General features: G+C 39.0%; 3 protein-coding genes and 1 non-coding gene across 37 annotated transcripts; all 4 read left to right on the top strand.

Annotated features, from left to right (window-relative positions):
* The first annotated feature begins 18,054 nt into the window (after nucleotides 1–18,054).
* On the top strand, nucleotides 18,055–44,509 carry YIPF4 (Yip1 domain family member 4). 2 transcript variants are annotated; one of them, NM_001257440.1, is given in 6 exon segments: nucleotides 18,067–18,385; nucleotides 30,473–30,626; nucleotides 32,154–32,325; nucleotides 36,165–36,242; nucleotides 39,598–39,711; nucleotides 43,410–44,078. In NM_001257440.1, coding segments are annotated over 6 exon segments (735 nt in total). In that variant the 5' UTR covers nucleotides 18,067–18,306; the 3' UTR covers nucleotides 43,548–44,078.
* Nucleotides 44,510–86,119: 41,610 nt separating this feature from the next.
* BIRC6 (baculoviral IAP repeat containing 6) lies at nucleotides 86,120–342,027 on the top strand. Of its 33 annotated transcripts, XR_013402861.1 has the most exons (75): nucleotides 86,120–86,483; nucleotides 106,949–107,130; nucleotides 109,536–109,673; nucleotides 118,153–118,346; nucleotides 122,063–122,174; nucleotides 125,557–125,639; nucleotides 131,115–131,337; nucleotides 131,416–131,576; nucleotides 136,763–136,821; nucleotides 140,189–141,583; nucleotides 154,583–154,732; nucleotides 156,311–156,536; nucleotides 159,363–159,523; nucleotides 161,181–161,312; nucleotides 161,783–161,914; nucleotides 165,216–165,394; nucleotides 167,038–167,171; nucleotides 167,776–167,937; nucleotides 168,035–168,166; nucleotides 169,474–169,571; nucleotides 171,791–171,938; nucleotides 173,093–173,226; nucleotides 177,750–177,896; nucleotides 186,613–186,800; nucleotides 187,929–188,243; nucleotides 188,487–188,586; nucleotides 190,944–191,158; nucleotides 191,314–191,522; nucleotides 191,847–192,193; nucleotides 192,796–193,015; nucleotides 193,569–193,702; nucleotides 194,413–194,550; nucleotides 196,499–196,626; nucleotides 199,583–199,714; nucleotides 200,742–200,957; nucleotides 201,993–202,176; nucleotides 202,798–202,953; nucleotides 204,851–204,984; nucleotides 205,965–206,118; nucleotides 209,238–209,354; nucleotides 211,258–211,412; nucleotides 212,195–212,321; nucleotides 213,930–214,040; nucleotides 215,554–215,687; nucleotides 217,672–217,799; nucleotides 223,988–224,550; nucleotides 226,176–226,351; nucleotides 227,233–227,329; nucleotides 227,479–227,673; nucleotides 228,374–228,574; nucleotides 231,641–231,920; nucleotides 233,429–233,685; nucleotides 234,230–234,338; nucleotides 237,368–237,589; nucleotides 239,425–240,205; nucleotides 242,967–243,110; nucleotides 243,535–243,664; nucleotides 249,602–249,733; nucleotides 250,176–250,340; nucleotides 254,373–254,546; nucleotides 256,097–256,293; nucleotides 265,776–266,076; nucleotides 268,142–268,359; nucleotides 270,315–270,479; nucleotides 271,758–271,926; nucleotides 297,003–297,213; nucleotides 313,082–313,254; nucleotides 316,222–316,367; nucleotides 317,267–317,377; nucleotides 319,945–320,162; nucleotides 321,913–322,074; nucleotides 325,733–325,810; nucleotides 330,119–330,307; nucleotides 334,449–334,583; nucleotides 340,874–342,027. XR_013402861.1 is itself a non-coding variant. In XM_077959767.1 (74 exons), the coding sequence occupies exons 1-74, from the start codon at nucleotides 86,159–86,161 to the stop codon at nucleotides 341,051–341,053; spliced, it is 14,502 nt and encodes a 4,833-aa protein (XP_077815893.1). In that variant the 5' UTR covers nucleotides 86,120–86,158; the 3' UTR covers nucleotides 341,054–342,027. The 33 variants fall into 33 exon arrangements, 32 of the variants coding, with proteins under 32 accessions (XP_077815893.1, XP_077815886.1, XP_077815884.1 ...); XM_077959767.1 differs by lacking the exon at nucleotides 313,082–313,254 and having other exon boundaries at nucleotides 161,223–161,312; nucleotides 177,750–177,884; nucleotides 186,613–186,701; XM_077959760.1 differs by lacking the exon at nucleotides 313,082–313,254 and having other exon boundaries at nucleotides 161,223–161,312; nucleotides 177,750–177,884; nucleotides 192,814–193,015; nucleotides 194,413–194,523.
* Nucleotides 256,899–256,992, top strand: MIR558 (microRNA mir-558). The gene has a single exon (NR_032612.1). It is a non-coding gene; the product is annotated as a microRNA mir-558 (primary transcript).
* A 9,502-nt stretch (nucleotides 342,028–351,529) lies between the features above and the next one.
* Nucleotides 351,530–528,561, top strand: TTC27 (tetratricopeptide repeat domain 27). Its single transcript, XM_001106562.4, has 20 exons — nucleotides 351,530–351,802; nucleotides 353,657–353,834; nucleotides 357,347–357,476; nucleotides 361,787–361,927; nucleotides 371,095–371,197; nucleotides 388,421–388,585; nucleotides 390,750–390,883; nucleotides 396,568–396,680; nucleotides 401,992–402,058; nucleotides 415,931–416,044; nucleotides 445,469–445,564; nucleotides 448,354–448,476; nucleotides 468,715–468,942; nucleotides 488,836–488,934; nucleotides 490,969–491,021; nucleotides 495,369–495,534; nucleotides 518,883–519,080; nucleotides 520,356–520,467; nucleotides 525,006–525,106; nucleotides 528,326–528,561. Exons 1-20 carry the CDS (start codon nucleotides 351,715–351,717, stop codon nucleotides 528,446–528,448), a joined length of 2,532 nt encoding a protein of 843 aa, XP_001106562.2. The 5' UTR covers nucleotides 351,530–351,714; the 3' UTR covers nucleotides 528,449–528,561.
* Nucleotides 528,562–529,889: the final 1,328 nt, after the last annotated feature.

Here is a 529,889-nt window from a genome sequence, read left to right as displayed (position 1 = left end):
CCTAACTTGTGAGGTGGGCTTCTCTGAAGTGAGATTGAGGGCTACCCTATCAGCTAGATTTTTAAATTGTAATGAAGCCTACATATAAACATATGTTCAAGAGAAAAAACTGCAAAGACAGCCACCAAAATAGTCATGGTGCTTATTGCTGGGGAATACAATTATAGGCAATTTTATATTTCCTCCTTTGGCTTATCTGTATATTCTAATTTTATTTATTTATTTATTTGTTTTTATCTATTTATTTATTTTTATTTTTTTTGAGACAGAGTCTCGCTCTGTCGCCCAGGCTGGAGTGCAGTGGCCAGATCTCAGCTCACTGCAAGTTCTGCCTCCTGGGTTCACGCCATTCTCCTGCCTCAGCCTCCCGAGTAGCTGGGACTATAGGTGCCCACCATTGCGCCCGGCTAATTTTTGTATTTTTTAGTAGAGACGGGGTTTCACTGTGGTCTCGATCTCCTGACCTCATGATCCGCTCGCCTCAGCCTCCCAAAGTGCTGGGATTACAGGCGTGAGCCACCGTGCCCAGCCTATTTATTTATTTTTTTGAGACAGAGTCTCGTTCTGTTGCCCAGGCTGGAGTGGAGTGCATTGGCTCAATCTTGGCTCACTGCAACCTCCACCTCCCAGGCTCAAGCAATTCTTGTGCCTCAGCCTCTCAATTTCAGGTATGGGCCACCACCATGGCTAATTTTTTGTATTTTTAGTAAAGACAGGGTTTTGCTATGTTGACCAGGCTGGTCTTGAGCTCTTGGTCTCCAGTGATCTGCCTATGTTGGCCTCCTAAAGTACTGGGATTACAGGCAGGAGCCACCATGCCCAACCTGCATATTCTAATTCTCTATAGCAAACACCTATTACTTTTGTACTAATAAATGATGTGATATAGAATAAAAAGGGAAAATGTAGAAATATGGTTGTAGTAGGCTGAATAATGGCTACCCAAATATCCCAGGTCCTAATCCCTGGGACCTGTAAATATTGTGTCTTTTCAGATGTGATCCATTTAAGGCTCTGAAGATGGGGAGAGAATTCTGGATGATCCAGTTGGGCCCTTAATAATGGTCCTTGTTAGAGACAGCCAGAGGGAGATTTGAAACTGATAGAAGAGGAGAAGGCAGTAAGACCATGAATGCAGAGATTCGAGTAATATGGCTGTGAGCCAAAAGATGCCGGTGGCCACCTGCAGCTGAAAGAGGCATAAGTGGATTCTCCCCTAAAGCTCCCAGAAAGAGTGTGGCCCTGCTGACACCTTGATTTCAGTCCCATGATACTGATGTTGGACTTCTGGTCCTCAGAACTGTGAGAGAATAAATTTCTGTTGTTTTAAACCACCCGGTTTGTGATATTTTGTTACAGCAACCACAGTAGACTAATACAGTAGTATTTCATAGTAAAATAAGCAAAATTATATCCACATTCATTCAAGTACATCTTCCGGACTGCCTCATCAGTTTCCTTTGTGAGTGGATTTGCATTCAGGTGTTTTCAGGGCATTTCAAATAGGTAATCAACTAGTAACTTTGGCATCCTGCGTTCCAAAAGCTATGTCCCCTGCCCTTATGCTCTTCCTCCCAGTCTCTCCCAACCCTTATTATCCTGGGAGTGTAGTAAAGTGGACATGCCCAGAGCTCTGGAGCCAAAGAGACCTGGGTTCAAGTCTGGGTTCCTCCCTGTGATTAATACAAGCCACTTCAGCTTCTTAGCAGTGCAGTGATGGTTCCCCAGCTTGCCCCAGGGTTGTTGTGAATATCAGCTCAGATGCCATCTGTGACGTGCCACATGGCACTAACTATTCTGTGACTTTAAGCATCTGTAGATACTCATGTTTTTCACTCCCAGTTTAATGCGGAGGGAAGGAAAAAGTCACGATACTTTTCTTTCTAGAGGCCTGTAACTCATAACTCCAAAAATAATTATTCTGGAATTCTGTTAGTCGTCTTCTGCTTACATATTTAGTGGCAGGGAAGTCACTGGGCCAAATCAGGCTGGCAGCTTCCTAATATGCCTTAATAAAGAGGGGTTGATTTTTTTTTTTTTTTTTTTTTTTGAGACAGAGTCTCCCTCTGTTGCCCAGGCTGGAGAGCAGTGGCCGCAATCTCGGCTCACTGCAACCTCCACCTCCTGGGTTTAAACGATTCTCCTGCCTCAGTCTCCCAAGTAGCTGGGATTACAGGTGCGCACCACTGTGCATGACTTTTTTTTTTTTTTTAGACAGTTTCACTCTCATCGCCCAGGCTGGAGTGCAATGGCGTGATCTTGGCTCACTGCAGCCTCCGCCTCCCAGGTTCACGCCATTCTCCTGCTTCAGCCTCCCAAGTAGCTGTGCTTACAGACGTTCAACACCACGCCTGGCTAATTTTTGTATTTTTAATAGAGACGGTGTTTCACCATCTTGGCCAGGCTGGTCTCAAACTCCTGACCTCAGGTGATCTGCCCACCTCGGCCTCTCAAAGTGCTGGGATTACAGGTGTGAGCCACAGTGCCTGGCCAGGAGGGTTAAATCTTCTTGACTACTTCCTTTAGGAATAGAAGCACATTGTACCTATTATCCTCTGCCATATCTATATTTATATTATGTATAATATATTATTAGAATTTATATATAAGTATACATTATACATGATATAACATTATATATACATATATGTAAATATATCATATAAATATAAGTTATATATAAATATGTATTTATATATTTATATAATATATAAATATATGTATTTATATAACATCGTATATAAATACATATTTATATACATTATATAAATACATATATTTATATGTAAGTATATAAATACAAATATTTATAAGTATATAAATATATATAATTCCCCATCCTCACCCCTTAAAATTGGACTAATAATTCAGATACTCTATGTAAAAGAGGCTTTGGTAGAATAAACTAAATGCTGGAGGACAGATTCACTCCCAAGGAGTCTGAAATCCTGTTCTAAAATTAACATTTGAAACAACTAGAGATATTTGGCAAGAAGAAGAAAGAATTTCAAGGAGGTTTGATAACTGTGTTCACATATTTGCGGAGGCATGGCACAGGGAAGAGGGAACATGTTTCAGATGCCTGCGACAAATGAATATCATGTACAAGGAGTCAATTAATGATAAAATTACTTCTTCTTTTTTTTTTTTTGAGATGGAGTCTCACTCTGTCACCCAGGCTGGAGTACAGTGGCGTAATCTCAGCTCACTGCAAGCTCCACCTCCCGGCTTCATGCCATTCTCCTGCCTCAGCCTCCCGAGTAGCTGGGACTACAGGCGCCCGCCACCACACCCGGCTAATTCTTTGTATTTTTAGTAGAGAGGGGGCTTCACCATGTTAGCCAGGATGATCTTGATCTCCTGACCTCGTGATCCACCCGCCTCAGCCTCCCAAAGTGCTGGGATTACAGGCATGAGCCACTGCGCCTGACCATAAAATTACTTATTTAGGGGAATTAGTCATGCTTTCTTTTTGAGACAGAGTCTAACTCTGTCACCCAGGCTGGAGTGCAGTGGCACAATCTCGGCTCACTGCAATCTCCATCACCCAGGTTCAAGCGATTCTCCTGCCTCAGCCTTCTGAGTAGCTGAGATTACAGGCATGCACCACCATGCCCGGCTAACTTTTGTAATTTTTAGTGGAGATGGGTTTTTGCCTTGTTGGCCAGGCTGGTCTCAAACTCCTGGCCTAAAGCAAGCTGCCCACCTCAGCCTCCCAAAGCGCTGGGATTACAGGTGTGAACCACCACGCTCGATCTCGTCATGCTTTTTGCACTCCTTGCATTTGTGTTCTAGCATTTCGGCAGTTTCCCAGATTATGATACTAACATCCCCAAGGTAGAAGCCATTTACCAAGTTGCTAACATATGGCTATCTCCTCCTCTTGTTCCAAGTCAGCAGTCTACATCTCAGCCTTCGGTTGCATGTTCTTCACCCCTGCCTGACACATTGGCTCTCTCTCTCTCTCTCTGCTTCTCCCAGCTCTAGTAGAGGACTGAAAATTCCAGACTTCCTCAATGCTACAAAGAGAAGCCTCCAGAAGCTAGGCAGGAGGGCGTACCCCCATCATCCACTGATGCTCTAGATGTCTGGGTCAATGGACTCAGGGTTATTGAGAGTAGTCCTGGTAGGAAAAAATGAGCAGGGCTTGCTAGACAGTATCTAAAATCATTCATCCTGGCTGGATGTGGTGGCTGACGCCTGTAATCCCAGCACTTTGGGAGGCCGAGGTGGGCGGATCACCTGAGGCCAGGAGTTTGAGACCAGCCTTGGCAATGTGGTGAAACCCCACCTCTACTAAAAAATACAAAACAATTAGCCAGTCGTGATGGTGCATGCCTGTAATCCCAGCTACTCAGGAGGCTGAGTTATGAGAATCGCTTGAACCTGGGAGGAAGATGTTGCAGTGAGCCGAGATCGTGACATTGCACTCCAGCCTGGGTGACAGAGTGAGATTCTGTTTCAAACAAAACAAAACAAAATTGTTCATCTGGCTGGGTGTGGTGGCTTACATCTGTAATCCCAGCACTTTGGAAGGCCAAGGAGGGTGGGTCACCTGAGGCCAGGAGTTCAAGACTAGCCTAGCCAACATGGCAAAACCCGTCTCTACTAAAAAAAAAAGAAAGAAAGAAAAATTAGCCAGGCATGGGGGTGCATGTCCAGAAACCCAGCTACCTGGGAGGCTGACGCATGAAAATAACTTGAACCTGGGAGACAGAGTTTGCAGAGGTTGTAGTAAGCCAAGATCATGCCACTGCACGCCAACCTGGACAACTGAGTGAGACTCCATCTCAAAAGAATAAAATAAAATAAAATAATAATTCATTCACCACACTTTAAGAGGGTGGTCCTGGGTTAGCCTATTTATATTTGAAAAGTGAACGTAGTGTTTTCTAGCGTTAAAAAACCTAATTGTGCAAAAGTATGCAATGAATGAGATAATTACCTTTACAGCTCAAAGAAGAAAACGTAGCAAGCATTGGATGTACTTGTACACCAGGGGTCCTCAAGCCCCGGGTGCTAACTGGTAAATGGAAAATTTGTCTCGCATGAAACTCTGGTGCCAAAAAGGCTGGGGATTGCTGTTCTACACCATTAGAAACTCATTCAACTGCTTTTACCTTTTTAGAATACTTTTTTTTTTTTGAGACAGGGTCTCACTGTGTCATCCACGCTGCAGTGCAATGGCATGATCTTGGCTCACTGTAGCCTTGACCCCCTGGGCTCAAGTGATTTTTCCACCTCAGCCTTCCAAGTAGCTGAGGCTACAGGCACTTACCACCACGCCTAGCAAAATGTTTTTTTTTATTTTTGTAGAGACGGGGTTTTGCCATGTTGCCCAGGCTGGTCTCAAACTCCTGGACACAAGCCATCCTACTACCCTGGCCTCCCATACTGCTAGTATTACAGGTATGAGCCACCATGCCTGGCCTAGAACACTTTTTATTCACAAAGGTAATAGATGTTAAATTCAAAAACTTTGAAAATACAGAAAAGACAAAAATAACCCACAATCCCGCCACCCCAAATAATCACTAATGAGTCTGAAGAGGTATCTCATTGCGGTTATGACTTACATTTCCCTTGTGACTAATGATGCTGTGCATCTTTGATGTGCTTATTGGCCAAATGAATATCTTCTTTGTGAAGCATCTGTTCAAATCTTTTGCTCATGTTTTAATGACATTGAGTTATAAGGATTCTTGAAGTATTCTGGAGACACATCATTTATCAGATGCCTGGATTGTGACTATTTTCTTCCAGCTTGTGATGTGCCTTTTCATTGACTTAACAATGTCTTTCAAAGAGCAGAACTTTTAATTTTTGAGGAAATTCTACTCATATATATATATATAGAGAGAGAGACAGAGAGACAGAGTCTGGCTTTGTTGCCCAGGCTGGAGTGAAATGGCATGATCTTGGCTCACTGCAACCTCTGCCTCCCAGCTTCAAGTGATTCTCCTGGCTCAGTATCTCAAGTAGCTGGGATTACAGGCATACACCACCACACCAGCTAATTTTTTGTATTTTTAGTAGAGATGGGGTTTCACCATGTTGGCCAGGCTGGTCTTGAACTCCTGACCTCAAGTGATTCACCCGCTTTGGCCTCCCAAAGTGCTGGGATTATAGGCGTGAGCCACCGCGCCGGGCCTCACCATTTTTTTTAAGTGATTTGTGCCTTTTGTGTCCCATTTAAGACCTCTGTTATCCCAATGTGGCAAAGATTCCATCTGCAATCTTAATTCCCCTTTGCCATGTAACAAACACACATATTCATAGTGCTATGGTCTGCATGTTTATGTCCCTACAAAATTCGTATGTTGAGATCCTCACCCCCAAAATATTAGGAGGTAAGGCCTTTGGCAAGTGACTAGGTCATGGGTGAGAAGCCTTTATAAATGGGCTTAGTGCTCTTATAAAAGAGGCCCAACGTGTAACCCATAAATATATACACCAACTGTGTACCCATAAAAATTAAAAATTAGGCCACTCAAGAGGCTGAGGCAGGAGGATTGCTTGAGCCAAGGAGTTTGAGGATATAGCGAGCTATGATTGTGCCACTGCACTCCAGTCTGACCAACAGAGTGAGGCACCCTGACTGGAAAAAAAAGGCCTGAGAGAGCCCCTCATCCCTTCCACCACGTGAGGATATAGCGACAAGATGGCCAACTATGAACCAGGAAATAAGCCACCAAATTTGCCAGCACCTTGGTCTTAGACGTCCAGCCTTCATAACTGTGAGAAATAAATTTGTTGCTTACAAGCCATCCAGTCTATGGTATTTTGTTATAGCAGCCCAAACAGACTAAGACACATGGATTCTGGATTTCAGGATGTAGACATCTCTGGCGGGCCATTATTCTGCTTATCACATATACCCTTTATTAGAATGAGGAACTTGTGTTCCTAATTTGCTGAGTGTTTTTGTCATGACACATATTGTTTACTATGTGCCAACCACTCTAAGGGTTTTACACATGTCATTTAACTCGCATCTATGAGATAATTATTACCCCTACTTTACAGAGGAGTAACTTAGGCTTAAAGAAATTAACTTGCCTAGAGTAATATAACAAAGTGGAAAAATAAGATTTGAACAGAAATATGTTAAAACCACAGTTCAAATTTTTAGTAACTGTCATTAAAATATACTGCAGATTGGATGTTATTCACTTTCTGCATAAGGTCATTCACTTGTTTTTTTTAACAGCTTTGTTGAGATATAATTCATATACCTTACAACTCATCCATTTAAAGTGTACAACTCAATGGCTTATAGTATATTCACAGTGTTGCGCATCCATCACCATGATCGATTTTAGAACACGGGCTGAGCACAATGGCCCACTCCTATAATCCCAACATTTTGGAAGGCTGACGTCGGGGGATTGCTTTAGCCCAGGAGTTCGAGATCAGCCGGGGCAATGTGGCAAAACCCCATCTCTACAAAAAATACAAAAAAATTAGCTGGTCATAATAGCACACACCTGTAAGTTCCAGCTATTTGGGAGCCTGAGGTGGGAGGGTCACCTGAGCCTGTGGAGGTTGAGGCTGGAGTGAGCCATGATTGTGCCACTGCACTCCAGCCTGTATGACAGAGTGAGACCCTGTCCCAAAAACAAATTTTTTTTAGAACATTTTTTTGTTAGCCCCCAAAGAAAACTTGTCCTCTTTAGCTGTTGCTTTAATCTACTGTCTCTTTATGGACCTGCCTATTCTGGACATTTCATATAAATGGAATAATAATACGTGGTCCTTTTTGACTGGCTCCTTTCACTTAGCATAATGTTTTCAGGGTTCATCCATATTTTAGTATGTATCAGTACTTCATTCACTTTTTTTTTTTTTTTTTTTTTGAGACGGAGTTTCGCTCTTTTTGCCCAGGCTGGAGTGCAATAGTGCGATCTCAGGTCACTGCAACCTCCACCTCCCGGGTTCAAGCAATTCTCCTGCCTCAGCCTCCCAAGCAGCTGGGATTACAGGTGCTTGCCACCATGCCCAGCTAATTTTTTGTATTTTTAGTAGAGATGGGGTTTCACCATGTTGGCCAGGATGGTCTCAATCTCTTGACCTCGTGATCCACCCACCTCAGCCTCCCAAAGTGCTGGGAATACAGGCGTGAGCCACCGCTCCCGGCCACTTCATTCATGTTTATTGCCAAATAATATTCCATTGTATGGATATACCAATTTAATTTATTCACTTATCAACTGATAAACCTTTGGGTGGTTTCCACTTTTTGTCTATTATGAATATTGTTGCTATGAACATTAGTGTACTTGTGTTCACACGAATTTTTGTGTGGCCATATGTTTCCATTTCTCTAGGCACGCAATTGCTAGATCATATGGTACATCTATGTTTAACCATTTGAGGAACTGCCAGACAGTTTTCTAAAACAACAGCTACATTTTGTATCACAAAGAGCAGTGTATAAGTGTTCCAATTTCTTCGCATCCTTGCCAACACTTGTTATTTCTGTCTTTTTAAAATTACAGCCATCTTAATGGGTGTGACATGCATGTTGTTAAGGTTTTGCATTAATTTATTCCTGTATTTCTTCACTCCTTTAAAAAATAAGTGAGGCCGGGCGCAGTGGCTCACACCTGTAATCCCAGCACTTTGGGAGGGTGAGGCAGGAAGATCACGAGGTCAGGAGTTCAAGAGTAGCCTGATCAGTATGTGAAACCCCATCTCTACCAAAAATACAAAAATTAGCCAGGTGTGGTGGCGCGTGCCTGTAGTCCCAGCTACTCGGCAGGCTGAGGCAGGAGAATTGCTTGAACCTGGGAGGCAGAGGTTGCAGTGAGCCAAGATTGTGGCACTGCACTCCAGCCTGGGTGACAGAGCGAGACTCTGTCTCAAAAATAAATTAATTAATTAATTAATAAGTGAGCAGATAAATAGCATAATGGCATATTTGTGATAAGTGCTAGGAAATAAATTACTAGGGTACTATAATAGAGACTAATATGGTGGTCAAGGAAGCTAGGATGGTGACATTTAAGCTAAGCTCTCATGAACGAATGGAACCAGCCCTGAAAGCGCAAAGGAACAATGTTCTAGTCAGAGAAGAGCAAGCACAGAAGACTTGAGGTGAGAAAGAGCTTAGCTAATTCTAAGAACTGAAAAAAGGCCAGGATGATTGATTACAAGCAGAAGAGTGGCATGAGATGAGGCTGGGGAGGCTGGCAGGAGAAAGGAGTTTAAATTTCACTCTAAAAGTAGTGGAAAGCCACTGAAAGTTTCTACACTGAGAGAGGAATAATGGTGTTTGTGTTTTAAAGAATCACTTTAGCTGCTGCACTGTAAAACCAGTTAAGAAGTGATAGCCGTTTAGGTGAGATAACGGTAATTTCAGTAAGAGTAGTAGCCATAAAGATGAAGAGAAGTGCTCTCAAGTTCTATTTCAGAGACAGGACAAGAAGATTGAAGGGGACTCAAGAGGTGAGTGAAAGGGAGGAGTCTGCAATGTAATTCAAATTTCTGGCTTTAACGACTAGGTGAAGGAGGGTGCTATTTACCAAGATACAGAACCAACGAATTAAGAATGAATTGACTGCCGGGCGGGCACAGTGGCTCAGGCCTGTAATCCCAGCACTGTGGGAGGCCGAGGCGGGTGGATCACAAGGTCTAGGAGTTCAAGACCAGCCTGGCCAAGATAGTGAAACTCTGTCTGTAGTAAAAATACAAAAAATTAGCTGAGCTTGGTGGCAGGCGCTTGTAATCCCAGCTACTCGGGAGGCTGAGGCATGAGAATCACTTGAACCTGGGAGGCAGAGGTTGCAGTGAGCTGAAATCGCGCCACTGCACTCCAGCCTGGGCAACAGAGCAAGACTGTGTCCCAAAAAAAAAAAAAAAGAACGAATTGGCCAATGGTATGGCATACAAGTCCTTATGTATTGACTCAACAATATGCTTAAATAAATCCTGGAAGCTTTCAGTTCAGTTTTTCTGAGTTACTGCCCTTTCATCTAAGTGTGCACAACATCAGGTTCCTGGCTGTAAAGATGTTAATTAAATGGGGTTTATTTACCTTCAAACTACAGGGTGTTACATTTTATTCTTCTCTCACTACTATTAATTCAAAATTGAAGACATTTCCTTTCATTCACATCCAGTATCTCTTCCACCCACTCAGGATTCTGTCCATTTTTCTAGTACTTAGAAATATCATCATTTAGTTAAAACAAATAACATGAAATTTAAAACAATAAAATATGTATCACCCATCAAATTGGCATGTTTTAAAAATGGTTTATATTCGGGCTGGGCACGGTGGCTCACACCGGTAATCCCAGCACTTTGGGAGGCTGAGGCAGGGGAACCACAAGGTCAGGAGATCGAGACCATCCTGACTAACACGGTGAAACCCCGTCTCTACTAAAAATACATAAAATTAGCCGGGCATGGTGGTGGGCGCCTGTGGTAGTCCCAGCTACTTGGGAGGCTGAGGCAGAAGAATGGCGTGAACCTGTGAGGTGGAGCTTGCAGTGAGCCAAGATCGTGCCATTGCACTCCAGCCTGGGTGACAAAGCGAGACTCTGTCTCAAAAAAAAAAAAAAAAAGAAAAGAAAAGGTTATATTCAGTGTTAATAAGGGGGCTGAGAGTAGGGAAAGAGATACTCCTACATTTGGCCAGTGGAGGCATAACTTGTTGGTACCTCTTGCAGGACAAGTTAGCAATGTGTTTTTAAAAACCTGAGACATTTATTCCTCAGTTATTCCTCTTTAAAATTTGTATCCTAAGAAAATATATGTGAGTATTTAAAAAGGTACAGCAATAAGGCTGTTCATCATGGTACTCTCTGTAATTATAAAAATTTGGAAAGGAACTTAATGTCTAAAGATAAAGAGTTTGCTTTTACAAAAACTGTCATATATCCGTTATATGAAACAAAAGGCAACATTTAAAATGTTGTAGAAAAATATGATGTTGATCTCAAGAGTCTCTTAGAAAGAAGAAAAATATATAGTGACATTAGAAAATGCTAATGTTGGGCCGAGTGGAGTGGCTTACACTTACAATCCCAGCACTTTGGGAGGCCAAGGCAGGCAGATTACAAGGTCAGGAGTTCGAGACCAGCCTGGCCAATATGATGAAACCCCATCTCTACCAAAAATACAAAAATTAGCCTGGCATGGTGGCGCCTCCCTGTAGTCCCAGCTATTTGGGAGGTTGAGGCAGAAGAATCACTTGAACTCTGGAGGCAGAGGTTGCAGTGAGCCGAGATCGAGCCAGTGCACTCCCGCCTGGGTGACAGAGCAAGACTCCATCTCAAAAAAAAGGAAATGCTAATGTTGTAGGGCGCAGTGGCTCATGTCTGTAATCCCAGCACTGTGGGAGGCCGAGGCGCGTGGATTGTTTGAGGTCAGGAGTTTGAGACCAGCCTGGTCAACATGATGAAACCCTGTCTCTACTAAAAATACAAAAATTAGCTGCGCATGGTGGCGTGGGCCTGTAATTCCAGCTACTCGGGAGGCTGAGACAAGAGAATTGCTTGAACCTGGGAGGCGGAGGTTGCAGTGAGCTGAGATCGCGCCACTGCACTCCCGCCTGGGCGACAGAACAAGACTCCATCTCGGGGGGTGGTGTGGGGGAAACAGGAAAATGCTAATGTTATAAAACAATGTGTATGAAAGACTATATTTTATGTATAAAATACTTAGAAAATGGATTGTAAGGATTATACCAAGATGTTAACAGTGGTTAACTCTATAGGTCATATAAGAGGGTGGTTTTTTTTGTACAGTAAGTATGTATCAATTCTAACATAAGAAAAAGTTATAGGCCAGGTGCGGTGGCTCCCGCCTATAATCCCAGCACTTTGGGAGGCTGAGGCAGGTGGATCACCTGAGGTCGGGAGTTTGAGAGCAGCCTGACCAACAGGCAGAAACCCTGTCTCTACTAAAAATACAAAATTAGCTGGGCATGGCGGCGCATGCCTGTAATCCCAGCTACTTGGGAGGCTGAGGCAGGAGAATCGAGACTGCAGCACTGCACTCCAGCCCGGGCAACAAGAGCAAAACTCCATCAAAAAAGGAAAAGGAAGGAAGGAAGGAAGGAAGGGAGGGAGGGAGGGAGGGAGGGAGGGAGGAAGGAAGGAAGGAAGGAAGGAAGGAAGGAAGGAAGGAAGGAAGGAAGGAAGGAAGGAAGGAAGGGAGGGAAAGAAAGGGAAAGAAAGGGAAGGAAAGGAAGGAAAGGAAGGAAAAGAAGGAAAAGAAGGAAAGGAAGGAGTTATAAACATAAAAACAAAACAAAAGGAGCCATGGGTTTCCCACTTAGGTTTGAGGCATTTCAATGGTCATAGTTAAAGTTGCTTAGTATGAGTAAACTAACTCACTTAAACAATATTTACAACATGAAAGTGAGATTGGAAAATAAATATAGCATTTGTACCACTCCTTGAAAGTCAACAAACCCATTATTTAAAGAACCAAACAGGACACGAATTCCTGAAACAAGATTCCAGAAACAAGAATCATAGTCTGAAAATATCCTGAGCTTCCCAAAGTCTGGACTGAAAAAATGGATACCTAAAATGAGGATTATATTCTCAGTAACAGAATGATTAATGAGAGTGAAGCAGTACCAACATAAATAAATCAAAAACTGCTCTTTTGGCCGGGCGCGGTGACTCAAGCCTGTAATCCCAGCACTTTGGGAGGCCGAGGTGGGCAGATCACCTGGGGTCAGAAGTTGGAGACTAGCCTGGCCAACATGGTGAAACCCCTCTCTACTAAAAATACAAAAATTAGAGGGGCATGGTGGCACATGCCTGTAGTCCCAGCTACTTGGGAGGCTGAGGCAGGAGAATCGCTTGAACCTGGGAGGCAGAGGTTGCACTGAGCGGAGATCACGCCACTGCACTCAGCCTGGGTGACAAAGCGAGTCTCAGTCTCAAAACAAAACAAAACAAAACTGCTCTTCTACATTTTGTTGTGACTACTGCAAGTTAATTGCTAAGGTGTCAAATTCAGTTGACAACCAAAGCTGTGTAAAGTGACCCATTACCTTGTACAGAGGCAAAAAACAAGAAAAACCAACCCACAAGACAAAATTAGGCATTAAACGGGGGAATAATGAACTCTGAAGAGTAGCAAAAAAAACAATGAGGTTTTATAGCCTTGTGGTTGAGACTCTGGAATCAAATTACTGGGGTTCATGTGCTGGTTCTATCACTTAGCGTCTCTGTAATCTTTGGCGAGTGGTTAACTTTTTTTCTGGTTCATGTTCCTTATTTGTAAGGTGGGGAAAATAACAGTACCTACTTCATGAAGTTATCATGAGGATTAAATCAATTAATGGTAACCATTTACCACAGTGCCTGGCACATAGTACGTGCCATGCAAGTATTAGCTGTAAGTATTGTGCGTTACCTATTATTGTTATATATGTAATTGGAGTTTCAGAAAGAGATGAGAGAGAAAATAGAGTAGCATAAAGGCCACATGAGATAATAACTAAAAATTTAAAGAACTGAAGAAAGACAACGACCTTGAGGTTCAGGTTACCCAATTAATTTGAAGCAGTACGAACAAAAATAAATTCATACCATATTTACTTCAGTATCTATAACCAGCATATAGAGAGGCAAAGAGATATTAAAAGTAATGAAAGAAGGCTGGGCGCGGTGGCTCACGCCTGTAATCCCAACACTTTGGGAGGCAAAGGCAGAGCAGATCACTTGAGGTCAGGAGTTCAAGACCAGCCTGACCAACATGCCAAAACCCCATCTCTACTAAAAACACAAAAATTAGCTGGGCATGGTGGCAGGAGCCTGTAATCTCAGCTATTCAGGAGGCTGAGGCACAAGAATAGCTTGAACCCAGGAGGCAGAGGTTGCAGTGAGCTGAGATCAAGCCACTGTGCCACATATAAAGACTCTGTCTCAAAAAAAAAAAAGAAAAAAAAAGTTTCTTATAACTAATAAGAAAATAAAAATAAAAATAGAGGGTATAATGTCCAAACTAGTAAATGGAAAAAATAAAACGAGAAAAAATAATTGATGTAAAAAAATAAGAAAACAAAACAAAATTTAATTTAAAAGGCAGAACAAATGAAAAGCACAACATAAGATGAAAAAAATAAATCCAATGTTTCTAAGACTACAATGAATGTAAATGGACTCAAGGTTCAAGTTAAAAGGCTAAGATTTTAGAAAAAAACCCTAGAAAACATTTAGAAAAAAACATAGAAAACCTTTAGGAAAAAACAATAGGGCTGGGCGCGGTGGCTCATGCCTGTAATCCCAGCACTTTGGGAGGCAAAGGTGGGTGGGTCACCTGAGGTCAGGAGTTCGAGACCAGCCTGATCAACACAGTGAAACTCCGTCTCTACTAAAACAAAATTTTTTTAAAAAGCTAGGCGCGGTGGCTCACGCCTGTAATACCAGCACTTTGGGAGACCAAGGCAGGTGGATCACAAGGTCAGGAGTTTGAGACCAGCCTGGCCAACATGGTGAAACCCCATCTCTACTAAAAATACAAAAATTAGCCAGGCGTGGTGGTGCACACCTGTAATCCCAGCTACTCGAGAGGCTGAGGCAGGAGAATTGCTTGAACGTGGGAGGCAGAGGTTGCAGCGAGCCAAGATCGCGCCATTGCACTCCAGCCTGGGCAACAGAGACTCTGTCTCAAACAAACAAACAAACAGAAAAATTAGCCGAGCATGGTGGTGGGTGCTTGTAGTCCCAAATACTCAGGAGGCTGAGGCAGGAGAATACCTCAAATCAGGGAAGCAGAGGTTGCAATGAGCTGAGATCACGCTACTGCACTCTGCCCTGAACAACAGAGCAAGACTCTGAAAGATGGTCTCCTTTCCTGATCATCCTATTTAAAATTGCAATTCATGCCATCTCCTTGCCAGCCAGATTGTCCCTTAAATGTTGGTTTTCCTGAGAGTTTCACTCTTGGCACTTTTCTCTCACTCAGCACACTCTTCTTGGGCAATCTCACCCACATTCACAGAAGTAATTACCAACCATGCACTGATGATTATCATGCTATGATAGTTCAGAACCCTACCTTGAGCACTGGGTCTTTAACAGGCAAAGAATAACTAGATAGCTCAAGCTACATGTTCTTAAACTTATGATGCTCAAAACTTTTCCCTCCCACCAGACTAGTGCCTCTTCTTCTATTTCTTCACTCGATCAATAGCAGTTTCAATCATTGAAGTAAGAAACATGAACTCACCTTAGCCTCCTTTTCAGATTCTTCACTCTCAGTCCCTTCCAACTAATCACTAAGTCCTGGTATTTTTAACCTTAATACCTCTAATATCAGTTTCCTTTTTCCCATCCCCAGTGCTGCAACTCTAGTCCAAAGCTTACTTTTTGGATGGAGTCTCGCTCTCTTGCCCAGGCTGGAGTGCAGTCACACAATTTTTGTTTGTTTGTTTGTTTGTTTTGGAGTAGGGACAGAGTTTCACTCTTGTTGCCCAGGTTGGAGTACAATGGTGCGATCTTGGCTCCCCACAACCTCCGCCTCCCGGGTTCAAGCAATTCTTCCGCCTCAGCCTCCTGAGTAGCTGGGATTACAGACATGTACCACCACACCCAGTTAATTTTGTATTTTTAGTAGAGACCAGGTTTCTCCATGTCAGTCAGGCTGGTCTCGAACTCCGAACCTCAGGTGATCTGCCCACCTCGGCCTCCCAAAGTGCTGAGATTACAGGTGTGAGCCACCGCGCCCAGCCAACGATCTCGGCTCACTGCAACCTCCACCTCCTGGGTTTAAAGGATTATCCTGCATCAGCCTCCTGAGTAGCCGGGACTACAGGCACACACCACCACACCTGGCTAATCTTTGTATTTTTAGTAGAGACAGGGTTTCATTATGTTGGCCAGGCTGGTCTTGAACTCCTTATCTCAGGTGATATGCCCGCCTCAGCCTCCTAAAGTGCTGGGATTACAGGCATGAGCCACTGTGCCTGGCCCAAGGCTTATTTGTATCTCTGATAAAGTCTTCATACAATTCTGTGCTCTGCAAGTCAAAATATCCATAGTACATTTTCAGTAATCATCCTAAGAGGTCTATAATACTATGTCATACTGATTCCTTTAACGGTTCTCCCATCATTTCTGGAAAATATCTAAATTCCACAGAATAGCATATGAAATATATATATATATATATAAAATTTTTTTTTTTTAGATGGAGTCTCACTCTATTGCCCAGGCTGGAGTGCAGTGGTGCGATCCTGGCTCACTGCAACCTCTGCCCCATGCTGGTTCAAGCGATTGTCCTGCCTCAGCCTCTAGAGTAGCTGGGATTATAGGCACCTGCCACCGCGCCTGGCTAATTTTTGTATTTTTAGTAGAGATGGGGTTTCACCAGCTTGGCCAGGCTGGTCTTTAACTCCTGACCTCATGATCCACCCGCCTCAGCCTCCCAAAGTGCTGGGATTACAGGCATGAGCCACCGCGCCCGGCCATGAGATATTTCACAATCTCTTATTTACCTATCTGTGGCAGACTCATCTGTAGCCATTCTTTCTCATGAAACCTAAGCTCCAATTAAACTTAATGACTTCCAGTTGCTCAAGTCCACTAATGATCTCTGGAATGTTATGACCCTGGCTGCCAGCACTCACATCTCTTTGCTTTATTTTTACTCATGGCCCAAGGCCTGTAATCCCAGCACTTGGGTAGGCCGAGGCAGGAGGACTGCTTAAGGCCAGGAGTTCAAGACAAGTCTGAGCAATACAGCAAGACCTCTTCTCTACAAAAAATGTTTTAGCAAATTAGCCAAGCGACCGGGCACGGTGGCTCACGCCTGTAATCCCAGCACTTTGGGAGGCCAAGGCGAGTGGATCACGAGGTCAGGAGACAGAGACCATCCTGGCCAACATGGTGAAACCCCGTCTCTACTAAAATTACAAAAATTAGCTAGGCGTGGTGGCGCTTGCCTGTAGTCCCAGCTACTTGGGTGGCTGAGGCAGGGGAATCGCTTGAACCCGGGAGGCGGAGGTTGCAGTGAGCCGAGATCATGCCACTGCACTCCAGCCTGGTGACAGAATGAGACTCCGTCTCAAAAAAAAAAAAAAAAAAAAAAAGAGCCAAGCATGGTGGCAGGCGCTTGTAGTCCCAGCTACTTAGACCGCTGAGTTGGGAGGATTGCCTGAGCCCAGGAGTGTGAGGTTACAAGGAGCCATTACTGCACCACTGCACTCCAGCCTGGGGAACAGAGCGACCTTGTGTCTAAAACAAACAAAACCACTACATTTACTCATCCTTTAAGTACCAACATGTTACCTCCTGTGAGAAAATTTTCTAGAAATACCATTTAACACACTAATAGTCATGTCTCTTGATTGCTCTGTTACTGATCAATTGTGTATTTCTCCAAGTTGGCCTCCTAAAATACCCCAACCCCTCTTTCTTCAAGTTGGAAGCCACATTTATGTAGCTTGAATATTAAAGTTACGTATGTAAACATTTGAAAGCAGATGAGTTTGTAAACTTCGCTTATCAGTAGACAGGGCCTTCCAGTGAAAAGAACACTTGACTAGAAGTTAGGAGATTTAGGTACTGTCGTAAATCTGCTTCTATTTTACTTTCTCTGGCCTCAGTTTCCTCCCTCATAAAGGAATGTATCTACAACCCTAGTCTCTGGGTGGCGATTTACGGCTTTTATGCCTTTTATTTTCATTCTCCAATTCCCTCTTCATCTTACAGGTGAGGAAACTGCCACCCAGACATTATATATAACTTAGTCAAGATCCTACACAATTAATTAATGGCTAATGGCAATGGAATCTTAAGATCCTGTATGGCGACTGACCTATAAAAACCTACCTAGTTCTACAATTCTTTAATCCACCCACTTAACAAAAACGCAATTAATAGGTAAACAAAACGCCAGGAAAGATGGTATTTAAAGGAACAAAAACATCCAAGCAGGAAAAAGAGGCCTGAGATTTCCACGAATTACAAGTGAACTTCCTGTCCTGGGTAAACTTCCGGAATCAACAACAGGAAAACCCAATCAGAATCTTCCTCCGGGAGCCAATGGGAGAGCACATTACAAAGAGCCAATCGCAGCGGCGCTGTCACTGTTATGGTCCTGTCAGGGCGCCGGCGTCGTGGTGCTTGGGTGGTAGCCACCAAGAGGACTTTGGTGGGGCAGTCTCGGGACAGCCCAGCGGCCTGCTGTGCCCGTCTCCGGCCTCGATCCCAGCTTGCACGTCGAGACTCGTAGGCCGCACCGTAGGGCAAGCGTGCGGGTCGGTGCCGCGGCAGCCTCGCGGTCTGGGCCCAGCCGCAGCCTCCTCTAACGCGGCCGGCTCTGAGGGGCCGCGAGATGCAGCCTCCGGGCCCGCCCCCGGCCTATGCCCCCACTAACGGGGACTTCACGTTTGTCTCCTCAGCAGACGCGGAAGGTGAGGCTGAGCCCCTGGAAGGGCTGTCACCCGGAGGAAGCCAGGGCCCGACGCCGTAGGGTCTTCCTGATGCCGAGGCGGTCGTGGCCGGGTGGGGACAGGCAGGAAGCTGACTGGTGACTGCAGCCCACCGCGCCTGCCGGGCCTTCCAAGAGGCCCCGAAGGACGGAGGGAGGGGTGTAGGGAGCTGCTTTTTAAAGCATCAAGTTACTTGGTCAGCCCCTAGCTTTCCCCACACCGTCTGGTGGCTGGTTTTTCTGGGTGGCTTATTCTCTTCAAGTGGACCCACGAAACCCTAAGGTTTTATTTCTGGAATTACTCGCCGTTACTGAGAAAAAGGACAGATTGGCCAAGGGACATCTCAAAGAATGAGAATAAGGAAGGAGGACTGTTTTCTTCTGTTATGTATCAACAGATAACTTTTTTGGGGGGTCTGGGATAAGATTCGGCACTGCAAATACAAACTCAGTGGAGATCACTTTTTTGGGGGGGTCTGGGATCAGATTCGCACTGCAAATGCAAACTAGTTTTTATTGAATTTGATGTCTTACCCGAGTCCCCGTTTTCCTCCCGTTTTGTAGTGTTTCACCTCAGTATTCAGATAAATTGATCCAGGTATATTGGAAATTTAGCATAATCCAACTATGTGTTTCCAGTAGCCCCTAAAGATTTCTTTGTACTATTCTGAGGAAGCGATTGTGCTAGAGATACTTTTCTACAGCACAGGAGAATGTTTTCCTCCTTTTCTCAGTTCCCTATCCAACTCATAACCTGGATATTATTCTGCTAGTCATTTTCAAATTTTTATTGCACTTCGTGCACCAGTTATTTTCCAGTGACCAGACTTACTGCCTGCTATGAAAACATAAATTATGTTTACAGAAATTTCAGTCTGAAAAAGAAGCTAGATTTTTCTAAGAAATTTTATGGTGTATCAGTATAGCTTGTTTTCCCTTTTGTTTTTCTTGTTGTGCTGTTTGGCATTGTTTTTTAAAAATAGTACTGGTCATAATTTAAAATGTACAATAAAATTTTTGTCTGTCAAAGGGAACATAGCTGATACATTTACTTTTTTTCTTTCTTTTGTTCTTTTTTTTTTTTTTTGAGGTGGGGTCTCACTCTGTTGCCAGGCTGGAGTGCAGTGGTTTGATCATAGCTCACTGTAACCTCAAACTCCTGGGCTCCCATGATCGCTTCAGGCTCCTGAGTAGCTGGAGACTATCTGGTGGCTGGTTTTTCTGGGTGGCTTATTCTCTTCAAGTGGACCCACGAAAACCTAAGGTCTGCGCCACCATGCCCAGCTAATTTTTTTTTCTTTTTTTTTTTTTTTTTGAGGCGGAGTCTCACTCTGTCGCCCAGGCTGGAGTGCAGTGGTGCAATCTCGGCTCACTGCAAGCTCTGCTTCCCCTGTTCATGCCATTCTCCTGCCTCAGCCTCCCGAGTAGCTGGGACTACAGGCGCCCGCCACCACGCCCGGCTAATTTTTTTGTATTTTTTTAGTAGAGACGGGGTTTCACTGTGTTAGCCAGGATAGTCTCCATCTCCTGACCTCGTGATCCACCCACCTCTTTCTCCCAAAGTGCTGGGATTACAGGCGTGAGCCGCCGCGCCCGGCCTAATTTTTTAAACTTTTTGTAGATCTCACTAGGTTGCCTAGGCTTGTCTCAGATTATTGGCCTCCCAAATTGCTGGGATTACAGATGTGAGCTACCAGCCCAGCCGTAAATTTCTTTTAAGCTGAGATACAGCACCCCAAAATATTTCAGTTTGTTTCATCTACATTTGGTAGCATGATGCTTAGGGAGTAATATCAACTTTAATTTCCCAGGTTTAAAAAAATTGTTTCCATTAAGTGTCAGAACATGATGTTTGTTCAAACTCATGTTTCTATGTATTTATTCTTTTCATTCTCCCTTCCCTCAGGAATTAGTTTTCTTAAATATGCCTAAGAAATCTGACAATAATGTAAGTAGATAACCCATTGATTCCATATACTAAGAAACCTGAAATAAGTAAAAATCCATAAAGTTTATTCAAACTTCTCTGTATTTCCTCAGGAGACATACAGATCTATATATCCAAGGAGCTATATGTGTATGCATAATATCCTCACACAATATATTGTACAGTTTAAATTTAGAGTATTTTAAGTATACTACTCATTTGATCTTTTTTTTTTCTTTCTTTTTTGAGACAGAGTTTCACTCCCCTCGCCGAGGCTGGAGTGCAGTGGCTTGATCTCAGCTCACTGCAGTCTCCACCTCCTGGGATCAAGTGATTCTCCTGCCTCAGCCTCCTAAGTAGCTGGGACTACAGGTGTACGCCACCATGCCCGGTTAATTTTTGTATTTTTTGTAGAGACAGGGTTTCACCATGTTTCACAGGCTGGTCTTGAACTCCTAGGCTCAAGTCATCCACCCACCTTGGGCTCCCAAAGTACTGGGATTACAGGTGTGAGCCACCACGCCCAGCCTCATTTGTTCTTAATTAGACTCCCAATGACCTTTATTATTCCTGTATTCCATAAAGAAACTGAGGTGGGCTGGACGTGGTGGCTCACACCTGTAATCTCAGCACTTTAGGCTGAGGTGGACAGATGGCTTGAGCTCGGGAGTTTGACACTAGCCTGGGCAACATGGCAAAACCCCATCTCTACAAAAAATACAAAAAATTAGCTGGGCGTGGTGGCATGCACCTGTAATCCCAATCCCAGCTACTCAGGAGGCTGAGGCAGGAGAATCACTTGAACCCAGAAGGCAGAGGTTGCAGTGAGCCAAGATCACGCCATTGCACTCTAGCCTGGGTGACAGGGCAAGACTCTGTCTCAAAAAACAAACAAACAAAAAAAAATTAGCCAACCGTGGTAGTGCACACCTGTGGTCCCAGCTACCATGGGGTCAGCTGCTCTGAGCCTCACTTGAGACCCAGAGGTCTAGGCTGCAGTGAGCTATGATTGTGCCAGTGTGTTCCAGCCTAGGCAACAAAGCAAGACCCTGACTGAAAAAAAAAAAAGAAAGAAAAAGAGAAACAGAGGCTTAGAGAGGTTTAGCAACTTCCACATGATAGATCTGTAATTAAGAGCTAGTCTACAGCCAGGTGTGGTAGCGTGCGCCTGTAATCCCAGCTACTCAGGAGGCTGAAGCAAGATGATTGTTTGAGCCCAGAAGTTTGAGGCCACCCAAGGGAACCTAGTGAGACCCCATCTCAAAAAAACAAAACCAAAGAGCTAGTCTGCTGTCTCCTCACGTTTCTTTCTGCTGTCTCTTTCTTACATTTTTCTAAATTGTGTATCTGAAGTATGGAAGAGTCCTGGATTTGCATCCTGGCTTTTATCAATTACTCTGCATGTGATCTTGGGCAAGCTACTTACCTTTTTTTTTTTTTTTTTTTGAGAAGGAGTCTTGCTCTGTGCCCCAGGCTGGAGTGCAGTGGCGCGATCTCGGCTCACTGCAAGCTCCGCACCCCCGGGTTCACGCCATTCTCCTGCCTCAGCCTCCGGAGTAGCTGGGACTACAGGCGCCCGCCACCTCGCCCGGCTAATTTTCTTGTATTTTTAGTAGAGACGGGGTTTCACCGTGTTAGCCAGGATGGTCTCGATCTCCTGACCTCGTGATCCGCCCGTCTTGGCCTCCCAAAGTACTGGGATTACAGGCTTGAGCCACCGCGCCCGGCCCTTTTTCTTTTTTTGAGACGGAGTCTTGCCCTGTCACCCAGGCTGGAGTGCAGTGGCGTGATCTTGGCTCACTGCAACCTCCGCCTCCTGGGTTCAAGCGATTCTCCTGCCTCAGCCTCCCAAGTAGCTGGGATTACAGGCTCACGCCACCACACCCAGCTAATTTTTGTATCGTTAGAGATGGGGTTTCACTACATTGGCCAAGCTGTTCTCGAACTCCTGACCTCATGATCCGCCTGCCTCAGCTTCCCGAAGTGCTGGGACTATAGGTGTGAGCCACCGTGCCCGACCAGTTTACCCTTTCTTAACCTCATTTTCCTCGTATACAAATTGGGAATAAGAATACCCAAGTGTGCAAATATTTTGCAAATGTAAAGTATTTACTACTGTATCTGGAAGAGTTAAGTGTTCAACAAATGTGAGTAATGATGTTGCTGCTTGGGTTTCAGTGTTAACTGACCCCACACTTATTTTTTTATTGTTTTCCAATATCAATATTTTACTGTACAGCTCCAGGTCTTTTCCCTAGTTTCTACACGTCATATAAATTCTTGCTTCTCCCCTTTTTATACTGTTTTACTAACCATGAATATTTTCAACTTATAGATGTTTTCAGTGTATACCCTTCCTTCTAGATTCTGTCCAAATCCCTCATTCTTAATGATACCTATCCTTACTATGTGTCTACACATACCCTTTATTCTAAAATGTGCTTTGGTGTTTTGTCTCCATGTGTATGCAGATTCTGATCTTCATGCTTAGAATGTCTTTCTCCTCCTCGCCTCAAGTTAAAACCTGAGACTGAACTCAAATGCTCTTTCCTTGGTAACACTTACTTTAACTGTCCCTCAGAAATGGAAACTTCCTAATATTTTCTATACCCCAGTACCTATCATAGAACCCATGGTATAAATATCACAAAAGAATTATTTGTAGAATAAATTATTTTTGCTTTCATTTATCTCGTCTTTTTTTTTTTTTGGAGACAAGAGTCTCGCTCTGTTGCCCAGGCTGGAGTGCAATGCTGCAGTCTTGGCTCATTGCAACCTCTGCCTCCCAGGTTCAAACAATTCTCCTGTCTCAGCCTCCCAAGTAGCTGGGATTACAGGGGCCTGCCACCATGCTCAGCTATTTTTTGTATTTTTTTTTACTAGAAACGGGGTTTTACCATGTTGGTCAAGCTGGTCTCAAACTCCTGACCTCAAGTGATCTGCCCGCCTCTGCCTCCCAAAGTGCTGGGATTGATTACAGGCGTGAGTCACCATGCCAGGCCTAATGTCACTTCTTAATTTAAGCTTTATGGTATTGTTTGCTCTTCCATTAATTAATTCATTCAATAAGCATGCACATTTGTTGATTGCCTACTATGGGTCAGGCACTAATATAAGTACTGGGTCTATGTGTACCAAGACAAACGCCCCCAAAAATCCCAAATAGTCTATCCCTTCATAGATTTTATAGACATTAATCAAGTAATTACACAAATATATAATTATATACAGTGATAAATATAATGAAGGAAAAGTGGAGGAAACTATGAAAGGAACCTACATAGTCTAGTCTGCAAGATCAAGGAAAATTTGCTTAAGCAAGTATAATGATTTGGATTTGTGTCCCTGCCCAAATCTCATGTTGAATTGTAATCTTCAGTGTTGGAGGAGAGGCCTGGTGGGAGGTGACTGGATCATGGAGGTGGACTTCCCCTTTGCTGTTCTTGTCATAGTGAGTTCTCACAAGGTCTGGTTTTTTAAAAGGGTGTAGCACCTCCACTATCTATCTCTCTCTCCTCTGGCCGTATAAAACTGCCTGCTTCCCCCTTTGCAATCTGCTGTGATTGTAAGTTTCCTAAGGCATACCCAGCCATGCTTCCTGTAGAGCCTGTGGAACTGTGAGTCAAACCTCTTTTCTTCATAAATTACCCAGTCTCAGGTAGTTCTTTAGAGCAATGCAAGAATGGACTAATACAGCAAGTATATCTGAGAACTAAAGAATGGATGATATTTAATTATCTGAAGTTAGAGCAAATAGCCTCGTACAAGGTCCCTGAGGCAAATAGAATCCAGGTTCATTCAAATAAATGAGAGGCTTAGTGTGGCTAGGGTATAGAGTCCAGATGGGGAGGAGAGCAGATAAATGGGCCTGGATAAGAAGATAGGACATGTAGAAATTATTGGACTTGAGCCAGAAAAGCAAATGGGGGAGAGAGATGAAGGATTCTAAACAGAAGAGTGAAATATTTGCATCTTAGAAAGAGTCTCCTGGGTACAGTGAAGAGTATGGATTGGAAGGAGACAAAAATGACTGGGGGGAAAGCAGTTCGTACACCACTGTAATCATGTAGGCAGGAGTTGATGGTTTGCATTAGCTTGCTACTGGTGGTAGAAATGGTAAGTGGACAGACATGGTTTAAAAATATTTAGAGGTAAAACTGACAATTTAGTGGTGGTTTGGATGGAGAGGGAACATGCAAATAAAGCAAACCATCAAGGATAAGCTTCTAGCTTACAATGCTGGATAGATTAGTAGTATCATTTAATGAAAAAAAGTGGAGGAAGACCTGAGATATCTCAGTTTTGGAATATTGAATTTTAGATGCCTTTGAGATAGATGCAAGGAAATGTTGATGGTAGGTTTTATAAATCTAGTAAAGAGAACTGGACTCAATATATTGCATTTCAACCTTGGCTTTCTTCTTCCTTTTTATTCCTATATAAAAATGATAATACCTACAGCTCACAATACAGTGATCACTAAATTGTAGATAATTACTGTCATTGTTCTTTTGAGTAAATGATAAATTTCTGTCACTCTGTTATTGTGACCATTTAGCCTATTCTTTGACATTCCCCCTTCCCGGAAAGGACGTCACCTCTAATACAAGTTAGTAGTGTAGACAGAGGAATCTTTAGTTTTTCCTTTTTTTTTTTTTTTTTTTTGAGATGGAGTCTTGCTCTGTCGCCCAGGCTAGAGTGCAGTGGCGCAAGCTCAGCTCACTGCAACCTCCGCCTCCCGGGTTCAAGCAATTCTCCTGCCTCAGCTTCCCGAGTAACTGGGATTACAGGCACCTGCCACCGCACCTGGCTAATTTATGTATTTTTGGTAGAGATGGGGTTTCACCATCTTGGCCAGGTTGGTCTCAAACTCTATGATTCCTACTTATGAAAAATAATATCCATATAGGTCTAGTCTTACCACAAATATTTTCTATACAATATGCTGGTGAAGTATGATATATAGTATGTAACGGTTGCAAGAATAACTTTTTTTTCCGTTTTGAAAACTGAAAATGACATTTTAGCCAACCTTTCTTAGGGAATTTAAACAAGATTTACTTTTTTCATTAATTAATCTACTTACTTTCATGAGTTTTTTTTTTTTTTTTTTTTTTTTTTTTTTTTTTTGAGACAGAGTCTCGCTCTGTCACCCAGGCTGGAGTGCAGTGGCCGGATCTCAGCTCACTGCAAGCTCCGCCTCCCGAGTTCACGCCATTCTCCTGCCTCAGCCTCCCGAGTAGCTGGGACTACAGGCGCCTGCCACCTCGCCCGGCTAAGTTTTTGTATTTTTAGTAGAGACGGGGTTTCACTGTGTTAGCCAGGATGGTCTCGATCTCCTGACCTCGTGATCCGCCCGTCTCGGCCTCCCAAAGTGCTGGGATTACAGGCTTGAGCCACCTCGCCCGGCCACTTTCATGAGTTTTAAAACTCATAAGGCATTACACAAATCTACAAATGTGTTTAAATTGCATATAACTATAAACACACATACACACACACAAATGAGCACATGTCAAACTGGTGAAATCTGATTAAGGTCTATGGATTATACTAGTGTCAGTGTTCCTGAATTTGATAGTTATGTGAGTTGGTACTATTGGGGGAAACTGGGTAAAGGGTACATATGACCTCTCTTTTCTATTTTTGTAACTTTCTATGAATCTATAATTTTTCAAAATAAAAAAAATTTAAAGACATAAGACAAAAGAAATTTCATCTTTTTGTGAATCAGATAATCAGATAAATTACAGAATTTAATTATTTACAATATGAAAATTTACTGATAATATTTGATAGAAAAGCTACTAGAGCCATAAACCAGGATAACATGATTAAAAATATAACCTAAGACAAAAATTTATACAAGACACTGAAAGAAACATTTTCTTTTTTTTTTTTTTTTTTTTTGAGATGGAGTCACGCTGTGTTGCCCGGTTGGAGTGCAGTGGCATGATCTCGGCTCAGTGCAACCTCCACCTCCCGGGTTCAAGCAATTCTCCTGCCTCAGCCTGCCGAGTAGCTGGGACTACAGGTGCACGCCACCACACCCAGCTAATTTTTGCATTTTTAGTAGAGACAGGGTTTCACCGTGTTGGCCAGGATGGTCTCGATCTCTCGACCTCGTGATCCGCCCGCCTCGGCCTCACAAGTGCTGGGATTACAGGTCTGAGCCACCGCGCCCTGCCGAAAAAAACATTTTTTTACAGAGTAACATGATCAAGCTCCAGTATAGGTCTAGCAATTACAAAATTATGCACATGCATCAGTTTCTTGCTCTCTTTCATAGGCCTGTGTATACATTAAAATGGTATCCTTAGGCCAGGTATGGTGGCTCTTGCCTTTAATCCCAGCCCTTTGGGAGGCCAAGACAGGTGGATTACATGAGGCCAGGAGTTCAGGACCAGACTGGCCAACATGTTGAAACCCCATCTGTACTAAAAATACAAAACTTAGCTTGGCATGGTGGTGCCTGTAATCCCAGCTGCTCGAGAGGCTGAGGCAGTTGAATCGCTTGAACCTGGGAGGTGGAGATTGCAGTGAGTTATGATCATGCACTCCAGCCTGGACAACAGAGAGACTCTGTCTAAAAAATAAATTAAATGGTATCCTTATAACTCAAATGAAATAATGAAATTTATTAATATCTTTTAGTGCAAAAACATATGCTTGTTTTTGTTTTTGCTGCACAAATACACAATTCTGGGTCATACTGAAGCACACGTAGACTTCATTTTCAAGTCTGAGATGAGATGAAATGAGATGATTTTGTTCTTGCTCTTGTTGCTTGTTAAATACGGAAAAGCTTCTTTATATATGAGAATGTGGCGAGTGCCACAAAATGTTCATTGTTTATTGCAGGATATTTTTCTTTCACAGAAATCGGGAACTTGTCTAGGGGCAGATCAGTAGTAAGTTTCATCTTTAGTGTACTGTCACACTGCACTAAGTTTTCCTCTTTCAGATTCTCAGGCTGAGCAGAAGATTCAGAGAAGGGATCCCATACCCAGTCATACATTTGAGTTGAAAGGGAAGAAAAATTCCTGTTAATTTTGTTGTGTGAGTTTTCCAAAGGTGGCTTTCAATAAGACTTGAAATTTACTGATATTCTTCACTCTGAGCTAAAATAGCAGTAGAAACATTTTTAAAAAATTTCCTTTTACAATAGATTTTTTAAAAGATTGTTTCTTTTTAAATCCACTTTTATATGTATTATCTTTACATTGTTTTTACTTAGAAAATGACAAGAATATTATAGTATAGTAAGTAGAAATTAACATAAAATTCATGTTTTACTATCTGGACATCTATCCAAGAGCTGGCAACCAAACTAGCTCGTTCTTACTCTGGTTTAAATTAAGTCAGCCATGCTCCTGGAGTGATTTTTAATTGTTTTCCTTGCTTTCTGACATCATTCTCCACTTGTTAACCTGATAACATGTTAAACCACTGCCAATTTTTTGGAGTTTCCTGTTCTTTCTCACTTACAATTATGTCTTGGGGATACTAGGGGAGTTGTCAAACTGCTATTGCTGGCATTCCCACATGTGTCCTTGATATTTTTCTACTTTACATGGAACAGAAAGTACTACAAAATCTGTAAGCTGAAGATGCTTTTTTTTCTTGTTTGAGACGGAGTCTCGCTCTGTCACCTAGACTGGAGTGCAGTGGTGCAATCTCGGCTCACTGCAAGCTCCGCCTCCCGGGTTCATGCCATTCTCCTGCCTCAGCCTCCCGAGTAGCTGGGACTACAGGTGCCCACCACCACGCCCGACTAATTTTCTTGTATTTTTTTTAGTAGAGACGGGGTTTCACCGTTTTAGCCAGGATAGTCTTGATCTCCTGACCTCGTGATCCACCCACCTCGGCTTCCCAAGGTGCTGGTATTACAGGCATGAGCCGCTGCGCCCGGCCTGAAGATACCTTTTTGAGGTTCTTGCATCCATGCCATGACAAACTGCTAAACATGTACAGTTCTGAAGCACAACATTTCTTAGCACTATAATTTATCCTTTTTTGCTTTAGATTAAGGACTTTACGTGCAGTCCTTTCTAGAAACCACGAAACAGTTGTTAAGGTCCTTTCCAGCCTCATAATTGCAAAACCTCCAACGTCACTGTTGTACTAGTGATTTCTGGATCTAAATCTTCTTCTTAAATCAAGAAAAAACACTCTTGACCTAGTGCGGTGGCTCACACCTGTAATCCCAGCACTTGGGGAAGGACAAGGTAGGCAGATTACCTGAGGTCAGGAGTTCGAGACCAGCCTGGCCAACATGGCAAAACCCCGTCTCTCCTAAAAATATAAAAATGAGCCAGGCATAGTGGTGCACGCCAGTAATCTCAGCTACTCAGGAGGCTGAGGCAGGAGAATCACTTGAACCCAGGAGGTGGAGATTGCAGTGAGCTGGGATTGTACCACTGCACTCCAGCCTGGGAGAGACAGCAAGATTCCGTCTCAATAAATAAATAGATAAATAAATAAATAAGAATTAGCTGGGCATGGTGGTGTGCACCTGTAATCCCAGCTCAGGAGGCTGGGGTGGGAGAATGGTTTGAACCCAGGAGGTGGAGGCTGCAGTGAGCCGAGATGACGCCACTGCACTCCAGCCTGGCAACAGAGTGAGACTATGATGCAGAAAAAAGAAGAAAAGAAAAAACACTCTTTGTATCTATTAGAAATAGACTTTTAAATTCCACCTCTCTCATTTCAACTTAGATTAAGATGAAGTAGCAAGCACTTTTAAGAGAATATTTTAACTACACGATTATATGATAACATGTACAGGGATTATTTTTAAACTTTAGGTAGTGAATTCAAATATATTTTATCTCTGAGTGAGCTCCTTTATAAAAACTTTTTAGAATCATATAATGTTTAACCTGGAAAGAACTTTGAATAGGATGCTAGGACCCAGAAAACATGAATGATTTGCTGTATCAGTTAGTAGCTAAGCTGGGACTTAGCTTCAGAATGTAAACATTTGTCAAACTTAATTGCAGGAGTTGTCACAAGCAGGCCAGGATGTGACTCATAGAGTATTATGCAAATTAAGCTCTTTGTACTGTATATGAAAAACAGTTTTTTGTTTTTTAAGGAAGCTAACTTTGGTATTGGTTGGACATGATCTCCAGAGAAGTATCTATCTGTGTTAGAGTGTTCTGGTTTGTTGTTTCCAAAAGTATTTTTCTGAAATAATACTATAATCATGTGACTTGCACTGACCGTGTTGATGGTTGTTTATTAATGTATATTGTCTGATCCTACAAATGTGCTTTTTCTTTTTAATCCCTATGTGACCTCAGGTAAATCCTTAACTATTTCCATTGTTTTAACTAGAAAATGTAGCATTAGTACTACCACGATTATCTGTAAGTCCTAAGATACTGTGCAGACTCTACATGGAATTTATTTTTTAATATGGATAACTGAATCTCTTCACCTCTTTTTAGAGCTGACCTAAAAAATAAAAACAAAAAACATAGCCCTTTATTTATTTTTGCCAAAACTAAAGATGAATGATGTAATTATGTGAAGAAAAGGGAAATTTTGGCTGAAATAACAGGGACTCTTACCAGATTTATCAAGAACTAAACATTAATATATGAAACACTTAGCATAGATATGTGATGATTTAAATGAAAGAATGTGTGAATAAATACATGAAAAGGTAGAGAGAAATTATCTACAATTTCCTTTAGCAAATAAATTGTCTAATAGTTTGTATATATACATATGTAATACCTCTGAAAAGAAGTTATTCAGTTACTTTGTTCTGAGGCACATGGTATGTATAATAATGAAGGAATCCAAAATGATGTCGTGTAACATATTTTGCATGTATTTTCCATTGAAATTTGAAGGAATTACTGTTGTTAAGTCTAGATTCTGGTATCAGTCTGGCTAATTAGCTGTGAAACCTTTTGCATGTCTTTTCACTTCTTTCATCTTTCATTTTATTCTTATAAAATAAATGATGGTTTTTAGATATCTTATCACTATAAAATTTGAAGATTATATGCAATAGCAGATGTTCATAGAGATCTTCAAATGATAATTATTTTAGTTGAATATCTGCTCACTTTGGTTAAGATTCACACATTGTTTCTTAGTTTATATAGTTTTGTCCTCTTTTCTCCTAAGATCTCAGTGGTTCAATAGCATCCCCAGATGTCAAATTAAATCTTGGCGGAGATTTTATCAAAGAATCTACAGCTACTACATTTCTGAGACAAAGAGGGTATGGCTGGCTTCTGGAAGTTGAAGATGATGATCCTGAAGATAACAAGCCACTCTTGTATGTAAAAATAATAATACATATTTTTTGGTTTTTAGAGCTAGTCTGGGGGATGATTATATTCTTTCTTGTTATGTAGAGAGAAAACATTAACCTTTTTGGTCAAAAGCTATAGCAATTGTCAGTTTTACTAGCAATTTAAAAAACTGAAATAATAATGAGAGAATATTTTTTAACCAATTAAAAAACAAAAAAGAATGGTAATCCTGTATCTCACACACATGTATGTCTACTCCAGCTTACCTGGATCTGTCAGCTATCTGAAGTAATCATGCAGTTGAAAAAAGCAAGGCTCTTAGGTACTTGCTGTTGAAATTAAGTTTCGGACAAATTAAGATTTCCAAAAAGATTACCACTCCAAAATCTCTTCAATGTAGAAATTCTAGAGCTGCCACTGGGAGGAGAGCTACATATAAAGAGGCTTTCACTTTCTTTATAGTATCTGAAATTTTGTGGTTATCTGGAGAAAAAAGTAAAGAAATAATTTTGAAAAGAAGAACCTATAGCCTTGTAAAATTGAGGCATTTCTGGAATCTTCTTTGTATTAATTATCAGTAGAGTAAGTGCTGAAATATCCTATGTTTCTTAATGTTAATACACCATATATTTGCCAGGCATAGTGGCTCACGCCAGTAATCCCAGCACTTTGGGAGGCTGAGGTGGGCGGATCACTTGAGATTAGGAGTTCAAGACGAGCCTGGCCAACATGGCGAAACCCCATCTCTACTAAAAATACAAAAAAAAATTAGCTGGGCGTGGTGGCACGGGCCTGTAGTCCCAGTTGCTCGGGAGGTTGAGGCATGAGAATCGCTTGAACCTGGGAGACAGAGGTTACAGTGAGCCAAAATTGCACCACTGCACTCCAGCCTGGGTGAGAAAGCAAGACTCTTATCTCAAAAACCAGCAAAAAAAGCATATATCATCAAATCAAAGACACTATTGATTATAAGATGAAGTTATTTTACATATTAATTAAACAGAAAAGTACATAAGACAGCATAAAGCTGGGACATCAAAGAGCTGTCTCCTTATTAGTGTAAGGATGAATGAGAAATAACATAACACAGAAAGAGACAGCAAGGAAGTTTGCTTCAGTTTGGCAGTGGATAAGATGTTGAAGGAAAGAAAGAATTTCCCCAGAGAATGTAAAACCCACACTGGTTCTCATATGGGTTTGCCATCTGAATTAGGCCCAAAAAGTCTCAAGCAGAAAATTTTACTTAAAGTTTTCTTAAATAGTGCCTCCAGGAGACTGGCGAAAGGAAAGGTAAATATTAGAAACACTTGGTGTCACTCCAGGCTGACGATTGTAAGATACCAGTGATTGAGCTATATCCCACATTTAGAGATGTTGGAATGTTAAAAATGTACACCTTGGAATTAGTGAAATGTGGCACTTCAAATGCAAATGTTTTGTTGACCTATGGAGATTATACTGTCTTATTTAAAGTTTTCTTAATTTTTTTTGCAACTGTTTTAGTATTTGGAAATGTGTGCCTTTTGAGAATTTTTATTTTAAAATTATAGGGAAGAATTGGACATCGATCTAAAGGATATTTACTACAAAATTCGATGTGTTTTGATGCCAATGCCATCACTTGGTTTTAATAGACAAGTGGTGAGAGACAATCCTGACTTTTGGGGTCCTCTGGCTGTTGTTCTTTTCTTTTCCATGATATCATTATATGGACAGTTTAGGGTAAGTATATCTTATTTTATACAAATTCTAAATATTTTGAGAGTTTCAAAAATTAAATATAAGATATTAACTGTAATATACCATATTATGTTTGAGAAATGCTTTACCCATTATTTCTCACTTGTTCGTTCCTAAAACTGTTCCATAATTAAGTGAGGAGTACCTTAGATTAATGCTGTCATACTTTTCCACATCACGATTGACATAGAATGGCCAGATGTGGTGATTCCCGCCTGTAATCCTAGCACTTTGGGAGGCCGAGGCTGGTGGATCACGAGGTCAGGAGATTGAGACCATCCTGGCCAACAAGGTGAAACCCTGTCTCTACTAAAAATACAAAAAAAGTATCTGGGTATGGTGGTGCACGCCTGTAATCCCAGATATTCGGGAAACTGAGGCAGGAGAATCGCTTGAACCCGGGAGGCAGAGGTTGCAGTGAGCCGAGATCGTGCCACTGCACTCCAGCCTGGCGACAGAGTGAGACTCCATCTCAAAAAAAAAAAAAAAAAAAAAGTATTAGTACTTGTATAGCACACTGGGGTAAATGGATAGAACCACTTCCAGCTGAGCAGAAGTCACCAGAAGGGCTGCTCATGTACCTTCTGATTTTCCCAAGAGATTAACAGTTTGAAATGTAATACTCATATTCATATTTCTTACCTTTTATTCATTCATAATTCTGTTCTTAAAATGACCATTACTTTAAATGAATGATGAGAAGGATTCCATCAGTATTTGTTTTTATACTACTACTGGTATTTTAATCCCTTTGTCCTACTTTCAGATACTTTATTACCAAAACACAACATATATACATCACTCCCTCATGCAAAGTTTAAGGCTTTGAGGGGGTAAAAAGTTACTGTTCACCACAGGGATTTGGAAATGAATGAGTTTCTGGTGTCTGCTCTAATAAATTGCTACAAGCTTAGTGGTTTTAAGTAATACAGATTTATTTTACAGTTCTGAATGTCAGAAGTCCAAAATGAGTCATAAAGCTTTGACCAAGGTCAAAATGTCTACAGGGCCGGTTCCTGTGGAGGCTCCAGGGCAGAATCTGTTGCTTGTTTCTTTTACTTCCAGAGGCTGCCAGCATTCCTTGGCTTCTGGCTACATCACTATGATTTCTGGTTCCATGATCACATTACCTTCTTCTCCATTGTACTTAAATCTCCTCGAGTTTCCATCTTTTTTTTTTTTTTGAGATGGAGTTTCATTCTTGTTGCCCAGGCTGGAGTGCAATGGCATGATCTCAGCTCACTGCACCCTCCGCCTCCTGGCTTCAAGCGATTCTTCTGCCTCAGCATCCCAAATAGCTGGGATTACAGACATGCACCACCACCCCCAGCTAATTTTGTATTTTTAATAGAGATGGGGTTTCACCATGTTGGTCAGGCTGGTCTCAAACTCCTGACCTCAGGTGATCTGCCTACCTTGGCATCCCAAAGTGCTGGGATTACAGGCTGAACCGCTGTGCCCAGCCTCATTTTTCATCTTTTAAGGACAATTGTTACTACATTTAAGGCCCACCAAGGTAATCCAGAATAATCTCTCCATCACAAGATACTTTATGCATTACTATACTAGTCCTATTAATATTTACCCTAGATTAGTAAATATCAGATATCAGATATTTTATATCAGATATTCTTTTTATATCAGATATTCTGTTAAAGTGTTGCAAAGACCATTGAAGAAGGTGAATGGAGACTCTGGTCTCCTACCTACCACTAATTCTTCATCTAGAACATCTCTAATTGTATCTGTTTTGTATAATCTTTCGTCTGAACAAAGGGTTCTAAGGTTGAAAACAGAAGATTAGGCCCATGCCTACAGGCCAAGGCGTGTGGATCATGAGGTCAGCAGTTCAAGACCAGCCTGGCCAAGATGGTGAAACCCCATCTCTCCTAAAAATACAAAAATTAGCTGGGCATGGTGACAGGTAGCTGTAATCCCAGCTACTTGGGAGGTTGAGGCAGAGAATTGCTTGAACCTGGGAGGTGGAGGTTGCAGTGAGCCAAGATCGCGCCATTGCACTCCAGCCTGGGTGACAGAGTGAGACTCTGTCTCCAAAAAAAAAAAAAAAGGAAAAAAAAAAAAAAACAGATTACTATACCATCATAGAATGTCACTCAATTTGGATTTACTTGATGTTTTCTCATGATTTAATTTGGATTATGCATTTTTGGCAAGAATATCTCAGAAGTGACATTGTCCCCCTCTCTGTATACTGACAGGGAATGTGTGATACTGATACGTCTTATTATTGGTGATATTAACCTTGATCACTTGGTTAGGTGATGGGGTAGTATCTGTTCAATTTCTCCAGTGTAAAGTTACTATTTTTCTCTTTGTAATTAATAAATATCTTATGGAGATACTTTGCAACTATGCAAATATTCTGTTTCCCATCTAACTTTAGACTACTAATTTTAGCATCCGTTGGTAGATCGTGCATGCAGTAATTATTACTATAATGTTTACAGAATGATGATTTTTCTGTTTCCCTCATTCATTTTATTCTTTGAGTTATAATCCAGTACTGTCATAATTTATTTTATTGCTCAGATTTTTCAAGCTTTAACCATTGGGAGCTCCTTCAACTTGCCTTCTGTCTCGTTTCAACATATCCCATTCTTTTTTTTCAGTACTTACTTTCCTTCTTACTTCACACAGTGTTCTGGGCTAATCTTGTATTTTGCCTGCCCTAGCCTTGGAATCAACCATTCTTTTTTTTTTTTTCCCTTGAGACGGAGTTTCACTCTTGTCACCCAGGCTAGAGTGCAATGGTGCGATCTCAGCTCACCACAACCTCTGCCTACCAGTTTCAAGTGATTCTCCTGCCTCAGCCTCCCGAATAGCTGGAATTACAGGCATGCGCCACCATGCCTGGCTAATTTTGTAATTTTTTTTAGTAGAAACGGAGTTTCTCCATGTTGGTCAGGCTGGTCTTGAACTCCCGACCTCAGGTTAGCTACCCGCCTCAGCCTCCCAAAGTGCTGGGATAACAGGCATGAGCCACTGCACTGGCCAACCATTTCTTTAAGAAGTCCTGCTTCCTTTAATTAGGAAATGATATTTAGAAACCAGTTTCTGGGGCTGGTCATGGTGGCACACTACTGTAATCCCAGCACTTTGGGAGGCTGAGGTGGGAGGATCACTTGAGCTCGGGAGTTCGAGACCAGTCTGGGCAACATAGTGAGACCTGGTCTCTCTTAAATAAGTAAGTAAATAAACAAATAACATAGCAAGATTTGTCTCTATTAAATAAATACATAAATAAAATAATAAATAATAAAAGAAACCAGTATCTGGGCAATAAATGTGCTTATGTTGCTACTGGGGTGTTATATCTAGACCATCCCAGCAGACAGAGCTTGAAAATATAAATATATGTATGTATCATTACACTAAGTTTGAGGAGTTAAAATTGTCTGAAATGGCTTCCATATTCTATTGAATAAATATGTAACATAAATTTTAAAGACTTCCAGAGAAGATTGATAACTTACTTCAGAAATAATTTTTTCTTGTGGGATGCTGTAAAACAGGGGGTTGATAGTAAACACTTTTTTTGCAATAATCTTTTATCATAGATTTTGAAATACTGAGGTTTCTTTAGGCAATTGATAATTACTAAGATTTTAATTTGGATGTAAAACTGTATCACACATTATATTCTTATTAAGTTTTGGAATGATACCTGAGAGCCCACATAACATCTCTATGACCTGAAATTGGGCGTGCTAAACTGTCATTTATGGCAGAGAATTGAGTTATTGGAAAATTATCAGCTTATTTGGTATAAAAATATTAATTGCATGATATTTCTCCCTAAGGTGGTCTCATGGATTATAACCATTTGGATATTTGGTTCACTAACAATTTTCTTACTGGCCAGAGTTCTTGGTGGAGAAGTAAGTAGTTTATTTTGAAAATAACCTTTCTTTTTTATGGTGAGCTTGATTTTTGATACTGCAGATGTCATCATTAGCTATACAAGAAACTGTTTCTTGTCCCAGAATTGCTTTATGCTAGTTCCTTTAAGATGATCAACATTAGTATTGTGCTTACTCAATAAATGGTACGAGAAATGAGGAAAAAGAAAATATCCTGTCCCATTTATGAAGTAATTGCAGCCTTTAGGGAAGCATAGAATTTATTTTTTTTATTTATTAATTTTTTTTTTTTTAATGGAATCTTGCTTTGTCATCCTGCTGTAGTGCAGTGGGGCAATCTCGGCTCTTTGCAACCTCCACCTCCTGGGTTCCCAATTCTCCTGCCTCAGCCTTCCAAGTAGCTGGGATTATAGACATGTGCCACCATGCCTGGCTAATTTTTGTAATTTTGGTAGAGACAGGGTTTCACCATGTTGGCCAGGCTGGTCTCGAACTCCCAACCTTAAGTGATCTACCCGCCTTGGCCTCCCTAAGTGCTAGGATAACAGGTGTGAGCTACCGCGCCCAGCCAAAATTTATTTATTTATTTATTTGTTTGTTTGTTTGTTTATTTTGAAGCAGAGTCTTGCTCTGTCACCCAGGCTAGAGTGCAGTGGTGCGATCTCGGCTCACTGCAAACTCCGCCTCCCGGGTTCAAGCAATTCTCCTGCCTCAGCCTCCCGAGTAACTGGGATTACTGGGTTTAGTAACTGGGTGGGCACAGTAACAGTGCCCACCACTGTGCCCAGCTAAGTTTTGTATTTTTTAGTAGAGATGGGGTTACACCATCTTAGCCAGGCTGATCTTGAACTCCTGACCTCATGATCCACCCGCCTCAGCCTCCCAAAGTGCTGGGATTACAGGCATGAGCCACCATGCCCGGCCTATTTCATTTTTGTTTTTTTTGAGATGGAGTCTCACTCTGTGTCACCCAGGCTGGAGTACAGTGGCATAATCTTGGCTCACTGCAACCTCCACCTCTCATGTTTAAGTGATGCTCCTGCCTCAGCCTCCCGAGTAGCTGGGATTACAAGCACTTGCCACCCTGCCCAACTAATTTTTGTATTTTTAGTAGAGATGGGGTTTCACCATGTTGGTCAAGCTGGTCTTGAACTCCCGACCTCAGGTGATCCGCCTCGGCCTCCCAAAGTGCCAGGATTACAGGTGTGAACCACTGCACCCAGCCAGAATTTATTCTTGGAAATTCTCAAATGTTTTGATCTCACGTTGCCAAAGAGATTTGTAACAATAAACCAACTACATTTTAACATAAACAATACATTTAAAGAAAAACAACCATATTTTCCAAAACAAAAGAGTTAGAAGCATAGCATTGTTTTACATTTTTGTAAGTAGCTTTAATGTCTGGCTGAATGGAAATCGGATTCTAATATATGCTTTTTCCATTCAATCTGTTAAGATATATTATTTTGGCTAAAGTATCTGAAGAAAATAAGGCTTTATACAGGTATATAATTGAAAAGGGAGAGTATTTTAGTAACCTTTTCAGATGATTGTGAATATTCTCTGATATCACACCAGAACTCAAAAGGGGCTGGATGCCGTGGCTCATACCTGTAGTTCCAGCACTTTGGGATGCTGATGCAGGAGGATCGCTTGCGCCCAGGAGTTCCAAGACCAGCCTGGGCAACGTAGGGAGACCCTATCTCTTTAAAAATTAGCTAGGCATAGTAGTGTGTGCTTGTGGTCCGAGCTACCAGGGACTGAGGTAGGAGGCTTGCCTGAGGGATTATGGCTGTGGTGAGCTGTGTTTGTGCCACTACACTCTAGCCTGGCTGACAGTATGATCTTGTCTTAAAAATAAATAAATAAGGACTTTTGAGCTGGGTATGGTGGCGCACGCCTGTAGTCCCAGCTACTTGGGAGGCTGAGGCAGGAGGATCACTTGAGCCCAGGAGTAGTTGTTGGTTTTTTGGTTTTTGTTTTAGCCTGGCCAGTATGGTGAAATCCCGCCTCTACTAAAAATACAAAAATTGCCGGGCATGGTGGCTCACACCTGTCATCCCAGCACTTTGGGAGGCTGGGGCGGGTGGATCACCTGAGGTCGGGAGTTCGAGACCAGCATGTCCAACATGGAGAAACCTCATCTCTACTAAAAATACAAAACTAGCCAGATGTGGTAGCGTATGCCTGCAATCCCCGCTACTCTGGAGGCTGAGGCAGGAGAATTGCTTGAACCCGGGAGGCAGAGGTTGTGGTGAACCATGATTGCGCCATTGCACTTTAGCCTGGACAATAAGAGCGAAACTCTGTCTCAAAAATAATAATAATAATAATAACAACAAAAATTAGCCGGGCATGGTGGCACGCGCCTGTAGTCCCGGCTACTCAGGAGGCCGAGGCAGAAGAATCTCTTGAACCTGGAAGGCGGAGGTTACAGTAGCTGAGATCGCGCCACTGCACTCCAATCTGGGCAACAGAGGGAGATCCGTCTTTAAAAAAAGTTTATTTTTTTCCTTCTATTTTCAGTTTCATAAGTGAATGATATTAGAATATGTTCGATCGAGCATCTTAATAAAACTCTTTAATTAATTTAGAGTAACATCTGTGAAACTTTTTTACTCTGCATATGGAAATTTAAAATAATTCTAATAGACACAAAATTATATTTGTTTATATATTATTTCTTATGTCCTAGACAAATCTAGTATAATATATGAAAATATATATCATTATGTTTTTTGGTAATTCAAGACTGTTGATGTAGGAGTTTAGGGGCCTAGATTTTAATTTGAACACTGACACCTTACTAGCTTTGCTTTCCTAAGCAAAGCATTGTTTCTCTCTAAGAATCAATTTCTTCACAATAGAGACAATAATGCCTGTTTCATAGGGTTGTTATTTCATTTGATCTCCACAGCATGTGAAGCCCTATCACAGAACTTGGCATAAAGTAGTCACTAAAAAATATTTTTCTCTTCAGTCTCTCCTGGCCACCTTCCCTTTCTTTCTGGTCTGCATTGGTAACATCTAGGTTCTCTAGACCTTGGATTTTTCATCTGAATGGGATGTAGTGACAAAATGCAATGTAGAGATATACTGAAGGTAGTATGAAACTCAAGAGAGGTAAATGCTGGAAATGTAGATTTGGGTATTAGCAAATTTATTTTAATTGAAACCATGTTGGTTGGTGAGACTGCCCAGGAACATGGGAGACTATATGATAATTTGAAATAATGAGTATAATAGATTATGATTTATTCTTAATGCTCACATTTATTTGAATACAGCAAGGAATATGTGGTGTTCAATTTTGATTAAAATGAGTATCTTGATTTCTATGACATTTATTTGAAATTTTCAAAATTCACAGGTTGCATATGGCCAAGTCCTTGGAGTTATAGGATATTCATTACTTCCTCTCATTGTAATAGCCCCTATACTTTTGGTGGTTGGATCATTTGAAGTGGTGTCTACACTTATAAAAGTAAGTTAAGGATTATGTATTACATAGTTTACTGTTTTCCAGTATCAAAAGTATACTAGGCCTCTGTCTGGGAATATTGTGATATAAAACTCTTTATCAAACGGTTGGTAGTATTTTGGAAGTGACCTTTCTTACTGATTTTACCAGTTATTTTTCTTTTATTTTTTTCCTTTTTAATCACCAGATATTACCATTTGTCTAGGGGGAAAAACAAAGAGCAAATCAGGTTTCAGGATATTATAGTCAGATTTTTTTTTTTTTTTTTTTTTTTTTTTTTTTTTTTTTTTTTTTTTTTTTTTGAGATGGAGTCTTGCTCTGTCACCCAGGCTGGAGTGCCTCCCAGATTCATGTGATTATCCTGCCTCTGCCTCCCTAGTAGCTGGGACTACATGTGTGTGCCACCACGCCTGACTAATTTTTTGTTTTTAGTAGAGATGGGGTTTCACCATGTTGGCCAGACTGGTCTTGAACTTCTGACCTCAGGTGATCTACCTGCCTTGGCCTCCCAAAGTGCTGGGATTACAGGCATGAGCCACCATACCCGGCCTGGTCAGCATTTTTTAAATGTTGAATTTAAAAGTTATTTTCTATATTTATAATATGAGTTCATCTGACAGATTTTGAGGGGGATATTTATTTAAAATTCCACTGGACATTTATTTAGTAACTGTTACTCCTGTTTGAATAGTAACTTTCCTGTCAAATATGATAGATGTGGTTCTAATAAATTGGATTTTCCGTAATGCAGAGATCAGGACTTCTTTGTGTTATTTATGTTAAATTAACATATGTACATACACTTAAACATCTACTGATAAGTATTAAAAAATAGTAATGTATTTATTACTATTTGAGTAATATAACTTAAACATTGGAATTTATTAATGTTGAACAACTTTGGGGAATAAGTGACTGCCTTGACACATGTATGTATATTACACAGTGAATATAATTTTGTTCTTTATGGAGAACGGAACTTTTGAAGACTATGACTTTCAGAACTGATGTTATGTAACCTCCACATGAAAGTATTTAAGTAGCTGAGCCAGTTGAAATTATTGCTAATTTCAATATAAAAGAAATAATGATTCCTGTTAGAATTACGTTAAGCTGATACTGATAATAAGCATTGGGTATTGAAAGTGTAGTTTTTGGAACTAATCAGTTCTAAATTCAAATCCTGGTTCTGCCACTTAGTTGTTGTCTGGTCTTCCAAGGTATCTTAACGTTTCTTACCGTCACTTTGTTGTTAACAATGGTAAACTTAACAACTGCGTTTTAGGGTTTGTTACAAAGAGTTTAAAGTATATATAATGCTGACCAGGCATGGTGGCTACCGCCTATAATCCCAGCACTTTGGGAGGCTGAGGCGGGTGGATTACTTGAGCTCAGGAGTTTGAGATCAGCCTGGGCAACATGTCTAAACTCCATCTCCACAAAAAATTAGGCAGATGTGGTGGCAGGTACCTGTGGTCTCAGTTCCTTGGGAGGCTGAGGTGGGAGGATTGCCTGGGCCCATGAGGCCATGGCTGTAGTGAGCCATGATCGCACCACTGCACTCCAGCCTGGGTGACAGAGCAAGACCCTGTCTCTGCCTAGTACAGTGCTTGGCACAGAGTAAGCACTCAGGCTGCTGTTATTACAAATATTATAAAATAGGCCAGGTATGGCGGCTCACCTTCCTAAATCCCAGCAATTCAGCCGGCTGAGGTGGGTGGATCAGTTGAGCCCAGTTTGAGACTCAACCATTTATCCAAAAATACAAAAATTAGTCGGGCATGGAGGCATGCACCTGTTAGTCATAGCTACTCAGGAGGCTGAGATGGGAGGATCGCCTGAGCCCAGGAGGTCAAGGCTGCAGTGAGCGGTGATTGTACCCCAGTGTAGGCGACAGAGTGAGACCTTGTCTCAATAAAAATCCAAATTATAATATTTTGAGATCATCTTTGTGTTTAAACACTTCAGAGACTAAAGAGACCTTGTTTTCTTCAGTATAACCCTGAAATCTTTTTTTGAAATTGGCATTATTAGAACTTAGTTTAAAGTCAACGTTGCAGCAGACATTTAATTACTCCTATTCCAGCCTTAGTGAACATACCACTCACTCACGATCACTTCCTGGTGTGTGTTTTTTCACTTGGGTTAAGCTTGTTTCTGAGACTACTCCCAAAATGGTTAAAACCGTTGTTCTCTGGTCATTTTTAATCATGTAGTTCATCTGAAAGTTGGACCTTAATATTCTTTATACAACATATAAATCATTATGAAATAGAAAACTCTTTTTTATATCATTAAAACTTTAGAATAAAATTGTTTTTAAACTTCAGACTATTCTGTGGCAAAATTTTTTTTCTGATCACTTACTCTTCTGTGAGTTAGTGAGCTATTACACATTTCTTATTTCAGTCTGTGGTTTGTTGAGAAATACGATGCAAAATTAATCAGTAAACTCTAACATTAGAATATATAGTTTAAGTGCACTGATTTTATTTAACATCAAATCTCGTAATACTTGTCACTCTTCAACCATTTATAATGAAAACAATCTAATCATGATATACAAATGCAATTTGATCAAATTTTATTTTATATATTTCCCTGTACTTTTGTGTATGTTTGAATTATTTTGTAGGGTTACTGTTTTTTTTTTTTTTTTAAGTTCAACAAACCCAGTGGAAAACTGGACCAGACCAAATACATTTTTAATAAGTTTGCCAATATTTAGTTTTTACCTGTATAGCAGTGATTCTCAACTGAGGTCGATTTTGTCCCCCAGGGGATGTTTGTCAACATCTGGAGGTATTTTTGAGAAGTGTTACTAGTATATAGTGTGTAGAGGGCAGGGATGCTGCTAACCATCCTACAATGCACAGGATAGCGCCCCACAGCCAAGAAGTATGCAGCCTAAAATGTCAATATTGCAAGGTTTAGAAACTCTGCCTTGTGCCAGGTCTGTTCCTATTATAGTTTCCCTGATTTCCCTTGAAGTTTTTCCTTAATTTTATGCTGTAAATTGTGTTAGTTGACTACATCAATAAGTATTGCATAAGTTTCCAGTAGAAATAATTTAGAAGTATGTATGTGTGTAATCCAAAAACTATAGTATACTTTATTTAAACTCTTGACCAAAATGTGGTCTTTTTTTTCTCTTTTTTATTCAACCCTGTATTTCTACCTATTCTTGGGGAAAAAATAAATATTGTATAAAATTTTTACTTAATCGATTTTCTTATTTAGAAGGAAAAAGAAAATTTCCTACTTTGCAGGAATTAGTTTTCTCTCAGTAATTTGGTGTAATAATAGTTTTTTCAAAAGTTGGCTAATCATAATTACCAGGGAACTTAATTTAAAATACTGATAACTAGATGCTTCCCTTAGAAATTATAACTCAAAAAGAAAAAACTAATAAGTTATAATTCAACAGAACTAGAGAGTCCCCCAAGTCTCTTTTTAATAGGCACCCCAAGTGATTCTTATGATAAGACAGGTCTGATAAGACCACATTTACAGAAGTCAAGGAGTACAGCAAAGATGGACATTCTTAATAAGTTTTTAACATTTGTAACAAGTTTTGCTATTTACCAAAATTGGTTGTTGATTTTTTAAAAATATTATAAACACCATTTTTACTCTATGATATCCAAAAAGTTAATCGACTTGCTAATATGCTGCCTTTTGTCTTTTTTCCTTTTTTTAAGCTGTTTGGTGTGTTTTGGGCTGCCTACAGTGCTGCTTCATTGTTAGTGGGTGAAGAATTCAAGACCAAAAAGCCTCTTCTGATTTATCCAATCTTTTTATTATACATTTATTTTTTGTCTTTATATACTGGTGTGTGATCCAAGTTATACATGAATAGAAAAAGATGGTGTCACATTTGTGTGTAGGCTGGGAATTCTTGCTGAAGGAATTGGAGAAAACCTGTTGCTGGCAAAATTTTACACGTTCCAGATGGAAAGGGAAGTTTAAGCGCTTTGTAAAACAATTTTTTTTTTGTATTTAATTAAGCAATTGCAGTTATCTGGGATTTTTGGGTCAGAATTTTAAATTCTGCTTGATTCTCCATATTCCAGTGAATAAAATACAAAAGCATTGTGTTTTTAAGATTGTGTCAATATTCACCTAAAAACTTGTGCCAAAAGCACCTGGATTGGTAATTATATTTCACTTGAAGGGTAAATTTGACAATATCCTGATAATCTAAAGTGCAATTTTTTTCTTCAAAATGTTTTCTCCAGCATCACAGATCCTGCAGATATATATTTATATTTATACATATATATTTATGAAATAATTCTTATTCACAAAATATATTTCTGATAAACATTAAGATATTAAATCTGATGCACAAACTTTTTTTAATTTGGCCATTAATCTTTTTTATTTAAAAATTTAAATTTGTTTTTAAAATTGTATATAATTTTTTAAATTTCACACATGCTTCAATACTTCCTTGTTAAGAATTCTTAATAACTACTAAACTGATTGTAATAGTTGCTGATATATATTTGGTTTGTTTGGGTATACTTTTCAAAACCATTTTTGAATGTCTGAACATCTGATTGAAAGTTTCTGTTTATCTTTCTGACCAAAGGAGCAAGAGGTATAATGGATATGGCATTCATTAAAATTGTTACTAGTACAAAAACAGTAATATTTACAGCATCAGTAAATATTTTTAAGTGGTACTTCTAAATCATAAAAGTTGGAGAAAGAGACCTTTAAATTCTTGTGGTCTTGAACAATGTTATATGAAGTAGAAAAAAATAAAATACTTCCCAGTTGTGTGTTTTGTTTTATAGCACCATGTCCTGTATTACTTGATATTTTAACAAGTATCAGGTACTCTCTAACAAATGTACAGTTTTTGCTAAGGGAAATATTAAGAAATTTTTATCAGTGAAATATTTGTTGCAAATAATTTCAAAGGTTTTTAGATATACCTTTAGTTAGTATTACTTTGTAAAGTAGGTAAATCATTTTATTTATGTCCACAAAATAGCAAATGTCTGTTAACTATTAGCAAATTATTGTATTATCCTTTCTGGTGTCACCCGGAAGAGTTTCCTGCTGTCCTCAGTATGATAACATGGCGACCTCTCGGTATGTATTTCTTTAGCAAACTTATCCATCAGGAAATATCTTGCACCTCTGAAGCAAACCTACAAATGAACATGTTATCAAGCCCACCCGTCTTCCTTTCCCCTGATCCCAAAAGGAAAGAAAGAAAAACTTATTTTAAGCTGCAGAAAAAGTGGAGCACCTTTGAGCTAGAATAATGTAGAAAATTACACGTACTGATTTTTTTAAAAACAGGTGAGAAGCACCAGAGGGATAGGACTTCTAGAAGTTAGAATAATATGAAGTAATCAGGAAATATCTATGCCTACAGAAGCAGCAACTGTAAGAGAAACATTTGTTACACTTCAGAAATTGCTGAGGTTAATACTTTGTTATAATGGATTATAATATTTGACATTCATAGTGTTGACCCTGGAATCTTTCACAAAAAGCCTGGGGGTCAGGACCAGGAGGTAGAATTTTACAAGGCAATAAATGAAGGTATTTTAGGATCACCTCTATTAAAAAATGGTTTCATTTTTTAAAACTATCATTGCTTTAAGGTATGAATTTTAAAAATTATATGGATCATGTGTATTCCTAATGATATAAGATAAAATGAGGTATTTTTGTTCTAAAAAGGTATGGTTTCTGTAAATACAAATTACAATGTTTCAAACTCAACCAATATCATCTTTGTGTGCTAATGAGCAAAGTAGTTAGAACAGATTGTCAGTTTGAAAACAGGATTTGTAGGCCAGGCACAGTGGCTCACGCCTGTAATCCAAACACTTCGGGAGGCCAAAATGGATGAACAGCTTGAGTCAGGAGTTTGAGACCAGCCTGGCCAACATGGCGAAACCCCATCTCTGCTAAAAATACAAAAATTAGCTGTGCGTGGTAGCAAGCACCTGTATAATCCCAGCTACTTGGGAGACTGAGGCAGGGAGAATCACTTGAACCCTTGGAGGTGGAGGTTGCAGTGAGCCAAGATTGTGCCACTGCACTCCAGCCTGGGCAATAGAGTGAGACTCTGTCTCAAAAACAACAAAAACACCATGATTTGTAGATGTGTGCAAGACACAGTACTGCTATGGCTAATAATGGTAAGATGACCATAACAATGTCTTCTCCTTGAATTTTTATATAATAATAATTTCTGAGTCATAACTGATTTTTTAAATCATGATTTCCAACCTAATTATTAGTTCATTAGAATTTTGTTGTTGTTGTTTGAGACAGAGTCTCACTCTGTCGCCCAAGCTGGAGTGCAGTGGCCCAATCTTGGCTCACTACAAGCTCTACCATCTGGGTTCACACCATTCTCCTGCCTCAGCCTCCCGAATAGCTGGGACTACAGATGGCCACCACCACACCTGACCAATTTTTTGTATTTTTAGTAGAGACGGGGTTTCACTGTGTTAGCCAGGATGGTCTTGATCTCCTGACCTCGTGATCCACCCGTCTTGGCCTCCCAAAGTGCTGGGATTACAGGCGTGAGCCACTGTGCCCGGTCAGTTCATTAGAATTTTTAAAACAGGCTGGGCATGATGGCTCACGCCTGTAATCCCAGCAGTTTGGGAGGCTGAGGCGGGCGGATCACCTGAGGTCGGGAGTTTGAGACTAGCCTGACCAACATGGAGAAACCCCATCTCTACTAAGATTACAAAATTAGCCGGGCGTGGTGACACATGCCTGTAATCTCAGCTACTCAGGAGGCTGAGACAGGAGAATTGCTTGAACCCATGAGGCGGAGGTTGCGGCGAGCTGAGATCGTGCCATTGCACTCCAGCCTGGGCAACAAGAGCGAAACTCCATCTCAAAAAAAAAAAAAAAAAAAAAAAAGAAAAAACAAAAAAACAGAACTGGCCAGATAATCCTATGTCTCTTCTAGTTGTGTGTGAGTAAATATGTGTGTTTTAAGTGTTACCAGTTGTAGTACTCCTGATGAATGGTAATCCTCCAAAAAATAAGTAGGAGACATGCTTGCTTCTGTTTCAAGTTGACTGTAAAATAATTGAAATTTTGATTAAAAATCGAAGTCTACGTATAATTAAGCATTGTTTTAAAAAGTAGTTTAGGAAGATTTGTAAAGTTTATGAACCATTATAAAACCTTATTTCTATGGTCTGTAAGACAGTTTTTTATGTAATAATGTCTCCATTTCCAGGAATTCCCCAAATACTCATGTAGCCATTGAGCACCCCAATCCAAAATTCAGAATGCTCTAGATAAGAACATTTTTTGAGTGCCGATGTGAAACTTTAAAGAAAATGTTCATTGGAGCATTTTGCATTTCAGATTTTTGGATTAGGAAAGCTCAACCACTGTGTATTTCTGCACATATTCCAAAATCTGAAAAAATCTGAAACCTGAGACACCCAAGCATTCTGGAAAGGGTATACTCAAGCTGTATTAATATAGGCTTCTAAATTCATGAAAATTTGCATTGAATTAAAATATGAAGTAAATATTTTTAAATATTGTTTAAAATTTAGTCATTTAAAAAAATTTTGATGTAACAAAACATTGAATAAAATAATGCTCCTACAACTTAATAAAAATATTTTTCGTAGTCAACAAAACTAGTTGAATATTTTTAAATACTCATTTTTGTTAGTGCACATTTTAGCCACTTTTAGGCTTTAGGGAATTGTGACACTTTTTTGTGGGTGGGGGTGGAGACGGAGTCTTGCTCTGTCACCCAGGGTGGAGTGTGTGGTGAAATCTCAGCTCACTGCAACCTCTAATTCCTGGGTTCAAGCAATTGTCGTGTCTCAGCCTCCCTAGTAGCTAGGATTACCTGTGCCCACCACCACGCCCAGCTAATTTTTTTTAATTTTTAATGGAGACAGGGTTTTGCCATGTTGGCCAGGCTGGTCTTAAACTCCTGACCTCAGGTGATCCACCCGCTTTGGCCTCCCAAAGTACTGGGATTACAGGCTTAAGCCACCATGCCCAGCACTTTTGTTTTTAAAATAATGTCTTACTTTCATATGATTCTTTCAGACTGTGGTATGGCATTCTGAAACAAGTCTTAACAGAGCTAAAAATCACCCTCACCAATTCTCTGCACTGACATATGTACACAAAGTAATATTGTTTTATTATTCTCCTTCATAAATGGTTTCTTTAATTCAACCTTTGAGCCTTATACTACTTTTAAATTTCCCTTTAAAAACTGAATTACAGCCAGGCATGGTGGCTTATGCCTATTATCCCAGAACTTTGGGAGGCCAAGGCAGGAAGGAGGATTGCTTGAACCCAGGAGTTGGAGACCAGCCTAGGCAAGATAGCGAGACCATGCCTCTAAAAAATCATAGTAATACTTTAAATTTAGAAAATATTCTGAATTAGAAGTGCTCCATTCCTCATTTGTATGCAGTTGTTCCTCTGTATACAAAGGGGATTGGTACCAGAACCACCGCATACCAAATTCCACTCATACTCAAGTCCCATAGTCTTCCCTGCAGAATCCAAGTATACAGAAAGTAGGCCTATCATTTATATGGGTTTTGCATCCTGACAGTAACTGTATTTTCAATCCTAGTTTGGGAAAAAAAAAATTGTTTGTATGCCTGGGTACGGTATCTCACACCTGTAATCCCAGCACTTTGGGAGGCTGAGGCGAGAGGACTCTTTTGTGACCAAGAGTTCAAAACCAGCCTGGTCAACATAGTGAGACCCCATCTCTACAAAAGAAAAATTAGCTGGACATATGGCACCTGCCTGTGGTCCCAGCTACTCAGGAAGCTGTGAGGCAGGAGGATTGCTTGAGACTGGGAGGTTGAGGCTGCAGTGAGCCATGATCACACCACTGCATGCCAGCCTGGGCGACAGATTGACACCCTGTCTCGAAAACAAAAAAAGTAAAAATTGCATATAAGTTGACCCACACTATTCAAATTTGTGGTGGTCAAGGTTCAACTGTAATTTCCTAGCAGCATTTTGTGTGTTTGAGAATCTGTTGACACTCTTCAAGTAAATCCCTAAATTACAACTTTGACATCAAAAAGCTAGACATTCTTACATTTTTGCACTACAAAACAATACATCAAAACTGCCATGCTGATTGGTTGTGGGATCGTGCCTGTGAATAACCACTGCACTCCAACCTGGGCAACATAGTACCTTGTCTCTTAAAAAATACATTCTGAAGAAACTTCTACTTATGAATATATTTTATTTGTAACAAACTTGTAAAAATTTTAGACCAAACCATGTCTTTATGGCTTACGGTGATATAAAAAATGTTTAAGAGAATGTTCCCTATACAAGGCATATGTTATTAAACATGAAACTTAGGATTAGTTTTCTCCTTGAAAATTCTTTTGATATACTGAGTTTGCAGTTTGGAGGTTACATTAGAGAAAGAATATAGGGAAGATTAAGATGGCAGTAGTAAAATGTTTCCCTACTTTACATTTTATATTGGCAGTATCCTCATTTCAGCTTTTCTATTTTCAGCAAGATATTTGCAAGTTTCTACTTTGAAGATATTTGGTTTATAGTAGTCCATGCTATACTAATGCTGTTGCTGAGATAAGTTAGATACTAATATGAAAAAGAATATTTGTGTAAAATATTTTGAAGTTGTAAATAGTGTATATACAAGTTGTTAATACTTATTAAAAAAGGAAGCATTCCCACCTGTAATAATTTTGTTACCACTAGACTATCAGTGAATTAAGTTTATCAAGAATAAAAACCTTGGTTTTTCTGTAATATTTGCCACTGAGCAATTTTTATTAAAAACCAAACAGCAGAAGTATTTACACAAGAACAAATGAGATTACACAAAATGATAATGGGGAGAAATTTCTCATCTGGTGATAAAGGGGAAAAGATACTGTAAAAGCAGATTGCTGCTATTCACATAAACACTTGCTGAAGAATAAATGATTAAGTTCAATATTTTTGCTCTATTTTATACCTACTCACTTTGGTGGAATTAGTTCTCTATGTAAAGTATCTTTTAAATAGTAAGCACCATTTAATAATGAAACAACACATATATTTTGTAATCCTTGTGGAGAATTACTTCCTATGATAATTATAGTCTCTTCATGGAAAACAGTAAAAACACTCATGTTTATGATGGGCCTAGGTACTAAATTCCTCATTCAATCTTTTTTACCAAATGGTATTTAATAAAATCTTTTACCTTATAAAAATTTTATTTTCAAAGGATTGTGCTAGTCGTGGCCTGAATAATAAAACATTGAGAAGAAACAGCATTTGAATTTGGCACCCGGAATGTGAAGGGACAAAAGATATTAATCACGTATTTATTAACCCCTTCCTGTATGAACCTAGTACTGTGCTGAGTGTAGGGATACAATGATATGCAAAAAAGACCCCCATAGGCCGGGCGCGGTGGCTCACGCCTGCAATTCCAGCACTTTGGGAGGCCGAGGCAGGCAGATCACGAGGTCTGGAGATCGAGACCATCCTGTCTAACACGGCGAAACCCCGTCTCTACTAAAAATACAAAAAATTAGCCGGGTGTGGTAGCAGGCGCCTGTAGTCCCAGCTCCTCAGGAGACTGAGGCAGGAGAATGGTGTGAACCAGTGAGGCGGCGCTTGCAGTGAGCCAAGATCACGCCACTGCACTCCAGCCTGGGCGACAGAGCAAGACTCCGTCTCAAAAAAAAAAAAAAAAAAAAAAGGCCCCCGCCCCTATATACACTCACCCTGACTTTAATGAGCTTATTTTGCTGGGGACTCAGCCAATTAATTTCACAAATTGTAAAACTATTGCAACAAATGAGTAAAAAAGGCCTGTGGTGGTAAGCAAGTATATAAAAGAAGCTTCCTTTGAAGCAACGATGCTTAAGCTGAAATCTTAAGGAAAAATAAAAGTTAACTAGGCAAAGAAGGTAGGGAAAACTATTTCAGATAGAATCGCAGTTTGTGAGTGCGCTTGGGGGAAAAATATTTAAAAATACAAAAAGAAAGCCAGTTTGAAGTTTAGTAGTTAATGAAATTGAACAGGTAAGTCAGCACCATACCTGACATTCTAGGTCATTCTTTCTTTGTCAGAGCTTTTTTTTGTTGAGACGGAGTCTCGCTCTGTCGCCCAGGCTGGAGTGCAGTGGTGCAATCTCGGCTCACTGCAACCTCTGCCTCCCAGGTTCAAGTGATTCTCCTACCTCAGCCTCCCAAGTAGCTGGGATTACAGGTGCCCATCACCACACCCGGCTAATTTTTTTGTTTTTAGTAAAGACGGGATTTTTCCATGTTGGCCAAGCTGGTCTTGAACTCCCAACCTCAAGTGATCTGCCCACCTCCGCCTCCCAAAGTGCTGGGATTACAGGTGTGAGACACCGTGCCCAGCCCGTCAGAGCTTTTGAGTAGAAATACGGTATCAGAAATGTGCTTTTTTTTTTTTTTGAGACAAAGTCTTGCTCTGTTGCCAGGCTGGAGTGCAGTGGTGCGATCTTGGCTCACTGCAACCTCTGCCTCCTGGGTTCAAGCGATTCTCCTGCCTCTGCCTCTGCCTCTGCCTCCTGAGTAGCTGGGATTACAGGCACCCACCGCCACGCTCGGCTAATTTTTGTATTTTTAGTAGAGACGAGATTTCACCATGTTGGTCTCGAACTGCTAACCTCAGGAGATCTGCCCGCCTTGGCCTCCCAAAGTGCTGGGATTACAGGCATGAGCCACTGTGCCCAGCCAGAAACGTGCTTTTAATACTAAAGGCCAAGGTATGCAATTATACTCTTGACATATATTCAACAGAAATGCATGTACATGTGCCACAAGAGACATATGTACAAAAATGTGCACAGTTAACATTATTCAAATAGCCAAAAATGGAAACATGTCCATCAACACAGAAGAGACAAGTTGGTATAATTATACAATGGAATCTTATGCAGCAATGAAAATAAATGAACTAAAGTCACATACAAGAACATGAAGAATTTCACAAGTATTATGTTGAGTGAAAGAGACAACAAAGAATTTGTACTGTATTACTTCATTTATATAAAGTTCAAACCCAGGAAAAATTAAGCTATAGTGTTTAGGGATGCATACTGAAATGCAAAGTCTTTTAAAACAGCTTTAGAATTCCTTGGCCAGGCACGGTGGCTCACGCCTGTAATCCCAGCACTTTGGGAGGCAGAGGCGGGCAGATCACCTGAGGTTGGGAGTTCAAGACCAGCCTGACCAACATGGAGAAACCCTGTCTCTACTAAAATTACAAAATTAGCTGGGCATGGTGGCGCATGCCTGTAATCCCAGCTACTCGGGAGGCTGAGGCAGGAGAATCGCTTGAACCTGGGAGGTGGAGATTGTGGTGAGCTGAGACATCACCATTGCACTCCAAGTCTGGGTGACAAGAGCAAAACTTCATCTCAAAAAAAATAAAAAATAAGGCTCCAAGGGCAGTTGTGAGGGTTAAAAGAACTAGATAATTAATGTAAAAAACATAGAATAGTTTTGGCATTCAATAAACATTGACTGTTATTATGTTAGCTATTAAAAACTTAAGTCATTTAGGTCAATGAAACAGGAGGGTTTCCAGAATTATACCCAATTAATTATACATGGGAAGGTGATGAAGGTAGCATGTCAAATTGATATAAAAATATGGAATATTAAATAAATGGGGATACTGCATCAGATAGGAACATATTTGGTTGCAAGAAACAAAAATTCCTATGATTACTAGCTTCACTGTGAATTTATTTTTTCACATAATAAATCCAAGGTTACATAATCCATAACTGATATGGCAGTTTAACAGTGTTATTAATAACTCAAGCTCCACTTACTGCTTTATTCTGCCATCTTTGATGAGTGGCTTTCATCCTCATTGTCTCAGAAAAGTTATTTCACCTCTAAGTATTACATCTACGTTTCAAGCAGGAAGATGAAGCTTAAGAGACCAAATGGAGCATGTCAGTCAAAGGTGTCCTTATTTAAAATCTCTGGAAGCCCCACTCAGTGGCTTCCATCCATGTCTCATGGGACAGAACTGAATCACATAGCCATCCCTTGCTGCCAAAGAGTTGGGGAAAGTATTTTAAGCTGGGACATTCCAGCCCTAAGTGAAGTCAGGGATCTGTTAGTGAGGAAGAATGGATGCCAGGTAGGTAAATGGCAATGTCTGACAAAGACATGGTAGGCCAGTCTGAAAAATGTAAAGCTGGGCTGGGCGCGGTGGCTCACGCCTGTAATCCTAGCACTCTGGGAGGCCGAGGCTGGCGGATCGCGAGGTCAGGAGATTGAGACCATCCTGGTTAACATGGTGAAACCCTGTCTCTACTAAAAATACAAAACATTAGCCGGGCGTGGTGGCGGGCGCCTGTAGTCCCAGCTACTCGGGAGGCTGAGGCAGGAGAATCGCGTGAACCCAGGAGGTGGAGCTTGCAGTGAGCCGAGATTGTGCCACTGCACTCCAGCCTGGGTGACAGAGTGAGACTCTGTCTCAAAAAAAACAAAAAAAGCAAAACGTAAAGCTGGATCTATACTTCACTCCTTATACCAAAGTACATTACCCATGTATCCAATATTTTAAAAACTGGAATAAGCTTTTCATACGATCTTTGAGAAGATGGAGCTTTCAAAGCATTACATAAAACACAGAAGCCAAAGGAAAAGTGATCAAGACACTTGAAGACCTGTCATTAAAAATGATTCTACAGGAAAAAGATAAACTACAAATCGGGGGAAAATATTTGTAGGACTTACGTAGACAAAGGATTAATTTTCTTTTTTTTTTTTTTTTTTTTTTTTTTTTTTTTTTTGAGACGGAGTCTCACGCTGTTGCCCAGGCTGGAGTGCAGTGGCGCGATCTCGGCTCACTGCAAGCTCCGCCTCCCGGGTTCCCGCCATTCTCCTGCCTCAGCCTCCTGAGTAGCTGGGACTACAGGCACCCGCCACCACGCCCGGCTAATTTTTTGTATTTTTAGTAGAGACGGGGTTTCACTGTGGTCTCGATCTCCTGACCTTGTGATCCGCCCGCCTCGGCCTCCCAAAGTGCTGGGATTACAGGCTTGAGCCACCGCGCCCGGCCAAAGGATTAATTTTCTTAATAAAAACATTTATAAATCAGTAAATTTAAATGAGCAAAGGAAATACATGGACAATCATATGTATATAATATTAATATGTATAAATCAATAAAATGGGCCAGGGACGTAAATCAGCAATTCAAGGGGAGGGTAAAAAGACCAACTAATATATGCAAAGATGCACAAATTCATTCCTGATTAAATGTGAATGAACAACATTGGCCTCTCAGATTGCCAAAACTTTAAAAGATTAATAATATCCAGTATTGGTTGAGATTATTTATAAGCAGATATGATATTTCACTGATAGAGACCAGCATGACTGTCTCAATTGTTAAAATATTGAAATGCATCTGTGTCAATGGTAAATAGCATTATTGTAAGTACAACATTAAAATTAATAAATTGTGTAAATTCGAATATGGATTAATTTGTGTTCTGTGACAACTAGTGATAACCTCTTTGTTGTAGTGACACCTAAGAAACATTTGTAACATCTGCTAGCTTGGCCTGCATCTTGGTAAATAATGTAGCTTCATTGTGTATTACCTTTGAAGCATTCCTTGCTCTAACAGTTGCTACTGCTTTTAAATACTTTTAGTCTCATTTTTTTTTTCTTTTTCTAGAGATGGAGTCTTGCTCTGTCACTCAGGCTGGAGTGCAGTGATGTGATCTCGGCTCACTGCAACCTCCGCCTCCTATGTTCAAGCAATTCTCTTGCCTCAGCCTCCCGAGTAGCTGGGACTACAGGCTTGTGCCACCATGCCTGGCTAATTTTTGTATTTTTAGTAGAGATGGGGTTTCACCATGTTGTCCAGGATGGTCTCTGTCTCTTGACCTCGTAATCCGCCTGCCTCGACCTCCCAAAGTGCTGGGATTACAGGCATGAGCCACCATGCCCAGCCTAGTCTAGTTTTTTATTTGGTTTTACTATTAGTGCATTGTAATTCTTAGGTAAAAAGTAAGTACAGTGGCTAGGCACGGTGGTTCACGCCTGTAATCCCAGCACTTTGGGAGGCTGAGGCACACCGATCATGAGGTCAGGAGATTGAGACCATCCTGGCCAACATGGTGAAACCGTGTCTCTACTAAAATACAAAAAATTAGTAGGGCGTGGTGGTGCACACTTGTAGTCCCAGTTACTCGGGAGGCTGAGGCAGAGAATTGCTTGAACCCAGGAGGTGGAGATTGCAGTGAACCGAGATTGCACCACTGCATTCCAGCCTGGCGACACAGCAAGACTCCATCTCAAAAAAGAAAAAAAAAAAGTAAAGCATTTTCATATTTTAAAATTGAGGAATTTATAACAAATATTTGAAAATGAACACCCCAAAACTATTTGACACTATTTTCTATCAATGCTGAGTATATATACACCCTATAACCTGGCAACTCGTTTGTTTATCAAGTCATGTATACAGTGCTGTGTAATGGAACTTTCTGCATTAATGGAAATATTCTATATTCTATGCTGTTCATAAAGCCACTAGCCTCATGAGCACTTGAAATGTGGCTAATCCAACTGAGGAACTGATTTTCAATTTAATTTTACTTAAAGAGCCATATGTGGCTAATGGCTACTGTACTGACAGCAGTGAGTGTTCATAGCAGCACCATTCATAATTACAACCATTCATACCCCAAACTGGAAACCAACATAACAAATTATGGTGTATTCACATAATACAATATGTGAAAGTTGTATAGCTACACATAAGAATATGAATGAATCTTGCTTGCCCTGGCATGGTGGCTCATTCCTGTAATCCCAGCACTTTGGAAGGCCAAGGTGGGCAGATTGCTTGAGCCCAGGAGTTTGAGACAGCCTGGGCAACATGGCGAAACCCCGTCTCTACACATACAAAAAAATTAGTCAGGCGTGGTGGTGCATGCACTTGTGGTCCCAACTACTCGGGAGGCTGAGGTGGGAGGATCAACTGAGTGTGGGAAGTCGAGGCTGCAGTGAGCTGTGATTGCACCACTGCACTATAGCCTGGGCCACATAGTGAGACCCTATCTCAAAAAAACGTATATATGGAGGAATCTCAGAAACATAATATTGAACAGAAGACAGATACAAAAGAATATACTTTATGATTCTATTAATGTAAAGTACAAAAACAGGATGTTAATTACCCTTGAGTGGGATGGAAGTAACTGAAGGAGGGCACAGAGATTTGGGCTTCTAGGATGTTAGCATGTTCTATTTCATAATCTGAGTGCTAATTACATGGGTGCAGTTAGTCTGTGAAAAATTTATCAAGCTGTAGACTTAAACATGTACACCTTTCTGAATGGATATTGTGCTTGAATTAAAAGTTGTAAGTTGGAGGTCGGATGCGGTGGCTCACACCTGTAATCCCAGCACTTTGGGAGGCCAAGGTGGGCACATCACTTGAGGTCAAGACCAGCCTGGCCAACATAGTGAAACCCCTTCTCTACAAAAAATAAAGAAATTCGCCGGGCGTGATGGCACATGCCTGTAATGCCAGCTACTCGGGAGGCTAAGGCAGGAGAATCGCTTGAAGCTGGAAGACAGAGGTGGTTCCAGTGAGCCAAGGTTGCACCACTGCATTCCAGCTTGGGTGACACAGTAAGACCGTGTCTCAAAAACAGGGTATAAGTTGGAAACACACAGAATGAAGTGTCAGCAAAGTGTTGATAAGTTTAGCATTATTTTAAATGTTGTAAATGTTCACATTTTTATGCTATGGACGAACATGATAATGAACCATAGGTTGGATCATGTCTTGAAACATCTTGAAATGTCTTTTGATACTGTGCAAGAATTAATACAAATAAAACATGATTTTCATCTCTGTAATGACAAACATGACATTGCGGCCAGTTGCAGTGGCTCACCCCTGTAATACCAGCACTTTGGGAGGCAGAGGCAGGCAGATTACCTGAGGTTGGGAGTCTGAGACCAGCCTACTAACATGGAGAAACCCTGTCTCTACTAAAAATACAAAATTAGCCAGGTGTGGTGGCGCATGCCTGTAATCCCAGCTACTTGGGAGACTGAAGCATGAGAATCGCTTGAACCTGGGAGGCAGAGGTTGCGGTGAGCTGAGATCGCGCTATTGCACTCCAGCCTGGGCAACAAGAGCAAAACTCTGTCTCAAAAAAAAAAAAAAGAAAAAGAAAAGAAAAGAAAAACAGGCCGGGCGCGGTGGCTCAAGCCTGTAATCCCAGCACTTTGGGAGGCCGAGGCGGGCGGATCACAAGGTCAGGAGATCGAGACCACAGTGAAACCCCGTCTCTACTAAAAATACAAAAAATTAGCCGGGCGCGGTGGCGGGCGCCTGTAGTCCCAGCTACTCAGGAGGCTGAGGCAGGAGAATGGCGGGAACCCGGGAGGCGGAGCTTGCAGTGAGCCGAGACCGCGCCACTGCACTCCAGCCTGGGCAACAGCGTGAGACTCCGTCTCAAAAAAAAAAAAAAAAAAAAAAGAAAAGAAAAACATGACATTGCAAGTGGTGAAGTGAATGTTAAATGCTAGCAGTTGTCAAAAATTGTGGTGTTGAAAGTGTTAAATGCGTTTTTCATCCAAAAAGCAATCATGTTCATTTAAAACTCATGCTTTAAACAAAGATTTGCAATCATCAGTGAGAAAATTAAGAGGATTATATAAATGTTTCAACAATAAAGAATTTGAAATAATGACTAAATAGTCTCCCAAAGTGCTGGGATTACAGGCATGAGCCACCTTATATGGCCAAAAATATTTTTAGAAATTTGGCCTTATGAAAATTATTTTAGCAAAATGTCAATTCTTTGTTTAGGTTTTCAAGAGAATATGTTTTATTCATAAATGAATTTGACAAAAGCTAAAAGTGATTGAACATATAAAACTAAAAGCATGAAAAAAGCAATAATGATTTAAGGAAGTACAATATGGTACTTAAATAAAATATAGAGCCAAATCCAAAGGAAGTTATTATTATCTAATAAAGTGTATGACAGCATTTTGATATATTTCCATTCTGTGATAATTTTATGTGTAAACTTAACTGGGCCACGGATTGCCCATATATATGGTCAAACATTATTCTAGGTATGTCTGAGAGCACTGTTGGATGAGATTAACATTCAAATTGGTGGCTGGGCTCAGTGGCTCACACCTGTAATCCCAGCACTTTGGGAGGCCGAGGTGGGCGGATCACGAGGTCAGGAGATCAAGACTATCCTGGCTAACACGGTGAAACCCCGTCTCTACTAAAAAATACAAAAAAATTAGCTGGGCATAATGGTGGGCGCCTGTAGTCCCAGCTACTTGGGAGGCTGAGGCAGGAGAATGACGAGAACCCGGAAGGTAGAGCTTGCAGTGAGCCGAGATCGCCTTGGGCAACAGAGTGAGACTCCGTCTCAAAACAAACAAACAAATGAACAAACATTCAAACTGGTAGACAAGTAGATTGGCCTCCCTAATGTGGGTGGCCCTAATTTAATCAGTTGAAGGCCTCAATAGAACAAATAAAAAGCTAATTTTCCTCCACGAGTAAGACATAATAGAATGCCTCCTGCCTGATTGCCTTTGAGCTGATTTTTTTTCCTACCTTCAGACTAAACTGAAACATTAGCTCTTCCTGGATTTTGGACCTGTTGGTCTTCAGATTCACACTGAAGATCTTGGGACTTGTCAGCCTCTATCTTCAAGTAAGCCAATTCCGTATAATAAATCTTTCTTTGTTTATACATTCTCTAGATTCTGTTTCCCTGGATTCACTTTGTCACTAATACACTTCCTATCCTTTTATTCCCTGGGCATAGTCTTAAAATATGGACATTTTAGATGAGTGACTTTGGTACAATCTTATTATAAATATACTTCAGTGCTTATTGATTTTCAGAAACCTGTTTAAGAGAAAAATAGAGCTCATTTTAAAATGAGATAACATGGATAGTTAAAATTATATTACCCTAAGCATTAAAAATACTATAAAAATCTATAAAATTATCCAGGCGTGGTGGCTCACACCTGTAATCCCAGCACTTTGGGAGGCCAAGGTGGATGGATCCCCGGAGGCCAGGAGTTTGAGACCAGCCTAGGCAACCTGGTGAAACCTCATCTCTACTAAAAATACAAACGTTAGCCGGGCATGGTGGCACACACCTGTAGTCCCAGCAACTTGGGAGGCTGAGGCAGGAGAATCACTTGAATGGGGGAGGCAGACGGTGCAGTGAGCCAAGATCACACCACTGCACTCTAGCCTGGGCAATAGAGTGAGACTCTGTCTTAAAAAAAGAAAGAAAAGAAAAAAGAAAGAAAAAGGAAAGAAAGAAAATTTACCAAGGAGTAGAATTGCTGGGTCCTAGGCATGCACGTCAATAAAAGTTGCCAAATTGCTCTCCAAAGTGAATACACCAACATCCCTCTGACTAGAAAGTTCCTTTTGCTTCACCAATCCAATGACAATGCTTGGCATTCTCAGAATTCTTAACTTTTGCCAATCTGATGGTATCTCACTGTAGTTTTAATGTCCGCAATTACCAATAAATTGGAGCATCTTTTTAAAAATTATTATTTTAAAAAATGTTTTTTCGAGACTGGGTCTCATTCTGTTGCCCAAGCTGGAGCACAGTGGCGTGTATACACCTGACACACCTGACAGCAACAGCTTAACTGAAGCATACCCTGAGAATGACCCTGTATGGCAGATGCTCCTGGCAGCAATAATAACCTAAGAAATTAGGGTTGCTATGTGGAGGTTGCTGGGGTGGAGGGTGCTAAGCAAAGGTGCTATATAAACTGCATGCTTTTTACAAGCAGTGACAATTCTCCTGTCCAGCCCACTGCTGCTGCACTGTCCCTGTATGAAACTTACCCCTGGTTAAACCCTACGTCTCTTTTGCTGGCTCTAGGTCTCTTCTTCAGCCTCTTGAACCTGGTGCCATCCCTACTGGAGTCAATAGGGGTCCAGCAGGACAGCATGATCACAGCTTACCTCACTATGGGCTCAAGCAGTCATCCCGCCTCAGCCTCCTACGTAGCTGGGACTACAGACTCATACCACCATGCCCAGCTAATTTTTTTTATTTTTTATTTTTATTTTTTGCAGAGACAGGGTCTCACTATGTTGCTCAGGCTGGTCTGTAACTCCTGGGCTCAAATGATCCTCCTGCGTCAGCCTTCCAAAGTGCTGGGATTACAGGCAACAGCCACCATGCCCGGCCACATGAATTTTTTCATTTTCATGATACCATTCCCAAAGTCAAGAATATATGTCTTAGGACATGTGCAGTGGCTCACACCTGTAATCCCAGCACTCTGAGAGGCTGAGGCAGGTAGATCACCTGAGGGCAGGAGTACGAGACCAGCCTGGCCAACATGGTGAAACCCTGTCTCTATTAAAAATATCAAAAAATTAGCCAGGTGTGGTGGCGCATGCTTGTAATTCCAGCTATTTGGGAGGCTGAGGCAGGAGAATCGCTTGAACGCAGGAGGTGGAGGTTGCAGTGAGCCAAGATCGTGCCATTGCACTCCAGCCTGGGCAACAAGAGTGAAACTCCGTCTCAAAAAAGAAAAAAAATACACTTTGGGAGGCTGAGGCAGGTGGATCATCTGAGGTCAGGAGTTCGAGACCAGTCTGGCTAACATGGTGAAACCCCATCTCTACTAAAATTACAAAAAATTAGCTGTGCGTGGTGGCACACATCTGTAATCCCAGCAACTCGGGAGGCTGAGGCAGGAGAATCACTTGAACCTGGGAGGCAGAGGTTGCAGTGAGCCGAGATAACACCATTGCACTCCAGCCTGGGTAACAGAGCAAAACTCCTACAAAAATAAATAAATAAATAAATACAAAATACAAAAATTAGGCGGGCATGGTGGTGCATGCCTGTAGTTCCAGCTACTCAGGAGGCTAAGGCAGGAGAATCACTTGAACCTGGGAGGCGGAGGTTGTGGTAAGCTGAGATCACGCCACTGCACTCCAACTTGGGCAACAGAGCAAGACTCCGTCTCAAAAAAAAAAAAAAAAGTAGTTACCTCATAGGGTTGTAATGAAGACTAAATGTTAATGTATGTGTATGCATGCATGTGTGTCTGCAGCTATGTATACAGGTGCAAAAATGTACAAATACATTTATTTCTCAGTTCTGTCCCCTCATAGGGCCCAGTAGCAATGAGAACATGTAACATCCAGATCTTAGCTTCTGAATCCCTTCTCCCTTAAAAATAACCACGATTTGGACTGGCTCTAGCTCAGCATTCCTTTGACAAAAAAACCAAGACTCCTTGAAGAAATGCTTAGTTCTAAGACAAGAGCAGAAAAAATACAAGATAAGCCTGGAACATCACTTTGTGCCATGGCGTAGGTCACAGGAGCCTATTTGAAGAGCCCCTCATTGGCCAAATCTGGGACCATTTGAACATCAAAATAAAAAATGAAGGCAAATAAATATATCCTATTGAGTAAAGAACAAGACCACAGTGAGATGGATGGATAGATGGATAGACAGAGCACATGAGAGTGAGCGACAGGAGATGTGGGAGGGAGTAGCAAATGTAGTAAAATGGTAACAATTGGTGAATCTGGGTGAAAAGTATTCAAGAGCTCTTTGTACTATTCTTGCAACTTTTCTGTCTGAAATTAAGCCAAAATAAAGCATTTAAAATTTTTAAATGTATGTAAAAGAGCTTACAGTGCTGCCTGGCACATAATAAGGAGTATATGTATGTTTGCTGTTACTATACGGCTAACTTCCAACCAATGGCAGGTTGGAAGCCTAGATTAGGTGAGGGTAAAGAAATTAAAGTAAGTGACATTTTCCTTAGATTGATCACAAGTCTCGGGACTTGTAATAGTTTAGTGTCTAATGTAGGCTGGATCTTTTTTATTTTGAAAGAATCTAAAAGCATATGACCTTAAAGTGGAAAGTGAAAAATAGCTTTATATTTGAAAAGAATGGAAAGATTTTGTGGGCAGATACAAGCATACCATCTGGTTAACTTGAGAAATCCTAAGAACTTAGATTTTTGTTTTTCTTTCTTTTTTTTTTTTTTTGAGATGGAGTTTCACTCTTGTCTCCCATGCTGGAGTGCAACGGTGTGATCTCCGCTCACTGCAACCTCCACCTCCCGGGGTCAAGTGATTCTTGTGCCTCAGCCTCCCGAGTAGCTGGGATTATAGCTGTGCACCACCATGCCCGGCTAATTTTTGTATTTTTAGTAAAGACAGGGTTTCACCATGTTGGCCAGGCTGGTCTCGAACTCCTGACCTCAAGTGATCTGCCTGTCTCAGCCTTCCAAAGTGCTAGGATTACAAGCGTGAGCCACTATGCCCGGCCAAGAGCTTATATTTCATATTTTTATCAGCCGTGTATGATTTAAGATAAACCTCCATAACCTAAAAATACACAACTGTATTTATTCTGCAATTCATAAGTTATTTGGAAATGACACTCAACTTAAAATCCCAATTATCTTATCTGAGAATCAGACTCCATTGTGGTTTATATTTCTCAAGTTCAAATGTTCAATGACATATAAGACAAATTCATCACATAAGAAATAAGCAAGGTTGGCATAGTAGTAGTATCTCTAAAATTAAATACACTTTAGTTCTTTAAAAATGTGATCACAGTGATTCTCAACCAGGGACAGTTTTTACCCTTGGGATTTTTTTTTTTTTTTTTGAGATGGAATCTCGCTCTGTTGCCCAGGCTGGAGTGCAGTGACGCGATCTCCGCTCACTGAAAGCCCCGCCTCTCGGGTTCCCGCCATTCTCCTGCCCCAGCCTCCCGAGTAGCTGGGCCTACAAGGCGCCAGCCACCACGCCCAGCTAATTTGTTGTTGTTGTTGTTGTTGTTGTTGTTGTCGTCGTTGTATTTTTAGTAGAGACGGGAATTCACCGTTTTAGCCAGGATGGTCTCGATTTCCTGACCTCGAGATCCGCCCACCTCGGCCTCCCAAAGTGCTGGAATTATAGGTGTGAGCCGCCCCGCCCAGCCTACCCTTGGGATATTTCAAAATATCTGGAGACAGTGTCACAACTGGGGAGGGTGGGTAAGCGGGGAGGAGAGGTTACTGGCATCTAGTGGTAGAAACCAGGAATACTACTAAATATCCTACAATGCTCAGGACAGCTCCCTACATCAAAGAACGCTAAATGAGCATATCTTCTAAAATTTCAAGCAGTGAAAGTACTACTAGGGATGGAATAATGCTTTTAGGCCTGTCTTTATACAGAGTATTACTATCTAGCCTAGTGCCTGATACATAATACCTATTTAATGTTTACTCATTGAATTAATGAATGATGAATTAATGCTACTCTTAGGCTGGGCGCAGTGGCTCACTTCTGTAATCTCAGCACTTTGGGAGGCCAAGGCAGGAGGATCACTTGAGGCCAGGAGCTTGAGATCAGCCTTGCCAACATGGTGAAACCCTGTCTCTACTAAAAAATACAAAAATTAGCTGGGCATGGTGGCACCAGACTGTATCCCAGCTACTCAGGAGGCTGAGGCAGGATAATCGCTTGAACCCAGGAGGGGAGGTTGCAGTGAGCCAAGATTGCGCCACTGCACTCCAGCCTGGGCAACAAAGGGAGATTCTGTCTCAGAAAAAAAAAAAAAAAAAAAAGAAGAAGAATTAATGCTGTGAGTATTTTTAATTAATTCTATGAGTATTTTTATTTTGTGTTTTTCCCTTCATTTATATGTACCCTAAAACCGTCCCAGAACCTGCCACCTGCTACCTTTGTCTCAAAATATGGCAAGGGAAGAACCTAGAGATAGATTTTTATATAAGAAAACATAGGGCGGAGTAGCTGGGATTACAGGCATGCACCTGGCCTATTATATCTGTTTTCTTTTTTTTTTTTTTGAGACGGCGTCTCGCTCTTGTTGCCCAGGCTGGAGTGCAGTGGCATAATCTCGGCTCACTGCAAGCTCTGCCTGCTGGGTTCACACCATTCTCCTGCCTCAGCCTCCCAAGTAACTGGGACCACAGGCGCCCGCCACCACGCCCAGCTAAGTTACGTATTTTTAGTAGAAACAGGGTTTCATCATATTGGTCAGGCTGGTCTCGAACTCCTGACCTCAGGTGATCTGCCCCCTTCGGCCTTCCAAAATGCTGGAATTACAGGCAGGAGCCACCGCGTCCGGCCTCTATTTTCCTTTCTTTTCTTTTCTTTTTTTTTTTTTTTTTTGAGACAGAGTCTGCTCTGTCGCCCAGGCTGGAGTGCAGTGGCACGATCTTGGCTCACTGCATCCTTGCCTCCTGGGTTCAAGCAATTCTCATGCCTCAGCTTCCCAGAGTAGCTGGCATTACAGACATGCACCACTACACCCGGCCTATTATATCTATTTTCTTTTTCTTTTTTTTTCGAGACCGAGTCTCACTTTGTTGTTGGCCAGGCTGGAGTGCAGTGGTGTGATCTTGGCTCACTGCAACCTCCACCTCCCTGGCTTAAGTGATCCTCCTGCCTCATCCTCCCAAGGAGCTGGGATTACAGGCATGAGCCACCACGCTTATGCCTCGTGTATTTTTAGTAGAGATGGGGTTTCACTATGTTTGCTAGGCTGGTCTCGAACTCCTGACCTATTATATCTATTTTCAATCAACTTGGTCCTAATTTTTATTAGCTGTTTTAAGAGATTAATAGTCACCCATAGTAAAAAGTTAGCCAGTCTAGAAAGGCATAATGAGATGCCACAGACCCCTCTTCATTCCTTCCATACTCCTCGCCCTAGTGCTGCTTGGGGGCAAGTCATTTTCTTTTTGTTTGCAGGTAGTCACTTTATAACTCTGAGTAATATTTCTGTCAATTTGTTTTGTTTTGTTTTGTTTTGTTTTGGAGACAAGGTCTCTAACTATTCACTCTGTTGCCGTATGTGATCAAGGCTCACTGAAGCCTCACACTCCTGGGCTCAAGAGACCTTCCCCCCTTAGCCTTCCCCATAGCCAGAACTACAGATGTGTGCCACCACACCTGGCTAATTACAATTGTTTTTTTAAACGGAATCTTACTATGTTGCCCAGGCTGGTTTCAAACTCCTGGCCTTGAGTCATCCTCCCAGCTCAGCCTCCCAAAGCACTAGGATTATAAATGTGAGCCACCACACCCAGCCTCCTATGTTAATATTTCTCCATGCATCAATTTTAGACCTGTATTTACTCCTACCATTGGAAGGTAAGGATTTAACTACCTAGGCCACCCTCTGTCCTCCCCAATTTATTTTATTTTATTTTATTTTATTTTTATTTATTTATTTTTGAGGTGGAGTCTGGCACTGTCGCCCAGGCTGGAATGCAACAGCGGAATCTCGGCTCACTGCAACCTCCACCTCCCGGGTTCAAGTGATTCTCCTGCCTCAGCCTCCCAAGTAGCTGGGATTACAGGTGCCTACCACCGTGCCTGGCTAAATTTTTGTATTTTTAGTAGAGATGGGGTTTCACTACATTTGCTAGGCTGGTCTTGAACTCCTGACCTCTTGATCCACCCACTTCTGTCTCCCAAAGTGCTGGGATTACAGGCATGAGCCACCATGCCCAGGCTCCCCATTTTTAATAGTTATATTATCCTTAGGTATAATACTGAAAATTTTTATGACTTAAGATACTTAAACTCCTGCTTCTTGCTCATCAACTTACAGCAGCTCTTGTCTACCCAGTATGTAAGATAAAGCCATTATCACTCCCTCCTTTCATTCTCTCTTCCTCTTCTTTCACCCACCCTCTGTCAGCTTCACTTTTGCTTTCTGTCTTTTCGTTTTATAACATCAAGGTTAACAACAGCTACACCCTGTTCTGTAACTGTAAATAAATAGTCAGTGTTTTGTCTATAACTGATTCTAAACTTTGAACAGCAGTAAGCAGCATTTGCTTTATTATCACTATGTAAATATTACTCAGTGCAGACACAGGAGGCACACCAGGACATTTCCTCCTTCATGGTCCACTTTTTGACACTTCTGTCACCTAAAAGAGAATATATCTTTCCTTAAATCCTATCAATAATAATAAGAAATGAATCCAGGAGGCTGGGTGCGGTGGCTCACACCTGTAATTCCAGCACTTTGGGAGGCTGAGGCGGGCAGATCACCTGAGGTCAGGAGTTCGAGACCAGCCTGACTAACATGGAGAAACCCCATCTCTACTAAAAATACAAAATTAGCTGGGCGTGGTGGTGCACGCCTGTAATCTCAGCTACTCGGGAGGCTGAGGCTGGAGAATCACTTGAACCAAGGACATGGAGGTTGCAGTGAGCCAAGATCGTGCCATTGCACTACAGGCTGGGCAACAAGAGTGAAACTCCATCTCAAAAAAAAAAAAAATGAATCCAGGGTTGGGCGTGGTGGCTCACGCCTATAATCCCAGGCCAGGGCAGGCGGATCACCTGAGGTCAGGAGTTTGAGACCAGGCTGGCCAACATGGTGAAACCCTGTCTCTACCAAAAATACAAAAATTAGCTGGGTGTGGTAGTGCACACCTGCAGTCCCAGCTATTCAGGAGGCTGAGGCACGAGAATCACATGAACCCAGAAGGCAGAGGGTGCAGTGAGCCGAGATTGCGCCACTGCACTCCAGCCTGGGTGAGAGTGAGACTCTGTTTCAAAAAAAGAAAAACAAAAACAAAAACAAAAAACCGTGAAGCCAGATCTTAGTTTGCTTCATATCTGGACTGTGGCATTCTTGTGAATTTTTTGGTTTTTCCTATAAATGTTAATTGCCTTTCTTTTCCCTGCTGAAAAGAAGAAATATGTGCCTCCTTTATCCATCTGCAACGTGAAATCCATTCTCATTCTTGATGACATGCTCCTTGGAGTCTACTGACAATCTATGCACACAGATTGCTTTCCAGCTCTGCCACTTCTTGACATTCTTCTTCACTGCATTCTTGGTTAGTGGCCATGTTTCTTGAATCCCATGTCTTCATCTTTCCTGATTTTTGCCTGAATACATCAATATGTTTTTACAAGGATTTCTTGTTTTCTATTTTAGAACATGTCCTTGATTCTCTTTTCTGAAAAAAAATTATGTGATCTCTACCCATGTGAATTTCTTCTACTTTTAATGTTCTCCCCTTGTGAACTTATCTTCCAAATTCCTTCCTAGATTTCTTAGAAGAGAAGCACCAGTATTTTTCCTTAAAGGGTAGGCATAGCTGAGCACGGTGGCTCACTCCTGTGATCCTAGCACTTTGGGAGGCCAAGGCCATCGGATCACTTGAGGTCAGGAGTTTGAGACCAGCCTGGCCAACATGGTAAAACCCCATCTGTACTAAAAATACGAGAACTAGCCAAGCATGGCAGCACATGCCTGTAGTCCCAGCCACTGAGGAGGCTGGATGGAGGCTTGAACTGGGAGACAGAAGTTGCAGTGAGCTGAGATTGCTCCACTGCACACCAGCCTGGGCAACAGAGTGAGCCACCATGCCCGGCCCCTGGTAATGTTTTAACCATCTACATAGGAAGTTAGCCTCCAAGGTATTAGGCAAAAATCCATTCTTTAGAAACTGAGACACGGCCAGGCATAGTGGCTCACACCTATAATCCCAGCACTTTGGGAGGCTGAGGCGGGCAGAACACGAGGTCAGGAGATCGAGACCATCCTGGCTAACGTGGTGAAACCCTGTATCTACTTAAAAAAATTAAAAAATAAGACAGGCATTGTGGCGGGTGCCTGTGGTCCCAGCTACTCAGGAGGCTGAGGCAGGCGAATGGCATGAACCCGGGAGGCGGAACTTGCAGTGAGCCAAGATCACTGCCACTGCACTCCAGGCTGGGAGACAGAGCGAGACCCCATCTCAGCAGCAACAACAACAACAACAAAAAGATAAAATAGAGGGAAAAAAAGATTTAAGGAAAGAAAGAAGTTGAGTCACTGGAGTAGAAACTCAGTTCCACAAGGGAGGTTAAGCCAGATGCTGAAAAACTTAGAACAAAGGTCAAGTCAGGATAAGCAGCAAAGCCAGAAGGCTCCTGAATTAGAGCTCTGCATACTTTATCAGCCTGGGGCCAAGGCTGGGATCAGAGCGAAGGGCAGGCCAGGATCACTGGAGGGCGATTAGAATAACCTCAATTAGAACATGAGGCCTAGGTAGAATGTTTCACTATATATATAATTTTTCTCTGAAATCTTATTGATTGTATCAGCCTGAGTTTGGTGCAAGAAACAGAAACCACTGGAAGTATTTTAAGTATGATGGAATTTATTGTAGAGATTTATGTACTTAGAAAATCTTTGAAAGGGCCAAATGAATGGATTCCAGGCAGGGCCTTTAGGAGTGAAACCTAGAGCAGCACTGAACTGGGCCGGGCACAGTGGTTCACACCTGTAATCCCAGCACTTTGGGAGGCCGAGGCGGGTGGATCACCTAAGGTCAGGAGTTTGAGACCAGCCTGGCCAACATGGTGCAACCTTATCTCTACTAAAAATACAAAAAACTAGGTGGGCACGGTGGTGGACACCTGTAATCCCAGCCACTCGGGAGGCTGAGGCAGAGAATTGCTTGAACCCAGGAGGTGAAGGTTGTAGTGAGCCGAGATCGCACCACTGCCCTCCAGCCTGAGCGACAGAGCGAGACTCCATCTCAAAAAAAAAAGAAAAAATAAAAAAAGAACAATACTGAACTGACTCACCACGGGAGCTGCCTCTGAGGCCACTACTTTGAGTGAGTTCAAGACCACAACACTATGGATGCATTCCAGGGTTCAGTCCTGTTGCCACAGCAACTGCACCTCAACACTCAGGAAGCTGGAAAAGGAACATTGAAGGAGGTGCTATAAAAAACAAAACCTCACATTTCCACGACCTCACCTGCAGCGGAAAAATAAGCAAAGGAACAGGAAAATAGCTTCCACCTCACTTATGTCTTCCAAATCGCAATCAAATATGTCTAATTGGTGGAAGCAATTCACATCCCAAACTGTACCTGCAAAGGAGCCAGAACTATGGATTCTGGTCTTCTACTTCTACAGTACAGGAAGCTATCCTGGAGGAGGGTAGAATGCAGGTTGAGGGAACCAAGTAGTATTTTCCACTAAAATAACATACAAATTTAAAGTGCAAAAAGATACACTGAGTAGGAACAGGAAAGACCACTGAAGGTATCAGCTAGAGGCCGGATGCTGTGCAGGGCTGTTGAATTCAAAATCAAACATTTTTCTGTGACATTTATAATCACTGTGGTCTCGAGTTGCTTTTAACAGTCGGTACCAGACTGTGCCCCGGTGGCTCATGCCTGTAATCCCAGCACTTTGGGAGGCCAAGGGAGGCGGATCACTTGAGGTCACAAATTTGAGACCAGCCTGGCCAAGATGGCGAAATCCCATCTCTACTAAAAATACAAAAATTAGCCGGGCGTTGTGGCGGACACCTGTAATTCCAGCTACTCGGGAGGCTCAGACAGGAGAATTGCTTGGACCTGGGAGGTGGGGGTTGCAGTGGGCCGAGATCACACCACTGCACTCCAGCCTGGACTTCAGAGCTGTACACACACACACACACACACACACACACACACACACACACACAGAGTAGTTGGGCTCTCTCTTTGCCTCTCAGTTCATTCTAGAGGACCTCAACCAAAGGGAGGCTTTAAGGGGGGGGGGGTGTGTGTGTGTGCGCGCGCTGTGTGTGTGTGAACTTTTGATTTTGAAATAATTTTAGGCTTACTCTAAAGTTGCAAAAATAATACAAAGAGTTCTTGAATACGTATCACCCAGTTTCCCTGGTATTAGCATATTACATAACTACAGTACTTTTATCAAAATCAGGAAATTAACATCTGTATAATACTATTAACTAAGTGATGTTCTTTTCAGTATGTCATATCAGGGAGTATATGATATCAATATGTAAAGTTTACTAACTAGTGTACAGAATTTTGTACAGTCCTTTTCTTCTTTAGTCTTATAGCACACAGTCAAAATACTATTTTCCAAAGTTACTTAGGTTAAACCTTTGTGTGGATGAATGAATTACATCCTTGGGCTTAACTCAGGTAAAAGAACTAGGTTCTTTTAACTCTGCTCTAAAAGAAGTTCCTATAGAATCTTTATTTTTTTTTATTTTTTTATTTTTGAGACAGAGTCTCTGCCGCCCAGGTTGGAGTCCAGTGGCATGATCTCGGTTCACTGCAAGCTCCGCCTCCTGAGTTCACACCATTCTCCTGCCTCAGCCTCCCGAGTAGCTGGGACTACACGCGCCCGCCACCACGCCCGGCTAATTTTTAAAATTTTTTTAGTAGAGACGGGTTTCACCGTGTTAGCCAGGATGGTTGCGATCTCCTGACCTCATAATCCGCCCACCTCGGCCTCCCAAAGTGCTGGGATTATAGGCGTGAGCCACTGCGCCAGCCTAAAATCTTTATTCTAAAGAGAATATACTTTGTCCAAAAACACAACTTGGTGGGGCATGGTGGCTCGGGCCTGTAATCCTTCGGGAAGCTGAAACGAGAGTATCACTTGAGGCCAGGAGTTTGAAACCAGCTTAGGCAACATAGCTAGACCCCATTTCTCATTTTAAAATAAAATAAAATAAAACCATACTTTAATAAAAAATTTTAAACATTTCAATGAGGATATGAAATAAACCTAAAATGGAATATAAATTATAACAAGTGAACCTAGCTGTAACATAGTCCAGGTGCAGTGGCTCATGCTTATAAACCCAGCACTTTGGGAAGCTGAGGCAGGTGGATTGCTTGAGCCCAAGAATCTGAGATCGTGGGGGCAACATAGACTCCACCTCTACAGTTTTTTTTCTTTTCCTGAGTAGGAGTTTTGCTCTGTTGCCAGGCTGGAGTATAACGGCGTGATCTCGGCTCACTGCAACCTCCGCCTCCTGGGTTCAATCGATTCTCCTGCCTCAGCCTCCTGAGTAGCTGGGATTACAGGCGCCCACCACCGCACCCGGCTGATTTTTGTATTTTTAGTGGAGACAGGGTTTCACCATGTTGACTAGGATGGTCTTGATCTCCTGACCTCGTGATTTGTCTGCCTCGGCCTCCCAAAGTGCTGGGATTATAGGTGTGAGCCGCCGTGCCCGGCATAAAGTTTATTTTTTAAACAGTTGAGAATTCCTTGCCAACATTTAAAAAATTTGGAGATTTTACATTTAAAAAATCCAATTGACAGCTTTGCTTAAAAGAATCAGATCGATTTATACTGGACCTGCCTTCGCATATGGTAACAACTGCAACTCAGTAGATCTGTTGTGTGACAAGGAAGTTCCCTTAGAGGCCTTTAGGGATTCTGCAATTGAGAGCTACTGCTCTGCTGTTAGCGAGGTACCGGGAAAAGACAGAACTAGAACCTGGGTCCTCAGACCTGAGCCTTCCTCTTACTACACCATGTTCCCTCTGAACATTAATACCAAATTAATAAAATTACACCTCTGAGGGGAAGTTCAGTGTAGTGGCTACAAGTCACACTATGAAGTCAGATAGGAGTTCAAAGTTCAAACCCTGACTCCTCCACTTACTAATGTCTGATTTTCCTTGTCCTTTTAACCCCTTGTTTAACTTCCTTAACCCCTTAGGACTTCAGGGACATCAAGCATGAAACAGGAAGTACCTTAGGGTAATTGTAAAGTGTGTCTGAGACAATGTTCCTCCTTCAGTCTTCTCAAACTCTGTGCTGTGGTGGGTGCAGTGGCTCACGCCTGCACTTCGGGAGGCCGAAGTGGACAGATCACCTGAGGTCAGTAGTTCAAGACCAGACTGGCCAATGATGAAACCCCGTCTCTATTATTTAAAAAATAAATAAATAGGCCGGGTGTGGTGGCTCATACCTGCAATTCCAGCACTTTGGGAGACTGAGGTGGGCGAATCACCTGAGGTCAGGAGTTCAAGACCAGCCTGTCCAGCATGGTGAAACCCTGTCTCTACTAAAAATACAAAAATTAGCTGGGTGCGGTGGTGGGCGCCTGTAATCCCAGCTTTGTGGGAGGCTGGGGCAGGAGAATCGCTTGAACCTGGGAGGCGGAGTTGCAGTGAGCCGAGATTGCGCCATTGCATTCCAGCCTGGGCGACAAAGCAAGACTCTGTCTCAAAAAAAAAAAAAAAAAAAAAAAAGAGACCCTATCTCAAAAATAAAATAAAAATAAAAAGTAGGCTGGGCCTGGTGGTTCACGCCTGTAATCTTAGTACTTTGGGAGGCCGAGGCAGGCAGATTGCCTGAGTTCTGGAGTTCGAGACCAGCCTGGGCAACACAGTGACACCCCGTCTCTACTAAAATACAAAAAAATTAGCTGGGCGTGGTGGCGTGTGCCTGTAGTCCCAGCTACTCGGGAGGCTGAGGCTGGAGAATTTCTTGAACCTGGAAAGCGTAGGTTACAGTGAGCTGAGATCTTGCCACTGCACTCCAGCCTGGGCGACAGAGCAAGACTCCATCTCCAAAACAATAAATAAATAAATAATAAAATAAAAATAAAATATCACATGAAAATACAATTTACCTGGATTATGGAATATTTTTACAGCCCTTTAAAGTTTGCACCTGAGGTGAGTACCTTACTCATCCCTCCCTAGTCCTGGCCCTACTTGCTGCCTTTAAATTTATTATTTGCACAGCAAGAGCAAGTTCTTTGAAGGCAAATTGGATGATGTCACTCTATTATTAAGTGGCTTTCCTTTGCACTTAATATAAAGTTGAAAATTTCTAGTGGCCCACACCTCTCAGTTCCCACATGAGCTGGCTCCTGCCCTCCTCTTGAACCTCATCTTGTGCCATTCTTCCCATTGCCTACTGAACTCCAGCTACACCAGCTGGAATAAGCCAAACAAACGCCCCAGGACTTTCATAGAGAATATTCATTGCCTAGGACAGTCTCTTTTCCAAGATATCCCCAAATGCTTTCCTCTTCAACTGGTATTTCCTTTTTTTTTTTTTTTGAAACAGAGTCTTGCTCTGTTGCCCAGGCTGGGAGTGGCATGATCTCGGCTCGCTGCAACCTCCACCTCCCAGGTTCAAGCCATTCTCCTGCCTCAGCTTCCCAAGTAGCTGGGATTACTGGCACCTGCCACCACACCCGGCTAATTTTTAATGGTAGAGATGGTGTTTCACCATGTTGGCCAGCCTGGTCTCGAGCTCCTAACCTCAAGTGATCTGCTGGCCTTGGCCTCCCAAAGTGCTGGGATTATAGGCGTGAGCCATCGCACCCGGCCTCAACTGGTATTTCCTTTTTTTTTTTTTTTTTTTTTGAGATGGAGTCTCGCTCTGTCGCCCAGGCTGGAGTGCAGTGGCCGGATCTCAGCTCACTGCAAGCTCCGCCTCCCAGGTTCACGCCATTCTCCTGCCTCAGCCTCCCGAGTAGCTGGGACTACAGGCGCCCGCCACCACGCCCAGCTAATTTTTTGTATTTTTAGTAGAGATGGGGTTTCACCATATTAGCCAGGATGGTCTCCATCTCCTGACCTTGTGATCCACCCGCCTCAGCTTCCCAAAGTGCTGGGATTACAGGTGTGAGCCACCACGCCCGGCCGGTATTTCCTTTTCCAGTTTTAGATGTTGGCATGACTTCCACTTATGTTGAAAAGCCTGGCGTGACTCTCTGTTCTAAGGCAGTGTCCCTGTCTGTGAAAAGTGCACTTTTTCACAGCACTATAAGTTCTTCCTCATACAGTTGTCACATCTGCAATCACATGTTTATTTTTTCTGATGATTTGATTAACAACTGTCTGCTCACTTGATTGTAAACCCCAGGAGGGTTTATTTCTTTGTTTTGTTTTTCTTGTCACCTTTGCTCTATTCCCAGTGTCTCCTATATAGTAGGTGCTTAATAAATACATAACTGGGCCAGGCGCGGTGGCTCAAGCCTGTAATTCCAGCACTTTGGGAGGCCGAGACGGGCGGATCACGAGGTCAGGAGATCGAGACCATCCTGGCTAACACAGTGAAACCCCGTTTCTACTAAAAAAAAATACAAAAAACTAGCCGGGCGAGGTGGCGGGCGCCTGTAGTCCCAGCTACTTGGGAGGCTGAGGCAGGAGAATGGCGTAAACCCGGGAGGCAGAGCTTGCAGTGAGCTGAGATCTGGCCACTGCACTCCAGCCTGGGCGACAGAGCGAGACTCCGTCTCAAAAAAAATAAATAAATAAAAAATAAATACATAACTGGCTGGGGAAGTGGCTCACACCTGACATCCTAGCACTTTGGGAGGCCAAGGCAGGAGAATCACTTGAAGCCAGGAGTTCGAGACCAGTCTGGGCAGCAAAGCAAGACCCTGTCTCTACCAAAAAAATAAATAATAATAATAAAATAAAGTAAATACATAACACAGAGACTGGGTCATAAAAAAATTCTCCATAAATGTTTGCAAAAGTGTGATTAGAAAAGTAAATGAGGTAGCATATGAAAGCAAGGAGGAAAGCAAATGAACTTTCCAAACATTTTATTGAACTTGCAATTAGTTACCACTGTTGTTTGTTTAGTCCATTACTTTGTCTTTAATCTCAGGCTGCAGTCCTGTGTTTACCCTTCTCATAACTATAGTTTCTGATTCTGATTAAGGTGTCTATTTTTAATCCAAAGTGGCCTGCTGACTTTTCTTCTGATTGCCTGAAAGCATCAAAGGTAAGTGAATCAGCCAGGTGCAGTGGCTCATGCTTGTAATCCCAGCATTTTGGGAGACCAAGGCAGATGGATCACTTAAGGTAGGGAGTTCAAGATAAGCCTGGCCAACATGGTGAAACCCCATCTCTACTAAAAATACAAAAATTAGCTGGGCATGGTGATGGGCGCCTGTAGTTCCAGCTACTTGAGAGGCTGAGGCAGGAGAATCGCTTGAACCCGGGAAGTGGAGGTTGCAGTGAGCAGAGATCATGCCATCGCACTCCAGCCTGGGTGACAGATCGAGACTACATCTCAAAAAAAAAAAAAAGGTAAGTGAATCAGGTATCCAAGCCTTTCAACTAAACACCATGTTGAAGCTTTTCTCCACAAATAATGGCTGCTCACACCAAAAAGGCACTAGACTTTTTCTTATAATTCTTCTATGTGAAATTAAGAAAGTGGAAGACATTCAACATACTTTACTTTCTATGAATGTGGTTTGGCCAGGCAGGAAGAACTAAGCCCATGAAAGAATGGTGGGGTCCCTTGTTTTTGCTTCCTGTCTTCCAGCTCTTTGCTTCTCAAAGTATGGTCTGGGCATCAGCAACATGAGCCTCAGAGCTGGGAGCCTGTCAAAGGCAGAATATGAGAATTCCACTCCCAGAATATATATTTTTACAATATCCTAGCGCTTGAAAAATTTAAGAGCATGTGTTCTTATAAAAACAAGTACTCACTGAAGAATGGAAAAAGACTGTAGTCCAGGCGTTTCCAAACCTGACTAGTATGAAAACTTCATGAGGTGCTTGTGTAAAAATTAAAATTCTTGTGTTACCCTTCCCAGGAAATTGTAATTTTATAGGTCTAGGGTGGGGCTCGAAAATTACTCTGAAGCTTCCAACACCTAAAATGACATTTGAAAACTGTTGTGTGTGTGTGAACCCCCATCACTATTTTTTTATTAAATATAAAAAAAACTAAATACACAAAATTAGAGGCCACTCTGACCCTGAACAGGAGGACACACAATAAATTTACAGTATAATTTAAACATTACTTATTTTTTATCATCAAAAATTATAAAAACCTGACAAGAACAGAAAATGTGTGTCATTGTAGGAGGCAAAAGGTGTTATTCAAAGCAGAAAGAAACTAGTTAAGCAATAAAGAAGTGACTCTAATCTCCTAGAAAGTAGAGACCATGTCTTAGTTAACTTTGTATCCTAGCACTGTGCCAGGCACTTGGTATTCAAAAGTTGTTTTTTCACTGAAGGATAATGGTTCACTCTTACATAGTGTCTGTGTGCCAGGTTAAACCACTTAATTCCTTTAATCTTACAGTAGCTTTAAGAGTTTGATATCCCATCCTGGCTAACAGTGAAACCCCGTCTCTACTAAAAAATACAAAAAATAAGCTGGGCATGGTGGCGGGCACCTGTAGTCCCAGCTCCTCGGGCGGCTGAGGCAGGAGAATGGTGTGAACCCAGGAGGCAGAGCTTGCAGTGAGCCGAGATCGTGCCACTGCACCCCAGCCTGGGCGACAGAGCGAGACTCCGTCTCAAATGAAAAAAAAAAAAAAAGTTTGATATCATTGGTCTCTTTTACAGATGAGGAAACTGAGGCACATAATGGTTCAGATTATAATAATGGCATCAAGGCTAAAGTAACTCCATCTTGGATGCTAATCTGCCATGTTGACTTCTGATTAACCCCTAGTTCTGGAAACTGTTGATTTTGTCCAGTTTTACAATTTAGCCCAGGAGGCAACAGAGTTAGGAAGCTTTAGCAGCTTCCTCATTGTCACTAGAAAGTGACAAAACTGTACTGGAAAATAATTCTTTTGAGGGAGTAGGAGAGAGATTGTAAGTGTTTGATTTTATGTTTTCATTCCGGTATATTTTAAATATATCATGATTTTATTATTTCAAACACACAGAAAAGTTGAGAAACTTTTTGTAGTAAAAATCTGTATACACACCTCTTAGATCCCACCATTAACATTTTACTATATTTGCTTTATTGTTATCTATCCATTTCTATCCATCCCTCTATCCATCATCAGTCTCTGTTTTTTAATGCATTTCAAAGTAAATTGCACACATCAGTTCATTCTTTTTTCTTCTTCTTCTTTTTTTGAGACAAAGTCTTACTCTGTTGCCCAGGCTGGAGTGCAGTGGCACTATCTCAGTTCACTGCAACTCCGCCTCCTGGGTTCAAGCAATTCTTCTGCCTCAGACTCCTGAGTAGCTGGGATTACAGGCGCGCACCACCATGCCTGGCTAATTTTTGTATTTTTAGTAGAGATAGGGTTTCACCATATTGGCCAGGCTGGTCTCAAACTCCTGACCTCATGATCCGCCTGTCACAGCCTCCCAGACTGCTGGGATTACAGGCGTGAGCATCCTTCAGAATGCTGCATCATGCCTGTGAGATAATTCACTTGACTACTAATCTTTACATTATTTCATATACCTTCCATAAAGGGGGCAAGAAAACCATGAAGAGAACCAGAAATAAGAAAATATGGTCAGGTGCCATGACTGACGCCTGTAATCCCAGCACTTTGGGGGGCCATGCAGAGGCAAGTTGATCACCCTGAGGTCAAGACCAGCCTGGCCAACATGGTGAAACCTCGTCTCTACTAAAAATACAAAAATTAGCAGGCATGGTGGCACACGCCTGTAATTGCAGCTACTCAAGAGGCTGAGGTGGGAGAATTGCTTGACCCCAGGGTGTTGAGGTTGTGGTGAGCCGAGATCATGCCATGGTACTCTAGCCTGAGCAACAAAGTGAGACTATGGCTTAAAAAAAAAAATACGTCTGGGCATGGTGGCTTACGCCTGTAATCCCAGCACTTTGGAAGGCTGAGGCTGGTGAATCACTTGAGGTCAGAGGTTCAAGATCAGCCTGGCCAACATGGTGAAACCTCCCCTCTACTAAAAATACAAAAAGTAGGCCGGGTGCGGTGGCTCACACCTGTAATCCCAGCACTTTGGGAGGCTGAGGCAGGCGGATCACGAGGTCAAGAGATCGAGACTATTCAGGCCTACGTGGTGAAACCCATCTCTACTAAAGATACAAAAATTAGCTGGGTGTCGTGGTGTGCGCCTGTAGCCTCAGCTACCCAGGAGGCTGAGGCAGGAGAATGGCTTGAACCCAAAGGGGGAGGTTGCAGTGAGCCAAGATTGTGCCACTGCACTCCAGCCTGATGACAGAGTAAGACTCTGTCTCACAAATAAATAAATAAATAATAAAAATTAGCCAAGTGTGGTGGTGGGTGCCTGTAATCCCCGGTATACTCAGGAGGTTAAGGCAGGAGAATCTCTTGAACCCAGGAGATGGAAGCTGCAGTGAGCTGAGATTGTGCCATTGCACTCCAGCCTGGGTGACAGAGTGAAACTCTGTCTCAAAAAAAATTAAAAATAAATAAATAAATTAATTAATTAAAGAAATGAGAAAATACGGTAAAAGCATGTAAAAGAAGGAAGAGCAAGAAACACTGGCATATTTAAAGATAATTAACTTCAATTTCTGAAGTACAAAAAACCTTACACAAATCTAGTAAATTTATGCAAATTACTACAGAGGGTAATTTTTAAAAACAGTACCTTTTAGATCTATCTTAACTTCATGAAGTCTGATTTTTGGCACTAGATGTAATTTTGGAACTAGCATGTTGTTGTTCCCCTGGCAGCATTTCCCTCCTATAAATCATCATATTCACATCCCACACGTACATATCCTGTGACAGCCCTAGCTTTGGCCTCTTTCCAGGACACCAGGATACCACTAATGTGAAACAAAACTATATCTGGAAAAATTTGGAGAACTCTATTTCCTTTCCAGTGATGAGAAACAAATACGGACTGTGCACCTGTTTTCTCCTGTGGGTGAATATTTTAAAATATTTTTTTAAAATATTGAGGTAAGGGCTGGGTGTGGTGGCTATTGTCTGTAATCCCAACACTTTGGGATGCCGAGGCAAGAGGATCACGGGGTCAGGAGATCGAGACCATCCTGGCCAACACGGTGAAACTCCATCTCTACTAAAAAATACAAAAATTAGCGGGGCGTGGTGGCATGTACCTGTAGTCCCAGCTACTCGGGAGGCTGAGGCAGGGGAATCGCTTGAACCCCAGAGGCAGAGGTTGCAGTGAGCCGAGATCACACCACCGCACTCCAGCCTGGTGACAGAGCAAGACTCCCTCGGAAAAAAAAAAAAAAAAAAAAAAAAAAAAGAATGGGCATGGTGGCTCATGCTTGTAATCCCAGCACTTTGGGAGGCTGAGGTGGGCACATCATGTGGTCAGGAGTTCGAGACCAGCCTGGTCAACACAGTGAAATCCCGTCTCTACTAAAAATACAAAAATTAGTTGGGTGTGGTGGCAGGCGCCTGTAGTCCCAGCTACTTGGGTGGCTGAAGCAGGAGAATCGCTTGAACTCGGGAGGTGGAGGTTGCAGTGAGCCCAGATTGTGCCACTGCATTCCAGCCTGGGCAACAGAGCTAGACTCCATCTCAAAAAAAAAAAAAAAAAGGGGGGGGGGTGGCTGGGTGTGATGGCTCATACCTGTAATCCCAGTACTTTGGGAGGCTGAGGCAGGTGGATCACGAGGTCAGGAGATCAAGATCATCCTGGCTAACACTGTGAAACCCCATCTCTACTAAAAATGCAAAAACCTAGCCGGGCGTGGTGGCGGGCGCCTGTAGTCCCAGCTACTTGGGAGGCTGAGGCAGGAGAATGGCGTGAACTCGGGAGGCGGAGCTTGCAGTGAGCCGAGATCAGCCCCACTGTACTCCAGCCTGGGCGACAGAGTGAGACTCCGTCTCAAAAACAAACAAACAAACAAACAAACAAACAAACAAACAAACTGGGGTAAAAAACACAGAACATAAAATTTATTATTTTAACCTTTAAAAAAACTTAACAGACTGGCCAGGCACAATGGTTCACGCCTATAATTCCAGTACTTTAAGAGGCTGAGGCAGGGGGATCGCTTGAGCCCAAGAATTCAAGACCAGCCTGGGCAACATTTTGAGACTCCATCTCTACAAAAACCCAAAAAATTAGCTGGGTGTGGTGGCATGCACCTGTGGTCTCAGCTACTCAGGAGGCTGAGGTGGGAGGATCACTTGAGCCCAGGAAGTGGAGGTTGCAGTGAGCCAAGATTGTGCCACTGCACTATAGCCTGGGTGACAGAGTGAAACCCTGTCTCAAAAAAATAAAATAAATAGAATAATATACTTTCATTTTAAAAACAATTTTAGATATACAGAAAATCAGAGAGTAGAATTTCCATATCCCCCTTCCCCTGCACTGATTCTACTATTGTTAACATTTTGCATGAGTGTGGTATATTTGTTATAATAAATGAACCAAGACTGATACAAATAACTAAAGTCTGATAGTTTACATGAAGATTCCCTCTTTGTGTTGTACAATTCTACTGGTTTCCACAAATGTATAAATGTTATGTATTCACCATTACAGTATCACACAGAATAGTTTCAGCTCAAAAAGTACCGTGTTCCACCCCTCTCCACTAACCCCAGACACTTGGCAACCACTGATCTTTTTACAGTCTCCATAGTTTTGTCTTTTCTAAAATGCCATATAGTTGGAATCATACAGTATATAGCCTCTTCAGATTGGCTTCTTTCATTAGGCAATATACGTTTAGGGTTCCTCCATGTCTTTTGTAGTTTGAAAGCCCATTTCTTTTCTTTTTATTTTTTGAGAAGGAATCTCGCTCTGTCACCCAGGCTGGAGTACAGTGGCGGGACCTTGGCTCACTGCAACCTCTGCCTCCTGGGTTCAAGCGATTCTCCTGCCTCAGTCTCCCAAGTAGCTGGGATTACAGGTGCTCGCCACCATGCCCGGCTAATTTTTTGTGTTTTTAGTAGAGACGGAGTTTCATCATGTTGGCCAGGCTGGTCTCGAACTCCTGACCTCAGGTGACCTGCCTCCTCGGCTTCCCAAAGTGCTAGGGATTTTATTTTTGAGGTAGGGCCTCACTCTGTCACCCAGTCTGAAGTGTAGTGGCATAATCATGGCTCACTGTAGCCTTGACCTCTCAGGCTCAGTGATCCTCTCTCCTAAGTCTCCTAAGTAGCTGGGACTACAGGCATGTGTCCCCACACCTGGCTAATTTTTGTATTTTTTTGTAGAGATGGGGTTTCACCATGTTGCTCAGGCTGGTCTCTGGGCTCAGGCCATCTGCCTGCCTTGACCTCCCAAAGTGCTAGGATTACAGGCATGAGCCACCGTGCCCAGCCCCCATTTATTTTTATCACCGAACACTTCCATTGGATGTACCACAGTTTGTTTATCCATTCTCTATTAAAGGGCATCTTAGTTGCTTCCAGTTTTGGGCAATTATGAATAAGCTGCTATAAATATTCATGTGCAGGTTCTGTGTGGACATAAGTTTTCAACTCAGTTGAGAAAATACCTAGGCGTGTGATTGCTGAATCGTTTTGGAAGACTATGTTTAGCTTTGTAAAATACTGCCAAACTGTCTTCCGAAGTAATCTTACCATTTTGCATTCTTACCGGCAATGAATGAGAGTTCTTGTTGCTCCACATCCTTTCGAGTGTTTGGAATTGTCAGGTTTTTGGACTGTAGCCATCTAAGTGGTGTGTAGAGGTACCATCTTAACCGTTTTTAAGTGCACAGTTCAGTAGCATATTAAGTATGTTTACATTGTTTTCCTATCCTCACCATCACCTATCCACAAAACTCTTTTCATTTTGCAAAACCAAAACTCCTTTTTTTTTTTTTTTTTTTTTTTTTGAGACAGAGTCTTGCTCTGTTGCCCAGGCTGGAGTACAGTGGTGTGATCTCAGCTCACTGCAAGCTCCGCCTCCCGGGTTCACGCCATTCTCCTGCCTCAGCCTTCCGAGTAGCTGGGACTACAGGCACCCGCCACCATGCCCAGCTAATTTTTTGTATTTTTAGTAGAGATGGAGTTTCACCGTATTAGCCAGGATGGTCTCGATCTCCTGACCTTGTGATCTGCCTGCCTTGGCCTCCCAAAGTGCTGGGATTACAGGCGTGAGCCACCGCGCCTAGTCTTCAAAACCAAAACTCTTATTCCTATTAAACAGTAATTCCCCCTTTTCCCTCACCCTAACCACATTCTACACTGTGTCATGATTAATTTGACTACTCTAGGGACCTCATATAAGTTGAATCATACAGAATTTGTTCTTTTGTGTCTGCCTTACTTCATTTAGCCTAATATCCTCAAGGTGTATCCATGTTGTAGCATGTGTGAGAATTTCCTTTCTTTCTAAGGATAATAATATTCTATCGTATGAATGTTCCACATTTGGTTCCATCAGCCATCAATGGATACTTGGGTTGCTTTCACATATTAACTGTTACGAATAATGCTCCCATGAACATTGGTATACAGATATCTCCTCAAGTCCCTACTTTCCATTTTTTTCAATATACACTCAGAAATGGAATTATTAGATCATATAGTAATTCTATTTTTAAGTTTTGGAAGAACTGTTATGCTGTTTTCCATAGTAGCTATACCATTTTCATTCCTTCCAATTGTGCAAAAGGGTTCCAATTTTCCACATTACTAATTTCTTGTGTTTTTTTTTTCTTTTTCTTTTTTTTTTTTTTTTGAGACAGAGTCTTACTCTGTCACCCAAGCTGGAGTGCAGTGGCTCAATCTCGGCTCACTGCTGCCTCTGCCTCCCAGGTTCAAGCGATTCTTGTGCCTCAGTCTCCTGAGTAGTTGGGATTACAGGTGACCACCACCACACCCTGCTAATTTTTGTATTTTTAGTAGAGACGAGGTTTCACCATGTTGCCCAGGCTGGTCTCGAACTCCTGACTTCAAGTGATCCACTGCCTTGGCCTCCCAAAGTGCTGGGATTACAGGCAGGAGTCGCCACACCTGGCCCACATTACCATTTTCTGTTTTTTTTTTTTTCTTCAATAGTACCCATTCTAATGGGTGTGAGGTGGTATCTCATTCTCATTGTGGCTTTGTCCTTAGGGTGAATTTTAATGATACAGGTACTGGCTGTCAATATCAAGCCAGAGAGAAGGAATTCCCAAAGAGATCAACCTTTCTGTTATAAATCATTAGAATTTTATCATATTTTGCTTTGAGACAAAGCAAGTCCATCTGTAAACTTCAGCAAAGAGGTTAATTAATTTGGGTATTAGGGTGATGAGTTTTAATTTCTTTTTAGTTTAGAAATTTTAAAATTATCATTAATTTTTTTTTTTTAGATTTACAGATCCCCTTATTAACCTCAAACATTTGTATAGTGCAATGTTTCTTTTCCCTTTTCTTTTTCTTTTTTAAATTTTTTTGATACAGGGTCTTGCTGTATCTCCAGGCCGGAGTGCAGTGGCGCGGTCATGGCTCACTGCAGCCTCGACTTCCTGGGTTGAAGTGATCCTCCCACCTCAGCCTCTAGAGTAGCTCTGGAGTAGCCACAGGGACATGCCACCACACCCAGCTAAGTTTTTGTATTTTTTTTTTTTTATGGACTTTCACTCTTGTTGCCTAGGCTGGAATGCAATGGCATGATCTTGGCTCACCGCAACCTCTGCCTCCCAGGTTCAAGCGATTCTCCTACCTCAGCCTCCCGAATAGCTGGGATTACAGGCATGCACCACCATACCTGGCTAATTTTGTGTTTTTAGTAGAGACTGGGTCCCTCCATGTTGGTTAGGCTGGTCTCAAACTCCTGACCTCAGGTGATCGCCCGCCTCAGCCTCCCAAAATTCTAGGATTACAGGAGTAAGCCACCATGCCTGGCCTTTGTATGTTTTAGTAGAGACAAGGTTTTGCCATGTTGCCCAGGCTGGTCTCTAACTCCTAGGCTCAAGCAATCCACCTCCCTTGGCTTCTTGAAGTGTTGGGATCACAGGTGTAAGCCACCATTACCAGCCTAGTGCAATGTTTCCATATGGCTCAATAGTGTGCGTGTACATATTGTGGGTTTTACAGCATGATATCAATGTGCCCAAATTCTGGCTCCCATGACATGACCTCAGCCACCCTTTCAGAGTCTCCCCTGGTATTTACAAGGGAATCTTCAGGGGTGGTGCTTGTTCTTTTTTTTTTTTTTTTTTTTGAGACGGAGTCTCGCTCTGTCGCCCAGGCTGGAGTGCAGTGGCTAGATCTCAGCTCACTGCAAGCTCCACCTCCTGGGTTTACACCATTCTCCTGCCTCAGCCTCCGGAGTAGCTGGGACCACAGGCGCCCGCCACCTCACCCGGCTAGTTTTTTATATTTTTTAGTAGAGACGGGGTTTCACCGGGTTAGCCAGGATGGTCTCGATCTCCTGACCTCGTGATCCGCCCGTCTCGGCCTCCCAAAGTGCTGGGATACATGTATATATCTATGTTTGTATATTATATGTACATAATCTTTTCTACCTCTGATGGTATTACCAAACTAAAATACCAGAACTGGCTTAGGGATAAATGAGTACTCAAACAAAGTATTCATAAAATTCTCAGAAAAATAGAAAATTACTCAAATGGTTTTTTTTTTTTTTTTTTTTTTTTTTGAGATGGAGTCTCGCAGTGTCTCCCAGGCTGGAATGCAGTGGCCTGATCTCGGCTCACTGCAACCTCTGCCTCCTGGGTTTCAAGTGATTCTCCTGCTTCAGCCTCCCAAGTAGCTGGGATTACAGGTGTGTACCACTAAGCCCGGCTAATTTTCTGTGTTTTTTTTTTTTTTTAGTAGAGACGGGGTTTCGCCGTGTTAGCCAGGATGGTCTCGATCTCCTGACCTCGTGATCCACCTGCCTCAGCCTCCCAAAGTGCTGGGATTACAGGTGTGAATCACTGAGCCCGGCCAAGTATTCCTATTTTTATGCAATATAGTTATTTGTATCATTTCTATAAAAATGTGTTCTCCTGTAACAAGACATAATTAGAGGCATTGGTTATATTAACCAGGTTTTGACTGGAATGTCATATTTTCAGATATGACCAGATGGTTTTAAGGAGCTATGGTTGACTTTATGGAGCCAATAAAGTCTTCCTTTGAAAAACCGGCCTGAGGGTTCCCAGACATACAGGTGAGTGGCTGGGCACGGTGGCTCACGCCTGTAATCCCAGCACTTTGGGAGGCCGAGGCGGGTGGATCACGAGGGCAGGAGTTCAATACCAACCTGGCCAAGATGGTGAAACCCGTCTCTACTAAAAATACAAAAAAAAAAAAAAAAAAAAAAAAAAAAAAAAAAAAAAAGCCGGGCGTGGTGGCAGGCACCTGTAATTCCAGCTATTCAGGAGGCTGAGGCACAGAATTGCTTGAACCCAAGAGGCGGACGTTGCGAGCCCAGATCACGCCACTGCACTCCAGCCTGGGCGACAGAGTGAGACTCCGTCTCAAAAAACAAACAAACAAACAAAAAACTCCCACAGATGAGTAAGGAATGTCACTCTCTGGCGGCCCAGGAACTTCATTGTATTTTAGGGACCTCAAGAAGAGAGGAATACAGCCAAATCTCTTAAGTGTTTCAGATGCAGCCGGATGGCTAATAGTTTAAGATGTAGTTGAGGTAATCCATGAAGATTTCCTGAAGAAGTTCGCATGAAATGTGATAGGGCAATTAACTCATTTTTATTGAGCACCTACTATATACTTGTCAGATGCTCTTCTACACATTTTACCAACGATTCTTAATCCTCACAACAGCTCTTTGATTAGGTTTTTAAGGAAAACTAGGTCTTTCCAAAATAACGTAATGATCACAAAACATATAGAACATACAGCTCTGCATCTTGACTATGGTGTGTAGATCTACAGGTGATACAATGACATTGAACTATACACACATCACACAACTATCAAATCCCTCCTTTTGAGACTGTACTAAAATTATGTAATATGCAATCATTGGGGTAAACTGAAAGAGTAAATTGGATCTCTCTGTACTATCTTCAAGTAGTGTTTAGGTATTAAAATTATGTCCTACAGTTTGGGTTTGTCCAATGTTTTTCTCATAGATAGGGGTTATGGCTTTTGGAGAGAAAGACCACAGAGGTCTGTAGTATATTTTCAACTGTGAATCTATTTCAAAATAAAAAGTTAAAAAAAAATTCTCCAAGGTGGGGATGATTAGCAAACTGACTAGTCCTTTCTAGCCCTCCAACACTCCCGCTCCACACGCGCACAGACCCACTCCCTCATTAATTCCCGTAACTCGGGATGTTTCGAATGTGGATAGAGAAACTAAGCTTCCAGCACCTCGTATCTGGTACGTTTGTTCAACAGAAAGCCTTAGGAATGGGGAGGGCAGGCATAGTAAAAGGTACAGGTCTGGGAAGATCGTTCGGTTCCTTCCAATCCAAACGAGAGGCTTCTCAGACTGTTTATTCTCACACCAGGGCCGTGGCCGAGACCCAGAGGTCCGCTTCCGGCTACAGCCGAACAGCTGTACCGCACGTACCGGGAACCGTCAGGGGGCAGCTGGAACTACTGCAAAAGGCCTCCGGGCGTACCAGACAGGTCGCAAGGGCGGGGGTCCCCACCTAGCGGAAATGCACGGAGGCCAACCCCTCCCCCTTCCCCCGCGAGGAGCGGGGCGGACTCGTCAGCCGCCACTCCCCAGGCTCGCAGGAAGAAACTGGGACGTTGCGGACGCGGAGCTGGCCAGAACCGCGGCGCGTGGCACGCGCGAGCCCTCCCGCGCATGCTCCACCCGCCGGCCTCCAGCCCGCGCCCGGGGCCCCGCCTCCCTCCCTGCTTTTCCCCTTCCCCCGACAGCCTCCCTCCGAGTTTGGCCCCTCCGGCCGGGCAATCGACGTTCCGCGTGCGTGCGGGCGCCTGACTTCACTTCCGGCTAACGCGCTCCGCTTGCCCCCTGGCCCCGGATGGTGACTGGCGGTGGTGCTGCACCTCCCGGGACTGTCACTGAGCCGCTTCCCAGTGTGATTGTGCTGAGCGCAGGCCGGAAGATGGCGGCTGCGGCTGCGGCGGCCTCGGGCCCCGGCTGCTCCTCGGCGGCGGGGTCGGGGGCGGCCGGGGTCTCGGAGTGGCTGGTGCTGCGGGACGGCTGCATGCACTGCGACGCCGACGGGCTGCACAGCCTGTCCTACCACCCTGCGCTCAACGCCATCCTGGCCGTCACTAGCCGCGGGACCATCAAAGTCATCGACGGCACCTCGGGGGCCACACTGCAGGCCTCGGCGCTCAGTGGTGAGTATGCCGTACGCCGGGCGGGCGCGAAGCCGGGGAAAGAAGCCGCCCAGCCCCGGGGCTCGGCCTCGCGACTTGGGGAAGCGAGGTGGCGGGAGGGCAGGGCTGGGGGTTCGGGCCCGACCGTGAAGGGAGGCCCGGAAGCTGATGGAGGGGGACCTTAGGACTTGGCTTTTTCAGCGGCTGCAGCTGGGAGGAAAGACCGGCGAGTCGGGGAGTGGTGGAAGGGGAGTTGCCTTTCGGGCCTGGAGCGTCCGGTCTGGCTTGGTCCTCTGCGAGAGGTGAGGAGGCCTCGGAGCTTGGCACCGGAGGAAACCAGGCCCGGGTAGGCCCTGGAGAGGCTGTCGGTCCTGCGCCCGGTTAGATGAGAGCGGAAGGCTGGAAGGGTTGACCCCGGGCGGAGAGGCTGGTGGCCGGAGGCGAGGGGCGGGGAGCGTCCGAGCCGGCACCTAAGCCCTCACTTGTAGGAGAGGAGCCGGCAATCTACTGTTCTCAGGTCCCGCAGGTGCGGGGACAGACCGCGGGATGTGCGCCCGGGGTGGGGGTAGGGGTGGGGGTGGGGTGGGCCGGGGTGGGGGTGGGGAGGGAAGTAGGCGGGCCAGCTGCCTGAACTGCTTGGTCGACGACTGTAGGACTCTGCGGACGCCAAAGACTACTAGACCTGGTCCCCTTGCTCGGGGCTTCCAACTTCTACGCCCCAGTGACGAGAAAGTCAGTATCTGTGGTGTATGAAATAGATTCTTTTGGGTTTGTAACTTCAGGCCATCTCTACTTGTTTTCCCACAGCGACCCGAAAATTGGGATTTGAAGGTGTGTCTGAGTCTCACCATTGGAAGAGAGCACTTCTGGGTGGCGTAAACCTTGGTCCAGGGACGGGACTTTTAGATGCGTGAGGTGTATGCTCAGTGGACGGACTGGAGTGGTTTTCGAATGGCTCTGGCTGAGTTACATTTGGCGGAGATGACATTTCATTTGTGGTTAAATGATGGGTGGCTTAATTTGGATGTTGTAGGTTAAGATTGAAAAGTTAGTATGTGAGTGAATTGTACTCCTGCATAGAGATATAATGTATACAACTGTCTGCATTTAGCCAAGTGGAAGTAGTTACGTGGTCAACCAATTCACTTGTATTTTAACGTAGACAACAAGGAAAAGTTTACTGTGTGGATAATAAGTCATTTGTAAGAGTAAATGGCAATTTAGGGATGCAAACGTGAAATTAGACATGTTAATTATTGTCGATGTGAGAGTTGTGAAAGAATTGGATTATGTATAGTTTTAGGATATAAACCTGGAATATAGCTAAGAGAAAGTTTTGGGAGGTAGGTTTGTAATTTTTTCTTTTCTTGGCTTAGTAAATGATAGGGGTGGCCCAGATGTAGCAGTGAACAGTTACTGCAACTTGGACATAATGGCTTGTCGCTGTGTGTAAAAGGGAGATGCTCATTAGTAATTGGATATCTTTCCTTTTCAAAGTCATTTAAAATATTTCAAGTATGAAAAGGTATGAAGAGTAATTACAGTGAATACCATGCATCCCCAACTCAGCTTAAGAAATAAAACTTTACAAATAGGATTAAAATCTCAGCTGAATCTCTCCTGGACTGCATTTCTCCAACCCTCCCTCTTCATAAACGTTATCTGTAATTTGATTTTATCCTTTTCATACATGTCTACACTTTTTAGTATATGTTTCTATCTTGAAGATGTAGTATTTTTGTGATTTTTAGCTTGGAATCAGTGGTATCATATGTACTAGGATTTCTAAAGAAAGTCATTAACAGAAGTATTCAAGTGTTTTGGATAGATAGAGGAATTTTGTGGGGTGCTTTTTATGTCTGGAGGCCATGTTTGAGAATAATAATGTGTGTCAGGGTTTGTTGATTGGGGAAATTGGACATATATTTATGTGCCTGTACATGGAAGGGAAGACAATATTCACTTTAGTGGTAGATTACTAAAGTGGAGGGTTTTAGGTGTATGACATGAAGGTATAGGTAGATAAGTAAAACATAGCATTGATTTGGGATAACAGGTTTTGTTGGGGCATTTGTTAATTAGAAGAGTTTGGGATTGGATAAAATTGCAGGTCCCCATGCATGAAGATTGAGTATATGAATTAAAATATGTAGAAGGGTTTATAGTGAATGGAATGAAGGATTACAGAAAAAATTTGAACGTTAACAATGGATGTATTCTGAAACATTTTCATATCTGAGAAATGAAATTTATTATTATTTGTAAAATTTATTTATGTTTGTAGAGATGGGGTTTTGCTGTGTTGCCCAGGCTGGTCTTGAACTTCTGGCCTCAAATGATCCTCGCACCTCAGCCTCCCAAAGTGCTGGGGTTACAGGCATGAGCTGTCTCACGTGGCCTGAAGTTTATTATTATTAATAATTATCAGAGGTTGTATAGGGTCCTGTTTGCCCCAGTTCAGATGATTGAGGAGGGAATGCTGCATTTTATGCTTTACTTGGAATCTGCAGGTATTTAGGAAGTTTGCTTTTAATGATTAATAGAGGGTGACAGCCCTATAAATAGAGAGAAGATGCCAGTAGTGATCATGGTCCTAACATAATCCCTCTTTCCCGTTTATGGGCAATGGGCCACTTTCTTTTCTACTGCAGAGGAAAGGCATCTGTGTCTGAGGGGATAAAGCTTGGGGATAATCATATAGAGTTTTACTAGGTAATAGAGTAGTATGTCTTATGGGGTTCAGTTTGTAGGGTTATGGGTTGCCTGTAGATTTGAAGTTGAAGGATGGAAACAGGACTTGTATGTATATGTATTGGGTGGCAAAGACAGTGAATTTTTAACTATGACTACTACTATATGTCTTTATATTATCTGTATCTGATATAAAATGTTTATAAATAAACTTGAACTGGATTAAGAGCTATCAGTATGTACACAGGTTGGGTAAGTATTTGCTCCCTGTCAGTATTTAAGAGTGAAGATTTTTGAGGCTCTGAGCTGCACGATCTGGCCTTTACTAATCTCTCTAGTCTTGTCTCCTTATTTATAAGTTTTGTGAAATAGTCCATTTAATTGTCTTTCCTAACTACAGTAGTTTTGTTCTTTCTTGGAATGCACCAATTCACTCCAGTCATTTAGCTGAGTCTTAGTCATTTTCAAGATCTAGAGCATATCTTAACTTCCTGATCCCTTTAGCCAGAAATGACTGAAGCCCTAAGCACATATTGTCCTATTAGTGTCCATTTTAGTAATCTGGCAGCTTACTCTTCTGTGGTATTTTTTCAGCCATCTTGAACTATTTAAATTTAAATTCCATTTTATTTAGCTTTTTGTAAATATATAAGGTCTGTCGCATATTTCAAGGTCCTTGTGGGGAGGTACTTTGTTTATATATCCCCTCCCCAGGACCCAGGATCCCTAGTATACTCTGTGTGTGTGTGTGTGTGTGTGTGTGTGTGTGTGTATGTGTATTTATCTCACTCTGTGGCCCAGGCTGGAGTGCAGCGTGTGATCTTGGCTCACTGTAACCTCTGCCTCCTGGGCTCAGGCAATCCTCCTGCCTCACCCGCCCCAATAGCTGGGATTACAGGTGCACACCACCACACCTGGCTAATTTTAAAAAAAAAAAATTTTTTTTTTTTTTTAGTAGAGACAGGGTTTCACCATCTTGGCCAGGCTGGTCTCGAACTCCTGACCTCAAGTGATCTGCCCACCTTGACCTCCCAAAGTGTTGCGATTACAGGCGTGAGCTACCGCGCCCAGCCCGAATATACAGTATAAACTTGAGTATTTTTGATTTGATGCATATATAACAATGAGTATATTAGTACTTCCTAATATACGAATTGCTAAATAAACACATTCCTTGACTTTTTTTTGTTTAAATTACTTTTCTTTTTTAGAGCAGTTTTAGGTTCACAGCAAAATTAAGTAGAAAGTACAGACAGTTCCCATATACCCTCTATCTCCATGCTCACACAGCCTCCCACCCGTTAGTATTTTGCACCAGAGTGGTATGTTAACATTCGTGAACTTAGCACTAACAATCATCATCTCCCAAAGTCCATAGTTTACATTAGGGCCTACTCTTGGTGTTGTACAGTCTGTGGGTTTGGACAGTGTATAGTGACATGTATCCACCATTGTACTATCATAAAGAATAGTTTCACTGCCCTAAAAATCCCCTGCTGTGCCTATTCATCCTTCCCTTCCTTTTTCCCCCAACTGCTCCCTCCCTTCTCCCTGTTGGCAACCACTGATCTTTTTACTGTCTTCATAGTTTTGCTTTATTCGGAATGTCATAGTTGTATTTATACTGTTTGTAGACTTTTCAAATTGCCTTCTTTATTTATATGCATTTACAGTTCTTCCATGTCTTTTCATGGCTTCGTAGCTCATTCCTTTTTAGTGCTAAATAATGTTCCATTGTCTGGATGTAGCACAGTTTATCCATTCACACACCGAAGGACATCCTGCTAGCTTCCATGTTTTGGCAACTATGAATAAACCTGCTGTAAAAATTTGTGTGCAGGCTTTTGTGTAGACATAAGTTTTCAGATCATTTGGGTAAATACTAAGGAGCTCAATTGCTGGGTCGCATGTGAGAGTATGTTTACTTTTGTAAGAAATCGACAGACTCTTAGTGACTGTGTACCATTTTGTATTCCCATCAGCAATGAATGTTTCACTTCCTCACCAGCATTTGGGGGTTTTATATTTTGGCCATTATAGTAGTTGTGTAGTGGTGTCTCCTTTTTAAAAATTGTGATTTCCTAATGACATGATGTCAAGCATCTTTTCGTATGCTCATTTGTCTCTTTTTGTATATTTGCTGACTTTTTTTTTTTTTTGAGACGGAGTCTCGCTCTGTCGCCCAGGCTGGAGTAGGGTGGCGTACTCCACCTGGAGTATCTCCGCTCACTGCAAGCTCCGCCTCCTGGGTTCACACCATTCTCTAGCCTCAGCCGCCCCCCCCCCCCCCACTAGCTGGGACTACAGGCGCCTGCACCACACCTGGCTAATTTTTTTTTGTATTTTTAGTAGAGACGGGTTTTACCACATTAGCCAGGATGGTCTCGATCTCTTGACCTTGTGATCCGCCTGCTTCAACCTCCCAAAGTGCTGGGATTACAGGTGTGAGTCACCACGTCTGGCCTGACTTTGGATTTTAAAAATAAAAAAGCTACACACCACTTGACCATACTGTTTGTATTACTAGATATGTCTTTTACCCTAGCTATTGTTTGTTCATGAAATTTAGCATAATAGTTATAAAGGAGCTTGGTTCTGGACACAGATAGCTTGGGTTAAGATCCCAGTGTTTTAAAACATAAAAAAAAAAAAATTCATCCCATTACACAGAATTATTTTAATTTTTACACCTGTATAACCTTGACTAAATTATTTAGTATTTCTGTTCCAGTTTCCTTATTTGCAAAATGGGGAAGATAATTGTACTCATTGTGAGGATTAAGTGTTAATGCATATAAAATGTTTGCAGCAGTGTACTTACCAGACAAGTGCCCGAAAAATGTTTGTCTTATCTACTTTAATTCCCTGTAAATAATCTTGCTTTTGGCCTGGTGCTCTGGCTCATGCCTGGGGTCCTAGCACCTTGGGAGGCTGAGGCAGGAGGATCACTTGAGCCCAGTAGTTGAGAGACCTTGTCTCTAGAAAAAAATAAAAAAATTAGCTGGGTATGGGGGTGCACACCTGTAGTCCCAGATACTTGGGAGGCTGAGGTAGGAGGATTGCTTGAACCTGGGAGGTTGAGGCTGCAGTGAGCTGTGATTGTGCCACTGCATTCCAGCCTGGGCAACAGAGCAAGACTCTGTCTCAGACAAACAGAAAACAACAAAACCTTGCTTTTTTTTTTTTTTCTTTTTTACTTAAAGCTTTTCTATATTCAGTTTTTGAACTTAAACTGAACTTTGAACTTCCTAAGTTTTTTTTCTGATTTACCACTTTCCACCATCCTGCAGAACCCATCTAGATTTTGCTTTTATGTAAGAGTAAGATATTGTTAAGGTGTTCTCTTACTTAATTACTGGGGGTGATAGTTTCTCTTACTTCCTGAAATAATGCCCCTCCCCAGTGTAGTACATTTTATACTGTTTGTCTTTTTTATGAGCTTTTTTGAGATTATGTAGAGAGAGCATGCGCTTTATGTTAGGTAGTCCTGAATTTTGAATTTTAGTTCATTTATGAACTCACTACTTAAACCTCCTGAACCTCAGCTTCCTCATCTGTAAATTAAGATTAATGATTAATAGGATGGTGGGGAAGATTAAGTGGTCAAACACGTTAAAAGTGCCTAACAGTGCATGACAAATGTAAAATAGGGGGTGCTCAGCGAATGCTAATTCCCTTGAGTCTCTTGGCTGCTTGGTCAGTATTGCCACACTCCTCGTGATTATTTAAAAAAAATTCACTAAATGTTTACACATAGAGGATAGGCAGATAACATTCAAATGTAGATGGAAATATGAATATTTGTAACAAATATACAGTAATCTATATTTGGATAAATATCTTTTAGTGTATTGGCATGGCTAAATGTCAGAATGAAGTTAAGATGTGTTTCTAGTTCTGTGTGCACATAGATTTGTTTATGTAGTATATGTACATAAGCAAATGAAGGTATATGTGTGTGGGTATTAATCAATGGGTATTGATGGCAGTATATGTGTAGGAGAAAGTCATGTCTCTTCAGTTTCCGAAGTGAATTCCAGATTTGTGTTGCAGTGAAAAAGAAAAAAACCTGCTCAGTGTTTTTATTTTATTTTAATTTAATTTGAGATGGAGTCTTGCTCTGTTGCCCAGGCTGGTTGGAGTGCAGTGGCGCAGTCTCGGCTCACTCCAACCTCCGCCTCCCGGGTCCAAGCGATTCTCCTGCCTCAGCCTACACTTGTAGCTGGGATTACAAGTGTGCGCCACCATGCTCGGCTAATTTTTTTTGTATTTTTAGTAGAGATGGGGTTTCACCATGTTGGTCAGGCTGGTCTCGAACTCCTGACTTTGTGACCTGCCTGCCCTGGCCTCCCAAAGTGCTGGCATTGCAGGCGAGAGCCACCGCGGCCAGTCCTGCTCAGTGTTCTTAGACAAACACTCCAATTTTACATTTCTTTGTATCTTTTTTCTTTACCTGTATAGATACTGACTTTTTTTTTCCCCCCACTAGGTTGTTAGAGTCAGTCCCTCAGTAATATAGATAATGACTTTGATTTGAGAAATTTGTATAGTGGTCATAAATAAGAGGAAGATCTTTGTACTTTACTGTAGCTTCAGTGAGGTTTAGATTGGGTGTCTTTTTTTTTTTTTTTTTTTCTTTCCTGATGTAAGAGCTTCTTGATTAAACTTCAGGCCCAGAGCTGCCTGCTCTGAGAAGTCATGGTGCCTGTGTAGTAATCAAGAAATAAATTTTTTTGGCTAAAATGTGCAATCTCCCAGTGATAGAAACTGTAAATGATTCAAACCAGTTCTAATTCCTGGCTAACTTTAGTACATGCAGCATTCCTATTCTCAACTATTCTTTGAGAGATAAACATGATATAGATTGGGATCTCAGTAGCCCTAGAAGATAATTGTCTTATGAAAGCATCTGAGTTCTTTATAAAAACTTAATTTAGCATAATCTCTTTTTGGGCTATGAATATGTACTTTGGCTCTGTTTCTGTTGACTGACTTTAGTGATATTAAGAAAGAATAGAATATTGGCTCTGGAGCCAGACCATTTAAGTTCCAGGTGTGACCTTATGCAAACTGCTTAACCTCTCTCTGTGCTTCATAATTAGTACTTAACTCACTGGGTTATTGTAAAGATTAAATAAACTGATACATACAGAATATTGCTTGACTCACCATAAGCAGTCAATAAATGTTACTTTTTTTTTTTTTTTTTGAGACGAAGTCTTGCCCTGTTGCCCAAGCTGGAGTGCAATGGTGTGATCTCAGCTCACTGCAACCTCTGCCTCCCAGGTTCAAGCAATTCTCCTGTCTCAGCCTCCCGAGTAGTTGGGATTACAGGTGCGCGCCTCCATGCCCAGCTAATTTTTTGTATTTTTAATAGAGACAGGGTTTCACCATGTTGGCCAGGCTGGTCTTGAACTCCTGACCTTGTGATCTACCTGCCTCGGCCTCCCAAAGTGCTGGGATTACAGGCGTGAGCCACTGCGCCTGGCCCTACTTTTTGTTTTGGTGTCTTAAATTATATAGTTCAGTTCAACAAGTGTTTGTCTGCCTTATGTAGATAACAAGGTGAATTTGAACCACCTTGGCCATGGTTCCCATATTTTAAAGTACAAGAACTCCTAGTTTAAGGTAAAAAATTAGGGCCCTCTTATGATTGGAGCTTGGTTGCGGTATTAGTTAATTGAGAAAATATTGTAAAAAGCAACTGCTTTTAAGCAGTTTTATTTTGTTTTTTATTTTTTAATTTAATTTAATTTAATTTTTTTGGGGGGGATGGAGTCTTGCTCTGTTGCCCAGGCTGGAGTGCAGTGATGTGATCTTGGCTCACTGCAACCTCTGCCTCCTGGGTTCAAGCGATTCTCTTGCCTCAGCCTCCCAAGTAGCTGGGATTACAGGCGCCGCCACCATGCTGGGGTAATTTTTGTATTTTTACTAGAGACAGGGTCAGGCTGGTCTTGGACTCCTGACCACAGGTGATCCGCCTGCCTCGGTCTCCCAAAATGCTGGGATTACAGGCGTGAGCCACCATGCCCGGCCAGCAATTTTAATTATTAGACCTCTTTTACCTGTGTATTTGAGAAAGAATACAACATGAATGTTTTGGGCTTTCTTTCCATGCTGGCTTACTTTAAGATTTGTGGGGAGGAGAGGAAACAAGTTAGTTAATGCTTTTCCATTTGCCCTCCAACTTCAAAAATTTTGTTGCTATTTTCTCTTCACTTGTTCTTTTTGTCTTTTTGGGTTTGTTCAATACCTTCTTTATTCCTTTAGTGTCTTTTCGGTGGGATCTTGGGAGGGAGCAGAGGTAAATATGGATGTATTATATTATTTTTATTTTTATTTTATTTTATTTTTTTGTTTCGAGATGGAGTCTTGCTCTGTTGCCCAGGCTGGAGTGCAGTGGCTCACTGCAAGCTCCGCCTCCCGGGTTCACGCCATTCTCCTGCCTCAGGCTCCCGAGTAGCTGGGACTACAGGTGCCCGCCACCACGCCTGGCTAATGTTTTTGTATTTTTAGTAGAGACAGGGTTTCACCGTATTAGCCAGGATGGTCTGGATCTCCTGACCTCGTGATCCATCTCCCTTGGCCTCCCAAAGTGCTGGGATTACAGATGTGAGCTACTGCGCCTGGCGTATTATTTTTAAACTGGAAATCTGTAGTTGTAACTATGCTTAAATTGTTAAACATTTAGTACTCTGTCCTTAGGAATATTGGCTATAACTATATATAGAACTTAAAAAACAATATATTTCTGTAATGTAGTATATGAGAACAGCGGGGACGCAAGCAGGAGGTACCTCTCTGATATGTGTGTTGTACGCTGATGGCTTCATGAAAAGGGTGCCTTTGGCAAGATACTTCTCTGAGATACCAACTTTAAAATGGGCAAATGGCCTGTAATCCCAGCACTTTGGGAGGCTTAGGTGGGAGGATTGTCTGAAGCCAGGAGTTCGAGACCAGCCTGGGCAACATAGTGAGACCCCATCTCTACAAAAAAATAAGAAATTAGCTGGGTGTGGTGGTGCATGCCTGTAGGCCCAACGACTTGGGAGGCTGAAGCAGGAGTATCACGTGAGTCCAGCACTTCAGGCAGCAGTAAGCTGTGATTGTTCCACTGCACTCTAGCCTGGGGGAGAAAGGCGCTTTTAATACCCAAGCTGTTTCATCATCTGATAAGATACAGAAATTTTTGCAAATTGTAGAACTGCAGCACTTCAAATGTAAGGGATACAAAAAAAGTTAAGATTAACTTGGGTGTAGAAGAGAAGATAATATAGAGATACAAATTGCAAAAAGAAGAAAGTACAGAGAGGAGATAATAGAGATACAAATAAAAATAATATGGTAATTGCTTTTTTAAAAATTTTTTATTATTATTATGCTTTAAGTTCTAGGGTACATGTGCATAACGTGCAGGTTTGTTACATATGTATACTTGTGCCATGTTGCTGTGCTGCACCCGGTAATTGCTTTTTAAAACAGTCCGCGGTGGCTCAAGCCTGTAATCCCAGCACTTTGGGAGGCCGAGGCGGGTGGATCACGAGGTCAGGAGATCGAGACTATCCTGGCTAACATGGTGAAACCCCGTCTCTACTAAAAATACAAAAAACTAGCCGGGCGTGGTGGCTGGTGCCTGTAGTCTCAGCTACTTGGGAGGCTGAGGCAGGAGAATGGCATGAACCCGGGAGGCAGGAGCTTGCAGTGAGCCGCGATCACGCCACTGCACTCCAGCCTGGGAGACACAGTGAGACTCCGTCTCAAAAAAAAAACAAAAAACAGAAAACAGTCTGTGGCCTGGCGTGGTGGCTCATGCCTGTAATCCCAGCACTTTGGGAGGCCAAGCCAGGTGGGTCACCTGAGGTAAGGAGTTGGAGACCAGCCTGACCAACATGATGAAACCCCGTCTCTACTAAAAATACAAAATTGGCTGGGTGTGATGGTACATGCCGGTAATCCCACCTATTTGGGAGGCTGAGGCAGGAGAATCACTTGAACCCGGGAGGCAGAAATTGCCGTGAGCCGAGATCGCACCGCTGCACTCCAGCCTGGGCAACAACAGTGAAACTCCATCTCAAAAAAAAAAAAACCAAAAAAAACCCCAAAACAACAAAACAGTCTGTGGCTGGGACAGTGCTGTTAAAAAAAAGTAATTATTAGGCTGGGCATGATGGCTCTCGCCTGTAATCCCAGCACTTGGGGGGCCAGGACAGGCAGATCAATTGAGGTCAGGAATTTGAGACCAGCCTGGTCAACATGATGAAACTCCGTCTCTACTAAAAATACAAAAATTAGCCGGGTGTGGTGGTGTACACTTGTAATTCCAGCTACTCGGGAGGCTGAGGCAGGAGAATCGCTGGAACCTGGGAGGTGGAGGTTGCAGTCAGTTGAGATCACAGCACTGCACTCCAGTCTGGGTGAGAAGAGTGAGACTCTGTCTTCCCGCTGCCCTCCCTTCCCCCTAAAAAGTAATTATCATCAAGTTTGAGTATGTTAAATCAGGATGTATCTTAGAGGAGGTAAATACTATGCTTACTCTTTAGAGGAAATGAATTTTTGAGTGGGAAAGATGGGAATGTCTTCTTCAAGACTTTGCGGGCACCAGGAATTTAAATCTTCATAATTTGTTTATGTGCTTTTACTTTGATTTATGAAGTAGGAGAGACAGGAAGCCTGAGAGATGGCACAGGGCAGTGGTTCTCAACCTTTGTTGTTCGTTTAGGATCATCAGGGGAGCTTTTAAGAAAATACCTTGCTTGGGCCCCAGTATTCTGACTTAAGTGGCCTGGAGTACAGCCCAGGCATACTGTTTTTTTTTTTTTTTTTTTTTTTTTTTTCCCTTCTTCTTCGAACTATGCCAGCTGGTTCTAATGTGCAGTTAGGTTTAGAAGTTCAAACTCCCTGGCCAGGCATGATGGCTCATGCCTATAATCCCAGCACTTTGGGAGGCCGAGGTAGATGGATCTCAAGGTCGGGAGTTCAAGACCAGCCTAGCCAGCATGGTGAACCCCCTCCCCGTCTTTACTAAAAATACAAAAAATTAGCCGGGTGTGGTGGTGTGCCCCTATAATCCCAGCTACTCAGGAGGCTGAGGCAGAAGAATCGCTGGAACCCAGGCGGCAGAGGTTGCAGTGAGCGGAGATCACACCATTGCACTCCAGCCTGGGTGACATAGCGAGACACTGTCCCCCACACCAAAAAATAAAAATAAAAATAAATAAAAATAAAAAAATAAAAAAACAGGAGTTCAAACTCCATAGACTTTAGAGAGGTTTATTTGGTGTGTTTGGGATAAATGAGAGCTTCCTCTCCCCCGCCCCTTTTGAAATGGAGTCTCACTCTGTCTCCCAGGCTGGAGTGCAGTGGTGTGATCTCGGCTCACTTCAACCTCTGCCTCCTGGGTTCAAGTGATTCTCCCTCATCAGCCTCCCTAGCATCTGGGATTACAGGTGTGTACCACCATGCCTAGCTAATTTTAGTACTTTTAATAGAGACAAGGTTTCACCATGTTGGCCAGGCTGGTCTGGAACACCTGACCTCAAGTGACCTGCCCTCCTTGGCCCCCCAAAATACTGGGATTACAGGCATGAGCCACCATGTCGTTATGGCATTAATTACCTGTTGACATACTATAGTAAGTAATGCCATAAGGTAAATTAGAGCTGATATAAGGATGGTGATATATTAAATTTGTGCTTTTAGGTGGTCTTGGGAAGGCCTCTTTGAGGTGGTGTCTGAGTAAAGATCTGCATGATGCAAGATAGCATCAGTGCGGATATCCAGGGGACATTTCTGTTTGTCTGTTATATAATAGACAAAAACAGCTAGATAGATTTTCATATTTGGATGGAATTCGAGTTGGGCTGACTTAAAATGTAGGCTCTGTGAGGAGTGATGACGATGTCTGTGACTACCATTCAGGAGATATCTGGCATCTATATTAAAACAGAAAACAGTAATTTCAAATATGAGCTCTAAATAGAAATTCACAAGGGCACATGTTCCAAACTGTAGGATTATTATATTGATTAGTAGCTGAGTTGCTTCTCACATTGGCACCTTTGTGCAGCAGTAGCAATTGATTTTTGTTTTTTTTTTTTTTTTAGATGGAGTCTGGCTCTGTCACTTAGGCTGGAGTGCAGTAGTGTGATCTCGGCTCGCTACAGCCTCCATCTCCCGGGTTCAAGCAATTCTTCTGCTTCAGCCTCCTGAGTAGCTGGGACTATGGGCAGCTGCTACCACGCTCGGCTAATTTTTGTGTTTTTAGTAGAGACAGGGTTTCACCTTACTGGCCAGGCTGGTCTCGAACTCCTGACCTCAAGTGATCCGCCCACCGCAGCTTCCCAAAGTGCTGGGATTACAGGCATGAGCCACCTCGTTGGGCGCCATTGATTTACAGATGGTTAAGGGTTCTCTTGCGCAACATCAGTTGGAAAGTTAGTCTTCAAATTTTACTTAACTATAGCCAGTTTAGCCAGATTGCACACCTGTAGTCCTAGCTACTTGGGAGACTGAGAAAATTGCTTGAGACCAGGAGTTCGAGATTAGCCTGGGCAACATAGTGAGACCCTCTCTCTTTTAAAAAAAAAATATAGATAGATAGATAGATAGATAGGTAGATAGATAGATAGATAGATAGATGATTGATTGATAGATGTAGAGAGAGTGTGTGCGCGCATGCTCCAGGTCAGCATCCTAAAGGAATAATATAACTTATGTGTCCCAAGACGTTGAGAGATTTAACTATGATAAATCGAACAATGTATATGAAAAAACCCCACAGCAAGTATCTAACGGAGTAGTAGGTCTTTAGAGATTGAGCCTTATCCATGATAAATTTTTTGTGGTGATTATGTTTTCAAAACAAATGATATCAGATACTAAAGATTATAGCAAAATAAGAGTGGTCTGATGACACTTTTGGTTAATGTGAATGAAGAGAATCATAACTTGGAACTCTTAATTCCAGTAATTTTGTATCTTTTGGGGAACCTCTTCTGTGCTTAAGTAGATGTTGGTTCTCTTGCCTGAAACAACACTGTCCTTGCATTGTGTTTTATCATTTGTTACGCTTTCTTCATGGTGCAGCCACTGACCTTTCCCAAACTTGTTTTGCAGTGAGTTCTGCTTTACAGGAATACTCATTTTGGCTTTTAATACTATAGTGTTACTAACATTTTTTCTCTTATTAAATGATTTCATTTTTGGTTAATTATCTATCAAAAGCTTTGTGAGAACCTTACATTAATTTTGTATCTTCTTTTTAAAAAAATTTAAAAATTCTTGTGGGTACATAGTAGGTATATATATTTTTGGGTTACAGGAGATGTTCTGATACAGGCTTGTATCTTTATTGACTTTGAATGATCTTTGCATATAGTACATTTTAATAGACTATTTTAAGTATTGAAGTCTGATGAGATCTCAGTGGAAATGGAGTTTTACAGTGTATTGTCAGTTTGAAAAAATAATGTATTTCTTGTGACATTTTTGCAAGATTTTTAGGGTTGTACACTATTTCTTAAAGTATTAGGATTGGTAATTGAAAAAATTTCTTTCCTTCGAAATTTTCAATTTTGCCATCCTGGGCAACATGGCAAAACCCTGTCTCTACAAAAAATACAGAAATTAGCTGGGCGTGGTGTCACACACCTGTAGTCCCAGCTACTTGGGAGGCTGAGGTGGGAGGATTGCTTGAGCCTGGGAGGCAGAAGTTGCAGTGAGCCGAGATTGCACCATTGTACTCCAGCCCGGGCGACAGAGTGAGACCCTGTCTCAAAAAAAAAAAAAAAGGAATTTTCAATTTTAAAAGTGATATACCTTATAGGATGTTAGATAGACTAAGGGAAAAACAAGCACGTGTAATTTCATTACCTAGAGATGGGCATTGTTAACATTTTGGTATTTCTTTTTACTTTCTTCTCTTTTGTTGTTTTTTTTGGGGTGGACAGAGTCTCTCTCTGTTACCCAGGCTAGAGTGCAGTGGTGCAGTCTCGGCTCACTGCAACCTGTGCCTTCTGGGTTCAAGCGATTATCCTGCCTCAGCCTCCCAAGCAACTGGGACTACAGGTTCATGCTGCCATGCCCAGCTAATTTTTTGTATTTTGGTAGAGACAAAATACAGGGGTTTCACCGTGTTGCCCAGGCTGGTCTCAAACTCCTGAGTTCAGTCAATCCGCCTGACTCGGCCTCACAAAGTGCTGGGATTACAGGCATGAGCAACCGTGCCTGGCCTCTTCTATTGTTTAATATATTTTTATAGAATTTAGATCATAGTGATGTGTTATGAACTACCCCCACCTTGGTTAATAGCATAGTTAATAGGCTGTTGCCCCATGTGTTTATTGTGTGGTTTTTTTTTTTTTTTTTTTTTGGGAGACAGAGTCTCACTCTTTCGGCCAGGCTGGAGTTCAGTGGCACGATACCGGCTCACTGCAACCTCCACCTCCTGGGTTCCAGTGATTCTCCTGCCTCAGCCTCCCGAGTAGCTGGGATTACAGGTGTCCGCCACCACGCCCAGCTAATTTTTGTTTAGTAGAGACAGGGTTTCACCAGGTTGGCCAGGCTGGTCTCAAACTCCTGACCTCAAGTGATTCGCCCGTCTCGGCCTCCTAAAGTGCTGGGATTACAGGTGTGAAGCCATTGCGCCCGGGCGTGTTTATTCTTTTACAATATCATTAAAAAATTTTTATTTTTTATAGACTATAAAGTAAGATTGCCTATTTTTTTGTGTACTAGTAATACAGCTACACACACTGCATAGATTGATGTAAACCACCATGACAGTCAGGATACAGACCAGTTTCAACACCTGAAAAAATTCCCTGTGGTATCCCTTTGTAGTTGCATCTTCCCTGTACCACTCATCTTTTGGGACCACTGACCTGTTCTCCATACTGTGGAGTTTTGTGTTTTCTACATTGTTATTGAAATGTAATCATTCATTATATAACCTGTTGATACTAGCTACTTGCACTTAGCGTGATGCCCTTGAGGTTCTCTCAAGTTTCTGCATGTATTAGTAGGTCATTCCTTTTTTTATTACTGAATAGTATTCCATTGTATTGATGTATAATTATTTGTTCTGCCAGTCACTCTTCGAAGTATGTTTGGGGCTGGGTGTGGTGGCTTATTACTTCTGTAATCCCAGCACTTAAGGAGGCCGGGGTGGGCACATCACTTGAGACCAGGTTGGACAACATGGCAAAACCCTGTATCTACAAAAAATACAAAAAGTTAGCCAGACATGGTGGTGTGCACCTGTGGTCCCAGCTACTTGGGAGGCTAAGATGGGATGATTACCTGAGCCCTGGAGGTCAAAGCTGTGGTGAGCAGTGATTTCGCTACCATACGTCAGCCCGAGTGACACAGTGAGACCTTGTCTCAAAAAAAAGACAAAGACAAAGAAAAAAAACATTTGGGGTGTTTTCAGTGTGTGATGATTATAAATAGAGGGATTATAAACTTCTGAGTACAGATTTTTGTGTGAACATAAGCTTTTATGTCTTCAAGGTAAATACACAGAAGTAGGATTACAGGGCCGTTTGGTAAGTGTGTGTTTAACTTTTTAAGAAACCGTCAAACTAGTGTACCATTTGTATTTCCTTTATGAGAGTTCCAGTTGTTCTGCATCCTTGCCAGAACTTCATACTATCTTCATATTGTTAAGATATCTGTACTGCCCCAAACAATTTGCAGACTCATTGCAATTCCTATAAAAATCCCAATAACTTTTTTTCTATTTCTGCAAAAAAAAAAAAAAAAAAAAAAATTCTGTTCTAAAATTCATATAGAATCTCACGGGACCCTAAATAGTTCAACATAATCTTGACAAAGAACAGAGTTGGAAGATTAACACTTTCTGATTTCAAAATTTAGTACGAAGCTGCAGTAATCAAAATAGTAAGGTACGAGCGTAAAGACAGACATATAGACTGATGGAATAGAGAGCCTAGAAATAAACTGTTGCATATATGGTCAAATGATTTTCAACAAGGAGGCCAAGACCATTCATTGGGGGAAACGACAGTCTTTTCAACAAATGATGCTGGAAAGACTGAATACTCACATGCAAAAAGTGTGAAGTTGAACTTTAACACCATATACAAAATACAACAACAGAGAATAAGTGTTGGTAAGGGTGTGGAGAAATTGGAACTCTTGTGCACTGCTGGTGGGAATATAAAATGATGCAGCCATTATGGGAAATGGTGGAGTTTCCTCAGAAAATTCAGGAAAAAATAGAATTACCATATGATCGCTGTTCTGTTTCTGGGTATGTACCTCAAAGAATTGAAAGCAGGGAATCAAGGAGATATTTGTACGCCAGTGTTCATAGCAGCACTATTCGAAATAGCCAGAAGGCCGAAGCAACCTAAGTGCCTGTCTGTTGATAGTTGAATGGATAAAAGGAAGGAAATTCTGACATAGGCTCTAATGTAGAGGAACCTTCAGGACATTATGCTAAGGGAAGTAAGCCAGTCACAAAAGGAAAAATACTATGTGATTCCTTCCATTCATGTGAGATACTTAGAGTAGTCAAATTCATGAAGACAGAAAGTAGCAAAGTGGTTGCCAGGCTTTGGGGAGAGGGGATAAAAGTCAGTTACTGTTTAAAGGGTACAGAGTTTCAGTTTTGCAAGATGAAAGGTCTTCTGAGATGGATGGTGATGATGGATAAACAACAGCATGAATATACTTAATACCACTCAACCGTACACTTAAATGATAAAATGGTAAATTTTATGTGTATTTTACCACAATTTAAAAAACTACATAATTTAAAAAATCCAGTGGCCGTGTTTATATAGTCATATCTCTTGGCTCTACTTTGTTCCATTGAGCTATATGTCTGTCCTTTGCAAGTACCACACTTTCTTGTGGTACTGCCTTCTCAAATACATTTCAGTCAGTTTATTTATATGGCACAATCATAGCTCATTGTAGCCTTGAACCCCTGGGCTCAAGTGATCTCCCACCTCAGTGTCTGAGTATCTAAAACTACAGGTGTGTGCCACTATGCCTGGCTAAATTTTTGAAATTTTAAGATAGAGACGGGGTCTCACTTAGGCTGGTCTCAAACTCCTGGCTCAAGCGATCCTTCTGCATAGGCCTCCTGAAGTGTATTATGGGTGTGAGCCGTCATGCTGACCCCACCTGGGATTTTGATTGAAATTCCGTTAAATCTGTAGATCCATTTGGGGAGTGTTGACGTTTTTACCAGATTGACTTGTTCAGTCCATGAACATGGTATTATTTAGGCTTTTGATTTGTGTAATCAGCCTTTTATACTTTTCAGTGTACATATACACCTTCTGTGTATATGTATAAGTATGTTTTAGAGCTATTGTAAGCTGGTATTTTAAAAAATAAATTTCGATTTTAGGTTAATCTGTGCTGGTATAGAAAAGTATGATTTTTTATCTACATGGGTAACATATTTCTGTAAAAAGGGACAGTTTTATTTCTTTTTGATTTGTTTGCCTTTTATATCCTCATTTTTTATTGCACTGACTAGATCTTTTAGTATAGTATTGAATAGGAATGGTAAGAGCATACATCCTTGTTTTCTTCCTGATCTGTATGGGAAAGTATTCAGTCTTTTACCATTAAGTATGTTGACATGCCAGGCACAGTGGTGTGCTCCTGTAGTCCTGGCCACTCAGGAGGATTGCTTGAGCCCCAGGCATTTGAGTTGCCCTGGGCAATGTAGCGAGACCCTGCCTCTTAAAAACAAAAAAACAAAAAATTCTTGACCTCGTGATCCGCCCACCTTGGCCTCCCAAAGTGTTGGGATTACGGGCGTGAGCCGCCATGCCAGGCCGAAAAAGCTGAATTGCTTGATATGTATCGTAGACTGAGGTCTCCAGCTGTGGTTACATGCCATTTCAGACACAGGATTCATTTTGTAAACAGATGACATATATTTACAGTATTGATAAGTGCCATATAGTGCCGTAAATGTATTTTCTCTCTTTCTTTCTTTCTTTTTTTTTTTTTTTTGCAATTCAGCTTTTTCTTGTAATCATATGACTTGTCTCTGCCTTTTGGGAACACTTCCAGCATCACTAGTGGCACCTTGTATGGGTCTCATAGTGTTATTCAGGGTTTATGGTATTACACTAAACCCAATGAAAATACATGAGAATAAGGAGAGATCACTTTTTACTGCGATTACCAATTAACAATTGAGAGATGAACTGCTCACCTGGATATGGTTAGGGTCACATGGTGGATACTCGTAATACTTGAACTCACTGCAATAGGAACAAAATTATCAGTTTTATAATGTATGCTACAGTTACTTTTATGTAGTTATGATTTAATACTGTACTTTTTACATTTGTTTATGTTTTTCTTGACTCGTGCCATATACTATTCGTGTAAGTTTTGATAATTTTAACTTTATAGTAGATTTATGTATATTTTACGTCAGTAAATGATAAAATAGACTTAGTATCTACATATATTTTATGCATCACTGACATACTGTTTTCTTAATTTTTTTAGATATTTCTAGGCTACGTGTTTTGTCTGCATGTTTTTTAAATTGTCACAAATCTCTGAAATTTTTTCCAATATATTGAAAAAAATTTATGTTATGAGTGGTCTCATGGTGTTCAAACTTGCATGGTTTGAGGGTTAGCTGGGTTTTCTTCTTATGCATACCCATAATAAAGTTTAATTTAAAATGTAGGCATAGGCCGGGCGCGGTGGCTCAAGCCTGTAATCCCAGCACTTTGGGAGGCCGAGACGGGCGGATCACGAGGTCAGGAGATCGAGACCATCCTGGCTAACACGGTGAAACCCCGTCTCTACTAAAAAATACAAAAAACTAGCCGGGCGAGGTGGCGGGCGCCTGTAGTCCCAGCTACTCGGGAGGCTGAGGCAGGAGAATGGTCTAAACCCGGGAGGCGGAGCTTGCAGTGAGCTGAGATCCGGCCACTGCACCCCAGCCTGGGCGACAGAGCAAGACTCTGTCTCAAAAAAAAAAAAAAAAAAAAAAGAAAATGTAGGCATAGTGAGAGATTAACAACTAATAATAAAATAGAACAATTATAATATAATAGAAGTTATGTGAATGTGGTCTCTCAGAATATCTTATTGTACTATACCTACTTTTGGACCTTTGATTGAGAATATCTTATTGTACTGTACTTACCTGTTTTTGGACTTCTATTGACTGGGTAACTGAAACTGCACAAAGTGAGACTGCAGATAAGGAGGGGCACTACTGTATCTAATAACTGTCCATGCTGTCTTTATGCTTATTGAGTTTTGTAAAAAATGACATCCAATAATTCATTTTTAAAAGTTTTGTTTTGAACACTTTAATTTTGCACTTACAGAAAGATTGCGAGAATAGTATGTTACAAAGAACTTCCCTATATACCCTTTACCCAGCTCTACTAGTTTTAAACATTTTACTACATTTGCTGATTATTCCCTTATATGTATATATATACACATACATATTTTTATTCTCCTTGAGAGTTGGTTGCATCTATCTTGCTCATTTTTCCTATACTGTTTCTGTGTTTATTTCTCAGAACAGTGATGTTCTTTTATAATAGCAATTTGGTTGTCAGATTTTGATAGTTTCACATTGATGCTTTTATTTAATTTATGGTACATATTTGAATTTAATCCAGTTGGCCCAATGATGTTCTTCAGAGAAGTTTTTTCCAGTTTAAGATCCAATTCAGGATAATATATTGTGTTTAGTCGCTATGTAAACATTTATTTTTAATAGACCATTGGCCTGAAAATCTTGTGTTGAATTTTTGTTCTTTTAACAGCTAAACCAGGTGGACAGGTGAAATGTCAGTATATTTCTGCTGTGGATAAAGTTATATTTGTGGATGATTATGCAGTAGGGTGTAGGAAGGACCTTAATGGAATCTTGTTGTTAGACACTGCTCTGCAAACTCCAGTTTCAAAGCAGGATGATGTGGTTCAGCTTGAATTACCCGTTACAGAGGTAAGTTGAAATAAGTATCAATGAGGTCCTCTACTTAATGTAATATTAGATGTATTAGATGTTAAATGAAATGAAGTCAAACTTTAAGGACGTTATTGTATGTATTGCTATAAAAAGAGAATTTACTTATTGACCACAACTTCATTTAAATATTAATACTCACCTTTTCTCTGTATAATTAATTCTTGTTGAAGTGGTGTTTTTAGGTGTGAATGGTGCATCAGCACAGGTTAAACAGCTGTAACAGAGACCCAAAAAAACAATGGCTTAAACAGGATAGCTTGTTTCCATTAACAGTCCAGGGCTAAATGTATGGCCAGTATTGCCAACCTCAACACTTGGGTTAGCCTGGGAGTTTTAAGACAGCTGCTCTAGGTCTCATTATTTCCCAGTCACAGGGAAAGAGAGGGCGGGAGGCTAGAGGAGAGCACTGTGGCATCTCACTCTTCCCTCCTTCCTTTTCCCTGTCCCTTAACCCCCGCCCCCTCTCCTACTCGTTTGTTCTTGTTCTCTTTCTACCTTTCACAACTCAAATACTCTCTCATATAACCTCATATTTACCCCATTAGACAGAATTTAGTCACATGGCCACACCAAGCTGAGAGGGAGACTGGGAAAAAGGTGGTTCTTTCCTTTTTGTTTTAAATATTTTAAAATGAGAGAGGAGTACACACTGGTGAACACCAGTATTTTTTGTTTTTTTTCTTTGAGACAGAGTCTTGCTCTGTCACCCAGGCTAGAGTGCAGTGGCTCAACCTTGGCTCACTGCAACCTTCACATCCTGGGTTCAAGTAATTCTCTTGCCTCGGCCTCCCGAGTAGCTGGGATTACAGGCATGCGCCACCACACCCAGCTAATTTTTGTATTTTTAGTAGAGACGGGTTTCACCTTGTTGGCCAGACTGGTCTTGAATTCCTCACTGCAATTGATCCGCCTGCCTTGGCCTCCCAAAGTGCTGGGATTATAGGCGTGAGCCACCGTGCCCGGCCACACAACCAGTAATTTTTGCTATGCATCATGTCTTTCAATAATTTGAGTTTTAAGTTTTAGCCCTATATACTTTTCTGTAGTGTTAAATTTTCTTAATTTTTAAGTCTAGCCCAACTTAAATTCTTTTTGTGTGGGTTCATATCCTGCAGTTTGAAAGTACATTTTTCACAATTACTGGATTTTGCATCACCGTAAATAGAATGTAAAAGGTTATGTTGTGTTTTCTAATAAAGTGAGATATTATTTCTGTGTTCATGCTAAATTATTATGAAAGTTATCAAAAAAAAATCCAATAAAGTATATCCACTTAAATTTTACATTTAGTGCCATATAACATAGTCTATTATATAGTCTATTATATGTTAATATTGAAAGCATGTTGCTGGAAGTTTGAGTTCCACAAACAGAGAAGCTATCTTTTTCTCATCAGAGTATTTGGGTCTGGAGGCATGTCTAAAATCTTTGGATAGATAATTAATTAGTTCTACTTGATTTGAACAAGTAGAAACTTTGAAAAACCATTTGAAAAAATTGAACATTTTTTCCTCCTAATTTAAGGAATGTAAACCAGCTGATACCAGGATATATAATCAGCAGCGAAAAACACTGTCAAACTATGTTCAGGTTTAACAAAGATTTAAAGAATTACAATAAAATACTTGAACACTTATTAACTCTCAAGTCAGTGTTTTTCCTACTACAGTGAAATGCTAAGTGTTTAACTTCTATCCCTTCCTCCACCTTGTCTGCTGTTACATCTACTGTTTTTTTTTTCTCTTTTTACTTTCCTCACAGCTGTAACTGTTGTTCGGATAATATTGTTTGTAGATCTTCCAGCATTCCAGCCTTCCTTTACTGCATCATATTAGTTTGTCACTGTCTTCCCTAAAGTGTATGGGGTCTTAGGTTTAATTTGCCCAGTGTAGATAAACTCTTTACCTTATATTAACATATATCTTTATTACGGAAGTTCATATTGAATATGTGGATAACAACGCAAAGGGCCTTTTCATATTACTTGCTGACTTAGTGTGCTCTATTATGACTTTGTATAACTTGAGTATTTAAAGCTCATTGGAGGACTTTAAGTTTGTCTCTTCAGATTTTTTCCTGTATTATTTTTGCTTATGGTTTCAGCTTGTCCATTTTTCTATCTTGATTTGGTTTATAATAACTACTTTGTATTTAAACTTTACCATGTAGTACTGCTGCACTGAATACATTGCTTTATCTCGTTTAATTTTATAACAGGCTTTTAAATTATTGTTTAATTAATTAGATTTGTTAAAAGGTAAGTTTAGTATAGTACCTATCATAATCATTGCATATTAAACTATCTGAATGAGGATCTAAATTTAATTTTTTGTTGTTCTTGTGTTGAATTTTCTGTTTTTTTTTTATTTTTTATTTTTTAGGCACAGCAGCTCTTATCAGCATGTTTAGAAAAGGTAGATATTTCTAGTACGGAGGGTTATGATTTGTTCATCACACAGCTCAAAGATGGTTTAAAAAATACATCTCATGAGACTGCAGCAAACCACAAAGTTGCCAAGGTAAGAAGTTAATAGACTGCCTCTTTTGGGGTTATATTACAATGGACACCTCCATTCTTTTGCTGTTTCCTCTCCTTTTGGAAATGTTCTAATTCTAGGTTTTTCTTTTAAAAAGCAAAATGTGCTTATAAGTCATCTTAAAGTTGAAACTGGCCAGGCATGGTGGCTCACGCCTGTAATCCCAGCACTTTCGGAGGCCGAGGTGGGCACATCACCTGAGGTCAGGAGTTTGAGATCAGCCTGGCCAACATGGCGAAACCCCGTCTCTACTAAAAATACTAAAATTAGCCAGGTGTGGTGGCAGGCGCCTGTAATCCCAGCTACTTGGAGGCTGAGGTGTGAGAGTCACTTGAACCCGGGAGGCGGAGGTTGCAGTGAGCCGAGATTGCAGAGATTGCGCCACTGCACTCCAGCCTGGGGGATAGAGTGAGACTCTTTTACCAAAAAAACAAAAAAGTTGAAACTTTGAAACTTTTTAATCGAAGCTTAACTTCAGTTTGTGGGGACTATTTTGCTTATTGTGTTTTCTGATGCTTCCTTAAATCTTCCTTAGTGCCTGATAGACCTGGATTGGTCAAGAAGCTGATGAAAGAAGCTTCCTTGTTAGGTTGTGAGCTTGGATGCTTGGATAAGAATGGACTGTGTCTTTGGAAATTGAGCCATTTTGTGCTTTCTCTGAAATTTTTTGGCATACTGGGATGTATATGAGAGAGGGTGCTTTCAATTAAATCCTTGGATACATTTTTATTGATTTCCTCCATATTTTTCTTTTAAGACCTTTTCTAAGTTATACTACATATGAAACTTCCATATTGAAGGGTATAAGGTAGAAGGTAAAAGCCATTTTCCTATAAGTAACTTGGGCATTTACAAAGATTCTTCTCAAGTACAGTTGTAACTATACTAAAATATACCAATACTGTGTTGTGATACACCTTGCTTTTTTCCTTTTATTTTTTCTTTTGAGACAGGGTTTCACTCTTGTTTCCCAGGCTGCAGTGCAATGGCACGATCTCGGTTCACTGCAACCTCTGCCTCCCGGGTTCAAGTGATTCTCCTGCCTCAGCCTCCTGAGTAACTGGGATTACAGGTGTGTGCTACCACGCCAGGCTAATTTTGTATTTTTTAGCAGAGGCAGGGTTTCACCATGTTGGTCAGGCAGGTTGCGAACTCCTGACCTCAGGTGATCTGCCCGCCTCGGCCTCCCAGAGTGCTGGGATTACAGGCGTGAGCCACTGCGCCTGGCTCTTTTTTTTTTTTTTTGGTTTTGAGACAGAGTCTCGCTCTGTAACCTAGGCTGGAGTGATATGGTGTGATCTCAGTTCACTGCAGCCTCCGCCTCATGGGTTCATGCTATTCTTCCTCAGCCTCCTGAGTAGCTGGGATTACAGGCACACGCTGCCATGCCTGGCTAATTTTTGTATTTTTAGTAGAAGTGGGGTTTCACTATGTTGGCCAGGCTTGTCTTGAGCTCCTAACCTTGTGATTCCCCTGCCTCGGCCTCCCAAAATTCTGGGATTACAGGCGTGAGCTACCGAGCCTGGCCACCTTGCTTTTTTTCACTCAAGAATTTATCTTGGATATCTTCTCATACCCTCAGAGATCATCTGTGTTCTTCTTAATATTTGCATTGAGGTTTTTTTTTTTTTTTTTTTTGGTAGATTTATCATGATTTTATTATACCTTACTTTATTGATGGGACATTTTATTTAGGAAAACAGAAACTGTACTATGAATTTCAACAGAAATAATGTATTATAAGAAATTAACTGGTGTTTGAAAACTGAAAAAGTGAAAAGGATATCCTGAGATAACAGAGATAACTATAGGAAGCAGTTTTCACCTAGGTCTGGAGGAACAAAGATTAGGGGTTATCAGAACCTAGAAACTTAAGAGAATAGGCCCCGTGGATCTGGTACTAGGAACTGCTACCCAGTTGGTAGCTCAGGAGCGTGGACGAGGACCTTGCAAAACTGGGACTCAGATCTCTGAAGAGAGATGCTACTTGACTGTTGGTAGTATCTCTGAGGGAGCTCTATGAAACTGGATCTCATAATGCTAAAAGAACCAAACCAAAACAAAATGCTGAAGACTGGAAGAATCAACTACTGCGTCAGGTCCTTTGCTGAAACAGTGCTGACGGCAGTGGCCAGTAAATAAGAAGGAGCAAGTCTTTCTTCTTTCATCTTTCTTTCCAGTTTCCTTCCTATACTGCTGCTGGCAGAACCTAAAAGCCAGGAAACTGGTTGAAAAGAGGAAATACAGTATGCAGAGTCCTAGCCCCAACCTGATAGAGCAGAGAATTAAAGGGTAGATTTGGAACTCAGAGACAACAGTTTAACTGGCACAGTCTACCCTGTTGGCTACTTAGCATCTCCATTCATACTTTCATGTAACAGAACTATTATGCTTTTTAAAAAATTTATTTTTGTTTTTGGAGACAGAGTCTTGCTCTGTTGCCTAGGCTGGAATGCAGTGGCGCAATCTTGGCTCGCTGCAACCTGCCTCCTGGGTTCAAGCAATTCTTCTGCCCCAGCCTCCTGAGTAGCTGGGATTACAGATGCGTGCCACCATGCCTGGCTAATTTTTGCATTTTTAATAGACGTGGGGTTTCACCATGTTGGTCAGGCTGGTCTTGAACTCCTGACCTCGTGATCAACCCAACTTTGCCTCCCAAAATGCTGGGATTACAGGTGTGAGCCACCACGCGTGGCCTAGTCCTCAGTTTATTTAATTTTTTAATTTAATTTTTTTAAATTTGTTTTTTAGACAGAGTCTCTCTCTGTCACCCAGGCTGGAGTGCAGTGGTATGATCTCGGCTCACTGCAACCTCTGCCTCCTGGGTTCAGGTGGTTCTCCTGCCTCAGCCTCCTGAGTAGCTGGGATTATAGGCAAATGCCACCACTCCTGGCTAATTTTTGTATTTTTAGTAGAGATGGGGTTTCACCATATTGGTCAGGCTGGTCTTGAACTCCTGACCTTGTGATCTGCCCACCTTGGCCTCCCAAAGTAGTGGGATTATAGGTGTGAGCCACTGCGCCCAGCCTAGTCCTCAGTTTATAATGGTCAAGAGGGTATATTGGTCAAGAGGATGCATAATAGTCAAGAAGATAATATAATTTCTTTTTTTTTCTATTACCTGTTTCTTATTAGCTCTATCATCATTCAGCACCTCAGCTGGTCAGGATTCTTTACGTAGTGGAGCAACCCGTCTTCACTCTTGAAGAATCTGAATCCTCCGTGGTGCTGTGTTTTTATTTTATTTTATGTTATTTTTTGAGATGGAGTCTCACTTTGTCACCCAGGCCGGAATGCAGTGGCATGATCTCAGCTCACTGCAACCTCCGCCTCCTGGGTTCAAGCCATTCTTCTGCCTCAGCCTCCCGAGTAGCTTGGACTATAGGCGCCCACCACCACACCTGGCTAATTTTTTGTATTTTTGGTAGAGACGGGGTTTCACCACTTTGGCCAGGCTGGTCTCGAACTCCTGACCTCAGGTGATCCACTGCCTCGGCCTCCCAAAGTGTTGGGATTACAGGTGTGAGCCACCAAGCCTGGCTGGTGCTGTATTTTAAGTTGTAATTGTTACTTCACCTTTACTATTGGACTTGGAAGTATTAAGGGGCATCCTAGAGAATCTCCTGGGTTCTGTGTAAGTTCTCCTTGCCTCTGTTATTTAGCATCAATCCAGTTTTCCTCTTGTCAGTTCCAGTCATACAAACTAGTAGAATAACGTACTTCTTTGCCTATTTTTTCAGTGGCAAGAGGACCTCAAAGTTGCTGGGTAGCAATCTCAACACCAACTTCAATGGAAGTGTTGTTGTACCCCTGCAGGAACATTCCTCCCTTGGGAGTAAGACCTGTAGAGCTGAAAGCTTAAAAAAAAAATCTGTGAATGGGTTTATTAAATATAATAGTGGGCATGCTTAGAGAAACTGTCATACATTTTTGGTTGAATCAGAGCATATGCTTTATCTTGTAAGGTAGAACCCTATAACCTTTCAGCATGTTTCTTGCAGTTAGTGTTGAAAATGAGTCTTTAGTAGACCATTGAGCTTTTCTGCCAGGCCAACTTCATCAGGATAATGCACAGTAAGACCAGTGGGAAATTTTTTTTTTTTTTTTTTTTTTTTTGCTTTGAAATACTTTTCTTGATCAGAAGCAAAGTTTTCTACAATACCATGACATTCTGTCAGTCCACGGGCAATAGACTGTGTAATATTACAGCAGAAGCCTATGGACAGAACAGGTAAATGCATACCTAGAATATATATTTGTTATGTTGAAGACAAATTGCTGCCTAGTCCATGACTAGGAATCCCGTATAATCAACCTACCATCAGATGGCTGGCTATTCCCCCTGGGAAATGGCGTGATATTGGCCACCCAACTTTGTTAACTGCTGTTTGGCAGATTAGGCAATCAGCAACAGCTGTAGCCTGGTTAGTATTTGTACAGGGAAGTTTACATTTTTGGGCCCGTGCATAGCCTCCATATCTTTTGCCATGGTAGTTTGCACACAGGTCTGTTGAGCAAGCACTGGAGTGCACTTGGAGAGAGGCTTACTGTCATGTATATAATGTGTATAATTTCTCCCATTTCCTCTGAAATGGATGCCTTTTGGTGTGCATTGACATATTTCGTAAATATTTTTGCCCTCTGGGAGTTCTATTCATAGACCTTTGTTTTTGACCTCCTTGCTGCTGGTCTTCTAGTCCTGTTTCTTCCAAGTGCCTGACCATCTAGCTAACAAATTAGCAACTCTCCGTTAATTAGTGAGGATCTTTACTTCTGGCCAACTAAATCCATACAAGAATACTCACATATACTGACTGAAGTTCTAGCTATTGAGAAGATTTACCTTCACCACTGTCCTTGTGATTGGGGCTGTAACTCTGTAGCCATCCACTTCAGGGTAGCACTAGCATATCATGCAGAACCATCTATAAATCAGGACCAAGAGTGTTTTCCCCTCATATTATTTCATCATAAGGAGTTCCCCATGAAGCTATTGATGTAGGACAAGGAGGAGACATTATAGTGGGAGTAGGTATTGAATTCTGAGCCACTTGTTTATTCAGTTTTTTCTTTTGGACTTTGTCAAGATGGATCTCTTATAAAACACTTGATGAAGGATACTTGTTGCTTGTGCTCAATATTATGGTTGGTGTGTCAGATAGCATCTGGACAGCTCTGAATTCGTAGACATTAGTTTCATAGATAGATATTAATCTCTATCTGGGACTAGTAAGAAACTAGGAGTTGTTTTTCAAAAGGAGAATGGTCATTTGCATGAGAGAATATGGCTTTGCTCCAAGATCGTAGTATTCTGCTGTGTGATTGTCCCAGTTAGGTTGCCACAGGCTCCTTACAGCATCATTATTTGCCATGGACTTCTAGTGTCAGTGTCATTGAAAGTGCTCTTAAGGTAAAAGTAGCAGAGTATCTTGCAGTACAGTCTGGTCTTGTTGCAGAGTTTCTTGTTCTGCACCTTACTCAAAATTGGCACCCTTATATATTTCTTGATACTTGGATTAGAGCACACATTGAAGTGTGCTGAATATTGGCTCCCAAATCCAAGTAGGCCCACTAAATATTGTGGCTTTTGTTTCTGTGGTTGGTGTTACAAGTTGGAGCAACTTGTCTTTCAGTTTGGAGGGAACTGACCTAACCAGACCTCTGGACCTCTGAAACTTAACCACAGCTACAGAATCTTGAGTTTTTCTGGGGACTCTTGTTCTCTGGTTTGCACCTTACTAAGGCATTTAATTTCCTTGCTGTTTCATCTTCATGTGGACCAATCAGTGTGCTGTCATGATGTAGTGGACCAGTATGTTGATCTGCAGGATGTTATGATGATCAGGATTTCTAGAACGTGAGATGTGGTCTTAGGGAAATATTGGGAAGATTTATTATTGTTCCTGCCAGGTGAAAGTGGACTTTTTGGATAGTCCTTAAAACTAAAGATAGAAACATATTGGAAAGAACTGTAACTGCCTACCAGGTATCAGGGGATTTGTTGATTTGCTTTAATAAAGATACCTCATCTGGAAAATCAGCTGCAAATTGAAGTCACCACCTGATAGTTTACCATCCACAGTCATTCTTCAATTTACAACAGGCCAGTAAAGGGGACGAGGTCATTTGGTTACCTCTGTATCTTTTAAGTCTCTCTCTCTCTCTCTTTTTTTTTTCTTCCTGAGACAGGGTCTTGCTCTCTCACTCAGGCTGGAGTACAATGATGTGATTTTGGCTTACTGTAGCCTTGCCCTCCTGGGCTCAAGTGATTTTCCCACCTCAGCCTCCTGAGTAGCTGGGATGACAGGTGCATGCCATTACGCCTGGCTATTATTTTTTTTTAGCAGAGATGAGATCTTGCTGTGTTGACCAGGGTGGTCTCAGGCTTTTAGGCTCAAACGAACCTCCATCTGCAGTTTCACAAAGTGCTAGGACTATAGGTATGAAGGCACTGTGCCCAGCCTCAAGTCTTTCACAGTGGCATTAATCTAAAAAATTTCTTCAGGAATGTAGCATTGCTTTAGTTTAATATCTTTGTAGAGAAGGAAAGTTCTAGGGGCTTATACTTGGTGTTTTCTGTATTACTGGTCCACAGAGAAGAGCAGAGAGCTGATTTGGGGATTGTTTTCAGTTGCCTGTTTTATGCATTCAGGGACTGGGGAAGTAACTATTATACAATAATGATTTACAGTCCCATAGAACTCTCTAAGACAGCTTTGGGCCAAAACTTTATTAATCGCTTGACCATCCTACGTGCCCTCTTTCGTGGACCACAGTGATGTTTTAGGTCAGTTCAGTGCTACTTTTTTGTAATGCCTGAAAGATCTTTTCCCCCATGCACAGTCACTGTAGTGAATGCCCATAGGTCTTTTTGAGGGAAGGTTTGGAGTATGATTTACAGTACTGTATATAGTTGGGGTATCGTAGGATCCTTTCTCAAGGGGTGTCATCCTCCCTTTCAATAAAAAGCTGTGATCTGTGAACAGATTAATTAGGTCTAGAAGTTTTTATTCTCTCTCTCTCTCTCTCTGTTTTTCTTTTTTTAGCAATTCAAGTCATGTTTTTGGCCACAAGTTTTTCCAGTATTGTATAGATAAGTAATAATATACTAGTCTGCCTTGAGTGTACTAAACAAGAGTAGCAATCATTCATGGGTGAACTGGGGACAGGATATAAAGATGAAATTACATTATAGACTTATTTCTCTGGGAGAATAGTACTTAGCATTTTTGTGGTCTAACTTCAGTAATTTTTGTAATATTAAATAATCATGGCTAACATTTATCGAATATTGTTGATGGCGAAGCTGGGCTCAGAATCCAGATGTGTGACTATAAGACCGTGTTTTTATTTGCTGTTGCTGGATTATGGTGACAATAGCAATAAAAACATGCGTTTGCTATGCTGAACTAAATCCTCATATACTCCAATAATGGTAATTGTCTAAATATATTCTTATGGATGGAGGTATTTGAGTGCCTACTCTGTGCTTAACATTGTGCTGGATGAATAGGAAAAATGACAGATGATTTTAGTTGTCCTTAATTTTTGGTGATATATATATAAGAACGTGTGTTACTGTTTGGTTCTGAACTATCCAGGGTAGGTAGTTGAGGTTTCATTTAAAAAATTAAAAAATTTTCATTGACAAATAATTGTATTTATTTATGGAGTATAATGTGATGTTGTAATATATGTATATATTATAGAAAGATTAAATTAAGTGAATTAACATATCTATCAACTCACCTACTTACCATTTCTTTGTAGTGAGAATGTATACTATCCTTTTAGCAATTTTGAAATTTACAATACATGGGCCAGGGGGCGGTGGCTCGTGCCTGTAATCCTAGCACTCTGGGAGGCCGAGGCGGGCAGATCATCCGGTCAGGAGTTCGAGACCAGCCTGACCAACCTGGTGAAACCCCGTCTTTACTAAAAATACAAAAAAATTAGCCAGGCGTGGTGGCACATGCCTGTAATCCCAGCTACTCATGGAGGCTGAGGCAGGAGAATCACTTGAACCCAGGAGCCAGAGGTTGCAGTGAACCGAGATTGCGCCTCAGTATTCCAGCCTGGAGACAGAGTGTAAAAAAAAAAGAAAAAAGAAATATACAATACATGATTAGTAACTGCAGTCACCAGATCACTAAAACTAATTCCTCCTAAGCTTCCCAGAGTGTTGGGATTACAGGCGTGAGCCACTGCACCTGGTCTTTACTGCACATTTTCTTTACCCAATCGCCCATTGATGGATACTTAGGTTGGTTCCATATCTCGACTCTTGTAAGATATTTTTTTATTTTTTTGTAACTGCAAGTTTCTACTTTAAATGATAAACTAATGAAGAAAACTGACTTGAAACTGGTGAGTAGTTCTTTATTTGATAATGGTTAAGTTATGATTTTGGTTAAAACTGTTGAGTACATTTTCCTTTGCTTATACTCGCATTTTCTTTCAGTGGGCCACAGTTACATTTCATCTTCCTCATCATGTGTTGAAGTCCATTGCCAGTGCCATTGTAAATGAACTCAAGAAAATAAATCAAAATGTTGCTGCCTTACCTGTGGCGTCCTCAGTGATGGACAGATTGTCTTACCTCTTACCTAGTGCACGTCCCGAACTCGGAGTGGGGCCAGGCCGTTCTGTAGACAGGTATGAACCTTGCTTACAAAGAAAGGTGACAGTGAGGTGTAATTGATTAGTTTTTGCATTAAACAAGAATAACTAGAAAATCTGCTTATGATTTTTAAAAATTTCAAAATTTCTAGCCTCATTTTGAAATAAAAAAAATTCAATATGAATTAGAATCTAAAAACCAGGTTTAAAGTAAACTACTGCTTGAATTGCTATTTTTAAACACTATTTTTTAGTACACTAAAAGTATTTGAAGGGGTTATAAAGCCGCGTTTTGAAAATTCCAGTTTAGTACTTGCTTAGTAAATATTTTAGTTAAAATTATTATAATTATTCAGTGAATAATAACTGTTTTTCCATTGATGACATTTCGTGACCTTTGAGATAAATTTTGCCTAACTTATCATGCCCAAAGGTGAGTATAAGGAAAGTGCTATCATTTTACAATGAAAAAAAAAAAAGAGTTTAAAAAATAATAAGAATAATTTTGAGTTAACATTTTTTTATGCTGCTTGCACTAGATTTAAACAGTATTACAAAAATCATACCTAAACCATCATTTTCTTTTTTTTTTTTTTTTTTTTTTTTGAGACGGAGTCTCGCTGTGTCTCCCAGGCTGGAGTGCAGTGGCGTGATCTCGGCTCACTGCAAGCTCCGCCTCCCGGGTTCACGCCATTCTCCCGCCTCAGCCTCCCAAGTAGCTGAGACTACAGGCGCCAGCCACCACGCCCGGCTAGTTTTTTGTATTTTTAGTAGAGACGGGGTTTCACCATGTTAGCCAGGATAGTCTCGATCTCCTGACCTCGTGATCCACCCGCCTCGGCCTCCCAAAGTGCTGGGATTACAGGCTTGAGCCACCGTGCCCGGCCCATTTTCTTTGTTAGAGTTTTTTTTGAATGCCTATTTTGTTTAATTAGAAAGCCAGTACCACATTCATTTAAAAACTTAAATGATTTGCTATTTGAAATGGCATTGAGATTTTTACTAAAAGTACTGAGGTTTAGAAATGCAATACTGAAATATAACACCCAGCAATTTTGATTAGATTTTTGTTTGCCTTCTCATTTAGTATTTATTTATTTATTTTTGAGACGGAGTTTCACTCTTGTTGCCCAGGCTGGAGTGTAATGGTGCGATCTCGGTTCACTGAAACCTCCGCCTCCCAGGTTCAAGAGATTCTCCTGCTTTAGCCTCTTGAGTAGCTGGAATTATAAGTGTCCACCACCATGCCTGGCTAATTTTTTTTTTTTTTTTTTTGAGATAGAGTTTCCCTCTTGTTGCCCAGATTGGAGTGCAATGGCACGATTTCGGCTCACTGCAACCTCTGCCTCCCAGGTTCAAGTGATTCTCCTGCCTCAGCCTCCCCAGTATCTGGGATTACAGGCATGTGCCACCATGCCCGGCTAATTTTGTATTTTTAGTAGAGACATGGTTTCTCCATGGTCAGGCTGGTCTCGAACTCCCTACCTCAGGTGATCTGTCCTCCTTGGCCTCCCAAAGTTCTGGGATTATAGGCATGAGCCACTGTGCCCAGCGAAATTTTCTTTTTTTTTTTATGTTTTGAGACAGAGTCTCGCTCTGTCACCCAGGCTGGAGTGCAGTGGCACGATCTCGGCTCACTGCAAGTTCCGCCTGCCATGTTCACGCCGTTCTCCTGCCTCAGCCTCCGGAGTAGCTGGGACTACAGGCGCCTGCCACCATGACCAGCTAATTTTTTGTATTTTTAGTAGAAATGGGGTTTTGCCATGTTAGCCAGGATGGTCTCGATCTCCTGACCTCATGATCTGCCCGCCTTGGCCTCCCAAAGTGCTGGGATTACAGGCGTGAGCCACTGCACCTGGCATGCCTGGCTAATTTTTTGTATTTTTAGTAGAGACAGGGTTTCACCATGTTGGCCAGGCTGGTCTCGAACCTGACCTCAAGGTGAGCTACCCGTCTTGGCCTCCTGGAGTGCTGGGATTACAGGTGTGAGCCACTGTGCCCAGCTGTAGTATTTATATTTTTACATTTCCATTGGATGTGAGTTGTAATTTCCTAAGCATCTTTCTGAAGTACATTTATAAATAGTATGTGCTGATGTTATCAAAGGCACTACTGAATGAATTCATTTTAAACTTGTTATTTTTAGTATGACTCTTCTAGTTCAGTAGCAATATTTATTAATTTATCTTTCGGTAAACTGATTTTTGCTTAATCACTTGCCATCTTTTTGTTAAGTGATTTTGTTGTTACATATATAACTTTTATTAGTTGTATTAACAATTGGGGAAAATTTTTATATTCTGTAGGAGTAATCTCATGGGCAAAATGCAGACTATCATTTTTAATCAGATTATCTGGTGATATGTCCTATGGCTGTCATTAAAATATTCTTTGGGATGTGTCTGAGATGAGAAAAAAGGAAAAATACGTAATTAGAACAAGTGCTTCTTGTCTGAGATCTATGCCTATTTTGAGATTATAAAAGAGTCAGCTCTGCAGAGCTATTTTCTTTGCAAACAGTTGCAGTGTTTCTAAAGAAATCAGTGCAAGCTGTGGTAAATGTTCTATTTTAGGAAATGCAGCCATTAGATAGGATATTCAATATTTTTAGAGGTGTTAAAATGTCCCAAAATATTAATTTTGATATAGACTGTGGTGTTTGTTTCATTAAAAATGAATCTAGGAGCCTATGAAGGCTTTGATGAACTTAGGTCTGTGGAAGGTTTGAGTTAGGTCTATTGGATGCTACTGCTGTTTTGTTGGGTAGTATAACGAAATGAGATAGGTCTTCTGTTCTAAGGCTGATCCTAAAGACATATATAACATGAAACTGAGAATGCTTTTCTAACCCAACAGCTATTTGTTTAAAAACTTGAATACAACTATTGGTGAACCTGAAGTTACTAGCAATTTTATAGAAAATCATGTGCTAATTTAAGGGAAGAATTTAGAAGAGTATTTTCCTGTTTTCTTTGTCATGACCTTTACCACTTTTTCTTTCTGTTATCAGTTGTAATTTTATGTTAGGATGAATAAACTTGGCTTATCCTTTCTTAAAATTCTTTTAATTCTTTTAAGATTCTTAAAATCTTTTGGACTCTTCTAAAGTTTACTATGGTCCTTTAAAAAATTACTCTGGGCCGGGTGCAGTGGCTCACGCCTGTAATCTCAGCACTTTGGGAGGCCGAGACGGGCGGATCACGAGGTCGGGAGATCGAGACCACCCTGGCTAACATGGTGAAACCCCATCTCTACTGAAAAATACAAAAAAAATTAGCTGGGCATGGTGGCGGGTGCCTGTAGTCCCAGCTACTTGGGAGGCTGAGGCAGGAGAATGGCGTGAACCCAGGAGGTGGAGCTTGCAGTGAACCGAGATCACACCACTGCACTCCAGCCTGGGCAACAGAGCAAGACTGTCTCAAAAATATATATATATATATATTACTCTGGTACTTTCTGTTATACTTTGACTCTTGGTGAGCTGGTGTATTTTAATATGAAAACGTATGTAATCTACCCCTAGAATTGTTTATCAGCTGCAGCCACCAATCAGGTTTTCTCCTTCCCTTTCTGTTTAAGGGAAATTCCTAAAAATTATCATTTTTAGTTTAAAGTAAAATTTTGAACTTGCTCATCAGACCATTTGCAGTTTTTGTTGATAACCCAGTAAAATTATTTTCTGCATTGTTAAATAGAAGTTTCACTGTGATTTGATGCCTAACTTCAATTACATAAAGTATGTTTACTTTTAGATCACTGATGTATAGTGAAGCTAACAGACGGGAGACATTTACCTCATGGCCTCATGTAGGCTATAGGTGGGCACAACCAGATCCCATGGCTCAAGCTGGATTTTATCATCAGGTAAAAAAAAGAATGTAGAAAAGTACTTTTCTCAGTATGCCTTTGTAGCCTTCAGCAAAGTTACCGCTTTTGTTTTACTTGTTCAGAAACTTACTTTATGCAACTTGGTTGCATGCTTGCTTGTATGCAGGTATGCTTGTTTGCCCAGACTGGACTGCAGTGCCACAATGTCGGCTCCACTGCAACCTCCGCCTGTCAGGTTCAAGTGATTCTTGTGCCTCAGCCTCCTTGAGTAGCTGGGATTACAGGTGTGCACCATCACACCTGGCTAATTTTTGTATTTTTTGTAGAAATGGGGTTTCACCATGTTGCCCAGGCTGGTCTCAAACTCCTGACCTCAGGTGATCTGCCTGCCTTGGCCTCCCAAAGTGCTGGGATTACAGGCGTGCCTGGCCAGGAAAAAATTGTTTAAGCAATTAACAACTGAGTATTTTCTTTCAGATACAACTTTTTTTAAAAGCAATTATTTTTATTTTTTTGTTTTTGAGACAGGGTCTCACTCTGTTGCCCAGGCTGGAGTACAGTGGCACTATCACTACTCACTGCAGCCTCAGCCTTCCCAGGCACAGGTAATCTGCCCACCTCAGCTTCCCTGAGTAGCTGAGACTACAGGTGTGTGCCACTGGGCCTGGCTAACTTCTGCACCAACCTAATTTTTTTTTTTTTTTTTTTTGTAGAGACAGGATTTCTGGTGTTGCCCAGACTTGTCTCGAATTCCTGCTCAAGTGATCTACATACCTCATCCTCCCCAAAGTGTTGAGATTATAGGGGTGAGACACTACGCTAGGCCATAATTTTTTAATAAAATCAACAAATAGACAATATTCTTCAGATTGGGTTTTTGACAAGTATTCTGTTTTGATGCATGTTTATTTCCACTGTTTGACATCTGCATTCATAACACAGTAGTAGATGCTTAGGGTAATGCATAAAAGAAGTTTTACAGTTTTAAAATTCTCGTTATAGTTGGGATACAAATTATCCATATACTAGATAACTACAGAAGCAGCATTACAAGTAGTGCATTGCAACTTGAATATCTGTGCATTAAAGAACTGATTAAGTTGCACAGGTAGAGGAAGAATTAGTCAAGAAAAATAGTCATAGTTTTATGTAGGAAAAGAGAAGGGTATGAGGTGTAAGGATTAACATAGTACAGAGGCATAAGAATGGGACATTATAAAAAGCTTTGCCGAATTAGAGGGAAGTTAAGAAAAATGATTTTGGCTAGATGTTATTTAATATGTTATTTAATAGGAAACTTAAAGTGAGTGGTATAGACTGGCTTATCACTGTTTTACCACTGCTAAAAGAATCTTAAGAAATCTAATACCTATATGTCAGTTTAAATAAAGCATGCTTATTTAACTTTATTTATTCATTTATTTGGGACAGGGTCTTGCTCTGCCACCCAAGTTGGAGTGCAGTGGCGTGATCACAGCTCACTGTAGCCTCAGCCTCCCAGGCCCAAGCAGTTCTCCCACCTCACCTCTCAAGTAACTGGGATTACAGGCATGTGCCACCATGCCCAGCTAATTCTGTTTAGTTTTTGTAGAGATGAGATTTCACTATGTTGTCCAGGCTGGTTTCAAACTTCTGGGCTCAGGCAGTTTGCCTGCCTTAACCTTCTAAAGTATTGTGATTACAGGTGTAAGCCACTGCACTTGGCCTAATTTAAGAATTCAAGTACATTTTGAAGTACATTAAAGTAACTATCATTTAGAATCTGAAGATTGATTATTCCTTCATTATCTTCAAGTATTCTGAACATCTGAACTAAAATTAAACCAGAAAACTATATATATATATGAATATTTTATTCAAAATTTGTCAGATTTCCAGTTACAGATAGGTAAGTTTGGAGACTGGCTAATATTAGAATCAGTGAAATTATTTCCCTAAATTAAGGATTGAACATGGACCATTTTTCTAGCAACTTGTCATCTTTCTTTTAATTTGGTGTAATTTTCTAAGAGTCTCTGTTAAGTGATGCCTTGATTTTTTTTTTCTGGTGAGTTATTGTTCATTATATTCTATCTTTGCAGAGAGGTCCAATAATGGGTTTCCTAGAATCCTCTGATTCTAGGAAATGTTAGGAGCTGATTATTTGTAATCTTCTAAAATGTATAATAAATTTGCGTCTATAAAGTAAATGTTCAGAAATATTCATATTAGTTTTCAGGTATATTTCAGTTCAGGTTTTGAAAATATATATACATACATATATATGTGTGTGTATATATATGTAAGTTGTACCTGGCCCTTGGATTGAAATATGTATAGCATTTTGTCCCCATGTTATGTGAATTAGATTCCATATTATGTGAATTAGATTGACTACTTTGCTTTCCCTTTTTACTTGCCCTTCTTGTATAGTTGTATGGGATTTAGTATTTAATAATAAGCCCATTGGCTGGTGCAGTGGCTTACAGTTGTAATCCCAGCACTTAGGGAGGCCAAGGCAGGAGGATCGCTTAAGCCCAGGAATTTGAGACCAGCCTGGATACTTTAGGGAGACCGTGTCTCTACAAAAAAAATAACAGAATTAGCTGGGTGTTTTGGAACACTTCTGTAGTTCCAGCTGCTTGGGAGGCTGAGGTTGGAGGATCACTTGTGTCCAGGAGTTCAGTTCAGGGCTGTAGTGAGCTATGATTGTGCCATTGCACTCCAGCCTAAGACTCTGTTTCTTTAAAAGAGACAGTTTTAAAGATACTCTGTCTCTAACAAACAACAACAAGAGGCCAGGCGCGGTGGCTCAGGCCTGTAATTCCAGCACTTTGGGAGGCTGAGGGGGTTGGATCACAGAGTCGGGAGATCGAGACCATCCTGGCTAACATGGTGAAACCCCGTCTCTACTAAAAATATGAAAAAATTAGCCGGGTGTGGTGGCAGGCGCTTGTAGTCCCAGCCACTTGGGAGGCTGAGGCAGGAAATCGTTTGAACCCCGGGAGGCGGAGCTTGCAGTGAGCCGAGATCGCGCCACTGCCCTCCAGCCTGGGTGACAGAGCAAGACGCAGTCTTAAGAACAACAACAACAACAACAACAGCAACCACAATAAATAGTGTAAACCAGCCAGAATCTTTCTTTTATACTTAATATTTCAGATACTTTATTATAGCAATTAGAAAAGTACTAGATCAGGGATTGCATATATGTGTACCTCTCTTTGATTTAGTGGTCATTTTCTGAATTTTCAAATAATACAGGCAATTAAATATTTGGAGGTTTCAGTGTATTGTTGGACCTAATATTATAGGCTAATTTTCTCATTTTCAGTATAGAATTTTACTTAAAATTATGAACTTTTAAAAATAACTTTTATTATAAAGCTATTTTAATAATGATTTACCCTTTCTGTCTCTTTTCTTTGTAATTTTGCAGCCTGCCTCATCTGGAGATGATAGAGCCATGTGTTTTACTTGTAGTGTATGCCTCGTTTGTTGGGAACCTACTGATGAACCTTGGTGAGTCTTGATGTTTCTGGACATAATAGGCTAAGTCAGTCATGTAAATATGCTTCTAAATTTTACTTTTCTGCTTATAATTTTTTGCCTTTTGCCACCTATATTTTTGTCATTGTCCTGAGAATGAGATAGCCCTGTCTATACTGTGTCACACCACTTGGCATACAGTGTCTGTTAAGTTTGACTTTCTAAAATTTGTACAGGAGGGAAGTACCAAACAATAGAACCACACTCTAACTGAAAACCAGAAAGCTATGGTAAAGTGAACCCCAGCATGAGCTTTAGCAGTTGAATCTTGGTCTTTTGAGAGCAGGTTGTCAATAGGGAATCCATGAAGAGAGCCTTATAGTATACATTTCTAATTTTGAAGGAATTTTAGGGAGTCTTTGATGTCTCTGAATTTTAGTGCACGAAATTTTAGAACCTGGTTTAACATTAGAGATCATGTATTGAAACTTCATTTTCACAAATAACTATTCTGAGCTCTTATTAATAGAAATAACAGTACATTGTTAGAGCAAATTTTATATAAGATGGTATACTAGGTACCATTCTGAATACTTTATATATTTTTAAATCATTTAATTCTCATATTTCCCTGTGAAGTAGGTACTATTGTAGTCTCCATTTTATAGGAGGGAACTATGAATATTCTCCAGTTTAACCTTTATAGTTACTCTATGAGATAGGAGTTACTATCCCATTTTAAAATGAAGAGAATAAAATTTGCTGAAGGGGCATATGGCTAGTAAGTGACAGAACCAGGTTTTGGTTTCAGGATATGTTGCTTGCTTTGTATTAAAATTAGTTTGAAGTCTCTGAATGTTAAATCAGCTGATGTGCCTGGGGCAGACTTGCTAAAACATATTGCAGTGTACCTGTGGAGTTCAGATTGGAAAATACTGTATGAAAAATTTAAGTTGTATCTATCTGCAGGCAGAGAGTTGAATACAGTAGTCCCACTTGTTCGCAGGGCATACATTCCAGTACCCATTGGATACCTGAAACAGCAGATAGTACTGAACCATATACATACTATATTTTTTCCCTATTCATCCGTAACCTATGATAAAGTATAATTCATAAATTAAGCACAGAAAGAGATTAATAACAATAAGTAATAAAATTGAACGATTTTTTTTCCTTCAGATGGAGTCTTGCTCTGTTGTCCAGACTGGAGTGTAGTGGTACGATCTTGGCTCACTGCAACCTCTACCTCCCGGGTTCAGGCAATTCTCCTGCCTCAGCCTCCTGAGTAGCTGGGATTACAGGCGTGTGCCACCACGCCCATCTAATTTTTCTATTTTTAGTAGAGATGGGGTTTCGCCATGTTTGCCAGGTTGGTCTCCAACTCCTGAACTCCGGTGATTGCCCGCCTTGGCCTCCCGAAGTGCTGGGATTACAGGTGTAAGCCACTGTGCCCGTCCTAACGTTGAACAATTTTAACAATATACTGTAATAATTTTGTGACTGTGGTCAGTCTGTGTTTCTCTCTCTCAAAATATCTTATTGTACTGTACTCATCTATTTTGGGACCATGGTTGACCATGAGTAACTGAAACCATAGAGAGTGAAGCTGTGGGCCAGGCATGGTGGCTCACATCTATAATCCCAGCACTTTGGGAGGCCGAGGCGCGTGGATCACCTGAGGTCGTCAAGAGTTCAAGACCAGCCTGGCTAATGTGGTGAAACCCTGTCTACTAAAAATACAATAAATTATCTGGGTGTGGTGGCACACACCTGTAATCCCAGCTACTAGGGAGGGTGAGGCAGGAGAATCGCTTGAACTGGGGAGGTGGAGGTTGCAGTGAGCCGAGATTGTACCATTGCACTCCAGCTTGGGCGACAAGAGTGAAACTCCATCTCAAAAAAAAAAAAAAAAAGAGTGATGCTGTGGATGAGAGGGGGACCTACTGTATGAACAGTTTTCAATTTAAGTTGAGTTTCTGTTTGGAGTTGTCTTTCCGCATAGAATCCATCTTTATATATATATATATATATAGAAACCATTTTAATATATATATATATTTTAGGTCCCTATGCCAATCCTCAAAAAGTTATTTAACCTATACCTGAAAAATTGTACAATATTATCAAATGTTATCTTCTTTGTAAATATTTTCTATGGAAAGTTGATTAAAATTTCCAACTTGGGCTGTTCAAAACCCATGTTTTCTTGACATGGCCAGGGATTCAGGGATTCTACCTCTTCTTTGCACCAGCATTTGGGATTCCTCAAACACTTAAGAAGTTGATGGGGTCTCTGAAGGCCTGGGGCAAGTCCTCCAAATGGGTAGGAGGAAAGAGGATTAATGGAGGCTGGGGAGCCTAGGTACCTTCTGAATGGTAAGGGGGAAAGGAAAAATTTGAAAGGGCGAATGGGAGTCATATTTTGACTGCGAGTTTAGATAGAGTTCCTTTGGAGGGAGGTTGAAGTTAAAAACACAAAAAAATGGACCATACCCTAGTAACTAGCATTTCCACTTCTATTTACCTATCCTAGGGAGTTAATTGCTCTTGTATGCACAGAAGCATAAAGTGGATGGTCACTGCAGTTAAAAATCGAATCCTTTTAAATGCCCATCAGGAGGGGAATAGCCCAGTAGAATGTGGTATATTCATATAATAGACTGTGGTCCAACAGTTAAGGGGAATGAACAGTAAGATCTCTGTTAATCACTCTCAGTAACTTTCAGATATGTTATTGTATCAAGAAATCTTTTGTATTAATAGAATGATTGGTGATTGAATACATGATAAAATATATATGTCATGTACAATGACACCAATTGTTTAACAATTTAAAACCCTGTATTTTATTTAAAAATTTTTTCACATGTACTTCCACATCATATATTTTCTATATGTACATTTATGTATGTAAACTTATAAAAAATATTTTAGAAATGTATCACTTAAATTTGTAATGATGGTTTCCTGGAGGTGGGATTGGAAATTACTGGGATTAGATTTTAAAATTGATATGGGTCTTTAGCTTTATTTTATATAGCCGTGTGTAACTTGTATAAATAAAATTTTATTGAAAAAGTTAAAACTCAGGAAAAAGAGAGAGATGGAAAGTGGTAAAGTACGCTAGATTTAGCTAGGAGGGAACCTGGCCCAAATGTCATTTGCTTGGAGATGCACTGTAAAAGGATTAGGAAAGACATCTGCATATTAAAAATTGCCCAGGATTTATATATGGATTTATTTATTTATTTATTTTTTATTTATTTATTTATTTTTTTTTGAGACGGAGTCTGGCTCTGTCACCCAGGCTGGAGTGCAGTGGCGCGATCTCGGCTCACTGCAAGCTCCGCCTCCCGGGTTTACGCCATTCTCCTGCCTCAGCCTCCCGAGTAGCTGGGACTACAGGCGCCCGCCACCTCGCCCGGCTAGTTTTTTGTATTTTTTAGTAGAGACGGGGTTTCACCGTGTTAGCCAGGATGGTCTCGATCTCCTGACCTCGTGATCCGCCCGTCTCGGCCTCCCAAAGTGCTGGGATTACAGGCTTGAGCCACCGCGCCCGGCCTATATATGGATTTATATGTGTAAGTTGTAGGTACATGGTAAAAAGAAATACATAGATTGTAAGGAGTAGCATGTTTTATGTGTAAAGTTCTTTCTTTGACATGGAAATAAAACAATGAGTTAAAAACAATTTTAAGAAACATTTATTTTTTAAATTTTATTTTATTATTTATTTATTTATTTTTTTTGAGACGCAGTCTTACTTTGTCGCCCAGACTGGAGTGCGGTGGCGTGATCTCGGTTCACTGCAACCCCTGCCTCCCAGGTTCAAGAGAGTCTCGTGTCTCAGTTTCCCAAGTAGCTGGGACTACAGGTGTGCGCCACCATGCCCAGCTAATATATGTATTTTTAGTAGCGATGGGGTTTCCCCATGTTGGCCAGGCTGGTCTGGAACTACAGACCCCAAGTGATGCACCCACCTCGGCCTCCCAAAGTGGTGGGATTACAGACGTGAGCCACCACACCCAGCCTATTTTGTTTTTTAGATACGAAGTCTTGATATATTGTCCAGGCTGAAGTGCATTGGCTATATACAGGTGTGATCACAGCTTACTGCAGCCTTATATTCTTGGGCTTCAGCAGTCCTCCTGCCTCAGCCTCCTGACTGACTGGAACTGTGTGCTTTACCATCATGCCTGGCTCATGGGTTCTTGTTTTGGTAGCAGGATCCTGACGTTTCTAATGCCTTATAATTATAGCTAATAGAAATAAAAATAAGGAGTAACCAGAAAGAAATATAAAGGAAGCATAAAGTTGAGCAGATAGGTGCTAAGTTGATCCTGCTTACAATATTTGAGTCATTATACCAGTCTTGATCTGAGGTCCTAGTATTTTATTTAATATTTTAATTTAAATTTTTAAATTTTTTATTTTTTAGAGACAGGGTCTTGCTCTGTCGCTCAGGCTGGAGTGCAGTGGCACGATCGTAGCTCACTGCAGCCTTGAACTCCCAGGCTCAAGGGATCCTCCTACCTGAGTCTCCTGAGTAGCTGGGACTACAGGCACATGCTATCACACCCACCTAATTATTTTTATTTTTATTTTTTGTAGCAATGAGGTCTCACTATGTTGCCTAGGCTGGTCTCAATCTCCTGGCCTCAAGGATCCAACTACTTTAGCCCCCCGAAGTGCTGGGATTACAGGTTGAGCTGCTGTGCCCAGCCTGTGTTTTATATTTCTTAAACTTGTTACGTTTTTAATTTAATGTTTCTTTTTGTTCAGTAAGCATTTATTTGAAAGAAGTAGTGTATAATTTATTAACTTTACATTATTAACTTTACATTCCTAAGGCTCTTAGGAAATACATTTTATTTAAAAGTTATTTGTCTGATTTGATCGTATAGTGAATACATAAGGTATATTTGTGTTCTTAATTTATATTATTTTATTCATACTAGAGATCTTTCTGCTTTCAGATCTTTACTAAAAAACTTTTTAGTAAAATAATGTAGTAAAATATTTAGTAAAATAACTTTTTGTGTTATGAGTGGCATTTATTGAGTTTCAACTGTATATTATTTATAGTTGTGGCCCCTGATAGATATGGAGAATTTTAAAGTGAAACCTAGTAGTTAATCATTCAAAGCTATAGGAAACCAGTGCAAGGAAATAACAAGAGTTTAAACAATTTTGTAGTATGTAATATAGCATTACTTACACTATAGCATTAGTTTCTCAGTTTTGTCTGAGATTGACTTTATAATCAGTTAAAGTGAATAGCTGCTATTGTTAAATGTTTGGAATATTGAATGTGTGAATATTATAAATGGTTGAACATGTTAGAGTGATCTTCGTAATATTGAATGATTTGGTTATATTAAGTCTTTAATGATGAATAGTTTAAGTTCAGATAAAAAAAAGATGATGATCCTGGAGTTCTGTTTTAATGTACAAACTGAATTGCTTTATTTTTAGTAAACTTCTCCTTTCTTAATCTGTGTAAAGGTCTGAACACGAAAGACATTCCCCAAACTGCCCATTTGTGAAAGGTGAGCACACACAGAATGTGCCATTGTCAGTCACTCTTGCAACAAGTCCTGCACAGTTTCCTTGTACGGATGGAACTGACAGAATATCTTGCTTTGGGTCGGGGAGCTGCCCTCATTTTCTAGCTGCTGCAACTAAACGAGGGAAGATCTGCATATGGGATGTTTCCAAACTTATGAAGGTATGTTTGAATTTTGAAGTAACAAATTAGTAACTGAAAAAAAAATCAGTTGTAAACTTAGGCTTTTCATTTGTTTAGGTGCACTTAAAGTTTGAAATTAATGCCTATGATCCAGCAATTGTACAACAGCTTATTCTGTCAGGAGACCCAAGCTCAGGAGTTGATTCAAGGAGACCAACTTTGGCGTGGCTGGAGGACTCCTCTAGTTGCTCAGATATACCAAAATTGGAAGGAGATAGGTATGTGAGTTTGTTTTAGTAGTATTTAATAGATGTTAACATGTTTTCCTAAATTTTATATTCTCATAGTTCTAATAATTAAAGAGGAGGGTAAAAAAGTTATGCAGTTAAGAGATCAGAGAGTAAATGTTTGGTTGGAAATCTGAAATCTGTGATTCTTGAAGAAAAATCTTCAGAAACAGCATAGTTTATAAAATATACTTAACATTCTATCACAATCTATGTCAATTGGAAATAATTGCCACATTGAACAATAGATGATGAAAAGTCACATTGAAAGTCTAAATAATGAAATGAAATTATACTGTAGTTTCACCTTCTACTAAATCTTTTTCATAGAGCAGTTGAACTAGATGATTTCAGTTTCCCTTTTTTCATTAGCACCTCAAATTATGGCAGTGCTAATGAATAATAATAATGGAATAACCTGAGGTGAAGTAAGAAGCTCTAATTGTTTAAAACAGTGTACCAGTAGTCAGCAGTGAGTTGAGGTACCATAATTATTGCTAGAGAAATATTTTGGTAAAATTGCTGTTCTGGATTCTCCTTCACTCAACTTCTCTGAGAGATTCCTGATTTTTGTGCTGCATCTGATGTAGGTGGGGTGGGAGAGTCTAAGTATCACCCTCCTTCACTCACTTGTTTCCTAAGAACCACTACGGTTTTGACTGAACTGGGCTAGTAAGATTCTGTAGGTGGGAGGAAAAAAGATTCTGTAGGCAGCCATGTGAAATGGAGCTATTTAACTGTGATCAGATGTCTTGATAGACCGAGAATATCTGACTTCCAGGGGCTCCTTGTGTTACTGATATGTGATGGGTATTACTCTATAGTCAGTGATTTATCATTTTACTTCACAACCCCTTTGGTGGGATGTACTTTCATTAAGGAGTAATGTAAAATTTTATTAATGGAAGTTATTTCATTAAAGGAATTAGTGGAAAATTTACAATATATGTATTACTTCTATCTAGTTCCTCTTGGTAATAACATTGAATAAAGCCTTGTGGTTGTTCTATTAATATAAATCTCTGTGAAAGCTTAATGGGAAAGCAGCTTAACTGTTGCCTTGAGTTTCTGACCATATTTTGCCAATAGGACTAGATATTAAGCATGCCTGATTTCTCTGATTTCTTAGAAGTTAGTGGAAAAGTAATAGAAGATAATGAAATATATATGTCCTTCTAGGCACTTACTTTGAACTTTGTCTTGAGGTTTTGTAATTTGGGGATTAAAATTGAATCAAAATATACTTCTAGGATTACATATACCCACACACATATAGTCACAGCCTCCCAGGTAAAATGTGCATTTTAGATAAACATGTATTCTGTATTACTAGTGGAAATACTCCTCAACATTATATGGGGTAACGTGCTTGAGTTGAGGTAATCTCTACTTGCTTTTAAGAAATGTGTAATCTAGGGTCGAAGGTCGGTTTTCTCTGAAGAAAGTCTCAAACAAATCATACAAAAACATTAAGTTAATGTGGTAGGAGGAAGCTGAAGAGGTGAAACTTCATCCCTAACCTTACACCCCCTCTCTGCACTTCCCCTCCCCAAGAAGTAGGAGCAGTGCTGTTGGAATTGATAGTGAATATAATGAGCCATACTACCTCTGACTTTATGTGGCACAAGATCCAATATATTTGGTTATAAAATATACTATGTGGGTTTCATTAGCTTGAAGAATAATACATTAATTGGAAAAAAATCTAAGCTTATCCAAGAAGTTTAAAGTAATTAGCAATATAGCTTGCTTAGAATCGTTTTTGTAAAATTTATTTTTATTTGTTGTTTACATTGAAGGAATGAGGAATTGTTTTTGACCATTTTTTCTTAGAAGACCATATTTTTTTTCTGAATTAAGGAAGAAGATTTGGTAATACATTTAATTTTAATGAATTAAGATTTTTTTCTAGATGATTCACTTGTCATTTGTATATCAGGTCAGATTGGTAAAAATTTCTTGAATGTAAATAAAATTGTTTATGGGATTGCTATAAACCAAGGTACCCTTACTAGTATGTCTAGTTTTCAGAAACACATATAATCTTAACTAAACATTTTTACTTTAACTGTAATATTTATTTTGCATGTGTATTGCTTTGTAAAAAGTTTTGCAAAATGTAGAAGGCTTTAGTAAATACAGTGCCTATTACATAAATAGTGCATGCTTATTGCAGGAAAATGGGAAAATGCAGGAATGGAAATTGATGAAATACAGAGTAGTCATAATCACACTATGGAATTATAGTAACGTTTATATGTATTCTAGTTTCTTTTTAAAATGCATGATTTTTGTTTTTTTTTTTGTTTTTTTTTTTTTGTTTTTTTTGAGACAGAGCCTCACCCTGTCACCCAGGTTAGAGTGCAGTGGTACGATCTCGGCTCACCGCGACCTCTGCCTCCCGGGTTCAAACGATTCTTCTGCCTTAGCCTCATGAGTAGCTGGGACTACAGGTGCCTGCCACTACTCCTGGCTAATTTTTTGTATTTTTAGTAGAGACAGGGTTTCTCCATGTTGGCCAGGCTGTTCTCAAACTCTGGACCTCAGGTGAGCCACCCACCTGGGCCTCCCAAAGTGCTGGGATTACAGGCGTGAGCCGCCGTGCCCAGCCGCATGTGATTTTTAAAAAAGTTTTATTGAAGTGTAATTTTCTTTTTCTTTTTTTTTTTTTTGAGACGGAGTCTTGCTCTGTTGCCCAGGCTGGACTGCAGTGGCCGGATCTCAGCTCACTGCAAGCTCCGCCTCCCAGGTTTACGCCATTCTCCTGCCTCAGCCTCCCGAGCAGCTGGGACTACAGGCGCCCGCCACCTCGCCCGGCTAGATTTTTGTATTTTTTAGTAGAGACGGGGTTTCACCGTGTTAGCCAGGATGGTCTCGATCTCCTGACCTCGTGATCCGCCCGTCTCGGCCTCCCAAAGTGCTGGGATTACAGGCTTGAGCCACCGCGCCCGGCCGTCTGAAGTGTAATTTTCAAACCATAAAATTCATGTAAGTGTACAATTTAGTTATTTTGTTCATATAATTTTTTTTCTTTTTTTTTTTTTGAGGGAGTCTCACTCTGTCGCCCATTCTGGAGTGCAGTGGTGCGATCCTGGTTCACTGCAGTCTCTGCCTCCCACGTTCAATTCTCATACCTCAGTCTCCCGAGTAGCTGGGACTGGCCCGCGCCACCATGCCTGGGTAAATTTTGTATTTTTAGTGGAGACGGATTTCACCATGTTGGCCAGGCTGGTCTCAAACTCCTGGCCTCACGTGATCTGCCTGCTTCATCCTCCCAAAGTGCTGGGATTATAGATGTGAGCTGCTGCGCCTGGCCTTAGCCATATAAGTTGTGATGTAGTAGTTTGAGAATATTTTTGTCACAAAATATTTCAAAAGAATGTGATTTTACAATTTTTTTTTTCTTGAAACAAGGTCTTGCTCTGTCACCTGGGCTTTACCTCCGGGGCTCAAGTCATCCTTCTACCTCAGCCTTATAAGTAGCCGGGACTAAAGACATGTGCCACCACGCCCAGCTAATTTTTAAATTTTTTTTGTGGAGATGGGGTCTCACTATGTTGCTCAGGCTGGTCTCGAATTCCTGGGCTCAAGCAGTCCTCCCTCCTTGCCCTCCCAAAGTGCTGGGATTACAGGTGTGAGTCACTGTGCCTGTTCCCTGATTGTATTTTTGAAAACTTTCAGAATAAAACATTCTTTGCTAATTTAAGGCTTTTATCTGGCAGCCCTCTTTGAAATATCAAGACACCTGAATTCCTTTAAAACATACTACTACTTAATTTTAATTGTTCATCTTAGTACAACAGGTTAATATTGGGTTATTTATTTTTCTTAATATAACAGCCATTCTATACTTAAAACTTATTGTATTTTCTTGGTTTGGACTTCTTCATTTTTGATAATTCCAAATTATTAGTATTTATTCTTTGGATTCGTTTTTACACTTACCCTATTTCTCTGAAACCAGCCAATGAGACTAATGAATTAGCAGCTGATTTTAAACTTTTTTACATTTTTTGCTTTTGTAAATTGTAGCACTAAATTGGTTTATGGGTGACTATTATCACCTGTAAAAACTAAAACAGAGAAACTTTTTCAAAAATATATAAGTGAATTTCCACTTAGCTGCCCCAAAATATTTCAAATATTGCCTTGGAGTGCAGTAATATCCTTAAGCATTTTCAATACAGAATGCCAATTTATATTATGTATAAAATAACATTGTAGGCCAGGCGCGGTGACTTATACCTGTAATCCCAGCACTTTGAGAGGCTGAGGTGGGTGGATCACAAGGTCAGGAGATCGAGACAAGACTTTGTCTTGTCCTGACAACCCCCTGTCTTCTGTATGTAAAGGAGTTCTTAGTCTCTCCAAAACAAAATACAAAACAAAAATAAAATTTTATGTACATGTGAGTACACAAACATACACATGTGCTTATACAACTATTATGTTTGGTTTTAGGCTGTCCTGAATTCAGTAATAGAATAGTTCTTAACGTTTTACTACTGCAAGCTGGTGCTTGATTTTATTAGCTGCTGCTGTCTTTTATATTTTTGTTTGCCCAAGCTGTCCTTAGTCACACAGTAGTCTTCAAATTCCTACAGATGTTATTATAGATTCTTAGAGGTTTGCACACCCTATTTCAGTTAGACATTTAATGATTTAAGAAGATTTTTGTCAGTGGTGTTAATCAGTTATGTTATCAAACTACTCTTTATATCTCATTTAAGCCAATTTTAATTGTTTTTTATGTTTGAGATATGTAGTAGTGATTTTAACACTGTACTTTCAGGCCAGGCATAGTGGCTCATGCCTGTAAGCCCAGCACTTTGAGAGGTAAAGGTGGGAAGATTGCTTGAGCCCAAAGGTTCAAGACCAGCCTGGGCAATATGGTGAGACCCCATCTCTGCAAAAATTCAAAAAAAAGTAGCTGGGCATAGTGGCGTGTGCCTATGGTCCCACTTACATGGGAGGCTGAGGCGGAAGGATTGCTTGAGGCCAGGAGGAGGTCAGGGCTGCAGTGAGCTGTGTTCCTGCCACTGTACTCCAGCCTGGGTGACAGAGTGAGACCTTGTCTCAAAAAAACCCAAAAAACAACTGTTCTTTTTTCTTTGCTTGCTCATATGATGTATACTTCTTTGGAAATTCAAATTGTTTACTTTGTCTTTTGATTTAAGTGATGATTTACTGGAGGATTCAGACAGTGAAGAGCATTCCAGATCAGATTCTGTGACAGGTATGTAAAAAGTATTAGATAATGTATTTAAAAAATTCTTTACACAGTTGTATATACAGCTAACTACCACTTAATTCTGAATTTCTTACTTAATGCTAACTCTAAATTTTTGCTAGTATACACAGAAGACTGAAATATTGTGTGTCAGAGATCTCAAGTTAGTAGTATGTACATAGTGTTCCGTATTTAAAGTTTAAATGGTACCTATTTGAGCCAAAGGAATTAAAGTGGATAGTTACATTAAATTTTTGTCACATGTCAAGTAATTAAATCTTTTTATTTGTATAATGTATTCTGTTAACTAAAAGTAGTGTTTAAAGCTCTTTATTCATATAGGTGAATACAGAACTACATTTTATTGTATGAAATTATAGACATTAAAATATCAAGTAAAATGCCTTACTAGCTTACAAAATATTAGGACAAAATAATATACTTCGTATTTTAATGTTATTTTGTAGGAAAAGCTAATAATATGCTTCAAAATAGTTTTACTATGTCAATTTAAATCCTAACTCTTCTACTTAATATAGTCTGATTGCACTTCTGCTATATGGCATAGCAGTATTAAAGTCTGTTAGAGTTTTAAGAATTAGGTCAGGCTTGGTGGCTCATGTTGGTAATCCCAGCACTTTGGGAAGCCACTGCGGGTGGATCACCTGAGGTCAGGAGTTCGAGACCAGCCTGGCCAACATGGTGAAACCCTGTCTTTACTAAAAATAAAAAAACAGTTAGCTGGGTGTGGTGGCATATACCTATCTCAGCTACTCAGGAGGCTGAGGCAGGAGAATCGCTTGAACCGGGGAGGCAGAGATTGCAGTGAGCTGAGATCGCCATTGCATTCCACCCTGGGCAATAAGAGAGAAACTCCCTCTCAAAAAAAAAAAAAAAAAGAATTAGATAAGGTAAGTGCATATAAAGCGCAGTGCCTGGGAAGTAGCCAGTATTTTAAAAAAATGACTGTTATTAACTTGTGGCTATTGTTTAATGTCAGATGCTGTGTACTACGGACATATATAACTTAAATCTTTTTAGAAGAGGGATGGTTTTGTGTAGTACAGTTCACAAAAATTATAGTTAACATTTGGTAGTAAATATTCTTTAAATTCTAATTTGTCATCAAATTTTTTTGAAAGGCACTAAATGGAACACTGGACAATTTTGGATTAATCCTCAGCAGTCTTTTGAAGCAGTTCTTAGCAATGAACAAAAAAATCACCAAATAAGGCAGGAAAATGCCCTTAAAAATGTGTAAATGTGTAATTCATTCTAGAAAAGTTAATTTTTTTTTTTTTAAAAGAGTAGACTAAGGAAGCTAATGCTCTTTTCCCATTTTATTGTCCTTCTGCAAAAACTACTACTCTTCCTTTCTTTCTCTCTTTCTGTCTTTCTGTCATTTTTTTTTTTTTTTTTGACAGAGTCTTGCTCTGTCACCCAGGCTGGAGTGCAGTGGTACAATCTCAGCTCACTGCAACCTCTACCTCCTGGGTTCAAGGGATTCTTCTGCCTCAGTCCCCCAAGTAGCTGGGGTTATAGGTGCCTGCCACCACACCTGGCTAAGTTTTGTATTTTTAGTAGAGACAGGGTTTCACCATGTTGGCCAGGCTGGTCTTGAACTCCTGACCTCAGGTGATCTGCCCGCCTCGGCCTCCCAAAGTGCTGGGATTATAGGCGTGAGCCACCGCGTCCAGCCAGACTGGCTCTTTTGTTTTTTTTGAGACGGAGTTTCGCTCTGTGGCCAGACTGGTCTCGAACTGCTGACCTCAGGTGATCCGCCTGCCTCAGCCTCCCAAAGTTCTGGGATTACAGGTGTGAGCCACTGCACCCAGCCAAGTTTTTGAACTCTTTCAAAAAATAACTCCTTGGTCTTGTTAAGTTACTTAAAGTGTGGGCTTCTGTTTTTCCTTTGTAAAGTGTTTGCTGTTGTAAGTTTTTTTGATTCTCATTAGAACCTTTCCTTTGTGTGCTGTAGTTTTGTTATTTTCCCTGGGTCTAAGGATCTCAGTACATGTTTTTGCAATTATAATACTCATATTTGGTCAATTTTCTTATCCTTTTTCTACCTTTGTTCTTTTCATCTATGCCTGTTTGATTTTTCACACTTTAAACTCCTGAGCTCAGGTAATCTGCCCACCTCAACCTACCAAAGTGCTAGGATTACAAGTGTGAGCCACTGTGCCTGGCCTAAGTTGAAAATAATTTTGAGTCCCGTGAATACTTTTATGGTTTTTCTAAGGAAGTTCATCTTAGATTTGAGTATGTTTAAAAAAAAAAAAAGAAACAAAAAAAAATAGCCTGGTATCTATGGGGGATTGGTTCCAGGATCCTCTCTAGATATCAAAATCCAGGTATGCTCAAGTCCGTTGTATAAAATGGTATAGTTTTGCTTATAACCTATGCACATCTACATTTTCCTGTTACTTTAAATGATCTCTAGATTACTTATAATATCTAATACAATGTAATATTGAGTAAAAAGTCTTTATTGTTTAATGACAAAAAAGTTTGTACATGTTTAGTAGAGATGCAACCATCCATTTTTTTTAAAAAAATGTTTTCTGGCTGGGCGCGGTGGCTCATTCCTGTAATCCCAGCACTTTGGGAGCCTGAGCCGGGCGGATCACCTGAGGTCGGGAGGTTCGAGGCCAGCCTGACCAATATGGAGAAACCACGTCTCTACTAAAAATACAAAATTAGCTGTGTATGTAGATGCAGCTACTTGGGAGGCTGAGGCAGGAGAATTGCTTGAACCTGGGAGGTGGAGATTTTGGTCAACCGAGATCATGCCATTGCACTATAGCCTAGGCAACAAGAGCAAAACTCCATCTCCAAATAAATAAATAAATAATGTTTTCCATCCGCAGTTAGTTGAATCCGTGGATGTAGAACCTGTGAATATGGAGGGCTGACTGCACTTTAAATTTTTTTAGGCCGGGTGCGGTGGCTCGCGCCTATAATCCCAGCACATTGGGAGGCTGAGGTGGATGGATCACCTGAGGTCAGGAGTTGGAGACCATCCTGGACAACATGGTGAAACCCTGTCTCTACTAAAAATACAAAAATTAGCCAGGCGTGGTGGTGTGCGCCTGTAATCCCAGCTACTTGGGAGGGGCTGAGGCACTAGAATTGCTTGAACTTGGAATGCGGAGGTTGTGATAAGCCGAAATTGCACCACTGCACTCCAGCCTGGGTGACAGAGCAAGAATCTGTCTCAAAAAAAAAAAAAATATATATATATATATAGTTTTCTTTATCTAGTCATAATGTACTGACTGGATGAGTAGAAAAATTTAATGAAAACTTTAAACCACTGATTTTTATTTATCTTTACAAGGCTATGTCTAATGAACATTGTTCCTTTTTGAAGGGCATACATCACAGAAGGAAGCCATGGAAGTAAGCCTTGATATAACAGCACTCAGCATTCTGCAACAGCCAGAAAAACTTCAGTGGGAGATTGTTGCAAATGTGCTTGAAGATACTGTTAAGGATCTTGAAGAACTTGGGGCAAATCCTTGTTTAACAAACTCTAAGAGTGAAAAGACAAAGGAAAAGCATCAGGAACAGCACAACATTCCTTTTCCGTGTTTATTAGCTGGAGGTTTATTAACATATAAATCTCCTGCTACCTCACCCATTAGTAGTAATTCTCACAGGTCACTGGATGGTTTGAGCAGAACTCAGGGTGAAAGTATATCAGAACAAGGGTCAACTGACAATGAATCCTGCACTAATTCAGAACTAAATTCTCCTCTGGTGAGGAGGACTTTACCAGTTTTGCTTCTTTATAGCATCAAGGAATCTGATGAGAAAGCAGGAAAGATCTTTTCACAGATGAACAATATTATGAGTAAAAGTTTGCATGATGATGGTTTTACTGTTCCACAGATTATTGAAATGGAGCTGGATAGTCAGGAGCAGTTGTTATTGCAGGATCCTCCTGTGACTTACATTCAGCAATTTGCAGATGCAGCAGCCAACCTTACCTCTCCGGATTCTGAGAAGTGGAACTCTGTGTTTCCCAAGCCTGGGACTTTGGTTCAGTGCTTGAGGCTGCCAAAGTTTGCAGAGGAGGAGAATCTTTGTATAGACTCAATAACTCCTTGTGCTGACGGAATTCATTTGTTGGTAGGACTGCGGACATGCCCTGTTGAATCCTTGAGTGCAATAAATCAAGTAGAGGCCTTGAATAATTTAAATAAATTAAACTCTGCACTATGTAATAGACGGAAAGGTGAGCTGGAATCAAATCTTGCTGTAGTGAATGGTGCAAATATTAGTGTAATCCAACATGAATCACCAGCAGATGTACAGACTCCTTTGATAATTCAGCCTGAGCAGAGGAATGTTAGTGGTGGATATTTAGTACTTTATAAAATGAATTATGCCACTCGGATAGTGACTTTAGAAGAGGAACCAATAAAAATACAACATATCAAAGATCCCCAGGACACAATTACCTCGCTCATTTTGCTTCCACCAGATATATTGGATAATCGAGAGGATGACTGTGAGGAACCTATTGAGGACATGCAGTTAACCTCAAAGAATGGTTTTGAGAGAGAAAAAACGTCTGACATTTCTACTCTTGGACACCTGGTAATAACTACTCAGGGAGGATATGTAAAAATACTAGATCTTTCGAACTTTGAAATTTTGGCCAAAGTGGAGCCTCCCAAAAAGGAGGGCACTGAGGAACAGGACACATTTGTTTCTGTGATTTACTGCTCTGGCACAGACAGGCTGTGTGCATGCACCAAAGGTAAGTTGTTTGATTATGCTATAAATCTTATAAAATCCATGTATATATGGCATTTGTTTATGTGCATACCTAGTATGAATTTTAGATTCAAATAGATGGAGAGGAATTAATTTTTTTGTAATGAAGTGGTAAATCCTTCTGTTTAAACTGTTCTTAAAACTTTTTTCTACTGCCCTAGGTAAGGATTCTAACTGTAAATAAGTTAGTAAGTCACTTAGCAAATATCTTCTGCTTTAACCTCAAGAAAATAACATGCTTTTATTTAAGTGAGTCCCTGACTCTGCATCTGCTTAGATTTATGATCTTGGGCAAGTTACGTTAAATTCATTAAACCTGTTTTTATTTGTTTATAAACTAGGATAAGAAAGTCTGTTTCCTAGGCGTATTAGAGTGAAATAATGTCTATAAAGTTTCTGGCACAGTTATTGGTCTTTATTTCCTTCCGAAATAAAAATACTCAGCAAACAATTTTTAGTTTTGCTGAATACATTTTTTTTTGGTCTGATTTACTCCTGATCTTTGGCTAGCAGTGGATTAGTTTTGCAAAATTTGAAGCGTTATATAGATTAAGATAGTGTGCAATTATTTTTTCTTTTTTTCTCCTTCCTTACTTTTCCTTTTCCTTTTCCTTTCCCCTTTCCCGCTTTCCCCCTTTCTGTTCCCCTCCCCTCCTTTTTTTCTCCCCTTTCTTTCCCCCTCCCCTCCCCTCCCCTCCTTTCTTTTCCTTTTTTTTTTTTTGAGACTGAGTTTCACTCTTGTTGCCCAAGCTGAAGTGCAATGGCCCAATCTCAGCTCACTGCAACCTCCGCCTCCTGGGTTCAAGTGATTCTCCTGCCTCAGCCTACCAAGTAGCTGGGATTACAGTCGCGTGGCAGCACGCTCGGCTAATTTTTTGTATTTTTAGTAGAGACAGGGTTTCACCATGTTAGCCAGGCTTGTTTTGAACTCCTGACCTTAGGTGATCCACCCACCTCGGCCTCCCAACGTGCTGGAACTACAGGCGTGAGCCACTGTGCCCGGCCCTTTCTTTTCTTTCTCAGGGTCTCACTGTGTTGCCCAGGCTGGAGTGCAAGTGGCATTATCTTAGCTCACTGCAGCCTCAATCTCCTGGGCGCAAGCTGTCCTCTCGCCTTGGCCTCCTGAATAGCTGGGACTACAGTGCAGAGCTGGGACTACGCACTATCATGTTCAGCTAATTTTTGTAATTTTTTGTAGAAATGGGATTTCGCCATGTTGCTCAGGCTGGTCTCAAACTTCTGAGTTCAAGTGATCTGCCTGCCTCGGCCTCCCAAAGTGTTGGGATTACAGGCATGTGGCATTGTGCCTGGCCTATTTTTTTCTTTATGTACATTTTAAGTTAGGGAGATAAAGTAGTTTTTGAAAAGGATTACTGACAATATCAGGCAAAATGAATAGTTCTATTGATTGTCTAGTAGGAATTTAGAACTAGGAGATAGTTGAAGCCTAAGTGACTATAACTAAGGTATGGCAGAGGAATTAGGATTTGAGCAGAGTTATGTATGCATCTCATCTGTGGTTCTGATAGTAATTAGACTGTTTTTCCTCTCTTTAAATAGATTTCAAGAGTTTAGCCAAGGAACATAATGGTTAATGTAGTGGTTAGATTGTCTTCTTTGAACTATATGTAGTGAAATTGTTTTTTTACTTTTATTTTTATTTTTTTTGAGGCAGGGTCTCACCCTGTCAACAGGCTGGGGTGCAGTTACGCAATCTTGGCTCACTGCAACTACTGCCTACCAGGTTCAAGTGATTCGCCTGCCTTAGCCTCCTGAGTAGCTGGGACCACAGGTGCGCGTTACCACACTTGGCTAATTTTTGTGTTTTTAGTAGTGATGAGGTTTCACTATGTTGGCCAGTCTGGTCTCGAACTGCTGACCTCAAGTGATCCACCTACCTTGGCCTCCCAAAGTGATGGGATTACAGGCGTGATCCACTGTGCCTGGTGAAATTTCTGTAATTTCTAGTGAAAGTTAATGGAAAAAAATCTTCAAATATCATAAAAATCCAACTAGATTAATTTAGAAAATGAACAGTGTAGTCTAATAACTTTAGACTAATAAAACTTTGAATTACAGATGAGAATTTCAGAACAACCATTAAAATTCTATGTGGTATCAGAGATAATTTGAATTTATTGGTCATATATGTTGCAGTTCATTGTTGTAAGAACTTTACCTGTGTTCGTTTAGTCATCACACCAACTTTAATGTACTATTTTTGTCTCCATTTTGTAGATAAACATACTGAAGGAAAGAGAGGTTAAGTAGCTTGTTAAGTAATAGAGCTAATAAATGTCCAGAGCCAGCATTCAAACATCAGAGCACTTTAAATGGCATTATACTGCCATAATACAACAAAAGATGAAGAATCTTACATTGAATTCTTTGCATTCTTTTCATCTGCAAGATTTAAAAATTGAAAATTATTTAACTTGCTGTAGGTCTTCCAAAATGGAGCTGGACTTGAACCTAGGTGGCACGGCCCTTTGGGGCATATCTTTATAAGACACGACTATTTTCCAGAAATGCAATAAGGGTTTTTAATGCTTTCAATTATTTGATGAGATATGCTTTAGGTAACTCAGAGGAGAAATAGTATTTACGTCTTAAATATTTAAGTTATTAAGGTTTTTAACATTTAAATAAAAGTATTGGCCAGGCGTGGTGGTGCGTGCCTGTAATCCCAGCTGGTTGGGAGGCCGAGACAGGAGAATCACTTGAACCCAGGAGAAGGTTGCAGTAAGCTGAGATTGCGTCACTTCACTTCTAGGCGACCAAGCAAGACTCCGTCTCAAACAAAACAAACAAACAAAAAAGTATTTAAAATAGATGGTTGTTTTCTTGGAGTTTGTACAGTCTGGAATTCCTAGAACATGATCGCATATGATAGGGAATTTATCCAGATGAAAGACAAGAAAAACCTGAGAAGTTAGTTGCTTTCAAAATGATCTCCCAATTCTTCAGGGATTGACTAAAGAAGGTGCATTTGAAAAGATAACAACAAAGGGGAAAGAAAAGTTGATGTCTTAAAATGTATGTATATGTATGATTTTTAAAAAGCATCTCAGACTGAATCAATTGGATGTGACCCTGTCTTCTGAGTATATTCAAATAACATAAAACTCTTTTTCTTGTGGAGAATCGAGTTTTTTCATAAAAATAAATCTATAGTTAATATATGTTTTAATTTTATATGGGATTAATAATATACTAAATGTAGATTTGTTAAGCTATCTTTGATAATTCAGGAATAGAATATATACACACTACATATATGAAATTTTGTAAAAGGCATAAAATATAGTATGAATTTCTTTATAAAAGTGTGGAGTTTAAAATGAAAGATAAATTGGTGTTCTGCTTGGTGCAAATACATTTAAAATCAATAGGAAAGACTTAAATGAGAAAATAAGACTAAGATGTATCAGTGGAGCATAAGGATAGGGTGCAGTTACGATACCTGACAAAATATTAATGCTTAAAAAATAAAGTTTTTTAAAAGGCCGCAATTAATAAGGAACATACCGTGAAATATAACAATACTGAATATAAATATGACCCCAACAACATAAAGTGTGTATACCTGTACTGATATTCAGAAGGAGAATAATAAGAAGTTGAGCCATAATTGCTTTGAAAGTCTTTAATAATCTCACTATCTGGGATTATTGGACTATATGTTCACATCCTTGTTTTGGTACTTGTTTCTTGTGGAAATCATTCCTTTAGTCTTCTGTTCCTGCTTTGCTAAGAGTTTCCAATAGGAATGAATGTTACATTTTGTCAAATACTTGTTTGCATCCATGGAGATCATTTGGTTGTTCTTTTTAGTTCAGTGTATTGAAATATATTGATTGACTTTTGGATATTAAACCAACTTTGCGTTCCTGGGATAAAACCCACTTGGTCATAATGCATTACCTTATATATTGTTGGATACAATTTGCTAAAATTTTGTTCATAATTTTTGCATATTGTTCATCAGGGATATTATATGTTCCTTGTAATCTTTTTTAGTTTTTGCCTTTTGTAATCTTTATCTGATTTTGATATCAGTGAGTTGGGAAGTATTCTTTCTTCAATTTTTTGGTAAAGTTTGCGTAGAATTGGTCTTATTTTTCCTTAAATATTTGGTAGAATTCGCCAGTGAAGCTCTTTGGGCCTGGAGATGTTTTTAGTGGGAAGATTTTGAATATATAAGTTCAATTATGTTTGTAGAGAGTTACTGAGGTTTTTAAAATTTTTTAGTGAGTTCTGATAGTCTTTTTGTCAGTTGTTAAGTTATCAAGTTTTAGCCTAAAGAATTTCATAATATTCCCCACAATCCTTTTATTTTATTTCCCTTTTTTTTTTTTCTTGAGACAGAGTATCACTTTGTCACCCAGGCTGGAGTGCAGTGGCGCAGTTTTGGCTCACTGCAACCTCTGCCTCCTGGGTTCAAGTGATTCTCTAACCTCAGCCTCCTGAGTAGCTGGGACTACAGGTGCACCACCATGCTTGATTAATTTTTCTATTTTTAGTAGAGATGAGGTTTCACTCTTGGTCAGGCTGGTCTTGAACTCCTGACCTCAAGTGATTCACCTGCATCGACCTCCTAAAGTGCTGGAATTACAGATGTGAGCTGCTATGCCTGGCTCCCTACATTCCTTTTAATATTTGCAGACTCTTTACTGATGTCACTGCTCTCATTTGTGATACTGATTGATGATTTGTATGTTCTCTTTTTTTCCCTGATCAATCTGTCTAGAGGTTTATCTGTTTTATTGATTTTTTTTCCCCCAAAACAACCAGCTTCTGATTTAAATAACATTTGTTTCTTTGTTGTTTTTCTGTTTTCCTTTTTACTAGATTTCCATTTTAATGTTATTGTTTCCTTCTGCTTGATTTGAGTTTATTTTGTTCTTCTCTAGTCTGTCTGTCTGTCTTTCTGTCTTTCTGTCCTTCCTTCCTTCCTTCCGTCCTTCCGTCCTTCCGTCCTTCCGTCCTTCTTTCTGTCTGTCTGTCTTTCTGTCTGTCTTTCACCGAGTTTCACGCTGTCGCCAGGCTGGGGTGCAGTGATGTGATCTTGGCTTACTGCAACCTCTGCCTCCCAGTTCAAGTGATTCTCCTGCCTCAGCCTTCCGAGTAGCTGGGACTACAGGCCCGCTCTACCACTTCCAGCTAATTTTTGTATTTTTAGTAGTGATGGGGTTTCACCATATTGGCCAGGATGATATTGATCTCTTGACCGCCTCAATCTCCCAAAGTGCTGGGATTATAGGCGTGAGCCACCGTGCTGGCCTTCTTTAGTTTCTTAAAGTAGAAGCTTAGGTTATTGGTTTGAGATCTTTTCTAATACAGTAAATTTAAAGCCATAAATATTTTTGGAAGCACTGTCTTAGTGATACTTCCTAAATTTTGATACATTTTGTTTTTCCTTTTTTCTCATTTGGATCAATAATGTTCTAATTTCCCTTTTGTTTTCTTGTTTGGCCTAGAGATTATTTAAAAGTGTTTTGTTTAGCCTCCAAATACTTGAGGTTGCTCTAGATTTCTTTCTGTTGTGGATCTCTAACTTATTTCCATTGCTGTCAGAGAACATAATTTATATGAAGTCAGTGTTTTGAAATTTATTGAGACTTTTTCCTGACCCAGCATCTGTTCTGTCCTGGAGAATGTTCTACGTGCACTTGAAAAGAATGTGTATTGGGCACCCATGGGTTAGAGTGTTGTATAAATTTCACTTGTGTAAGTGTATGTTTTTGAGTTTTTAAAGTCTTCCTGATTTTATATCGAGCCTTCTTCTATCAATTTTGAGAGCAAGTATTGAAATCCCCAACTATGTTTTTGTTGAATTGTTCACTTTTAAGTCTGCTTTTGCTTCACTTGTCTTTCGGCTCTTTTGTTAGACTGTTTCATAATTGTTACATCTTTCTGATGTATTGGCCCTTTTGTCATTCTGAAATATTCCTCTGTCTCTATTTTGTGTCATACTAATAAAATCACTCTGACTTTCTTATGGTTACAGTTTGCATTATGTATCTTTTCCACATTTTACTTTCAACTAACTTGTGATTTTGAATCTGAGGTGGGTCTCTTAGATGCATATAATTAGGTCTTGCTTTTTTATACAGTTGGATAACCTGTACCCTTTTAAATTTGAATGACTTTACGCTTAATATAATTATTGCTATGGTTGCATTTATGTCTGCCATTTTGATTTTTTAAAATGTTTTTTACATTCCTTTGTTACTCCTTCACTGCATTCTTTTGCGTTGAATAAATATTTTTATTACACCATTTTAATCCCTTTGTTGATTTTTTTTAGAAAACAAATTTACATAACATTAGTAAAGAATAATTTATTAGGGACATCCAGAGACCTACTGTCAAACCAAGAGCTAAAGCAGTACGGATATCTTGCATCTATGAATGTGTCCCTCCTCCCCTCTCCCAAACTCTGCCCTTTTCCTGCAGATAACTGTTACTCAATAATTTTTATGTCTTTCCTTTTATAAAGAAAACTGGTTTTATGCTTCAGATGTGAATATTTCAACAACATATTTTATTGATTTTGCTTGGTTTTGGCCTTTATAAAAATGATACCAAACTCTAGTTTGGGGGGACTTGATTTTCCTCTCATTATGTTTTAAGATTACCTGTTTCGTTGCATGCCTTGTAGATCATTTAATTTTCACTTATACTTAGTACTCCAATGTGCAGAAAACCCACAAATAATTGATCCATTTTCCTGTCAGTGGACATCTTGTTTATTTCTGTTTTTTCTGCTGTAAACATCTTGTGTAAGTTCCTTGGTGCACATATGTAAGGGGCTCTCTATTCTTTTTTTTTTTTTTTTTTTTTTTGAGACAATCTCGCTCTGTTGCCAAGGCTGGAGTGCAGTGGTGCTGATCTCAGCTCACTGCAACCTCCATCTCCCGGGTTCAAGTGATTCTCCTGCCTCAGCCTCCCAAGGTTAGCTGGGATTACAGGCGCCTGGCTAAGTTTTGTATTTTTACAAAACGGACGGGGTTTCCCCATATTGGCCAGGCTGGTCTCGAACTCCTGACCTCAAGTGCTCTGCCTGCCTTAGTCTCCCAAAGTGATGGGATTACAGGCATGACCCACTGTGCCTGGCCTGAGGCTCTCAGTTCTTAAGAGTAGAATTGTTGGGTGATGTGTTATAATTTTTTTTTTTCTTTTTAAAATGTGTTAAATATACGTAATGAAGTTTACTGTTTTAACTATTTTACAGCATATAATATAGCGGCTATAATACATTCACAATGTTGTATAACCACCAGTGCTGATTTGCAGAACTTTCCCATCATCCTAAACAAAAACTCTAACCATTAAGCAGTAACTTCCCATTCATTCTACCCTCAGCCGCTGGTAACCTCAATTCTACTTCTGTATGACTTTGCCTATTGTAGATGCCTCATATAAGTGGAATCATATATTTGTCTTTTTGTGTCTGATTTCTTTCACTCAGCATATTTTTAGTGTTCACCCATGTAGTATGTATCACATCTTTGTTCCTTTTTATGCCAAATAATATTCCATTACAGTAGGGCCCCTGCACCCCGCCCCCCCAACTCCTGCCCCTTATCTGTGGTTTCAGTTATCTGTGCTCAGCTATGGTCTGGAAATATTAAATGGAAAATTTCAGAAATCAACAATTGATAATTATTAAATTACTCACTCTTCTGAGTAGTGTAATAAAATCTCTTGTCCCACCCAGGACACAAATCATTTTGTCCAGTGTCTCCATGCTGTATACACTACCTGTCTGTTAGTCACTTAGTAGCTGTCTTGGTTATCAGATTGTCTGTCACTGGTATCGCAGTGCTTGTGTTCAGGTAACCATTTTACTTAATAATGGCCCTAAAGCTCCAGAATAGTGATGCTGGCTATCGGATATTTCAAAGTGAAGCCGTTTTGAAGTTTTTTCTTTATGTTGAAAAGGTGAACATTTTTGACTTAAAAAGGAAAGAAAAAAATTTTATGTGCAAGTTTCTAAGATTTATGGTAAGAACAAATCTTACCATAATATGTGAATTTGTGAAATTGTGAACAGCATATTCCTATCATTGTTCTGTTACTGTTCATCTCTTCCTGTGCCTAATTTATGAATTGATCATATGTGTACATATATATGAATATATATGTAAAAACTATATATATATACACACACACATATGGTTTGATACTATCCACAGTTTCAGTCATCACTGCAAGGTCTTGGAACTGTGGCTACTGTAAGGGGTGACTATTGTAACTCAACATTTGGGTTGTTTCCGCGTTTTGGCTATTGTGAATAATGCCCCTATAAACATTGGTGTACAAATATTTGAGTGTCTGTTTTCAGTTGTTTTGGGTATATACCTAGGAGTGGAATTGCTAGGTCATATGGTAATTCTATGTTCAACCTTTTTTTTTTTTTTTTTTTTTTTTGAGATGGAGTTTCACTCTTGTTGCCCAGGCTGGAGTGCAATGACGCGACCTCGGCTCACTGCAACCTTTGCCTCCCCAGTTCAAGTGAGTCTTATGCCTCAGCCTCCCAAGTAGCTGGGATTACAGGCATGCACCACCACGCCCAGCTATTTTTTGTATTTTTAGTAGAGATGGTATTTCGCCATGTTGACCAGGCTGGTCTCCAACTCCTGACCTCAGGTGATCCTCCCACCTTGGCCTCCCAAAGTGCTGGGATTATAGATGTGAGCCACTGTGTCTGGCCTATGTTTAACCTTTTGGGAATCACCAAGTTATTTTCCACAGAGTCTGCACCGTTTTACATTTCCACAAGCAGTTTGGAAGGGTCCCAATTTTTCTACGTTCTGGCCAACATTTGTTATTTTTGGTCTTTTTGGTAATAGTCACCCTAGTGGTTGTGAAGTGGTATCTATTGTGGTTTTGGTTTGCACTTTCCTAATGAATAATGATGCTGAGCATTTCTTCATGTGTTTGTTGGTCATTTGTATTTCTATGATACATGTAGAAATGTCCATGTTTTTGTCCACTTTTGAATTGTTTGTTTTTTTTTTTGGTTGAGTTGTAGGAACTTTTTTAGAAATTCAGAATTCATATCTTAATAGATATGATTTGTAAATACTTTCTCACATTCTGTGGGTTGTCTTTTTACTTTCTTGATAGTGTCCTTTGATGCACAAAACATTGGCATTTTGAAAAAGTCCAGTTTTACTTTTTTGTTGATAATCTTACGTTCATACATCATTTTCCTGTTTTTCTTTAGTTTTTGTCCGTTGTTCCCTTTAGCTAATTGACTATATAAAGAGAATTCATTTAATGTTTTTGACTAGTAATTCCAATATCTGGGCTTTCTCAGGTATGGTTTCTGATAATTCTTTTTTTTTTTTCCTCGTGTAAATGGGCCATACTTTGCTGTTTCTTTGAGTGCTTTGTAATTTTTTGTTGTAGTCAGAACCTTCTGAGTATTGTAATGTGGTACCTCTAGAAATCTTATCCTCTCACTCAGGGAGATTTTGCTTGTTTCCAGCTGCAGCCATCCATTTGTGACATTTTCAAACTGTTTGTACAAAAGCTGTAGAACCCTCTCCCCACTCTTATCCTTCCAAAAAAGAGTTCTGTCTCTTTAAATCTTACTGTAGATCCTGTTTCGGCTTTTTCCCCTTAAATCTTCTGGTGGCTGCTGCTTGGAGAGGCAGCTGCAGTCTCAGAAGGGTGAAACCCAGGCAGGAGTCTATTCTGGTCCCTTAGGTAACTGCTAGACCAACCAAAATGCAAAATTTTGGGAAGAAAAGGTCCCTCCTGTCTGCCCTGGCACCAGCCAGCTGCTTCCAGCACATGTGCCACTTTTCCCCACAGCTGTGTCAGGGCTGAGGATGGAGGGGATGGTAGCTGGTTCATGTAGGCCACTGTCTTACCAGAGATCAGTCTCTCTGTAAATACCCTGTTCGGTCCCATAGTTCTGAAATACTTGATTCCAATCACACTTTCTAGTTCAGTGGTTGCTTTGGTGGAGGGACTGATCCCTAGAGCTTCCTACTCTGCCATTTGGCATGAAATCATTGGTCCTCATGTTGATTCTGGTTTCTTTTTCTGATACTGCTTTTTTTTTTGAGTTATATTTTCGTGCTTTAATAATACAGTCTACTTCAGAATAATACTTTATTCTCGTAAAATATGTAGGAACTTTGCTCTTATCTCCCCCCACCCCATACATTACATTTAAGTATGTTATAAACCCAACAAAATGGCTGGGTGCGGTGGCTCATGCCTGTAATCCTAGCACTTTGGGAGGCCAAGGTGGGCAGATCACCTGAGCTCAGGAGTTTAAGACCAGACTGGCCAACATGGCAAAACCTTGTCTCTACTAAAAATGCAAAAATTAGCCAGGTGTGGTGGGCATCTGTAATCCCAACTACTCAGGAGGCTGAGGCAGGGAGAATCACTTGAACCCGGGAGGCGGAGGTTGCTGTGAACCGAGATCACGCCATCACACTCCAGCCTGGGCAACAGAGCAAGACTCCGTCTAAAAAAAAAACCCACAAAACCAACAAAACGTGTTGTAATTATTTTATACAACCATTATCTTTTTTAAAAGTTGGCAAAGAAATGAGAAAAACATTTATTTATTGTATTCGCCTACTTACCATTTCTGTTCTTTATTTTTTCCAGTGAATTTGATGTTGCTTTCCTTCCTCTTAAGGGGCTTTCTTTGTTACTTACCATAAGGCAGGTTGCTAGCGTAAAGTTCTCTCAGTCTTTGTTTTTCTGGAAATGTCTTCATTTCACATTCATTTTTGAGGATTAACACTACCTAGAGAATCTGTTGACAGTTTCTCTCTGTACTTTAAATGTCATTCCATTGCTTCTGTCTCCATTGTTTCTCATAAGTGATCTATTAATTTGTGGTGGTGTTTTCATGTCTGATGAGTAATTTTTGTCTTGCTGTCTTCATGATCTTCCCTTTGCCTTTCACGCTCAAGAGCTTATATATATGTGTGTTATTTCTTTGTTTATCCTATTTGAGGGTAATTAAACTTGAGTAAATTTGCGGTTTTCTATTGGATTTGGTAAGTTTTTGCCCATTATTTTTACAGGTGGAATTCTCTTCTTTATGGAATTCCCATTACATGTATGTTCTTAATATTTTTTCTGTCCCATAGGTCTCCAAGCTTCTTTTAATTTTTGTTTAATTTAATTTAATTTTTTTTGAGACAAAGTCTTGCTGTTGTCGCCCAGGCTGGAGTGCAGTGGCGGGATCTCAGCTCACTACAACCTCCACCTCCCAGGTTCAAGTGATTTTCCTGTCTTAGCCTCCTGAGTAGCTCGGGGGATTATAGGCGCCTGCCACCATGCCTGGCTAATTTTTGTGTTTTTAGTAGAGACAGGGTTTCACCATGTTGGCCAGGCTGGTATCGAACTCCTGACCTCAGGTGATCTGCCCACCTTGGTCTCCCAAAGTGCTGGGATTACAGGCGTGAGCCACTGCTCCCAGCCTTTAATTTAAAAAAAATTTTTTTTGTTGTTGAGTCGTTTATACCATTATTTCCTGTAATTCTCTATACCCCTGACTTCCTCTTATTCTATAAAAATGTTTACAATAGATCCTTGAAGTCTTTGCTAAATCTGAAGTCTGAGAAGACATTTTAAGGTGCGTGTGTGTGTGTTTCACATGTTGAATGTGGGTCCCTCTTTCTTTGCATGTCTTGTAATATTTTATTTACTTACTGGACATTTAAGACAACACTATAGAAATCTAGATTTGGATCTCCCTACCTTTTGCCAGGTGGGTATTGCTTTGTTTTGTAATTCATCTGGCTGAATCTGTGAAATCTCTTTTGTATTGTGCAGCTGCTGATTTCTGTCATTTATTCTGCCTAGTTTTAATTTGTAAGACTTGTTTCTTATTTTGTTTCTTCTGTGGCAGCATAGCTTAGTATTCAGCCAAAGATTGATAGGTTGTAGTGTCCAAATACCTTTAGCCAGTAAGGCTGTGCTCAAGTGTGCCCTGGCTTTTATTTTTTGTTGTGTTTTCTCAGGTCTCTTTTGCATAGGCATGGAGGCTTAGTTGACTGAGGATGTAGTAATGGCTTGGGCTCCCTCTGGTCTTTGCTGGACACGTGCACAGCCTCTGGTCAAGGTGGGATTTGTGGAGTGTTTACCAGGCCCACTGTGCTTCTCTCACTACATGTAATTCCGTGTTAAATCCCTGGTGTTTCTAGTGCTTTGCTTGCCCCAGACAGAATTGTGACCTCAAGTAGCAGACCTTTGTTTCCCATTGAAATCACCACTTTAAACTGGAAACTCTCCATCAATTGAGTCCCATCTGGAGATAACAGTGAATCTGCTGGTTTTCCCTGCTTACCTCACCCTCGTTAAATTACAGTTTTGTCTAGCTTTATAGTTGCCTTTCAGGAAGGGGATTTATCATCTTCCTTCTTCTGCCATGCTAGACGTGAATCTCCAAATTAGAATGTTAGAATATACTATTTTTTTGTCTTAATTAATGCTAAATTTGCTGTCAGTTTTTTTCCTGTGACAGAGATTTTAAACTAGAAATTTTAGTTGCCTTCATTTCATTGTGAATGCTTTAAAAAATAAGAGTATTTGTCAAGTTTTGTTACTGTTGAGATTAAGAGATTTGGCTGTGGATTCCAGTATAGCTAGTGCCTCATCTGTAAAATAGCCACAGTAATAGTTCTACCACATGAGTTTTTGGTAAAGAGTAAATGAATTAATTAAAGCACTTAAAATACTGTCTCATAAAAGTAAGTACTAGATAAATACCTGTTTTCATGTATGTTTATGTATTTATCATTTTCTTCCTAAAAATTTGGCTTCAGTTTGTAATTCCTTGGCAATTAAATTTCTAAACTCTTGGAAATACATCACATTGGTAGCTTTCCTTATCTGCCTATGAAGTGACATTAAATTGTTTCCTAAGTAGTATTACATTTGAATATTTGAATGTTTACCCATTTTTCATGTATCTATGAAATTTGCTGCACTGTAGGTGGTGAGCTTCATTTTCTCCAAATTGGAGGAACCTGTGATGATATTGATGAAGCTGATATACTAGTGGATGGATCTCTTTCTAAAGGAATAGAACCATCTTCAGAAGGTTCCAAGCCTTTATCAAATCCTTCAAGTCCCGGCATTTCAGGTTTGATATTAATTTTTTAAATGATTTAAAAAAATGATTAGGTATTGTCTTTTTTCTAGTTGTCGGAAGATGTAAACATATTAAAGTAAGGAGTGATTCTCAACCTGTGTGGTATGTTACTCAATATTTGTGAAGTCATCTAAGAGGTTAAAACAAACATTTCAGCCGTTAATGAGCTTTTAGTCTAATTAGGGGAGGGAAAAATCATATAAAAGAGAATTCGTTAAGTAAGTATAAAATTAGTAGACTGGCTCATTTATTAATATTACTACTGGAATTGCAAAGCTGAAAAAAATGCTGTCACTGAGTATATATTTAGGTGGTATATTCACACATATGTTGTCCCATCTTGAATCTCCAGATAGATTTGTTTATATTTGTTTGTTGTTTTTGCCTTTTTTCCCCCATCCTTGTCCCACATTGCCCTCCAGAGCTAATTTTTCAAAAGAAGTTCTGCTAGCATGTTACTCCCTGCCGAAAAATCATTATTTGCCTTGTAGACTTTTATGAAATCATTGTAGTCTGCTTCTCAATCTCCAATTACTTGAATTAACCAAGATGTCTTGGTTAAGTATACAACTTGGTATAAAAAGCTAAAATACTGAATATTCTCATATTTTATAGGTTATTGGTTGAATGGAGAAAGATTTTTATATAAAGTACAGAAAACTACTTTTTAGTAGAGGAAAGATGAATTTTGTAATGAAGAAATAATGTAAAGAAAGGAGATTGACACGCTGTTAATATTTACAAACTAATCAGATTTAAAAGGGTCTAGACTTTGAGAAAAAGATGTAATTTGAATTAAACTTGTAATAATTTTATAGAACTTGCCATCATTTTTTTCTTTGTGAAAATATTCTAAACCTACCAGATTTTATATTTTAGTATTTCATTACTTTTTAAAAATGAGAACAACAGCTTCTCAGCATTTTTTAATGTTATACATTTCACTGATATGAATACATGCATAGCATTTGTAAAGAAACCTAATCAGTATGAAGCACATTATTACTTTTATAATACTAGCATGTACACAAGATTTTCTTAACTGCCACAGAAATAGAAAAAACACAATTTAATTTTTCAGTTTGTAAGTATTTATTTACCATATAGCTTTTGACTGTTTTAGTTTTTTATTCATTATAAAAGGGCATATGTTATGTACTTGCTGGTGTCTAGCATTTATTTTGTAAAAAACAGGGTCTAAAAGTGAATTTTGGTCTGATGTACATTGGCTTGCACTTTAGTACCACTACTTTTCTTGCCGTCCTTATTAGGGCTAAAGTTCAGTAAGACCTTTTCTGATGGGTTTGGGTTTCTTCAATAGTGAGTATTGTCTCTAATTTTAAATATTTAAGTTAGAATTTTCTTCTTTGCTATTATTTAGCCAGAGTTAGTTATCTTAGTTATATGTAGATACCTGAGTCCACTTTATTAACTTTCAGAATATTTGGCAAGTGTTGCAATAGAAAACATAACCGTGAATTAAAACTTCATTGTCTTCTTCTTTTTTTTTTTTTTTTTTTTTTTTTTTTTAAAACACCTATTTCAAATACTACTCTCACTAATTTTAAGGAGTTGATTTATTGGTGGACCAGCCATTCACCCTCGAAATCTTGACATCTCTAGTGGAGCTAACCCGCTTTGAGACTTTGACTCCAAGGTTTTCAGCGACTGTTCCTCCATGCTGGGTAGAAGTTCAACAAGAACAGCAGCAAAGGAGGCACCCTCAACATTTGCATCAGCAACACCATGGTGATGCTGCTCAGCATACTCGAACTTGGAAACTACAGACCGACAGGTAAAAGATTTTCCGAAGATGTTTAATTTTAAGTTAATGTTATATATTTGTTAGAGACAATGTAGAATTCCTAGGTTTATTACTGTTTATCTTTTTTTTTTTTTTTTTTTTTTTTGAGACAGTCTCATTCTGTCACCCAGGCTGGAGTGCGGTGGCACGATCTTGGCTCACTGCAACCACTGCCTCCTGGGTTCAAGTGATTCTGCTGCCTCAGCCTCTCAAGTAGCTGGGATTACAGGCGTGTGCCACCACGTCTGGCTAATTTTTGTATTTTAGGTAGAGATGGAGTTTCACTCTGTTGGCCAGGCTGGTCTTGAACTCCTGATCTCAGGTGATCCACCCACCTTGGCCTCCCAAAGTGCTGGGATTATGGGCATGAGCCACCGTGCCTGACCTGTTTATCTTTTAAACTGTCTAAAAGATAAACAGTAATATACCTAGGAATTCTGTGTTGTCTCTAACAAATATGTAAGCTAATTTTTGTATGTTGATGACTTTGTTCCTTCTATTTGTCACACTGATTTTGGAAACTTACATTCTTTTTTTTTTTTTTTTTTTTTTTTGAGACGGAGTCTCGCTCACTGCAAGCTCCGCCTCCCGGGTTTATGCCATTCTCCTGCCTCAGCCTCCCGAGTAGCTGGGACTACAGGCGCCTGCCACCTCGCCCGGCTATTTTTTTTTTGTATTTTTTAGTAGAGACGGGGTTTCACCGTGTTAGCCAGGATGGTCTCGATCTCCTGACCTCGTCATCCGCCCATCTCGGCCTCCCAAAGTGCTGGGATTATAGGCTTGAGCCACCGCGCCCGGCCCAGGAAACTGATATTCTTATTCTGAATTTTAGGATAAAATAATGAGAGTAATTTACTACTGCAATTAGTTTGGTGACTTAGTTCACAGATTTATTTAACAAATACTCAAATGCTTGTTTTGTATTTAATAAAAGCAGGCACTGTTATAGTCACTAGTAATATGGGTCTCATGGAATTTACCTCCTAATGGCAATAGAAAGTAGACAGATACATATACCATGCCATATGGGCATAAAAGCTATGAAGACTGTTAAAACAGAGTATGGCAATCGAGTAGTTGTTGGATAGGTAATTGCATGTAAGTGTGAGAAAGTGAGAGAAAAAGAGAGACAGTGTGTATGATATTTTCAATATAAGGGGCCTAAGAAAGTCTTCCATGACAATAGCAATACAGAACCCTGAGGAGTATATTTTGTGAATTCTAGGAAGAGAAATATGACCATTGTTGTTGGAGTGCTGTGAATATAGGGAAGAGTGGTAGGGAGGGAGATCCAAAGAGGTAGCTGTGAGCTGGGGATGATCACTCATGCTTGTAATCCCAGCACTTTGGGAAGCCAAGGCAGGTAAATCACTTGAGGCCAGGAGTTTGAGACCAGCTTGGCCAACATGGTGAAACCCCATCTCTACTAAAAATGCAAAAAGTAGCTGGGTGTGGTGGTGTGCACCTGTAATCCCAACTATTCGGGAAGCTGAGGCAGAGAATTGCTTGATCCTGGGAGGTGGAGGCTGCAGTAAGCCAAGATTGCGCTCCACTGCAGTCCAGCCTGGGCTACAGAGAGAGACTCCATCTCAAAAAGAAAAAAAGAGGTAGAGGGTACCTGGGAGCTGGATAATGAATGCCTTTATAAAAGGTCAGGCACAGTGGCTCCTATCTGTAATCCTAGCATTTTGGGAGACTGACTCAGGAGGATCACTTGAGCCCAGGTGTTCAAGACCCACCTGGGCAATATAGGGAGACCTTGTATCTATAAATAATAAAATTTAGCTGGACATGGTGGTATGTGCCTGTGGTCCCAGATATTTGGGAAATTGAGGTGGGAGAATCACTTGAGCCCAGGCGGTCCAGGCTGTAGTGAGCCATGATTGTGCCACTGCACTCTGGCCTGGGTGACAGAGTAAGACCCCCATTTCAAAAAAAAAAAAAAAAAAAGACTCTCATGCTACGTGAGATGGGAAAGTGTTAGCAGGTTTGAATACAGGAGTGATGTGGTATGATTTGTATTTTACAAAGATTACTTTGACTTCTGTATTTAGAATGATGGTTGTGGTGGTGGAGGGCAGTGATAGAATGGTTCTAGTTTGGTTGCTGTTGTGCTAATTCAGGAATGCTGATGGTAGCTTGGACCATTGTGGTAGTGATGGAGGTAGTGAAAAGAGTGGTTAGATTCTGGATATAATTTGGAGGTACAAGAAATAGAATTTGCTGATGTATTGAACATACTGTGTGAGAGAGGAGAATAAAGGATGGCTTTCAGGTTTTGGTCTGAGTTCACTGGAAAATGAAGTTTCTGTTTACTGAGATTTGAGAGTGGGTTTTTCATAATGAGTTTGAGATGTTTAGTAGACTTTTGGATGTGAGCCTTACATTTAGTGGAGGAGTTTGGAGATTTTCATTTTCCAGCATATATATAGCATTTAAAACCCAAGAATGAATATATATAAGAAATGCAAGAAATTGTTGTTTTAAAATGAAGATTCTGGGACCCTATTCATAGATCTAGGGTGGGTACCAGGAATTTGCAGGATATTCACATTAAATCATTCACACTTTGAGGAATAAGAGTTTATTGGTATGTGCGAGTCTCAAGGCAGGTGTAGATTTCTAAAGTAAGATCATTCATTGCCCTATGTTTAACCTTCTCCTTTGGGAGCTATTTTCTCTCTTGATCCCATTGAGAAACACTGAATTTTATTGGAAGCTGCAAAGCAAAAAGTAGAAAGGTGACCTTAATGATAATATGGTTGTGGCTGAAGTAAGATATTTGCTTTATTTAGCATTTTTCCCCTTATTTGACAGCAACAGCTGGGATGAACATGTATTTGAATTAGTGCTACCTAAAGCTTGTATGGTTGGACATGTGGACTTCAAATTCGTTTTGAACTCAAACATCACCAATATTCCACAGATACAAGTGACACTGCTGAAAAATAAAGCTCCAGGATTAGGGAAAGTCAATGGTAAGAATGGATCAAAATTTATTGTCGAAGATTTTATTTTGTGGTTGATTTCTGAAACTAATTTTCAACTTGGCTAAGTTTCGTGTCCCTTTCTGCCTGTTATTGCCATTTGCCTGCTCTACTTTTTGTGATTTTATTTAGAAAAGTAATTCAGAGAACATTTCAAAACTTTTCAGTAACCCAGTAATGTTCAGAATTGCATAAACTTGAATCATATAATTATGCTTTTTTGGAAGTGGGATTAGTTCCTGTGTAAATTAGTTTGACTTTTAGCATTACTAGCTTTATGTATTTCTTTTCTTAGGAGAAGACTTGATTGTGAATAGAACTGTTATGGAAGTTACTTTCAAGGTTATTAGTGAAGCCAGCCTTTCATGTAATGCTAAAAATACGCTCATTTTTATTTAGCTTTCTTACAAGTTCAGAATTTGTTGTACTGAGTTATTAAAGTAGATTATACACATTTAGCATGGTTAGAAACTAGCTGTTACTACTCACTGTTTTCTCCTTAATAAGTTAGTTTAAGGGGCTGGGGATAATTTCACGGTAAAATGGCAACTTAACTCCAGTTTGAAACATTGAAAGTTGAAAATTTTCCTTTTTGAAAAAGTACGCATACATCTGGCACTCTCTATCTGTGGGTTTCACATCCCAGCAGTCTACCAACCTCAGAAACAACCAATCATGGATTGAAAATATTATTTTGGGTGGGGGTGGGAAATAAAAAATCAATACAATAAGAAAATATACAAATAAAAAGTAATATTAGACCACATATGGTGGCTCATGCCTCTAATCCCAGCATTTTGAGAGGCCAAGGCAGGAGGATCACTTTAGCCCAGGAATTTGAGACCAGCCTGGGCCGTGTAGCAAGACCACATGGCTGCAAAAATTAAAAAAAAAATTAGCTGGGTGTGGTGGTGTGCACCTGTGGCACTACTCAGGTGGCAGCACTCATGAGGCTGAGGCAGGAGGATCACTTGAGCCCAGGATTTGGAGGTTACAGTCAGCTATGACTGCACCACTGCACTCCAGCCTAGGTGACAGAGTGAGACTCTGTCTGAAATAAATAAATAGTATTTGCATGGCATTCATATTGTATTAGGTTTTATTAGTAAACTACAGATGATTGAAAGTATACAGGAGGACATGAATAAGATTGTATACAAATATTATGCCATTTTGTATAAGGGACTCGAACATCTGTGGATTTTGGCATCTGGGAGGGTCCTGGAACTAATTCCCTACAAATACCGAGGGGCAGATGACTGTATGTGTGTCTGTGTATTTATGTGAGTTTGTGTGTATATGGGTGTGTTTGTATGTGTGCAATCTTTTGACAGATTTTGAATTAATTGGGTAGAGGACTCAGGATTTAGTAGTTTTAAAGCTCTGCAAGTGCTTATAGTATGCAGCCTAGGGTAAGAACTTTTAGTTTAGGTGCCAGCAGATTGTTTCTTTAGGCAAATATTTTATTACCATTAAAAGAGAGAAGAATGTATAAAACAATTGAATCAAAATTTTCCTCCAACCATTTTAAAGCATCTGTGATGAAAATCACACAAGTTCCCAAGTTAACAGGAAATTTTAGATTTTTTAGGCACATAAATCATTGATATTAAAGAAAATTAAGTTTACTAATATTTTTATCCTCTAGAAACAGCAGTAGATAGGCAGATCACCTTTCCTTTGTCTCCAGCTCTTAACATTGAAGTGGAACAAAATGGGAAACCGTCCCTGGTTGATTTGAATGAAGAAATGCAGCACATGGATGTAGAGGAATCACAGTGTGAGTTAAATTATAGAGCTGTTGTCCATGACAGTAAAAGGAGTAGTGATCTGAATGCAACATGTCGGGCAAGATTTCCTTATGGCTTGCAAAAACTTGGTTTCAAGAACACAATTAAAAAATAACCTATAATTCTGCTTTGGCAATATGCTTTAACTTTCAGCTCATCTTTTGTGAACACAGCTGCGCTAATACTTGCATTCTTGGTTTTTAATATCTTGGGATTTGAAATCAAGTCGTGATTTATAATTTTTTGAAAATAAAGGTGAATTGTAAAATAATAGGGGAATGGAAAACAATGTAACAAATAATTGATTATAGTTCCTTAGCATGACAATTCTTATTTTAACACATTCTAAGTATGGTAATTTTTGTGGTGGTATTATATGTAAATGGGATGATATTTGCTTATTAAATATTACATTTTAAATAAATGAATTTAAAAGAAAAATATGTATTTTTCTTTTTAGGTCTTAGATTATGTCCATTTTTGGAGGATCATAAAGAAGACATTCTATGTGGGCCAGTATGGCTTGCTAGTGGCCTTGATCTATCAGGGCATGCTGGGATGTTGACGTTAACAAGCCCCAAACTTGTTAAAGGTGAAGTAATGTATTTTACAAAAGCAGAATTAATAATACCACAGTTGTAAAAAGGATTAAAAAAACCTGATCTCAAAAAAAATAAGATTGTTTTCTTTGGGACTTTCATTTGAAATTTCATCAGTTTGCTGGTAGCTGAGGTCATTTCCTGTCATAAGTAACTGTATGGTTATCTGATCCCACTTTTTGTGTCTTAGAGGTCTCAGTGCTTTTTGAAAAAACATTGAAGAAATGACTACAGGATGACGTAGTGTGATGTAACAGAGCTCTTTTGAGTAAGCAGACATTATGTTCTGCCGTTTTTACCCTTCCTATCACATCAAAGTCTTATCTTTTCAGAGTTTTATTATATATTATTACAGTATCTTCCCTTAAAGGAGGTTTTTTTGGCTTTTGTTTTTTTGAGATAGTCTCATTCTGTTACTCAGGCTGGAGTGTAGTGGCGCGATCTTTGCTTGCTGCAACCTCCGCCTCCCAGGTTCAAGTGATTCTCTTGCCTCAGCCTCCCAAGTAGCAGGGATTACACCCAGCTAATTTTTGTGTTTTTAGTAGAGACGGGGTTTCACCATGTTGGCCAAGCTGGTCTGGAACTCCTGACCTCAAGTCATCTGCCCACCTTGGCCTCCCAAAGTGTTGGGATTACAGGCATGAGCCACTGCAACTGGCCAAGAGAGGTTTTTGTTTTGTTTTTTTGAGACAGAGAGTCTCGCTCTGTCATCCAGGTTGGAGTGCAGTGCTGTGATCTCAGCTTGCTGCAACACCCGCCTCCCAGGCTCAAGCAGTTTTCGTGCCTCAGCCTCCTGAGTAGCTGGGCCTACAGGTGTGTGCCACAATGCCTGATTAATTTTTTGTAGTATCAGTGGAGATGGGGTTTCATCGTGTTGCCCAGCGTGGTCTCGAACTCTTGAGCTCAGCCAATCTGCCTGCCTGGGTCCCCCAAAGTGTTAGGATTGCAGACGTGAGCCACTGCTCCAGGCCAAAAGAGGATTTTTATTAGAAGAGCTTTGACAATATCATACAATGATTTGAGTGTCATAAACAAATGCAGATTATAATGAATGTTTTAAAATAATGGGCTACCATGTTGATAATAAATAGAAATATCAGTAGTAGGACGTTTTCGGCTTTTGTATCCTGGGGGTGAATTTAAAAAAGCAACACAAAATGACTAGTTCAGTTGTTAAAGTAATTTGGGGTGGGGTGGGATGTAGAGATCTTCTCCAACCCAAGAAAATAGCTGACCATCTATATGTCAACTATTTACATTTGTGTACATTTGCTTCCTAATGTTTGTCCACATTCATACATAACCGTTTAATTGCAGACGTAGTACAGATCAAGTATCCCTTATCTGAAATGCTTGGGACCAGAAGTGTTTCAGATTTCAGACTTTTTTCTGGTTTTGGAATATTTGTGGTATACTTGTAATATTTGTGGAATACTTAAGTATTCCTGATCCAAAAATCCAAACTATGAAATGTTCCAATGAGCATTTCCTTTTAGCATCATATCGGCTTTCAAAGAGTTTTGCATTTTGGATTTTCAGATTAGGGATACTCAGCCTGTATATACGCAGGTTTTGTGCTTTCTTATTGTCATTAGGTTTTCGAGATGTTATGTGTTAGGTTTCATGCTGGGATACAGTAGTGAACAAAAAGTAATAAAATCTCAAATTGTTTAGATTATAAGTTTTGTTCAATGAGAGTGTGAATCTTAAATTTTTATGTGGAAATAGAAATATTGGTGTTTTAAAAAATTTTTTATTTTTTAGAGACACAGTCTCCCTGTGTTGTCCAGGCTGGTCTCCAACTCCTAGGCTTAAGGGGTCCTCCTACCTTGGCCTCCCAAAGTGCTAGGATTACAGGTGTGAGCCACCACATCTGGCCAAAAGTGCTGATTTTGACAAAATGGAGTATAGAATTACATGTGTTTGGAAAGCCTCAGTACTGTTAAAAGTATTAATTTTCTTAGAGTATACTAAGATTTTTTTTCCATAAAATTCTCCCTAACATCTTTGAAACTGAACAAGGTAAGTGCTAAGTTTTTATGGAAGAGTAAAGGGGTAACATTGGCCAAAGAAATTTTGAAACAGAATGTCAGATACCACAACACAGAGAATAGTACAGTAGTGTTAAGAAAAATGTAACAAGGCCGGGCGCGGTGGCTCAAGCCTGTAATCCCAGCACTTTGGGAGGCCGAGACGGGCGGATCACAAGGTCAGGAGATCGAGACCATCCTGGCTAATCCGGTGAAACCCCGTCTCTACTAAAAAATACAAAAAACTAGCCGGGCGAGGTGGCGGGCGCCTGTAGTCCCAGCTACTCGGGAGGCTGAGGCAGGAGAATGACGTAAACCCGGGAGGCGGAGCTTGCAGTGAGCTGAGATCCGGCCACTGCACTCCAGCCTGGGCGACAGAGTGAGACTCCGTCTCAAAAAAAAAAGAAAGAAAAAAAGAAAAAAAGAAAAATGTAACAGTGTAGTGCTAGCACAGCAGGCAGGTAGCTAAGTAGAGTGATAGCATTTATAATCTTGAAAAGATTTAATACCTGGTAATGCAGCAACAGACTGATAGTTTGCTGGCAGATGTAGTAATTTGATGATAATTAAGAAATGTATTTTATATATAGATTGTATAGTATCCCCGTTTAGTTAGTATAAAACACGTACTAGTGATAATAATTATTTGAGTGCTTTCCTTGTGCCAAGCACAGTTAAGTGTGGTTTAGTTAACTCTGAGGTAGGAACTATTAGTATCATTTTACATTAAAAAACTGAGCCACAGAGAGGATAATTTGTCACGTGCCTAATAAATGGCAGAGCCTTTATCCAAACCCAGGTAGTGACTCCATAGCCTGCATGCACATTTTTAACCATCAGTACTGTAATGCTATGTGTATATATGCACATATATATGGATGTGTGTACATGTATGCACAGGAAGACTGGATGGATATACTGTAATTATCTGGATGATAGCTTAATGACAGTTTTGTGTGTGTGTAGTTTACAACATTTTTACCATTAAAATGAATAAGATTGGGGAAAAAACATGCCAAATGTTTATCTCAGTTAGTCAAAGATAATGGTTTTATACTATTCACATCATTCCTTTGTTCATTGTTTTTTGCTGACAGCATATGCAGGTGGTTCAACTTTCTTCTGCTCAAACAGTATAACTTGAAAGTTCTGGCCTACTGTACTTTTTGTGGAGTTAGTTGTTGATCTTGTTCTATGAAGATGAAAAACAGTGAGAATTTATTGGTGATTCAGTTATTTTCCCCATTCTACTCCACTTCTCTAGGTATGGCAGGAGGAAAATATCGTTCGTTTTTAATCCATGTCAAGGCAGTGAATGAAAGAGGAACAGAAGAGATTTGTAATGGTGGAATACGTCCTGTAGTAAGGCTTCCATCCCTAAAACACCAGAGTAACAAGGGTTACTCACTTGCTTCACTTTTGGCTAAAGTTGCAGCAGGCAAGGTATGAAACTGTCATTTTGAGCAATAACAATACTGTTGTAAACATTGAGGATCAGATTTAACACACTGTTAGAAGTAGTATGACCCTTCAGTGATGTTTTACTATACACTTGATTTGTTTGTATTTTTTCTTTGGAGTGACTTAAATATATTTGGAAAGAGAAATGTTTTGAATTAACTTTATTATTTTATTTTATTTCGTAGTTTTGAGATGGGGTCTCACTCTTTCCCCCAGGCTGGAATGCAGTGGCGCAAACTCGGCTCACTGCAACCTCCACCTCCCACGTTCAAGCCATCCTCCCACCTTAGCCTCCCTAGTAGCTGGGATCACAGGCATGTGCCACCACGCCCAGCTAATTTTTGTATTTGTAGTAGAGACGGGGTTTCACCATGTTGGCCAGTCTGGTCTCGACTCCTAACCTCCGGTGATCTGCCCACCTTGGCCTCCCAAAGTGCTGGGGTTACAGGCGTGAGCCACTGCACCCAGCCTGAATTAACTTTAGGCAAATTACCTAGCTTTTATAATGTGTACTGAGTAGAGAGTAATTGTTAGCAGATATTTCCCTTTATAATTATTTTAGACCATAATGTTTATTTTTTTTTGGTATGAGAGTTTCTTCATATGCCCTTTATTGGCAACTCACAATCTTGTTTTTGGTGAATATTTGGGAGTATACAGAAAGAAGTTGGGGAATAATTTTAAGAGAGGTTCTAATCCTCATGGTTGATTTTCTGAAAGTAGCTGTGAACCGTGCAGCTCTTTACAATTGACTTATCTTGGATTTCGTGGAACTCAGGAAGGAGGTTTTGTTTATCATCATTATTCATAAGGTATCATACTGATACTGATCAGTAATACCAATCATCTTACATATATATATAGGTCTTCCAGTTTTTCAAGGACTTCTGTATACTTTATCTGATGTAATCTTCGTTATAACTCTGAGGTAGGCATAGCAGGTTCTGTTACCTCCCTTTTTTAAATATTGAAAGTAAGTGAACCTTAGCGATTGGGGAGCCTGACATATCTCACGTAGTTATTTTATTTTTTATTATTATTATTATTAGTAGTAGTAGTATTAGTATTTTTGAGACAGTCTTGCTCTGTTGCCCAGGCTGGAGTGCAGCGATATAATCTCAGCTTACTGCAGCCTCCACCCCCTGAGTTCAAGTGATTCTCTTGACTCAGCCTCCCAAGTAGCAGGGATTAAAGGCACTTGCCACCATGCTTGGCTAACTTTTGTATTTTTTGGTGGAGACGGGGTTTCACTGTGTTCGTCAGACTGTTCTCGAACTCCTGAGCTCAAGTGATCTGTCTGCTTTGGCCTCCCAAAGCGCTGGGATTACAGGCCTGAGCCACTGCACCCAGCGGGAATTGGACTTAGGACTTTGGTTTTATCATCTGTAATCATTGGGTTATTGCCTTTAAAATAGTGGCTGTGTCTTTCTTTTTTTTCCCCTATTGTAATTCCGGAGAAAATTAGTCATTTACTGAATATGAGGGTAAAAGCTATCATTTTAATTTGAGATTTATGTTTTGATGGCCACAATTCAATTATTTTCCTTTATTTTATAACTTTAATGGTAAATGATTTTTAGTTTAGTTTTTTTTTTTTGAATTTTATTATTATTTATAATGTTTAGGAAAAATCATCTAATGTTAAGAATGAAAATACAAGTGGCACCCGTAAATCTGAAAACCTCCGGGGCTGTGATTTACTTCAAGAGGTCTCTGTCACCATTCGAAGATTTAAGAAAACATCAATTTCTAAGGAAAGGTAATTTCATTGCATTATCTGGCTATTCTTACAGTAATGAAAGTGCAAAACATAGCAACACACACATAGACACACAAATATAAAAATCTTCTACCTGAAAATTTTTGTTTGTTAATTTTTCTTAAATAATTATAATCTTGATGAGAGTATGAGTCGTCTTTATACTTCATTGGTTTATCTCTTGTGTCTGCACAGTGCTTGTTATGTAGCAGGAATGGATGATAGATATTAATTTGACATACACTTGTCAGGCAAGGGAGCGTGTACCTGTAGTCCTAGCTACTCAAGACGTGGGGGTAGGAGAATCTCTTGAACCCAAGAGTTTGAGTCCAGTCTGGACAACAGAGAGACACCCAATTTCTGGAGAAAACAAAACAAAAAGAAATTATGCACATTCCTTATTACATTATAACACATTATTGTAAATGTAATTTAAAAAATTTTTTTCTACAAATGAAATACTTGACATATAGCTATTAATTGTTTTTAAATGTACTTGCGATGTTCATGATTTAAAATGAAACATTGCATTACCAGCCAGGTTGTGATAGCTTTAGTTGTTCTGTTTTGGTCGGTAATGTGTTTATATTTTCTTTTTTTGTAGAGTGCAACGATGTGCCATGTTACAGTTTTCAGAATTTCATGAGAAGCTTCTTAACACTCTTTGCAGAAAAACAGATGATGGCCAGATCACAGAACATGCCCAGAGCCTTGTGTTGGATACTCTCTGTTGGTTAGCTGGAGTTCATTCAAATGGACCTGGAAGGTTAATAATTAAAATTTTGCTTACCACTGTTGATTGCCTTTTGGATGTTTTGATTGAAAATACAAGATGAGTCTAAATGTCTGCTCTTGTTTTGCAGCTCAAAGGAAGGAAATGAGAGCTTACTTTCAAAAACACGAAAATGTCTGTCAGACATCGTACGTGTTTGCTTCTTTGAGGCAGGACGAAGTATAGCCCATAAGTGTGCCCGATTTCTAGCCTTGTGCATTAGGTTGGTATGTTTTTAAGTTGAAAGCATACTTTCTAGGTACACCTGCAATTTAGTGGGTAATACCTTATTTATAGTGTAATTTGATCCTTGTTTAATGTATGTGTAATTTAAGAGAATTTCCAAAGTTGATGAAGATTGTTGATAATCTTAGCAAGAATTTTGGGTTCTTAGGCGAAAGTGTCATGTTAAATAAGGGTATGTAACTTTTTTTTTTTTTTTTTTTTTGAGACAGAGTCTCACTCTGTTGACCAGGCTGGAGTGCAGTGGCGCTGTCTCGGCTTACTGCCGGCTCTGCCTCCCGGGTTCATGCCATTCTCCGGCCCCAGCCTCCCGAGTAGCTGGGACTACAGGCACCCACCACCGTGCCCGGCTAATTTTTTTTTGTATTTTTAGTAGAGATGGGGTTTCACCATTTTAACCAGGATGGTCTTGATCTCCTGACCTCGTGATCTGCCCGCCTCAGCCTCCCAAAGTGCTGGGATTACAGGTGTGAGCCACTGCGCCTGGCCTATTTAACTTTTAAGAAAAGAAGTCTGCTGAACTTCTCTGCCTATTAGTAGCAGTTTGGAGAATTTGGCAAGGGAACTCTTACACCCCTTTCACTCCTATTTTCCTTGGTTGTCTTTTCTTGCCCTAAAGTGTTTTCTCTGTTATATAACAATCTTACCGACTTTTTTTGTAGCATTGTGCAGACCCCTTTTTTCTAAACCCTGCAACAAATTAGAACAGTCTGCCCTGGTCCCCAGGGAATGTGTCCCAAGACCCTTCCCCTCCCCAGTGGATACCTGAAACTGTAGCTAGTACTGAGCCATATATATGGTATTGTTTTTTTTCTATATGTACATACCTGCAGTAAAGTTTAATTTATAAACTAGACATAGTAAGAGATTAGCAATAGCTACTAATAAAATAGAACAGTTATGATAATATACTATGATAAAAGTTATATGAATGTGGTCTCTCAAAATATTTTATTGTACTGTACTTACCTGTGTTTGAACTGTACTTGACCATGTATAACTGAAACCGTAGAAATTGAAACTGCATATATGGGTTCTTAATGTTTAAAGGTTCCTACTTGCTGCTGTATCTAGGAAGTGTCTAAGAGCTAATGGTCAGTATTGACTGTTGTAAAGATAATGGTTTAATGCATAAGAAAAAATTTACAATGATCCATAGTATAATCAGTCCCTGTTATCTTTTGGTATTTTATAGAGCTAAGATTTTTTAAGTACCACACCAGGTTTAGGGTACAATTTAGACCTTGAGTAATGTCTTTACAATTTTTCTTTTAAAAAATTTTTCAGTAATGGCAAATGTGACCCATGTCAACCAGGATTTGGATCTGTTCTGTTGAAGGCTTTACTTGATAATATGTCGTTTTTACCTGCAGCAGCAACTGGTGGTATGTAAAATTAATCACAAATAGTTGTAGTCATATGGAACATCTCATATATATTACTTAGGATTATTTTGTAACTATGTTTTCTCTATTAAAGTTCACTTTTCTGTAGCTTATCTGTATTTTTTGAAGGGATTGATAGATTGTGGCTGGGTGGGCATATACTCCATCAATAATACTCCAAGGAAAAGATTGATGGGACAGTTACGTTACTATCAAGTCATCTTAATTCATAACTATTTTTCTGTACTTCATTACAATCATTGAGTTGTTTGGTTGTTTACTGACTATAACAGATCAGATGTCAGAAGCTAGAATTCCAGCATGTGCCAGGGAGGTGACATAAATAAGTAAAACGGTCCAGGTGTCACCGCACACACATATGTTTTGTGTGATTGGTAGGAGCTATGGCAAACTGGAATTTCCTAAAAGGGGCCAGTGTTGTTGTTGTTGTTTTAAAGCACCTGAGGACTCTGTGGAAATGCCTTTCAAGAATGAATGTAATGGGAGGTACAGAGTAGAATGATGGATACCAGAGTCTGGGAGGGTGTGAGTGGGATTTGAAGAGAGGTTGATAAATGAGTATGAACGTATGGTTAGAAGAAATAAGTTCTAGTGTTTGATAGCATGGTAGGGTGACTGTAATTTGTGGTATATTTCAGAATAGTTAAAAGATTTGAAATGTTCCCAATGCAGAGAGGTGATGGATATCCTAAATACCCTGATTTGATCATTATGCATTGCATACATATTTCTTTTTTTTTTTTTTTTTTTTTTGAGACGGAGTCTCACGCTGTTGCCCAGGCTGGAGTGCAGTGGCGCGATCTCGGCTCACTGCAAGCTCCGCCTCCCGGGTTCCCGCCATTCTCCTGCCTCAGCCTCCTGAGTAGCTGGGACTACAGGCGCCCGCCACCGCGCCCGGCTAATTTTTTGTATTTTTAGTAGAGACGGGGTTTCACTGTGGTCTCGATCTCCTGACCTTGTGATCCGCCCGCCTTGGCCTCCCAAAGTGCTGGGATTACAGGCTTGAGCCACCGCGCCCGGCCCTGCATACATATTTCAAAACATCACATGTACCCCCTATATATGTGCAATTATTATGTATCAAAAAAGAATGAATGTAGTTATCAAGTAGGAATTCATAAAGCAGTTCTCTAAAATACCACATACATAAGGTAATGAAGATTTTTAAAGATGCTTACTGTTTTTGCTAGTACATAGTGTTACTATGAAGGGCTACTAATTTGGCCTTTTAAGTCAAATTTTATTGATAGATATTTTTCACAATCTGTTTTATTAAAAAACAAACCATTCAGGCTGGGCACAGTGGCTCACACCTGTAATCCCAGCACTTTGGGAGGCCATGGAGGGAGGATTGCTTGAGGCCAGGAGTTTAAAAAAACAACCTATTCAACAAGTACCTCAGTGAGTTATGTATTTCATAAAGATTTCATGTTTGTGTAAAAAAAAAAAGCTTGTTCAGAGTTGTTAAAAAGTTATATCATTCTCTTAATTTAGATAAAGTGTGTTTATATTTACATGGAACATATTGTGGCTACAACTATTAACTCTGGAATAGAACATTTTGACTCAGTTGCTCATTACAACTAGTTACGATAGTCTCTAATGTTTAAAAGCTTCTTAAGGATAGTTTTAAAGTTAGGATGCTTAAATTTTGGCATGTATGTAGCAGTTAATAAAAAAAAGCAAAAATACACTTGTCATGATAATCTTTTAAGCAATGTTGATCTGTACCTAACACATTATAGAATAATTTTATTCCCCATTCATTCACTAAAATGGGCTATTTGAAGCTCACTGCCATCCTCTATTTTTGAAAAGTTTTGTACAGAGAAACAGTATTTCGGTAAGGATGGCTTGAAGGACCTGCAGTCTCCTCACTTTTTCAGCTATTTTGAAGTGTCCCTCAGAGTCATCTCACATTATTATACACCTAAATGCCTATGTTGATTTTATGAAACTCTTCAGAAATATTTGAAATTCTTAGTGTAAGACTGTGCGTCAGTGTGTTTATATTTTAAGTGTCCTCTTCGATCCCTCCAAGGAGTTGTCTTTGTAAATTGCCCATAAGATTTTTTTTCCAGAAAAAGGAGTATCTTTTTAGCAAAAGGAGGTATTCTGATAAACAGGTAATCTTAAATTCTCATTATTAGAGGAAAAGGAGGAAAAAGAAACATTTATTTTGTTGTTGTTGTTTCCAGGTTCTGTCTATTGGTATTTTGTCTTACTGAATTATGTAAAAGATGAAGATCTGGCTGGATGCAGTACAGCTTGTGCATCTTTGCTTACTGCAGTGTCCAGACAGTTACAGGACAGGCTAACGCCAATGGAAGCTTTACTTCAGACAAGGTATTTTAGTATATCTAATGATTAATAGCAGGCGTCTCTGAGTATGATCACGCCGTTGCAGAGAATTATTATTTTATATATATATGCTGAAAATAGTATTTTTCTTGCAAAAATGTTTAGTTTATACCTTACTTTTTCCACATGATAGTAGCCTGAGGTTTTATTTTCTTCTGTTTTCTCAGAAATTACTTTTTTTTTTTTTTGAGACTGAGTTTCGCTCTTGTTGCCCAGGCTGGAGTGCAATGGCGCAATCTTGGCTTACCACAATCTCTGCCTCCCGGGTTCAAGCGATTCTCCTGCCTCAGCCTCCCGAGTAGCTGGGATTATAGACATGCATCACCAGGCCGGGCTAATTTTGTATTTTTAGTAGAGACGGGGTTTCTCCATGTTGGTCAGGCTGTTCGTGAACTCCCAACCTCAGTTGATCTGCCCGCCTCGGCCTCCCAAAGTGCTGGGATTACAGGCGTGAGCCACCGTCCCCAGCCAGAAATTACTCTTTAACAGTTTGATAAATCCTTATGATAATTATTCAGAGGGCTAATTTTATTTAATACTGAAAAGTGGTATCCCCTGCTAATGGAAGAAGAATGTAATGTGTCTGTTTCTCTATGCACTTTATAGATGGAATTATGTGAATCACTTATTGTCCCATAACTAGTATTCTTCTACCTGCTACTTATATTTTAAAACTTGTAACATGATGAATTAAGCAATAGCAAAAGGTTAGATTTAAGTTCTTGCCTGATGGTCTACGTTTGAAGTAGGGCATTCCTTTATTTAGAGCAGAGATTTTAGAATTTCCTAGATTAGATGTTCTGATTTTGATAACATTTTACTCAAAGCCTTTGTACTTGAGGCTGTGTTGTAATGATTCAGGGGAGAGAATGGTGCCTGATTACCCTCGCTTCAGTCTGCAGGTGGCAGTCTTAGTATCTTAGTTGCCAGCTTATTGGAATCACATATGTTGAGTCTCTGGACAGTGTCCTTTAGAGTATAGATTGCAGGGAACATAGTTGAGATTCACTGAATTTGAGGGGTCAAATGTAGTCAGCATCTCCCTCTGCGCTGTTAGACTGCTTTTAAAACTAAGTAAAGGTAATTTGTTAATTAGATGGCTGAAAGGAAAATCGTTAGTGCATTATTTTGTTTTTCAGATATGGATTATATAGCTCACCATTTGATCCAGTCCTCTTTGATTTGGAGATGAGTGGCTCTTCTTGTAAAAATGTTTATAACAGCAGCATTGGTGTCCAGTCAGATGAAATTGATTTATCAGATGTCCTTTCAGGTAGTGATTTCTTTTATTAAAGGAAATTCTGAATGTTGTATCTTGGATTTAAGTTGCCATTTGACTTAACAGATTGTAGTCATGATGTTTTTTCTTTAGAAAACTAAAATTCCTTAGAACTTAACATATGAATCATTAAAATATTTGCTAGAAGTTCTTAACTTCCTCTTTCACCCTGAAGAAAATCCCAGTATATTAAAGTCATGTTTGAAAGGGTTGTGACTTTAATTTTTTGTTTCTGTTATGCATTTCATTTCACTGTGATTTTAATGCTTATATGAGACTATATAACATTTGATTTATTTGTTGTAGCCCTTTCAGTTTTATTTGATATATCTTTGCTGCCTTTATAAAGTTAAAAAAATTTCCTATTTCAAAAATACAAAATTAGTAATATATACTTACTGTAATAAATAAGGATGCACAAACAAAAGATAATTTTCTGCATCTGTCACTTTCTTGAGGTAAGCTTTGTATACATTACATACATCCTTTTATACTTTCTGAAGAATGTGTTTTTCGGATGTATGCATAACTATTTACATAATCTTTTTAAGTGCTAAAATTTACTGTCTGTTTTTGTTAGATAAAACAGTGACCATTTCATTTTTTTCTTCCATCTAATTACACTTACTACAAATGTTGTTAGGAAACAAAAATGTTAGAAAATTTGCAAACAGATTAATAACCAGATATAAATAAATTTTGAGGGAGAAGTTCAATTTTGTTGAAAAGTAACTTATGAGGTGTGATAAAAGCAAAATAAAAAAAATCAAATACCGAAATATAAATGAAATGTAAAATGCCTCAACCCCAACCTTTCCACCCTCTTAAGTTACTATTGTTAACTGGATGTTTAGCTATTTAAACTTGTTTGCTACCCGTATTTGTTAATATAGCTTCTAATGATAGATCATACTACACGTACCGGTCTGTCACTTGCTTTTTAATTACTTATGCTGACTTGGATATATGTTATTGCTGTATTTGATGCGTTAGGCTCTGATTGCCTTATGCCCATCTCACCATTTTCTGTCTTCTCTATCCAAGTGACGCATCAATTAGGCCATTGCAATTTATGATTGGAACTAAGAGGAGAGACTAGAATTGGAGATACCAATGCCTTCAGTATACCAAAAGAAGCAGTTAAATCTGTTAGGGTAAAAGTGTAAGGGAAAGACTGTAAGGTTCATTCCAAACTCTGAGGTAGTCAAGTTTGCAAATGAGTAAAGAAGACTCAGAACAAGGGATTTAGAAATCATGATATGTCTCCACTTTAATGTCTCATCATGTTGTTCCTCATTATTAATCTTTCTACAGCATTTGTTTTTGTTGTTCTTAATGGCATCTGTGGCACAAGACAGAAATGTGAGTGTCATTCTTGATACTTATATCTTTCTTATCTCCCACATTGAGGATACCACCATATGGCACCTATTTTTCCACTAGTGTACGCAGTTGTTCCTCTCTATCCGTGGGGAATTGGTTCCAGGACTCCTCGCGGACAACAAAATCTGTAGATACTAAAGTCCCTTATAAAAAATGGTGTAGTGCAGTTTGTATACAACTTACGCATATCCTGCTGTGTGCCTTAAATTGTTTCAACATCACTTATAATACCTAATACAGTGTTAATGCTACATGAGTACTTGTTATACTGTATTGTGTAGGGAATAATGACGAGAAAAAAAGGCTGTAACAGACTCAGCCATTCATTTTTTTCCCCTGAATATTTTCTGTCTGTAGTTGGTTAATCCATGGACACCAAACCCACAGATACAGAGAGCTGACTGTATTTCGAGTTTGTTCACTCTCTTACTTCTCATGATCACAAGTTACAGTCATCTTGAACCCAGACTACAATAATAGCTTTCACAGTGGTCTTCCTACATCTATTCTTGCCTCACTTCAGTATATTCTCCACATTGCATTGAGTGTGATCGTTCAATTACTTTACCTTTCTCCTTAGAATACTTCTCATGTCTTCCCATCTTCTGAAGTTCAGAGTTTGTAATACAGCATAGAAAATCCTAAATGATTTGACTGTCTTTTCCTTGCCACTTTATCTTGTGTCATTGCCCTGTTTAGTCTTCTTTGGCCCTGTGATTCTCAAAGTATGTTCTATAGACCCCCAAAGGGTTCCTGAGATCATTAAGGGGATCTATATGGTCATAACTATTTTGATGATAGTAGAATGATGTTATTTGTCTTTTTGATTTCATTGACATTTTTATCAATTGTGAAAAAACATGGTGTTATTCACTATGCACTTGTAATAAAAACGTCAGTTTCATTTTAAAATGCCCTTGATGCAGTAAAAATTATTAATTTTATTAAAATTTTAACCCATGAATACACATCTTTTATTCTGAGATGAATGATACATATGCATAGAGTACTTCTGTGGCATGCCAAAGTACCATGCTTGTTTCAGGGAATTGTGCAGTTGAGTTACAAGCTGAACTACTTGCTTGATTCTTGGAATACCATTTTTATCTGCAGTAATGACTGACAGACAAACTACGCTCATTTACACTGTGTTACTTGACAGTGTTTTTTGAAAAGTGAATGAGAAACATATCTCCCATAGTGAGCTTGATAGCTTCCCAGTATGTGGACTTTTCTCATGGGATCTGATATTAGAGAGTGTAATTTTCCAATATTGGATAATGAAATGTGTCAACATTTGGAATATTTGTATACAGTGGTGAACCAATATTTTCCAAATGATCAATGCAATGGTTTCACCATTATGTATGGGTAAAGTTCCTTAAAAGTATAAGATATATCAGCTGATCTTAATGTAACAGAGCTTGAGAAGTTCATTGGTAAGATTTCAGATACCACATTGTAACCTTTAAGAAATTACCACTTGTCAAGTTTTTGAATATGCAGGTATGTTAAAGTATTATTTTGCCAACTACATATTTGTGTTGGGCCAGATTTTTTCACCTACTTCTACTAAAATGACATATTACAACATGTCGAATGCAGAGGCAGGTAGGAGAATCCAAGTATCCTCTGATACTTCACATTTTAAAGAGATTTTTAAATAGGTAAAACATTGTCACTTTTTTCATTAAATTATTTTTGCTTCAGAGAACAGTTATTTTTCATCAAATTATGCTATTTTAACATTTAATGCGTTTATTATTAATTAATATTTAAATTTCACATCTTAAAATTTCTACTATGGTAAGTACCAGTAAAACAATGAAAACAAGAGCTCTTCAGGGTTCTTAATATTTTAAAGATATGTAGAGGGATCTTAGAATTGAGAACTGTTCCCTCTAGCCATATTGTTCTTTCAGTTCCTTAAGTGTGCCATGTTTCTTTACTATGGGGATTTCACTCATGTTCTTTCTGCATGGCTTTTCTCCCACTTCAAGGGAACAAATGTATAAAACTCTCTTATTCTTCCCATGAATGCCCTCATTTCATCAGAGAAACATTTTGTTATCCCATGACTTAGTATTGATTGCGCCTTGACTTACAAGTCCTTTAAATTTCTCTTAAGTAAAACCTTGCAGCTTAAAAAAAAAGTTGCGTTAATTCCTAATAATCACTAACATAGAATATAGTCTTCATGAGAACTGGGACTTATCCTTTCACTCTTCAGTCTCCCAATTCTTGTATTAAGTAAGTGTGCAATAAGCATTTTTCGGAACACATGTAAGGCCCTATGCTGACCCCCAATAAGACATTGGAAAACAAGGTTATGATAGTTTATTCTTGTATTTGACAATCCTTCAGCTGTTAATGACAGTTTTTATATCTCCCCATTCTTTTCATCTGTGAATTCTGTTTATATGAGTGCTAATTTAAAAAAAAAAAAAATTGAAGAGTAGTGCATATAATCCTTGCCTTCCCAAACTACATACACAGTCCTTGTGAATTCATTTGTGTTCTTCCCTCCAGTCTTCTTGCTGTGGTTTTATTGGTCATATAGTTGTGGCTACATGGTTTTTTCTTTTAAAAACTACTTATGCTAGCTTAAACTATTTTTGTGACTATGAAGTAGTGTGCCTTATTCTATAAAACTGATAATATGAACAAAATACAAGAAACAATGTATAAATCTTGTTAATATTTTGAAATGATCGTCCTTTGTTTTATGTCTTATACTTATGCAGTTGACATCATAGAATGTCAACTGCATATGTGATTTTACATATGTGATAGCTAATGTCAGTAGCTGATTTACTACTTTTTTCACCCCATTTGAAATTGAAATCACTTGTTACTAAATACAAGTTTCATGTTATAGGAAACTACCACTCATGTTTCTGTTAATGTGAAGGACTACTAAGTTGCTTTTATCCAAATCTGCTTTTGTAGCAGGGGAACTGGTGTCTGCTGTTTTGTCAGTTTTCTTAATACCATGCCCGTGATTCAAGCACTGTGTAAGAGTTGTGTATTTGTGTGTTCTAATTAAAATTGAAGTTGCAGCTGTAATTATTGTTATGACTATTGCTTTTTAAAAATTATCTTCACATATTATAAAACTTGTCTTTTGCCATTAGGAAATGGAAAGGTCAGTAGTTGCACAGCTGCTGAGGGTAGTTTCACATCTCTCACTGGACTTTTGGAAGTTGAACCTCTGCACTTTACTTGTGTGTCAACTAGTGATGGAACCAGAATAGAAAGGGATGATGCAAGTACGTTTACTGGTATATACCTTCTTTTATTATATACTTTATGCAGTAATAAAGTGATATTTATGTATTTAAATATTAGTTCTAATTATGTAATTTTCATTGCTGTTATGTTAAGTGGAAATTTATTTGTGGGAGAGACATTTGGGGGAAATATAAATTGTTTTATATTCTTTGCTAAGTCAGTTCATAGGTTTTTTTCCTCCCTGTACCCACTTAGGACACTGTCTTAAATCATTCTGTTTTTATGTGTATGCACTTTCAGAAATTTTTTAATTTGAAAAATATCAAATATGGTGAAAGTGGAAGAGTAAAAATAGACTACATGTTTTCTACTATGGAATGATGTTTTTGAGAAGGTTGATATGAGTAAAGAGGGAATACTGTTTTTCGAACTAGTTTAAAACTACCTTGAATATGTGATGAGGTACTATTTGGGTTTGTTGAATATGTAATGTTCTTGGTGTGTTAAATACCTTCACTTAAAAATTAAGTTTTTGACCATCAATCAGTGGAAACTTGTTTATTTTCTTTCTTGTTTTCTGTGATTTTTTTTCCTCCTCATGTAGGAAGATCGGTATTTATTTATAGTTACTTCTATTGCAGTATGAATAATAGAAGTCTTTCAATTAAGAAGATTGGTTTATGATTTTATGTCTATATTAGTCACTGAAGGGTTTGAATATTGTCTTAACGTGATTCTTCTGTTGATGGTTTTGTGTAATTGGGTACCATCTTAGTCTCCTCAACAGTTTTAACAAAAAGCAAAAATGGTTTGCTACAAAAGTCATGAAAAATTTAATCTTAGCTGGTTTCAGAATAGCAAGAGGTTTTAAAAGGAATTTATCAGTTCTTTATTTGAGTGTCTTTTTGTTAGGAATTGCCTTATGTATCCAATTGTGGAGGTAACTACTATGTGAAATTCAGTTTGTGTAGTGAATATGAGCTTTTTAGATAAAAACCTAATATTTCCTTTATATGGTGATTCTAGAAAGGTCAAAATTAATTTATATTTGTTTTCTTGGAATATAGAGTTATTTTGTAGAAACTTTTACACTTACATTAGAATAGAAACATGCCATGACAAAATTGCGCCACTGCACTCCAGCCTGGGCAAACAGCAAGATTCGTCTTAAAAAAAAAAAAAAAAAATTAAGTATCCTGGTTTGAGACAAGCCTGGTCAACATGGTGAAACCCCATCTCTACTAAAAATACAACAATTATGACTGGGTGTGGTGGCAGGTGCCTGTAGTCCCAGCTACTTGGGAGGCTGAGGCACAAGAATTGCTTGAACTTGGGAGGTGGAGGTTGCAGTCAACTGAGATTGTGCTACTGCACTCTAGCCTGGGTGACAGAGTGAGACTCCATCTCAGAAAGAAAAAGAAATTAAGTATCCTGGATTTTTATTTTATTTTAAGAAAATTCATGTGTTTGCGTAAGTAATGCTTTTAGAAGGCACATAATTTTTAAAAGATAAAAGGTTAGGTTTGAAGAAGTATTTCTCCACACTCCCCACCCATTTCTCCCCCTGCAAAGCAAGCAATGGAACCAGTTTCTTGTCTTTACAGAGGTAGTCTGTGTATATATATGCCACCACCTCTTTATTTCACCCAAAATGAAACTGCCTAAAGAGAGATTTTTATTAAATGTTAAGGCAAAGTGCTGACTAGTGATTATAAGGAGCTGAAAGATGATTGTAGTCTCTCAACTTCCTGTTTACTTTTTTGAAACATGTTAATATAATACCTATGCAGAAAAGTGCAGAAAATAATTGCACAGCTCAGTAGTTTATCATGGTACACATTGTCTATGTGATGACTGATAAGTAAAGAAAGAACTTTTCTAGCACCCCAAAGGGTGTCTTCATGACCACTTCCATTTATTTCTTCCTCATTTTCTCCAGAAGCTAAACATCATCCTTTTAGAGTAGTTACTTCTTGGTTTTTGTTGATTTCTATGAATAACCACTTAATGATGCTTTCTTGAATAGTGATTGAGTAAGGTCTGTATAACATAGAATTGCACATGTATGTATATTTGGTCGGCCTTCTTTTCAATCCTATGATTATGACATTAATCTATATCATTGCGTATAGACAGTTGGTTCTTTTTCGTTGCTGTTTAGAATTCTGTTGTCCGAATAAAACAAAATTTATGCGTCCACTATTGGTTTGTATACTGCTGATAGACATTTGAGTTGTTTCATTGTGGAGCTAATAGTACTGATGGATATACTTTTGAATAGGAATGTAGAAGTTGATTCACTGTCATAGGGTATTCATATATTCAGCTTCAGTAAGTAACTAATCTTTTTGCTGTTGGTTCCTATTTAAATGCTGTGGAGTCAAATACTCAGATTATTGATCTTGCAAATTTGTTGAGAATTGTAGAGGGTCTATAATTCTATAAATATTCCATCCATACTTAATAATGTTAACTCTGCACTTGTTGGTGAAGTGTGCTCTATATATCCTTTTGGTCAAGTTTGCTTATTGTGTTCTTCAGATTCTCTATCTTTACTGGTTATTTTACCTGTTTGTTTTTTAGTTAATGAGGCCAGTATGTTAAAAAATGGTAGATTTGTTTATTTTTTGTCATCAATTTTTATGCATTTTGAGACCATCATATAAATTTAGAATGGTTGTGAATTCTTGGAAATTTCTTCTATCATTATGAATTATCTTTTATTATTATTTTTTGAGATTGGGTCTTGCTGTGTTGCCCAGGCTGGTCTTGGGCTCAGATGCCCCTCTGCCCCTGTCTTGCAAGTACCTGGGATTGCAGGCACACACCACTGCACCTGTCATGAGTTATCTTTTTATCTTTAAGTTTGCTATTTCTCCTAGGATTTACCTCGTCTGATGTTTGCTTAGTTAACACCAGCCTTCTTTGACTGCTGTTTGTATGGTATATATTTTTCCATCTTTTTACTCTCAAGTTTTCAGTGTTTCCTTATGTTTTAGATATACTTTGTATAAGTGGCATGTAGTTGGATTTATTAAAAATCCAGCCTGATACTTTTGTCTTTCAGTGGGAGAGTTTAATTCAGTTACGTTTAATGTCATTAGTGATATATTACTGTTTAAGTCTGCCATGATTTTTTATATGTACTGTTCTATTTCTCATTGTCCTGATGGTTGGTTACATGCTTCTTTTTCTTCCTTTTCTGTTTTTAGGGTTTGTTATATTTTTTATTGGTCAGTTTTTCCGTTTTATTCTTGAACCATTCTTTTTTAGTAATTATATCATTGAGATCACAGTATTTACTCTGATTCCAGAAGTATATTTTTTTTCCATAATACATAATTAATTCCCATAATCCAGAATATATAGTCTGGATTCCAGAAGTATATATGAATTCCCATAATACATTATTATAATTTTTTATATTCAGTATTCACTTGAATTTACCTCATAATTCCATTCTCATTGCTTTTTATTCCTTTGTCTTTGAGCTTTTATCTGGTATGATTTTTCTTAGGTCTGAAAAATACTCTTAATATCTCTTTTTGTACTTATTTACTGATGACACATTCAATTAGGTTTTTTTGGGAAAAAGTTCAAAGTTTTATGAATACTCGAATGAACAAGCAGCATAGCCATTATCCAAATTCCAATATCATTGTTATTTTTTCACATTTGGCTGTTCTTTTTTTCTTTGCCAAAATACTTCAAAACAGATCTAATATCTGATCATAATTACCTAAATTAATTATAATTTATTATGAAACCAGTGTTGTAATCAGTTAAATTAACATAATCAGTTTTGCGGTGTCATCTGATTTTCAATACATGATTAAACTTAATATAATAAAGAATTCTATAGGGATTCTAAGTTACTAGTTATTTTTACTAGTGATTTAAAGGTAATCTTTCCTTGTCTTTTAGCTTAGATTGTATTTGTTAGAAGTCATCTGTCAGTCTTATTATTGCTTTTTAAAGGTCGTTTCTCAAACTTTCTGAGATTGCCCTTCTCCCCTTTTTTTGCTTTCAGAATTTTTCTGTGATGTTCCTACATGTGGTTTCATTTGTGTTTATTCCGCTTCAGATTGATAGGACTTCTTGAATCTTAAGTTGATAGCTTCCTGAAGTTTTAACTGATATCTTTCACAGCTTTAGAGAAATAGCCAGTTAACTCTTTAAATATTGCTTCTGCTCCATTTTGTCTCCTGTCTTTTTGAGGCTTCATTTTTATATACGTTATATCTCATCATCATAACTGATAGAATTTTCAATTGTTTTATGTCTCCTTAGTTAATTATGGATATTTTCTTCTAATCCATCTTTTTTTTTATACTTGTTCTATCTTCTGCTATCTAATCATTTATGGGAAAACTACTCTGCTCCCACTTTACTGTAGTGTTGCCTCTGTAGTAAGTATCTCATGTATATATGGGTCTGTTTCTGTTTCATTGGTCATTTATTTGGTCTTTTGTTAATACTGTATTGCCTTCTTTTTTTTTTTTTTTTTTTTTTGTTTGATACAGAGTGAGATGCTCTGTAGCCCAGGTTGAAGTGCAGTGGCTCAGTCGTAGCTCACTGCAACCTCCTCTCCTGGGCTCAAGTGATTCTCCCACCTCAGCCTCCTGATAGTTGGGATTATAGACATGCACCACCATCAGTGAATTTTTGGATGTTTAGCGTAGATGGGGTTTTGCCATGTTGGCTCAGCTGGTCTTGAACTCCTGACCTCAAGTGATTTGCCTGCCTTGGCCTCCCGAAGTACTGGGATTACAGGCGTGAGCCACTGTGCCCAGCCTCTGTTATCTTAGTGTAACTTTATATTGTTTATATCTGATAGTAAAAATCTAAAAATTGATTTTCTAATTTTTTTTAAAAATAAAACTCAAAATTTTATGCAGTTATCACCACTATCTAATTCTAGAACATTTCCATCACTACAGAAAGAAACTCTTCATCCATTAGCGTTTTCTCCCGTTCTCCCCAAACCCTTCCAATCTCCCGGCAACCAGTAGATTGGAGTTTCATCCATTTAGCCTGTGTCAGTACGTTACTCATTTTTCTGGCTGAATATTCCATTTTGTTTAGGCATTCATCTATGGGTGAATATTTCGGTGATTTCTTCTTTTTGGCTGTTATGTCTAATGCTGCTGTGAACATTTTTGGATAGGTTTTTTAATTTTGTTTTTTTTTTTTTTTTTTTTTTTTGGTCAATGTGTGTTTTCGGTTCTCTTGGGTATGTGCCTACGAGTACAACCTACGAATATTCTTTTTCTTAAAAAGATTGTTGTTGCTATTCTAGGTCTTTTGTATTTCTGTTTGAATTTTAGATTTAGTTTGTCAATTTCTACACAAAATACTTGTTTTTAAAATTTAGGGTCTATATGTAAATCAGTTTAGGAGAGTTGGCATCTTAATATTGAGCTTTTAAATGCATTAACACTTGTGTGTGTGTTTTTTTTTCTGTGATCCAGAATACACACTGGCGGTATATATTCTATAATATATTTAGGTCTTTGATTTCTCTTGGTTATGCTTTCTGGTTTTCAACATAGTTATACATTTTTTTTTTTTTTTAGATTCTTAGTTATGTATTTAATTGTTATATTGTTATAAGTGATCTTCCTTTTAATGTTACATTCCATTCATTTGTTATTAATGTATAAAACTATAATTGGTTTGTATATGTTACTGTCACATCTGGTGACAGTGCTATATTATTTTAAAAGTAGTTTGTAGATAGTTGGTAGTTTCTTAGATAATTTTTAATATGTTGCAATCATGTCATCTATTAATAGTTTTACTTTTTTCTTTCTAATCATTTTATTATTGGTTTTTCCTTGTGTTATATTGTGCTTTCTAGGTCTTCCTATATGTTGTTGAACAGAAATGGTAATAGTAGTACTCATCTTTGTCTTGATCATATATATATATGTGTGTGTGTGTGTGTGTGTGTGTGTGTGTGTGTGTGTGTGTATATATATATTTTTTTTTTGAGACGGAGTCTCACTCTGTTGCCAAACTGGAGTGAAGTGGCACAATTTTGGCTCACTGTAACCTCTGCCTTCTGGGTTCAAGTGATTCTCCTGCCTCAGCCTCCCGAGTAGCTGGGATTACAGGTGCCCGCCACCACACCCTGCTAATTTTTGTATTTTTAGTACAGACAGCGTTTTACCATGTTGGTCAGGCTGTTCTCGAATTCCTGACCTCAGGTGATCTGCCCGTCTTGGCTTCCCAAAGTGCTGGGATTGCAGGCATCAGCCACCGCACCTGGCTGAGCCCTATTTTTTTTATAACTAGAGTTTTTGAGGCCCTTTGCAGTATAAAAATAGAAAGGATATTGAAAACTTGGATTGTGCAAAAGATTTCTGATTAGTTCTATAGTCTGTAGTATCAGGATGGCTTATTTTTCCTTGGATTGTTTACATCTTCTGTTTGTTTGTAGGGATTCACTTGGTTTTCCCTGTATTATTTGGGCATTAGATTTTAAAATCAGTTAAATGTAAATGTTCACAGTATTAAAAACCACGTGTATTACCCCAAAATACAAGCATGGTATGAATGATTTAGCAAGTCTAACAGTTTCCCCTTGACTGTTAGAATTAATAACTGTTGATTTGGTGTGGAACATTTGAAGGAGCAGATGAATTTTATTTTGGGACCATGCATATTCTATGAGATGCAATTGCTCTACTCTGCCCTCCCCTCCCCTCCCCCTTCCCCTCCCCCTCCATCACCCAGACTGGAGTGCGGTGGCAGTATCTCAGCTCACTGCAACCTACACCTCCTGAGTTCAAGTGTTTCTCGTGCCTCGGCCTCCTGAGTAGCTGGGCTTACAGGCGTGTGCCACCATGCTTGGCTAGTGTGTGTGTGTGTGTGTGTGTGTGTGTGTGTGTGTGTGTGTGTTTAGTAGAGACAGGTCTCACCATGTTGACCAAGCTCGTCTTGAACTCCTTACCTCAAGTGATCCACCTACCTCAGCCTCCCAAAGTGTTAGGATTACAGGCGTGAGCCACCATGCCCAGCCAATTGCACTGTCTTTGACCAAGCTTATAATTAGTATTGGGTAAATGAAGGGCACAGTATGACTGCATTGTAATGAGTGGTGGTTTTGGTTTTTTACATAAGGAAATTTAATTATGAGAGGATATGTACAGTTTTTGTTATTGGTATGTTGTTTATTTTAGCTTATTTTTTAATTTTATTGGAATTCTGGCACAATATAGCCCTTGTTTGCTTTTAAAGAGATAGGCTGTTAGATTGCCTGGATTTTCCCCTTTATCCACTACCTGTGAGCAAATTACTTCCCTCAGCTTTAGTTTTATTATGTAGAAAATGGGATTATTTTAGTACCTCATACGTATAATAATAGCAACAAAAACTTTGCTTAGTTAGTACTTAATACTTTTCTCTTGCCAAGATTAAATAAATTGATGTAGCTTCCATGCTTAACACTATGCCCTTCATTGGCTTTGGCTTTACATACACTTTGGTTCTGTTTCTAGTTCTACTACTGTGAGTTTACAGGGTAATTTCTCTGAGCCTTCTTTACTTAATCAGCAAAGAAAAAAAAAAAGGGAATCATGATGCCTGGGCCATAAATTTGCCCATAAAGTGAATTGTAGTTATTCTTTAAAACAATGCCACATGGTAATGCATATGAAATATTTGCTATTCTTATAGCAGTTAGCTTTCCCCCCATTGTGAGTTTGTAGTAAGGCCTGTTAGAAATATTTATGCTGTTATTAAACTTGGCACCTACCTTTTGTTTTGGATTAAGTTGTGAAATGAAGTTTTTATCCCAGCTTTTCCAATATATTTCTCATAAATATTGGAAAACAATGCAGAAAGAATTATGTATAGTGTTGTTTGAATAACAATGAAATGGAAAATCAAAGAAATCTCTTGTAGGGTTTCATTGAGTCTTTATTACTGATAATGTTCATGGGTAGAAGTGTGTGCTAGTTTTACTGTGTGTGGAAAACATTTGGTATTCTGGGTAGCTTATTCTGTGTAGGCCTTGTCTCTGTATAGGATATGCTTTACAATGAGGAAGTGTCATTTTCATCTGTTTTTAAATGAAGATCTTATATTTGAAGGGCTTTTGGGTCCTTTTGGTAGGTGAAGTGGGGTGTGTTATTGCAGTAAGAAAACTTAGTAAAGCAAATTTATTTCTTATGCTCAAATTGTGTAATAAGATTACTTTCATTTTTAATGATCACTTTAACAAAAATATTTGCAAACTCAAAAGTATACTGTCTCTGATTTTGCTTTGCTTTAAGAAGTCATTCCTCATTGCTGGGCTGGGCGTGGTGGCTCACACCTGTAATCCCAGCCTTTGGGAGGCCAAGGCTAGTGGATCACTTGAGGCCAGGAGTTCCAGACCAGCCTGGCCAATATGGCAGACCCCATCTCTACCAAACATACAAAAATTAGCCCAGCATGGTGGTGCATGCCTGTAATCCCAGCTACTCAGGAGGCTGAGGCACAAGAATCTCTTGAACCCACAGGTGGAGGTTGCAGTGAACCAAGATCACGCCACTGCACTCCAGCCTGAGCAACAGAGTGAGACCCTGTCTCAAAAAAAAAGTCATTCCTGGATTTCCTAGATCTTTAGTGATAGTATTATCAATATACTTTATTTTACCATTAATGTTTCCTTATTTATACTTTCCAGATAGTGCCAAAATATTTGAACATGTTTTCTCTTTAACCTTTTCTTCATCCTGGTGTTTTTTGTTTTTGTTTTTACCCCTTGTCTTATGCCAGTGAGTTCCTTTGGGGTTACTCCTGCAGTAGGTGGACTATCATCTGGGACAGTTGGGGAAGCCTCGACAGCCCTGAGTTCAGCAGCCCAGGTAGCTTTGCAGTCTCTCTCTCATGCAATGGCTTCAGCCGAGCAACAGCTACAGGTGCTGCAAGAGAAACAGCAGCAGCTTTTGAAGCTTCAGCAACAGGTTGGAGACTATTTGGCTCTTTGTTCATGCTGTCTCTAAACTTCAAAAGCTGAAAAAGTACTTTAAAAATGACCATTATTTTCATAAAGAAATGTAGGTTGACTGATCTGAGCTAATCATTTTCAACAAAAATTGAGGTAAAGTCTTTGTGATATTTAAGTTGGTTGACATTGTATGAATATATCTTATTTGATACATATTTGAGGGAATATGATTGATACTTTTTGTGCAGTGTTGAAGTAAATCCGTTCTCTAAACACTCGATCAAAGAATATGTACAGTTACTAGTTACTATTTACATGGAGTATAGTTCCTAAAACAAAATTTTATAGAACAGTTAGATTAATGTGACTTAAAATTCACAAATAATGACAGATGCTTTATAAATTTTATTGTGGCTTAAGTTAGGGGTCTCCAATCCCTGGGCCACAGACCAGTACCAATAAATGGCCTTTGAGGAACTGGGCCGCACAGCAAGATGTGAGCAGTGGGCAAGCGAGCACTACCTGAGTTCCATCTCCTTTTAGATCAGCAAGGGCATTTGATTCTCATAGGAGCATGAACCTTATTGTGAACTGTGCGTGTGAGGGATCTAGGTTGCATGCTCCTTATGAGAGTCTAATGCCTGATGATCTGAGGTGGAAGAGTTTCATCCCAAAACCAGTCGCCTGTGCCTCCACCACATCTCCCTGCATCTGTGGAAAAATTGTCTTCCATGAAACTGGTCCCTGGTGTCAAAAAAGTTGAGGACCGCTGGTTTAAGTGAAATCTGTGGCAATTTCAGGTGACAAATTGTATTACATTAGTCAACCTGAGAATTCACCTCCTTAAAATATTTTGTTTTGAGCAGATACTCCTTATTTATATTTAATTGTTGTGTTTCCTTTTCACCACTACCTTGAAAGAGTCCTAGTTCCCAAATAACACAGGAAGTTTTGTGTTAAATATTTAAAGTGTACATAGCAAAGCAATGATCCATTTATATTGAGTCCAGTTTTGATTTAATTTCATCTTTAAGTATGATCAATTTAATCATGTTTATCTTCATAATATATGCCCATGTGGTATTCTGCTACAATTTAGGTAGGCAGGGTTAGTCTATATATGTTGCTTTTACTTCTTTTGCAGAAAGCAAAGCTGGAAGCCAAGTTACATCAGACAACAGCTGCAGCAGCTGCAGCAGCATCAGCAGTAGGTCCTGTTCACAACTCTGTGCCTTCCAACCCAGTGGCTGCCCCTGGATTCTTCATTCATCCATCTGATGTTATTCCACCCACTCCAAAAACAACACCTCTTTTTATGACTCCACCACTCACTCCACCCAATGAAGCAGTTTCCGTTGTGATTAATGCCGAACTTGCACAGCTTTTCCCAGGCTCAGTCATTGATCCCCCAGCAGTCAATCTTGCTGCACATAACAAAAATTCCAACAAGTCCAGAATGGTAAATTATGTTTTAAATAGGTGTTGGCTTAGACATTTAAAAATATCTTGAAATATACTCTAACTTTAGAAGGCAAAATTTTTAATACCAACTTGATGTATCAAATTATTTTCTTTTATAAAATATTACAGTACATACATTAAGAGAAGAAACTTATTAATTTGATATTATGGTTAGTAGTTTTTATAGAACTATAGTAATATCAGTATAAAGTTAGACTTTCTTTTTTCCCCCCTGCTCTAGAATCCACTTGGTTCTGGTCTAGCCCTTGCAATTTCTCATGCTTCACATTTTCTTCAACCTCCGCCTCACCAGTCCATTATTATAGAGCGAATGCATTCAGGTAATCTTCACTTTCTTAAAATATTTCTTTTTTTTTTTTTTTTTTTTTTGCTTAGTCTGCCAGCCTTTTTAAGACTCATTATTCTTCAGTTTGATTTTTGTTTTGTTTTGTTTTGCAAATCGCATTTCCTCTTCGGTAAGTACATTTTATCAAGATAAGCACTTACATGTTCAAGCTTTGTGCCCACCAAATTGCATAAAGAGTGCTGTTGGGTAGTGGATTTGATCTGTTTATGAATCTTGACTGCTGATGTATTATTGACATAAATAATTCATTGTAGTTGGCCAAATCACCATTATACTAGAAATTACACTCAAAATATTCCTAAAACTAGCCTTCTTATAGTGGAACTCTTTCTTGAGAAGAGCAAACAGAACTACTGCTTACTATAATAACTGAATAAGAATAATAACATATCGTAGGCTCTGAATAGTTTGAATGTTACCTAAGTTTGTTTTCTGCTTATATGCTAAAGAACTGAGATTGGGATAGATGCTTTCAATTGCAACATATTTGTGAATAAACTGTAGGCAGTTTTTCTCTTAAAAAAGTTGGTTTTAACTACCACAAACATTTTTGTGGTTTAGCAGCAGTAGAGTTCAAGAAAATCCTCAAGGAAGTAATAAGGTTATAGTATACACTGTAGCATGTATCATTATATGAAGAATTAAATAATATTTGTGTTATTGCAATGTGGTTGTTTCCTCTTTTTAAGAAGGAGTTTGAAAGCTAAAATAAAAGTCTTATGGTATTTTCTGTCCAACTAATCATTCATTGGTAACAACATTAGTGTTGATGACATTCAGAGGGGAAATTTGTTATTCTGCAGTCTTATGGGAGATGAGCGGTTGTTTACACTGTAGTTTGGTTTTTTATACATAGCAATGACTGCAGTACATAAGCCTCCTGAGGAGGATAACTATATTCTTTCTTTGTTTTTAATAATTTTTCTTTTTAGGGAAGTATTAGTAACTGCCTTGTTTTCTTTTAAACTAGCTCCGTCGAGAATAGCACTATTCCTAGAAGTTTAATTTAGTTGTTTTCCTTCACTATAAAACGTAGCTGGTAAGGTTACTAGCTGACCCACCCCAACACAATAAAGAAGAAAAGGAATTATGACATTATGAATGATCTGCCTTCTGTTCTACTAATTGAACTTACTCTTGTAATGTGGGTGAAATGAGGGATGCAAATCTGCTTTTTCTTCACCTGTTTCATCTGGCATTGAGCTGAAGAGACTGGAATACGTCTATACTGGGAAAAAGCATTGTTTGAGATCCATTAGAGGACCTTCCCAAGGCCTTTTTCAGTGGTAGTTTGATTATACATGATTGTAGTCCTGCTTTCACTTTGCATCTAAACCCCAATGAATGCAGTATGCAACTTCACAGGAAGTTAAGCAGGGCTTAAGGAAACTAAATCAAGTAATACTGTTTGGTATTTAAATGCATCTAGTTGTGAAATTGAGAAAAAAGTTGCCAATGGCTGAAAGAAGAGTAGATTCATCCTTTACAAAATTAAGTAATATACTGCATTTGCTGATTTAATTTTTAAAAACTCTAATGTTTTAAAGAAGCTTGTTTGTTGATTGCCTTAACTGTAACAGTAACAGTCTTACTCTTGTTTTTTTTGCTTTGTTTTGTTGTTTGTTTTTGTTTTTTAAAGAGGGGTGGCTGGGTGCGGTGGCTCACGCCTGTAATCCCGGCACTTTGGGAGGCCGAGGTGGGTGGATCACGAGGTCAGGAGATCGAGACCATCCTGGCTAATTCGGTGAAACCCCGTCTCTACTAAAAATACAAAAAATCAGCTGGGCGTGGTGACAGGCACTTGTAGTCCCAGCTACTTGGGAGGCTGAGGCAGGAGAAAGGTGTGAACCCAGGAGGCAGAGCTTGCAATGAGCCAAGATCGCACCACTGCACTCCAGCCTGGGCGACAGCGAGACTCCGTCTCAAAAAAAAAAAAAAAAAGAGAGACCAGGGTTTCACTGTATTGCCCAGTATGGAGTACAGTGGCTCTTCACAGGCATAGTAGCAGTCTAATGTATTGCAGCCTGGAACTCCTCAGCTCAAGCAATTCTCCTGTCTCAGGTCCCCAGTAGCTGGGACTAGAGGCACTGGCCACTATGCCCAGCTACTCTTAATTTTCTACTTAAGTCTTGGGGTTCAAAACTAACACAGACATGTATTTCAGAAAATTTTTGAATCAATTGATAAGGCCATTTTTACACATTTACTTTTCCTGTTTGTAGTTTGGTGAGTTGATTTCATATTTTAAGATGAGTGCTCCAAACGATTTTTGAGTGTATCATTTGGTTAATTGATATATTTTTGGTCAACTGTTTCTTCTTTCTCTCATAGGAGCAAGGAGATTTGTGACCTTGGATTTTGGGAGGCCTATATTGTTGACTGATGTATTGATTCCCACTTGTGGAGACTTGGCCTCTTTGTCAATTGACATTTGGACATTAGGAGAAGAGGTGGATGGAAGGCGGTTGGTAGTGGCAACTGATATAAGCACCCATTCACTAATTCTTCATGACTTAATACCACCTCCCGTGTGCAGATTCATGAAGGTAAAGAACTTTAAGAAAGTAAATTGATACGCTTTCTATGTTTCTGACAAGTTATGAAAAATAAACAATTTAAAAATATAACTTTTAAAATACATTGCTCAGATTTTTATTGTGGCAGATGTGCATATATGTATATTTATAATTTTTCATTTCAGATCACTGTCATTGGACGTTACGGGAGTACAAATGCCAGAGCCAAAATCCCATTAGGATTTTACTATGGTCACACCTACATCTTACCTTGGGAAAGTGAACTGAAGTTAATGCATGATCCTCTAAAGGGAGAGGGAGAATCTGCAAACCAGCCAGAAATTGACCAGCATTTAGCAATGATGGTTGCTCTACAGGAGGATATACAGTGCAGGTTAGTATAGAGTACAAATTTTAATCTTATTGAAACTTTGTATTTTATATAATGTCTTGCTTATAATTCTGTCAAGAAATATCTTTTCATAGGTGTACAGATAAGAGCAAAAGGAAGTAGGAGATTAGCACGTTATAGTAACACCTAATACATGAAAATATTGTGATTAATTAATGGACTGCATGTATTAGTACCTATCAAGTGGGTAATTCTTTTTAATGGTTGTATGTTAACAGGTTTAAGAGATTTAATTCTTAGTATTTGTACATGTACATAAAGAGGACATTACAAGAATTATTTTGTTCAATCATTTTTTACTTTTAGATATAACTTGGCTTGTCATCGTCTGGAATCTCTTTTGCAAAGTATTGATCTTCCTCCTCTAAACAGTGCTAACAATGCACAGTACTTTTTACGAAAACCAGATAAGGCAGTTGAGGAAGACAGTAGGGTTTTTTCTGCTTATCAAGATTGTATTCAGCTACAGCTTCAACTAAATTTGGCTCATAATGCAGTGCAGAGACTCAAAGTGGCGCTAGGTGCAAGCCGGAAGATGTTGAGTGAAACATCAAATGCAGAAGATTTAATTCAGACGTCTTCCACAGAGCAGTTACGTACTATCATCAGATATTTATTGGACACGTTGCTCAGCCTGCTTCATGCTTCTAATGGTTTGTATTTGGCTTACATATTTTAAAGGCTGGAAATATACTTGATATGATTTCGCTGCATATTTCAGGATTTGTGTCAATATTTTATATTGTAAATTTTGGTATTTTTAAAAATGTCAATATTTATGAAGTGTCTCTTTAGGTTAATACATTTCTCCCTGTTATTTTAAATATTTCTTAAATGAATTTTTGTGTGTTTCTTTTGGGTTTCTGCTATTGACATGCACATCATTGTGCTACTGGCATGGTATTAAGTATTGCATGGAAGTTCAACAGTGAAACTTTTCATAAATTGCTAATATAAAGGTATCATTTTTTAGCCAGGAGGTATTTTTGATCATTACACAAGCTCGCACATTCACTGACACAGTCATCTGATACATCCAGCTCCATAGGCAAGAAATGTAATTTACTTAAGTGCTAAATATTTCCCTCTCCAAGTATCTAACAGATTTCTACATATAAGGAGTAAATACATTGCAAAATAAATAGAATATAATTATCTACTGATTACTAGAAAAGAGGAAAGTGTGTTAAGGCATGCTTTAATATTATAATATACATTTAAATAGGAAAGTTTACTGTTTTCTTTCTTGTAATAGGACACTCTGTTCCTGCAGTTTTGCAGAGCACATTTCATGCCCAGGCCTGTGAAGAGCTCTTTAAACACTTGTGCATCAGTGGAACCCCAAAGATACGGTTACATACTGGTCTTCTGCTTGTTCAACTATGTGGTGGTGAAAGATGGTGGGGTCAATTTCTTTCTAATGTCCTTCAGGAATTGTACAATTCAGAGCAGCTTCTCATCTTTCCACAGGATAGGTAGGTCGGAAAATGTTGGAGGTATTTGTTATTAATGATTTGTACTTTTCACAGTTACTGGTCAGCTTTTGAAATCTTTGAAATGTGGATACTAAGTTGTGAATATGAAGCAGATCTCAGAGTTTGTGAAATGACCAGTGAAGGGCACCAGCACTGTGTATCGAAGAAGATAATAAGTAATAATTAGACTCTACTCTTTAGTTTTCTAATTGAACTTGTGGACTTCCTAGATCTGTGTTTATAAGTATTTCTATTAGATTATGTTACTTTATATGCTAAATGTGTTTGTGGCTAATAAAGTTCTCTCATTCACTAAGTGCTTGATTTCTTGTTAATAACATTAGAAAATATAACCAGTAGTTAGAAAAATAACTAATTTTAACTTCATACCTCCAGATACAAATCTTGCTTTCCCAGTCTGATATATGGTATGTTTTAAGAAAGCAAACATTCTGTCATTACTCTGTTAAATTTCTGTGTAAGCTATTTTAAAAATTGAACACTCATTGATTCTTACTATTTTCTCTTTTTTTTTGTTTTGTTTTGTTTTTAGGGTCTTCATGTTACTTTCCTGCATTGGTCAAAGATCACTTAGTAATAGTGGAGTATTAGAAAGCTTACTTAATCTCTTGGATAATTTATTGTCACCTCTTCAGCCACAGTTACCCATGCATAGGAGGACAGAAGGTATTAATAGAAAGCAGTGTTCTTTAGTAAAAACAGTATTCCTGTAAATATTGCTTTTATAAAATACCTTCTCTGAAATACTTTAATATTAATTGCAGCACATTTAATATTTTTATGATGTAGGCTTTTAAGAATGAGCAACCTTCATGTGATTGCCTGCCACATAGTTATTACTTTTAAAATTTATTACCTTTTCATTATTTGCACTTAGTATAGTATGTTTTTCCTATACTGTTATAACTAAAATCAAACTCTCTTATATAAGTTTAAGCTGTAAGGCACAGTTTTGTTCCAATCAACAATAATGAGTTTTGTTTGAGCAAATTTTTTTGTAAGAATAAAAACATTAGAACAATTTTAGTGCCATATGAATTATGAGCTGAGAGTTAGATGTTTTATTTCAGTTCCTGTGAGTCTAAGAATAGTCTCTTATACTTTGCTTTCTAGTTTATATATTACACTTTGGATTCAGCCTACACTTAATCTGTTTTTATGCCTTGAAGTCTTTGTCTTTCATTAGATTTGATGTTTTACTCAGTTTCTGGCTGTTGGTGTCTATTTTTTAGACTTATTACATATAAATATTAGTGTTAGTAATGATATGGTATGTTTTGGATTTATAAATTTTTTTGTTTCACTTATAGTATCAGACCTAATTAGGAATCCTAAAGTCATCTGGATGTTTTTCCTTTACTCTCATCTCTCTACAGGAGTACTAGATATTCCCATGATCAGTTGGGTTGTTATGCTAGTGTCCAGGCTGCTGGATTATGTGGCAACTGTTGAAGATGAAGCAGCAGCTGCAAAGAAACCTTTGAATGGTAAAGACAGGGAGAGGTTTCTGACAGGTATCAGAAGTTTATAATAATACGTTGGTGGGGATTTTGAGTGACTTCGCAGTTGTTCCAGAACTGGCTATTGGCCTGGAGCTACCAGCTGTATGTAATTTATAGAAAATACAAATGAACTTTACTACAATTCTGTTTAAAGATAACATTTATACTTGGTGGACTTCATAGACAAGCTCCTTTGTCTGGACATGACTTTTAGTTTCTAAATACAGTTATGACTTTCACAAGGTGTCTTCCCTTAGGCTCGTTTAAAGACTTTATAATAGCATGCATATAAATGAGTTACGAAAGGGAAATCAGAGAGTTCTTATTTTTTCTTAGTATGATGTGTCATTTCATTTAGCATTATTGGTATCTGCTAATTAGCTACAAATGACCTTTATTTTTAAATACAGAAATTCTCAGATTTTGAGTTGTAAGCTTTCTTTATAGGTTCGAAGCATAGAAAAATTTAAAAATTAAATCAACCTGCAAAATTATTTTATTCCCCTCTTCCCAATTAACAAAGCTTTTTGTTTTTATTTATTTTTATTTTTCCTCAGAGATTCTTGTTCTGAAAATAAGGGTTTTTAGATAAAGGATTTGAGATAGCTAAATCCAGTACGTAAACCAGTGAGATATATAAGCCTACATACAGTTTACATCTAGTATGTAAGCCATTGAGATCCATAAAATTTGGAATTCTGTACATTGTCAGGAACTCAGTATTTTTAAAAGTTCCCTTGAGATATTATAGTGGAATCAGTTGTTTATAGTGCATATTGTGTTTAGGAAGATGATGGGGAATTCATATGTATAAGGAATTTGTTTTATAGTGATTTTTAAAAAATAATGTATATCTATAGTTTACTCAGTTGTAGGATATAGAGGTAAGAAATACAATTAACATAAATAAAACTACACTCATATTGAGAAAGTCTTGTCTCGTTCTGTCGCCCAGGTTAAGTGTAGTGGCATGATCTCAGCTCATGGCAACCCCCACCTCCTGGGTTCAAAGGATTCTCCCGTCTTAGCCTCCCAAGTAGCTGGGATTATAGGCGTGTACCACCATGCCTGGCTAATTGTTTTGTATCTTTAGTAGAGACGAGATTTCACCATGTTGGCCAGGCTGATCTTGAACTCCTGACCTCAAGTGACCCACGTGCCTCAGCCTCCCAAATTGCTGGGATTACAGATGTGAGCTACTGCTCCTGGCTGAGAAACAGTCTTGAAAAAAAGAAAAATATAAAATAAACTGTAATGTAATCTTGGAATGTAGCAGATAGTATTGGGAGTATGTTTGTTTATACATGTAGATACTATGGAAACATTGGTGGAAGAGTTTTAGGGTTTTAAGAACTTGAACTAAGACTTGATAAATAGATAGTAAAGAGAAAAACATGTTTTTAGGATTAAGAAAAGATGTTTTAGGATTGGAGATGGGTAAAGTGTGATATTGGGCCTGAATTAAATGAAACAGAATAGTCTGGACATATTCCAAAAAAGGAGAGTAAGTATAGGTAGACAGTTATGCGTTCTGAACTATCTGAGCTTATTTTGGCAGTTATTAATTAAATTATTGAGTATCCTTTTTTGGTCCCTGATTAAAAGTATCTGTGTTTGAAATAGGCAATAGTAGTATTTGTTGTTAAAATTGAATGACATCTTCAAAGTTGTATAGAGATTAATCTTAATTGTGGAAGAAAATCGCTATTATCTAAAGGAAAGATTGGAGACAGAGGGAACTCTGGTTTTAAAATGATTTAGGGTCTACGTTAGATAATTGACAGTTATCCAATCTTTATACGGTCAGATCTTCTAGCAATTTCTTTACAATGTTTTTCTTATTAAAACTGCTTTTCATGATTGGCACATGTATAATTGTGTTTTTTGTTTTTTGGGTAGGAAAGGTACTTTAAAATCACATTTAACAGAATGATTAATACAAGTTTTCCTTCGCCTGTAGGTAATCAGTGGAGTTTTATTAACAATAATCTACACACTCAGAGCTTAAATAGATCTTCTAAAGGCAGCAGTAGCCTTGATAGATTATATTCCAGAAAAATCAGAAAGCAGCTTGTTCATCATAAACAGGTAATTGTCAATACATTTAAAAATTTTTAATGTTTGAGAATATTGTTTTGGAGGTTGCATGAGATAGATGTGCCATCAGATACAAGGTATGACATTTAATGGGCTCTTAGCTTAGGAAAATTATCTAACACTTTGGAGACTTCAGTTTCTTTAATTGTTAAAACGATGACAATATATAGTTTACAGACTTCGTTGGTGTTCCTTTAACTATTTACTGTTATACATCTTTATTACTACCATTCTAAATGAGGTTGTCATTATCTTTTCCTAGTCAAAAACCTCTCTTCCTTTGTTTTGTTTTAATTCAATCCATTTTCCTTCATTTAATTCTCAGTGGCTTTTAGTTGACCTTTGGATAAAGGGTATTCATCTTCTGCCCCTCTATCTAGCTTCCGGTTTTAATTTTGGTTTCTTTTTCCATTTCCTTTTTTTCCCCTTTTTCATATATATGTGTGTGTGTGTGTGTGTGTGTGTGTGTGTGTGTGTATTTATTTATTTATTTGTGAGACAGGGTCTCATTCTGTTACCTAGGTTGGAGTACAGTGGAACAATCAGTTCACTGCAGTCTCCAAATTCCTGGGCTCAAGCAGTCCTCTTGCCTCAGCTTACCGAGTAGCTGGGATTAGAGCCTGCAATGCCAGGCTAATTTGTAAATTGTTTCTTGTAGAGATAGGGTCTCGCTTTGTTGCCCAGGCTGCTCTCGGACTCCTGGCTCTGGTGATTCTTCTACTTTGGTCTCCCAAAGTGTTGGGATTATAGGTCTGAGCCACTGTGTCCGGCCACAAAATATTTTTGTTATTGCTTTAAGATGTACGAAGATTCTATGTGAAAATCATTAGCTCTGGCATGTTATGAAAGCTTTGGGCTTTTCAAATTTATTTTATTGTTTTATTTTTTATATTTTAAAAATTTTTTAATTCATGGGGCTTTTTTAAAAGGTAGACTTAGCAATAAGTTGTTTATTTTTCACTTCTAAGTTTTTCAACTATGAGCTAGTTCAGTCCTTTGCAGGAAAAATGATGAGAAGCATCGTCCTCAATTGGCTTTTCTTTTTGAGACCTTTAACCAATTTTGGGTTGTAGTAATTTGTATCTTTTAATGTTTATGCTCAGTGCATTTAATTAGGATAGAAAACAAAACCTAGTGTGTCACTCAGTGAGTATTTGTCTGTAAAATATTATTACTTGATTCTTCATTATGAATGACAGTATTGGCACAGTTGGCAAAACTTAAAAGGTGCTCTGAGGGATAATTGGTGGTCAGGCGTCAGTATTACTTCTCTGATTTTGATGGCTGTAACTGATTTGTAGAAGGTTTTTATTTCTAGGAATTATACACGAAAGTAATCAGGGCGATTGGTCATCAGGTTACTAACTTACTGCCAAATGGCTTAGTGAAAACCAGTTGTATTTGTACAATAATTAAAACTGGTTGTTTCAGAAGAAATTAAAAACCATTTTTTTTCTTGATTATATTTCTTGTGTATGTTAATTATAGAACTTTGGAAACTATTTTCTGAAAATACTGATTTGTAGAAATTCTCAGTTAATGTTTTTAAAATTATGTGTACATGCTAGTTTTAATTTAGGATAGAGTTTTTTTCATCTGTGGAGATAACAGCCAAGTGGATTTTTAAAAATAATATTAGTAATGTTTTTTTCCTGATACCAAAACAGGTGTGAGGCAGGGCTCACTTGGGAAGGCTGAGGCAGGTTGATCAGTTGGGGCCAGGAGATCAAGACTGGCCTGGCCAATGTGGTGGCGTGTGCCTGTAGTCCCAGTTATTCAGGAGGATGAGACAGGAGAATCACTTAAACCTGGGAGGCAGAGGTTGCAGTGAGCTGAGATCACACCACTAGTCCAGCCTGAGCGACACAGGGAGACTCTTGTCTCAAAAAAACAAAAAAAAAAAAACAAAAAAAAAAAACCAAAAATGTGTCAATAGTAGTAGTTTAGAAAGTGTTCTCTGAGAAGGAAGACTTAATAAGTTACTGACTAAATTATTATTCATTTATAGTTTTGGCTATGTCTTTCTAGTACATTAATGTAACTTTCTGTGTACACTGTGTACATTGCTGTATGGAGAACACATTCAACAGATTGTAAGGTCTTTATGAACAGAGAGTTGTTTCTCTTCTTTGGTCTGTTTGTTCATTGTTGTCGACTGCTGATTGCCATTGTTTAGGAATGGGGGAGATAGGGCAGGAGGGAAATGTGGATATAGTTATAAAAGGATATGAGGGAACCTTGTGGTGGAATTGTTTGGTATTGACTATTGTGGATACATGAACTAACACATGTAGAAGTGTATCCAACTAAATACATACACAGACACACACAAATGAGTGCAACTGAAAGTGGAGAAATAAGATTGGCGAATTCTATCAATGTCCATACCTTGTAATATTATCCTATAGTTTTTGCAAAATGTCATCGTTAGAGAAAATTGGGTAAAGTGTACAAGAGATTTCTGTATTCTTATTTGTATATAGGTTAATTATTTCTTAAGCTACATTGTAGCAAGTAACTACAATGATCTCAATCCCAATTTTAATAAAAAATATAGACATACCAAAATGTGTACTACTCTTGAGATTTCCATAAAAACAGAACTAAGAAACATTAAGCAATAAAATATTTTTCCCATATATTTAATTAAAAATAAACTTTTCCCCCTCTATTAAAAAATATATATCACTCAATTATGTTAGTGGTTTATATAAAAGTCTTCCAGTTATTTCTTACTCCCATGGGGAAGGGAGATTTTAATGAAAATGGGGAGAGATCTCAAAGTTGGGATTTGAAATGATTTTTTAAAAAATTAACAAAACGGTTAAAATTATACTACATCTTTCAAGATAATATGGGTTCCATTAGTTTGATGTGTGAATTCTGTGAGTATAGTAATTTTTTTTTAACATTGTTAAAGATTAAGTTGTTTATTTGTTTTATAAAGCAACTTAACCTACTAAAAGCAAAGCAGAAGGCATTGGTAGAACAGATGGAAAAAGAAAAAATACAAAGTAACAAAGGATCGTCATATAAACTCCTGGTAGAACAAGCAAAACTAAAGCAGGCCACTTCAAAGGTATGATCTGTACTTCTCAATATAATTATCTCAGAAAAGTCAAGGAGTTATGATCTTTAATTATGATCAAGAAACTTGAATATATATTATTCTGCTTAACAGAGTAGCCAATCTACTCTGGACTTTTTTTTGGTGGGGTAGTTTAACTGAAGGAAATGTATGATAAATGTGGGCTTTAAGTATTATTCTAACGTATTACCTTCAATGTGGATTGAGTTCCAGTAAATTGAAGATAAAGGACAGTGGAATGTATAGTTTTGCTAATGTGGCATTGATAGAGTGGTTTATTTCCATTTTACAATACAAAATTATACAAGATGATTGCAAATATTGTTGTATCAGCCTCACAAGTAAAATTTATATGTAAAATGAAAAAATGTGGCATTCTCTTTCCCCTTAGTATTGTTACTGGAATATCTTGGTGTCTGAGTTTAGAATTGAAACTTGTGTCCAGTGGTGCTCACAAGGCTCAAATGTAGTATGTCTTTTGTAAGTGAAAGTGAAGTTCAACTGATTTGGAAGTTTTAAAACCTTGATGTTTACTTTTTAAAATTTTGAGGTATACTGTATATGTATCAAACAAGTTTTGTAGTCTTTCTATAATGTGAAATTATAATTATTCCACCAGATTTTGAAGTAACTCAAATTAATATTTTGTACTTGATGTTATGTTAGTTTTCTTTACCTTCAACCTTTTACAAATTATGTTTAGGATGTTACGGTAATGTTTATGTTGTTAGATTCGACTTAATAACTTAATGTATTATCTACAGTGAACGTCTGTAGAATTTCACTTTTCTGAAATTCTGTTATATATCTGATACTTTACTCCAAATAGAGGAAGTAAGGCATATTGGTCAGTTTAGCTTTTAATATTCTTACTTTTGAAACTTACAGTGTATCTAAAAATTTTGCTCTTTAGAAGTTGTAATATGGCGTGAACATTTTCATTACTTAAATCTATCTCTACTGAAAAACTTTTCATTAAGTAAACATTGATTTAAATACTGTGAATTTTTGTGTGCAGCACTTTAAGGATTTAATTCGTTTACGTCGGACAGCAGAATGGTCCCGTTCTAATTTAGATACAGAAGTTACAACAACAAAAGAAAGTCCTGAGATAGAACCACTTCCATTTACTCTGGCCCATGAACGTTGTATCTCCGTAGTCCAGAAACTTGTTCTGTTTCTTCTTTCCATGGATTTTACATGTCATGCTGATCTCTTATTGTTTGTTTGTAAGGTAGGTAAACTATAAGTATAGACTTGTAGGGTTGGCCAGGCACGGTGGCTCATGTCTGTAATCTCAGCACTTTGGGAGGCTGAGGTGGGTGGATTGTTTGAGTCTAGGAGTTTGAGACCAGTGTGGGCAATGTGGCAAAACCGCGTCTCTCAAAAAAAAAAAAAAAGACTTACAGGGATTTAAAAACTAGGAAAGAATGATGTTTTTAGTCAATTTTGATTAAGAGAAATGATGCTGCTTTTGGTTTTGCTTTTTTGCAGTTACTTTTTTTTATTGTGTCTTAAAAGATAGAAAAAATTCTTTTCAAATTGTTTCTTAAGGAAACCTGATTTATATTTTAATTTAGTTAAAACTTGAAGGTTTGAAATGCAAGTAATATGGATATGTTTATCTCCAACCTGCCTTTCTTATATTAATTAAAATAGGAAATACACAAATAAGTGTCAAATTATATTAAAGGAGGACTTCTGGCCGGGTGTGGTGCTTCACGCCTGAAATCTCAACACTTTGGGAGGCAGAGGGGTAGATCACAAGGTCAAGAGATCGAGACCATCATGGGCAACATGGTGAAACCCCGTCCTTACTAAAAATACAAAAATTAGCTGGGTATGGTGGCATGTACCTATAGTCCCAGTTACTCGGGAGACGGAGGCAGGAGAAGTGCTTGAACCTGGGGGCAGTGAGGTTGCAGTGAGCCAAAATTGTGCCACTTCACTCAAGCCTGGCGACAGAGCGAGACTGTCTCAAAAAAAAAAAGGACTTTTAATGTCATGATTGCTTTTCTGTGGCATATTCACTGTTTGTAGAAATTTAATTCTTAACTATACAATTAGATTTTAAACCAGATTTTAATATTTGATTCATGAAATTACATTCTTTTGCATTTCATCTCAAGCAATATTTTTTTGACACCAGACTCATACATCATTATTGAAACCTGTTGTTCAGTGCTAAAGTATTGGTAGACTTCTGTTATTGTTTGAAAAAAACATGTAATTGCTATTTAAGTGTATGATTTTATAAAATGTGTTACAGGTTCTTGCACGCATTGCAAACGCCACGAGGCCAACTATTCACCTGTGTGAGATTGTGAACGAACCCCAGCTGGAAAGACTGCTATTACTTTTGGTTGGAACTGACTTCAATAGAGGAGATATATCTTGGGGTGGTGCTTGGGCTCAGTATTCCTTAACTTGTATGCTGCAGGATATTTTAGCAGGTGTGTTAGGATTTTTTTTTTTCACAGAGTATGTCAGAATTACCTTGTCATTGCTCAACTAAGAATCTTCAAAGGGATCTTTAACCCCCTAAAAGCATAAAGGTCTGTTTAATCGGTTTAATGTTATAGCAGTAGTAACCATTGAGAATTACTTTTGTATTTAAGTATATTGATAGTTGTGATAAATGCAAGGCTTTAGAAAGGCGTTAGGTTGTTAAAGTGCATGAATATTGGAGCTAGACTGCTTTATTATTATCAGTGGTGTGCCGCTTACTGGGTGAGGAAGTCACTTTGCCTCAGTTTCTTCATATATAACATAAGGATAATAAGGATAATCTTTGTATAAGGTTTTTGTGAATAAGTGAGTTAATGCATGTAAAGTACTTAAAATAACTCTTTGTACATGTTACGTGTTTACTAGATACTTGTCTCTAGCATTTGAAGGTAATGGAGGGAGTCCTAGCATTCCTTAGGTGGGTAGGAACTCATTTGCCTCAGATTCTTTTATAGTTAGTAGAGCATTTATTCTGTCAGTGACTAAACTGGAGGAAAAAAATATGCCTTAATATGTTTCTGAAATCTGTATAAATTATTAAAACAGGACTATCCTCTTACGTACAGGAGAATTACTGGCTCCAGTAGCCGCAGAAGCCATGGAGGAAGGAACAGTGGGTGATGATGTAGGTGCGACAGCTGGTGACTCTGATGACTCCCTTCAACAGTCCTCAGTTCAGTTGCTGGAAACTATAGATGAACCTTTGACACATGACATAACAGGTAAATTTTACATTATGTTTCTTCTTTATTCTATTGAATGGAAACACATTTCAAAATAAAGAATGTTAGAAAAAAATAAAGTTGATTTTTATATTTTTCTATTAGTTGTTTGGCCTTATAAACTAGATCTATTATTTTCCTCGTAAATACATTTTGTCTTGGTTCTCTGAATGAATGCTCATTACAACAAAATGCTGTCATTTCATAGTGTCCTAATTATGTTGATGTAGTGTGATTTGGCAATGATGAAGAAAACCCAATGTAGAAAACGTGTAAAGATACAAAGTGATGAAGACAGCAGTTTAAAAGCTCTTATTCTTTAAGATCCAGCATGTGATTTTTTTTGGTGTATTTTTTTTTCTTTTTTTTTTTTTTTTTCCTTTTTAAAAAGTATCTTTATAAATTAGCATGCATCATCCTTGATCATCTCCATACCCCTTACTTTTAAAAAATATATTTTGGCTATTAACTGGTATATGTCAGATGCTGCAGTCATTTTCAACCATTTGTCATTCCTTAATCTTGTATTTGCTCACGATTTTCTATTTTTTACTTGATATTCTCTTTATCTGGAATAGATTTCCTGTGTGCATGATGAACACTTCATTACCCAAGGTTCACATAAAGGATGCCTTTCTCCAAGAGGCTTTTTCTGTCATTCCCAGCAGAGTTTGGGACTTCGCTGTAGACTACAAAGGAAGTCTGTACTTCCTTTGTACTCTCAAATATCTCTTCTAGACATATCATGTTGTATTCAGTTTTAATTATAGTGCACCCCCACCTCTGAATTTCTCTTAATTTATTGGATTGGAGAGTTTTATTTTATTTTATTTTATTTATTTATTTTTTTTTGAGACGGAGTCTTGCTCTGCCGCCCAGGCTGGAGTGCAGTGGCTGGATCTCAGCTCACTGCAAGCTCCGCCTCCCGGGTTCACGCCATTCTCCTGCCTCAGCCTCCCGAGTTTTATTTTATTAATCTTCATGTACTTATACTGAAACCCTCATACAGGCTGGCATTTACTAGGCATTCTATAAAGTTGTATTGATTAAGAGGATGGGAATGATGGAAAAGTAAGAGCTATAAGGGGGTACTTATAAGGGTGATAAGAAAGCTACTTAAAAAGTTGGAGACATCTGAGAGAGAGTAATTTCTAATTCATAACAGAAAAATAAGGTAAAAATGGCTTTTTTTTTTTTTTTTTTTTTTTTTTTTTTTTTTTTTTTTTGAGACTGAGTCTTGCTCTTGTCACCTAGGCTGGAGCACAATGGCACGATCTCAGCTCACTGCAACCTCTCACTCCTGGGTTCAAGTGATTCTCCTGCTTCAGCCCCTGGAATAGCTGGAGTTACAGGCGGCCACCACCACACCCAGCTAATTTTTGTATTTTTAGTAGAGACAGGGTTCCGCCATGTTGGCCAGGCTGGTCTCAAACTCCTGACCTCGTGATCTGCCCGCCTCTGCCTCCCAAAGTGCTGGGATTACAGTTGTGAGCCACCGTGCCTGGCCAGTAAATGGCATTCTTATAACTTCAGTCCTCTTTGCTTTTCTCTTTAATACTGGGTAACATTACCAGTAATAATGAATGTAATATAATGAATTACATGTTAGATGTAATAGAATGTATACTATTTAGTAATGTTGGTAATTATTTTTGATAGCAAAGTTTATGCAACTTATTTCAACAAGAGCTAATACTGTGGTCTTTAGGAAAGCAAATATCAGTGCATCTTTGTTTTTATTATGTATTATGGAGCAAAATGTTTGCATACATAGAGATTTTTTTTATTAGGCATATGTAACATGCAAGTAAAATAACTTTTTGTAACTAAAAGCATTATGTCATCTTAATTTTATGTGATATACTCCACCAATAAGATCACTTTTAATTATTTGAAGGTGCACCGCCTCTGTCCTCTTTGGAAAAAGATAAAGAAATTGACCTTGAGTTACTTCAGGATCTAATGGAAGTTGATATTGATCCTTTAGATATTGATCTGGAAAAGGACCCTCTTGCAGCCAAGGTTTTTAAGGTATGATACATTAGAATATTCTTTGAAAAGAGGCTGGGCGCAGTGGCTCATGCCTTGTAATCCCAGCACTTTGGAAGGCCAAGGCGGGCAGATCACGAGGTCAAGAGATCGAGCCCAGCCTGGCCAACATAGTGAAACGCCGTCTCTATTAAAAATACAAAAATTAGCTGGGTGTGGTGGCACGCGCCTATAGTCCCAGCTACTCAGGAGGCTGAGGCAGGAGAATCGCTTAAACCTGGCAGGCGGAGGTTGCGGTGAGCCATGATCATGCCACTGCACTCTAGCCTGGCGACAGAGCAAGACTGCATCTCAAAAAAAAAAAAAAATTTATATATATATTTGAAAGGAAAGTCTTCCGTCTCATACTTTTGGCTTAGTAATTACTTAAAAGAGGAAAATATACATACTTACCACTAATGCAACTCATTATTCAGCATATTCAAAATTAAATTGCTGTAGGTACTACTATTGTAGTTTAAAAAAAATCAATGGAATGGTATAAAGAAAACTTACATTTTTATTAATATAGCTACTCATAATTATCATACAGTAATGAGAACCACCTTTAAGTATACAGAAGTATAGTTATAGATCACCAACATTTCAGACAGCCGTTTAAACCTCATCCAAGCTGAGTTCATTGCAGATTCTACTTGTATGTTAGCCTACTTCTTTTTTTTAAAGGAGAATCACCTATAATACTTTATGGTGGTACTGTTCTTTGGTCCATAAGAGATTTTATTAGCGATGCTACTTTCAATTTCTGAACATACAAGGTATTTTTAGATTTTGGCAGACAGTGAGGAGAAAATTACTGGACCATTCTTATAAATCATTAAAATTATAAGGGGATTTGGGAAATTTAAAGGGCGGATAGAATATTTAGTTTGTAGTTCTGTTTGGGTTTAGATAATGTAAATAATGTGTCATTCAGCCAAGAGGCAAAAATAAACCACAGATTTTTTTTCCATTATTTTAAGCCAATAAGCAGTACATGGTATGATTATTGGGGTGCTGATTATGGAACCTACAATTACAACCCTTACATTGGAGGTCTGGGAATTCCTGTAGCAAAGCCACCAGCAAACACGGAGAAGAACGGATCACAGACAGTTAGTGTTTCAGTCTCTCAGGGTAAGTGTATGTTTGTATTTTAAGGCATATGCTATTCTTAAAACAAGTCTCATATTTATGTATACTTTGTCCCTTGAGAAATTGAGCCTGGGTGTATGCCAGTGGGTTTAGTATCACAGCTGTGCCATGAGTACCATTCAGAACTGTTTCTCTGTAGTCAGTTTGGAGGAACTTCTATCTTTTTGACTGTCAGAATAACACCTAGCAAGTGTTGTGTGGGATTGGCAATGATTTTAATTAATTGTGCTGTATTTTAATTGTTGACTTTAATAGTAAACTTGTATTTTATTTATAAAGAGAATGAAGCTACATTAAATAGTTAAATATTATTTTTGCAGTTTTTTATTTTGAGATGGAGTCTTGCTCTGTTGCCCAGGATAGGGTGATCCCATCTCACTGCAACTGCCGCCTCTCAGGTCCAAGTGCTTCTCTTGCCTCAGCCTCTTGAGTAGCTGGGACTACAGGTGCATGCCACCAAGCCCAGCTATTTTTTGTATTTTTAGTAGAGACAGGGTTTCACCATGTTGGCCAGGCTGGTCTCAAGCTCCTGACCTCAAATGATTTGCCCGCCTTGGCCTCCAAAAGTGCTTGGATTACAGGAGTGAACCACCGTGCCCGGCTTTATTTTTGCACTTTTCTAGTCATGTAGGATATATGAGATGTGTTTAATTTTTTAAATAAAATATATTTTTCCCTTTTCAACCGTGCTCCTTCTGTTATAAAATATTTTTTAAAAATTTGAAACACACATTTACTAGAATGTTTCAAGTTCAAAGCAGAGAATTGTTTATTCTCCAGAACCATTTGAGAGTACATTGATAATTTGATGTCATTTTTGTTTTGTTTTGTTTTACAAATCAGGACATTCTTCTACATATACACATCAAGAAGTATATTCCCTTAAAATCAGGAAATTAACGTTACTGCTATCAAATACTGAGAGCCCATTCAAATTATAGTGGTTATCTAAATAATGTTCTTTATGCACAAGAGCCCAGGGAAGATAATGCATTGCATTTAATTGTCATGTCTTTTTAGTCTCATTCAGTCTGCAGTAGTTCCTCAGAGTTGACCTTCATGACACTGATGCTTTTGAAGATAGCAGGCCAGTTATTTTGTAGAATGATCCTCAGTTTGTGTTTGTATGCTATTTCCTTGTGATTAGATTGAGTTAATGTATCTTTGCAGGAATATCCCACAAATAATGCTCCCCCCTCCATTTCATTCAATTAGGTGGCCCATGATTTTGATCTCTCTCACTATTGGTGATGTTAAGTTTAACCACTTGATGAATGAGTTGTCTGCTCGACTTCTCCCTTGTAAAGTTACTCTTTTCCCCTCTGTAAAAATGTTTTGTTGTCGCTGGGTTTTTTGGGGGTACACACATGGTCTTGCTCTGTCACCCAGGCTGGATTGTAGTGGTGTGATTTCAGTTCCCTGCATTCTCTGCCTCCTGGGCTCAAGCAGTTCTCCTACCTGAGTCTCTCAAGTAGCTGGGACTACAGATGTGCGCCACCACGCCTGGCTAATTTTTGTATTTTTGTAGACATGGGGTTTCACCATTTTGACCAGGCTGGTCTCAAACTCCTGAGCTCAAGCAGTCTGCCCTCCTCAGCCTCCCAAATTGCTGGGATTAAAGGTGTGAACCACCGTGCCCGGCTGCTATAAAAAGTTTTTTGGGGGCTGGGGAGCAGAATGGTACTTGGAAACTATAACTACCCTGTTCCTTACAAAGTTTCTTTTTGAAAAAATTACTGGCCAGACGCGGTAGCTCACGCCTGTAATCCCAGCACTTTGGGAGGCCAAGGCAGGTGAATCACCTGAGGTCAAGAGTTCGAGACCAGCCGGGCTAACATGGTGAAACCCCATCTCTACTACAAATATAAAAAAAATTAGCTGGACATGGTGGCGGGCACCTATAATCCTTGGGAGCTGAGGCTGAGGTAGGAGAGTTGCTAAAACCTTGGGGGAAGAGGTTGCAGTAAGCCAAGATCATGCCACTGTACTCCAGCCTGGATGGTAGAGCAAGACTCCGACTCAAAAAAAAAAAAAAAAAACAGAAAGAAAAAGTTACTGTAATAGTTTATTCATTTAGTTTTGAATGGACTCATGATTTTTTATTCAGTGAATTATACCTTATTATCACTTTTTTTTTAATGTGGAAAAATGTAAATAACATAAAATTTTTCCTTTTTGTTTGTTGAGACAGGGTGTCACTATGTTGCCCAGGCTGGGTGAGCCCAGTCCTTCAACCTCAGCCTTTCAAGTAGCTGAGATTACAGCATACTCTACCACACCTGGCAAATTTATTATTTTGACCATTTTGTGTGTGTGTGTAGTTCACTGTCATTGAGTATATTCACAGTGTTGTCATCTGTTTTTTGATGTTCAAATTGTCTCAAATTTGACCAATAGGATCCCCCTTGAGATTTTCTCATCATTGTTTTAGCACTTCCTTGTTCTCTGGCAAAACATGATAGCCCAGGTTCATCTTTTACTTTAATCTGCCCCCCCCCCCGGGAATTAGTCACTTCTTAAAGGAGCATGGTATTTCAAAAACTTTTAAAGGAGAAATGTGGTTAACAGATGATGATTTCGTCATAGATAAATGTGTTGCTATTTTGGGACTGTTTCCATTTCCTCCTGGTGGACAGAGCTAGGGAGTATGTGTTTGTGTGTGCGTGTGAACACACACACTTGGCATCTATATTTCTATATCTGTCTGTATATCTTCAATATGATCAGTTCACATCAGTGTATCTGGATTTAATCTAATTCCATAGGGTTCATTTTAGCTTTCTTCTTTTCTGTATTTATAGCACTTTATTCTGACAGTAAGAAACCTGTTTCTCATTATCTTTAACGTCTTTGTTTCCATTATTGTTGCTTCACTTATTTAATATTTCTGTCTCTGTATAACCAACTGCCTGTCTCTACCCTCCTTTCCACAGATATTCTTCTCCTGCTGTGGCTCTGATACTGCATGCTAGGTGGTTGTTCTGTAAGAACAGACTCCTCCTCATCCTCTTTTGGGTTCAGATGTCAACATTTTATTGTAGGAGGTAGGACATGAGTAATAATTGTCAATGTTTTCTTTTTCTTTCAATTGCTTTTTGTAGCCCTGGATGCTCGCCTAGAAGTTGGACTTGAACAGCAAGCAGAACTCATGTTGAAAATGATGTCTACCCTGGAAGCAGATTCCATTTTACAGGCATTAACAAATACATCTCCTGCGTGTAAGTAAAATTACCATTTTTAGAGTATTGAGGTGAATGATTCAATTCTTCATCATTTTCAGGATTCATCAAGGACAGATTTTTAAATTCCACGATGTGAGTCTGAGGGGACTTAGTATGTAGCACTTTCCCGGCTCCAAGTTACTAGCAAGTTGAAAACTAAGACAAAGGATTAACAAATGCAGGGAGTGTCATGCAGAATACCTCCGTGTAGTGCTCTCAGTTCAGTGTAGAAACCTCCACTGTATTTTGTGGAGATTTTTTGTTTACCGTATTGTTGTAAGGTTAAAATTCCTATGGAAGCCTGCATACCTGCCTGTGAGTTCATTGCACTATTCCAAATTTATGATGAAATAGATTTTTTTATAGTAACATCTTTATCATCCTTAAAGACTAGGATAGAGGATATAGTGTAGGATGACAGCCAAATAGACCTGTTAACTGAACGTCAGAATTGAGAGGATTTCCTACCTAATAACCTACAGAAAAGAAAGGCCAACTTTTTCATAAAGGACTAATAGTAAATATTTTAGGCTTTGCTTGCCATATGGTGTGTACTGAAACTACTCAACTCTGACTTGGTTGCAGGAAAACAGCCATAGATGATATGTAAATGAATGGGCATGCCTGTGTTACAAGAAACAGGTAGCCTGCAAGAGCTGGCCATCCCGTTATGGTTTGGTTTCCTTGATGAGGTTTACGCAAGTCTGGAACTGGATAGACCTCAGGGGAGTACAGTTGAAATAGCACTGTGTTTTTCAAGGACAGATTGGGGAGCAGTGCTGAGAAGAGGGTGCTGGTTTTTGTTTTCTTAGGCCTGCATATTGCTTCACCTTCTCTAGGGCAGAGTGAAGAAGGGGTAGAGATAGTAGGTAGAACCCAATAAAATTACAGATACTTCTCTTATGGAGAATTCACAACCATTTCAACAGAGAAATTAGAGTTTTAAGATCTTCCCTATGTTAAATTGAATTCTTTCAGTCTGCAATCTTCATTTGTTTCTTGCTTTAGAGGGTATCAAAGGAAGGGAAAAAGGAAAAACAGAAGGAGTGGTCTAGTGTTCTATAATCTTAGTATTGGTACACAAATATTCTTGTATCTTATCTCCCAGGCAATGTGGGGATCCCTTTTGTAGGGTCCAGTGTCTGCATGATTAGAGATAACTCAGTACTGCCCAAAGCAGCCCTTTTCTTTATTAGACATTTCTTATTTAAAACTACTTATTAGAATATCTTTTTGTAATTCTACTGAAAGGATATTTGAAAAAAAAAGAATAAAAAAGAAAATCTGTTTGAAATTGGTGTATCCTCTTTATAGTCTATCTTTTGATTATCCTCTGCACAGCTGTCTCTCTTTTTAGTATAATAATAAAATAAGGCTCTAAATATATGATAAAGCTCTTAGTGTCCTTGTATTTCTCTGGTTCCCATGAGTATATGCTCATTTAATTAGTTTCGTATGTAACCTGGGCATCAGAACTTCTGAAAGCTCCCCAGATGATTCTAATCTATAGTCATTGTTAAAGATGATTAAATTAGAATCTAGATTATTCTAAAACTGCCTTATCAATAATAGTCAGGAGTCTTATTTCTTTCCCTTTACTTTCCCTCCTTTATTAATTGGAAAAAAAATGCAAATAAAAATTGCTAGAAAAGGTTCTTTGCCTTTTTTTATTGGTTGAGTCCTATGAATTTGGGAACTTCTCTCTTTGGTCATTGTCTTTTTTACTTTCAAGTAATGTTATAAAACCTCGTTTTTCAAATACTAAATACTGTTTTGAACCATTCTAAAGAATGCAGTTTTGATTTTTAAAAACAATTTAACCTATTTATACATATGAATAACCAGTTAACACATATCCTGATACTTTATGTATAAAATTATACTTGTGTTTAATTTTCAGTATCACAGTCTCCCACTGGAACAGATGATTCCCTTCTAGGGGGTTTACAAGCAGCAAACCAAACCAGCCAGCTTATTATACAGTTATCATCTGTCCCAATGTTAAATGTTTGTTTCAACAAACTTTTTTCCATGCTTCAAGTCCATCATGTTCAGGTATGACTTCAGGAGAAATGGTGTATTTTTACATATTAATGTTAGCCTGGTAAAAAATGAAACTAACTGGGAAGTTCATTCTAAACCTGTCAGGGATGAGTTCTTTATTATATTCAGTTGGAAAAACATTAGAAATATTTTGATTACCGAAGTAATCACAGTTTCTCAATGATGGACCACTGATAATTTTAATGATTTTAAGCTTCAGTACTTTAATTCCTACTACGCATACACACACCTGTGATTTAGAGACGTGAATCATAGGGCATGGTAGTTTGAGTTTGTAGTCCTAGCTACTCAGGAGGCTGAGGCAGAAAGATTGCTTGAGGCCAGGAGTTCGAGACCAGCTTGGGCAGCAAAACACTAGATCCTGTCTCTAATAAAATAAAAAAATTAACCAGGTGCAGTAGCACATACCTACAGTTCCAACTACTTGGGAGGCTGAGGCGGGAGGATGGCTTGAGGCCAGGAGTTCAAGATATAGCAGACCTGGTCTCAAAGAAAAAAAAAATGACTTGAATCACCTGTTTTAATTTAGAAGAACCTTTTTATGAGATAATTTATAAGTTTTAATTCAGGTAAATTTTGTGTCTTCAAGAATTTTAAGATGTGTTTGCTGATCAACTAATTAACTAGAAGATGCTTTTAAGTGTGAAGAAGAAGTGTTTAATAGAAAAGGTTATTTACTCATGACAAGAATTTAAACATAAGATTTTTGTTTAAATTGTGTTTCATAATATAATAGGTACATTTTTCTCCTGTCAATTTTCATTCTTTTTCAGTTGGAGTCACTTCTCCAATTGTGGCTCACACTGAGCCTGAATTCTAGTTCATCTGGAAACAAAGAAAATGGAGCAGACATATTTTTATATAATGCTAATAGAATACCTGTCATTTCATTAAATCAAGGTAAGATTTATTAGGAGAAAAATCATTATAGTCTAAATAACAAGCTTAAAAGGTAATTATTAGGTTAAAATATACCTAATCTTTGTCATTAAGTGTTATAACATTCTAGTGGGGAAAAAGCAGAATACCTTTTTAAAAAGATGCACTGACTTACTGATTAGCAGGAAAGATACAGGGAGACCTTGCTGAGAATAGAAGACTCTTACTCTCTGGTCTGTGGTATGCCTGTATGCAACTAAAATTTACAATGTTCTGTTACTCTTTTATATTTTCTTGAAGTTTTGTCTGATCTGTCAAAGCAGGTTGGTTTATTATTTTTCATTTTTTAAAACTATGAGTTAGCCCCTGGAGGAATTAGTCAGCTGGAGAAACTTGTCAGTTTCCTGTAGAAGTTGTGTGTGTTTCTTGGCAAATATAAGAGTGTGGGAATGGTGGTAGTAAAATAATACAACAGGAAAAGAATTAGCCTTCAGCTCTAGCTACAGGAATCTATTTTAGTTATATTTAAAGAAAAATAAAAATGAGAATCTGTTCCTGATGCTTTCTTCCTTGAGTGGTGCATCCTGTAGCTTGCTTGGCTCTTACACAGTGAGTCTTCCAATGTTAGTGCCAGCCCCACTGGGTCATGGGTTCTACTTACATCTGCACTGTCTCAGCACCAGCCAACCCTTCTTTAATTGATAGGTTTCCATCTCTTCCACTATATTATTATTATTATAAAATTTGTTTTCGTCTGTTTTTAATTTTATTATGAAAAATATTAAATATATGTAAAAAACAAAAGAGTAAAAAACACTTATTCCGGCCGGGCGCGGTGGCTCAAGCCTGTAATCCCAGCACTTTGGGAGGCCGAGACGGGCGGATCACGAGGTCAGGAGATCGAGACCATCCTGGCTAACACGGGGAAACCCCGTCTCTACTAAAAAATACAAAAAACTAGCCGGGCGAGGTGGCGGGCGCCTGTAGTCCCAGCTACTCAGGAGGCTGAGGCAGGAGAATGGCGTAAACCCGGGAGGCGGAGCTTGCAGTGAGCTGAAAAAAAAAAAAATATATATATATATATATGTATATATATAGTTATTCCTAGCTGGGCACAGTGGCTCCCACCTGTAATACCAGCACTTTGAGAGGCCGAGGTGGGCAGATCCCTTGAGGGCAGAAGTTTTAGATCAGCCTGGCCAACATGGTGAAACCCCGTCTTTAGAAAAAAAATACAGAAATTAGCCGGCTGTGTTGACGCACGCCTATAATACCAGTTTTTCCAGTATCCATTTTTGTTTTCAGCTGCCAGTTTTGTAGAGTGAGGATTTTTAGTAAATTGTATTGAAGTAGAAATGCCTATAGTTTGGAAAGTACAACAAACTGATAGTGATAACATCGCATTTCAGGTGTAGTGGGCTGAGCTTTAAACTTTATCCTAAAATGTTACTGATTCTTCACGCTTTAGTTGTATTTAATGGAGAATTCCTTTTATTTGCATGTTTTGGAGATACTAAAGAGCTGATTTAAAGAAATATTGTCTTGTTTTTTAATTTATTCTTTTGACTTTTAATTCTTCATAAACGTTGTTTTTCTGAAAAATATTTTCCCTTTCTCTTTTCTGCATAGCATCAATAACTAGCTTTCTCACAGTGCTAGCTTGGTATCCCAATACTTTGCTCCGGACGTGGTGCCTTGTGCTTCATAGCCTAACACTCATGACAAACATGCAGCTTAATTGTAAGTTCATAAATTTATTCATTTAAATCTCTGACATGTACTTTAGTGTTCTACTGTTGGATTCTTAAAACAGAATTTTCCAAGGAGTGGTATACTTGTCAAAGTGATTGAGTTGGCCAGATGTGGTGGCTCACGCCTGTAATCCCAGCACTTTAGGAGGCTGACACGGGTGGATCACTTGAGGTCAGGAGCTTGAGAGCAGCCTGGCCAACATGGTGAAACCCTATCTCTACCAAAAATACAAAAGTTAGTGGTCGCCTGTAGTCCCAGCTACTTGGGAGACTGAAGCACGAAAGTCACTTGAACCTGGAAGGCGAAGTTTGCAGTGAGCTTAGATCACGCCACTGCACTCCAGCTTGGGTGACAGAGCAAGACTGTGTCTCCAATAAAAGTGATTGAGTTTTTTATTTTAACATGTCTCTTCTGAATTAGTTCTTGTATATCCTTTGTGCTTGTTTACTTTGATAATACAGTCTCATACGTCTTGTTAGATGTTCAAATCGTATTTTTACCTTTTAAAAACTTACTAAAAGAAAATTGCTTTTAGAGTACAAAGGCAGGTTTTTACATTTCATCTAAGTTTTTATGTTATTCTTTTAAGATACCTTTGTACTTAAAAATGATTTATTCATTATTATATTCATAAACATACATAACTAGATTCCTGGGTTTTGTTTAATAATTTAAATAATTGCTTAGCTTTAAAATGCTATTATCTTTTTTCATTTGGAATATATTTTCCAAAAATGAGGTCAAAAGCATCACTATGATACTGAAGGTGGATTTCATGCAAAAAGGATATTTTATTCATCTCAGAAAACTATTGTGTTACCTGTACGTTAGTTCACAGTTAACCTGTATACAACTAACATGCAGAAAGGAATAATTTTGCCACAACTTATTTTAGAAAACTCAAAAGTTTACCTGAAAAGTAGATCTCTGACTGTTTCTGGAAGGGGAAGATAGTTAGAATAGGCTTTCCAAATAAGAGTCAGGACCTAGTTATATCTTTTCTATTTGACTGTACTAAATAAGATGTACATTAAGCTTGAGGTATTTTCACAATCAGAAGGGGGCAGAGGAGACAGATGGTAGACAGTAATCCTAGCACTTTGGGAGGCTGAGGTGGGCAGCCCAATCACAAGGTCAGGAGATTGAGACCATCCTGGCTAACATGGTGAAACCCCGTCTCCACTAAAAGTACAAAAAAATTAGCCGGGCGTGGTGGCGGGCGCCTGTAGTCCCAGCTACTTGGGAGGCTGAGGCAGGAGAATGGCATGAACCCAGGAGGTGGAGGTTGCAGTGAGCCGAGATCACACCACTGCACTCCAGCCTAGGTGACAGAGCGAGACTCCTCAAAAAAAAAAAAAAAAAAGAAATTGAAACTCCTTTAATAAACTGTAATTACTAGGAATATATGAATTTTCCTTGGAACTAAAAGATGCTTTTAAATACTGCATTTCCATTATTTCATTGTTCATTTCTTAAGAGGTTTTTAAAAAATGTTTTATAGCTGGTTCCAGCAGTGCCATTGGAACTCAGGAGAGTACTGCTCATTTGTTGGTTTCAGATCCAAACCTTATTCATGTATTAGTGAAATTTCTTTCTGGCACCAGTCCACATGGAACAAATCAACACAGTCCACAGGTAATGTGATGTTTAGCCTGGGATATGCCCAGACTATTCAATAAACAGTATTTGTAATGTAAAGCTATGTAATTTTTTAATTGCTAAAGTATTAAATAATAGCCTTTTATGTATCAATATAATAAAAAAAGGTTTTGTTATTTGTAATAATCGCTATACTGACACTAAATAATAGCAGGTGGTAAGTTAACCTCTTAGAACAGTGATACTAGGTTTTCATGTAGATACATATTTTTGGCATTAATTTTGGATAACTGGAGACATTCTGAGTAAATACTGCAAGGGTAGAGAAACGTTTCAAAAATTTTGGAATCAAAATACATTTTAATATGTCATATTTGATTACTTCCATCAAGATTATCAGTTTACCTTAAACGTTTTATGATGTTAATGATTTTGCTTAGCAAAAAATAATATTGCTCAGGGCTTATAAACATTTTCTGTTTCGCTGTAAATTTTCCTTTGTATCAGTTTAATTTCTTGTTATGTTATACTGCTTCTGTGTAAATTATTTCTACTTCATTATATTTCTTTTAAAGTAAAAATATATTTAGCATTTAAAACATCTTTTAAAATCAAGGTTATTCAAGATTATCTTGCAAGTTTATCATTTTAAAATTCTTGGATTTGCTGCCAGATAAATTCTGATTTAGTTGTCCTCAACAGTCCAGTTTTTCCTATTAATTCATTTATTCGGTGTTTAAGAGGCTTCTATGTGCTTATTCTAGCTACTAGAGATACAGTATTTACCAAGATCAAATATCTGCCTTCATAGAACTTTAGTCAATACTCTAATACTTAATATATTTTAATTTTATATGTCTTAATAAAATAAATGAGACAAGGAACAAGTAAGAGAGAGGAAACTAACTTACAATTAGATTGGGACAGGGTTTTGGTAGGGGCAGAGACATGTTATCAAGTGATTATTATACTTAAAGATTGATTGAATTTGTAACAGGAAGACTCCTCGGGATCACCAACTCTGACTTAATTATTTTACATGTAAGAAAACATGCATCAGCTACATTGCCCCAAATTACATAACTAGTTATTGGTATAGCTAGGTGTCAGTGAACAAGGCATTGCAAAAAATAATATTTTCTTTGTTTTTTAATAAAAGACAGGAGGAAATAACTTTTTAAAACTTTTTAAGTTGTTGAAGATTGAGCTTTCCTACTGATATCTTGGTTTTGTATAGGAAGTTTTGATAAGAAAGCTATGATTTGTATGCTCAGTATCAGAAATTAACTTTATTTAACTCTAAAATAGTTTGGAGGATTATGTTCTGTTTTATTTTTCCAGAACTCCTCCAAGGTTTTATGAATTGTTCATCAAGCCAAATTAGGATCAAGTAGAATAATATGTAGAAGTGTTAGAGCACATTCCAAAATGTACTTCAGGTTACTTAGTGCAGTGTTCACTATCATTTCTTTCATTGATGAGTTAGAAGTTTGGGGAAGCAGTTTTTTTTTTTTTTTTTTGACTTGGTATAAATTTATTTTTATTTAGTTTTTGTTTTGTTTTTCACTTAGCTTATGCTTGCTTTGCTAGTTGTTAGAAACATGACCTTTTATGGATCATTTTACCTCTCTGCTCCTGAGTTATTTGATTTTGAAATGGGATAATTAAGAAAGTTATTTGTGAAAATCTATGTTGAAGTTATTTATACTCTAGAAAGCGTTATAAAAGTATTTATTGTGTAATTCAGGTGCACTTTTTTCAGTATTGAGTTCAATAAACCTAATATAGTTGTGCTGTATAAACCATAATGAAAAAGTATTAACAGTATTTTTATTTGCAGTTCAAAATAAATACATCAAGACCTAAAAAATTCATTTTCTGCTATCATTAATACTTTTGCTTTTCTCCTATGAAAAGTTACAGTGTATAGCTTTTGACTTTATACCTGATAATTTTTAAATGAGTGATTTTTAACATGTTATCAGTAAGCAGTTTTCAGTGAATATACATTTCTTTTCAGGTTGGTCCCACAGCTACACAAGCTATGCAAGAATTTCTTACTCGATTACAAGTGCATCTTTCTTCAACATGTCCTCAGATATTCAGTGAATTTTTGCTCAAGCTAATTCATATACTTTCAACTGAAAGGTAAATTTTTGTGTACTAATTTTTTCCTGATATAGAAGTAACATGTAATTCTCCAAATATACTTTTCTTTAACATTTGTTGGGAATTTATCTGTAAGCAAATAAGCAGGAGGACAGTAGGAAGAGGGAAGGATTTATTGGTGTGTTTCCTGATTGTTTTCATTTCATTTCATTATGGTTCTCCCAAGTCCTTCTGTCTCTAATGTCTTTAATATGAAAGGAATACAGTTGACTTGCTTTTAATGGTTAATAGTTATTATAAGCTTTTTAAAAGGTGAAATTTATTTTGAAGCTGTTTAAAGTTACCAGTGATTTTATATATAAGATAACCTGAAAAATAGAGCTTATAAAAGAAAATTACATACTTCTGTAGAAATTCTAAATAAATTTATTAACAAAATCAGACTCTGTTATAAGAATAAATTTTGACCATAATGGGTTGATGATTGTAATGCATGAATGTTTCAATATCATATATCTCTTATTAATGTCATTGTTTTTCATTCTATATTTCTTAAAATCCAACATTACTTTCTGATGAAAACTTTTTTTTTTTGTTTTGTTTTTTTTTTTTTGAGATGGAGTCTTGCTCTGTTGCCAGGCTGGAGTGCAGTGGTGCAGTCTTGGCTCACTGCAACCTCTGCCTCCTGGGTTGAAGCGATTCTCGTGCCTTAGCCTCCCGAGTAGCTGGGATTACAGGCATGCACCACCACACCCGGCTAATTTTTGTATTTTTAGTAGAGACGGAGTTTCACTATGTTGGCCAGGATGGTGTCAATCTCCTGACCTCATGATCTGCCCGCCTCAGCTTTCCGAAGTGCTGGGATTACAGGTTTGAGCCACCGTGCCTGGCTGAAAACTTAATGAATTATAAAGTGTTATTTTGTTTTTGAAGTTACAATAAAACTACATGATGAACAAATTGCATAATTAATGAAACATCTGGCATGCTTGAGTATTTCAAAAAATCTCCATTAATATAAGGAATAGGGCTGGGCTCAGTGGCTCACGCCTGTAATCCCAGTACCTTGGGAGGCTGAGGTGGGGAGATGGCTTGAGCCCAGGAGTTTGAGAGCAGCCTGGGTGGTGTGGGTATTCACCTGTAATCCCAGCTACTGTGGAGGCTGAGGCAGGAGATTGATTGAACTAGTGGAGCCCAGGAGGTGGAGGCTGCGGTGAGCCCTGATTGTGCCACTGTGCTCCAACCTGGGGACAGAACAACACTCTGTTTCAAATAAATTAATAATCAGGAATAAGGCAGTAGTGGCTCTTGCCACTTTTTCATCTAATTTTATTCAAATAAACAATATTTATACATACTTTGTGAGGATTTTGTGAAATTTTGAATGACATAAATAGAATCACCTGAGGAGTAAAGATTAGTCACCATTTGTTTTATTTTTCTTTTAACTAGGCTTTTTAATTTTAACTCTGCAGGCTTTAGCATAGTCTGATCCACAGAGTTCACAACAGTGGAGATTTTCATACTAAACTTTTAATACATTTGCTCTAACATTTTTTAAAGGATTATTAATCTTGTTTGTAGTTGAGTCACATCTAGTATTTAAGCAGAGATGTTTTGAGGTTTATATGCCACAAAAACTGCTTAGGAATTTTCTCCACCTCACTTCACCCCACATATACCTAGTACATTTCTATGGCCTAGTTTAATAGGGTCCACAAAGCTGTGGCCCAAGAAGAATGTTAGTTTATGTTTGTTTTTAATAAAGGCTCTGGTATTCCGTGAAAGATCCAGCAGCGCTTTAGTTAGATTAATGATATAATATACCTTGAAAGAAATACTCAGTATAAAGAAGGCATTCAGTTTTATCAGATGAGTGTTTTGCAAATGCTATCTATTGGTCTTCGGACTCTGTTTTAACTTTATTAAGTATCCTTCAAAAAGCAGAAGTTTTAAAATTCTAGATGTAATCTAAATTGTCAACGTCTACATATTTTTTGTTGTTGTTTTTTAAATACCGTCCTCACGGCCCGGCGCGGTGGCTCAAGCCTGTAATCCCAGCACTTTGGGAGGCCGAGACGGGCGGATCACCAGGTCAGGAGATCGAGACCATCCTGGCTAACACGGTGAAACCTAGTCTCTACTAAAAAAAAAAATACAAAAAACTAGCCAGGCGAGATGGCGGGCACTTGTAGTCAGTCCCAGCTACTCGGGAGGCTGAGGCAGGAGAATGGCGTAAACCCGGGAGGCGGAGCTTGCAGTGAGCTGAGATCCGGCCACTGCACTCCAGCCTGGGCGACAGATCGAGACTCTGTCTCAAAATAAATAAATAAATAAATAAAATAAAAAGTAAATAAATAAATACCGTCCTCACACAAAGTCACATAGAATACTCCGTTTTCTTCTAGAAATTTTACAATTTTATGTTTTATGTTTAGGCTTTTTATTTTTTGCTTTCAGGATAATTTTTTTTCCTTTTCCTTTGCCTGTGGATGTCCAATTGTTCCTACACGTCGTTTTTTTTTTTTTTGAGATGGAGTCTCGCTCTTACGCCCAGGCAGGAGTGCAGTGGCGCCATCTTGGCTCACTGCAAGCTCCACCTCCTGGGTTCACGCCATTCTCCCACCTCAGCCTCCCAAGTAACTGGGACTACAGGCCCCCACCACCACACCCTGCTAATTTTGTTTTTGTATTTTTAGTAGAGACGGGCTTTCACCGTGTTAGCCAAGATGGTCTTGATCTACTGACCTTGCGATCCACCAGCCTCAGCCTCCCAAGGTGCTGGGATTACAAGCATGAGCCACCGCATCCCACCTTCCTATACCATTTTTTGAAAATACTTTCCTTTTTTCATTGGCTTCCCTTTGTAGTTTTTCAAATATCAATCAGTGATATTTGTTTTGGTCTATGCATACACTTCTTTTTTTTTTGAGACAGTTTTGCTCTGACGCCCAGGATGGAGTGCTGTGGCGTGATCTCGGCTCACTGCAACCTCCGCCTCCTGGGTTCGTGCAATTCTCATGCTTTAGCCTCCTGAGTAGCTGGGATTACAGGCCCATCACCATGCCTGGCTAATTTTTGTATTTTCAGTAGAGATGGGGTTTCGCCATGTTGGCCAGGCTGGTCTCAAACTCCTGGCCTCAAGAGATCCACCTGCCTCCGTCTCCCAAATTTCTTTGTTTACAGGCGTAAGCCACCACACCCAGCCTCATTTGTTCGTACAGTGTATTATATAGAATTTATGTTTTTGTCTATTTTTGTGCATTACCTCAGTGTCTTAGTTCCCTTATAGTATTTTTTGAAATCTAGTAGCGTAGGCTCTCCACCTTTGTTCTTTTAGAGTAATTTTGGCTATTTTAATTCCTTTCCTTTTCCTTATAAATTTTATAATCAACTTACTGATTTACCAGAAAAAAATCGTTTTGAGTGAGATTGCATCATTCTGTAGATCAATTTGGGCAGATGTATTGCTTATTTGGCTATGTCAGAGAATACAGTTAGTTTTATTTCTTCCTTTCCTATGCATATGTCTCATGGGGTTCCCCTCCCCGCTCCAGTTGTACTTGTTTGGACTTCCAGTATGCTGTTGAGTACATATGGTAAAAGTTACTCTTCCTTCTTTTTCTCAATCTTAATATCTTATGAAACATTGTTTTTCATAATTAGATATGTTACTAGCTGGAACTCTTTTTTAGATACGTGATAGTAAGTTGAGGAAGTTCCAGTTTGTTTCTAACTTGCTGAGACATTTAAAAAATTATGAATGTCTCTAGATTTTGTTAGATGTTTCCCTGCATCTGTTGAAATGATCATAGGTTGTTTCTTCTTTCATCTGTTCATACGTTGAAGTATATTGGTGTTTTCTAAAGAGTTGGGATCTCACAATGTTGCCCAGGCTGACCTTCATTTCCTGAGTTCAAGCAAGCTTTCAGTCTCATTCTGTTCTTAGCTGGCCCAATCGGCATATGCCACTACACCAAGTTTTTTTTTTTTTTTTTTTTTTAACTGTCAGTTAATGTGCATTCTCAAGATAGACACCCTTGGTCATAACATATCAATCTGTTTATAACTTGCTGAATTTATTCTCTGAAAGAGGTTGTGTAATATGTGTATTGTCGCTTACGTATTTGGTAGCATTTGCCATTGAAGCATCCTGTGGCTGGAGTTTTCTTTGCCCCCAAAATTTTCAACTTATTTTCTAGGTCTTGGATTATTTAGGTTTTCTCTTCTTGAGTGAGCCTTGGTAATTTTGTGAAGGAAGTTTTCCTTTACATTGTTGAATTTGTTAGTTGAAATATATATTTATTAATGTTTATAGGATCTATAGTGAGTTTACTTCCTTTATTTCTGATGTTGGTAATTTTTATCTTTTCTGGGGGTCATTCTGGCTAGAAGTTCATCAATATTATTTTCAAAAAAAGCAGCTAATAGATATTTTTTCCTTTCTACTTTCTGTGAATTTAATTTGATCTTTCTGGCTTAGATAATTGATTTTAGACCTTTCTTCTTTTCTAGACCTTTCTTTTCTAATACAAGCGTTAGACAATGTCAGAATTGGCCTATATAGACTACTTACATTTAATGTAATTATTGACATGCTGGATTAAAATTTATCATTTTGCCAGTTTTCTATTTATTTCATCTATTTTGATTCCTTTTTAAAAATCTTTTTCTGTTGACTTTGAATTAAGCAACTTTTAAAATAATTTCATTTCCATTCTTATTTATAACTGAATTTTTTATTTATTTATTTTTGAGACAGCATTGGTTTGCTCTGTCGCACAGGTTGGAGCATAGTGGTGCAATCTTGGCTCTCTGCAACCTCCACCTTCTGGGTTCAAGCGATTTTCATGCCTTAACTTCTGGAGTAGCTGGGATTACAGGCTCCAGCTATGCTACCACACAGGGCTAATTTTTGTATATTTTGTAGATGGGGTTTCACCAGGTTGACCAGGCTAGTCTCCACCTCCTGAGCTCAAGCAATCCACCTGGGTTACTGTCATTATAGGCGTGAGCCACTGTGCCTGGCCTGTAACCGAAAATTTTTCATATTAGTTGTCCTAACTTTACAAGATACACCTTTATTTAATCACATTCTATTTTCAAATATTATTCCACTCATGTATAATGTCAGAACTTAACAGTGTAGTTTCAATTCCTTTCTTCCATCTTTTGTGACATAGTTGTCGTGTTTTTACTGTTTATATATGCTATAAACACGCAATACTGTGCAGCCTTTTATGTATTTATATATTGTTTTGTTTTAGGCAGTCTTTTTTTGTTTGCTTGTTTGGTTTTTGAAATAGATTTTGGCTCTGTCACCCAGGCGGTAGTGCAGTGGCGTGATCGCGACTCCCTGCAACCTCCGCCTCCTGGGTTCCTGCAATTCTCATGCTTCAGCCTCTTCAGTAGCTGGGATTACAGGCCCATCACCATGCCTGGCTAATTTTTGTATTTTCAGTAGAGATGGGGTTTTGCCATGTTAGCCAGGCAGGTCTCAAACTCAAAAGCTGTTCTTTTGCCTTAATCTCCTGAGTAGCTGCAATTAACAGTCACACGCCACCATGCCCGGCTAATTTTTGTATTTTTAGTAACAATGAGGTTTCACCATGTTGGCCAGGCCGGTCTCGAACTTCTGGCCTCAAGTGATCTGCCTGCATGGGGCTCCCAAAGTGATGGGATTGCAGGCATGAGTCATTGCATCTGGCCTAATTTGTCTTTTTCTTGCTGTTAGACTGAGGGTGATGCTCTTTTCAGCATTCTGTATCTTAGGCATAAGCAGAATTTGAAGAGCATTCAATTTTGATACATAAGAATAATTTGAATCTTAATTTTTATGTGTCATTATCAGTAGGGAATGTTTACAATAGCATTATTTGAGAATGGAAAAAATTATAACTCATTTCATTATAAGAAGTGCCTTGTGATTTTGAAGTGTTTTTTTTCTGTAGCTTCAAAATCACTTCCGTATATACTTGTCCCTTAGTTTTGTATTTTGAAGGAAGCTTGTTTTTGAGTGTGTCTAAAATGGAGTCAAGAACAAGAATTCCAAAAGAGATGAAAACTATTACCTACCTAATGAAATAGTGAATACCAAGAACTTGTTTAACTTCCTTATATTGTGATAAGTTACTGCTTTCAGAACTACTTAAAATCGTTTAATTTTTAATCCTCTCTCTTATAGTATCTCTCTCTCTCTCTCTCTCTCTCTTTCTCTCTCTCTGCAGGGGTGCTTTCCAGACAGGCCAAGGACCTCTTGATGCCCAAGTGAAGCTCTTAGAATTCACTCTGGAGCAGAATTTTGAAGTCGTTTCAGTTAGTACTATTTCTGCTGTGATAGAATCTGTTACATTTTTAGTGCATCACTATATCACTTGCTCAGACAAAGTAATGTCAAGAAGTGGATCAGATAGCTCCGTGGGTGCTCGAGCATGCTTTGGGGGACTCTTTGCCAACCTGATTCGTCCAGGTGATGCAAAAGCAGTTTGTGGCGAAATGACAAGGGATCAACTCATGTTTGATTTGTTAAAACTTGTTAACATTTTAGTGCAGCTGCCTCTTTCAGGCAATAGGGAATACAGTGCAAGAGTGTCTGTGACCACAAATACAACAGATAGTGTTTCAGATGAAGAAAAAGTCTCAGGAGGCAAAGATGGCAATGGAAGCAGTACCAGTGTTCAAGGATCGCCTGCGTATGTTGCTGACTTAGTCTTAGCCAACCAACAAATTATGAGCCAGATTTTGTCTGCTCTGGGCCTGTGTAATAGCAGTGCCATGGCAATGATAATTGGTATGTATTGAGAATATTAATCTTACCGTTGTCTCTGGTACTATAATTGTTTTTTTTTGTAAGCAATATATGGATTCATTCTCTTTTTACTTTGTAGTGTAAAACTGCTTTAAGCTTTTCATGACTGATTTTTATTGGTGAGGACTTTTGTATAGGGGCTTCAATTAATGAATTAAAGTGAAATATTGAAAAATGTTATGTCAATTTGGTTTTTTTTTTTTCTTTTTTATTGAGATGCCTCCCAGATTCAAGCAATTCTCATGCCTCAGCCACCCAAGTAGCTGCAACCATAGGTGCCTGCCACCACACCCGGCTAATTTTTTTTCTTCCCTTCCATGAGACAGAGTCTTGCTCCCAGGCTGGAGTACAATGATGCGATCTCAGCTCACTGTAACCTCCGCCTCCCAGATTCAAGTGATACTCCTGCCTTAGCCTACCGAGTAGTTGGGATTACAGGCGTGTACCACCATGCCCCTCCTAGTTTTTTGTTTGTTTTTGTTTTTTTTGAGATGAAGTCTTGCTGTGTTGCCCAGGCTGAAGTGCAGTGGCATGATCTCGGTTCATTGCAACCTCCGCCTCCTAGGTTCAAGCAATTCTTGTGCCTCAGCCTTTTGAGTACCTGGGATTACAGGCATGTGCCACCATGCCTGGCTAATTTTTTGTATTTTGGTAGAGATGGGGTTTCGCCATGTTGGGCAAGCTGGTCTCGAACTCCTGACTTCAGGTGATCTTCCCACCTCAGCCTCCCAAAGTACTAGGATTACAGGTGTGAGCCACTGCACCCTGCTAATTTTTTTTTTTTTTTTTTTTTTTTTTTGTAGAGACGGGATTTCACCATGTTAGCCAGGCTGATCTTGAGTTCTTATTTCACATCATTTTGTGTTAAAGACAAGTATTATTTGTTCACATTTGCTTTGAAAATAAAACGTAAAATTTTATTCATACTGTAACATTTTCTGTGACACATATCAGTGTTAAATTTATATGCTGTTGCTTAACTTTTTTACCTCTTTGAATGTTAATACATTACATTAAATTTTTAAAATAATTGAACATCTGTATACTGTGGCAAAATCTATTTCTAATATATTTTTACCTGGTGGTATATTTTTCTTTGTCAGTGTATAGGAAACAGCCATATCTTCCTTTTGATTAGATTAAAAAGAATAGTTACATGCTGGTTTCACTTATTTTTCTATTTATGTCCTCTCTTCTTGACGTATATAGCTAGTATGTAGAGTGATGTTCTCAGTCATGTAACAGAACAACCTATTTTTATTGTTGGTGATAAAGAGGTATCTCATGTAAGAAGATAGCCATAAACCATGCTCTACTGAATATTGTCATTGATATTTTAGTCTCCAGGAGTCCGTTCGGGTTATGTGTAGAGGGTATAAACAGCTGTTATATGTTAATTCTTCAGCAGTTTTGGAAAAAATGGCTTTTCAGCTTCTATATTTTAATTTGTTTTCACCATGTTGGCCAGGCTGGTTTTGAACTCCTGATGTCAGGTGATCCACCTGCCTCAGCCTCCCAAAATGTTGAGATTACAGGCATGAGCCACTACGCCTGGCTGGATATATATACTTTTAATCTTTTAATGTGGAATCTTTTATTTTTCCTAGGAGCAAGTGGATTACATCTCACTAAACATGAAAACTTTCATGGTGGGTTGGATGCTATATCAGTTGGGGATGGATTATTTACCATACTGACAACCCTTAGTAAAAAAGCTTCTACAGTCCACATGATGCTGCAACCAATTTTAACATACATGGCCTGTGGATATATGGGCAGACAAGTAAGTTCAAGCCAACAACAATTGCAGTGATTCAAATAAATTTCTGGCAATGTAAGTGGAAAATTATAGGACAGAGACAAATAAGTGTATTTATTATATATTGGACAGTGAAAAGCATCAGTGCAAGAGGGCTATGGATTATTAATAAAAGTTGGAGAATAAACTTTCTTTGAAGTGGTATTTTCAGAGATGACCACAGTAATACAAGAGTAAAACATTTATTGTGTCTCAAGAAGTTCTTCTTTTTTTCCTAAAAATAGCATAGTGTAATACTGAGGTGTTCTCCATAGATGTTACGTAAGAAGATGTAATGTGAAATTTTTTGAAATTTATGTTGTGTATTCAACTTTTTTTTTTCCCCATTAAAAGGGATTAGGCTAATTAAAGAAAATAGGTTACAAAATTTTTCCTTTTTGTATTTCGTTTTTACAAATGAAATTATAGGAATCAGATTATTTTACTTTCTTGTCCATTTCCCATTTTGAAATGCAGATATTAGAACAATTTCTTTTGTCTTCTATATAGCAGTGTATAATTATCATTTTTGTAAACATTTGTTGAATGTGTATATTTCTCTATTAGAAAATACAAAGGTACTTTAGATGGTTAAAATTTTAAATGAAATTGGTATCTAAATGCACATAAAGGGAAAAGATAATGGATGAAGACAGATGCTTTAAAAAATTAAAATCTGAGTTGAGGAAGATGGTTTTTTCTTATTCAGGTAAGATTTCTTATGTATTTTGGCAGACATTTTGTATTTAGTGTATTTAAGGCTGTCAGGTTACAAAAATTAACTAGGAAGGAATATTACATGCATTGAGTTTAGTTCTTATTCGCAGGAGTGTATAAAGTCATAATACACATATTTCATTTTTTAGGGCTCTCTTGCTACTTGCCAGTTATCTGAGCCATTATTGTGGTTCATTTTGAGAGTATTGGATACTAGTGATGCCTTGAAAGCATTTCATGATATGGGTAAGCTAATATTTCAGTAACTATCATTTAAGTGTAGTTATGTGATAGTATATTACATTTTCATTTTTGTAGTCTTTTGTGGAAGTTTACTTTTGATGTTGAACCATCTGTCCTGATACCGATTTCATTACTTATTCTTTGTAATTTAGGTGGTGTTCAGCTCATATGCAATAATATGGTCACTAGTACAAGGGCTATTGTGAACACTGCAAGAAGTATGGTATCAACTATTATGAAATTTCTTGACTCTGGTCCAAATAAAGCTGTTGACAGCACATTGAAAACAAGAATACTAGCTTCTGAGCCTGACAATGCCGAAGGGATTCATAACTTTGCACCCCTTGGTAAGAAAAGTGTTATTAAATCTTATGTGAATTTATTCAGTTTATTAGCTGGTATGAAACAAAATTAGTTGAAGTCAGTTGATGATATCATATATTGCTATTTTAATTACAAACAGTTTTTTTAGAGGTAGTGGATAGCTCGGCATTCTACTTACGAGAGGGAATTTTTTATTTGTTTTGAGATGGAGTTTTGCTCTTGTTGCTCAAGCCAGAGTGCAATGGCACGATCTTGGCTCACTGCAACCTCCGTCTCAAAAAAAAAAAAAAAAGTTTTGAATTTAGGTATTTACTTTTTTATCCAGTTTACGTAGTTTCTTTTTAATTTTTCTTTTCATATTTCTAAATCATAGACATTGACATCTTAGAATAAAGATGATTATTTTAAAGGTGGAGATATATTGGACATTGTTTTTTACTTAGAAAATTATGGAGCTACGTTTATTGCTGTATCTTTAGTTTTCATGTATCATATGAGTATAAAGTAGCAGTTAATAATGAACTTGTCACCTTGCCAGTTGACAGGATTTCCTAATGTTTTGTGAATACCTCTACAGTCATGCTTAGGATACTAAGTACATTACCAGCATCAGTTGTTCATGTTTTCAATTAATTTTTCTAGTTTAATTTTATTCATATAGATTTTAAAGCTTTGTTATGTTTCTTTTGCAAGTTCTTATTTTATGTAAAATATCTTCTCTAGGTACAATCACATCTAGCAGTCCTACTGCCCAGCCAGCTGAAGTGCTATTGCAGGCCACACCTCCTCATAGAAGAGCTCGCTCTGCTGCTTGGTCCTACATCTTTCTTCCAGAGGAGGCTTGGTGTGACCTTACCATTCACCTTCCCGCAGCAGTGCTGCTTAAGGAGATACATATCCAGCCTCATCTTGCATCTCTTGCAAGTGAGTAATATTTTATAAAGAAGCAACATGAGAGCAGACTTTAATTTAGAAACATTTGAAAATAAAAATATTTAGTAAGCAGAAATACACTTAGGTGTGATACCAGAGTGTGTAACTTCTGAACAGTTTTTAGTGAAATAATTAATACTACCAAGTCATTTTAGTGGAAATGACTGTTAACCTCAGACAAAAAGATTATGTGATGAAGTCTAAACAAATATGTTCCAGTTATATATTATTTTGCTTTCTCTTTTCTCTCAAATTTACTAAGCCTCAGTATTAAGCTGAAATGAGTTTATTACACTCCCATTTTTTACCATGTTAGTTTTTACAGCCCGGATCTCAGTCCTAGCCTTGTAATATGAAATTAGCATAGATTTGTGTGCCTGCCCTCCAACTTCTTTAGAAGATAACTATCTTTTTGAATAATATTATATTTTGACTACTTCAGTGTGATTTTAAGATTCATACTGTGTTTGTTGTAATATGGCAGTATCCTTGTAATGTTGTATTGTTTATTTGATGCATGTTCATTGAATACATTTTATTGAACTTTGTAAGGCAAATAATTAAAAATAATTTTTACGAAATATTATCACTTAAGAGCACGAACTCTTTCAGGTATTTATAAAGAATATGAAATACTCATTTGCTTTTTTTTTTTTTTGAGGCAAGGTCTCTGTTACACATGCTGGAATGCAGTTTTGATATCTCAGATCACTGTAGCCTTGACCTCTGAGGCTCAAATGATCCTCCCATCTCAGCCTCATGTATAGCTGGGACCACAGGCGTGTACCACCATGCCTGGCTAAATTTTTGTGTTTTTTTGTAGAGATGGGGTTTTGTTATGATGCCTGGGCTGAAGCGATCTATTTGCCTTGGCCTCCCAAAGTGCTGAGATTACAGGTGTGAGCTACTGTACCCAGCCCATTTTGTATTTTATATGGTTCACAAATGCTTTAAATATAGTTACAATTTTGCCAGAATTGTTTAAATTAATACATATGCTTACATTTATGGATTGATTCTCATTGCTATCAAATATCACTCAATAATTGCATGAGGAGCTATGGGAAATTTTGTAGATTCCTGGCATCTTTGGAGAAAACAGTTTTTTCTATGTATTTGCAAGATTAGACTGATATAGCTTAATTACTTGTGGCATCCACACTCCTTAGATAAAAAACAGATAATATAAAGGTAGAAGGAAAATATGCTAATACAGAGTGTTTTAGGAGGTCAGAAATAACTATATTAAAAGGCAAAATATAAGTCAATATAAGACTTACACAACCTCTAAAATTGGAAAGTGATTGCTTTTATTTGGAAAGCAGAGGAGTTAGTCATAAGTGGTGGCTTTTGAAGTTCAGCTGGATTTTGCACATGGGAATTGAAATAGGAAGCATATTACAAAGGGGGAACTCCTGTGAAAAATTAATTGGTTTAAGTGTTCCCTACTTAAGTGTTCTTGATTAAGAAATTTGGTTTTATTATTGGATTAGAGCAGAAGTTGAAAATATGTTGTGATATAGTGGAAATAACAGTCTTTAGAAGCAAACATGAACTTGAATCTAAGGTGTGATATTTGTTCCTGTGGGAGCGTGGATTACTTAATCTGTTTTTACTATGTCTGCTTGTGTAAAATGTAGGTAATACTTTCCTCAAAAGGATCTGAAGTGTAAATTTCAAAATTAAGTTGACTGTCTAGTAATCAGTGTAAAGCTGGCATGTAATTCCTTCTTATTTTACCACTGAAATTAAAAATAAAACCAAATTTCAAAGGCTTTAGTTGACATATATTTATTATATGGGGTTCCATGTTAAGCTAGAAAGAAATAATTTTCTGGTAGTAGTTCCAGTTGTTTGTTCACTGGGGACTCCTTAAATTTCAGCAAGAATTGATTTTTTTAAAAAGTCCTGGCCAGGCACGGTGGCTCACGCCTGTAATCCCAGCACTTTGGGAGGCCGAGGCAGGCAGATCACGAGGTCAGGAGATGGAGACCGTCCTGGCTAACACAGTGAAACCCCGTCTCTACTAAAAATACACAAAAAATTAGCTGGGTGTGGTGGCAGGCGCCTGTAGTCCCAGCTACTCGGGAGGCTGAGATAGGAGAGTGGCGTGAAGCCAGGAGGCGGAGCTTGCAGTGAGCCAATATCACGCCACTGCACTCCAGCCTGGGCGACAGAGAGAGACTCCTCCTCAAAAAAAAAAAAAAAAAACCCCAAACAACCAAAAAAATCCTGTGGATATTTGGTTTAATTTGAAAAGGAGACTGGGCGCAGTGGCTCACATCTATAATCCCAACAGTTTGGGAAGCCGAGGTCAGGAGTTCGAGGCCAGCCTGGCTAACATGGCAAAACCCTGTCTCTACCAAAAGTACAAAAAATTCCTAGATGTGGTGGCACCTGCCTGTGGTTCCAGCTACTGTGGAGGCTACGGCAGGAGAATCACTTGAACCTGGGAGGCGGAGGTTGCAGTTAGCTAAGATCGCACCACTGCACTCATTGCAGCCTGGGCAACAGGGCAAGACTATCTCTCTCTCAAAAAAAAAGGCAATTTCTAAACTCAGCTGTGAGGTTAAAATCAATGTTTAAAAAATATCACAATCTAGTAGTAATATAATAATTGGTAGAAAAACAAGTTTTGTTACATTTTCCCCCCAAATTATTTAAAACAGTCAACCATAGCATATTAATCAAATGTAGTTTCATATTATTTGTGATAATTTTGAGTAAAGTAGAAATGATGATATAATTACCTATTTGTCTGGTTTTATTCATAGGGAGCATCAGGTACATGTGCTTCACACATCTTTGGTTCCCTTTTTTTAGGTGAATATTAGACTGTTTAATTTTTATTGTAGATCAAATATTTTGAGTTGAAAAGTAGCTCCAACATTAATTATGGTGAAAGTCATTGTCGAACTATATTTTGTTGTATACATTTTCTTTTTACAAGTTCATGATGAATACAATTGTGAAAGCTGCTATTTTCCTGGGATTTTTAACTAACTGTTCAATCTAGTTTACTTTGTCTGTTGTGATGATTCCATTTTATTTTTATAGCCTGCCCTTCCTCAGTGTCTGTTGAAGTAAGTGCAGATGGGGTAAATATGCTACCTTTGTCCACGCCTGTTGTCACAAGTGGCCTCACCTACATAAAAATTCAGCTTGTAAAAGCCGAAGTAGCTTCTGCTGTCTGCCTTAGACTACATCGTCCACGAGATGCCAGCACATTAGGCCTTTCACAGATTAAATTATTGGGGCTCACTGCTTTTGGTACCACCTCTTCAGCAACGGTTAATAATCCATTCCTTCCATCTGAAGATCAGGTATCTAAAACAAGGTATGTTTTGTTTCCTATTATTTAAAAAAGCTTTCTGTCCTTTTTTTTTTTTTTTTTTTTTTGGGCAGGGTTGGGAGATAGGGGGCTTACTTATTTTGTGGATTTTTTTTCTTTTATAGGTCTTAGGAAGGTCTTTGTTCCGTAGGTATCTATATAATACAATTTTGTTAGGTGTAATAGAGACAGTTTTGTGGAAACAGAATGCTGACACTGATTAAAATTAAGGTGTATGTATGTTTAGTCTTTGAGATGATCTGTATACTACATGTAGGTGTACATTCTAATTTTATGGCTTGTAATTTTTTGTATCATACTCTGTTTCGGGAATTTGCAAATGCTTATGACCAGGAATGCATCTGAACCATACCAAATGACCTTAGAAACAGGGACTTAGTTTTATATGGTAATTCCTAAATGTTAGTTAACAGAAGGATTGTGTCTGAACCAAACAAACAAGGACCTCAATATATTTTTTAATCAACATTTTTCTGATAAATTTTGATGGCTGAATGTTTTATAGATGGATTTTGTTGAAAGTTTTGCCTGATAAAAATGAATTTAAGGCCTGGCACCATGGCTCATACCTGTAATCCCAGTACTTGGGGAGGCCGAGGCAGGCAGATCACGAGGTTGGGAGATCGAAACCATCCTAGCTAACAAGGTGAAACCCCGTCTCTACTAAAAATACAAAAAATTAGCTGGGCATGGCAGTGTGCAACTGTAGTCCCAGCTGCTGGGGAGGCTGAGACAGGAGAATCGCTTGAACCCAGGAGATGGAGGTTGCAGTGAGCCAAGATTCCGCCACTGCACTCCAGCCTGGGCGAGAGAGCGAAACTCCATCTTCAAAAAAAAAAGAAAAAAAGAATTTAGGATTTCTATTCTCAAGGTGCTAAGACTACACAGTTTTAGAAGTCTATGATAGTAATCAGTTTATCGATATATATAATTGCATGCAAAGCAGGTTTCTGGCTGATTTCTTAAAAAAGCAAACACATACTATGAATACAAGTCCTTTTGTATGTGATTTATCTTTTTGTTTGTTTTGAGACGGAGTCTTGCCCTGTCGCCCAGGCTGGAGTGCAGTGGTGCAATCTAGGCTCACTGCAACCTCCGCCTCCCGAGTTCAAACGATTCTGCTGCCTCAGCCTCCTGAGTAGCTGGGATTACAAGTGCCCACCACCATGCCCAGCTAATCTTTGTATTTTTAGTAGATAAGGGGTTTCACCAAGTCGGCCAGGCTGGTCTTGAACTCCTGATCTCGTGATCCGCCTGCCTCGGCCTCCCAAAGTGCTGGGATTACAGGTGTGAGCCCCTCTGCCCAGTTGTGATTTATCTTATAGGGGAAACTTACTGTCTGTTTACTGAATTTGCAGCATTCTAAAAAACATTTCTTAGATTGTTTGGTGCTATTTGTGAAACACAACATGCTGATCTTTAAAAAGTTATGTTCTACCCGGAAATGATTTGAGCGACTTATATTGATCATACAAGTCGTTTTGTATTTTCAGTATTGGATGGTTACGGTTATTACATCATTGCCTTACTCACATAAGTGATCTAGAAGGAATGATGGCAAGTGCAGCTGCACCTACTGCCAATCTGCTGCAGACTTGTGCGGCCTTATTGATGTCACCTTATTGTGGAATGCATTCACCCAACATCGAGGTTGTGCTTGTAAAGATAGGACTGCAGTCTACTAGAATTGGCCTGAAGCTCATAGACATTCTCCTGAGAAATTGTGCAGCATCAGGCAGTGATCCTACAGGTGATAATTAACTTTGATATTTGAATGTTTACGTGTCTGTAAAGTAACAGCAGTTGAACTATGCGATCTTTGTGCTGAGCTCTGTTTTGGGAATTATTTTTTCTTTTAGTTTATGTTTATCTCTTCTCTCTTCTGTCTTCTCTCTTCTCTGACGGAGTCTCACTCTGTTGCCCAGGCTGGAGTGCAGTGGTGCAATCTCGACTCACTACAACCTCTGCCTTCCTAGTGGCTGGGATTACAGGCATCTGCCACCACACCCGGCTAATTTTTGTATTTTTAGTAGAGACGGGGTGTCTCCATATTGATCAGGCTGGTTTCGAACTCCTGACCTCAGGTGATCCACCCGAATTGGCCTTCCAAAGTGCTGGGATTACAGGCGTGAGCCACTGCACCCAAGCTGGTTTCATTAGTTTAGAGTTTGTTCTTTGTTGTTGGAATTTATGGAAGCTTCATTTTTAATGAGTAACTTTATTAAATTAAGTAAATCTTCCCATGGTTCACTTGCTTATTTAGCAAACTTTTTCTTTGGATTCTTTGTTGCAAGATTTGAATAGTCCTTTACTTTTTGGAAGACTAAATGGACTCTCTTCTGACTCTACGATAGATATTCTTTACCAGCTTGGAACAACTCAGGATCCTGGTACAAAAGACAGGTATGATTTTATTTTTCATTTAATTAAGCACACACATGCACATAATCATGCTATAGTGAATGTTTCTGACAGTTTTTCCTTAGATGATCTCATAAAAGACAATACTGTTATATATTGTATGTTTACCATATGCCTCACACGATGTGACTTCTGTAAGTTTTCATGAACATTAAACATACATTTATATATATTTGGACATACTTTAAGCAAATTTGAACTTAAATAGAATTCTTAGTTAATATTGCTTTTGAGGAATGGAATAAAACATATTTTTAAGTTGGCTACGCTGTGAAAATAACCTTGTACAGTGATGGTATCAGAGTCATACTATTTTAGGTAGTACTTAATACGTGTATATGAATGTAGGAATATTGTGTCTATAGTTGGTAGTTAATACTGCTTTTAAGGAATGGAATAAAACATGTTTTTAAGTTGGCTATGCTGTGAAAGGAACCTTGTAAAGTGATAGTATCAGAGTCATACTATCTTAGGTAGTACTTAATACATGTATATGAATGTAGGAATATTGTGTCTGTAATTAATACTTTGACTATTTTGATAATGGTTGTTCTGTTTATTATTGATTATCATATTCATCAAAGTCTTTTCATTGCTTTCTGTACTCTTTCCTGCTATTTACCACAGAATGAAACAATATCATACCATGTAAATGACATTTGAACACTTTGGCTGAATATTTAAATATAATATAAATATATTAATTTCATTAATTATGTATTAATATATTAATAATATATTAATTATATAATAATATATTGATTATATATTAATTAATTATATAATAATATATTAATTAATATAATTTTTTTTACAGTTAGGTAATTTTGATGAGTTGTCCTAATGTCATTTTACCTTGATGTCTTTTACTTCCAAATTGATACCAACTTGAAGTTTTTGTTTTGTTTTGTTTGAGACAGAGTCTTGCTCTGTCACCCAGGCTGGAGTGCAGTGGCACAATCTCCTGACCTCATGACCCGCCCGCCTAGGCCTCCCAAAGTGCTGGGATTATAGGCATGAGCCATTGCACCCAGCCAACTTGAAGTATTTTTGAAACATATTTTTGTTGACAAATTTTTGAGCAAATGTTTGGCATTCTCTGTTTTTAATGTGTAGCATCCATATTAGAAAAACATATCTATAGAGATTTCTTCCTGATTTATGTTACTTCTTAATATTTTGATTATGTTTAAAATGAAGTCATTTGATGTTTTATTAATATATTCATAAATTATTAAAATTATGGATTACATTTAAACATAGATTGCAGTTGTTTTTGATAAAGTAAATAACAATTTATGCCAGATTTGAATCATAATGGTTAATAGTGGTTAAAATATATTTAAACTATCACTGTTAAATATTTTTCCAGAACAGGTTGCTTGGAATCTGTTAGGATTATTTAATTTTTAAATATTGTTGTGGCTTTTTAATAAGAATAAAATTAAATTTAATTCATTTTCTCTGCATAGTACTTTTTAAAACGTGAATGTTTGTTATATAAAACTGACATTAGGCGCGGTGGCTCACGCCTGTAATCCCAGCACTTTGGGAGGCCGAGGTGGGCAGATCACAAGGTCAGGAGATCAAGATCATCCTGGCTAACACGGTGAAACCCCGTCTCTACTAAAAAAAAAAAAAAAAATACAAAAAATTAGCCGAGCGTGGTGGCGGGCGCCTGTAGTCCTAGCTACTCTGGAGGCTGAGGCAGGAGAATGGTGTGAACCCAGGAGGCGGAGCTTGCAGTGAGCTGAGATTGCGCCACAGTGGCACTCCAGCCTTGGCCACAGAGCGAGATTCTGTCTCAAAAAAAAAAAACCTGACATTAATGACAAGGTTGTTAGACTGAGAAAATTGTCTTCCTTGTCTTCTGAATTCTCTTTATTCCCCATGATGTAAAATCGAAAGTTTAAGAGTCTTATCTTTCAGAATTAGTATTATATACCTTCCTGTCCCCATTGCTTTTAGTGTGAAGCCAAGAATCTTATATTCTGAAATAGAAATTGAAGGAAAGTAAAGTAAATGTAAACAGAATGTTTTAAGAACTTGAGAAATCTCATCCCATTTGTTTTTTGTACAAACTCTATAGTTTTTTTGTTTGTTTGTTTTTTTGAGATGCAGTCTCGCTCTGCCCAGGCTGGAGTGCAGTGGCACAATCTCAGCTTACTGCAAGTGCCACCTCCCGGGTTCACACCATTCTCCTGCCTCTGCCTCTGGAGTAGCTGGGACTACAGGCGCCTGCCACCACGCCCAGCTAATTTTTTGTATTTTTTAGTAGAGACGGGTTTTCACCGTGTTAGCCAGGATGGTCTCGATCGTCTGACCTTGTGATCCGCCCGCCTCAGCCTCTGAAAGTGCTAGCATTACAGGCGTGAGCCACCGCGCCCGGCCCAAAACTCTATAGTATTGTTGCTTTAAAAAGTCTTTTGCTCCCAGGTAGTGGTTCAAAATTGGGTTGTGTTTTACTGGTTCCCAGCTCCAGAGGATTGAGATTAGTGTGGTACTTGACCTATAATCTTGTTATTAATGTCAGTTCTAAATCACAGATACCTGTGTTTTTAAAAGTACTATGCAGAGAAAATAAATAAAGCTTAATTTCCATCTTATAAAAATTATACTTAAAATATATAAGTAAGTGTTGAGGGTATATTCTGTTGCAGAATGAATGAGTGTGGGTGGCTATTACTAGTGTTTAATGCTAGGGTTCAGGGATGTGAAACATGCTGTATTTCAGGAGACTTTGCACAAAGAAGAATTAGCCCCAGATCACTGTTCTAGTGTGTTATCTCAAACCTTTTGATGGTTGAAATTGGTAAGGTTATTGGAAAATTGGAACTGAAACTACTATGTCGTTGTTGCTGATTTCCTTTTTTCCCCATTTTAGATTAAAACAATCATGAACAATTGGTATATTATTCTCATAAATACCCTACTCACCATGCAGAGATGGTGTTTATCTATATGCCAGTTGCGCTATAGTTGGTTATATGAATTCATTTTCTTCATTTAAGAATTCAGGCCTTGTTAAAATGGGTTAGTGATTCTGCAAGAGTGGCTGCTATGAAGAGAAGTGGCAGGATGAACTACATGTGTCCTAACTCCTCAACAATAGAGTATGGTCTTCTGATGCCATCTCCTTCTCATTTGCACTGTGTGGCAGCCATTCTGTGGCATAGTTATGAGCTGCTTGTAGAATACGACTTACCAGCACTCTTGGACCAAGAGCTCTTTGAGTAAGTATGATTTGTGAAATCCTTTTTTTTTCCCCCTAGTACTAGATCAGTTAGTGTTTACTTGATAGAATATTTTACATGTTTATTCGGAGAAACGTAATATTTTGAAAGTAGCAAATATAATCAGGTATACTTTTGAAATGAATTGTCAAACAAATATTAATTTATTTTTGTGTTTTAAGAAGATATATTAGCAGTACTGCCTTTTTTTTTTAACCTAAAATTATGCTTAATGTAGATGGTTCTGTGGTTCGTAGTGTTTATTCTCAGTTGCAAATTTTCCCACCAGATTATATTATCTTTAATGTACAACTGTGGCAGGAAAGTACAACTAGACAACTTTGGGGTGGGGCGTGGTGGCTCACACCTGTAATCCCAGCACTGTGGAGGCCTAGGAGGGAAGATCACTTGAGTCAGGAGTTCAAGACCAGCTTGGGCAACGTGGCAAAACGTTGTCTGTACAAAAAGGCAGAAGTCAGAAAGCTGGGTGCAGTGGCTCACGCCTGTAACCCTAGCAGTTTGGGAGGCCGAGGTGGGCAGATCACGAGGTCAGGAGTTTGAGACCAGCCTGGCCAACATGGTGAAACCCCGTCTCTACTAAAAATAAAAAAATTAGGCTGACGTGGTGGTGTGCATCTGTAATCCCAGCTACTCCGGAGGCTGAGGCAGGAGGATCACTTGAACCTGGGAGGCGGAGGTTGCAGTGTGGTAAGATTGCATCATCGCACTCCAGCCTGGGCGATAAGAGCAAGACTCCGTCTCAAAAAAAAAGTCAGCCAGACATGGTGACATGCACCTGTGGTCCCAGCTATTTGGGAGGCTGAGGCGCAAGAATTGTTTGAGTCTGCAGAGGTTGCAGTGAGCTGAGCTCACGCCACTGTACCCCAGCCTGGGCAACACAGCGAGACTCCGTCTCAAAAAAAATAACTTTGGGGAGCTGAGATGGGAGGATCACTTGAAACTAGGAGTTTGACGCCAGACTGGCCAAAATAGATAGACCAAATCTCTACAAAAAATTAAAAAATTTGCCAGGCATGGTGGTACATTCCTCTAGCCCTAGTTACTTGGGAGGCTGTGGTGGGTGGATCACTTGAACCCAGGAGTTAGAGGCCACATTTACCTATGATGATGGCACCACTGGCACTGCAGCCAGGGCAACAGAGCAAGATGTCATCTCAAAAAAGAACAAAGATGTAAAGCTAGAAAATTTGAGACTTTTCTAGTTTGTCCTTTTGACAAGTAGTTTTTATTTACCCATGTTTCTTCACCATATTTAGCTAAGTCTTTGCTGAACTTACTGATAGGTAACTGTTAAGTCTGCAGCAGAATATATTTTTGAAGAGTTCCTGTGACACATAAAAAGTGGGCCTATTGATCTTTAGTAGGTCATCATATTTGGCCTTAGCAGTTGGCATAATCCATGACTTAATTACTGAGCCTCACTGATAGTTTTTTATTTGCAAACATGAATTTAAGCCATTTGTCATGCAGAATTTAACGTCAACCATTTCTTTGGCATGATCTTTTTTGTTTGTTTCTCTACATGACTTTTTTAGGTCACACAGAACGGTAGAACCATTTTAAAATAGTTTACTTGATTTTCTGTACTCATTTACGAGTCTAACTCAACTTCCAGTGTACCTACATTCTTAAATTTTAAATATATATATACATACATATATATGCAGTCTTAAATCTTACAATGTTATGTTACTCAATGTCAAATAAAGTATATAATGTGTCAGAGTATAGATTGAACTATAATAGAAGTATTTGAAACAGTTTCTTCTAAAAATAAACTTGTATCATTAATATGATATCTCTTATTTTTCTAGGTTACTTTTTAATTGGTCCATGTCTCTTCCCTGCAATATGGTTTTGAAGAAAGCTGTTGACAGTCTACTTTGCTCAATGTGTCACGTACACCCAAACTATTTTTCTTTGCTCATGGGCTGGATGGGAATTACCCCTCCTCCAGTGCAATGTCACCATGGACTGTCCATGACAGATGATAGCAAAAAGCAGGATCTTAGTTCATCTTTAACAGATGACTCTAAAAATGCACAAGCACCTCTCGCATTAACTGAATCACATTTGGCTACCCTTGCTTCCTCTTCTCAATCTCCTGAAGCTATTAAACAATTGCTAGACTCAGGTTTGCCTTCTCTTCTTGTGAGGAGTCTGGCTAGTTTCTGCTTTAGCCACATTTCTAACTCAGAAAGCATTGCTCAGTCAATAGATATTTCCCAGGACAAACTCAGACGCCATCATGTTCCACAACAATGTAATAAGATGCCCATCACAGCAGACCTAGTTGCTCCTATTCTTAGGTTTTTGACAGAAGTTGGCAATAGCCATATTATGAAAGATTGGCTTGGTGGTTCTGAAGTGAATCCACTCTGGACAGCACTTCTGTTTTTATTGTGTCACTCTGGGTCCACTTCTGGAAGCCATAATTTAGGTGCACAACAGACCAGTGCAAGATCAGCTTCTCTTTCTTCAGCTGCTACAACAGGATTGACTACTCAACAGCGCACAGCAATTGAGAATGCAACTGTTGCATTCTTTCTGCAGTGCATTTCATGCCATCCAAATAATCAAAAGCTGATGGCACAGGTAAGAGAAAAACTAACTTATGTTTTAGTTGTTGTATTACATAAGAAAGGGCCATGTATAAAGGCCAGGTGATAAAAAATTTGGTAGGTGGCCAGGCGCGGTGGCTCAAGCCTGTAATCCCAGCACTTTGGGAGGCCGAGATGGGCGGATCACGAGGTCAGGAGATCGAGACCATCCTGGCTAACAAGGTGAAACCCCGTCTCTACTAAAAAATACAAAAAACTAGCTGGGCGAGGTGGCGGGCTCCTGTAGTTCCAGCTGAGGCTGAGGCAGGAGAATGGCGTAAACCCGGGAGGCGGAGCTTGCAGTGAGCTGAGATCCGGCCACTGCACTCCAGCCTGGGCGACAGAGCGAGACTCCGTCTCAAAAAAAAAAATAAAAAAAGATTAAAAATAAATAAATAAATAAATAAATAAATTTGGTAGGTGTTGAGTGCTTTTAAGGATCCGAATTTAAACTATAAAGTACTGATATCTCCTTTCTCCCCCTCAAAATATGCTGTCACTTGAATCACTTCTTTATAATGAGATGACTGGCAAATGCATTGGGATCCTAGCTGGATCATACAACCCTTGTTTTAAAAAATTTCCACAAACAAAAAGAAAAAGACCACGAAAAAATTTCAGCTGCTGGAGCAGTATTGACACTGGTCACTGAATACTGTATGTGCATTGAGGCATTGTATTTTTGTGTAACGAGATTGCCATACTGATAGTTTGCATCTCTTTACATGGGCATTAGATTAGGTTTCAGATAGGAGACTCCACATAAATCACATACAAAATGTGGAAGATAGACTGTGTGTGGTGGCTCACGCCTGTAATCCCAGCACTTTGGGAGGCTGAGGTGGGCAGATTGCCTGAGGGCAGGAGTTCAAGACCAGTCTGGCCAACATGATGAAACCCTGTCTCTACTAAAAATACAAAAAAATTAGCCGAGTGTGGTGGCAATCACCCGGAATCCCAGCTACTCGGGAGCCTGAGGCAGAGGAATTGCTTGAACCAGGGAGGTGGTGGTTGTAGTGAGCCGAAATTGCACTACTGCACTCGCAGCCTGGGTGACAAAGTGAGACTCTGTCTCAAAAAAAAAAAAAAAAGTGGAAGATAATTTATCATACTGCACTCCAGCCTGGGCAACAGAGCGAGACTCCATCTCAAAAAAAAAAAAAAAAAAAAAAGTGGAAGATAATTTATCATATATTATGTCTATGTGGCCCCAAAAAATCCTGAAAGGTAGAATTATTTCAAGAGTAATTCTAGTTAGCTGTTTGCCAAATTTTGCTGTTGGCTACCTCATGTGACCTTGGGCATATGGGTTAATCTTATAAAATGGGGCTAGCAATACCTGCCTCAAGGATTTTTTTGAGATGGTTAAATATTTTAATTTGTATAACGTACCTAGCATAGAGCCTATATGAGATATGGTAGACACTGGTAAATAACTTTTCCCCTTCTTATTTAATAGTGCTCATTCAAGTCAAATTTTAGTAGTACCTAGAAAAATAGATATTGTAATTTTTATAAAATATTGAAGGAGTTAGTTTTATTAAGAAGAAGGGCAGGTTGGGTGCTGTGGCTTATACCTATAATCTCAGCGCTTTGGGAAGCCAAGGTGGGTGGAACACTTGAGCTTAGTTTGAGACCAGCTTGGACAACATGGCAAAACCTCCTCCCTACCAAAAAAAGAAATCATAACCAAAATTAGCCGGGCACGGTGATATGCACCTTTGGTTCCAGCTACTCAGGAGGCTTGAGGTGGGAGGATCACTTGAGCCCAGGAGGTTGAGGCTGTAGTGAGCTGAGATCACACCGCTGCCCTCCAGCCTGAGTGACAGAGCAAGATCCTGTCTCAACAACAAGCAAAACAAAACAGAAGAAGAAGAGAAAGATATTTTACTGCCTGTAGTAATTAATTACTGGGAAAATATCGCTGCTAAATATGCATATTAGAAGAAAATGCTTAAATTACCAGCTTCACCCGAGGGCATGATTCTAGGTATTTGAAAATTTGGTTTGTGCTTCTGGGTAGCATGAACTCTTTGTGTCCCATTGATTTCTCTTTTGGTTTCTTATTAAGGCTTTATATATATTTTGGGGGTGGGGTGAGGCAGGATCTCTATTGCCAAGGCCTGTAGAGCGGTTGCACAATCACGGCTCACTGAAACTTTTGGGCTCAAGCAGTCCTGCCTCAGCCTCCCAAGTAGCTGGGACTACTGGCACATGCCACCACGCCCAACTAATTTTCTTTTGGTTGGGGGGTGGGTAGAGATAGGGTTTCACCATGTTGCCTAGGCTGGTCTGAAATTCCTTGGCTCAAGTGATCTCTTCTCTTAGTTTCCCAAAGTTCTGAGATTACCAGCGTGACCCACCATGCTTGGCCTTGTTACATATTTTTAATGTACTTTTTTCATAATTTTTATTTTATGATAACCACACCAATATTGACTAAAGTTAACAGAAGTTCATTATGCTAGGTATTCATTATGTGCACACCCTTTAGTAGTAATTTTTTCTAACCCTGGATATGTTTCTTACACTTTTATCTCCTTCAGTATTCATATATTTTAAGATAAAATCATTTCTTTCCTCCTTAAAAAAAAAAAATCTTAAACCCTAGACCCCCAGAGACATTTGTTCTTTAATTGCTGATTTGATATGTTAAAATAAACTTAATTCATATTTTCTGTTTCCTTTTTATCTTTCAAAATAAAAAGCTGCATATAAATCTTGCATTTAACTTTTTAAATATTTTGTCTTGCCAGGTTCTTTGTGAACTATTTCAGACATCTCCTCAAAGAGGGAACCTTCCAACATCTGGGAACATTTCAGGGTTTATACGAAGATTATTTTTACAGTTGATGCTGGAAGATGAGAAAGTGACAATGTTTCTTCAGTCTCCATGTCCAGTGAGTATTTAACACTTAATTATTGGCTGTGTATACATGTATTTTATAATTTCATATCAGAGCCTGCAGTTATCTTCTATGTTCTAACTTCTAATGTAACAAACTGAAACTAGCACAGCTTTTGTACCTAATGGCAGAACTTGACAGTTTCAGAATAGCACTCTCCCTCATGCCTAGGAATAACATAATTTTACCTTACCCTGAGTACTATAGTTTGATTTGTGGAAAAAAATGAAAAAATATTAGGTACAGAGTGATAATGCAAAAGTTGACCAACAAATCATGACAAATATGCCATATCTAAATTAATTATATCTTGTAGTATTTATTGAGTATTTTATTCTTAGGTGCTTTTGAGATTTTTTTATAACAATATGTATTCCAAAAAGTTACTTCCTGATTTCTTTGATTTCTTGATTTTCAGCTGTACAAAGGTAGAATTAATGCTACTAGCCACGTCATCCAGCATCCAATGTATGGAGCAGGCCACAAATTCCGTACTCTTCATTTGCCAGTCTCAACAACATTATCAGATGTTCTTGACAGAGTGTCAGGCAAGTCAGATTTAAGTATTAGTTTTTCTTTAACTTTATGTTTCATATATATGGAGATTTATTGTTTTTATAACTTTATTTATGCATCCACTTGGTAACCATTAATGACTAGAAAAGTTCATGACATCTTTATAGTTTGAAGCATAAGTAAGAAGCCAGTCAAGTGGACAAAATGTAAAATACATTTAGGCACCCCTAATTTTATGGTTTAAAGTATCACTGTGACAAATGGGCAGCTAGAAATACAGACAAATCATTGATGGCATGTTCTCACAATAAACCATCTGGTCATTTTATATTAGATGAATTGCAGGATATTAGGTTGAATAGCAAGATTCTAATTAATAAACATTTACTAAATTGAAGATGGTGATCAGTGATCAAGACATAAATGGAGTAGGTAGAACTGACTAGTGACCTTATTGTTTATTGTAGTCAGTGAATAAAGCAGAGAGAACATTTTCTCCTAGGTTCTTGCCTGTATTTTACAGGATGATACCTTTAAACAACATATGGAATACTTTTTTAAAAAGCAGGTTTTGATGACAAAGGCATATCAACTTTTTATTTTATGTATTTATTTATTTTCAAGAGGGGAGTCTCACTCTATCACCTAGGCTGGAGTGCAGTGGAATGATCTTGGCTCACCACAACCTCTGCCTCCCATGCTCAGGCAATTCTCCTGCCTCAGCCTCCCAAGTAGCTGGCATTACAGGCCTGTGCCACCACGCCAAGCTAATTTTTTTGTATATTTAGTTTCACCATGTTGGCCAGACTGATCTCGAACTCTTGACCTCAAGTGATCCTCCCACCTCAGCCTCCCAAAGTACTGGGATTACAGGTGTGAGCTACTGCGCCTGGCCCATATCAACTTTAGATAGTTGGAGTGTATTGCCTTTCTGAAATTCTAATTAATCAGTGAGTGAATTTATTGAGCATCTGCAAAGTGCAAGCACAAATTTGTCCTAAGATGATAAACATGAGCAAGATAGACATTCCACCCCACAAGATAGTTGTGATCTTATGTCTGTTGTCAGCTTCTAAAATAAACTAGAAATGTCTGCTTGTGTTATAACATAAATGTAAGTAGGTATATTTCTATCTGTATATATAAGAAGGGACCTAAATTTTCAATGGAAGCTGTGAACTGAAGCAGTAATAGGAGTATCTAAGAAAAAAGTTGAAAATGTCTATTTATCAGTTCAAAATACAAATCTGAAGCCCAGAGTAAGAGTTGAAGAGATTTGGGAGTTGTTACCATACATAGATGGTAAGTGAAACCATGTGAATGGATGTAATCACTATAGGTAGGCAAGATTGTTTTCTGCTTTACAATCACTGTGTCTAACCTGTGTATGCATAAAATCATAATTCTTTCCTACTGGTTTACAACTTACAAGTTGTTAGCATACTATTATAAATATTTTAAAAAATTATTTGAAAATGACTGCCCTATCTGTTACAGAGAAACTTTTTTGAAAATTTGATGTTAGAGGGTATTTTCTGTCAGTTTCCTGAAATTGTCCCTTCTACATGATGAAGAAAAATGAAAATTAAAAATCAAATAAATAGGCTGGGCATGATGGCTCACGCCTGTAATCCCAGCACTTTACGAGGCCAAGGCAGGTGGGTTACCTTAGGTCAGGAGTTTGAGACCAACCTTGCCAAGATGGTGAAACCCACCTTTACTAAAAATACAAAAATTAGTTGGGCATGATGGCGTGCACCTGTAGTCCCAGCTACTTGGGGGACTGAGGTAGGAGAATCACTTGAACCCTAGAGGTGGAGGTTACGGTGAGCCGAGATTGCATCACTGCACTTCAGCCTGGACGACACAGCGAGACACTCTCAAAAAACATGCAAACAAAATTAAATAAATGAAGAAAGTGGAGAAGAGCACTAAAGCTCAGTTATTGATATTGATATTTCATATGTTTAACTTGAAGTGCAAAAGTAGACATTCTAATACAAAATAACTGAAAATTGAACATTTTAGTCTTTACTGTGGAAGAATGCTATTCTAAAACATTCTAGCATTCAAAATATTTTACAAAATAGTTTTCTATATTGCACAAAAATAAAGCTAATTGCTTTGGAAGTACACTACCTCAAAAGTTATATGTGCTGAGTGTAACCTCTATTTGGCAATTTTTTTTGGTTCTTTGAAGTGGATTTATACTCTTTAGCCATATTTTATGATATATTGACTTGTATGTTTATATTATATCAACATGTATAAGAATAAGTAATTCAGAAGTATTGCCTCCGTAAATTTACCTACTATCTATAGCTTTTGACAGTATTACTTTCTTTTGTTTGTTTGTTTGAGATGGAGTCTTTCTCTGCATTACTTGAGCCCATGAGTTCCAGACCACCTAGGCAACATAGCAAGACCTCATCTCAAAAAAAAAAAAAAAAAAAAAAGGCAAAGACAACAAGAGAATATGAAAACTAGCCAAAAAGGAAGTGACCTATTATTTTCTCTATCACTGTCTTTTTTTTTTTTTTCTTTCTTTTTTTGAGATGGAGTCTCACTCTGTTCCCCCGGCTGTGCAGTGGCATGATCTTGGCTCACTGCAACCTCCGCCTCCCAGGTTCAAGCAATTTTCCTGCCTCAGTCTGCAGAGTAGCTGGGATTACAGGTGCATGCCACCACACTTGGCTAATTTTTTTTTTTTTTTAAATAGAGATGGGGTTTTGTCGTATTGGCCATGCTGATGTCAAACTCCTGGCCTCAAGTGATCTGCCTTCCTTAGCCTCCCAAAGTGCTGAGATTACAGGCATGAGCCACCATACCAGGCCAACAATATTACTTTCAAATAGTAACCTTTATGTGTCAGTCTGTTTGCTTTTACAAATTTCTGTCACTGGTTTTAAGCAGTATGATTGTGTGCCTTACAATTTTTTCTTCACATTTCTTATGATTAGAGTTTATTGAATTTCTTGAATCTGTGTGTTTTATATTTCACTAAATTTGGAAATATTTTGGCAATTATTTATTCAATAATTGCCTCCCCTTTTTTTATAATTACAGTTACTCACTTATTAGGCTATGCGAAGTTGTTTGACACCTCCCCAAATCTGTGTTTCCTCTTTTCCCCCTATCATTTTTTTCCTCTATTTTTAAATTTTAGATAATTTCCTGTGTCTGATCTGTTAGAACTTTTATATCTCCTTGTCCTTACTGAAAGTATATAGATTTTCTTCAACTTTCTTGAACATAGTAGTCTGTTTGTATTATTTTTCTCTTCCTTATGGATTGTATGTTTTCGCTTCTTTATTTGCCTGGAGAATTTTCTTGGATGCCAGACAATGTAAATTTTACTTTTTGGGGTGCTAAATATTTTGTATTCTAATATACATATTTTATTTTTTCATGAAATGTAATGATATTATTTGAAAACAGTTTGTTGCTTTTAGACTTGCTTTTAATCTTTGTAAGTAGGATCAGAGCAGCTTTTAATCTAAGGCCAGACTTACTGTAATTATTGGTATTTTTTTTATAAACCAGTGTTGTCTAGTTTGGTGACTGTTAAGCACATGCAAGGAGACTAAGAAACTAAATTTTTAAATTGAATTTTTAATTTTAATGAATTTTACCTTTAAATATGTACTACATTAGAGTAGAATTAAAGTACCAGGTTTGAAAATGCATTTCTAAATCCCATTTGACCCCACTATTAAGGCTCTGTCCTTGTGAGTACTCTGTTAGGAATTCACTAGATGTCTAAGAACACAAAGCATTTTACTCCCTGAAGCCCTGGGGTTGTTTGCCCTGCTGCTTTTCTGTAGTACCTTTGCTGGCCTTCAGTGGTTTGCTCACATATGTTCATCAGTACATTTGAAGTCTTGAAGACCCTATATAGATCTTTGGAGATTCAGGGATCTCCAGATCTCTAGATGCAAATCTGCATAGATGCGGATCTCTTCTTCCTGGATTCCCGGCTCTTGTATCCTCAGTCTAGGGTGACACCTAGGTTGTGCTGAGCTGTGACTTAGGAATTCTTTTCCAGACAGCTCACACAATCCTAGAGGTCGTCTCATTGGTTTCCTCTCACCCAGGCATCACTGCCCTGCCCTGCCTGATGCTCAGGGTCTGAAAAGTATTATTAATATGTATTTCTAGTTAATGGTTATTTCAGGTGGGAGAATGAACCTGATCCTTATAATTCCTTCTTGGCCAGAAGTGGAATTCTAAAACAGAGCAGCTTTTTGCATCCATTCAAGTACAGAGAAAAAAATAAAACAGAAATTTGTAATAAAAAATAAAAAATGAAATTAATATTAGAAACCAGAGCAGTTTTAAAAGGAGGTTGAGAAAACTTTTTTCAGTGTTTGAATGGCTTTTATTCTTTATACTTACTTTTGAAATAAGAGTAATAAATGAAAATTGGCTAAACTTCTAATTGCACGAAGTAAATTATTACCTAATATTCTTTATGTGTTTTTCTTACCTGATTATGCTATGAATTAACTTTGTGAATTTCTTATTATTTAAATGTTTCACTCTGACCTGTGTCAGTATGTTTGCCACTTTTGGTTGCTTGGTTGTTTTTGTTAGAAAGTAAAATGTATTGTTGCACCATGCATTTGCAATGTGTATAAAATTTTTTACTTCACAAAACTGTCTATAGGCAATTAGCAATTAGTATTAACAAGCTGTATAAATTGAAATCACTTTCATATACTAAAAACTATAAAATGGGAGTTATTGCAAAAAATGTTGTTTATTGTTTTATTATCTCAACTTTTTTAACATAAAAGACTGGATCATAATTGTGTTAAATTAGGGAAGTAAAAAGAGAATTGAGGTAGATGCAGTGGCTCATGCCTGTAATCTCAGCACTTTAGTAGGCTGAGGCAGGCAGGTGGCTTGAGCCCAAGAGATCGACAACAGTCTGCGCAAGATGACGAAACCTCCTCTCTACTAAAAATACAGAAATTCATGGCATGTGCCTGTGGTCTCAGTTACCTGCAAGGCTGAGGTGGGAGGATCACTTGAGCCTGGGATGTTGAGGCTGCAGTGAACCGTGATTACACACACCACTGCTCTCCAGCCTGGGTGACACAGCGAGACCTTGTCTAAAAATAAAAGAGAGAGAGACAATTGGAGAATTGATAATAGTTATACAGTGAAAAAAATTATGATTTCAAAACAATTCATTGAGCCTTTAAATTTCTTAATAACTAAATCACATATGATCATCCATTTATTTTATAATTTTTAGTGGTGTGCTATATGCCATAGTAATGAAAGAAATATTCAGAGAGTAATAACAATCTATGAAAGCCCTTAATACTCATTTTTTAAAGTAAAACACTTTAAATTTTAAAACACATTATTTTGTTGTCTAAGATTCCTGTGTTTGGCCTAAATAAAAATTAACAGAACAGGAAATCGGTTACAGAAATTTGTTCCTTTATACTTTCATTTGCAGTATAAGCAGAAGTCTAGTTTAATGCTGTAGACTAAATCTTGCACTTGAGTCCCATATTTGCCATCTACAGATTATATCAGTAGCCTTTCTAAGGCTGTTTCTTCATTTTGAAAATAACATTCTTTCTTGATTTCTACGTTGTGAGGACTGAATTAGATGCAGTTGCCAAGCACATTGAACTATGGCTAAAATAAAGCAAGTTTTCATGCTACTGGTTTTTATTGTTTCTGGAGGTGGTACCATTAAAATACTGTATGTAATACTTTATAAAGATTAGAACTTAAATATTCTGGCTTAAGTACAGTGGTGAGTCTTCTTCATCAGTGTCAGTAAAGATTAGATATCAGGCCATTACCTCATGTTATTTCTCCTAAATTCCTTTATATTGCCTTAGTATTAAGGAAAATACTATCTTGCATAATCTTTCTCTGAAATATTTATTATTTCCCTTCTTAATGATTTGGAAAAGCAGTGTATTTTACATAATATCTTCTTACAGATACTCCAAGTATCACAGCTAAATTAATTAGTGAACAAAAAGATGACAAAGAAAAGAAAAACCATGAAGAGAAAGAAAAAGTTAAAGCAGAAAATGGATTTCAAGACAATTACAGTGTTGTTGTTGCCTCTGGTATGCTTTCTGTTTTTTATAATCTTGATTTTGTTTGGGTTTCTATAAAGTACTACTATTTTAGTTATAGGAAATTTATGTAATACAATGTACTAACATACAAAGCTGACTTGTAATGATGTTTTAATACTAGATTTTTATCTTTTTATTTTTATTTTTTCAATTTCCACTAAATGGATTGTCATCTGTATTTCAGAGATTATAGCAACTAGCTGTAGTTTTTACTGTTTAGGAAAATAGTTACAGATGCAATGCCAAAATTACTTATTTATTGTCATGAAGGATGAATAGAATTGAGAGATTAGATATCGGATTAGAAAGAACATTTCTGTCTTTTGACATTAGCTAGGAATGCATGCCTTATGAAAATATTTTAAAAACACTGTTTTCCTTCATATTGGTGTGTTGTCTATGTAGAATCTTACTGATCCTTTTCTTTTAGGGCTGAAGTCTCAGTCTAAACGTGCTGTGTCAGCTACACCACCTCGCCCACCATCCAGGAGGGGGAGGACAATACCTGATAAAATAGGAAGTACTTCAGGAGCAGAGGCTGCCAACAAAATAATTACTGTCCCAGTGTTTCACCTGTTTCACAAACTCTTGGCAGGTAATATTCCACAATTAATAAACATCAAAGAAATTTTAGTATCCTTAAAACTATGTAAATCAGAGGCACAATCACCAAAATCATTTTAATCAGGTGCCATTGATGAGATCAATGAGTTAGTGAGACTTCCTCTTCCATACAGTTCCTCTGAAGAGAAGTGAGAGCAAAGTAGTAATCTATTACATGTCCTGTTTAACACTGTCAAGTTTTATATTTCTATTTCACTGGTTTTCTAAGTTTTTCTGTCAGTGTGCCATGAAATGATTGATGAAATAAATATTTAGAGAGTTCATGACAAGTTATTTAGGAAACATCATGGGGCAAATTTGTAGGACTAGTTCAAGCAGTGGAACTCTTAGACCACTGGTAGTTAAGCCTTATGTTCTTCCCAGATAAAACAAATTTATTGAGCACTATCCTGTCTGTTGTTCAAGGTGATAACTGGTTGAGCATCCCTAATCCAAAAATTCAGTGTCTGATACTTTTTGAGTGCTGACATGACACAAGTAGAAAATTCCACATCTGACCTCATATGACGGTTGCAGTCTAAACACAGGTACACAACACACAGTTTATTCAGCGTCCGCAAGAGGAAAAAGACCTTCCCAGCCCCCTTCAGGTATTTTTTAGCATGCTCGATTCTCCCCTACATATCCACAGTGGGTAACAAAATTGCACATGTGCATGCCAGACGTGCCAACAGCAGGTTTCCCACGATGCCCCATATGGTGCCAACATGTATGTGCATAACTGTTTTTTTGCTCTGTGGTGTTGGAAATTTCAAAAAGGCCCCAGATGCCCCTATGGATAATAGTAATAAAAAGAGGAAGTATTTATGTTTATCTGTAGCACAGAAAAACAAGCTATTGGAGAAACTGGACAGCAATGTAAGTGTGAAACATCTTTCAAGAGAGTATGGTGTTGGAATGACCACCATATATGACCTGAACAAACAAAGATAAACATCATTGATGTTCTGTGCTGCAAGTGGTGAATAGAGGTTAATGAAAAACAGAAAAAGCACTTCATAAAGCTAAACATGAACATATTGATTGTGTATTGAAATAGTGAATCCATCAGTGTTGGCAGTGAACATGTGCCTCTTAATGGTATGCTGATCATGAAACAAGTAACGATCTATCATGATGAACTGAATGTTGAAAGGGACTGTGAATATTCAACACACTGGTTGCAGAAGTTTAAGAGAAGATATGATATTACATTTTTAAAGATTGGTGATAAAGCATCTGATGATCATGAAGCAATGGAGAAGTTCTTTGATAAATTTGCCAAAGTCATGGCTGATGAAAATCTGCTGCCAGAACAGTTTATAATGCTGATGAAATATCACTGTTCTGGTGTTATTGTCCCAAAAAAGACACTGGACTACAGTTGATGGGACAGCCCCTCCAGGAATTAAGGATACCAAGGACAGAATAACTGTCCTGGGATGTGCTAATGCAACTGGCATACATAAGTACAAACACGCTTTGATAGGCAAAACCTTTCACACTTGCTGTTTTCAAGGAGTGAATTTCTTACCAGTCCATGGTTACGCTGACACAAAGGTATGGATCACCACAGACATCTTTTCTGATTGGTTTCATAAACATTTTGTACCAGTGACTTGTATGTATTGCCCGTAAGCTAGACTGAACGATGTAGGAGTTTATTATTACTTGATATCCCCCAGTTCATCCTCCAGCTAAAAATCTCGAAACTAATGTTTATGCTGTGTACTTTCCCCCAAATGTGACTTCATTAATTCAGCCATGTGACCAGGGTATCTTCAGATCAATGAACAGAAAATATAAATCCCCTTTCTTGAACAGCATGTTGACAGCAGTGAACAGAGGCATGGGTACAGAAAATTTTCGAAAGGAGTTTAAAGAATGCCATATATGTTGTTGCCAATACTTGGAACACAGTGACAAAGACACAGTTGAGCATGCCTGGCACAACCTCTGGCCTGCAACTATGTTTAGTGATAATGATGAACTGTGTGTGACTTTGAAGGATTCTGTATGTCAAGTGAAAAAAAAATGATTTCTGACCTCCTTACATATGTAAAAAATATACCTTCAGAGTTCAGCAGTAAGCTGGAAGAAGTAGATGTCAAAGAAGTTTTCAACTTTGATATTAATGCTTCAGTTATTCATTCATTGACTGGTGGTAAAATAGCTGAAATGGTTTTGAATCAGGGTGACGATAGTGACGAAGAAGATCAAGTTAACACCACAGAAAAGGTGCTTATAGAAGAAGACATGGTGACAATGTATGGTGGGCATATTGAAGGACTAGGGCAGCGTGCATTAACAACAGAATGACAAACCATGTCAGTTTTCAAAATTGAGGAGAGTCTTCTGAGCTAAAAACCATGTTAATGAGGCAGATGACTCTGCAAGAAGAATTTTTAAGAGCCTTCCAGCAGAATGTCTCTTCATCCCCTGTAGGATCCACTTCCTGGTCCCTTAGCTACTTCTGATATTTCTTCTTACCTAAAAAACACAGTTTATAGTAACCTTTTAATAAAAACACAGCATCATAGGTGAAGACTGAAAGCCTGCTGTTGTTTGTGGTTGCTTTTTCCTTTTTTTTTTTTTTGAGATTAAGTTTCACTCTTGTTGCCCAGGCTGGAGCGCAATGGCGTGATCTCGGCTCAGTGCAACCTCTGCCTCCTGGGTTCAAGCAATTCTCCTGCCTCAGCCTCCCGAGTAGCTGGGATTACAGGTGACCGCCACCACGCCTGGCTAATTTTTGTATATTTGGTAGAGACAGGGTTTCACCATGTTGACCAGGCTGGTCTTGAACTTCTGACCTCAGGTGATTCACCTGCCTCAGCCTCCAAAAGTGCTGGGATTGCAGGCATGAGCCACCATGCCCAGTCCTGTGGTTGGTTTTGTTTAATAACTGAAACAGGTATCCTGGTGATGCTACTATGCTGCTTATTTGCCCTGACACATTATTTTTTCACTCTGTTAATGGTATGTCATATTTTTACTGTTAAGTACTTAATGTGTGAATTAATGTAAGAAAACGATTGCCTATCAGTAGCATGTAGATTAAGAGTCAGGAATGATGATGATGCCTAACAGTCACACATTGTTGGCATGGGTGGCTAAGATAGTGACAACTTTGCTTTCTGATGGTTCAGGGTACACAAACCTTATTACAGGCACAAAATAATCAAAAATACTATACAAAATTACGTTAAGGCTATGTATATAAGGGATGTGTGTATACACACAAACATAAATTTTGTGTTTCCACTTGGATCCCCTCCCTAAGATAACTCATTGTGTACATGCAAATATTAGAAAATGCAAAAAAAAAAAAAAAAAATCTGAAATCTGAAACAGTTCTAGTCTCAAGCATTTTGGATGAGGGATACCCGTTCTGTATTTTATCACCATTTTCATGCTGTTTTAAAATGAAGTTGCCAACTCAGTTCAAGGGAATTTTTCTTCTTAGCTTTACATTGTTGATTCATGGTGGAGGTCAACTAACTATTGACTGGTGGGTTGGATACCTCTGTCCGGAGAGGTCCTTGTGACATGACATTTCTCATGGCCCATTACCTAGGTGATGTGAGTCTCCCCTTCTGCCTGGAATAAACTTTTGTTGGAATACAGCTATGCCCGTTTACTAGTGTATTGTCCATAGCTGCTTCTCTGCTACAATGTAGATTAGCAGTTGTAACAGAGACTATATGGCTCCCCTAGCTTAAAGTATTTATTAGCTGGCCCTTTATAGAAAAAAATGGCCCACATCAGATTTATGGGAATGTCTGTTCCTTTGTTTACGTTTTGCCCGTGACTTTTTAACACTTTGTAGATGTTATTGTTTATTATTATATGTCAGAAATAAACTCACTTTTTGTAAACTTTCTAATGGCTGTTGAATTTTTTAATTGTTTTGAAATTGGTTTCAGAATCAAACTCTTGCCTATAATTTAGTAAAAGCAGTTAATAATTAAACCAAGTAAATGTTTCTTTCTTGGTTTCCAGATTTAACTTAGTTATATCATTTTAGGCCAGCCATTGCCAGCTGAAATGACACTTGCCCAGCTTTTAACTCTCCTATATGACCGAAAACTTCCTCAGGGTTACCGTTCAATAGATCTGACTGTTAAATTGGGATCAAGAGTTATAACAGACCCAAGTCTATCAAAAACAGATTCTTATAAAAGACTACACCCTGAAAAAGGTATGTGCGTAATACTACTTTAAAAATTACAGACTGTCATACAAAGAGGCAGATATTTCTATAGCTAATGACTTGATTGACTTATGTTTTTATTATATCAACGTAAGATATAATTTTTTTATGACTGAATTTTTGTAAATATAAAAAATGGCCATGATTTCATTTGGAAACTAAGTTGCATTACTTCTTATAACATCATTTGTTTTATGAGTGCGTGTACTTTAATTTCTAATATTTCTGTGAGAGCTATGTGAATTGTTTTATAATAAAAGTGAGAAACTCAACTTACAACTTAGTTATAATTTATATTGAGTGGCATTTCATGCATATAAACATGTTTTCTCATGTAATTGGGATCACATATTTCTGTTTTTTACTTATATATTCCGTTAATTTTTTTTTTTTTCTTCCGAGAAAGAGTCTTGCTCTGTCTCCTAGGCCGGAGTGCAGAGGCGCAATCTCAGCGCATTGCAATCTCTGCCTCCCGAGTTCAAGTGATTTTCCTTCCTCAGCCTCCTGAGTAGTTGGGATTACAGGCACCCACCACCATGCCTGGCTAATTTTTGTATTTTTCGTAGAGACAAGGTTTTACCTTGTTGTCCAGGCTAGTCTGTAACTCCTGACCACAACTGATCTGCCTGCCTTGGCCTCCTAGAGTGCTGGGATACAGGCATGAACCACCGCACCTGGCCCTTATATTCCTTTAAAAATTTTTGAATGTCCATTTTTGAATTGGCTATTTTTTTATACAAATGTAAGAAAATTTATTTGTTTTCCAATCATTGAAACGTTGTGGTTGTTTCCAATTTTTTACTCCTATAAATGCTATATAAGTAATTTTCATAGTGTGAGTATGGTATGAACTTATTTAAACTTACCATCTTTTTCATGACTAAAATTCAATCTTTAGTTATTGGTCTTTTATATTCTTCAGCAAATTTTGGTACATTTTTTTTGCCCAGTTTTTCAGCACAATTATTTCTCTCTTTTGTTTTAATGTTTAAAGGGTCTCCTTACGTGATCTTTTGGTTTTCTTTTGTGAGTAATTCAGAGTTAAACTAATACGGTATATGGTATAATTTTTTGTTTTCAGTGAGAGAAGTCTTTATCATTAATTTTTCTTAATAGGATACTTTAGAGCATATTATTTGCTATGAGTACTTTTGAGAACTTACTTATTTTAACATAGGATATAAGTTATAAGTATGCCCTAAAGGACGGTGCTTCTCAGACTTCAGTATGCTTACAAATGACCTGCATCATAGTGTTAAAATGGAGATTCTTCATTTCAAACAAGCTTGCAGGTGATGCCCATGCTACTAGTCCATGAACCATTCTTCCAATAACAAGACTAAAGAAGGTAGTATCATAAGTCATTTAAAGGTCATTGTAGTATCTAGCCATAATACAGCTATATCTAAATAAATGATGTTTTGTGCTCTTTTTTGAGTAGCAAGAAAACAGTAATAATACCTGCTTTTGTAAATGAAAGAATATTATAAAAATATACACTTTCTTACCTATTCAATTATTTGTAATTTATTGTCTAGATCATGGAGACTTACTTGCTAGCTGTCCAGAAGATGAGGCTCTCACTCCAGGTGATGAATGCATGGATGGGATATTGGATGAATCTTTGCTTGAAACCTGTCCCATTCAGTCACCATTACAAGTTTTTGCAGGAATGGGTGGACTGGCTCTTATTGCTGAAAGACTACCCATGTTATATCCAGAAGTAATTCAACAGGTAAGATAAGATTTCCTAATCGAGTATATCATTCTGTAGCTAAGCCGTTCATTCTTTTTATGTTTGTTTTTTAATGTACTTGGATTAACTTTGTAGAAATACCCTTTGCTTTATATTTTTTGAACATTATATAACTCTTTCAATGATCAGTCTGTACAGAGCTTCATGACCTTTAGTAGGTATGGAAGAAATGTTGAAGATTAAGCACATTTGCCAAACTTACTACACTGTAGCATTTATCTTGGTTTCATGGTTGTAACACTAGCATTCTCTTTTCTATACTGCTTTAAGTGTGATATTTATCAGAGACATTATTGGAAATAGGAGAGTAAAATAGGAGTCTATACTGCTACCAATATGTATCTTTTTGTTTACCTTTTATTCCTGTTTCAGGTGCCATTTCCATTTTTGGTGGTTTAAAAACATAACCTATTCCCGTGTTCATTTACGATGCTGTCAGTGTCTGTGCTTTCCATGCTCTTGTATCAATCAGTAGGAAGTTTGGTGCATGGAGAGTTGTAAAAACAAAACTTTATGTTTGTTGAATGAAGTAGGGGAATTATTCTATTTGATTTCATGTCGGGGGTGTGTGTGTGTGTGTGTGTGTGTGTGTGTGTGTTTGTGTTTATTTTGGCATAGTAGCTCTAGACTCTATTATAGTTTCCTGAGCTGCTGTACCAAAATACCACAAACTGCCTGGCTTAAAACAACTGAAATTTATTCTCAACAGTTGAGGAGGCTATAAGTCTGAAATCAAGATGTCAGCAGGGCTATGCTCCCTCTGAATTTGGGCTCTAGGGAAGACTCCTTCCTTGCTTCTTCCTGGCTTCTCTTGGTTGCCAGTAGTTCTTGCTGTTCATTGGTTTGTAGCTGTATCACTTTAATTTCTGCCTACATCATCATATGGGCATCTTTCCTGTGTGTCCCTGTATCTCTCTCTCCTCATAAGGACACCAGTCATTTAATGTAGGGTCCTCCAAACCATTATTTCCTCATCTTAACTTGATTACATCTGCAAAGGCCCTATTTCCAAATAAGGTAACCTTCATAGATACTAGGGGTTAGGACTTGAACATATCTTGGGAGGACAAAATGCAGCCCCCAATAATACTTATTTATGTTATTGCTTACCTACTATTCAAAAAGATATTTTTATTATAAGGTGATATAACTCTGTTATAAGGTGATTGACAGAGAATAAGTAAAATTTTATTTCTTACTAGACAATGACGTAATTACTCAAAAGTTTGAAGCAGAAAAGACCCCAACATTTTCAGCATTATTATTGTTCAACATAAATGATTTTTTCTAATTTAGTATTCAGTGTGGTTCACTATATTGATTAGTAGCTGGAAATGGGGTCCTGGTAATACATACCTAAGGATGTGAAAGTGACTTTAGAATTGGGTACTTGGCAGAGTATGGAATAATTTTGAGTAGCGTGATTTAAAAAAAAATCTAGATTACCTTGAACAGATTGTTAGATAAAATGTGGATGATAAAGCTTCTGCCAGTGAGGGCCTAGATAAAAGTAAGGATCATAGTGGATAAAACCTATAATGTCTTAGAGAATATCTGAATTGTCGTAAGCAGACTTGGTATACATACGGTGTTTAAAGTGCTGACAAGGAGGTTTAGAAGGAAATGAGGAACACGTTACCAGAACCTGAAGGAAAAGGGATCTTTGTCATATAGTAGCGGAAATATTAACTCATTGTATCCTAAATGTAGAAAGCAGCACTTGCATGTAATGAACTTGGATATTTAGCTGAGATTTCCACACAAAGTGGTGAAGGTACAACTTGTTTTTTTCTTGCTGCTTATAGTGAAATGTGAGAGGAAAGATACAAATTGAGAGAAGAACTGTTGAAATACAAGCAATTAGTGCTTGTCAGTTTGTGAAATTACCTATCCAGATGACAGAAGGTGCTAAAATTTAGAGATTCACTATCAGAAAAGCATGCTCCGAAGTGTAAGCCAAGGGTGAGGCTGGACAACTTTTTGCTAGTGCCTTAGAAACATCAAAAGTCAGAGTATTCAGTCACATAGAGGGCTCTTTGAAGAGATTAGGCATATAACTCGTGGATTTCCTCAGCCGTCTAAGCAGAAGCCAGGAATAGAGGATATGATGTGATGATGGAAGCACCCAACAGCCATGGAACGTGAGTAGTCTCTGGAAGCTGGAAAAGGTGAGGAGCTATTATTCCCCAAGAGCCTCTAGAAGGAATGCAGCCTTAGATTTTAGTCCCATAAGACCTATTTTGGATTTCTGACCTCTGAAATTTTAAAATGATAAATTTGTGCTGTTCTGAGCCACTGAGTTTGTAGCAATGTGTTATAGTAGCAGTAGAAAAGTAATACAGAGTTTGGTCTATAATTGTAATGCCCTTGTCTGGTTTTGGTGTCAGGATAATACTAGCTATATGGGATGGGTTGAGAATTTCTAATATATCAAATTAGGGATACTGTTAGGTGTGTTTAATAAGAGACACTGGCCAGGCATGGTGTAATCCCAGCCTGTAATCCTGTAATCACGCCTGTAATCCCAGCACTTTGGGAGGCCAAGGCAGGAGGGTTACCCGAGGTCAGGAGTTTGAAATCAGCCTGGTCAACATGGTGAAACCCCGTCTCTACTAAAAATACAAAAATTAGCCCGGTGTGGTAGTAGGTGCCTGTAATCCCAGCTATTCAAGAGGCCGAGGCAAGAGAATTGCTTGAACCCGGGAGGTGGAGGTTGCAGTGAGCCGAGGTGGCGCCATTGCACTCCAGCCTGGGTGACAAGAATGAAACTCCGTCTCAAAAAAAACCAAAAAACAGAAAAGAGACACTGCAGATAATAACAGTAGTGAACTGGAAGATGTATCAAAAGAAATCATTCAGCTTGGTGCAGCGGCCAACGCCTGTAATCCCAGCACTTTGGGAGGCCAAGGCAGGCAGATCACCTGAGGTCAGAAGTTCAAGATCAGCCTGGCCAACTTGGTGAAACCCCGTCTCTACTAAAAATACAAAAATTAGCTGGATGTGGTGGTGGGCGCTTGTAATCCCAGTTACTCTGGAGGCTGAGGCAGTAGAATCGCTTGAACCTGGGAGGCGGAGGCTGCAGTGAGCCGAGATTGTGCCACTGCACCCCAGCCTAGGTGACAGAACAAGACTCTTGTCTCAAAAAAAAAAAAAGAAATGGTTCAAACTGAAGCATAGAAAGTGTAAAGAATGAAAAGAACATAAGAGCTATATGGATTGAAGTGAAAAATTCTAACGTACCTGAATTTATAGACCCAGAAAAAGAGTGAGTTGAAACATGGACAGAAACAATATTGAGAAGAAGAAAAATCTCCCAAATAGATGTAAAACTTAAATCTCAATTCAACATATAAGAAACTGTTAACTTCATGCAGGATATGCATGCCTGGAACTGTCATGGTAAAAGTGATTAAAAACAAAGACAGCTGGCCACTACGGTGCATCCCTGAAATCCCAGCTACGCAGGAGACTGAAGTGGGAGGATTACTTGAGCCCATGGATTCCAGACCACCTGGGCAACATAACAAGACCTCATCCCCCCAAAAAGAAAAATTCTAAGGCAATGAAAGAATATTAAAGCCAGCCATAAAGGAAGTGACCTATATTTTCAAAACAGCAGCAATAACACTAACAACTGGCCTTTCAACAGAAACTATATGAGCCAGGGAATTACAACTTTAAAAATGCTAGAAGACAGTAAGCAACAAGGTAAAGCAAAACAATCTGTCATCCTAGAATTTTATACCCATTGGAGAACATTTTCTACAATTCTTCACCCACTTTGCCCATCGCCTCTCAAAAATCAGTGATGGCAGAATAACAAGTATGGGATTAACTCTGTGGTCTCTATAGTTAAAAACTCCAGACAAAATATATTTTAAAAGTTACTTAAAGGCTTTGAAGAGCAACGAGAAACAGGCAGAAATTTAAAGACAGAATTTAAGAGGATTTAAACATAGAATTAATAGAATCACATTCAGTGATATTAGTGTCTATACAGCTTTTCTCGGGGGTATCCCTCAGTCTTTGTTAGGTGGTACAGGTAGAACTCAGACTTAAGCCACAGTCGTATTGGCTGGAGTTTGATTCTTCCATACTGGCTGGAAAATAGGAATTCAGAAAGGAGGAAGCCAAAGCTGAGCAGCTCCAAATTCTGCACATCTCTAGCTTGCTCCAGAATTATTAAACATAGGCATTTTGAGAGCAAGCATGAACTAGAATGCTGAAAAAGCTGTACAGAGATTTCAGCTGCTGTCTATCACAGAGAGCATACAATTTGCAGTTTTAGTCCTGCTCAGAGATAAAAATCTTGGCTTTTCCATTGGAATTCCAAATGGCCCATACATTGAGAGTAAAGGCTACATCCTAATGAAGATTCACTTGAGAAATAAGGGAAAAATCAAAATAGACTTTTCTAATAAATTACAAAAGCCTCTAAGTTCAGGGTGATCTACCAATAATTTCCCTATCTGCTAAACAAAACTAAACACACTCCAAGGAAGATTTTAAAATCAAGAGTTGATACAACGTCTCATCAACAATGTACAGTGTACGGCAGGGCATGGTGGCTCACGCCAGTAATCCCAGCACTTTGGGAGGCTGAGGCAGGCAGATCACCTGAGCTCAGGAGTTCAAGACCAGCCTGGCTAACATGGTGAAACCCCATCTCTACTAAAAAATATGATAATTAGCCAGCAGTGGTGGTGCACCTCTGTAATCACAGCTACTTGAGAGGCTGAGGCAGGAGAATTGCTTGAACCTGGGAGGCAGAGGTAGCAGTGAGTGATCGTGTCACTGCACTCCAGCCTGGGTGACAGAGTGAGACTGCATCTCTGTAGTTAAATGAATGAATGAATAAATGAATGTAAGTGTATTGAATACCCCATTTGAAAAGCAAACATTTGTCAGAATAGAGAAAAAAGCAAAGCCCAAGTATATGCTGTCTAAAGAGATGTGCTTGAAAGAAGAAAGCTGCGGCCGGGCGCGGTGGCTCAAGCCTGTAATCCCAGCACTTTGGGAGGCCGAGACGGGCGGATCACAAGGTCAGGAGATCGAGACCATCCTGGCTAACATGGTGAAACCCCGTCTCTACTAAAAATACAAAAAATTAGCCAGGCGAGGTGGCGGGCGCCTGTAGTCCCAGCTACTCGGGAGGCTGAGGCAGGAGAATGGCGTAAACCCGGGAGGCGGAGCTTGCAGTGAGCTGAGATCCGGCCACTGCACTCCAGCCTGGGCGACAGAGCGAGACTCCGTCTCAAAAAAAAAAAAAAAAAAAAAAAAAAAGAAGAAGAAAGCTGCTATCCCTATTTTTTAATATATGACAAAGTTGAATCATAGACCAGCATATAAGAAATAAAAAGGATTATTAAATATGAAAGTATTAATTCAAAATAAGTCATAACAATCCTAAATTTGTATTTAATAGCTTCAAAGTACATGAATCAGAAATCTATAGAACTGAAGGAGGAACTAGATAAATCTACATTTCAGTAATAGATTATAACATTTATCTCTCAGTAAATGAAACAAAGTGAGGATGTAGGAGATTTTGGGAGAAACACCCAGAACTTCTAGATGGACCTAACCAACATTTATGGAACACAGCATTTACCAACTACAGGATGTACTTTCCAAAGAAAGATAGGCAGTATGCTGGCCTATATAAAAGTCTCAGTACATTTTAAAAACATTAAAATCAAACCCAGTATGTTCTGTAACCACATCAGAATTAAATTGGAAATCATTAGCAGTAAGATCTAGAAAACCTCACATATTTGTAACTTAAGCAGTATAGTTTTAAATAACACATGGATGAAAGAGGAAATCACAATACATACTACAGAATATATTTCAAAATGATAATCCCAGCATGACATGGGATATAGCTAATGCTTATAATTAAGAGATTTATCAGTGATGTACACTACCACCTCAGGAAACTAGAAAAACAGGAGTACAGTTAACCAAAAATCAGAAGCAAGGAATTATTACAGTAAGAGCCAGAATCAGTTAAATATAAAACAAAAAATCAGAGAAACAAGAAAACCATATATTTTGTCTTTTGAGACTTTTAGTAAAATTGATGAACTATGAAAATTTTTCAAGAAAAAGGGAAACCACACAAATTGGACATCCACAAATGATGGCAAGCACATTGTTGTAATTTCTATAGAATAAAATAAGGTACTATTATAACCAACTTTATGCCAGCATATTTGATAATTTAGATATAATGGATAAATTCCTTGACAAATACAACCAGAATCAACATAAGAAGTACATGTGTACGTTTGTATGTATACACTCATAAAGAATTATAATCAAACATACTGAATTTTTAGTCTGTTTTCATTTGTAAGTACCATGACTGTGATTTTTGAAATCACGTTAATCCTATGTTTCTCCAATTTAATCTGAAACTCATATTTTGTTCTTAAATTGGAGCATTTGACTACTTTAGAAAGTATCATGTCTTCTCAGTTTGCTGTGACATATAATGAGTATCAGAATTAAAGGCATCACATTGTTGGAATATCGTAATTCCTAAAAGCCTGTGAGATAAATCATATCTTATTTATCGAATTTAAAATAATTTATTTGTGTTTTAGACATTATTCAAAGTGAGCATGTCCTTATTAGACTCTTTCCTTTGGGAAATTGAGCTGTTTTATCCTAGTATATCAGAAATAAAATTTCTTTGTTGTTAATTGAGCAAAAGCATGCTTTTATGTACTTTTCAGTTTTGACTTTCAAAATGTGACATAATACAAGCGAATATAATATATGGTTTAAAAAATTAAATCCATCTTAATACCCTAAAGCAGTTCTGTTTGAATAGTTATACTTTTGACATTTGTATAAAAATCAGTTTATATTCTACTGTATGCTGCTTTTGCTGAACCTGTATTCTGAAATTAATCTTTGTTGATGCCTAAACCTGTGGTGGTCTCATTTGTATAGCTGTAATATACTTGCTGTATATTTAACTATACCTTACTGTGTGTATTAGTCTTAATGTTGACTGGCATTTTTATTGTTTCCAGTTGTTAGCTATAATGAAAAAGGTTGTTGTGAAGAATTGTATATGTATCTAATATAAGACTTAAAAATTTTTATCTGTGTAATGGGAGATGGGAAATGATACATGATAGTGGTTTTCATTTGCTCTTCTGATATTCATGAAGTTGAGGGTCTTTCACTTGTTGAAGAATTTGAATGCTGTAAATCAAGAGTTCTTTCGTTTTGCTGTCTTTTTGCTTTCATTGTATTTGGTTTGTTTTGTGGCATCATTTGAGAAATAGTCTTTTAAGAAAACACTTAAGGTAAACACTTGAGGTAAAGTTCTGCTTCTATAACAATGTTCTATTATCATATAGGCACTTTTATATGAAACTATCTTTTGTGCAGCATAAAATAATAAATATAGAGGTACTTTAAAAAAAGTTTCCTGTAAAGGGTTTCAAAATGGTTTAGAAGTGAAAAGTGCCCAAATTCCCATGTTCTTACAATTAGGCTATTTCATATTGTCATTCTGGCCTAAGCTTCAGTAGTCAAAATAGGCTGGCATCGAAATTGCAGCTGTTTTATTCAGTGTACAGATGTATGTAGTGTAGCTGTAGATCAACTTAAGACGGATCTAAGCTGTAGATCAGCTTCAGACTTTTACATATATATGTAAAAGAAGGAAGAAATAGTGAACTAATCACAGAGTTACTTCACCATTCATTTAAAAATCACCCCACAGAGTTACCTATCGATCTACTACTGAAGTCATACAGGAAGCTTAGGCATGATCCTGATGTTTTAAGTGAATAATGAGATAACTCTGTGATTAGCTCACTATTCATTTCATTATATGTTTGCATGTAGAACTTCAAATTAGTATTTAGTGAAGTACGTTATTCATGGCCAAGCAAGATAAATAGAATATTTCTAAATGAAATGAAAAGTTTGTAGGGCAACCATGCTCAGAATTGGAGTTTCTCTTTGAATTATTAAGATTAAATTATAGACACGATGCTCCTTTACTCCTAAGTGCAGGAAACTTCTCTTAGATAACCACAGTACAATTATACAAATCAGAAGTTCACACTGACTCTACTATGGACTGCAAATCTTACTCAGCTTTTGCCAGTTGTCCTTCTAATGTTCTTTAGGGCCAAAGAAAAAGAAATCAATTTTCTTTTGCATGGTTTGAGGGTACTAGTAGTTCAGGATCATCTGTTGCATTTTGTTGTCTTATAGTCTTCAATCTGTAACAATTCTACTATCTTTATTTATCTTTCATGGCCTCGATGGCCTTGACAGTTTTCAAGAATACATACTAGAAATTATGTCTATATATATATTTACACATATGCACATACATGTATTTTCTAGGTATGTTTGCCGATAGGACCCAGAGGCAGACTCCCCCTAGTGATGTATGCGCATATATCTTCCATATTGTCATTTAAAAAATTTTCCACTAAAAGAAATCAGGGCTCCTTGGAGAAATTCTAGTATTGAGGAAGGGTATATAGACATGAGCCTAGAATGTTTTGCTGTGTTAGAAAGCAAGGAAATGCTTAAAGAACAATGGGGGACAAGTTAATAGCAAGCAGGATCCTGCTTTAATGAGATCTCAGAGACCAATTCTTATTTCCCTCAAGCATCAGAATTAATAATGATAGTAACAATATACCTATGTAATAAAGTTAGAGTCCATATTGATAGAAATTAATAGACAAGAAGGGAATGTTTTTCCTTATAGCTTGGTGCCAACTAACAAATGTAGAAGGAATGACAGAATTAGAAAGTCTCCTTTTGATAACCACAGTAGTAATAATTGTTTTAGGAACAATTATAAAAATGCTAAGACTAACTGTTCAAAAGTTTGGCGAGAAATAAGGTATTTAAATAGTCTCAAGAATCTGCATACAGATACTTAACTAATTATAAAGGTGGAAATAACTAATATAGCGACACTTGGCAGACGCTGCCATACTTCGGATGTCATGTGCGTCTTGATGTTTGGTAGCTTGTTTTTATTTTTATTTATTTTTTTGAGATCATTTTGTCACCCATGCTGGAGTGCAGTGGTGTGATCTCGGCTCACTGCACCTTCCACCTACTGGGTTCAGGTGTTTCTCCTGCCTCAGCCTCCTGAGTAGCTGGGACTACAGGCATGCACCACCACACCTGGCTAATTTCTGTATTTTTAGTAGAGACGGGGTTTCACCATGTTGACCAGGCTGGTCTCAAATTCCTGACTTCAAGTGATCCACCTGCGTCAGCCTCTGAAAGTGCTGGGATTACAGGCATGAGCCACTGTGCCCAGCCGGAAGCTTGTTTTTTAAAGCAAGTAGTTTTATTAATCCTATAGTCCTATATTTTAAAGAGATCATTTAAAGTTACGTCTTTACTTTGAATCTGATGTTGAAAATGTGAACAGCCAAGCGAACACTTTTCTTTTTCTTTAGGTGAGTGCTCCAGTTGTAACATCCACCACTCAGGAAAAGCCAAAGGATAGCGATCAGTTTGAATGGGTGACCATTGAACAGTCAGGGGAGTTAGTTTATGAAGCACCAGAAACTATCGCGGCTGAACCTCCACCTATCAAGTCAGCAGTACAGACCATGTCCCCCATACCTGCCCATTCTTTGGCTGCTTTTGGATTATTTCTTCGTCTTCCGGGCTATGCCGAAGTGCTACTGAAAGAGAGAAAACATGCCCAGTGCCTTCTTCGATTGGTATTGGGAGTAACAGATGATGGAGAAGGAAGTAAGTGTTTAGTATTAAATTTGTCAGTACATATGTGAATAGATTGTGTAAAGTTATCCAGATCATTGCCTGTTGTTCATCATTTATTTCCTTCATAGTTAAGCTGTTAGATGATTTGTTGTAGGTGGTGTTGTAGGTGGTTAGTTATAATAAATCCTAAAGAATCTTCATTTTCATCTCTGTATTCATTCAAAAATTATTTTCCTTGTGCTGACAAAACTGTTGGGCATCACTGGAGGGATTTAAACATGAAGCAATTATTTAGAGCTACCCCCAAGTAGCTAATGTTCTCCAGTAATAGTAACAAGGGATGTATATAAACATGTAGACTTAGCAAGTTATAAAATCCCTTGAGCACTCTTGAGTGCAGTATTATGGAGAAACACACGTGTGAGAGAGATTATTTATTTACTACACAGCAATGTGAATGAAGTGGGATAGTAGTTTTTAGTGGGGCCTTGAAGGACAGGTTAGATTTAGGTTGCGATGAGTTATCTCAGAAAGAAAATAAATGGAATGAGCAGTGTTTCCAGGTTAAAATCTGTGAGAGGGGATAAGTTAGCTGATGAAAATTTGTACAAAAGGCAGCATTGTGAGCATTTTAAAAGCTAATATTGGTAACAGATCATGGAAAAAACTTGCTTAAGAACTTTAGATTTTATTTTGAATAGCAATAAAGGCTTATTAAAATGTGTTAAGATCAGTAATGTGTTGAATATAGTTTTTTTTAGAAAATGAATCTGGTAGGAATACTTAGATTAAAGAGAACAGAATCAGGAAAATAATGCCATAATATGTATTAATGATAATATAGAATAATAAGAGAAGGCTGTGATGATTGTTTCCTTTGGGTTGGCATTGTTATTTAATAGAAAGAAAAACTGAAGAATTACAGGATAGCCTGACAAGTCGATTTTCATTTGGGTGACCTCTACATTTTCACTTACTGTTTATTCTCTTAATATTTACTAGACAATTAATACTTCCTTATGTTATTTTAAAACCACAAGGTTTTGATTCGGTTGATTTCTTTCACATGCCATTTAGAAAGAATAAACTGTTAAGTCCTGTACTACAAAGTATATTTAATCTAATAAAACTATATGAATTTATTTGTAGATCTTGAAACTCTGAAGCTATCAAATATTCAAAGTAAATATTTTTTCCTTTATATTTTCCTAACAACAAAAATCCCTCATAAATGTTGGCATATAAGTGGGCCTATGTAGTTTAAACCTTTGTTATTCAGGTATCAACTGTATTTATTTTAGTAGGTCAGGAATTTCTAATTGCTTGATCTGATTTTTTTTTTAAGTAGGTAGAGGGGTAAGAACCATTTTTTTTATTGATACAATAGTTGTACATATTTATGTTAAACATATGATATTTTGATACAGACATAGAATGTGTGATAAGAACCATGATATTTCAACACTCTGTTACTACAGTGTTAAAGTAGGTGTAACCCTAAACAGAAAAGGAAAAAAAAAGCCTTTCTGTAATTTCATACTATTTTTAATGCATATACAATGAATTTTTATTAAAAAGCGTAGTTATGATATCTCTTTCTGTAATAATTGTTTCGTGTACCATCCACGTAGCATTGCTTTCTTTGCATGTAATACCCCTTCCTGGCTAGAACACAGTAGAACACTGTTGGGAAAAAAATAGTTTTACTTGTTCATTATCTGTTCATGGTTAAAGCTACTCCCAAGGAAAGCAGTTACTTTCTTACTGTTTAAGATACTACTAATGCTTCTTTTCTATTGTTTAGGTTTTAGTTTAAATTCTATTTGTAATAATTTTGACATAATCTATAGCTATTATCATACATGTTTCCATTTTTTTTGAGGTTTATGTGTACTGTGTCTGACAGTTTTTCCTGACACTTATTCGTGATTAAATTTTAAGATACTACTGTTCTATTTGTAGTATTTGGTTTTTAAATAATTTAGTGATATTATTTTGTATTACAGTGTCATTATTAATTTATGATCCTGTATGTAGCTTCTTATTGTGCTTTAACTGTTTTTAATCTTGAAGTCCTCTTCTTTTTTCAATCTAGGTCATATTCTTCAATCTCCATCAGCCAATGTGCTTCCAACCCTTCCTTTCCACGTCCTTCGTAGCTTGTTTAGCACTACACCTTTGACAACTGATGATGGTGTACTTCTAAGGCGGATGGCGTTGGAAATTGGAGCCTTACACCTCATTCTTGTCTGTCTCTCTGCTTTGAGCCACCATGCCCCACGAGTTCCAAACTCTAGCGTGAATCAAACTGAGGTAGGTTCACTTTTAATTATTTCAGTTATTAAAAAAACTAGTTTTAATTAGGGAGTACAGAGTAAAGTTTTTTTCTGAAGTAATCTTTCAGAGACTCGGGTGTTCCATTTTCACATCTAAGAGGATATTTAAAACATTATAAATTGATTGCTTTCTCTGTTAGTCTCCTTCAGTAAACCAAAAAGAAACCTATCTACTTGAAAAACAGAAAGGATTTAAGTGCTTAATAAGCTTTCCCATTTGCCAAGATATGCTGAATTTATACTGTGATCCTTCTTCCTTCCTTTTTGAACTTTTAAGAATAATACTATAAAATGGGGGTTGTGGGTGGGGATCTAGCCAGTGCAGTAAGACAGGAAATTCAAGAAAGAAAGAGAAAAATTCCTCATTATTTCAATATGATTTAATTGTATTGTAGAAAATACCAGAATAGGCTGGGTGCTGTGGCTCACGCCTGTAATCCCAGCACTTTGGGAGGCCGAGGCGGGTGGATCACCTGAGGTCAGGAGTTCGAGACCAGCCTGGCCAACATGGTGAAACCCCGTCTCTACTAAAAATGCAAAAATTCACTGGACATGGTGGCGGGCGCCTGTAATCCCAGCTACTCGGGAGGCAGAGGTGGGAGAATCACTTGAACCCAGGAAGTGGAGGTTGCAGTAAGCCGAGATTGCGCCATTGCACTCCAGACTGGGCGACAAGAGCTAAACTTTGTCTCCAAAAAAAAAAAAAGAAGAAAAGAAAATACCAAAATAATTAGTGGCATAAGTGAGTTTATTAATGATACAACATGGGGTCAGTATATAAAAATTAGTTAATGTTTACATACTAGCAACAGACACATAAAATGAGCTTTATAAAGATATATTTTAGAATAGCCCCAAAAATGGAAAATTTCTATGAATAAATCTGAAAAATATGTATAATACCTCTTTATGAATTTTTTGGCCAGGCATGGTAGCTCATGTCTGTAATCCCAGCACTTTGGGAGGTGGAGGCAGACAGATCACTTAAGGTTAGGATTTCGACACCACCCTGGCCAGCATAGTGAAACTCCATCTCTATTAAAATTACAACAATTAGCCAGGCCTGGTGGCTCACACCTATATTCCCAGCAACATGGGAGGCTGAGGCAGGGGAATCTGTCTTTGCTCATGTATATCTTCGATGGGTTAGATATGATAGTGCAATGGTATTATTTCTTCCCAGATCAATCCTTAAGTTTGATACAATTCCAGGTTCATTTTGGAGGAAGTTTACAAACCATTTATAAAATGTATATAAACATGCAAAGGGTTAGGAATAGTTGAGATACCCTTTTACTATATCCTAAAAAGATCTGCTCATATCTCAATTCAATTTTGAGTCATTGACTTTTTAGGTTCTAGGGTGGTTTATCCCTTCTTTTCTTGATAAATATTTTTAAATATTTATTTATTCTTAAATATAAGCACTTTGTCTCCATTTACCCCTTCCCCCAGCCCCTGGCAATTAGCAATCTGCATTCTGTCTCCATGCATTTACCTATTCTGGATATTGCATATAAATTGAATCATGTAATGTATTGTTCCTTGCGTCTGTCTTCTTTCATTTAGTGTAATGTTTTCTAGGTTTATTCATGTAGCATATATCAGTATTTCATTTCTTCTTATGGCTGAATAAATATCCTGTTTGTTGATCCATTCATCTGTTGGTTGGTATCTGGGCTATTTTCTAATAATCTTTTAGTTTAAATGGTGCTACTGAAAACGTGTGTCTATTTCAGTACCAGTTTTTAATCTGTTTTAGTACTAGAAGTGGAATTTCTGGGCCGTACAGAAAATCTGTGTTTAGTTTTTTTGAGCAACCACCAAACTGTTTTCTATAGTAGCTGCATCATTTTACTTTCCCAGTGATAAATATTTTTGAAGATAAGTAAAAACAAATTGTAATGGATTTTCATTTTTTGTTATTTTAAGCCACAGGTGTCAAGCTCTCATAACCCTACATCAACAGAAGAACAACAGTTATATTGGGCCAAAGGAACTGGCTTTGGAACAGGCTCTACAGCTTCTGGGTGGGATGTGGAACAAGCCTTAACTAAACAAAGGCTGGAAGAGGAACATGTTACCTGCCTTCTGCAGGTATATTTTGTAAACTTGATATTCTTCATAATAATGTGTTTTTTTGTATTATTTTAAAATATTGATAACTAATCCAACTATCCTCAGCTATGTTTATGCCCACTTGTGGTTCTTCTTCCCAGTGCATTCTAAGATACCACCGGATAAAGATTGTTCTTGCTTACTTGTAACTCTGTATTTCTTCGCTCTCAACTAGCTTCTTCACTGAGAGGAAAGTGGCAGGGATGAAATTATCTAGTAGCTGGAAGATGCATCTTCCTACAGGCATTTTCTTGTTTAATGTGTTGTATGTGGGCTTTTTTTTTTTAACTGTTACTTTTTTATATGCATTTTGGTTGCTTACTTTTTTTTTTTTTTTGAAACGGAGTTCACTCTGTGGCCCAGGCTGGAGTGCAGTGGCGTGATCTCGGCTCACTGCAACCTCCACCTCCCAGATTCATGGTTGCTTACATTTTTAAAGATAACTTTTCGGCTGGGCATGGTGGCTTACGCCTGTAATCCCAGCACTTTGAGAGGCCAAGGTGGGTGGATCACCTGAGGTCAGGAGTTTGAGACCAGCCTGGCCAACATGGTGAAACCCTGTCTCTACTAATAATACAAAAATTAGCTAGGCTTGGTGGCAGACACCTGTAATCCCAGCTACTGAGGAGACTGAGGCAGGAGAATCACTTAAACCCAGGAGACAGAGGTTGCAGTGAGCCAAGATTGTGCCATTCCACTCCAGCCTGGGCGACAAGAGTGAAACTCTGTCTCAAAAAAATAAATAGATAAATAACTTTTCTAGATTCAGGCAAGTTGAACAAGAATAGAAAGTCTTTATACCACAGAAATGTATAGGGGAAATACTTAATGAAAAGATTAGCTTTGCTTCCTGCATCAGCTAATTGAAGTTGGTTAACACGTTGAATGTGTTTTCTGCAACTCTAGAATGCTCCTTCTAGTATAAAGTTACAAGATTTTGTTACCCTCAAACTGTGAATTGAGTCTATTCAATAAAATATGTAAATAATACAGAGTTGATACTATGTTTTTATGTTCGCAGATGTATTGTTTTTATATGTCTAGTCATATGTAATGTACCATCCTTTGTAAGCAACACTCTCAGACAAAACAGATCCTTCCCTTTTGAAAATTTAAACAAATAGTTATTTTAAAACATCGTATAAGGTACTGTTTAAGTAGAAAATATGTACTGCTAGTATTCAGATTGAATTTCTAACCATAAAAATTTTTGAAGTATGTGAAACTGAAATCCAAATTAATTTCAACAATTTTTAGGTTCTTGCCAGTTACATAAATCCTGTGAGTAGTGTGGTAAATGGAGAAGCTCAGTCATCTCATGAGACTAGAGGGCAGAACAGTAATGCCCTTCCTTCTGTACTTCTTGAGCTTCTCAGTCAGTCCTGCCTCATCCCAGCCATGTCATCTTATCTACGAAATGATTCAGGTAAATAATCCCTGTAAATGTCTTTGTGGATGAATAATTTTGTTTGCTTATTTTATCGTTGTCTAATAGTAAGCTTCAATTGAAATACTTGATGGATTTTCTGGAAATATTTGATTGTTTTTTTGGTGCCCTTAATTTGATACTGTGTCATCACTTACCCTAGAACACAGAATAAAAGTTTCATTATTCCTTTGTCTTTATCTGTGAAAGGTGAAAGTACACTTTTTCCTTTTAATTATCTGTAACTGAAAATAATAGGGCAAAGTCTAACAACTTCATGACATCATTCTGATCTGAATATAGTCAAAGTTCTGTGGATTTTAAATATTTTTGTCAAACAAAATTGCTGACAATGGTTATTTTTGAAGAAAAGCAGATACATAAGTCACTCAAGTCCATAGGTACTTCATAAGAAGATGATTAATTTCTTAAAATTCAATAATAAAAGTACTGTAGCTACTTATTTTGCCAGTATACAGCTGATTATTGATTGAATAATATAGTTTATTATTTCTTTGGTTACGGAATTATCATCTAAGAAATGTATTCTTTTCCTAAGAATAGAAAGTTACATGTTCAAAAATGTATAGATATTTCCAAGAGAAACAAGCAGTTAACAGCTACTTCTTTCAGCCAAAACCTTTATTATTTATTATTTCAACTCTGTTCTCATATTCTTATCTCTGTCTTTATTTATATTCTTACTCATGAAAATAAACATGTATGTATTTCATTAATTTATTAAGGAAGAATAGATAAGGAAAACAATGGGAGTGAATCTTGGTAGTCTATTTTGTGGTTGGTAGCAGCTAAGTGACACAATTGGATGTTTGGTAAAAGTGTTAGTATTTGAAGGGATTATTGCCCATATTCCCCAGTATCAGGAGGATTGTTGTCCTTTAAAAATGTGCCATTTCCCAGTCTGTTTCAAACTCTTTCATAAAAGTATTAGACTGATTTTTTTGTTTGTTTTGATTGACTTGTTTGGTACATCAGATTGGTCTTTTTAAAAAAGTAGATGTCAAATGCATATAGTATATTTTTTGATTAAAATGTTTGAGACTATAATTTTAATTTTAGATTATATAGAACAATTGAATAGAGTGAGATGGGTTTCTCTTTATCTCACGTCTCTATTATTGAAGTATTATTTTCTTAATCCTTATACTTTGAAGACCTGACCTACCAAAAATTTTAAATTTCTGTTTTAGTCTGAAATTGACTCTCTTATAACACTGAGCTTTTACCTTTATGATTCATTGTCAAAAAGGAAATCCAGGATTATTTACATAATATTTACAGTAATTGCTATTCATGTAAGTGCACTTCCTGGAAAGGTGTGTATGTTAACAAACTGATTTTTGGTAAATGTATGGAATTGCAGAGACTTAGATATTATATCTTGGAACTATTTTAGAAATTTAATGTGACAGATCAAAGTTTGACCTTTCTTTTGTGATTCATTATTTTCCTGGAAAAAAGAAATTTCTTTCATTAGGTTTAGATGTTCTTGAATTTGGTACCTTGTCCAGTGGTTAATTCTAATTGATATATTTGGATGTGGTAACAAATACTTAATACAAGATATAATACCTTGTATTAAGATAAAATGATGTAACTTGTATTCGGTAGGTTAAATGGTAGCATGCCTCCTAAATGATATTAAATATGGATTCTTTTCAGGAAAACACAGCTTAATATTATATAAGTAAAAATGAGTATGTAAGTAAATATATAATTATATAAGTAAATATAAATATAAAAATGTAAATATATAGTTATCAGTTTTGGTTAGAATAGTAATAATTAATTTTTTAAGTGGCTGTTGTTTATTTATTTGAGACAGGGTTTCCCTCTGTCACCCAGGCTGGAATGCAGTGGCACGATCTTGGCTTGCTGCAACCTCCACTTCTCAGGCTCAAGCAATTCTCTTGCCTCAGCATCCTGAGTAGGTGGGATTACAGACATGCAGCAGCATGCCCGGCTAATTTTTGTATTTTTGGTAGAGATGGGGTTTCACTATGTTAGCCAGGCTGGTCTCAAATCCTGGCCCATGTGATCTGCCCACCTTGGCCTCCAAAAGTGTAGATATACAGACGTGAGCCAACACACCCTGCCTTAAGTGGCATTTAAAAATCTGAACAAATTATCTAGCCAGAGTCTTCCTTAGACTTAGTAAAATTTCTATTTTGGAAAATTAGTCTAAAGTTTATTTTCCAATTTTTTCTTTTTTTTTTTTTTTTGAGATGGAGTCTTGCTGTGTCGCCCAGGCTGGAGTGCAGTGGCCGGATCTCAGCTCACTGCAAGCTCCGCCTCCTGGGTTTATGCCATTCTCCTGCCTCAGCCTCCTGAGTAGCTGGGACTACAGGCGCCCGCCACCTCGCCCGGCTAGTTTTTTGTATTTTTTAGTAGAGACGGGGTTTCACCGTGTTAGCCAGGTTGGTCTTGATCTCCTGACCTCGTGATCCGCCCGTCTCGGCCTCCCACAGTGCTGGCTGGGATTACAGGCTTGAGCCACCGCGCCCGGCCCAATTTTTTCATTTGTGTATCTAGTATTATTTTTGGCAATGTGGGAGTTGAGGTATGTGACAGGATCCACTCCACAATCTTTTACTTCATTTAGTTGTCATGTCCTTTTCTTCTCCTGTAATCTGGAAGAGTTCCTAGTCTACCTTTATCTTTCATAATACTGATATTTTTATAGAATATAACCATTTATTTTATAGAATATTGTACAGATTGGTCTGTAAGTGTGAGAGTAGTCCTCATAATTTTGCCTGAGATAATTGTATTCAAGGGATGACTTGCTTATATTGCTAGCAGATGATATACAAAAACACCGGCCTAATATAATAATCTTTTCTGAGAACTTTAGAAAATAATGCCCATTTTCGTTCTATAACATGTTTTTAAATGATTGGTGAGCAAGACAAGAAAATATAGGGAACATACTAGTTTATGCCCTACTTTCAGTGCAGAGATTGGTCTGTCATTGATTTTAAATATCAGTTGTGGTTTCTGTCCCACACCCTTTTTGCCCTTATTTTCTGGCTACAGGTATACGTTAGATACTTTGTAATCTTCAAACTTTTATGTTTAATGACTATAGATTGAGATGAATACCAGAGTCTGCTCCTCATTTTAATAAAACCTTCAAGTTCTCATATTAATGAGTTTCCTATGTAGCTGGTTAGCTAAGTCTGTTTTATTTAAATAGAAGTTTAAAAACTGGCCTGAACATATTAAATGATAATACTAAGCTGGCCATAAGGATCAACAATAATTGCTCATAAAATTGATCTTCAGTTTTAGTTCTGAACATCTTTGCATCAAAGGTCAAAAGAGAATGTTGTTAGTTGTAAAATTATTACCAGAATAGAGGAAGCATACAAGCTCCTTAGGGGAAAGGACAACCTTTTTTCCATTACTAACTTGTCACAATTCTACAACTGAGACACAGATCCTATTCTCCAGAGGCAGGCCCTGATTATATTTAGTGATTTAATCATTAAATATATTTAGCCATTAAATAGTTGCCTAAGAACTTTTTACTTGCATAATAATGGCTGTACCATTATTTAACCTAATTTACTTTTAGATTGTTATTTTATTTGTAAAATTTAAAATTATTAGATGCTTTTGGGAACATTTATATCCAGAGCTTTATACATTTAGTATTCTTAAGATAAACTCCTGGCCAGGCACGGTGGCTCACGCTTGTAATCCCAGCACTTTGGGAGGCCGAGGCAGACAGATCACCTGAGGTTGGGAGTTCGAGACCAGCCTGACTAACATGGAGAAACCCCATCTCTACTAAAAAAATAAATAAATAAAAAATAAAAAAATTCAAAATTAGCTGGGTGTGGTGGCGCATGCCTGTAACCCCGCTGCGTGGGAGGCTGGGGCAGGATAATTGCTTGAACCCAGGAGGTGGAGATGGCACCGTGATGAGCCGTGATGGCACCATCGCACTCTAGCCTGGGCGACAAGAGTGAAACTGTCTCAAAAACAAAAAAAGATAAATTCCTGGTATTTCATCTTTTTGAATTCACTGTTTCTAGCATAAAATTTTTATGACTTAATGGTAGTTTTCCTGCTATTTTGACATCTTTTTGTAGGTCTTAAAATGGGTGGAGAGGAAAATTTAGATATGTAAATGAATGGAGACTTATTTTTTATTTTATTTTTGAGACGGAGTCTCATTCTGTTGCCCAGGCTGGAGTGCAGTGATATGATCTTGGCTCACAGCAACCTCCGCCTCCCAGGTTCAAGCAATTCTCATGCCTCAGCCACCCGAGTAGCTGGGACTACAGGCGACCGCCACCCGCCTTGCTAATTTTTTTTGTGTTTTTAGTAGAGACGGTTTCACCATGTTGGCCAGGCTGGTCTCGAACTCCTGACCTCAAACGATCCACACCCGCTCGGCCTCCCAAAGTGCTGGGATTACAGACAGGCATGAGTGACCACCCGGCCTGTAAATGAATGGAGACTTTTAAAAAAGTGTTTGGTGGCATTACAGCATAAACATAAATCTTCATATTTAGGCTAAATTAATCAGATTTATCAAAGGTTAACATCATGGTTCCAGTTACTCAAAATAGTAAGTTTGATGCTTTAATAATTTGTTTCTTATTGCTTATTAAAATAAAGACATATGTTAGTGTTCTAGATAGGAAAATACATTAATTATTTGCTCATTTTAATTTATTTCTCAACATTTTCACTTCCACTTTTCATAACAAATGGTATTCTGGAAGTTGCATTTTGTATGCCAGAATCGTTTTTTCTCCAGCCGCTGTATAGTATGGAGTTACCCCACTGGCCACTAGATGGAGTTCCTGTTTCATTTTTAGAAGTATTTGTTACCATTCAAATGTTAACAGGCAGAATGTTACTTTAGAGACCCCAGCCTTCTGTTTTAGAAAATGATATGTTCCTTTTTTTAGAAACAGCATATTAAAACTCAGCACACATTAAATTATTTGCCATTAACTTAGTGAGGTATGCTACAAATTCTTATTGAAATCAAATCTTTACCTTTTTAATACTGGTCTTATTATATGGGGATGAATATTCTTTCAGAGTATAAAGGGAAATTGCTGTTATCCTGGTTAATCTGACAATTTACAGATTAGGAAAGAACAAATGAAATATAGAAAAATGTATTCAGTTGTTCAAGTTTAACTGGTTAGCGGTAACATGGTGATTATAAAATTCACTTATTTTCAAGTTTAAAAGCAAGGTATAAATGGATTTTGTCATTATGAGAAAGAAAAATGAGTAACTGATATGTTAGAGTAAGGTAGACATGAGAGAGCAGGCACAGGACTTCATTGGGAAAATTATAAAGTACTGATTTGGCTGGTTATGTTAGTTAAATGATGGTATATACTAGGATTAAAATTTTTAATTTCCCTAATATTGGTTTGACAGTTTTATGACAAACTATAATGTGTCAAAACCCATTACTACATTTGGATATACCATCTGATTTTTCTCAAAGAGTATTTTGTGTGTTTAAAGCTGTTTTTGTTATTTTATATTACCTTTGGATATGTTTCTTTAAGAGTCGGTATTTAATTTCATGAGTATACTGTTTGAGAATAAGGTTAATTTTGTTGTTATGACAAATGTCTTAATTTAAATATGACCATATTTATTAAATTCAAATTACTTAGTAGTTACTTCAAAGTAAATTTGCAGTTGGAAACTAGCCATCTTCCTAGGTCTCAGGGCTCTTTAGATTAAAAAGGACATAGAAATTGTATTAGTGCTCTTACAGGAAAAGATAAGATTTGATACCAATAGAAAATATATAATTTTTAAACACTTTATTTTGTTGATATACACTGCCTGAGAAACAATTAAAAATTACCGAGCTGTCATAACATGATACTTAACTGTATATCCTTATTTTTAGCTTTCATGGTATTAGTTCATTTGAAACTGTCAAATTATGCCATTTCTTTGTACTGTTTTAATAAAGAGTCTGGATGCTGTGGTGGTGGTTCATGCCTGTAATCCCACCACTTTGGGAGGCCAAGATGAGAGGATTGCTTGTGCTCAGGAGTTTGAGATCAGCCTCGGCAACATAGTGAGACTTCATCTCTATGAAAAAGTAAAATAGGCTGGGTGAAGTGGCTCACGCCTGTAATCCCGGCACTCTGGGAGGCCAACGCGGGCAAATCGTGAGGTCGGGAGATTGAGACCAGCCTGACCAACATGGTGAAACCCTGTCTCTACTAAAAACACAAAAATAGCTGGGTATGGTGGCGCGTGCCTGTAATCCCAGCTATTCAGGAGGCTGAGGCAGGAGAATCGCTTGAACCCCGGAGGCCGAGGTTGCAGTGAGCCACTGCACTCCAGCCTGGGCGACAGAGCGAGACTCCATCTCAAAAAAATAAAAAATAAATAATAAAATAATCTATCAGATTATTCTACTAAGTAGAGTAGCAGACCAGGAGTGGTGGCTCACACCTGCAATTCCAGCACTTTGGGAGGCTGAAGTTTGAGGATTACCAGCCTGGGCAACTTAGACCCTGTCTCTATAAAAAACAAACAATCAGCACTCGCCTGTAGTCCCAGCTACTTGGGAGGTGGGATCCCAGGAGGGCGAGGCTGCAGTGAGCCGTGATCACACCACTACACTTCAGCCTGAGTGTCAGAGTGAGACCCTATCTCAAAAAAAAAAAAAGGTAGAGTAACCTGACACTTTATTTTTAGCCCAAACTTTACTTTAATAGTATTTTAATATGGCTCTAGTTTTTGTGAGAATTAGCTGAGCAATACAAATAAAATTTAAAACACTTGCCCATGTTTAATGTATTTATTTCTATATATGGTCACTCACAAGATATGTTGATGGCCACTAAGTATCTATAATGTAAATGCTTATCAACAAATGTTAATTCCTTTTATTTAGAGTTTTCATTTTTGTCAAGGTCATCCAATGTGGAAATAACTTTCGTATAGAACATATCACTCTATGTGTTAAATAATTATGACTGGTAAGTTTTATAAGGGGAGGACTGGTTGCTTAAAATTTAGATGAGTTTTGAATTGCTTTGATTTGTACAGATTTGTAAGGATGAAGTATTATTTCACTTCTCACACACTTTAGGGATACCATTCTTGATTACCCAGAGTAGTCCTTTCTTTCCTATGAGCTGCTCACATACCTAATCCTTGTATTATCACCTTTCACATTATAGTCCAGCTATTGTATACTTTCTTAATCAGATTTCCACGTAACTACCTACCAGATTAGCCGTAACTCTCCATTTCTTCTATCAAACATCCCAGTTAAGTGTGAGTTGTGTTTGTTTCCAGATTTGTTTATGCCAGTTGTATTTACACTATATAATTATGCAAACTAGATGTTTTTATGGTAAATCATGAAATGCTTTAAAAAAGTCCTACAGACCAGGTGCAGTGTTTCAAGCCTGTAATCCCAGCTCTTTGGGAGGCTGAGGCAGGTGGATCACCTGAGGTTAGGAGTTCGAGCCCAGCCTGGACAACATGGCGAAACTAAAAATACAAAAATTAGCTGGGTGTGGTGAATGGGCACCTGTAGTCCCAGCTACTTGGGAGGTTGAGGCACGAGAATTGCTTGAGTCCGGGAGGCATAGTTTGCAGTGAGCCGAGATCGAGCCACTGCACTCCAATCTGAGTGACAGAGCAAGACTCCATCTCAAAAAACAAAAAGAAAAGAAGAAACAAAAAAATATATTCCCAGTTTACTTAGGGAATATATTAAAATGTTAACAATGGTAATTTTATTTTGTATTACCCACATTTATTAAGAGAAATAATGTCAATACTTTATTGAAACAAGAAAGTTTCTTTTCTATGTAGTCTTTATTTTTCTGTGTGGCTTTATGTTTACAACTGCTTAACTACCAAAAGTCATGCTAATGGTTATTTCTTTTGAGATACTAAAATATAATTTCCAAAGACAGTTTTAAAAATATTCAGTGTTCATTAATGCTAACTAAAACTTTATTTTTCTAAACATTTTCATTGTCTTCTGTCCCATACTGACTAAATTTCCCTTTCCTGTATTAAGTAGATTACTAGAGGCTTAAAGAAAACGTAAACCTAAATGCAGTTTTATTTTAATTAATATATATTTTATATGTACTCTTAGAAAAGTTGTTGTGGCATTTTTGCTGTTGTGTCTTGTATTCATTACCAAATCTTGCATGTTTTGGAGTAGTCTATCTTCAGTGTCCATATTCATTGCTTTGTCTTCCCTGTTTTTTTCCTCCGTGAAAAGTTAAAATTTGCCTATTTGCTTTGTTGTAATTTTATTCCTCAAGCTGGAAGCATCATAGAGTAATTGCTCTTAGAGCAGGGAGTTACCCTGGGATATATGTTTTAATATTCTGGAGGTGTGCTTTTAAAGGATAGTCTTCTCAATCTTTCTTGTTAGAGCCAGATTTTGCCCTGAATGCAGTCCCTTGAACGAGACCTTCAGAGTGTGGTATGGATGTAGACAAAAACAATCACTAAAAGGTTAAGTACTGTTCCAGCTATACCTAACATAGTCAAGATACATTCTTCTTTTTCTTCTTTCTCTTCTTGCTGCTTTACATCTTCTGCTGTAGTGATGACAGAAGTGCCAGTTTTCTCAGAAAATGTCTTCATTTAGAGAAAAAGAGAATGATTGTGAAGCAAATTGCTAGAAAATATATTTATTAGAAATACTGGTAAATACTCGAAAATTGCTAGACAAGAAGTACTAGCTAGTAAATACTAGAAAATTGCTAGGAAATGTATTTACTAGCAGAGAGCTGGTAAATGTATTTATTATATGTGTTGTGTTTCTTGCATAGTTTTTCAGTGTGCAGTCCTACTTTAGTCTGTTAACGTGTTGGAAAATGATAGTAAATGAGTGTATTTTAATAGAATTTAAAATCTGTTATTTTAACAGTTGGGCTGAAGAGCCGAAAATATAATGAAAATGTAGAAGTTAGATTCTGCCATTTGTGTATTTTATATTTAGTAGCTACAAAGATTCTTAAAATTTTTTACATATCTAACTAGGCTGATGTATTTAATGTGAACTGCAATTTATATACAAAAAAACTGCACATACTTAGTGTATACAATTTGGTAAGTTTAGAACCTCAACTCCTTTTTAAAGCAACTCTTTTGGGGAGCAGTTGAGCAGAATAGGGATTTAAAATAATTTTTTCCTTTGAAGATTAGGAGATCATTGTGTCATTAATTTTATAATCTAGTATTGAAACTAATTCCATTTTACTAATATTTGGTAAAGCAATTAATAGCAGAGTTTATCTCTACTTAATAAAATATTTATTTCCACAGATTAAGCATATCACATATTTAAGCTTGAAATAATGGAGTTACTAAATGTCAGAGTTTTAAAATAATTAAAAGAGAAGTGCTCCTTACCCTACATTGCATCAGGAATAAAGTGTTACCAGTTATGTTGCTTTAGTCCACAATAGTGATGAATGAACCTTTTCTTTTCATGGAGGGCTTCCAAACAAAACCTGGACAAGCTTCATATTAAAGATGGCAAATGTTTTCAGTATATCCTGAAGGAATGTATCTTCTCTGTTAGTAATCTGTGGTAAATTTCACTGTAACTATTTGATGTAAATTGCTGGCCTCTGCAAGTAATAAGTCACACTGTAAATAGGTTCTATTTTTTAGTATTTTTAGGTTTTTGTATATGCTGAATCACATATTTCCTCCAAAATGCTAATGTTTACGGTTATTTCTCTTGAATTTTCTGTCTGATGAACCTTTACACTGTTCTTTTTCTTTTCAGCTGTTTGAAGATACTTTTCCTCATTGAAATGTTGTAGTTCCAAATGCAGAAAGTGATTTTATTCCTCTCCGTACTACCAGTTACTACTATAAAAATGAAAAAAAAATGTTTATTGGCATAAGTATAGTAATGTCACACACCTGCATCTGTAGCTGTTAATGATAATTCCAAGATAGTCTTCAAGCTATGCATAATTCAGCAACAGGTCCTTTTGAGGATTGGAAGGATAGTGACTTTACTTGCCTGGTTGTAAGCTGTAACACTGATTAAACATGCATTTGGTCCTTGCTGAGTAAAGGAGCTACAAGCTCCACTTGGAGACATGGCATTGCCTAACAACGTGTTGTGCCTCTGTTCTTTCTTTGTCAGGCAGGCAGCACATTGAATCCTGTAATAACAATGAAGTATGTGTAAAGGAGCTAAAGTTAAAGATACCTAAGGGTTTTCTGATGAAGCTCTTCATGGCAAAAATAGAATTAAATAATTCAAGATCGAAATAGTTTTTATGTTGTTTTATGCTTTAACAGGCAGGTTTTTATTAAGAGTTTATTATCTTTCTCCATTCTTGTTGCTGGCTGACCACTGGTACACATTAATTGATAAGAAAAGCACATGTCTTAAAAGGAGAGCATAAATCAGCTCTCCATTAGTTTTCCAAGTTCTCCTCTTGGGGGGGGTCTTCAAAATCTTTTAAAACTAATAATAAAAACTCAGATATAAATAACACATTAGTTTCCAGACATAGGCATAGATTGTCATATGCATTAATATCTCATAGTATTTGACTTAAAGGTAAGCATATTTACGTAACTAATGGTTGTCAAGAAAAATACAGAAATACAAAAAACTTGATATTTTTAGTTTAAAATAAAGAAATTTGATATCTTGAGATATTTTTAAAAGTATAGTAATGAAATTTAAAGTTATTTTTTAAATTTTAAAGATTTTTATGAAATAAACACACAATTTTATCTCTCACATTTTTTGGACTATTCCCAGTCTCATGGGCCAATGCTTATTATTACCTTGTTTTGCTAGCTTTTGCCTTCATACTCCTTGATAAGAAGAGAATATCTTCTGTTTCCATAATGTAAGATTCCCAGTTGGCCTCTCCTAATGCTAACTCAATAGAGTAAAATAGATACCAGTTAAATAAGAGGGAATAGCATGTTTCATTTATTTCAGAGGAGCTGTCTTATTTTATCTATGCCTTTATTCTTACATGTGAATATAATGTAACTATATTTTTTATTTCTTTTTCTTCAGTCATAGTCTTCTCTGTCACCCGGGCTGGAGTGCAGTAGTGTGCTCATAGGTCACTGCAGCCTTCAACTCTTAGGCTTAAACATCCTTCTGATTAGCTGGGACTACAGGCACCTGCCACCATGCCCACCTAAGTTTTTAAATTTTTTGTAGAAATAGGTTCTCATTATGTTGCCCAGGCTAGTTTCAAAACTCCTGGCCTCAAGCAATCCTCTTGTCTCAGCCTCCTGAGTCACTGGGATTACATTCTTAAGCCATTGTGCCCGACTTGATTTTTTTTTGTTGTTTTTTGTTTTTTTTTTGTTTTTTGTTTTTTTAATACAACATCTCGTGCTTTATAAATTGACCTGCAAGTAGGCTGGGCGCAGTGGCTCATGCTTGTAATCCCAGCACTTTGGGAGGCTGAGGTGGGTGGATCATGAGGTCAGGAGTTTAAAACCAGCCTGGCCAACATAGTGAAACCCCATCTCTACTAAAAGTACAAAAATTAGCTGAGCGTGGTGGCAGGTGCCTGTAGTAGTACCAGCTACTTGGGAGGCTGAGGCTGGAGAATCACTTGAACCCGGGAGGCAGAGGTTGCAGTGAGCCAAGGCCGTGCCATTGCACTCCAGCCTGGGTGACAGAGTGAGACTATATCTCAAAAAAATTGACCTGCAAGTGACATACTTTTTTTTTCTTTTTTCTTTTTTTGAGATGGAGTCTAGCTCTGTTGGCCAGGCTGGAGTACAGTGGCGCGATCTCAGCTCACTGCAACCTCCACTTCCCAGGCTCAGGCAATTCTCCTGTCTCAGCCTCTTGAGTAGCTGAGACTGCAGGCGTGTCACCACATCTGGTTAATTTTTGTATTTTTAGTAGAGGCAGGATTTCACCATGTTAACAAGGCTGGTTTGAAACTCCTGACCTCAAATGATCTGCCACCTCGGCCTCCCAAATAGCTGGAATTACTGGCATGAGCCACTGTGCCTGCCCATGAGTGATATACTTTCTAATTAATATTCATTAATTATGAAATTTGAAATCGTTTAATTTCATTTCATTTTGATTTTAGTTGTAAATTATATTCAAGGTTTTTTTTGAACCTAAAGTCTTTTAAAAGTTTCTGGGATTATCTTTGTGTTTATATGAAGAAATAATGCTTTAATCAGATTATACACATATATATCTGTATATGTGTGTGTGTGTATATGTGTATATATATATATTTTGTGTGTGTGTGTGTGTGGGGGGGGGGTAGATTTTACTGGGGGCAGTGGCTCATGCCTATAATCCCAGCACGTTGGGAGGCTGAGGCGGGCGGATCACGAGGTCAGGAGTTCGAGACCAACCTGGCCAACATGGTGAAATCCCATCTCTACTAAAAGTACAAAAATTAGCTGGGCATGGTGATGGGCTCCTGTAATCCCAGCTACTCGGTAGGCTGAGGCAGGAGAATTGGCTGAACCCAGGAGGTGCAGTGAGCCGAGATCACGCCATTGCACTCCAGCCTGAGTGACAGAGCAAGACTCTGACTCAAAAAATATATATTATTTCTAGATTTTAAAAATTGGAATTATCAATTATATGTGTGCTTGCAAATTTGTGGGATCTTTTTTTCCCCTTCTTTATTGAATGTTAGCATGCTAGACTGTTTTCATTATTCATGTATGGAGAAGAAGATTCTCATTTTGTGGTGTTGGTTGTTCTTGATAACTTCATAACAATTTAATTTTTAAAAATAAACATATCTTGTATTACTTGTATTCTTTTATAATTTTATCTGAATTGCTAGTAAGTATTTTTAGGTTTACAGAAAATTGAGCAGATAGTACAGAGTTCTCATATATGAAGTTCCTACTCACAGTTTACTTATTATTCATATTTTGCATTAGTGTAGTACGTATAATTGATGAACTAATAGTGCTATGTTATTTTTAAATAAATTTATAGTTGAAATTCGAGTTTGCTCTTTATGTTCTACAGTGTGTGGGTTTTGACAAATGCGCAGTTTTATGTATTGCACCATGACGGGATCACACAGAAGAGTTTACTGCCCTAAGAAATTCTGTTAATCCTGCATCCCTTCCTAATCCCCAGACCTCTGGTAACCACTGTTCTTTGTACTGTCTCCATAGTTGTGTGTTTTCCAGCATGTCATATAGTTGTAATCATAAGATCTAGCCTTTTAGATTGGCTTCTTTCATTTAATAATATACATTTAAGTTTCATCCATGTGTTTTCATGGCCTGGTGGCTACTTCATTTTTATTGCTGAAAAATATTCCATTGTATGAATATGTAAGTATGTTTATCCATTCACTTTTTGAAGAACATCTTGGTTGCTTCCAGGTTTTGGTATTTATGAATAAAGCTGCTACGAACATTCACATACAGATTTTTATTTCCATTTTTGTTTCACTGATCTATTTGCTTATTCTTTTGCCAGTACCACATTGTCTTAACTGTCGTAGCATTATAGTCAGGTAGTCAAGTCATATAGTGTCAGTCCTCTGACTTTGTTCTTCAGTGTTGTGCTGGCTATTCTACGTATTTTGCCTTTCCATATAAACTTAATCATTTGATTGGTAGCCACAAAATAACTTGCTGGGGTTTTGGTTGGAACAATGTGTCCTCTGTTTTATTTCTCTTTGAGTGTTACATGAAGTGGGTTGAGAACAGTGAAATACTATGTGCACTACTTTGCTAAATGAGTTCATAAAGGAGTGCAAGTGGTAATCTTTGGGTACCTGGCTATATTTGTATCAGTATAAATTCTGATCTTTCAAATATTTCAGTGTAGACAGGGAAATCATTCAAAACTTCTGTGGATTCCATTCCAGCAAATGGAGCTAAAATGGGAGGAGGGGGGACAGGAGAAAACTGTGGAATAGGGAAGGTTTTTTGAAGGCTTCATTATTGTGCCAGTCTCAAGTTGAAAAGAGGCTACATGATTGTACATTCTAGTCTTTTATTTTCATATTTGAAAAATAAAATATATTTATAAAATATGTGCAACGTTTATTGGGTGCTTTTCCTTGTATTAGTGTTATAAAGTAATTGAAGAAAATAAATATCTCAGTATAAAAAGGAACAAATATATATGAATAAGTACTTAAGAGAAAAAGATTTTAGTGACAGCTTTAATGGTTGATAATTCAGTACCCTCCAGTTCACCCATTTGAAGTATACAATTCATTGATTTTTATTATATTCACAAATGTGTACAACTGTTACCAAAGTGAGTTTTATAAATTTTTTAAATCATCTCATAAAAAACACTGTACCCTTGGCTGGGCACGGTTGCTCATGCCTGTAATCCCAGCACTTTGGGAGGCCCAGGTGGGTCGATCACCTGAGATCAGGGGTTCGAGACCAACCTGGACAACATGGTGAACCTCGTCTCTACTAAAAATACAAAAATGAGCCAAGCGTGGTAGCGGGCACCTGTAATCTCAGCTACTTGGGAGGCTAAGACAGGAGAATCGCTTGAACCCGGGAGGCAGAGGTTGTAGTGAGCCGAGACCATGCCATTGCACTCCAGCCTGGGCAACAAGAGTGAAACTCTGTCTCAAAAAAAAAAAGATCCCTGTACCCTTTAGTTATTATCCCCCATCTCCTCATCTTCTCTAGCCCTAAGCAGCTGACAATCTGCTTTCTATCCTTATATAGAGTTGCCTTTTCTGAATATTTTATGTAAATTAGATCATATAATATGTGGTCTTTTTAAACTGGCTTTTTCCATGCAGCGGAATGTTTTCAGGATTTATTGGTGTTGAATGTATCAGTAGGTGATAACTTCTTAGGGCTGAACGGTATTCCATTTTATGGCTGTGTACCACATTTTGCTTATCCATCAGTTGATGTCTATTTGTTTTTGCATTTTGGCAGTTGCAGTGAGCATTAGCATACAAATATCTCTTGGTATTTTTGATTTGAATTCCTTTGGTAATATACCTAGGAGTGGAATTGTTGATTAACATGGATTACCTGACTTTTAAAATTACAATAATCTTACTGGGTATGAGATGGTCTCTCATTGTGGTTTTAATTTGCATTTGTCTGATGACTAATTATGTTAAGCATATTTTCATGTGTTCATTGCCTATTCACGTATCCTTTCTAGAGAAATATTACAAATTCTTTGTCCCAAGAGTGGGGGCTGGCTAGAAGAGGGGATTAAATGTCAACTTCTCAGCCATGCGTGCCTCTAACTTAGCAGCAGCAGGTTGCTGTGGTGGATTAGAAATGCTGACATCCTGCCCCTCACCCCGCTAGGAAGACAGGCTTTCAGCTGTGTACTAAGGCATAGCTTTCCAACTTGGACTCTTGGGAGAGGGACGCCTGTGTTCTTGGCTGTAGCCAGCTGGAGTGGTTTTTCTTTCTCATTGAGCTGAGGCTGGGGAGGAAAGGAGCAGCATCTTGATTCACATACCACAGACTCTTGCTTCTCTTACTGAGTTTCTTACTAAGTGTTTCTTCATTTGCTGCATGCTTTTAGGACCATTTCCAGAGATTTTAGATAGTTGTGTTCTTTTTTTTTTTTTTTTTTTTTTTGAGACGGAGTCTCACGCTGTTGCCCAGGCTGGAGTGCAGTGGCGCGATCTCGGCTCACTGCAAGCTCCGCCTCCCGGGTTCCCGCCATTCTCCTGCCTCAGCCTCCTGAGTAGCTGGGACTACAGGCGCCCGCCACCGCGCCCGGCTAATTTTTTGTATTTTTAGTAGAGACGGGGTTTCACTGTGGTCTCGATCTCCTGACCTTGTGATCCGCCCGCCTCGGCCTCCCAAAGTGCTGGGATTACAGGCTTGAGCCACCGCGCCCGGCCAGTTGTGTTCTTTTAAAGAGTATGTACCAGTTTCACTAGGGAGCAGATCTGCAGTGATCCTCCCTCTTTCATGCTAGCAAGAAAAACTGAGTTCTCATAAACCAAATAAAATATTCAAACTTACTTACTAATTAAATGTTTTAGAACCTTACAGTGGAATATTTTGCATCCATCAAGTTTAGAAACCATCTATCTTCATATTGGGTAGAAAGAGGAAGTTAGACACTATGGAGTATCTAGTTTTTATAAAACTCAACACATACCTAAATATACAATATCATGTACTTCTCCTCTGTAAAACACATTTTATTAATTACATCAAGTTTTTCTTAAGTATTCTGTTCTCCACATTTCAAAATTCAAAAGCTTTAAGGTGGTAGCTGTTTTCCTGCCTCTCTCCTATAGCCTGCCGATAACAGCTCACTAGGGATAAACTATAGTTATCCCTATAGTACTAATCTAACTAATAGTACTAATAGTTACAGATAGTACTAACCAGTGTTACTAATTTCTTATATTTCTTTATAGGAAATCTATATATAACAAGTAAATATAAATATAAGTTCATTGCCACACTGCTATAAAGAACTGCCTGAGACTGGGTGAATTATAAAGGAAAGAGGTTTAATTGACTTATGGTTCTCCAGGGCTGAGGAGGCCTCAGGAGACTTATAATCATGGCAGAAGGAGAAGCAAACATGTCCTTCTTCACATGGCAGCAGCAAGGAAAAGTGCAGAGCAAAGCAGTGGGAGCCCCTTATAAACCCATCACATCTTGTGAGAACTCACTATCATGAGAATAACATGGAGGTAACCACCCCCATGATTCAGTTACCTCCCACCGGGTCCCTCCCACAACACACAGGGATTATGAGAACTACAATGCATGATGAGATTTGGGTGGAGACACAGCCAAACCATATCATATAGTCTCCCTCTTTTTATGTTTTTGTTGTTGTTTGTGTTTTGTTGTATGTTATGTTTATGCAAATAATCATTTATTTTTATTAACATTTATATGTTATGTTTACCATATAACCCGTTTTTATACCTTGCTGTCCCATCCCCACCCCAAAATGACATTATCGTACTTTCGAATTTGCTGCATTACAGCATGAAGCATATTCTCATTTTTTATGACCACATAATGGGCATTTAGTAATTTTTAAAATTGCATATTAATAAACAGAAATAGGTTCTTTTTTAAGATAAGGTCTCACTCTGTCGTGCAGGCTAGGATGTAGTGGTGTAATCATGGCTAACTGCAGCTTACCATGCCCGGATAATTTCTTTAATTTTATACAGACAGGATCTTTCCCAGGCTGGAGTACAGTGGTGTAATCATGGCTCACTGCAGCCTTGATATCCTGGGCTCAAGTGATCCTGCCACTTCAGCCTCATGAGTAGCTGAGACTACTGGAGGGCACTACCACACCTGGCTAATTTTTAAAATTTTGTGTAGAGATTGGATCTTTCTATATTGCCTAGGCTGGTCTTAAACTCCTGTGCTCTGGCGATCCTTCTGCCTTCCAAATCCTGGAATTATAGGCATGAGCCACTGCATCCAGCTCACATATTTTTTTAATTGACATTTTTATTCTGTTGAATATGCCCATCGTAAATATGATACCTGTTTATTGAGACTATCATCTCTGCCCTGCAGCATAGATATTTTCATCGTAAGTTTTTTTGTGTATTTTTGTTGTATTTCGTATTGTGCAGTTTCTCTATTTTGCAGTTGACTGTTATATAAAATTAACAGTATTCATTTATGTGAATTTTGCATCCACAGACTTTAGTATTCTAATAGTATTTCTGTGGATTTGTCTTATTTTCCAATTAGAGAATCAGTTTTCTGAGAATGAAGAAATTACTCTTTTCCCACTTCTTTTTGTTTGTTTGTTTGTTTTGAGACAGAGTCTCTGTTACCCAGGCTGGAGTGCAGTGGCATAATTTTGGCTCACTGCAGCTTCCACCTCCAGGGTTCAAGTGATTCTCCTGCCTCAACCTCCTAATTAACTGGGATTACAGGCGCACGCCATCACACCTGGCTATTTTTGTATTTTTAGAAGAGACGGGGTTTTGCCATGTTGGCTAGGCTGGTCTTGAACTCCTGACCTCAGGTGATCCACCTGCCTTGGCCTCCCAAACTGCTGGGATTACAGGCGTGAGCCACTGCGCTTGGCCTTCACACTTCTTATGCTTTTTTTAAGAAAAAAATTTTTGGAGGGAATCCCCATATGCACATACCTTTCCTGGCTTGTATTTATAAAACAGAATGTCAGGAATTTGTCTCTTGAAGATGATACTATCCAAAAGAACTTTTTGTTGTGATGAAAACACTCTGTATCGATGCCATTCATTAAGGACTTGTGTGGCTGTTGGACACTTGAAATGTGGTTAGTGCAACTGAAGACCTGAATTCTTAGTTTTCTTACATTTTAGTTAAAATTTAAATAACATATGGCCAGTAACTGCCATGCTGAATAGTTCAGGAAGTTCATCTCAAAGAAAAAAAAAAAACAAGAGTGGGGAAGGAGAGAAATGGTCAAAAGAAACTACAGCCTTATAATGAAAGTTTTATCTTTTTTTCAGGATAATCTGTTTGAAATATTAATCACTGTAATCCTAACACGTTAGTAGGCCAAGGTAGGTAGATTGCCTGAGCTTAGGATTTCGAGACCAGCCTGGGCAACATGGTGAAACCCCAACTCCACAAAAAAATAGAAAAAATTAACTGGACATGGTGGCATGTGCCTGTAATCCCAGCTACTCTGGCATGTGAGGCAGGAGGATCCTGGAGCCCAGGAGGTCGAGGCTACAAAGTGCAGTGGTTACACCACTGCACTCCAGCCTGGGCAACAGAGTGAGACCTTGGTGCAAAAAAAAAAAAAAAGATAGATATTAATGTAAAGTTATTTTTTAGAAGTTCACCTTTTTTGGCTGGGCGCAGTGACTGATGCCTGTAATCTCAGCACTTTGAGAGTTCGAGGCGGGCAGATCACTTGAGATCAGTGGTTTGAGACCAGCCAAGCCAACATGGTGAAATGTCGTCTTGACCAAAAATACAAAAATTAGTCAGGCATGGTGGCATCCACCTGTAATCCCAGCCACTTGGGAGGCTGAAGCTGGGGAACTGCTTGAACCCTGGAAGCGGAGGTTGCAGTGAGCCAAGATTACGCCATAGCACTCCAGTCTGGGCGACAGGAGCAAAACTCAGTCTCAAAAAAAAAAAAAAAAGTACACATTTCTTATACATAGTGTGAAGTCTGGGGTTTTAGTATACCCATCACTGGAACAGTAAACATTGTACCCAGTAGATATTTTTCAAACTCCACCTTTTGGAGTCTCCCGGGTCTTTTTTTTTTTTTTTTTGAGGTGGAGTCTCCCTCCGTTGCCCAGGCTGGAGCGCAAGTGCAGCGGTGCGATCTGGGCTCACTGCAACCTCTGCCTCCCAGGTTCCGGTGATTCTTGTCTCAGCCTCCCGAGTAGTTGGGATTACAGACACCTGCTACCAGGCCCAGGTAATTTTTATATTTTAGTAGAGAGAGGGTTTCACTGTGTTGGCCGGGCTGGTCTCGAACTCCTGACCTCTAGTGATCTCCTCACCTCAGCCTCCCAAACTGCTGAGATTATAGGCGTGAGCCACCACGCTTGGCCTGTAGTTATTCTCATAGAGACCTTTTACTTCCTTGGTTAAATATATTCCTAGGTATTTTGTTTTATGTTTTATTATTTTATCTTATTTTTAATTGTGTTTGACAGAGTCTTGCTCTGTCCCCCAGGCTAGAGTACAGTAGTACTATCAGAGCTCACTGCAGCCTCAACCTGGTAGGCTCAAGCGATTCTCCTGCCTCAGCTTCCCAAGTAGCTGGGACTACAGGAATGAACCACCACACCTGACTAATTTCCTTTTTCATTTTTATAGAGATAAGGTCTCTCTATGTTGTTCAGGCTGGTCTTAAACCCTTGGACCCGAGCAGTCTTCAAGCCTGGACCTCCCAAAGTGCTGTGATTTCAGGCGTGAGCCACTACACCTGGTCTTTTTTTTTTTTTTTTTTTCCTGTAACTATTGTAGATGAGATTGCTTTCTTGATTTAATCCTTGGCTAGATGATTATTGGTGTTTAGAAACATTACTGGTTTTCATATATTAATCTTATATCTTGAATTGTCACTGAATTCATGTATCAAATCCAAGAGTTTCTGATGGAGTCTTTAGGGTTTTCTAGATCATATCAGCAAACAGGAAAAATGTTGACTTCCTGTTTTTTGAGTTTGAATGCCTTTTTTTTTTTTCCCCCTTGCCTGATTGCTTTGGCAAGGATGTCCAGGACAATGTTGAATAAGAGTGGTGAAAGTGAGAACCCTTGCCTTGTTCCAGTTCTTAGAGGGAATGCTTTCAGCTTTTTCCCATTAAGTGTGGTGCTAGCTGTGGGTTTTTCGTATGTGGCCTTTAATTTATTTTGAGATCAGCTTATGAGACTGGCTAATTTTTTTATTTTGGGTAGACACAGGGCTTCACCATGTTGGTCAGGCTGGTCTCGAACTCCTTGCGTCAAGCAATTCACTCACCTTGGCCTCCCAAAGTGCTGGAATTACAGGTGTGAGCTACAGTGCCTGGCCATTTATTTGTTTGTTTTGAGATGGAGTCTCGCTCTGTCACCCAGGCTGGAGTGCAGTGGTGTGATCCTGGCTCACTGCAACCTCCACTTCCTGGGTTCAGGTGATTCTCCTGCCTCAGCCTCCCCAAGTAGCTGGGACTAGACTTGTGCCACAACACCCAGCTAATTTTTGTACTTTTAGTAGAGACGGGTTTCACTGTGTTGGCCAGGCTGGTCTCGGACTCCTGACCTCAGGTTTTCCATCCACTTTGGCCTCCCAAAATGCTGGAGTTACAGGCGTGAGCCATCACGCTTGGCCTGTTAATTTTTAAGGGATGGGGTCTTGCTCTGTTGCCCAGGCTGGAGTGCAGTGTTGTCATCATAGCCCACTTTAGCCTCAAACTCCTGGTGTCAAGCAGTCCCCCACCTTAGCCTCCCAAGTAGCTGGGAATACAGGCTTTTTGCCATCACATCTGGCTAGTATTTAAAAAATTTTTTTTTGTAGAGACAGGTTCTTGCTCTGTTGACCTCACTTGTCTTGATCTCTTGGTCTCAAGTGATCCTCCTGCCTCAGCCTCCCAAAATGTTGGGATTATAGGCATGAACCACCATGCCCAGTTATTGTGTTATCTTTTTGATGTGTTGTTGGATTTGATTTACTTGTTTGTTGTTTTGGATTTTTGTGTCTGACTTTATTAGGGATATTGGTCTATAGTTTTCTTCTTTTATTATATCTTTGCCTGGTTTTGGTATCAGCATAATACTGGCCTCGTAAAATGAGTTAGGGAGAATAACCTCCTCCTCAATTTTTTTAAATAGTTTCAGGAGGAGTTGTATTAGTATGTTCTTTTTATATTTGGTAGAATTTGGCTGTGAATTCATGTGGTCCTGGGCTTTTTTTTTTTTTTTTTTTTTTTTTTTTTTTGGGGGGGGGGAGCTGTTTTATTGTGATTGAATCTCACTACTTGTTCAGTTTGTTTCTTGTTCAATCTCAGGAGGCTGTATGTTTCCAGGAGTTTATTCATTTCCTCTAGGTTGTGAGTGTATCGTTGATCATAATAGTCCCTGATCTTTTGTATTTCTGTAGTATCAGTTGTATTCTTTTTTCATTTCTGATTCTGTTTATTTGGATCTTCTCTCTTTTGGTTAGTCTAGCTAATAGTTTATCGGTTTTGTTTATCTTTTCAAAAACCAACTTTTCAGTTTGCTGATGCTTTGTATATTTTTGTTGGGGGGCAGCTGTATTTCATTTAGTTCTGTGTTATTTCTTCTAAGTTTGGGCGTGGTTTGTTCTTACTTTTCTAGTTCCTTGAGGTACATGTAAAGTTGTTCATTTGTTACCTTTCTACTTTTCTGATGCAGGCTATAAACCTCTCTCTCTGCACTGCATTTGCTGTATCCCACAGTTTTTCTGATGTTGCATTTCATTTTCAGTCATTTCAAAAAATTTTTAAAGTTTGTCTTTCTTTGTTGACCCAGTGATCATTCAGGATCATGCTGTTTAATTTCCATGTATTTGTACTGTTTCCAGTGTTCCTATTGGTATTATTTTCCAGGTTTATTCCACTGTGGTCTGAGAAGATACCTGATATGATACCAGTTTTTAAAAAATTTGTTAAGATTCCTTTTATGGACTAACATGTGGTCTGTCTAGGAGAATGTTTCATGTGTTGTTGAAAAGAATGTATATACTGTCATTGTTGAGTAGACTGTCCTACGTCTGTTAAGTCCATTTAGTCCAAAGTCCAATTTAAGTCCAATGTTTTCTTTGTTAATTTTCTGTCTCAATTATCTTTCTAGTGCTGTGAGTTGGGTGTTGAAGTCTCCCAGTATTATTGTATTACTGTGAATGTTATTGATTATGGTATTATTGTTAGACCATTTCCAGCTTTCACTATTGAAAACAGTATTGTATTGAACATTTCTTTATAGAGTAGACAGTAACAAGTGCTATTATTGAGTCATAGAATATAGGCCTTTAAAATTTTAATAGATAATGCAAATTGGCTATACCTATTTGCACTTTTACTTGTACATGAGTCTAGCTTTTCCACATCCTCACAAGTACTGGCATTGTGTTTTATGCTTATCAATTAGTAACTTTTGGATTTTCCTGAATAACATACTGTCTTATAATACTATAAAATTATAGTAAGTAGGATGTTGTGACATTGTTCATGGTTTGGAAAATGGGCTTTCATACTCAAGTGTGTGTGGAAACAAGGAAAGAATGTGTGGAAACAGTCATACTACCCTGTCCTCTGCATCATCACTGGAAGGTGTAAAATGACCTTCTCTTCCATCACTTTGAATGTCACTCCAAATAGCCTCACTGTTATTAAGCTCTGATTGTCTCTATTTTACATCAGTTGTAGAGATCTCTTTCACATCAGTTACCATAGAAAGTACAGGATGCTAGGTGATGCCTCATCCTGTTACAGCTTAATCCCCATATAGCTCTGTGGGCACTGAGGCAATTCCTACCTCTAGTTGGACTCCCACAATTCTCCTCCCCTGTTTTAGTTTTCTATATAGCATTCAGAATACTTACTAGCTCCTGAAAAGAATGTAACTCATATGTCCTTCGCCTAGAACATTAGATACTTGATGGTAGAGATTTTTGTTTTCTTTACTGCTTATTTCAGCCTGTCCAGCAACAGATTTTCATTAAATGTTTTTTGTTTGTTTGAGACTGTCTCGCTCTGTCACCCAGGCTGGAGTGCAGTGGTGCAATCTCAGCTCACTGCAGCCTCCGCCTCTTGAGTTCAAGCGATTCTCCTGCCTCAGTCTCCTGAGTAGCTGGGATGACAGACCTGCACCACCATGCCCAAATTTTCTTATTTAGTAGAGACGGAGTTTCACCATGTTGGCCAGGCTGGTTTTGAACTCCTGACCTCAGGTGATCCATCAGCCTCAGCCTCTCAAAGTGGTGAAATTACAGGTATGAGCCACCACGCCCTGCCAGTAAATGTTTATGGAATGCTGTTCAGTAACTGTCATTGGAAGAGAGATGTTAGATCCTTATCTCACATTATTCACCAAAGTAAATTCCAGCTGGTATACAACACAAAAACCAACAAAACTTATAAAAGCCTTAGAAGCAATGTATGTTATTAGAGTAAGGAATTCACTCTTAGATGCAAGTGATTTTAATACAGAATTAATTTGATTTATAACCAGTAATTTAAAGCTAACATAGGCAACGTTTTCTTTTTTACTAAAAAGAAAGTTGATTTATTGAAATAGACTTTGGATAAATTGCAATTCTGTCATTCATTTTTACAAAAGATAAAATAACTTCATCATTTCAATTTAGTTTAAAAAAAAAAAAAGTTTCCACCTCATACTGATAAACATATTTCCAGCCATAATATATTATCTGGGGTATTTAATCATTTCTATATGTAATATAACTAGATATTTAGTTACATTTCTTGTTCTCCCCTAAACTTGATACTTTACTTTTTTGTTTTCCAAAAGTGCCTATTATTATAGTTTGTATATTGGTGCTTCATAAATATCTGCTGCATTCTTCCATTTAGCAGCTAACCTATTAAGTTGACCCTTGAATAATGCCAACCCCCCACATATTTGAGAATCCAAGTGTAACTCTTTTTTTTTTTTTTTTTGAGGCAAGGTCTTGCTCTATCACCCAGGCTGGAGTGCAGTGGCATGATCTTGTCCTCCCCAGTCGCAGGGACTACAGGTGTGCGCCACCATGCTTGGCTAATTTTTTGTTATCGTTTTGTAGAGATGGGGGTTTTACCATGTTTCCCAGGCCCGTCTCAAACTCCCAGGCTCAAGTGATCGTCCCACCTCGGCCTCCCAAAGGTCTGGGATTATGGGCGTGAAACACAGTGTCCGGCCCCAAATATAATTCCCGACTCCTCCAGAACTTAGCTCCTAATAGCCTGCTGTTGACTGGAAGCCTTACTGATAACATAAACAATCAGTTAACACATTTTGGATGTTGTATGCATTATATACTGTAAGCTAAGGAAAAGAAAATGTTAAGAAAAAAATCAGAAAATACATTTACTGTTCATTAAATGGAAGTGGATTATCATAAAAGTCTTCATACTCAGAGTCTTCATGTTGAGCAGCCTAATGAGGAAGAAGTGATGGGGTTGGTCTTGCTGTCTCAGGCTGGCAGAAAATCTGTATATAAGTGGACTAGTGCAGTTCAAACCTGTGTTGTTCAAGGGTCAGCTGTAATTTTTTTGAGATGGAGTTTCACTCTTGTGGCCCAGGCTGGAGTGCAGTGGCGTGATCTTGGCTCACCGCAATCTTCGCCTCCCAGGTTCAAGCGATTCTCCTGCCTCAGCTTCTCGAGTAGCTGAGATTACAGGCACGCGCCATCACGCCTGGCTAATTTTTGTATTCTTAGTAGGGACAGGGTTTCTCCATGTTGGTCAGGCTGATCTCAAACTCCTGACCTCAGGTGATCTGCCTGCCTCGGCCTTGCAAAGTACTGAGATTACAGGCATGAGCCACTGTGCCCGACTGGGTCAGCTGTGGACCTAGGTAAGATCTAGGTAAAAGCTACATTGCTGTGGACCTACTTTTATATTGTACATTTTCTCATTTTGTGCATTTTCCTCTTCTCCTTATAGTTTTGGACATGGCAAGACATGTGCCACTTTATCGGGCGCTGTTGGAATTGCTCCGGGCCATTGCTTCTTGTACTGCCATGGTGCCCCTGTTGTTGCCCCTTTCTACAGAGAATGGTGAAGAGGAAGAAGAACAGTCAGAATGTCAAACTTCTGTTGGTACATTATTAGCCAAAATGAAGACCTGTGTTGATACCTATACCAACCGTTTAAGGTACTATATTATGTTTATTTCTCTTGAGTTTGCCTCTAACAATGTTTTTTAAATAACTCCATGTGTGTTTTTGTTTTTCAGTGATATATGCTTTTTAAAAACATATACACCCTTAGCTGGGTGCAGTGGCTCACGCCTGTAATCCCAGCACTTTGGGAGGCCAAGGCGGGTGGATCACGAGGTCAGGAGATAGAGACCATCCTGGCTAACACAGTGAAGCCCTGTCTCTACTAAAAATACAAAAATTTAGCCTGGCATGGTGGCGGGCGCCTGTAGTCCCAGCTGCTCGGGAGGCTGAGGCAGGAGAATGTTGTGAACCCGAGAGGCGGAGCTTGCAGTGAGCTGAGATCGCGCCACTGCACTCCAGCCTGGGCGACAGAGCGAGACTCTGTCTCAAAAAAGAAAATAAAGAGAAAAAAATATATACACCCTCACACACAAGCGGTATATAAACATACAAAGAAAAAGTATCCACCCAAATTCTACACTTAGAAACATTTATTCACAATTGCTTATTCAGTATCTCCCTGTGTGATCTTACAGCTATAGGTGTCAAGTTTTACTTAAATGCTGTCCCATTGTACCTGTTAGACAAATAAATGCTAGTTTCTCACACGATGCTGATGTCAGAGACATCTTTCAGTTTCAGTAAATAGATATCACTGACATTGTTCTAAATACTTTGAATTCACTGTTGTATTTAGATGCTATATTTTATTTAACTATTTATTAGTAGATTTTAGGTTATTTTCAGTTCATAATAACCTTATACATACCTCTTTTGGGGCTTGCAGAAGTTTCTGCAGATACAATCTTAGAAGTATAATTGTTAGGTTTATGGATTACTTCTGTTTTAATTTAGAAGTCAAAGGATTCAGTATTTGATGGAATTAAAATAAGTTGTAATGCTTATCTTTATGGAAAATTGAATTATTTTTAGTTTGTTTACACATTAGTAGATTCAGAGGATGAGTTCTGTCAAAAACTCTTTTTTAAATAACCTAGGAAACCTTTTCCTTTCCCTTGGCAAAATCTGTTCAGTGACCTTTTCTTTTCTCATGGCAGAATCTGTTCAGTGATTGTTAGTTTATTCCTCAAAGATGGCCTAATTCTGAATTTTAAAGCATTTATACTGTTAATGGAAGTTTACTCCTTTGTCAATTATCTTTTGAGTCAGTTAATGTCGTTTACCGTGTTTGTGCTGTATTTACTTTGCTTTTTCGCACTTGTTTTTTAAGAACCTATAACTTAAGAAATAGTGTAGGTCAAAAGATCATAGAGAATTGGTCATTGGAAGAATAGTTCTTGTCAGTCTTTGCCTATGAGGGAATAATCACCTTATGAAAGAATCCTGACTTTGTTGGCTTAATGTGTTGTTATTATCACTTTATTTGTTTATTTCAATAGCTTTTGGCATACAAATGGTTTTTGATTACATGGATGAATTATATGGTGGTGATGGCTCATTGCCAGGCAGTGAGAATCATAAATTATGGAAAAGATGAAAAGAAGAGCCAGTTGGTAGAGATAAAAAGCTGTAGAGTCATGCAACTCTGTTACTAGTAATGGAAAATGTAAAGGTATATTTTCTTTGATAGTGTGATGTTTTTTCTGTTATAGAGGAGAGAATAGTGTTGTATTTGGTCCCCTCCTATCTTGTGGCTCCACCCAGAATCTTTCTCACTGGTAACCAAGGAAGCCAGTGTAATAATGTAACAATAGTGTGGTATTATAATTGAACTGAATATCTGAATGTCTCATTGAGCTAATGCCTCCTTGCAAAATGTCTACTAAAATGTCTTACTCCCTTCCCTGGCCATCTGTGTTGCTTATTCTTGTAGAATAAACATAGTTTTCAGTAAATCAATATGTATAATATATACTGAGCTTTGAAACTGCCATCATGTCTTTTGGGGGGAATCTTGCCCTGTATTTCTGTACCTTATATTTCTGTGTTTTGGGATGACTCTGTTAGCTTATAACTAAAATTGAAAATTTATAAAACCTTGAGTGTTTTTTACCCAGGTATATTTTGTCTTTTAGATGAAAAATTATGTAATGATTTGGAATGTTGTTTTAAGTTTAGCCTTGATTAAAAACAGTATCACACATTTATAGTGTTACAAAGTGAAAATTAAACCAGTAAATAATAGTATCCTTCTTTATTTTTTTATTTATTTATTTTTTGAGATGGAGTCTCACTCAGTAGCCCAGGCTGGAGTGCAGTGGTGCGATCTTGGCTCACTGCAAGCTCCCCTTCTGGGTTCACGCCATTCTCCTGCCTCAGCCTCCCAAGTAGCTGGGACTACAGGCGCCCGCCACCACGCCTGGCTAGTTTTTTGCATTTTTAGTAGAGATGGGGTTCCGTGTTAACCAGGATGGTCTCGATCTCCTGACCTTGTGATCCGCCCGCCTCCGCCTCCTAAAGTGCTGGGATTACAGGCGTGAGCCACCGCTCCCGGCCGTATCCTTCTTTAAACTGTGTATTTCCTTATGCTATAATTTCTATTAGATTCTGCAAAAATGGAGTTCTAGAGTATTGAATTCTAAGGTAATTATAGAATATTCTTACTGCAGGAAATTTGGACACCTATAGTGCTGCTTTGGTCTATTTGCTTTTCTTAGCTTAATCTATTTCCTGTTCACATAACACACTGTATAATTTTTTGAGAAAGGGATCTTCTATATAAAAATATACCTGTTAATTCACTATGAAAATTTAATTTCAGATAGAGTATAACTGAGTTTCAATTAACTGGAGCTCTTTATTTCTCTATTTGATTAACTGGATGAAATTATTCCATTTAAATTCTTTTCTTCTTACTTCAGCCAGAGAACATTCTTCAGACTTATAAATTATGTACCAACAAAATATGCATATGAAGATATAATGACTGTCCATAAAACTCATTTCATTAGATGATTTTGTCTTTACAGTGACCCTGTGCAGTGCATATTTTTAGTGATTATTTTTACTAATAAGCATTATTGTATTTTGTATTAAGACTTGAATATACTTTTTAGTTGAAACTCTCATGGTCTCTGCTAATCTATGCAGTCTCTGTTATAAGAAGAAACCAGTAAAGACTAATAATGTTATTATATCTTCCTTTTCAAGGTTTACCATATAGAGAATTCATTTTCAGCTTCACAGAGAGAGTAAAATCTATTCTTTTCCAGTTGTCATGACTTAAGATGTATTTTTTTCTAATAGAATTCACAAAATAATACATTATTCCTTTAGAGTGTATACTCACAGAAAGTGGCCTTAGTTTAATTTTAACACTGACTTAAAGTTCCCCACCCTACCCGTCTGCCTCATTCCTAACTGTATTTCACAAAAACCCTAGAATACTCTGAGAATAGAATCATTCAGGAAAATATGTTCCGTTAATGTATCACTTTCAGGATCTATTTTAGTGTTTTTTGAGGGTTTGGAGCTGTAACTTTAAAAATGCTATGTATCGCGGCCGGGTGTGGTGGCTCACAGCTGTAATCCCAGCACTTTGGTAGGCTGAGGTCGGCTGATCACTTGAGGCCAGGAGTTCTAGGCCAGCCTGGCCAACATGGCGAAACCCATCTCTACTAAGAATACAAAAGTTTAGCTGGATATGGTGGCGCATACCTGTAATCCCAGGAACTCGGGAGGCTGAGGCACGAGAATTGCTTGAGCCTGGGAGGTGGAGGTTGCAGTGAGCTGAGGTCACACCATTACCCTCCAGCCTGGGTGACAGAGGGAAACTGTCTCAAAAAATAAATACATATACACACACACACACACACAAACACACACACACACACATATACATACATACATACATACATATAATGTATCACACACTCAGAAACATTTTACATTATTTTTGTCTCTATTACTGTGAAATCCAAGGGTTAATAAAGTACATGTATTTGGTATAGTTCTTTTTTTAAGTAAGAGAAATAGTAGTTTACTACTTATTTTTATTTATATACCTAATATATTGCCTTTCTTTTTTCTTATTTCTCTTTTGTCTTTGTTTTTAACAAGCATATACAAGACATGCACATTTCTTTTCTTCAAATAAAATTGTGTTTAACTCTTTTATCATCTTAGATAAAGAAAATAGATTCATTGTGTATTCTGCAGATCTCTAGGTAATGATTGTGGTTGCATATAATGATATTCATTGAAATGATGTGTACGTTGTATTTGTAATATAATTTTAACCTTCCTTTTGGGGATGAGAGACATGAAAGAGAAAGGTCAGGTGTAAAGAAGATGTTTACTATTACTGCCGAGAATATCCTATCTATCTTGAAGTCTAACCTGAGCCTAAACCCAATTAATTTTGATCTGATAATTCAAAGACTGGAGGAGATTCCATAGGTTTCAAGAGGAGATAGAAAGACATCATTAGGAAGCTGGATCCCAGTGCCAGCTCTTTGGGAGGTTTAGGTGGGAGGATCACTTGAGGCGGGGAGTTCAAGACCAGCCTTGACAAGGGAGTTCAAGACCAGCCTAGGGAGACCCTGTCTCTACAAAAAATAAAAATAAATTAGTCAGCATCGTGGGCTACACCTATAGTCCTAGCTGCTCAGGAGGTTGAGGTGGGAGGATCCCTTGAGACTAGGATTTTGAGGTTACAGTGAGCTGTGATTATATCACTGCACTCCATCCTGGGCAACAGAGTGAGACCCAATCCACATGTTTAAAAACAAAAACAAATAAAAGAAAAAAGACAGAAAGCTGGAAAGGTTGATCATTTACCTTAAATTTACCTAATTTGTAACATATTCATGATTATAAGACATTCATGATTAACATTGGTAGGTGAGATCTGGCCTGGTCACAAAATCATTACTGATGCATTCACTTCACAGATTTTTTTTTTTTTTTTAATGTCCATGGGCACATAACTAGAAAATTGGTCTTCTTTCTAAATGGGGGAAATAATAACCAGGCAGGTTTTTTTTTGTTTTGTTTTGAGATAGAGTCTCACTCTCTCGGCAAGGCTGGAGTGCAGTGGCATGATCTCAGCCCACTGCAACCTCCATCTCCTGGGCTCAAGCAGTTCTCCTGCCTCAGCCTCCCGAGTGGCTGGGATTACAGGTGTGCGTCGCCACACCCAGCTAATTTTTGTATTTTTAGTAAAGATGGGGTTTTGCCATGTTGACCAGGCTAGTCACAAACTTCTAACCTCACGTAATCCACCTGCCTCAGCCTCCCAAAGTGCTGGGATTACAGGCGTGAGCCACTGTGCTGAGCCAGCCTGGCAGTTGTAACAACATAGTATCTGACATATTAGTAGTATTAGTAGAAGTCATGACACTACAGGAAAATCAATCCAGATTTGGAGGCCTAAAGGAGATATAGGAATTAACCAAGAATAGAGTACAAATGAAGAGGGGCAAGGGATTGGTGTCCCAAGGGTATGAAAACAATGTTAGCAGTGAAGGAAAGCATCACGTATTCTGGGAACTTTGGAAAGTTTGGTGTGTCTGAGTATAGTGTAACTGGAAGGTAGTGGTGAGAGATGAGCCTGGAGAGGAAATCAGGGGCTAGAGGATAAAGAGGAATGTATCACAGAGTTACTTACCTTTAAAAGTGATGTTGAGCCACTGAAAGGTTTTCAGCTGCTCTCATCAGGTTTGCGTTATAGAAAGATGGTCTTCCAGGTGTAGTTGAATGGTTGGAGGGGAAGTTGGAACAAGACCAAACTACCATGGAAGAGATTTTCATCTCTTTCATCTCAGCAGATAGAGCTGTACATGTCTTCTCCCTGTCCTACTGTTTTGGGGGACTGATCAGCACTCTTGGTACTCGTCAGCACTGTTGCTGTCATATTATGGACTTAATAGATAGATAATTCCTGGGTAGAAATAGTTTCCATGCTCTAGATATTTGTCTTAAAAAGCAATCATGGAACTCAGACTTTAAGTCACTTACTAATTGCATTATTGTATGTGTTCATATTGGCAACTGCAGATTTATCTCTAGGGATCTCCTTCAGTAGAGTACAAGTGCCATAGCATATATGGATCTGGGAACATGGCTTCCTTTGTTCTTATATATGAATCGGATGTCTACAATGCTAGGCAGAAATTTTCCAACACTAATCCTACTACTTGGTTATTTGACTGACTCAGGCAGAAAGCTATGATCCGTCAATTGATAGAAGCTAAGTCATTAAATCAAAAACCATCTTAAATCTTTTGTATTAAGGTCCTGGAATGACAAGGTGAGACTCCATAAATGTTCATGTCTTCCTGTTCCTCTACTGTTTGCTTAAAGCTGTCACCCAGCTAAAGTTGTAGACATGGAACACTTATACAACACTCAGTTTTGTGTCCTGTTGTCTATATTATTTTGGGATATACCCAAATCTAAAAGAGAACTCATATGATAATGAAATTTTATTAATTTTATTAAATAAGTCAGTTTTCATGTTGAAAACTGAAGGAAATTTTCTTGGTGGAAATTCTTTGTTAGACTGCAGAACCTTGGCATTTGTGAGGAAGAACTTTAAAAGATGTTATACCACTTATGCTACTGTTTACTTAAATTTTCCTTTGCCTTTTTTTTTTTTTTCTACTTAGAATTTTTCTTTAGATCAACTTAAAAAAAAAAACAAATTTTTCTCAGGCTTTTAAAGAGGAAACTTCAAGTTACCTGGATGGACCATTATCATTTGCCATAAATAGGAGATAGTGTAAACATGAGTGAACCATTTACTGTGAATAAAATAGTGTTTATTTATTAATCCTTGAAATATATTAGACCATGTGTGCAAAGTGACACAATCAGGAATAATTCAGATTTTGTTTGTTAAATAAAACACTGGAAAAATAAATGCATGTCTGTCAAAAGGAGGATTGTTTATACCACAGAATATTCATATATGTAAAATTATGCAACAATGGAAAAGAGAAGTGAACTATATTTTATTTTATTTATTTATTTTTGAGACGGAGCCTCACCCTGTCACGCAGGATGGAGAGCAATGGTGATCTTGGCTCACTGCAAGCTCCGCCTCCCGGGTTCAAGCAATTCTCCTGCCTCAGCCTCCCCAGTAGCTGGGATTAGAGGCCCCCACCACACCCGGTTAATTTTTGTATTTTTAGTAGAGAGGGAGTTTCACCATGTTGGCCAAGCTGGTCTTGAACTCCTGACCTCAAGTGATCCACCCACCTCCGCCTCCCAAAGTGTTCGGATTACAGGTGTGAGCCATCGCGCCCGGCCTTATCTGTATTTTAGATGTAAAAACAGCCAGGTCTTGGATGTATCATTGAATTTTGAAAAGGAAGCTGGGCTAGGTATGGTGGCTCATGTGTATAATCCCAGCACTTTGGGAGGCCAAGGTGGGAGGATGATTGCTTGAGCCTAGGAGTTCAAGACCAGCCTGGGCAACATGGTAGGTAAAACCCTGATATATTAGTTGGGTTGCCTTGTACACTGTACTCCTTTTAGGTGGTGTGCTAGGGAGTAGAGTAGATAGAATCAATATTGCAGCCATATCACTGAACTTTCTGTTCATCCAAAGGTTTTGGTAAGAATGACTGCTTAGCCGGGCGCGGTGGCTCACGCCTCTAATCCCAGCACTTTGAGAGGCCGAGGCAGGTGGATCACCTGAGGTCAAGAGTTCAAGACTAGCCTGGTCAACATGGCGAAACCCCTTCTCTGTAAAAATACAAAAAAATTAGCTGGATGTGGTGGCATGCACCTGTAATCCCAGCTACTTGGGCAGCTGAGGCAGGAGAATTGCTTGAACCCAGGAAGCAGAGGTTGCAGTGAGCCAAGATCCCGCCAGTGCACTCTAGCCTGTGGTATAGAGCAAGACTCTGTCTCAAAAACAAACAAACAAAATACCAGAATGACTGCTTAAAGAAGGAACTCGGGATTAATACCATGGGATTTTCTTTTATGTCCTGTAGTTCTCTTACTATAGAGTTTTCACTATTATATATGGTAATATATCAGGTACATAATTATATGTAATATCTCTAATATACATACATACATATATCTGAAAGGTAGCCTCTGAATTTTTATTTTTGAAATAGTAGACTTTAAGCCATATTTTAAATTGTCCTCAATTACACCTTAATACTAAGTGATTAATCTCTTATAGTTTGGTGTGTGATAATTACAGTACTCTGATGGGATTGATAGTGTAAACTAGTGCACTGCTCAAGGAATGAGTGTACTTTTAGTTAATTTCATCTTTTCTGATTTACTTGTTACAGTAACCTATTGACACTGTAAGGTGGCAGCTGGGGGTATTTCATTGTGATTTAGTCTGTGTTTTAAAAGTTGACAATTCCTCAGGCAGTTGTTGGGTATTCACTCTACAGATTGTTTTAAGAGCTTCATAAAGACGATGTTTTAATATTTTTTGGTTCAGGGTTTTGTGTTTCTGTAATTTACTGTCTTTCCTAATACCCCCTTTCAAGATTCGCGATTTGTAATAACTGCGTGGTGTTAAGTGTAAAAGTTAACATAGATAAACTGATGAATATTGATGCTGGCTGGTTTACTAATCACCAGAATTTGAACTAAGGCAATTTCTGAGATAACATTACTTCTGGAGGAACAGAAGATTAGGCCAGTATGTTATGCCAAAATAGAGAATTTTACATTCAACATTTTGCATTTTTTGAACTAAAAGACAAGGTTAGAGTTAAGTATTCTCAGGATTTTCTTCAGAAATTAAAGTTTTTTTTGTTTGTTTGCTTTTTTGGTTTTTTTTTAAGGAATATATGTGACACTTCGTACATCAGTTTAATAGCATTTTGAATGTGTACCTTACCTGTACCTATAATGCTAAAATGTAATTTTTTCTCCCCCCAGAGACAGGGTTTCATTCTGTCGCCCACGCTGGAGTGCAGTGGCCCGATCTCGGCTCATTACAGCCTCCACCTCCCTGGTTCAAGCGATTCTTCTGCCTCAGCCTCCCAAGTAACTGGGACTGCAGGTGCCTGCCACCACACCTGGCTAATTTTTTTGTATTGTTTGTAGAGACGGGGATTCGCCATGTTGGCCAGGCTGTTCATGAACTCCTGACCTCAGGCAATCTGCCCACCTCAGCCTCCCAAAGTGCTGGCATTACAGGCACAAGCCACTGTGCCTGGCCTGTAAATTTCACTTAGACCATTCTTCTAATATCATCTATCATTTAAAACCTAAAGAATACGCTGGGTGCAGTGGCTTACGCCTGTAATTCCAGCACATTGGGAGGTTGAGGTGAGAGGATTACTTGAGCCCAGGAGTTCAAGACAAGCCTGGGTAATACAGCGAGACCCCATCTCTATTCTTTAAAATAATATTTAAATTAAAAACAAATTTTTGACTGGGTGCAGTGGCTCTCACCTTTAATCCCAGCCCTTTGGGAGACTGAGGCAGACAAATTAACTGAGGACATTAGTTCAAGACCAGCCTGGCCGACATGGTGAAACCCCGTCTCTACTAAAAATACAAAAATTAGCTGCATGTGGTGGTGCACAGTGGGTGTAATCCCAGCTACTTGGGAGGCTGAGGCAGGAGAATCACTTCAACCTGGGAGGCGGAGGTTGTAGTGAGCTGAGATAGTGCCATTGCACTCCAGCCTGGGCTACAGAATGAGACTCTGTCTCAAAAAAAAAAAAAAAGTTTTTTAAAACCTAAACAATAAAAAGTGGAGCATATCAGGATGCTGGCATTGTATGTTTTTCTTGTTCAATTAGAATTATTTTTAATAATAGTTTGAATGAAAATGGTTGATTAAACCCTAAATGTTGGTTCTATTTAATTTTTTTTGCCCGGATAACGTTAAGTAGTTCTTTATTTTATTTCAGAGGAATTGTTTAAGAACTTTATTTCCTCTACTTGCCTACTGTCATATTAGGCAGAAGAAAAAAACTTAGTAGTCACCCATCAAGGACTTGCACTCTAGGTGAGATCCATTCCCTGGGCTAGTGTTTGAAAATTCCTATTACCATAAACGTTTTTATTTTTTTTAATGCCTGTAGGCTGGCAATATTCAATCGCTTTGTGATTGAAACCCTTTTATTTCTGGCAGAGAAAAAAATGTACCAGATTATCATTAATTCTATCCCCAAAGCCTTAGATTCTGGCTTACTTCTTTAGCTTTATAATTTAGTCATTTTTGTATGTAATATTTTTTAGGTTTAGGCCTATAAAGAGTGGAAGGAAATAGTTTCCTAAGGACCAAGACAGAAAAAGAGACTTGAAAAGTAACAAAGGATACATATCAGGTGCAAGCAATGTTGCACATGGGCCAAAGACAACCTGTGAAAAGATGTTTATTGATGCATATGCTCCAAGCCTCATTGCATACCAATTGTGAGGGCTCAAAATTTGGTGAAAATCAATTTTAGAAATGTTCTGATTGACGACTTAGGCAGATACAAAACAAAATTATTTCATGCATTCCTTTTGTTTTACCAATTAAATTTTGATTAGTACAGTATTTGTTTTTGTTTTGTTTCGAGACAAAGTCTCACTCTGTCACCCAGGCTAGATTGCAGTGGCGTGATCTTGGTGCACTGCAGCCTTCACCTCCCAGGTTCAAGCGATTCTTCTGCCTCAGCCTCCTGAGTAGCTGGGACTACAGCCGCCTGCCACCACACCCGGCTAATTTTTGTATATTTAGTAGAGATGGGATTTTGCCTTGTTGGCCAGGCTGATCTCGAACTCCTGACCTCAGGTGATCCACCCACCTCGGCCTCCCAAAGTGCTGGGATTACAGGCGTGAGCCACTGTGCCTGGCCAGTTAGTACAGTATTTCTTTTCTAGTCTCTGTGCTTTCATTTTTTTCTCTTCTTATTTCTTGAAAATAAGCCAATTTGCCCTAAATGGAGCATATGTTGTAATAAATACATAGTTGTATATAGTTATATAAAAATATGAGGAGTTAATAATACAGCCCTAACTTTTATGTAGGATTTATAGTTTCTGAATTGCTTAGGTGTATATTGATTTTTCTGCTCTATATAGTAGGCAAGAAAGTATGTACTATTCTTATTTGACAGAAAATGAATCTGTTACTTAGAATGTTACATTACAAACTTAGTAATAGGTAATAAAGCTGAGATTTAGCTTCTAAGCCTCCTGATACTGTTGATGTTCATCATGGAAAAGAGTATTGATGAAGAAAGATAAGTTGATTGACCTATAGTCTAGCTACGTCTATTTTTATGTACCACTACTACCCACTACCCAAATAGTTCATTGATTATTAGGATTCACGCTTGTTTAATGGCTAAACTTAAGCCTTAATTGGTTGTTGGAAAACACTGATTAAATGCCAGAATACAACTTACTCTGTTACTTAAGTGATTAAAAAAATTTTTTTTTAAATTATAAATTGACTCAGTGTTTCTACCTCAGAAGCATCACGTATTAGTATAAAATGATCACTTTATTCTGTATCAAATTGCATCATATGAGCTTTATGTTTCACGACAGTTTTCACTGTATTATCTCAGACAAAATCTCAAGCAGTCTTTTTTTTTTTTTTTTTTTTGAGACAGGGTTAAACTCTGTCACCCAGGCTGCATGGCGCTATGTCAGCACACTGCAACCTCCACCTCCCAGGCCCAAGCGATCCTCCCACCTTGACCCAAATAGCTGGGATTACAGGCATGCGCCACCACTCCCGGCACATTTTTGTGTTTATAGTAGAGATGGGGTTTCCCCTTGCTGCCCAGGCTGGTCTCGAACTCCTAAGCTCAAGCAATCCACCTGCCTCAGCCTCCTGAAGTCCTGGGATTATAAGTGTGAGCCACTACACCCAGCCAAAATCTCAGCCAGTCTTAATTACTGAATTTGAAGTCTGTTGCTAAGTAAAATTTACTTCATATCAAGTCTTTCTGGGCACATTACAATAGTAACTTGTTCATATTATCTATGGATTTTAGAGTTTGGGTAGTTCAAATTCCACCTTTTTATAAATGAGCAAAACGAAGTTCATACAGACTTATTTGTTCTCAGTTATCTCATGGTTAGTGACATAGCTATGATAAGAACTCATAGATCTTAATGTCTCAATCAAATACATTTATCTGCTAAATTAAACTTAACTCCCAAATAATAATTAGGTTTATGCATAAATGATTAATTAAATATCAGAACGTGGAGCTTCTGGGTTGGTTCTAATATTTGCGATATTTTAAAATTATTTTTAAGGGGCCGGGCATTGCGGCTGACGCCTGTAATCCCAGCACTTTGGGAGGCCATGGCTCACAGATCATGAGGTCAAGAGATCAAGACCATCCTAGCCAACACGGTGAAACCCTGTCTTTACTAAAAATACAAAAATTAGCTGGGAATGATGGCGCGCACCTGTCGTCCCAGCTACTCGGGAGGCTGAGGCAGGAGAATCGTTTGAACCTGGGAGGTGGAGGTTAAAGTGAGCCGAGATTGCACCACTGCACTCCAGCCTGGGGGACAGAGTGACACTCTGTCTCAAAAGAAAAAAAAAAAATATTTTTAAATGATGGCAATGGAGTAAAATATTTTGAGTTGAAAAAAATCTGCTTTTGGGCTAGACGTGGTGGTTCATGCTTGTAATCCCAGTGCTTTGGCAGGCCGAGGCAGGTGGATCACTTGAGACCAGCCTGGGCAACAAGGCAAAACCCTGTCTCTACTAATAATACAAAAATTAGCCAGGCGTGGTGGTGTGCACCTGTAATCCCAGCTACTCGGGAGGCTGAGGCGTGAGAATCACTTGAACCTGGGAGGTGAACGTTGCAGTGAGCTGAGATGGTGCCACTGCACTCCATCCTGGGCGACAGAGTGAGACTCTATCTCAGAAAAATAAAAAGAGAAGAAAATAGTGTTTTTGATATTTTAAAAACTACATAGAATAATATGGATTTTACAGAATTTTCCTACTGTTTTACTCATGTGTTTTCACTCTCCTGAATAATTTGTAATATCCTATGATAGCATATTAAAAGACAGCATATTTCACTAAGTATCCATAGTATTCTAGTTGTACCTAATTACTATATTACCAAAGTAAACTGAGTCTCATTGTGTTTGGTTGTCTCTCTAGTATAAGCAACTTTATAATCACTTATATGAAGAGTAGGTCAGCTTTATCCATGTCTGATGTTTTTCTTGCTGTACTAATTGAAGAATTAATAAGGCTGGGTGTGGTGGCTCACGCCTGTAATCCCAGCACTTTGGGAGGCCAAGGCAGGTGGATCACATGAGGTCAGGAATTCAAGACCAGCCTGGCCAACATGGTGAAACCCCGTCTCTACTAAAAATACAAAAATCTAGCTAGGCATGATGGTAGGTGCCTGTAATCCCAGCTACTCGGGAGGCTGAGGCGGGAGAATTGCTGGAACCTGGGAGGCAGAGGTTGCAGTGAGCCGAGATCCGCCATTGCACTCCAGTCTGGACAATAAGAGTGAAACTCCGTCTCAGTAAATAAAAATAAGATTTTTCTGAAATTTTCTTAATTATTGATGGATGTACTTTTCTACTGTCTTTTCAAGAGTTTTGGTATCCACTTTCATAGAATAGAGGAATATGTTGGTGATAAAATGGCATTGCCATTAGAAGCCCCCTGCTCCCACACACGAACACAGTATTATTTTTCATTTCCTGCATTTTATTGTGGTTTAATGTACCCAATATTTCTAATATCTTTAGCTCCTTTGTCAAGAAGAGATGATTAAAGGGTTTATGCAGCAATATTTAATATTTAAAGAGTAAGCAAAAACACTCCCCGTTTATGAATATTGTTCAACATTTTATTTTAGACTGTTAAAAAAGAATTTGGAAGTAACTCTCAGTTACCTCCACTAGTAAAGGGATTTCTGGCATGGATAACATAATACCTTTAATCTGTATATACATGTTGTTTTTACTTAAATTTAAATATTATTTTCTATTGTGAAAATTCTGTTACCCACAAAATAGTCACTTTGAAGATGGGACCCTTTAGCTTTTACATGTTAGTTCTGGTGAAATTCATCTCCTGCTGGTCATTCCAGCTGGTATTATCTTAAGACGAAATTAAAATATAGCCACAGTAGTTTTACTTTTGAATAAATGTGATACTTCATAGCTTCCTTCAAGCAGGAATGAAGGCAGTTTTTTTATATCTGATCTTCTGTGCAGACTTTTTCTGCTGTACTCCAATAAGCAAAAATCATATTTAGTATAGTTGGTGTTTGATGGTTTCACCAAAAATTTGAGAGAAATTTACTGTGAATCAAAAAGTCTTATTTGCTATCAGGGCATGACACAAATAACTCTGTGTTCAGTATAAAGTGTTCTGGATATTTAACTTCTCTTTGAACAGCATTGAAGCAAGCATCTTTTATAGCTGTTTCTCTTACCTATCTCAAAGTTTCTTCCTAATGGAAAGTTGTTCATCATACTTTTAAATAACTGAAGTCACTTGTAGAAGTACCCCACTTCCTTTTTATATACCTCAGCAATGGGAGATCACTTGATTTACATCTTTCCAGGCATATTTTCTACCAGACTCTCTTATTTTAACCCCCATAAGCTGGATCTTCTAGTACTTTAGTTAAAAAAATTCAGTTCCAGTTCCAGCCCTCCTACTTGTGATTTCTGTTGAAAAACACTCCCTTGGTTCTCCTCTTTTACATCTGCTTCTCATACCTAAAAATGAAAACGTCCTGATTTCTTAGACAGGTAGCATTTGTTATACCCATATATTTCTTTAAACATTTCTGTTTTTGATGGTGGTAAACAAGTTCAGTTGTTCCTCAGTCTTTTTTCACACAGATAGGCAAATATTTATTTTAATCTCTCTTCTTTGGCTCAGTTGGGTTGTCCCTTGGTAAACTGCTGAAGCATATTATTTCTGGCAACTCTATTTAACAGTAGCATGCAGTACCTTCTGTATGTCTGGTGGTGTTTTATTTGGCCTAAAAATTAGTATATTTGTGTCTAATATAGAAATCAAGGTTTTATTTTTAAAGGCTTCTTATAACTATTTTAAGTATTCCCTTCTTTCATTCTCACGTATGCTACCAAGACAAGGAAGATTTGTCTTGCAACATTCATTTAAATCATTAAAAATTAAACTAGTACTTCCACTTAGAGATTAAGTAAAAACCAAAGGGGATCATAGAGTTAAAAACTAAGCTTTAAATTAATCGCAGAAAACATTTATTGTATGGAGATCTTTGTCCATTTACTGGTGCATTTCAAGAATTATTTTCGTGCATCCTGGAGATATTAGAAGCAATTTCCTACAGTAATATTTTTATTTAGTCTTTCAGTTTACCTCTAATCTAAGCTATAATTACTGTCAAAGAGCTTTAGAACTGAGGAGTACAGTGTGATCCGTGCTTTTTGGTAAATGTAGAAGTTTCATTCTCTTACAGTTTTAGAATCTTCTTCTGCAGTGCTAATTCTTAATAGTTCTGAATCTACATTTCAGCATGTAGTCTCCAGATAACGTCTTCAAATGGCTCTCCTTTTTAAAATGTTTATTGCAACTTTGCAGTACATTTAGCTTAGATTTAGGAGTGCAAAGGGCTAAAGGGGTCTTGTTTTATCAAGGAAATAGCTGTATTAAGCTGTTTTTGGTTTATGGATTATAAAAGAAAATTCTGGCATGGTGTTTTTAGTCTTACTAATATTCAACTTTATTTGGGCAGTAGATACTGGTAGAGGCAGTTCAATATAATTGAATGTTGAGGTATGGGTTTGCTTTTTTGTTTTGTTTTCAGGAGAAAGATTTGCCTATTTTGCTCACATCCTACTTCAGATATGTGTCACAGAGCCAAAGTTTTCCTAACTAATTAGCTATTTAGTTGGAATTCACAGCATAGTGGAAAATGTTTGCAGATAATTCTGTGCAATAGTAGAAACTTCAGTTGCTTCCTCGTATTTCTTCAGGGCAGTGATCACAACCAGATTCAACGTATGCACAAAGCAGCGGATACCATGGTAGCGGCCGTCGCTGATTGCTTTTACCATGTTGGATCCATTGTCAGTCTCAAAGACCTACTTCCAGCTAGGTGCCTTGAACTCAAATAGCTTTTCACACAGACTTCAGGATGTGAGCTAAGGTATGGCCTTTTTTCATGAGCTGGGCCTACATATGGGTTGACAGTAACCTGCAACTTTTATAGAAAAGAGACTACTAGCTATAGTTTAATGTCAGACAATGACTAGTTAGAATCATTGATAGGCAGGTAGTGTGTGTTCTTCATATATTCAAAGTATTCTCACCATTTAGAGATTTTCTTGATTTTTGGTGTGTTTTTGTCAAAGAGACTATTCAAGTAAAAATTTCTCATTAGAACCTGGTGCAAAGGTCTAATATATATCTGCTTTATGATTCAACCATTGTCTTCAATATGAAATATATATCATTTCTTTCACACATTTGGTGTAAATAATTTTTTTAAACTTCTGAGGATTCTTGCACAATTATTTTTCTTTTACTTTTTCTTAATTATGGTAAAAAAATAAAATTTTATCATCCTAACCTTGTGCACTATTTTAATAATCTCCTACTAATCTTCTTTTTAAAAGTAGAGTTAGGAAATTGGCATGAATAGAGCTTGAGATTTAGAATCAGTAGCTCCAAAGGTAATCTGCACACTGGGGTGGTAAATACAATAAAGACCTAAATTGGATTAATGCAGTTCACGCTCCATGCTAGAGATTCTTGTTTCTTCAAGGAGAAAATAACCTTTCTGGAAAAAGAGCTTCACTTTCATATCTTCCTTCTCTGCAAGATATGTTTCTTTAAGTGAAATCTTTATTGAGAGTACAGTGGATTAACTCATTGATTATAGACTTAGGAAATGATATTTTATTATGGCTATAATCATAACTGCTTTCTGAAACAACTTACTGTTGTTTTCTTATTCAGTGGCCCTGTTACTTAATAATTTTTTCAAGACCTGGTAATAGAGAATCATTTACAACTGGGGAGGAAGAGTCCTTGTAAATTCAAAGTGGGTACTGTCAAGCAGCTTATGCACTTCTCTTCATTCTCAGTGTTTGACACTGATTGTTAATAGCTATTGACAAATGCAGAAGTTGGTAATCTGAGTTACTCTGCCAGAATCATATCTTTATTAAGAAGTGACTCACTGTTAAACTACAGTCTCACCTTAATTTCATAGCTATAAAAGACACAGTATAGTAGTTGACTGTAGCAGTAAAATCCTCTGGTATTTCAGTCTTCAGACATACACTATACTCTCCTTATATGTACAAAAACATGTATTCAGATACATGTACACAGACGACAGTTGATGACTGAAATGGTGTACAGTGTAACATCTGCCAAGTCATTTCCTGAGTGGTAAAGGAAAGTGGCTATGTGTTCTCTAACTTCTTATAGCTCAGGGAAGATAAGAAGAGACCACAGGAGAAAAGGCAGTCTATTCAGTGACATATTCTACCCTTCAGTTAAGTCAAGTGACATTAAGTTTTTACCTTCTAGTTAAACATCTCTGTAGAAACTAGTTTTTGTTTACACGTTATAGGAACTAAATTCAAAACACATGCATGATACTATTTTCATTTATTCTTCCTACCCACTTGAGTGGCTTCTTAGTTTACTATTTATCTACCTTAAGGATTGAATTGCTTCTGAGCAGATTTTTGTTTTTGTGACAAGGAAAGGTTCATTTGTATGTAGATGACATAGTATTATTTGTTAAGGAATCTTCTTCTTTGTTTTTTTTTGTTTGTTTGTTTGTTTTTTTGAGATGGGGTTTCACTCTTGGTTGCCCAGGCTGGAATGCAATGGCACGATCTCTCGGCTCACTGCAACCTCCGCCTCCCGGGTTCAAGTGATTCTCCTGCCTCAGCCTCCTGAGTAGCTGGGATTACAGGCATGCACCACCATGCCCAGCTAATTTTGCGTTTTTGGTAGAGATGGGGTTTCTCCATGTTGTTCAGGGTGGTCTTGAACTCCCAGCCTCAGGTGATCCGCCCGCCTCGGCCTCCCAAAGTGTTGGGATTACAGGCGTGAGCCACCGTGCCCAGCCTATTTGTTAAGGATTCTTCTACTGTCTGTTATCCTTTTTATAGTTTTCTAAGGCTCCATGACCACTTTGTGAGATCGCATTTTAATATAATGACCAAGTCCCTTTTTAGGTAGGTATACAACTAAAAAAATAAGCGATGTGTAGTTTAGATCATACCTCAGCATAAATATTTTTAACACTTATATATGATTTTAGTTTGTTTCAAATGATCTATTTAAGGAATTATAAAGATGTAGATTTTTAAAGTTCTAAGCAGTAGTGTAAAGATGTTTATTATGTGAATAACGTGCTGAGAGTTGGAATAGAGAAAAGGAAATAATGTTTAGTTGTGTTCGGTGACTCTTGTATTAAACTACTAGTACATTTATCTAGAAAATATAAATAAAAATTTAATGTCCTATATTCTTAAACTTTGCTGTAATACATCCTATTGTGATAACAATTTGAAATGAAATTGGGTACATTTTAGATCCTGACAGGAAATGACAGAATAATATCTTTAAAATGAATATGCCCTAAAACTTAGTATTTCATTAAAAGATGCAGTGTATAGAAACACATTGTATTAAGACACGCAGTAATGAACCTACATTTTACTCTAAAATATGTTTTTTTTTTTCCTTAGAAATTTAATTCTGAGTGAAATACAAATAGTATTAAAATTTAAAAACTGCTTGTGGTCCTTTAATTCTCAAATATTTTAAGTATATAAGTGATTTCTCTCTCTATATATTTATAATTAGATGTGTTTTTAAAAGTGTGTCTCTAAGGACATCAGGTATCTGGGTCTTATACAGGATGACATTTGTATAATGTCTGTCTCTTGTCTGATTTTATGTTAGAAGGGAAAACCTACCCATAACTTTATTAACCAATGGCTTCAAAAGCAAGTTAATACAGATCATGTGTGTGACAAATGCACACTCTCATTTCTATATTTTGCCACTATTATTGATTTATGAAGGTGTTTTAGTCGTAAAATCTTATTTTTCCTTGCATTTCTTTCCATATTAAAAAAAAATTCAGATCTAAAAGGGAAAATGTTAAAACAGGAGTAAAACCAGATGCATCTGATCAAGAACCAGAAGGACTTACTCTTTTGGTACCAGACATCCAAAAGACGGCTGAGATAGTTTATGCAGCCACCACCAGTTTGCGGCAAGCAAATCAAGGTACAAAACTTTTCCTATTATGCCACTTTTCATTTGATTTAAAGATGTTTCATTCACTTACTGAAAACTGCCTTTCTCTTTTTGCTTTATGTTAATGATTTTAAAGCAAGTTCATTTACCTAAAAATTTTGTTCTCTGTTAGGTTTTGTTCTTTATCTGATTTCAATCATGTATAGTCTAATTTTAAAATATTTCTGCTATATATGATTGCTAAGTTTAGTAGGCTGAGAACATACATCATAAATATTTCTTCCCACTGAAATTCATGAAATTGAAAAATGCCTTTGTATTAGATAGAAAATAGTACATTAAGACTGTGTATGAGAATTTAGCTTAAATTGATATTTTTGGCCAGCATAGTGACTCACACCTTTAATCCCAGCACTTTGGGAGGACTAAGTGGGTAGATAACCTGAGCTCAGGAGTTCAGGATCAGCTTGGGCAACATGATGAAACCCTGTGTCTACGAAATACATGAAAAATTAGCTGGGCATAGTGGCATGTGCCTGTAGTCCCGGCTACCTGGAAGGCTGAAGTGGGAGAATTACCTTAGCCTGGGAAGTTGAGGTTGCAGTTAGCTGTGATTGCACCACTGTACTCCAAGCCTGGGAGAGAGAGATTGAGAGAGAGAGAGAGAGAAAGAGAGAGATTTTCCTATGTTACCTGAAGAAAGTGATCTGAATTATCTATTGTTTCACTTCTTGAGATGATTATGTTGTTTACTTTATTATGTTTATGAAATAGAAATTTGTTATTCTCAGAGTGGTTGTAATAAGATAATTGGGAAGAAGTTGACAGTTTTTTGGAATTCAAAATTCGAACTCTAGAGGTGAATTGTTTTTAGTTTTATTTTTTTAAATGTATACTTATGTTATTTATCTTGAAATATTAAATAACAGAAAAAAAACTAGGTGAATACTCCAAGAAGGCGGCTATGAAACCCAAACCTTTGTCAGTATTAAAGTCACTTGAAGAAAAATATGTAGCTGTTATGAAGAAATTACAGTTTGGTAAGATGAAGTTTTTGATTTGCTTAAGATCTCACTTTCCATTTTTTAACAGTGCTATTGAAATGTGTTTTAGCAAATTAAAGATTTTAAAAATTGCTTGTAACATGAATTTTACTTCATACATGTCAACATTTTTTATCATCTTTGCCTCTTGAATTTATGTCTATATTTTTAGTTATAAACTGTGACTTCAATAGGACTGTAAGAGCCTAGAAAAAATGAAATCAAAGCCAAGTGTCTACGAAACAGGCAGAAAATGTTTTTCCTTATTTACTTCTTCATTTCTGTACATCCTGGCCTGAAGGAAGCCAAGACTCAGAATTTTGAACTAAGTCTGTTACTCTTGCCATTTTAGATTGCCTTGCAATTCACTTTTAGAAAATGTAGTTACACGTAGTTCAGTTCTAGCTTTTCCCATTCCAAAACTCTTGACAAGTAAGAACTGGCAAAAAGATCATATCAGTACCCTTTATATGGTACTGATTTATGAGAAAACACTTACATACCAAATTTTGATGACCATTATTAACTATTACTGTCTATGCTGCTTTTTCATCCTTGAGAAACAACCCAAAAATCTTGGACTATATTTTTTTAAATGCTAAATTAGGATTCAGAAAACAAATTTTTGTCCTATTGTCTTTGAAACCTCATTATAAATCATTTAGGTTTTGCTCTGCTTACCTTTCAGGTTTGCCATAAAGAGCACAAGAGATAATATATATGAAAGTGATTTATACTTTTCTTAGAGTTTTGGTCAGTGTCTAATGATTTTAGAGCCTTTTTCCTGACTCAGCTTGGCAATCTAATCTGTTAACTTCACTCTAAGTAATAATATTAACTTGGTTTTTAAATAATAAATATTTTATTGAATTTTTTTATTGAAAATTCCTTTGTGTATTAAAGTACTAAAACCAAACACTTTATTTAGTTTATATGTATTTAACAATTACCAAGGTTTTTTTGGCTTGTTTGTTGTTTTATCAAATAGTTCTGTATTATATATTGTCACATAAATTACCACTATAACTTATTTGCTTTAAAAAACTGACCTGGCCGGGCATGGTGGCTCACGCCTCTACTCCTGCACTTCAGGAGGCCAAGGTGGGCGGATCACGAGGTCAGGAGTTTGAGATCAGCATGGCCAACGTGATGAAACCCCATCTCTATTAAAGATACAGAAATTAACTGGGTGTGGTGGCAGGTGCCTGTAATCCCAGCTACTCAGGAAGCTGAGCCAGGAGAATCATTTGAATCCGGGAGGTGGAGGTTGCAGTGAGCCGAGACATTCCAGTCTGGGTGACAGAGCAAGACTCCGTCTCAAAAAAAAAAAAAAAAAAAATCTGACCTTTATTATCTCACTCTTTACATGGGTCAGGAATTCAGAAAAGTGTACACCATCACTCATTAAGTCCAGCCAACACTCAAGGGGAGGGGAAGAGGGTCAGAAAAGAATTTGCAGACATGTGTTTGTGTATGTGTGTTTCTGTTGGACATAAATATTTTATTGGGTTTTAGATTTCATTCCGCTTCCTAGGTCATCAAAAATATGTCAGCTAATGGCTTTTAAAAATATGTGGCATTGTTCTTGTACTTGAAAGCGTTTAGTCACATTTCATGTCTGCAAATTCTTTAACGAGTTCTTTCAATCCGGAAAGTTTCATTTCATGACCATGAATGTGTTTATGGATCCTTACGTGTGAGAGATTCTGGTTTAAAGTTACTACCTGTCAGAAATTTAGAATCATATGTCCAGAGCCCTTCATTAATGTTAGCTAGCTAGAAGAGTTCTCTCATACTACATAAAATCATAAACTCTCCAAGTATGTGACTTTAAACATAATCAAGTTGGCTCCCCATTGGCTTTCAAAATATGTCTGAAAACATACAAGTTTTCAGTTGATGCTTTTTTAAGAAACTACATTTTCAACCATATGTATCAAATATTTTGTAGTATCATTCTTTTACAACTTGATACTTACTAACTGCCTAATATTCCCTAATATGATTGGCTGCCATTTGTTTAACCAGTAAGTGGAACTTTAGGTTGTTTCCAGTTTTTAAATATCATATGCAACATCTCAATGGCTATCATTACCTGTAAATATTTGTGCATATCCAGGATTCTATAGGACGAATTAACAGAAGAGAAATTATTGATTAAAACAGGCTGTGCATGTTTTATCAAGTAGCCATTGTCTTTGATTGAATCATTTAAAAAAAATCTTTGAGTTAATAGACCCTGTCCTCCACATGATGTAAAAATTTTCCACTGGGCATAGTAATGGGCCCATTTCTTGCATCTGGTAGATTGTTTTTTATAAACCTTAAAATGTATCCCTGTAGCATGTGAAAGACAACAGTCCATCCATCTGGCAGTGCTAATCCATCTGGCAGTGCTAATATATAGGTGTTATGTAAACATTTACACTTCTGCTATTCTTCCATGGTTGGAAGTTCACTCCAGTTGGGTGAGAGAAGGACTAGTGATTATTTGTGATTTTTGTCATTATGGAACTGGAACAGTTTTTTCCAGTTCTAGGTTTTATTTTTTCTTCTCCTTTTAGATACATTTGAAATGGTTTCTGAAGATGAAGATGGGAAATTGGGATTTAAAGTCAATTACCACTACATGTCTCAGGTGAAAAATGCTAATGATGCGAACAGTGCTGCCCGAGCTCGCCGCCTTGCCCAGGAAGCTGTGACACTTTCAACCTCACTGCCTCTGTCTTCATCCTCTAGTGTGTTTGTACGCTGTGATGAGGAGCGACTTGACATCATGAAGGTAAAAAATAATGATAACGAAGCATTCTCCCTTATCTCCTTGGCTCATCTGATTACTCAAATGTTTATACAAAATTAGAAATATTATACAAATAAATTATACAAAACACTAGAAATTTTGGTGACCATTTTAGACTGCAGTGAAAGGAGCCCCTCACCCCACTCCTTTTGTTTTGGTGACAGGGTCTCACTGTTGCTCGCGCTGTATGTAGTACAGTGATGTGATCACAGCTCACTGCAGCCTCCATAAAGAGCCCTTTTCTAATGTTAGTTCAGAGTGTGTGGATCACACTGCTGTTGAAAATAAAAATTTAGAAAATATCAAAAGAGCCATCATCCTTGAGCAAAGATTGTATGAAGCTGGTTACAGTATCAAAGGATTTAATGCTGATCAGTTAAAAAATGTTACAGGATTTCCATTTTGTCGTCCAAGATACTTCTCTCCTGTTTTATAGTGTCACTCTTCAAAACTTAATCATTTTCTTTCTTTTCTAGGAAATTTGTGTTTTTTTAAATTCCTAAGATCTGTGAATTACGGGTAATACAATAATATATAATCGCTACTTTTATGTTTAACACATGATAATCTGGCCTTAAATTCCAAGAGTCTGCTGCATCAAGAAAATGTTTAACATTTAACCTGAAAAAGAAAATTTTCTTTATATTTATGATTTAATTCATGGGTTAGGCATTCTGTCTTCCATAGATACACAGCTAAAACTATTGGCCCATTGACTTGTAGAAAGTTTTATTTGTTTGCTTGCTCCTTTTGATTTTTTGGATAGGCTCATGCCTGTAATCCCAGCACTTTGGGAGGCCGAGGTAGGCAGATCTCTTGAGGTCAGGAGTTCCAGACCAGCCTGGCTAACATGGTGAAACCCTGTCTCTACTAAAAATATAAAAATTAGCTGGGTGTGGTGACAGGTACCTGTAATCCCAGTAGTTGGCAGGCTGAGTCTGGGGAATCACTTGAACCTGGGAGGCGGAGATTGCAGTGAGCTGAGATCTCGCCACTGCACTCCAGCCTGGGCGGCAGAGTGAGACTCCATCTCAAAAAAAAAAGAAAAAGGGTATGCTGGCTCATGCCTGTAATCCTGGCATTTTGGGAGGCCAAGGTGGGCAGATCAGTTGAGGTCAGGAGTTTGAGAACAGCCTGGCTGATATGGTGAAACCTCATCTCTACTGAAAATACAAAAATTAGCTGGGCATGGTAGTGTGTGCCTGTAATCCCAGCTACTCAGGAGGTTAAGGCAGGAGAATTGCTTGAACCCGGGAGGTGGAGGTTGTAATGAGCCGAGATGACACTGTTGGACTCCAGCCTGGGCCAGAGAGTGAGACTGTCTCAACAAAAAAAAGAAAACTGTTCTTATTTCAGCCGGACACAGTGGCTCAAGCCTGTAATCCCAGCGCTTACGGAGGCTGAGGCAAGCGGATCACTTGAGGCTAGGAGTTTGAGACTAGCCTGGACAACAGGGGGAAACCTATCTCTACTAAAAAATACAAAAATTAACCGGGCATGTTGGCAGGTGCCTGTGATCCCAGCTATTCAGGAGGCTGAGGCAGGAGAATTGCTTGAACTCAGGAGGCGGAGGTTGCAGTGAGCTGAGATCATGCCACTGCCCTCCAGCCTAGGTGACAGCGTGGGACTCCATCTCCAAAAATGAAGGTTGTTCTTATGTTGGATTGTATTTTTCTAAATATCAATGTTTAGGAATATTAACATAGGCTTTTGTATGTTTATATATATCCAGGTTCTAATAACTGGTCCGGCGGACACCCCTTACGCAAATGGCTGCTTTGAGTTTGATGTGTATTTTCCTCAAGATTATCCCAGTTCACCCCCTCTTGTGAATCTAGAGACAACTGGTGGTCATAGCGTGCGATTCAATCCAAACCTTTATAATGACGGCAAGGTAATTTAATTGCAGTCTTTTGTTTCAAATGCCAATGATTGTATACAAAGGTTCTTTGTAATTTGAAGAAAAATTTTGTTTCAGTTATCTGCTTTCTAAGAGGGCATGGGTTTCTTTGTACTTCTCTTCCCTACATCCAGATTAGCTTAAGGAATAGAAGAGAAGAAACTGAAAAGAGCAGAAACAGTTAAGTGTTAAGAAGCCCTTACAGTCTTAAGAATTTACTCAGGGACTTAACGTAAAGTTCTATGATACACACTATTATGAACTTATTTTAAGGTGTACCTTATATTCAAGTGTTTTTACATTTTCTTGTATTAAAAGTAGGAAGATGCATTCCCATTTACAAAAAAGCTGACCAAAAGATATAATAAAAATCATCTCATATTACCATAAACCTTTTAAAATTAGATTTAGAAGAGTAATCTCTTTTTTCAGAGGTATTTTGGATACCTCTGAAATTCAGTGGTAAATTCTGTGCTGAGTGTTCAGTGTTTTGAAATCTAGAAGAGAAGAATTTCAAAAGTTACAGCCTGCCTCAGATATGTGGTTGCAAATTATCATTAGCTCAAATCATAAAACTAGAATTAGTTTTTTGGGTTTGTTGCAAAAGATTTGACCAGAGGCAGAACTTTCTTTGGAAGAACAAACAACAGGTTTTCTATAAGTGAGTAGGGAAGAAGAAATAGCAACGTTGACTTTACTTGAGACACTGTAACTTGAATAGAGTGTAAGTGTAAAATATTAAGATGTATTTAAGAAAATAATTCTCAAGGCTTCATTGCATAGAGAAGAGGGTCAGGGCTTGGGAGTCTTAAATTAATAGTCTTTTACCATCATACTTACCTATGTGTTCCATGGTACACACAATTGTGGACTTATTTTTCAAGTTTACACACTGTTAGCATTTAACCTTAGGTCCTATATCTACAGTTAGGTATGAGGATACATACCTGCCATTGTTAGTCCCAAGAATGCTCTAAAGCAGGGCTGCCCAATGTTTTGGCTTCCCTGGGCCACTTTGGAAGAAGAATAATTGTCTTGGGCCACACGAAAATTCTCTAACACAAACAATATAGCTAATGAGCTTAAAAAAAAAAATAGCCAAAAAATCTCATAATAGTTTTTAAAACTTAACAATTTTGTTTTGGGCTGCATTCAAAGCCGTCCTGGGCTGCATGTGGCCTGCGGGTTGCACAAGCTTGCACTAAAGGTCAAATGGTATATATATGACAGCACTTTGAATAATACACAAGACTTTACAGATACAACTCTTTTTAAATTATTAATCAACTACCTGTTGAATGAATTAATGTATTTTGCGTTCTTGCTTTCACAGAGCATTGAAAGAGTAGTAAGGAGACAGACCTTTCTGCATTTACAAGAACCACCTATGCTGGGCTTGGTAGCTCATGCCTGTAATCCCAGCATTTTGGGAGGCTGAGGCGGGTGGATCACCTGAGGTCGGGAGTTTGAGAACAGCCTGACCAACATGGAGAAACCTCGTCTCTATTAAAAATAGAAAATTAGCTGGGCGTGGTGGCACATGCCTGTAATCTCAGCTACTCAGGAGGCTGAGGGAGGAGAAGTGCTTGAACCCGGGAGGCGGAGGTTGCACTGAGCCCAGATTGCGCCATTGTACTCCAGCCTGGGCTACAGGAGCAAAACTCTGTCTTAAAAAAAAAAAAAAAAAAAAAAAAAAAAGAACCACCTATCCACCTGTTATCCAAATCTGTTGGCCATTATATGAAATTGTTAAAAATTTACAAAATCTGATGAGTATATTTTATGTTGATAGAGTATATGCCAGAAGAACACGTGATATGGCCCAGTTTTATTTTTATTACAAGAGTAGTTACAGGTCAGATTAAGTGTCCCCAGTTCTCTCCCTGCTAAGTGAGTAAGTATCTAACGTTATCTTTAAGTATATTTTGAGGAACCCTGGGAAGCCTGAATACTCTTTTAGGGGGTCTGTTTGTGTGAGGCTAGATTTGATCCATATACTTCAATCAAAGGAGTATATTGCAACTAGTTGAATGTAGAGGCAGATAATTAAATCAAGGTCTCTTCTGTTAAGCTGTTTTGCATTTTCAGAATTTAGAAAGAAATATACAAAAATGGCCGGGCGCGGTGGCTCACGCCTGTAATCCCAGCACTTTGGGAGGCCGAGGCGGGCGGATCACAAGGTCAGGAGATCGAGACCACGGTGAAACCCCGTCTCTACTAAAAATACAAAAAATTAGCCGGGCGCGGTTGTGGGCGCCTGTAGTCCCAGCTACTCGGGAGGCTGAGGCAGGAGAATGGCGTGAACCCGGGAGGAGGAGCTTGCAGTGAGCCGAGATTGCGCCACTGCACTCCAGCCTGGGCGACAGAGCGAGACTCCGTCTCAAAAAAAAAAAAAAAAAAAAAAAAAAGAAATATACAAAAATATGGAATAGTACCACTTTTCTTTACTAAAAATATTTTAGTAAAAATAGAACTAGCTTGTGATCTATCAGTCCCACTATTGACAATACATCCAAGGGAAAGAAAATCATAATCTTGAAGAGATATTTGCACTGCTGTTTATTGCAGCACTGTACAGAATAGCCAAGATACAGAATCAACTTAGCGGCCATCAACAGGTGAATGGATAAATAAAACATGGTTATTTATACACAGTGGAATACTATTCAGCCATGAAAAGGACGAGATCCTTCCTTTCATAGCAACATAGTCCCTGGTGGGACATTATGTTAAGTGAAATACATCAAGCATTGAAGGATAAATACTGCACGTTCTCACTCATGTAGAAGCTAAAAAAATTTATCTCAATCAACGTAGAGAGTAGAATAGTGGTACTAAAGGCTGGGAGGGAAAGGTACAGAGGAGGGAATAGGGAGAGGTTGGTTAATGGATACAGAATTACAGCTAGATAGGAGGAATAGGTTCTGCTGTTGTATAGCACAGTAGGGTGACTATAGTAAATAAAAATTTTATTTTGTCAAACAGCTAGAAGAGAGGATGTTGAATGTTACCAACACTGAGAGGTTTGAGGTGATGGATACAATAATTACCCTATTTTGATCATTACACATTGTATACACATATTGAAATATCACACTGTACCCCATAAATAGGTACAACTATGTGCTAATTAAAAATATTTTCCTTTTAAAATAATTTAGTTTTCATTAAAATGTTATTTGTGTTGACATAATAGGTGCTGGTCCGTTTTGCATTATGAAAAAGTTATAATGCCACACAAATTTGAATCACATCTGAAGATGCCAATTTGTTTTAACAGACCAACCCTTAGGGTTTTGTCTGGAGACATATAAAACTGAGATATTTTGACATGATAGCATTATGTTTTTACTTCTCATTAGGACAGTTTGTTTTTAAGCACTCTTTTTTCTCTCTCTTTTTATTTTTTAAATGAAACAAGTTTATTTTCTCCAATAACTTCTGTAAATTACAAAGACAAAATACTAAAACTACAGCATGTAACTTTTCAATATTTAACCAGAATACTCGTAATGAATACGCATCTGGAAACAAAATAAAAAGCTACACCTCGTTAGGCATCCTACAAAAATATCTCAAGTTTTATATACTCTGCAGCATTTCTGTTAAGCACTCTTTTTTCAGTTCTGTTGACGCTTTTTTCCTTTGTCAGGTTTGTTTAAGCATCTTAAACACGTGGCATGGAAGACCAGAAGAGAAGTGGAATCCTCAGACCTCAAGCTTTTTGCAAGTAAACAAAATTTCTCTGACATTTTCACTTAAGAAATAAAGAACTGTGTAGTATTTTTAAAAATTTTTAGTGACCAAGAATATAGTAAACCCCAAAAAAGATAGATTACTAGGAAATACATATTAAATAGCTTATAGGTGAGCAATTAGCATAGTGGAGTCTCATCTTATGTGTAATCTAAAATCTCAAGTTGAGGCATAAAACAAAAATAGAGTTTAGCCAAAACTCCCTTCAAAAAAAATACCAGGCCAGGCGCAGTGCCCACTGTTTTCTGTGTTTCTTGATTTCTGTTCCTGAACAGATTATGAGAGCCTCTTACGGTTGTGCAGATGCTAACGTGAAACTAAAAAAGGAGAGGGGGTCAGATGTGTTGGCACAGCACTTTGGGAGGCTGAGATGGGTGGATCATTTGAGGTCAGGAGTTCGAGACCAGCTTGACCAACATGGTGAGACCCCCATCTCTACTAAAAATACAAAGTACAATTAGCCAGACGAGGTGTTGTGTGCTTATAATCCCAGCAAATAGGAGACCGAGGCAGGAGAATCGCTGGAACCCGGGAGGAGGAGGTTGCATTGAGCCGAGATCACGGCACTCCACTCTAGCCTGGGTGACAGGGAGACTCTATCTAAAAAATAAAAAGCAATCAATAAAAAGGAGAGAGACAGTAAATTTGGCCTGTCAATAAAAGTCTTTACTCTGAAAATATCAACAAATTGACTCAAATCAGTGAGCCTACATTATGGATTGAAAATAAATACTGATGATTATTACATCAATGTAAATATATGTATATATATAATATATACTATATGTTTTTATGTTAATTACCAATTGATTTTCGACTCAGATTCTAAGAAAACACTTTAGCCTGGTAAAAGTAAAATAAATACTATTTTTTGGTTTGATCCAAGTAGCTTTTTAAGTGAAGTTCTGTTGATCAGACAATTCATGCTGGCTGCTTTTTTGCATGCCTCTAATATACTTACAGAAATTATTTTTAGTGCAGAATTGATTTTGTTCTGTAGTTTAAAGTTTATTTAATTCTTTCATTCATCCTGTAACACAAGTAGATCTGATGCCCATTTTACAGATGATGAAAATACAGGTTCTAAATGTACAGATAACTATACTGTGATCCCTATGACTTCAAATATTTTACACTGTTTCTCAAGCCTAAAGTTTTATTTTATAATACTGAAAATCTGATTTTTTTAAAAGAGGAAATCCTTCATCCCAAGGGTTTACTGTTTCTCTGCTTATTTCCTGCCTCTAGTAAAATGTAGTGTGCATTAAAATGACTGTCCAGTTCAGACAATCCAGGGGTCCAGAAATTTCCTAAAATGTGTATTATCGCTATTAAATAGCTAAGTTCACTATTGAAAAATAAAGTGGCATTGATGCTCTTCCAAAAAGGTAATGTCTGCTGGGCCACCCAGTGGTAAGATAACCCATGTCATAAAGTATTTTTTGAATTTAATTGCAGGAAGTATTGGTCTCTGATAATGAATCTTTTGTTGTTCCTGTTATCAAATATAAACTTTACCTTTTTCTCTCTTAGCAGACAATAAATTATAGCCACATTTATTTCTCAGATGTAATTTCTTGTTCCTTTTTTCTGGTACACAAAACCCTCATTCTTTTTTGTTTAACTTTTGTTTTAGGTTCAGGGGTTCCACAGCAGGTTTGTTACATAGGTAAACTCACGTCACAAGGGTTTGCTATACAGATTATTTTGTCACCCAGGTACTAAGCTTAGTACACAGTAGTTTTGTTTTGTTTTTCCTTTTTTCTTTTTCTTTTCTTTTTTTTTTTTTTGAGACAGGGTCCCACTCTGTGGCCCAGGCTGGGCACCATCTTGGCTCACTACAACCTCTGCGTCTCAGGTTCAAGCTATCCTTCCACCTTAGCCTCCTGAGTAGCTGAGATCACAGACACGCACCACCACACCTGGCTAATTTTTGTAGTTTTAGTAGTGACAGGGTTTCACCATGCTGACCAGGCTGGCCTCGAGCCCCTGATCTCAAGTGATCTGTCTGCCTCAGCCTCCCAAAGTGTTAGGATTACAGGCGTTAGCCAACGCGCCCAGCCGGTAGTTATTTTTTTCTGATCTTTTCCCTCCTCCCACCTTTCGCTGTCAAATAGGCCCCAGCATCTGCAAAACATTTTATGCTTCCTTTAGTGGGCTTTACTTTGCTGTTTTAAACAAAATAGGCTGTGAATCTAAAGTAATTTTTAGATTACTCTAACTGCCTGAGATCTATAAAACCATACTGTGTATCAAAGGAGATGAGGTTAAATAAATAAGAGTCCTTTTTTATAAATTTGTAATGGATATTTAATTTCTTTCTGTGCTTTTGTACAAAAATGCAATTATACCCTACTTATATTAACAGAAGAGGACAATTATTTAAGAGGGAAGAGGACAGTAACTAACAACTATGCCTTGGGAAGTTGTCTCAGAAGTGTCAGTACATGTGAGATCTCTGGCTGGGCGAGGTGACTCATGCCTGTAATTTCAGCACTTTGGGAGGCAGGCAGATCACTTGAGGCCTGGAGTTCAAGAACAGACTGGCCAATATGGAGAAACCCATCTCTACTAAAAATACAAAAATTAGTGGGATGGGGTCACAGGCACCTGTAACCCCAGCTACTCGGGAGGCTGAGGCAGGAGAATCACTTGAACCCGGGAGGCAGAGGTTGCAGTGAGCTGAGATGGCACCACTGCACTCCAACCTGAGCAACAAAGCAAGACACTGTCTCAAAATAAATAAATAAATAAATAAAAATTAAAAATATGAGATCTTTGTCTCAGAAATAATATGAATTAAAATTTTTCCCATAGTTGACCTTGGCATCAGTATGGTCACTTCAGGTCACATTTAACCCTTTCTGTTTTGGGTCAAATATGTTACTTTTGAGTACTCATTTTTAAAGTTCTCTTTAACTTTGACTTATAAGATGCATATCTATGGGACTGTTTAATCATTGTGCCTAACCAAAGTGTAATTGCTGTTCTTTTTCATTTATGAATTGGGTAGATAATATCTGATGTTTTCCTGCCTTCAAAGATGTTACTTTATTGACTTCTGTAGATCTGTTAACTGGAAATACTGTATTAGCTAGAAATCACCTCTCTTAATATATGTTACATCTGGAGAAACAAGCCTTCTGGTAAATAAGTGGTGGGTTGGAAGTGGTCTTAGAACCATAAGACCATCTCGTCAATCAGAATTTCTGGCTGGGTGCGATGGCTCACGCCTGTACTCCCAGCACTTTGGGAGGCCAAGGTGGGCGGATCACCTGAGGTCAGAAGTTTGAGATCAGCCTGGCCAACATGGCAAAACCCCATCTCTACTAAAAATTTAAAAAAAAATTAGCCGGGCTTGGTGACGATGCACGCCTGTAGTCCCAGCTACTTGAGAGGCTGAGGAAGGAGAATTGCTTGAACCCAGGAGACAGAGGATGCAATGAACCAAGATTGTACCATTGCACTGCAGCCTGGGCAACAGAGCAAGACTCCATCTCAAAGAAATAAAATAAAATGAGAATTTCTAATAAGGTTTTTGTGATACTGTAGCAGTTAATTTTCCTTGGAATAAAAATTTAAAATGGTCTCAGGCATTTTTTTTCTAAGTGAGTATTGTTAAAGAGTGCATGGCTAGGCTGGACACGGTGGCTGACGGCTGTAATCCCAGCACTTTGGGAGGCCGAGGCAAGCAGATCCCCTGAAGTCAGGAGTTCAAAACCAGCCTGGCCAACATGATGAAACCCCGTCTCTACTAAAAATACAAAAATTAGTTGGGTGTGGTGGCAGGCACCTGTAATCCCAGCTACTCGGGAGGCTGAGACAGGAGAATCGCTTGATCTAGGAGGCGGAGGTTGTAGGGAGCCAAGGTCATGCCATTACACTCCAGCCTGGGTGACAAGAGTGAAACTCAGTCTTATTTAAAAAAAAGAAAAAAAAAAAGTGCATGGCTGGCTTTATGCTCCTTAAGAATAGTTGGAGCAGAATGTTGGTATGAGTTGTTTACAAACAAAAATTTTTTATAGGTTTTTCATATCTATTATTATTCAAGAATTCAAGAGTAAAAACAGATGTATAAGTGTTACTTATGGCTGTATCGTGCCTAATTTTATTTTGCTTTTATAATGAAATATTTCAGGTTATAATCATAAACATTGATTTTATTGTGATAGAAATTTGTGGAAACACATATTAAAGAAGAGTCTTTGTGGATGGAGCAGGGTATCAGTTAACCCATAGTAAAAATGTCCCATCATAGCTGTTCTTTTCCTTTATTCTTTAGGTGTTGGTGTCTGTCCAGTCCCTTATATTAGTAGCTGAGCCTTATTTTAATGAACCGGGATACGAACGATCTAGAGGCACTCCCAGTGGCACACAGAGTTCTCGAGAATATGATGGAAACATTCGACAAGCAACAGTTAAGTGGGCAATGCTAGAACAAATCAGAAACCCTTCACCATGTTTTAAAGAGGTATGTTCAATAAAATTAGTGAAATACTTTGTTAAAGACATTTTACAATATAGCCTGGGCACGGTGGCTCATGCCTGTAATCTCAGCACTTTGGGAGGTCAAGGCAGGTGGGTCACTTGAGGTGAGGAGTTTGAGACCAGCCTGGCCAATATGGTGAAAACCTGTTTCTACTTAAAGAAAAAGAAAAATAAAAATTAGCCGGGCTTGGTGGCAGGTGCCTGTAATCTCATTTACTTGGGGGGTGAGGTTGAACCTGGGAGGCGGAAGTTGCAGTAAGCTGAGATTGCACCACTGCACTACAGCCTGGGAGACAGTAGAGCAAGACTCCATCTCAAAAAAAAAAAAAAAAAAAAAAAAAAAGACATTTTATAATATAGTTTGTTAGCTTTTATATGTATCTAGTTATATTTGCTTTTATATGTATCTAGTATATGAATCTCTAGGTTTTAGGGTTAATCCCAAAGATCATTAATAAGTCTGGACAATATAGAAAGACCCCATCTCTGCAAAAAGTTAAAAAATTTAGCTGGGCATGGTGGCACCTGTAGTCTTAGATACTTAGTAGGCTAGGCAGGAGGTTTGCCTGACCCCACGAGTTTGAGGCTGCAGTAAGCTATATTCACATCACTGCACTCCAGCCTAGGTGACAGAGTCTCAGAAAAAAAAAATGGTAGTAGATAGTACAGATGAAGTATAAAACCATCTGTATTCTAAACGACATCTGACTAAATTTTTGAGAACTTTTTTCCTTTCCTTTCCTTTCCTTTCCTTTTCCTCTCCTCTTCCTCTCCTCTCCCTCTCCTCTCCCTCTCCTCTCCCTCTCCTCTGTTTTCCTTTCCTCCTGTCCCGTCCTGTTTCGTTCTCATCGCCCAGGTGCAATGGCATGATCTTGGCTCACTGCAACCTCCACCTCCCAAGTTCAAGCGATTCTCCTGTCTCAGCCTCCCGAGTAGCTGGGATTACAGGCAGGTGCCACCATGCCTGGCTAATATTTTTGTAGTTTTAGTAGAGACAGGGTTTCACCATGTTGGCCAGGCTGATCTCCAACTCCTGACCTCAGGTGATCCACCTGCCTTGGCCTCCCAAAGTGCTGGGATTACAAGTGTGAGCCACCACTCCCGGCCTGTTCTTTATTTTTATTAGTTACTATTCTACTAGCAAACTCTCCAAATATGTTTCTGAAGTATTTCTCATAAAAGTTTTTTATTGAAGATGGTTTCTAAATTTGTCTTGCAAATAGAAATTTTGCCCTTGTACTAATGTGTATATATAAGGAGAATGCCATTTCTTTTTTTTTTCTTTTTTTTTTTTTTGAGACAAGGCTTTGCTCTGTTGCCCATGCTGGAATACAGTGGCGGAATCTTGGCTCACTGCAACCTCCACCTCCCCGGTTCAAGTGATTCTCGTGCCTCAGCCTCCCAAATAGCTGGGACTGTATGCACACACCACCACAACTGGCTAATCTTTTTGTATTTTTTAGTAGGGACCAGGTTTCACCATGTTGGCCAGGCTAGTCTCGAATGCCTGACCTTAGGTGATCCGCCCGCCTTGGCCTTCCAGAGTGTTGGAATTACAGGCGTGAGCAACTGCGCCTGGCCACATTTCCTTTTCTTTAGGAAAAAATTGGATGATATGAGTTTCCAAAACCTGTATTAATACACTGAAGTGGTTTTTTTCACTTCATCCTGAAATGTTGCTCTGTGTGTGTGTGTGTGTGTGTGTGTGTGTGTGTGTGTGTGTGTGTGTGTAACTCTTTGCCTATGATTAGTTGTCTCTCCATAGTGTGCCTAAATACAATTACAGTGTGTGTGTGTAACTCTTTGCCTATGATTAGTTGTCTCTCCATAGTGTGCCTAAATACAATTATACTTTTCACCTGCCATATCAAATTACTTTAGCATCACAACTTGCTGTAGTTGTGTTCAGAAACATTTTTCTTTCTTTTTTTTTTTTTTTTTTTTTTTTTTTTTTTTTTTTTTTTTTTTTTGAGAGGGAGTCTTGCTCTGTGCCCCAGGCTGGAGTGCAGTGGCGCGATCTCGGCTCACTGCAAGCTCCGCCTCCCGGGTTCACGCCATTCTCCTGCCTCAGCCTCCCGAGTAGCTGGGACTACAGGCGCCCGCCACCTCGCCCGACTAATTTTCTTGTATTTTTAGTAGAGACGGGGTTTCACCGTGTTAGCCAGGATGGTCTCGATCTCCTGACCTCGTGATCCGCCCGTCTCGGCCTCCCAAAGTGCTGGGATTACAGGCTTGAGCCACCGCGCCCGGCCACATTTTTCTTTCTTAAAATTGGTTCACTTGATCATTAATTTCTTAAATTGTGCTGGAAAGTTAACATTTTAGAGAAAAAAATGGTATATTTACCTGACATAAAATTGGTCTTTAATATAACTATCCAGATATTCTGCATGAATACTATGAAGCCTTCTTCTTCATCAGATGGCACTGATGAATATTTCTTTTTCTTTGGCTTTTGCTGTTACTGAGTAAATTTATATTCCAGTGTCCTTTGAATGAGAAAGTTGGATACGTTACTTTTGCAAAGATTGCACCACTACACTCAAGCCTGAGCAGCAGAGTGAGACTCTGTCTCAAAAAAAAAAAAAAAAAAAAAAGTAATTCGTTTTATGCATATCATTTTTTTCAGGAAGGATAAACACAGGGAACTCAGAGAAGGGGATGACGTTTACAGAAAGCAAATATATATCATTTGAGACAATCATCTTTCTCAGTCTTTAGAACCTAGCTTGCATTAAAGGCGCCACTCATCGGCCATGTATGCTTTCCCAGTTTTCCTAATCAAATGCCACTCACTACTCTTTGAATGCCCTGGGCTTTTTGTTTTTGTTTATTGTTGTTCTTTGAAATATATTTTTCTGGTACATTCACCTCCCATCTGATTTTGTTATCATTGTTCTTCATTTAAAGCTGTGTCATACTTCTGTATCCCAGAGGCTTCAAACCCAGTAACTACTAAATGTGGTGGAATCGTATTGGTGTTTGACATTCATTCCCAGAGCTTTCTAGTGATTTTCCCTTTGTAGGTTTGATTGTCTGTTCTTTAGGGCAGACATGCTTCCTGGGCAGTGCTCAACCAGAATACAGAGTAATGTTTCCAAATGGATAATTGTTTTCTAGTTTAAATTTGTCAGAAATAGACTCTTACTACTATATGTTGGTAGAAATTTCACTCAGTTTTTCAAAGATAGAATTTAAAAATCGCAAATGTAAACCACAGTAATAATAAGGAAATTTAACTTCCTAAAATAAAATCCTATCTATAAATTAAACAGAAGATACAATTAAGCAAGTAAGAATAGTGCCATTTCTGGGGGATCCATTTCTGGGGATTTCTGTGTGAATGCCTTTGGCATTTAGAATATACTTATCTAGGTGTTCTTTGAGTTATCTTTTAAAATCTTTTTCTCCTGGTTACTTATTTATTTGCATTTGCCTTCTGAATATATTGTATCATATGTGTTTTGTGGTCTCTGAACAGGATTAATTTTCCAAGTGTCTGACCGGGATTGTACACTCTTTTCTGCTATAAATCCCTCCCCTCCCCTCCCCTCGAGTCTTGCTCTGTCGCCCAGGCCGGAGTGCAGTGATGGGATCTTGGCTCACTGCGACCTCTGCCTCCTGGGTTCAAGCGAGTCTCCTGCCTCAGCCTCCCAATAGCTGGCAATACAGGTGCCCACCACCATGCCTGGCTAATTTTTGTATGTTTAGTTTCACCATATTGGCCAGGCTGGTCTTGAACTCCTGACCTTGTGCTCTGCCTGCCTCGACCTCCCAAAATGCTGGGATTACAGGCATGAGCCACCACACCAGGCCATAAATTTCATATATATATATATTTCAACACATGTCATCTCAAATCATGAGCTTCATTTTTCCCTGCTAATATTGTAGAGTTGATTAAATTGAGTTTTATGGACAGAAAAACATTGCAATGTCTGTATATTTATTTCTTTAAATGTATTTGTAATAATATTCTAAATACTAATTTAAATGTATTTATAGTATACATATATTTATTTTAATGTATTTATAATACATTTTATTTCCTTGTAATGTCATTTACTGTGTCTTTTAAATTTGACTGTAAACACTGCTTGTTCTCCTGCTTACTTTTTCTCAAGGTAATACACAAACATTTTTACTTGAAAAGAGTTGAGATAATGGCCCAGTGTGAGGAGTGGATTGCGGATATCCAGCAGTACAGCAGTGATAAGCGGGTAGGCAGGACTATGTCTCACCATGCAGCAGCTCTCAAGGTGAGTAAGCCTTTCGAACATGAGCCTTGTTGCTTTAAGAGTTGTGTAATTATTGACAGAACCATGCCTACCAGAAGATAAGGTGAGGGAAGGAATTAAAGAAACATAATATTTATTTTCAGTTCAGAGGAATAAATTGTTACTCAGAAGTCTATAGAAAAGATGCGTTTTTTTTGCTAGGAGATTGACAGTTCCTAAAATAATAAGTGGGTCCAAGGACTGAGTCAGCAGAGTTTTGTAAAGTTCCTTGAAGATAAGGATGACAAGATGTGCTCCATGAATGCCTTTTCTTTTTTCATTTTTTCTTTGGAGACTGTATTTCACTCTGTTATCCCGGCCTAGAGTGCAGTGGTGGCATCATGACTGACTCTCTGTAACCTTGAACTCCTGGGCTCAAGCAGTCCTCCCACCTCAGCTTCCCATGTAGCTGGGACTACAGGCACCTGCCACAGTGCCCAGCTAAATTTTTTTATTTTCAGTTTTGTAGAGGGGTTCTCACCCTGTTTCCTAGGTTAGGCTCAAGTGATCCTCCCACCTCCCACCCAAATCACTGGGATTATAGGCATGAGCAACCGTGCTAGACTTGAAGGACTTCTTTTATTCCCTTAGTCTTTCCCTAGGCCTCCTGCCTTCCATGTTTTTATTACTTGGAGGGATGAGGGAGATGTGAGTTGCAGATTCTCCCTCAGCTGATGGTGGCAGTGGCTGTGTTAAGGGAGACAAGCAATTGTTTTCAATTTGGACGTTCACAGAGTGGAAATGTGAAATGTGATGGTTTGGAAGATTTTGTGTCTACCCATGGAGATCTTTCTTTGTAACAGCCTTCCTTTTTTCCTGCATCTGAATGTCTTTACTCATTTCATCCTCCACCAATATCCTCCCTTTTTCTATCTTCAGGTTTTTCCATTTCTACTGGCTTGTTATCTTCTAACTTTAAAGCTGTCTTCACTTCAAGCAACTAGTTGATGATAAGGATTTGTTAGTTTTTTAGGTGTGATTTTTAAAAAGATCCCTATCTTTTCAGGACATGCACAGAAATATTTGTGAATGACAAAGTGTATGATGTCTGGGATTTACTTCAAAATAAAATGAGAAGGAGAAAGTCTGGGGATATAGATGAAAGAAGATGGGCCATGAGTTGATAATGGTTGAAGCTGTGTGATGGATATATGGGAGTTCGTTGTACTCTTCTGCCTACTTCTGTATATGTTTGAATTTTTTCACTATAAAAATGTTTTTAAAAAGAGAGAAAAACACTTGCAGAAAAATTCCCTAAGCTACTTCTATTTTGCCTCTATTATTATGAAACAGATTGTCTTCTTTCACCGTCAGACTATAGCAGTTGACGCTTCTTGCCTCCATTTTTTAACCTTTGTCTCACTAATCAACCTTTTGCAGTTTGACTTCTGTTTTACCAAAGTTACCCTCTCTCCAGTTCTCAAAGCCAGTGACCCCAGCTCACTTCTCTATTCACTTCGTCTGCTCTCCCTCCTCCAGGCTTTTTTACACATGGTTTCCATTTTCCTCTAGTTTTCAGCTCTTCTGCTTGCTCACCTCCATTCCTATTTCAGCTTAAATTTCACTTCATGGAACCCTGCCTTGACTGGTTTGTTTGTTTGTTTGTTTGTTTTTGAGACACTGTCCCTCTCTCTGCTGCTCAGGCGTGATCTTGGCTCACTGCATCTTCCACCTTCCTTGTTCAAGCATTTCATCTGCCTCAGCCTCCTGAGTAGCTGGGCTTACAGGCATCTGCCACCAGACCCAGCTAATTTTTGTATTTTTGTTTTGTTTTGTTTTGTTTTGTTTTGTTTTGTTTTGTTTTCTTTTCTTTTCTTTTCTTTTCTTTTCTTTTCTTTTCTTTTCCCTTCCTTCCTTCCTTTCTTTCTTTCTTTCTTTCTTTCTTTCTTTCTTTCTTTCTTTCTTTCTTTCTTTCTTTCTTTCTCTTTCTTTCTTTTTTTCTTTCTTTCTCTTTTCTTTCTTTCTTTCTTTCTGTCTGTCTGTCTGTCTGTCTGTCTGTCTGTCTGTCTCTCTCCTTCCTTCCTTCCTTCCTTCCTTCCTTCCTTCCTTCCTTCCATCCATCCGTCTTTCTTTCTGCCTATCTTTCTTGATGTAATCTTGCTCTGTCGCTCAACCTGGAGTGCAGTGGCTTGATCTCGGCTCACTGCAACCTTCACCTCCTGGGTTCAAGCTGTTCTCCTGCCTCAGCCTCCTGAGTAGCTGGGATTACAGTCGCCTGCCATCATGCCCAGCTAATTTTTGCATTTTTAGTACAGATGGGGTTTCACCATGTTGGCCAGGCTGGTCTCGAACTCCTGACCTCAAATGAGCCACCGCACCCCGTCCAACTGATAGACTTTTCAGTATAAGCGTTTCTAACCCTCTGTGCCTACCTGTTAAAACACTGATAACATTTGCCTAACGTTTGTCTTTTGTAGTATACTTTTCATCTGTAGACTATCTTGGCTTTTCTGCTTACACTCTTAATCCTTTCAGTATGTTTTCCTTTTTCTCTTTTCCTGAGCAATTGTTTACCTGAGGCTTACTTTTTGGCCTTCAGAACGATTTTTTTTTCTCTTTCTGTTTTTTCTTCATTGTATCTGTAACCCTGACTTTGGCCATTTACTCTCTAAAATTGACACTTCAAACTGTTGTCAGCTCTTAACTTTCTCTTGAATTGTATTACTGACATTTTTTACGTAGATGCCCTGTCATCATCTCCTTGAAGGAGATTTTCCTCAAATCAAGTTTTCTAGTTTTCTATTTACTTAATTTTACTTGATTTTAAACATTTTTCTCTGTCTTAGAATCTTCAAGTATTATGTATCTCATCCTTCATCCAGCACCCCTGGTCAGTACTAGGTCCTGTCAATATTACTTCATGAGGGGACTGTCCCTCTCCCCAACTCATGATTTCTGTTGAGTTCCCACAGCTTTGTCTGTTTGTCCAGCTTCCTTGTACCAGGTTCTCCCCCTTTCAGTTCCTCCTTTAGTGCATTACCAGGCTGATCTTCCCCAAATATCTATTTAGATGTGTTTTTCACTTATACAAAACTGGCTCAAGTCTAGCTTCTTTTCATTCAGTCTCTTGCTTATATCCACATTCCTTTATTTCTTCTGTGTCACTGTCACCTGGAATTTTCCATCTCTGAATTAATCCAAATTTATATCGTTTTAACTATACATTTGCTGTTGAGTGCTGCACAAGAAATGTACATAATTGGCTAGGCACAGTGGCTCACGCCTATAATCCCAATACTTTGGGAGACCAAGGCGGGCAGATCACTTGTGGTCAGGAGTTCAAGACCAGGCCGACCAACGTTCAAGACCAACCCCAACTCTACTAAAAAAAAATACAAAAATTAGTCAAATGTGGTGGCTTATGCCTGTAGTCCCAGCTTTTGGGGAGACTGATGCAGGAGAATCACCTGAACCTGAGAGGTGAAGGTTGCAGTGAACCGAGATTGCACCATTGCTCTCCAGCCTGGGCAACAAGGGTGCAAAATTCCCTCTTAAAAAAATAAATAAAAAGAAAGAAAAGTATGTAGTTGTTTAGCTTGACTCCACAATAAAATCATAGTATCCCTGTATTAGACTGTTCTTGCATTGCTATAAAGAAATCCTTGAGACTGCGTAATTTATAACAAAAAGACATTCAGTGGACCCATGGTTCTGTAGGCTGTACAGGAAGCATGGAGCTGGCACTTACTCCGCTTCTGAAGAGGCCTCAGGACCTTTTACTCATGGCGGAAGATGAAGCGGAATCAAGAAGGAGTAGGGGCATGGGAGGTGCCACACTTTACAACAACCAGATCTCGTGATAATTCACTCACTATCTCAGGACAGCACCAGTCCAGGAGGAAACTGTCCCCATGATCCCCATTTCTCTCCCCTCTAACACAGGGATTACATTTCAACATGAGATTTGGGCAGGGACAAATATCCAAACTAGCTCAATCCCCAACCTTTACTGGGTCCTCATGATTGCCAGATTTTTCTTTCTCCTTCCCTGGTTAGTGTTTTCACCTGTTGTCCACAGTGGAAGGAAAATCAAGGCTAGGGAAATTTTCACTTACTGGCATGTAAATGTGCTTTGAAACTTTGCAAATAGCTGCAAAGTATAGTTGTTTTTTCCTATTTGTGTGTATATAATTTCAGCCAGAATTTTAGACTCCATAAGCTTAAAGATTTTATCCTCATTCTACTCATTGCCTTTTGTTGTTGGTATATTTAACACAGTATCTCATACATAAAAATTGTTCTATAAATGTTGTTTAGCTAATTTTCAAAGTCAGCTGTTAACACAATTTATTATTTTTTATTTATTTTATTTTATTTTATTTTTGAGATGGAGCCTCCCTCTGTTGCCAGGCTGGAGTGCAGTGGTGCGATCTCGGCTCACTGCAACCTCTGCCTCCCTGGTTCAAGTGATACTCCTGCCTCAGCCTCCCGAGTACCTGGGACTACAGGTGCACACCACCACAACCAGCTAATTTTTGTATTTTTAGTAGAGTTGGGGTTTCACCATGTTGGCCAGGATGGTCTCGATCTCTTGACCTCGTGAGCTGCCTGCCACTGCCTCCCAAAGTGCTGGGATTACAGACGTGAGCCAGCCACCGCGCCTGGCCGACACAATTTTAAAAGCCTTTGGTGTGATTATTTAAGGTCATTTCTCTCTCACCAGAAAATTATGAACCAAATCTTTGCGTGTGTAGACAACCACGCACTCCCAATTAACATGCCTATATCCTTCTCTAAGTTGCAATATAGAGCAAAACAAAGTTTATTTAATATCTATAGATCTTCTTTTTAACTTAATTAAAAAAAAAAAATTCTAATGATAGACTGGGTGCAGTGGTTCACACCTGTAATCCCAGCACTTTGGGTGTCTGAGGCAGGCGGATTGCTTGAGATTAGGAGTTCGAGACCAGCCTGGCCAAGAAGGCAAAACCCCGTCTCTACCAAAAACACAAAAAAATTAGCTGGGCGTGGTGGTGCTCGCCTGTAATACCAGTTGATCGGGAGGCTGAGGCACGAGAATTGCTTGCGTCTGGGAGGTGGAGTTTGCAGTGAGCTGAGATTGTGCCTCTGTACTCTAGCATGGGTGACACAGTGAGGTCTTGTCTCCAAAAAAAAAAAAAAAAAATTCTAATGATAAAATTATTTCTAAGGTTTATTCTGAGCATTAAGTGGGAAAATTAGTGTGAACATTTGCAGATATTTTACATATGGCCTACTACCTGATAAATATTTTTTTCATTCGCTAAAGTATCAGTGGATTTATTTTAATTTATGGACTTGTCTTTCTCTCAAAAATATTTAGCCAGAGTCAGCATGTATGACAAATCAAGGGATTACGGTGTTTAATTTGAAAGAGTGTATAGGTTGGGCACAGTGGCTCACACCTGCAATCCCAACTCTTTGGGAGGTCAAGGCAGGTGGATCGCTTGAGACCAGCCTGGGCAAAATGGCGAAACCCTATCTGTATAAAAACTCAGGTAGGCATGGTGCCTCATTCCTGTAGTCCCAACTACTTGGGAGCCTGAGGTGGGAGGATTGCTTAAGCCCAGGAGGTTGAGGCTGCATGAGCTGTGATTGTGCCATTGCTCTCCAGCCTGAATGACAAAACAGAGCTATCTTAAAACAAAATAAAAGAATATATATATCTAGGCCGGGTGCGTTGGCTTACGCCTGTAATCCCAGCACTTTGGGAGGCCGAGGCAGGTGGATGACAAGGTCAAGAGATTGAGACCAGCCTGGCCAAGATGGTGAAACCCCGTCTTTACTAAAGATACAAAAAATTAGCTGGGCATGGTGGCGCATGCCTGTAGTCCCAGCTATTCGGAAGACTGAGGCAAGAGAATGACGTGAACCTGGGAGGTGGAGGTTGCAATGAGCTGAGATCACGCCACTGCACTCCAGCCTGGGCAACAGAGCAAGACTCCGTCTCAAAAATAAATAAATAAATAAATCAAAGAGTATATGTATCTAATAATGTCCTTTAAGTTGTCAGTAATGCTATTTCTGTGATAGCTTGGGAACATGGGTAGGATCTACTGGTAGGTTACTGACGTCTTTTCAGCAACATCAGTTACTTTGAGGTTAAGGATTCTTGTCAGTTTTGCTTACTACCTGCTATATCAAGTGCCTCTACCAGTGGCTTGCACAAGGGGGGGCTCAGTAAACATTTGTAGGCTTAATGCTTTGGCCTTTGTTGAAATTCAGTTCCTGCCTCAAATGATGTTGTGCTAGAGGGTTTACAGTTCTAACATTAGTCCTTTTCTCCTGCATAGCGTCACACTGCTCAGCTTCGTGAAGAGTTGCTAAAACTTCCCTGCCCTGAAGGCTTGGATCCTGACACTGACGATGCCCCAGAGGTGTGCAGGACCACAACAGGTGCTGAGGAGACTCTAATGCACGATCAGGTTAAACCCAGCAGCAGCAAAGAACTCCCCAGTGACTTCCAGTTATGAGCTGCATTGACAGGGACTTCATAGACACAAAGGCTTCGAAGCACAAGCCAAATATGTCAATATTTGTATGTAAGAAACTAATTATGTAATAGGTAATGAAACTGAAACTATACTATGCCCTTAAGGAGATCCAGTTTAATTCAAGGTGATCTTTTATTTACCTGTACAGGAGTGTAAACTTTTTTGTGCTTTTATTTTTCAATTGTGAGAACCACTGATTGGTATGTTCAACAAATTTGTGTATACAAAGAAATGGATAAATCACTGCTATATAAGGGAAACTACCTTAGGAAAGAATGTTTACTGAATGTTTATTTTATTTTATTTTTTACTGTAGAGTGAGGGGTTGTTAACAAAGAATATATATTGGTCATTCTTACAACTACTATTTAAAGTCAGCAACTTTTCACTGAATTTGATAGATTTTATGTTTGGCCATATCTTCATGCTCACATTTGATTTCTGAAGACCTCCTACATACACTTCAATAAAAGTTAAATGGACATACTCCCTCTTTTTTGATTTACTGGTACATTTTTAAAATAATAAATCTGCCATAAAATGCATTATATCTGGAGACTTGCACTTGTATGGATGAATTTATTACATTCAACATATTTAATTTTATGCCTTCTAATTCTAAGATGCAGAAAAAAATAAATGAACATGATTTTATTCTATGCCAACATTTGGGCCTCTGAATGTATCTGTTATTTGAATTTAAGTATTTGAAAAGGAATGGTCAATTTGAAAGTCATTCTAAACTGATTTTTTTTTTTTTCCTAAAGGGCTTCTTTTTTCCTGGACTATGTGGTTTTATGACTAAAGTCACATGTATGTATTAAACATTGAGGCTCTGTAGAGGAGAGAGGATGTACCTCTCTGGTGCTGTTACAGTACATTCTGTACCTGCCATACAGGCTCATTTTCATGCAAATTCTTCCTAGAGCCAAATAAATAAAGACTTAGGTAAATTAGTATGTCTTGTTTCTAAACCCCTTTGCCATGGTGTGAAATGCTATTTCTATAAAGAATTGAACACTTTCAAGACTGAAGAATGGGAAAACAAAGGATGTTTTTCCAAGACCAGTTACCGCAGGGGAAAAGCTAAGGTGATCCTTGACAGTATTTTTATAAAATAAAAGTGGCAGCCGTGCACGGTGGCTCAAGCCTGTAATACCAGCACTTTGGGAGGCCGAGGCAGGCAGATCTCCTGAGGTCAGGAGTTTGAGACAATCCTGGCCAATGTGGTGAAATCATATCTCTATAAAAACACAAAAATTAGCCAGGCATGGTGGTACGTGCCTGGAATCCCAGCTACTCAGGAGGCTGAGGCAGGAGCTGGAGCTGAGACCTGAATCTGGAGCTGACCAGCAGAAGCTGTATTCTGAAAGACTAATTGCTCTCTGAAGAAAAAAGGGATCTTGGGGAAATGATACTCTCTTATGTACGAAGTATAGAGCTCCTTCAGCATGGAAAAAGGAGAAACGAATAGTATTTGGACAGGAAATCAAAGATTCTAAAATACATAGTGTTAGGTCTGGTGGGCAGTGAGCTACACCGAGAATGACAATATAGTGGTACTTTATGAGAAGAAAAAAATTGTATGTCACCCACAGACATGCCAGCTAAAATCTAAGTATAAAATTATCAGCAATAATAAAAGTCATTAATCCTCTAGGCTATTTTTTGTTGTTTTTGTTTGTTTTTGGACTGTGAGTGCTGGATGATAAAAAGCTGTATCAAATGTATTGTTTGTCTTCCATATAAAATGAAAGTAACAATACCAGTACTATAAGGTCCAGTTCATATTTTTTAAAAACCAAAGTCTAAACACCTGAATTGGAACCAATTACATTAAAACGTTCCACCAGAGATCCAGACTTTTTGTCAACAAACATTTGAGCACTCATTCTTTACTAGTTGCAAGTTCCTGCACTTGAGGAGTGAATGACAGACATGAAAACATGTCAGTGCCATCTGGTAAGTTTTCTGGTAGAGTTATTTACAGGGTAATATTGGGAGCACAGAGGAGAATCCTTATCTCAGGCAAAACGTTGGGTGGGCACTGAGGTGATAATGGTCTGGAAAGGCTTCCTGAGTGCAGACTGAGTCTTGAAGGATGAGGATAAAGAAGTTAGCCAGGCAGAAACAAGATAATCCAGTCACAGGAGACCAAAAGGAGAGCTCAGGTTGATGGCACCATGTTAGAGGATTTTTAACAGGCAAAGTGAGGATAGTCAAATGGGATGGGAGGCAGTGGTTTTGGAAAGAGAGGAGGGGTCAGTTCGTCCCAGGCCTTTGCTTGCCCTGTTGAGGAGCTTTGACATCCTGTAGGTGAAGGAGAACTCACAAGTAGCTCTAAGGAAGCAACCTGATTAGACTATTTCAGGAAGATCATTCTGCAAGCTGTTGGGAAGGAAGGAGATAAGTTAAAAGCCTGCTCACATCCAAGCAATAGGTCATAAACTCGGGCACATAAACTGTGGAGATTAAGAGACAGTTGACAGGACTTTGGGAAATACATATATTTTGATATGAGAATAACTTCAGCATGTTTTTAGGCTGGGGAGCCAGGGGAGAAGTCCTTGGGGAAGGATGGAGCAAAGCCTAACAGACATAAATGACCTGGGTCCAAGAGCACATGCGGAGAGCTTGAAGAGATGTGAAAATCAGGAAAGTGAATTGGTCTATTTGTGAAACTTTTAACTAAAGTTTTTATCTTAATGAAAAGTAAAAAAACGAAAAGTAAAACTGCTTAAATACCTTCCTAGCATTAAGACAAAAATCTCCAAAGTCAGACAAATGTAAAAAGTGAGACTGTAGGCTGGGCATGATGGCTCACACCTATAATCCCAGCACTTTGGGAGGCTAGGGCGGAAGAATTGCTTGAAATCAGGAGTTTGAGACCAGCCTGGGCAACATGGCAAAACTCCGTCTCTACAAAAAATAGCAAAATTTGCTGGGCATGGTGGCACATGCCTGTGGTCCCAGCTACTTGGGAGGCTGAGGTGGGAGGATTGTTTGAGTCCAGGATGTGGAGTGAGCCTAGATCACATGACTGCACTCCACTGTGGGCAACAGCAAGACCCTGTCTTAAAAAGAAAATTAATGGATGTTTTTAACCCATCTCTTACTGTTGGACAGTTCGGAATTGCTTTTGTCTCTGCTTTATAACTAACGCTGTGATGAGCATGGTCTTATCTTTATTTTCTTACGATAAATCCTAGAAGTAGAATTCCTAGGTCAAAGGTTTTGACATGTAATGACCACTTTCCGGAGAGGTACTGATTCACACTTGGAAAATCATTTAGTGTTGCCATGTGTTGGCCAGCATTGGAGATTATAATTTTTTGATCTGATATTAGCATTATCATCAAACATGTTTTAATCTGCATTCAATATTGTTTATTACCCATTTGAATTTCTACTTTTGTCAGTTACCAGTTTATACCTTTTCCCTATTTTGTGTATTTTCTTAGAGTCTTTTAATACGTATCAGCTACTTATAGTAGAATATTAGTTTTTGTCAAACTTCCATGTATTTGTCCAGATGGCCTTTTAATTTTTGTTTAATTTTTCTCATAGAAGTTTTAAATTGTGGGGCCGGGTGCAATGGCTCACTCCTAAAATCCCAGCACTTTGGGAGGCTGAGGCGGGTGGATCACAAGGTCAAGAGATCGATGCCATCCTGGCCAACATGGTGAAACCCCATCTCTACTAAAAACACACAAAAAAGCTGGGCGTGGTGGCTCGCGCCTGTAGTCCCAGCTACTTGGGAGGCTGAGGCAGGAGATTTACTTAAACCCAGGAGGCAGAGGTTGCAGTGAGCCCAGATCGCACCACTGCACTCCAGCCTGGCGACAGAGTGAGACTCCATCTCAAAAAGAAAAAAAAAATAAATTGTGAAGTCATCTGTTGATCTGTTGCTTTCTGATTTTAATTACATTTTATTCTTTTGAAGTGATTCCCTATGCAAAGACAAAAAAAGGCTATATATTTTCTAACTGAGATTGATTTTTGGTATTGTTGTAGGCTTGGCTGCAACTGAATTGCAACAGGCTTGAGCTACTTCCCATCTCCCACCCTGCAGAGGCAGGCATGGTGGTGACAAGCCAGAGTCCAAATGTGGATAGAAGATATAAGCCACGTTGAAAGGAAGCTCCAACCTTTCTCTTTCCTCTTCAAACTCTGCCCAGTTTCTAGCAGCCATCCAAGCCTCCTTTCTCTCAGTTTCTAGCCTCCTGATGCTTCAAGCTCTAAAGGGACTGACGTGAACCCTGTGAGCCTATACATTTCCTGTATAGAAGAGGCATTCTCTGGCCGCCTTTCTCCCTTAGCTCCTGGATGTGATCCCGTAGTGCTCCCATGAGCTCCACCAAAAGTCTGCTTTCCTCTGCTTCCTTCGTGTGTGCCCCTCTTCAGGTTGCACCAGCTGTTTTCCTCTGCAGGAAGAGACTGCAGCCCACCACCATTTTAACTGTTTTCAGTTTATTCACGTCTCACTTCTCCAGGGAGGGAATACCCAGTCCAATCATGTCAGCTGCAGGCTGCCCTGGGCCGCTGGGAGACCTATGGCTTCAGGTTAGACACTTCTGCCTGCTGGGGTCCCCAGGACACTGCTCCTCCCCACCTCCCTGTACTGCTTTGGGTCACAAGGTAGCCATGCATTTCCCTCGTTCTTACTCCTACCACTTCTGTTCCGTGCTGTTTTCCCCCAGCCTTTCTGTAGGTTTTGTTCTTTGGTTTATTCCCTTTTTCACCTTGCTGTCTGCAAAGTCAGCAAATGCAGCCATAGAGTGCCTTCCATCTCTGGAGCTTTTCCCATCTTTAGAGGAACCAGCTAGAGCTCCTTTAACCTGTCTGTGCCCCCTTTCTGGGAGCTGCTATTTTTGTTATTGCCCTTCTTGCCAGATGATTATGAGATTTCCCAAGCCTGGACAATTTTCTTTTTTTTTTTTTTTTTTTTTTTGAGACTGAGTCTGGCTCTGTCGCCCAGGCTGGAGTGCAGTGGCCGGATCTCAGCTCACTGCAAGCTCCGCCTCCCGGGTTTACGCCATTCTCCTGCCTCAGCCTCCCCAGTAGCTGGGACCACAGGCGCCTGCCACTTCGCCCGGCTAGATTTTTGTATTTTTTAGTAGAGACGGGGTTTCACCGTGTTAGCCAGGATGGTCTCGATCTCCTGACCTCGTGATTCGCCCGTCTCGGCCTCCCAAAGTGCTGGGATTACAGGCTTGAGCCACTGCGCTCGGCCGACAATTTTCAAATATGTGCCCTGTTGGGGTTTTTTTTTTTTTTTTTTTTTCCTCTTTATATAAAACTTTGTTAGTTTTTTTTTTTTTTTTTTTTTTTTTTTTTTTTTTTTTTTTTTTTGCTATACATTCACAGTGAAAAAAAAAATATTTTTCAAGCCCAAATCACTCATATAGTAGTCTTGGTTTAAAAAAAAAAAAAAAAAAATCTTCCCCCAGTTGTCTCCATACCCCAGAGGTAGCAGTTACTTCCTGAAGCAAGGCAAATACTTCCTTTGACCCAAAGGGCCAAGTTAATCTCCCAAAGAAGTTTAGCAAGGGAGAGCTCAGAAAGGCCTGAAGCTCCCTACTCTTAGGTGTGATTTGTAAATGCCTCTTTACCAAGGAAAGATAATGCCTTAACTTGTTCTGAGCACTTGTACCTGCTCTGCAATGTGCTGGATTCTTGGGATAAAATGTCATATATGAGTCTGACCCTACCCCCAGGAAGCTGTCAGTCTAAATAATATTCATCATTTCAATAGTATTTTGGGAGTCTTCCAGTTATCACCAATTTCAGTCTCTGAGCCGAAGCGATCACCTTGGATTGTGAGTCAAGGAAGGACAGATCCCTGAGAAGACTTCATGCAGCTCTAGGAAAAGCTTATACTCTTCAGTCATCTGGCTTCTGATTTCACAATGAGAAGACTATACCCTCGTCTGCCTCAAAGGAGGAACCCCTAATACTTAGCTAATAATTGCTAACGTGTTTTGGTATCTATGTCCTAGATCCTATGTTTAGTACTTGATAGCTTAATCTCATTATCAGTTGGTCTCAATTTGCCAACTGCTAGGGAAAAAGCATCACACTGTGGAGACACGGAAGCATACCATCTATCCCCTCCCTTCAGTCAGTCTGCCCTTGCTTCTAGCAGGCGACCCCCACCTCACCCCATCTTCTATTTTTCTTTTCTTTCTTTTTTTTTAGACAGAGTCTCACTCTGTCGCCCAGGCTGGAGTGCAGTGGCGCGATATCTCGGCTCACTGCAAGCTCCACCTCTCCGGTTCACGCCATTCTCCTGCCTCAGCCTCCCGAGTAGCTGGAACTGCAGGCGCCCATCACCACGCCCGGCTAATTTTTTGTATTTTTAAGAGAGACGGGATTTCACCATGTTAGCCAGGACGGTCTCGATTTCCTGACCTCGTGATCCGCCCGCCTTGGCCTCCCGAAGTGCTGGGATTACAGGCGTGAGCCACCGTACCTGGCCCTCAGTATACTCAAACAATAGTTCTCCTCTTCTGTTAGTATCTATTAGCACCTATGGGACTTAAGACGTAAAACTTTTTTTTTTTTTTTTTTTTTCTTCTGAGACAGAGTCTGGGCTCTGTCACCCAGGCTGGAGTGCAGTGGCATGATTTCAGCTCACTGCAACCCCTGCCTCCCGGGTTCAAGCCATTATCATGCCTAAGCTTCCCTAGTAGCTGGGATTGTGGGTGTGCACCACCAGCACACCCAGCTGGGTCTTGCTTTGTCGCCCAGACTGGAATGCAGTGGTGTGATCTCAGCTCACTGCAACCTCCACCTCCCGGGTTCAAGCGATCCTCCCACCTCAGCCTCCCTAGTAGCTGGGACTACAGGTGTGTGCCATCACGTGAAGCTAATTTTTGTATTTTTAGTAGAGACGGGGTTTCACCATCTTGGCCAGGCTGGTCTCGAGCTTCTGACCTCAGGTGATCCGCCTGCCTTGGCCTCACAAAGTGCTGGGATTCCACAGAAGTGAGCCACCGCACCCAGCCATGTGTTTGAACTAATTCTGTCTGCTATCTTTTTAAGTGGTGAAAGGGAGGCTGGATCTGTCATTAGCTCAAGCATAAGGAAGTCAGGATCGCGAACAGCATTTCATGACCCTTCCATCTCCTTTCATATTCATTAACAGAGCTCACATTTAATAATAATTTTAACAGTGTTTGCAGATGTTTGTGGCAACTTTATTTGAAGTAGCCAAACCTGGAAACAACTTCAACATCCATCCACAGATGAATAAATAAACACATTGTGATATATTCATACAATGCATACTCTTCAGTTATATTTTTTAAACGAACGTTGATATATACTATATATGAATATCAAAATAATTATGCTAAGTGAAAGAAGCCAGAAAAAAGTATATACTGTATGATTCCATTATATAAATCTAGAAAATGCAAACTCATCAATAGTGACAGCAGATCAGTGGTTGCTTGGGGCGTGGAGGATGGGGACGGCAAGAGGGCGGAATTATCAAGAGGAACAAGGAAACTTGGAGGAGTGATGGGTATGTTCACCATCTTGATTGTGGTGATGGTTCATGAGTACATACATATATTAAAACCTAACAAATTGTACAGTTAAAATATGTGCACTTCTTGCCAATTATACCTGAGTAATGCTTTTTATAAAATTGTTGTATGAAGCTTAAAATCTGGTCTCCCAAGACCAATATTCTCCAGAAGCCTTCTCCTGACGTAACAATTCTTTCTTCTCCTGACACCGCTGTCCCCTGCTCTTTCCAAACCCTGTGTCCCTTGGAACAATGGCCCTGCAACCACCGCTTTCCCTCAGAGAGTGAGCCAGTCCTTGCCCTGTGCTTCCTTCTAGTCAGTGCAACCAAACAGATCTGGGTCCTCCTTGACCCCTCTGATGCTCCCATGGCGCCATTATTTTCTCCAATCTCCTAGCCTCTTGCAATAATTGTTGAATTTACATCTCCACCCATCCTCCTTCCTACTTTTTCTCCTTTAGGAAGAAATGATGCAAAACCTTGTTTCCTTATCACCCAGTATTCTGAAATAGAGGTGTTATAATTGTATTTATTTTTTGCTGTAGACCAAATGTTACTATAAACATTTAGCTAGAATCACTAGTTTAGAGAAGATGAAATTTTGTAATAGGTTGGGAACTATTTGACATAAGAGAGGAGAAAGGAAACAACATGGAGTAGAGGCATAAAACAAGCCAAGGATAGTGCTAAATTATGTTAAAAGTATCTCTTACTTAACTCATTCTTGGTCTTGAATATGGAGACTTCTGGCTTTCTGTCTCCACTGGGTTCTGGAACTGTGGCAGCCAGAGCCTCACCTTCCAGATAGGAGATTTAAAGAGTCTTTTAGAGAAATCTGACCAGCCCAAGAAAAAAAGACTTTCAGATAGTGACATACAGACTCCTCTGTTCCCAACAGACTCGTCAGCCGAGGCATTCTATACTGAATCCTACAGTAGATATCTCATTGCCTGTTCAATTTCCACTCACTATGTACATACTTTTAATTGAGATCATATTCCCCCCCTACTTTATTACTGGAATTCACTTTGCTTGAGGGGAGACAAGGCAGACTTCAGTCACCATCATGGTCTAGCATACCACATTTAAAACAAACCAACCTTGAATTTCAGTGAAAGTTGCAAGTTTACTATGTGGATCAATGGGGTGCTACATACAGATGAGGAACTTTGGCAGAGCGGCCAGTGTGTTTCTACAGACATTCATCTTCAAATTAGTTTAGACAGTGCTGGCTTTTGTACTTAAGGAAATGAACAGACATTCTGGTCAAGTATCATTTTCTAGAAAAATAGTTTTTAATTACTTCTCAATGGGAGGACATTTTAGGGCATCCGCTCTTCTCCAATCACAGTAAGGTCTGGCTTCCTTTGGTATCTGCTGGCAGCGACTGAAATGAGCTGAGCTGAGTTCCTCTCCCTCCACATTCTTGAGTGGCTCTTTACTGTTTTTTGTTTTTTTTTTTTTTTTCCTTCCTTCCTTCCTTCCTTCCTTCCTTCCTTCCTTCCTTCCTTCCTTCCTTCCTTCCTTCCTTCCTTCCTTCCTTCCTTCCCTCCTCCCTCCCTCCCTCCCTTCCTCCTTCCCTCCCTCCTTCCTTCCTCCCTATTGCCCAGGCTGGAGTGCAGTGGCACCATCTCAGCTCACTGAAACTTTCGCCTCCCGGGTTCAAGCAATTCTCCCGCCTCACCCTCCCGAGTAGCTGGGATTACAGGGCGCGCCACCACATCCGGCTAATTTTTGTATTTTTAGTAGATACGGGGGTTTCACCATGTTGGCCAGGCTGGTCTCGAACTCATGACCTCACGTGATCCACCCGCTTCATCCTTCCAAAGTGCTGAGATTACAGGCGTGAGCTACCGCGCCCGCCCTCTAGCTGTTTCTTAGGAATGTTGCTAGGAAGATTGAAAGAAGTACAAATAAGGTACCAGCTCTGTCCTCGCAAGCAAGCACGCAGGGGAGGCTGGTTTGTCCCCTTGCAATTTCTTTGTGATCACCCCTGGGATCACTATTCTTTTTTTTTTTTTTTTTTTTTTTTTTTTGAGATGGAGTCTCGCTATGTCTCCCAGGCTGGAGTGCAGTGGCGTGATCTCGGCTCACTGCAAGCTCCGCCTCCCGGGTTCACGCCATTCTCCTGCCTCAGCCTCCCAAGTAGCTGAGACTACAGGCGCCCGCCACCACGCCCGGCTAGTTTTTTGTATTTTTAGTAGAGACGGGGTTTCACCATGTTAGCCAGGATAGTCTCGATCTCCTGACCTCGTGATCCACCCGCCTCGGCCTCCCAAAGTGCTGGGATTACAGGCTTGAGCCACCGCGCCCGGCCTGGGATCACTATTCTGCAGCGTTCAGATAGTGTTCCAAAAATTTCCCTGCAACAGCGGCAGGGGCAGATTTCCCACCCGGCCATGATTCATGTAGTGGCAGTGTCAAAACCAGATCCTTTCCGTACACGCTCATTCACCCAAAGACCTATGCTATGCTGACAGGGTTCTAACCTGGGCTTCACCGACTCCACGTCAGAGTGTCTGTGATTCCCTGAGAGGGTACTCTAACCCTGAGAGCAAGGGCCCACCCGCACTCTGCGCGAAGGACTGTGGTTTTCATCGGGTTATCAAGAGCGTTCAAACCCAAAATGGTTTCAGAATCACAACTCTAGCCCTTCCAATCAAACTGCTTTGGCTAAGATGTCCGTTTTGAGTTGCATTTGAACCCTAGCCCTCGGTGGGAGGCATACTCACTTCCACGTTCACAGTTCTTGGAAGTGGTCCCATTGGGGGCGGGGCTGAGCGCGACCGCGCCCTCAACTCCTCCTATTGCCCGCCCCGGGGTGGGGCATACCCACGCGACAGGCTCCGAACCCAAGTTCGCGTTCGTCTCGTAGGCGGAAGCCGGACCAGAGAGCGTGCGTGTTTTTCCCAAGGTGCCCCGCGCTGCTGTTATGGCCGCCTCCTTGTGCTGGTATCCACACATGGAGTTCTAGGGCCGCGGGTGTATTTACGGTAACTAGCCACTAGATTTCAGCGTGTTTGGACTCTCCACTTTTCACTTTCTTTTGTTGACTCCCGTGTGGCCCTCGTGGGAGCCTGTTTTGGCTGCAGCTGTGTCTGGGGTGATGTGGACCCCGGAGCTGGCAATTCTGAGGGGATTCCCCACTGAGGCAGAGCGGCAGCAATGGAAACAGGAGGGGTTCGTCGGTTCAGGTGAGAGGCGCACCTACCAGGGCCTTAGGCTATCGTGGGAACTGTGAGGAAAAGGGATGGCAGCGACTGATTCTCATCCCTCCGTTCGTTTTTTGCTAACAAAATCTAGCTGATTCTTTCAGGCTTTGGGTCGTTGAGTCTTTGACATCATGGGCGTGGACCTCACTCTGCCCAAAACTTCTTACCGCCCAGGTTCAGTAATAATAACAATGGCAATGCCAGTTATTTTTCTAAGCCCTTAACATGTACTCAGTCATTTAATGCTTATAGCAGATACTTAAGGCAGATACCATTTTAATCCCACTTGCGGTGAAGACCTGTAAATACAGTTTGGTTAAGTAATTTTATTTTATTTTTATCTATTTATGTATTTATTATTTATTTATTATCTATTTTTTATTATTTGTTTATTTTTTGAGACGGAGTTTTTATTTTTGTCCTGGCTGTAGTGCAATGGCGCGATCTCAGCTCGCTGCAACCTCCGCCTCCGGGTTCAAGTGATTCTCCTGCCTCAGCCTCCAGAGTAGCTGGGATTGCGGCGCGCGGCACCACTCCCGGCTAATTTTGTATTTCTAGTTGAGTCGAGGTTTCACCACATTGGCCTAGCTGGTCTCGAACTCCTGACCTCGGATGATTCGCCCGCCTCAGCCTCCCAAAGTGCAGGGATTACAGGCCTGAGCCACCGCGCCCGGTTCTGGTTAAGTAATTTGTTTAAGGTCACACAGTTGGTAAGCAGAGAAGCTAAAAGGAGACAGCAAAGTTTTGTGTTTTTTTTTTTTTTTTACTGAGATGGAGTCTCCCTCTTGTTGCTCTGGCTGGAGTGCAATGGTGCCATCTCGCTCACTGCAACCTCCGCCTCCCTGGTTCAAGCGATTCTCCTGCCTCACTCAGCCTTCCAAGTCGCTGGGACTACAGGAATGCACCACCATGCCCGGCTAAGTTTGTATTTTTAGTAGAGACAGCTTTCACCCTGTTGGTCAGACTGGTCTGGAACGCCCAACCTCAGGTGATCTACCTGCCTCAGCCTCCCAAAGTGCTGGGATAATAGCCATGAGCCACCACGCAACGGCCTAAGCGGCAAAGATTAATTCTTGTGAGCAATGAATACTTACCAGAGAGATAAAAGAGTTAAAAGGCACATTTACTGGCACATCTGGTTGTGGGATTTAGGCTGGACCCAGAAGAGTAATAACGAATAATGTAGTGTGTAAAGTACTCTGTGTGTATGTGTGTGTGTGGGCACTCGTGTGACACAGTGGGTGCTTTCAGTGACAGGAAGTTTGAAGTTTGGTGGTCTGGAAAAGTTTCCTAGAAGAAGTCAGACTTGAGCTGATTTTGGATTAAAGGGAAAGACTAACAAGTGGAGAAGAGTTCAACAGGCAAAATCACAAGTGCAAAGTGTGGAGTCAGGAATATGCATGGGACATTAGGGAAATAATGAGTAAACTAGCGTTCTTGGAGTGACTTTTCATGAAGAGAAGATAGTGGAGGTAGAAGGAGCCAGATTGTGAAAAGTCTTAGAACCTTGACTAAGGAAACTTTTCTGTTGTCAGTAGGAATCTTTGTGAATTTCCCAGCACAAGAGTAAATACCTATTAATGAGCAATGTTATTTCTGGGGCTGACTTCCACTTTGGGGCTCATAGTCAGTATGAGTGAGCTGCTAATTCTAGGAGAGAAAATGTTTGTAGAATGATGGGGATTTACTGAGTGCCTTGTGATTGACATACAGTAAACATTTTAAGTCTATAGATTGTTTTTGCACACTGAAATGGTAGATTTACCTAATAATGTTATTCTTTACGGTATGAAAAAAAATTTTTTTGGATTACTGCACTAATTTTTTATGTTACAGAGACTGGATCTTTCCTACAATTGCTGCTGGAAGGGAACTATGAAGCCATATTCTTAAATTCAGTGACTCAAAATATTTTTAATTCAGCAACAACCGCTGAAGAAAAGATTGATAGCTACCTGGAGAAGCAGGTAGTAACATTCCTGGATTACTCAACAGATTTGGACACAATGGAAAGGTAGAATTTTATTTGAAATTTTTATAGAGGAACAGACTGAATACATTTAATAGCACCTTGACAGGGTAAGGCACTGATTTTAGCAGTTGAGAAACCTTGCCTTACATTTACTCAAGACTCATGGTATACCAAGTAATCTATGTAAAAACTCTTGTCCAGAAGGAAAAAGTAAAGTGGTGCAGGATAAAATGATTTCATATGTGAGACTGGCACATATTTGGGTGTTAACTGCTAACCCACTCCCATGAGCTCCCAAATGCTTAGGTCTTGTTGGCTTTACCCACCAGCAAAACTTCAGACCTTATTTCCTTTTAACTTAAAAACATACTTTCAGGCTGGGTGCGGTGCCTCACGCCTGAAATCCCAGAACTTTGGGAGGCCGAGGTGGGTAGATCACATGAGATCAGGAGTTTAAGACCAGCTTGGCCAACATGGTGAAACCCCGTCTATACAAAAATACAGAAATTAGTTGGGCATGGTGGCGTGCACCTGTGATCCCAGCTGCTAGGGAGGCTGAGGCCAAAGAATCGCTTAAACCTGGGAGGCGGAGGTTGCAGTGAGCCGATAATCGTGCCATTACACTCTAGCCTGGGCGACAGAGCGAGACTCTGTCTCAAAAAAAAAAAATACCAAAAAACATACTTTCAATCTTGTTATTTCTGCATAGCTGGGTGCTCATTTGTAACTATTTATTATGTTTTAGATTATTATCTTTATAGAACTCAGTGAACTAATGTTTTTGTTATGAAGCCCTTGGTTTACCTTCTTCCATTAAAGTTTGTGTAATTTTATAGGGTCAAGTACAGCAGGGAAACCTAAACTTTTCAGTGGCTTATATTTCACTGTTATAAATTTGATACCTCTGTCTTTCATCTACTATCTGTGGCAACCATGTCAAGCTTTAATTATCTTATAAATACATGCAATTTTATTTTACCATTATTTCTAGGAAATAGCTTCATTTAGTCCTTCAACAAATAAACTATTATAGTAGATGTGGAGGTTCTGAAGATGAATAAAGCATAACCCATATTCATAAGGAGTTTGCAAAAGAATGCTACTACAGGCTTTTAATTTTATTTTGAAAATTAATATTATTCATTTTCTTTTCTTTTTTTTTTTTGGATGGAGTATCACTCTGTTGCCCAGGCTGGAGTGCAGAGGTGTGACCTTGGCTCACTGCAACCTCTGCCTCCCAAGTTCAAGTGATTCTCTTCCCTCAGGTTACCATGTAGCTGGGATTACAGACCTGCGTCACACCCGGCTAAGTTTTTTTGTATGTTTAGTAGAGATGGGGTTTTACCATGTTGGCCAGGCTGGTCTTGAACTCCTGACCTCAGGTGATCTGCCTACCTCAGCCTCCCAAAGTGCTGGAATTACAGGCGTGAGCCACTTCGCCCAGCCTCCATTTGATTTTTTTAGTTTACTAGTAGTTATGTTCCTTTGGTGTCATTCTTTTTTTTTTTTTTTCCTTTGGTTCCTTTTTGTGGAGATGGTATCTTGATATGTTGCTCAAGCTGGTCTCGAACTCCCAGGCTCAAGCATCCTCTCACCTCTGCCTCACTAAGTGTGGGGATTATAGGCATGAGTCACTCTGCCCGGCCAGATTCTTACTGCTTTGTGATACGTGTGCATTCTCATAGCAAGTAGCCTTGTGGTCCCCATTAAAACAACACATTCACCCAAATGCGTTATTCACTGATAGATCAGATTTCTATCTTGTCACACAAAGCTAAAAAGAGCCATTTCAGTTGACTTATTTTCAGACATTTGAAAGTTAAAGTGTATTCTCAGTTCACTTTATGGATTTTGTTTTTTGATTAGGACAGTTTATTAAGGCTGTTTTCTCCAAATTTCCAAACTTCTGAAACCAGCTCTCTTGTTATCTTTTTTCTCTAATGCTGCTTATTCTTTGCATTGCATCTGGAGTTTTGTATTTTTGCTACCATAGGCTTGTATGTTTGATTTTTTGTTTTTTCTTTTTCTCAAGGAATCTTCCTTTTAAGGAAGGGCCTAGGGACTGTGAGGAAAAAAGTGGCTCCTAATACTTTCTCTTCAGAATGAAACTCCAGGATTCCCTGGCTGTTATTTGCTAGAGTTGAATCTGTACCCATTTAGGTCCTAATTTAGGGTTTGGCACATTACGGCTGGCAGGCTAACTAAGTGGCTAAGAATGAATGGTTTTTACATTTTTAAAGGGTTGGAAAAAAACAAACGTGATATGCAAAGCCTAAAATATTTCCTATCTGTCCCTTTAGAAAACGTTTGCCTATCCCTGTCTCACATCACAGCAAGACTGAAAAATACAAGTTTCACTAAAATGTCTATGTTTTGTTGTTGTTGTTGTTCTAGCATTTGGTGGTATGGGATCGGTAAAAGGTTAGCAACAACTTTATATCATCACTTTTCTTTTGTATAAAGTCAGTTTTCTATACATCTTGCAATGTCAGAGCTGTTAAAGGGAATGCAAGGAAAACTTATAGACGTCTGATCAGAACCTAAATCAACACTGTTCAGGATAATTTTCTGTGGAGATAGAAGTGCTCTCTATCTTCATTGCCTAGATGGTAGCCACTAGCCACACTGTAAACTATGAGCACTTGAAATATGGAAAGTGTGACTAAGGAACTGAATTGTAAATTTTATTAATTTTAACTAATGTAAATTTAAACCATGTGTGGCTCATGGCTATAATATTGGATATTGTAGACCAAAATTTTTTCTTTTTAAGAGAGACAGGATCTTGCTTTGTCATTCAGGCTGGAGTACAGTGCTATAGTCAGAGCTTACCACAGCCTTGAACTCCTGGACTGCAAGCAATCCTCATGCATCAGCCTCTTGAGTAGCTGGGATGTACCACCATACCTGGCTAACTTCTTTTTTTTAAAAATTTTTTAAATTTTTTTTATTTTTTGAGACGGAGTCTCGCTGTGTCGCCCAGGCTGGAGTGTAGTGGCGCGATCTCGGCTCACTGCAAGCTCCGCCTTCAGGGTTCACGCCATTCTCCTGCCTCAGCCTCCCAAGTAGCTGGGACTACAGGTGCCTGTCACCACGCCCGGCTTTTTTGTATTTTTAGTAGAGATGGGGTTTCACCGTGTTAGCCAGGATGGTCTCGATCTCCTGACCTCGTGATCCACCCGCCTCGGCCTCCCAAAGTGCTGGGATTACAGGCGTGAGCCACCGCGCCCGGCCCTGGCTAACTTCTTAATTTTTGGTAGAGACAGGGTCTCACTATGTTTCTCAGGCTTGTTTTGAATTCCTGGGTTCAAATAATCCTCCTACCGTGGCCTTCCAAAATATTGGAATTACAGGCGTGAGCCACTGTGCCTAGCTAACCTAAATTGTTTTAAGTTTTAGAAATTTTTTTTGGTTTTTTTTGGTAATACTCTAGAGTAGTCTCAATAAATGTTGATAGATATTATTTTCTTAATAAAACTGAAATGGAATAGTGTGTTTGAGATTATACAGTGATAGTAGTTCATATTTATTTCTTTAACCATTCTTATATGCAGACAACAGTTGATATTTCTACTTGGTGTGAGCAGTTTGCAACTTTTTGTTCAGAGCAACTGGACGGGGCCTCCTGTTGACTTACACCCTCAGGATTTTTTGTCATCTGTCTTGTTCCAGCAATTCAGTGAGGTATGCTTGTTGAAAATGTTGTATGTAATTATTATTGTGTTATTTATTTTTTATAAGCAGGTCTTTATCAACTGGAACTAATAGTAGGTAGGAAAGAAACAAGACTTTATGGTTTGCACAAAACTACTAAGAATGGTTGTTCATTGATCAGATTTTCACATATTTCCAGAAGTTCCATTGTCAAACTCCTCTTCATACACACTCCATTTTATGGAGCCATGTTGGCTGTGTTTTTAATGAAAGTACAGACAGCTGCACCAGTTGTTTAGTTGATTGTATCACCTCAGTTACATAAAGATTTTTTTTTTTTTTGAGATGGTATCTCACTCAGTCACCCAGGCCGTTGTACAGTGGCTAGACCTATACCTACAGGCCTCAACCTACTCAGGCTCACGTGATCTTCCCACCTCAGCCTCCCAAGTAGCAGAGACTACAGTTGCATGCCACCATGCCCAGCTAATATTTTTGTAGAGATGGGAGTTTTGCCATGTAGCCCAGGCTGGTCTAAAACTCCTGGGCTCAAGTGGTCTGCCTGCCTCAGCCTTCCAAAGTGCTAGGATTATAGATGTGAGCGCTGTACATAAAGATCTTTAATGGCAAAACAGCAAATCTGGAAATCTGTTTAATTTTATTTCAGGTAAGTTTTTAATTAATTAATTAACTAATTAATTTTTTGAGACAGAGTCTTGCTCTGTCACCCAGGCTGGAGTACAGTGGTGTGATCTCAGCTCACTGCAACCTCTGCCCCATGGGTTCAAGCAATTCTTCTGCTTCAGCCCCCCCAGTAGCTGGGATTACAGGCGTGTGTTACCACACTCGGCTAATTTTTGTATTTTTAGTAGAGATGGGGTTTCACCATGTTGGCCAGGCTGGTCTTGAACTCCTGACCTCAAGTGATCTGCCTGCCTCAGCCTCCCAAAGTGCTGGGTTTACAGGTGTGAGCCACCATTCCCAGCTTGCAGGTAAGTTTTGATACTATACTTAAGAATGGCTCCCAGGAGTGGTTTGCTCCCAGGGGTGGCTTTAAATTACAAATACTTTATTAAAGTTCCTGGCACAGCATTGCTTCATGGTGATTATTATCCATTGTGAAGATAATATTATTGATCTGTGCCAGTGTGCCATCATTAGAGCTTGAAGTTTGAGTTCCTCAGGAATTTTTGAGCTCCTATGTAGAGGGTCTGGCTAGTATGAGATATCTACAAAAGAAGTATGGTTTAAATCAAAGTAAGAACTTTGATTTATCCAGCCACTTTGGTGATTTTGAACGTAGCTATCAACCACTCAACCTGGAAAAAGCTGAGTGATTGATAGCTATGTTCAAAATCACCAAAGTGCATCCAGAGCTTCTGCAGCAAAACAGACCTAGTGTTACCTGGTTTCTCAGAATTAGGTGTCGCAAGTAGGCCAGGCACGGTGGCTCACGCCTGTAATCCCAGCACTTTGGGAGGCCAAGGCGGGCGGATCACAAGGTCAGGAGTTCGAGACCAGCCTGACCAACATGGTGAAACCCCGTCTCTACTAAAAATACAAAAATTAGCCAGGCGTGGTGGTGCACGCCTGTAATCCCAGCTACTGAGGAGGCTGAGGCAGGAGAATCGCTTGAACTCAGGAGGCAGAGGTTGCAGTGAGCCAAGATTGTGCCACTGCACACCAGCCTGGGCAACAGAGTAAGATTCCATTTCAAAAAAAAAAAGAAAAAAAGAAAAAAAGAATTAGGAGTAGCAAGTAAATGTGGAATAGAATTATTAGAGCTATGTCTTAATAATTTAATGAGGGGGCAGTAGGAAGAGAAGAAGTGCAAAAACAAGCATAATGTAAAAACCACAATAATTAACTCTTTGCATATTGGGTTAGTGAGTCACTATATATACTTCATTAGAGTAATTTTAATTCATAATGCTGATCCTAATTATAATTGAAAGGTTAAAAGATGTTTTGTATCTTATGTCTATGAAGGGAATTTATAATTTATGTTCTACAGAGGTTTTCATCCAAAACAGGGGTAAAAAACCCCAAACCCCAAATGATTGTAGCACTTAAAGAGATAAGCTTCAATTATCTAGAAATGTATTTATGAAACATCTCATTCCCTCTCTTATGTATGAATCAGTTTCTGGCTTCTATGGCCCTGTAGTATGGATTAGAAATCCACCAAACAGCCAAAGCCATAAATATCTCCTGAGCACTGATGTGTGGTTTGAATGGTGCTTAATTCGCATTTCTTTTTTTTTTTTGAGATAGAGTCTCACTCTGTCGCCCAGGCTGGAGTGCAGTGGTGCAATCTCGGCTCACTGCAGTCTCTGCCTCCCGGGTTCAAATGATTCTACTGCCTCAGCCTCCCAAGCAGCTGGGACTACAGGCGCTCACCACCATTCCCGGCTAATTTTTGTATTTTTAGTAGAGACGGGGTTCCAGCATGTTGGCCAGGGTGGTTTCGAACTCCTGACCTCAGATGATCCACCCACCTTGGCCTCCCAAAGTATTGGGATTACAGGTGTGAGCCACCGCGCCTGGCCTTAATTCACATTTCTTGTGTCAATTTGGTCCTTACAGATTTGAGGTAATCTATAGATGAAAAGACTGAAGCTCAGAGTGGCAAAAGAATCTTGTCAGAGATCTTATAGCTGGGGCATTGGAATCCACATTTTCTGGTTCCAAAATCCAGTACTCTTCTACACTAGTGTAGAAGCACCTGTAAATTCAGGTAGCAAATCAAAACAGTATGAAAATGAATTTCATGAGAAGTTCAGACCATAAGAAATATTGCCATTAACAAAGAGATTTCTGGCAGCTGGATTTTGTCAAAGAAGACCTTTTAGTTGGAAGTGGACCTTGAGCTAGAACCTGAAGAGTGGTTAGAAAATGGATAGAGAAGAGGAAAATATACATTCTAGGTGCAGTCATATGAGCAGGAATTTAGAGGAGAGAACAGCATAGTGTTTGTGGGAAAAGGATGCTTTGAGCTTGCCGCTTTTAGCAGTGAAAAATCAGACCTGATGGAGATCATTTGGAGTTGTAGGAAACTTTGAGTAAGTCTTTGATTTTAACTTTTTTATTGGAACTACCGCCAACACTTAAAAGAGCATATGAAATGTATACAATTTAAATAATAAATCTCCCTTGTACTCACAGCCTAGCTTGAGTGTCACAGGTAATGCTCTCCGGGTAGTATATATTGGTGTGAGCCTCTGCACTGGGCCCAGGTATTTCATTTTATAATTGATGAAACTGAGGCTTCATCAGGAAAAAAATTGTGGGAAAAGTTTACATGTACTCACAAACTAATGAGAAGCAGAGAAAGGACACTATCCTTTGACATTGGAACCCATGTTCCTGATGGGTGAAGATTCTTCCTTGCTATTTTATGGCAGTTGTTAAAATTCTGCCATCCAAATTTTAACAACCTTGTCCATTGTAAAAAATCTCTGTACAACACGGGAGTGCATTTTTCAAAGGCATCCTTTTTATTTTGCAGTCTTCTGCTCACTCTGGTGCGTGGTCATATGCCCATTTAGCATTTGATGTATGAGACCTTGTTGATTGTTTGGCTTGATAGAAATTATAGAGGAGACACTTACTTTATAATGACATTTTCCATGTATTGAAGCTTAAGTGAAATATTGGTGTTTAATATAAATATCAAATACACTATTTAGTATAAATACTTTAACATAGGGATGCTTTTCATTGAGATAATATTTTGTTGTAAGTAAATTTATGAAGTGATGATATCTCTTCAATGCTATCATTTTTTTTAGTTCCTTGTTTCTCTAAAGTTTGAACATGCCAGGTGCGGTAGCTTTCGCCTGTAATCCCAGCACTTTGGGAGACCGATGCAGGGGATCACTTAAGGTCAGGAGTTCGAGACCAGCCTGGCCAACATGGTGAAACCCCATCTTTACTAAAAATACAAAAACTTAGCCAGATGTGATGGTGCGTGCCTGGAGTCCCAGCTGTTCGCCCAGGCAGGAGGATCACTTGAGCCTGGGAGACGGAGGTTGCAGTGAGCCAAGATCGCGCCACTGCACTCTAGCCTGGGCAACAGAGTGAGACTCCCATCTCAAGAAAAAAAACCTAAAAAATCAAGTTTGATCAGATGGGTGGCCATCCATCAGGGCAGGCTGGGTTTATAGATGTCTAAGGGCATTTGCAGTGTTATAATTCTGTCCAGTGCCAATTGCTGTGTAATATATTAATGCTTTTGTTTCAAAGCTGAGTTGACTGGAAAATCTTTGTATTATTATAAGACCTATAAAGATTAATCTTTTGTTAAATTATATCATCTTAGTTTATAATCCTTTTTTCAGGTTAAAGGACTGGATGCATTTGTTCTGAGCCTGCTCGCTCTAGATGGTGAATCGATCTACAGCCTGACCTCGAAGCCCATACTGCTTTTATTAGCACGCATTATCCTAGTGAATGTAAGACATAAACTGACAGCTATTCAGGTAAGGAAAGGATCCATGAGATTCATACCCTGGTGTGACTTTTGTGCTTATTAACACCAGACTGTAGATGTGTTGCTGACAACATCTTGGTCTATTTTGTTTTCTAAGTCTTCTATGTATGTGATTTAAAAATCTGATGAAAATAAGCAAAAACTTTTTTTCCCTCATGAGATTGATCTAGTTTAGAATGGGATTATGTTGTACCTCCTTAATAGGATTTATGTGTGTACTGTATACATATAAATGTTCATTTGCAGAAATCTTAAATATTGATTTAAAAATATGCCTTGGGCTGGACCCGGTAGCTCACGTGCATAATCCGGTAGCTCACGTGCATAACTTTGAGAGGCTGAGGTGGGCGAGTCACCTGAGGTCAGGAGTTCGAGACCAGCCTGGCTAACATGGTGAAACTCCATCTCTACTAAAAATACAAAATTAGCTGAGTGTGGTGGTGGGCGCCTGTAATCCCAGCTACTTGCGAGGCTGAGGCAGGAGAATTGCTTGAACCTGGGAGATGGAGGTTGCAGTGAGCCGGCATTGCTCTCCAGCCTGGGCAACAGAGTGAGACTCTGTCTCAGAAAAACCAAAACAAAACAAAACAAAAACAATGAAAAAAAGACATACCTCATAGTCTTTTATGAATTTCATATAGGATAATGAGCAGTGACCAAAATTTAATGGGTCTTAATTTCTGTTTCCTGGCTCACATTCTATGTTATGTCATTATTTGGGTTGGATTTATATGGTTTCTTCATATAAACTAGTGAGGACAAATATACACACGGAATGCTAATATGTAGAAAGAAAAGACAGTCTTTGGAGGTTTAGTGGAGGTTGTCAGCCATGCAGTGTGCAGTCTGTGTTGCTGCTATTCAACTCTGCTGCACTGTAGTGTTAAAGCAGCTGTAGACAATGTTTCATTGAATGGACATGACTGTCTTCCAATAAAGCTTTATTCGTGGACACTGAAACTTACATTTTATGTACTTCTCACATTAACAAAATACTATTATTGATTTTCCCAGTGATATAAAAATGTAAAAACGATTTTCAGTTCTTGGGCTCTGTGGAAACCAGTAGTGGACTGGATTTGTGCACAGGCTGTGCCTGGCGGACCCCTGCTTCATCTGATTGTTACAGCCTGGTGTGCTGCAGACCCCATAGTGTCAGAAATAGTACATCTAAATTTTACGTGAAATCTCCCAATTTTGGCTGACAATTTTTAGGAAACACAATAGTTCTTTCTTTTTTTTTTTTTTGAGATGGAGTTTCACTCTTGTTGCCCAGGCTGGAGTGCAATGGCGCGATCTCGGCTCATCACAACCTCCGCCTCCTGGGTTCAAGTGATTCTCCTGTCTCAGCTTCCCAAGTAGCTGGGATTACAGGCATGCGCCACCATGTCTGGCTAATTTTGTATTTTTATTTATTTATTTTTCTGAGACAGAGTCTCGCTCTGTCGCCCAGGCTGGAATGCAGTGGCGTGATCTCAGCTCACTTCAAGCTCTACCTCCTGGGTTCATGCCATTCTCCTGCCTCAGCCTCCCAAGCAGCTGGGACTACAAGCGGCTGCCACTATGCCTGGCTAATTTTTTTTGTTTTTAGTAGCGATGGGATTTCTCCACATTGGTCAGGCTGGTCTCGAACTCCCAACCTCGGATGATCCGCCCACCTCAGCCTCCCAAAGTTCTAGGATTACAGGCGTGAGCTACCGTGCCCTGCCCAAGAATCACAGTATTTCTATAGGTGAAAGTAGACTTGGTCTGTGCTATGTAAGGGCTTACTTTCCTAAGCATTTAAGATTATACACTAAAGTTAATTAATTAATTTATTTTTTTGAGATGGAGTCTCACTGTGTCGCATAGGCTGTAGTATAGTAGTGTGATCTTGGCTCACTGCAACCTCTGCCTCACAGGTTCAAGCAATTCTCATGCCTCAGCCTCCTGAGTAGCTGGGATTACGGGTGCCCACTACCACGTTTGGCTAATTTTTTGTATTTTTAGTAGAGACATGGTTTCACCATGTTGGCCATGTTGGTTTCAAACTCCTAACCTCAAGTAACCTGCCTGCCTTGGCCTCCCAAAGTGCTGGGATCACAGTCATGAGCCACCACACCTGGCCTAAATTTGTTTTAAAAGAAGAGGTAAGAAGGGAAGTAATGCCTCTATTTGCAACTCTCATGAGAGCCAGAGGATTTGGAATCCATTGTACTAGAGGGTGTTTTTTTGTTTGTTTGTTTGTTTGTTTTTAAGACAGGGTCTGTCTATGTTGCCCAGGCTGGAATGCAGTGGCATGAACTCAGCTTACTGCAACCTCTGCCTCCTGGGCTGAAGCCATCCTCCCACCTCAGCCTCCCAAGTAACTTGGACTATGGGCATGTGCCACCACACCCAGCTAATTTTTGTATTTTTTTGTAGAGACAGGGTTTCACCTGTTGCCTAGGCTGGTCTTGAACTTGTGGGCTCAAGTGACTGACCTGTCTCCATTTCCCCTAAGTGCTGAGATTATAGGCATAAGCCACCATTCCTAGCCTGGAAGGGTTTTTGTTTTTGAGACAGCGTCTTGCTCTGTTGCCCAGGCTGGAGTACAGTGGTGCGATCTTGGCTCACTGCAACCTATGCCTCCCAGGTTCAAGTGATTGTCCTGCCTCAGCCTCCCAAGTAGCTGGGACTACAGGTGTGTACCACCATGCCTAGCTAATTGAGGGGTTTTTAATACATAGATTTCAACATGTCTTAGCATATATGAGGCTTCATCTTTTGAGCTCTTACTGATAGTAGCTTGAGTAAAACATTTTTCCCCTAAGTAAGTTGATCTGAGTTAAATGGTCTTATAGACTGACGATTACTTTGCGCTATTGTTTTATTTATTTATTTATTTATTTATTTATTTATTTATTTTTTGAGACAGAGTCTTGCTCTGTTGCCCAGGCTGAAGTGCAGTGGCGTGATCTCGGCTCACTGCAACCTCTGCCTCTTGGGTTCAAGCGATTCTCCTACCTCAGCCTCCCTAGTAGGGATTACGGGCATGTGCCACCATGCCCTGCTAATTTTTTTGTACTTTTAGTAGAAACTGGATTTTACTGTGTTGGCCAACTGGTCTCAAACTCCTGACCTCAAGTGATCCACCCGCCTCGGCCTTCCAAATTACTGGGGTTACAGGCGTGAGCCACCGTGCCCTGCCGCTCTAAGTAAAGTATCACCAAGCCATGAGGCTGCCAAATGGCATTATTTTCTTTCTATTGAGAACTTATGGTCACTAATGAATGAGTGAGAAGGTTTTTAAGTTGCTCAAAAATTTTCTTCAAGTATGTTAAGCGTTGTCTGAGTGCAGTGGCTCTCGCCTGTAATACCAGCACTTTGGGAGGCTGAGGCCGGCAGATCACCTGAGGTCAGGAGTTTGACACCAGTCTGGCCAACATGGCGACACCCTGTCTTTACTAAAAATACAAAAATTAGCCAGGCGTCGCTGGGCACAGTGGTTCACTCCTGTAATCCCAGCACTTTGGGAGGCCGAGGCAGGTAGATCACATGAGGTCAGGAGTTTGAGACCGAACTGGCCAACACAGTGAAACCTCATTTCTATTAAAAATACAAAAATTAGCCAGGTGTAGTGGTCGGTCCTTGTAATCTCAGCTACTTGGAAGGCTGAGGCAGGAGAATCTCTTGAACCCGGGAGGCGGAGTTTGCAGTGAACCGAGATGGTTCCACTGCACTCCAGGCTGAGCGACACAGCAAAACTCTGTCTCAAAAAAAAAAAAAAAAAATTTGCCAGGCATGGTGGTGCATGCCTGTAATCCCAGCTACTCAAGAGGTTGAGGCAGGAATATTGCTTGAATGCGAAAGGCGGAGGTTGCAGTGAGCCAAGATCGTGCACTGCTCTCCAGCCCAGGTGACAGAGTGAGACTGTCTCCAAAAAAAAAAAAGTATGTTAAGCATCATTTGAGAAATCATATATATACTGTCAACAACTTAGGAGAATTAATAAATATGTGCTCTACTGGTTGTAGATGTCATTCTTGTAGGGCTGCAGAGGCAAGTTACCTAATTGCTTGGCAGATGTAAACAACTTTTGACTTCTGCTTAAAAACCCGTTTTCCTGTAGTATATCACTATGTATACATCATTTTGTGCTGAAATTTTGCTTTTCTTTTTCTTTTTTCTTTTTTTTTTTTTTTTTTGAGATGGGAGACAGGGTCTCACTATGTTGCCCAGGCTGATCTTGAACTCCTGGCCCCAAGTGATCCTCCCACCTCAGCCTCCTGAGTAGCTGGAACTTCAGGAGCACACCATCCTGCCTGGCTTCTCTTATCATTCAGTTGAAGCATTATTCTTTCTATTATAGATTTTTCCTGTGGACCTTTACTATATCTTTCTTTTTTCCCACTCTCCCTTCCTCCCTTCCTCCCTCCCTCCCTTCCTTCCTTCCTTTCGGCTTTTATTTTTTTTGAGATGTCTTGCTATGTTGTCCAGGATGGCCTTCAACTTGTAGGCTCAGGTGATCCTCCTGCTCCAGCCTCCTGAGCAGCTGGGACTACAGGCACCTGGCTTATATCATTCTCTTAAGGGTGTTATTAAAAATGGCTTATTTGATGAATTAAGATAAAATAGTAAAGAAACATTACATACTTATCCAAGTTAATTTTAACCTTTTAAATTAATTTTTGAGTAACCTGACTCCTAAGAAATGTATCAAATTATTTATGATGATATTATTTTTGTGAAATTATAGAAGAAGATTTTCCCACAAACCCTAATCTATGAAGTATACAGACTAGAATTAGTATTATGTAAGTGGTTGAGTAAAATGAGTCTTGGTTTTGAAATTAACAGCTGTGTGACCTTATGCTAGTTAATTTCTCTGAATATCAGTTTCCATTGATAAAATGGGATAAACTGCCAAATATTTATTTGGTGCCTTGTGAGTATACTACTGCTCCCTGCTGTCTGAGAGGTTCTTGACTTGTGACTTCTCAGTCAGACCATTCTGTAATAAGTGTTATAATCAGGAGATAAAATCTAGAAATTATCTAAAGCAAGACTTCAAGTTTGCTTTTTTATTAATGCATAAATTTTTTCTTCCTTTTTTTATTTTTTTGAGACAGAGTCTTACTCTGTCGCCCAGGCTGGAGTGCAGTGGCATTATCTCAGCTCACTGCAACCTCCACCTCCCAGATTCAAGTGATTCTGCTGCCTCAGCCTCCCAAGTAGCTGGGACTACAGGCATGTACCACCACACCCAGCTAATTTTTTTTGTATTTTTAGTAGAGATGGATTTTCACCATGTTGGTCAGGCTGGTCTCGAACTCCTGACCTCGATGATCTGCTTGCCTCAGCCTCCCTTAGTGTTGGGATTATAGGCGTGAGCCACCGTGCCCGGCCTCAATTTTCAATTTTTCAATTTTTATTTTTATTTTTGTAGAGATGGGATCTCACTGCATTGCCCAGGCTTGTCTGAAACTCGTGGCTCCAAGTGATCTTCCTACCTTGGCTTCCCAAAGTGCTGGGATTGCAGGCATGAGCTACTGTGATGGCTCTCTATTTTTATATTAAGCAATTCTTGACAAACTGAGAAAAGGTCTGATACACTTACTAGTAGAAAAATAGGCTATGCTTTCTATATTTGTTTTATTCTTCCCTCCCCCATATAAAGATTTTTGGTTTGAGAGTTAATTTATAGATCTGATTTTTAAGAGTTCAGCATATTATATATATATTTTTTTGTTTTTTGTTTTTAAGAGTCAGAGTCTCTTCTCTGTTGCCCAACCTGGAGTATAGTGGTGTGATCACAGCTGACTATAACCTTAAACTCCTGAGTAGCTAGGATTACAGATATGCACCACCACGCTCAGCTATCTAAAAAATTTTTTTGTAGAAATGGGTTCTCACTGTGTTGCCCAGGCTGGTCTTGAATTTATGGCCTCAGGTGAGCTTCCCGCTACCCAAAGTGCTGGGAATACAAGTGTGAGCCACTGTGCCTGGTCTTGTATTATGTGTTTTCTTAAAAGTGAAATCTTTTTGACTGGATGTATCTAAGTTCCCGTGTCTAGAAAAGTAAAGAATAAGCTGCCAGACCTGACTCACTTATTGCTGACAGCAGATAAGGGACAGATAATTGAAACGTAAACTGACTTCATGCTATAGTGATAGGAAAAGAATGAAAATGAGGCAACACCTCAGGGAATTCAGTTAAAAACTGTCTGAAATTTCTTCGCTATTAGATAATTTTACATTTCCTTACATGCACTGAGGAAACAGTATTAATTCGAAAGGATTTTGTCATGGAGTCCAAATTCATTTGTGGTTGCGTCACGGTTGTAGTAGTTGTGGTGTATAACACTTCAGAAGCGAACCAGCCTATGGTGTGTAGCAGTTTAGAAGGGAACCTCTTAGTCAAATGAAGAAATTAACTTCAAGCAAAAGTGTCCTTTTGAGCCAGATGCTGTGGCATATACCTGTCATCCCAGGTACTTGGAGGTCTGAGGCAGGATGACTTGAGTCCAGGAGTTTGAAGCTGCAGTGTGCTATGATGGCACCTGTAAATAGCCACTGCACTCCAACCTGGACAGTGTAGTGAGACCCCATCTCAAAAGAAAAAGCCTTTTGGTAATTGTCATCTCATATTTGTAGGTCACTGAAAGGAAAACTAATTCTTAGACTTTCATGTGATATAATGTAAAGTAATATAGTTACAAATAATTTATAATGAGCTTATCAAAAGTACCTATCATTGCTTGTACACATGTACATATACACACATGCACATATACAGAGGAAGCTCTGGAGGAATATAAACCTTGGTCACAGATTTTTCTGCAACAGGAGGATTCTGCAGGAGGAGGGACTGTGGAAGAGAGATTTTCACTCTTCACTGTATATACTGTTTTTTTTTTTTTTTTTTTTTTGAGATGGAGTTTCACTCTTGTTGCCCAAGCTGGAGTGCAGTGGCGTGATCCTGGCTCACTGCAACCTCCGCCTCCCGGGTTCAAGTGATTCTCCTGCCTTAGCCTCCCAAGTAGCTGGGATTACAGATGTGTGCCACCACGCCTGGCTAATTTTTTGTATTTTTAGTGGAAATGGGATTTCACCATGTTAGCCAGGCTACTCTTGAACTCCTGACCTCAGGTGATCCGCCCACCTCCGCCTCCCAAAGTGCTGGGACTACAGGCGTGAGCCACTGTGCCTGGCCCTTTTTTTTTTTTTTTAAAGAGACTTGGTCTCACAATGTTGCCCAGCTGATAAACTCCTAGCCTTGAGGGATCTTCTCATTTCAGCCTCCTGAGTAGCTGGGATTACAGGTGTAAGGTATCATACCTGGCCATACTTTTATATTGGCTTGTTGTTTCTTGTTTTTATTCTTCTTTTTTTTTTTAATATATGTTGATCAAGTAAGAAAAAGCATCAGTGAATAAAAGAAAAAGCTCAGCTTGTACATTATTTAAGACAGTGTATAAAATCCAGTTTCTGACCGGGTACAGTTCCTCATGCCTGTAATCCCAGCACTTTAGGAGGCCAAGGTGGGTGGATCACTTGAGCCCAGGAGTTTCAGACTACCTGGGCAACATGACAAAACCCCATCTCTACCAAAAAATATAAAAATTAGCTGGGCGTGGTGACATGGCCGGTAGTCCCAGCAATGCAGGAAGCTGAAGTGGGAGGATCACCTGAGCCTGGGGAGGTCCAGGCTGCAGTGAGGTGTGGTCACGCCACTGCACTCCAGCCTGGGCGACAGAATGAGACCTTGCCTCAAAAAGGAAAAAAAAAACAAAAAACGGTTTCTGCCCTCAGAAATGTATGGCTCAGGTAGAGTTATAAACTTGAAAAACAAGTGCTGTCCGATATGGTGCCAACTTCTAGGAACAGTGTAGAAGTTCAAAGAAGTGAAAGATCAGTATGTGCCACACTAGCAGGAGAAGACTGTAAGGAAGAGGTTTCATACGGGTGTGGAAGCAATCTTCTCAGTTTGGGGGAACATCTGAATCCAAGGTATTTCTTAGTAGATTGTGTAAAATATATTGCTTTGAGGAGGATATAGAGATGAATAAGACGGGATTTCTTATCTTGTTGGATAGTAGACAGTATTGGAACCTGGCATGACATACATAAAATGCAGTGGAATGTGTTTGCAAGGGAATTACAGATAATGTGCTGGAAGTTCAGGTGATGGAAAAATCACCCCCATAGGGGGTTCTTGTGGGAGGCCTCTGAAGGAGTTGGTACTTGGATTAAAGTGGTAAGAGAGTGCCACAGAGCAGGATGAATACAACCGTTTTTTTTTTTTTTTTGAGACAGGGTCTCGCCGTGTCGCCCAGGCTAGAGTGCAGTGGTGCATCCTCGGCTCACTGCAACCTCTGCCTCCCAGGTTCAAGCAATTCTCCTGCCTCGGCCTCCTGAGTAGCTGGGACTACAGGTGCGCATCACCATGCCTGGTTGTTTTGTATTTTTAGTAGAGACAGGGTTTCACCATGTTGGCCAGGCTGGTCTCAAACTCCTGACCTCAGGTGATCCACCTGCCTCAGCCTCCCAAAGGTGGGAGCCACTGCACCTGGCAATTACAACATATATATATATGTATACACACACACGTGTGTGTGTGTATTTTTTTTTTTTTTGAGGAGTCTCTCTCTGTCACCCTGGGTGAAGTGCAGTGGCACGATCTTGGCTTACTGCAACCTCCGCCTCTGGGGTTCAAGTGATTCTCCTGTCTCAGCTTCCTGAGTAGCTGGGACTACAGGTGCCTGCTACCACGCCCGGCTAATTTTTGTATTTTTGTAGAGATGGGGTTTCACCATGTTGGCCAGGTTGGTCTTGAACTCCTGACCTTGTGATCTACCCGCCTCAGCCTCCCAAAATGTTGTGATTACAGGCATGAGCCACCATGCCCAGCCACAACTTATATTTTAAAGGAGGAGACGACAAGTTCAAAATGGCATCAGGAAGTCCAAATGGCTAAAAAAAAAAAAAATACAGGCTCGGAGAGAATGGAGGTGAGGTGTTATTCTTATGGAAGACATAGATGTGGGTTTTGTTATTACTAAAGAGAGCAGTGGATGGGTAATCTTATTGAGGAATAAATTTAATGAATGTAAAAAAATTCTAAAAATCTCAGTTAATGTAAAAAGTTTTCTAAAGTATCCTTTTATTTCAGCTTACGTGGTGTTTTTTTCCTAGAGCTTGCCATGGTGGACTTTGAGATGTGTGAATATTCATCAGCATTTGCTTGAGGAACGCTCACCTCTGCTTTTTACTCTTGCTGAAAACTGTATTGATCAAGGTATGTAGCAGATTTTGTTTGATATGGGCATGTAGCTCCGTTCTAATTACTTGACTGATATACTCCTTTTTTGTTTATTTTTTTGTCCGGTAGTAATGCCTTTTTGTTTGGAGTTGTTTCTTTCTTTTTTTTTTTTTGAGACGGAGTCTAGCTCTGTTGCCCAGGCTGGAGTGCAATGGCCGGATCTCAGCTCACTGCAAGCCCCGCCTCCCAGGTTCACGCCATTCTCTTGCCTCAGCCTCCCGAGTAGCTGGGAGTACAGGCGCCCGCCACCTCGCCCGGCTAATTTTTTTTGTATTTTTTTAGTAGAGACGGGGTTTCACCGTGTTAGCCAGGATGGTCTCGATCTCCTGAACTCGTGATCCGCCCGTCTCGGCCTCCCAAAGTGCTGGGATTACAGGCTTGAGCCACCGCGCCCGGCTCTTTCTTTTTTTTTGATGTAGAATATCACAAGTTGTTATGTTGTCAGATTATAGAGTTCCTTTTGGTCATTTTAGTTTAAAAAAGATATCTACTTTCACTTACTTTACCTACTGAGTAAGGGTGATTTGCTGTATGATTTTATCTCAAATTGTTTAAAGATATTGTAATTTTTTTCTGTTCTTTAAGAAGCCGCATTGGAAACAAATGTACTCACCTTAATTCTTTTTTTTTAAAAAAGTCCTTAACTAAGTTAAGCTGGAGTAAATAGTATTAAATTACACAAAGAATAAGGAATTATCCTATATCCTACTGAGTACATCAAGAAAAGCGTAAGAAAACAGTTGATAGAAAACAAGTTTCACTGAAGTTAACAATAGGTAAGGAGGCTATTTTGTATTTGATTTTATTAGTATTTTTTGTAACGTATAATATACATGCAGAAAAATACCTAAAACCTAAATGAAAAATTTGCCAAATAATTATAAACCAAACATCCATGTAAGTGCCTCCTGCTGCCTTTGTTGCAGATATCCCTCCTGTATCCTAGGGAAAGACTTTGAAAAAGAGGAGAATCTTAGGTGCCTTAACACTTGGTTTCCAGTCTTCCTAGTTTTGGGGATGGTTTTTTTGGACGAAAGTTGCCACACCAAACAAAAACAGATTCTCCTGTGGTGAAGGAATACGTGAACGTAAATGAGCTTGGACTTGACCATGAGTTTTTGAGTGACAGAGATGGGATTTGACTTTAGCTGTGTCTGGTTCCAAAGCCCAGACTCCTTTCGGATTCAAGGAGTATGGAATGAATATGTACGTGTGTGTCCAAGGGACATGGGGAGTGGTAGTTAGCATCATTCTGTGTGGAGAAAAGTGATCTGTACTTGATGGAGGTAGCAGATTCATGAAGGTATAACATAACTCTCATGTTATATATAATATATATTATATATTTTTATTTATTTATTTATTTATTTATTGAGACGGAGTCTCGCTGTGTCGCCCAGGCTGGAGTGCAGTGGCCGGATCTCAGCTCACTACAAGCTCCGCCTTCCGGGTTCACACCATTCTCCTGCCTCATCCTCCCGAGTAGCTGGGACTACAGGCGCCCGCCACCACTCCCGGCTAGTTTTTTATATTTTTTAGTAGAGACGGGGTTTCACCGTGTTAGCCAGGATGGTCTCGATCTCCTGATCTCATGATCCGCCCGTCTCAGCCTCCCAAAGTGCTGAGATTACAGGCTTGAGCCACCGCGCCTGACCTTATATATTTTTATATATATTATATATTATATGCATATATACATATATAATATAAGAGGCTCCTGTACCTTTTGGGCATCTGTTTCCTTCAAGAGATGTTATGTTATGTTATGTTATGTTATGTTATGTTATGTTATGTTATGTTATGTTATGTTATGTTTTGAGACAGAATTTTGCTCTTGTTGCCCAGGCTGGAGTGCAATGGCGCGATCTTGGCTCACCGCAACCTCCGCCTCCTAGGTTCAAACAATTCTCCTGCCTCAGCCTCCTGAGTAGCTGGGATTACAGGCATGTGCCACCACACCCGGCTAATTTTGTACTTTTAGTAGAGACAGGGTTTCTCCATTTTGGTCAGGTTGGTGTTGAACTCCTGACCTCAGGTGATCAGCCTGCCTTGGCCTCCCAAAGTGCTGGGATTACAGGCGTGGGCCACTGAGCCCGCAATCCTTCAAGAGTTTTTACAGTAACAAGCTAGGCCAGAATACAGTGGAGAGGACTATAGCTTGTTTAGTCATAAATATTACTAAGCCAGGTGAGTGGTTGAAACTAATTTCTCAGTTTTTATTTTATTCTAGGACAGAAATACATAAACATATGCTAATCTTAGATAAAATGACCATGCATACATAATTCAAATAGAGATAATAATGAAAGTATTATTCAATCAGTATAATAATTGATTCATTTATGTCGTTTGTTCCAGGACTTAGTTTATATTCTTTCAAGATATTTAGGTAACATAAGGCTGGGGGTCAAGCAGAGGGCCTATTAGATGTGATCATAAATGTTGTAAGTCATCCCTTGGTATCCGAGGATTGGTTCTGGAACCTGACCCTCTCATACCAACATCCTTGTATGCTTTCCTTATGTATCTTTTTAAAAGGTAGGAACTGGGCCAGGCACGGTGGCTCACACCTGTAATCCCAGCACTTTGGGAGGCCGAGGCGGGTAGATCACGAGCTCAGGAGTTTGAGACCAGCCTGGCCAACATGGTGAAACCCCGTCTCTACTAAAATACAAAAATTAGCTGGGCGTGGTGGCAGGCACCTTAATCCGAGCTACTCAGGAGGCTGAGGCAGGAGAATTGTGTGAACCCAGGAGGCAGAGGTTGCAGTGAGCCAAGATCACGTCATTGCACTCCGGCCTGGGCGACAGGGCAAGACTGCATCTCAAAAAAATAAAATAAAATAAATAAATAAATAAAATAAAATAAAAAGTAGGAACCATATGGTATGTTTTGGAGAGGATTCTATTCTGTGAGTTAAAATTAAGTTCCAAACCAGAAACTAAGATAGCTGGAAAATGTGACTTTAAGTGACTCATTCCCCAAGAGGTCGCAGTTCTTTTCTGTGTTGTATTTCAGCATGTCATTTGCTTTGCCTTGCAACTAAGAATTTTTTATGTTGCTGTTCTAGGCTAATCAATGGCACTTTTCAGTATATCTAGTCATAAAATGGTCCATTTTGGCTAGGTCTAAATAGGTTCATAGCTAGTACTGAATTATAACCTTTCATGAACGATTTCATTTTTAAAATGTTTTGTTCTGGGATTTGATCCAAATGTTGTCCAAACGGTCACTTATAACTGAAATAAGATTCAGTGCCCAGAGAAGGGTATTATATTTGAAATCTTGCCCTTGAAGGATCATCAGAAAGTTGGCAGGATTGTTTTTTTCATTCTGTGAAATATAAGCAAAGGATTTTATGAACAACTATGATATTTAGGTTTTTGTCCAGACATGTTACACCAGTATAATACAGTGGAATGGAGCCTATCATAATGTCAGCATAACTTTGCTGGGCTGATTACGTCTATAATAGGAGTAGGTCAGAATCTTGAAAATATATTTCTCAGTACAATCTAAAGCATTCTTTTGGATGTCACACTAAATGAAAGCATGATTCTCTAAAGAACTACTTTGGGGCATACAACAATTGATCGTGGCATCCAGTGCTGAAAACATGTTATGTGTAGTGCATGAGAGGTAATATTGTACTTTAGCTGTTTGAAGATGACCTCATAAAGTCACTAAGAGAAACCGGGTTAAAATACTGTCATCAAGTCCTGCTGTGACGTTTCAGGCAGCTCTGTGACTCCGGGATTAGGTTGTTTCCACACTGAAAAAGTGTTCAAAACAACAGTCTCCACTGTGACTCATGCCTGTAATCCCAGCGCTTTGGGAGGCTGACGCAGTGGATCACCTGAGGTCAAGAGTTCAAGACCAGCCTGGCCAACATGGTGAAACCTTATCTCTACTAAAAACATAAAAATTAGCCAGACATTGTGGTGTGTGCCTGTAATCCCAGCTACTCGGGAGGCTGAGGTAGGAGAATCTCTTGAACCCGGTGGTAGAGGTTGCCGTGAGCCAAGATCACACCACTGCACTCCAGCCTGGGTGACAGAGTGAGACTCCATCTCAAAAAAAAAAAAAGAAAAAAAAAAGAAAGAAAACAGTCATTTGGTAACTGATGCATACATTGATTTCTTTTCATAAATTTGATACTTTGGAATAAATGTTATTGAATGTACCAAACATCATTGTCTGTAATTATAATTGTCCATTAAGGATTTCATTTTAGCATAGCATTTAAGTAATCTCATGAGAAGAGATTTTGGTTTTAGCATACATTTTAAGTGTGGGTGACATTTTGATCCAGAATGTCACAAATATTCATTCCAGGGAGAACCTCCTGATTTATTAAAATAAGAATATATGCCTATTGGGTCAACATGCTCCTTTTTAAATTTAAACCTTGGGTTATCTATCTTCAAAGCTCAAAACTTTGCTTCCATTGTTGACTCATTGTTTTCCACCATTCTGCATTTCTAGCCAGTTCTTAAATCTTACCAATTCTTCCCCAAGGGACCCATATCGATCTCTCTTTTCCATATCTACAGCTTTTATCCTAATCTGAAATCTTTAGTTTGGAAAGGCCCTTTAGAGATAATCTTGTCTAGCTAAATCATTTTACAAAGAATTGAGACTTAGAGAAGTTGCCCAAGAACCAGCACAATGATGTGGAGTTTCTTACTCCAAGTCCTGCTGACACTTTCCCTTGCTTTTGATAATGCAGCTAACATTACTGTAGTGTATACACCATATCAAGCACTCTTTGAAGTCTTTAATTATATTAACTAGCTTATTCCTCACAACTATGAGGTAGAGCCAAAGATGGTGTAATAGTGTATATAGTGTGCCTTTTAAAAAACACCTTTTTTTTTTTTGAGACGGAGTCTCGCTCAGTCGCCCAGGCTGGAGTGCAGTGGCGCGTCTCGGCTCACAGCAAGCTCCGCCTCCCGGGTTCATGCCCTTCTCCTGCCTCAGCCTCCTGAGTAACTGGGACTACAGGCGCCCGCCACTATGCCCAGCTAATTGTTTTTTGTATTTTTAGTAGAGACGGGGTTTCACTGTGTTAGCCAGGATGGTCTCGATCTCCTGACCTTGTGATCCGCCAGCCTCAGCCTCCCAAAGTGCTGGGATTACAGGCATGAGCCACCATGCCCAGCCTGACATAGCATTTTAAAATCTAGCTTTTAGTTCTTGATTCCCTGTGTGAACTCAAGCAGTTCACTTGACTTCTAAACCAAGGTTTGCTTCCTTATAAAATAATCTTTGAATTCTTTCCAGGTATAAAATAATGTGACGTTTTGTAGTCCAGCTTCTCATACTAATGGTGGACTCTTGGAAGTTTGTGTCTAAAAAATTATCCCCTTTTTTATTGGACAGTTTCAGAGATTACTTGGTGAAGGAGCTCATTTCATTGTTAAGATTAGTGATTGCTACAAAGCACTTTTTTTTTTTTTGAAAGACGGAGTCTCGCTTTGTCACCCAGTACTTTTAAAATTAATTACAAAATCTTATATTGTCACTTGCATGCAGTATTTCTGCTAACTAGAGCTGTGCTGTTCAATATAGTAGCTACTAGCCATGTATGGCTACTTAAATTCAAATAAAGTAGAATAGATGAAATTGCAAATTCAGCTCCTCAGTTACTGGGCACATTTCAAGTGCTCAGAAGCCACATGTAGCTAATGGCTGCCACCTGGACAGTGCAGCTGTAGACTGCTCAATAACATCAGGGAAAGTTGCATTGAACAACACTGCTATTGAGTACTGGCTTGAGTGTTCTAAATGCCAATTTCATAATGTCTTATGTTTTTAATGGGGAAATTTTTTATTAGTCCCAGTTTTATCTTTGGCCTTCTATCTCCTGCTGAATTTGATATTTAATTTAATAAACTCTTGAGTGCTTGTTGTGTTCCAGAAACTGTGCTAGGTGCTGTGGATATCAGTGAACTTAGTGAGATAAGGACTAAAGTACAGGTTGGACAAACAGGTAATGCAGAGTAAGGAATGAGGGAGAGAATATGATTGTTCTGAACCGGGAGGTCAGAGAAAGCTTCACCAAGTGGCTGATATTTGCACTGAATCTTAAAGAATGGTGGGGATTTTTTAGGTAGAGAACTTGGAAAGGACATGTACTATGTACAAAGAGAGGTACAGAGACTTGGAACGTCTTTGTGAATTTGGGAATTCCAGTAGTTTGGAATGCCTGGAGCGGAGTGTGAAGGGCGTGTGTCTCAGCTGATGAGGTTTTCCGGATGGGGAGGAGCTAGATCATGAGGATGCTGGATTTTCATCTCCTTGGTGGTCACCACGAAAGGGTTTTTAGAATATTTGCTCACACCGAGGATATTATTTGAGTTGTGATAGGTGCTGGGCCCATGCCTGTGGATGAGACACACATAGACCCTCCTTGGTAAACCTTACAAACTTGATGTGAGGTTGCAGCCAAATTCTACCCATCTTTTAAGGCCCCACCCTTCTGATAAGGTTTGTTCAATTATCCAATCTTTATGGGTTTCCCCCTCTGCTACTTTTGGTCAATGGCACACAATTTAGAATCAAACTAACTGCATATTGAATCATTCAATAATGATTGTGTGTCTTTGCTTCTTAGCTACCTAGCTCTTCCTACCCCACCCCATTTTTAGGGAAGAGTAGGACTTAAACCTTGCAGTAAGATCTAGCACAATTTTTTTTTTTTTGAGACGGAGTCTCGCTCTGTCGCTTAGGCTGGAGTGCAGTGGCGTGATCTCGGCTCACTGCAAGCTCCGCCTTCCCGGTTCACGCTGTTCTCCTGCCTCAGCCTCCCAAGTAGCTGGGACTACAGGCGCCCGCCACCACTCCTGGCTAATTTTTTTGTATTTTCAGTAGAGACAGGGTTTCACCGTGTTAGCCAGGATGGTCTCCATCTCCTGACCTCATGATCCGCCCACCTCAGCCTCCCAAAGTGCTGAGATTACAGGTGTGAGCCACTGTGCCCGGCCTGATTTAGCACAGTTCTAAGAATCACTAATAACTCAATCGATAGGGATTAAAGGTTATACAATGGAAGAGAGGGAGATAGTTGGGAAAGGAGAGAGGCAGGAGAACGAATGAGAAATTAGAGGGGTCCACAACAGGAAATGAAGCTTGCAAAGTATAGCAGGAAGAGAATTTTTTTAGAGGAAATGAGTTGGAGTTGGCAAGCACTTTCCTATTTAGACATGATAAGCCATATTCCTCCCTGGTTTTCATGGCTTATCAAGAAAACCCTTGGAACAATTAAAATTTGAAACAGTCACAGACTTTTTTTTTTTTGAGGCGGAGTCTTGCTCTGTTGCCCAGGCTGGAGTGCAGTGGCATGATCTTGGGTCACTGCAGCCTCCACATCCCAGGTTCAAGTGATTCTCCTGCCTCGGCCTCCCAAGTAGCTGGGATTACAGGTGCCCGCCACCACGCCCAGCTAATTTTTGTATTTTTAGTAGAGACGGTTTCACCATGTTGGCCAGGCTGATCTCAAACTCCTGATCTCAAGTGATCTGCTCGCTTTGGCCTCACAAAGTGCTAGGATTACAGGCGTGAGCCACTTCGCCCAGCCCCTACTTATATTCTAATCCAGAGTTATCAGCTGTAACTTTTCCTTATTTTGCAGGTTCAGATATATTTCTTTTTTTTTCTTTTTTTTTGAGATGGAGTCTCGCTCTGTCGCCCAGGCTGGAGTACAGTGGCGCAATCTCGGTTCACTGCAACCTCTGCCTCCCGGGTTCAAGCGATTCTCCTGCCTCAGCCTCCTGAATAGCTGGGACTACAGGCGCCTGCCACTATGCACAGCTAATTTTTTTGTATTTTTAGTAGAGATGGAGTTTCACCATGTTGGCCAGGCCGGTTTCGAACTCCTGACCTCAAGTGATCCGTCCACCTCAGCCTCCCAAAGTGCCAGGATTACAGGTGTGAGCCACAACACCCTACCCCTACTTATTTTTATTCTAATCCAGAGATACCAGCTGTAACTTTTCCTCATTTTGCACGTTCAAATCGATTTCTTTCTTTTTTTTTTTCTTTCTTTCTTTTTTTTTTTTTTGAAATGGAGTCTTCCTTTGTTACCCAGACTGGAATGTGCTGGTGGAATCTTGGCTCACTGCAACCTCTGCCTTCCGGGTTCAAGTGATTCTCCCGCTTCAGCCTCCCAAGCAGCTGGGACTACTGGTGCTCACCACCACAACCGGCTAATTTTTGTATTTTTAGTAGAGATAGGGTTTCACCATGTTGGCCAGGCTGCTCTCAAACTCCTGACCTCAAGTGATCTGCCTGCCTCAGCCTCCGAAAGTGCTGGGATTACAGGTGTGAGCCACTGTGCCCGGCCTAGGTTCAGATATATTTCAAGCCATCATCTTTCATACTATTGTTATTTCTGAATCTGTATCTCTATGCAGGTATTACCTGGAGACATTATTTGTTTTTCTTTATGCTTGTCTGATATATATGAAATTCAGCTTCTCAGGAGAATGTGGATGTTTGGTTGACTGTACTGCTCTGGGGGAAACAGCAGTTCTCTATCTTCATTGCTCTTTTTTCCTCAGAGTTTTATGTCTTCATCAGTAGCTTAATTACATTGGAAAGTTTTTCTGCTGAATACTTCTGACAGCTTTCAACTTTTACTCTATATCGGAAGCTTTAAAAATAGATAAAAGCCTCAATCCTTCTTAAACTTGTTCATACAGAGATTGGGCCTTCTTACTTTCCAAACTGAAAATGTACGATTTTTTGAAGTTTGAAACTGCTGTGTCAGGTCGTAGCCTTTGTCTCTTTTCTCATCTGCCTTTGGGCAACGTTTTCTCATTATTCTTTCCACTTAGGGCAGGTGAAACTGAAAAGTTATGTTTTTGTATGCTAAAAGTGATGTAAAATAATTTAGCAGTCATTCCACTTGAATAAGCATATCTTGGTGATAAACTCTCTGTTTCTGTTTGCTTGGAGATGTTCTTGTTTCTCTCCTTGAACTGTTGACTAAAAGATTCTAGGCAGCACCATGAAGATACTTTTCTGTCTTTCTTTTTTTTTTTTTTTTGAGACAGTCTCACTCTTGTCGCCCGGGCTAGAGTGGGAGTGCAGTGGCACAATCTACATTCACTGCAACCTCTGCCTCCTAGGTTCAAGCAATTCTTCCACCCCAGCCTCTCTAGTAGCTGGGATTGCAGGCCACCACACCCGGCTAATTTTTGTGTTTTTAGTAGAGACAGGATTTCACCATGTTGGCCAGGCTGGTCTTGAATTCCTGACCTCAGGCGTGAGCCACCACTCCTGGCCATGTTTTTGGTTTTCATTGTTGGTGTTGAGAAATCAGTATTGGTCCAATTGCTCTTTCTGTGTAACTAGTCCACCTATTTTCTTTTGCTCGTCTTAAGATTTTTACTTTGTATTTGCGGTTCTTTAGTTGAACTATGAGGTAGGTATGGATGCTTTTTCTTTTTTTCTTTTTTTTGTTTTCTTTTGAGACTGGGTCTGGCTCTGTCACCCAGGCTGGAGTGCAGTGGTGTGATCTTGGCTCACTGCCACCTCCACCTCGCAGGCTCAAGTAATTCTCCTACCTCAGCCTCCTGAGTGGCTGAGACTACAAGGCGCACACCACCATGCCCAGCTAATTTTTGTATTTTTAGTAGAAATGAGGTTTCACCATGTTGGCCAGGCTGGTCTCGAACTCCTGAGCTCAGATGACCCGCCTGCCTTGACCTCCCAGAGTGCTAAGATTACAAGCATGAGCCATCATGCCCGAGCTCCCCTACTTTATTTATCCAACATTTGATCTCTGAATGTATAAGATAATGCAGAGAAAGCACGGAAGTACAAGAACAAAGCCAGTTATACTGATAGTACATGCATATATACATATGTATAGATAGGTGGGCAGAAAAGTTGGTAGGTAGATAGAAGGGAAGATAGATATATACAACCAATTTTGGGCATTTGTGTGACTTATTTATGTATTCTTAGTACAGTTTAAATTTGATAGTAGACCTACCTGAGCTATCACAACTTAGTAAGCCTTATTAAATGCAGTAAATGTCCTTTCCATGATACTTGAGAGAAGATTTTTAAGAACCTTGGCCAACCCTTGTGTCCCTTGATTTTTGCATCCAGAACATTTTGGGAAGATTACTGTCATTGGCAGCCAAGCAAAATTGTGTCACTTGTGAATTGTACTAAGGTCATAGAAGGTTATTATATTTCTGAGAGTAATGACTAGACACTCAGGAATAATGGGCAGACAAAAGGAGAACATTAAAAAAAAAGAAGCCCTCATCAAGAGCATTAAGTATTATTGGATCCAGCTTTTTCTGGGTTTGGTTTGCATGGATGAGATCTATTCAGGGGTTTTCATAGTGAAGTTCACGTTAGGATGCCTATGTGCCTTCTGAGGTGAGGCATGTGCATCTTGACTTACTCTCTTTGACTCCAGAGAATCTCTTAAGTGGACTATAGAAAAACACTGTCTTTCTTTTTCAGACCCATTTAAATTTCAGCTCACATAAAGACAAAGGGGTATCTGTTTCTTAGCTGTAGGTGTTTCTGCCAGATTATAGGTGATAAAGTAGATTGGGCTTTTGTAGCATCAGCTCTGCACCTTTATCCTTCCCCTGACAACTTCTCCGTACCCCTTTTCCCTACAAGCTTGGATTCACATCCTGGCATTGCCACTTAATGAGGTGACTAGTCAGTAAACTGAGCTCAATTTTCTTTTCTTTTTTTAATTTTAATTTAATTTAATTTAATTTAATTTTTTTTTTTGAGACAGAGTTTCATTCTTTTTTTGCTCAGGCTGGAGTGCAATGGCTCTATCTCAGCTTACTGCAGCCTCCAGCTTCAGGGTTCAAGTGATTCTCCAGCCTCAGCCTCCCGAGAAGCTGGCATTTCAGGAGCGTGCCAGCACGTCCAGCTAATTTTATATTTTTGGTAGAGACGGGGTTTCACCACGTTGGCCAGGCTGGTCTCAATCTCCTGACCTCAGGTGATCCACTGCTTCGGCCTCCCAAAGTGCTGGGATTACAGACATGAGTCCCTGCACCCGGCCCTATTTAACATTTTTTTCTTTTTTTTTGAGACGGAATCTCGCTGTGTCGCCCAGGCTGGAGTGCAGTGGCGTGATCTCCGCTCACTGCAAGCTCCGCCTCCCGGGTTCACGCCATTCTCCTGCCTCAGCCTCCCGAGTAGCTGGGAGTACAGGCCCCCACCACCATGCCCGTATGTTTCGTAGAGACGGGGTTTCACCGTGTTAGCCAGGATGGTCTCGATCTCCTGACCTCGCGATCCACCCGCCTCGGCCTCCCAAAGTGCTGGGATTACAGGTGTGAGCCACTGTGCCTGGCCTTTTAAAGTTTTTTCAGAGACTGCTCCGATGCTTAGGCTGGAGTGCAGTGGTATAATAATAACTCACTGCAACCTCAACCTCCTGGGCTCAAGCGATCCTACCACTTCAGCCTCCCCAGTATCTGGGACTACAGGAGCATACTACCATGCTTGACTAATTTATTGTAGAGATGTGGTCTTGCTATGTTGCCCAGTCTGGTCTTGAATTCCTGGCTTCAAGTGATACTCTTACTCAGCCTCCCCAAGTGCTGGAATTGTAGGTGTGAGGCTCTGTGCCCAGCCTGAGCTCAATTTTATAATGAATTAAGTGGAGATAATGTCAGCCTCCAATACATCATTGTGAGAATTAAATAAAACAACATGTAAAATACCCATTGCTAGGCAGAGTAGATATTAGTAAAAATAACTTCTCTTTCAGTTTGAATGATGGGAAAACTGTCATCAGCCTTTGTGTTCCATTCATTCATTATGTATTCATTCTGGTAGGTTATTTTGTGAAATGCTGGCTAACATATTGGAAACATTTGTGAGATATAGTTTGTCAGCGATATTATAGAAGGGAATTCTATTTGGGGGATCAATTGGATAAGGGTACCTGTTAGACACCCTTGTTACTTGGTGTATGTCAACTAGCCTGTCTTTGTATGTAATTAATTTTGACAGTCATTTTATTTCAGATGCTGTTTTACTAGGTTATTATCCTCCATTCTTTTCATCTTAGATATTGAGAGAAATAAATTGGAATCTGACTGCCAAGCTAATATTCACTTATTCTTTATTTGATGTTCATACTGTATTAGACATATGGATGTTTATCTGTTTCCCTTTTTCTTTGATTTTTAGAGACAGGGTCTAGTCTGTCACCTAGACTGGAGTGCAGTAGCACAGTCATAACTCACTGCAACCTTGAACTTTTGGGTTCAAATGATCCTCCCGCCTCAGCCTCCTGAGTACTTGGAATTTCAGGCATGCTCCACTATGCCTGACTAACATTTTTATTTTTTTGTTGAGATGAAGCCACTCTGTGTTGCTCAGGCTTGTCGTGAACTCCTGGCTTCAAGCAATCTTTCCGCCTAGGTCTTCCTAAGCACTTGGATTATAGCGTGAGCCACCATGCCCAGCCTCCCCATTTCTTTCAAGGGAGAAATTCTACATTCTCTATGAAGAAAACTTGTAAACTGATATCCTCTTCATCAGATTTTCTGTGTTGCCTCTTTTTTTTTTTTCTTTTTTTTAAGGGTCTCATTGAAATACAACTCTTTATTTTTTCTTTATCTTACCAATTTGATATTTGGTTCTAACCAGTTTCTTCCATGCATACATTTTCATACTACATAAATATGTTTAACTGTTGCATATTCATGGTACTTTGCATCAACACCTTATGTTGCCATTAAAAAAAATTTTATTTTATTATACTTTAAGTTCTGGGATACATGTGCAGAACATGCAGGTTTGTTACATAGGTATGCACATGCCATGGTGGTTTGCTGCATCCATCAACCTATCATCTACATTAGGTATTTCTCCTAATGCTATCCCTCCCTTAGTCTCCTACCCACCATGATGTTCCCCTCCCTGTGTCCATGTGTTCTCATTGTTCAACTCCTATGAGAACATGCAGTGTTTATTTTTCTGTTCCTGTGTTAGTTTGCTGAGAATGATGGTTTCCATCTTCATCCATGTCACTGCAAAAGACATGAAATCATCCTTTTTTATAGCCACATAGTATTCCATGATGTATATGTGCCACATTTTCTTTATCCAGTCTCTCATTGATGGGCATTTGGGTTGACTCCAAGTCTTTGCTATTGTGAACAGTGCTGCAGTAAACATATGTGTGCATGTGTTTTCATAGTAGAATGATTTATAATCCTTTGGGTATATACCCAGTAATGGGATTACTGGGTCAAATGGTAATTCTGGTTCTAGATCCTTGAGGAATCGTCACACTGTCTTCCACAATGGTTGAACTGATTTACATTCCCACCAACAGTGTAAAAGTGTTCCTATTTCTCCACATCCTCTCCAGCATCTGTTGTTTCCTTTTTAATGATCGCCATTCTAACTGGCATGAGGTGGTATCTCAGTGTGGTTTTGATTTGCATTTCTCTAATGACCAGTGATGATGAGCTTTTTTTCATATGTTTATTGACCTCATAAGTGTCTTTTGTTGAGAAATGTCTGTTCATATCCTTCGCCCACTTTTTGATGGAGTTGTTTTTTCTTGTAAATTTGTTTTAAGTTCTTTGTAGATTCTGGATATTAGCCCTTTGTCAGATGGATAGATTGCAAAATTTTCTCTCATTCTGTAGGTTGCCTGTTCACTCTGATGGTAGTTTCTTTTGCTGTACAGAAGCTCTTTAGTTCAATTAGATCCCATATGTCAATTTTGGCTTTTGTTGCCATTGCTTTTGGTGTTTTAGACATGAAGTCCTTGCCCATGCCTATGTCCTGAATGGTATTGCCTAGGTTTTCTAATAGGATTTTTATGGTTTTATGTCTTATGTTTAAGTCTTTAATCCATCTTGAGTTAATTTTTGTATAAGGTGTAAGGAAGGGGTCCATTTGCAGTTTTCTGCATATGGTTAGCCAGTTTTCCCAACACCATTTATTAAATAGGGAATTCTTTCCCTGTTGCTTGTTTTTGTCATGTTTGTCAAAGATCAAATGGTTGTAGATGTTTGGCGTTATTTCTGAGGCCTCTGCTCTGTTTCATTGGTCTATATATTTGTTTTGGTACTGGTACAATGCTATTTTGGTTACTGTAGCTTTGTAGTATAGTTTGAAGTCAGGTAGTGTGATGCCTCCAGCTTTGTTCTTTTTGCTTAGGATTGTCTTGGCTATACAGGCTCTTTTTGGTTCCATATGAAATTTAAAGTAGTTTTTTTCTAATTCTGTGAAGAAAGTCGATGGTAGCTTGATGGGGATAGCATTGAATCTATAAATTACTTTGGGCAGTATGGCCATTTTCATAATATTGATTCTTCCTATCTGTGAGCATGGAATGTTTTTCCATTTGTTTGTGCCCTTTCTTATTTCCTTGAGCAGTGGTTTGTAGTTCTCCTTTTGAAAAGGTTCTTCACTTCCCTTGTAAGTTGTATTTTATTCTCTTTGTAACAATTTTGAATGGGAGTTCACTAATGGTTTGGCTCTCTATTATTGGTGTATAGGAATATGTGTGATTTTTGTAGATTGATTTTGTATCCTGAGACTTTGCGGAAGTTGCTTATCAGCTTAAGGAGATTTTGGGCTAAGACCATGGGGTTTTCTAAATATACGATAATGTCATGTGCAAACAGAGACAAATTGACTTCCTCTCTTCCTATTTGAATACCCTTTCTTTCTTTCTCTTGACTGATTGCCCTGGCCAGAACTTCCAATACTATGTTGAATAGGAGTGGTGAGAGAGGGCATCCTTGTCTTGTGCCAGTTTTCAAAGGGAATGCTTCCAGCTTTTGCCCATTCAGTATGATATTAACTGTGGGTTTGTCATAAATATCTGTTATTATTTTGAGATCCATTCCATCAATACCTAGTTTATTGAGAGTTTTTAGCATAAAGGCGTGTTGAAGTTTATCGAAGGCTTTTTCTGCATCTGTTGAGATAAACATGTGGTTTTTGTCTCGGTTCTGTTTATGTGATGGATTACATTTAATAATTTGCATCTGTTGAACCAGCCTTGCATCCCAGGGATGAAGCCAACTTGATTGTGGTGGATAAGCTTTTTGATGTGCTGCTGGATTCAGTTTGCCAGTGTTTTATTTAGGATTTTCGCGTCAATGTTCATCAGGGATATTGGCCTGAAATTTTCTTTTTTTTTTTTTTTTTGGTGTCTCTGCCAGGTTTTGGTATCAGGATGATGCTGGCCTCATAAAATGAGTTAGGGAGGATTCCCTTTTTTTCTATCGATTGGAATAGTTTCAGAAGGAATGGTACCAGTTCCTTTTTGTACCTCTGGTAGAATTTGGCTGTGAATCCGTCTGGTCCTGGGCTGTTTTTGGTTGGTAGGCTATTAATTACTGTCTCAATTTCAGAACTTGTTATTGGTCTATTCAGGGATTTGACTTCTTCCTGGTTTAGTCTTGGGGGGGTGTATGTGTCCAGGAATTTATCCATTTCTTCTAGATTTTCTAGTTTATTTGCGTAGAGGTGTTTATAGTATTCTCTGATGGTAGTTTCTATTTCTGTGGGATCGGTGGTGCTATCCCCTTTATCATTTTTTACTGCATCTATTTGATTCTTCTCTCTTTTCTTCTTTATTAGTCTGGCTAGTGGTCTATCTATTTTGTTAACCTTTTCAAAAAACCAGCTCCTGTATTCATTGATTTTTTTCAAAGGGTTTTTCGTGTCTCTGTCTCCTTCAGTTCTGCTGTGATCTTAGATATTTCTTGCCTTCTGCTAGCCTTTGAATTTGTTTGCTCTTGCTTCTCTAGTTCTTTCAATTGTGATGTTAGGGTGTCAATTTTTTATCTTTCCCGCTCTCTCCTATGGGCATTTAGTGCTATAAATTTCCCACTAAACACTGCTTTAGCTGTGTCCCAGAGATTCTTTGTTTACACTATGTGGGGAAAACCACCTACTCAAGCCTCAGTAATGGCGAACACCTCTGCCTCCACCAAACTGGAGCATCCTAGGTCGACCAGACTGCTGTGCTGGCAGCGAGAATTTCAAGCCAGTGGATCATAACTTGCTGGGCTTCGTGGGAGTAGGATCAGCTGAGCTAGACCACTTGGCTCCCTGACTTCGGGCCCCTTTCCAGGGGAGTGAATGGCTCTTGTGTCTTGCTGGCATTCCAGGAGCCACTGGGGTGTGAAAAAGAACTTCTGCAGCTAGCTTGGTGTCTGCCCAAATGGCTGCCCAGTTTTGTGCTTGAAACCCAGGGCCCTGGTGGTGTAGGCACCCAAGGGAATCTCCTGGTCTGCGGGTTGCGAACATGGGAAAAGCTTAGTATCTGGGCCAGAATGTACCGTTTCTCATGGTACAGTCCCTCAGGACTTCCCTTGGCTAGGGGAGAGAGTTCCCGGAACTCTTGTGCTTCCTGGGTGAGGCAACACCTCACCCTGCTTTGGCCTGCCCTCCATGGGCTGCACCCACTGTCTAACCAGTCCCAGTGAGATGAGCCTGGTACTTCAGTTGGAAATGCAAAAATCACCCACCTTCTGCCTTGATTTCTCTGGGGGCTGCAGACCGGAGCTGTTCCTATTGGCCATCTTGACAGCCAGCCACCCCTGGCCATTTTTTTTTTTTTGGAGGCAGTTACTGGCTCTGCCGCTCAGGCTGGAGTGCAGTGGTACGATCTCAGCTCACTGCAATCTCTGCCTCCCAGGTTCAAGCGATTCTCCTGCCTCAGCCTCCTGAGTAGCTGGGATTACAGGCGCACGCCACCATACTGGCTAATTTTTGTATTTTTAGTAGAGATGGAGTTTCACCATGTTGGTCAGGCTGGTCTCGAACGCCTGGCCTCGTTATCTGCCCGCTTCAACCTCCCAAAGTACTGGGATTACAGGTGTGAGCCACTGCGCCCGTCCCCCCACCAAATTTTTTTTTTTTTTTTTGCATGGTTTAGACAAATCCTCTGAGAAAGAGCAAGGTTATGAATCATCTCCCAGGATTGTGTGGAATAAAGGAGATAGTGTACATAATGTCCTTAGCTCATGTCTGGAGCATATAAGTGCTTAGAGAATGCTGGCTGGTAACTATTAGTGTTCCTGTATTCCTCACGTCTTAATGTTTAAAATTATTTAACAACAGAGACTATGTACTATATACTTTATGTATTATAGACTCTATTTTCCACGTTAATATATTTTTATTCTCATAATTTTTAATGTTTTATCTTTTGTCTTACAGTGATGAAACTACAGAATCTGTTTGTAGATGATTCAGGTCGATACTTGGCTATTCAATTCCATCTGGAATGTGCATATGTGTTTTTATATTATTATGAGTACAGAAAAGCAAAAGATCAGTTGAATATTGCTAAGAACATCAGCCAATTACAAATTGATTTGACAGGTAAGACTTTTATTTTTTGTGGATAATTGATTTTATTTTTATGATAAAACTGTATACATTGGCAGTTTGTGTTGTATGTTGGTATTTGATTTTCTATATCCTATTTGCTTTACAAATGTAGACTTTAAAAGTTTCATTTACAAATTTATAGTTTATAACAAATTTGAAATGATATATTTTCCTTATTTCTAGAGTTTTCCATTTATTGCGCTGATCTATTTAGACGTGTTAGTAATAGCAGCCAGGCAGTACAGAAACATGCTTTTGAGCCTTTGGGGGATGGGCCCATAGAGGCCTTTCCTGACTAAGTTTGGCCTCTCTGCATTGCCCTTTCTTGTAAATACCCACCTATTCCTTCCATCTTGCTTTTTTTTTTTTTTTAGAATGAGTCTCCCTCTGTTGCCCAGGCTGGAGTGCAGTGGCGCCATCTTAGCTCACTGCAACCTCAGTCTGCCGGGTTTGAACAATTCTCCTTCCTCAGCCTCCTGACTAGCTGGGATTACAGTGCCCGCCACCTCGCCTGTCTAATTTTTTTTTTTGTACTTTTAGTAGAGATGGGGTTTCAGCATGTTGACCAGGCTGGTTTTGAACTCCTGACCTCAAGTGATCCGCCTGCCTCGGCCTCCCAAAGTACTGGAATTACAGGCGTGAGCCACCACTCCCAGCCCACATTCTCTGCTTCTTATCGAGCTAGTTCTATAAGTAAAATCCTTCCGATGTATTATGAATAAACATGATTTTGTGGGCTTGTCTCAGATTGTAGCTACCTTTTGTTACATTGTGTGTGGGGGTAAAATTGTTTAATATTGAGCTTGTAACTTGGAACAATGGCCATGTATCAGCTGGAACAATGGCCATGTGTAAGTTGTCTGTATATGAAAATATATGTCATGTATCTTGTGAGGTTAGTTTCAGAAGTTATGTTTTTAAATATTTTGATCCTAGGAGGCTTTTCTTGGGACTTTTGATGACATAATACTTAATTGTTGGTATATTTACTAGCTAGTTCTTCATATTTTGTTTTCTAAGTTAGGGTTGAAGAACTTAGAAATACAAGTGTGGTGTTCACAAATACGAGAATCAGTTTATTCTTTTTTTCCACTCATCTATAGCCTTACTATAAAAAGTAAGCTGTGGCCAGGTGCTGTGGCTTACATTTGTAATCCCAGCACTTTGAGAGGCCGAGGCGGGCAGATCATGAGGTCAGGAGATTGAGACCATCCTGGCCAACATGGCAAAACCCCGTCTCACTAAAAATACAAAAATCAGCTGGACATAGTGGCACTAGCCTGTAATCCCAGCTACTCGGGAGGCTGAGGCAGGAGATTCACTTGAACCAGGGAGTGGGAGGTTGCAGTGAGCCGAGATCGTGCTGCTGCACTACAGCCTGGCGACAGTGCAAGACTCCGTCTCATAACAACAAATAAATAAAATAAAAATGAAATAGTAAGCTGTGTTGAACAATTTCAGTGTCTATATTTAGCATAACATGTTTAAAAGGTTAATGTATAGCTTAGAGCCAGACTCATAACAGGGTAAAATCCAGACTTCCTAGACTGGTCTCTGTAATCAAGGGTTTTTGTAATCTGACCTTGTCCAGAGAGTGGATGTTGGAACTTTTGCTTCCCTTAAAGTGTTTTGAAAACAGCTATTCTGCAGCAAGTTATTTCAGAGACATAATGAAAAAATTTTGGTCTTACATGAAGTCAGATAGTGTAATAAACTGTTGATTTAGAACCAAAAGATCCTGTCTTTCAGCTCTGGTTCTGATGCTGAGAAGCCCTGTGATCATGAACAAGTGATTGTATTCTCTAGAACTTTTGTTTTTGTCATCTGTGAGAAAGAGATAATAATAGTTCTTCTACCCACAACACTCAATGTGTTACTTTTTTTTTTTTTTTTTTTTTTAAGGGTGGTAGTTTGATGCAATAATTAGTATGTGGAATCTAGTGGCAGAAATCCTGGGTTTGAGTCTGGTACCAGAGCTTAATGACTTTTTAATTTTATAAGTCATTTAAAACCTGAGACTGGGCCTCAGTACTTTCTTATGTGAAATGGAGAAAATATCTTGAAAACTCTAAAGCACTTTGAAAATATTGCTCTCCATGACTGTACAGTAGATCTGATACGTAACTCAGTAGATATAATTTTATTGTTTTTTCAGGTGCTTTGGGAAAAAGAACACGGTTCCAGGAAAATTATGTGGCACAACTGATTCTAGATGTAAGAAGGGAAGGGGATGTCCTTTCAAATTGTGAATTCACTCCAGCACCCACTCCTCAGGAACATTTAACCAAGGCAAGTAGGATTGCAAGTTATTACATTCAATTAATACCTGAGTCTAACAATTTCAATAGGTGAGTACCATAGAAACACTGAGTGGGTTGGGGACGGACTTCATTTTATTCTTTCTTTTGCCTTTTCAAGGTTTATAGGTCAGGGAGAACCCGTGTTTAAACCTTCTTTTTTCCTAACCTGTATATAGAGATAAATAGTCCTTTTCTTCTAAGATTCAGTAACTATGAATTAGTAATGCAGTTAGTTATATATTACCCCTCTTTTAGAAATTCAAAAGGCATCCTGGGTGGAGACCAATTTTTCTATCTGCTGTCATGTTTATTTCCTTATGTTTGTCTTCTCTTGGAATCTCTTAGGCTTTTTCTAAACATATAAACAGATTATCAGAATTCCTTTTCACTAGTTTTGTGATTGAGCTTTTGTTTCTCTGTCATTATTGGGTGGTGGCTGCCTTAGTATGTTTATTTGACATGTCTAATGAATTCTCTTCTTTAGTTTGAATTATGACTCTTGGTCAGTTTACCTAATTATAGTCCACTCCAGCTGCTTCCATGAAGCTCTTTAGCATTTATGCATGTGTTTTCTGATCCAAGGAACCCCCAACTACTTTTTTTTCTTTTTTGTTTTTTGAGACGGAGTCTCACTCTATTGCCCAGGCTGGAGTGTGGTGGAGCGATCTCAGCTCAATGCAACCTCGCCTCCCGGGTTCAAGCAGTTCTCCTGCCTCAGCCTCCCAAGTAGCTGGGATTACAGGCATGCATCACCACGCCCGGCTAATTTTGTATTTTTAGTAGAGATGGGGTTTTTCCATGTTGGTCAGGCTGGTCTCGAACTTGCAACCTCAGGTGATCTGCCTGTCTTGGCCTCCCAAAGTGCTGGCATTACAGGCGTGAGCCACCGTGCCCTGCTGTGTTTGTTGTTTTTTGATGTGGAGTTGTCCTATAGAAAATTATCTCCCAGTGATTGGCCTGGCATGGTGGCTCATGCCTGTAATCCCAACAATTTGGAAAGCTGAGGTGGGTGGATCACTTGAGGTCAGGAGTTTGAGCCTAGTCTGACCAAAATAGTGAAACCCTGTCTCTATTAAAAATGCAAAATTAGGCCAGGTGCAATTGCTCACACCTGTAATCCCAGCACTTTGGGAGACCAAGGTGGGTGCACGAGGTCAGGAGATCATCCTGGCTAACATGGTGAAACACTGTCTCTACTAAAACTACAAAAAAAATTAACCGGGCATGGTGGTAGGTGCCTGTAGTCCCAGCTACTCCGGAGGCCGAGGCAGGAGAATGGTGTGAATCCAGCCGGGAGGTGGAGCTTGCAGGGAGCCGAGATCACGCCTCTGCACTCCAGCCTGGGCGACAGAGCAAGACTCAGTCTCAAAAAAAAAAAAAGAAAAAAAACCAAAAAAACAAAATTAGCCTGTTGTGGTGGCGTGTGCCTGTAATCCCAGCTACTTGGGAGGTTGAGGTGGGAGAATTGCTTGGACCCAGGAAGTGGAGGTTGCAATGAACAATGAGTGCAATTGCACCATTGAACTCCAGCCTGGGCAACAAGACCAAAACTCCCTTTGAAAAAAAAAAAAAAAAAAAAAAGAAAATTATCTCCTGGTGATAAATAGGATATGATGAGTATTATGAGAATGTATGAAAATGATGTACAATTTAATACAGAATTTAATGTTTTTTTTGCTTGCTTGTTCTTTCTTGCTTGCTTGTTTGCTTGCTTCTTTTTTTTTTTTTTTTTTTTTTTTTTTGAGATGGAGTCTGGCTCTGTCGCCCAGGCTGGAGTGCAGTGGCCAGATCTCAGCTCACTGCAAGCTCCGCCTCCCAGGTTCACACCATTCTCCTGCCTCAGCCTCCGAGTAGCTGGGACTACAGGCGCCCGCCACCACGCCCGGCTAGTTGTTTTGTGTTTTTTTAGTAGAGACGGGGTTTCACTGTGTTAGCCAGGATGGTCTCGATCTCCTGACCTTGTGATCTGCCCGTCTTGGCCTCCCAAAGTGCTGGGATTACAGGCTTGAGCCACCGCGCCCGGCTGCTTTCTTTCTTCCTAAATGGAGATGATGTCTCACTATATTGCCCAGGTTTGTTTCAAACTCCTGGGCTCAAGCAATCTTCCTGCTTCAACTCCCGAAGTGCTGGGATTAACCATGTAACACGTTACAGGGTTAATATGGTTAACATTTTTAACATATTACATGTGACTATCAGAAATTTTTTCAGGATTATTTTATTTTATTTTAAAAATTTTGGCTGGGCGCGGTGGCTCATGCCTGTAATCCCAGCACTTTGGGAGGCCGAGGTGGACGGATCATGAGGTCGGGAGATCGAGACCATCCTGGCTAACATAGTGAAACCCATCTCTACTAAAAATACAAAAAATTAGCTGGGTGTGGTGGTGGGTGCCTGTAGTCCCAGCTACTTGGGAGGCTGAGGCAGGAGAATGGCGTGAACCCGGGAGGCGGAGCTTGCAGTGAGCCGAGATTGTGCCACTGCACTCCAGCCTGGGCGACAGAGTGCGACTCCATCTCAAAAAAAAAAAAAAAAAAAAAAAAGTTTTACCTGTTTATCTATTTAGAGACCATGTTGTGAGACTGGTTAATTTTTGTATTTTTGGTAGAGGTGGGGTTTCACCATGTTGCCCAGGCTGGTCTTGAACTTCTAGGCTCAAGCCATCCACTTGCCTCAGCCTCCCAAAACTGTTGGTATTATAGGCGTGAGCCACTGCACTGGCCAGAATTTAATCTTTTTATATGTGAATAAAATACTTTCAGATAATCTTAGGGTCTTTGTTAATTACTACTTGAAGATGGAGAGTACAAGTTGTATGATGTAGGTATGGATTATATAGAAACATAGCTTTATTCTCATGGGTGGAAGATAATTGTTTGTTAAGTTGGTTATATATCATATTTCCTTGTGTCAAACACATTATTAGATTGTAATATACACCAGCTGTTTAATAACCATTTTTCAGGAAAAGGAAAGAACACTACTATACCATTTATAGTGATTACAAAATATATCCTGATTGGAAATGTTACAATGTGGCTCCGTGTGGTAGCTCACGCCTGTAGTCCCAGCACTTTGGGAGGCCGAGGTGGGAGGATCACTTGAGGTCAGGATTTCGAGACCAACCTGGCCAACATGCCGAAACCCCGTCTCTACTAAAAATAGAGAAGATTATCTGGGGGTGGTGGTGTGTGCCTGTAATTCCAGCTACTTGGGAGGCTGAGGCAGGAGAATCGCTTGAACCCGGGAGGTGGAGGTTGCAGTGAGCCGAGATCACACCACTGCACTCCAGCCTGGGTGACTAAGTGAGACTGTCTCCAAAAAAAAAAGAAATGTTACAATGTGAAAATATATATTTTATTTTTTTTTGAGATGGTGTCTCATTCTGTAGCCTGCCTTAGTCTCCAAGTAGCGGGGACTACAGCCACATGCCACTATGCCCGGAGAATTGTATTTTTAGTAAAGACAGGGCTTCACCATGCTGGCCAGGCTGGTCTCGAACTCCTGACGTCGGGTGATCCACCCACCTTAGCCTCTCAAAGTGCTGGGATTACAGGCATGAGCCACCACGCCCAGCTTCTGTCTAGCTTCATTTAGCTCCTAAAGTCTTCCTTGTTTTTTTGTTGAATTAGAAAAAAAATTCACCCAAGATTATTGAGGAATAATTTACATAAAGTATACCAATTTGAATTACACTTTGTTGAGATTTAACAATTAGACGCATGTAACCACCACTATAATGAAAAAAAGTTTCTCCAAAGAGTGCCCCCATAGTTCTTTGCAGTCAGTTGCTCTCTAATCTGCTTTCTGTCATAGATTAGATCTGTCTTTTCTAGAATTTCCAATAAATGGAATCATATGGTATGTAATCTTTTGTGTCTGGCTTAATGGTTTTAAGATTCATCCATGTTGAAATACCAATATGAACTGTTGGTGGACATTTAAGTTATTTCTAGCAGCTATTACTAATAAACCTGCCTAGAAAATATGTATATAAGTCTTTGTGTGAACATAAGTTTTTTTTTTTTCTCTCTTCTCTTTTTATTTTTGAAATGGAGTCTCGCTCTATTGCGTAGGCTGGAGTGCAGTGGCAAGATCTCAGCTTACTGCAACCTCCACCTCTCGGGTTCAAGCAATTCTCCTGTCTCAGCCTCCCGAGTAGCTGGGAGTACAGGTACATGCCACAATGCCTGGCGATTTTTGTATTTTTGGTAGAGATGGGGTTTTACCATGTTTGCCAGGCTGGTCTTGAACTCCTGACCTCAAGTGATCCACCCACCTTGGCCTCCTAAAGTGCTGGGATTACAGGCGTGAGCCACCATGCCTGGCCTCTTTTGCCCATTTTTCATTTGGGTTGTTTGTCTTCTTATTGAGTTCTAAGCGTTCTCCATATTCTGGATACAAGTCCCTTTTCAGATACATGTTTTGTCAATATATTTGGATCTGGAGCTTGACATTTTGTCTTCTTAACAATGTTTTCAGAGAACAGAAGTTTTTATTCTGATGAAGTCCAATTTATGAAGTTTTTCTCTTATAATTCATGCTTTTTGTGTCCTAATTAAGAACTGATGCCTTTCCATCTCAAGGTTACAAATATTTTTTTTTAATGTTTTATTCTAGAAGTATTTTTAGTTTTAACTTCTGTATTAAGGTCTGTGATTAATTTTGATTTAATTTTTGTATATGATTGAGATAAACGTGAAGGGTCATTTTTTTTTTTACAAATGGATATCCAGTTGTTCTGACATCATTTAGTTACTTTTTTTTTGGAGAGACAGGGTCTTGCTGTGTTTCCCAGGCTGGTCTCAAACTCTTGGCCACAAGCTTCCTCCCACCTTGGCCTCCCAAAGTTCTCTAATATCATTTATTGGAAGGCTTTATCTACTGAACCTAGGTACTTTTACTGAAAATCAATCTATCACATATGCATGGGTCTAACATTTTGGACTGTATTGTGTTCCATTCACTTTATATGTCTGTCTTTATGCCAGTACCATACTGTCTGGGCTTTATAGTATTCTTGAAATCAAGTACTTCCTTGTATTTTATTCTTTTTAAAATTGTTTTGGTTATTGTCGATCATTTGCATTTCCATATAAATTTTAGAACGAACTTGTCAGTTTGGCATTTCCATCTTGATAATAAGCTATTTGTGAGAAATTTCTCAACTGATCGCACTATATTGCTGAGACAGAGTTGGGAAGTTGATATTTTTGATTAGAATTTAGAGGCAGAATAGAAAGATCCAGTTTTGAATCCTGATGCTGTCACATACTTTGAGTGTGATCTTGGATGAGCTTCAAGTATCTGATTCTTTGTTTTTCATCAATAAATAGGGATAGAAATGCCTATTGTCTGTGATTTATTGTGAGGATGAATTTGAAAAATGTAAAGTTATCTGCAGAGGGGCTTTTGCATACTTGGCTCAATGAATGATAGCTGTTATTCCCTATTATTGTCATTGTTAGTGCATTCTTGAGGTATAGAATGGCACATCTTTCATTTCTGGAAGGTAAATTGTTTCCAAATATGTGTTTCACAAGAAACAGCCTATTGACCATAGGTAGACAAGGTAAGTTAACTTTATCCTTTCTAGCAATCTATTACATGCCATTTTGGTGAATGAATAAAATTTAATTTTTGGTCTAAGTATTTTCTTTTGTATTCCACTAGAATCTTGAGCTCAATGATGACACCATTCTGAATGACATAAAGTTAGCAGATTGTGAACAGTTCCAGATGCCGGATCTGTGTGCTGAAGAGCTCGCTATTATCCTTGGAATCTGGTAAGTTAATGACTGACTTGGCTACTTTGAACACTTTGCATATTGATTCTCTTATGTGTGGAGAATCTTCATTCAAGGAGGTTCCAAGAGTTCTGGATGAATAGGGAATTTTGTAGTGCTTATGAAGATCAAGAGGAAATACTTGGAGAGCCAATTAAAGGACTAGACATTACGAATCTCCTATGAGTTGGTATATGTATTCTTCTGTTTCCTTTATAAGCACAATTTCTTTGTTTAACTTTAGCTAGGAGTAGATTCTTAATAAAATGTTAAAGACAGGTGAGAATGACTATTTTGAGATTTGAGGATATTTAAATTTCAAAGGATAGGATTATTTTTTAATACTGTAGAATCTTATCTGTGGTCGAAATAGTTTTTCCTTTTTTTTCTGATTAGAAATAATATCAAATTTGTGAAAAATGTTTAAGGGCAGGGCAATACAAATAACTTTTAAGAATAAGTTTCCAATGTGATACTGTATCATTCCTGAAGAATTTGGTGTATATTTCCAACAATAATTTGTACATAGTCACAATACAGCTATCAAAATCAGAAAGTTAACATTCATACTTTGCTATCATTTAATTCTCAGACCCCATTCAAATTTTGCTAGTTGTCCAGATACTCTCTTTTAGAGCAGAAGATCCAGTCTAGAATATATGTGTCACATTTAGTTGTCATGTCTCTTTAGTCTTTATCAGTCTGGAATAGTTCCTCATTTTTGCTTGACTTGCATGATCTTGACACTTGAAATTTACAAGTCCATTATTTTTAGACTTTCCCTCAATTTGAGTTTGTCTGATTTTTTTTTTTTTTTGTAATAGTTGGATTCACCTTATGCATTTTTTTTTCCCTCTGAGATGGAGTTTTGCTATTGTTGCCTAGGCTGGAGTGCAATGACATGATCTCGGCTCACTGCAACCTCCGCCTCCCGGGCTCAAGCGATTCTCTTGCCTCAGCCTTCTGAGTAGCTGGGATTACAGGCGCACACCACCATGTCCGGCTAATTTTTTTGGATTTTTAGTAGAGATGGGGTTTCACCATGTTGTCCAGGCTGGTCTCAAACTCCTGACCTCAGCTGATCCGCCCACCTCGATCTCCCAGAGTGCTGGGATTATAGGCATGAGCCACTGCACCCAGCTACTTTATGCGTTTTTAGCTGGGATTTCAGAGAAATGAAGTTTTGTTATTCTCATTGCATCCTAGCAAGTAGAATATGATTTGGGTTTGCCCCTCTACTGGTGATGTTAACTTTGATCACATGATTAAAGTGGTGTTTGCTAGGCTTCTCCAAAGTTATTCTTTTATTTTTTAATTAACATTTTATTGGCCAGGCACAGTGGCTTACTCCTGTAATCCCAGCACTTTGGGAAGCCGAAGCGGGTGGATCACCCAAGGTTAGGAGTTCAAGACCAGCCTGGCCAACATAGTGAAATCCCATCTCTACTAAAAACACAAAAATTAGCCAGGTGTGGTGGTGGGCGCTTGTAATCCCAGTTACTCGGGAGCCTGAGGCAGGAGAATTGCTTGAACCTGGGAGGTGGAGATTGCAGTGAGCCGAGATCACGCCACTGTACTCCAGCCTGGGTGACAGAGTGAAACTCTGTCTCAAAAAAAAAAAAAAAAAACTTCTTTGAAAGGTACTTTTAGACTAAATGAATATCCCATTTGTCATCAAAAGATTTATTGATGTTCAAAATAGAATCCCCCATAAAGCTATAATATTGATACCAGTTAAATTAGTAATAGGCAATTTAAGAAAGGGAGCATTTGAAAAAAATCTTGTTCTTTTTTTTTTTTTTTTTTTTTTGGAGATAGTCTTGCACTGTCGCCCAGGCTGGAGTGCAGTGGTGCAATCTTGGCTCACTGCAACCTTGGCCTCCCAGGTTCAAGCAGTTCTCCTGCCTCAGCCTCCCAAGCAGCTAGGATTACAGGCATGTGCCACCACACCTGGCTAATTTTTGTATTTTTAATAGAGACGGGGTTTCACCCTGTTGACCAGGTGGTCTTGAACTCCTGACATCAGGTGATCCACCTGCCTTGGCCTCCCAAAGTACTAGGATTACAGGGGTGAGCCACTGCGCCCAGCCAAAATCTTATTCTTTTAATTCAGTAGAACTCACCCTTTAGTGTTCACCACGTAGCATTTTACTTCATATATGCAGCAGTAAGTTTTCATTTATATAAAAGTTGAATTCAGTTCTACAGTTCCTTTTTATTTTAAAATGGATCACACATACAGAGTTCTGTTTCTAAATCCAAAGCAATTTTCCTGTAACATTATTGATTCCAGTGACAGAATGTTGTTTTTTTTTTTTTTTTTTTTGAGACAGAGTCTCGCTCTGTCGTCCCAGGCTGGAGTGCAATGGTGCAATCTTGACTCACTGCAACCTCCAACTTCCAGGTTCAAACGATTCTCTTGCCTCAGCCTCCTGAGTAGCTGGGATTACAGGCGCCCGCCACCGTGCTCAGCTAAGTTTTGTATTTTTAGTAGAGACAGGGTTTCACCATGTTGGCCAAGCTGGTCTCGAACTCCTGACCTCAGGTGATCTACTCGCCTCAGCCTCCCAAAGTGCTGGGATTATAGCCGTGAGCCACTGTGCCTAGCCTGAGAAGGTGAATTCTTATACATAGTAGATTGGCACAACAGTGGGGATAGCTTCAGGCTCCTTCCCTAGACTCTTGCTGTTCACTGGCCTCCTGCTTGAGTTGGATTTTTACCTGAAGATGAAATGCTGGAACTTGCCCCACCTCTCTTACACTTCATTCTACCTGACTGCTTGTATGCATTCATGTGTGTTTGTCTTGTAGGTGTTTTTAAAAAAATCATTTCATAGTTCTTTCCTCTTCCATTCATTGATTTTTTTCTTTTCCAACACTAAAAATTGGTTCATTTAAAAATTATTATATAAACAATTTATAGTCATTATAAAATCCTTAAACAGTATTGAAAATTATAAGGATATGTTACTATTTTATAAGGCAGTATTTTCATTTTTTTTTTTTCAGATGGATTCTTGCTCTTTTGCCCAGGCGGGAGGGCAGTGGCACGATCTTGGCTCACTGTAACCTCTGCCTCTCAGGTTCAAGCAGTTCTCTGCCTCCGTCTCCCGAGTAGCTGAGATTACAGGCACTTGCCACAATGCCTGGCTAATTTTTGTATTTTTAGTAGAGATGGGGTTTCACCATCTTGGCCAGGCTGGTCTTGAACTCCTGACCTCGTGATCCACCTGCCTCAGCCTCCCTAAGTGCTGGGATTATATGCATTAGCTGCCGGGCCTGGCCTGTTTTCATTCTTAATGTATGGAATATTTATATACATTTATATGCCCTTTAAAATTTGTTAAATTAATATATGGAATATTTGGAATTACATTCCATATATATGTCCACATATATATATTCCATATATATTATAATTATATGTGGAATATTTCATATATTCCATATATTAAGAATATTTAATATTCCATTTGGAATAGTCTAATAATAAAACTAACACTGGTGAAAAGTCAACTGTTATTCTGAATCTCATGTTTGTGATTTTGTTGCCTTTTTAAAAAAATTTTAATTTCATGTTTTGTATGCTTGTAAGTCAGTTGCTTAAATTTGCTTGTTTTTGAGCTTTATAAAAGTGGTATCTTATAATAAACATATAGTCCTCTGTGATGTGCTTATTTTCTCTCATTATTGTATTCCTGTGATTCATGTTGTTATATGTAGCTGCAATTTATTTTGTAGTATAGCATTCTGTTGGATGATTATACAACAGTTGGTCATTTTCCTTTTGGGCATTTGGATGGTTTCCAGATTTTTCCTGTTATACACAATAGTACTATGGATATTTATGTATCTCGTTCTTGATATATCAGTTCAAGAATTTCTCTGGGCTCTATATCTAGAGATATAGAGTCGACTATATATGAATGTTCACAAAGATAGTGCCAAATTGTTTCTTTCTTTTTTTTTGAGATGGAGTCTTGCTCTGTCACCCAGGCTGGAGTGCAATGGCGCAATCTTGGCTCACTGCAACCTCTGCCTCATGAGTTCAAGCAATCCTCCTGCCTCAGCCTCCTGAGTAGCTGGGACTATAGGTGTGCGCCACCACGCCCAGCTAATTTTTTGTATTTTTAGTAGAGATGTGGTTTCACCATGTTGGCCAGGATGGTCTCGATCTCTTGACCTCATGATTCGCCTGCATTGGCCTCCCAAAGTGCTGGGATTACAGGCATGAGCCACCGTGCCCAGCCCAAATTGTTTTCTAAAATGATTCTACCAATAATGTAATTGATCCTGGATCAGCAAGATCTAAGAATGCCTGTTGTTCTGCCTTCTTGACAGCTGTTATAAAAACATTGTTTTTTTAGCATGAGTTTAATAAATAAGACTCGGTGTCATAATAATTCTTTTTATTTTCTTTGCTGAGTGGCACATATTGAATTTCTTTTTTCCTAGGAGGATAAATTATGTTGGCTGCACAGTGTCACATGCCTGTAATCCCAACACTTTGGGAGACTGAGGTGGGCAATCACTTGAGTCCAGGAGTTCAAGACCAGCCTGGACAGCACAGTGAAACTATGTTTCTACAAAAAATAGAAAAATTAGCTGGGAATGGTGGCGTATCCCTGTAGTCCTGGTTACTCGGGAGGCTGAACTGGGAGGATCCCTTGAACTCAGGAGGTGGAGGTTGCAATGAGCCAGGTGTGTGCCACTGCACTCCCACCTGGGTGACACAGTGAGCCCTGTCTCAAAAAAAACAAAGAAAAAAAAAGATAAATTATGCTGACATTTAGTACACCAATCACATTTTATTTGTCAGCATTTTATTGTTATGCTTATCTTTGATAAACTCCACATTTGTATATAATGCCATTTTTTATATATATATATATGTATTTTTTTTTTTTTGAGACAGAGTCTCACTCTGTCGCCCAGGCTGGAGTGCAGTGGTGCGATCTCGGCTCACTGCAAGCTCCGCCTCCCAGGTTCACGCCATTCTCTTGCCTCAGCCTCCTGAGTAGCTGGGACTACAGGTGCCCGCCACCACACCTGGCTAAGTTTTTGTATTTTTAGTAGAGACGGGATTTCACCTTGTTAGCCAGGATGTTCTGAATCTCCTGACCTCGTGATTTGCCCGCCTCAGCCTCCCAAAGTGTTGGGATTACAGGCGTGAGCCACCGCGCCCGGCCCCCATAATATTTAAATATCTGCTTTCAAATATATAAAATATAGCAGTTTACTTTGCTTTTTAAAAATTGTATTTCATTAGCTGCAACATGCATCTTAATTTACCTTTTTTCTTAATTTAAAGCACGAATTTTCAAAAGAATAACCCAGTGCATAAATTAACTGAAGAGGAGCTTCTGGCATTTACATCAGTGAGTAATGTCTTTTTCTCTTCTATTTCATTTTTTTCCTGGTAAATTATTTCCTCTGGTATGGTCTTGCCTTAGATTGTTTATGTTGAAACACTGCCACCTAAGGAAATAAAGTGGAGAAAAATCTTATTTTAGTTTCTAAGTCACATGTATCTTGCTGCTGATAGAGTCTGCAACTCTTATGCCTAAAATTGAGGGCTATGCCTACATGATTGCGGTGAAAAAGAGAGCTGGGAGCAGGACCAGGAGATCATGGGTTAGAGAGGTGTCAAGAGCATGGTGTGCTCATCAGTATTCAACAGTGTAGAGCAGTCAGGAGATAAATGTGGACAGAGAAGAGACCACTGGATTGGACAATTAAGAGTGCATTGGTTACTTCTAGGACAGTTTTAGTGGACTCTCTGGACAGTTACCTCATTACAGAGAATTCCGGGGGATTATGGTGTAAGGAAATAAAGTTAATAAAGACCTGATGTTTTCTTCCTTTGTTATTTTTCAGATAAGGCAAAATAAAATACTTTTACTGGCTAGAAAGAAAAGGTAGATTGTGGCCGGGTGAGGTGGCTCATGCCTGTAATCTCAGCACTTTGAGAGGCCGAGGCAGGTGGATCACTTGAGGTCAGGAGTTCGGACCAGCCTGGCCAACATGGTGAAACCGTGTCTCTACCAAAAATACAAAAATTACCCGGGTGTGGTGGCACGTGTCTGTAACCCCAGCTACTCTGGAGGCAGAGAAGGAGAACCGCCTCAACTCGGAAGGCAGAGGTTGCAGTGAGCCACACTGTACTTCAGCCTGGGTGACAGAGAGCGAGACTCTGCCTGAAAAACAAACAAAACAAAACAAAACACAACAAAACAAAAAAAGCTAGCTTATTTTGTACTGTAATATAAATTTTCCACATTACTATTTCCTACACACCCTGTTGGAACTGGTTAGGTGTTAGTCGTATGAGTCCTCTGGTTGCGTGTTTTATTTTCCCACTTCAGTATCCTCCGAAGTCTTTGGTGTGCATCATCTTATTATGTGTGTTTTAGGTAACTGTGGAAATGTTCCTCATTATTTATTACATGTGCTGTAAAGGAATTGACAAAGTGTTAACAAAGTGTTAACAAATTTTAAAGGGCATATAAAAACATATTATGTACTTTTCATTTATTGATTCAGCTAATATATATATCTACTAAATAATATATACGGGTATTGTACTAGTCATTGGGGATATAGCAGTAAACAAAGCCTTTTCTGTTCTGGAGTTTATGCCAAATACAGAGTAGACAAAGAGAGAACCAGCTATTTCATGAAGTGCTGAGGAGAACTATAAAGCAGGTTAAGAGACTAAGAATGGGATGGGCACAGCTGTTTTCGACAAGTTTTTCTATGATATAAACATGTCACCTATGCATAAAGGTAGTTTATATCCTAATTTCCAATCTGTATACCTTTTATTTCTTCATATCTTCTTATCTATTGCACTACTGGGATTCTAGTTCAACGAGAAGAGAAGTGAAGAAAGCAGACAATCTTCCCTTTTTTCTGAGCTTAGGGGAGAAAGACTACTTTTCACCATTAATGATTTTAGTTAGATACACTTAATCAGGTTGATATTCTCTTCTATTCCTAGTTTACTAAGAGTTTTTATAATGAAAGGTGTTGAATTTGTTTAATATGAAACAATGCAATTCACCTTATTAATAGAGCAAAGGAGAAAAACCAAATGATTATCTTAATAGAAACAGAAAAGGCTTTGACAACCACAGTTGGAGAAGAATGGCAGTGAGAAGGAAAGATGGACTAATAGATATGTGAGGATTCTAGATCAAGAAGGACTTTTAAGAAGAGAAAAGTCACAGACGAAGGGGTCAGTCAGTATATTTTGGCTTTATGGATAAAGGAAGATACATATGTTCTTTAATGAATACAAGTTGCTTAAGATATATCATTTTTTTAAAGGCATTTTCATTATCTTAGTTGGGAATCAGTTGGAATTCTGATGTTTTCTTCCCAGGTCAGATAAATTTATGAAACTGTACTTAGCAATACTAGGCAGTTTAAACTACAAATCGATAGCACAGATAAAGATATCCCCTAGTTGCTAAGAAAGGAAGACAATATTTAGGACTGAGCAGTCAAAGAAGGCTTTGTTCACTTGGGGAGGACTTGAGTTGCAACTTGAACAACAGATAGGGTTTAGATGGAGTGATATAGTATAAGCAAAGGCAAGGAGATGGGAGAATGTAAGTTGTATATGGGTCCTTTCATTGAGGGTAATAGTGAGATTTAGGGAAAAATAGATTTGAGCAAGTTTTTAAATGACCTCCCTCGCAAGGATAGGGGATTTGGGTTGCTCTTCCACTTCTACTGAGAATTATTTATAGATTAAACTTGGAATTTTAAACTTACTGTCATTTGGTACTGATTTCAAAAATGAATGCTTTTTTAAGTAGATAATGAAAAAGCAGGGGTAGTTGTGCTTTTTATAGTATTTCTTTGTTCCTTGCTTCGGGAGGTCAGTATGACCTGGGTGGGCATCCTTCGATTTGGCTTTAGTGTAGCCAAACAATCATGCACAAGGAGAGCTCCGAGCTGGCTTTGATTTATGTGTGGAAAAAGCAGCTATCTGAAAGCTCTTTCATTGTTTAAAGGAGTAGCCTGGTTGTGTGTCATCTGAAGAGATCCTAGTGACCTTTGGAAGGAGATTATTTGAAATGTGTAGTGATAAGAATGAAAAGGAAATTTGTTTTTAATAGAAACAACACTCTAAATCCTCTTTGATGGTGGTACAGAATTTTCTTTGCTACTTTTCTGGGGCATGAGGGAAATGCCCATACAGTGGGAAATTGTTTGCTGAATAAAATAATAAGTCCCTCTTATGTACATATATAGCTCGTCATCATATGAATATTTACTTTTCTTTTTTTTCTGAGACAGAGTCTCGCTCTGTTCCCCAGGCTGGAGTGCAGTGGTGCAGTCTCGGCTCACTGCAACCTCCGCCTCCCAGGTTCAAGTGATTCTCCTGCCTCAGTCTCCCAAGTAGCTGGGATTACAGGCACATGCCACCACGCCCAGCTTATTTTTGTATTTTTAGTAGAGACAAGAGTTTCACCATGTTGCCCAGGCTGGTCTTGATCTCCTGACCTCAGATGATCAACCCACCTCAGCCTCTCAAAGTGCGGGGATTATAGGCGTGAGCCACCGCGCCTGGCCTGCATCTCTTAATCTTCAATGAATGCCTCTCTTTTGTTCTCAAAATATCCTCTTACATACCTTATCAACAATTGCTAAATTGATTCTTTAATTTATAAAACATTATAACTATGAATAAAATAAATATTACTAAAGTTTATTTCGCTATTCACAACAATCATAAAAATAATAAAAGTATATGAAAAATTATATACTTGTAAAAGTTTACTGGTTCGATGGGTCACCTTTTATGGATTTTGGTCAATGAGAGGTAAGAAATGAGAGAACTTTTCCTAAGACAGGCACACAAATGTTATCACTCATTTGTAAGTGGTTTCTGGCCTTTGTTTTGATGTGTAAAAGTGGTGGAAATTCCATCTCATGGATAAGTACATGGTTGCAAATGGCATGAGGTTCTTCAGCAGTGAAGAATTCTGAAAGTGGGGATTTTATTTTTTAATTTTTTAGGTTTTTTTTGTTGTTTGTTTGTTTTGTAGAGACAGGTCTCCCCATGTTGCTCAGGCTGGTCTTGAACTCCTGGGCTGAAGTGTTCTGCCCGTCTCGGCCTCCCAAAATGCTGGGATTACAGGTGTGAACAACCGCACCCAGCCATGAAAGCGGGGATTTATGAATCCACCAACTTTCTTAGGGTTCTTTTTCAAACCCATTTTGATTTTTAACCAAATACTTATAATTTAGTGAGCTGATACGTCATCAAATTACCACAGTTAATAGAATCCATGGTTAAAAATAAGATAGCATTTACAACTATGTAATTCCACATAAAGTGCCTAGAGTAGTCAAAATTCATAGAACCAAAAAGCAGTACGGGTTGCTAGGGGTTGGGGGAAGGGGGATTGGGAGTTGTTTAATGGGTATAGAGTTTCAGCTACAAGATGAAAGGAGTTCTGGAGACTGGTTGTACAATAATGTGAATGTACTTAACATTATTGTACTGTGTGTTTAAAAGTTGTTAAAATGGTATATTTTATGTTATATGTATTTTAACCACAGTTTTTAAAAATGAAAAAGAGAAAAGAAGCATTTGTAATAGTGTCAAAAAACATCAAATTCCCAGGAATAAGCCTATCAAAAGATTTATAAGATCTCTATACTAAAAATCTGTCTGGGCACGGTGGCTTACACCTGTAATCCCAGCACTTTGGGAGGCCGAGGTAGGCAGATCACTTGAGGTCAGGAATTCAAGACCAGCCTGGCCAACATGGTAAAATCCCGTCTCTGCTAAAAATACAAAAAAAAAAATTAGCCAGGCGTCATGGTGAACGCCTGTAATCCCAGCTACTTGGGAGGCTGAGGCAGGAGAATCGCATGAACCCAGGAGGCGGAGGTTGCAGTGGGCTGAGATGGCACCACTGTACTCCAGCCTGGGTAACAGAGTGAGACTCTGTAAAAAAAAAAAAAAAAAAAAAAATCTATAAAACATAATTAAGATAAATTAATGAAGATGTAAATAAATGGAGGGATATGTCTTGTTCATGGAGGACTTCATGTTTTAAAATTTCAAGTCTTTCCAAATTAACCTACATAATTAATCAATCCTTAAGAAAGTCCCAGCAGTTTGAATTTGTTGTTTTTATTGTTTCTGTTGTTTTTTCATGGAACTAAAGCTGACTTTGAAATTCATATGGAAATGCAGAGGGCTAAGGATATAGCTCAGGCAGTCTTGAAGAACAGAGCTGTAGGGGAAGACTTCTATTGTCAGTTAGCAAGACCCATTTTAAGACAGTGCTTGTCAAATTGGGGTCCCTGGACCAGCAGCATCAGCGTCACCTGGGAGCTTGTTAGAAATGGAATTTCTCCGGCTCCACCCTAAACCCTATTCAATCAGAACCTTTGAGGTTGGAGCCAAGAACTCTGTGTTTTACCAAGCTCTCGAGGTTATTTTTATGCTCTTTAAAAACACAGAATTAAGACTTTTTGACACAAGGAAATATAAATCAGCCAGTGGTCTAGAAACAGATCCATACATATACAGTTCATGTGATTTATGGCAAAGGTGGAGTTGTAATACAGTGAGAAAGGATAGACTTTTCAATAATTACTAGATAATTTATATCTCTATAGGAAAAATGGGCATCTTAACATCATACTGTATATAAAATGTAATTCCAGATAGATCGAATATATAAAAGTGAAAAGCAAAACTATAAAGCTCTTAGAGGAGGAATGTAGGAGAACATCTTTGAGACCTTGGGACAGTCAAACAGGACAGTAAAGCTCTAACAAAACAAAAAGTGATATGCTGGACCATAGTTAGCACTTCTTTTTATGAAAAGATACCATTACTGTTGTAAAGCACTTAGACCAGTGCCTGACCAGCACATAGAATGTGTTATGTGTTTATTAAATAAAAATAAATAAATAAAATAAATAACAAAACAGCAGAAACAGGAAACTTGTATCCAGAACAAATAAAATTCTGGTTAGAACCACCGTTTTAGTGGCTTTTGCAGTTGAGTAGTTACTGCATTTTTCTCAGAACAAGAGGCTAACTCTCTAGTTGTCAGCCTTTTGGTAACCTCTGTTATTTAGGACCAGTTTTAGAGTGAACTGTTCAGAAATTTTCATAGCATTTCTGAAATATGAGTATGAATTATTGGAATAAAAATATGACATAAAGAATTAACATGTATTTTGTATCTTCATAAAAATGTGTCCTTTGGGAGAAATAAATAATTAAAAATAAAGTGTTTACTATAATTATATGGAAACATATCAGAGCCTTTTCATGTGCTAAAATAACCCAGCATTTGGGAAAAAAATTCTGAAATTTGGGAGCATTGTATATATGCATACTGGATGCTTCATAAAAAATATTATTAGTAGCTGGGCCTAGTGGCTCATGCCTGTAATCCCAGCACTTTGGGAGGCCAAGACAGGAGGATCACTTGAGGCCAGGAGTTCGAGACCAACCTGGGTAACATTGTAAGATCTGTCTCTATTAAAAAAAAAAAAAAAGAAATGATTAGTGGCTTAAAAAAAGTAATGAAATATTATTTTGGGTGTATTTATATTTTTGTCCTTTATATGTTTTATGTTTTTAGCAATACTAAATTTGAATGTAAGATTGCTTTTTTTTTTTTCAAGATAGGGTCTTGCTCTGTTGCCCAAGCCAAAGTGCACTGGTATGAACACAGCTCACTGCAACCTGGACCTCCCAGGCTCAAGCGACCTTCCTGCCTCAGCCTGTCAAGTAGCTGGTACCAGAGATGTGCACTGCCACACTGAGTTAATTTTTTTGTTGTTGTTTTTTATTTTTTCTAGAGATAGGGTCTAGCTGTGTTGCTCAGGCTGATCTCAAACTCCTGGGCTCAAGCAATCCTCCTGTCTTGGCCTCCCAAAGTGCTAGAGTTACAGGTGTGAGCCCCTAACGCCCAGCCTGCTCTGTCTTTTTAAGGATTTTAACAGTAATGGTTTTGTAAAATACATGTTTTTTTATATACATAACACAAAATGTACCATCTTAACCATTTTTAAGGGTACAGTTCAGTGGCATTAAGTACATTCACAGTGTTGTGCAGCCATCAGTATTATCCATGCGCAGAACTTTTTCAGCTTCCCAAACTCTGCACCCATTAAACAATAACTCCCTTTCTCCCCTCCCTTTAGCCCTTGCAACTGTCATTGTACTTTCTATCCCTATGAGTTTGACTACTCTAGGTACCTTATTTAAGGGGAATCATAAAATATTTGTTCTTTTGTAGGCCAGGTGCAGTGGCTCATGCCTGCAATCTCAGCACTTTGGGAGGCCAAGGCGGGTGGATCACCTGAGGTCAGGAGTTCAAGACCAGCCTGGCCAACATGGTGAAATGCCATCTCTACTAAAAATATAAAAAGTCAGGCCAGGCGCGGTGGCTCACGCCTGTAATCCCAGCACTTTGGGTGGCCGAGGTGGGCAGATCATGAGGTCAGGAGTTCAAGACCAGCCTGGCCAATATGGTGGAACCCCGTCTCTACTAAAAATATAAAAAGTAGCCAGGCGTGATGGTGCACGCCTGTAGTCCCAGCTACTCGGGAGGCTGAGGCAGGACCATCGCTTGAACCCTTGAACCTAGGAGGCGGAGGTTGCAGTGAGCTGAGATGGCGCCATTGTACTCTAGCCTGGGCAACAAGAGCAAAACTCTGTTTCAAAAAACAAAATAAAATAAAAAATAAATAAATAAATAAATAAAAATACGAAAATTAGCCGGTCGTGGTGGCATGCACCTGTAATCCCAGCTACTTGGGAGGCTGAGGCAGGAGAATTGCTTGAACCTGGGAGGCAGAGGTTGCAGTGAGCCAAGATTGCACCACTGCACTACAGCCTGGGTGACAGAGCGAGACTCCACCTCAAAAAAAAAAAAAAATTGTTCTTTTGTGACTGATTTCACTCAGCATGGTGTCCTCAAGGTTCATCTGTGTTGTGTATATCAGAATGCGATTCTTTTTTAAAGCAGATTGATACTCTGTTGTTTCTATACCATGTCTTTTGTTTTTTGTTTTTTAATTTAATTTATTTTTTTTTTTGAGACAGAGTCTTGCTCTGTCGCCCAGACTGGAGTGCAGTGGTGCGATCTCGGCTCACTGCAACCTCCGCCTCCCGGGTTCAAGCAATTCTCCTGCCTCAGCCTCCCGAATAGCTGGGATTCCAGGCACCCACCATCACGCCCAGCTAATTTTTTTGTGTGTTTTTAGTAGAGACTGGGTTTTATCATGTTGCCCAGGCTGGTTTCAAACTACTGACCTCAAGTGTTCCACCCACCTCGGCCTCCCAAAGTGCTAGGATTACCGGCGTGAGCCACCACACCCAGCCTATACCACATTTTATCATCCATTCCTTCACAAACATTTGAGTTGTTTTTGCCTTTTGGGTATGTGTATAATGCTGCCAGGAATATTGGTCTGCAAATATCTGACTTCAGTTCTTTCAGGCATGACCCAGAAATGGAATTGCTGAATCATGTGGAATACTATATTTAATTTGGAGAGAATTTTTTCTAATGCTTAGATTTACTTTTTTCATACAAAGATAGCATAAAGTATCTTCTACAGAATGCACAGCGGTCACTAAAAGTTTTACAGTTCCTGTTATTCCCTGATGTATTTTGTTTTCCACTCACAGAATTAGTGAGTAGCCAATGGGCGTGGTGGCTCATACCTGTAATCCTAGCACTTTGGGAGGCCAAGGTGGGCTCATCGCTTGAGCCCAGGAGTTTGAGACCAGCCTGGGCAAAACCCTGTCTCTACAGAAAATTAAAAAAGTTAGCCAGGTGTCATGGCAAGTGCCTGTAGGGAGGCTAAGGCAGGAGAATCACTTGAACCTGAGAGGCGGAGGTTGCAGTAAGCCAAGACTGCACCACTGCACTCTAGCCTGGGCAACAGAGTGAGACACTGTCTCAAAAACAAACCAACAAAAAGAAATAGTGGGTAGCTAGAATTCTATGGTAATAACAAATTATATTAGCTTATATTTAGGTCTATGTACTCAGTCACGCATTGCCTCTTATAATCAAGGCTGAAACTCTGTGCTTATTTAACCTCTTAATATGTAAGACACCATTCCAAATCTGATGAGTCACGATTTGATAATTACAACCTCTTCTTTTATCTTTACTAATTTTTGGCATCTGAGCAATTTCGCTGTTCTCAAGTACTTCTTTCTTACACTTTTACTGAATAGTAAAGAAATGTGCTTATAAGATATTTCAGTAAATATGAAGTTTGTAATAATTGCATTTAGCTTAATGTTAAAATAGAAAATAACCCAAATCCGACGAAACTGAACTTAGGAATTTATTTTCCCTTCATTACTTAATTTCTCTTCCTTACTACAGAATTTTGGAGGTGGTTGGTCAACTTTTAGTCTACATTTTTCTCTTTATGAATAAGACGTCTTTAGTCCCACAGAGCTTAACCTGCTTTTTCAAGGGCACATAGATAATGGCTGGGACGGTAGAGGAATTCAAGCTAGTTTAGGAAAGAATTAATTTTTTTTTTTTTTTTTGAGACAGTCTCAGTCCGTCACTCAGGCTGGAGAGCAGTGGAATGATGTTGGCACACTGCAACCTCTGCCTCCTGGGTTCAAACGATTCTCATGCCTCAGCCTCCTGAGTAGCTGGAATCGTAGGTGCGCACTACTACACCCAGCTAATTTTTGTTATTTTTAATAGAGATGGAGTTTCACCATGCTGGCCAGGCTGGTCTTGAACTCCTGACCTCAAGTGATCTGCCTGCCTCAGCCCCAAAAGTGGCCACTGTGGCTGGCCAGTAATAATTAATCTTAATTTTTACTTGCCATGAAGCAAATGGAATATTACGATTTTTATTTCTGATACAGGGTCTCACTCTGTTCAGCCCAGGCTGGAGTGCAGTAGTATGATCATAGCTCACTGTAGCCTTGACCGGACTCAAGTGATCCTCACACTTCAGCCTCCTGAGTGGTTGGAACTACCTGGACATGCTACCACACTCAGCAAATTTGATAAATTTTTTTGTAGAGACAGGGGCTTGCTATGCTGCCCAGACTGATTTCAAACTCCTGGTCTCAAGTGATTCTCCCGCTTCAGCCTCCGGAAGTGCTGGGATTATAGTTGAGCCATCTCACCCAGCTGTAAAGTAATTTTCTTTTTCTTTTTTCTTTTTTTAGCATGTGGTACGTGTTGTCTTAAAGAAAAAACATTTTAAGTAGTGTTTAAGTTTCTGAGCTGCCTTACAAAAGCCTATGTAGACCCCAGATTGCCTAGGTCATAGTAATAAAAGTATTGTGTCATGATAGCTAGTTGTTATTTACAATATTGTGTCCTTGGGAGCATATGTTCCCAATTCTATCTAGGGAATGCTCCAAAAAAGAATCTATTAGATTGATTTTCATAAGCACCAGTCACTGTTAGTTTACATTTCTGTTTCAGAAGAACCACCTTTTTATGCCCCTGTCCCTTTGTAACAGAAGACAAAGGAAAAGTCTATTTCTTTGTCCCTCTTTTTATCCCTTTCTTGCAGTGTACCAGACAGTATGTAAGGCACTAGGAATCAAATAGCTGGGACTTCTGCCCTGGAGGAACCAAACTAGATGCAGTGATAAAGAATCACTGAATAGAGGTGGAGTCATTAGATGAGGTGGTTGAGAAGGCTCCCTTACAAAGTGGCATTTAGACCAAGACCTAAATGAGACAGAGCCAGCCTTGTAGGCATTGGGGTGATCACTTCTCAAGTTCTACATGGAATGGAAATAAGAGCAGTAACCCCCTGTTGGGGGACATGGTGAAGACTCTGAGTTAACTCTATCCAGATGTTTGTGTAGATTATGGCTTGAGCTCTCACCAGCTGGGGTTGGCCTGCTGCTTAGGTAGGTTAGATTGGTGTTCTCTCCATTGCATTTGGTTGCTGAAATTTTTTTAAAATGCCATTTTCTAATAAGTCAATAGAGCTTCATAAATCAACATATTTCCTGTTTAGTTTTCTTCTTATTTACCCAATGTCCCATATTATGATCAATTCTCACCTCATGGGCAGCAGTGTTTTATAAAATATATTGAATATAGCCTATGTGCAATTGCTTTCTTTCAGAAAGACTTTCTCAAGTCTTTATATCTCCCAGCCAAGTAGACATCATTACATTCTTTAGTGATGCTATTATCCAGTTAGTTCCTTCTTCAAAGCTTTTCAAATGTCTGTCAGATTGTATCTTATTTTCAGTGTTTAGTGAGAATGTTTTGGTTGACCTTCAAATAAAAATCTTAGGCAAGCCTCCTGTTCTCATACCAGTGTAGAAAACAGTGTGACTTTGTTGTTTATCTGAGGAAGATATTTCATCCCTTTGCTGTGCAAGCCTTTGGGACAACCTTTTTAAAGGTGGGTTTTAACTCTTACAAGCTCATGGGCTGAGCTGCACCATAGTTGCTGGCAGAATGATCAGTGTGGTTGGAAGGTGAGCACTGTTGCCCATGCCCACTCCGGAGAGAGATTTTCTGTTAAGGGTGAGCTTAACACTGGAGCTCCTGGAGGGGCCAGATGTGCTCTTCAGTGGGGACTCTCATAGGCTCCATTAAGCTTTACTTATTTATACTTACTTAATGCACCCAATTCTGTGAGAGATGGGAATGCTGCTCCAATTTTAGAGAGGAGGAAAATGAGACATCCAGGGAGATTGAGTAACTTCCCCAGGTCACTCGGTGGAGCTGGGATGCCTCTTGATCTTTTACTCTGCAGACTTTTCCCACTGTTTTACAGAGCCCTTTCCTCAGTACTCTTCCATTTTGTTGTCATGGGATTACAGATGATAATCCCTTTAATAAGATGAAAAGAAAATGAAGACAGTGATGTGACCCATTGTGGGTAGTGGAATCAGTTTTGCAGATTTACCTAATGAGAAAAGTCCTTTCCTTTGAAAATTCTTTGTTTTTTTTTTTTTTTTGAGACGGAGTTTTGCTCTTGTTGCCCAGGCTGGAGTGCAATGGCACAATCTCAGCTCACCGCAGCCTCCACCTCCTAGGTTCAAGCAGTTCTCCTGCCTCAGCCTCCTGAGTAGCTGGTATCACAGGCACCTGCCACCACATCCGGCTAACTTTTTGTATTTTTATTAGAGACTGGGTTTCATCATGTTGGCCAGACTGGTCTCGAACTCCTGACCTCAGGTGATCTACCCTCCTCAGCCTTCCAAAGTGCTGGGATTACAGGTGTAAGCCATCACGCCCTGCCTGAAAATTCTTGAGATCACATTTTATAATAAAATCTGACAAGTAGTGTTGCACATTTTAAAGAATTAGTTTTTTTAATGTCTTCTCTTTCATCATTCATATTTTTATAGGGCCATATGCACCTATTTATGTCAGTAAATTCATTCTTTTTGTAGATTTAAGTTAATGGAGGCCAATGAGATGAAGTTATACATTAACCTTGGAAACTATATTTCAAGGGGATAAAAATATTTTAATTTGCAAAGTTAATTATAGAATAATAAGATTAGAATGTATGTTTTATGGGGGCAGGGATCCTGTCTGTTTTGTTTGCTCTTCTGTCCTTAGGGCCTAGTACACACTGCCACGTAGGGAGTAGGTGCTCAAGTGAAGTAATGAACAAATTTCACTAAGGTTCCATTCTTTTGATTCTCCTCTCTTATTCATGTATTCTTTACCTAATCCTCTTCCTTCACCATCTCCAAGGCTCTTTACTGAGTACTCTTTTTACATTACTCTACTTTCTAATGTTTCTATGGTAGTATCATCCATGTCCAGGAAGTAGTCATATCTTAATTTAGCTATTTAAATGAGCACAAGTTTATTTGGAGAAAATGTTATAAAATAATATAAAGGTGTTCTGGGGCTTAGGATACTAAGTGTTAGTACCAGCTTTTGCTATTAATAGAGGTGTGATATTGAGCAGGTAATTTAACCTGTTGGTGCTTCGTTTTCCTCTTAATTGTAAGGGGGTTGGTCTAGATTAGAAGTTAGTCTAGATTAGAGGTTAAAAATTCAAATGCCTATAGGAGTCAAGCAGGTAATACAAATGAGTGAAATGAACTGTAAGGAGTTATAGGCTGAAGGACTTCTTGCTAACCTTTAATGAGAGTTTGGAGTTATGAATGAATTTGATAAAAGACAAATACTTTATCTTAGCCTAATAGTTCTTAAAGTTTGCTACACTTGAGAATTACTTGGGGTGGGGGAGGGGAGTGGTATTTTAAAAAACACTGATGCCAGCCTGGGCAACATAGGGAGATCCTGTCTCTACAAAACTAAAATAAAATAAATTAGCCGGGCATGGTGGTGCAGGTCTGCCTTCCAAGCTACTCGGGTAGCTGAGGTGGGAGGATTGCATGAACTCAGGAAGCCGAAGTTGTAGCTTGCCGTGATCATGCCACTGCACTCCAGCCTTGGTGACAGAGTGAGCTCCTGTCTCAAAACAACAACAACAACAAAAAACAGCCACCAAAACTGCCAGCCACATCCTGCTCTCAGAGATCTGATGTGCTTTTAGAATACCAAACGTCCCAGGTGCTTCTAATGAGTAGCTACATTTTCAGTGGTTAATTGTACTCTAAGATGTTTTCCAGACCTGACTTTTTGAAACAAGAGAAGGACCAAGGATGGCGTCAACTTTCAGATAAACAAACAGGTCTTTCTCCTCTATTTGTAGTAATCTTTACTGAAAGTAATTGTTGTGAATGATAACCCAGAGACAGTATCAAATTCCAAGTTGTCATCAAAGAAAGTTTAAATTGTGCTCATTATACCAAGGAGTCAGTGTTTATCCATAGTACATTTTGTCCCTGTTTTCACTTATCCAGTACTTTCGCTTTGTTTCTCACTACATTTGTGATCATATTGGATGGTTTCTACTATATTCTCTGAGTAATGGTGGTCACAGCTTTCTCTGGGGTTAGGTTTCACTGTGTGCATATTCGGTTTTGATACAGGCCAGTCTTTGTTAAGATGCCCCTTCTAGTAATGCATTTTCATTAAAATTGGAGACTCCCTACCTTAACGAATGCCAGAAAGCATTCTCATATGTTTTAGAATGATTTCTGTAATACAAATTGAGAAAAAGAGAACTTTTTGTTCACTGGGAAGATTTTCAAATCTGTGTTTAACTGTACCCTGATATTTTTGGAAGACTTAATTTTGTCCTATTCAGAATGAGATCACCTAGCTTATCTCTTTTCTATGTTTTTTCCCTCCTGCTTCTATCAGTGTTTGCTTTCACAACCAAAGTTCTGGGCCATTCAGACATCAGCCTTGATCCTCCGGACAAAACTTGAGAGAGGAAGTACACGCCGAGTGGAACGGGCAATGAGGCAGACACAGGTAGGAATTAATGTGGCAATTTGTATGCTTCTTCCAACTCTCTATTGCTATCAATAAGCATACATGTTTGCTATGAATGAAAGAATGAGACGGCTTACATTTTACTCATATAATTTGTTACTGTTTAGAGAATAAGTTCTATAATTTAACTTCTTGGTTCCAAAGCCCAGCTCTGTGACTTAGCAGCTCTGTGAACTCGGTACTTAACCTCTCCAAACCTCATTTTCATCATCTGTAAAAGAGGTTAATAATAATAACAGCACTTAGGCTGGGCACGGTGGCTCACGCCTGTAATCCCAGCACTTTGGGAGGCTGAGGCAGGTGGGTCATGAGGTCAGGAGTTCGAGACCAGCATGGCCAACATGGCAAAACTTCATCTCTACTAAAAATACAAAAATTAGCCAGGCATGGTGGCAGGTGCCTGTAATCCCAGCCACTTGGGAGGCTGAGGCAGGAGAATTGCTTGAACCCAGTAGGCAGAAGTTGCAGTGAGCCGAAATCGTCCCATTGTACACCAGCCTGGGCAATAAGAGCAAGACTCTGTCTCAAAAAATTAAAAAAGAAAAAAATAATAATAACACTTACAGGTTTATGGTAAGCATTAAAAGAGACAATATAAGAATAAATAAATAAAGATATGCAGCCCCATAGGTATGGCTTGTATAAAGAAATAAAATTCATCCTGATGCAAAAAATATTCATTAATGAACTAACCACATGTAAGATTAATCCATATTCAAGTAACGTTCTTCATTTAATGCTAATGTTTATTCCTATCCAATGAGTCAATAGCATTTAGTCTCTTTCACATATTTTCTCATAAACTATCCATGATGCAAATTTATTACCAAGAAAAATGGAAAATCTTGCAATAGATACAGGATTTCATAACGTCAGTGTCTTAGTCTGTTTGTGCTGCTACAACAATATACCTGAGACTAGGTAATTTAATTTATAAAGAATTGAAATTCATGTTCTCACAGTTCTAAAGGCCGGAAAGTCTAAGATCAAGGTGCTGGCATATTCGGTGTCTGATAAAGCCTCGTTGCTCGTGGATGGCACTGTCTGGGTGTTCTCATATGACAGAAGGGTGAAAGAGAGTGAACCCATCCTTTTACACCATTTTATAAGGGCCCTAGTCTGGCTTATGAGGGCTCTGCCCTCAAGATTTAATAATTTCCTAAACATCCTACCTCCTAATACTTTCACATTGGCCATTAAGTTTCAACATATATATTTTGGAGGACACATTCAGACTATAGTAATTAATGAAAGTGATTTAAAAAAAAATTTTTTTTTTGACACAGAGTCTTGCTGTGTTGCCCAGGCTGGAGTGCAGTGGCACAGTCTCAGTTCACTGCAACCTCTGCCTCTGGGGTTCAAGCAATTCTTATGCCTCAGCCTTCTGAGTAGCTGGGATTACAGGCGTGCACCACCATGCCCGTCTAATTTTTGTATTTTTAGTAGAGATGGAGGTTCACCATGTTGCTCAGGCTGGTCTCAAACTCCTGGCCTCCAGTGCTCTGCCTGCCTCTGCCTCCCAAAGTGCTAGGATTACTGGCATGAGCCACTGTGCCCAGCCAAAAATTTATTTTTATTTTATAAAAATTTCAAACCTACATAAAAGTCATAAGAACAGTATGAAGAATTCCCATATACCCTTCACCATGAGATCCTGTTTAGGCTTTAACAACTTGTCCTCATAACGTCCTTTGTAGCACAGGGATCCAAGCCTGGCATTTCACTGTCATATCCTTTCAGGCTCCTTTATTCCAGAACAATTCCTAGTCCTTTTTTGACCTTGATGGGTTTGATGCTTTTGAAGATTATGGGTTATTTTGAAGACTGCCCTTCAGTTAGAGTTTGTCTGATGTTTCATTATTTGATTCAGGTCATAGAATTTTGGCTGTCATATTATAGAAATAATGTAGTACTCTTTCCCCCTCAGGTGGCACATGATGTTCACTTATGCTGTCACTGGGGATGTTATTTGATCATTCAGTAAGCTTGTGTTTGTGAAGTTAGTGTTAGTAAAGTTAGTCTTTTCCTATTGTAATTAATAAACATTTTCAGGGAGTGGTATCGTTTGGGTATTTGTCCCCTCCATATCTCTTGTTGAAATGTGATTCCCATTGTTGGAGATGGGGCCTGGTGGGAGGTGTTGGGGTCATGGGAACAGACCCCTCATGAATGTCCTAATGCCTTCTCCACGGTAGTAAGTGACTTCTCCCTCTGTTAGTTCATGTGAGAGCTTGTTTGAGAGAGCCTGGCTTCTCTTTTGTTTCCTTTCTCGCCATGTGATCCACTTGCTTCCCTCCCCTTCTGTCATGACTAAAAGTTTCCTGAGGCTTCATCAGAAGCCGAGGTACCATGCTTGTATAGCCTATAGAACCATGAGCCAAATAAACATCTTTTCTTTATAAATTACCAAGCCTCCGGTATTCCTTTACAGCAACACAAAACAGATTAACATAGGGAGTTACTCTGAGACCATCTGATTTGTCATCTAACTTTCACCCATAGGTTTTAGCATTTATTCTTTTGTTTTTATATTTTTATTTATTTATTTTTACTTGCCACTATACTAATGAGGAGGTTTTAGCATTTAAAAAAAAATGTGTGTATTTATTCATTTATTTCTTCTTAGAGACAGGGTCTTGCTCTGTTGCCCAGGTTGGAGTATAGTGGTGCGATCATCGCTCTCTGCAGCCTTCACCTCCTGTGCTCAAATATTCTTCCTGTCTCAGCCCTCAGCCTTACCACTAGTTAGGGCTACAGGTGCATGCAACTGTGCCTGGATAGTTTTTTAATTTGTCATACGGGATCTCACTATGTTGTCCAGGCTGGTCTCAAACTCCTGACCTCCAGCAATCCTCCTGCCTTGGCCTCCCAAAGTGCTGGCATTATAGGTGGGAACCACTGTGCCTGGCCTGGTTTTATTATTTATTGATGTATCTTCTCTGCATAAGTTAGCATTATGTATTGCCAACTGGTAATTTTCTAATTCCATGATTCTTTAATAATTTTTAAAATTGGTATTCTACTGTAAGGAAGAGCTTTCTCTTCTCATTTGTTTTTCCATGTATTTATTTACTTGATTGTGAACTCATGGATTCCTGTTTTATTTTATGGGGTGTAATCTTACATTTTCATTACTTATTTACTTTTTTTTTTTTTTTTTTTTGGAGACAGAGTCTTGCTTTGTCACCCAGACTGGAGTGCTGTGACATGATCTCGGCTCACTGCAACCTCTGCTTCCTGGGTTCAAGCGATTCTCCTGCCTCAGCCTCCCGAGTAGCTGGGATTACAGGCGCCCATCACCACACCCAGCTAATTTTTGTATTTTTAGTAGAGATGGGGTTTCACCATGTTGGCCAGGCTGGTCTTGGACTCCTGATCTCAAGTTATCTGCCCACCTCGGCCTCCCAAAATGTTGGGATTACAGGCATGAGCCACCGTGCCCGGCCTGTCTTATTCTAAATTTCTTATTGTGACAAAATTTTAGCTCATTTGAATAAGTATTAAGCATATTATTTGTTGCTGTATTAAAAATAAATCCACAGACAGAATACTGTGATAAAAACAGAAGTGGGGTTTCTCTGTCAGAGAATGCTAATTTTAGAACCTCAATATCCATTCTCCCTGCTCCCCGGTCTTTTTGTTTTTGAGATGGAGTTTCACTCTTGTCACCCAGGCTGGAGTGCAGTGGTGCAATCTTGGCTCACTGCAACTTCTGCCTCCCAGGTTCAAGCGATTCTTATGCTTCAGCCTCCTGAGTAGCTGGGATTACAAGCATGCGCCACTGTGCCCAGCTAATTTTGAATTTTTAGTAGAGACGGGGTTTCACCATGTTGGCCAGGCTGGTCTTGAACTCCTGACCTCAGGTGATCCACCTGCCTCTCAAAGTGCTGGATTATAGGCGTGAGCCACCGTGCCTGGCCCCCTTCTTTATTTTAGTGATAGAACCTCCTGAATTTTATCCAGGCATATGACTTCCGGTCCTCTTTTGCATGTTGGAGAGGCCAGGTAACTAAGATGTGAACAGTAGGATGTGGATGAAGTAATATGTACCACCTCTGGGTCATACCCTTAAAAGGGAATGTGTGCTCTCCTGGTACTTTGTCCCTTCCCGTTGGCTGGGAAATCAGGAGAACTGGGCCGCCAACTTAGACCACAGATGTTTTGAAGGTGGCTGAGCCCTTTTAGCAGTTCTGAGCCATTCATTGTTTTAGTCTATTTTCTGCTGTGATAACAGGGTACCACAGACTGGGTAATTTATAAAGAAAAGAAGTTTATTTCTTACAGTTCTGGAGATTGGGAAGCCCAAGACCATGGTGCCAGGAGGTGGTGAGGGTCATCCGCTGGCAGAAAGGTAGAAGGCAAAAGGAAGTATATGCAAGAGAGAGCTCCCTTTTATAACAAAGCCACTTCCATGGTAATTAACCCACTCCCATGGTAACAGCATTAATCCATTCATGAGGGTAGAGCCCCCACCTCCCACCACTGTTGCATTGGTCACCAAGTTGCCAACACATGAACTTTTAAAGGACACATTCAAACTATAGCACTGTTGAATTTACAAATGAAAGAGAAACAGAATTCTGTCTTGCTCAAGTCTACTTTTTGATCTTTTTGTTATAGCAGTTTAGCCTATATCCTAAGTAAGCAGGCTGAGGCAGGAGAATCATTTGAACCCAGGAGGCGGAGGTTGTAGTGAGCCAAGATTGTGCCACTGTACTCCAGTCTGGGTGACAGAATGAGACTCCGTCTCGTTTAAAAAAAAAAAGTAAGGCAGAGAGAAAAAAACGCTATTAAGAAAAAAAAGAGAAAATATATTTACTATTCATTAACTGGAAGTAGATCACCATAAAGGTCTTCCTCCTTATTGTCTTAACATTGAGTAGGCTGAGGAGGAGGAGCAAAAGGAAGAATTGGTCTTGCTGTCTCATGGACGGCAGAGGCGGATGAAAACCCATATATAAGCGAACCTGTACAGTTCAAAGCAGTGTTGTTTTACAGTGGAAAAAACTGGCAAACACTACGGTAACCTCGTGATTATGATTAATATTATTGGTGATAAAACCGTTGATACAGGTTCAGTATCCCTTATGTGAAATGCTTGGGACCAGAAATGTTTTGGATTTTGGATTGTTTTCAGACTTTGAAATATTTACATATACATAATGAGATATTTTGGGGATGGGACCCAAATCTAAACACAAAATTCATGTCACTAGGGTGCAACACCTGTTGACAAGAAATAGAAAGAAGCAGAAGAAAATGTCAATCCAAGGTGTTGGCTCAGTGGAGCGTACAGTATTTCCCACTTTGCTGTCTCCTTGGGCTGAAATGGCTGGACCTGTCCTCTGCCTTCTCTTCCCTATCACTGGATATGGGCAGCCTCAGGAAGGGGCATGACCTCAGGCTAGGTGCTCTCTAGCTGAGGTGACGCTGAAAAAGCTGATAGTTCAAGGCAATCTGTTGTCCCCACTCCCGCAGCTAGACCTCACTATGTAGAGCAAAGAGGGAAGGTGAAGATGTAGTTGATTAGCATCTTCAATTATGGTGGATTACACCATTGTTTTAAAGTTTATTAAAAATTCAGTTTACACTAAAATTGTAAAATGTTGAAATGACTAAAACATAGTTTATTTAAGGAAATACACATAATACATTTTTTTACATTATGGAAAAAGTTTAACTGTCTGTTGTTGTTAAAACTTCAGCCTTCTTTTTTTGTTTGTATTTGAGATGGGAGGTCTCACTCTCCCACCCACACTGGAGTGCAGTGGCGTGATCTCGACTCACTGAAACCTCTGCCTCTTGAGTTCAAGTGATTTTCCCGTCTCAGCCTCCCGAGTAGCTGGGACTACAGGCATGCACTGCCTGCTTAATTTTTTGTATTTGTAGTAGGGTTGGGGTTTCGCCATGTTGGTCAGGCTAGTTTTGGCCTTCTTAATAGAAATAGTGCTAGACTACATTCACTTATTGGTGAAGGGCATATTGACCTAGAAATAATTTGCCCTTTAGCCATCTCTTTCAATAACTTTGGCACATAAAATAAGTTGGTCAGCATTCATTTTTCTTTTATAGCATCTAATTAAACTAAAAAAGTGGATCTTTTATGTGTTTATAAGTATATAGCTTTTCTTTCTTTCTTTCGAGACAGAGTCTCGCTCTGTCACCCAGGCTAGAGTGCAGTGGCGTGATCTCAGCTCACTGCAACCTCTGCCCTCCTGGGTTCAAGCGATTCTCCTACCTCAGCCTCCCAGGTAGCTGGGATTACAGGCACATGCCACCACACCTGGCTAATTTTGGTATTTTTAGTAGAGACGGGTTTCACCATGTTGGCCAGGCTGGTCTTGAACTCCTGACCTCAAGTGATCCACCCGCCTCAGCCTCCCAAAGTGCTGGGATTACAGGTGTGAGCCACCACGCCCAGCCTGTATATATCTTTTCAATTCTAAACCTGTATTTGTGAAGATTATGTTTTTAGATATCAAATAACAAGAATGTGTTTTGAGTGGGAAACATGGATTTAAAAGAAGGCTGGGAGCAGTGGCTCACACCTGTAATCCTAGCACTTTGGGAGGCCAAGGCAGGTGGATCACTTGAGGTCAGGAGTTCGAAACCAACCTGGCCAACATGGTGAAACCCCATCTCTAGTAAAAATACAAAACAATTAGCTAGGCATGGTGGCGGGCGCCTGTAATCCCTGCTACTCGAGAGGCTGAGGCGGAGAATTGCTTGAACCCAGGAGGCAGAGGTTGCAGTGAGTCGAGACTGTGCCACTGCACTCCAGCCTGGGCGACAGACCAAGACTCTGTCTCAAAAAAAAAAAAAAAAAAAAAAAAAAGAAGAAGAAGAGTCAAATCACTGTGCTCTGGCATTTTTCCTTTGCATTGGCCTTACTATATTTGGGGTCCGTTCATTTTGCCATTCAAATGCTGCATTATCAAGAGAGTTGCGTAGCCCACTAACTGTAGAACAGAATTAGAGAGTTGTTACTTCTGCCTCAGCAGGGTAGTACTGTAGAAAATGCTCTTTACTTCCCCAACCCAGAAATCTTGGAAATTAGTCAGATCATGTGACAGGATGAATGTACAATTTGTCTAAGTTTCTGTCAGTGTTGAGGCATTTAGCTCATCATCTGAACTTCTGCCAATTCCCCTGATTCAGAACTTGATATTACTTTGTTTGTTGAAGTTACTGCATCCCTGAGGAAAAAGAGGAAAATGATTTTAAAATTACATGTATATATTAAGACAGTGTTGTGTTTTTTTAATTCTGTTTTAGTTTCTATGAAAATCTGTTCCCTTCCACAGCAGTGTAAAGTGATAAAATGATAAACTGTTAAAAGTTGAGGTAAAGGCTGGGTGTGGTGGCTCACGCCTGTAATCACGCCTAGCACTTTGGGAGGCCGAGGCGGGTGTATCACCTGAGGTCAGGAGTTCAAGACCAGCCTGGCCAAGATGGTGAAACTTTGTCTCTACTAAAAATACAAAAATTAGCTGGGCATGGTGGCGGGCGCCTGTAATCCCAGCTACTCAGGAGGCTGAGGCAGGAGAATTGCTTGAACCCAGGATGCGGAGGTTGTGGTGAGCCGAGATCGCGCCACTGCACTCCAGCCTGGTGACAGAATAAGACTCTGTCTGAAAAAGAAAAAAAAAAAAAAGACTTGAGGAAAAATAAGCTAGAAAGGACCCCCTTAAGGAAAAGTTTGATCTTGTTCTATTATGTATTGAGGAAATGCAGGTATGATGAAGTCAGGTAACCTTGCCCCAGTTTGTCTGGCTAGTTAGTGACAGTCTGGACTACACAGACTTACACGGTTGCAGGCAGTTACACTGAAGGCTTCAACGGCAAGTCCTAAGGAATGGCAGATTTGGAAGAGATCTCTACGTGAGACGTGCCAAACTTGAAAAGAAAATGTTTCACCACACCTAAAGGTAAATAAATCATGATTATAAGATCCGCAGAAGAAGGAGGAACTCCAAAATGAGGACAATCTATTAAAAACATCTTGTCTTCTGAAATTATTTTAGGCTGCAATTTTGTATTGCATGTTCAAGGCAGTGGTGATGTTAGTGACAATGAAGAAAATCATGTTTATGGAAACTATTTTAATGGCTATGATTCAGAAGCTGCTTGAAATAAAATAAGATTATATTCTTCAGTAATCATTTATACCCTACTTTTCTACCAGTGGAGTATAAAATAGTGTTCTCTATCGTCATTCAGCCTTTCTGTCCCCATCTGATCTAAATTCTTTTTTTTTTTTTTAAATGAGAGAGAGTCTCACTTTGTCACCCAGACTGGAGTACAATGGCATGATCTCGGGACTGCGACCTCCACCTCCTGGGCTCACCTGATTCTCCTGCCTTAGCCTCCCAACTACAGGTGTGCGCCATCATGTCTGTCAATTTTTGTATTTTTTTTAGAGACAAGGTTTCACCACATTACCCCGGCTGGTCTTGAACTCCTGGGCTTAAGCTATTCACCTTCCTTCGCCTCCCATAGTGTTGGGATTACAGGCGTGATACACCGCACCCACCCTTAAATTCTTATATTCAACATTTTATCATAAGATCACATCCTTTTCTTTTATATGCTATGGTTCATGTGCATCTCCCAAAGTTGATGTGTTGGAAACTTAATCCCCAATGCAAAAGTATTGAGAAATGGCACCTTTAAGAGGTGATTAGGTCATTAATGGATTGATGCCAGTATTTCAGGGGTTAGGTTCCTGATAAAAGAATGAGTTTGGCTTCCTTCCCTCTAGCTCTCTTGCTCTCACTCTCCCTCTTGTGCCTCTGCCATGGGATCATGTAGCAAGAGGTCTTTTCCAGATCCAGGCCCTTCCATCTTAGACTTCCCCGTCTCCAGAACTATAAGAAGTAAAATTTCTGCTCATTGTAGGTGACCCAATCCTAATATTCTGTTACAGCAACACAAAGGGGCTAAAACATTTTGTAATCCAAATGTGAAACAAATTAATGGAAACTACATACATTCAAAGGGACCATCTTATTTATGTCCAAACCAAAACATTTTTGAAAAAAAAATTGTGCAAACCAAATTTGTCATTGTCTTCTTTCATATCAAGCTCTGTCTTCTTTCATATCAAACTCCTTTTACTTGGTGTTAGATAAACTCAGTTCAGTCTTTGGAGATCAATGTTAGATTGTTTTATGTTTATTACTGAAATAATCTTGATAATGAATTTAATTACTTGGTTATCTCTTACACCTGTTAATTTAAGTCATGAAAGTCTGTCCCTGTCCAAGCAGTTGTGCCTCTGAAGATGTTTGCCCAACAGGGAAATTTTTCTTCCTCCTTGGATTTCTGGGAGGACATTGCATTGAATTGGAAATTTGAGATTATTGCAGTTTTCTGTCCCTGGAGTCTGTTTATACTGCAATTTGACTTTCTTAACTGTGGTTATGAAGTCAGATTTCACAATTTTTAAATGACTTTTTTCTTCTTAGAATATGTTTTCTTTTTTTTTGTCTTTTAACTTAGCCTCAGGGGTACACGCACAAGTTTGTTAGATAGATAAATTGTGTCTCAGGTTTTGGTGTACAGATTATTTTGAAACTCAGGTAATCAGCATAGTACTCATTAAGTAATTTTTCAATTCTTATGCTCCTTCCACCCTCCACCCTCAAGTAGGCCCCAATGTTTGTTGTTCCCTTCTTTGTGTCCATGTGTACCCAACGTTTAGCTCCCAATTACAAGTGAGAGTATGCACTATTTGGTTTTGTGTCCCTGCATTAGTTTGCTTAAGTTAATGGCCTCTGGCTCCATCTTTGTTGCAGCAAAGAACATAATCTTGTTCTTTTTTATGGTTCTGTAGTATTCCATGGTGTATATGTACCCCGTTTTTTTGAGACGGAATCTCGCTCAGTCGCCCGGACTGGAGTGCAGTGGCGCAATCTCAGCTCACTGCAAGCTCCACCTCCCAGGTTCACGCCATTCTCCTGCCTCAGCCTCCCAAGTAGCTGGCACTACAGGCGCCTGCCACCATGCCCAGCTAATTTTTTGTATTTTTAGTAGAGACAGGGTTTCACCGTGTTAGCCAGGATGGTCTCGATCTCCTGACCTCGTGATCCGCCTGCCTCAGCCTCCCAAAGTGCTGGAATTACAGGCGTGAGCCACTGTACCTGGCCATGCCTACCCCATTTTCTTTATTTAGTCTACTGTTGATGGGAATTTAGGTTGAGTCCATGCCTTTGCTATTGTGAATAGTGCTGCAATGAACATACACACACATGTGTCTTTATGGTAGACCGATTGATAATCTTTTGGGTATATACACAGTAATGAGATTGCCGAGTCTGATGGTAGTTCTGTTTTAAGTTCTTTGAGAAATTGCCAAACTGCTTTCCACAATGGCTGAACTAATTTACATTCTCACCAACAGTATATAAGCGTTCCCTTTTTTCCACAACCTCTTTAGCATGTTGTTTTGTGACTTTTTAATATCCATTCTGACTGTTGTGAGATGGTATCTCATTGTAGTTTTGATTTGTATTTCTCTAATGATTAGTGATGTTAAGCGTTTTTTTCATATGCTTGTTGGCTGTGCATATGTCTTCTTTTGAAAAGTGACTGTTCATGTCCTTTGCCCACTTTTTAATGGGGTTGTTTTTTGTTTTTTGTTTAAGTTCCTTATAAATTATGGATATCAGACCTTTGTCGGGTGCATTTGCAAATATTTTCTCTCATTCTGTAGATTGTCTCTTTACTCTGTTGATAGTTTGTTCTGTTGTGCAAAAGCTCTTTTGTTTAATTTGGTTCCGTTTGTCAATTTTTGTTGTTGTTGAAATTGCTTTTGGCATCTTTGTCATGGAATCTTTGCCAGTTCCTACATTGAGAGTAGTATTTTCTAGGTTATCTTCCAGGGATTTTATAGTTTTTGGTTTTACATTTAAGTCTTTAATCCATCTTGGGTTGATTTTTGTATATGGGGTCAGAAAGGGGTCCAGTTTCAGTCTTCTACATGTGGTTAGCCAGTTATCCCAGCACCATTTATTTAATAAGGAGTCCTTTCCCCATTGCTTGTTTTTGTCAACTTTCTCCAAGATCAGATGGTTGTAGGTGTGCATCTTTGTTCCTGGGCTCTCTCTTCTGTTTCATTGGCCTGTGTGTCTGTTTTTGTACCAGTACCATGCTGTTTTGGTTTCTGTGGCCTTGTGGTACAGTTTGAAGTATGCTAATGTGATTCCTCCAGCTTTAGAACATCTGTTCTTGATACTGTGTAGTTGCATGATGCTTTGAAGGAGTAGGGATTTTTATCATGGTTAATTATGGAGGGAGGAAGACCCAAAATACCATGTTTGTTACCATTGTGGAGATTATTGCTGCTGTGTGGGCTGAAACATTTCTCTTTAAAGTTGGTAGTCCTTTCTTTATATGGCCCTCATGACCTATCTCATTAATTTCTAGTAATGATTAAGGGTATGTCATAATGAAACCCTTGATTGGAGGAATATTAGTCACAGTAATGTACTTTCAGGATTTGTTACTCTGAGGCTTGTACTTGTGTTTGAATAATTTGAGAAAGAGGTCCTTTATTTATTTATTTTTTTTAATACTGATGGAATTACCACACTCTGCAGGAATTAGATGTAACACCTGGACCAAGTCCACGGTCAGTAGTAGTGAAGTGTGTTTTGTTTTTTTAAACTATGTCACTCTTCTTAATTGTTTTAATTATATAAATGATGCTGCTTATTATAAAAATATAAGCAATATGGAAGTGGAAAGTAAAAAACAACAGCTTCCTTTTCCTCTTGCTTGCCTTCCAGTCTCAACAATTTGTGTACCTTCTAAACCTCTTTCTGTGTGTAAACATAAATATACTTTGACATAAGTGGGATCATCCAGTCTTCATTGCTTTATACCTTTTCCCTCTAAACATAACAGCTTGATCAGCTCTGCATGCCAATACTTGTGAATCTAGCTCATTCGTTCCAGCAGCCATATGTCACTCTTTTAAATGGAAGTGCTACAACTTATTTAACTAATCCTCTATTTTTGAAAGTGTCTTTTAATTAATATTTTATTTTTAAACTGCATATTAAAAATTTTAGTACTGCATATAATAAAATAAATTAGTTCACTGAGGAGGATTTTAAATGAAAGATATAAATTCTTCCTCAATTCTGAGTTCACTTTTAGCTATTTCTTTTTTAGTTGTTATTCTAGTGGTTTCCATTATAACTTTAAATATTTACATTTCTTTAATACTTCTGTCTCTTGATTTGTCAACTTTTTAGATAGAATCTGTTGATTCCACACTATAACTAAGGAAGAAATCAGCGCACCTCTCATCTCCTCTTCCATTTTTATGTTATTTTTCAATTGTTGGAGTTGTTACTCTATATTCTGTTGGGTAATGTTTGTCATGTATGTTTGTTCTATATATATATATTTTTTTTTCTTTCAGAGACAGGGTCTTGCTCTGTTTTCCAGGCTGGAGTGCAGTGGTACAAACATGGGTCACTGTGCAGCCTTGACCTCTTGGACTCAAGTGATCCTCCCCACCTCAGCCTCCTCAGTAGCTAGGACCATAGACACCCACCACCATGCCAGGCTAATTTTTAAGTTTTTTATAGAGGCAGGGTCTTGCCATGTTGTCCAAGCTGGCCTCAGACTTTTAGGCTCAAGCAATCCTCCAGCCTTAACCCCCCAAAGTGTTGGGATTACAAGTGTGAGCCACTACACCTGGCTCAGATTTTTTTTTTTTTGAGACAGAGTCTTACTCTGTCACCCAGGCTGGAGTGCAGTGGCATGATCACAGCTCGCTACAATCTTGAACTCTTGGGCTCAAGTGATCCTCCTGTTTCAGGCCCCCACGCCCAACTAATTTGCAATATTTTTGTTGAGACAGGGTCTTACTACATTGCCCAGGCTGATCTCAAACTTCTGACCTCAAGTGACACTCCCACCTCAGCCTCCCAAAGTGCTGGGATTACAGGCGTGAGCCACTGTGTCTGGCCTATATGTTGAATTTTTTAAAACTTCAACCCAATCTTACAGCATTGTAATGATGATGCTGTGAGTGTACTGATTATTGATTATACACCAAATGGTGCGATTGGACCCATGGAGAAGGAAATGCAGTGCTCTGTGTCTAAGTGTTTGCCACTTGAAGGAAGCTGTCACAAGAATCAAGGTCCAGGGGATTCTCCGCTGATTTTTTTTTTTTTTGCACTTTGCATGGTCAGCTACCACTGCTTCTTTCCTGTTAGTCATTATCTTTCTTGTTTCCTTTTTTGTTTTTTTGTATTGCCTCATTGTGTAACTTTTTCACATGAAGAACAAATGTAGTTAAATTTGCGTCTTTGTGAAAAGTATTTTTCCATCATAATTCAGGAGTTTGGGTGTATAGAATTCTAGTTGCAAAATCATTTTTCTTCAGGACTTTAAATGAAGTCATTACCTTAATATCTCCTGTCATCACCTTAATATCTCCTGTCATCCAAGTTTGCTAATAAGTATGGCAGTCTGATTTTTGTCTTGTTTTAAGTTCTTTCTTTTCTTCTTGTTTTGAAATTTTTTTATAATTTTCTCTTTATTTTTGGAATTCTGGATGTATCTAAATTTGACCATGGGCTCTGGAGTCATACTGCCTGGTTTCTGTTCCCAGCGCTACCATATAATATACCTGCTTATACCTTGGACAAGCTACTGAACGTCTCTATGCCTCAGATGGCTCACATAAATAATGGAATAAATGGAGTTTTTATGAGCATTGTATGAGTTAACATTTAGATCAGCATCTCATGTTGGAAGTGCTTAATAAATGTTAGTTACATAATTATTATTTCTCTTTCTGGATTATATATTGGGTTATTTAAATAGAAGCAATTATGGCTCTATAAATGAAACAATTTAATTATACTTTAATTAATTATACTTTTTTCTTCATTCTTTAAAAAACTTCTTTATCCAATTCAGTTCTGCATTTGGAATTTTAGTAGAACTATGTAGAGACCTCCCAGATCTATCTTCTGTGCCTCTTCTAAGCTGTTTGTCTTTTTGATTGAAGTTATAGGAGATTTCTCCCATCTTTTCTCCTGTATTACTAATTTTGACCATAAGCCCAATTAATAATATTTAGTCCATTCATAAATTTTTTTATTTTGACAATTATTTTTAATTTCCAGTAAATCTGCATTTTTCTGATTGTCCTTTTTCATAATAGTCTTTTGTGTTTTACAGATACAGTATCTCATTTAAATTTATTTGTGCATTATTAATTAGAATTTTAAAAATTATTCCTGTGAATTATCTATCCTCAGGTATGACCTGTGTTATACGTTCCTCTTGGCCTTTGATATTGCTTTTTCTTAAATGGCTGATGATTGCCAAAGCTGATTGTGTTGATAGTTAGCACAAGTCCCCTCTGTAGCGGTGTGGGTCTCACTGTCTTAGAGGCTTTTCCACTGAGTGCAGGGCTGACTGCAGACTCTGCACTGTGACCAGAGTGTGGCTAACTAGCAGGCTTCTATAGGGTTGGCATGGGTCTTCCTTCTAAATCTTCCCCTAAGGCTCTGAACCGGGAATCTGAGGCAGCTGGGCACTCTTGCTGTTATAACAAAGATGCTTCTCTTTTTAAATAAGCCTCATACCTCCTGTTGCTTCATTCTTTCATTCCTTTCCTTCTGAACAGACATGTGAGGTCTGAGATAGTATCTCCTAAGTGGTGCAAGAAGGCACTGTGCTTTACCAAGCCTAGGGGGCAGAGGAGGCATCCAGAGGGGCTGGTAGCAGGATCAAGATCCCAAGTGAAAAGCCACAAACAAAGGATAGAGACCCAGTGAGGAGAACCTCCTCTCAGTATGGTGTCTGAAGCATTGGCCAGTGGTTCTGAGCTATGGAAGTCATAGTCTGGAAGGCAGGATCACCCTCACCAGAGTGACATCCAACAGATGAAGCTGTGCATAGAGCAGTGGACTAAACAATGTATGAGATATTCTTAGATGATACACTCAGGGAGGCTACAAAAGATACAAAAGGCTTTGCACTGATTGGGAGAGGGACCTAGTCATCAAGAAAAAAGGTCAAAATGTTTAAAGGATGGAATAGCAGGGTCAGAAAGAGATGCAACAACCCAGATGACAGGTATTGAGGTTAACTATATGGGAAACTTATATTAGCTCTGCATCAAATATATTAACACAGGGCCTCCTTTTATGCCCCTAGACCAGAGCAAGATCTCAGGTCAAAGCAGCTCTTCAGAATTGCCTTCTGCATGTGGTCATAAAGAAGAACATTGGGCAGCAATGCAGTAGTTTGGGACAGAGAGCTAGCTTATGAAGATCATCTCAGCTTGAGAATAATTAAGTAAGTGTGTGGTTCTCAAAGGGGTGAGACTATGATTGCAAGAAAGAAGCTAACAGACACAACTGCAGGAGGTAATATTTAGTTACTCTAAGCTGGAGACAGTACAGCATGATCTCAGATGCAGATCTGGGTTTCCCAGTACCCCAGAGTTTCCCATGAAGACATCCAGGGATAGAGGATGCCTCCCTGTGGAGGCACAGTACCAGAAGCTCCCCTTGGTATTCTCACAGGGGGAAAGGATGGTTTATGCCCACCTGCCACCTCCCATCCCCCAGCCAAATATTGATCATGTGAGTAAGTCTCCCTCAGCGGCCCAGGCTTCTGACCTGTCTTAGCTCCATTCTAAATTTTATGAGAAGAGGCTTTCAGAAGTCTAGTTGTATCCTGTAGCCAATAATAGCAACATAATATGTGAATTATGTTACTTCAGGATCTTCACTTCTCAGGTAGACTGCTCCAACACTCCTTACTTTCTCTCCTTACCGCTGACTGGCCTCTCCCCATTCTTATTGGCACCTTCGTTGAAAAATCAACTGACCGTATGTATATGGTTTGTTTTTGGAGTCTGTTGTCACAGCTGTGTTTTAGCATTTATTAATTCTATTATGCTCTATTTGGAAACCTTTCCTTCATAACAGCTAGAATGTGAGCTTCTTGAGGGGTCAGTTTCTATATTTTACTTATTTTTACATTCTCAAAATGAACACTCAGTGGATGTTTGCTAAATGATTAACTAGAAAACTAGAATTTTGAATTACTTACTTATTAGCAGGACTAATTGAGAGTTAGCTGAGTTAAAGACTATGTTTTCATCTGGCACTTCAATAATCTGAGAGCTGTAGAGACCAGCCTTTCTGATATCATTCCAGTACAAATTTTTAGTGTAGTAACAAACCCCAATGCCAAAGCTAACAGGAACAGAATAGTCACTGTGATTACACTGAGATTAACATAGAGTAGTAATTCAGTTTGGTTGGTTGTGTTTTTTTAAGGGAAGGGAAAAGAGATGAAGCCATTTTCTTATTGGGTTTCCTAAAAAATAGTGAATTAATGCGTAAATCACTACCCCATGTGCTTCTAAGAAGTAATAAGAGCCTAAAGTTCAAATTAACTCCTTAATTTAGGGGAAATATGTTCACTCTGTATTTTTTAGCATACCAGAAGACAAGGCTTTCCTTTAGTCATTTATTCTGTATTAAAGATTTCTCTCTCATGTGTTAGCATCTTAGAATATTCACATGCTCTGTTGTGTTTTCACATATCTTCTTCACAGAAGTACATGCACGTGCATTATACTTGGCAGACTTGGTATTGCCCTTGATGTGTAACTATTTGTTTGAGTAGAGAATCTCCAGCTGCCATTATGGAGTCATTAAAGAAGGACTGGGAAGTGGAGTGCAGCACGTGATCTAGTCATTTAAGCTGACTGTGGCTGTATTTGGTTTGCCTAATGAGTGGGTATGGCTTCAAAATTTGAAAAATTACATTTGATTTTCATGCTTATTTTAAATCCCCCTAAATGTAAGGTGCTTATAATGGACAAATAGAAGTTTAGAGCTTTTCATGACTCTTGACCTTCTGTCTCAGTAATATTTAAGAATTTTTAAGAACAGGTCTCAATGAGGAGTCATTTAGTTGTAAGGGACAGAAACCCAATTCAAACTGGCCATAGAAAAGGAAATAAATTGGCCATTATAACTGAGAGTTCTAGGGATATCCCAGTCTCAGAGATAGTTGGATTCAGGGATTCAAAGAGATCATCAGGCCTTTCTTTTTCTCTCTTTTCCCATCCTCATTCTCATATCTTTGCTTTTCTCCACCTTCTTCAGTATCAGGAAGGTTGTTGTCACAATAGCACCAGATTTCATTATCCTTAGACTTCACAATCCAAGAGGAAGAGAGATCACAAACTGCTATGGCCAAGATTGTTAAACTTCCTCACTTCATGTGGGCTTCACTTTTCTTTCTCTCTTTTCTTTTCCTTCCTTCCTTCCTTCTTTCCTTCCTTCCTTCTTCTCTCCTTTTTCTTTTCTTTCCTTTCCTTTCCTTTCCTTCCTTCCTTCCTTCCTTCCTTCCTTCCTTCCTTCCTTCCTTCCTTCCTTCCTTCCTTCCTTCCTTTTCTCTTCTCTTCTCTTCTCTTCTCTTCTCTTCTCTTCTCTTCTCTTCTCTTCTCTTCTCTTCTCTTCTCTTCTCTTCCTTCCTTCCTTCCTTCCTTCTCTCTCTCTCTCTTTCTCTCTCTCTCTCTCTTTCTTTCTTTCTTTCTTTCTTTCTTTCTTTCTTTCTTTCTTTCTTTCTTTCTTTCTCTTTCCTTCCTTCTTTTCTTTTCTTTTCTTTCTTTTTTTTTCAGGATCTTGCTGTGTCACCCAGGCTGGAGTACAGTGGAGTGATTATAACTCACTCTAGCCATAAGCTCCAAGGCTCAGGCCATCCTCCTGTCTTTGCCTCCCAAGTAGCTGGGACTATAGGCACACACAACCATGCCTGGCTAACTTTTTCATTTTTTTGTAGAGTTGAGATGTTATTATATTACCCGGGTTGGTCTTGAACTCCTGCCTCCAGTGATCCTCCCACCTCAGCTTCCCAAAGTACTGGGATTCTGGGTATAAGTCACTGTGCCTGGCTTCACTTTCCTTAGGGTGGGGATGGCTGTCAAGCCAACCTCATACCAATGGTGATACTTATGAAATGCCTGGAATAGTGCTTGGTACATAGTCAATCTTCAATAAACGTCGACTCTTATTATCATCTTCAATTTATAGGAGGGGAAGTTTAGGTACAAGAATAAGAAAACTGCCATTCCTTCATAACTGATTAAAAGCAGTCATTACTACATGGGAAACCTGAACAACATTGAGATAATTACAGTGCCTCTTGTATAGTGTGCTGGGTCATGCTGTCAAGATTTTCAAATATCTGAGATATGAACATGTGTCTTTCATTCTGGCTCTGTATTTCATCTGCATTAATAACTATGTGCATTTGAAAGTTATTGAAAAGTATATTAGGAGTTGCTCATGTGATTGTAGCTCTGGTTTTATTTGTTGGAATAATTATAGTTGCTACTGTTTATACAGAGCTGTGTAGTACCATTTAATTAACTGTGTATTGTTACTTCCACTTACTGAACACTCATATGCCAGATGGTAACTAATCCTAGGGTGGAGGCATTATCTACATTTTTACTGATGAAGAAACTGAGGGACAGAAAGTTTAAATTACTTACCCAAGGTCTCATAGCTGAGCTAGAGTTCAACCCAGGTCCACCTGATTTAGAAGTCCATGCTTTTATCCACTATGCCCTACTTTCTAAGGAAGCTATGAGAACTGGCTTACAAAGGAAATGTGATATCAGTAGAAGACTGGCATCATCTAGAGGAAAGGAGTGGAATGAGTACAGGCAGGAAGAAGTTAATCGAGACTTTTGTGAGAAAGGTTTAGGTTGCAGAACTCTTAAGGCCTATAATTAAGCTGGAAGGGGAGGGAAGAAATGGAGGGCACAGAATCTCAGGATATGGTCCTGTGTGGGAAAAGAACATGTAAATGGATGAATGAAATTGGCTTCTGATAAGTCCAAGAAAGGGAGCTGCCCGAAGGGACCCTGAATCCAGGATATGAGCTTCCTGAGAATAGAGGGGTAAAAAATATGCAACGACTAGTGGGATAAGAGTGGAACAAGTAACACACGATATAAAGTAACCTTTACTAGTGATACTAAAAAAAAGCCCTAGAAAGTTACAGAAAAGTGAAAAGTGGGTAATAATAAAGGAATGTATTAATGGGATGAAGTAAAATATACTCGCATAAAGCACACTTTCAAAGACACTAAATAATGACTTTAGTCAGATTCCCAAGGAGGAACGAACTTAAGTTCTTTGGACAAGGTCAGATTATGATGATTGAATTCATGCTTTAGTTTTCCCTGTGATAACACTCTGCGTACATCTTAACATCCTTACACAGCATTTTCCAAATTTGCTGAATGGCGGGGGGTGGTTAAAATATAGATCTTCAGCCTAGCCCCCAGAGATTCAGGGTCAGCGTGTTGGTGATGATTATGGGCATGTTTGGGAAAGGCTGCTTTAAGTAGAGGTAGCCTGTCGTTCTTTAGCATCTCCAGATGTTTTTCTCTCTCCCCAAGTACACATAGAACAGAGGCCAAATGGGTATGCACCAAGCTCTGGGGTACAGTGCTGTGATTTAATGGATGAATGCCAGCAGGAACCTTTAAGGTGTTATTGAGGGCCAACTATCTGGGACCAGTTGAAATTGAGCTCACTTAGAACAGATGCCTTGCATTTGACTGACACTTACTCAGGAAAGTAGTAGCTAATTATTATTAGACTCAGCTCCTCTCTCCCTCCCCTCCTCTCCCCTCCCCTCCCCTTCCTTTCCTTTCCTTTTCTTTTCTTCTTTCTTTGTCTTGCTCTATCATTCAGGCTGGAGTGCAGTAGCATAATCATAGCTCACTGCAGGCTCAACCTCCTGGCCTCAAGTGATCCTTCTGCCTTGGCCTCCCAAAGTGTTATGATTGCCACCAGCTGGCATACATAAACTTTTTTTTTTTAGAAAGGATAATACTAAGAGTTTAAAACATTCACTCAGGTTTTAATAATAAATAAATATTTGTTATTCTTTGCCCTTATAAAATTTGCAGATTGTAAACAGGTCGACTTGTGCTTTCATGAAGACACTAATGTCTTAAGACACCAAGCAGAGTCCCTTGAAGAAGTTTTGGGAGAAAATTGGAGGTAGATGGGCTGTAGGGAAGGCAGAAGAGCTTGTACTTTTACTAATCCTAAGGCAGAAGTTATCAAATATGGCTTGTGGATCCCTGGGGGTCCTTAGGCCATTTCAGAGTGTCCATAGGTCAAAACCATCTTCATAATAAGGGCGCTGAGATATTGTTTGCTTTTTCACTGTGTTGATATTTGCATATTGGTCCAGAAGCAGTGGGAGGGCGGGGGAGTCAAACTCCTGGCCCCTTTGTCAAAATCAAGGTAGGGGCACCGGACTAGGGACACCAGACTGTGTTAGTAGTCACTGAATGCTTCACCACCACAGTTTTTTTTTTAAATTTTTTAAAAGACGGTTGTGTTTACAAATGTTTTTGATGAAGCAGTATTATTTTGTCGTCTTTACCCTCAAGAACATGCCTTTTTAAAATTCTATGTGATAAAATGGAAAGTGCTTACAAAAAACTTGTGCCACTTGCTAAAGTACAATGGTTGTCTCAGGAAGAAACTTTTTCCCATGCAACATTATTTTTGCTTGAAAGGACTATTGACAGATGAACTGGTTATTCAGACTTGGGTATTTGGTGGAAATTCCCCAAAAAATAAATGAAGTAAGTACATCACTTCAAGGAAAATAATTGACAATATTTATTACTGTATTAGTCTGTTTTCATGCTGCTGATAAAGACATAGCCAAGACTGGGTAATTTATACGGGAAAAGGGGTTTAATGGACTTAGAGTTCCATGTGGCCAAGGAGGCCTCACAATCTGGGTGGAAGGCAAGGAGGAGCAAGTCACATCTTACGTGGATGGCAGCAGACAAAGAGAGAGCTTATACAGGGAAACTACTCTTTATAAAACCATCAGATCTTGTGAAACTTATTCACTATCATGAGAACAGCACAGGAAAGAGTTGCCCCCATGATTCAGTTACCTCCCACTGGGTCCCTCCCACAACCTGTGGGAATTCAAGATGACATTTGAGTGGGGACACAGACAAATCATATTATTTCACCTCTGGCCCCTTCAAATCTCATGTCCTCACATTTCAAAATCAATCATGCCTTCCCAACAGTCCCCCAAAGTCTTAACTCATCTCAGCATTAACTCAAAAGTCCACATTCCAAAGTCTCATCCAACACAAGGCCTAAGAACACATAGGCCCTTCTGCCTATGAGCCTTAAAATCAAAAGCAAGTTAGTTACATCCTAGATACAATGGGATACAGGCATTGGGTAAATACAGCCATTCCAAATGGGAGAAATCGGCCAAAATAAAGGGGCTGTGGGCCCCATGCAAGTCTGAAATCCAGCAGGGCAGTCAAATCTGAAAGCTCCAAAATGATCTCCTTTGACTCCATGTCACACATCCAGTTCATACTAATGGAAGAGGTGGGTTCTCATGGTCTTGGACAGCTCTGCTCCTGTGACTTTGTAGGGTACAGCTTCCCTCCTGGCTGCTTTCATGGGCTGGCATTGAGAGTCTACAGCTTTTCCAAGCACACAGTGCAAGTTGTCAGTGGATCTACCATTCTGGGGTCTGGAGGATGGTGGCCCTTTTCTCACAGCTCCACTAGGCAGTGCCTCAGTAGGGACTCTGTGTGGTGGCTCTGACCCTACATTTCCCTTCCACACTGCCCTAGCTGAGGTTCTTCATGACAGCCTGCCCCTGCAGCAAACTTCTCCCTGACACAGGCATTTCCACGCATCTTCTGAAATCTAGGTGGAGGTTCTGAAACCCAAGTTCTTGACTTCTGTGCACTGGCAGGCTCAACACTAATAGAAGCTGCCAAGGCTTGAGGCTTGCACCCTCTGAAGCCATGGCTCAGGCTCTACATTGGCCTCTTTCAGCCACAGCTGGAATGGCTGGGACATAGGGCAGCAAGTCCCTAGGCTGCACACAGAACAGGGACCCTGGGCCCGGCCCACAAAACCACTTTTTCCTCCCAGGCCTCTGGACCTGTTATGGGAGTGGCTGCTGCGAACACCCCTGATTCCCTGGAGACATTTTCCCCATAGTCTTGGGGATTAACATTCAGCTCCTGGTTACTTATGCCAATGTCTGCACCAGGCTTGAATTTCTCCTCAGAAAATGGGATTTTCTTTTCTATCGCATTGTCAGGCTGCAAATTTTCTGAACTTTTATGCTCTGCTTCCCTTATAAAACTGAATGCCTTTAACAGCATCCAAGTCACCTCTTGAATGCCTTGCTACTTAGAAGTTTCTTCCACCAGATACCCTAAATCATCTCTCTCAAGTTCAAGGTTCCACACATCTCTAGGGCAGGGGCAAAACGCCTTCAGTCTCTGTGCTAAAACCTAACAAGAGTCACCTTTGCTCTAGTTCCCAACAAGTTCCTCATCTCCATCTGAGACCACCTCAGCCTGGATTTCATTGTCCATATCATTATCAGCATTTTGGTCAAAGCCATTCAACAAGTCTGTAGGGAGTTCCAAACTTTCCCACATTTTCCTGTCTTCTTCTAAGTCCTCCAAACTGTTCCAACCTCTGCCTATTGCCCAGTTCCAAAGTTGCTTCCACACTTTTGGGTATCTTTCCAGCAGCGCCCCACTCTAGTGGTACCAATTTACTCTATTAGTCTGTTTTCATGCTGCTGATAAAGACATGCCCAAGACTGGGTAATTTACATAGGAAAACGGGGTTTAATGGACTTACAGTTTCACATGGCTGGGGAGGCCTCACAATCGTGGTGGAAGGCAAGGAGCAGCAAGTCACATCTTACATGGATGGCAGCAGGCAAAGAAAGAGAGCTTGCGTGGGGGAACTCCACTTTATAAAACCATCAGATCTCATGAGATTTATTCACTGTCACGAGAACAGCACAGGAAGGACTTGCCCCCACGATTCAGTGACCTCCCACCAGGTGCCTCCTACAACATATGGGAATTCAAGATGAGATTTGGGTGGGAACATAGCCAAACCGTATCAGTTACCAATGATGAAATTTTGAACTTCCAAGAAAAAAATGAGTTTTGGAAAACCTCTGTCTGCAACTGTGAACTTCATACCTTCCCAATATTTCAAATATTGAGACAAGATTTTTCTGATGAGATTGATGGTGATATTAATGCATGTAGTTTTAAAAATTTTTACAAAATATGTCAACATTGGGAAGGTCAGCTCATTTTCAAAAAAACCAGTGCATGATGTTACATAATTAGTGTTCAGCATCAAGATTGACCAGTGAGTACTTTTTTGTTTGTTTTCAGACCAGTGGATTTTGGTGTAACAGAGTATTTAATGTAACAAAGAAAGGTTCATTGATAGGATTTCAAATTCCACATTACAAATAACCTTTAAGAAACCAGCATCAGTTGAATTTTGGTGTAGTATCAAATGATAATATCCACAATTAGCTGAAAAAGCTACTAACATACTCTTCCCCTTTTCAATTACCTATCTGTGTGAGGACAGATTTTCTCCATAAACTTCAAGCAAAATATTATATTGCAACAGATTGACTGCAGAAGCAGATCTGAGAATCCAGCTATTATCTATTATGCCATACATTAAAGAGATTTGCAAAATCGTCAAGACAGTGCCACTCTTTTCAAGACTTTTGTTTTGTTTTGGAAAAGGTAGTTATTTTTCATAAAAGCATGCTATTTTTGTTAATGTCATAGATTTATTTTCTTTTTAAATGAATTAATGAACATCTAAATTTTCCTGTTTTTATTTCTAATATGATAAATATTGATAGATTATAACTCACAGAAAGAAAAGCTTCGAGTCCCTCAATAATTTGTATGATTTTAAAGGGGTCTTGGAAACAGAGGATTGAACTGCTGACCCAAGGTGTGACTGATTAAGGGGACGGCTGCATGATAGCCATCTTGGCCTCCTGAGAGGACTGCCTCTTAATGTTCATCTTTTCAGCCTGTAATCACAAAAAGGTGATCTAGGTTCTCCCATCTCCTATTAGTAGACCCAGATCCTACCAACCCACACCCTAAAGTCTGTCGTTTCTGGGGTAGAAGCAATAACTGAGCATCTCCTTGATCAGGCCACACCCTCTCTCCCATATTTTTGGATTTATGTGTAAATAAGATAGTTAGATAGAGTTTTTAGTATTTTTCCAATGAGAAGCTGCTTTCAATTTTCACAGATCTGACATTGGTCATGTAGTTTTACAGAAGGTTTTAATGAAGTTGCCAGCTGTGGTCTTTGGAGTCTGACGGGCTCGCCTATTTCATGGCCTTATGACTTCGGGCAAGTCATTTTTATCTCTCAGAGCAACAGTGTTCTATGTATGAGGAAAGGCTGGGTTAACAATAAGTTTAATGATAGTGTTGATACTTACTAGGTGTGTTAGCAGTTTTAATTGTTATTCTCCCTGTTCTCATTGGCGATTTTCTTGGGCTTGGAGGTTTGAGATGGCAATGAGCTTGACTAGTCTGTTTGTAAATCACAGCTGAATTGACTGCAAACTCCTGTTAGAGAAAGCTGTTCAGCTCACCTGTTGGATTATGTACATATTTTTATAATAAAGTCCATCTTCCTATACACACACACACACAAAGATTGCACAGCAAAGCCAATATAAAGTGATTTGGCATATGATCAGTCACAACTTTTAGATTATCAGCTAATTTCTACCTGGCTCTTCAGAAAGCCGATGAACACGTAGATGTCATGCTCGTGAGAATGAATAGCTTTCAGGAAAAGGGTAGGTCCTTTGGGACTATCTCTACTCTTTTGAAGACGTGTGCCATACTTTTAGATGAGAACACATAAATAAGTCTAAATCATACCAGACGTTATTCAAAATTGTCCTTTTATACTCCATCGTTGTCCATGTGCTAATTTTAAAATGTAATTTTGATCTTCTGTAGTTTTTCTGGGAAATTCCTTCTCTGTTGAAAACAGAGCATTGAAAGGAGAGGTACATCATTGCTTTCTTGGATTTTATTCCCCATTCCTTAGAGATATCCCTTGACCTGTGATACTGTGGCTCCTGGAAGATTTGGGAATTGTTATTGCATGGGGTTAGGGGGTCTTTATGCACAATCACGTATTCTCAAAGGACACCGAAAGTATAAATGCCTTTAGGTGGAGTTAGGGAGTAAATGGCATTAAAAAGGAGTCTTAAAACTTGAAAACAGGCTCATGTCACAGTAGTCCATGCAACATGAAGTCACCTCTGGTATATCCAACCCCTACTCTGGACCGCGCCCCAGGGGGCTCCTCACTCTCTGCTTGTTACCTTTTCCGTTTATTCACAGCTCTTCAGTCATCCGCCTAGACTCTGTCTTGCTTCAGACTGCCCTTAATGATTGGTTTAGGGCATATTTGCTTCTCCCCCTCTCTCCATTTTTGACATTATCATCTTTCCTTAAAGACCACCTCCTCATACCACTTTTTACTTATGACTAAGTCCTATGATTTTCAGGTGTAAAATTAGTGAAATTTAGAAACCGGAAAGAGAACATGGGTAAGTGAAAGGGTAGGACACACTGCTTTAGAGACCATTTACCTAAATTTCTGGGCGTGTGTGAAAATTTGCGAGGTACTTCTTTCTCATGGAGCACATTGTTTATGTTCAAATTCATGCACATAAATACCTCAGTAGTAGTGAGGCTTCACTTGCATTCAGTCCCATTCTCACAGTACCTGACGTTCTTCCATTGTCTTCTTCCAGACTATTTGGGCACATGGTTTGCTTCTCATGAATGTACCTAATACTTGTGTTCAGCTTAAAATTAATCAACAGATCTTCTGAAATGCTTGAAGTAAAAGAAAATACTCTTTTGATAAAGCTATACTCCTAGACCGTTGGAAATACAAGTATTGTTTAAAAAAGTCATCTCATAGATAAGTGCCATTGTAGTTAAACTACTTGCTTGCTGGGGATAGAACAAAGACATAATCCAAGTGGCTTCACTTGCCATCACTGATATTTTTCCATTTACTGTGCCTGTAAAGGACTCCAGTTTGGTTGATATGATGGAATTATTTCAGATTGAGTTGCTAGAAATAATCCTGCTCTGAAAAACCTAGAGATGCACTATAACAATGTCCCTGTCTTTTTAGCAAATTAGCAAATAAAAAAAGAGTACTTTGGATCCAGTAGAGGAAATAGGCAAATAAACAGTACACCTATCAAGACTTCTTACTTTTTTTTTTTTTTTTTTCCTTGAGACGGAGTCTCACTCTGTCGCCCAGGCTGGACTGCAGTGGCGTGATCTTGACTCACTGTAGCCTCTGCCTCCCGGGTTCAAGAAATTCTCCTGCCTCAGCCTCCCAAGTAGCTGGGATTACAGGCCTGCACCACCACACCCGGCTGATCATTTTTAGTAGAGATGGGGTTTCACCATGTTGGCCAGGTTGGTCTAGAGCTCCTCACCTTAAGTGATCCATCCACCTCGGCCTCCCGAAGTGCTGGGATTACAGGGGTGAGCCATCGCGCCTGGCCAAGCCTTAACTTTTGTATATTAATTTAATGTTCTTGGTTTTCATTGATAGTTAAATTTTATGTAGATGGTTGTCATGCCTAAGGTAGGAAGAAATATTTTCTGTGCAGGAGTGAAAATAGCCTAGAGTTCCGTTTTGTGTGTATTTGTGGGTTTTTTTGCATTTTTGTTTCTTTGTTTGTTTTTTGAGACAGAGTCTCACTCTGTTGCCTAGGTTGCAGTGCATTGGTGCAATCACGGCTCATTGCAACCTCCGCCTCCTGGGCTCAAGTCATTCTCATGCCTCAGCCGCAGCTGTGATTACAGGCATGCACCACCATGCCCAGCTTATTTTTGTATTTTTAGTAAACACGGGGTTTCACTATGTTGGCTAGGCTGGTCTCGAATTCCTGATCCACCTGCCTCAGCCTCCCAACGTGCTGGGATTACAGGCGCGAGCCACTGCTCCTGGCCCCTTTTTTTCCTTCTGAGACAGGGCTTTGCTCTGTCACCCAGGCAGGAGTGCAGTGGCACAAACATAGCTCACTGCAGCCGTGACCTCCCTGGGCTCAAGTGATTCTCCTGCATCAGCCTCCTAAGTAGCTGGACCCATGGGTCCATGCCACCAACCCTGGCTATTTTTAAAAGATTTTTTGTGGAGATGTGGTCTTACCATGTTGCCCAGACTGGTCTTGAACTCCAGGGCTCAAGTGATCCTCCTACTTTGGCCTCCCAAAGTGCTTGGGGTGGCACCCAACCTAGAATTCTGTTTTTGATCTTTATCATGCATATAGCTTAATCAGGTTTTTGTATGGGGGCTTATTCATGGTATCCAGGTCAAATGAGTGTTGGTTCTCTGCACTGTCTTCAGTGGGCTTTGCCATTTTGGAGAGTATCCGAGAGTTATAAGAGACACTTAGATACTCTGAGATCATCCAAAAGTATCTGAGAGTATCTGAAATACATAATAAATATGTTTATTAGTAAATGAGGAAATATTTACTGAGTACCTCTTATGCTTTAGCTAGTTGCAGTAACTACAGCCAACAACATGAGTTTTTTGAAAATAAATTTTTTGCATGTTGTTAGGTGTTAGTAACAGTAAATTATACAATGTTGCTTTTGTTTTTATTATTAATAGAGAGCATTAGTTATTTTTTCTTTCCAAAAAAAAAACTGTATTGATAAAAATGTGTTCCTTCTCTATGAAGTAATTTGTTCCCCTTTTATGAAGTAACTCAGTGATCTCTTTATTTATGTATTGTAACCATATGTATACAGCCAGAAGTTATTCTTCTCTACCCTCCCTCCCACAACTAAACAGCTTTGGGCAGCAGCATGCAATCTTTTTGCTATTAAGTTTCTGTGAAGTAAGGCCAAAAAGCTTTAAACATATTTTGACCAAGATGGTCTAGGAGTCTGGTTATGTCTCAGTTTGCTCTGACTGACTTGACTGAATAACATCTTGGATTGTCAATGAAGTTTTGTGTAATGTATGCTTTTTCACACTTGAGCTCATACTACAAGATATTCTTAGGCTGATAAATGTGTCTCCCACCCAGTGTAAAATAGAGAACTCTCAATTTAGGAGAAACCTCCCTGCTCAGAAACTGGTCTCCCTGTCTTAGATTTTTACCAGGACATGGTAGATTCCTGTCCTTTTTTTTCTTCGGAGGCTTGGACTTGCTATCTTTTTTACTATTTTTTGAAATTTTCCATTAAAAAAATTAATTTTGTGAAAATTTTAAACAGTTTCCAAATTACCAAAAAGTTGCAAGAACAGTGCAACTGTCTTATGCATCCCGAAGTTTTGGAGAGTAAGTTGCCAACATGGTGCTTCATTGTCCTCAAATGTGACAAGGACATTCTCCTACATAACCCAGTATGTGTAATAAAATCAGGAAATTAACATTGACTTCTTACTACCATCTAATCCTCATAAGAGAGGTCTGTGAAAACTAGTCAACTGGCAAAAAAGATAAAATTTTAGTACTGCATTGTAGAAAAAAGATCTTGATAATTCTCAGTTGAGAGAAGGTGTAAGTGTATAATATCAGAAAAATATGAACACTTAATGTAAACTGAATGGCAAATGAAGAGGCAAGAGAAAATGATCATGATAATGGGGCTGCTGTCCACATGTTTCTCTAGCAATCTCACAATGTGTCTTCCTTCACTTTGATGCTGATCTCTTCTATGACGGATCACTTGACCACTGGATAGCGCTAGCCTTTGACTTTGCAGTTGGCCCTGGTACCTCGTCTCAGAGTCAGCTATTTTGGTCTTGTTGGTTTGCTTCTTGATATAGCTTCTGAGAGTTTAGTTATTCAGTACCACTGTAGACATTTCAGTACATCAGAGGGATTCTTTCATGTATGTGGATTGCAGCTGCCCACTGCACTATACAGATGGTCTCACCTGAGTGAGTGTCCAGCCGTATTGCTCTGTTGCTGAAGAGGGAGAGGATTTGCTCTCTGTGATCAAATAGGCTACTTTTTCCTTTAATTTTATTCCTGAGCAAATAATCCTAAAGAGAATTCTTCATATAATTTTTCTCTGATTTATATTATAAAGTGCCATTGTCAAAGTGGCGTTATGTTGTGAAATAGATATGCTAAAGAACAGTTCTTCATAGAAGAAGTAAAAAGGCTTATCAATAAGGCTAGTTCTTTGAAAGAACTATTATAGGAAATGAAAACTTTTTCTGGTAAGTTTTTATTGTACATGTTTATGTAAATGTGGATTAGGTTTGAAGTTTTTTGAACATTTAAAGAAATTCAAGAAAAAATTCACACATCCTATCACCTTATCAAAATGACTTAAGTTCTTTATTGTTTATATGTGCATTTGTATAACTATTACAGTAAGGACTTATTTATATTACAAGTTATACATATAGATTCTGATTGTGATATATGTTCTTTAAGGCTCTTGCAGACCAATTTGAAGATAAAACTACATCTGTATTGGAACGCCTAAAGATTTTCTATTGCTGTCAAGTACCACCTCACTGGGCCATTCAGGTAGTTTTGTTGTTTGTCATTGGGTATGGAAAATACTTGGCATTAGAAAGGTAAATGCATTATAAATTGATGATTTCAATTTATGTTTGAATTTTCAAATATTTTGCTGATATAATAAATGTATCTACCTGGGAATTGCTAACTACTTCAAATTGCTATTTTGATTAAAGTGATATTAGACTCATAAAACATTTTTAAAAGAATTTAAAACTGTATGAAATAGAATCCTAGAAATTAAATTATAGGAGAATCATAAGTGCTTGCATTTTCAAAGTAACTTTTTTTTAAGGGATGAGGGCTTGCTTTATTGTCCAGGTTGGAGTGCAGTGGCAATTCACAGGCGTGATCATTGTGCATTACAGCCTTGAACTCCTGGGCTGAAGCAATCACTCCTGCCTCAGCCTCCTGAGCAGCTGAGACTACAGATGTGCACTACCATACCTGACTTTGAAATAATTTCTTATACTAAAATTAGTTTAAGGACTTTCTACCAAAGGAGGAACCTTTTAACCAAGTTGCTTACAAAAAGCAAAAGAAAGCATTTATTTGGTATACTTTATGTTGTGAGATACACATGACTACTCTCTTCTTCCTGAGGGTATGAGAATACCTACTCTAGCTCCTAATCCACATGCTGAGGTGGGGATTCTGGCCTCTTGTCTACATGGTTCTCCTGTATTATAGGTGTAACTCCCTATTTTGTAAAATTTTAGCACCGAAAATAACTTAGACACCTGGTCCAGTTTCTTAATGTTACAGAGAAGAAATTGAGGCTCAGTGCAATTAGCTTTCCACTGTTGATCACACAAGTGTACGTGAACTAGGTTTCTAATTTCCTCACATTTAGTCTACTTTACCTCTTTTCCTTAGCTTTTCATTGGGTTGTAATTATATCAGCTAATAACAACCAACTTTTACTGCATACTTAGTATGATGCATACATTTTATTCTGTATTCCACACATGTTCTCTTATTTTATTGCAACAATTTTTAAAAATATCTGTTTTACACGTGAGGAAGCTAAGTCGCAGAGAGGTTAAGTGGAGTCAGATGGAGCCAGCCAGGGGATTACAGATGATTTATCTACTATTGCCATTTTAATCAGTTTTCTGTCCTCTCTATCATGGATCATACACATAGGTAGTGAGTTAGAAACATAAATGCCAACCCACCATCCAATTGTTCAAAATCCCTATTGTAAGACTTCTTAGAGTAGGTTATATTCTTAAACACAGGGTGAACTCGGAGGTTTATTATGCGTTGGAGTTCAGTTTACATATTGAAGGAACCTCAAAACATAGACAAGTAAAAAAGCTTTATGATATCTCAAAAGGAATAGCTTCTTCATTAAGAATGTGTTAACAGCTAGAATTTTTTAGTGTGTTTTTGACTCTGATCTGTGAAATTTGTTAGATGCTTTATATTATGTGGTTTGGTGGATAAACATTTCAGAATGAGCTGTTATGACAAAATGTATCTATTGTGGGTGTTGCTTTTTATCTTTTTCTGAACAGAAACATTAGGAAACTTAAATACTGTTCAAACTGAATTTAGGCCAAATGCTTATCTGCTTAGCAAGCTGTGGATTTCAGGATCTTCAGGCAGTTAGATAAGGATCCTTTTTCATTAGGAAGTTAATTACTTTTTCTGGCATCATGGGGACTAACCATATCTTTGTATATTATTTTAAAGATTGAGAAATAACAGAACAGTTTATTATAAAAAGAGAATTAGTCTCTACTTTGCTACTAGCTAGCCATATCATCTTGGATGTCATCAACTTTCTTGATCTGTTAAATGAAGATGTACTGCTCACTGCATAAGCACTAAGATTTATTCCAGCTTTCACATGCTATGGGCAGTTTTTGAAAATGTCCAATTATATTCTCTAAAATAGCCAAATTCTCCTGTATTTCATGGGTTACTGATGTATTGGACCATTCTCATTATTTACTTTGATAATCTGTAGCTTATAATTTTTAGGTATATTTCATTTGCTTTCTGATATTGTCAGTCCCGGATTTTCTGGGCTTAACTCTTAAATATGTATTGAATTTTCAGAGTAGTAAAAGTATACTTACGAGAGAGCAGCACAGCTCTCTCTAATATGAAACTATACCTTATTCTAACCTTACCTACTTTTTTAAACCTTTAAATTTTTTTTTACCATTTGTGCAGGTGTTAACACTTACAAACCATAATATATTTATTTTTAAATATGTTTAACCTTCACTGACCTTAACTCAGTTTGCTCTCTTTTTAGTCTGCCAGGGACTGGGAAATTAGGAAGCTAAGTTTGTTAGAATGTGCTTGAAATAAATCTAAGTAGCTTTGAGTGAGAAAGAGCTAGATATGATGCCCTTCTGAATAAAATTCAGCAGGGCTAATGCATAGATTTTATGTCATCTCTATTGACTGCTCAGAGTTTTAAAAATTAATTTATTAGATCTCAGCCTCATCAATTGAGATTGTTGTATACAGACTGTCTAGGTAAAAAAGAAATACTGATTTTTGCTTTTTAAGTTCTTAGAAAAAAATTGGATATATTTAGTATTTTCAACAGTTTCTACATTGTTCTTTAATTCCTTATACCCTATAAAGAGGCTTGTTTTCTAAAGTAAAGGTATGTATTGAATTATTACAAACTTCTAAGTAGTAGAGATTCTAGAAATTATACATTTATTACAATAAGCAGACCCCTAAAAAGGCAGATTAGGTATACTTGGAAGTGAAACAGGAATCTCTCTTTACACCAAGAAGTATTAATTATTTCAACTTGATTTTTCTAGCGCCAACTTGCAAGTTTGCTCTTTGAGTTGGGATGTACCAGTTCAGCCCTTCAGATATTTGAAAAGCTAGAAATGTGGGAAGATGTTGTCATTTGTTATGAAAGAGCCGGGCAGCATGGAAAGGTACGTAATAGTCAAATCTGATGTACTGGTGAGAGCCTTCCCTCTGGGAGCATCTTCTCACTTGTTTTGTTTTTCAAGCCCACTTTTGCCAGTGTTCACTTATATTGCTTTTTTTCACTTTTTTCCAGAAAACTTTTAAATGTTTTCTCTGATTTCCATTGGGACAGATTATTTTATGTGTATGCGTGGTGGTATGTGTATAGAAGAGAAAAGTGGACTGAGATTGGGATTTGACATGTAAGAGACTAACAAGAGCTTTGAAGACGTGGCATTTTCGTTTCTTTCCTTTACTCACCTTCTCCCGTAGGATGACTTCAAAGTGAAATATTTGGAATTATTTTAATGATCACTGGGTTGCCTGATGATCAGATGCTGTGGGCCTCAAGGGAGGTTACCTAGGAGAGAGAGTGGGAGCAGTTGGCTTGGTCTGTAAAAGAAAATCCAAAGGGGTGATGACCCCTCTGGAGGCAGAAGAGTTGTCAAGTGTGTAATGCACATTTAATTCCACCCTGAAATTGGGTCAGGAGGGAAAATGTTGCAATATTTGCATCTGTTATTAATCAGTTGTTTTTTCCCCTCATACATAAACAGAATTTTAAGAAGCATAAGGGGCTCTGCGTTGTAGGTCACTTTAAAAACTGACACATTGAAATCATATGTTAAATTTTGGATTAAAAATTCAAAAGACTTAAGTTGACTACACAGGCAAGCAGAGTAAAGCCCACAAATTAGATCATTTATACCTACAGTCAACCTTTTGCCATCACCCTAAAAAGAGCAATAGTGGTTCAAGCATGTGTTTTTCTTAAATACCTTCCTAAGTATGTCTATTTTAGATTAATAGTGAAAGTTGCATTTCTTTCACTAATCAATTAATGGCAGTGAAGGTCTTTGAATTGTATTGACTTAAGGAGAAACCAGAATAAGAACAAAGTTTTACTGTGGAAGATTATCGACTGGGCATGGTGGTTCACACTTGTAATCCTAACACCTCGAGAAGCTGAGGTGGGAAGATCGCTTGAACCCAAGAGTTCAAGACCAGCCTGGGCAACCAAGTGAGACCCCATCTCTACAAAAAAAAAAAAAAAATTAAAAAATTAAAAATTAGCTGGGTGTGATAGTGCATGCCTGTAATCCTAGCTACTTGGGAGACTGAGGGAGGATGATCACTTGAGCCTGGGAGGTTAAGGCTACAGTGAGTTGTGATCACACCACTGCACTGCAGCCTCTATGACAGAGCAAGACCCTATCTCAAAAAAAGATTGATAGAGTTATAATATTTTTATCCTGGAAAAGAACCCCATAAACATCCATTCTAGCTCCCTTCTTCTGTAAATAAGGAAAGGTTTCCCTTATGATTTGCTTCAGATCACAAGCTGGTTATTGACTACTTGTAAGGTAGTATGGCATGGTGGCTAAAGGCATAGCCTCTGGTCTCTGGCTGCTGGTAGTCAAATGCCAGCCTTGCTTCATGCTAGCTTTGTGATGTTGGGCAAGTTGCTTTCATCTTCCTTGTCTTAGTTTCCTCATCTGGAAGCACTTAATCTATTTGCTTTATAGGTTTTTGTGAGATAATGTGTGTAAAGTACATACAATGGTGTTTACCTCATAATGTGACATGAGTGCTTGCTGCCATTACTTGCTATGATTCTATGAGATGTTTTTTCTTCATATTTTAATGTCTCTAAAATTGGAATGTATTTAACAATTGATGGCATCTTCCTTTTGCTCTAAGTCAGGTGACTGTCCTGTCAGATTGTCCATACCCATGCATGTGAAAGCTAATTATAGCTACATTTAGGCCACCATTTCAGTTGAGTTGTGGACACGGTGTCAGCACTACATATGTTGTGTTTAATTGCCATTTAAAATATCTTCAAAAGGATTTCATTATGATTTGGCACTGAAACAAAAAGTTATTGAATACAGAGAAAAAGAAAACCAAAGTAGAGAAATGAAAATTTGGTGTTACTGAAATAAACATTTGCCACTGGGTAAATCATCCCAATTCCATTTACTTTTCTTTAAAAGCAGCAACCAAGTGCTTTATGGGAGCCAAGAAAGAAGGATACCCAAAAGTAGATGAAGCTTTGTTTTGTACTGAGATGTATAAAGAAAGGTTGTCATTTAAAATGTCAAGCAACGTATTGAAGGCAGGAAGAATTGCCAAATTTTTCTGAATAGATTGAAAAAAATCAAAGCAAACAAGAGGCATTAGGTTATGAATTAAAACCATTTTTTCTTTCATTGACAGAGTTTGTCTTACAACTGATAGCATCTCAAATTTAATGAAATATAGTAATGTATTTCTTCGGCGACTTAAATATCTTTTTAGTGCCCATTGTCTGACACTAAAGTAGTACTCAGATGTTTGTTTAACAAAGGAATGAGTGGATGAATGAATATCTTGACTTCCAGTCTGATGTAGTTCCCGCTGCATCATTCTTTACTGTGCTAGTCTTTTTACATTGGCCAGGAAATAAGTAATAACTTTATATAAAAATATGGTAGTTTCTGAAATAGTAATATTTGAAATAAGCAAGTTGGTAAATCACAAATACTCAAAATATATTTTAGAATATTAATTTAATTATTTTTAGAAAGTATGGAAAGATGAGACTTTCCTTAATTGCAGGAGAAAAAACATAATGAATCCATCCCCTTCAGAGAAGGGATTTGACTATGTCTCCCTAAGCAGTTGTGATGATTATTATTTTTTTAAATGTGTACACGACCTTGTAAGAATTGTCTGTAATAGGCTGGGTGCCGTGGCTCACGCCTGTAATCCCAGCACTTTGGGAGGCCGAGGCAGGTGAATCACGAGGTCAGGAGACCATGACCATCCTGGCCAACATGGGGAAACCCCGTCTCTACTAAAAATGCAAAAAATTAGCCGCGCGTGGTGGCAGATGCCTGTAGTCCCAACTACTGGGGAGACTGAGGCGGGAGAATGGCGTGAATCCGGGAGGCGGAGCTTGCAGTGAGCCGAGATCGTGCCACTGCACTCCAGCCTGGTGACAGAGCGAGACTCCGTCTCAAAAAAAACAACAAAAAAAAAGAATTGTCTGTAATAATGACAAATGCTTCTGTTTCTAAATCCTCTAGAAAATGTGCATATTTACAATTTTAGACATGTATAGTCATCTACTTTGTCTTAAGTTTTTTGTGAGTTTTAGCCAAACACCCCCCAAAATCTTGATCTTAAAAGTTGATTTTAGTATTTTATTTAACCCATAAAAGACCTCCTTTACCTGTTTTTCTTATGCTATATTTGCAGATTTTTTTAACCACAGACCCTAAAAAGTTTTGCCATAATTTAGAAGCAAATGTTTTATTTCTAAAACAGCTGATATTCTTTTGGTCATGTGCCAGTAGTTGTCACCACATTTTGATTTAACTAGAAGTCTGTGAAATTGTAATCCTTGCATTTAATGCTCAATTGGCATAATTTATTTTTGAAAGGTGAATTTGGAGAAATGTTTAATTCTAGTTATTTTGTTCTGGTGCTCGTGTTTACACCCTGCTGTTGTAGGGTGTTAGAAATTCTGGCTTAGAAACTACCTGCATACATTCTTGTTATTTAATGACCACAGGCAAAAGAGCTAAGATTAATTTTGCTAGACATTGGTATCAGAACTGGTTTTCGCCTGTTAGTATTTAGTATTTAAAGGTTATCTGACCCACTTACAGCAATTTCCCCTAGCTGATGGATGTATTCTTCCTTTGTTGAGCAAATTTGATTCTAAATGAGAGACAAAGGCTGAGGGTGAGTGGTTAGGGATAGATAAGGGTTGGGACCTCTCTTGTTTTCTCTTGTTTCTAGGAAGCAAGGCTTCCCTGAGATTACATGGTCATATCTTTTATTATGCTGCATTTGCAGATCATTGTAATCATGGACTCTTAAAAAGTTTTCCTTTAAATTGCAAGTTAACGTTGTATTTCTAAAACAGCTGAGACTTTTTTAGCAGTTGGTTTGAATTTCCTGTTTTGGGGGCTTTTTTTTCCCTTGTATCCTAGAGATTCTTTATACAGTTTAAAAGATTTTCCCAGAAGTTCTTTCCCCACACTATAACCAGAATAGTCTTCCTAAAGACAAATTTGCCGTGTCATTCTCACCCCAAGTAACTTCTCTCCGTTTCCAGGGTTAAGTCTGAGCTGTTTCGAATGAGTGGCTTACAGACAATTTTATTTATCTATCTATCTTTCTTTTTATTTATTTATTTATTTATTTATTTATTTTTTAGAGATGGAGTTTCGCTCTTGTCGCCCAGGCTGGAGTGCAGTGGCACGGTCTTAGCTCACTGCAACCTCCACCTCCTGGGTTCAAGCGATTCTCTTGCCTCAGCCTCCCGAGTAGCTGGGATTACAGATGTGTGGCCCACACCTGGCTGATTTTTGTATTTTTAGTAGAGATGAGGGTTCATCGTGTTGGCCAGGCTGGTCTCGAACTCCTGACCTCAGGTGATCTGCCCGCCTCGGCCTCCCAAAGTGCTGGGATTACAGACGTGAGCCATTGCGCCCAGCCTCACTTTATGATCTGGCTCCTGTTTCCGTTGCCAACTGCATTTTCTCCTTCCTCTTTTACCCTGCTTCATACCTACTCTGTCATCCAGGTTGCACCTGAAGTTCCAGCAGAACTTTAATAACTTGAATGAAACTACTTGTAAGTTCTTGATTTTGCAGCACCATCTCACCTCAGACCTTTGTAATTGTTGTTGTCTGTCTAGAACGTTTGTCTTCCTTCAGCTAACTGCTACTTATTCTTTAGGAGATTGCTGTCTACAGAGAGCCTTCCCAGATACTTTCCTCCCACATTTTGTGGTGCTGTCCACCTGTGTACTCCTATAGCACCCAAACTACTCTGGTACCCCATTTGTTGGTTCATCTGATCTACTAAATGTAAGCTGCTTAAGAACCAGACCCGTGTCTATTAAAATAAACAGCTGTTGGCCAGGCGTGGTGGCTCACGCCTGTAATCCCAGCACATTGGTAGGCTGAGGCGGGTAGATCACGAGGTCAGGAGATGGAGGCCATCCTGGCTAACACGGTGAAACTCTGTCTCTACTAAAAATACAAAAAAAAAAAAAAAAAAATTAGCCAGGCATTGTGGCACGCGCCTGTAGTCCCAGCTACTCGGGAGGCTGAGGCAGGAGAATCACTTGAACCTGGGAGGTGGAGGTTGCAGTGAGCCGAGATCGCGCCACTGCACTCCAGCCTGTGTGACAGAGCAACAATCCATTAAAAAAAAAAAACAAAAAACAGCTGTTGCCCCAGAACCTAGCAAAGTTCTGGCATGTAGCAAGAAGTCAATCATATTTGCTGGATGAGTAACTAGTAAGTGATCACTGAATAGTTATCTCATTGAAGCAATCTCCATGTAGGACACTCCTTATGAATACCTGCAGGTGGCAGAAGATACCTCTCCAACCACTGCTTTACTCTTCTCTCTCCAAAAACAAATTATGAGATTCCTCTGCTCCCATTTCAACCTTCTAACTTTAGGAGTAGAAATAGGAGCAAACCTTCAAGAATTTTGATTCTTGCTCAGTAAATGCTGAGGACACTGTGAGCATATTATTATGTAATGCTATATTTTGAGTGCCTTATATGTACCACATTCTTTATATAATTATTTTATAATTGTCATATGCTATTCATAACAACCCACAAAATATGGGTTGTTTTTGTCGCTTTACTGATTAGCATTACTAAGTGGCAGTTTTGGAATATGAGCTCAGACCTTTCTTTCCTTTAAAGCCGGTACCCCTTTCCCCACACCTGCCTCCTGTCATGGTTATTGTTAATCCCTTAAAAATTGGATATTAGCTTTGTAAGTTAAAACCTGTTGTGCTCACTTGATTGAGAAAAATAGGCAAAATAATTGAAAATATAAATTGGTAATGCAAATAAGAGATGATCAACTAATTGAATAATAAGGCCTGTTTTTAATTACTCTGTTTCATATTGGACCTTGAGTATTTATGTTGGCAAGTAACTTTTAAAAAATCAAGCCAGAGCATGGTGTTGTCACACATATAACTGTGAAAAACAATTAGTGAACATTTGGCTCCATGAGAGAGTAAGTGGGAGTAGGCACCACCACACAGAAGTCTAGCTGGGAGTGTCTGACGGGTGGGGCAAAGCGTTTTGCACTTGTCAGCTCTCAGTTGCTGCTCATAGAATAAGAATTTAGACTAGGAGTAAATTGCCATTCTGCTAAAAGGGTTGTTCTTGGTGAGAGTGAAACGTGCTTTGGAGTTCTGTCAGCTGTGCCCCTGTCATCTTTATGTACTATATTGAGGACGTAGAGCACCTTTCAGTGGTCAGTCTCCCTGTTGAGAACCAGCCTCTTCAATAGAATCAGAATCCATTTTTGCTCTCTGCTTCAAGGTAGAAGGCTAGAATTAGACTATGGCCAATGTTTTGTGAGTCCCATGTGTGCCTTTTTTTTTTTTTTTTTAATCCTAAAGCTGTTGTCAAGAGGCCAAATCTGGCTAATTGGGGAACCTTAAGTTCTTAGCCTGCCTTTTCTCCATTCCCCTGGAGCAAACCTGTGTTTATTAAGCCTAATTTTGTTCTTTATGTAGTCCTCAAAGATGCTCTTCATAGTTGGAATCATTTCTGGGTCTAGAGCTTGTTTTTTTCCCCTTCATTTTTTATGTGGAGGGCTTCCTATAGTTGTTGATCTGCCAGTTTCGCTTCCTAATATACTGACCAGATGCAAGATCAGATAAGAACCACTCTTATCACACATTAGAATTTTAATTCTTTCCATTAATTCACAAAATTTCCGCTAATTCACAAAGTTTAGGCACAGATCACAGCCAAAAAGGGTAGTTTGTTTTGATCATTCCTTCTCACTCAAGTATGAAAAATTTTCCTGAAATATTTTGTCTACCTTTTCACTGGAGGCTTAGCTTCATTTTTCACCCATATTCTTTACCCCAAACCCAAGGCTTCACCTCTGACAGAATGCTTCCTGGAATCCTAGTAGTGCTTAGGGTAGGATCTTCCCTCCCGCAAATCTCAAATTTCCCACATAGCAACTTGTAGAAAACCATATCATCATAAATATAAATGAGCCCCAATATGGCAGGTTTTCAATATATTAGTTCCTTTGCTTGCACATATCTGAAATTCTCAGTTTTCAGCACTGGACTGTTTGATCAGAAAATACACCACCAGGATGGGGAACCCCTCAAATACCCAAAATCCCCTTTCAGGCCATCAATTTTGCTCCTCTGTGTTTATAGTCCTAAGAAGCGTTGCTTCCTAGTTATCACTATTTGGTTAGAAGGGCATGTGAAATTCAGATTCTGTTATATGACATCTCTATTTACTAGGATAAATTTTTGTTAGATCTGTCCTAATTTAGTCATATGGTGATACTCAGTATTGATTTTAGCTAGAGCATGTCACCTAAAGGAGTTCTCCCGTTGTTCCCAAATGGGAAGGATCTTTTATGTTTCTGTTTAGAATCTGAAGGACCTTAGAAAATACCATTAGCCCTTTGTGACTTTAGTATTATTTCCAGTTGAGTTCATCCGACGTTTATAGACTACCTACTGTTTGCTGGATAAGGATATTCCAAAGATGACTAGTAGACAAAGCTTACTCCCAACACAGTTATAGTCTGATATGATAGATACACATGAGCGAATATTTTAGTATGACAGTGCTAAGATAAAAGTATATACAGATTCCAAATTCTATGTGGCTCTCATATTTCTAGCTACATATTTCTTTCTCTGCTGTCCTGTTCTAAAGCAATGATCCCCTTGGTTTGTATCTTGCATAGATTCCTTTCTGTGATTTCTAGGGCTCCTGTGATTTTCCACACTTTTAATAAAAAATCCAATGTTTGGTTGAAATTAGCCTAATGTGGAAAAATTTAGTTTTGATCTTCTACTGTCAGTAATTTTTTTCTCTTTGACCTCACTTTCTTGCTTCTTCTTGGCCAAGTTCTGTAATCATCTATTTAAATAGTTGATAACGGCAATTTTTCTGTTTTTGGAGAAACTACACAGTTGACCAGTGTGATTATTTATGGAAAATATTAATGTTCCTCGAAGCTCTTTCAAGTCCCCTTTTCCTAGAGGTAGGGCAACCTCAAGTGTCTTGCTTTCCAGTCTGGTTTTCTAATGGAAGGAGTTGAGGAAGAAGATAAACAGTTTAGGGCTTACTGCTTCGTTCAGCCTCTCTGAGGTAGGTAAGCCAAAAATGAAGAACAAACTCTCAAAATGTTAGTTTAACTTGTTCGTGGTCATTCATTTAGTAAGTAGATTTGACATTTGAACTATCTGATTAAAAGCACGTACATCCATGGCCGGTCGAGGTGGCTCCCGCCTGTAATCCCAACACTTAGGAAGGCGGATCACAATGTCAGGAGTTTGAGACCATCCCACTAACATGGTGAAACCCCATCTCTACTAAAAATACAAAAATTAGCTGGGCATGGTGGTGGGCACCTGTAATCTCAGCTACTCAGGAGGCTGAGGCAGGAGAATCGTTTGAGCCTGGGAGGTGGAGTTTGCAGTGGGCCAAGATCATGCCAGCCTGGGTGACAGGGTGAGACTTCGTCTCGGAAAAAAAAAAAAAAAAAAGCACATATATCCTCACAGATCTTCTTGTAGTTGGAAGTCTATAAACTTGATTATGCAACACAATTTTTAAAGCAATATGTTAAAACTCTTTTGATTGTAAAATAATTAACACATACTAGCTTAGGCAAAAAAGGAAGTTTTATTGGTTCTTACAACTGAAAATTCTAGTAGACTTCGCATGAGAGCTCCTGCAGGGGCTCAGATGATATCATCAGGACTTTGTAGCTCTCTCCCTGAGGCAGACGTCATGGCCACAGGAAACCCAAGTTAGTAATCTCAGTGGAAAAATATAGTCAATTCCACATCTCTAAAGAAAGATCCAGTGGAAGACTGAAGGGCTTGAGTCATGTGCCTTCTGCCCTCTCATCTGATAGGAACTACCTGGACCACGCATGGAGTGGGTTTTCCTCAGGGAAGAGGAGTTCAATTTTCAGAAGATCAGGGAAGGGATGCTAAACAGGAAAAAAGCAACTGTGATGTCCACTGTGGGGTGGGAGTTTAATGACCTAAATCTGAAGTTGCAAACTGGCAGCTTATGGGTGAATATAGGCCAGAGAGGCAGTTTGTTTGCCCTACACAGTGTTTTGAAATAAATAAATAAATACATACATAAATATTTTAAGGATATCTCACCTAAAAAAATTCTAGATTTCTTGGCCTCTCTTAAAGAATTGAAAGATGTGGAAACACTGAGCGGCCAGAGTCCCACATCGGTGTCCTAACTGGCTGGAGCTAAGCAGTGACTCTTTCCTTAGGATGCTCATCTACCAGCCCACTACATTCATCTCAAAAATTGGCATGCATCTCTGGGCAATTTAGGGTATGACCCTTACTCTAAATAGTGCAGGTTTCCCTGGTCAAGTAAACAGCGTGTTATTCTGGTTATAATCACAGGTTCTGCTTAAGTCTCGGCCAACTTAGCTTTATGCTGAGACTCACTACTTACGCATAGTCATTGCCGGAAAAAAGTATTAAAATTAATAATTAGTTATGTGGGATTACAACAGATTGTTGAAACAGCTTAGATTTGTATGTATGTCAGTGGGTAATGATCTTTGGAGTTTGCATCTGACAAGATTTGTCCAAGCGCTGCAGGTTCATGGCAATCAGTTGCCCATTTAAATATGTTTTTGTTTGTTTGGGGAATGTATTTTTATTATTTTTAATAGACATTTAGATGGAAAGTTTCTTGCATCGTATAATAATGCACATCTGGCCGGGCACAGTGGCTCACACCTGTAATCCCAGCACACTTTGAGAGGCCGAGGCGGGTGGATCACCTGAGGTCAGGAGTTTGAAACCAGCCTGGCCAACATGGCGAAACCCCGACTCTACTAAAAATACAAAAAATTCGCTGGGCGTGGCAGCACATGCCTGTAATCCCAGCTACTTGGGAGGCTGAGGCAGGAGAATTGCTTGAACCTGAGGGGCAGAGGTTGCAGTGAGCTGAGATTGCGCCATTGCACTCCAGTCTTGGCAACAAGAGTGAAACTCCATCTCAAAAAAAAAAAAAGCACATCTGTATATTCCCGTGGGGAAATAGTAACCCATAGCCAGAAATTCTAAAGCTTTTGCATTCTGTGAAGATTTCTGGCCATTCACATTGTGATATTGCAGAAGTGATGTTATGTAGGCCCTGGTACTTTATTTATGTTCACTGGGCACATCTTTTGTAGCTCATTATTTGGTCATAAATTATGTAAATTGAGTGGATAAGTGGAGGAAGACAGAGAAAACAGAACATTTTGGAAAGAGTGAAGAAGAATGAGGAATGCAATATGACTAGCTGAAGAAAGGAAATACTGCAAGCATTGCCCTTGGGAAAGATAATTTTGTTGGCAGAAAGAAGAGGTATACGATCTCAAGGAGAAAGAATTAACTTATCTAACACAAAAACGTGGGATAGAATTTGAGGAAAGAAGAAGTCAGTTCAGACCAAACAGGGTGACTGCTCTGGTGTTTCTCACCTTCTCTGGAAAACTACACACTCTGGCCCTTCAGACCCATCCTGCAGTGAATAGAATATCCGGAACTGATACTGTTGGGTAGCAACAAGTTACACACCATCCACCATGTTCCTCATTCTTAAAAGAGTTGTGGTAGCTGGGAATTGGTGGAGGAAATATATGAAATCCTGAGTACCCTAGCATTTCCAAATGTGAAGATTTTCCTGCTTATGATTTCATTTTTCATTTGTATACAGATGCTTCTTGACTTACAATGGGGTTACCTCCCAACAAACCCAAGTTGAAAATAATTATAAATATAAAAAGCATTTAATACAACTAACTTACTGAACGTCATAGTTTATCCTAGTCTACCTTAAATGTGCTCAAAACACATTAGCTTAAAGTTGGGCAAAATAATGTAACACAAAACCTGTTTTGTAATAAAGTGTTCTGTATCTTATGCAGTTTAAAGTGAAAAGCAGAATGATTTTTTGAGTGCTTGATATACAGTGCCTACCAAATGTGTATTGCTTTTTTACCTTTGTAAATTTAAAAAATTGTCAGACCATTGTAAGTTGGGAACTGTTTATATTTATTTTGTCTTCTTTGCAATGGTTGCAGAATACTAGGTATTAGACTCTGGTAAATCTTCACAATCTATAATATGGTATAGTTTGAAGTAGAATAAATATTTGTAGAGTGGTGTTTTTAAACAAGCAGATTCTTTGAGAGTGTGATTTGATGTCTGAGCCTTGGATCCTATTTTCAGTGTAGGATACCTGGGGAGTATAGTATTTCCCTGTAATCCTTTTTATTTCTGTTAGATTGATAGTAATGTCTCCTCTTTTCTTTCTAATTTTAGTAGTTTGATTTTAAAGATTTAACTTTTGGTTTTTTTATTTTCTCTATTATTTTTTGATCCTCTGTTTTTTAAATTTATACCCTAATTTTTATTTCCTTTCTTCTGCTTGCTTTGGGTTTAGTTTGCTGTTCTTTTTCTAGTGACTTTTGGCAGAAGGTTAGATTATTGATTTGAAAACTTTTTTTTCAATATAGGCATTTATAGGTATAAATTTCCATTGAATCAGGCTTTTGCTACATCCCATAAGTTTCAGCATATTTTGGTTTTTTTTTATTAATCTCAAAGTGTTTTTAATTTTGTTGTAATTTCATTTCATTGATTATTTAAGAGTATATTGTTTAATTTCCACATAATACCTTTTGTTATTGATTTTGAATTTTATCCCAATTGTGGTTGGAGAACATACTTTGTATGACTTCCGTCTTTTGTCTCAACATTTGTTGAGACTTGTTTTGTGGCCTATCATATAGTATATCCTGGAGAATGTTTATATGCACTTGACAAGAATGTGTATTCTGCTGTTGGCTAGAGTGTTCTTTAAATGTCTGTTAGGTCTAGTTGGTTTATAGCATTATTCAAGTCTTCTACTTACATCTTTTGTGTAGTTATTCTGTCCATTTTTAAAAGTTAGGTATTGACATCTCCAAATACTATTGTTCGATTATTTATTTTTCTTTTTAGTTCTTTCAGTTTTTGCTTCATGCAATTTGGAGTTCTTTTAGTGGCACATGTATTTGTGATTCTTACATCTTTCTTGATGGAATGAACATTTTATCATAAAAATATGCCTTTGTTCTAACAATTCTTTTTTTTTTTTCTTTTGAGGTGGAGTCTTGCCCTGTTACCCAGGCTGGAGTGCAGTGGTGTGATCTCGGCTCACTGCAGCCTCTGCCTCCCGGGTTTCAGCGATTCTCCTGCTCAGCCTCATGGGTAGCTGGGATTACAGGCGCACGCCACCATGCCCGGCTAATTTTTGTATTTTTAGTGGAGACGGGGTTTCACCGTGTTGGCCAGACTGGTCGCAAACTCCTGACCTCAGGAGATCCGCCTGCTTCAGCCTCCCAAAGTGCTGGGATTATAGGCATGAGCCACCATCCCTGGCCTGAGTTATATTAATGCCTGTACTGGGGATTACTTAAAATAGTTGATTTTAAGTGTTCGTTTAGTAAGTCTAATATCTGGGCATCCTCAGGGATAGTTTCTGTTGATTACCTTTTCCCTGTATAAACATACTGTCTTGTTTCTTTGTATTTGTTTGCCCCAACTGTTATTTACCACCTCAGGCAACTGCAAAATTAATCAGTCATTTCTAGTTGTTTTTTGAAAGGCTTTTCACTGGGCAAGCTTAGAATTAGGTCAAATAAAGACAGTCTTGCAAGTGACCTTTTCCAGGGAACCACTAGACTGGGCATATGATGACAGTTTTCCGGGAATGCAGTTTTAAAAGTATTTCAAATCCATTCTGCCCCCTCCAGTGGCTGCCAGGCCACTAGTTATCACGATGATTGCCGGCTCTTGGTTTTCAAGGCTACTACAGAACTGGAGAAGAGGGGGTTGGAATGGAACAAGTTGAAATGCCATGAAGCTTGCTCTTCTTACCAAGATTTAGCCGTTTCTCTTGAATAAATGCTTCCTGTATTATTGCAAGTCTTTGGTTAATTTTCAGAGTTCTAAAAACGTTGGTTCTGACACTTTGGGCCAGTTTTCTGGTTATTTTATAGTGGAGGGAATTTTCAGATGTCCTTATACTGTTATGTCCACCTGTGGAATAGTGTTGAACCTAGAATCAAGTTCCTGCTTTTTAACTTAGTGTTCTTTGGGTTGTGGGTGACCAATTGACTAAGAAATCTAAGCTTTATTTCCTTCTCTCAAAAATGGGCATGTTAATGTATACTACTTGGAATTATTGTAGGGATTACTGCATTTAAGAACGAACTGGATAAAAACTAACCTATATATTACTACCAAATGGAAGAATACATAAGTTTAAAAGGTAGAAGTAGGAAAAAAAAAAGATTTTATCACTTAGGCCTGTTTTATGGAAGCAGAGCCACTTGAGTATTTTAGAGAATAAGGGGCTTACTAAAGGAGTTGAATCTTAACACACATGTGAGAAGAGCTAGGGAAATGAAGGTATGGAAGAGGGAATCAGAAGATCAGGGCAAGAATCATTGACTAGTTCACTTGACACATTGGCACAAGTGGGTAAGTCAGAACTTAAGGGAAATCCAAGAAGCCAAATACTTTCAGCCATTGAAATGGGATCATGAAGCAGGGGCTTGTGGAGGGATCTATGGAAAGCCGTTATATCTATATAGCTATTAACCCTGTGAGTCCACACAGCAAATGTCTCATGGGGGCCTGAGGTTGCTGTAGGTCAGCAGAGCCAGCAGTTGGAAGGACAAGGTAGACACACAGAGCATGGGATCTGGGATCTGCAGAGCATCTCCACATCTTGTTTGTTACCATATTAGACCATGACAACTTTCCAAGAGTAAAGGCTGTTGCTTTACTTCTGCCTTTCAAATCCTTAATAGGTTCTCCCATGATGAACTCTAACATGAAATCAGAAGGAAAAGGGATTTTAGGAAACAGTTTCCAGTTTAAGCAAGTTGACATAGCGTAATCCAGTACATATGACTATGCAAGGGTTTAGTTGTTTAACTTGGGAATTTACTTATTTGGAAAGTTGCAACATACTAGCAGGTACAGATTATTCCATAGACTGTGTTACATAAAGAAGGGTTTCTGACATGGGGAAACTTTTTAAAAGTTTCTTCAAATGGAATATAAGATATTAAAGCATTCTTACAACATATAACATTAAATATTTAATTTAACAAACCTTGATTTGTTTAATAGATGAGTTCCTTAGAGGCGATATATCAAATGGATTTTTATAAATTCAAGATTTCCCTAAGTATTAATATCAACTATATGATAATTTTTAATTGGTTTTCAGTTGACATTGGCACAGAAGTTTTTTAAATCTTAGTTTGTGTTCTATTAGCATGATGTCATCAAGGCCATGGAATGTTGAGACAATCAAGTTCCTTGCAGATTAAATTATATCATAAAGTCCATGTTGTTCTGAGGCAAGATAGGACAAGTGTTCTTCTCTCTGTGCTGGTAAAAGGCTGCTACATCTGGTGTTGTCTGGTTATTGTGTAGAGAAAAGAACATTTGCTGTATCAGTACCCTGCTTCCCATGTAATGATTTATTCCAGCAGAGATTATGTCCAGAACAGTAGCTGTAATCAGAGCCACCACTATGTTAAGTTTATCATAATCCATGACATTTTCCAGGACCCATTTTTGTTCTGCTCAGTTTAAATGGGTAGGTTAAACCACACACACACACACACACACACACAGACACACACACTCACACACACACACACGTTTTTGATAATGGCACCAATCTCTGGTTTACTAGATATGCAGTGTTGCTTTGAGTTTACTCTTTTAATGAGAAGAGTACACTTCAGGGGCTTTTGCTTGGCCCTTTATACTGTAGTAGCACTTACTAGAGGATCTGCTGGTTGCTTAATATATCTAATTCACTGTACATTTACAGTGGAGGGAAGAGAAGGGAACTAGAGAAATCACCACCAGGTAGATTCAGAAACTTACTGGGCCTACCATGGGATGGATAGACTTTCATTAACCCAACCACTCATCATGATGATATTCTAAGTCCCAAAGGGTTAACATTAAGAGCTAACCCTAAGAAGATGGGGTATTTCTATTTCCCCAGGATACAATTATTTGGCAAATATTTATGTTTACTTCTTGGGAAAATGCTAGAGAAGAGCTATGATATATCCTTGTTATGTTATTCCAGAGTCCTTCCTGAATGGTATTGGCTTCTTGTTTATTTTTTGTAAAAGGCTGTGAGTCTTTGAAGTGACTCAAAGATAGGAACTGGGTGAGAGACAATGTCTTAGCGTGGAGACTCAGGTCAGGCATCTGGTCTCCAAACCTAGAATTTTTTTAATTTAATGTCATACATATCAAGTTTGAACTTCATCAGCTGCCCATCTAGTTTGGAACTGAAGTTTCAGGATCAGTCAGTCACTACTCAAGTAAGATCCATGCTAGTCCAACCTAATTATCTAATTATCACTCTGGCCATGCTTATTGCAAATAACTGTGCTCATCATGCTTCTAGGTTCAGTGCTATCAGCAAGTCTCTCCCACCCTGGGTTCTAATTACCCCCATTAAAATCAAGAAACCCTTTTCAACAAAGGACCTCCATGCTTTTCCCCAGCTTACACGGAACATCTACCATAGCACTTTTCAAAAATGCTGGTTCTCCCATTTAAAATGTAAAAGGAATATCCTCTTGGCCTTGTTGGGGACATAGTTAGGGGTAGATGAGCAGGTTGCAAGTGATAAATTGACAACAGCCTTTTTGTTCTAAGTTGTTGGATGCCTTCCTGTACATTACACAAAGGAATTTCTGGCATCTCAACTTTGTTTAGTTTTGGCCACATTTGAGTCCAGATTTTAGTCAAGCAGTTGAGCAAATAATTTAGAACCATCCCCAGCTGCTTGAGTTAGCACTGCGAATCAAAAATTTCTGATGAATATCTTAATTCAGCCTGATTTAATTTATGATCCTTTTTCTTTCTGGTCTAGCATGGTTAGAATCTCTTTTACCATATGGTCCCAAGGTTTTCCCTCTGTAAATTAACAAAATGAACTGTTCTTTTTGCATGTTGGTTTATTTTTATGTCTGGAGGCAATGAGGGATGGAAGGGTACAGTCATTATGGTGTCTTTAAGCAAAGTAGCACTAGTCTTATTAGATACACTCTGCTGGTATAGGAAACTTAGTAGATTTGGGTAATTTCTGTTATTTAAATCCTTCCAAATGTCTCCATTTAAATCCTTGGATCCTTCTCTTTCATAATCAGTGCCCTTTTCTGCTCCTGGCCAGGATGAAGTAACTGGTACTAGACTTACCCTTTCTTTAAACAATGGTTGCAGTTCCTATTGCTGTGTAACAAACCTACGCAAAACTTAGTGGCTTAAAACAACAGCAATCATTGTTTCTCTCTCATGGTTTCTGTAGAACAGGAATTTAGGAAGGGTTTGACTGAGCAGTGGTCTGGCATCATTCATGTAGTTGCAATCAGATGGTGGCGGGTCTCGGACACTTGGAGACTGGCTGAACAGCTGTCTTCATCTAATGTCAGGGCCTCTCAGTGGGATTTCTACACGTGAATTAGCTAGGGCTTCTTCACAGCATGGTGACTGCAGGGAGTAGGGCTACTTACCGAGCAGCTCAGGACTCCAAGGAGGATTCCAAGAGAACCACACAGAGGCTGATTGGCCTGTTATACGCCAGCTTTGAAAGTCGCATAGTGTCACTTTTACCATAGTCCCACGCTCACCCAGAGCAATCGCTAAAGAGTATAAAATGATGTATAACTGAAAGCCAATAGAGAAAATAAAATGGAAGACTAAAGCATACTCGATTAATCCAATCAAATACCCTAACTTTTTTTTTTTTTTTTTGGAGACAGAGTGTCTCTCTGTCACCCAGGCTAGAGTGCAGTGGCTTGATCACAGGTCACTGCAACTTCTGCCTCCCACTCTGCCTCCCAGGCTCAAGTGGTTCTCTTGCCTCAGCTTTCTGAGTAGCTGGGATTACAGGTGTGTGCCACCATGCCCAGCTAATTTTTGTATCGTTAGTAGAGACAGGGTTTCACTATGGTGGCCAGGCTGGCCTTGAACTCCTGGCCTCAAATGATCCACCCACATTGGCCTCCATTACAGGCTTGAGCCACCGCGTCGAGCCCAAATGCCCTAACATTCACATAGAACTAGTGAAACTGGGCCGGGCACGGTGGCTCACACCTGTATCCCAGCCCTCTGAGAGGCTAAGGTGGGCAGATCACTTGAGATCAGGAGTTTGAGACCAGCCTGGCCAACATGGCGAAATTCCCTCTCTACTGAAAAATACAAAAATTAGCTGGATGTGGTGGTACATGCCTGTAATCCCAGCTACTCGGGAGGCTGAGGCTGGAGAATTGCTTGAACCCGGGAGGCGGAGGTTGCAGTGAGCCGAGGTCATGCCAGTGCACTCCAGCCTGGGTGACAGAAGCAAGACTCCATCTCAAAAATAAAAATAAAACAAAAAATAAAAATAAATAAAAAATAAAAGAACTAATAAAACTGAATTCATTCTACATTTTAATTCAGCTATCCTATAGGAGCAGTATCTACCTACTTTTGATTTTGGCTATACCAGGTTGGTAGCTGCAGGGGAAAATAAATTCTTCTAGATAATCATAGAAATTCCCTGGTTCTCTGACCTGGGGGATTTAAAACACTGAATGTCATTTGCTTTCTTTGAGCTGTCTAGTGAACTTGGAAACAGCCAACTTACCTCACAGTTGTTGTATTCCCTCATAATCTCCTATCACTCAATACACAAAGCCATGCATTAGGTAGGTGTCTTAGTTCCGTTACCACACATGATAACTTAAGTAATCCTTTCATCACGGGATATCATGGACTACCAGTGTTTCACCCCCTCATGATCACTGCAGCCTCTCTGTCTTCAAACCCAACCAGATCAGATACCAATCACATATTTCCATTTGCCCTAGGAGTACATTGCCTGAAATGATTCCTATACCCAGTTACTATAATGGTCATTGTTTAATTACAGACCACTACAGTACACTGTAACTGGCTAAAGCTCAAAGAAATTTATTAGGTGAATTGGCTTCCAGAATTTCTAGGGTGATGTGGGTACCATACCGTCAATACCTGGCTGTCAAGAGATATGCCTTCAATCACGTGGTAAGATGATTTCAGCAAAAATTCTGCTGCGGCTACAGTCTGTGGTTGTAGGTGACTAGAGTTATAGTTAGATACTTTAATAGCTATTGTATTGTGTTTGAAGAGAGGAATTACATGGATTATATTCTAAAACTTTATGTTTATTTTGCCTATTTGGGACTTAGCATTATTTTTTCTTAGAAACTGTTTTATAAATTCCAGTTTCACTTTTAGATTAGGTCTAAAAGCATACATAACCTGTACTATATCAGAAATGCAGAGGAGCCAACATCCAAAGACACTTTTAGAAGCACAGTCTTCTTTTAAAAGATTTCACAAACATTAGACTGCTTAAGGAGTAAAGATATGCCCATCTAAAGAAAATCAAACGTACAGACTTTCGGATTGCCAACTGATGTATGTTAGGGGCTTTAAAGTCTCATTTTAGCTACTAAAGGATGGCTTTCCTAGATATGTACATCCATTTTGGCAATGGCTATCTTAGCATCCTTGGCAGCACCACTGCTGTTTACGTGAAGATGTGTGTATGAGGATGCAAAGTAGACCTGCTACTGTGCTGCTCGCTCTATGTTGAAATTTATCAGAAGTGGGGTGGTGGACATGGCGGTGGGAGGGAGTTGAGGAGTGGTGGCAACAAGTACACAATTAGCCTGAGTGATGAGGTAGCTCCAAACTGTGGACATACGAGAATAATGCCGAAGTCTGTGCAGTGTATTGAGGATGACTTTTAATTTCTAAAGTGAATGGGCTGTCTGGAATCAGATAGGTCTAGCATGAGCAAGTGTTATCTGTGAGGTAGGATGTAGTTTGATTAAGAGGTACGTTTTAAGCAGTGCCTATTAAGTTGTATGTAAATGTATATACAATTTAATAGACATTGCTAAAAATCCCTCCTTTATAAATTCCTCAGTGACCCCAGGCTCCCTAACCATACCATTTTGAAAAAGGAGAAACATGCTTTTCATTGCCTTTGGGTAGAGGTGAATGAAAGAGACTGCTGTAAAATATGGTCACAGTGGCGACACCTGGCGCAGGTAATGGGTCCACCTGATACCATGAAGTAAACCTCTCTTCGGTGCATTTCCTTGAGGAACCCAGAGGGCCAGTGAAGCAGTGTTCCCCTTTTATTCCTCGTTCCTTTCTTTTACTTGCACCTTAGAGGCATACCTCTTTTTGTTGCATTTCACTTTATTGCACCTCACAGATACTGCGCCTTTTACAAATGGAAGGTTTGTAACAACCCTGTGTCAAACAAGTCTGTCAGCACCATTTTTCCAACCACATGTGCTTACTTCATATCTCTGTGTCAGCATTTTTTAGCAATTAAGCTGTGCACATTTTTTTTTTTAGACATAATGCTATTGCATACTTAACAGACTACAGTATAGTATAAAAACAACTTTTTTTTTTTTTTTTGGAGTCAGAGTTTCACTCTTGTTGTCCAGGCTGGAGTGCAATGGCACAGTCTTGGCTCACTGCAACCTCCACCTCCTGGGTTCAAGTGATTCTCCTGCCTCAGCCTCCCACCCAATAAACTGGGATTACAGGCAGGCAACCGCCACCATGCCCGGCTAATTTTTGTATTTTAGTAGAGACAGGGTTTCATCATGTTGGCCAGGCTGGTCTTGAACTCCTGACGTCAGGTGATCCACCCGCCTCAGCTTCCCAAAATTCTGGGATTCCAGGCGTGAGCCACCACTTCCGGCCAAAAACAAATTATATATATCCTAGAAACCAAAAACTTTGTGACTTGCTTTATTGCAATATTCACTTTATTGCGGTGGTCTGGAACCAAACCTGAAATATCTCTGAGGTATGCCTGTATTTATTTTGTATTGGTCCTCTTACTCAACCTGTGTCCTTGATGTGTGAAATAAGAAATCTCAAACGTTGAAAATAAAAATTTGGATTGTGTGAGATTAAAGATGTGTATTTGCTAAAAAAAAAAAAAAAAAAAAAATAGCAGTTAGTCGCTCTTAAGCAATTTCATTATTTCTATTGTTTCTAGGCAGAAGAGATCCTTAGACAAGAGTTGGAGAAAAAAGAAACACCAAGTTTATACTGCTTGCTTGGAGATGTCCTTGGAGACCATTCTTGCTATGACAAAGCCTGGGCATTGTCCCAGTACCGCAGTGCTCGTGCGCAGCGCTCCAAAGCCCTCCTTCATCTTCGGAACAAGGAGTTTCAAGAGTGTGTAGAGTGCTTCGAACGCTCGGTTAAGATTAATCCCATGCAGGTTAGACAACTCAGAACCCCCTGCTGCTCTCAGTGCTTGTGCTGTTCTTTGGATTTGATCTTACAGAATGAGTATCCATTTTCTAACCTGATAACTGGTGAGTTTGTTTTTGACAGCTAAGAACTTAGTCTCTAATAGACTTCTTGCTTGTTGTAAACTTGCTTGTTGCAAAAAGTGGATAGGTATGTTTTTTTTAATTCACTTTCTATTACTTTAACTTTCTGTTTCATTTTGTTATTTTTTCCCCTTCATTGTCCTTAGCTATTGACATACAACTATTAAAATTAGGTACAGTTTTGAGCAGATAACGTTAGGAAGAAAATGAACAAGAGTCAAAATTGCAGATAGCATAGGGCTTTGCAAGTATTTGCTGAAATCAGTAATGAAAGAAAAACCTTTATATAAATAGGATAATGTATAGAATGGATTCTTGATCATTTTAAGAAAAACGTGTATTTATATACACACAAATAACTTTAAATGTTAAAAAGTTTTTAAAGGTTTGAAAAAACAATACAAAAGGGTCTGGATCTTTAAACTAAGTGACATGATAAATCCACAGGAGTGGACCTAATTTTGAGGGAAGAGAGACTAACCTTATTTTGTGCTTAATGATATTAAGTTATCAGAATGTCTTATTATTAGAAATGGTCATTTTTTCTACCAAACTTTATTTATAACTGCCTTCCCATTTCACCAATCAAAGGCATGTATAACTGTCAATCATGGCTCTTGAAAAACATGCACACTGATTTGCCGTAATCACCAGTTAAAATACTAACTTATAATTAGTGGCTAATGTTCACCAAGCACTTACTGTGAGCCAGGTAACTCATTAAACATTTTGCTAGTATTCGAATCTAGATGGTCTGATTCCAGAGCCTACACTATCTTTTTTTCTTTAATTGTGGTAAAAAACATAGAAAAATTACCATCTTAACCATTTTTAAAAGTACAGTTCAGGGCCAGGCGTGGTGGCTCACGTCTATAATCCCAGCACTTTGGGAGGCCGAGGGATCACTTGAGCTCAGGAGTTTGAGACCAGCCTGGGCAACACAGTGAGACCTCATCTCTGAAAAAAATAAATAAATAAAATTAAATGAAAGTACAGTTCAGTAGTGTTAAGTACATTCCCATTGTTGGGCAACCAATCTCCAGAACTTTTTCATCCTGTAAAACCAAAACTCTATTCTCATTAAACAACTCCCTATTTCCCCTTCGGTCCCCATCCTGGCACCTGCAACCACCATTTGCTTTCTCTCTTATGATTTTAGCTGTGTAACTATCTTATGATTTTTACTAGGTAACTCGTAAAAGTGGAATCATACAATATTTGTCCTTTTGAGACCGACTTATTTCACTTAGCATGATGTCCTGAAGGTTCCTTCATGTTGTAGCATGTGTCAGAACGTCCTGCCTTTTTAAGGCTGAATAATATTCCATTCTGTGTACATACTTCTTTTTGTTTACCCATTCATCTGTTGATGGATACTCGGCTTGCTTCCACCTCTTGACTATTGTGAGTAGTGCTGCTATGAACATGGGTGTGCAGAAATTGTCATTTTTGAACTGGATAACTGAGGGAATGCCTTTTACATTGAAGAAAATCAGAAGTGCGTTTTTTAAAATGACGGATTGAGCTAATTGCTTACTTTCCGTACTCTGGATGGTAAATATAATTAGAACTTTCCAAATCAGGTAAAAAGCCTGGAGAAGAGAGTAGGACAGCTGTAAGTACAGAATATCAGCAGAAACTAATGGGTGTATTTGACAGCAAGGATGCTTAGAGTGTACTAAGGAATTGTTTTTTGTTGACAGTTGGCTCTAACTCAGTGGTTGTCAACTGGGGATGATTTTGTCCCCCAGAGGACATCTGGCAACTTACGTAGTCATTTTTGGTTTCGGCAATGGGGAAGTGTGGGGATATGCTACTGACATCTAGTGGGTAGAGACCAGGGATGCTGCTAAACATCCCATAATACACAGCACAGCCCCCTACAATAAAAATTATCTGGCCTATCATGTCAGTAGTGCCATGGTTGAGAAACCCTCCTCTAACTTGATTATCACTCTATTTTTTTTGGTGGGGAGTGAGGGGTTGGTTTTTGGTTTTTGGTAGAAGGGAGAACTCACTCAATATTGTTTTTAAAATTTTACTTTTCTGAAAAACTGTATCATATCCTTGCATATCTTGGAAGCTTCTGCCTAAAGTTTACCCTAACTGCGATTGCCTTATGACTGGATTAAGTTCCCTCCCTTAGCCTGCCACAATCTCAGTTAAATCAGTGCCAGGCACCTCACAGACATGAATTGTTCTCTGCAGCCCACAGTCTGTTGTCAACATGTTAGCATTATCCTTTTCCTTCTGCCTCACTGGCAGCTCCTTCTCAGGCTCCCTTGCTGGTTCCTAAAGGCTTAGTCCTTGGACCTTGTCTTTGTCTGCACTTACTTCCTTGATTTCATCTAGTGCTGGAGCTTTAAGTTCCAACTATACACTGACAGCTTCCCAGATTTTATCTCCACTCCTGTCTTCTCCCCTGAACTCGACGCCAGTGCTTGACTGCTTACCCGATCTTTGATTTCATCTAGTGCTGGAGCTTTAAGTTCCAACTGTACGCTGACAACCTCCCAGATTTTATTTCCACTCCTGTTTTCTCCCCTGAACTCGACGCCAGTACTTAACTGCTTACCCAATCTCTCCATTCCTCACTCCAACCTAGCATTTCCAGTATCTGAAGTGTTCTCCCCATTCCATAATCCCTCTTCCTCCCAAGCTTATCCTCATCCCTATAAATAGCAACCCCATCCAACCTTGGAGTCATGCTTAATTCCTCTTTCCCTTATACCCCACATCTAATCAATCAGCAAGTCCTAGCAGATCTGCCTTCAAAATATGTCCAGAATCAGACTGCTTCTTACCACTTCCTGTCATCCTGGTCCAAATCCCCATTGTCTTGCACCTGATTAATTGTGTTACCTCCTGCCTTTCTTCTTGCCCATCTGCCTATTCTCAAAGGGCATCCACATTTATCTTTCAAACTCAGGTCAGATATGGTAATACCCAGTCTCTTAATGGTTCTCAAGACTTTCCCCAGCATCTAGCTCCCGACACTTCTTCTCCCTCCTTCCTCCAGTTCTCCCCTTTTCTCACCCCACATTGCCCTCTTTGTTTTCTGAATATGCCAGGCACATTCCTGCCTCTGGGTCTTCCTCTTGCTCTTCCTCTGCCTGGAATGTCCTTCTTCCAGATATCTCATTCAAGTCTGCTGGAAGGTCACTTTCTAGGAGGGGCCTTCCATGATCTTTCTATTTAAAATCATACTCCCACCTTATATTCCTAATTTTCCTTCCCTGCTTTATTTTTTTCCATAGCACTTATATATAGCTTACCTCTTTAAAAAAGTTCTGTTTTGTCTTCACTAGAATGCAAGTCCCATGAAGATGGTAATTTTCATCTGTATGGTTCGTTTACATTTTCCTAGTGCCTGCAAAAGTGCCTTGTACATATTAAATATTCAACAAATATTTGTTAAATGGGTGAATAAATAGTATCTTCAACTACTTTTTTTCAGTCAGATATATTCTAATTGTCTGCCCTGCACATAGCACTGAGCCAAAGAATGAAGACATAGCAGCAGGTCAGCAGATAGTCCCATTTGTACCCTGGCAATCTAGTGAAGCAAACACAGACAGAGCTAGCTAACAATAATGATGCGTCAAAGAAATACCTAGCAATTTATATGTAAAGCACTAGTTATATAGAGGCCAAAGAGAACATTTCTATCTTTGGTAGACAATGAAGAGAGGATGTTGGAGTTAGCTTTGAAAGACAGGTAGGAGGGAGACCAAGACGGGCGGATCACGAGGTCAGGAGATTGAGACCACCCTGGCTAACCCAGTGAAACCCCGTCTCTACTAAAAAATACAAACAAACAAACAAAAAAACTAGCCAGGTGAGGTGGCGGGCGCCTGCAGTCCCAGCTACTCGGGAGGCTGAGGCAGGAGAATGGCGTGAACCCGGGAGGCGGAGTTTGCAGTGAGCTGAGATCCGGCCACTGAACTCCAGCCTGGGTGACAGAGAGAGACTCCGTCTCAAAAAAAAAAAAAAAAAAGAAAGACAGGTAGGACTTGAATAGGCAAAGAGGGGAGAGGTTGGGGCATTCTAGGCAAGTGAAGAGTATGAGCAAAGCTCTAGAAACACAGAAAGAAGTGTGTGTGTGTGTGTGTGTGTGTGTGTGTGTGTGTATTTGCAGGGGGAACAGAGGTTTGGTGAAGAGGTTAGTTTTTTAGGGTGGAAGGAAGTTATAGTGGGAACCCTAGACTGGAGCCAGGTTGTGAAACATCTTCAATGTGAGTCTAAACCATTGGGTTTTTTATTTGACAGATAGAGAGCCATTAAAGGGTTGATTTCTTTGGAGATTTGTTTTAAATGAAGGAATGTGGTGTGTAAAGAGGTAATTCAGGAATATTGTTTTGGCAACACTGGCTGTGGGAGATTCTAGATGGAGGCTGAGTTAAGAGACTGTAGCAATAGTTTAGTTTTTTGGTTTTTTTGTTTGTTTGTTTGTTTGTTTGTTTTTTGAGACAGAGTCTCGCTCTGTCACCCAGGCTGGAGTGCAGTGGTGCAATCTCAGCTCACTGCAACCTCCGCCTCCCAGGTTCAAGCGATTCTCCTGCCTCAGCCTCCCAAGTAGCTGGGAATACAGGCATGTGCCACCATGCCCAGCTAATTTTTGTATTTTACTAGAGACGGGGTTTCACCAGATTGGTCAGGATGGTCTTGAACTCCTGACCTTGTGATCTGCCCGCCTCGGCCTCACTAAGTGCTGGGATTACAGGCGTGAGCCACTTCCCCCAGCCCAATAGCCTAGTTTTTAGCCATGGCAATTCTCAGTGTGGGAGGGGCAATAGGAAGGAAGGGATGAAGAGAGGGAAGTCACATGGGAGAACTTGACAGGGCTTGCTGGTCTCATTATATAATTTAGAATTAATTATTTACATAGACAAAGAAATGACAATTGCTCAAAGCAGAGTCACAGTATAAAAAGATGTTATGTGAGAATATTTTAGAGCTTCTCATATGGATCCAATTCAGGCAGGCAGTAAACCATGCCAAAATATGCAGGCATTGGATGCTGTAATTGTATAGAACTACTACAAGATGCAAACTTGAACACTATAGACTCATTTTAACTTGTGAACCAAGTTTGAACTGTCTGGAGGGAGAAAGCATATATGCTATGTTGTCTCCTTTAAGACTGGTAATAAAAGGAAAATAGAAAAATGGAATTAAAAAAATTCTATCCTCTTTTTTAGACATATCCAAAGATTTAGGTTAAATAACAAAATTTAGACAAACCAAAAGTGGTATTTGAATGGCTTTTGCACATCTTAATAACTTTCTGAAATCAAATTGGTATAAGAATAGTTGTATCTGGAAAGGGTTAGGAGGAAAAAAGGCTATTGTTCATCTTTTAGATTTAAGCACATTTTAAAGTGAGAGCTTAAATAAAAACAAAGAACTATAAAGTGAGTGAGAGCTCAAGTTTAAAAAATGAGAGCTCCTATGCAAAATAGAGGGGTTTGGTCTTATATCAGGGATGGGATGCAAAACTAAATACACTGTCTATGGTGCATTCATTAGAGAACCAAAAGACATGTACCACTTATATTTATGCTTTGGAGATTGCTAGCTGTTGTTCACTTATACCCACTTGTTTCATTTTTGCAAGTGACTTCTGAAACTACTTAAATTCAGCCTTAGGCTTCTGAGGTTTGTGGGATAGTGAAAGCTGAAGAAAGTGAGAGCGAAATCTGACCAAATCTCCCAGGCACAATTTCCCAGGCAGAAGCTAGAATTAAAATATACGTTCTTATTCCTGTTCTTAGGTAGTTATTCTTCCTGTTATACTCTACTTTTATGCAAAAAAGTAAAAAACAAAAGAAATTGCTCAGCTATCAAACCAGTGCGTGTAGCACTGAAAAAGAGAAATATTATGTCCTATCAATTTTTCCATCTCCCACTTAACACACATACATTTTTCCTTTACTTTTGTCAGTCTCTTCTACCTCTTTAAAAATTTATTTTCCTTAACCTCCTCCTCAATCAACCAGTCATTCGCCTTTGTGAGATTATATGATATTGTGGACAGTATATGTACAAGCATACCACAGAGATACTGTAGATTCAGTTCCAGGCCACTGCAGTAAAGCGAATATTGTAATAAAGCAAGTCATGCGAAGTTTTTGGTTTCCCAGTGCACATAAAAGTTGAGTTTATGCTGTAGTCTGTTAAGTGTGCAATACCATTATGTCTGAAAAAAAAAAAACCCTACATACCTTAATTTAAAACTGCTTTATTGCCCAAAAAAAAAAAAAAGTTAATGACCATCTGAGCCTTCAGTGAGTTATCATCTTTTTGCTGGTAGAAGGTCTCGTCTCGGTGTTGATGGCTGCTGACTGATCAGTGTGGTGGTTACTAAAGGCTGGAGTAGCTGTGGCAATTCCTTAAAATAAGAACAGTGAAGTTTACCGCATAGATTGACTCCTCCTTTCATGCCAGATTTCTCTGTAGCATGCAATGGTGTTTGATAGCTCTTTAGCCACAGGAGAACTCCTTTCAAAATTGGAGTCAGTCTTCTCCAACCCTGCTGCTACTTTATCAGTCAAGTTTATGTAATGTTCTCAATCCTTGTCATTTCAACAATGTTTACAACATCTTCACAAGGAACAAAGTCCATCTCAAGGAACCACTTTCTTTATTCACGCATAAGAGGCAACTTCTCATATCTTCAAGTTTTATCATGAGATTGTGGCAATTCAACCACATCTTCAGGCTCCCTTCTAATTATAGTTCTCTTTCTATTTCTGCCACATGTGCAGTGACTGTCTCCACTGAAATCTCAAACCCCTTAAAGTCATCCATGAAAATTGGAATCAGCTTCTTCCAAACTCCTATTAATGTTGATGTTCTGACCTCCTCCCTTGAATCAGGAATGTTCTCAATGGTGAACATTACAATGGTGAATCCTTTCCAGAAGATTTTCAATTTGCTTTGCCCAGAACCGTCAGAGGAATCACTATGTATGGCAGCTATATACCCTTATGAAATGTATTTCTCAAATAATAAAACTTGAAAGTCTAAAGTACTCCTTGTTCCATGGGCTGCAGAGTGGTTGTTGTGTTAGCAAGCATGAAAACATTAGTCTCCTTGTACATCTTCATCAGAGCTCTTGTGTGACCAGGTGCTATGTCAGTGATCAGTAATATGATCAGTAATATTTTGAAAGGAATCTTTTTTTTTTTTTTTTTTAGCAGTAAGTCTACACAATGGGCTTAAAATATTCAGTAAACCATGCTGTAAACAGAAGTATTGTCATCCGGGCTTCATTGTTCCACTTACAGTCCTCAGGCCGAGTAGGTTTAGCCTAATTCTTTAGGGCTGTGGGATTTTCAGATGATGAGTGAGCATTGGCTTCAGCCTAAAGTCACCAGGTGTATTAGCCCCTAATAGGAGAGTTAGCCTGTCCTTCGAAGTAAAGAATTGACTTCTCTCTAGCTATGAAAGTTCTGGATGACATCTTCTTCCAAAAGAAGGTTGTTTTGTCTTCCTAGAAAATCTGTTTAGTGTAGCCACCTTCATCAGTGGTCTTAGCCAGATCTCCTGGATAACTTGCTGCAGTTTCTCCATCAGTATTTGCTGTTTAATTGTGTGCTTTTATGTTATGGGGATGGCTTCTTTCCTTAAACCTCATGAACCATCCCTACTAGATTCAAACTTTCTTCTGCAGCTTCTCCACCTTTCTCAGCCTTCACAGAATTGAAGAGAATTAGGGCCTAGTTCTGAATTAGGTTTTGACTGAAGAGAATGTTATGACTGGTTTGAACTATCTTGACCACTCAGACTTTCTCCATATCAACAATAAGGCCATTTCACTTTCTTATCACTTGTGTATTCCCTGGAGTAGCACTTTTAATTTCCTTCAAGAACTTTTCCTTTACATTCATAACTTGGTTAACAGTTTGGTGCAGGAGGCCTAGCTTTCGGCCTATCTCAGCTTTCGACATGCCTTTCTCACTAAACTTAATCATTTCTAGCTTTCTTTTCATTTTAATTGATACTGTAGTTATACATATTTATGGAGTACAATTTTCTGTTACAGGACAGGTATATGTTGTATTATGATCAAATCAGGGTATTTAGCATGAGATCACCTTATACATTTATCATTTCTTTTGGTGAGGACATTCAAAAGCCTCTCTTCTAGTTCTTTTGTGATCCGCAGTCCCTAATTCTTTCTAGCTTTTGATTTAAAGTGGGGGATGTGTGACTCTTCTTTTACTTGAACACTGAGAGGCACTGTAGGGTTATTAATTGTCTAATTTCAATATTGTTCTGTCTCAGGGAGGCAGGAGGCCTGAGATGAGGGAGAAGATAGGAGAGCAGCTGGTCAGTGGAGCAGTCAGAACACACACAGCATTTATCAATTGAGTTCACTGTCCTGTATGTGTGCAGTTTGTGGTGCCCCCAAACAATTGCAATAGTAGCATCAAAGATCACTGCTTGCAGATCACCATAACAAACATAATAATAATGAAAAAGTTTGAAATATTGTGAGAGTTACCAAAATGTGACAGAGACATGAAGTAAACATACAGTGTTGGGAAAATGGCTGATCTTGTTTTACTTGTATTTCCCTACGCCACCTCATATTGCTTTATTATTTATTTATTTATTTGTATATTTATTTTTGCAACAGGGTCTCACTCTGTCACTCAGGCTGGAGTGCAGTGGTGCACTTTCTGCTCACTACAGCCTTCATCTCCCGGGTTCAAGCAATCCTGCTGCCTCAGCCACCTGAGAAGCTGGGACTATAGGCATGCACCACCACGCCCAGCTAATTTTTGTATTTTTTGCAGAGACAAAGTTTAATTATGTTACTCAGGCTGGTCTCTAACTCCTGGGCTCAAACGATCTGCCCCCCTTGAACTTACGAAGTGTTGGGATTATAGGCATGAGCCACCATGCCTGGCCTCATATCATTTTAAAGAAAATCCCATACATCAAATAATTTCATTTAAAAAATTTTGAGTATATTTTTCTAAGAAATAGGCAATTTTTAAAAACTGTAATACCATTGCACTTAAAACATCAGTAATAATTTGTAAGAAACTTTTAATTGAGTTTCTGATTTTAATTAAATAAATTTATATCCTTTACTAGAACAGAATGTAATAGAGGCCCAAAATTTAGCAGCGTCTAAATCTAGTGAAACATTACAAAGAGTCGTAAATAGAGACAACAAATTTGATAGATTTTGTCTTGTTAAAAATATTTGTTGAAGAAAAGTACCCTAAATGGAAGCCAAAAGATACTAAGTAAATATTTTTAAGTTTTAATATTAACAAGGCTAGAATTAAGAATATGTTCTATTTAGCAGAAGTTGCCCTGAGCTTACCAGCTACATCAGTATACTTAGAAATAATATTTTCAATTAAAATGATTATGTCCCCTAGAAAAGAGTCAATAAAACTTTCAACAATTTAAAATGTATAAACAATGAATGTGACAATTAACAATAAAGAACAACTTTGAAGTAGCAGGTAATCTTAGGAAAAAATAAAAAACACTAAGATCATATTGAAAAAAAATATTCATTAGTAAAATTTCAGTGACATGGTATTAGCATCAAATATGACTACTGATTAAAACACATGAATGTCTACTCAGAATAATTAATTTTAATTCTGTAATAGATTATGGAAATATACAAAATTATAATTGTACAGCTTGATTAATGCTCCTTTATTATTTTTTAATGTTCACATAATCAGGATTAAAGTTTTTTACTTTAATATAGTTTTATTTTTCAATAAATTTTATTTTTGAAAATAATTTTTGAATAGAATCATTTCATAAGTCTCCTGATGGAGTAAAACCAATTTACTGATCAACAGTTTGTTGGTTGATAAATATTTTTTAAAACCATATAATTTAAATTATTTTCTTTAGTCCTCTGGTTCACTTTCAGAAGTGATGCAGTTTGGATGTTATATTATGTGGTTGCCTAACTAAGCATTATCAAGTACTTGTATATCAGATATGGATGTGGTCATGAATTGTGCTATGTCAACCTATCAACAGAGAACAGAGAGTTTCTGCCAGGAAATGATAATGGACAGAAGTAGTTTCCAAAGGGCCTTAAATGCCCTGTATCAGGATTATCTAACCCTGTGGATGTGGGAGCCTTTGTGGTTTTGAATTAAAAAGTGATATGACAAAAGTGGTATTATGGGAAGTTTAAATAAGGAATGAATATCATGGGTGAGTTATCAGTGGCTTGAGTGGTGAGCATGGAAAAGATAGAACGACTGAAGCCTCATTACAGAGGAAATTTTCTGGGACTTGCACATTGGGCTGGCAGTATTGAGGGAGATGTTGGAATCAGAGAGGAGGCCAGTTTTCTCAATTGTCTGATTAAAAAGGAAAAATATCTCTATTGATAGTTATAGGGAATTTAGGAGGAAGGGAAAGTATCTTTTGCCAGCAAGGTGATGTGGTTTTGGATGTTGAATATGAGGAGATGGTGCTGTATTGTAGCAGAAATGGTTGCTAGTCCATTGGAGATGAAAGCCCTAGTGAAGCCCAACAGTGAGGCCTGACCGTGCAGATGGGGCTTTTCTGTGGAAGTTAGTTGAAGCCATGAAAGTGAGTTCTTCACAGAAAACTGTGATGGAAGAGAGTAACAGGCAATGTCCTGAGCTTTGGGCATCTCCTGCAGTTGGAAGAAGATAGGAGAAATGGCACCGGTAAAATAGGTCTCAGAGTACATCAGAGTCTTGGTCAGAGGGATAGAAGGAAACCCCAGCAAGGGGTTCATGGCACCTAAAACAAGAGCAAATGTCAGTGAGTTATGTCACGTGTAATGATGAAGTCCAGAGGGCTACGAAGAGGTCGTTGGATTTGGAGCCCACTAATGATGTTCAAAAACAGATTCAGGAGATTAAAGGGTGGGTGATAGATGAAGAAATGGAGATATAATCTGTAGACTGTTCATTTTAGGAGCACATCAGAGAGATGAGAGACAAATGTAGAGTTTTGTACTCAAAGGGGCAGAAAAGTCAGGTAAAACATTTCAAGATACTGGAGTCCTTTACATGGAGGAAGGCAGAAATGAAAGATTCCAGTGGATAAAGGAGAAATGGAATGTTGTAAGGAGAGAGGGGAGATAAATAGGGAATATCATTCTAGGGGAGAGTGGAATGAGGAGAAGACATGAAGGTATTAGCTTTGGAAATAAGGAATAGTATTAAAAATAAGACTGGAAAATGAGAACATTAACATAATAGCTATTTCTATTCATTAAGCATCTATATTCTAAGCTCTTAGGTAAGTATGAACTCTTTGTAAACCATTGAGGTATTGAGGGGGATACAGTAGAGTTGTGTTAAGACACAGACTCCTGCCCTCCAGGGGTTTATATAGGTTAAATGGAGAGAGGAGACATAAATAGCATTGTGTGTAACTAAGGAGTTGAATGAATAGGCAACATGCTTTGGGTGCCTGGCGATGCTTTTGGGTGGCCTTGTAAATAAGGATGTGAATGGTCAGAAAAAGCCTGATGGAAGTGAATGTTGGTATGAACTACCAGGAATGGTTGGGATTTGGATAGGTGGAAAAAATTGAGAAAATGTGTTTCAAGGAAGGAAACTAGCAGATGTAAAAACCAACGCTGCAGAGAGCAGTTTCTTGGTAACTATTAGTTTTGACGGTTTATATTTTATTCAGTTATAATAGTGAAAATAGCAACTAATGCTGAGTATTTACTCAGTGCCAGGTACTGTTCTAGAAGCATTTTCCATTTATTTTCAATTCTCTGCAGTCACTGAGGTACTTACTGTTTTTACCCTACTTTCATAAAAGAAGAAATAGAGGGTTAAGTAATTTGTACTAGATTTTACAATTTATGAGGGATGGGGCTGGGATTTCAACCTGAGCTTTCTGATTCCAGAGCTCTTGCTCTTAACCTCTTCACAATTTTGCCCTGGAGGATATCATAGCATGCTAGGAAGTAATGGCATATTTGGTCGAGGTCAAGTTATAAAAAGCCCTGAATACTAGGCTGTCAGGTTTGAACTTTTTTCATCCTTTAATGAAGAACCATCGGGGCTTTCATCAGAAGCAAAGTGAGGTTATAAGATTGATATTTTGGAACCATCCATCACGTGTTAGTGAGTGACTCTCTTTGAGACCACGGATTTAACAGAGCTGACCTTTCCAAGTGCTATTGTTTTACTTAATAAGACCAGACTTCTACGATACAGTACTCTGGCATTTTAATCATCTTGGTGGTTTGTACATGCTGCTCTTCCTTGATTTCACTTTTTCTTTCATTTTAGCTTTGGAAAGGATAAAATATTTTTATCCGAAATGGATTTATATAGTTTTTGTTTTAGACTTACGTTATTTGTGGTGGGAAGACTCAAGGAGGTTGGAACTCACATTCCAAGAGAGAGGACAGGATGAACATGTGTGAATAATATGTACAGAAAACAGACATTCTTTCCTTTTTATTCCTCCCTTCTCATATTGGTAAGCAGTACAGAATGAAAGTCTTAAGGTGTAACTTGCATAACTGCCAAGAAATGTGAGTGCTGTGATAACATCTGGGCTGTAGCTGTGACTGATGCATAGTGGGGAGGCCGAAAGCTTTGCTACCATAGACCTGATTCTGAATTCTGGTAATCTCGAGGAAGATAACAAAGGCAAATCTCTTCGTCTTTCTGAGCTTTTAAATAATGGAGTTTACAATCTCTACCTGGATTTGCTGCTGAGAAAATTAGAGCCAATATTTGTTAGGTGTCTAACATATTTCCTGGCCCATAGTAAGTTCATAATAATAGATGTTACATAGTGGTTCTTTACTTTTCTGCCTGTTGCACTGTAGAAAAACCATTGCTGCCCCATTATCTGTAGGCTAAAATTAGGGAGATATATCTAACAGGAGACTCTCACATGCAGATGACATATAAACACCTATGTTACCTTGCATTGTGAATTATTTGAAAAGACTGGGCAAATATAAAGACCAGTGGTAACCAAATCTAGGTCAAGAATTAAGAGAAGGGCATTCAATAATTAATAGCCTAGAGTAAAAGAAAAATTATGTATAAAATTTAGTTGATCCTTTAGTTTAAGGGAAGACAATAAAATAGAAGGAATTACTCCTTTGGAGAGACCAGGAAGCTGGCAGGTTAAGGTTTGTATTTCCTCGTGGAAGGAGAACTTAGAATTTAGTAAATGAGAAACTTGGTTATGAAAGAGTTGGCGGTGCACATTAGGAAAAAAAATGAGCATTAAGCATCATTAGGAAAAGCTACTACCAGACACCGTTGATGTCACTCTTGGATTTGACTGTGGTCATTTCCTGTTTAATGATTCTACATTCAACAACTCATCTGCGTTTGGGGTCATAGAAATGAGGCAGGGGTACAGAAAGAGTGGAGAGTGGGGTGTGGCTTTAGGATTAGATTATTCTACATTAACCTTTATTATATGTGACAGAACAATTCAAAGCAGTTGATCCTTTGAGGGAAATCAGCCGAAAGTGTGAATACTGATTATTGATTATGTAGAAACTTTCAGGAGTAAGGGAGCTTCAGTAGTAGGCTCATAAGTAGCACCTATTTAAGATGCCTTAAATAACCCTTGTAAAAATTAACTTTTTAATTATAAAAGTTATCTGTGCCAATTATCTAGTGGTGCTTAGTCTTTGCTAACCCTCAGGGTAGCAAACTTTAATTTTTATTTTAATTATTAAGGTTTAATAAGTATTACAGTCACTGTCTTCAGCACACATATTTCACACTTGGATGAAGGAACTATTGTGTGGCTTTAAGCCAGTTATTTCCTTTGTAAGCATCATTTTCCTCTAGATCTCTTTTGAATTGATTTCTAAGGTCTCTAATTGAACTGATTCCCTTCTAGTTCTTCAAACCTGCTGATTCTAAATACCAGACGATCCCTGACTTATGATAGTTCCACTTAATAACTTTTTTACTTTATGATGGTATAAAAATGATACACTTTCAGTGGAAACTATGCTTAGAGTTCCCATATACCTATTCTGTTGACAACTTTCAGTATAGTAGTCAATAAATTCCATGAGATATTCTACACTTTTTAAAAAATAAAATAGGCTTTGTGCTAGACGGTTTTCTCCATCTGTAGTCTAATGTAAGTGTTCTGAGCATGTTTAAGGTATGCTAGGTGAAGCTATTAGGTTCAGCAAATCAAGTGAATTTAATGCATTTTTGACTTAACAATATTTTCATTTTACGATGGATTTATCAGGACATAACCCTCTCATAAGTTGAAGTGCTTCTGTATTCCATTCTATTGTCAGTGTCCTTATTGTGCCACTAGATGGCAAGAGTGTACCTTCAAACCCAGTCCCCTCTGGGTTTTCAGAATCTGGGGCATCTGAAGAACTCAGGAATTTTAGTCTAGTCCACCCCTGCTTATTTCACACTCGGGGAACTGAGACACGCAGGTTAAGTGACATAGCCAGGGTCGTTTAACAGTTACCCAGAGCCGCTTGAATCCCAGTCATCTTTCTCCTCTGTCACACTCTAGGGGGCTTTGTGAGGGAAATTCAGAGAAACCATGCTCTCAAGCTTTTGAATTCTTTGTGAATTATTTTTAAAATAATTTAAAGCCGTTGGTTAAGTACAAGTATTATCACATTCAAAATAAAAAGTTGGCCTGCTTTTGTGTTTCTATATTGGCTCCCTGAGAAATAAACGCTAGACAGTCAGCTTTTAAAGGTTATTGCCTGCCTACGGCCAACTTGCCTTCACGATTTGCCCTGGAAATAAGGTCTGCAGAAAGCTCAACCAGGGCCTCTCTGTCAGGTGATTATCTCCCTCCATTCTTGCCCCGTCCTGTGGCCACCCATTTTTCTAGGTCTTCTTTTGTCCACCTGACTAGCCCAATCAAGAGAGCCTTTGTGGGGGAAGAGATATGCTCCTGGTTCTTCAAGAATTATCTTCTGGGTTTCTCCAGCACATGTTAACTGCCATATTTCCCCCCTCTCTCTTTATTGGTGACAAGAATGGTATTGCCTTAAATCATGGCTTGTGTATGGGCAGAATGGTGTTGTCAGAGACAGACAGGATGTGGTCTTTGGAGTCACACTGACTGTGTCGAACCTCTCCTCTGTCCATGACTGACTCTGACTCTGTCGCCTCTCTTAGGAGAGTAAGATTGACCACCTTGCAGGGTGGGTGTGAGGAACGCATGAGTAATGTGTGGAAAGCTCATGGTGTCAGTGCTTGGCACACATAGCAGATGCTCATTAAGAGCTAATTATTTTGGTCGTTATTGTAAAGAGAGGAACAGGAGTAACTATAGTATATGAAAGAAGCTCAAGGGAGGGTCTCAGCCAAAGGAGCTAGTTTTTTATTGGAGAAAGAAGGGAAGGATGCAAGATATTCCAGGGCCCATGTCAGTGTTTTAGAGAAATAGTATAACTGTGTTAATATGGTAGCCACTAGTCATGTGTGACAATGGACACTCGAAATGTGACTAGTTGAAATTGATCCATGCTGTGTTGAATTCACATCAGATTTCAAAGACTTGGTGTGAAAAAGTGGTTATAAAATATCTCAATAACTTTGTATAGTAATAATATATTGAAGTAATCGCATACTGGATATGTAGAGTTAAATAAAATGTTATGAAAGTAAACTTCACCCTTTCTTTTACCCTTTTTTTTTTCTTTTTTGAGATGGAGTATCACTTTGTAGCCCAGGCCAGAGTGCAGTGGCGTGATTGTGGCTCACTGCAACCTCCGCCTCCCGGTTCAAGTGATTCTCCCGCCTCAGTCTCCTGAGTAGCTGGGATTACAGACGCATACCTGCTAATTTTTCTGTATCTTTAGTAGAGACAGAGTTTTACCATGTTGGCCAGGCTGGTCTTGAACTCCTGACCTCACTTGAGTGGTCTGCCTACCTCAGCCTCCCAAAGTGCAGGGATTACAGGCGTGGACCACCTTCTTTTGACTTTTTGAAATGTAGAAAATATAATGAGGCTACTAGCATGATATTTTTATCTGATAGCACTGGACTAGAAGGTAGGTATTTTTGTACCCAAACATATACAACTCTGTTCTAAGGAATCGCGAGAGATTTTTTTGAAGCTTCTTTTGATTTTGTTTTTCTTTTTTTGAAAAGCAAAAAAAAAAAAAAAAAAGCTTTTTTTTGAAGCTTCTTTTGATTTTGTTTTTCTTTTATGTTCTTAAGAGTATGACTATTCTGAACTGAGATGCCTGTCACTATTGGTAATAGCAGTTTAAGTAATAGTTTAAAAAGAAAAAAGTAAAAGAGGCACCAAATATTATCTGTAGTCCCCCACATTCTGAAGACCTCAAAAAAGAAAAGCCATTGGATGATTTCAAAGAACACCACCATGTGTAAAACTCGTCTTCCTTCATGTTATCAGTAGATAAAACCTAGCAGTTAATGATCCTAGGATTTTTCCTTCAAATGCAGAGTATTAAAACACTGCAAAAATAACCAAAAGTAAAACGAAAAGAGAACCATAATACTTTATGTTAAATTAAGTCATCTGTCTGATTTTCATTAAATTTGTTTTGGTTTTAAAGACACTGGTTATAAAACATTAAGTAGTTTTAAAAATTAAAAATAAAAGATAACCTCATCCCCAATCTGTTTTAGAGCTAGAAGAATAATTGCTAATTTTGGACATTTGCAACCTTTGTAAATCTTCTTAGATGGATTGAGAAATGAAGTTTTTATTTAGATTTTGAATTTACATGTGTTTTTGTTTGTTTGTTTTTGAGATGGAGTCTCACTCTGTAGCCCAGGCTGGAGTGCAGTGGCGCCATCTCAGCTCATTGCAAGCTCCGCCTCCCAGGTTCACGCCATTCTCCTGCCTCATCCTCCCGATATGCTGGGACTACAGGCTCCTGCCACCATGCCTGGCTAATTTTTTTGTATTTTTAGTAGAGATGGGGTTTCACTGTGTTAGCCGTGATAGTCTTGATCTCCTGACCTCGTGGTCCGCCCGCCTCGGCCTCCCAAAGTGCTGGGATTACAGGTGTGAGCCACTGCGCCTGGCCACACGTGTGGTTTTTATAACAACACATGGGAAATAGTGTTTGTTCTTTGCTGGTGCAGAAAACAAGCAGAGCACATGCATTTTGAGGACCTTGAAGTCAGTTCTCATTGTTCTTGATTTCGTCGCAAAATAAGAATCCCTTATTCCAAGTATACTTGGTACCATAATTCTTTGTATCTAAGATGCCATCAGTTGTAAGAAGTACCTTTAAGTACCACTTTATATATAAAAAAAAATTGTTGCCAATAAAACTGACAAGCTATTGGTTTTTCAGATACATCTCTATTTCAGAAATGTTAAATGGTGGGGGGAAGAGTGTACTTTAACATTGATGAAATATAATACACAGACTTTTTTTTTTTTTTTTTTTTTGAGATGGAATCTTGCTTTGTCGCCCAGACTGGAGTGCAGTAGCACGATCTCGGCTCACTGCAACTTCCGCCTCCTGGGTTCAAGAAATTCTCCTGCCTCAGCCTCCTGAGTAGCTGGGACTACAGGCGTGTGCTACCATGCCTGGCTAAATTTTTTAATATTTTTAGTAGAGACAGGGTTTCACCATGTTGGCCAGGATGGTCTCGATCTCCTGACCTCATGATCTGCGTGCCTCGGCTTTCCAAAGTGCTGGGGATTATAGGCGTGAGCCACTGTGCCCGGCCAGTACACAGATTTTGAAACTTTTTACTGGTTGGAGTTTAGAGAGCTTGTTTTATATGTTAGCATCAGACTTTAGTTTCTCTCAGAATGTATCATGTTCAGCAAGTGTGGTTTGATGCATTGAAGCTCTTTTCATTTAATTCTATTTAAAAAAAAAAAAAAAACAGATGAAAGCAAAGTGGTGAGCTCATTTTTAGGTTGTTGAAAGTCCCATGATTCAGAAAAGTGAACTTCTAACTTTTAGTTTCAACCTAGTACCTCTGCTTCTCCCCGCTCCCGCTAGACATATATCCATCCTCTTTTCAGTGATTACCTGTCCCTGTCCCTCTAACAAAATCTGTTCTCCATAAAGGCTCCTGATAACAGTTATTTATAGCCTCTTGTAAATTCATGGCAAAGTGTTAAATGGCCCAAGTCTGCTTGCTTTCTAAGCTTTATCTCTAATTACTGGCTAAAAATCTTTATCTGCTTAAAGAACTTTCAGGCCTCTGCTAGCCATATGGAACAGGTTTTGTGGGAATGGCTGAAGGAGGAGTGATGTAGAGGCAGCCTCCTGCTCTGCCTCTGTGGAAGGCTGTGGATAGATAACAGAGCACCTTGTTTTCTTTCCTACCCTGAACTGTTCAGGCAAATCTGACAGCTGGCTCAGTGACTTTCTGGAACTCAGTAAGAAAGGAGACTTCAATCTGCTTATAAAGTTGGCTTTGCTGACTGTCTGGAAGGAAAACAACTCATAATAGCTGCATTTCTGACTAATTCCACTGAATTTTTGTTAATTTTTTGTTTTTTGTCTTTGTTTTGTTTTGTTTTGTTTCGTTTTGTTTGAGATGGAGTCTCGCTCTGTCACCCAGCCTGGCATGTAGTAGTGCAATGTCAGCTCACTACAGCCTCCACCTCCTAGGTTCAAGTGGTTCTCCTACCTCAGCCTCCCCAGTAGCTGGGATTACAGGTGCACACCACCACGTCCGGCTAATTTTTGTATTTTTAGTTGAGACGGGGGCTTCACCATGTTGGTCAGGCTGGTTTTGAACTCCTGACCTCAAGTGATCCACCCACTTTGGCCTCCCAAAGTGCTGGGATTACAGGCGTGAGCCACCACACCCAGCCAAATTTTTGTTAGTTTTATCTCCCTTTTGACAGAGGCTATCAAATTTTAAGGAAATCTTATGATGTACAGATTTTGTTTTTTGTAATCTGTATAGCTACCTCCTATTTTATCTGTTTTCTAAATCTCAGTGTTTACAAATCTAATTGGCTTAGGTCATACTTTACATTTTGAGTAACTATTTGATAATCCAGATTCGGAATCTCCTTTTTCTAAATTATTTTCAGGCATGCCTAAAGCAGATATATGCTAGGGCAGTTTGGCTCCTGGTTAAGCTGCAGAAGCTCTTGTGGTCTAGTTTGAAGATGAAAAAAGAAATTTCTTTTTTTGAGTTTGTAGTACATTCATCAGTTGTGAATCTGCTGATATGTTGTGTATGGTGGTCCCTCAGAATGCATGGGGGATTGCTTCCAGGCCCCACCCCCAACACCGATACCAAAATCCATGATGCTCAAGTCCGTTGTATAAAATACTGTAGTATTTGCGTGTGACTTATGTACATCCTCCTGTAAACTTTCAGTCATCTCTTGATTACTTATGGTACCTAACACAGTGCAAATACTGTGTAATTTGTATTGTTAGGGAATAATTACAAGAAAAAAAATGTTTGTACATATTCAGTAGAGTTGCAATCATCCAGTTTTTTTTTTTTCTTCAATATTTTCATTCTGCAACTGATTGAACCCACAGTTGTGGAACCCACAGATAAAGAGGGCCAACACGCCCAGTAAGGAGTTCGGTTAGCACAAAGTATGGACTTTTTCCGCGAAACATATGCAATAATATTGCATGTTTTCAGTGTTAGTGTTGAAAATTATACAGAAAAATTTACCTCCATTGCTAAATATTCTACCTTTAAATGTAAGGCAAATATTTATTATATAGCTCTGCATTCTTTCTAGGAGTGTGTTTGTTGATAGTATCTTAATTTTCCGATTATATTCTGTAAATGTTTCTGTGTGTTTGAATGACTTTGATTTTTTGGTCTTTGCAGCTTGGGGTGTGGTTTTCTCTCGGCTGTGCTTATTTGGCCTTGGAAGACTATCAGGGTTCAGCAAAGGCATTTCAGCGCTGTGTGACTCTAGAACCCGATGTAAGTTTGTTTGATCTTCTGTCCTTACATGGCTTTTTACTCTCTGTTATTGGAATTGTACTGTATGGTTCAGAACAGCAATTCCTTTTGTGTTGGAGGAAAGTATACATTTGAGGGAAGGTCATACCTCGAGGTATAGGATTTATAAATCTGGAAATAAGTTAATAGCTAAATTCTTCATGTATATAGAAACACAATTGCTTTTTATATATTAATTATATCCTGCAACCTTGCTGAGCTCATTTATTACTTCTAGTAGGGTTTTGGTTGTTTTTTTGGGGGGGGGACTCCTTAAAATTTTCTATATAAAAGATCTAAATTTAATGTTTTATTTGAGAAGAAAGAATTGCAATTTGGAGCATATATGCATGCCAGGTAGTCTTTGATATCCCTGAAGAACAAAGAGAAGGTTAGAAGTTTTATAAAAAGGAGAAGTGTTACATATTTCTCTTAGAAAAATTCATTGGCACTTACAGTAAGGGTTTGGGGAGCTAGCAAGCTTCCATTGATGAGGGATGGCAGAGGGCAAAATTAGTCCCAGAGTTTCAGCACATTATCTCAGAAGCTGCAGATAAAACTGGTTTCAGGTTACAACAAGCAGTTCCAGCAGTCAGGCTGCTTTCATTTGGATATTTTAACAGCTTTAATGTCTCTACTAACATTCCCCCAAACATTCCCTCATTATGTTCATGTTTTCCTTTACATCTTTGAACATGTTTATAATAACTGCTTTCAAATCCTATGCTTATTTCAACATCTCTTTCATTTCTGGTACTGTTTCTATTAACTGATTTTTTTCCTTTGGTTATGAAGGAAATTTTCCTGCTTTTTCCCATGTCCACCACTGTTTTTTAATTGTATTCTACGCATTGTGGATGCTATGTTGTTGTGCTTCTTGGTTTTATTCTGTTCTCTTAAGGAGGATTGAGTTTTATTTTGGCATTCAGTTAAATTACTCATAAATCAGCTTGTTTTTAAGCTTGTTAAAGTGAGTCTGGAGTTCTCCTTATTTTCTCATAACCCTTTAAAAAAAAAAAGTAGAGATGGAGCCTTGCTCTCTTGACGAGGCTAGTCTCGAACTCCTGGCCTCAAGTGATCCTCCCATCTTGGCCTCCCAAAGTTCTGGGATTACAGATGTGAACCACTGCACCCAGCCCTCTAATAACCTTTTCTTAAGGTATAACCTCTCTGGGATTGAATTTAATGCCATGGGCAATCAATAAGAACTCTCCACTTTGGCTCGTTTGGAACTTGAATAACTTCTAGCACAGTGTGACCTCCAAAATCTCCATTCAGCTCACAGCTTTCTGGTAGTTGTTCTTTGCCAGAGTTCAAAAAGTTACTAATTTTGCCATGTCTGGAAGTGGAGGTCCACTGCCACTTAATTTTTGAATCATATGTATGGGACTTGAGAACGATATATAGTATATTAGATGAAAAGTGGAACAAAGCGAAATATATAATTTATATCATTCTTGTTTGAATCAACATTTATATAAATTCAACCTGATTAAGCTGATTAAAAAAAATTCATTTTTGCTTTATTTTTGTTATTGGGTAGAGGAATAGGTAGAGAAATATGTTTGATGGATGAAATACTTAGTAGTAACACTGGAGAACAGATTCTTTTTTAACCCCCCTATCCGGTGAAGAAGGATAATGGTATAATGGCAAAAACTTTTAAGATAGGAAAAACAGTATACTGCGTTGTCTTTTTTGTGATAAATCTATGTACTATATAGAGCATGTTGAAAATTAGCTATTTTGTAAGTCTAAATTTGAAAATAAAATCTTAACTGAATTGCTGATTGGTACAATCATAGTTATATTGCTTGGTTGATTGTTTTAACCTTTTTCTAAATTATAAAAGTTCAGCTTGATTTAATTTTGCTGTATACCTTTAAACACACCTTATTGAAAATTGTGATTTTAAAGAGCATATATTGGACTAGGAAAGTGTGTTGTACTTTTGGTTTCAGCAATAATTTTACCTAAATGAGAATAGTTAATTAACTGAGTCCTCTATCATTTCAGAATGCTGAAGCTTGGAACAATTTATCAACTTCCTATATCCGATTAAAGCAAAAGTAAGTACATCAGACAAATATGAAGAACTTTGCTTCCCAAATAAATGAGTGAGATTTTCTACAACTGAACATTGTTTCAATGTTTCTCCTTGTTTTACCTTTCTCACCCATGTATATGAGATAGAATAACTTAAGTAGAATAGCTTAATTCATACTAAATTAACTTGAATTCTAAATATACAGTGTATTTCTTGAAAACATTTCATATGTAATAAAATAAGAAATGTTACTTGAAATCTTTATGTAGTACTGAAGTTTTACATTCTACATTTTATTACATGATAAAAGCAAACATATGTTTAGTTGGTCAACTCAGTTGACAGTTATTTTTGTTCATTGCTTGCTTTGTACTAGACATTATTCAGAAATGTAAATAAATATGAACCAATGCCTTCAGGGAATGTAGGTTTAAAAAATAAAATACTTTGCCATCTTATTTAAAAAATTGATTAGTGTATAAGCTATTTGTGGCAAATATCAAGTGAGAATACAAAGAAGGCTAAAATAATCATACATGATATTTGTAGCACACTTATTATGTGCCAGCCACTCATTTAGGCTCGTGAGGATCAAAGAAGAGAGAAACTGTGTCATCCTGAATCAGAAATGCTTCTGAGAAGATGTTGGACTCAAGCAGAAATTTGTATAGAAGGGGCAGAGGGATGCCTCTTAGGCAAGGGAAATGGTGTGACCAAATGCAGAATGACAGGAATGAATGTAGTATTTTAGGAGATAGGAAGCAAAATAGTCCAGCTATAGAGTAATGTGAAATATACGGTGAGAGATAAGGTTAGAAAGGTAGGTTGAAGTAAAATTGCAGCATCTTCTGATTATTTGACCAATGAGTTGAGACTGTCCTGTTGAGTATAGGAAGCCAGAGATTTCAGTGTGGTAATTTCATGAAGAAAGAAGCTTTTGGGGAAGATTTATCTGGTGGCAGTATGTGAGGCAGACTAGAGGAAACTGGAGGCTGAGAAACCAGTTAGGACACAGCTGTTATAACAATTCAGGCATGAGATAACTAGAGTGGAAAAAGAGGGGGCAGATGCCAAACTCTTTATAAAGGAGGCAACCCACTAACTGGGCTTCTTGACTGGCTACGAAAAGCAAAGGAAAGGGAAGAGACAAGGACTGCCGTTGCCAAAACTCTAATAAATTAATTAAAAGATGGATGTATTTTCATTTTTATTTGGCCTTACTTTCAAACTTAATTTAATTTTTCTTGGTGGGATCACAAGTTAATTTCTGAAGACATCATTAAATCCATATTACGTGGAGATCATGAAATGCTGCCTCTGCTCTTGGATGATGTAAATAAAGTACTATCTGTTCTACCATTCTCTTCGGAAGATAATATTATGTTCTTGATTGCAACTGAGTGCTAAAACTCTCTGGAGACCTTTTTGGTTTAAAGCAGCAGGCTCGGAAGTCCCTGTCATAGTTGTAGAGTGATCTCAGTGAGTTTTTCTGGCAACTCGGATAAGTTTGTACGTAGTGAAGCTCTTGATACCTTGTCTTCCAGCCCAATCATGTTAGGAATTCTGCTTTCTCTCTTAGGGGTTCTTGCATATTGTTGCTCAACTTTCTTACCTCTTGCAGCTCCACAAATAGGTTTTTGTGCAAAGGTGGAGTTGTAAGGTCTGAGATAAATCATTTTTTTATTCTTTCCTGTTTACTCTTCTTTCTTTGCTAAGGCTCCAGACAAAGCTAATGGGATTGTTACTTCTGAGGCAATTATTAATGCTTCTCTCAGAAGATCCTATTCATGCCTTAAAACGGCCCATTAAACTATTTCTTTTATCCTTTTGTGGTCACAAGATTCTTCACTAAAGTGCTCTCTTTGCTGGTTCATCTGATTCCCCTTGATATCATGTTCCTACCAGTCCCATGGAAAAATGTCTCATCTTCGGATGTAATTTTAATGGTGCAATATCTCTACTATAGAGGGGTTTTGATAAGCGAATCCTGAAATGAAGCACCTTACAAAGAAGCTGTATTTACCAAAAAGGAAAAAAGAATTCATGGAACAATTTTGAGGCTAGGAAATTATGATTAGGGGGATCATAAGGGAGGACATATAGGAAAAAGGATAATCCTCATGGTGTGGATTTTTACTTGTTGAGTTATTTTCCAATAGGATAAATCCTTCACCCCCAACCCCTGAGGATGGGAGAGCTGGGGAGTGTTGGTCTAACACTATTGGAGGCAGTTGTTATTAGATGGAGGTGGTGATATGGTTGAGTAGAGAAAGGAAAAAAAAATTCCATGGAAACAATTTATGACTGAAATTGAAGACATGTTTTCTTTCTTTCTTTTTGAGTTCCCTTGTATTTTTGCAAAAAGGAATCTCTTAGATAGTTCTCTTAGAGTCAATAGATGGTAAATGCTCTTAACTTTGTATATCTAAAAATGTTTCATTTTGCATTTACTCTTGAGTGGTAAGTTTAGCTGATTATAAAAATTTGACTGACAGTTATTTTCAGTCAGCATTTTAAAAGTAATATTCTGTTGTCTTCTGTCATCTTACTGCTAATGAAATAAGTATCTGTCATCACTTCTTTGTAGATTTTAGGAATATCTTTCTTAAATTTCACACAATATTTCTAGATGTTCATTTATCTTTACTTATAGTGCTCAGTATGTGAAATATACTTTTGATCATAGAATTTATGATCAAAAAACTTTTTGAAATTTGTTCATTTCTGGAAAATTATCAGCTTTTATCTTTTGATATAAAGAATCCTGCCATGCTCTGCATTTGTTTACTGTAGAATCTCTATCAGATGTATGTTTTGAGTCTTACCTCTCATTCTTTCCTCTGTCTCTTTCCAGCTTTTATTTTATAATTCGAATTCTGTGTGAACTCCTTACTATTATCTTCCAGTTCATCAGTTTCTCCTTGACTATGTGCATTCTAGTTTTTGTTAGCTATTGAGGGTTTTGTTTATGTTTTTTGAGACAGAATCTCGCTCTGTTGCCCAGGCTGGAGTGCAGTGGTGCGATCTCAGCTCACGGCAACCTCCGCCTCCTGGGTTCAAGGGACTCTCCTGCCTCAGCCTCCCAAGTAGCTGGGACTACAGGCATGCGCCACCATGTCCAGCTAATTTTTGTATTTTTAGTAGAGACAGGTTTTCATCATGTTGGTCAGGATGGTTTCGATCTCCTGACCTCGTGATCCACCCTCCTTGGCCTCCCAAAGTGCTTGGATTACAGTTGTGAGTCACTGTGCCCGGCCTGTTGTTGTTTTAATGCCTTTTTCAATACTAAAATTTCCAGTTAGTTTTTATTCACATCTCCTTGTTCATATTTCATTTCTCCCTGTTTTTGTTTCACAATTTTCTGCTCCTTTTCAGTGTAAATATTTCTTTGTCTCAGTATTCTAAACAAATTTATTTAAAGACTTGATAGATTGTTCCTTAAACAATTAAGAAAAACTTTTTTTCACTCCTCCCTCTACCCCTTAAAATCAGTTTTTTGTTTTTTTTTTTTAAACATGGAGTCTTGCTTTGTTGCCCAGGCTGGAATGCAGGGGCGTGATCTTGGCTCACTGCAACCTTGGCCTCCCAGATTCAAGTGATTCTCATGCCTCAGCCTCCTGACTAGCTGGGATTACAGGCACGTGCCACCACACCCAGCTAATTTTTGTTTGTTTGTTTGTTTGTTTGTTTAGTAGAGATGGGGTTACCCTGTATTGGCCAGCCTGGTCTCGAACTCCTGACCTCAGGTGATCCACCCACCTTGGCCACTCAAAAAGTCCTGGAATTATAGATGTGAGCCACCATGCCTGGCCCCCTTAAAATTTTATCTTTAGTAAATGTATGTCCTGTTGGTTAGTTTTGTTGACTGAGGGTTTTTTTTCTCACAGGGTGTAGAATTTTGGTTAGCAGCATTTTGGTTGCAGATTCATGAGGAGTGTGTTGTTTTGTTTTGACCTCCTTGCCTCTGGTCCCTCCACTACGGTCTGCACCTTTTTTCTGCACCTTTTGTCTTACAGTTTTGCAGTTGTACTTGCTTGACCACTCTGACTCCAGATTTGGAACCTGAGTGTGGCTTCTCCTGAGGTGATACTGGGATTGATACCCAGTTTTAAAATAATGTCCTTGTTACAAGTAAATAGATTAGGAAAGGAGTATCTCTGTATGTATGCTACATATACCATAGGGTCCGTCACTGAATTTTGTAGGGAAGTTTGAGGTGGTTTTGTGGTGTTTGGGTCTCTAATTCTGTTTGTTAATATGAATGAATAAGGACTGACGGTCCACATTAGCATTTTATACATTTAGCTATGCTTTATTCTAATAAAAAAAGAGTTCATTATTGCTCTCTTTAAAATTTGACCTTCAATAGAGTAAAAGCTTTTAGAACTTTACAAGAAGCTCTAAAGTGTAACTATGAACACTGGCAAATTTGGGAAAACTACATCCTTACCAGCACTGATGTTGGGGAATTTTCAGAAGCCATTAAAGCTTATCACCGACTCTTGGACTTACGTGACAAATACAAAGATGTTCAGGTAGGATATTCATATTTTGTTATTTCAGTTTGTGTTTGATATGAATCCTTGATCATACGGTATAAATTATTTCCTTGAATATGCACAGGAAAATTTTGTTAAACACATATAACATATGAAAAAGGTATTTTTTTTCTAGTCAAATATTCTTCATGATATATGGAATTCTGGTATTCTGATGTCAGATTTGTTTGTACAGTCATAAACTGAATATTACTGTGACTCAGTTACGAAAATCTGATGTGTGGGTTACATATATAGTCACTTTGCCGAAACTAAATAAAACACTGTATTACTTAGTACTTTGGGTATCTCAGTGTATTCTCTGACTTGTGGTAGCTGGAATAAGTCCTATACTCATTTTTTGTTCATTCATTTAACAAGCATTTACTGTATATCTTCAGATGGTATGAACAATATAGAGAGGATGGCTAACATTTTCTTTGCAATGTTTCATGAGATGGTGCTCTATTTGGTGGAATAAAGTATCCCTCCAGAATGTATGGGAGACTCAAAGCTGTTGTATCATCCAAAAGATTAAATAGAAAAGACCTTTTTGGTTTAATTGTAGTTGAAGACAATATGCTGTCTTCAGTGTCAAGTGATACTCTGAGATCATGCCACTGCACTCCAGCCTGGGTGACAGAGCGAAACTCTGTCTCAAAGCAAACAAACAAACAAACAAAACTGAATGATAGCCAAGTGAATGGAGGGATAGCAGAGTTTTACATCCCTAGAAAGGGTAGGGGCTGTAGTGAATCTGTTTGCACAGTCCCCTGACAGTCAATAGTTGTCCTGTTCACACTGCTGAAATTTTCCATTGAGATGGTTCTTCCTCTTCTACACTTAGCGCCTTGGCAAAGGGCACTGATGAGACTCTGAACAGATCTCAGTATATTGCAGTATATTGTGACCACTGAAGATAGTGCATATCTCTTGTTTACTGCAATTGTGATTTTTAAGATCTTTCTTTACTAGGAAAGATTTCTGAAACCTGTTCCTAAAATTTCAAGGAGAATACATCACTTATATTGGTAGTATATTCCATCTTACACTTGAAGGAAATTCTATTGTTTTCTTTCATATTAAAAAAAATATACATGAAACATTCACATCCAACACTCCTCATTTAGACATTGCTGCTGAATTGAATTCTTTAGAATTCCTTAGAATCTCACACTGTCAGAGCAAAAAGGGACCTTAGAAGTCCTCTAGGGCTATGCTGAATAGTTTACACACCAAGTCAGAAAGGAGTGTGAAGCTCCCCTCCTTCCTGATAAGCCAGACAGGGGGCTTCTTCAAGCTGTCAGTCTGCTTTATTGCTGCTCATAACTTGGCTATGTCATCTCTTTCTTAATTGTCTTAGAATCGGCTTCCTTGGTCAGTCTGATCCTGTTAATCTTCTGTGCCTCCATTTTCTAACTGATCTGCTTGTCTTTCTGTTGTGAGTGGGATTTCCCCTTAAAATCTATACTTTAACCCCAGTAATCTCCTTCATATCTGCTAAGGATTAGTAACAACTGGCTCACCAGGTTGGCTTTTTGGATCTTGAGAAAATTCTGATCATCCTTTCATGCTTGGCACCAGTAGGAGTTGTTTTATATAAGGTACCCAAATGGGTCTAGGTCTCTCCTCCAATAAGAGACAGACTTATTATATGTGCATGTGAAAGGAAGTGGCTTTTCTGCTTGCTCTTTTATTCTCCTTCACTTCCCAAGGCACGTAGAGCAGGTCAAAGTGGTGTGTGGTAAAATAACAATAATTAATATTTACTGAGGGCTTGCTGTGTGTCTGAGACTATCCTGAGCACTTCACATGTATTAGCTCATTTAATTCTCAACACGGCTGTAGGGGATAGGATTATACTATCATAAGCTATGTCTAACTCTGGATGGATGGATGGATGGATGGATAGATGGATCTTCCCACCCACTTGTTTTAAGGAAACTGATATTAGACAAAATAACTGTTCAAAGATTGTTTGGAAGAGCTGTTATTTGTACATCATAAAGAGTTATAAAGTCATCAAGATAATGCTGATTTTAGTTGACTTAGATGAATTAAGTATGGCAAATCTTGCTAACTCATGTATTCTAAAAGAAAGGCAAGAAAAAGCAAAGCAGAAGCAGTTACAATAGCTGAAAAGGTATTGAAGAATTCTACTTCAATTTCTTTTTTCTTACCACCCCCACCACCCCCAGATTAGGAGTCTCATTCTCTCTCAGGATGAAAAACATTCTTGCTAATGTTTAGATAATACTTCTGTATTTGAGTATCTGTAAAGGTATCGGGAAAGAGGTGATATTTAGAATAATCTATTGGTAGTAACAGTGGTATTATAGATACCAAAGGATATAATTTTGGTTAAAAATAACCTGAGGATGTAGATAGTTGATTCTGATAAAACTTTCAGTTGTGATTTGCCCTGTTGGATGCCAAATCAAAATCATTGGAATTTTAAGAACATTTGCTTAGAAATCTTTCAGCTGGCTGGGCGCAGTGGCTCCTACCTGTAATCCCAGCATTTTGGGAGGCCACGGCGGGAAATTTACTTGAGCCCAGGGGTTTGAGACCAGCCTGCACAACATTGAGAAACCCTTTTTCTACAAAAAAATACAAAAAAATTTAGCTGGGCTTGGTAGTATGTACCTGTAGCTACTCGGGAGGCTGAGGTGGGAGGATCCCTTGAGCCTGGAGAGGTTGAAGCTGCAGTGAGCCATGATCACACCACTGTACTCTAGCCTGGGTGACAGAGCAAGACCCTGTCTCTTAAAAAAAAAAAAAAAAAGAGAAGTCTTTCAGGGGCCTTCCTTAAGAAAGAATAAAAGGACCCAAAATGCATAGAGATGCATTTGAGCATTATTCAGAAAAGGAAAAAAACTCTAAAAAATATATACATATATTTTCCTAATATGAATTCAGATACTATGATTTAACTTTTATCTTAAATAGATTTTTTCAAACATATTTTAGTGGTCATAGTCTTAGCTTCTTACTTTTCTAATCATGGGGAATTTTCAATATAACAAAATCATGTTCTGATTCCGATTTAACATGTTCTAATCCTGTACCTGTTTTTTTCTACTTTATGGATGTGGATTATTGCCATTAAAATTTTTGTGGGGGGGGGTAAATTCATGCTTATTTTAATACAGACATAGGGTAAATTAGCCTCAAATTTTTCTGTTTTTTCCTCACTATTTGTAATTGAAGAATGAGTGGATATACTACCTTTATCATTTTCTTTCTTTTTTGTCCATTTTATAATTTTATTAATAATATTTTAATTGACAAACTCTAATTGTATACATTTATGGAGTAACATATGATGTTTTCATATGTGTATACAATGTGGAATGATTAGATCAGGCTAATTAACATACCCATCACCTTGTTTACCTATCTTTTTATGGTGAGATATTTGACATTTTACTCAGGTATTTTGAAACATACATTATCATTGACTGTAGTCACTGTGCCTTGCAGAAGATCTCAAACTTAATCCTCTGTCTGAAACTTTGTATCCTTTCCCCCAAAATTCCCCATTTCCTCCCCACCCCACCTCCACCCTACCCTGACTCTAGTGACCATCATTCCTTTCTGTATAGTTTGTCATTAGTATTATAGATATGCTACTGATTTTTGTATGTTGATTTTGTATCTGAATTTATTTCATCTAATAGTTTTTACATGGACTCTTTAGGGTTTTTGCTAAGATCATATTGTCAGCAAATAGAGACAATTTTGCTTAGTCCTTACCTATTAGAATATCTGTTATTTCTTTTTTCTTGCCTAATTGCTCTGTCTAGGACTTCCAGTACTATGTTGAAAAAAACCTTTGTCCTAATTTTGACTAATGTATGGTTTGGTAAGACCCAGGAATGCTTTTCTATAACAACACTTATTTGTATTTATTTCTAGATTATACATATTTTTATTCATCTATGATAAAACTGATTTTCATGTTTCTACATAATTAGTTCCTGTTCAGTTTTCCAGTTTTTGACTATTATAAATAATGTCATGAATATCCTTGCAGACAAATCCTCATATATAGCCATACCTCTTTCCTCAAGGTAAATTCTAATGTTGATTTGTTGGGATATTTTTCCTTTTCTTCCTTCTTTCTTTTTCTGGATACCTTGGGCAACATTTTGGGAAAATAATTTAAGTATTGCAGTATTGACATTCATTTGCTGTTTATATGTGGAAGAGGAAGGAAAGGGGATTAACATATATTGAGTGCTTACTATGTTTCTGCCACTTAACACAGATTATCTTTTATTAGGCATACAGTATGTGAGGTGGATACTAAATATTCCTCATTTTATAGTTGATTAATGTGAGACCCAGAGAGCTTATATAACTTGAGCAGTAATTTGGCTAGTAGGAACCGAAGACAGAAATCATAGGTAGGCATGTCTTATTTTTTTCTTTATGTCACGCCTTGAAGTCTGTAGAGAAGATTTATGTCAAAAGCACATTTTCCCATCATATTAACGTGCTTGTGAACTGTATCTAACAAAGGTTTTTAAAAATTCAGGCTTAATTTGCAGATAATAAGCCAGGCATGGTGGCATATGCTTACAGCCCCAGCTACTTGTGAGGCTACAGCAGGAGGATTACTTAAGCCCTGGAGTTTGAGGTTTCAGTGAGCTGTGATTGTGCCACCGCACTCCAGCCTGGGCAACAGAGCGAAACCTCATCTCAAAAAAATATGAAATAAAATAACAAAAAAAAATGCAGATAATTTTAACTAGTATATATTCTTAGGTAATCACCACCCCAAATAGTTATGGAACATTTTCATTATTACAGGAAGTTATCTTACGTGCATTTCCAGTCAGTCGAAATATCACCTCTTTTCCCCATGAGGCAACTACTTTCTGATTTCTGTCTCCACAGTTCAGTTTTGCTTTTTCTTGAATACCATATAGATAGAATCATACAATATGTATCCTTGCATATTGAGGTTGTCCTTTGTGTGTATTTTTATTTGATGCTTTCTTTGGGGACAGGAGAAGATGGTGTTGATGTACAGTGAGGCAAGTTGCCAATGAAACTGAAGTCCTGGGACACTTGCTGGCTGTGCATTACCTGAAAGTAAAAGGAGGAGGGAATGGATATATGTTATACAAAGTGTAGCTTTAGAAAATAGGTATTCTCACCATTTAACTGTTGAGGTACCTGAGGCTCAGCAAAGTGAATTAATAGGTCGATTTCTTATAGCTAGCGAGCAGGAAAGCTAAGTCTTGACATCTGGCCTATTTAACCTAAAGCCCTTTCCACGGTCTAAGAACTGTTTTTTGGTTTTGTTTTGTTTTGTTTTTTGTTTTTTTTCTGAAGCACTAAAAAAGACAATGCTAAACTGCCTATCTCTATCTGATAACTGAGGTTTGGGGAAGCCAAGGGTCAGGGTTATCAGACCAGGAAATAGAACAAGTACTTAGAGAGCTCCAAGTGGAGCAGGGAGCTAGCCAAGCAGGGGAGGTGGGAAATTGCTTCATTCCTGGCCTGGAGCCCTCCTGAAGTTTTTGTAATGGGTCCTAAAGCAGTCCTATTCCTTCCTGCTCTGAGGACCTCCAGGATTCAAAGGGTCAGTGCCTTGCGCTGTAGGCCAAGACTTTGATGAGACTAGCCCAGAGAAGTCAAGGTTAGTGTTGGGAAACAATAGTTAAAGTTTCTCTTTGTGGAGATTCTTCTACATTTATGTTGGAATTGCCACTGCTGTATGTGAGAGGCCTTCAACTCTCTTCATAGGCCAGTGTTAGTTTCCCAGTCATTCTCTGCTTGCTGCATTCCCTGAGTGTGGTTCCTGATGGAGGTGAGAAATAGGGTTGAGATAGAGAATGAAACATAAGTTCTACTATTGCCTAAATGAAATCGAGATGTGAGTAAGGGATTTAAAGGCCATTACATGAACTCAGTGGCATGGTATTGGTTTGGGTGGGATATGAGGGCTATAGAGCTGTTTATACTGATTAAAATGAAATCTATCACATACAAAGAATCCTCAGTAAGATTATCAGCAGATTTCTCATCATAAACTTTGGAGGCCAGAAGGCAGTGGGCTGATATTTTCAAAGTGCTAAAAGAAAAAAACTGTCAATCAGGAATCCTTTATCTGGCAAAACTGCCTTTCAAAAGTGAGGGAGAAATTAAGGCATTCCCAGATAACCAAAAGTTAAGGAAGTTGATTACCACTAGAACTGCCCTGCAAGAAATGCTCAAGGGGGTCCTACAGGGTGAAAAGAAAGGACACTAGACAATAACTCAAAGCTGGATAGAGAAATAAACATCTCAATAAAGATAAATATAAGAACAATTATAAAAACTAATATTATTGCAACAATGTTTATTGTTGTTGTTGTTTGAGATGGAGTCTTGCTCTGTTGCCCAGGCTGAAGTGCAATGGCGTGATCTTGGCTCACTGCAACCTCTGCCTCCGGGTTCAAGTGATTCTCCTGCCTCAGCCTCCTCAGTAGCTGGGATTATAGGTGCCTGCCACCACGCCCGGCTAATTTTTGTATTTTTAGTAGAGACAAGGTTTCACCATGTTGGTCAGGCTGGTCTTGAACTCCTGACCTCAGCTGATACATCCACCTCGGCCTCCCAGAGTGCTGGGATTACAGGCGTGAGCCACCGGCCTGTTATGATGTTTTTTTAACTGTAGTCTTTGTTTTCCACATGATTTAAGAGACTATACACTAAAGAAAACAGTTATTAGTCTAAAAGCTAATAGTATTGTAACTTTGCTTTGTAGCTCCATATTTTGCTTTCTATGTAATTTAAGAGGCTAATGCATTAAACATATTAGTGTATGTTTTGGGGCACACCATTTATAAAGATGTAATTTTGTGACATCAACAACCAAAAGGGGTGAGTATGGCTCTGTTAGAGAAGCAGGGATTTTGTATGTTAATGAATTTTATAATAGACATATATAAAACATTCTACCCAACAGCAGCATACGTATTCTTCCCAAGCGCACATGGGACATTATCTAGGAGAGACAATATGATAGGTCGTAAATTAAGTCTCAGTAGATTCAAAAAGATAAATGTCATAGAAAGTATCTTCTTTGACTACCCGAGGATGAAATTACAAATCAGTAACAGAAGTAAAACTAGAAAATTCACCAAATTATGGAAAATAAACAACACACTCTTAGTCAATGTATCAAAAAAGAAATCACAAGATAAATTAGAAAATACTAAAAATGAATGAAAATGAAAATACAACATACCAAAACTTGTAGGACACAGCGAACGCATTGCTAAGGAAGAAATTTGTAACTCTAAATGCTTACTTTAAAACACAAGAAATATTTCAAACAATAACTTTACAACATAAAGAGCAAACTAAACCCAAGGCTAGCAGAAGGAAGAAAATAAGAATAAAGATTAGAATAGTGATAAATGAAATAGACAGTAGAGAAAAATCAGTGAAACTAAAAATTAGGTCTTTGAAAAGATTAATAAAATGGACAAACTTTTAGATAGAGGGACTAAGAAAAAAAAAGTAGACTCAGATTACTGAAATCAGAAATGAAAATGGGGACATTACTACTGATTCTACAGAAATGAAAAGATTATAAGAGAATATTGTGAACAAGTATATGTCAACAAAGTGGATAACCTAGATGAAATAGACAAATTTCTAGAAACACAAAACCTACCAAGACTAAATCATAAAGAAATAAGACATCCAAATAGATGTATAACTATTAAGGAGATAGAATCAGGAATCAAAAATCTCTCAACAAAGAAAAGCCCTGGACCTGATGGATTCACTGGTAAGTTGTATCAAACATGTAAAGAAGTCACAACAATCTTTCTCAAACTTTTCCAAAAAATTGAAAAGGAAGGAACACCTCTTGGCTCATGCTATGAGGCCAGTATTATCCTGATACCAAAGCCAGGCAAAGACACTACAAAAAAACCCCAAAAAACCACAGACCAAAATCTCTTATGAACGTTGATGCAAAAACCCTTAACAAAATACTAGCAAATTGATTCACTAGCATATAAAAAGGATTATACACCATGACCAAGTGGGATCTATTCCTGGAATTTGAGGATGGTTCAACATATGAAATAGATCAATGTAATAGACTGCATTAACAGAATGAGGGGGAAAAAATGTCACCTGATTGTCTCAATTAATGTTGAAAAAGCATTTGAAAAAATTCAGCACACATTCCTGATTTAAAAAACACTCAACAAGCTAGGAATAGAAGGGAGCAGCCTCAACATAATAAAAGCCAGATATGAAAAACCCACAGCAAACATCATACTTAATGGTGAAAGACTGAAAGCTTCTTTTCTTATTTATTTATTTATTTATTTATTTATTTAGAGACAAAGTCTTGCTCTGCTGCCTAGGCTGGAGTGCAGTGCCACGATCTCAGTTCACTGCAGCCTTCACCTCCCAGGCTCAAGTGATTCTCCTGTGTCACCCTCCCAAGTAGCTGCAACTACAGGCACATGCCACCATGCCGAGCTAATTTTTGTATTATTATTATTATTATTTTTTTTTTTTTAGTAGAGATGGGGTTTCACCATGTTGGCCAGGCTGGTCTTGAACTCCTTACCTTAGGTGATCCACCCACCTTGGCCTTCCAAAGTGCTGGGATTATAGGCGTGAGCCACCGCTCCCAGCCTGAAAGCTTCTTTTCTAAGATCGGAAACAATGCAAGGATGCTTGCTTTCACTTCCGTTCATCACAGCACTGGAAGTTCAAGGCAGAGCAATTATACAAGAAAAAGAAATAAAAGACATCCAAATTGGTAAGAAATAAAATTATCTGTTTGCAGATGATGTGATCTTGTATGTAGAAAATGCTAAAGATTCCACAAAAAAGCTCTTAGAACTAATAAATGAATTCAGGACAGTAGCAGGATACAAAGTCAGCAAGCAAAAATCAGCTGCATTTCTGTACACTAACAGTGAACAATCCCAAAAGGAAATTATGAAAACAATTCCATTTACAATAGCATATAAAATACTTTGGAATTAAGTTAACTAAGGAAGTAAAAATCTTGGACCACAAAAACTAGAAAACATGATGAAAGAGATTAAAGAAGATATAAATAAATGGAAACACATCTTGTATTCATGGATTGAAAGACTTAACATTGTTGTCAATACTACCCAAAGTGATGTCTGGATTTCAGTGCAGACTGCACTGAAAAAATAAAGAGGAGACTCAAATTACTGAAATCAGAAATGAAAATGGGGACATTACTACTGATTCTATAGAAATAAAAAGATTATAAGAGAATATTGTGAATAAGTGTATGCCAACAAAGTGGATAACCTAGATGAAATAGACAAATTCCTAGAAACTCAAAACCTACCAAGACTAAATCATGAAGAAATAGGAAATCTGAATGGATTGGTTTTTCACAGAAATAGAAAAACCTATCCTAAAATTCTAATGGAATCTCAGGAGACCATGGGTAGCCCAAACAACTTTTAAAAAGGACAACAAAACTAGAGGACTCACGCTTCCTGATTTCAAAACTTACCACAAAACTGTAGTAGTCAAAACAGTGTGGTACTGGCATAAAGACAGACATATAGACCAATGGAATTGAACTAAGAGCCCAGAAATCTTTGCATATATGGTCAAATGATTTTTTTTTTCTTTTTTTTTTAAGAGATAGTGTCTCAGCTGGGCATGGTGGCTCATGCCTGTAATCCCAGCACTTTGGGAGGATGAGGCGGGCAAATCACCTGAGGTCAGGACTTCGAGACCAGCCGGCCAACATGGTGAAACCCCATCTCTACAAAAAATACAAAAATTAGCTGGGCATGGTGGTGCAGCCTGTAGTCCCAGCTACTGGGGAGGCTGAGGCAGGATAATCACTTGAACCTGGGAGGCAGAGGTTGCAGTGAGCCGAGATTGTGCCACTGCTCCATCCTGGGGGACAGAGTGAGAGTCTGTCTCAAAAAAAAAAAAAAAAAAAAAGAGACAGTGTCTCACTCTGTCAAACAGGCTGGAGTGCAGTGGCATGATCATAGCTTACTGCCACTGCAGTTTTGAACTCCTGGGCTCAAGCAGCCCTCCTGCCTCAGCTTCCTAAGTAACTAGGACCACAGGATATGCCTCCACATCTAACTAATTGTGTGTGTGTGTGTGTGTGTGTGTGTGTGTGTGTGTGTGTGTGTGTGTGTGTGTTTTCCTGTGGAGACAGCATCTTGCTGTGTTGCCAAAGTTGGTCTCCATCCCCTCAGCTCAAACAGGCTACCCACCTCTGCCTCCCAAAGTGCTGGAATTGCAGGCATGAGCTTCTGCGCCTGACTCAAATGATTTTTGACAAGGGTGCTAAGACCATTCAATGGGGAAATTTCAACAAATTGTCGTGGGAAAACTGCATATCCACATGCAAAAGAATAAAGTTGGACCCTTACCTAACACTGTATACACATGCTAACTCAAAATGAATCAAAGACTTAAATTTAAGAGCTACAACTGTAAAACTCTTAAAAGTAAACATAGGGCAAGAACTTTATAACAGTAGATTTGGCAGTGATTTCTTGGATGACATCAAAAGCACACGCAATAAAAAGAAAAAACAGACAAATTGGACTTTGTGAAAATTTAAAAATTTTGTGCACCAAAAACAGTATCAATGGAGTAAAAAGACAACTCACAGAATGGAAGAAAATATTTGCAAGTAATATATTTGATAAGGGAATAATATCCAGAATATATAGAGGACTCCTAAAATTCAACGACAACAAAACCCTGTTTACAGCCCAATTAAAAAAATGTGCAAAGGAGTTGAATAGACATTTCTTCACAGAAGATAAACAAATGAACAATAAGCATATTAAAAGATGCTCAGCACCACTAATCATTAAGGAAATGCAAATCAAATTAGATACTACCTTACACCCACTAGGATGGCTACTAGCAAAAAATTAAAAAGAAAAAAAACAGAAAATAGGCTTGGCGCAGTGGCTCACAACTGTAATCCCAGCACTTTGGGAGGCCGAGGAGGGCAGATCATGAGGTCGGGAGATTGAGACCATCCTGGCTAACACGGTGAAACCCCATCTCTACTAAAAATACAAAAAATTAGCCAGGCATGGTGGTGGGTGCCTGTAGTCCCAGCTATTTGGGAGGCTGAGGCAGGAGAATGGAGTGAACCCAGGAGGTGGAGCTTGTAGTGAGCCAACATGGCGCCACTGCACTCCAGACTGGGCGAGAGAGCGAGACTCTGTCTCAAAAAAAAAAAAAAAAAAAGAAAAGAAAATAATAAGTGTTGACAAGGACATGGAGAAATTGGAATCCTTGTGCGCTGTTGGTGGGAATGTAAAACAGTACAGCTGCTGTGGAAAACAGTATGGTAGTTCCTTTAAAAATCGAAAATGGAATTACCATATGGTCCAGCACTTTTACTTCTGGATGTATACCCCAAAGAATTTAAAGCAGAATCTCTAAGAGAAATGTGTATACTTACATTCATAGCATCGTTATTCACAATAGCTAAAACATGGAAGCAACCCAAATTCCCATCTGTGGATGAATGGATACACAAAATGTGGTATGTACATACAATGGAATATTAGTCTTAAAAAGGAAGGAAATTGTGACATATGCTACAAAATGGATGAACCTGGAGGAGATTTATGTTAGTGAAGTAAACCAGTCACAAAAAGACAAATACTCTATGATTCCACTTATATGAAGTACTTAGAGTAGTCAAAATCATAGACACAGAAAGTAGAATGGTCGTTGGGGCTGAAGAGAGAAGGAATGAAGAGTTATGGCTTAATGGGGTAGGGTTTCAGTTTTAAGGTGAAAATAGTTATGGAGATGGATGCTGGTGATGGTTGTACAACATTATGAATGTATTTAATACTGATGAATTGTACATTTAAAAATGGTTAATATTCTAAATTGCATGTTATGTGTATTTTACTAAAATGAGAAAGAGTAGAGGAAAAAAATCTAAGTATCCAAGTCTAAAAAGTTTATCAGATTAGTTTATGATACACCAAACAAACTCCAGATAGACTAAATCTATGCTAAATGTTTTTTAATCTCATAGAAAAATTAGGAACAGGCAATAGAAGTAGATAGTGATAAAAGTTCTTGAACTCTGAAGCAGTAAAAGAAAGCTGGAAGGAATTTTTATGATCACATTTAAAAAATATGTGACAAGATATTTGTAACAAATAAGAAAGATAAAAAGCTAATAATATCCTTCTTATATAAAGAGTTAACATCTGCTGCAGGAATGAAATGGAACAGAATAGAGAATTCAGAAACAGATTCAAGTAGGAATGAGAATTTAGTACGTAATAATGATGGCATTTTAAATCTGTGGGATAAAAATAGGATATTTAATACGTATTGAAATAGCTGCCCAAACGTTTAGGACCAAAAGCTTGAAACCAAAATAAATTCAGTTAAATAAAATATTTAAATTGGAATTTCTTGAGAAGCAGGATGTGTTGTAGGGAAGAGCACATACTCTGGAGTTAGGCAGCCCATTTCTGCCAGTCACTGGCTGTGTCGACTTGGGCAATTTGCTTAACCACTTTGCCTCAGTTCCAAGCGATACCTGCCTAGTAGGATTCTTGTGAGGATTAAATGAGTTAATAGACTATTAAGAGGAGTAAATTAGTTAATATATGTAAAGGGCTGGGAACAGTACCTGGCAGATACATACAAGTGCTGTTTTTTGTTTTTTGGTTTTTTTTTTTTTTTTGAGACAGAGTCTCGTCCTGTCACCCAGGCCGGAGTGCAATGTCATGATCTCAGCTCACTGCATCCTCCGCCTCCCAGGTTCAAGTGATTCTCCTGCCTCAGCCTCTTGAGTAACTGGGATTACAGGCACCTGCCACCATGCATGGCTAATTTTTTGTATTTTTAGTAGAGATGGGGTTTCACCATGTTGGCCAGGCTGGTCTCAAACTCCTGACCCCATGATCTGCCTGCTTTGGCCCCCAAAGTGCTGGGATTACAGGTGTGAGCCACTGTGCCTGATCCTTTATTTTAATTTTATTTTTATTATTTTTTTTTGAGATGGAGTCTCGCTCTGTTGCCCAGGCTGGAGTGCAGTGGCACAATCTCGGCTCACTGCAACCTTCACCACCTGGGTTCAAGCAGTTCTCCTGCCTCAGCCTCCCAAGTAGCTAGGATTACAGGCATGCGCCACTATGCCCAGCTAATTTTTGTATTTTTTTAGTAGAGACGGGGTTTCACCATGTTGGCCAGGATAATCTCAAACTCCTGACCTCAAGTGATCCACCTGCCTCGGCCTCCCAAAATGCTGGGATTACAGGCATGAGCTACCGCGCCTGGTCACAAGTGCTGTTTAAATGTAGCTGCTGTCATCCTCATTGTCATCACTGAAAATATGACACCATAAAAGCACTAAAAGAAAGCATGGCAAATATTTTTATTGGCTTGGTGATGAAGAAGATATTTTTTATCATGACAAAAAGCCATACTTCATTAAGGAAAAGATCAAGAGATTTGATATTTAAAACTTATGCACATGCAAAAAAAAGGACTTCTGGCCAGTGAGTGGGGTACTTTAGGTCACCAGCCATAGTAAGGGTAGGCTGTGACAGTGACATTCATATGTTTATTGCTTTCTGAACTAAAACCAGAAAATGATTTCCAGAAGCCAGGAGAGTGTCCTAGGAAGTTTTTCTCAGTGTTTTAACTGTCTTAGTCTTTCTGCTTAAAAATGCAATGTTAGTTTTCTAGGGCTACAATAACATATTACCACAAACGTGCTGCCTTGAAACAACAGAAGTTTGTTCTCCCCACTGAGTTCTAGAGACCAGAAGTCAAGTTCGAAATCAAGGTGTTGACATGGCCATGTTCCTCTGCAGACGCTAGGGAAGAGTCTTTCTGCACCTCTTCCAGCTTCTTGTGGCCCCTGGCGTTTCTCAGCTATGGCAGCCTAACTCCCATCACTGCCTCCATTTTCACCTCCTCTCCTCTGTGTGTTCCCTTCTTCTGAGGAAGAAGTCATTGGAATTAGGCCAACTCTAGTCCAGAATGACACCTCATCTTAACTAGTTAACATTGCAAAGACCCTATTTCAGGTCAGATTCTGAGGTTCTGGGTGCACATGAATTTTGGGGGAATGTTATTCAGCCCACCACACCACAGCTTTTGTGCTCTATTTCAGGAAGAAAACAGTTGTAGCAGTAGCATTGAGAATAGCGGTGTTCATGAAGAGGGGAGTAGATCCAGTACCTCACTGGGAGCTGTTAGTGGTAGCAGAAGTGACAGGCACAGAGGTATAGCAAGGGAAGACCAGAAAGACCTCAACCACTCCTATGAAAGTCTTGCCTTTAGTGAACACCACCAGAGATTTGAACATCTGGAAGTGACAAAAGAGCTGATGAGACTAGGAAGGGAGTTGATGGAAAACTAATAAAACTTTTTAAAAGAGACACAAACTTAGTCATATACAATATTGGGAGATAAGACTGGAATCCCAGGTCATGTGGGACAAATTAGGATTTCTGAGAAGTTTCTGTTATTAGTCTTCAGCAGATTATCCCTGAAAGAATTTGTGTATATGGATATGTGCATATTCTAGGAAGAGGATGAAAAACTCTCATTAGATCCACAAGGGTGTCCAGAACCCCAAGGAAAAAAACCCAGAGATTAAAGTTTATCTTTGGAGTAGACTGTTAGATTTAGTTTTCAGATGAAAAGGCAAGTGGGCCTTTCCTTATAAACATCATGAATTAAAATTTACCTTTATAACTTGTTACAGTACAAAGAGGAAAATATCACGAAATGCATTTATTTAGTGCCTAGTTTTTAAAAGTTACCGATGTTTTAAACTGTGTATAAATAATTTTTAAAACTTACTTTTCCCTATTATCAGCCCATTTCTCTGGTGCTCTTTTTGTAGTCAATCCCTCAAGACAGGCATCTCTCCACATTATTTCTGCTTCCTCTCCTCATCCTTTTTGGAACTTACGCCATTGCAGTTTTATCTCCCCTAGTCCACTTAGAGTACTGTTGTCAAGTTCCGATTGCCACATCCAGTGGACAGTTGCTGGTCCTCAGGTTTCCAGCAATATTAAACACCATTGCTTTCTCCTTTCTTCTCCGTTGGCTTCCAGAATTCCACACTTCTTATCGCACCAGCTGCTGCATCCAAATCTTCTTTGCAGACTCATCCTCGTCTTCCCTTCTCTGTGAGAACAACCCCAAGTTCAGTCCTCACATTATTTTTCTTCCCCATATATATTGCTACCCAAGGGGGCTCATCTCTTCCCTTAGTTTTCTTCTCACTTCCAGAGAATACATATTATAAAAACAAGTTACAAGATTTTCTACACATGACCCTTTAACTCTTTTTCACATAGGTTGTTGAATTTGTTTATTTTATCATGGTTGTACTTTTGGATGTCTTAATTTTTTTCCCGTTGGCTCATATTTCCCTGGGGTATTGTCTGTTCAACTGGTAATATATATTTGATGGGAGGGGCTAAAGCTCAGGACCTAACTTGTGACCTTCCTGGTGAGGCTGGGCCATAGGGGGAGCTCACCCATTGGATACACTTTGCCACTGCCACCTCCCACCACCACCGAGTGGCCTGGTTCCTCAGGATACCTCCCTTACCTTCACTGGACATTGCTCTTTTCCAGTACCCATCTTCCTGAGTAGTTATCTAACCTCAATGAGTAGAGGGCAAAGTAGAAGGGCACCCTTAGGGGCCAGCCAGGCTGCCCAAGCCCTTGCTGTCTGCTCTCCACCCTAGCCAGGCCTTTTGCCTTGATGTGCACACATGGTCCCTGCTTTGTACTGGGTTGGCACTGCTGTTTCAGTCTCTCCAGGCTGATGGTAAATGTCATGGATAGTAGGAAGTGGAAGTAAAAGGGACAGATAAACACTTTTCTCAGCCCATCTGTGAACCTTGGCACCTAGCCCTTTTCCACCTGAGCTATATTCTTCACCATATTAGGATCCAACCCGCTTCTGTCTCCCCAGGGTTTCTCACATGTTTACTGTACTTTTTCAGATCATTAACTTTCCTTTTTTCAAGCAAGGTTGATGTTGTGCGAGGTTAGGATTCAGAAGTAGTTGGCAACTTGTGTTAGTTTATAATGAAGATTAACAATAAAGCTTCACATTGGGGAAAAATGAGTTCAGTACAAAATAAGAAAAAAATGTAAGCCAGGCATGGTGGCTCATGCCTGTAATCCCAGCACTTTGGGAGTCTGAGATTGGTGGATCACCTGAGGTCAGGAGTGACCAGCCTGGGCAACATGACGAAACCCCATCTCTACTAAAAATATGGAGAATTAGCCGTGTGTGGTGGCATGCATCTGTAGTCCCAGCTACTTGGGAGGTTGAGGCACTAGAATCACTCGAACTCTGGTGGTGGATGTTGCAGTGAGCCGAGATTGTACCACTGTGCTCCAGCCTGGGTTACAGAGCGAGACTCCATCTGAAAGAAAGAAGAAGAAAGAAAAGAAAAGAGGGAGGGAAGAAAGAAAGAAAGAGAGAGAGGGAGAGAAAGAGAGAAAAAATGTAAATTTCTTAGAAAGGAAATATATTTAGTCCACAAACATTTGGAAATGTTTAAGGAAATGGAAAAGTTTAACTTTACTAATAATGAAAGAAACATAGTTCAGAATAATAGCTGCGTATACCTTTTGTAGAATAAAATACCAAAGATTAAAAAATATTTATATACCCAGTGCTGGTAATATGCAATTAAATGACATTTTCATACACAGTACTATTCATTGGCGCCTAATTTGATTTAGCCCTTTTAGAGAATACCTCATTTATCTCTTAAAATATTTAATCTCTTAAAATATTTATTCTCTTAACTCCATAATTCTGTTTCTGGAATTCTAACCTAAGGAAAGGTTCAGTATGAAAAAAGTCTTTAGGCACAAAGATATGCACTGAAGTGTTTTATTTATACTACTACTGATAACAGTGGCAGCACATGGAAACAGCCTAGTGATCTAAGTGCGGGGGAATTGCTAAATAGATTATGGTCTATCAACCCAGTGTAATATCTTTAATCTATCAAAATACTATACTTAAAGGGTATGTGGAAAACGTGAAAAAAATTCTATAGCATAATGTTACAGTGAAAAAGGAAGATAAAACAGTTTATGTAATATTATATTATAAAACTTACACATAATAAAAAGATTAGAAAGAAATTTACTCTGTTAGTAATGTTTGTGATTGGCCGATAAACCCAATAAAAATTTTCTTTTTTAAATGTTGTATTAGCTCTGATGTGGAGGAAATTCTAATTTAAAAAAAAATACAAAAACAAAACCCATTCTGGTTCTGGTTGATTCGAGATTTAGCAAAGAAATGATAATGAAATGATAAAAATTACTAGCATACGTATTTCTTAAAAGAGAAACCTTTCCAATGTAAAAGAACTAAATAGAAAGGAAGAAAGAGAAGTGGGGAGCTGTGCTTTGTAAATTAATGTGGCAAATGCTTGATAACAGGATCCAGGACTCAGACTGAATTCCCGTTCAAGCCTGAAGCCTGCTTTCCCTAGGTGTGACCTGGGAGAGGTTCTTCAGCTGCTCTGTGCTCCAGTTTGTTCATCTGAACAATGCACATAACAACAGCATTGTCCTCATAGGGTTGTTGGGTGGGTTACATGGGCTCATAAAGCATGTGGCACATGAGCCATAAAGGAAGGGCTATATATGTAAGAGGTGTTATCTACCTCATTGTTTTCATCTCCTTATCCTTATCTAAGCTCAGGAGTCACAGGTCTCTGGTGATCAGAATCCAGCTTCATGACCTACTTGCTGTGTAACCATGAGAAAGTTGGTTTTACCTCTTTAAGCCTCAATTTTTTTATTTGTAAAGTAGGGGTAATAAAGTACCTGCTTCCTAGGGTTATTGTGAGAACTTAATGAGATCAGGTAGGTCACATGCTTAGCACAGGGCTTGACACATAGTGAGTGCTCACAGCAGAAATAGTAGGGAGGTATCAAGGGCTGACACCATGGTGGTGAATTCTGTTTTTCTTGAGTTGTATTTTGAACCATAAGGAAACATGGAAGTGAGCTAATGGGCAGGGCAGTACAGTGAGTGAGCCAGCAATGTGGGCGTTACTGTCCACTTCCAACAGAGTAAGGTAGTTGAGGATCAATGATAATCGTAATAGTTTATATGTTTATATTGCTTCATACTTTTCAAACCTCTACCTGTATATTGGCCCCTTTAATAGAACAGTTCTGTAATGTAGTGGACAGAGAGCCTGTGCTCATTACTGCTATTTACCAGTCTCCTAGTCCCTTCCCCATGTTCATGGCCTACTTCAGCAACTATGTAGCCTCCTCTCCATTCTAGATCTAGCTGATCTTGATACTTAGTGTTTAGGTAGATAATATGTCCAGTACTTTGGACATAATGGAGGCCTTAGTCTTTATTTCGGTGACAACCCATCCCTGTGGCCATATCTTGGGTCCTGTTTCCCCGAGAGTTTTTCCACCTCTAAAATCTTAAACTTCAATTTTCTACTCTTGAGCCACTTTTTACATATGTAGTAATTTATAGTTTTGACTTGTTGCTGATAGGTTAATTACTCATAACAACTTACATGTAACCGTGGATAAAAACATTTACCTAGTTAATTTTTTTTTCACTTTTGATGAGGCAAGGGGTGTAGTGCTGGTAAATTTGTAGACTGCCCAAGAGGTAATTGTACTCATGGGTGATTCGTTTAATCAAAGAAATACTATCATAACACTCTTTACTCGTTTTAATCTCAAATATCTATTTTCTAAAGAAAGGTTATGTATATGTTATATTAAAATTTATTGCTTTTGCAGTCAGTCTGGATAACTGGAATTTGAATTTTCTGACTTAGTGGGAATAAGAATGATAATATTAGCCAGTAAGTTATACAATTACTGTAATGATTTTTTAAAATACTTGTTATCAGAGGCCGAGGCAGGCAGATCATGAGGTCAGGAGATTGAGACCATCTGGCCAACATAGTGAAACCCCGTCTCTACTAAAAATACAAAAACAACTAGCCAGGCATGGTGGCATGCACCTGTAGTCCCAGCTACTCAGGAGGCTGAGGCAGGAGAATCGCTTGAACCGAGAGGCAGAGGTTGCAGTGAGCCAAGATCATGCCACTGCACTCCAGCCTGGTCAACAGCGAGACTTTGTCTCAAAAAAAAAAAAAAAAAAAAAAAATTGTTATCACTCTAGAACCACTTTTTGAGATTGAATATTAACTTCATTTGTTAATGTATTTAAATAACACTACATATTTTTCCTTCACTTTATGAGGTTTTCTTAAGTACAGGGAATAATTTTAAAGTGAATTTTTATTGAAATGTAGTGTACGTACAGAAAAGTATACAAATCATAAGTAAACATGAGAATTTTTTTTTCATGAAGAGAAAACACCTGTGTAACCAGGTGAGTCAGAGCATTACCAGCACTCCCCAAATTCCCCAAACCCTCCTTTCCTTCTTTTAGTCACTACCACCCCCAAATATCCCCAGGTAATCACCACTATGGGACATTAAAGGCAAGTCTAATAAGTGAATATTCATGTGCGTCATCATTTTTTTCTTCTTCTTTGCCAATCTTTGAATGTATTTATGTCTGCTTTTTCTGTTTTTAAATGTATATTACAATAACAGGTATATAGTTTTACAAGTCAAATAATAGTAAAAGGCTCATTACAAAGTATACCAATTTCCTTCTTTACCCCTCCTTACTCTTCAAAATCCTTCTCCCGAAAAAGAAACCCTTTAGCATGTCTTCTGCTATTTGCACATTTCCATATTTCATATTAATAGGTATTATATTACTGCTATTTTTTAATTAAACAAAATGAGGCATTATCTGTTGACTTCTTATAGTAAATGAGAACTGTCATATCGGCACTTCCACTACTTCTCTTTCTTATCCTAATATATTTATATTAACGATTTTGGTTAAACAAATACACTAAATGCCTATGCAAATGATATTCAAAATTAGTATTATAGGATACTATGATTATGGGGGGGCTTCTCTTCATTTTTTTGTGATGTTAATAATCATCTTGGTTTTTATGTTTTTCTCTTTCTTTTTAAGCCTCTTGTCTGAAGTCATGATCTCTCCTGCCTTTCTTGTTCTGGCTTTGGTTCTGGATTATGGTCACTCACCCTTATGATTGCCAAATCCAGTGGAATCTTCCATTCCTGATCCTTCGTGGATGTACTTTCCTTGTAACTTTCTCCTTCCTTGGTTTGCATGACATCACTTTGTTACCTTTCTGACCACTCCTTTAGTTTGATGAGTGAGTTCTCTACTTGCCCCCTTTTTTTTTTTTTTTTTTTTTTGGAGACAGAGTTTCGCTGTTGTTATCCAGGCTGGAGTGCAGTGGCGCAATCTCAGCTCACTGCAACCTCCGCCTCCTGGGTTCAAGTGATTCTCCTGCCTCAGCCTCCCGAGTAGCTGGGATTATAGGCACCCACCACCACACACGGCTAATTTTTTTGTATTTTTAGTAGAGATGGTTTCACCATGTTGGCCAGACTGGTCTTGAACTCCTGACCTCAGGTGATCCGCCTGCCTCTGCCTCCCGAAGTGCTGGGATTACAGGTGTGAGCCACAACGCCCAGCCTACTTGCCCTCTTCTTAAGTGTTGTGTTCTTTAAGATTCTATCCTCAGCCTTATTCTTGCCCAACACAGTCTCTTTAGGCAATATCTGCCATGACCCTCAATGACTCTCATTATCTATTCCTCCAGTGTGGAACTCTTCTAAGCTCCAGGCCCAGCTATGTCACTGGCCATTGAACATGCAGATGGGGAGCATGAAACAAATTGGTCATTGCCCCTGCTCCTCTCTCTTCGGGGGACATCTGCATATGAACTGGGCAGAGGCATTCAGTATCTGCCCTACCTACAGTTTCATCCCCTGTCTACCCCCTACAACAGACAGATGCTTCACCTCCCTGCCCTTCTGCAGTTCCCTTCATGCCCCTGCAAACACACACACATACACAGAGGAGGCACACACCCACTTGACCAACTTTTTCCATCTTTAACGCCAGCACTACAGCTCTTCATTTTTATTGGCAAGAACACCAAAAGCTTTCTCTCCCCACATCGTCTCCCCAGTAGGCTAAAGTGAAGGGATGGGATGTTGAACCAACTGTGGGATTCCAGAAGAAGCAAAGTATCACTCATTATTGTGTTTCATTTTTACATATTAGTAACTATTTTAATAGACCATCTTTTTCAAAACATGTTAATACCTGACATGCTTATAGAATGACCACTTGAAGCAAGTAGTACACATTCAGACTGTTTCTTCTGCATTGTTACTTTCAGATTTAAAACACCAGTGGGATTGTAATATGATTTTCATTACTTTCAGATTTAAAAGTACACATGTGGGATTGTAATGTGAATTTACAGACAGAGATAATGTACCTTGTCCAAACGAAAAAAAAAGCACAACTGAATTTTCTGTCTTCTTTTATCACTATAGATAATTAGGACCATGAGTCTGAGTTCACATTCCTAAAAGTATCCACGTTCCAGAGGAGCCTCTACTCCTCAGCCACATCTCATACACAGATCAGAATGTCCTAGGAGGAGACAGCAAGATCTCACACTGGTTGCATTTCTCTTAGCTACACTTTGCGGCACAAGCATTTATTGAGTCAGGGCAATTGCCATATGCCAGGCAGTATATTAAACAATGGTGATACAAAATGATAAAATGCCATCCTCTCCCCACAGTTCACGGTAAAAATAAAGATGCGGGCAGCTGTCTCTTGGAATCTTGCTTCTTGAAGTGTGCTGTACAGACCGTCAACATCAGCATCACCTGGGAGCTTACTGGAAATGCAGAATCTTGGTCCAAGATGGATCAGCATTTTTATCCAGGATTTTGCATTTCTAACAAGCTCTGATGCCGGTGCTGTCAGTCCATGGACTGCGCTGACTAGCATGGTGTTACAGTACTTTCCTCAAGCTGGTTCTTTTGCTGTCCCACCATCAAAGGAGTGGAAGATTGAGGTTGTGTTTTCTGTGCCTTCAGGTACACAGCCTAATGTAGATATGATAGATGTGCCTTTTTATAATATAACCTGCTGCAGGCTGCAGTTTAATCCATCTGTCAGCATTCAAAGCATCTGGGATAGAATGTGTAAAGACTAACAGATGATAATAAGATAGCCAAGAAGTTAGGCTGGGCGCAGTGGCTCACGCCTGTAATCCCAGCACTTTGAGAGGCCAAGGCGGGCAGGTCACGAGGTCAGGAGTTCAAGATCAGCCTGGCCAACATAGTGAAACCCCGTCTCTACTAAAAATACAAAAATTAGCCAGGCATGGTGGTGCACACCTGTAGTCGAGATTGAGGCAGGAGAATCACTTGAGCCCGGGAAGCGGAGGTTGTGGTGAGCTGAGATCGCACCACTGCACTCCAGCCTGGGCAATAGAGCAAGACTCCATCAAAAAAAAAAAAAATGGTGAGCTAACTTGAGGTAGTTGGAAAAAGAGACACTTACTAGATACTTCGCATGCACATGTATTAGCAGTTTGTCATTTAGTAATTAGGAGGGGCTGAGGACTTCTTTAAGCAGAGTTAGAAAGGTTATTATAGCAGCCCAGATTGAAGTTAATGAGGCCTAAACTAAGGTAGGAGAAGCTGTATTTAGGATTGTTTTCAACGTTGTTTTCAATGTTGTTCTATTTAGGACAACAGCTATTTCACTGGCCATTGAACATGCACATGGGGAGCATGAAAGAAAATGTTGAAAACCAAAACAAATCAACATTAGGAATGTTGAAAATCAAATTAGTAGTTGTGGCAGAAGTGCAAGAGAATCTAGGTTGATGCTCAGGTTATTGGCTCTGGGAACTGTGTGGATAGGCTCACCTAGAGATTCCAGGAAGAAGAGCGATTTGAGATCTATGTTTCACCTTGGATAGATGGAGAGGGATGTCGGTATGACCTGTCTGGTAGGTATTGAGGTGCACAGTCCTGGAGCTCCAGAGGGGAATCTGGCTGGAGTTGCATAGACACTAGTGAAGCCTCCAGTCACTCAGAGAGAATGTTCCAGGTGAGAAGAGCCAAGCACCGAACATGGGGCCCTTTGAATGAAAGAACCCTCTCCAGAAGCTTTTGAAGGGACATCCAGAGAGGTAGTCAGCATGAGATCCTAGAGAGTGCTTCAGGATTGAATTTTATTTTGTTTTTCAAAAGCTTAAAGGTGATACTCTTAACAAATTTCACAAGGTTTTTCATTGTCATTGTCTTTGATGATGGTGAGGTAGCTCTTTGTTTTTGTTATTGTTTGTTGGTTTCTAGCTTACCAGTTTCTCCTGTGCATTTTTAAGGTTCTTAAAATTCTAGTCAGGGCAGTGATTAATGGGATGACTGATCGAAGTGGAGATGTCACAAATGGCCTCAAAGGAAAGCTGCAGGAGTTATTTGGCAGAGTGACTTCAAGAGTGACAAATGATGGAGAAATCTGGAGGCTGTATGCTCAAGTATATGGAAATGGGCAGAGTGAAAAGCCTGATGAAAATGAAAAGGCAAGTCCTTCATTCCTCCTGAGTCCTCACCTTTCATTTGAACATGTCTGTAGTAGATCTACTTTTTTGATGGGTGGAGGAAGAGTTTAAGAATCTGAAAGATAAGATTAGTATGCCTGAGTTCAGTTCTGATTCAGAGTCTTTAACCTACATACTTTGAATTGTGGGCTGTAACATTCATCTTTTTATTTTCCACGAAGTTTTCTTACATGGTTCTCTGTTGCCTCCTAAAGGGCCTCCTGAAATGGCCACCCCTACTAAATCTGCAGCAAAGAGTTGGCTTTTGTTATTTACTCTACACCCCTTTCTGCAGGCACGTTGCTAAAGACTACAGTCGATGGGTACAAGGACAGAAGGAGTGTTTAGATCTGAGGTGGGGACTAGGAAAGGAAAAGAGAAAAAGGAACAAGATAAGGATATTGAAAGAGAACTTTTAAGTCAAAACATATACTTTTACAAAGATTACCCTGCCCTTTCTCACAAGTGTGATAGAACACAAGTTCCATTCAAGTTATGCCTTTAGCTTCTTATCTTAGAACTTAAAGGAGCCTGCAAAGTTTCCAAGGTTGGAATAATTGTTTTATGTTTCTTTTCAAAACACCCACAACAAATCAAGTGTACTCCCCTTGCGTGGGTTTGGAATTAGCCACGGCACAGCTAATCTGTGGGATTCTTAGCCATTCTCTCCTCCCTCAGTCCACACAGCTGGCTTCCACTGTGGCCTTGTCAGCCCAGAGAACACGTATCACCTGCACACATGCACACTCCTACTTTGATGTCCTTCTATTTCTCCTTGAATTATGGACTTTCTTGCATATATGGAATTAAGAGTACCCAGAATTCTCTGATCTGTGACTTCTCCCTCAAGGATTTGAAAGAGAGTGCTTTAAACATCTGTGAGATTACCTATATCTACCAGCAAGTTCATTGTTTTAACCAAGTTCATGCCTCATTCTCCAAACAGGGTTTTTAAACTGATGGCTACAAATGCTGAGAAAATCTGTACATTTACAGATTTCCAAACCTGGCCTTTATATTTTTCTGGTTACAGGGAAGTGTCTCAATCCAGGTACATCCATTTGATTTCTTGCCATGGTTTCTTGCCGCTGGGTGTGCATTTCTACCCCTTCTTTGATGAGAGTATTAGACGCTGTGCTGTACAACGCAGATGCTGCTTTTTCACATTGGAATTAGTTCCATATGACTTCCAGGAAACAGAGTTTGAAATGTGAATTCTACTTGTTATACTGAATGTTGTTCTTTCTCTTTCCTCAGGCCTTCCAGTGCCTCTCAAAGGCATACAAGTGTGACACCCAGTCCAATTGTTGGGAGAAAGATATTACATCATTTAAGGAAGTTGTTCAAAGAGCCTTAGGACTTGCACATGGTATTTGATGTAACATTTGATATCCATGGAATGTTTTGACTTATTTTCTACTAAAAAAAAAAAAAAAAAAAAAGAGTGTTGGTCAAAAGTTAAGTTCCATTATAAATAATATCAAATTATTTCATTATATTGACATTGTTTTTTTAATTCAGCAAATATTCATAGACCACCTACTATGTAATAGGCATTTTGGAATAATAAGAAGAAACAGGATGGAGGCTTATATTCTGCTGGAATAAGTAACAGAAATTAGAAACTTTTTTACAGATGTGAAACACCTTTACAACTTTGTATAACCTTCATTCCACACTGAGTCTCTTTGTGTTGATTACGTAGCATTAAGGAAATCTGTTAACTTTAACTTGACTCACACATAGATCTCTGGAGTACATAGCAATATGCAAAGAGCTATAGCATATACAAAAGAAATATAAAATATAAGCCTTACCTTTGGGGAATGGTAGAGGATATTGTTTGAGGAGAGGTTTAACCTTACATACAAAATTATATGGCTGTTGGGTAAATATAGTCCAAATAAGTATTGCTTTCAATTATTACTTTTTAAAAATGTCAGTTAAATTTGGTAATGTATTTTTATATTTATATTTGAATATGGGTGTGTGATGCAGTCCCAATAAAATAATGATGCCCCCAATGTTAAGAACTGAATTACAAGGACCTTAAACCAATCCTAAAGTTCTCCTCCTACTTCCCTGCCCAACTAACCTCCTTGCTGCCACTAATGATTACAACAAATAGGGAGCAAACAGGGAAGAATGCAAAGGGCAGAGCTTTAGAATCAGGGAGACCTAGGCTCCAGGACCGGCTCTACCACATGCTTGCTAGTTGACCTTGGGTAAATAATTTAACTTCTCTGAGCCTTACTTTCCTCATCCATAAAATGGGATAATACCTACCCATGAAGAATAAATGAAAACATTCAAACACTTAGCAGTATTTCACACGTGGTGTAGATGTTGATACCCTGCCCTCTCACCACCACCCTGTTCCTTCCAAAATAGAGGACTTGAGCTGTAGATGATAAGGGACTCAAAACTAAAAAGAGAAAAATTAAGAACAAGGATAAAGTTTGGCTTGCTTATAAAGAAGTCACAGAACTTTCAAACAATTTAGAAATAAGCTTGGTAGTTGAAAATTCTACTTTTGACCTTTGATATGTTTGACCTAAAGGATATAAATATCTAATTTCCTGGGTCACCTAGCTTTTGGCAGAGAAGGTAGAAGTACTGAGCTCTATATAGCTGAAAGGCAATGTAGAAAAGTTTGGGATAACTGCTAATAGAGCATAGAAGGATGTTTTGGGGGTGGTTAGAATTCATGTGCGTGGGCTTAGATGGGATCCAGTCCTTATGCTTTTGGTCGTTGTGGATATAGTATGATATTTGGGGAAACCCACACTGATGTATTAGGTACATAATTAGCAGGGTGGGATTTACTTTGAAAAATTTATCTTATCTACTTCAACTTGCCAACTCTAAGCATTTATATGAACTGCTGGTCTGTAACAGTCAAAGCCACGATATTTTCTGTACTCACCAAGTAATGGTATTAAATCTGTCAAAGAGAAATATGCAGGTTAAAGAGATACTCTAGGAAAAAATCTTTATTTTGCATCTTAAAGTTGGGTTTAAACTATTATTGGCATCATTTTCTTCATCAGGGCAATACTTGGAGAAAAACAAGTGTCCATTCTTTTAAGTTCTCCTTTGACATCATTGAATTATGTGTTCATGCTCCTACAGCATTTTAAGCATATTTGAGTGGATGCCCAGCTTTAGTTTCTAATGATATTTTAGATTTACAAAGATAAATCTTAACCGTTTCCTTGTTAACTTTTGTACATCAGTGCTCAAAGAATAAGCTGGGTTTCTCTGTGTGTGAGTCTCTTCAAAACATTGTTCTTCCACCCCACCCAATTATAAAAAGGAAATACAGTCAAGCATCTCATAGCAACATTTTGGTCACCAGTGGACCCACATATATGACAATGGCCCCATAATATTATAAAACCATATTTTTGCTGCACCTTCCCAATGTTTAGATAGACAGATACTTACCATTGTGTTCTGATTGCCTGCAGTGTTCAGTACAGTCACGTGCTGTACAGGATTGTAGCCTAGGAGTAGTAGGCTATATACCATGTAGCCTAAGTGCATAGTAGGCTATACCACCTAGGTTTGTGTAAGTATACCCTATGATGTTCTCACAACAACAAAATTGCCTAACCACGTATTTCTTACACTGTATCCCCATCATTAAGTGATGCATGACTGCATAACATTTTTAAAAATCTCCACGTGGTTTACTCCTTGGGTTGCTATCATTAAGGTAGCCATGCACTTCAGAAAGCTTGATAAGATATTGCAATCTTGATATAGTATTTGAGGCCTCCCTATAACAGTGTCATCATTGTGTGCTCATTTGTATTGTCTGGAAGGTATACATTTATAGTTTCTGCTATTTTATTTTCTGGGAAAGGGTGGGCTAAAGTGTTTTAGCTCTTTGCCATCCGAGAGTTTTTAAAATAAGAGTTAATGCATTTTAACTGCAGTCTACAGAGGAGGCGCTGCTGCTTCAGATTTTCTGATGATTTGAAACAGCAAGTTATTTCTCTCCCTCTGGCCGTCTCTCTCTGTCTCAATCTATAATGCCTTTTGGAAATGGGATTGAGTAGGAAAACTAATAGAGTATATCTGTCTTTTTGCTTTACTTTTGTTTGTGTCAGAATAAAAATAAGGGATTAAAAAAAGAAATACAGCAGTTTCTGATCTAAACTGCTAGGTACTAAACAGCTCAAATACCGCTGGCATGGTGGTTACAACTTTCCTCTACTAAGAAAAACAGACTAATAATCCTCGCTATCTCTGGGCTAACTCTGCTTTTTGAAAATGGGCTTAACATTGCTAATTACTGTGCATCCTTTCGCCTTTTAATGAGAAATGTCAAAGTCTAATTATTATTCCTCATTATTACTCTAAAATAGGAATGTCAAACCTAGTTCTTGCTGGCCTTGGAAGATATTATTAATTAATGACAGAACTCTGTTTTGCCAGGCATAGTCAGCCTCTACCAATTGATTAGTGTTTGCATGCAAAAATAAATCTTTTGGGCTGGGTATGGTGTCTCATGCCTGTAATTGGGAGGCCGAGATGGGTGGATCACTTGAGCCCAGGAGTTCAAGATCAGCCAGAGCAACATAGTGAGACCCCATCTCTACCAAAAAATTTAAAAAAATAAAACATTAGCTGGTTGTGGTGACATGCACCTGTGGTCCAGCTACTTGAGAGACTGAGGTAGGAGAATCACTTGAATCCTGGAGGTTGAGGCTGCAATGAGCCATGGTTGTGTCGCTGCACTCCAGCCTGGGTGACAGAGTGAGACCTTGTCTCAAAAAAAAAAAAAAAATGATTTTCTATCCTTGGTCTACAATCTGGAGTATGAAGTAGACTTTAATCCTTGTGCTGTTTAGTGTCGTGTTAAAATAGTATCTGGTTATTGGTCTGTTTAAATTTGGTGAGCATAATTTAGGGAACAAAACCAAGAACAAGTCAGTGGGGAAATATTGGGCATTATGTTTGTACAAAGCTCTTCACTTGTTCTCATAAAGCATTAATAGCCAGGCCTTCTACCAGGAAGGAGGATGCCTTCTTCGTAATTTCAGGTTTTGGTCAAATGGGTTCCACAGAATGCTGCGAGCAGAGTTGTGAGTCACTCTTCCCCATTCCCTGCTGATGCCAAGCCTTGCTCAGGAACTCAAGAACCTGGTTGTGGTCACGTTCTCTAAATGAAGACACATAGGTTGTTGTCAGTGCTTCCGGAATGGTACTTCAAACCCTGATTATGAAAATGCAGTAAGAATTGAGCCATACAGATCTGGCACGTCACTTCCTTGGGCTTGTGTCATCAGCAGTTGTGAAGTCCCCATTGGGGACTTGGTAGCATGGAAAGCCACACAAAGATGTGCTGCATCTGTTTTTGTCTGTGTGGGTACTTTGTTTTCAGTAATATTTTGTCTCCTCACCTAATTTTATTTGTCTATGCACATGTGTGCGTGTGTGTGCTCAAATGCATGCATGTATAGGTGTTTAGGGTCTCTTCTCAGTGATCCATAACTCACCAAAAATCACCTGTTTTTCTCAAAATTCCCTGGAGCTGTAAATGATCATTCTTAAAGGAGGATAGAGAAAGGCTGCGTTCTGTGGCTCACACCTGTAATCTCAGTGCTTTGGGAGGCTGCAGCAGGAGGCTCGCCTGAGGCCAGTAGTTCAAGGCTGTGTGCCACACCTCCAGCCTGAGCGACAGGGTGAGACGCTGTATCTTTAAAAAAAAAAAAGAAGAAGAAGGATAAAGGGAAAAGCTATGTACACAATTTTTCTTTTTCAAAAATAAAAACTTTCCAGGTAGAAGTGTTTCTAAAGTCTGTTACTATAAAATTCTAATTAAATAATTGGCTTTTGTCCCTGTGAATTATTATTAACACTTTGTAATGGATATTTATCTCCATATTTATCTTCCAGTGGCCATAAAATGCAGTAAAAACAAATCCAGTCCCCAAGAAGCTGTACAAATGCTTTCCTCTGTTCGACTCAATTTACGGGGCTTGTTATCTAAAGCAAAGGTGAGAGTGACATGTGAATTAATTGGAATTGTCATATAGAAAAAGGTCATTAACATCAGCTTATTGCTGTTAAATCTTCTTTTACATCAGTGATAATTTTAGGCCTATGTTATATTTTACATAGCAGCCTCCTCATGGTTGATTGTGTTAGTGAGGATACTATTGGCCCAATGGCTACACCACTCTAAATGTGTGTGACTTGAGTCTTTGAAATTGGCCAGGTGCAGTGGCTCATGCCTGTAACCCCAGCACTTTGGGAGGCCATTGTGGGCAGATCATTTGAGGTCGGGAGTTTGAGACCAGCCTGGCCAACATGGTGAAACCCAATCTCTACTAAAAAATACAGAAATCAGCTGGGTGTGGTGGTGGGTGCCTGTAATCTGAGCCACTCGGGAGGCTGAGGCAGGAGAATCGCTCAGACCCGGGAGGCAGAGGTTGCAGTGAGCCGAAATTGCACCATTGCACTTCAGCCTGGGTGACAAAGTGAGATACCGTCTCCAAAAAAAAAAAGTCTTTGAAATTAATGTTCACAATTCAGCCCTTAATGCTTTCCTTAAATTAAATTAAAACAATGATCTTATATTTATTGTCATTTTCCCCCAAAGTGTGGCATATATGCCACTGGTAAACTTCTGGTTCAAATATATATTCGTTTCAGTACATATTAGAAAAAAGTAGACTAGCTCATCAAGCCTATAATTTCATGAATATTATTGCTTATTTTGTATTTCAAGTAGCAATGTAATGTTTCCTTTTAAAAAGACTCTTAAGTAAAAAAAAAAATTGACTTAGATAAAAATATTAAATAGGTGGTATATGGATTTGAGCAAAATTGTTAAGGTAGATGGCGATTGAGGTTTGACAACTGAAATATGCCATTAGTTCACAACAACTAACTTATGGACCAGTGCTGGGCTGGAGATGCCTTAGAATCACTCAGGGAGTTTTATTGAAAACTGGATTGATTCTTGGGCTCTATCTGTGACTGATGTAGATTCAGGTCTGGGATGGACCTAGGAGATCTGTTGAATTTCCTGTGTGATTTTACTGTGCAGCCAGATTTGGATTATACCTCTGGAAGCAAAATTTGGACAAATATAACTTCTAGCACAATTTACCACTTATTTTTCTAGCCTTTACTTGCTTTCACTATTGCATATTGGATTGCAAAGTAATTTTGACTTACTTCTGAGAGTAAGTCTCTGGTACACAGGCCACTTCTGAATACCTTTTTACTCTGTAACTGCCTTACCAGAGTTTTTTTTTTTTTCTTATTAATAGTTCGATCTTTTCAGATCAAGGCATCATTTTTGCCTCTTTAATTAACTTACTCACTTTTTCTATTTATCTGCATGACCCAGGAGAGCTATATTTCCTCCTAGCTTGGCAGCACTTCAGAATTGTGTCTCTCAGAAATCTGTAAGAGCTCCCTCAGAGTCAGAAAGGCAGGGTTTTTTCCTGTGACTTTCCTTCCCAAAGTGGGAGCTTTGTTTCCTACTTTTCGATTGTATCACCAACCCATCCACACTAGTTTACTTCTTCAGGGTGTGCTGTGGCTTTCTTTTGTCTGTGCAGAGCTTTGTCTTATGAATTACTACTTTATATAAATCTATACTTACATGACTTGAATAGTATTGTCTGTGCAGGTACTGCACACCTTTCCATATTATGGTAGATTCCCAAATAATGAAAATGCGGCCCCAGAACATCATCTGTGTTTAGATTTTTGTTCTCATTAGATGCCAACTGGATTATCCAAAAATGGGTAAAATTACCCCCCAGTGCCTCCTCTGAAGCATGTTTTACATATATTTGGTAGTCTCTGGTTTCATAGATCTTATACCTTTTCTATTTAATGAATTAGGTTTGTCATACTGAAATGCATTCCAAAAAAGTCACTTTTTTAGAATACTTTAAAAAGTGAAAATGAATTAAGATTGAAAATGAATGAGGATAACTATGTTAAATTGCTTGCAGCCTATGTTAAATAGGCTTACTTGAATGAATCTCGAGTCTTTTCTTGCCAGGCCAGGGACTTCATGGAAATAAGCTCCTAGTACCTAGAGACTCACCTAACAAATCATCCAGCCCATGCTCTCCCAGGACAGAGTGACTCCCCTGCCCATTTGCACCCTGTCCTTATACAGGTTTGCTGCCAAGAGTGGCATGAAGGGGCTGTTCATGAGAATGCTGGAGAGCCTGGACACAGAACAGAGTCTCAGCAAATTACTCATTTTTTTTCTAAGCCTCAGTTTCTCTGCGCTTCCTCCTTACCCCACAGGGAAGTGATGCAGATTGATTATGATTTGCAAGCACTGTAATTCTTAGTTTAAAAACATACACACACAAAACTAAAAAAAGCCAAAAAAAACTATGTGAGGCTAGATTATTTTCCTAAAAGGTGTCTTCTCTACTGATGACATTGGAGCAGTTCCTACTACATTTTGTTATGAAATGCTGTACAAATCATATAATCAAATCCAATGAAACAGATATTTGGAAAGCTACGTAAATGATATTTCTGAATAAAACATATACACAGTTGCATGTACACATGTGCTCACGCATGCACACACACGCATACAATGGGTCATAAAATCCTGAAGCTGATTTTCTTGGGGGCCTGTGTTGGCTCAGCAGGCAGTTCCTGGAGAGGCATTTCCAAATGTTTTCAGCTATGGTAGCATGATTGAAATATGTTGCATTAAACCTCCCAAGGCAATTCCTTTTTCAGGGAGAGGACACAGTTATTGTTATTTTGCTGGACTTTTTTGCTAGGATAATCTTTGTGGTCTCTGAGGCCTAAGCCAAATCAATTTTCAAATAAGTAGCATAGAGGGTATGATTTATATGAATTTGAATATAGAACATATTTGTTTTGCTGCATACGCAATAAATAAACTCGTTTTGTTTGGTTGAATTATGCCTGTTCATCCAAAAACCATCCTATAACATTGAAATGAATAACCAGAATTTAGGCAAATGCTTTGAAGAGCAGAGCTTATTTGAATTTATAAGTTCACGCATGTTGTTTTGATTCAGCCTTTAATTGCAGCTTGTACATTTCTAGGCTAGTGAACAGAAAAAAACGCTACCATTGCTATTTTAATTGTATAGTATTATTATGCAAAAGGTTTTTTAACTCCATACTCTATATCTATTTTATTTTAAAGAAATTTTTATTATTTTAATACTTCTGCTTTGTTTTTTATATTACAGCAACTTTTTACAGATGTGGCCACTGGAGAAATGTCCAGGGAATTAGCTGATGACATAACAGCTATGGACACCTTAGTGCTAGAGCTCCAAGACCTAAGCAACCAGTTTCGAAATCAGTATTGATTCTGCTGAAAGCAGATTCTGGAAAAGGTGTTTTCACCTTCTGGTAAAAGATACATCTGTATATCTGAAATGCAAGATATTGATTTTTAAAATAAATTTGTTTTACGACTTAACATTCTTGGCTTTGTGATGTTCTCAATTTTATATGCTTTCTGAAGTACATTGAATTTTTTAAATTCCCTATTTCTTTAGGGCTAATTACAATTGAGTTCAGTATTTTTATAATTCTTGAGGTAGTTTGGCACAAAGAGCAAATAAATTCATTTTGTTTTAAATATAGGGTTTATTCTCTTTCAGCCTAACATTAATTGGATCATACTTTGGAAAACCTTAGTCTAAACAGGTGAAAATCACATACTACAAGTTTGTGAAATCATTAGATTGACTGCTTTATTGTTCAAAAGTGATAAAAGAGTGGATTTGGAGGTAGAAACATTTATGGTTCTTGAGATTTTGTGCATGTTTCAGAAAGATACAGACTTGGTGAAACTGGAAATGTGAGCATAGTTTAACTTCTAAATCAAGAAAATGCAAGAAAAAAATGGCATAACCTAAATTTTTACTTAGTTACCAGGAACTAGGCTGTTGCCCCTTCATTATGTATTCTACCGGCCCCAAAGATGGTTGTTTAATTAGGGTATTATGGGTGAAGACAGCTATTAATGGTGCCATATTACAGAAATGCCAAAGTAAAATGCTTTCAATGTCTGTGGAACCAAATATTGAAGGCAGCAGCTGAGCTTAATAATCTTAGTACAAAAGTCATAGTGAGGAATTCTAAGTCCTGCCTTGCGTTGCTAAATTTTGGGTCCCATGTATAAATCACTTGGCCCTTTTTTCTTTTTCCATGTTGCTATATATAAGATGTAAATAATTTCTACTCGTAGCTTCCTTGTGAGTTTCAACTGCCTTTGGAAACTTAATTCATAATCCATTAAATATTCTCACCATTTAAAAACAGTCTTTAAAAAACTCTTTCATTAATGAATTTTGGTTTTGAATGCTTACCAGTGCTCAATGCTCTCATTCCTTAACCACCTGCTTCTTTTCTATTAGCATATTAGCCTTAAAAAAAAAAGTGGGCCTATACCTCAAAGCAGTTTCTCTTATAGCAGAGATAATACCTGTGAGAAAGACCAATACAATGAGTTAACATTAAGGGTCTACTTAAACCTTTTCTAGAAGTCATTGAGGAACAGATGGGTGAATGGATGGGTGGATGCTTGAATGGGTGGATGGAACAAGGTTTTAAGATTAATTTTTATTAGTATCAAGCTATGAACCCTAATAGAAAATGGATAGAAATTATTTTTTCTATCCTTTCAATGATTGAAAAGGACAATCATTCCAGCAATCAAGTAGAAGACTGAAGTAGAACATCAAAGTTGTAGAAGTGTTTGGTCTTCAGTTTGCTTTCCTTGGGTTCAAGGTAGAAAGGCAT

The sequence above is a fragment of the Macaca mulatta genome, chromosome 13 (genome assembly GCF_049350105.2).
Source record: "Macaca mulatta isolate MMU2019108-1 chromosome 13, T2T-MMU8v2.0, whole genome shotgun sequence".
Lineage (NCBI taxonomy): Eukaryota > Metazoa > Chordata > Mammalia > Primates > Cercopithecidae > Macaca > Macaca mulatta.
Note: the sequence above shows the minus strand (reverse complement) of the source record. Positions and strands in the feature narration are given on the sequence as shown.

Coding starts and splice junctions, on each gene's coding strand:
- YIPF4 (XM_077958481.1), top strand. CDS start 18,307: ATGCAGCCTCCGGGCCCGCCCCCGGCCTATGCCCCCACTAACGGGGAC. Junction 18,386..30,472: donor CTCCTCAGCAGACGCGGAAG/GTGAGGCTGAGC, acceptor TTTTCTCCTAAG/ATCTCAGTGGTTCAATAGCA. Junction 30,627..32,153: donor GAAGATAACAAGCCACTCTT/GTATGTAAAAAT, acceptor TTAAAATTATAG/GGAAGAATTGGACATCGATC.
- BIRC6 (XM_015112068.3), top strand. CDS start 86,159: ATGGTGACTGGCGGTGGTGCTGCACCTCCCGGGACTGTCACTGAGCCG. Junction 156,537..159,362: donor TGGAAACTACAGACCGACAG/GTAAAAGATTTT, acceptor CTTATTTGACAG/CAACAGCTGGGATGAACATG. Junction 199,715..200,741: donor TAAAGCAGGCCACTTCAAAG/GTATGATCTGTA, acceptor TTTTGTGTGCAG/CACTTTAAGGATTTAATTCG.
- TTC27 (XM_001106562.4), top strand. CDS start 351,715: ATGTGGACCCCGGAGCTGGCAATTCTGAGGGGATTCCCCACTGAGGCA. Junction 371,198..388,420: donor TGAAAACTGTATTGATCAAG/GTATGTAGCAGA, acceptor TTTGTCTTACAG/TGATGAAACTACAGAATCTG. Junction 388,586..390,749: donor ATTACAAATTGATTTGACAG/GTAAGACTTTTA, acceptor TTGTTTTTTCAG/GTGCTTTGGGAAAAAGAACA.